Source organism: Rhinolophus sinicus, chromosome 7, assembly GCF_057876585.1.
Source record: "Rhinolophus sinicus isolate RSI-liver-muscle chromosome 7, RSI-T2T, whole genome shotgun sequence".
Lineage (NCBI taxonomy): Eukaryota > Metazoa > Chordata > Mammalia > Chiroptera > Rhinolophidae > Rhinolophus > Rhinolophus sinicus.
In genome coordinates, this window is record NC_142507.1 from 31927115 (window position 1) to 32442500 (window position 515386).

Below are 515386 nucleotides of genomic sequence, written 5' to 3' on the forward strand. Positions count from 1 at the left end.
TTTAATCGATATTTTCAGAGCATTTCACCCCAAAGCTGCAGAATATACGTTCTTCTCAAGTGCACATGGAACATTTTCCAAGCTAGACCACATGTTAGGCCACAAAACAAGTCTTGGTAAATTTAAAAAATTGAAATCATACCAATTGTCTTCTCTGACCACAGTGCTATGAAATTAGAAATGAACTACAGGAAAAAATCTGGAAGACACACAAATTCATGGAGGCTGAATGACATGTTACTAAATAATGAGTGGGTCAACCAGGAGATCAAGGAAGAAATCAAAAGATATCTCAAGACAAATGAAAATGAAAACACAAAGACCCAAAATCTATGGGATGTAGCGAAAGCAGTCCTAAGAGGGAAATTCATAGCATTGCAGGCCTACCTATAAAACAAGAAAAATCACTAATCAATAGTTTATCTTCACACTTAAGGGATCTGGAAAAAGAACAACAAAATAAGCCCAACGGGAGTACAGGAAGGAGATAATAAAGATCAGAGCGGAAATAAATGAAATAGAAACCAGAAAAACAATACAAAAGATCAATGAATCCAAGAGTTCGTTCTTAGAGAAGATAAACAAAATCGACAAACCTTTAGCCAGACTCATTAAAAAAAAAAAGAGAGAGAGAGGACCCAAATTAATAAAATCAGAAATGAAAGAGGAGAAGTCACAACACACACCACAGAAGTACAAAAAATTTTAAGAAATGACTATGAGCAACTATATGCCAACAAATTTGACAATCTGGAAGAAATGGACAATTTTCTAGAGGCATACAACCTTCCAAGGCTAACTCAAAAAGAAACAGAAAACCTGAATGGACTGATTACCACCAGGGAAATTGAATCAGTAATCAACAATCTCCCAACAAACAAAAGCCCTGGACCAGATGGCTTTACAGGTGAATTTTACAAAACGTTCAAAAAAGAATTATCACCTATTCTCCTCAAGCTCTTCCAAAAAATCCAGAAGGAGGGAAGGCTCCCAAACACTTTTTATGAAGCTACTAGCACCCTGATCCCTAAATCAGACAAAGACACCACAAAAAAAGAAAACTACAGGCTGATATCTCTAATGAACATAGATTCAAAACTCCTCAACAAAATATTAGCAAACAGAATTCAGCAATACATCAAAAAGATCATACACCATGATCAAGTGGGATTCATCCCTGGTATGCAAGGGTGGTTCAACATCCACAAATCAATTAATGTGATACATCACATTAACAAAATGAAAAATAAAAATCACATGATCATATCAATAGATGCAGAAAAAGCATTTGACAAAATCCAGAAACCATTTATGATAAAAACCCTTAAGAAAGTGGGAATAGAGGGATCATATCTCAACATAATAAAGGCCGTATATGATAAACTCACAGCTAACATCATAGTCAACGGGGAAAAGCTAAAACCATTCCCCTTAAGATCAGGAACAAGGCAAGGTTGCCCACTTTCTCCACTTCTATTCAACATACTGCTGGAAGTTCTAGCCACAGCAATCAGACAAGAAAAAGAAATAAAAGGCATCCAAATCGGTAAGGAGGAAGTAAAATTGTCATTATATGCAGATGACATGATACTATATAGAGAGAACCCTAAAGACTCCACCAAGAAACTATTAGAGCTGATAGATGAATTTAGTAAAGTAGCAGGATACAAAATTAATATTCAGAAATCAGTTGCATTTGTATATAACAATAATAAAACATCAGAAGGAGAAAATTTTTTAAAATCCCATTTACAATTGCTTCAAAGACTATAAAATACCTGGGAATAAATTTAACCAAAGAAGTAAAAGATCTGTACTTAGAAAATTATAAGACACTGAAGAAAGAAATGAAAGAAGATACAAATAGATGGAACACATACCATGTTCATGAATAGGAAGAATTAACATAGTTAAAATGTCCATACTGCCTAAGGCAATATACATATTCAACGCAATTCCTATCAAACTACCAATGACGTTTTTCACAGAAATAGAACATATAATCCTAAAATTTATGTGGGACCATAAAAGACTGCGGATAGCCTCACCAATCTTGAGAAATAAGAACAAAGTGGGAGGTATAACGATACCTGACATCAAATTATACTACAAGGCTACAGTAATCAAAACAGCATGATACTGGCATAACAACAGACACATAGATCAATGGAACAGAATAGAGAGCCCAGAAAGAAATCCATGCCTATATGGCCATTTAATCTACGACAATGGAAGCAAGAATGTACGGTGTGGTAAAGACAGTCTATTCAATAAATGGTGCTGGGAAACCTGGACAGACACATGAAAAAAATGAAGCTGGACTACCTCCTTATACCATACACAAAAATAAATTCAAAATGGCTTAAAGACTTAAGTGTGAGATCTGAAACCATAAAATTCCTAGAAGAAAATATAGGAAGAAACTTTACAGACATTACCCGGAGTAAGATTTTTACTGATATATCCCCTCGTGCAAGGGAAGTAAGAGAAAAAATAAACATGTGGGATTACATCAAAGTAAAATTTTTTTCACAGCAAAGGAAACCATCAATAAAACAAAAAGGGATCCTACTGAATGGGAAAAGATATTTGCCAATGATATATCCAATAAGGGGTTAATATCACAAATTTATAAAAAACTCACTCAACTCAACTCCAAGAAAACAAACAACCCAATTAAAAAATGGGCAGAGGATATGAAGAGACATTTTTCTAAAAAGGACATACAGATGACAAACAGACATATGAAAAACTGCTCAAACTCACTAATCATTAGAGAAATGCAAATAAAAACCACAATGAGATACCACCTCACCCCAGTCAAAATGGCTATCATTAATAAATCAACAAACAACAAGTGCTGGTGTGGATGTGGAGAAAAGGGAATCCTTGTGCACTGTTGGTGGGATTGCAGATTGGTGCAGCCACTATGGAAAACAGTATGGAGGTATCTCAAAAATCTGAAAATGGAACTACCTTATGATCCAGCAATTCTACTCCTAGGTATCTATCCGGAGAAATCCAAAACTCTAATTCAAAAAACTTTATGCTCTGCTATGTTTATTGCAGCACTATACACAATAGCCAAGAGATGGAAACAACCAAAATACCCATCAGTAGATGACTGGATTAAGAAACAGTGGTACATTTATACAATGGAATATTACGCAGCCATAAAGAAGAAAGAAATCTTACTATTTGCAACAACATGGATGGACCTAGAGAACATTATGTTAAGTGAAATAAGTCAGACAGAGAAAGACAAATACCATATGATCTCACTTATATGTGGAATCTAAAGAAAAGAATAAGTGAATGAACTAATCAGAAATAGTTTTGGAGACATAGAGGAAAAACTGAGGGTTGCTAGATGGGGGCAGGGGTGGGGATAAGAGGGGAGGTGAGGGCATTAGAAAGCAGTCAGTAACCACAAGATGGCCACGGGGTTTTGAAGATTTATTTGGGGAATGTAATCAATAATGTTGTAAAGATTTTGTAGGGTATCCAATGGACACTTGTCTCATTAGGGACACCACCTCAGGGATTATGTAGATGCCTACATAAAATTGAAGGAGGAAGGTTACATGAAATCCACTGGTGATTAAGGGAGTGGAAGAAAGCAAAGTGGGGAAACCCCTGGGATTGGCTAAAAATAAATTGGAGAGACAAGTACTTCTTCTACACAGGCGGGTGCAGGACAGTTAACTGTTTGCTTTTTACAGCACATGGAAATGGTAATCAGGAGACAAGCATAATAATGAGGGATTTTGCAGTTTCCAGCTCTGGTCTGGAAAAAGGATTACTGACATTCCAAAGATGTTATCTTGGGTGCAAAAAGACAACAGACAGGCCCACTTAAAGGCACAGATTAACTTTATGAAGGAAGCTAAAGATGTGACTTCCCGCCATGTCCCACTTAGTTATGAAATTTTTTATGTTCACATCATCCTATGTAGTTATTTTCAGTCTCCTGAGCTTGTCAGGTTTAATATGTGACCCCTTTTCCATCCACAACGGTGTCCAGGCCAGCCACAGCCTGGGATTCCAAGGGATTGGTGGAAGAAGCCAGATAGCCACGGGGAGGAATAAAGTTAGGAAGTGGAGAGGAGGCCTAAGGGTAACAAGAAACTTTGCAAATGGGAAACAAAAGAAGGAGAGAGGTTGCTAGAAGAGGTCATTATCTCAGAGAGGTTTTTGTGATGACAATGTTTAGAGGCCTAGCGAAAATGGGTATTGTGTGGGTGAGAGTGGGAGCATAAAACTCACCCACTAGGAAGGCTGGAGGCCTCCAGGAGATGGAGCTGTGTTCCAGCAATTTTCACCAGTTTGAGCCAAAGAGGATTAGTGTGCCATGGAGCTGGTTTTCTGAGGGCACAGTTGAAATCTGTGTATTCTGAGTCCTTGCAAGTCTGAAAAGAGCTGTATTTTACAGCCCTGCTTGAATCACGTTTAGGCTATAGAATTCCTCCTCAGAATTTGTGAACATCAGTCCATTGTCCCCTGGCATTTAGTTGACAAAAGAGAGGGCAGATGTCAGCAGGTTTCTTTTACCTGATGGGCACCTGATATGGGGAGTCTTTTGGTGGATGTTGGAGGGTGAGGTAGGGAGTAGTCTGGAAGCTTGTAAGATATCTTGTAGGATTTTGGGTGTCATTTATAAATTTCATCATATTATCTATCATACATTTTTTTTCAATATTCCTGCCCAACAATCACTAGATCCTCTAAACATGAAATCAAGTTTTTCTTCAGCTGAGAAAAAGGTCTCTTATTTCTTTAATCATTTCTTCTCTTTTCTGGAATTTTTATTATACAGAAATTAGTTATATATTTTTCTTCCTGTTTTTCCCCCCCATAAAATATCTCTCTCTCTCCCTTCCCCCACCCCGGCCTCCCAGTTTTTTGGGGTTTTTTTTTTAGATTCTTTAAATTGATTTCCTAATTTACAGATTCCAGATTTGGGGGCATATTATTCTGTTTCTTAAGGCCTCTACTGATTTTGTTGTTTTTGTACTTGGGGTTTATTTTCTAAAAACTTTTTGTTGTCTGATTGTCCCTTTTTCATAGCTCATGCTTCATCTCATGCTTCATCTTTTCCTGAAGGTCACCCTGTCCTTGGAGATTTAAATAAAATGTCTAAAATGTCTAACTCATAATCCTATACCTGATGGGAAATTTAATGCCTCCCCCTGTTTATTGTGTTTTTTTTGGGTTTTTGTTGTTGTTTTTAATTTTGAAGAGTTTTGTATTTATGGTCCCCTCTAGGTCCACTTTTCTTTTCTTTTTTTTCTTTTTAAATTAAAGCTTATTGGGGTGACAATTGTTAGTCAAGTTACATAGGTTTCAAGTGTACAATTCTGTAATATATCATCTATATACCATGTAGTGTGTTCACCACCCAGAGTCAGTCAGATAAGGGTAAAAGGATTCAAATGTATGGTATGTAAGGAGAACTGACTCTAGGTCCACTTTTCTTTGACCAATAATTTCCTGATCTCACTCTTTCTTTCAGCCCATCCTGCTCAGAAACGGAACACTTCTTTTTCCCTTGTGTTTCCTATTCGCTATTCGCTTTGTGTGGGGCTTTCTTTCCTGAAGTTGTGAGAAGGGGTGATATCACAGCCCTCCCCCTCCAAAGAGCACATACGGTTGCCCAACCAGGGACTTCTCACTACCCTCTTTCTCAGCAGGGCCCCTCCTGTCCTGTCATAAGCCTGCCTTTTGTCTCACCTTCCACTCTTTTCCTGTTTGTGCTCATACCAGGACTCCATTCACCTGAATTCTAAAGTTTTCTTTGTTTCTCTGTCCATACTCAAGTCCAAAAGGTATTGCCAAACCTGTTCTCTCCTTAAGAGAATTCAGTGGATTGAACTCAGGTTCCTACTATTAAAATGAGAATTTTTATACCTCGATACCACTAATAAAAAAATTTTAAGTTCTCGTTTCCTTTACTACGTTCATCTTGAGGTGGGATATCTTTGCTCTAATTCCTCAGTTTATTATTATTTCTGATAGAGAATCTTCCTTACATGTCTAGAGATTCCTCCACCAGCCTGGAGTTCTCTTATTTCTAAACAGAGGTCCAGGTTCCTGTTGGCAGTTGATGTGGGTTCCCTCAGCAATTGTGCGTGCCAGGGTCAGTTTCTTCCTGTGGTTTCCTGCTTCCTTTCCCTAGGTGAAGCTTATACAGAATTTGTTAAATTTGTAATAAATGCACAACCATACCACTTCCAGCAATAAAATATGGACTCTGGGGAGAGCTGTTCTTTTATCAGCTAACTATAGCTCCTCTCTCAGATATTTGCTTCACCCTTAGCCAATAGTAAATAACAGACTTGTTACTGTCTGTTCTCCTTTCCCACCTGATTTAGATTCACTTTTGGGCTGCGTCTGGTCCTCATACCACACTTTTGAGTGCCAGTTCACTTGGGCTATCGATATGCTTATATTATGAAAAAAATCAGAAAAGTACAGAGTTGCTTATTGTGCAATTGGCCATGTCCAGTTGACTAAAAACACTACAAAAGGGTGCAAAAAGCTGTGATATTGCAACAGAACCTCTTTTGCATTGGTTGCTGAGAGTGTAAATTGGTAGTCTCTTTGGAAAATTTGTTGACAGTACCTACCAAAGTTTAAGGTCATATACCATTTGACCCAGAAAGGCCACTTGTGGGTCTATTCCCAGCAGTAATGAGTCTTATATCCACCAAAAGTTATGCACAAGAATGTTTATAGCATATTTGATCATAATAGCCAAAACAAGAAACAAGCGAAACATCTAATAATAGTAGGATAATTAAAGTGTAGTATATTTGCACAATAGAATACTGTACAGTAATGAAACGAACACCACACTGCTATGTATAACAATGTGGATAAATTCCATAGTCAGAATGGTGGCAGAAAGAGGCCAGATATATAACTGTATGATTCCACGTATACAAAATCCAAAAGGAAGCTTAACTAACCTATGGTGATAGAAGTTGGAAGACTGGTTACTATTTGAGTGGGTATTGACTGGGAAGGAGTTTGCTGGCGTACTAGAAATGTTCTATATTTTGATGTTGAAAGTAGTTACATGGGTGTATACCTATGTAAAAAATCATAGAACTGTACATTCAAGATTAGTACACCTTACTGTAAGTTATACCTCAATGTAAAAAATATCACGTGATGTCTTCTAGAACTAGAAAAGGAAGAGTTTGAGAGACCTTTTTTTTTTTTTTAAATACATTATTGGAGAAGGGGAACAGGACTTTATTGGGGAACAGTGTGTACTTCCAGGACTTTTCCAAGTCAATTTGTTGTCCTTTCAATCTTAGTTATGGAGGGCGCAGCTCAGCTCCAGGTCCAGCTGCTGTTGTTAGTTGCAGGGGGCACAGCCCACTATCCCTTGCGAGAGTCGAGGAGTCGAACTGGCAGCCTTGTGGTTAAGAGCCTGCGCTCCAACCAACTGAGCCATCTGGCCACCCGGGAGCTGAGCGGCAGCTCATTGACTTCATTCTAGTTGTGGAGGGCGCAGCTCACTGGCCCATGTGGGAATCGAACCGGCAGGCCCATTGCCCAGAGCTCAGTTTCTAACCAACTGAGCCACCCGTCAGCCCCTTGAGAGACCTTCTTGGTTTAGGAAGAAAAAGAATATGTTTAGGGCCGGGAGTTACCTAGAATTGCCTTATGTAGAAGTCCTTTCTTCCTTTAGCCTCTTAACTAGGACAGGTGTGGTTTTAAAGGAACTTCTGCTACTTTACCTGGGATTTACCATGAGTAAGCACTGTGGTGAATACAAGACCTAAATCACATTTCTGAAACTCTAGAATTAAAATATTTAGAGACCTTAGAATTACTATCTTTTTTCTAAAGTGCAAATTGTGAGGTGCAAAATTCTCTAGGAATTCAGGAGAAAGAAAAATCAGTGAGAAATGGAGTGACTTTAATGAAGGAGGAAGAACTTGAGGTGAGTTTTTAAAACTAGATGGACAGACAAAATATCAGAGAGTCCTTCACTTTATTTATTTGTTTAAAGAACCATAGAAGACCTGCCTGCTACAGCTGGAATAGTGATCAACCAAAAGACAGGTCATTTGTCAAATAGGGAAAAATAAACCAAGAAGAGGATTATAGACTTCTCAGGAGAAAGCTTGGACCCTGAATTGACACTGGTCTGGGCTCTTGGGACTGAGAAGACAGAAATACAGAGAAGTGTAGGAATCAGGAATGAACTGAGGACAGAGCTAAACTCAACACCCCAATGGAAAATATTCCACAAGATCCTTTCCTTGCTAATAAAGCAATTATTGTATTACAGAAAAAAGTGTTTGTATGTGTGTCATGCAGGGACTCATGTGGGGTCTCAGCTCCCACTCCCCACATAAGAATACAGGATATGGTGAGGCCAAAAAGGAACACCCATGGAGCCATAGATAGGGGAGTCATACCACTATAGTCTCGCTGGCAGCTGGGTTGCAGACACAGGAAGCAGGAGCCACACGACCCGCAACCCGCCATCCATTTCTCTGCCCACCAACCAACCCCACTTGCTAGCTGCAATCCGCCATCTAAACTGTAATCCACGCTGTCGTGCAGGGAGGCCTGCGGGGTCTCTGCTCCCGCTCCCCACATAAGAACGCAGAACATGGTGAGGCCAAAAAGGAACACCCACGGAGCCATAGGTAGGGGAGTCATACCACTATATTCTCGCTGGCGGCATCCACCTCTCTGCAATCCACTCTTGCTAGCTCAGTGTCATACGGGAGACCCTGTTCGCTGCACCATTTGTCATGCAGGAGACCCAGCGGGGTCTCTGGTCCCGCTCCCCCCATAAGAACGCAGGATATGGTGAGGCCAAAAAGGAACACCCACGGAGCCATAGGTGGGGGAGTCATACCACTATATTCTCTCTGGCGGCACTATACTCTCACTGGAGGCTGGATCCACACTGTCCGCAAACCGCCATCCACACTTGCCAGCCCAGCTGCCATCTTCTTGCTAGCCCCCATTCTTTCTCTCTTTCCTTTTCTAGCGTAGCCACAGCAGTTATATTAGTGGCCAATGGCTCACTGGTTACAGCTGACAGCCAGCTAGCCACAGCTGATGGCCATCCCATCACAGTTGATGGCCATTTACTACCTGAGCCAGCACCTGTCTATGTGAGGCCGAGAGCCTGGAAACTACTTTCTGGGGCTCTGCCCCCACACTCAGCCACCATCTTCTTGCTAGCCCCCATTTTCTGCTAGCATAGCCACAGCAGTTATATTAGTGGCCAATGGCTCACTGGTTACAGCTGACGGCCAACTAGCCACAGCTGATGGCCATGCAATCTCAGTTGATGGCCATTTACTACCTGAACCAGCACCTGTCTATGTGAGGCTGAGAGTCTGGAAACTATTTTCTGGGGCTCTGCCCCCTCACACGCTTGCTAGCTCAGCCACCATCTTCTTGCTAGCCCCCCACTTTTCTGCTAGTGTTTCTGCTGGCAGTTATATTAGTGGCCAATGGCTCACTGGTTACAGCTGACGGCCAACTAGCCACAGCTGATGGCCATCCAATCACAGTTGATGGCCATTTACTACCCGAGTGAGCACTTTTCCACATGAGGCCGAGAGCCTGGAAACTGCACTCCTGGCTCTGTCCCCACAATGTGTATGAGACAGGCTCTCAAAAGAGTACAGAAATTCAATGGAGGTATTAATTCCTCCTTAATGGTTTCTCCTTTTCTCCCCCACTCATGGGTCTACAAAACACACACACACACACACACACACACACACACACACACACACTCATACTCTAGTAGTGGCAGGGATATAAGAGTTTATCTAAAGTTACTAGGCTTTAATGGGTGGAGCTGGGAGGGTAGCAGGAAGGTTGGCAGATATATGAAAACGACTAAATTTCACATCAGCTGAACGAGTGTTCATGCTACCAGAAGTCTGAATCCCCTGCTGTGTTCTCGTAATTACTTTTGGAAAGGTTTTCTGGCTTCATAGAAATCAAAATTGTTACTGAGCAAATTGAAATTTCCAGCCTGCTGCTATTATAGAAGTTCTAAAAACCATTTAAAAAAAAAAAATTCAATCTCTCTCTGTTTCTATTTTCTCCAAGAAGCTGTTTTTGTGCTATTTTGGCCTCTTTCTACCTAGAATGGAACAAAGGTACAGTTTTAATTTTTTTTTTCTACTGAATTTAGGATTGACCTTTTTGGTAGATTGTATTTACTTCAGGTGAAAAGGTACAAAAACTGAGCACTCCTGGGGTGGAGTTCATGATGTTCCGTTGGTATCAAGCTTGCTTCCCCATGCCCTGCTTGCTCTATTTATTCTGTCTGCTGGAGCCCTCTCCCTCCAACCTCTGTCCATATCACCCACTGCCCTCACTGGTGACATCTTTTCTGTAGATTTCCCCTATTTTTATTCTGGCTGCCAGCAGATCTTCTTGTTTTTGGAACTTTCCTTCTGTTAATACTTTACCTATTACTTTGCCCAGAGCTCAGAAAGCTTTAGGACCAAGAAAGATGCTAAAGGTTCAAGGCTGAGGGGCTTAAGGATGCAAGGTTCAGAGTTGAGGGATGCTCTGGACTAAGAGGTACCCTGAATTCATAGTTCAAAAGTGCAATCAGTCTTAAAGCTCCTATCAGTAAAATTCTCAGTATCCATGGGATAGATAAAATTTTGTGAACTGGGTTAGAACCTTGCAACTTGTTTGTATGAATAATGTCAAATACAATACAAATAAACTTTTAGACATCTACCTAGTCATCTTGGGGGTACTGTCTGTTGGATATTTAATTTTTTAAAATGTCAATGTAACATTTGTGTAAGCACTAGTTCTCAATTAAACTTGGAGGTATTCTAAAGAGATTCTAGGAATGGTAGCATGTTTAAGTTTTAGGTTCATAAAAAAGTTTTCGTAAGAATCACTGTCATGGGCCATTGAGGCTTTCCACTAATATGAATTGGAACACTCACCTCAGGTGTACTGGGCTCTGGGGTGCAATGGCAAACTCGTGCAGATGTGGTTTCCTCCCTCTTGTCACTTTCAGTTGTTTAGGAGGTACAGACATTAATTAATCTCATAATTAAAATAAAGTCATAAGTTCAATAAGTCATATGAAAGAAAGGCACCTGGTGCTATGAAAGTGTGTAATGGGAGGATTTGACCTTCTCTGGGGAGTGAGGGAAAACAACCTAGGGGAGATGCTGATTGAGCTGCAACCTACAGGATGAGTACAGTTGTGACTGTGAAGAAGGAGTCCAAGCAGTGTATTCTGGGTGTAGGATTACACTTTGAGGAAATAAAGACTAGGTGTTATTAGGGGACAAAGTATAGTTAAAAATGAGCTGGAGGAAGTGATTAAGAGTCACTATGTGTCACCTCTTAGGCCATATTAGAATTTATTTCTTCTCCTCAGAAAAATAGGATAGTAATACATTTTTGAGAGGTGGGAGAAAGGTCAACAGGATAAGATTATTTGAAATTTTCCATTTTGAAGTGTGTTATTCTGGCCATAGTGGAAAAAGGGGATTAGAGAATGAGACAGGTTGACCAGTGAAGGGCTATGGCAGTGGTCCAGGTGGGAGATAGCTTGGATGAGGGTGGTAGAGAAATATAGTTGTGAGATAGATGTAAAAGGTAAAATTGATGGATTTGAGTTGAATATGGGGTAGTGAGGAAACGGGAGGTGTCAAAAATAACAGGGGTGTCGTGGTGAACATTTGGAAGTTTGGGGATGGGTGGGAGGTGTTGAGTTGGATTACGGACATGCTAAGCATCAGACATCCTGAAAGATATGCACAAAGGCAGTTAGCTCTACAGATATGGCTCCAATCTGCTCATGTGTGTGTTTGAGAGTCATTTGTGTTTGAGAACCACGGATATGGATGAGACCCCTCAGGGACAAAATGTCCCATGAAGAAGTTGCTGAACTGAGCCTTGAGAACAACAACACTTAATGACCAGTAGGGGGAGGGAGCATCTACAGAGGAAACAGAAAAAATGGCGAGAAATGTAGGAAGAAAACAAGTAGCTGTTGGGTGTGCAGACACAACAACCATAAAAGTATGTCTGGCTGTAAAGAAGAAAGAGAACTAGATGAAGACTTTGTGGGGCTGAGACTTTATTTTTTTCAAATAAGGGAGATTTGGACAGTTTAAAAGTCAATTTAGCTTTCAGTCAAGATGGCAGAGTAGTTAAACGCTATGCTTGCCACTTCTCACTACCTCATCAAAATTGCAACTAAACTATAGAACAATCATCATTGAAAATTGCCTAAAGTCCAGCTGAACAAAAGTCAACACAACAACAACAGGAGAGCACCCAAAACCCACACAAGAGACACCTCTGGAGTACCCATCTCAGGTGACAAGGGAGATTGCACCACTGGGCCCCACAGGATACTTTCTACATAAAGCCACCCTGCCAAAACTGCAACATGTGGCAGCTCTACCTAATACACAGAAACAAACACAGAGAGGCAGCCAAAATGGGGAGACAAAGAAACATGTCCCAAATGAAACAATAGAACAAGATAAAGAACTAAATAAAATGGAGACAAGCAATCTACCAGATGCAGAGTTAAAAACACTGGTTTTAAGGATGCTCAGTGACCTCAGTGAGAACTTCAACAAAGAGACAGGAAACATAAAAATGGAGATAGAAAACATAAAAAAGAACCAGCCAGAAATAAAAATATGATAACTGAAATAAAGACTTCATTAGAAGGCATTTGAATGACCCCGAGTGGGGCTTGGCCTGGGAGCTGAGAGACTCTCTAGGCTTCCAGGCCCAGTTCATCGGTGCCAGGATTGGGCTGAGGCTCCGAGATACCATGAAAAGTTGGTATTCAAGAGATTACAGCATCTGAAACACACAATGTTAAAAAACAAAACTTTTGTAACAATATTGAAGATCATTCCATTGATCTCCCTAGAAAAAGGATCTCTAATTTCACGAATAAGAACCTGAAAGAGGTTAAGAAATCTCCAAAACTGTTGGCTGCTTGCATAGATAGAACAGTTGGACAAGCTGTGAAAAGGCCAGATAAACTACATAAGGTGATCTATCACAGAAAGAAAGTTCATCATCCTTTTCCAAATCTTTGTTACAAAACAAAACAAACAAACAAACAAGAGCAGTCCCCTATAAATGGGGGTGTAACATGACAAATAAAGAAAACTAACTGGCTGTGCCCGAAAAATTACACAATGATAGTTGAACATATTTCCTTAACTCCAGTGATTCTGATTTTTCACAGACAAAAAAACGCATCATCAAAATACAATGGATTTTTCCCTGAGGTTTCTTAGGACCATGACAGAATGGCACAACTTCTGTTCAGCAAGAATTTGAGATTGAATGTAGCTTTAACTTTCTGGAGAAAGAGAAGCATAAGTGAACTTGTAGCTTATTTAGTGAGGATAGAAGACCTCGGAGTGGCAGTGAATTGCTTCCCTGTGCTCACCAACAGTTTACACGAAGAAAAACAATACATCTTACTTGGCTGCCTCTAGACTTGTTGCCTCTAATAAAATCACTACTTAAAAGCAAATTTGAGGGCCGGCCCGGGAGCTCAGGCGGTTGGAGCTCCGTGCTCCTAGCTCCGAGGGCTGCCGGTTCGGTTCCCACATGGGCCAGCGTGCTCTCAACCTCAGGGTTGCCGGTTCAACTCCTCGAGTCCCACTAGGGATGGTAGGCTGTGCCCCCTGCAACTAGAAAACGGCAACTGGACCTGGAGCTGAGCTGCGCCCTCCACAACTAAGACTGAAAGGACAACAACTTGAAGCTGAATGGCACCCTCCACAACTAAGATTGAAAGGACAACAATTTGACTTGGAGGAAAGGCCTGGAAGTACACACTGTTCCCCAATAAAAAAAAAAAGTCCTGTTCCCCTTCCCCAATAAAAAAAAAAAAAAGCAAATAAAGCAAATTTGAAGAGTAATAGTTGGTTTAAGCTGGCTTCATGCAGTTGTAAAAAGGGGGTGGTCAGAACTATCATTCAAACAGAAATTATAAATGATGGAAATAATTCAGATTTTAAAACAACAATTAAATGGATTGTGGGAACAAGAAAACCATCTTACTTTGGTTCCAGGATATACTGGGAATATAGCTAAGGATGTAGATGCTTATTTATTGCAGTGGCATTGAGAAACTTCATCTACTAAAGAGTATTTGGTTATTCAAAACATCCCTGGACTAGATGATTTCCAAAATGTCTCACTGGAGAACTGCGAAGTATGAAAGAAATCAAAACCTTCTTCTTCTCCTGCTCCTTCTCCTCCTCCTCTTTCTCCTTCTTCTCCTTCTCCTTTTTCTTCTTCTTCTCCTCCTCCTCCTTCTTCTCCTTTTTTTTTAGCCACATAATGAAACCACTAACAAAACCCTAACAATCTACTTCACAATGAAGTGGAAAAATATCCGAAAGGAGCAGCTTCAACTTTAAAGAGGGGAAAGTGCCCTATGAAGATTGTTCACCTTTTGCTGTATTTGGCATTATGTGGTTATTTGGTAACATTGTTTAAGAACTACTGGATCTTAATGCAATTCTGCATAAGAAAAAACCTTATACCATGTGAAAAAATAAGACAACTTATTACTAGGAACCACAAAGACCAATCATCATTACTTTTTTCAAGATTGTGTTTTATAAAAACTCAGAGACACAGACACTAGTTTAGTGGTTGCCAGAGGGTAATGGGGGAGGGAGATGGTAGATGAGGGATCAGATATATGGTGATGGAAGGAGAACTGGCTCTGGGTGGTGAACACACAATGTGATGTATAGATGATGTAATACAGAATTGTACACCTGAAACGTATATAACTTCACTAACCATTGTCACCCCAATAAACTTTAATTTAAAAAAAATTGTGTTTTATACGAAAACACTCAAATGTGTGCAGCTGTTTTCTTATGTTGAAAAAACTTGGAAAGTTTAAAACATCATAACAAATAATCAATACTAAAAGTTTTTTTGTCCACCCTGAGATACTGTGTATAGAAAATGCCTTAATTAATAAGCCAATGTGTATGATACCAACATCTGTTTTAAAAAAATTAAAACCAATCAGGCTTCTGGCATGACAAAATCGTGAAATCAGATCATGGGCTTCCATTCACATAGAATGTTGTTGTTTAAACCTGTTCCACGCCATCTTTAAAACTTGAGAATATTTTTAATATTTCTGATTTGTTTTTTTGCCAGAATCATCATGCCATGTATGTATGTGTTATTCCAATATGAAAGAAAAAGGTGAATATGTATTTGTATGAATACTTAGCTGGAAATGTTCATGGAGTTAGCTAATTTATATTCACTTTCTATTGTATATAGATTTCTAATATTTTCAGTTCTCTATCATTTAAGCTTCCTTCATTTGAATAAATTCACTAAATATTTCTATTTTTTGCTTTTTTAGCTTCTGATTTTATATGAATTCTAATTCTTTTTCACTACCTATGTTTTAAGAAATTACATGCAACACTTTAGAAATGTTTACAGTTAGTGCTGACTTCGTATTTTAAATTCCAACACTTTATATTACTACCGCCTCTGATGGTTGGTATGAAAGGCCAGCAGACTGCAGGAGGTCTTTTTTTGGTTCTGTTTTAAATACCATTTTTAGTGTCAGTAAAACCACTTGTGGAATGTTTTCACAGCTATATATCTTAGCCTATCTTGGAAGTGATTGGGATTTAAATACTACTATTGGTTTGTATATTAATCTCATCTTTAATGAGCCCAAGTGGCATCTGAACAAAGATTTTTAGTAATCAAACCCTTCAAACACTTGAGTGTCTTTAGTATTTACCCAATTAGTGACTACTGATGTGATTCCTAAACAAGCATCTTTCTTGCTTTAAAAATGTTAAAAACATCACCCTGGTGTGGATTCTTGGGGTACCAGGTTTGAAATCAGTGATTTGGAAAATAAAGCAGTGGGAAACCCCATCAAAACAGCAAAAAAATGCCCCCAAAAAGAAAAGTTTAAGAGGCCTCAGGACAACATCAAACATACCAATATTCACATCTTGGGGTTATCAGAAGGAGAAGAGAGAGAGAGAGAGCAAGGAATTGAAAATCTATCTGAAGAAATAATGATGGAAAACTTCTCAAACCTGGTGAAGAAAATATGAGGTCTGACATTAAGTGCGCTTACATTGGCAGCACTACAAACAGCTCAGTGAGGTTTCATAACCTTGGTATATCAGTGTCTCACAGCTGTGTTCATGTCGACATGTGGTGGTGTCTTGCTGAGTGGAGTTCATTATTGTTGTTGTGTATTTCTGTGTGCTGTTGTGAGAATGTCTGAGCTTGAATTAGAGCAACAAACAAACATTAAATTTCTTGTTAAGCTTGGCAAGAGTGGAAGTGAAATCAGGGACATATTAGTCCAAGTTTATGGGGATAATGCCAGAAAGAGAACAGCAGTGTACAAATAGATTAAACATTTTTCTGAGGGGCGAGAATGCATCACTGATGAAGAGAGGTCAGGGCGGCCAGTAACAAGCCGAACTGACAAAAACATTGCAAAAATTCGTCAAATTGTATGTCAAAATCATCGGCTGACTGTGAGAAGCATAGCAGACCAAGTACATATCGAGAGAGAAACAGTTAGGAAAATCTTAACTGAAAATCTTGGCATGAGAAAGGTGTGTGCAAAAATGGTCCCGAAGGAGCTCACCGATGAACAAAAGCAAAGGAGAGTCAAAGTTTGCCAAGACCTTTTGGAGAGGTTAGATGATGTTTTGGGCTATGTTATCACTGGTAATGAAACATGGGTGTAACAATATGACCCTGAAACAACGCGTCAAAGTGCACAATGAAAGTCAGCCAATTATCCACAACCAAAAAATTTCATCAGTCCAAATCTAGAGAGAAAACAATGTTGCTAACCTTTTTTGATATCAGAGGGATTATTCATTATGAATTTGTACCAACTGGACAAACAGTTAACCAAGTTTATTATTTGGAAGTGCTGAAAAGGCTACATGATAAAGTTAAATGGAAATGACCTGAACTTTTCATCAACAATTCATGGTTCTTGCATCACGACAATGGGCCAGCTCCCACTGCACTGTCAGGGAGTTGTTAGCCAGTAAACAAATAACTGTATTGGAACACCCTCCCTACTCACCTGACCTGGCCCCCAATGACTTCTTTCTTTATCCAAAGATAAAGAAAATATTGAAAGTAAGACATTTTTATAACATTCAGGACATCAAGGGTAACACAACGACAGCTCTGATGGCCATTCCAGAAAGAGTTCCAAAATTGCTTTGAAGGGTGGACGAGGTGCATAGCTTCCCAAGGGGAGTACTTCGAAGGTGACTGAAGTGATATCAGCAATGAGGTATGTAGCACTTTTTCTAGGATGAGTTTGTGAACTTAATTGTCAGACCTCATATATAAGGTTCCAAACCTGGCTTCAGTGCAGTCCTGACATATACCATTATCTATAAGTCTGAACATGCCTGTCACACCCTAGGTCACTGCAGAGGATGCCACAGATACATAAGTAGAGTCAGTGAGTGACTATATGCCCCCAGATCTTGATACACAGATGTGTGAGATTCTACCATTAGAGCTTTATTCATTCGTTAGCCTGTTAGAAAGCAAATCTGGTTAGAAGATAACATTTTAAAGAGTCATCATTTTATACATTTATGAAAATATGTTTCCATTCCTTCTGAAAGTTGTTTTTGGTATAGAAAAGACACTGTGAAAGGGAAAGAGTATGTTTGCCAAGACAAGAATGAGGAGGGGTATTTATGTGGCAAGACATCATTAAAGACAGTCATTTCTCAGGTCATACTTTAGCCTGTGCCCAAGCCTGAGCATGAATTTGGTGAACTTGTTGGTTAAGAGAACTAGCCCACTGAGTTTCTGCCTACACTTCAAAATCATGTCTCTTACTGCAAAACTGCCTAAGTCTTTAAGATTACATTTGAAATGTTTGAGTTGAAATGTTAGAAAGGCCCATTTGCCATTTTTATGTTTGCAAAATCATTACCAAGAGGGAGAAACTTCATTATCCATTACCATTGACCCTCTGAAAAATGCAGGAATTTAATTTTAAATAAGCAAAATCCACAATCTAGCTTCTAACTCTTAAGTTTGCAAGCTTGCTTGAAATTGATTAAAATTTCTTTTTGAATGTTTTTTAAATTATGGGTGGGAAACGTAAAGAATATAGAAATATATAAAATAAAATGTAAATAACCTCACCCTACACCTCCCACAAACCCGTTTCCTGCCTTTCAGTCCCTTCCCCCCCCCCCCCCCACTCTCCAGGGTAAACCTTGATAACAGCTCAGTGTGTATCATCACAGTTTCTAGGCATATCAACATTTCTCTAAATATATGCATTCTCAATAAAATGTCCCATACAGTTGGGAGCAGTGGGGAGGTAGGGTTATTGTTACTACTGTTTTTTAAAGAAATCCCAGTATATATGAATACATACGAGTATATTCTGCAGCTTGCATTTTTTGCTCATCAATGTATCTTTGGTTTCCCTCTGTGTTGGGGCACATACATGAACCTAAAACATTTTAACAGCTGTAAAACAGTCCATGTTTTGTTCATTTTCCACAGAGCATATACCTGACTTCTTGTTCGGGGGGGGCGGGGAAGAATGTGGCAACTTTGTGGGGAATTCTAGAAGTTACTTTTCTTAAAAAAAATTTTCTGTCTTGGAAACTTATAGGATATTGATGCTTAGGACTATTTTGTTATCTCGTAGTTGGATAACAAAGATCATAAATGTCTGTGGATCCCATAAGAAATTTTGGGAAATAGTCACAGACTAATTGATCTTTGTTGTTCTTAAAATGGGTATGCACTTATTCAACATTTTTCTGGTTATAAAAATAATATGTATCTACTGTAAAAAATTCAAAACAGAATTTTAAATACAAGAAGAAGTTTAAACCACAAATAATCCCACCCTCCAGAGAGAGCAATTTATATGTTGGTGTCTAGTTAATCTTGCTTTCTCTGTTTACAAGCACATACTTGTACACTTTTTATAAAAATAGGATCATGCTGTCTATACTTTTGTGCCTGTATTTTTATGGAACAATTTTTGATCTACCTATATGTTTCTAATTTTTCACTATTGGAAACAATGATCTGTCAAATAAACATGTAAGTGTGTCTTGAACACTTTATAGTGATTTCCTCAGGATAAATTCCTAGCAGTGGAATTGCTGGATCTAGCGCACACACAGTGAGGAGGCTTTGGGTGCACTCTGCTAAACCCTTCTTCAGGAAGCCAGTCCACCTTTGCAGAAATAACATAGGAGATGACCCAGTTACCTGCACCCTTACCAATTCCAGGTCCTAATGCTTTCGTGTACAGAATATAAATCTGTTTTTCACACACGAGTATTCCTTAAAGCAAGGAGTATCACAGTAAAATAAAAATAAGACAGTTGTCATGTTTTTAGGAACTGCATTCAACACACTGCAAATGCTAAGCTACAGGAACAGCTGAAAAGCACATAAACCCTATCTCTTAGGAAAGGATGAGTACCAGGTAACCAACAGATCCTGGCAAAACAACAGGTGTAGAAGTTACCAAAACCTGTTTCTCTGCTTTGTCTCTCTTACCAGTTTTGGAACCACTTTCAAATAAAACTCGTTCTAACACCACCCAACCGGCAGTTCTTCCTGATGCTGTGGGCAGGATGGACGGAGATGTCCCAGGTGAGGCTTCCTGCATATCTGGGAGGCAACCTTACCATGCATCCCATCAGACTCCTTTTGGCCCCTGAATTAAGCAGGACTGTCCCTGTCAGAAAACCAGGCTTGAGGGGAATGAAAGAAACTAACATTACAAGGACATTTAAGTTTAAAAATAAGTAAGTGAAATGAGTAGTGAGTGCATCCAGCCAAAACTCCACAGACTCTTTGGTCCGGTTAAAGTGAACGTACAGCCAATTCACAAACCAGACAAAAATTATCGCAGGTGGTCAGTGAGTGTTCAGAGCTAAATCCTGATCACATAAAGAAAAGCAGCAACAAAAACTGAAGGGAGAGAAACTAAAAAGAGTAAGATGGAAAGCATCACCTCTCCATTTTCACTAGAACTTTCTCTTTCTCAGACTGATGGAGACTAGCTTGGCTGGCAAAAGTCAGGTTTGAATCCCTTCCTACCAGCCAGCTTGGGATGTGATTTTGTTAACTGAATTACAAAACCTGTTTCTACACACTTGTGATTGGAAATATCATGTAATATTACTACAAAGATAGTAAATTTATTGACTGATTGATTGAGTCTACAAATAGCTGTGTTATAATAATCTGTTGTCTCTTCTGGTCAGTAGACTCTGAATTTCTTAAAAGTAGACACTCTTACTTGTATATTCCAGGACACACACAATTTTATTCATACTACGCATTCAAGAATGGGAGGAACAAGAAAACTGCCTCCCACTGTCAGTGGGACTTGCCTCTTAAACTAGGCTTCAGCATCCTTACCGGTAAAATTAAGCATCTAAATCAAGCATTCTTTTCAGTTGTAAAATTCTTTGTTCCATACTCTAGTCTAGCACTGGGCGCTGTGCTAGATTTTCTGTATTAGGGTTATAGGCTATAAAGGATGCTAAGGGAATTCACATACAACTAGATGATAAGGCAGATTTAATAAGCACTATATGTGTTGTACAAACTAAGTACTGAGCATACTGAGGAGAGAAAGAGATTATATTTGACTTTTTTTAGAGGACCAGGAAGAGCATTATGTAAAGGTGGTATTTGGGGGGCATGTGGGAGTGTTAGGAGATTGACTTGAAGATTGGGTAAAGTTCGTAATAAGCTGACATGGAAGAAAAGGATGGTAAAAAGAATATTCCAGACAGAGTGGATGAAGTTAAAAACTAGAGTCATGTGGCTAACAGTCAATCATTTGACAAATCTGTAAAAAGTGGGGAGGAGAGTCATATTCCACTTTACATTTTAGTTTCAGGTTCCTGCTTACCTTAAAGCATCATAGACTATATAACTTGAACTAAAGAAAAAAATTTGCTCCAATGCAATAGAAAAATGAGATTCATCGTGTTGTTCATTAGTAATATCTTTAATTCACAGAGATGTCAAGCAACATGAAAAATTCAATAATTTACTGATACCAGGCCTTGAACACAAGAAGCTTATACCAAAGTGACTATGCTTTATTGACATCATCCATGGATAATTACATTTTGCATTTGTGAGCTATTCATAAATCTTATGTTCGTGGATCACCACATAGCCAGATTATTAATATTTTACTTGTTCTATCCACAATCCTCTGTAAGATGACGAGTGAACCCAATAGGAACAAATTCTCTATGGAAAACAAAGCATAATAGGCAGAGATGTGAATCCAAGAATAGAAGAAATAGAACAGGAGGAGAAAATTTTTCTCAGAACACAGTGAACAAAAAGGAAAGGAGCATAGGGACAGAACTTGGATTGCAAGAAGACGGAAAGAAAAAAGAGAAATAGATAAATGAGGGACCATAAGAAGAAAATAGAAAAAAGAAAAAAAATTAAGATGGAATATTAAAAGGAGAATGGAAAAATAGATATGTTATTCCTTAATAGACTGATTCCCCAAATAGGGTCCATGAAGAAAGTTGAGTAAGAAGGGTTTGTGAGCTGCTTTCAGCTTTTTAAAAAGCTTTGTTGAATTTATATATTTACCAAAACACTAAGAGTCTGCCTAAAAGGTAAAATTTCACTGGGACTGGAATTAATTTGATTCAGTGACAAAATCTGTTATTTAATGTAGGTTATAAATTCTAACATAGAGACAACTTTGATTAATAAAAAATGTGAACACTATTAGTAAAATGAGTTTAATCGACAAAGATCTTTCAAAATCAGTAGAAAAACCAACAATAAAGATCTGTATCTTGAAAATTTTAGGAAATTCTCTTCTGAACATTTAAAAACATTATTTCAATGGTTAGAATAGGCAACTATTCATGTTTCTGCTAATGTCTGTAGTTTTTGATGATAGTCACATGATTAAGACATATACACACAAATTTATCCTTAGGAAAAAATGATTGTTTCTGTTTTACATGTTGATGTTTCTATTTTACATGTTGATGTTACACACACACACACACACACACACACACACACTTCACTGATTTGAACATCAGAATTGATTTTTTGTTTATGTATACCACCTCTTTAATTCTGAAGATACAAGAATCCAACAGTGGAATTTATTTCTTTAAATCTCTAAATTCACACTTCGTAATAGAAATTTTGGCTATTTACTTAAGATTAACACCAATGACGTTTGATTATTCTGGTTCATCTCATACATGTTGTATAACAGAAATGCTGGGAATTCAAGAATAATATTTTTTGATTTATATTATATAGTAAATTATTCAATTATAACTAAAATAAATGTAATGCATATCCATAGAATATATGTTAAAATGTATATAAGCAAATAAAATATTTTTTTTTAATGGATTTCTTTTCTCATTACCAAGCCTATGTTTATTCTCATGCTACCTTTCCAGTTATTTCCTTCTGATCTCCTGGCTCCAATAGTTCTTTGATATTACCAAGACTTCCAATCCATTGAGTCTACGTGTCCTCAGTCCCCTTCTACTCATCTGACATGGTTCTTTTCTACCTGTGTATACCTCCACATCACATGCCCTTTTGCCCTCTCTGGTATCTCATATCTCATTTCTGTGACGTAACCCAAAGGCTATGACATCATCCTTTATACAACTTGCACTAATATCCACTACAGCCCCAAATTCTGTCACCTCTACCGTCAAAATATACCTCTAGTCTAGCCACTTTCTACCACCTCCACTGCTATCAAGATCAGGAGAGAAAGAAAACCCTTTGAGGCAATCCTGGCATTAGGGGCTGGTTTCCCCTCATACTACGGATAGTCATCTGCAATTCCAAAAAAGGCAAAAAAAAAAAAGCTGAATGCCCTGCAACTCGTTCAAAGCCACTCAAGGGCGTGCTGGGAAAGCTGTTAATGGGGAGGTGCCTTGCAGTCTGCCCAATCCTACTGTAAAGCCACTGCAGAGGGTGCCGGGGAAGACCAGTTGTTCATCTGGCATTTCAGGATCCCAGCTCCGGAAAAACCAAGAGCCAGAAAACTGTGGTATGAATGCAGAAAATGCTCCTTGAGTAGTTTTGATATTCCTGGATTGGTTCTTTCCTGAACTGGTCTACTTCATAGGTAGTCTAGGCGCATTTGGGAACTGCAATGAGTCGATGTTGTCGGTAGGTGGCGGAAGAGGACCATATCTCCCCAGGGCCGTTTCTTTTGGCCCCTTGGGTTCTGGATGTTGTTCACTCAGTGAAGAGTCCACAGTGACCCAAGCAGCTGCTCTCCCCCAATGCCAGAATGTGCCGCCTCGGCTGTATCTAGGAAGAGAGGGGCTTCATTTGGGCCCCCAGTGGTTCCTTGGAAGCAGGCCCTCAGGTCTTCCTGGCTTCTCTGTGCACTTCCCTGAAGCATTGGGATAATTCAGGAAACTATGCAGCAGGAGGTTAAAACTAAGTTTTCTGCTGAACGTGGCTGTCCCTTATTTTGGCGGAAAAACGGCTAAGGCATTACATCCTTTCCAAGAAGGCCCTTTAAGTCCACACAATTGTTAATCGGTCTTCCTGCTTTCCAACGCAGTCCTCTCTGTAGGAGAAGAAAGAAAATAAAAAACTCTTTCCATCTCGTCCTGGCATCATTCACCCACTATTTAGAGAACCCCCTTCCGTCCACAGACACTGACCTCAGGACATGCTTATTCCCAGGCAGTACATTTCCTCCAGTCCAAAAATGTTTACTCTATTACCTCCTGAAGGAAAAAAGCAAAACAAACACAAAACTCAGAAAAAGAGATCAGATTTGTGGTTACCAGAGGTAGGTTTGGGTGGTTAGTGGTGGCAGATGGTGGTGTTGGAGGAAGGTGGTTAAAAGGTACAAACTCTCTATTATATGATGAATAGGTAGTGGGGTGTAATGTATAACAGTTAATAATGCTGTACAGTATATACTAAAGTGATTAAGAGAATCAATTCTGAAAGTTCACGTCACAAGAAAAAAACTTTTTTTTTCTTTTCTTGTGTATATATGTGCTGACGGATGTTAACTAAACTTATCATAGTAATCATTTCATTTATATGTACAAAAAATCATTATGCTGTACACCTTCAACTTATATAGTGCTGTATGTCAATTATACCTCAGTAAAACTGGGAAAAAATTGAACTGGTGGAAAAAGAAAAAAGCAAATTATAAAAAAGTGTTTTATCATGATTCCACTTTTAAAAAATCATATCTATTCATGAAAAATGAAAGAATATGCCTTACAATGATAACAATGGGTATTACTGGGTAGGATAGATTTTTTTGTTGATGGTTCATCCTCTTCTATCATTACAAATTTTGCAGTAAATATATACAATTTTGCAATCATATAATAAATTAACATTTCCATTAAAGCAAAAATTTCTCATGGTCTTCAGAGGCACAGTCAGGCCCGATCTTTACTGCTGCAAGACTTAAGACCACTGGCTGAGAGAAAGGGGCCCCGTGGCTTCACTTCCAGGCCCCCACTGCCCAGGCAGGCTTGTGCATTCCTAGCATGATCTTAGAGACAGATCCTCCTCCAGATACATGTGCAAAGAACAGTTGAATCAAACCCACACAAGGGATATTTTCCTAAGTTGGCAACAGTGGAGTTCAAACTTCTCTTTATTGGTCAAAACAATGTCACTTTCACATCATCACTACCACCTCTTCTCCCACTATTCTTTTCAAATTGTGAAACTTTGGGCCAACTGGGAATGAGAAAGAGCTTCAAGACTGTGACATCTCCTTCTAAGGGACATCCCCTGCAGTTCACAAAAACTAGATTCCTGGGGAGGGAGGCTGGCTCAGTTGGGTCGAGCATGAGCTCTGAACAACAGGCCTGCCGGTTCAATTCCCACATGGGCCAGTGAGCTGTGCCCTCCACAACTAGATTAAAAGACAACGATTAGGAGCTGATGGGCCCTGGAGAAGTTTTGAAATGTCATCTAAGGATTCGATCTTCAGTGTCCTCCTCAGCCCATCTGTGGGAGGATGAGAGTTGGGCAGCTTTATATTCCTGTTTACATAATTAAAAAACCAACAATGGGGGGATTATGCTGCTTTGTGTCACCACAAAACTCACAGTTGAAGGATGTGGTCCTGATGAGAGAGCCTCGTGTGTTAGTAATAACCTGATATTCACAGATGGTGGCCCTGCCCAATCATCCAGCTTTAGAAACAAAGAAGAGGACCTTTCCCTTTTGAGGCATGGGCCTAGCCAGTCTGGACCTATGAAGACCTTGTTTCCATTAAAATGGCATTTAGAGCTGGTCATTTCAGTAGCTGTAATCGACTCAGGCAAATGGGACCCATTCAGCAGTAAAAATTTTCATTTAGTTCTTTTGCATGAAAAAAACTCTAGGACCAGGATTAATTTGCCTCCACAAAATAGGTCAAGCAAATTCTTACAAGGGCAGGCAATGAAACAATGTTTCCAGGAGGCTCAGGCCAATATTTCTCTGGAATAAAAATAAAATATCAATGACCTCACAGCCCAGGAACAACACATTCCCATGCCCTCTGTGGAGATAAACATTATTAAGTATGAAGTTCAACTAGACATTTGGGACACAGTGATAAGAGCACTTATGACTATTGCAACATTGAGTTCCAGCTGCCCTCACCCCACCAGCTGAAGTGCCCTGGAGCTCAGGTGCAGCAAATGAAACTTACAGTGAATTCTGAATATGGTACGTGCCTAATAATTATTATTGTTATGTTATCACTGGTAACAGTGATTTTTTTTTTTTAACAAAGTGTTTATAAAGACAGATAGGTTACTGTTCAATAATGTCACCCAGGAAATTTGTCACTTGTGTTCCTGCCCCAAAAGAGAACCGTTTTAAACTTAAGTGCCATCTGGAATGTACTCTTCCCATCAAGAGGACAAAATACCAAAATTCATTTTCATCTCCCATCAGTGACTCAGGGCAGAAAAGAGGCAACTGGAAGAAAAAGAGTGTTCAGATTAAGGAGAAAGAACTGGGCTATAAAACTGGGCAAACAAAGGGGGAAAAAACCTTCCCAGGATAAAAATTCATCCTGGGATAATAGTTTGCAGAGTTCATTAGGGAAAGCAAGAACTCCTAAGGAATATAATTGCAAATATATAGCCCTGAACAGATAGTGCTATAGCATAATGAACAATTTTCTTTAATGAGTAATTAGGGAGTTTTAGCGTTTATCTGAACTTAGGCCACTATAGAATAACTCTGCACATAGAGGAGGTAGGAACTGGGGCCAGAGAACAATAAAAACCAAAATCAGAACAGAACAGAGTCCATTGTTATCACAACACTCAGCTAAGGATTTTCATCAACTTATATTGGAAATAAATGAACGATTCATGTCAGCAACTCATGGTATCATTTATAGTTTATTGTATATAATGTTCCAAGTCACTGTACTGTTCCAAGCACATGGCTCTCATTCCAGAGTGTGAATACTATCAATATCGTCTCCCGTGCTGGTTTGTATAGACTCGTGATTTGAAGTACCCGTGAGTGACGGTAGATGTGATGGCTCCTTTAGGGGGCTCCGATTCACCATTGAGATAAGATTCTGGGTCCCAGTTGGGATAGATCCAGTGAGAGGAGCAGCAGCTCCTGTTTCCTTCTGTGGTCACACTACCTAACACAGCGACATTTTCAATTAATACTTGTTAATAACAATAGTTAACATTCATGTAATTCTACTATGTGTCAGGCGCTCTCTTAAATATATACCATACATTGCTTCTTTTAAGACACTAGGAAGGTTTCATTATCCCAATCTTACCAATGAGGAAACCAAGGTTCAGAGAGCTCGTTAACCAACTTGCCCAAGGTCACACCATCCATTTGGATCCAGAAACTTGAACTGCATGTGGCCTTGGCCCTGACCCCTCGTGTAACCTCTGTTAGAGGGACTCGAGACCAGTGGCATCTCTCAGTGGTTAAGTGTGTCTCCTGTGCCCAATGCCTGGGCATGACCTGGGGGTTGAGGGAAGTGGTTCAAATGATCTCCAGTGGCCCCTGGACCTTTGCAAGGATTGGAAACAGTGTGTAGAGTGTTCCGTGTGTGCCCCTAAAACCTGTCCTCTGTAATGCTAGAAGCTTTTCTGGAAACAGGCGAGCAGAGCAGCTCTGGTGGGGGGAGAATGCTTCCCAGCACACAGCCTCAGTTTCGGAGGAATTGGGGAAATTTCTAAGCAACTATTCTCCTCCCCTTTTCACTCTACATCCACTGCCTGCTTTATATAGAAGACACTTTTTTTTTTTTTTTTGATAACTGTCTAGGTTTAAAGATACATGTGCATATTTTCTTTTCCCAGCTGCAGCAAGAACTGCCTGGATGTTTCACATTCTGTGTGTGTGGGGGGGCTCTCTGAGATGGGTCATGTCAACAATGCTGTCCCCTTAAGATATTAAGGAGTATTAAAAGTTTGTATTCAGAGGATCCTCCTGACATACAATGGGTTAGAAATATGACCCAGACTAGTTTTCCAAATTATAAATGTAAGATAATAATGCTGAATATTAAATTATCATAATTATGGACTACCACTTATCCATTTCTTTTGGGTTTCAGTCAATATGCTAAGTTTTTAATAACCATTATCTCATTTAATCACCAAAGCAATCCACATAAGACAGGTATTTATGTATTAATTGTGTGACCTGGAGTAAGTTACTTGACCTCACTGGGCTTCAGTGCACTGGTCTGCAAGATGGAGATAATAATGGTAGCTGCCTCAAAGGTTGTAATGATGATAGAACTGAATAATCCACATAAAGTGCTTGGCCCAGCATCCAAGGCAAAGTAAAACTCACACAATGTGTGCTCTCATATCATTTTACAGATCAGGAATCTGAGCCCCCAAGAAATCTTGCCCAAGTTCACGTAGCTGAGGTCCAAACCTCAAAATGAAATTGTTAACCATTGTGCTGTATTGTCTTGCTTAGTTCATTGTTGGCTTAATTAAATAAATAAATTAATGATTTAAACTGTATCTTTTGTCTTCTATCTATATTATATCTGGAGATAAACTTGGTTAGGTGGAACACAGGGCTACAAAGATGGTAGATGTCGGGGGTGAGGGGCTGTGGATAAATCCATGCATGTCCATCACTGCTGTTAGAATAAACCCATGCTTGACTGTTAGAAGCTCTAGTTAGGGTGACCCTGTGTTCGTCTTGACTTATTATAGTCTTCCTGGTATAATTATTGAGAGTGGCCTCTCACTCTCAAAAGGTCTTTGTTCAGACAATCAATTAGGTGATCGCCTTACCCATAGTGGTGTCATCTTTAGCAAATAAAGAGAAGCATGTTCTCATAATTTGTTGGTTCCTGGCCCCATTCATAGATTGTCAGCAGCCATGTCTTGTACACCTGGATTTTTTTCGCCTGCCCCTTAAGGCTGATGGCTTTAAACTTCAATCTTTTCTCCTTGTAGTTCTCCCCCCATTCTCCCCCACCTCTTTCCGGTTTCGTACTCTCAGCTGTGACCTGTGAATTAAGCATGTAGGCTCTGAAGTCCCTGAACTGGAGTCTCCATCCTGCATCCACCATTCACTGACTGGCAAACCACGTCCGTCACTTTTCTGCAAGCACTAGTACTGCCTCTGTATAGTGGAACACTAGGCTAGACCTCATCCGGTTGTTACAAGATGGTGCTCAGTAGATCTGAGCTGTCTATTAGTCGTGCTACTATTGTCTTGTCATGGGGACAACAAAAACAGATGATGGGACAGTCCAGCAAATAAAACATGATGCCCTTCCTAGCTTTACCAGTTATCCCTGCCAGACATCACATGAAATGTGACAAAGGATCTTTTGACTATTATATAGAAATCTGAATAGATTATTTCCTTCTTGTTAAACGAGGCTGAAGTCCAAGCTTACAAGTCAGGGGAAGCCTGTTGGTATAAATTGTGAGCTGCAATGCCGGCGCCCTGCCCAGTACTTGTCAAGCTACCTGGAATTCTACTGCTACTTTTCTCACAGTCTTGAAATGTCCTCAGCCTCTGAGAGTGTGCAATTAAAATCTCAGCGCCCCTGGCTCCTCAAGCTCTAATGCAGTGCCCCACCCCACCAGGCTTCCCAATATGGTGCCCTCACTCTGGATTTATTTTTACATCTCTGCTCTGCCTCATCTTGTAGAGAGCTGCTCCCTGTTATCGCCATGGAGACATAAAACAGATAGTCAGTGTGGTGAACAGGGGTTGGTTTGCTTTCCTGTTGCCCATGCTCTCTTCTGTTGGTAAAAGCACTTGAAATTTTATTTGCTGCACCAACCTTCTTCCCCACTGCAGCCCTTGACATGTGTCTAGGCCTCATCCATCAGAGTCACAGTGATTGGTTCATGGAGACCACATGACTCAATTTGAGCCAATGAGAAGCAGTCCTGGGGTTTGGGCTGGGACAAAGGGCAGAGGTACTCCTTCCTTTTGGAGTTGCTAAGAGACTGGGGAGGTGCTGGAGGCCATCTAGAATGACTCCAACACAGAGAAAAGCAAAACTGGCAAATGGAAAACAGATTTCTGATAACATTATTTTGGCACCTTATCTAGCTGTGCTTGAAGTCAGTCTATAATAATTACCAACCCAATTAAATCCTGCTTTATGCTTATGCCATTTTGAGTTAAGTTTCTGTCACTTACAACCCAGAGTCCTGGTTAATGCAAGAGGGAAATATGTTATTGCTCTTGAAAGGTTTACATTTTAATAATAGACATGTTTTCAGCTCAAAGAGATGCATTTGTGTGGTAGACTTTGAGTCATCAGTGTAAAGCTGGGGCGGCCAGAATATTTTGAAGTGGAGTTAGGAACTAGAGACACTCAAAATCCACCACAACAGTAACTGTCTAATCTCCTGTCATTGAGACTGGCTCCGTTCCAAGGACTGACCCCATCAGCCCAAAGGCGCTCCCTGGCTGGCATCAAGTCTGAAGCCTTGTGTGAGCCCTCCGTGGGAGAACATTCTTCATTGACATCCATTCCCAGTGCATGTCCTTATCCTCAGCAGGAGCAACCCCTGCAGTAAGAGTGAGCACTACTGCATGAGAACCAGCTAATGTGTCCATTTGTCCCAGAAATGCCATCTTGTGTCCTGCTTCCCTCTACTGGCCTTCCGTGTTTAGTGTTCAGACAGGCAGCTAGACTTGGCTAGCTATTTTTCTGAAAGTTAAAACTGCCCTCCAAGCTTGTGGGGGAGGGAGGAACAAATATCAAGTCGCATACCACACCGACCTTCTTCTTTTAATAAGAGTGGCTGCCCTCTTTATTTTCTTTGAAAGAAGATCATTTTCTGAGGGCAGAGCCACTGGGCTGCCCAACAGCCTCTCTCACTGGGTGGGACCCACTGAAGAATGCCGGGTGAGGAACAAATCAACTCTCAGAGGACAGAAAGAATCGCTTTCACAAGGACATCATTTACATTCACTAATGGCTCACAAATGAGTTCAGACTCAGTTTTTTTATTCATGGGATTGTTTTAAATTGAGCTCCAGAAACAGACCCTGAGAAAGGAACTTATGTGTAAGTGGTTTATTAAGGAAATGCTCTTGGGGCAGCCAGGAAGGGGGGAAGTTGGACAGAGACGGGAAGAGTCCAGGCCAAGTACCATCTCAGGCAAAGTCCCCCTTGGCCTGATCCAGGGAGCTCTGGTGTGTCCCCATTCAGGACCAGGGTGGTGAGAGGTCCCAAACACCTTCACTGGTGGTTGGCAGTCCCCGGCTACCAGCCACCTAAAGGATGCGAGGATATAAACCCCAGGCCCTCTGGCTCCACACTTGTGAGCACAGTGACTCAGTAGATGGAGGGCAGTTAGGAGCAAAAGCCAGAGGGGTTGGGGGAAAGGAGCTCACAGATATGGTAAAAGGACTCAAGGTGTTGGCAAGGGCACCACAGTGCTTCTCAAAGACTTACCACACAGACAAAGAAAAATGCAGGGTTGCTGGGCTCATTGCTTTGGGAGGGTTAATTAACCACCCTTTCTTTCTTTGAGAACTACCACCATCACTTCCACCGTCAACCCCACCACACGCAATTTCACCCTCCACAGCTGAGTTCATCTGCCTCCATGGACACAACCCAGCCAAGGAAACTTTCTCCTGAGACTTTGGCTTGAGGACTGAGAATCATATTCAGTCTTGCTGTTGGCCTAGATAGGGGTGGTGTGGAGTTAGGAGTGAGGTTGCCATTGTGGGGTGGCCAGGCTTGGACATAAGCCCAACGAAGCAAAGAAAACCACTCCACAAAGAGAAAGAGGAGTGTATAAGCAGATTAATAGCTAATACTTATTAAGTGCTGGCTATGCACCAGGCAGTTCACACACGGATGAGTCATCAGATCCTTACACCAACCCTATGGTGTAGGAACTATAGTTGTTCTCATCCAAGGTCAAGGACACGAAACTCTCAAGTGGTTTAGTAAATTATCCAGGGTCACGCAGCTTGAAAGGATACAGTCAGGATTCAACCCTCATGTTTAACTCCAGAGCCATATGCTGCCCACAGTCCAGGAGTTCAGCTGAGCATTCAGAAGACCAGATTAGACTTTGTGGCAGTTCAGGTGACAAGTGATGGTAATTGGGGCCAAGACTATGACTGTAAGGATAGCTAGAGAGAAGATATGAGAGGTACCTAGGGGTAGAATCCACTGAACCAGCTAGTGGCTGATTGCCAGTTGTGAGGGCAAGTAGGGTAGCTATGTCTCTGGCTGGAGCTACTGTGTAGAAGGTGGGACTCACTGAGACAGGAAATGCTGTGCAGAAGCTGATTTGAGAGGAAGAAGGCAAAGAGAGAGAATGCAGTGATGGACTGTGCCTAATGAGAAGAGAGCAGGTAAAATATAGGCACCATCCTTTCTCTCTCTCTCTCTAGCCTCATTGCTTCTTTTTCATAGTCCAACTCAAAATTCTCTGTCTCTCTTCCACAAAACCTTCTTCAAAATTGTTCTTGACCTAGAAACGCCTGTGAAATCAGACCTGAGGAGCAAGCAATGGAAGGAACGCTGTATTGAGGTTTAGGGATGGAGAGGGTTAAAGCTTGGCCCTTGTCTACCACCTGCTGTGCAAACTTGGATGTGCCTCTTAACCCCCTGAGCCTCAGATTCATTTTCTCTAAAATGAGAGTTTTCGACGTGATGCTGTCTAAGATAATTCTCTAATAGTTGTTGAATGTTCTAATTCTTTATTATTCAGTAATTGTCTTTGCCTAGGCTACATGGTACATATTTCAAAAATGGAAGAGTATTGCTAAACTTAAGAAGCACTGAATATGTAGAGCACAGTATATTGTTACACTACAGTGTTTTTTAATTATTTAATTTGAAGAGTTAATATAGGTTGCGGTTAAACATAGAGACGGGTTATATGAATTCAATCATTCATTTGCTGGGTGTGTGGCCTTGGCAAATTACTGAACTTCACTGTTCCTCAGTTTCACCAGCTGCAAAATGGGCATAGGATTATCATGACAATGGTTAATATATGTTAAATTCTGTATGTATTAGATAATTACTATTCAGAGTAACTATTCTTTAGCCTTTACTTTTTTATCTGTAAAATGGGATTACTAATAACTACTTATTAATAAGAGCAAGGGAAAAATGAAATAAAATCATATATCTACTTAAAGCACACAAAGCCTATCTCTTTCTAAGTATTCAACCAATGTGAGTAGATAGATAGACAGGTGGACAAATAGACAACTAGAACCTGGCTCCCAATCTCATTCCAGTTTCCAAGGAATAACTGAGCCCTCAGTCCTTTTGGTGTCAACCAGGCGCTGAGCTGTCGTTTTCCCCCTGGTGCTTGATAGCTTATATTTTAGAATAATACCAAATTTTCTTTAATGCCTTTCTTTTCTTTAAAAGTAGCACAGTATGCCTAGGCTCAGCAGTTTCCATTCTCCTCTGAGTAATTGAAGGTCTGTTTCTCCCCAGGATGGTTTTAAAATAGAAACAGACTTGCTAGTACTTTCTCCTAAATTGAACATCTAGCTTCCATATATTGAAAATGAGTTGAAAGAAAAGATCATATAATTATGCTTTTCCCCCATATTCTTTTTAACACATTGCCGCTAACATAATCTCTGTTTTGCCATGAAATTCTGTGACTTATGAAAATTTTATAGCAACATGGGCCCAAAGAAGAGTAAAAATTGATATTCTACACTTAACCAGGTGAAAATGCTCCTTGGGAGAATAACACACACAGATAATTTATTCCAGGCATTTAGGAGTGTGTACTTAATAGAAGAAAAGATGCAGCTCGAAGAGTCAGGAAAGAGAACCAGAGGTATGAGCCAGGGGTCTGAGCATCTCCAATCTTACCTAAAAGAATCAGGAGAGAAGACGGTGGCACGTCCTCTGCTTCTTGTCCCATTTCCTACCCCGGATTCCATCTATGATTATAGTGAGAAAACTGGCAAGATTTGTATTTAAATTCACAAGAGTAGAGGAAATGCAAACTTTTCAACCGTTGCTCATTTCAGACCTGACTGCACTTTCTACCCCACCGGCCCCAACTTTTCTCTCTCCTTCGCTCCTGTGCATTATGTGTATCAGAAGAGCAGTGACTCATGCAGCTGGGGCTTGAGGAAATATGTGGCTTAATGAGGAGGAAAGAAGGTCTTATGCTGATTGCAAAAAGAACTATTTCATTTTGTATCACATTCTCCATGTTCAAGTTCATTGCAGGCACAGCCTTTCAAGAGCTGAGTAGTGAAAGCAGGTGACAGAAGGGAGCATGGTCACTCACCCTTGCAGTCTACCCACCCACACACCCCGCCCCCGCCCCGTGCTTGTGGCCCTGAGAGACACAAATGACAGATGACAGAGCTTCTGCCTGCAGCAAGCGTATGGATTATCTTGGGCTAAATTTGGTAACTTGAATGTCACTTTTTCCAGCTCCAACCTCGTGTCAAGATGATTCCTAAGGCCTGATCAATAACTGTTTGGTGTCTGGAGCGATCTGACATTGTATAAAGAGCTTGGAATAAAGTAAGCAGTCAATAGACAGAGCTTCCACTCCCAGGTGCAGCCCCAGAGTGTCTACATAAGGGGCTTCAAAACAGCCAGCTGCTTGGGAAGGTGCAGCACCTAAGGGTCATGTACTGAGGCTGTGTTTTCATAGCCAATACCATGTATTTTGTTAGACTGTAATTTTATTTGGGGTGTTTTGAGGAGAGGCTGATGGAGGTATGGGGAGATAGGCTAAAGCTGCTCAGTCACTCCTTGCGGCCACCAATTGCCCATGCAAACCGCTATACGTGAAAGCTCGGGGAGAGAAATACACAGTTTCTGCCACCAAGAAGCTTACTCACTACTTAGATGTTCACGTTAAAACAAACAAAAGCTCTAATAAAACAGGACCATCCAGGCACGGGCCAGATGAGTGTGAGAGGCACAGATGCATCTGTGTTGGTTCAGGTAAACTTCACAAATGAGATTGTGGAGCATGAACGGGTGGGTGGAGAGAAAAGTGTGGGCAATGGAATGGGTGAGAAGGTTGAAATAAGCATATTTGGAGACAGTGAATTGAGCAGGTGAATATGTAAAGGACCCATGTGGTTAGCACTGAACCAGTCATTCATTTCACAGACATGTATTGTTAGCGTACACTGTCCCAGGCACTATCCTCAGTGCTAGGGTCACAGCAGTACATAAATCATGCTCCCTAGAATGTGAGGGCTGCTGCCCTGATTTGGGCCCCACTAGCCCTGCCCCATGTTCCTGGCAGCAGAACTCCCATCTTCAATCCTGCCTGCAGAGAAGGTTCCCATTTCAGGCCATTCTTCGGTGCAGATACACCTGCCCTCCCCCAGCCATTGTGCGGGCAGCTCCTGTGACGTGGGGAGGACACAGGATAAATTACCGCCCCATCATCTTCATGCATAAAACATGGCACAGGAGGCTGCCCAGCCTACAGCTGCTTTCGGGCCAGTTGGGAGCTCAGGGAAGGAAAGGAAAGGAAAGTTACAAGATAAAAGAAGTCAATGGAAGCCCCCGATATAAAAAAGGAGAAGAGGGTTTTGTTTTCTTTTTAATGTTTATACATTGGCTTCGGCTTCCTGTATCACTGGGAGTCTTTGTTCACCTGCCATGGGAAGGTCTTAGACCCACTTTGGAACCATGGTGTTACCTTCGCGATTACACTGGATCAGAAACAGGCCATGGAGGGACAGGATCCGGAGGAGGCAGCTGAACCGTGAGTGTCCTGGATGTGGCCCGTTCCCCGTCCCTGCCCTCCTTTCCATACCTGCCCCACACACTCCTTTCTGCCCCTCCTGCAAATCCACTCCAAGCCACCCCCTCACTGTCCTGTGCTCTCTCTTCCAATGATCTTTTCTTCATTTTCATCCACTCCCCTCTCTCTTCCTATCTCCTTCCTATAGCTTTCTCCTAATTAGAGATAATTAAATATACCTTGTTTCAAGTAGCAAGCAAGAGAGGGTTCCTCTTCTTTATTCTTCATTTAGATGGGAAATACAAATAAATATTTACACCAGTCAAAGAGTTGTGTGAACTGGAACTTTCATTTACTATGGGGGAAAGTGCAATGTGTGGATCTCACAGTAAACAGCTATGTGGCTAGAACTGGTGAAGCTCTGGGTCAGTGGTCACGTTCCTTTTAAAGGACCCATTCACATGAATCTTACATTATCAGATGCACTAGGAGATCCCCTTGAATGGACAGGAACTCTCACCAAAGAGAGATATTAGTGTGGAAGCAATCTGATAGAAAAAAAAGCACTCCAAGCATATGCTACGACTCACCAATAAGTAACATACTGTGTGTGTCTGTTGCTGAAAAGGTTTGTTTACCTCAGATGTCAGCAAATTCAAACTTTTTGAGGGGATAGGACTCAAATTGCGGTAAGTGAGTGAAAGGACTGTTTTCACAGCAGTAAGGAAGCTCAATTTCTTCTTATCTCTGTCGTGAGAAAAACAACAGTGAAACCATGGTGATAAATTATAACTGACATTTGGCCTCCGTCCGGGGAGGTAATAAGGAGTGGGAGAGACTGGTAGATGGGAAAGCCTTGTCCTGCCACAGGAAGCACCAAATATTCGATCTCATCAGATTGTTTTAACGAGAAATAGGAGTCCAACAGGTTGCCAGGTTTCCCAACTTTTCAAGCAAAGCAACAACAAAAATATGCTAATTTCTAAGTGAATTCTCTCAACTTTAAACACTGGCAATAAATTCCTTAAAGTTTAAATACTGTAATAAGCAAGACTATGCTCTGATGCAAACTGTGACTACTGTGGGCCACTAAGCCCTAGTTGAGGTACCAGGTGGTGTTCGCATTAGAGGCCCAGCACACGGTGTTATTTAAGCCTACTTATATGTTGGTGAGTCCTTCTTAAGTGTTAAAAGACCCTGGTGAAGACATTTAAATTAAGATGAATGCGTGGTTGAGGAACATAAGTAACAAACATAGTCACAGTCTATGAGCTTAGGAGGCCATGTTGGGCTGGTTGCATTACAAATGACACCCCACATACCAGGAATTTCACTCAACAAAATACTTTAATATAACTGAAGAATCCATTAGAATTTTTCTCAGAGCCTCCACCTTCTTATTCATCTGCTTCTTTCAGTTGTGCCTACCTTGAGTTCAAGTTCCAGTTTTGTGACACCTTATTCTGTGTCTATAGGAAAACAGTTGTAGTTCCACAGATTTAGGACCATGTGTGATCTGTGGTGTTGCCTACTGATGGGGAGTGTCCTACGCTCTAAAAACATGAACTTGAGGGGAAAGGACTATTTTATTACAGAGGTTTTACTTAAATTACGATACTAACATCTGGGTACTATGATTCAATTTCTGTATGGTTTTAATATGAAACAATGATATGTTAATAAATGTTTAAACCAAGCTTGAAACTAAGCAGCCTAGCTCTGACCTCTTTGGCAACAGAGAAAGGCGAGGATTCTGACATTCCTCCAGGATGGTCTAGAGCCCTGCTGGATTGGAGTTGGTGTGAGTCAGAAATAGCAGCTGGATCAAGTGACATTGTTTTGGGTTGATTGTTCCAACTCATGGGACACCTGTTCCTGTGCTTGAAGGCAGAGAATTAGAGGCAGTGGGAAAGAAAAAAGAGTGAAGACACTGAAGGGGGAAGGGACAAGGGAAAAGCTTCTCACTGCATACACCAGCCTGTAAGGGTAATCTTAGACACCGTTTTGCAATTGCTGAAATCTCTATTTGGTTACTTTTCCTGTCCTCTTTCTCTGACCCTCTGACTTGGAAACCCAAACATTGTTGCCCCTTGGGGTCATACTGTCATCCAAAAAAAATAAGTAAATTACCCTTTTTTCCTCAGATACACAAAGGGACCTTGAACGGCAGCAGGAGGCACATGCCACCACTCCCCATTCCCACATGCCCATGCAGACATTGCCAATCAACCACAACTCTCTCTATATCTTTCTCCCAAAGAGGCTAGGCCCAGCCTTAGAATCACTTCCAGTGTAGTGTTGCTATCTCTGATCAATTAGAATTGCCTCAATAGTTGAAACATGTATTTGTTTTCTGTTGCTTCATAACAAATTACCACAAGCTTCCTGTCTTAAAATAACATGCATTTATTATCTCATGGTTTCCATGGGTCAGGAGTCTGGAAGTGAGTTAGCTGTGTTTTTGTGCTCAGGGTCTCCCATCACTGCAGTTGAGGTGTCAGCCAGGACTGTGATCTCTCCTGAGGCTCAGTGGTTGTTAGCAGAATTGTGGTTGTAGGACTGAGACCTTCCCAGGTAAAGAGGGACAGAGACAGGGCAATGTCTCAGCAGATGCCTGGATTTTCTGAATGCTGACAGCAGTGTTGGGCAGGGCGTGGCAATGCGGGGTGGGCAGAGATAAGAGAGTGCCATGTGACCCTTTCTTTCCTTTCATCTGCTAAAGTTAGGAGGGTTACAGGAAAGAAAGCCTAGAAAATATATACAGTTTGATAACAGGGAGATTTTACTTCAAATCCTACTTCTGTAACTTCTTATAGCCTTCTTATAGGCAAGTCACTCCATCTCGCTGAATGTCCACTTTCTTAGCCATAAAATGGTTGTTACAATGATACCAACCTCTCAGTGTTATTGGGGGAATTAAAAGACATACAGTACTATCAAGTGCCTTGCACAGTGCCTGGCACATAGTAGTGGTACCTATTGAGAACTAAGAGGCTAGAAGAGGTAATGGTGACATTTGGGAGACTATAAAGGGATGACCACAGCCACCACCATGCTTTTGGGCTGGGGAAAATGCTACTGGAGAAAGAGCCTTCTATCAGCCTCTAACATAACCCCACCCCATATCTGCCAGCCTGCTCCACACCAGGCAGGAGCAACCCAGCTGGGCCAGGGGTATGTCCTCCCCCACAACAGTCCCCAGACTGTTTTGTGTACAAATAAATGCATCCATATGACATGGCCCAAGTGGAACGTATTGCTTTGCCTCCTTAAAAGGTAGGACTCCATGTCTAGGTGGAGCATTGATGGTGCAGGCAGCAGGATGACACCCTCTGTGAACCCCAACCAGTTCTCTCTGTCCCTGAAAAGACAACAGTGACAAAGCTGATACATGTTTGAGATTAGGGATGCTGCCGTCTCAAAGATACCACTATGACTTCCTTCCCAGTGTTAATGTGACTTTGTCATCTCATTCTGGTCACTGGCATTCTCCTGACTCAGGGCAGTGGTGTTCTTAACTGTAACCTGTAGGGAGGAGTCTGGGTTCCAAAGACCTTCACCAGACTGTGCCTGGGAGTGTGACTGTGGTTTTGAAGGGGGCTCTCCTGTCTATGGCCATGCTGGAGTGACCATTCTACCCAAGGAGGTAAGAACCCAGCCAGTTAGTCCTTGCCCCGCATGGCTTTGGAGGGCACTCTGGTTCATAGAAAGCTCTGGTGGTCTCTTCTAAAAACCTGTGTGTCTTCAGATCAGCTAAGGCCAACGGCCAATGGGGCCCTCTGGAAGGGGAGTGTCCAGGCGCCTTTCCCAGCAGCCTCCATCTGAGCAAGGCTACCACTCTGCAGATGGCTCCCGCCTGTGGGACCGCATCAGCTTACAGAGCAGCCTGGCTTACTATTGGCTTTCTGCCTGGCTTACCTGTTATCTAGCAGGGTGGGCAGACACAGTGTCGAGCCTGCTTGACTCACGTTTCCCCCCAAGCTCCTCCCTCTGGGATTATGCTCTGGCTTGGGGAAGCCATATGGCTACATGGATACGGGCACCCAGATGTCCTAGACCACAGGGCTGCCTTTCCCAACTGGCTGCCTTGGGATCTTGCTGCTGTTCTGATTTCATATGTTAGATTCCTTGGGCTGCAGTCACTCTGTCAGGCTGGGCTTCTCTGTTCTGTCTACATGCGGCAAATTTCTCTCCTGGTTTCCTTTCCTTTAAAGCCATAAGCTTAAAGATTTGGAAGGAGGTGAGTGAGGGGTTACCCCAAGCACAAAGAAAGAAGCCTCTTAGAACATTCTTTATAATCCACAGGTGACAGATTCTTCCAGGCCCAGTCTAGCCACCTGCTAAAGTGGTCCTTGCACAGCCTCGGCCCAGACAGCCAGCAGCTGCCCCGAGGGCTTGAGTTTCTCCCCAGCTCTACATCTTGTTTATCAGCACTTCTGCCAATCATAGGGAATTTGATTGTGTTTTGTGTTAGGGACCCTAATATTCATACTAACGTAAGAATTATTTATATACCTTCAAACACGGCATTACCTGTTTTCTCATTATCCAGAAAAAGAACTGCTTTTGTAGAAGCCTGACCCTCCTCCTTCCTGACTGAATGATTGAGTCTGGGTGTGCCATTGCCAAATGCCCCATTCCAGCTTATACTATCCGGGGGGAAAAAGGATGGGAAACCTGAGAAAGGGAGCGACTTTGAATAATTCAGGGGGTTCTTTTGGTTGAGAAAGTGCTCTCTTTGTATACACATTGATCTGAACAGATATGTCAGCTATCTCCAGCCAAGGATAGACAAAAGAGAGGGCATGGGGGGAAGAGGGAAGGAGAGGGAGAAGAAAAAATACGAATGCAGCTAACAAAATTAAAAAGAATGAAAACAGCAGAAGAGTTGGAACATTACCAGGTTGGTGATTGATCTCAAAGCCTTCTATACTCAGATGGGCTGTTTGTAGACAGATGTAAAGAGCCCAGAAGTTAATCACTAGACTAACAACTTGGTCTCTGATTAGAAGCAGAAAAATTAACAAAATAGCAAATTTTCTCAGCGGTATTAATGTAGTGTATTAAATTGTGGGGAAGAAGGGTCTTAGAGGATGGAAACTGTCTTGAAATGTGTTAGTCTAAATACAACCCACTATGTGAGTACCAGTTCTTTCTCTGAAATATCAAGATCCAAGAAATTGATTAACTGCGTAAGAATATGTGTATATTTATGGACACACACCCCTCACAATAGTCGTGAGCATGAAGATAATGCATGAGAAAATGTTGTCAGCTTGCAGAACCATACAAATCTCTCTGTTCTTGGTCTAGTATATTAAAGTAAACCTTTCAAACTTAATTTTTTTATTTGAAAAATATAATTTGTCAGGAAGTCCTTAATGAGCTTATTCTTTTTTGGTTTTAATATTTGAAAAATTGAACACTTGGTTAAAGGAGACTTAAGATCCAAACAGTGCCATCTGCCTAAGTATTTCCTTTTGGCATTGCTGTGTCAGGACTTGTGGGGCCCCAGGTGTCAGCAGACAGACCCTGACACAAGCTCAGCTGCCATGGATGGCTGGACAAAGCAGGGATGCATAGCTCTGTGTCTTCTTGCCCTCAGCCCCAACTGGAGAATCCCGTGTTAGTTATTTCTTCGGGGCCTCCAGCCTCTTACCTCCTTCCACCTTCCCTTCAGGGCACTCCTGCTCCATGTTCATGACTTTCCTCCCTTTACTCTCTTAAAATTGTCATGGTTTTGCATTTCATACCACTGTCATCTCCACTGTACAGTGTGCAGCCACCAATTCAAAGACATCACAGGAAAATTTATATTCTGAATTTATACAAATGATTTCTTTAAAAGTATATATTATTCTTTTCACTTTTAAAAAATGTACAGATTAAGAAAAATGTACAACAACTCAAAATAGAATAACAAAAGTGTTGCTTTCTAGAAATTCTCAGTCTTCTTGTTTTTAAGGATAAACAAGAAGAATTTATAATTAGTGTCTCATTGTTTACATATTGACCTTCCAAACTGCTTTAGAGGATTACTCTCTTTAATCTGCCCTTTTGGTCCTTATTTTTCATCTGCTAAGCAAAAGTGCACTTTAGACTATCTTTATGTGAATTGTCATAAATCTGAATTAGTGAGGCCTCAAATAATGAAACTTGGCTCTGCTTTATACATGTGGCAAATGCATGCCTACATAAATATCTAATAAAAGCACACTAGCATCCAAATACCACCGATATTTTCTTCTAGGAGTTTCAGACATTCAAGTCTTTAATCCATTTTGAGTTGATTTTTAATTTGTAAGTTAATGCTCCAGTTTCATTCTTTTGCATATATCTGTCCAGTTTTCCCAGCACCATTTATTGAAAAAACTGTCCTTTCCCTATTGTATGTTCTTGCCTCCTTTAACATAAATTAACTGGCCATGTATATGTGGGTTTATTTCTGGGATCTCTATTCTGTTCCATTGATCAATGTGTCTCTTTTTACTCCATCATACTAGTTTGATTACTATAGCTTTGTAATATAGTTTGAAATCAAGGAGCTTGATGCCTCCAGCTTTGTTCTTTGTTTTCAAGATAATTTTGACTATTCGGAGTCTTTTGTGGTTCCATACAAATTTTAGGATTGTTTGTTCTAGTTCTGTGAAAAATGCCGTTGTTATTTTTGTAGAGATTGCATTGAATCTAAACATTGCTTTGGGCAATATGGACATTTTAACAATATTAATTATTTCAATCCCTGGGCATGGGATATCTTTTCATTTATTTGTGTCTTCTTCAATTTCTTTCATCAATATCTTATAGTTTTCTGTGTACAAGTCTTTCACCTCCTTGGTTAAATTTATTCCTAGGTACTTTATTCTTTTTTAAGCAATTGTAAATGGGATAGTTTTCTTAATTTCTTTCTGGTAGTTCTTATTAGTGTATAGAAACGCAACAGATTTTTGTGTAATTGATTTTGTATCCTGCGTCTTTGATGAATTCATTTATTAGTTCTAACTATTAGTAATAATACAAATGATTTGTTTTTATTTTAATCAATTATATTCTGAAAAGAGTTTTTTTTTTTAATTATCCTCAGAAATTTGGTTTAAATTCAGATCTTTTACTTTTCCTTTCTTTTAAGGCACAGCTGGTGCTGGAGGTTAGAGGGAGAGGGAACAGGATGAACTTCCTTATCTGTTCCTGTCACTTTTTAAAGGCCTCGTGGTAATAAAAATTCTTCAAAAACTGGATTTTTAATATGGGAGATATAATATTCCAACATACAAATGTATCAAAGCCTATTGACATCTCTTTCTAATTATTCACTAGAATCAATATCTTTGTACAATTATTGTCCACATCTCTTATTATTTTCATAGAAAATATTTCTTTGAGTGTGATACTAGAGTATAAATCAAAGGGTATAAATATTTTTAAGGTTTTTGATACATACTGCCAAATTGCCCTCCTTGAAAGTGGTAACAGTTTGTCCTGAGAGTGCAGGAGTGTGCCTGTTTCCTTAACAACTTTGCTACCTATTGAAGTATTTATGTTAAAAATATACACATTGGTCAAAGGTCGGACAATTTGAGCATCACAAAGAAAAATGCCTGCTATCAGTTGAAATACACAAAAATCTGTGAATTCATAATAAAACACAGAAAACATCATTTGTTACCCTTGGAGGGTATGGAAGGTATTTGTCCATACCTTCCTGGGATGGACACTAACTTATTCCAAATATTTTTTTAAAGTGAGAAATCATGTATTTGTCCTTTCTTCCCTGTATGGACTCTATTTCAAACTAACTGAAAAATGTAGAAGGGATAATAGAATTTATAAAATCACCATTTTGCAAACTTCATGAAACAACGGATGGAGACAATGATCATCAATGGATGTCCAAACTCTCAATGAGAAGTTATTGGGGAACTTCACAATGCAGGGATCTGACTGACATTGCATGAACCCACCAATCGATCTTCAGATTACTAAAATGGGACAACCAGACATGTATGCCTCAGGACTTGATGAATGAGAAGTAGGAAGCATCACCTATAAGTAGTCTTACCAAAAAAATTGAACTGAAATCAGATCAAGATATCATCTAATCTAGAACTTACTACAAGTTTAGTAAATAGGAAATATAAGAAATAGTGGAACAACTTAAGCAATACCAGAATGTGGGAAATTCTACAGGACAAATTTTTAACAAATGGATAGTATTTGTTGGCTAAAATACTTGGAGACGGGAGTGCAGTGTAATCAAACAATTGATAAAGGAAAGTTTTGTGCAGAAGAATCCCTGCTTTTCTTTAAAAAACAAAAAAAGAGAAATAATAACAGAATAATAAATTATTATTTATTATATAATAGAAATTCAGCATTATATGCAAACTCTCTTTGATGGTAGATTATTCTGGGTAGTACTGGGTTTATTTCAGTCAGAATTTTAAATGTCTTCTCTTTATATGATATTCTGAGACCATATATCAATTTGCTACTTAAAGGTAAAGCATTAATAAGGAGGTTTCTTGAGCTAGTCAAGGTCACCTTGTATTTGAAATTGCAAGGTTAAATCAAGCACTTTGGGTAGTAAACACCAGGTGGCACCACTATATTGTTTTTCTAAGCACAATAAAAAAAGTTCTTGTTTAATGGGAAAAAAGCAAGAATATAACACATTATCCATTCATATTATTGTTCTATAAAAGCATAGCTCCTTATTAAGTAATTTTATATAACAATCAACCTTTAACTTTCATTCGCAAACCTAAATCTCAGTTACAGGCACTTGTCACTAAATACAATTGTTTTTTACGGATTGTTCAACTACTCTTTTTTTTGGGGGGAGGGGTGACAGTTGTTAGCAGTTACATAGACTTCAGGTGTACAATTCTGTAATACATCATCTATATATCACATTGTGTGTTCACCACCCATAGTCAGTTCTCCTTCCACCACCATATATTTGATCCCCTTACCCTCATCTCCTGCCCCCCACCCCCCTTACCCTGTGGTAACCACTAAACTATTGTCTGTGTCTATGCGTTTTTGTTTCTCATTTGTTTGTCTTGTTCTTTTGCTGTTTTCAGTTTTATATACCACTTATCAGTGAAATCATATGGTTCTCTACTTTTGCTGTCTGACTTACTTCGGTTAGCATTAATTATAATCTTGAGATCCATCCATGTTATCGCAAATGGTACTGTTTCCTCTTTTCTTATGGCAGAATAGTAATCCATTGTGTATATACACCACAATTTCTTTATCCAATCATCTTTTTTGTGTCTTTCTCTGTCGAAGGACACTTTGGTTGTTTCCATGTCTTGGAATAAATAAATGAAGCTGCAATGAACATCGGAGCACGTATATCTTTATAGATGAATGTATTCAGATTTGGGGGGTAGATACCCAAGAGAGGGATTACTGGGTCATATGGTAATTCTATTTTTAATCTTTTGAGGAACCTCCACACTGCCTTCCATAGCGGCTGCACAAATCTGCATTCCCACAAACAGTGTATGAGGGTTCCTTTTTCTCCACTGCGTTTCCAACACTTATTATTTGTCTTATTAATAATAACCATTATAACTGGTATTAGGTGATATTTCATTGTGGTTTTGGTTTGCATTTCTCTCATGATTGGTGATGTTGAGCATTTTTTCATATGTCTATTGGCCATTTGTATGTCTTCTTTGGAGAAATGTCTATTCAGGTCCTCTGCCCAGTTTTTAATTGGATTGTATTTTGTTGTTGAGTAGTATGAGTTCCTTATATGTTTTGGATATTAACCCCTTATCAGAGGCGTTATTTGCAAAAATCTTCTCCCATTCAGATGGTTGCCTCTTTATTTTGTTAATGTTTCTTTTGCTGTGCAGAAGCTTTTTAGTTTGATACAATCCCATTCGTTTATTTTAACTTTTACTTCCCTTGCCTTTGGAGTTAAATTCATAAAATGCTCTTTGAACCCAAGGTCCATAAGTTTAGTACCTATGTTTTCTTCTATGCAGTTTATTGTTTCAGGTTATGTTTAAGTCTTTGATACATTTTCAGTTAATTTTGGTACCTGGTGACGGATAGCAATCTAATTTCATTCTTTTGCATGTGGCTTTCCAATTCTCCTAGCACTGTTTATTGAAGCGGCTGTCTTTTCTCCATTGTATGTTTTTAGCTTCTTTGTTGAAAATTATCTGTCCATATTTATGTGGTTTTATTTCTGGGTTCTTGATTCTACTCCATTTTTCTGTGTGTCTGTTTTTCTGCCAAAACCATACTGTTTTGATTATTGTAGCGCTGTAGTACAAGCTAAAGTCAGGAAGTCTGATACCTCCATTATTGTTCTTTTTTCTTAGGATTGCTTTGGGTATTCAGGGTCTTTTGTGGTTCCATACAAATCTGATGATTTTTTTGTTCTATTTCTTTAAAAATTCCATTGGGATTTTGATGAGGATTGCATTAAATCTGTATATTGCTTTGGGTAATATGGTCATTTTAACTGTCTTGATTCTTTCAATCCATGAACACGGAATGTTTTTCCATTTTTTTGTGTCTTCTTCAATTTCTTTTAAAAATGAGACAAGTATCCATCGGATACCCTACAAAATCTTCACAACATTATTGATTACATTCCCCAAGTTGACTTCATATCCTCGTGGCAATCTTGTGGTTACCGACTGTGCTTTTTAATCCCCTCACCTTCCCCCTTATCCGCAACACCCCCCCCCATCTAGCAACACTCAATTTTTCCTCTATGTCTCTGAGACTGTTTCTGATTAGTTCATTCATTTATTCTTTTCTTTAGATTCTACATATAAATGAGATCATATGGTATTTGTCTTTCTCTGTCTGACTTATTTCACTTAACATAATGTTCTCTAGGTCCATGCATATTGTTGCAAATGGTAAGATTTATTCTTCTTCTAACTCTAACCCTAACCCTAACCTTAACCCTAACCATAACCCATTATATACCGTTGTATATATGTACCACAGTTTCTTAATCCAGTCATCTACTGATGGGCATTTCAGTTGTTTCCATGTCTTGGCTATTCTGTATAGTGCTGCAATAAGCATAGGGGTGCATACATTTCTTTTTAATTAGAGTTTTGGATTTCTCCGGATAGATACCTAGGAGTAGACTTGCTGGGTCATAAGGTAGTTCCGTTTTCAGATTTTTGAGACACCTTCATACTGTTTTCCATAGTGGCTGCACCAATCTGCAATCCCACCAACCGTGCACAAGGATTCCCTTTTCTCCACATCCTCACCAGCACTTGTTTGTTGATTTATTGATGATAGCCATTTTGACTGGGGTGAGGTGGTATCTCATTGTGGTTTTTATTTGCATTTCTCTAACGATTAGTGAGGTTGAACATTTTTTCATATGTCTGTTTGCCATCTGTATGTCATTTTTAGAAAAATGTATTTATTTATTTTCTGTTTGAATGATCTATCCATAGCTGTCAATGATGTATTTAGGTCCCCTACTATAATTGTGTTTTAGTCAATTTCTCCCTTTAGTTCTGTTAGGAGTTGCTTGGTATATTTCAGTGTTCCCTGACTGGGGGCATAAATATTGATGACTGTTGTGTCTTCTTGTTGTATAATCCCTTTTATCATTATGAAATGTCCATCTTTGTCTCTTGTTACCTTTTTAAGCTGAAGTCTGTTTCATCTGATATCAGCATGAGTACACCTACTTTTCTCTGAATACCATTTGCTTGGAGTGTCAATTTCCACCCTTTCACTTTGAATCTGTATTTGTCCTTGTAGCTGAGATGTGTCTCTTGGAGGCAGCATATGGTTGGCTTTAGTTTTTTGATCCAGTCTGTTACTCTGTGACCTTTTATTGGTGAGTTCAATCCATTTACATCTAGGGTGATTATTGATATGTGAGGATTTCCTATCATTCTCTTTGCTTTTCTGGTAGGACTATGTCTCCATTATTTCCTTGCCTTTTTGTTGCTGTCTATTATTTCAGTGTGGTGGTATTCTATGATTTTTCCCTCTGTTTCTTCTTTTTTTATGTTATATATTTTAGTTCTGGATTTTTTTGAGTGGTTACCATTAAGTTTATATAAAAGAAAGTTTCATATTTAGAGTATTCCATTTTCTTCAGCACGCTTACTTTTTCCATTCCCTTATGCCAGTTCAGACCTTTACTCTCCCCTTTTATGTTTTTGTTGTCACAAATTATCCTTATTTATACTGTGAATTGATTTCTGTGCTGCAGTAGCAAGTTGTCTTTTTCCTCTTTTTTTAAGTGTTTTTTTTTTCTTCTTTACCCTGTATGTTATGTTTAAGTACATAGTCTCTTAATTGGTGTAGAGGTTGCCTTTTCCTGTTTCTCTCTGTCTGTCCATAATACAACTTGTGGTTTTGTATTCTTTTGGTTTTTTGTTTCAGGTTGAATAGCCTCCTTCAAGTATTTCTTGTAGTGCAGGTCATGTGTTAGAAAATTCCCTCGTGCTCGCTTCGGCAGCACATATACTAAAATTGGAAAATTCCCTCAGCTTCTGTATGTCTGGAAAGGTCTTTATTCCTCCTTATCTAATGGATATTTTTGCTGGATATATTATTCTTGGCTCATAATTTCTCTCTTTCAATAGTTTGAATATTTGAGTCCTCTTTCTCCTGGCTTGTAGAGTTTCTGCTGAAAAATCTGATGATAACCTAATGGGCTTTCCTTTGTAAGTTATTGTCTTCTTTTCCCTGCCTGCCTTGAGGATTCTTTCCTTGTTCTTAATTTTTGACAGCTTCAATACAATGTGCCTTGGAGAAGGCCTGTTCAGATTGAGGTAATTAGGTGCTCTATTTGCTTTTTCAATTCGAGGATCTAGTTCTTTCCACAAGTTTGGGAAGTTCTCATCAACTGTTTGAATATACTCTCTGTTCTCTTTTCCCTTTCTTCTCCTTCTGGTATGCCCATTATTCGTATATTGTTCTTTATGATGGAGTCAGTGAGTTCTTATAGGGTTCTTTCATTTCTTTTAAGTCTCAAGTCTCTTCCTTCTTCCATCCGTGTCATTTCCAGGTTTCTATCTTCGGTGTCACTGATTCTTTCCTCCATCTGGTCAACTCTACTACCTAAGCTGGTTATTTCATTCTTAATTTCTTCTATTGAGTTCTTAATCTCCAGAAATTCTATTTGGTTCTTTTTTAAAATTTCAATCTCTTTCGTAAAATGTTCATTTTGTTCTTTGATTGTGTTTTTGAGTTCATTAAACTGCCTATCTGTGTTTTCTTGCATCTCATTGAGTATTTTCTGAACTGCAATCTTGAATTCTCTGTCATTTAAGCCACATATTTCCATGTCTTTAAGTTCATTTTCTGGAGATTTTTCATTTTCATTCTGAGCTGCCTTGTTACCTTGGATATTCATGGCAATTAATGAATTATTATTTATCTTCCTAGGCATCTGTAGGAGTGGGTACTGCAACAGGTTGGTAGAAAGAGGTCTCTCTTTTGCTTTCCAGTAGATGTTGGTAGAATGCTTACTTTCTCTCTGACTACAAACTTGTATTCTCTCTCATGCTGTAGTGTTATATTTTCTCTGCACTGTTCCAGCTTCTCACACAATGGGGGATTCCCTGGAAGGTGGACTTCTCCTGTGTGAGCCGAAAACCTGGGTCTCAGGGCACTGCCTCCGTTGGGGGGTGTGGAAAGCTTCTGAAATTCCAAAGCTCTTACTGCATCAGATTCAGGGCCTGTGTGTTTCAGTGGCTCTGTTTACCCCTGCAGGGATCCATCCAGATAGGTGGGGGCAGGGGTGAAATGGGTTGTGAAAGGTGGCTCTGAGCAATGACAGTGACCACCAGTACAGCCAGTCCTGCACCGAAGGCTCCATCCCCTTTCCTGGAGCTAGTTGAGCTGCGAGTCTGTGGCTGCGGGCCACAGTTCTGAGAACTGCAAATATTCTGGGGTTTTTTTTGTTTGTTTTTGTTTGTTTGTTTGTTTGTTTGTTTTAAATTTATTGTGGTGACAATGTTAGTGAAATTTCATAGATTTCAGGTGTACAATTCTGTATTACATCATCTATAAATCCCATTTTGTGTTCACCACCCAGAGTCCATCACCATATATTTGATCCCCCTTACCCTCATCTCCCACCCCCCACCCCCCCTTACCCTCTGGTAACCACTAAACTATTGTCTGTCAAAAACAACAAAAGAACAAGACAAACAAATGAGAAACAAAAACTCATAGACACAGGGGCCGGCCTGGTGGCTCAGGTGGTTAGAGCTCCATGCTCCTAACTCCAAAGGCTGCTGGTTCGATTCCCACATGGGCCAGTGGGCTCTCAACCACAAAGTTGCTAGTTCAATTCCTCGAATCCCGCAAGGGATGGTGGGCAGTGCCCCCTGCAACTAAGATTGAACACAGCATCTTGAGCTGAGCTGCCGAATGGCTCAATTGGTTGGAGTGCATCCTCTCAACCACAAGGTTGCTGGTTCGACTCCTGCAAGGGATGGTGGGCTGTGCCCCCTGCAACTAGTAACAGCAACTGGACCTGGAGCTGAGCTGCGCCCTCCACAACTAGGACTGAAAGGACAACTTGAAGCTGAATGGCACCCTCCACAACTAAGATTGAAAGGACAACAACTTGACTTGGAAAAAAGTCCTGGAAGTACACACTGTTCCCCAATAAAGTCCTGTTCCCCTTCCCCAATAAAATCTATCAAAAAAAAAAAAAAAACAAAAAAAAACCTCATAGACACAGAAAATATTCTGTTTTTTTAATCTGACAATGCTGCTCTTCCGCTTCTAGCACTGGGAAGGTGGGGCTGGAGCGAGCTCTCAGAGGGTGGGGAGACGGCGGCTAGGCTCCGTGCCTATGCCTTCCGTCCTCTGCTTGGCAGTGAGGGCTTGAAATGCCACTTTCAGCCTTCTTCCCTCAGTCTTTGCTCTGAGGTCTCTGCCATGAGTGTTGGGTTCAGCTGTGGTATATGCTGATCCCTCAGGCAGGACTGTGGGCTATAAGGAAAGCACTCATAGTCCGGGTTCTTCCCTCTCCAGTGGCTGCGGTAGTTCCGGGGTGCAGTGAGCTTGGAGCTCTGAGCTAGGTCTGCGTCCTGAGCCTGCGCGGCCCTGTCTCTGCACTTCTCCCTTCTCTCCTCCCCCACTCGCGCTGTTTGCCCACCTTTACGTGAACTCAGTAGTGGGCCTCTTTGTCTTGCCTGTCTGCTGTGCAGGGAGTCCTTTGAGGAGTTATAGTTGTTCAATTTGTTGTAAATTCTAGGGGAGATTTCAAGAGGCTCCCCTCATGCCGCCATTTCTATGATGTCATCTCTCTGTAAAAACTTTTATTCTTAAGAACATTTAGCTTTCTTTCACTTTGGGGATTTTCCCAGGATTTATGTCTATTTAATAACTTTATTTTGTACTATATAGTAACAAAATACCATTGCTTTTTTTCCCTATTAGATTAATAGCTTCTTGGGGACAAACATGACTTTATTTCTCTTTGTAACCTGTTTTTGGCAATGTTTGATTCGTGATAGATGCTCAGCACATGTCGACAGACAGAAACAATAGAATCAGGAAGGGTATGAGTGCATACCTGACTTTACATTTCACAAATCTGAGTTCTTCCTGCCATTACTACTAATATTTTTCTTGCTGAGAGGAGGTTCCCTCCCCCTCATTTTCCCAGCAACAGCTCTTCTGGCTAATTCAATTATAATTGTCCTCCACATTGTGGTCTGCAGAGAAAAAGCAAAAGTGGGCACCACCACATACTTATGTCTGCACCTTGATTTTTTTTCAGTATCAATAAATCATTATACACTCATATTTTTTTCAGGGAAAAAACAGAGGTGGGAGACAGTTGGCATGTGTTACAAAATGACATAAGGGAAAGGAAGTCCCCAGTAGAATAAAATCAACCATTAAATAAATATCTTCCAGTAATGGAGTCACCAAGCCCAAGTTTAGGAATGAGGGGAGGGGACAGGATCAGGGAATGAACAGAGACACACTTTCCCATTCTTCTCCATCCCTCCCTCCCCATAAATTCAAGATTTCCCACAAAGCTTTGGCTTCTCATACTAAAACTGATTGTATGTTCATTTGCCTCCTAATGAACAACTTTCTGGCCCATTTAACAATTTCTTGCAACCACGTAAAATTCCTGAATGGCATAGATTACATCCTTCTTCCTTTTCTCAGCCTCCCACCCCAATTTCTATGTGGAAAACGCTGCCACCCCTGCCCCCACTTTTCTCTATCCTGTATTGGAGATTAAATAGGTTTGGTCCATCCAAATATAGTAGCATGTGTGTTTATTTGAATTGCAGCAAGAAATTGTGCTTAACCAGGAGGACTGGGAATGAGGGATGGGGTGGTCCTGGTTTCTTTGTGTTTTCCACATAAATGGTTCAGGAGTTGAGGAGTCATGAGACTTAAATGTGTGTGTGTGTGAATTGGATGGTGCAGGAGGGGACACACCTTGATTTTTGAAGTTTTAGCTTCTTTCAAATCAGTGGTTAGAAAGAAAGAAGCTAAATTCTGACAACATACTTCTAACTCAATGAATCATCCCCTTTCTTGAAAAATAATTGATCTTCATTTTTAAAATCAGGTGTTGCTCCACTATGGCATCTTCTTGTCAAGACTCTTTAATTCTATAAACAATTTTAGGATACTAGTAAATAGAATATAACTGTTTTAAAACAGAGTTATATGGTAGCTTCCCCAACTACTCCAGGAAAACCAGTCATTTTCTTAGGTGTTGTGTTATTAAAATTCCATCACTGTGGTAGTCAGAATAATGCCCCCACACACACCCAAAAGAAGTTTACAGCAATCCCTGGAACTGTGAATAAATTAGGTTACATGGCAAAGTGGAATTGAGGTTGCAGATGGAATTAATGTTCCTAATCAACTAACCTTAAAATAGGAAGATTATTCCAATTATTTGGATGGGCCCAATGTAATCTTAAGGGTCCTTATAAAAGGGAGACTAGGGAATCAAAGAGAAACACTGAAGATGATGCTTGACTGGTTTTAAAGATGGAGGATAAGGCCACAAGCCAAGGAATGTGTAAGTGGCCTCTAAAACCTAGAAAAGGCAAGGAAAAGATTTCCTCTTAGATATTCCAGAGGAAAGCCGCCCTGTTAACACCCTGATTTTAGGATTTCTGACCTCCAGAATAAACTGTATTGTTTAAGCTACCAAGTTTGTGGTGTTTTGTTACAGTAGCCATAGGAAACTGATATAGTTACCTAATTCTTAAATCAATCCCATGGCTTCCTTATGTGATATTATAAAATTACTTGTATGTGTATGCTCATCCTACTTGCTGACAACGCTATTACTTACAGGTTCTAAGCAGAAACATGTGTTTTAACTATTCTACTAATAACCAAAATATCGATATTAACTCCCAAAAGAAATATTCCCGTCATGAGGAACTCTAAATATTTTACAGTGATTTTAGCTCTTTTGTTTTGAAACCAGTGCAAACCCATGGGGCTGTGCCAGCATCCACAGCCCCTCACTCTGGTGGTCCTGTATTCCCAACCATCACTGAACAGACCTGGGCTTATGGGGCTCCCACACTGCAAACCCCTCTCTCCTGGGTTAAAACACAAGAACAGGAAATGACAACCTCCAGGATTTGCTGTCTGGTTACTATTCGGCATCATGACCAAATTAGAGAACAAGTAAGAACTGAAACCAAGGGCGTGGGATGGAGGAATAAGCATGGCCAGGTGAGACCAGTGGACTGGAAGAGGGGGCCCATGAGTTAAGTCTTAAAGAAAGGACTTAATTTGAATGTGCACCAAAGGGAAGAAAAGCTGAAGAGCACTGGCAAATGCACACATAACTGAACTCAAAGCCTCCAAGCAGGCAACATAAATAAATGGGCAGTCTAGGTGTGAGACATGAGAGAGTGGGGAGGACTGTGGCAAACTATAGGCATTTTGCTCTTCCTAGAAGGCACTAATGTCATTGTGGGGGCAGAGCCCCAGAAAGCAGTTTCCAGGCTCTCGGCCTCACATAGACAGGTGCCTGGCTCAGGTAGTAAATGGCCATCAACTGTGATTGCACGGCCATCAGCTGTGGCTAGTTGGCCATCAGCTGTAACCAGTGAGCCATTGGCCACTAATATAACTGCTGTGGCTACGCTAGCAGAAAGAAGAGAAAAATGGGGTCTAGCAAGAAGATGTTGGCTGGGCTGGCAAGCATGGATGGCGGTTTGCGGACAGTGTGGATCCAGCCTCCAGTGAGAGTATAGTGCCGCCAGAGAGAATATAGTGGTATGACTCCCCTACCTATGGCTCCATGGGTGTTCCTTTTTGGCCTCACCATATCCTGCGTTCTTGTATGGGGAGCGGGAGCAGAGACCCCGCCAGACGCCCTGCACAACAAATGGCGCAGCGAGCAGGGTCTCCCGCACGACAAATGGCGCAGCAAGCAGGGTATGGTGCTGGCCAAGGCTCTCCCAAGAGTGGTGGAGCAGTTTGTGTGTATGAACACTGAGTCTCTGGAAGACCAGGAGGAGCAGCTGCCGGAGAGCTGGACCCCCGTGGAGGGGTGGGAGGACGTGGACGGTTCTCCCACCAGCACAGGAAAAGCCATGCAGCTGCTGCAGAGATGGAGCCCCGTGGAGAGGTGGAAAGATGTGGACGGTTCCCCAACCAGCACAGGCCGGAGAAAGCAAAGGACGTTGCAGCCCTGTGGGCCGGGAAATTCCTGCACAGGCAGCCTGGATGCAGGACTTGTCCCGGGAGAACAGGCTTGCTGAGTCCTCCGTGGGAGATGTGGGTGAGGTCAAAGTCATCCCTCACCCCCAGGACAGCCCTGGCGAATGACTATGGACTATGGGGAATTGCCTTCCATCCCTAACTTGATGGACAGCTTGACTGTTTGTTTGGGAACATACCACCATGTAGTGGAACTGGGGGATATTTGCTTTTGTGTCTTGACTGGCCGCCATTGAGAATATGTAAGCACCTTGATTGTGAGTCGCTGTTGTTCCAGCAGGGTACCCTGAGAGGCCCAGAGAGAGTGGCAGTGCCCTGAGAAACCCTGGCTGTGTCCGGGAAGACAGATGGTACCCTAAGAAGTCCAGGAAGTCTGGCTGTGCCTAGAAGTACTGGTGGTGCCCTGAGAAACCCTGACTGTGCCCAGAGAGCCTGGCTATGTCCAGGATATTGCATTCACCCCCAGGCTCCTCGCACAGGGCCCCTCGCGGAAGATGCTTGTCGCGTTGATTGTGAGGCGAGAGCCTGTAGGGGTGGAGTGTGGGGGCAGAGCCCCAGAAAGCAGTTTCCAGGCTCTCGGCCTCACATAGACAGGTGCCTGGCTCAGGTAGTAAATGGCCATCAACTGTGATTGCACGGCCATCAGCTGTGGCTAGTTGGCCGTCAGCTGTAACCAGTGAGCCATTGGCCACTAATATAACTGCTGTGGCTATGCTAGCAGAAAGAAGAGAAAAATGGGGTCTAGCAAGAAGATGTTGGCTGGGCTGGCAAGCGTGGATGGCGGTTTACGGACAGTGTGGATCCAGCCTCCAGTGAGAGTATAGTGCCGCCAGAGAGAATATAGTGGTATGACTCCCCTACCTATGGCTCCGTGGGTGTTCCTTTTTGGCCTCACCATATCCTGCGTTCTTGTATGGGGAGCGGGAGCAGAGACCCCGCAGGCCTCCCTGCATGACAAATGGCGCAGCGAGCAGGGTCTCCCGCATGACAGTCATTTCTTTTAACACTGTGCCAACCTATAGGTCCCCCAAATATTTGCCAGCTGACTGGATGCGAATTTGAAATCTCTGAGAGAGGCTGGCTAATTTCTTTAGCTCTTTTATTCTCTACAGCCTGTCAATCTTCCATGTCTAAGTATAAGACTAGACGGTGAATCTCCCAAGAAGTGAGGGAACACAGTGAGGGAATCTTTATCCCTAGGTTTTTTTCTGGAGTTATTTTAATTTTTTTATAAATTGGAATTAGTAAATATTTTTTAATTGCAAGATAGAATGGCAGAATAAAAGAAGATAGTTTGATATTTTAAGGCCAGAGCTTATTTGATGAGTGTTCATAATTATAGGGAGGGAAAAAAATAGTGAATCAGTTGAGGGCACTTAATCATCATCATCATCATCTTCAGCCATGGAACTTTCATGTGTTGTTTGTGACTCTCAATCCATCTCTAGTTACTGAATGTTCCCAGATCCATGACTATTTTGTCACTCTGTGATCAAACACTTTATTTTCCCTCCTTCTCTTTCATCTGAGGTGTTTCAGAGGCAATTAAGTCATGCTGTGGAATGTTTATTGCAATAACAAATGTCTTGAAAATGGAGCATACAGCTAATTTTACTTCTCATGAATAGGGCTCCTGAGGTTTTCCTTCAAGACTAATGTAATGCACACAGCCCACCCTTAGCCTCCATTTTACATCCCAGAGATCTACCTGCAGGAATCCAGCTTCCACTCAGTCTAAATGTTTCATCATTGTGAGTTGATTTCATTTTGTTCTATTGTTGATGGCCTATGCCTTGGTAAGTACTGAAGTGAATAGCTATTTATTATTATATTTTTAGAGCTGCATTTTCGAGTGAAAGCTTACTCTCAGAGAGTGATTACGCTCACTCTCTGTAGGCCTATAGAAGCCCCCCTCCTCCTCTTCCAGCTCCCCTTCTGGTATATGAGTGCCCCACAAAACCTACATGGAAAACTAATGAAATGTATTTCCAGGAGAAATCAGCAAAAAAGGTACTTCCTTTTCCCCCCAATCACTATAATACTGTTTGGCATCAGTTAGTAAACAGGGTTTAAAAAGGAAAGGAGAATTTACTGATAATAACTGGCTGAATTGTCCTGAAGTTTACACAGTGTAGAGAAGATCCTCTGAATTTCCCAGTGGGTTTCAAATATAACACAATCAAAGGGAGCAACATGCCTGCCAGAGCCCCCTCAGAAGACAGAAAACACCGTTGCATGAGGTTGCATGGATGAGGCAGCTCCTACTTTCCATCCCATCTTATCAGGAAGGTTTTGTTATTTTGTGCTCATTGCAGAAGTTGATGTGTAAATAGTGTGTATGTCTGTTGCCATGGCAGCCCAGCAACAGTTGGCCAGGGCTTCTTACCAGTACAAATATGCTCTTGAAGAGATGCTTGTCAGAATTTGCCAGGCAATTTCCCTCCTGGATTCACACAAAAGGTTTAGAAGGTTCCCGACTACATTTAGAGGAGAGACAGGCTGAGATCTGGCTAACATGAACGGTGAAGCTCAAAGGCTCTGACCCCTTCTGAAGTGATAATGCTGCAGTCTGTCATTTCAGTACTTTGGAGACAACTGTGTGTAGAGAAGGAGCAAGAATAAATGCCGCAAAAAATCTTGATGACTATCAGAACTGAGGCTTTTGTTGACTTTTAATGTGACTCATAACTATCTCTGCGTTTAATAAGATGGCATTGTGTTCTTATTCCTATTTTGGCTTGTCAAATTTGTGTGTAGGCGCTGTACCAAGGGGGGAAAAATAACAATGCAAGCCAAGGGCATGATCCCACAGGCCCCTCTCCACATACTTGCTGGGCCCTGTTTTTCCTTGTCCCTAATGACCAAAAGAATTCAACTCACAGTATTTTGTACCACGTTGCACACCATTTTCAATTATTTAGGGATGGATTGGCTAAATTGGGGGGGGGGGTGTTGAGACCTTCATTTCTCTTCCTTATCCTTCCCTTTATCTGCCAGATCCCTTTCAGAGGGTGAATAGAGAAAGGGAAACACAAATTGACACATTCCACACTTATCAGCAGCACTCAGAAGGGTTTTATTAGGAAGATGGGAACGAGTGGACTGAGTTGTGAGGATCACCTGTGGCTCAGCCCCACCTTCAGGACCACGAGTAGCTTCCAGCCGGCTCTCTATGGAAGTGACCTCTGCTGCTTCTCTCGCTATTCCGTTAAGGTAACTCAGAAAGTCAAATAAACACCAGCTTTTTTTTTTTTTAATCTTCATTTATCTCAAAAACTGAGTGCTATGGAGAGAATCAGGTACAAAGGGCTACAGGAAATTTCAAGGTGATGACGATTCTGTTTGGATTTTAGTTACGAGCTGCAACTTGACCCATTGAAAGAAATATTAACTACAGTAGGATTCAGCTACAAATGTCTGACATGTCTTTCTTTAGCAAACAGTTTAAGCCTCATGGATCTTATTTCTGTCATGTGTAGAATGAGGGAGTCAGAGAACAATAGTTCTGAAATCTCAAATTCTGTTTCTTTCTGGGAATTCTGGAAAACATAAGCCCCAAGCATGCCGATACAGTTTATTGAATTAAGGTGTGAAAAAAGCCTAGGGTTAGTGTCGCGCGGGGTGTCATGCGGGGTCTCTGCTTCTGCTCCCCACATAAGAACGCAGGACATGGTGAGGCCAAAAAGGAACACCCACGGAGCCATAGGTAGGGGAGTCATACCACTATACTCTCGCTGGCGGCATCCGCCTCTCTGCAATCCGCTCTTGCCAACCAGCCACCATCTTCTTGCTAGCCCCCACTTTTTCTGCTAGCCTAGCCACAGCAGTTATATTAGTGGCCAATGGCTCACTGGTTACAGCTGACGGCCAACTAGCCACAGCTGATGGCCATCCAATCACAGTTGATGGCCATTTACTACCTGAGCCAACACCTTTCTATGTGAGGCCGAGAGCCTGGAAACTGCTTTTTGGGGAGACCCCCACAGTTAGTTATAAAAGAGAATCATCCCCCGTAAATCAACACTGAAGTCCATTATGGCCCCGTATCTTAGGCCTGTTCCCCTAACCTACCTTGACCTCTACCTCCTTGCCTAACCTACAGTGCACAATTTTTTAAATAAGAAGCCAAGCAAGAAACTGCAAGTTTCTGGCTTGAATTATTACCTTACTTAAAGTCAGGGTCAACCATCTGTTGCAGAAAGGTTTTAACATGCAGTGGGAGGTTGGACTAGATGAACCCCAAGTCCCATTTCAACACTCACTTTATCTGGCTTCAAATTTTGATGTTAATTGTACAAAAGAGCAAGTGCAGAGACCTCTTGCAGCTTAGGTCACAAACTTGTGGTCAATGGTTGGAACTCAGCCAACAAATGCTTTGTTTAGCCTGCACAAGTAAGTTAGATATTTTTTAATGTGGTTACCAGCATTTTAAAAATGATTTTACATTTTAAAAATCCAGATTTCCATCTTTTATTACCTCCTGATAACAGTCCCCTGATGTTAAAGTGGCTGCCGCTTTAGGCAAGGCAGCTGCCTCCTACCCATTATCCCCATCCCACTACAGCCTCATTCATCCCCCTTGCCCTGCCCTGTTGAAAGAGGAGTTGTAGACACTTGACTTACTGGCTAGTCAAGGACAGGCCACCTGCTCTCTTCAGACCACCATTGAAGATCCACTGTTCTAGGGGAAAAAATCATTGAGTTTTCAGAGAATAGGACATGACTGTTAGCCAATCAAAAGTTAGCATTTTCTTTTGGGGATCTGTAATTATTTAATGATTTTTTTTTGAGAGAGAAAAGAAAAGTAATCTGAACATACATGACAGATATTCAGTAGGTGGGATGCTATTTTTGTGTATTTTAATGAGTATCTCACTCTGTCAGAGAGCATTTTGCAGATGCTCACCTCTCTGGAACAAAAGAGTAGAAATAAATCAGTGATTGACAAGGAGTGCTACTCAATCAGCTCACCTCTCCTGATGAGAGAATAACTGGTGGTCCTGGATCTCCCCCTCTAATTATTCAAGGATCGCAATTCTGGGTTGTTGGTTTGTTTTTTGTTTGTTTGTTTTTTAACAACTATGTTGGGGTACAATTCACATACCACAAAATTTGCCCTTTTAAAGTGGAAAATTCAGTGATTTTCTAGAACATTCACAAAGTTGTACAGCCGTCACTATCTAATTGCAGAATATTTTCATCACCCCCAAAGAAACCCCATTCTGATTAGCAGTCACTCCCCATTTTTCCTTCCCCCTCCCTAGCCCCTGGCAACCACTAATCTGCTTTCTATCTCTATGGATTTGCATACAAGATTGACAATTAAGTTCATGAACTTGCCACCGTGTGCTTACACTGGCAGTATTGTATAAACAGCTCAGTAACCTTGGGGTATCAGTGTCTCACAGCTGTGTTTGTATCGATATGTGGCAGTGTCTTGCTGAGTTGTCTTCATTATTGTTGTTGTGTGTTTCTGTAGGCAATTGCAAGAATGTCTGAGCTTGAATTAGAGCAACAAACAAACATTAAATTTCTTGTCAAACTTGGCAAGAGTGGAAGTGAAATCAGGGACATGTTAGTCCAAGTTTTTGGGGATAATGCCATGAAGAAAACGGCAGTGTACAAATGGGTTAAACATTTTTATGAGGGGAGAGAATGCATCACTGATGAAGAGAGGTCAGGGCTGCCAGTAACAGGCAGAACTGACAGAAACATTGCAAAAATTTGTCAAATTGTGTGTCAAAATCATCGGCTGACTGTGAGAAGCATAGCAGATCAAGTAACTATAGAGAAACAGTTAGGAAAATCTTAACTGAAAATCTTGGCATGAGAAAGGTGTGTGCAAAAATGGTCCTGACGGAGCTCACTGATGAACAAAAGCAAAGGAGAGTCAAAGTTTGCCAAGACCTTTTGGAGAGATGAGATGATGTTTTGGGCCATGTTATCACTGGTGATGAAACATGGGTGTGCCAATACGACCCTGAAACAAAACATCAAAGTGCACAATGAAAGTCAGCCAATTCTCCACAACCAAAAAATTTCCATCAGTCCAAATCAAGAGTCAAAATGATGTTGCTAACCTTCTTTGATATCAGAGGGATTATTCATTATGAATTTGTACCAACTGGACAAACGGTTAACAAAGTTTACTATTTGGAAACGCTGAAAAGGCTGCGTGAAAATGTTAGACTACCTGAACTTTTCACCAACAATTCATGGCTCTTGCATCATGACAATGCACTAGCTCACATGACACTGTCTGTGAGGGAGTTGTTAGCCAGTAAATAAATAACTGTATTGGAACACCCTCCCTACTCACCTGATCTGGCCCCCAATGAGTTCTTTCTTTACCCAAAGATAAAGGAAATATTGAAAGGAAGACATTTTGATGACATTCTGGACATCAAGAGTAATACGATGACAGCTCTGATGGCTATTCCAGAAAAAGAGCTCCAAAATTGCTTTGAAGGGTGGACTAGGCACTAACATCAGTGCATAGCTTCCCAAAGGGAGTGCTTCGAAGGTGACCGTAGTGATATTCAGCAATGAGGTATGTAGCACTTTTTCTAGGATGAGTTCGTGAACTTAATTGTCAGACCTCATATATGCTTGTTGTGGTGTGTGTGTGTGTATACACACACGTGTATATACATACAAGGTGTGATCAAAATATATGGTGAATGTTTAAATAAAAAAAATTTATCACAGTAAAAGACACAGTGACATTAAACCTCCTCAAAATACTCCCCCTTGCTTTGAACACAATTATCCCATCATTCTTGCTACTTTCTGACGCAGTTCTAGAAGTCCTTTTTCGTGAGTGTCTTTAGTTGTGCTGTCATGGCAGTCTCAATGTCCTGAATTGATTCAAAACATTTACCTTTCATGGGGAAGAGCCAGAAGTCTCATGGTGCCTGATCTGGCGAATAAGGTAGATGAGGATACAGTGTAATGTTTTTATTTGATAGAAATTGCTGTACCAGAAGCGATGTGTGACATGGAGCATTTCCATTGTGATCACAAAATATGGTGAATGCTGCTGCTGAGTGCCATCCATTGGAAAGGCAGGGATCTTCAATACAGGAAGTGGTGCATCAAACCTTAGTAACAGTGTGTGACAAGCTTCAACTTGTTCGATGCCGTCAGTCGGGTGTGAGCTACAGTTGGGTATGGACATATCTTCTCTCAACCATAAATCATCCTGCATCATGACAACGCTCCATGTCACATATGGTTTCTGGTATACATCAATTTCTGTCAAATAAAAACATTACGGTGTGTCCTCATCCACCTTATTCACTGGATCTGGCACCGTGTGACTTCTGGCTCTTCCCCAAAATCAAAAAGATCCAGGACATCGAGGCAGCCATGACAGTGCAACTAAAGACACTCATGAATGAGGACTCCCAGAACTGCTTCAGAAAGTGGCAAGAATGATAGGATAGGTGTGTTCAAAGCAAGGGGAATATTTTGAGGGGGATTAATGGCAATGTGTCTTTTACTGTGATAATTTTTTTTATTTAAACGTTCACCATATTGTTTGATCACACCTTGTATGAGATGTGTGCATATATATATACACATATGTTTTCATACACTCAATTACTAACACAAAATAATTGTGTAACCACCATTTCTGTTGGCACTTCATGCCACCTAGGACAGCAAAGGCTGTACCTTAGTTCCTCACTGGCTTGGAGATAATTGGGCAGGTCTCCCCTAGGAAGTATTGGTCTTTCCTTACTCGGCTTTCATCTCAGAAAATAATTATGGGGAATTTCTGGAATGCTCCACTCTGTTAATATTCTTAGTTGTCTCATGAGTTAGATAGACTTTATGGGAAACCCTAAGAACATCACCATTATCTAAAACATGGTTTCTGTGGGAAAGTCTATTATGAGTTCAGAGCGGATTTACAAACTTTTAGAATACAACTATTCATAACCCAGGGGCTATCCGGGTGGTAACTAGTTTTATGGTTTCTTATTCTTCTTTTAGTTTTATGGTTTTGAACAGAGTCCAATCAAAGTTAAAATTGCAAAACTATTTCCTCTAATTCATTGGTATTTTCATGAACCTTGGACTCTGGCAGAAGTGAATGTTTCCGGGGAAATTTGGTGTTCGGAGGCTTCAGATAAGTTCTAAGAGATTCCTTTTGTTTGATTAACCGAATAACATTTCAGGCTGGAGTATCTAAGACTGAGTCACTGAAAGAGGGCAAGTAAATTCAGAGAAACCATTAATAGAGATAAAAGTTGACAGGCAAAGAAGCACAGAGGAGAGAATACTGTGTTTTGTCTGACCTGACACAAGGAAGCAGGTCTTCTCTTGTTTTGGACACTGGCCCCAGTAAGCTACACTTGCCTTTGGACTCCCTACTGCTAATGACGTGCCTTCCCTCAGGAGACCATCATCGTTGGTGTTGCTAAGCCTGGAGCAGCAGAATGCGGCTAGCAGGACCCTGCACATTACTCAGAGCTCCATTCACTGCTTTTGCTACCTTCCCTGAGGTGAATGTGACCAGAGCCAACCTGAATCAGTGTCCTGATTCCATGTAAGGAAGCTGCACGCACTCAAGCAAGTTATTTTTTCACGTTCCCTGCTTTGGTTTCCTGTGCACCACGTTGAGGCAGTGCCTGCTGAGCTGCCCAGAGCAGTGCTTCTGCATCCTCACTGTGCGGTAAAAGCACTGAGAAGACTGTTTTTTTTAAAATACAGATGCCTGAGCCCCCACCAGAGTAATTGTATCAGCATCTCTGGGGGCTGGACCGGCGCAATCATGTTTTTTAAAAGCAGCCAAGCCTGCGAACCACTGTCCTGGAGCAATAAATTAAACGGGCTCAGGAAGAATATTTTGATATCTATAAATCACTACACAAATTACAGGTGGAATTTTTATCTTTTGCTGTTATTAAACTAACCCTTATGGAACGCCTGCTGTGTGAGGCACTGTCCCAGAGAAGGTACCCTTGGCATTTCCCAGACCAGCGGCTCACCACGTAGTGGAGGAGGTGTATGTGCTCAGTTATCTTACAATTCTGTGTTATAAATGTATAGCATAAGCCAGGTCATTGTTGAGTGCCCACCCTGCCACTGCCACTGTCATTGTGCCTCTCTACTTGTCAGTGTCTCATAGACTGAACATCCTAAAGATCCTTGGGACAAGGCCTTATCTCATATCCCCTGGTATCGCAGCAGTGAGTACAGTGCTCTTCACTGGGAATGAATAAAGTGCTGGTGGAGCCCAAAGGAGGAAGCGAGGGAGGTCTGTTCTTCCTGGGAAGCTAGGCAGAGATGACACTTCCATTGGGCCTTCAAAGGAGGATACAGAATTTTCACAAAGAAGGGATGTGATGGACAGGAGAGGAGATGACTCCAGGAAAGAGTAAGAGCAAAGGAACAAGGGTGCATGATATGTTCAGAGAGCGGCAAGCAGTCCCAGTGGCTAGAGGACAAGGCACATGGTATGAGTGACAGAAGCAGGGTTTGTGGAAGGCCTTGAAGCTCATGCAAAGCAGCTAAAACCTCCTTCTCCAGACTGGAGAGTGGGGGCTGGGGAGGGGGAACTACCAGGAAGTTTTGAGCAATTGGTGGCTTGTAGAGAGACAAAAAGGGTTACTGAGAGCACTGATGGATTGCATTGGCCCCAGTAGTGAAGGTAGAGTGGAAGAGGAAGAGATGAAGGTTAGGATACCAAGAATTGCAGGAAATTGGTGCCTCAGGTCTGCGAGCTGGCATGGGGAGAAGACGAGTAGTGGGAAAGGCAGGACTTGGGCCAAGATTGATGAAGAACACCCAAGGTGGGACAGGTATGTTGAATAAGCCAGAGGTGAGGTTTATATCAAAATGCAACTTTATTTTCTCCCACTGTTCCTTTAGACTTTATTGGGGGTAGAGTTAGGGGTTCTTCTTGTTTCCCAATAAAGATTAGGTAGCCTAAGCATAATTTTTCTGGTCACCCTCAGATAAATCTTCTAGTCATTTATAGACTGGATTCAGAAATTAAAATGTCCAATTTTATGGAGTAGTCAAAACTCCGTACGGATGAGGGGCTAGGGCAGTTCTCACTGTGGCTTCCCTCCCATGAGGAGTCCAGTTCACTTTGGGCAAAAAGGCGGTTGGCAGAACATGTCTGGGGCCCAGGAGAAAAGCTTGGATGGAGATGTAGATTTAGGAGTCATGGATGGAGAAATCATAGTTGATACCATGGGTGCCAGGATCACCAAGAAGGGAGATGGATGTGGGCAGGGAGAAAGGGGCAATGGATAAAAGGTGTGTGGGGAAGAGAAGTAAGTTTACAAAGCAGAGGGCTTTTAGAGAGACAAAAAGGGAATGAAACAAAAATATAAAAATGATTGCCTTGGAAATAAAGTAAAACTTTATTTGATCATATCTCATTTCTTATGTGCATAGAGGAAACCCATTCACTTCATTAACGCTAACATTTTTCAGTGTGTCACATTCACAGTTTATCAAGTAAGCATTTGTCACAGTACTGAGTGCCTACTATGGATCAGGGACTGTGTCAGCTCTGAGGATGCAAACATGAGTCAGAAGGTCCTCTGGGCTCAGTCCTTCAACCCAGAGAGAACAACAAATGTTCTCAAATACATGACATCCTTAGGGGTGCAGACCATGATTCAGGTGGACTGTAAGATCCAGCTTACCATGCAAACATGGAACAGCCTCTATTCATGGTATGTTGCATTTAATAGTCTTGTCTTCATCTAGTGAAAATTTTAAGATATTAGCCACTTTCCTTAGCAGTGTTAGGAAGACATTAACAAAAAATGTCCATGTCTCCACAACCAAAATAGAGTATAAACTTGGGTGAAGTTAATCAAATAATTACTCCGTACCCTTGACTATGGAGAACACTACCCTGCTTCTGGTTGTGCAAGAGGCCCCCTCAGAACCTGGAGCTGAGACTCCTATCCTGTTCCAGGGCCACCATGCACAGGGCAGCAGAGCATACAAGATTTCAGTTCCAGTTCCTTGAGGCTTTCAGTCAGGGAAAAAATTGTGTGTTTTTCCCCAATGAAAGTGCTGCCTGGCAGCCAGAAAGGAAAGTGGATGTTCCCTCTTTCTCAGCCCAGCTCCTCAGACAACTGTGCTACATCCCACCGCTCTATCTGACTTCCTGTTCCAAACACTTCCCCTTCCTGTGGGTAGAATTCTCAGAATTCTCAGAGTTCCTATAGGTGTTATCAGAAACTTTTGCAAGGCCACTCAGCAGCTTCCTCCAAGCTTGGTGACTCACCTGCTCTGGAAGGACACAGGGGGCCAATGTACAGGAAGGAATGGAGAATTCCAGGGTACTTTTCAGTTGAATTGTGATTATGGCATATTAATGATCAAAAAATAGAGGGAGACTAGAATTTGGGGGGCGGGGCGAGAAAGCAGGAGAGGTTTGAAAGGGCGATGAATCTTTAAGGGCAATAGTCAAATACAATTTATTCCTCAAAGGAAAATTACTAATTGTTTGTTTAAGATCTGTCTTCCCCTTTAAGCTATAAGGATCATGAGAATCACGAGGGGTATTGCAATTTTGTACATTCTTTTAACCCCAACAAAGTGCTAGCTGGTATATAGTAGGTGCTCAATAAATGTTTGTTGAATGAATGAATGAATGAATGAATAAAGGCAGAACAGAGGCATAAGAGCATTGAGAAATAATCTGTTTAAAAATACTTATTGGTTTATGAAGGGAGAAAGAAAAACTGGATTTATAGATGTTAACTGTACTTATTTCTGGATGGAGGGATTAGAGATTATTCTAATTATTTTCTTTTGATTATATTCTGTGATGTTATAATTTTTCTATAATTAGCTCTCATGTTTGTTTAATAAAAATATATGTATATTTTAATAAATTTTATTGGGGAATATTGGGGAACAGTGTGTTTCTCCAGGGCCCATCAGCTCCAAGTTGGTGTCCTTCAATCTAGTTGTGGAGGGCGCGGCTCAGCTCTAAGTCCAGTTGCCGTTTTCAATCTTTAGTTTCAGGGGTGTTCAGCCCACCATCCCATGTGGGAATTGAACCAGCAACCTTGTTGTTGAGAGCTCGCGCTCTAACAAGCTAAGCCATCCGGCCGCCCCTCCAGCAGCTCAGTGACAGCTCGTTGTCTTCAATATAGTTGTGGAGGGCGCAGGGGAAATTCCCATGTGGGAATCGAACCAGCAACCCTGTTGCCCAGAGCTCATGCTGTAACCAACTGAGCCATCCGGCTGCCCCAGAAATATTTTTAAGTAAGGATTTAGAATTTTAAAAGTCTAGAAGGGAATATATCAAACTTAAGCAGTTTTGTGCTGGACATGGAATTGTAGTTTCATTTTGTTCACTTTCTGAATGTTCTATTGCTTTTGTCATTTGAAAACATTTTTATTTTGTAATGAACAACAAGTACCTTAGTCCATTCATGCTGCTGTAACAGAATGCCATAGCCTGGGTAGTTTATAAACAGAAACGTTTCTCACAGTTCTGCTGACTGAGAGTCCGAGATCAAGGCACCGGCAGATTTGGGGTCTGGTGAAACCCACTTCTTGGTTCATAGGAGGCGTCTTCTTGTGTCCTCAACTGGAACAGAGGGTGAGGCATCTCCCTGGGGTCTGTTTTATAAGGGCACTAATCCCATTCAGGAGGGCTCTGCCCTCACTACCTAAGCACCTCCAAAGGCCCCCTCTCCTAATACTATCAGATTGGGGGTTAGGTTTCAACATATGAATTTGGGGGGACACAAACATTCAGACCATACCAAGTAAGTGAGTCACCATGGTCGGAGAACTACATTGGGTCTGGGATCCCAGAGTTCACTAGCCATAAAGAAAAGATCAAATTAAAGAGAAGTAGGTGAAGAGCTCTACCATGGTATGTTTGTCAGTTGGTGAAAAAACATGTCCGTTAAGAATAATAATTTTTCATTGATTAAATGAGACAGATTTTTTTATGTCTCTTTCAAATGAAATATTTGACACACTGGTTATTTGGAGGTTAACAAGTATGAAAATAAGAGTACAAAATATCATTGTTGCATGAATTCTATGAAGACCTATGCTGGTAGGTGGCCCCATGACACTTTACAGATGAATGGGGAGTTTGTCTAATAAGTTGATTTGTAACGTGGTACAGAAATACTTTGAGCTATACCTGGTTTGATTGAGGTCCTTTATGATGACAAGACAATATAATTCTGGTGAATTTATTAGATTAATCAATATTATCAGTGTAGAGAAGGACAGAATCTTCTATTTAGGTATAATACTGTGAATAGTGAGGACATTGACAAACCTCCAGGGCCTTCTCATTTATCCTGCAAGGTTTAAGCTACACTTGCCACCAAATGACAAGAGCATTTGTACCTGAGGACAAAATCAGTTTGTTTGCAGTTTAGTGTCAGTCTTTGTTTTCTGAACACTGCACACCCCCAACTTTAATGGTACGGTCTTTCTACCCTGTGGTGATGCTGTTATAAACATGGTGATGGACTCCATCTTACTTCCCTTTGCGTCTCTGTGTGTTTTAAATGACTTAATCAAATATGTGATTTGAGCCTTTCTTTTACTTTGGTCTGGGAGTCCCTCTGTTCCATGACCTCCGGGATAATTTGTCTGCTGGTATAGACTTGAGGCTTCCTTTGCAGCAAGGCAATTTCCCACACAACACCACCCATCAGCTGCTCCATCTCTAAACCTCTTTCTACCCTAGAATCTAAATTTATGGGACCCTGTGAAATATGTGTCCTTACCTCTACTTAACTGTGGATAAAACAGACTGGCTGGAATGTAAGTCTTTTAGCTAGAAAGAGCACGGCTGGGACTTGAGCACGGTCTTTTGACCATGCTCTTTCCATCATGCCGTAGCTGTATCCTGGCCATGCCAGCCAGCCTGACTACTGCTTGACCAGAAGTCAGGGATTCCAGACTTTACAAAAAGCCTGTTATATTCTAGAACATTTTCCGTTATTCTAAGTGGAAATTTGTTTCTTTATAACTTTTACTTATTGATCCCACCTCTATTCTCTAAAGGAATATATGGAAGCCCTTCAGATATTTGAAGTAGTTAATCATATCTTTCCTCATCCCCTCTCCAGACCTCATATCCCCAATAGCTTCAGCTAGTCCTCAAACGATAGTGATGCCTATCATCACTCATTGTCGTCTTTGCTTTATGAGAAAACATGATGCCCAGCACTGAGCAGAGTGCACCAGGTGAGGCCAGACAAGCACAGAGCACACAGTAGGATAGCTAGCATCTCTTTTTTTTCTTTTTTTAAAGATTTAATTGGGGAAGGGGAACAGGACTTTATTGGGGAACAGTGTGCACTTCTAGGATTTTTTCCAAGTCAAGTTGTTGTCCTTTTAGTCTTAGCTGTGGAGGGTGCAGCTCAGCTCCAGGTCCAGTTGCCATTGCTAGTTGCAGGGGGCACAGCCCACCATCCCTTGCGGGAGTTGAACCAGCAACCTTGTGGTTGAGAGGACACGCTCCAACCAACTGAGCCATCCGGGAGCTCAGCTGCAGCTCAGCTCAAGGTGCCGTGTTCAGTCTTAGTTGCAGGGGGTGCTGCCCACCATCCCTTGTGGGACTCGAGGAGTTGAACCGGCAACCTTGTGGTTGAGAGCCCACTGGCCCGTGTGGGAATCGAACTGGCAGCTTTCAGAGTTAGAAGCACAGAGCTCCAACCGCCTGAGCCACTGGGCCGGCCCCCTAGCTAGCATCTCTTGAATAAGATGCTTCTACTGTTGCCACACAGCATTACTTCCATGTGGTTTTTTTTGTGTGTGTGGCAATTAAACAATTTTGTTGGCCTTCCTTGGAGTCAGCAAACCTTTTTACCACTAGTTTTCAAATTGCGGTTTGAAGAAACACTAGTCTACCAAATGTAATTGCAGTGTCTTTAAAAAAGAAAGAAGGAAGGAAGGAAGGAAGGAAGGAAGGAAGGAAGGAAGGAAGGAAGGAAGGAAGGAAGGAAGGAAGGAAAGAAAGAAAGAAAGAAAGAAAGAAAGAAAGAAAGAAAGAAAGAAAGAAAGAAAGAAAGAAAGAAAGAAAGAAAAGCAATGTTTACTGTTTGCACAAGTACATGAAATTCTAATTCAAAGTTAAACCAGTTTCTTTACTTATGAGTCATCTGAGAGGCATTATGACATAGTGCTTAAAAGGGTGGACAGTGGTTTAAATCCCTGTTCTACCAGTTCTGTGACCTTGGGCAAGTTACTTAACTTCAGTTTCCCCAAAGGTAAACTAGGACAATAATAATAGTTCTTGCCACAGAGGGTTGCTGTGAAAATTAAATGAGTGAGTATACACGAAGGCCTTACAATAATGCCCAGTATTAATAAGTGCTCAGGAAAGTATGAATTAATATTACACAATGCACACTGTGAATCTCTGTCATGCAGGGTGTCAGGCAGTGTCTTCAGTCTCGCTCCCCACATAAGAATGCAGGATACGGTGAGGCCAAAAAGGAACACCCACAGAACCATAGATAGGGGAGTCATACCACTATATTCTCGCTGGTGGCTGGGTTAGAGACACAGGAAGCAGGAGCCACACAATCCACAACCTGCCGTCCACTTCTCTCTGCCAACCAACCTCATTTGCTAGCTGCAATCCGCTGTGCTAACTGCAATCCACTTTTGCCAGCTGTGGGGGCGGAGCCCCAGAGAGAAGTTTCCAGGCTCTCGGCCTCACATAGACAGGTGCCTGGCTCAGGTAGTAAATGGCCATCAGCTGTGGCTAGTTGGCCGTCAGCTGTAGCCAGTGAGCCATTGGCCACTGATATAACTGCTGTGGCTACGCTAGGAGAGGAGAGAGGAAGGGAGAAGAGAAAGAGTGGGGCCTAGCAAGAGGATGGCGGCTGGGCTGGCAAGTGTGGATGGCGGTTTGCGGACAGTGTGTATCCAGCCTCCAGTGAGAGTATAGTGCCGCCAGAGAGAATATAGTGGTATGACTCCCCTACCTATGTCTCCGTGGGTGTTCCTTTTTGGCCTCACCATATCCTGCGTTCTTGTATGGGGAGCGGGACCAGAGACCCCGCAGGCCTCCCCGCATGACACCCCGCACGACAAATGGCGCAGCGAGCAGGGTCTCCCACATGACACATGGCATAGTCGGCAGGGTATGGTGCCAGCCAAAGCTCTCCAAAAGACGGTGGAGCAGTTTGTGCGTGTGAACACCCAGTCTGAGGAAGACCAGGAGGAGCAGCTGCCGGAGACCTGGACCCCCGTGGAGGGGTGGCAGGACGTGTACGGTTCTCCCACCAGCACAGGAAAAGCCATGCAGCTGCTGGAGAGATGGAGCCCCGTGGAGAGGTGGAAAGATGTGGACGGTTCCCCAACCAGCACAGGCCGGAGAAAGCGAAGGTCGTTGTGGCCCTGTGGGCCGGGAGGTTCCTGCTCAGGCAGCCCGGATGCAGGACTTATAGTCCCAGGAGGTAACGCTTGCTGAGTCCTCTGTGGGAGATGAGGGTGAGGTCAAGGTCGTCCCTCACCCCCAGGACAGCCCTGGTGAATGACTATGGACTATGGGGAATTGCCTTCCATCCCTAATTTAATGGACTGCTTGACTGTTTGTTTGGGAACTGTTGTTAGTGGAACTGGGGGATATTTGCTTTTGTCTTGACTGGCCGCCATTGAGAATATGTAAGCACCTTGATTGTGAGTCGCTGTTGTTCCAGCAGGGTACCCTGAGAGGCACAGAGAGAGTGGCAGTGCGCTGAGAGGTCTGGCTGAGCCCTGAAGATACCCTGGCTGTGCCCAGGAGTACTGGTGGTGCCCTGAGAAACCCTGGCTGTGTCCAGGAAGACAGGTGGTACCCTAAGAAGTCCAGGAAGTCTGGCAGTGCCCAGGAGTACTGGTGGTGCCCTGAGAAACCCTGGCTGTGTCCGGGAAGACAGGTGGTACCCTAAGAAGTCCAGGAAGTCTGGCAGTGCCCAGGAGTACTGGTGGTGCCCTGAGAAATCCTAGCTGTGCCCGGGGAAACTAGTGGTACCCTAAGAAGTCCAGGAAGTCTGGCAGTGCCCAGGAGTACTGGTGGTGCCCTGAGAAACCCTGGCTGTGTCCGGGAAGACAGGTGGTACCCTAAGAAGTCCAGGAAGTCTGGCAGTGCCCAGAAGCACTGGTGGTGCCCTGAGAAACCCTGGCTGTGCCCAGAGAGCCTGGCTGTGTCCAGGATATTGCATTCACCCCCAGGCTCCTCGCACAGGTCCCCTCGCGGAAGACGCTTGTCGCGTAGATTGTGAGGCGAGAGCCTGTAGGGGTGGAGTGTGGGGGCGGAGCCCCAGAGAGAAGTTTCCAGGCTCTCGGCCTCACATAGACAGGTGCCTGGCTCAGGTAGTAAATGGCCATCAGCTGTGGCTAGTTGGCCGTCAGCTGTAGCCAGTGAGCCATTGGCCACTGATATAACTGCTGTGGCTACGCTAGGAGAGGAGAGAGGAAGGGAGAAGAGAAAGAGTGGGGCCTAGCAAGAGGATGGCGGCTGGGCTGGCAAGTGTGGATGGCGGTTTGCGGACAGTGTGTATCCAGCCTCCAGTGAGAGTATAGTGCCGCCAGAGAGAATATAGTGGTATGACTCCCCTACCTATGTCTCCGTGGGTGTTCCTTTTTGGCCTCACCATATCCTGCGTTCTTGTATGGGGAGCGGGACCAGAGACCCCGCAGGCCTCCCCGCATGACACCCCGCACGACACCAGCTCAGCCACCATCTTCTTGGTAGCCCCCATTTTTTTTTGCTGCTAGCGTAGCCACAGTAGTTATATTAGTGGCCAATGTCTCAATGGTTACAGCTGATGGCCAACTAGCCACAGCTGACAGCCTTCTACTACCCAAGCCAGCACCTTTCCAGGTGAGGCCGAGAGCCTGGAAACTGCTCTCTGGGGCTCTGTCCTCACAATCACCTAAGAGAGAATTCTGTAGAAGAGGATTTGGACAGTGCTTCCCTATGTCTTTATCAGGTTGAACTATATTATCAAGATTTTCCCCATCCTCTGTCCATGCAATTGATATCTGGAACTTAAATGCAGGATTCTATAATCTGTAGCTGTTATATTTCACTCTGTTTATGAAACATTATTCCAGTCTTTCTACATCCCTTGAATGTTGATTCTGTTATTGATTCTGTTAACTATTGCTCCAAATTATGAGAACAGAAGTTTCCCAGAGTGACTTACTATGAATAAGACAGGTCTGCAGATAGTTCTCTGCACTTACCCTCTTCATCAACCCAGACTGTTCTTTATCTAGGACCAATGACAGTGACTGGTTTGTGTTAAGCACGGGCCTCATGGTCTTGGAATTCCCTGCTTCTCATTCCCAAATCATGTCTAACGGGGTGAGGGTGGTCGTCTTGTCAATGGCCCTTTCATCATGTGATGAAGACCACTCGGGCTGGAGGTGATGAGCCAGCTTGACATCCTGAGTGACTGCCTTCTATTCTCAGGTTGATAATCCACTCAGGTTAGGATTTCTTTTCTATTGAGATAATCAGGGCCAGTCAGCAACCTGCTATTGTCAAGAGACTTTGCTCACTTACAGTCTTCTCTTTCATTTCAGTGTTTTGTTTTGTTTTGAAATCACTTGTAGAACCCCTGGTCCCACCACTTCTTGCCTTTCAGAATCTCATGTGCCCATGGCTGCTGTTCCTGGCCATTTGATGGCAGTGTTAGAAGAGAGGGAGCTCTTGAATTCCAAGAAGTAAATGACCCCTTTTCTCCCAGCATAGCTGCCTTCTATCCCTGTAAGCCAGCCACGTTTTACTGAGTTGAAGATGAACCTGTCCACTGCTGGAAACACTGTAAGGATGATAACAGCTCACGTAGTGGTGTTTTCTCATGAGTTTTAGTCAGTCCTCCACCCCTAACTGGAAAAAGATTAAGGCTTCTCCAGTACAGAAATGTTGACAGCAAAGAAGACTGGTACCAGTCACGCGTGTTGTGTATAGAAAGCACTTCCTGAGGAGGGTATGCCAAGCCCAAAGCTCTTCCATTTTGTTCAGGGTTATGTTCAGTGTCTGGCAGAGCTTCCATGGCCCACAGTGCCACTCTCCTCACAACAGTGGGATGCACAGAGCACCAAAAGGAGATTCCATCAGGCAGCCGTGTTGGGGACCAGGGCACCAGGGCAAAGGGGAGGGCCAGGCTGTAATGCCCCCTTTTCCTCTATTACTATAAAACAGTCTCTGAGCTAAGACCTTGGGGCTGACTTTATTTCCTAAATCATGGGTGAGTTCATGTAAAAATAATAATAGCTGAAACTAATATTTTATTGAGCACTTACTATGGGGGCAGACACAATGCCACGTGTTTTAAATGTATTGCCTCATTTAGTTCTCACAATTAACTTTTTAAGATAGAAACTGTTATAAAATTATTCAAATTTTATAGATGAGAAAACTGAGAGTAATTAACAATTTGCAAAAAAAATATATTTTAACTAGTTTTGAATGGAGGCATTTCACACTTATTAGGTCCTTATTATGACCATCTGGCAAATTAATATAGTGCATCAATTTTATGTTCTCAGGAAGCCATACAGTAAGCAAGTGATTGAGATGAAATGTTCTTCTTTAATGTATAAAGAAATTTAGACACTAAGATTTTTTTTCTCTTTTTTTGCAAAATAGATATTTAGTACTTGAAGACATGATAAGTTCACTTGGCCTCACAAACATTAACAAAATGCAACATTAATCAAGAATGACTCTTACTAGGGAATAGCAGTAACAAGGCAAATTGAGTCACTTAGAAATGGAACTGAAAAAAAAACCTGCACTAAATTAGTTATGTTCACATTGACAATATTAGTCACACTAACTACTGAATAATTCATTCTGCATGAATAGACAGCAGAACCAGAAGAATTTGGATCCTGGTAGCAACAACCAAACAAAACTGTTATTCTTTATATTTTATTTTTTTATTTTTGGACAAAGTCAATAATTGTTAAGTCTTTGGAAAATGGGTTTTGTGAAGGAATGCTTTTAGTTTTCATTGTCTGTATTTGAGAACCGTATGGATTTTTACCACACATGTTTTTCTCTTGTTACATAAAAAGTTTAAAAAAGAGAGAGAAAGAAGGAAAGAAAGAAAAAGAAAAAAGAATGAAGGAAAGATCTTTTAGAAGTCAGAGATTGCTAAGACATTTTTAACCTTTGAAAGGGTGGTACTGAGGCAAATACTTTTGATGAGGGTCATTTTAATCAGTTCATTCCTCATAAATCAGACATGCGGGGCCCAGCCTAAAGCAAATTCTGCCAAACTCTGTTTCAGTAACACCAAGGCACAAGGTGAGCCCCTTCCTCTCTATACTACCTTGGGCTTAGAAAATAATAATTAGCATTTACTAGGCACCAGAAAACCTTCTAAACCTTTTTTTTTTTTTTTTTTAAATAAGTATTACCTCACTGAATCCTCTCAGAACCCTGAGGAGGGTGCTACTATAAACTCTGTTTTACAGATGGCAAAACTATGGCACAGTGAGGTTAAGTGGCTTGCTCAAGGCTGTGCAGTTAGAAAGTGGTAGCGGCAGGAATCAGACCTCAGGCACTATGGCTCCAGAGTCTGTGGATTCTCCACTAAGAAAATAGACCAGGTTGCAGGTGACACAAGGCTAAGCTGGGGTGGTGGGGCTGGCCAGGAGACCCTGGGTCTATTCAGTAGATTCACACTACAATCCTGCAACCAGAGCAAACTCAGTGAGGACCCAACTGGTTAGTGTGGGGCCAGAGGCAAGGAAACAGTTCCCAGGGGTGGATAGAGAAAGTCCTTCCCTGTTATGTCCCATACATCTCATTCAACCTTATCTATTTCCTTCCTAAATTCAAAATTCCTTTGGCTTTACAGGAGAAAACGTGTGCAGGGTAAACAAGAATTTATGCTGACTGTTTTCATTTTAGAATCCCATGGGGCTCCATGGGGAAGGGAAACCTGGGAAAATATTTGTTTGGGTTGATAAGTGCTTTGTACTTACTCATGAGGCAATTTGAAGCTCTCGGGGACAGAGAAAGCAACCATTGAAAGACTTATCCAAAGATAAAATTCTTTATAACCCCGTTGGTTTTCATCCAAACTTTACACCCTTTTGTTCAAATGGAGAGAGCAAAAACAGAGGCAAATAGAAAAGAATTTCAACTATTTGAGACCCACCCTTGTTTTTGTAGCTCATACAGAGGTGGAGAAAATTATCCCACTGAGAAGAGAAGCAGAGGAATTTGAGAGACATGCCTGGGACAATGAATGAATGTGCTCATTCAGAGCACCAGAGAAAGAGTGAGCGTGCCTGCAGCCCCTCCCCAGTACTGTCCCGCTCACTCTGCTTCTCTGCTCCCATCCTCACCAAGCTCACTTACCTTCCAGAGCCCAGTCGCAGCACACCAAGGGAAGCCTTTGCGGTGTTGGGGCAGGGAGGTGGCTAGACGAATGGAGTGAGGCGTCCATACCCGTAGCCCCCATGGTGTTCTTGCATTCATCCTATGTGTGCCTGTGGATTGGCAGGTGGAGAGTTATGGAGCTATGTGTGCCCACCACTCCTCATTCACCCTTTACCTTACAGGTGAGAGCCAACTTTTTCCCTACTTCACAAACCATAGTTAGTTGTACCTGTGGTTACAGCAAAGGAGGAAAAGGAAAGAAAACCACAGCTTAACCATGGCTATGTTTACCACGGAGAAGTACACAATTCTAGTTTTTAAATTCATTTATATAAAAATGCATATATATATAAAACATTATGTTGTTGGGTCACATTTAAGATAACCAAAAAATTCTTTGCACTGGAGAAACCTATAGGCTCAACTGCTACTGCTCCACCAGGTAAATTAGGAGGTGCTCTACTGGGTTGGCAAATTTCAGAATCTGGGCAAAGCCAATGAGAGAGTAATTCAAAGTAATTCACGGTGTCTGGTGAAATTCTTAGCAGCTTCTCAGTGGCTCTAGGATCAACAATGCTGAGACTGTGGAATAGCAAAGAAAAGACTGGGATTACATTAAATATTCAAGGCCAAGAAGCCTGTCTAGGTTTCTCCAATGCAACCTCGCAGAGGGGTCCCACCTGCTCTCCTACCTCCAGTGTTCTATTTAGTGGTCAAAAACATGGTCACTAGCAATAATAACGTTGACTACCATTTATTGAGTTCTTACCATGTGCCAGATGCATAACTTCGTTTAATTTCTATGAGGGATGTATCTCCCCACTGTGCAGAGGAGGAAAGTGTAGCTAAGAGACTGGTAACTCACAGAGCTAGGAAGTGGCTAAATGGACATTGGAATGCAGATCTGTCAGTTTTTAAACCTGCGTTTTAATCACTATGTTATACCACCAACTTGCTTCCAGTACTCAAAGTAGCCTTATAATTTTTCAAATGAAAACTTGTTGTATAGATGACAAATGGGACCATTCTTTGCCTCTGGGTCCCAACATGGTATGGAAGGAGGCTTTTCTTTTCCTAGCAAAGCAGAACTGTAATTTTCCCATCAAACTACCAAAGTCATTTTTTTAAACACCAGATGGTTACAGAAAGAAGAATAAGGTCCAATTTACATTAATCTCATCAGGATCTTTGCAAAACGGGAAGCTCCCTGTGTCTGGTTGGCAGAAAACACATTCCTCCTGGTGGTGTGGGCTCACTGTGTGGCTTGGGGATGACTCAGAGGGGCCACAGTCCTGCCCATAGGACAGTAAACATAGAGTGTGACTTTTAAAAACAAGAACAAGAATGTGTGTTAGGGCTAAGAAACTAGCAAAAAAACTAATTTACATCTTTGCAAACAACTAGGCCACCATTGCAGTTTCCTTCTGAGGTTCTTGGTTCAGCCAGGTATAGTAGACGCGTGGGAGTGAAGCAGAGAGGGGATCTGTCCCACCCAGATAAGTTGCAGGATGACTGGAAGAGGACAAGTGAGCCCGTTGTTTGTAATTGTTCCATAAGGAGGGATAGAAAATGTTGAAAGGTCAATTCTAAAAGGGAGTTGGTGACGGGCAGGAACTAGCTCGTGAAATAGAGAAAGTCATATTAAACCTCTCTCCAAAAAATGTAAACTTCAGGCCTAAGCAAATATGTCCAGTAGGTGAGGTTTGTGTCACCATTTCCGTATCGGGGCTTTTTCCCATCTTGTTCTGAGATGCTCACATTGTTCTGAAATTCTCCCACCAGAGGAAATAACGATGAACATTTATTGAGAATTTACATCTGTTTCATTCTTATAACCACCCTGTGAAAAAAGTCTTGATGTGAGCCCCATTTTATGGATGAAATCACTGAAGGATAGCATGACCAAAAGCCTGCCAAGGTCACACACCTAAGTGGAATTTAGGATTTGCTTCCAGGCAGTCTGACCCCGGGGACCTGGCCATCACACACCGTGCAGCATCAGGGACAAAAAATCCACCAAACTTACTCCTAAATAACAAATCTCTGGAGGAGGAACTTCAGACACTGTGCTGTCTGGTGTGAAAATGTGTGTGGTGGTTGGAAAAAGGAGGGGACATTTTTCCATGGCCATTTGGTTGAGCCATTTGGCTTTTATCTTTGGAGAAAATCCTAGTCATTTAAAATGTTATGTATTTATTCATGTGAGCTGTGTGTGAGTAAAAGTGGGGGTTTCAGTGAATGATATAATTTTAAAATTTGAAAGCACCCTCATATTGAAAATGAGGAAATTCAGGTTTAGAGAAGTAAAGGGATGTGCATAAGAGCATATAAGTGGTGGCCTGCAGCTTAATAAAAATAGATCTGAAACTGCAATAAACTGGCCTGGAAAACAGAGCACACATAGAAGGGGAATGACCCATTCACACTAGATTCATATTTAGGTAATACAGTTGTTTTGAAAGCATTTTTCACTGTAGAGGGTTTTCTTACTTATCCTAACGAGATATCAAAACGTCATTCTGTCTGACTTATTTCGCTTAGCATAATAATCTCAAGATCCATCCATGTTGCAAATGGCACTATTTCATCTTTTCTTACGGCAGAATAGTATTCCATTGTGTATATATACCACAACTTCTTTATCCATTCATCTATCAAAGGACACTTTGGTTGTTTCCATGTCTTGGCCACTGTAAATAAAGATGCAATGCAGAAACAAAAACTCAGACACAGACAATAGTTTAGTGGTTACCAGAGGGTAAGGGGGGGGGGGTGTTAGATGAGGGTAAGGGGGATCAAATATATGGTGATGGAAAGAGAACTGACTCTGGGTGGTGAACACACAATGTGATATACAGATGATGTAATACAGAATTGTACACCTGAAATCTATGTAACTTTACTAACAAGTGTCAACCCAATAAACCTAATAAAAACAACAACAAAAACAAAACAAAACAAAACAAAAAACGCCATTCTGGCAGTTCCAAGGAAGCTTCAAATCTCACAGCTGAACAGTCTGAGTGCTGCTTTCCCTTCCTGGGTTCATTTCAAAATAAACATGCAGTCCTGCCTCTTTATTTTTCATATTATCCACATGTTGATGGAATTCTGACTGATATTCTTGTTGGTTCCCCAAATCCACTGTTGATTATATAGTTTCAGATTATATATGGGGATGGAGAGGGAAGTTTTGTAGGCAGTTGAATGAAGACATCTGACTTTTTTTGAGATGCTGATGCTTTAGTTCTCAAAACATTTAGAAGCTGAATAACTAGGCTTTCAAACAACAAAACGTTTCTAGAAACCACCAAAGAACTCAGGACAGCCTTTCAAGGAGCAATAGCTACCCTCCCACGTGGATATGCCAATGGCTGGTCTTCACTATTTTCTTCCATCATTAAGATTTTTATCAAAACTAGAAAGGTATTTATTATATATGATTCCCCCTGAGTCTGTGAACAGTAAAATGTGAAACCACTATGCTTCATTTTTGGAGATAAATATTTGGTCTCCATTTCGTCTAATGTCCTAGGTGGACCTTGCTCTTAAGTAAGGATTAAAGTGGTTGTTTCATGTCCCAAATTTCTTTGTTTTAAATTAAACATTTATCTTTATTATAATTAAAAATAAATACAAAAAAAGGGGGGAATATATACTCGTTGTAGACCTTGCCGCATAATCAGAGACGTTTCAAGCAGAAAGTAGAAAACATTGATTCCTAGCATCCTTCTGTGTATTTTTTCTACATGTATAGCTTATTTCCCACAAAATTGATATCATACTATACATGCAGTGGGTTTTTCTTTATCTTAACATTGTGAGCATTTTCTAGTATAATTTAGCCTTCTTCAAAACATAATTTAAATGGTTGCATAATATTTCAACATATGAATGTGCCATCATTCATGTAATTATTTCCTTACTATCATACATTTGGTTGTCAGCAAATTTTTTTTCCTTTACAAATAATGCCAGAATAGTATGTTTGCATATATTCTTTGATTGTTTCCTCATTACATTCCCGATGTAAAATTATCAACGCAGATTAGTATTTCTGAGATTCTTACAGCATATTGAAAATTTGCCCTCCAATAAAACTGCACCATGAACCCCTCTACTAGCATTTCTTTAGCTGTTAATGAGTTTCATGCTTTTCTGAGTTTGCTGTTCATCGGTACTTCTCTTGCACATTGTGTTCTTTACCCAGTTTTTCACTGTGCTATTAATCCTTTTCTTTTTTATTTATATTTATTTTATTTGGAAGAGTTCTTTATTAAAGGATATTTCCCATTCTCTGTTAATACTTGCCATAATATTTTTAAACTCTTTATGTTTAGTTGGACTATTACAGTTAAAAGTTTATAGTTTAGTAGAGTTTTCAAATGAATATATAATACATATTCATATATATATATTCATTTGGAAATATATATAATATAAAGATATACATGTATATATATATATATATATCTTTATTGAGATATAATTCACATACCATACAATTCACCAATTTATTTAAAGTGTACAAGTCAATGGTTTTTAGTATATTTAGAGTGTACAGCCATCACCACAATCAATTTTACAATATTTTTCAACACCCCAAAAAGAAACTCTATATCCATTAGCAGTTACTACCTATTTCCCCCTTCTCCCAGCCCCTGCAACCATTAATCTACTTTCCATCTCTATAGATTGGTTAATTCTGGACATTTCATATTATAGAATCATGCATTGTGTAGTCTGTTTTGGTTGATTTATTTCACTTACAATAATGTTTTGAAGGTCCATCCATGCTGCAGCAAGTATCAGTACTTCCTTCCTTTTCAGTGTCATATACTCTTGCACTACATGTACAGACCACATTATGTTTATGCATTCGTCAACTGATGGACATTTGAGTTGTTTCCATTTTTTGGTTATAAGTAATGCTACTATGACCATTGGTGTACAAGTTTTTGTGTAGCTATATGTTTTTATTTCTCGAGTATATGGCTAGGAATAGAATTCCTGGGTCATATGGTAACTTTTGAGGAACTGCCAAACTTTTCCTCAGATGCTGCACCATTGTACATTCCCACCAGTGATGTATGGGGGTTCCAATTTCTCCACATCCTACTCAACACTTGTTATCATCTGTCTTTTTGATATAGCCATCCTAGTGGGTGTGAAGTGTATCTCATTGTGGTTTTGATTTCCATTTCCCTGATGAATAATGATGTTGAGCATCTTTTCATGTACTAATTGGCTGTTTAAATATCTTATTTGAAGAAATGTCTATTCAGATCAAATGAATTTATTTTGTCCGATGCCTCCCTCTCTTTCTCCTTCCCTCCCCTCCTTCCTTCCTTCTTTCCTTCCTTCCTTCCTGCCTTCCTCCTTCCTTCTTTTCTTCCTCTCTTCCTTCCTTCCTCTTTTCACACTGCTTTTTCTCAATTTTGTGCCTTAAAACTGTCAAAAGAGCTGAAATGTATCTATGTCCCTCATCAGTTGAGCAAGCCCCCTTCCGGAATGGGTGCTGGTCCTGGATTCACATTAACAAATGTTTTCTATAAAGAGATCCCATCCCTGTCTCCATCCATAAAATAAAGTCATTAATCAACATTTCAAAATTTATTAGTCACTGAGACATAGATTCTTCAAGGTTGAAAGGTCTTTAAAAATTATCTGGTCTAACTACCCATGAGTTCTTTCTATAATATGCCTTGTGAGTTTATGCACACATCCAATGACAAGGAATTTGTTACCTCCCAAAGCAGTTCATTGTATTGCTGGAGAAAGAACTTTATTTCTGGAGTGTTCTTTCTTATACTGAGCTTATAGCTACCTCTCTGAAGTATCCACCATCTGGTTCTACCCTTTGTGCCACTACAGAACACCTGAGGCCGACCCACACATCTGAAAACCTCAATCCTATCAACCTGCTCTGAGATTTTCCTTCTTCAACATAAATATCGTGATTCCCTTACTGTTCCTCCACCATGTAGTTCCTGTTTAGGGCCTTCACCAACCTTCTCTGAATGACCCAAGTTCCTTATCTTTCTATGAGAGTATGACTCCCAGGATGGGGGTGGTGAACCGACCAGGATAAAGTAAGAAAGAAATTTTCTAAATTATGCAGTTTAAGATTGCAGTCGTGCTTTTTTTATATTGTTGCTATCATGTGACTGACTTTTACATTGAGTTTCATTGTCAACTAAAATGCCTATTTTTTTTTCTACATGAACTGCTAATGAACTCAATCTCTGTTTCTGCCTATCTGTAATATTCAAATATAGAATTTTATATTTACCCTATTAAATGTCATCTTGCTGTATTTGGTTCCCTCAAGTGAAAATACTTCATGATAATAATAATACTAATAATTACAAAATATAGCAAAAGCTTTATGTTTATTATTATTCCATTTGAATCTCACAAATACCCTATGAGGAAGGTACAATTACTATCCTCATTCTATAGTTGAAGAATTTGAGACTTGGCACAGTTAATTAACTTGCTCAAAGTCACACCCATATTTGCTGATTTTAAGGCTAACCTCTTAGGCAGTGCACAGTGTTGCCTCCTACAGTTTAGGAGCCTATGCTCGTAACCAGCGAAGTCCCTGCATCCCAGTGGTCTGATCTGCAGATCTGGTAAGTGTGGCCTCCATGGTTCTATCTAGCTTGGCTTTCAGACTACAGAGCCCTAAAAGACCCATAGCTACTTCAGAAGATGAAGGGTACCTTCCCCAGTGTCACCTGACCCTTCAAGGTCTGCTTTCATCTGTTTTACAGGGCTTTCTCTTAACAACGTATAGGGAGAAAATAATGCTGCCAAAAATAAATTAGCAAAATACCCATTCTAAACTATTGATTAAAATTCTGAAAGGGCCAGTGATAGGATAGAACCAGAGCAGGCTTCTGGAGTTGCTGCCAGCTAGTTAGTCATAACCATATCCAGCACATATGTCTCCATCTTGTCCATGGGGATAGCCTAAAAATGCTTGGCAATAAATAGCTTGCTGAACCAGACTTTGTTTAGCAGCATTCCTGCTCTCCACCTCCTAGATGTCAGTAGCAACCTCCATTCCCTAACCCCATTTTTGACAATGACAAATGTTTCCACACATTGTCAAATGTCCCGTGGGGAGCAAAACTGACCCAGCTGAGAATCACTGGTACAGTGGAGAGCAGAAGGACTGAGATTCTAATCCCTAGGTTCTCTGGCTGGAGGCCAAATGTAGATGCTTCCACTCAGGAGATAGTGACACCATCACTGAAAATACCCCACAATGTTCCTCCAGGCGAGAGAGGCCCCACCCTTCTTTCCAGTTGCAGCAATAGCTCAGAATCCTTGTCAGATATATGAAAGGCGATTGAAGCCCACCTTTGATGCAGAGGCATCAGTGTCATGTGTGAAAGTTCACTGCATCGGGCAGGACCTGGGTCTTGCGGCTGAGACATTTGCCCAGGTTCTGGGGTCTGAGAACCCGGGATCCAATTCAGTCCCAGCCACTTAAGCTCTAAATCACATAAATTCTGCTAAACCTCCATCTCTCCTTCATGAAGAAAATAATGAAAATACCGACCATACGTAGCTATTTTCAGGATTACGTTAGATCCCATATTATTTCACAAGAAAACAATGAATATGTTCTTTAATTCACCCAGTAATATCTGCCCTAATAGCAGCTTTATGCTAGTTCGAAGACAGGCCAATTATGTTATAAATGGATTTGTCAGCGCAGTGTGTCACCTGGGAAGTGTGCACAGGATGTGTCAGAGTCCTGCATCACAGGACCACATGACTCCTCAGCAGCAGTGTGATCGCGAGCCTTTGCACCAGGGCTCAGTTCCTCAGCAGCAAAATAAAGGGGTTGCAGCAGATGGTCTCCAACGCCCTCTTCTTCTACCACACTGTGCCTGGTGGCAGTGGACAAGCTCTCTTTGTCCTTTATTCTGTACTTGGACAATATCTTAGACCAAAATTCCCCCTAAATCCTCCTCTCTTCTTGTTTCCACTTCCACCCTCCCCCACACAGTCTCCTTCCAATTCACATCCCCAGAACTCTCTGAAAATGAGCTGACTTCCCAAGCTGCAGCCTGCTCCTGCCCCAGTCAGAGCTCTGAGGTTCGATAACAATGAGAATGGCTTAGGCTCTGCTGGCTTTCTTCAAAGCCTTCCTCAAAGATTGACTAGCACCCCTAATTTTGTCCCACTTCCTAATGGGGAGACACTCCTTTTTTTGGTAAGGAACTTGAATCAATCTATATGTAGAGGCAGGAGGGAGGAAGGCACTCTTGCCCCCTGCAGCCCCTCTCCAGGGTGTTTAGGGTAATAGGTAGTTACAAGGAAGGTGCTGGTCTGGAATAGCTCCACCCCCCCAACTCCCTAGACCAACCCCTCCCAAGGACTTGTCATAGAGAGAGAGAAACATGTCTGTGGAGCTCCTACCATGTGCCAGATGCTCTGCCTGTGAATTCCTTTGAAGGATAATGGCATAAGAACATATTTAATTAGATAAAAATGCTTTGCCATGGCCAAGTCCAGAGGAAGCAGGTATAGCATAGTGAATCCATTAAGCTCCTTACTTGAACTTATTTTCCCTGACTGCATGATGTGGGTTCACCTGGCAGCTTTGTGCCCTGAATCAGGCTTGCTCTCCATCCTCCTACTCATTCAGACAGAAATACATACAGGGGTGAGCCTCCAGCATCACGTGACCTCACCGTGCATAGTTGTTAGAATGAAAATCTCCCAGTTGCATATCTGCACAATGCCAGTGATTACAGTGATTAACTCAATCAAGCCCAATTTCATAGTCATCAAAGGTGTAATTTCCCCACTTGCCAGAGTCCTCACATGTGGCACCCCAGCTGTCTGAGACAGGCATCTGAAACACAGCATTAAACAAAGCATTTTGGGTTAGGGTTAGGTGATTTTGTAAACTTAGTATCATATTAATAAGGATGATGAGACTCAAAAAACTCCATGCAAATCTGGTCTGTGACTTCCCCAGTGGTAGCTTACTTCAGTAGCTCAGATATGAAAAATGCTCCCACTCCTCCCAAGAAATTCCCTCACTGAATGTTTCATTCCCAGAAAGAATCATTCAGTCAATTACATGTACACCTTAGTTATATTATTATTGCTATTGTACAAGGAGTTTTGCAAGCTGCATTAGCTCAGGTCCTGCAGAGAGCTTGATGGCAACCTATCCGTCTTATTTTGTGCACTGATGGAGGCTTTGGGGTCTCAGGTTGAGATCTTGAGCATCACATATAAAGCAGAGCGTCTCAGATGGGAAGCATGATTTCATAGTCTCTGGTCCTTCTCTACAGCTGAAAAGAAGAAACTGGACCCGAGCCAAAGGAAGAAAAAGAAAGATGCTCCTTTTTATACTTTTCACTCAGTCACGTTCTGCTTCTTAGTTTCCTGTACAATTGATTTTGTGCAAGTGTCAAGATATTCAGTTCATTCATGTGTGGTACTCAGAGATCCTACATATTTCTAGGGTTTGAAACCCTTGTAAGACAGAGGAGAATTAACTTACCTAGAATTGTGTCTATCATGTGATAAGTAATTTTCAAAGTTACTCATTGGGAACGGGATGGGCACAGGAGGTCCCTCTGCAGTGGTTGTCAACATTGAACTTCTAGACCTAGCTGGAAGTTATAAGTGTTTGCCTTATAATAATTCATTAGCTATATATTTGTTTGCTGTTTTTCTTTATCCATGTTTTATTTTACAGTAAAACATTTTTTAAAAATCATTGCTCTGCCAATAGTCTGTAAAAGCGTTCACCATCTTAATTGGACCAAATGACCTAAAGACTTCTCCCTCTATGGTAGACAGAATAATAACCCCCCAAAGACGTTCATGCCCCACCGAGGTAAGACTCAAGCAAATGCAGCTATTGACTTTCTAATATCTCTCTTGAAGATTCGCAGATGTACATTCTCTAAATTCTGAGATTTTCATAGAACTGATGTGGCCAGAAGATTTATATCACCTTTTTACATACACCTATCTACAATCTCCCATTTTAGCTATAAGGTACCTTTTTCAAATGCTATTCTTTAAGCAGCTAAAAGCTCAAAACCTATTACAGAAACAAAGTTTCTTTTCTCCCACCTCTCTCAGGAAATACCTATTACCATGAAAATCAAATAAAAAGATGTACAATGAAAGAAAGGTATGCATCCTTGAGATCAACTGCCTCCTTTTAATGATAACTGTGCCTTCAGCATGATAGAGAGATTAATTAATCAGTGATTGAAGAGTCGTTTAAAAACCACAGGTCTGTATATCTATCTCATTGACTATTGGGATAGACTAGTAGATTAAGTGTTGTTTTTTTTAAAGATTTTTATTGGGGAATGGGAACAGGACTTTATTGGGGCACAGTGTGTACTTCCAGGACTTTTTTCCAAGTCAAGTTGTTGTCCTTTCAATCTTAGTTGTGGAGGGTGTCGTTCAGCTTCAAGTTGTCCTTTCAGTCTTAGTTGTGGAGGGCGCAGCTCAGCTCCAGGTCCAGGTGCTGTTGCTAGTTGCAGGTGGCGCAGCCCACCATCCCTTGCTGCAGTCGAACCGGCAACCTTGTGGTTGAGAGGACATGCTCCAACCAACTGAGCCATCTGGGAGGCAGCTCAGCTCAAGGTGCCGTGTTCAATCTTAGTTGCAGGGGGCAGAGCCCACCATCCCTTGCAGGAGTCAAAGAATTGAACTGGCAACCTTGTGGTTGAGAGCCCACTGGCCCATGTGGGAATCGAACCAGCAGCATTCGGAGTTAGGAGCATGGAGCTCTAATTGCCTGAGCCACCGGGCCGGCCCAGTATATTAAGTATTTTTAACTGGAGCTAATATTCTTCCTTTAGTAGTGTCTTTCAAATTTGTCCCTTCGTTTTCTTTCCCACTGCCCCTGCTCTGTATCCAGGTCTTATCGTGCCCTTCTAATTTGTCTCCCTCACTCCATTCTCTCTCCTCCTCAAACCATAATTTATGACACAGGAAGAAAAATCTAAAATAGTTTTTACTTATGTGTCCTGCAAGACCTTCAATGGCCACATGGAACCTATAATTTTAAGTTCAAACAACATGTTCAAGGAGCGAAGCAGTAAACTGAAAAGAATTGCAGTTGGAAGATACTCTTATTTTCCTTATTCTGGTGCTCAAGCTCATTACCACACTATGCAATCACATATTCCACCGCCACACCCTTCACAAATCCTCCACCTCAAAGGCCAGTTAGCATGATGGTTAAAAGCATGGGCCCTGTGCCTGATGGCTTGGGGTACACCTCCTGTCTCTTCAACTTGCTAGCTGTGAGACTTACAGAAGATGCTTAGGCTCTCTGGACCACACTTGCTTCATTTGTAAAATAAGGGTAATAAAGTATCTACCTCACTGGTTACTCTGTGAATTAAATACATTAACATTTATAAAATGCTTAGAACAGCACCTGTGTTCTACAGTAAACACAAGATAAAGACTTTTCTTATTCACTGCTGTATCTTCAGTGCCAATGACAGTGCCCAGCACATAGATAGGGAAACTGAGGCTTGTGGAGGGTATGTGACACGGATGAGTCCGAGCTGAAGTTCCAGTGTGCATGGGTGGCTTCAGAACCATCCTCTTCATCACCGTACTATACTGCATCCACCTCACCCCTTGGCTTTTTCATACAACAGGGGACTTCTCAAATGTTGCTGAAGTTGCTTACTAAAATATCATGAACCTCCTAACTTCAGGCCCTTTTCAGATGCTGCACCCCTGGCCTGGAATACTCTCTTCTCCAACAAGTATCCCCTCCCCCACCCCAATTTCTTATCAGTTCAAAGTGTTCCCTTCCTCTGCTGAATTTTTATGGCATCTCAACTGCCTATAAAACTCACTGGCACTGAACACATCCTGTCTTGTATTGTAACTTGTCTTTTTTGTGTGCCTTGTTTCTCCAGCAAGACTATAAAATCCATTGAGGATGGACTCTGTTTGCCTTATGGTTCTTTGTGTCCCTGGCAGGGACTAAGATAGCGTCTTGCCCAGGGCAGAATCTCCTTAAATGTCCTTAAATGTTTGCCGATTGGTAAATGGGCACAAAAACAGCTAGAAATGGACAAAGTATCCCCTACGCTCACCACAGCTGCCTTTCCTGCTGCTACCCGTCCTGCCCCTAGCTCCTGACTCCGGAGAGGAAGAGCTTGGGAGCTGGATGTTAATAAGCCATCCCCCTTCATTTCCTTTGAGTATGCAATGTCTGTTACTTACAGTGTACAGAGAATATCTGAAATTAGGTAACTGCCTTATTTTCTGGAGGCTCAAGGAAACAGAGAGGCATCCTTTTTTTCTTCCTGAACTTGGAACCAATTGAGACTTAGACACAGGAGGTAGGCAGAAGAAAATCAAATCACACCGGTATTACAGGAATTGCAGACACATTTCCTATGTAGATGAAGGCCAGGCTGGAGAGTGGCTGAGATCTGTCAGCCAAGTGATGGGCTAATCCTGAACCCCCAGGATTAAGTATACTTACCCTCCCAGCCACAAACAGCACTGGACAACTACTGGCCACCCCCAGGGGGCATTGCCCCTGCACAATTTAGTGTGTGGGAGAACAGAGTATATGCAGGCAGCTGGTCCAAAGAGGAGGCGAAGGTGCTGTTTGGAGCATGCTCAGAGCCTTTTTCCAAATTTTCCAATCAGCTAATTCACTCTTCCTCCACTGAGGAGGCTGAGAGAGTGAGTGCTGAGGACAGGATCATCTCTCTAATGTGTGTTGCTCCATGTGGAAACATAAAATAAGGGAAGAGAACTCCCCCCACAACGGTCTCCCTCTGTCTTCATCCTTTGGGCTTAATCATTACTTCTGTGGTCAGCCAGAAGTGAAGCCACCCTCTCAGGGAGAAAGGTCGCAGTCTATTAGAGCAATCCATCCCACTTTCATGGGACCGTTACACCATTACCAACTTACTTTTCCTGAGTGGATCCTCCTAGAACCTGTCATGAGCAGCCTAGCTTTTGCTCTGAGAAAATTCTGGAATGAATCAGAACAGTAAACTAATTAAATTAACTCCAAGGCCACCTGTTATGGATTAAATTATGTCCCCCTAAAGATATATATTGAAATCCTAACACTCAGTACCTGAGAGTGTAACCATATTTGGAAATCGGGTTATTATAAAAGTGACTAGTTAAATTAAAACGAGGTCATACTGGAGCAGGGTGGGCCTGTAATCCAATACGACTGGTGTCCTTGTAAGAAGACACAGAAACACAGGGAGAATGCCATGTGAAGACAGAGGCAGAGATTGGAATGACGTGTCTATAAGCCAAGGAACACCAAAGATCGGTGGCAGTCACCAGAAACTAGGTAGAAGGTTGGAGCAGACTGTCTCTCAGAATGCTCCTGACACCTTCATTTCAGAATTCTGGCCTCCAGAACTATAAGAGAATAAATTGCTGTTGTTTTAAGCCACCCAGTTTGTGGTACTTTGCTTTGGCAGCCCCAGGAAATTAATATACCATCATATGCCCAAGACCAAAAATTCACTTTCTCACCCCAAATTATATGCAGACACATTCTCAGTGTAACTCATCAAGCATCAGAGAAATAATGCTTCATTGAGGCATTTCTTATACTTCTCAGGAATAATAAATTTAATAGCTAAATTCTGAGAAGTCTTTAATTTCTTCTTTCCAAGTGTTTATTTTTTCCCCTCTAGATATTGAAATAAGAATTCAATGAATAAGGAAATAACTAAGAAAAATATGTGTTGAAGAAATATGAAGGTGTTTATTTGGACTTTCAGGAAGAATTTCTTTTAACTTTTATTTTACATGTAAGCAGCCGCCCAATTTTTTGCTGTGGAAATGGATCTAATGGATATTAATATTGTGCTAAATTAATTTTGAGTTTCTCTAGCATACATTCATCCTTAGACCATTTTCAATTAAGGTGTCTATGCAAATTGTTTTGCTTACTTCAACATTATTTAGTCTATGCATTTGTACGTATTACGATATCACACTACAATAACCATAGTTATTATTTAGGGTCTATAACATTTCACTGTAAAACATCATTTGCTTATCCATCTCTTGGTCTTTGGGCATCGTGAAATTTTTTCATTTTTGCGTCTTATAAATAGCACATTTTTGTATGTATTTTTTCTCTTCTCAGATTATTTCTTAGGTCATTTTCTGAAAGGTATTACTGTGTGAAACTGTTAACAATATGTTACATGTCACCAGAGTACTCTCAAAAAAGACTGATACAGCTGACAATTGTATCAACAATATTATCAGAAGGATATAAGTATTTTTAAAGTTTCATTTGGCAAATGTGTAATACCAAACATATGTACTTCCTCATAAACCAGGAAAAGACGTTAAAAATTGACATTGTAATCAAATAACATATGACATGTACTTCCTGCCCCAGTACAAGAGTAACCTCACCCACCTATCTAACACATAAAGTCCTGGGGAAAATTGTTAGCTATTCTTACGGGGCTTTTACTTTACTTATGCAGCTAAAATTCACCAAATGGTTCTGGTTTCACAAACTCTAAAACAGTGGGATTTGAGAGGATACTGGCTATTTTAACACTAAGCAAAAGACAATAGGTTGGTTTGAGCTGTGTCAGAAAAGATACCCAGCTAAATCCAGTTCAACTGGAAGCTTTGGTGCATGCGCTATTTCTAATAAATCTGAATTTGGTGTTCTTTCCTTCTTTCTTCCTTCCTTCCTTTCTTATTTCCTTCCTTCCTTCCTTCCTTCCTTCCTTCCTTCCTTCCTTCCTTCCTTCTTCCTTCCTTCCTTCCTTCCTGTAATTTTTTTGGAGGAAAAGGAAAGTATAAAGAACAAAGTTTAACTTATGCATGCCAACATGATTCAATAGGGGAAATTTTTCAACAAAGAGTGCTGGGAAAACTGTCTATCCACATGCAAAAGAATGAATTTGAGCATACCTCTTCTTTACACCATATGTAAAAATTAACTCAAAATGGATTATAACCTAAAAGTGAGAGCTACAACTATAAAATTCCTAGTAGAAAGCATAGGAGTAAATTTCATGACATTGGGTTAGGCAATGGTTTCTTACAAAGCACAAATAAACAAAACTAAATAAATAAATAAATAAATAAATAAATAAATAAATAAATAAAATTTCATCAAAATTTTATGTTAAAGGACATAATTAAGAAAATACAATACACAGAATGAGAGAAAATATTTTCAAATCACATATCTGACAAGGGGCTGCTATCCACAATATATAAAAAAAAGTCTTACAAAGATAAATAACTCAATTTTTAAATGGGCATAGAATTTGTATAGTCACCCTCAAAAGATATACAGATGGCCAATAAGCACATGAAAAATTGCTCAACATCATTAGTCATTAGAGAAATGAAAACCAAAAGTATAATGACATATCACTTCACACCCACTAGAATGGCTAAAATGAAAAAGGCAGAGAAAAAGTGTTAACGAGGACGTGGAGACATTGAACCCCTCACACATTGCTGGTGGGAATATAAAATGGTGCAGCGGCTTTGGAAAACACATGTCCACACAAAAACTTGTACATGTGTGCTCATGGCAGCTTATTCATAATAGCCAAAAGGTACAGAACACCCAACTGTTAACTGATGAATGTATAAATAAAATGTTGTAGATACATACAGTGGAATGTTATTCAACCATTAAAAGGTTTGAAGTATTTAACGAGGATCAGCCTTGAAAACTTTGTAAGTGAAAGAGGCAAAGCACAAAAGACTGTGTATTATATAATGTGATTTATGTGAAATGTCCAGAATAGACAAATTCAGAGACAGAAAGTAGATTAATGGTTGCCTAGGGCTGGGACGAGGTGAGGTGGGGAAACTGGAATAGGGAGTGACTACTAATGGGTATAGGGTCTCTTTTTGAGGTATTGAATATATTCTAAAATTAGATTGTGGTAATGGTTGCACAACTCTGAATATACTAAAAAACACTGAGCTAAAATATTTTAAATGAATGAATTTTATGGTATATCAAATACCTCAGTAAACTGCAAAAAAGAATTTTTTAATTGTCCCTAATCCCACCACCATAAATAATACTAACACTTGCCATATTGATAAATTTTGCACTGAGGATTTATTTCATGAGTAGGGAAGGGGGAAGTCATAGGAATGTAATGATTAGACCACATGCAAGTTATCTTTTCTCCTCTGTATATCAAGTCTAGTCTATTTATTATCCATATTTTTATCAAAGCCATAGATGGTAATATGGGAGATGTATTAATTAAGCCAAGAGCCAGGTCATAATCACTGACTCACCTTCTGTCCAACCATGTTCCTTCAAAGGAACACCTGAACCCACCTGTTTTTCTCCATCCCATTTTTATTTCACTAATGGCAACACCATTTCTCACCCAGATCATTGTTTAGAGCCTCTCTAGCAGTTTGCTCTGCACACATGCTTGCCCCCTTGATATCCATCTTTCACTCAACAGCTAGAGTAATCTATCTTCTGCTTAAAACCCTTCAATATCTCCTTTTGTATTTTTAAAATATCTTAACGTGGCTCATAAGATGATGGGCTTCTACTGACCCTTCCAACTCTAGGACTTTCAGCTCCCACCCTCCCTATCCACTTTCTGTTCCAACCACACTTCATTTCTTTCAGCTTCTAGTACCTAACATCCCCTCTCTCTCTTTTCTAGGACTTTATACTACTGATTTTTCCAGCTTACACATTTCCACTCCTGCCTCCCACGCCCTATTCACAGTTCCCTCCACCAGTCTACGTCCAGCCTACTCCTTCTCATTTTTTGGTAATCCTTAGGACCTCACTCCGTCCAAACTCTTTCCTGATGCCATGGACCCATCGAGTGCCCTTGTAAAGAGCTCCCACAGAGCGCTGTACATGTATTGTGTTCAATTGGAATTAACTAATTAACTTTCCCCAACTTCCCATTTACCAGCTAAGTGACTTTGGGCAAGTTACTTAACCTCAAATGAAAACTACAGATAAAAATAGTACCTACCTTATAGCCTTGCTGTGAGGATTTAATGAAATAATGTTTGTAATCACTACGAACAGTGCCTGGCACATCCTAAGTGCAACATAAGTATTTTTTTAAAATGTTGTATACATCTCTACACTGTAAGTTCCAAGAGACATTTTTTAAATCTTATTCACTGTTCGGGTGGCAGGTTAGCTCAGTTGGTTAGAGTGTGGTGCTGATAACACCAAGGTTGCCCATTCGATTCCGGCATGGGCCACTGTGAGCTGCGCCCTCCTTAAAAAAATAAAAAATAAATAAATCTTGTTTACTGTTGCATCCTTATAAATGATATTGAATGAACAAGTACATCAGTTAATTAAGCAAATGCACAGATGATTTAAAGGAAACGTATTCCATATTTTCAAGATCCAGGAAAGATGTTGTATGCTAAATGAAACAAATTTCCAAAGAAGACAAGAGAAGATAGAAGAAAAAACAAAGGTAGCAGTTATTCAATAAATACAACTTGGATTATTGGTTAAACAGCTGGAAAAAGCTGAAATGAGAATCCTCTCCCAGCATAAAAATAATTCTACATGCAACTATTAGTTGAAAAAGAAACTTAAAAGAGCCACAAGAAGACAAAACTCAGTATTTGTCTGATACTAGGGTGTAAGCATGGCACAGAGAGTAATATTGATCAACATGGGAAGATGCTCTCTGTAAGTTGAGAACTCTCGAGATGAGTTGTGAAGCATTCAGTGTGTGGAGGCAGACTGCCCAGGTCCATGCCCCAATTCTACCGCTTACTGTTATGTAACTTTGAACAGCTTCTCTGGGCCTCAGTTTCCTCATCTAAAAAATGAAGATCCTCATAATAGCAACTATACAATGTCTACTTATTTACATATGTATACATCTCCCTTTCTAGATTAAAAACCTTTCATAAAGCAGACAGCATACATTATTTAGCTCTGTCCAGTGGTGTGCTGGAACAAACGCATCATATCTGTTCACAAGGGCCAATTGTTAAATTTTCAGAAATGTTGTGAGCTGATTGTTAAAACAGCCATTACTTAAAATTAGATTATATAAATATACAATTAAATAAATTTTATTGACAACAAACTTCATGCTCAAAACTCATTGCTAATTACCACATTAAACTATTATCTGTGCATGTGAGGGTTTTTGCATCTATTCTATCTGTCTGGTGGAAACACTATATAATGGTGTGCTACTGTGCATCTCTTCCCAATTTTGTGTTCAGTGATGTCATGTTGGTGGCTTGAAATCAGCCATGGTGGGAGTATTTGCACTATCAGCACACACTGCAAATCAGCTGCCCCACCCAAGAGCTAGTTGTTTAACCTTCATCAGCATATCACTGGCAGTCTGTATTCCCAGCAGCTAGTATGACTGGGTGCCCAATAAATGTTGGATGGATGGGTAGATGGATGGATGGATGAAAAGAATAATGGAAGAGGAAAGAGTTATAGAAGCTTGAAGACAGAAATAACAGCCACAACGGGATGTTGGCTAGGTGGGGTGTTTAATATTCTGCTCTTTACCTTGCAGCCTGCCCAGCCAACAACCTCAATTGTTCTGTTTCCTTTTTTTGTAGGTTTCTCATGTTGTGTTATTACATATTGTGCAAAAGAGTGCAATGTAGTACAGAAAATGTGGTCATCCTATTTCTGAATTCTTTCTTGCTCCATCACATTTCAAAAGAGGTGTAAATTTTGCATTCCGTTTGCTCCATTGGAGACAGTGTGGCAATGCACACTGCAGAACACAGGAAGCCCCACATTTACCATTCACTACATATTTACAACTAGATCCAGCGGAAGGTAAGCAGGGGTGGAGCCCTTTTGTACAAGGTTATCTTTAACCACGAGTTCCGTTCCCATATGCCATCTTATCCCAGTGAGTAGAAAGAAAAGGGAACTAAATATTACCATTAAAGTTGAATATTCTGTGAATTAGGAACCAGTGAAAATCTTATCCAGAAAATGCAAAAAGCAAGGTCTGAACTTTTTTTTTTCATCAAAACTTCATAATGTCTCCTGCCATGAAATTTCCCTTATACCAGTTTTTAATGTTTCTATTAAAAGTACCTTATACAGTTTTTTTTTAGTGCATTAAAAAGAGGAGAAGAGCTAGGACAATGAACTATAGGGGCAGAAGCCTGGGGCAAAGAGGTGGAGAAACATTTATTACTCTTATAACACATTGCTTTGGAATTCCTTCTTCTACAGCTTTCGAGGGGGTCCTTTTGTGGAAGTGTTATCTTGGTCAATAAAACTGGAAGACCTCCACTCCAATAGTTGGCAGACAATTTCATAGAAACACACTTATTCAACTGCAAAACTCATGGGTTAGCTGATAAATTTACATGATATAATGTCTATTTGTGCCTCTCTCACCAGGGTCTTCAGTACTTGGAAAACAATACAAATCCTTCCGAACAAAAGCCAAACGAGACCTGGTGTGATTACTGTTTTCCAACCTAAGTTGGGAGGTTGGATCCAGTTCACTGTAGAGCAAAGGTGTGTTCCCACCCTCTGGCATCATTCCACTACGTCCCTGATGATGGGAACCTTCTAAAATCTGATCACCCATAAGATTAGAGGAGGCTGGGAATCACCACGCATTCATTTAGAAAAGATCTGTGGAATGCCGGTTCCCATCAGGCCTAAAGGTCTTGCTTGATGGTTTCCTTCTAGGATCTTGAAAGTCTAACAGAATAGCCTGGCTTAAAAACTGATAAACTTGACCTGGATCCTGCAGCCTAAGTCTAATGCCTGGACTGTGTTCTAGGAGACTGCAGAGGTCAGCACAAATCTTTTGATCTGAGAAATTAGTCCCCCACATGCAGCAAACCCTAGTCACCCAACCTGTCCCCTTTGCCTGTCAGGTGTGTGCTCTTGGGGAGATTTTTACATGAATATATATTTTTTCACTTAAATGGAGCCAGTCAGCTCTCCCTGTAAGAACGTCACTGGCATGGGTTTCCACAATCTTGACTCACTCACTCTTAGGAAGAATTTCAGCTTGCGCTAGCGACTCCACCACATTACCTATGCCCTACTGCCTGTTCAACCTACTTTCTTTGTCCTTGATCTCCCTACCAATAACGTGAGTACAGTCACACTGAATCCCTTTCTTGCCTCATAAGGAACTCAGAAGGAGCGACACATACTGCTCAATTTCGTGGGAGAAATGCACCTTTATTGGCATCAATATCATCATCATAAAGGAAACCACGAAATGGTAGGGGTGTGCAAAGAGATAAAAAAGGGCCCGAATTTTCCTGAGAGCAAGGCAGGGATTGTTAGTGAGCAGAGAGGGAGGAAGGAAAGAGAAATAACCTTGCTTTAAAGAGAGGCATTACCAACTTCCTCCCCTTACAGATTTGTGTAGTCCAAGCAGGAACTTAACAGAATTATTATTATCAGATAATATTTATAATCTTTGATAGCTCATTACTTTTGCATAAAACTTTTACTAGATACTGTCCAGTGAAAGAAACACTACTAGGGACTACTCCAGGAACATTGAGTGCTCTGCCCAGCACCCTGCCTCATGGTAGCACCCAGAATTTTTATACCATTCTATAAATAACAACAGAACCATGTGGGTGCCACAGACAGCTGGTTGTATTTGCAGTCTTGTGCATGAGGTCATTTCTAGGTTGAAGAGTGAATAAGTAGAACTGCCCCTTCCGCCCTGCTCCCTGCACCCCACCCACACACAATACTCAATGCCTCCCCCCCCTTTTTTTTGGTACTTCGTTAAAACACTGGATCAAATTGTCAAAAAACATAATTCACCCATCATTCTCACATTTTTCAAGCAGCTACCCCTTCCTGGGGTGGGCCAGTGCGCCCAGGGCCTTCCCTGGGAAAAGGAGTCCTGGCCTGCTGAATTCTTACTGAGCAACTTCTGATCTCTGGGGCCGCTCTTTGACCTGGAAGGTTAGTGAGCCCCCTGCCCCATCACCATTACAGGTTTCCATGACATTAGAAGATGGGAAGTTGAGGTTTATACTGCTTTTGCCGTCTGCCAAGTCCACGTTGTTAGAAGCCCACCCATTTGCATTAATTTACCCTGACCCAGTTTCTCTAAATTTGCTTGCTTATTTGCCAGTGGAACTAAGAACCAGCAGAAAGTTGGCCCAACCAAACCGTTTCCCAAAACCTGATGGTCAGGATATCCTGAGAAGCACTGAGACCCTTTATGTGCAGAGACTCAGAGATGAATCTCATTATTCCCCATACCTCCCCCTCTTCCCTATACCTTCCCCATGCCTTCCCCTGTACCCTAACCTTCATGCTAAACTTTGAAGGAGTGAGGTTTATAATTTTTGGGTCCCTCAGGGTAATGAAAGAAGTCTCTAAAATCTGCAGTAGAGGCAACTTTTAATACATTCAACCTCATGATAGTTTCGTAAGGTTTGAATTTTATATTTTGATTCCTGTTTTGTGGGGAGGGTGGCCTGCTTTCTTCTCACCTCACACTTGAAGCTGCAGTGTTCTTTCCTTCTTGAGTCTTTCTCTTCCTCTGGCCCCAAACACTCTGAGGTCCACACCCTTGTTTATAAGTCTGCTTCACTGCTTCAGCTCTGTTTGTGGTCTCAGAGAGGATGGGTGGCACTTTTCAGTATGTTATCACACCAGATATCGTTCTAGGAAAAGAAAAAAAGGTCTTGTTTTGAAGAAGTAAGCAGAAAAAACTGACACAGATGTGCAGAGATGAAATGAACCATAGGCTGATTTTAAACCTGTCTACTGGAGGGAAATCAGAGAACAGGGACCAGAGGCAGCATGACGAAGACAAGAGTAGAAGGGAGACTGGTGCCAAATAATGACCTATTGGTAATAAAGTTTTTCTCATGGACAACCTGGGCTTGCACTTAAAGGGGGAATTTTTTTTTTTTAATATTTGCAGATTGATTAATAACTACAAATTCCCATGTGCAATCATTTGAGAGCTGAGCTCATCACCTTACTGCTCCCAGGCTCTCTGCATGGTCAAATATTGTGTTTAGAATCAAGGCAACACCTTTCCCTCCCCCTCTTTTCTCTCTTCTTTCTTTCTCTCTTTCCTTCCTGTCTTTACCCTCCCCCCTCCTCCTTGTCCTCCCCCTCCTTCACTAGCTTTTTCTTTTAGTTAGAGGGAAGAGAGGAAAGGGTAGCTCCCCTTTTCCGCTGAAGTTCAAGGCTGCTCATTGAACTGTAAAACATCAAAGCAGAATTGGGTCACCCTCTATCTCCACCAGCTGTGTGGTGTGTCTGGGCCACAGCTTTCAAGGATGGAAGTGGCTTTTGCTATTCCAGTTCTTTGGAGGTGAAGCTTAAAACCACTATGGAGCTGATAAATAGGGAATATTGGAAAGCCAGAGTCAGCACATTATGGGCCCTTAGTCCCTCCTGGGCAAGACCATGCCCTAAGTCAGTACATAGGACGCATTGCCTTGTTTTTTCTGTTCTCCAGGCTTTTGTCTTCACTGACACTCTTTGTTGTTATTTATACTTCAAAACAAAATACAAAAGAAGGAAGAGAACTTCAGGGTCCAACCTTCTAGGAAACAAAGGAGAAATGGTGATTTCTTAGTTTATAAATTCCATTTTCTCCACCCAAATGGACTCAAATGCATTTAGGTTTTTCTGGGTGCCTGACAAAGCACTTATGAAGCTCATCTAAGGTGAGCCAGGAAGCTGGGAGTGAGAATTTAAGGTGTTAAGGACTTGTCCAGGGTTCACTTCTGCCTGGCAGCATTCACACAGCACCCAGAGCCAAATATCTGAATTTCCAAGAGGCTGAAATTTCAAATCAAGGAATGTCTCTGGATATCCTCTCATGGAACCTTAGAAACAACAGACACAATCTAGAAGTATTTTCCTTCCAAAAGAGAAATATTCTGGGACAGCCCGGTGGCTCAGTAGGTTGGTGCGCCGTGCTCCTAACGCCGAGGTCACTGGTTTGATTCCCACATGGGCCAGTGAGCTGTGCTCTCCGCAACTAGACTGAAGACAATGACTTGACATAGAGCTGATGGGTCCTGGAAAAACATACTGTTCCTCAATATTCCTGAGTTTAAAAAAAAAAAAAAAAAGGGAATAAAAAGGTCTTATATCTTTATTTTTTTAAAAATGTGTATATATATATATATATATATATATATATATATATATATATATTCAGCCCTTCCCACATGCTTTCTTTTTTTTCTCCTCCCTTCCTCTCCTCTCCCTCCTTACTTCCCCTCCCTCCCTCCCTCCTCCTTTTCCTTCCTTCCTTCTTTCTTTCCTTCCTTCCTTCCTCCCTCCCTTCCTTCCTTCCTTCCTTCCTTCCTTCCTTTTTGAATGTAGTCTTAGAAAGATCTCTTTCCCAAAAATTATTTTTCTATCCTCTGTATAATCAGAAGTCACCAAAACATATACAGAGGGTGCCAAAAAAAATGTATATACATTTTAAGAAAATAAAAAACTGCATTAAAATTATGCTGATGGTAACCACTTTGAGCAGCTCTTGTAATTGCAGAAGTCAAATGTGACTTGCATTCATCTTTTGTTATCGGTATATATTGAGTATTACAATTTTAATACAGTTTTTTCCTTTCTTAAAATGTGTATACATTATTTTGGCACTCTCTGTCTATTAAAGAAAAGCCATGCTGGGAAGAGTTTTCAAAACGGTAGGCCAAAATCAGAACATAAGTCCCAAATTTCAAATCCTTACATTCATTGCTCTCCCCTAGAGGAAATTCTGAGGCTAAGAAGTACCAGGTTGGGAGATGAATGGGTCACAACCCAAAAAGCTAGTATGTGCAAAGGGATGGAACTTCTGGGCCTTCCCTCTGTGATGCCCAGATGCCATGGGCCCTCAGCTTCCATGTACTTCCCAGGTCCCCCTGATCATGGTTCCTGGCCTACAGGGCCTGCTGCAGTCTGCTCTCCTAAACATGGGGTCTGTACCAATATACCAGGGGTGCCAAAAAAATGTATACAAGTGGACACTTTGGTCAACGTTGCTCAAGCAGTAGTTCGCCGTAATCAGAAGTGTCTGGATGCTGATGGTAACCACTTTGAGCACCTCTTGTAACTACAGAAGTCAAACGTGACTTGTATTCACCTTTTGTTATTAGTACATATTGAGTATTACAATTTTAATACAGTTCTCCTTTCTTAAAAATGTGTTTGTTTGTTTTTTTGGCACCCTCTGTATATCACCATACATATCTCTATTGTCCATGTAAAAAAACATACATGAACACGCTCTTTAAGATCTGGAAATGTTTTACATCATCCCTTTTCTTGTTGAATTAATAGTTCCATCCCACCCACCCCCCAACAGAATTTTGTCTTAATTGTTAAGGCAACTTCTCAGATAAATTGTCGAAGTTAAATTTTATATTTGTCACGGAAGAAAAATTCCTGAAAAATCTACTATAACTATTCTCTTTTGACAGAGACATTTAATTGGGGAAGGAAAAAAGATATTTAGATGAACATGAACATATTAGACTTTTTAAAAAAGAATTTCTTAAGATCATTAGGCTCAGTATAAGACTGTAAGTTCAGTGAGTAGGATAAATCAATATTTCAGAAGGAGTCTTATCTCATTACAATCTTTCAGGAAATTGATGGCACATTTTATTAGGAATGTTAGATACATCCTTGAAGGTGCTGCTGTTCCCACCACACCACAAAGTCCTACTTCAGCCCAAGCTTGCGACAACGTCGCTTCTTATAATATAATGTATTTTTATACTTGAAAGTCTTTTTTGATCATTCTATCATACTCCATTGTTAGAAAAAATATATGTGATGCGTGTGTGTGTATATATATATATATATATATATATATATATATATATATAAAACTTTCTTATGACTAAATGGTTTTTTGTGTTTGTTTTTTTTTAAAGATTTTATTGGGGAAGGGGAACAGAACTTTATTGGGGAACACTGTGTACTTCCAGGACTTTTTCCCAAGTCAAGTTGTTGTCCTTTCGATCTTAGTTGTGGAGGGTGCCGTTCGGTTTCAAGTTGTTGTCCTTTCAGTCTTAGTTGTGGAGGGCGCAGCTCAGCTCCAGGTCCAGTTGCTGTTGCTAGTTGTAGGGGGCACAGCCCACCCTCCCTTGTGGGAGTCGAACCGGCAACCTTGTGGTTGAGAGGACACGCTCCAACCAACTGAGCCATCCGGGAGCTCAGCGGCAGCTCAGCTCAAGGTGCCGTGTTCAATCTTAATTGCAGGGGGCAGAGCCCACCATCCCTTGCGGGACTCGAGGAATTGAACCAGCAACCTTGTGGTTGAGAGCCCACTGGCCCATGTGGGAATCAAACCTGCAGCCTTCGCAGTTAGGAGCATGGAGCTCTAAACACCTGAGCCGCCGGGCCGGCCAACTGAATGGTTTTAAGTATTAAAATTTTTGTCTGGATAGAGTTATCATGACACTTATTGATATATTGTTGATCAAAACAACATAAATATATTACACATATTGATAATTACCATCTTCAACATGAAATAAAATTTTTATTCCCCAATAAATTTAAAAAATAAATAAAAAATAAATTTAAAAAATAAGTAAATAAATAAAATAAAATTTTTATTGGAACTATGTCTCTTAATGAGATGGATGGAGTTGACATTTTTCAATCAGTTCATTTATCCATGGATGAATATTACTCTTTGCTGTAGTAAAACATAAATTAGTTATATGTTCTTATGTTTTGTTTCTATAGGTGTAAGCACTAAGAAGCCAAGTTCACATAAATAAATAAATTATAATGAAGGGAATTTTGTTACAGCAGTGTTACCCAATTCTTTGTGTTAAATAGATGTTCTCTAGTGTGCGATTTTAATTTCCTTGTCACTTCTTTTACTATATTTTAATTTGCGTGTATTTTCTTAGTTAATGTTCTGGGGATTACAATGAACATCTTAATTTATAACAATCAAATTTTGGTTAAAACCACATAAATTTTAACTTTAAACTTGTATAGCTTCACTTGCTCCCTCCTTCTTTCTGATGTTACTGTCATACAAATTACATCTCTATTTATTGTATGCCATTAACACCGATTTGTAATTATTGCTTTATACAATTTTCTTTTACATAAGATGGGGGAAGTTATAAACAAGAAATACATTCATACTGTCTTTTATATTTACCTGTGCAATTACCTTTTCCAGTGATCTTTGTCTTTTCTTATGGCTTCAAGTTAATGACTAGTGTCCTTTCATTTCAACCTGAAAGACTCTTGTTACCATTTCTTATAAGGCATGTTCTATACTATATTTCTACTATACATGAACTTCCTCAGCTTTTTATGTCTGGAAACATACTCATTTCTCCTTCATTCTTTTTTTTTTTTTTTTAAGATTTTATTGGGGGAAGGGGAACAGGACTTTATTGGGGAACAGTGTGTACTTCCAGGACTTTTCCAAGTCAAGCTGTTGTCCTTTCAATCTTAGTTGTGGAGGGTGCAGCTCGCTGGTCCATGTGGGAATCAAACCGGCAGCCCCATTGTCCAGAGCTCCCGCTCTAACCAACTGAGCCACCCATCCGCCCCTCTCCTTCATTCTTGAAGGTTAGTTTTGCCAGATACAGAATTCTTGGTTGACTATTTTTCATTTAGAACTTTAAATATGTTATCCATTATGTTCTGCTCTCCATGGTTTCTAATAAGAAATCACTTGTAAGTCTTATTAAGGATGACTCGTATATGGTAAGTCATTTCTCTATTTCTGCTTTAAGATTCTCTTTGTTTTGGCTTTTGACAGTTTGATTATGATGTCTATAGGTGTGGATTTCTTCGAATTGATCTTACTTGGGATTTGTTGAGCTTCTTGGGTGTATAGATTAATGCTTTTCATCAAATCTGGGAAGTTTTTTTGCCATTTTCCCCCCAAATATTTTCTGCCTCTTTTTCTCTTGCTTATTCTGAGAGTTTTATCTATGTATATGCTTGATGGTGTCTCACAATCCTCTCAAGCTCTAATCATTTTTATTAATTCTATTTTCCTTCTGTTCCATCAGCGTAACTGCAACTGACCTCTCTTAAGTTTGCTGATTCTTTTTTCTACCTGGTCAAAGTTGATGTTGAACCTCTCTAGTGAATTTTTCATTTCAGTTATTATATTTTCCATCTCCAGGATTTCTATTTGGTTCTTAATTTTATAATTTCTATCTTCTTGTTAATATTCTTTATTGTTGCCACATCATTGTCATATTTAGTTTCCTTTAGTTTTTTGAACATTTTAAATACACAATTTAAAATCTTTGTCCTAGTAGGTTCAACATCTGGGCTTTCTCAAGGACAGTTTCTATTGACTGGTTTTGTTTCGTTTTCTGTGTATGGGTCATGCTTTCTTGTTTATTTGCATGTTTCATAATTTTTTATTGAAAACTAGACAATTTAAATAACATTACAAGGAACTCTGGAAATCAGATTCCACCCCCTCCCTGGGTTTTTTTGTTGTTGTTCAGTGACTTTTCTGAACTATGTTTGTAAAGCCTGTATTCTTTGTCACGTGTGACTACTGAAATCTGTGCTTAGTTGCTTAGTGATCAGCTGATGTTGGACAGAGATTTCTTTAGATACTTAGAACAAATAAGTCTTAGTCTTTGCTAAGGGGCTCTGTGTGTAAGCTGGGAGACACATTCAACACTCAGCTAAACACTTTATAATTCTGCCTCAAGATTAGCCAGTGTTGAGAGTTTATGGCCTTCTCAGATCTTTTCTAAGCAAGTGCACAACTCTGAGCATGCACACAGCCCTATACATGTTTGGCCTTCTAGGATTCCAGGAATATGTCAAAGCTTTTCAAAGCCCCCACTGGCCATCTCTTCCCCCAGGTTTTCCTTTTTAAGATTTTGATTTGCCTATTGTTTGCCCCCAACTCTTACCACTGCCTTAGGCTGCTTCATTGTTCCCCAGTTGCCTCTGATTGTTTTCAACAAGCAGGCCCAGGGCAACACACTGTGCAGCTCTGAGTTGGGTTAATTAAAGACAGCCTTGCAAACAGGGTCTTCCAGGGAACCAACAGACAGGTCAAATAATGTCAGTTTTCAGGGAATGGGGTTTTGAAGAAACTCCAACCCCATTCTCCCACCACTCTAATGACTGCAGCCTGCTGGTTTTCACTGTGATTGCAGGCTCTTGGTATTCAACACTACCACAGATCTTGGGAGGAGGAGATGGGAATAGGACCAGTTAAAAATGCCACAAAACTCACTGTTCTTATGAAAGTGTAGTTGTTTTTCTTGAATAAATGTTCTCTGCATTGCTATAAGCCTTTGTTTAATTTCTGAAGTTCTGAAAAAAAACTGATACTCCATTTTTTCCCCAATATTTCTTATTGCTTTTATAGAAGAAAGTGTTTTTGAAGGTATTTACTTCACTATTTTCTCTGATATACCAGTTGAATCTTTGAACTTTTTCTCAATGATATTCCATAAATCACGCGTAGTGATCTCTCAGTGACCACTCAATGAGAACTTCTTTTAATTCTTCAAAAAGAAAGAATTGGAAAACCTGTGATGTGACAGAGGGGTAAGTACTAGTCATTTAATGTCATTCACTTTTTCAACAACAATTCTTCATATTGTCCCCTGATTTGGCACTCAGTGGTTTATGTACCACAGAGAAATCTCCCACCATAAGATTTAAGATGGTAGGAGGTAGGCCTTTTCAAAGTTGAGAGAGTTATACCTTCTCATCTGGCCTCCCTTCTGTGGACAGAGGTGTCCTCTTGAGTATAAAATCATAATCTGAGAGGGAGGGTTGTCATTCTCCCTAAAGTGTCCCCTTAACCTCTCATAGACATGAAGAACTGTTTCTTTCTACCTTCTCAAAGTTTTCTTTCCTGCCTACTTCTTTTCTGTCTGTAACTCCCACCCCAAGAGAGTGTTCCTGAGGTTAAAAAGAGGAAGGAAGGCCACACTGCACAGTAATCTCCGGTAACTATTCTAAAACTGATGATAGGGTCACAGAAGAGGATTGCCATCTCAGTCCATGTCACCAAAACCCTGAGAGGTAACTTTTATTATCAGTGGAAGTCAGAGGATTTCTACACTGGTGAGGCTTTGGGACTGCATACTGGTTTGAAGCCATGTTTGTATCACCAGTACAAGGTATTGATTCAGACTATATTTTAATTTGGGGCAACTTGAGGACAGAGAGCTGAAAATGGGTTATTATTCCATTTTAAAGATTCTGAGTCAGATTCAAGAACTTCAGTCAAAGAGCTGGGTAGTAGCAAAGCTAGGATTGAAACTGTTCTGTTAAATCCCAGTACAAGTGCCTTTGTGCCATGAAAAAAAAATAGAAGTCACCAGTTGCAGATTAACCACTCATGTACTTAGCCCAAAACTATGACCTTGCAAACCATACCCAGCATGAGTCCTGCTATAGAGACCATTTTTGCTGGGCTCTTCTCTCTCCTTCCGTAGTGAAGAGCAGATTCATTCACTGGGCAACTCCCCTCATTGTCTTTAGTTCCACTGAAGAGGACTATCTTGCCCTGCAGGCTTCCCCGGCACTTGAAATAAGTGATCCTGAGTGTGGCTCCTATAGCCAAGAGATACCCCTAAAACTGGGGTAGGAGGGTAGGAAGACTTCCAAAGCCTCTGAGAGGAATGCCATCCCATGAAGTGGGTGTCTGCTCTTTGCAACATGAAAACAGAAACACCATTAAAATGCATGTTCCTTTAGTCCCAGAAGCTTGGTCATGGCATTTTGTGATTAGGTGCATTTTATGTGCATTTTTATGGGCAAAGTTACCCAAAGATGAGATTATTTCTGGTTCTTTGGAGGTTTTTTTCATGTGTGTGTGTTTTTAACCTTATTTTTCTTTCTCGTTTCCAACCACTCCTCACAGTTTCAATTCCTCCCTTCTACTTTGTTCTTCTTTCTGTTTCAGGACATTTTATCCCCTAATTATTTCAGATTCTTTTCCCTGTTCTAAAGATCTTGTATCTAAAAATTAAGTATTTAAAAACACTTTCTGGAGGGAGTGGGAAATTCTCCAGAAGTAGGTACAGAGAGAAGTTTGTGAAGCTCTTCCTCTAATGGAATGAAAGCCACTAGATGATGACATTTTCCCACTAGTGTGACTTCCTCCTCTGAATGCTCCACAGGTAGTAATTTTTTTTCAAAACAGAAAATCATGCAGAAATGTTCAAAATTACTAAATAAATAGCTGATCATTATAAGCTAAATTTTCATACCACAAAATAATACTGTGTCGATTTTCATATGTTCAACACAACACATGCACAGTCACTTACACATTTACTTAACTGTTTCCCACTGTGCCTGAAATATCGTATATTTTCATTATTTTTGAAATGGATAGATGGATGGATGAATGAATGAATGAATACAGGAATGGGTGAGCAAGGTTCCTCAAAGCAAGGACTAGGCCTTGAATGTCTGAAATTTGCACACTTGATACAGCAAAAAATGGGTATCTATTGTTTACAGTAGAAAAGCTTTGCTATGTTCCAGTGTTTTTGACCTTGAAGCTCTGTTGTTAAATTTAGCCCAGATTATCACAAATGGGCCTTTGATCAAAAGAGTTGTCTCTCACTGGTTCATCTTTACTTTTGTTCTCTTCCCCAAATCCAATTATCAGAGCTGTTTGCCTCAATCACTAAAAAGCAAGGTTCTTTGATCATTGTGCCAGACTTACCTCTTACTGCTTAGTTAAAACTACTCTCTGTAACCTACACCTCACTCGCTTAACATCACCTCATTCACTTGCCCAACTGCCAGTACTGTTTCCCCAGCTTTGGTCTTTCTTTTTTAGTATGGTTTTGAAGAGGATCAGCATATGCTACCCCAAAATATGCCACATTGATATTAGGATTATTTTTAGCTGAAGGCAATTGACAAGCAGCAGACACTGGGCAACTTTTAGTTCTCGCCCTTTCTGCCTAAAAGCAGAGCAAAAATTTCTCTTTGCAAAGGTGTTCCCATCTCCCATACCAGGAAGAGGAGAATGACTATCACTGAAGACCACTTTTATCACCAGAGACAACAAAGAGATGAGTCTGCATAACAAATCTCATTAAATAACCCTTATCTATCCCACATTTCCTAGTCACCTTCCCACTATTTACCACCACCAGAGGCCCAAACCTTCCCCTACCTTCTTCTGTCTAGTCATTTCTCCACAATTTATCACTTTTTTAAAAATGGTATATAGCCCCTGAGTCTAAGCACTTATCTGGGATTTTTCACTTCTTTTCTGTGAAGCCCTATGCATATAAAAATGTTAATAAAATTTGTATGCCTTTTCTCCCATTAGTCTGTCTTTCGTCAGTTTAATTTGCCAGTTAAAGAACACAGAAAAAGTTTTTTCCTATAGATTCTATAGAAAATAGATAGCCCTATAGCTAGGGCTAATTCCTAAGTAAGAATTCTTGCTCTCTCATATTCAGTTCACACTAGAGCTTTTGGCCATTCATTTAGTCATTATTTACTCATTTAAAAAAATACACATTGATCAATGACTTTTTTTCCTGGCACTATCCTAGGGCCCTGGAGATACGAAGTTTCAGAAGAAATGGCCCCTGCCCTTGAGGAGTGAAGGGTCAGGGTGAAATAGATACATAAATAAATCAGTGGACCACCAGAGCAGGGCAAGCATTTCTACCTGTCGTATTAGAAAAGGCTTCATGGAGGAGTTAGCCTTTAAAACAAGCCCTGAAAGATGAAGGGATATATCTGAAGTTGGTAGGACAAACAGAAGAAAGAGGAGCCATGTGAGCACAGGCGTGGAGTGGCTACAGTGGGGGAGCTGCAAATAGCTCAGTATTCCTTTATGCTTCACATCTGTGAGAGACAGTGTAATGGTAATTAAATGTGGACTCTTAGGCTTGAGTCAAATCTCACCTCTGCCACTTACTGGATGCGCGATACTGGGTGGGTCATTTTACCCCTTGGGCCTTAAACTAAAATGGAGATAATAGTTATACCTATCTCACTCATAGGGTTGATGTGAGAAATAAGTGAATCAAGGCACTTAGAACTATGCCTGGCACTATATAAGTATTAGCTGTTACTTATGTATCTTTTCATTGTGCCCATTTTTGGCACTTATATAAATAGAATCATACATAGATCTTTAGGAGACGTTTTCAGTGAACATCATGTTTTCAGGTTTATCCACATTGATGTGTGCCTCTGTAGGTCATTAATTTTCCTTCTTAGCTCACACATCGTGCACATGCCTTATCTCTGCAAGGTGATCAGGAGCTTTGGAGAGGCAGCACCCTGTTTTCTATATTCCTGCTTTTGAGACGTTTGTTCTTGGTGGCCTTTGTGATTTGTCCTTTGCGATTGTGTTTTTCAAATCTCTAAATTGGAGAAGAGAAGACTAAGAGGTTTACCAAGGGTGATTGAGATTTTTTACAAAGCATGGTGACTGCTCATTCTCTGTCCCCGCTGAGGCTCCAATCAGAGAAATGGCTCCAGCTGCCCTGTGAGACATTTAAGTTAGATAATTATAACTCAGTATGTCCAGTGAGCCATGGGCTGTGTCAGTTCCTTTACATGAATTATCCTATTTAATCCTCAGAGCAAGCCAAAGGAGGAAGTATATTAGTTTGCTAGAGCTGCCACGACAATGTCCGCCAAACTAGGTAGTCTAAATAACAGAAATGTATTGTCTCACAGTTCTGGAGGCTAGAAGTCCAAGATCAAGGTGTCGACAGGGTTGGTTCCTTTTGAGGCAGTGAAAGCGGATCTATTCCATGTCTTTCCCCCAGTTTCTGATGATTTACTGACAGTGTTCTTTGGCTTATAGATTTGTCTTCATCTTCACATACATTCTTCTCTTGTCCAAATTTTCTCTTTTTATAAGGACACGTCACATTGCATTAGGGGCACACTGTATCCAAGTATGACCTCACCTTAACCAGTTATAGCTGCCATGACCTTATTTGTAAATAAGGTCACATTCTGAGGTACAGGGGTTTAGGACTTCAACATATGAATTAGGAGTCCAGGAATTCAATCCATAACTAGAAGATATTATTTTTTCCATTTAAAGATAAGGAAATAGGCCTAGAGAAGGTATGCTAACTTATTGAAGTGGAATGGCTGGGAATCCCAGGGTTAATATGGCAACCTGGTGGTTCTGAATTGGGATGGAATGGAAATGGTGCAGATCCCTAAGAACCACTGAGATGCTGTAGTGACCCAGATCACCCACAGTCACTCCATAAAGCTGTTTTGATGAGCAGTAATGGCATAAATTCTGGCATTAGTCCAACCTGCCACTCACTAGCTGTGTGCTCTCAGGAAAGTTATTTAAGCTCTCAGAGTCCTATTACTTCAGCTATAAAATGAAATAATAGCATCCACTTATGATGTTGTGAAGATTAAAGGACATGGAAAAATGGGTGAGAAATGTAGTAATGACCAAAACTGACACCCCTCCTCTCATCCCAGCCACAGCAAATGCAGCTCCAATACACATCCATATTTCTTATATTAGGGCTCATTTTTTTATGTGATAAAAAACACATAACATAAATTTACACTATTAATTTTTAAATCTGCAGTAGAGAATTGTTAACTATATGCACATTGTTGAACAACTGATCTCTAGAACTGTCTTATCTTGCATGACTGAAACTCTATGCCCACTGAACAACTCCCCATTTTCTCTCCCTTCAACCCCTGGCAACCACCAATCTGCTTTTTGTTTCTGTGAATTTGACTACTTTAGATACATTATATAAAGGGAATCCTACAGTGTTTGTCTTTTTCGGGATTCGCTTATTTCATTCAGCACAATGTCCTCAATGTTCATCCATGTTATAGTATATAACAGGATTTCCTTGTTGTTTAAGATTGAATAATATTCTATTATATATATATATATATATATATATATATATATATATATATATATATATATATATATATATATATATATATCACATTTTCTTTATTCATTCATCCATTGTGGACATTCAAGTTGTTTCCACATCTTGACTGTTGTGCATAACGTGGCAATGAACATGACAGTGCAAGTATCAGTTCAAAATCTTCATTTTAATTCTTTTGGATATATGCCCAGAAGTGGGACTGCTGGATCATATGCTAGTTCTTTTTTTTTTTTTTCTTCTTTTTTTTTTGAGGAACCTCTCTACTGTATTTCATAGTGGCTACACCATTTTACAATTCAAGCTCATTTTAATTAATTTAATTTAGATCATTCAGTGCAACCCCTGAGTCCACTAGGGTTGGGGAGTGGTGGAGGTTCAGAAAGGAGGGAAGCAAAGGAGATCTAAAGGAAGGGTGTCTGCCTCCCAGTATTTCTCAAATAGAGAGGAGTACTTTTGGCATTTAGGGCTGAACAGTTCTTCCTCTTGAAGCCATTGTCCCATGCATTGCAGAAAGGTTACCAAGACATTAAATACCAGTAATACCCCCCAGTCATTGTGCAACCCAAAACACCCACACATTTCCAAATTCTTCCCGCTAAGGATGGCCCAGCCATGGCTGAGGGCGATTGGAAGTTCCAGCAGGCCCCAGGCTGCACACACTCTTTGGGAACTGAACAGCAACCAGCACAGTGGGAAGCACAGCACTGGGGCTCAGGTAGCTCTCCGTGACTGAATGACTAGAATTCCTCTGGGGTGGTCCTTTCTCATAGCTGGACTTCTCCAGCCCCACGTTTCGTATTCTCCCTTGGGAGAAGCTGGTGTAATTTCAAGGGTGCAGTTAAAGGAGGAGGGGACAGGTTCTTAGCTTGGAGAGCCGCACCAGGAGGCTCTTCAAAAGCATTTGTTAATACAATGAGATACCACTACACACCTATTAGAATGTCCAAAATCCAGAACACTGACAACACCAAATGCTGGCAAGGATGCGGAGCAATAGGAGCTCTCATTCATTGCAGGTGGGAATGCAAAACGATACTTTGAAAAACAGTTTGGTGGTTTCTTATAAAACCTAATATACTCTTACCATACAATCCACCAGTTGTGCTCCTTGGTATTAACCCAAATGAGTTAAAAACTTATGTCACACAAAAACCTGCAACAGATGTTTATAGCAGCTTTATTCATGACTGCCAAAACTTGGAAGCAATCAGGATGGCCTTTAGCAAGTGAAACTAAACTGGTTTACCCAGACAATAGAATATTATTCAGGTCTAAAAAGAAATGAACTATCATGTTGTGAAAGACATGGAGGAACCTTAAATGCAGAAACCTTAAGTGAAAGATGCCAATCTGAGAAGTCTGCATTTTCTGTGATTCCAACTATATGACATCCTGGAAAAGGCAAAACTATGGAGACAATTAAAAGATCAGTGGTTGCCAGGGGCTTGAGGGTAGATAAATATGCAGAGCACAGCGTTTTTAGGACATTAAAACTACTCTGGGGGCTGGCCCGGTGGCTCAGGCGGTTGGAGCTCTGTGCTTCTAACTCCGAAGGCTGCCAGTTCAATTCCCACATGGGCCAGTGGGCTCTCAACCACAAGGTTGCCTGTTCAACTCCTCGAATCCCGCAAGGGATGGTGGGCTGCGCCCCCTGCAACTAGCAACGGCAACTGGACCTGGAGCTGAGCTGCACCCTCCACAACTAAGTCAAGGACAACAACTTGACTTGGAAAAAAAATCCTGGAAGTACACACTATTCCCCAATAAAGCCCTGTTACCCTTCCCCAATAAAATCTTTTTTAAAAAAATCTACTCTGCATGATACTGTAATACTAGATATATGTTATTTTATATTTGTCAAAACCCATAGAATGTACAATACCAGGAGTGAACCTTAAGTTAAACTATGACTGGGTGATAATGACATGTCAATGTAGATTTATCTGTTGTAACAAATGTCCCACTCTGATGGAGATATCCATACTGGGGACGCTGTGCCTGTGGGGGCAGGGGATACCAGGAAAGCTCTGTACCTTCCACTCAATTTTGCTGTGAACCTAAAACTGCTCCAAAAAATAAAGGAAATATGTTAAAAATATATTAACATATATTTTTTAAAAACCTACTCAGTAAATAAAGTTGCTAGAGGTAAACACCTTGGGTCAACAGCTCCCCACCATCATCTCTATTTGCGTTTTCTGAGCCTCTGGCTGCCTGAGAGGTCTTATAACATAACGGAGGAGCACTGGGAAACCCCCAAATGAAATTGCAGCATCACTCGGAGATTTGTGTCTAAACAGTCATACAGAACTCAGCACACTTAGGATAGTTGGGTACAGTGATGCCGGCCCCTGGAACTCACACAGAAACTCAATGGTTTCTCCTCCCTCTGGGAGGAGCTGCCTGCTGAGTAATATTTTCTCCTTCCTCCTTTAGTGATAAAGTCTGAAGAATCAAACTGAGTAAGTATTGTGAAATGGAAGTTGTTTGACCCAAACAACTAGTTATCTATTTATTAACCATAGATTTAATTAACCATAGATTTAATTGAGCCTGTAAGAGCCTAGATGTATGTTAAATTTAGTTTAAGTGCTGTAAAGTTTCTAATCCTCAAGTGCAACAGATTTTCACTGAAAAACGCAACTATTACTGAGTAAATTAAAGCTCTGTCCCTCCAAATGCCAGCATTGGTTTAGCATAGTGGCTTGGCTTGCTTTTCTTTCAGATAAATTGTCACTGAAGCAAAACCAAGATAGGAGAAATGTGAACCCCTCTCTTTCAACATGACCCATTGTGTTCAGATTCATAAGAAAGTTAAAAGCCCACCTTTCTCTTTAAGGAAATATGAAAGTTGTGGCTTTGAATAGAATTCATTGCCCTCAGACTTCAAGTGATATCTGTGTTTAGATCTCACCGAATCTGCAGCCCCCTTCCAGAAAAATTCCTTTCTCTCAGTGGTGAGAATAACCCTACCTGGAATGCATGCTTCAAAAGGCTCATGAAGCCTATTCATATGAATGAAACTGCTTTCTCAGGGCTGATGCGGAAGCTGCCCTCCTCAGGGCTTAGGCAACCGAGGAAGGAAACTGCCCTGGGGGCAGTGTGGCAGTTGGGACCGTAGGGCCTGCTGCTGGGGTGGCCGGCGCTGCTTCTGGGGCTGCCTGCCACTGCTGCACGCTGACTGTCCTGTCCAAGATGCAGTCTCTGGACCCTGAGGAGTTCCTGGTCGATGAAGAGGATGATATTTTTGGTGAAGGTAAACATGTCTTTCTTACAGGAGCCGTTTTAGTCTGTTTTGCTGAGCGTTGACACTACTGGAAACTTCTGCCCTGTTTGGGCAAGGACTTGAGGACCTTGAATGAATTCTGGATGGGATGGTGGTTGCAGATATCAATCTAGACACTCAAGGAATATAATGCAAAGCAGGGGACAAAAGAATGGAATGGTTTCTCCATAAGCCTTTTGTGTGTGTGTGTGTCATGACTACATAAAGGTTAAGTTTAGATTGGAATATAGTACTAAGTCTTTCCTTATTCCTCTTCAATGCTCTATTGTCTAGCACTGTAGGGAAGCCCACAGCGAGGCTGCTAGGACAGCAGTTGGACAAATGGATCAGAGCAGTTCCCCATGTATCTTATTGCTTTGATCTGCACTGCCTCGGCTTTTCCGCTTTGCATCTCTCATTCTTCCTCGGACCCCAATTCTTCCGGCCTCTCCCTTTTCCTTTTCTCCTAGGCAGGGATGCTGCAGCCATGCTAGCTTCTGACACCCACCAGCACCGCCTAGTATTCCTTCTTCTTTCACTGCTCTTCCACATGTAGACATATGGAGTGGAAATTTGCTATGAGGGTTGTGATTTCAAGTAGCTAATCTATTAATCTACAACTTTCTTTTTCAAATGCTGTCTATGAAACTGGCCCATAGGCAAGAGTTTTTCCAGAACTTGGAGCTGTCTAAATAAACAGTAATCTAGACTCAGGTACTTCATAAATTCAGTTGTTTTCCATAAGAAACCATATCTAATAATTTTCTTTAAAAACTCTATCAAGTAATTTTTTAAAGGAGCACTAGTAAGTTTCTAGGGGTTACCCAAGTAATACCGTTCATTGAAGAAAACTTAAAGGGTATGACATAATAAGACTCTTTCAATCTAATCATCTAAGATATAACCACTTTTAATGATTTGCTGTCCGTCTTTCCATTATTTTGTTCTAGTTTCAAAGCTATTTAAAACCATAATTTGAGTTTTTATCACAACCTAAATCAGCTTGAAGAATATCTACTGGAGCTTCGTTGCTGTTTGCCAAATTCTCAGTCTTTTGCTTTACTCTCAGGACAGGTATTTAGAGCCACTTGAAGTTTGACTTAGGCTCTGTTGCTTTGCTTCCACTTGTGCTTGAAGGTGTTTTCTCTGGTTATACCTATTTAGCTATTTACTTCCCTCAGAACTTAAAAAATGTTCACAAGTAGGGCATTGAGGCTAGATTGGACAAATTGGAAATTATTCATCCAGCCTCCAAAATACCCAGGCCACATTTCCTGCCTCAAAGGGGTTTTTCTTTTACATCTGCCGACGGTGCTAAAGAGCGCCACCTATAGACTGATGCTTGCACTACGGATTGTGTGCGCCCCACCCCTCAGAGGTCAGCCCGCGGCACAGCAGGCTTGATGAGCCTGTATCTATCGTGAGCATTCATGAGTATTGAGGTGATTGTTTTAAACTCAGCAGCCATGTTAAAGAGTCAAGTTGGGAGACAGACAGGATTCAGATTCAAATTCTCATTTTGCCTCGTACTACCTAAGCAACTTAAGCAAGTTACTTAATTTGCTAAACTGAACCTCAGTTTCCTCAGAGGTGAATTGGGACGGCAATACCTATTGGGTTGTATAGATTATCTTCATAATAGATTCCTAATATTTGCGTTGCACTTCACATGTGACATGATTTATACTTTCCAGACTGATTATCTCATTTAACTTAATCTTCAAAAATTAGACAGCGCATCCTTGTAAATCCAACATTTGGTTTTTTTTGTATTCGGTTTTCAGAGTCATGGCTCACGTTTGCCAGTTTATGTGAAAGCTTATCCAGGAGGTCCCTCATGTTAGGAAAGCTCTGTGCGGGGTAACAGTCAAGAGCTTCGTCTCTGGAGTTGCACTGCCTGGGCTTTGCCACTTAATTCACTCTGTGACTTTGAGCAGATTACTTATTCTCTCTGTGCCTTAGTTTAATCTCTTATAAAATGGAATACAAACCTCATAGGGTGGTGTAAGGATTAAACGTTACAGGGAAAGTGCTTTGCCTAGAACACGGTAGGTAAGTACTCGATAAATACTAACTCCTATTATATATTCACAAAAAGGCTTTATAGAGTAACTTGGAAAGTGATGTATAAAGGGGATTTAGCACAGAGTTTTTTCATGTCTGGTTAACCTAGTATGTTCAAAATAGGACTTGTTTACAGAGCTTGAGTTTAGAAACAACTTTTCAGAGGTCTGATAGAATGGAAACACCCCTGGAGAAGTTAGGAGTCTGCACTGTAGTCCTGCACCTGCTGTTACAAGGCTGTAGGATCTTACACAAGCCATTCATCTTCTTTGGGTGTCATTCTTCATCAAAAACAAGACGTTTGAGTATACATTCTCTTAAGATCTCATTTTTTAACCTCCAGCATTCTTACTTAATCCTTTCTGCCCAGATTACATGTACCTAGAGGAATTCACGCTTGCTCTAGATGTCATCCATGCTTTCAGCTCTCTTAGCATGCCTAGGAAAACAAAAAGCTTTTGGTACAGTTTCCTCTAACATAAACGAAGGAATATGCCCAGGAGCTTGTTACTAAGGCAACCATATTTCCTTGCAATGGACACATTCCTAAAAGGACCATTTCCCCTTAAAGGAACACAGATTGGAATTTAGGTCCATTTGGTTAAAAGAAAAAATAAATTCACTTAGATTTATGTACCACATAAAGATATTGGAAGAAAAAAACGAGTCAAGCTCACAACATGTTGTTTAACTGCCTTTCTGAGATCCTGTTTGCTTCCGCTATGGTTTTCTGTGGTTAAAAAAAAAAATTAAGGTTTACAGAATGAAGAAGCATTGGTGGGTAACTGCTTTTGTTGTAGGGGAGAGTTGCATATGGTGGGGGGTGGGGAGAGAGGGAGAGAGACAGCAGTCATCCACCTACCCACCAGAAATCCCAATATTTATTTCCCTTCCTCTCCTCTCCTCTCCCCTCACATCCCCTCCTCTCTCTCTCTCTCTCTCTCTCTCTCTCTCTCTCTCTCTCTCTCTCTCACACACACACCTCAAGTTTGCTTTCCAAACAACACCAACATTATCCTTCCAGTTAGAAAATGGTTACTATCGGGTAGATTCATTCTTTCTTGGGGAAATGATTGATTTGATTACCAAGATATTTAAAAACCAGTAAACTGGAATTAGAGGCCCCTTTCCCATTGTTGTTTCAAACTTATCAAATTAAAGGACTTTCATCTGTTTTGTCACTGTGTCTTTTTGACAGCTAGCCTGGTGTATGTTAGTTGAAATAGCTGGATGGATAATAATAGTAATGATAACTAAAACCATTTTGATGACGATGATGATGATGATGATGATGATGATGACAGAAAAAAGAAACAAGTTTCAGGCACAGTGGAGGCCCTTGGCCAGCTTTCAAGAACAGAACAGAATTCATGTGTGGGATGAAACAGTTCCCCAGGTGGTCAGTTGTTAGTTTAGCAGCCAAAATTACTCCTTGGCCCAAGTTAAAGCTGCAATTACTTCTTTCCTTAGAACAACAAGACTTCATTGCCTCCATTTTCAGCACTGCTCAGTAATCTGTTGACAAGTGCAATGATCAGAATAATAAAACACCACAAGTTCACAGTTCTATGTGCAAAGTACTTCTCAGGCTCGTCTATTCCTTGGAGACTCACATAAAGTCTCTCTTCTAGAAAGACCACAGGAAACTGCAAAGTTTTGCCAGACCTTCGAATGTTAGCCAGAGCTGGTATAATGCAGCATAGCATGAGAACAGTTTTTCTATCCTAGATCACAGTGTCTCGGATCCAGGAAGTTGGATCTAGGAAGTTGTTTCAACCTCCCCAACAGAGGAGAACTCTCCTAGATGGAGATGAACTGTCAAAAGGAAGTCCCCCCAGGGCGACCCGTTAGCTCAGTTGGTTAGAGTGAAGAGCTCTTAACAACAAGGTTTCTGGTTCGATCCCCACATGGGACTCTGTGAGCTGCGCCCTCCACAACTAGATTGAAACAACTACTTGACTTGGAGCTGATGGGTCCTGGAAAAATACACTTAAAATAAATGAAAGTTTAAAAAAAAGAAAAAAAGGAATTCCCCCAAACATTAGCTGCCTGTTGCTCTTAAAGTGACCAACAGGTGGTTGGAAAAACATGCAACTCACTTTGAACCAAACCTCTCTCCTTTCCCCAAGCCAAGTAAATTAGCAAAATTTCCCTTTCAAAGGGAACTTCAGCTCAGAAAGAGCAAGACAATTGCAAAAGATTTAGCCCAAAAAAAAGAATTGTAAGTAGAATAGATGTCCACTTTCTGTCTTTCTGGGTAGACTGCTTATGAAGACAAGGTACATTTAAAAAAAACATATGTAAACAATTATGCAACCTGTTGTAGTCTAGCATATTTTGATGTTGTTTACTGAATTACATTTGCCCTTGCCAAAATTAAAAGAAAGAAGGAAGAAGAGACTAAATTATGATTATGTATAAAACCAATAAATCCTGAAAGTTCAGACTGGTTCAGTTATATGCTCTATGGAAAAATTATTAAAAGTGTCTGCGCTTTGGCTAGAGAGAGATGGAGCTTTTTGCTTAATTGTGCCACATTTTATATCATATAAATATAATAGTTGTTATTTAGCTATGGTTGACTTTTCTCAAAAATATCCATATCTGGGGGTCTCAAGTGAACCCAAGTAACCAAATTGGAGGAGGTACAGGAAGAGGTTGTCCTGGTTTCCTGGGTTGAAAAGAGTTGGTCACTCTTTGCTTTCATGATTTGCCAAAGTTGCTTGGATCAATTTCCACCCTTAGATTCCTGGATAAATGCTTTGGTTGGAAGTCATTTTCCCTGTTTTCTTTGTCACAGGGTCTGAGAGCAGACACAGACCTTCCCACAGTAATTCATGCCTATGTGACCTCTGCCTCAGATTACTGGAAAACAATCTCTTCCCATAGATGTCTAGGAAGCCTTCTTTGGCTGGTGCCAAAGAGATGGTGTCATTTCAGGGGCACAAACTAAAATAGCACATTGCAGTAAAGCTATGCAGGCTCTTAGCCACCGGCCCACCCCTGATTTATGGCCTCCGGTGACCTCACAGTGACCTATTTAGATCAGGCCAAAGCAAAAAAGGGGCCAAATGTTACAAATAAAGCATTTTTTTAAATGCTTATTTAATATCTCTATGAGCAGCCAGAAAGGTCTTTTTAGGAATGGTATGTGACATACTTGAGTATGTCTTCTATAGGATTTGAGTTGAAAAGTGAAAGTATATGCATATCCATTTATGTGTGGCAAAATAATCCTTTTTACAGAAAAAGAAATGTATAGTTGTTATGACCAAAACAGTGTAACAAATTGAGAGTATTGTCCTTCCTCCTTAATAGAAGTCACTTCACTTACTCAAGTCAACATATTCACTAAAGAGGTGTGGTTTATCCAGTTAACCACACCTCACGTGTTCTATTGTGCATAGCAAGTGTCAGCTTAGTCAACTTCTTGTTCATTTTTGGATGGCTAAGTTTTGCCTATTGATTGTTTGCCAAACAGCTGTGATATTTAACAAAGATGTTTACAATTCAGTCATTTCAGAGGAGGTGTTAAAGAAGGAAAAGGTATTAGTTGAGTCAAATTGAAATGACTATTGCAAGTACAAGAAAAAAGGCAGAGAAGGGTTGGAGAGGAAAAACAGAAAAATAATGACTGGTCCTGGCAAGTGAAAATGGAGAGAAGAAAGCAAAACCCAAAATGCAGGTGTTGGTGTGATATGGAACATTCATTTACTTTCTTGACATCCAGTATGTTCCAGGCTGTATTGGGAGATGGTTTCAGGGAGAGGGGGTGCTGGAATGTGGATGTGACCAACTGACTAGGAGAGTGATGATTGAACAGCATGTGAACATCAGAGTGAAGGAGGGTTTGTCCAGAATCTGAAGTGTTCAGTGTTCGATCCTTGTCGAGAGACAAGCCAGGTTATTTAAGCTGAAAAACCACTTCACTTTTTGTTGTGTAGAGAGAGCATATTTTATCATTCATCTAGAATTTCCCTTCAAGAATAAAAGAACCATCTACTTGATCATTTTTAGATATTGTTAAGAGACAGATTTTGACCTATGCTGGGAAAACAATCAAATGGCAGACATAACAGCCAGTTTTACTCCAGAAGGTAAATTAGTAATTTATACGATTATTATTCTTTCACATGTGGACTTCCTATATCTTATGTTTTTTCATAACATAAGAAACATTTGTTAAGCCTCAACTTGCTTAACAAGTGTTTCAGTCAAAAGACATTTAAAGATCAATGATGGATACAAAGTAAAAATTTTGGACCTTAACATATGAAAGTGAGGAAAATATGAACTTTTGGAGGGATGAGGTGTCCATTTTCCCAACTGAGAGAAAGAGAAAGCAGTATGTCAAAATTTGTAAAGATTTTCATTAATAGATAGTAAACAGAGGGTATTTCGTCTGCTGTACTGTGTGGTTTAACCATAGGAAATAATCATTTCTAAATCAAATAAAGAGGAGAAAGAACAAGTTGCTGCCTTCTGGAAAATGATGAGGTTACAGGGCCATCTTTTCACTGCAATTTTTCCTTCTTAGTTTTTGAATCATTGGGAGTTAAAAGTTTAAATCTTTATACTATACAATTCCAACAGCAAGAGGGAAAGACCAGCTGGTCCCTTTCCCCTCTTGACTTCATTCTAAACTGTCCATTCAGTAAGAAGTACTGAGCTAAGAAACAAGGAGAAAATAACGACTTTCCTATCACAGATTGAATCAGCTGGCTGAACAGTTGAATATAATTATTTTTTCTTTATGAACTGGCAACTCTGAGAGGAAGTAAATATGAAAATGTTTTCTATGGTGGGATTCTTCTTTTTATAACAGCACAATGAATCAATAGAATGGTATTTGAAGAATAGTGCATCAAAGAATCAAATATGCAGATATGATTTTTGGAAGGTGCTCTCAACCACTTTCACACTTTCAGATAAATTACATGACTGCAATGTTAGGAGAAACAAATTTCTTTCCTTCAGTGTCTGGTTTACAGGCTGAAGGGTACCAAGGAAATTTCTGGGGTGGGACATGTCTAGGCCCCCTATAAATCTCCATTAGCATCTTTAAAAACTGAAAAATAAATTAGAATTTTAAATCTTGATATAAAGCATGATAAAAAGCTTTTTCAGAAAACATTGCTATTTTGAACGATAAAACATTGCTATTTTGAACGATCTGCACTTTACTGAGTAAAAAATTGTACGCTTGCTCTGCAAACAGTGTCCAGAGGAGGGCCAGACCCCTCTTCCAGCCATATTGCTATACTAAGTACTTTGCATACAAAAATTCTAAAGCCACCATTGTTTTTAAATCTTTGATTTTTACCATTCAGACTTTCAAACTGAGGGAAAGTAGCATAGTAGAAAGAGCAGAATATTTGGACTTAAAAGACCTAGTTCAACTTACTAGTAGTTTGACTTTAGGCAAGTTACCTAACTTTTCAAAAGCTTCACTTTCCATTTTCCATATGGAGATGATAATTACGGTGATGCTTATGAGGATGGGGTAGTGGATGTGGTTTTGATGGCGATGGGGATGGTGGGGCTGGTTGTGATGACGGTGATGAAGATTATGGTGGTGGTGGTGGTGATGTGATATTGATGATGGTAGTGATGGCGATGATGATGGTGGTGAGGATGGTGATGGTGATATGATGATGATGGTGATGTGATGAAGGTGATGATGGTTGTCATCTCCTCAAAAATTACTCTGAAGTTAAATGAGATAACATATGAGATAATGGAAAATTATTAAGGGCTTACTGTATAACTGTGGAGGCAAAAAATAATATTTTTAACAGCATCTTTAACAATATACAATCATTTTACTATGATTTTCTCAGCTGTCTCAACCTCTCAAATCTATACAATTTCCCTCTTCTACTCCTGGCCTGTGATTAACAAAGACACAAGCTAATAAGACCACAGCCATTGAGATTGCTCACTTCAAATGCTTTCCTGAGAATACAGCGGTCTGTCTAGCTCATAAATTAACAAATCTTATCTCCACTATGTGACCAAGGCAGGTCTCAGAATGTAAATCCATTGCTTGGCACAGAATAAGTATGTGATTTCCTACCCATGTTTTATTGCTTTTACAAATTTGGTCTCCCTCTGAAAACTATTTGAATATTGAAGAATAATATACATTATGGTAGTTTTCTTTTTCTTTCCTTTTTTTTTTTATTTTTGTGCTTTATTGCAATGCCATATATATTTTTTTAAATCAATTTATTGGGGAACAGTGTGTTTTTCCAGGGCCCATCAGCTCCAAGTGGTTGTCCTTCAATCTAGTTGTGGAGGGTGCAGCTCAGCTCCAAGTCCAGTTGCCATTTTCAATCTTTAGTTGCAGGGGGCACAGCCCACCATCCCATGGAGGGAATTGAACTGGCAACCTTGTTGTTAAGAGCTCGCACTCTAACCAACTGAGCCATCCGGCCACCCCAATGGCAGTTTTCTAATGGATAGAGTCTCTTTGCCTTGGTCATGAATGCTGGAGGCAATGAATAACATCTTTAACAGCATCTTTAACAATATACAAACCCTATTTCCTGAATAAATATTTGCTTGAAGTAAACACACCACAGATACTGCCTCCCCAGGACTACTTTACAGAGTTCTTTTAGTTTTTATTTTTGTGTTTTGTTTTGTTTTTTAATGATTTGTATTTTTCAATTAGAGTTGACATACAATATTATATTAGTTTCAAGATTACAACATAATGATTACACATTCACCCTGATAAATCTAGTACCCATCTGACACCATACAGTTACAATGTTATTGACTATATTCTTTATGCTATATATTACATCCCCATAACTGTTTTGTAACTACCAATTTGTACTTTTTAATCCCTTCCCCTTTTTTCCTCATTTTCTCACCCTCCCCCCCCCCCCCCCATCGGGCAACCATCAAAATGTTCTCTGGCTCTATGAGTTTGTTTCTGTTTTGTTGGTTCATTTATTTTGTTTTTTAGATTCCACATATACATGAAATCACATGGTATTTGTCTGTCTCTGTCTGACTTACTTCACTCAGCATAATACCCTATAGGTGCATCCATGTTGTTGCAGATGGCAAGATTTCATTCTTTTTTACGGCTGAATAATGTTCCATTGTATATATGTACCACTTCTTCTTTATCCATTCATCTATTGATGGACACTTAGGTGGCTTCCATATCTTGGCTATTGTAAATAATATTGCAGTGAACATATATATGCATATGACTTTTAGAATTAGTTATTTGGGGTTTCTTCAGATAAATACCCAGAAGGGAAATTACTGGGTCCTTCTTTGTCTCTTGTTATAGCCTTTGTTTTAAAGTCTATTTCGTCAGGTATAAGTATTTCTACCCCAACTTTTTTTTTTCACTTCCATTTTCATAAAATATCTTTTCCTATCCCTTTACTTTTAGTCTGTGTATCTTTCTATGTGAAGTGAGTCTTTTGCAGGTAGCATATGTAAGGGTCTTGTTTTCTTATCCATTCATCCACCCTAGATCTTTTGATTGGAGCGCTTAATCCATTTACATTTAATGTAATTGTTGATAGATATGTAGTTATTCCCATTTGATTATTCATATTTTTCTCCTTCTTCTTCTCCTTCTCCTTCTTCTTCTTCTTCTTCCTCTTCCTCTTCCTCTTCCTCTTCCTCTTCCTCTTCCTCTTCCTCTTCCTCTTCTTCTTCTTCTTCTTCTTCTTCTTCTTCTCCTTTTAACATTTCTTGTAATACTGGTTTGGTGGTGATGAACTCCTGTAGCTTTTTCTTGTGTGGAACGCACTTTATCTCTCATTTCATTCTAAATGATAATCTTTCTGGGTAGAGTAATCTTGGTTGTAGGTCACTTTGAATATTTCCTACCAATCCCTTCTGGCCTGAAAAGTTTCTGTTGAGAAAATCAGATGAATTTCTTCAGGGAACTCCCTTGTAGGTAACTGTTTTTCTTTTGCTGCTTTTAAGATTCTCTCTTTGTCTTTAACCTTTGGAATTTAAATTATCATGTGTCTTGGCGTGGGCCTCTTTTGGGTTCATCTTGTTTGGGACTCTTTGTGTTTCCTGTGCTTGTATGTCCATTTGTTTCACTAAGTCAGGGAAGGTTTTAGTCATTATTTCTTCAAATAGTTTTTTTTAAAGATTTTATTGGGGAAGGGGAACAGGAATTTATTGGGGAACAGTGTGTATTCCAGGACTTTTTTTCCAAGTCAAGTTGTTGTCCTTTCGATCTTAGTTGTGGAGGGTGCCGTTCAGCTTCAAGTTGTTGTCCTTTTCAGTCTTAGTTGTGTGCAGCTCAGTTCCAGGTCCAGTTGCCATCGCTAGTTGCAGGGGGTGCGGCCCATCATCGCTTGCAGGAATTGAACCGGCAACCTTGTGGTTGAGAGGACACACGCCAACCAACTGAGCCATCTGGGAGCTCAGCAGCAGCTCAGCTCAAGGCGTGTTCAACCTTATTTGCAGGGGCGCAGCCCACCATCCCTTGTGGGAGTCGAGGAATCGAACCGGCAACCTTGTGGTTGATAGCCTACTGGCCCATGTGGGAATCAAACCGGCAGCCTTTGGCGTTAGGAGCATGGAGCTCCAACTATCCGAACCACTGGGCCGGCCCCCTCTAATGTATTCTTTATTGCAGTTATTGTATTTTTCATTTCTGACTGGTTCTTTTTTATGTTTCTTATCTCAATTTTTATGTTTCATATCTGTTTGTTGAAGTTCTCCCTGAGATCCTTTTAACCAGTGTTTTGAGCTCTGCATCTTGTAGGTTGCTTGTCTCCATTTTGTTTAGTTCTTTTTCTGGAGGTTTGCTCTGTTCTTTCATTTGGGTTATGTTTCTTTGTCTCCTAATTTTGGCTGTCTCCTTGTGTGTTTTTTTCTACATAATAGGTAGAGCTGTTATGTCTCCTACTCTTAGTAGAGTGGCCTTATGTAGTGAGGTGTCCTGTGGGGCCTAGTCGCAGACTCCCTGGTCATCTGAGCTGGGTGCTCCGGTTCTATCCCTTATGTGGGTTGTGTGTGCGCTCCTATTGTAGTTCAGTCTTGATTGCTGCTGGCACATCAATGAAAGGGATTGACACTTGGGCTAATTTGTTATGAAAACTGGCCATGACTACAATGGAGGAGGTGTTTTTCAGGGGCTGACCCTACAGGCAGGATTCACTTTAGCACAGCTCTGTTGCCTTCCCAGTCTGCGCTTTGGGTATGTTGTTTGTGGAAGTGGTTCCATGATGCTCTGGTGTAGTCTGAAGCTGGCCACTGAATATATTGGTACCAGGGCCTCTTGGGAAGGGCTCTGGTGAAGGCCAAGGTCAGCTGCTGCCTGTGTCCTGCCCAGGGCCATTTGATATGAGCTAAAAAGTAATCTGCAGATGGTTGCAATTTGTGCTGGGCTTGGAGGTTCCCAGGAGAGGCTAAGCTGTGCACTGAGGCTGACTGCATAGCAAGAGGTATGGGCCATGCTGAGACCAGATGATGCTTATTTAGGGTTTATGAATGTTTGAGAGATTTTAGAGTCTGCAGCATGAGCCAAGACAGTCCATTTGTATGGAAAAGCCACTGCAAGCGGCTTGGTGATGTTGATGGTGTGGTCTCAGGAAATCACCAGGGCAAGGTGAAGAGTTTTAGCCAAGTTGATGGGGATCCAGATATGGCATCAGCCTAAGTCTCACGCTGGGTGGTGGTAGGGCTATACATAGGAAAAATGGCTTCTGCTGGCACTTCTATCTGGAAGAAAGCTGCCCCTCTAGCCCTTGCCTTGAACCCAGACAATTCAGTTTCTCCCAGTGTATGTCTTTGTGCCTTTTGAGCTGCTGCCCCAGCACTGGAGCTCAGAGCAAGTGAGTCCGTCAGCAAGCAAGTCCATGTGAGAGCCCTTTAAGAGGGGCTCCCGGTGTCCTCCATCTCACTCAGACACCATCTCTGCTGGTTTTACAGCCAGAAGTCATGGAGACATCTCTTCTAGGCACTGAAATGCTTGGCTAGAGAGCCTGGTGTGGGGCTGGGACCAAGCTCACTGCTCAGAGGGGACCTCCGCAGCCAATATCTCCCTCCTGATTTTTAACCACCACACGTGGGTATGGGACCAGCCTGTTCAGGTCTATGCCCCTCCCACCAGTCTCAATGTGGCGTCTTCATAGTTATAGGACTTATATGTTCAGATAGACTTCAAGTGATACTCATTGATGGTTGTTCTGTAGTTTAGTTGTAATTTTGATGTGGTTTACAGAGTTCTTTTAAAAAAGTAATCTGAGAAAGGCTTGGCTTCCTATATTTGTTAAAACATTTCCAATTTAAAGATAACATCCATTGAAAAAAAATTTTTTTAATTGGCGAATACTGGGGAAGAGTGTGTTTTTCCAGGGCCCATCAGCTCTAAGTCAAGTCATTGTTCTTTCAATCTAGTTGTGGAGGGCGCAGCTCAGCTCCAAGTCCAGTCGCCATTTTCAATCTTAGTTGCAGGGTGCACAGCTCACCATCCCATGTGGGAATTCAATTGGCAACCTTGTTGCTGAGAGCTTGTGCTCTAAACAACTGAGCCATCCGGTCTCCCCAACACCCACTGAAATTTGAATTATATATATGTTATAGCATTTTAGGATAGTAATTAAGATTTTAAACAAATCTTCTACACTGTCCCTTCTAGTGGTATTTTGTTTTGTTTTTACTTCCATTGCTTTTTAAATATTTTCAATGGTAAAACCTCCTGGAGGAAATCACAATAATCCATGTATGCATATTGTTGTGTAAATATATTAATATGCATGCACATGTACAGGAGGACAAACATTAGCTCAGTTGCTTAATAATCCTGCATAGCGCAGAGCACAAGTTAATAGGATCAATCTGCTGTGAACTAACCAACAAATACTTATTGAGCACCACTCAGTGAAAGTTAGGACCAGGGCACAAAACTGGTCAGTTAAGTCAGAAATGGAACCAGTTTTAGCCAGGTGGACTAGAAATGGATCAACTCAAATCGTCCCCATTCTTGGAAAGACAACTGCCTGTTTCTGTCCAGTCCGCAAGATAAGAATGGTTCTTACAGATGAGCCTTTGCAATTGATTTGATGATAGGAACACTATTTCTGAACTCCAATTAAGCAAAATGTTATCCCAAAGAAAAGGAATTCCATTCTTCTCCTTAGCAGGAAAAAAAATCTTAATAATTATTATATTTTGAGTTTTCTCCAAAAAAAGTGAAATTTTGTTTCCTCATAATATGGAATTATATACATAATTTCCTTGTGTTTTTGTTGTTGTTTTTGTTGCTTGTTTGTTTGTTGACTTCTTGGCGCACAAAACCTAAAATTTTACTGTCTGGCTCCTTACAAAAACAGCCTGGTGACCGCGGTTCAGGTCATCAACTTCCAAATCATTTTGCCTCTTACATCACTGAGAATTTCTTAACCATCTCTCTCTCCAGCCCTTTCCCTTCTCACTCCTGTTTAGAGGGTCTTTTCATCGTTACACATCCATTGAAGATGAGATTTGTCCCCATCCCAACTTGTTATTTAGACGTTCTTTTTAAGAGACTATGCCACCATATTACATTACTCTATAAAACAAACTGGAAGAATGATGAAAAATCAGTGGTACAAGACAAAACCAAAGACAGCATGACCTAAGTGGGAGAGGGCAGAGAAAGCAACATCACTTAAGGGAGGAAAGAAACACAGTAGGACCAAGAATCTATTCTCCCAGGCCATCAACGCATTAAGTGAGAGAAGACAGCACACAGGAAACGTCCAGGGTCCTGCCCACTTATACCTCTGCATCATTAAACGAATCTCCTCCCCATTTGACTCTTTCAGTTCACATGGCTCCAAGAACTGAAGCCCTTGGACTTCCTCGCATAGTGAGAAATGACTGATGCATGAGTATGACTCAAAGTCATCTTTTTGGCTTTTCCTCACATACCACTCCAAATCTGCCCACTCATCAAGGAGAAATGGTGCCAGATCTCAGAGGCATAGCCTAAAGAAACACAAATTGGAAATACCGTACCTCTACATTAGGAGATTTTACAGGATTAGCAGAATTTTGATCATCCCAAAACAGTGCTGGCTCTTGACCATGGTCCTTCATCTTTAAGGCAGATGGGTGTGTGTCCTCTCAGCCTGCATGTTAATTTGAGGACAAGGAAGCCTTTTCAAAGGCACCAAGCAGAGAATGAAAAGCACAGCTCTACATACCCATGCACTTTTAGTGAGGGCCACGTGGCTCCCAGTTGCTGAGCATTAGGAGCAGCAATGTTTTGCTCTCTTAGGCATCTCTGAGCAGTTCTAACTTACCAGAGGGGGAAGGCATCTTGTTGTTAAAAGGTTAGGGAGGGGCGGCTGGTTAGCTCAGTTGGTTAGGGCGTGGTGCTCTTAACAAAGTTTCTGGTTCGAACCCCACATGGGCCACTGTGAGCTGCGCCCTCCACAACTAGATTGAAACAACTACTTGACTTGGAGCTGATGGGTCCTGGAAAACACACTTAAAATAAATTTAAAAAACAGGTTAGGGAGCCATTGTGCGCTGTCAGTGAGAATATAGAACGGTGCAGCTGCTATGGAAAACAACATGGTGGTTCTTTTAAAAATTAAAAATAGAACTACTATATAACCCAGCAATTACACTTTTGGTTATAGACCCAAAAGAACTGAAAGCAAGGTCATGAAGAGATATTTGTGTATCCATGTTCATAGCAGCATTATTCACAATAGCCAAAATGTAGAAACAATTCAAGTATCCATCGACTGACTGCTCAATGGGCAAACAAAATGTGGTACATACATTCAATGGAATAATATTCAGCCTTAAAAAGGAAGGACACATGCTACAATATGGATAAACCTGAGACCATTAAGCTAGGTGAAAGAAGCCAGTAACAAAAAAACAAATACTGTATGGGCCCACTATATAAGGTATCTAGAACCAGCCTCCCTCCCTCACACCCATTCAACAGTCAAGAGCTTGCAGTCAGCACATTTGCTCTTATTTTAGCTCAAATCCCCCGAGTGATGTCTTCAATCACTTCTCTTTATTCTAATCCTGGGGGAAATTGTTCTTCCTCCTGTAAGACAGTCTGTTGTACCCTCAAAAAACATTAAAAGAACATATTAACATGCCAGTAACTCTCTAAACACTGAAATAGCTAGTCAAATACTTGCATTCCACCAGGCACTTGAGTTGAGTTAAATGCGAGATCTATGCTGAGAAGAGGACCTGTGTACTCTGAGTGATAAAGAGTCTGCATGTCTGTGAATTAGGATCTGAAACATAGAGGTATGTGGCCTCCAGCTGTTGAATTTGAATTCCTTTTGAATACTGCATCCACAGCTGTGAGGCCCTTCTCAAAGAGGCCAATGCCCGGTTGGTGATATCCTTATTCTAACTTGGCCACAGTCTTGGGTGCAGAGAACCTTCAAGAGCAGGTGTTCAGTTTATCTTCCTCAAGTAGTCCCTTGAGGCTCGTTGAGGGAGGGTCAGTGAAATATATAAGGCCATCATCCCCCAGCCCTGGTGCTGTTAGCAGACAGCTGTTTCAGCCTCTTCCTGTTGCCACTAATGAAAACATAATGGGGATTCCGTGAGAGATATTTAACTGCATTGCTAGGGGAGGCCACACTGTTTGGAGATTTGCTTAATCCAAAGAATTTACATGCATTACTATGGCTGTGAAATTTTCACCTCTAGCGGCCTCAGTATGAATGACCTATTTTGAATGTGATAGCTGATGGCACTTGAGGGGTGTGAATAATGTATTCAGTGCAAGAGCCCTGTCAATGTGATATTGCAGCAGCTCTACCTGTCTGGCTAAGTATGGAGGGGGACAGGGCTCTGTCCTGTTTTCACAGCTCCTATCCAGAGCTGCCAGGGAGGAGGATTGTGTGTGAGTAGAAAAGGGAAGAGGGGAAATCGAGCCCGGCCAATGCTACCAAAGAAGGCTTTATGGGCCGAGCGAGCTGTGGGCAGGGTCAGATTTCCACTTTCACCTCCACAGAGTGAAACCGTGTGGCCCACAGGGATGATCTAGTATCCACTCTCCGACTTTGCATAAAATGTATGTTAGTGGGGGGAAGTGTAGGTTGTGAAGGGGTGATTTAGGAAGCAAAGAGACACTAGATCCTGAAGCCAGCAAAAATACCGAATGGTTTCTAGACCTCACAGTGGAGTCACTGGCTTTCTAAACATACAGCTGGATTCACGGCTGGAGAGCAGGAACATGAGGGCAGCAGCACAGAGGAACAGAGCAAACAAGCAGAAGGAACCTCAGTCATGGCCTCAGAGTCTTTTCCCTGCGTTTTAAGCTACCTTGATGTTCTCTGTCACTCTCTAGCTTTGCTTGAATTGTAGTAGCACCTCATTTAACCTCACTGAGACCTGTTTCAGATGTTAATTGGACTCCAAAGTAATGTCCATGAAGATTGTGAAGATAACAGCCAGCAACAAAGTTTTAAGTAATATGGCTTTTGAGCCTGAAATTCATCCTAAAATCACCTCCTAAAGTTAAGGCCTCAACATTATGAATTAGAGAGGACCGACATTTGGAAAGATTTTTGCATACCTGGGGGCAGTAAGTTAGGAAAGGAATTAAACAGATTCTGTGCAACAGCAGCTCTAGCCTGAAATTGAAAGGTAATGAAAATAATTAAAGGAGTTACCTAAAGAAAAAATATTTTTAAAGTATGAATGACTGGATAAAACCAGATCTTTAAAATTTCAATAATCAATAGGCAGTTATTAATGTGTACCAATCAGAGCACTATCAGGAACCTGATGGCTCCCTTGAATTAAAATAATTCAAGGAAGGTTTATTTACAAAAAGATGACTTAAAAAGGTGTGAGTGGCATGTGGGGAGGCAGAGGGCACAGTGGGGCCTGCGCCATTGCTGGGTCCAAAGAATGGGAGAAGAGGTTGCTAGAAACTGCAAGGAGAGAGGGCTGTATAGAGAGGGTGACCTCACAGGGAGGAGCCAGGGAATTGATTAATCACCTCACTTCTTTCCCTTTTTCCTGTCTCCCTCCCATTAGGGCTCCCCATTGGTCAAACCCAACTGTACATCACAGATCAGGGCAGTTGTTCATGTGGTCCAGACAGGGGGGCCTTCAGGGCAGATAGCAGAAGAGAAAAAGTTGGAGAGCAGACAGAAGGGGAAACGTGAGGTATCCTGAAAGCCAGGGACTGCATTGGGCCTGGGGACACAATATAAACAAATCAGCTTGGAGAGCCTTACAGACAAATCTATTCTTTTATGTTTCCTCTAATAATGAGAGAAGAGGGAAGGGATTTATTATAAAGAGAAAGTCAATTTAGAACCTTAAAAAAAGCCTTTATATCAAGTTCCTAGGATTGTGTTTACACATATATTGATAGTTTCCAATCACTTCTACATTCATTTTGAATCATTTTATACTTATGCTAATATCTTTGTGTGATCATTTTTATTGAATTAAGTTTATACTGTTTACCTTCAGCCTTATAGGAATTAGTAAAGTTAATGTTCTGCCAAAAAGTTTGTCAGTCTAGATTGGAGGCTTCAAAATGTGCTCTGAGGACCCCTGAGGTTTCCCAAGAGTCTTGCAGGGGTACCCAAGGTCCTCAATGACTTTGAAAAATATAAAAGGATTTAGACTAGATTATGTTGTATATAAACATGTCTATGTATAAAAACATGTAAACTATAAAATGGGCAATCCGGATTATGTTATAGTATTATTTTGGTCTTAAGACCAAAAAGTTGAAAACTGCTGGTCTAAATCATAGTATTACAAAAACCGACCTCTACATGTAATTTAATAATAATAATATATGAGAAGGGGTGCCTGGATTGCTCAGTTGGTTAGAGCATGAGCTCTGAACAAGAGGGTTGCCGGTTCAATTCCCACATGGGCCAGTGAGCTGCGCCCTCCACAACTAGATTGAAGGACAATGACTTGGAGCTGATGGGCCCTGGAGAAACACACTGTTCCCCAATAAAAAAATTTTTTTTTTAAATAATATATGAGAAATCCAATCTCAGGTTTCTAGAGAGAAGAGGATTTTTTGCTGTAATGCATTTAGGGCATATTTTATTTCCCGTCAGCTTTGACTATTTTGCTGATTATTTTCTACCCATGCATCCTCCAGGTCATTTGGTGTACAGCCAGAAATGGGGTAGAATGCGGTTCGGGATCAGGGTAAACTGAGTGCATAGGCCTGATTTCAGCACCCCTGAGACATTCATTCCTGGTACAAACTAAAATGCTACTGACACAATGTTGGCCACAAAAGTTTCCCACTGTGCAAGCAGATAAGTGTGACAATGGTAGAGAAACAACAGCCTGAGGTGGTCACTCCCTGGAGGACCTTATCATTGGTACAAGACATGGGCAAAGGAAAATGGGGTCTTGCTCTCATCAGTTCAGAAAGTCCTAAGCAAGACGTAGCTGACACTGGTCAGGTGGAAACATACTTCTGTAGGTGCAACTATGATGCCAGTAAATGCAGGCCTGTAATGCTCTTTTTTCAGTAGAAAAGGTGACAGAAGCCAGCGGGGGCATTGTATGCTCTCACTCCACATCTAGTCAACATTTATTGCCTATTCTCCAAACCATTGTTATAGAGGCTGCAATACTGTAAGTGGCACTAAGCGTAGTTCCTGACATCAAGGAGCTTATAAACTAATGAGGAGAAGGGCACCATATAGCTATGACAGAAGGAAGATGTGAGATTGGGTCTGTATTGAGGGGACACAGTACTTACAGGAGGGTCAAGGAAGATGTCATGAAAGAGGTATCGTTTGAACAGGTCTTTACAAGCCAGGCAGGATTTTTAGAGACAAACAGCAGAGGTAGGAGAGACTCAGCAGAGACTTTCCAGGCAGTTGAAATGGCCGGAGCAAAAAGATGGAAGCAGGAACTGTCAAATGTGAGAGCCAAAAGGAAGCTTGGCGACCAAATTGTCTAAACCCTTCATTCGACAGGCGAGATCAAGATCACAAAGATTGGGATTTGCCCTGCATTTGCTATTGGTAGAACCAAAATAGAACCCAAGCGTCTCAATTCGAAGTCCAAGACTCTTTCCAGGGCTATTCCCTGGACACTGAGCATGGTAGGATGAGCTTAGGGCTGGCATTGCAGAGTGGTAGGGTGCAACTGCAAAGACTTCTAGAACCACACCATAGTGCCAAGGGGGCTGGACATCTGTCTGGACCTTATCCAGACCAGTGTTTCCCAAAGTGTGTCCTGGCACAATTGCCCCAGAACCAGCAGTGTGCTTGTTAGAAAGACTGATTTAGAACGGAAAGGAGTGTGACTTGAAAATCTGTATTTTAAACTCCTTCCCAGAGTGATTCTTATGCTCTTCATAAATTAGAAAATTAAAAATACTGAGAAATAGAGAATGATTGTCGGAGCAGCAAATAAAGAATTAGTAGGTGTGAGCAGGTGGTGGGTGAAGAGCGATAGTATGAGAAACGAATTGGAAAATCTTAGAACTAGCAACGTTCCAAGCCATGATTTGGCTCTGCTTTTGGGTGGCCAGATAACTATAGAGAAAGGTCAAAAGAATAGAGAAGGAATTTCAAAATCAGTGGTCACCTGCTATCCACGTGGATATTAAGCATCATAGTTATGAAGAGAGATTGTCTCTCTTCAGCACTAGTCAACTAGACCAGGAGTCAAAACTAGAATGCCTCATCAGAGCATTAACTTTACTTCATTATGGGTCTTCCATGGCTTTCTGAATGCTGTATGAAATGTCTGAAGCTCTAAATCAGGGAAATAAATTGGTTGCATCTTGGATGCTCTCCTTTCTCCTGATGAACTGTGTATTTACTAGGATTGATCAGTGGCTCAAAGAACAATCAAGCTCGTGCGGCCAATTCTGTTCCCTGACTCAAAACTGGCTAAAAATGCCCATAAGAGACGAGCAAGATAAAATTCAGCTCTGGAAAGAAACTATGTTCAGTATTGCTGAAGTTCAAACACTCTTATATGAACCAAAAATAATCACATTTCCCATATCACCCATGGGACTTCCTCTTTCATAACACCCACCTCAGTTATTTACGGCCATTCTCACCACCAGTCTCCATGAGATGGGTTCCAAAACTTTCATGTTTACCTCTGTGTCTCCTGCCCTTAGCAGAGTGTCTGGCACCTGAGTTGAAATAATAATTTATTGAAATAATAGCTCTCATTTGTACCTAGGGGTGTTTTCAATTAAGATTGACACGTGGGAAGGAGGTGAGGGCACTTGTGTTAAACTGTTTCTCCTTTGGAAGAACCGTATCTTTCTAATGGTATGAAAGAATGAAGTACAATCTCTCACTAGCAGAGTTTTCTGTAATATCCCTACGTCCAGTGCTGACAAGCTCTGGACTTCACTGTTTCCCTGGATGAGATTAAAGAGCTCAGGCAAAGGATCAATGAATGCTTTGATCAACGAAGCTTTGGGATAGAAGACTTCTGCTTTGGCAATAGCAGGGACTGAGAAGGAAGTAAAAGGCATTCTAACCAGAGAGTGGAGATAGGGAGAAATTAACCACCCAAGAATTAGGACTTCAATGAACACAGCAGGGACATTGATTTGGGAGGCAGTGTGAAGACCTTTGAAATAAGTGCCAGGAGACCTTGGTTCTTGTGCAGTCTCTAGTTGGTTATGCAAACTTGGGCATATCACTTAACTTCTCCGGGATTTGAACCAGACAATCAAATAAAGATTGTGTCCTGGTTGTGTATAGTTGTGCTGCCTGGTCCTTCCCTCATACATGTACCTGATCTCTAGGAAGAGTCTGTGCTGGGAACTGAGGGGCTACAAGTTACCCAGGACAGCTTCCTTCACCAGGAGCTTCCAATACAAGGAGGGAAGTGGGCCCTGTATTGGGTCTTCACCTTCTATATTCCATAGGCTATGCTCCCTTCCTGAGACAGAAGGTCAAGGGACATGCAGGTTACTGTACCCTCCTCATTCCCTCTCAGACCTTCAGTCCCAAATCTAGGACAATGAGTGAGGCAACCTCAAGGGAAATCTAAAGGCCGCAGTCTGCAGAGCCACTCCGTGGCGTCTCCTAGACTTCTGGCCTCTAGCTCAGTAAGTGCACACCCTGCCCCCCTGAACCAACCCTCAGCAGGATACCCAAAAAAGGAAATTAGGGTGTGGAGTAGAACATACTATAGTAAAAAGACCATTAAAATTTTAAATCACCTCTGACTGAATAATTGCTTCACCTTTGTGATCATGAGCAAGTTACTTGCCTCTCAGAGCATCAGTTTTCTTATCTTTCAAATAGGGACAGTAATAGAAAAGGGGATTGTTGTAGGCTAAGTGAGGTGTTGTCTACAAAGCACCTTGCATCATCTAATTGTTTCTTTTTATTCTCTGCCTTTTCCCTCCCATAAAATTTGTGTAACACTTACAGCAGTCCCATTACACATCAGGAAGTTGGTAGAGTTAGGAAGGGACTGTTCCGTAGATAAAAAGAAATGAGAAAGGAGATAAAGAAACAGCAAAGCCTGGCTCAACTGTCAGGTATCCACAGGGACACAACAGGGATGAGGCTGGGTCCAGACTGAAGAGAAAAGTGAGGATCTCTCTTGCCAGAGAGGATAGCAGGGCCACCATGGCCCATGTTTTTTTGTAGGTGTCAAAACCCAGCTTTTGCATGTGTATCTAAAGTTGATTAAATTGTGTGACCTTGGACAAATCACATTAACTCTCTCGAATCTTATTTTCCCATTCATTAAATGGGAGTAACGGTGCTTACTGCAGAATTATAATCTGATATATAATAATGATAAAATATTTGTAAAGTATCTGCTCCAGAAAACAGGACATAAGAAGATAGTCAATAAACTGTAGTGTTTAGCACCATAAGGATGGGCGCACGTTAACCAGACTCACTAGGGATGCATGTACTGACCAGTATTGGTACCAATACCAATACAACATAGGAAGGACAACTTGCCAGACAGACTGGAATGTGCCTGTCGTGTAGTCAACACATTCTCTCCTTTGATGAAATGTCTACATTAGGAAGCTGATTGCTGTCAGAAACCATTTTGTACGTTGAAAGAAGGACAGAGGGAGATGGGTGTCTCGAACAACCCAGCTGTGATGAAGGTCTCAGACCATCAAGGCAGTCACTGCTCGGGCTGCTCCTCACTGTCTAAGGCAGCGATTCGGTGACTAGTACATCGAGCACACTGCTTCTGTTGTATCCCTAGATGGGTTGTGACAGGATTGATTAGGCTCTGGTTTTAGCCGCTTATGTCCCAAGACTGTGGGTGCACTCTACTTGCACTGGATGTAGGCGTTTCCCAAGTTGACATCCTGGGATGTTCCCTTTTGGTCAATGTCTAAACTCATTGATTCTTACTAATTCCCTCCCAAAGTCACTGAATCCCCAATTGGGGAGAGGGGATACACTTGTAGTACTGTTCTATTTAACATATTCTAAATACACAATGTATTCATAGACAAGGAAACTGAGGCACTGACAGGGATCCCTATTTAAGGACGTTGTCTCTGGCTCCTTGTAGACGCCAGTCCCATACAGTTTTTACTCCAAAAGACTTTCTGTGGAATGTTTTTGTCTGTCATACAGACCCACACTTTATGTGTAGTTCAAATTCACCAAAACAAAATAAAAAACAACTCCGTTTCTCTCCACCAGGATGAGATCTCTTTGCCCATACAGACTCCCCAGGGAGGCTTTCCACCGGCAATCAATCACCCCCCACACACACACACCGCGTGTATGGCACACCACACACACACACACACACCACACACACACACACCACCACCACCACACACACACACACCACACACACACACCACCACACACACACACCACCACCACCACCACACACACACCACCACCACACACACCACCACACACACACACCACCACCACCACCACACACACACCACCACCACACACACCACCACCACCACACACACACCACCACCACACACACCACCACACACACACACACCACCACACACCACACACACCACACACACACACACACACACACACACACACACACCGCGCACCACACACACCCCGCCGCTGCCGCCCAGCGCACCGTTTGCATGCACAGCCTCTATTCCAGATCCCAGAAGGTCAGCTGACAGGGCCTCCTTGTTTGCCCGCGCACCTTGCCCTCTCCCCCAGGGCGCTCTCCCCGGCGCGGGTTCCGCCGACTATTCCAAGGCTGACAACGCGGCCAGTGCACGGGATTCGGGCGCTCACGAGCAGCGGAAGGCGAACACAAAGCCCAGCCTCGGGAGTTTGGCTCAAGCAGCTGTCAGGCGGTGGTCTTCCCTGCCCGCGGGGCACCGTGACGCCTCAACCTGTGCGCTCTCCCGCCTCGCGCGCGCGCTGCGCGCTCCCCTCCGCGCGCTCCCCGCTCCCGGTGCGCCGGCTCAGCGCTGCGCCGCACCTTCACCGCGCGCAGCGGGCGCTGGGGACCGCGCGCGGGGACCCAACTGCTCCAGCGGCCCTCTGTCCCTGTACCCAGAGAGCGAGATCGGGCCGTCTGCGAAGCCGCACTGGAACGGAGGCTTTTAGACTCCAGAGCCCCAAGTATCCCTGTCATGACGAGGAGCCGTCGTCTTTAGGTATGTGCACCGTTTTATGCGTTCCTTTTTGCTCCTGATTTTGCTCACAACCCGGGAGGTCTGCGTGGCGAGCGTTCGTTGCACGTTGGGAGCCGTAGGTACTAGGGCGTCCTGGGCTTACCGCGTCGCGGGTGCTTGGGTGTCTGACCCCACTGGAGATGCGCGAAGTTGCTGAGAGGAAAGGGCGCGCGCACTTTGGCAGGCAGAACTGAGGTGCCTTTGTGGGGGGGGGGGGCGACTCGGCGGACCTGAGGGTGCCCCAGAGAGTGGGGGGACTGGGGAGAACCGAGGTGCCCCGGAGAGTGGGGAGACTGGCCAGACGATGGTGAGGAGCCCGGGACAGTGCCTGAGTTGGGGACACGTAGGACCCCTAGATCCGTACCCTGGGAGTGAGGTTGCAAGCGTTCTGGGACGGGGGTCCTGGGGGGCCGGTTTCCACTCAACGCCGGCTCAGCGCTGGGATCATGGGCTCCTGGTCTTAACTTGCTCCCAGCCTGTCCGGATTGAGCTTGGCCAAAAACCAGCCTCTTCCCCGCGTGTGTAAATCCCGAATTGGAGGTAGGAGGTGGGGGGACGAGAATTGAAAGGAAGGGTAAGAAAGAGAATGTGTTGCTTTGAAACCCGCCTGTGTTGGAAAGATGGGGGAGGGGCGATGCACCTGAGGACAAGAGCACCACCGCGAGTTTCGGTGCCTGGGGAAGAGTCTGGAGACGCAAAGCAGCTGCAACCCTCACTGCGCGACCACAACCTCCTCTCCCCTCCCCCGGGGCAGCGGGGAACAGAGACAGCCTCATTTTAGAAGGGTGTGGGTGCTGTTTGATATTAAACGAGTGGAAGGCATTGCGTTGTTAAGGTGGCAGAGGGCTGTGCACGTCCCTGGTGCGAGGTGACAGCTCCCTGGGGAGCAGGAGACCAAGTGGGAAACCGAGAAAACCTGGCTGATTGTGTTGGGGGGTGGGGGGGGGGCGGTGCAGAAGGGAGTTTCACGGAGTCACACGTTCATATCCTGGAGATTCCTACGTGTGCTTGAATGACTGAGTGGAAATGTATAAGCTTTTGGTCAGGTGATCAGTCATGATTGTCTTAGAAAATGTTGGGGCCGTCTTTCCTCCTTGCTCCCCACTTCCTCCACGCTCATATCCATGCACGTGGCTGAAGTTTAGGAGTGTGACTCATCGTTGTCCCCATTCCCAGAGAAATTGTACTGGGCCCTGTCTATGGGGCTGGGAGTCTGGTGTGACCATTCACGGCGTTGTTATCTGACACACAGTCATTTCTTCCGTTTTTCTCTGTCAAGTTGATCTGGTTCTGAGAATGTTCTTCTTTTCCTCCCCACCCCACCCCAGTATTCCCACTCATTTCCTCTCTCTCTTGTGCCTCCAGCCTTTATGGACCAGTCTCTAAGTTTGCCCACTAACACCCACCATGTACCCCGTTGTGTTTCCATCCAGCTGTGTTTTAGGTTTTGTCACAGGCGGGGGATGTCAGCTGGGAACTCTCCAAAAACCAGCATCCTCAGGCTATCCAGTGGTAAATTAGGATGCGGCCAGGAGTTATCTCCTTCTGTAGGAACAAATTGCAGGGGTGTGTCTACTCAGCGTAAGAGCAGCTAAAGGAAACGGGCCTCCCCTCCTTCACCACTTCCTCCCAGCCCAGCCCTCGGGGCCAGCCTCCTGGCCCAGCTCCCCGTTTATTTGAAATCCTGCCAAGTCATGGCTCTCCCCAGGGAAGGTGAAGCATTTGTCCAAAAGTCTGCTGCACCTACACGTCTGAAAACCTTGAACTGTGGAGACTGTTTAGTGAAAACATGCTGCATATGTTGATTTTCCAAAAGACCCCAATTGGTGTTGCTTCTCTCTTCCTCTGATACTCCAATGTGAGATTTTGCTCTGAATATTTTATCTTCACCATAAATATAAAGAAATCTCGAGATGGAGTGAGAAAAATTTGAAAGCATGCACTAGGGACTCACATAGAATTCTGTGTACCACCATACAAATTCCAGAAATGGTTCTTCCTTCTCTTGACTGCAAAGTAAAATTATTCCCAGCAGAAAAGGGCACATCCCCTTTAAAGGGTGACCTGGAGAAGCCAAGGAGGCTAGGATGGAGATAGCATTTCCATCTATAGATGTTGGTAGCAAAATTCACATCAAAATTCCCACTCTTTAGTAGTGACTTCCATTGACTTGGGGCCCTGCCGATGACTGCCAGGTGTTCTCCTCTAAATCTGGGGTCTAAATGCAAGCATCCCTACTCTGGTTAAGCCCGCAGCCCAGCTGTGGTACTCACCACATGCCCACTTCTAAATGTAACCAAGTCATTTCTCTTATATTTTGGTTTAATTCACAGATTATTGTCTCATTCCTTGGTGTGAAGAGACACAAGCAACAAAAAAAGAGACACAGACAAAGGCAGTTGTGGAGAATGAGCAGTGCAGCTTGCACATTTCATATTAAATGGTCAGATGAGACAAACAACATTTCCTTGAGTTGAAGTTTGCAAACCAATGTTTTGTTTTACTGTTCATTGCATTCGTTGGGTCGGGGGTAGGGTGAACAGATTAAAAGTTGTTTTGTTTTCATTCTGAAAATAAGTCAAAAGTCTAAAACCAGTTCCTTGCTTTTCTTGGGAGGAAGTGGTGATAGAAGTGAAAGTTCGTTTTATGCACACAATGGGTGCTGGGGGGCAATGGCAGACTTGACTTTCTACTCAGGCTTCCTTTGCACTAGTGGCCCCGAGCAGGGCTTGCTGCTTGAGAACAGCTCCTTCGCCAAGGTTATTTTCATCTGCCAAGCTGAACTCCATGAGTTGGATGAGATAGACAGCTTGTGTTTGTGGCCGTTCAACCAGAAAAGAATACCAGCTGAAAACAGACAATGAAGCAAGGGAATTGGCGCTGGGGGTTGGGAGACGGGGGACAGACAGGCCAGCAGCACATAACTGGTCCCCCAAAGGCAAACTGAGATGTAGAATGGAGTCATAAAACAGTGGTCATGGAAACACCCCACAATGTAAGTATTAGAAAGAACTGTGCGGAAAGGACACGATGATGAGTATATGCTTTTTCATCTGGAAGGAACCCTCCTTTGGCTCCATTTCTCTCCACTTTTGAAATCATATCTTCATAGGCAGTTTCTCAACACAGTATTTTCAGCCTAAAAATGAAAAGCTTACTATTGTGCACATGGAAGCCTTTGAGTCAATTAAACTGAACAAAAACACTTGACACATGTATCTTGAATGAATTAATATTGAAACACCCATCCATCCTTCCCCCTTCATCTCTCCTGTCTGATGCCACCACGTTTCTCTCTAGGTTAATGGCCAAGGTTGTCTTTTGGTCACAATACACTCATCCTACTTTGGTTGGAAATGTTCCCTAAAAATAGATGTTTTTCTCGGAGTGTGTGGCAGACTACCTAGAAAAGACCATTTTACACATGGCCTGATGCTGGGTTGTCCTCCCTCTGAGGAAACCTGGACACCATCAAGAAAAGAAGCCACTCCTATTTATTTTATTGTGCATTCTTTATGTGACACTGTGTGGAGGAGATAAATATTTTCACACATTCATTACACTAATTAAAAAGGATATTAGTTTTTTTTAACAGTGAAATCAAATGAGACGTAATATTCCTATACTGTGTTCCATAAAATCAAAACGAGCTCTCTGCCAGACCAAGAGGGAGGAGTCTCAGATAAAGGGAATGTTTCTCACACTGGTTAGCATTCTAAAATATAACAAACTGATTAATAATCATTTTTATTTGTGAGGTGGATTGGAAGTCCAAGTCTGCAGTGTTATGTAATTTAAGGGAGTATTAATTTTTTTCAACTTAAGCACATGCTTACTGAGCAACTGTTCTAGGATCTGGCCAAAGTTATATTTTTCACTCAGTAAAGTATAAGATATTGATTTATGCCTTCCAGGGAGTGCACAGTCTGGTAGAGAAGCAGGAGCACCCCAATTGTGTTGGACAGTGTGCTTGGTTTGCCCTGTACACATCTGTTGTTACAGCATAATTATTAATAGCATCCCCTTTCACTCAGAAGTGTTCTGATTTGGATGATAAATTAGACACACAGTCACCCTAGAAATAAGGGCTATAGGAGGTCAGAGGGAGAAGAAGGTTTTGGTTAGAGCAGTTGTGTGCCTATAGTAAGATTGCATACAGATAGATGGAAAGGAAAAGAAAAGATTTTTCAGACAAAAAGACAAGGAAGATTGTGAGCTCCCTGAGAACACAGAGGGTCTGTGTTGTCTGTTCCTGTATCCTCAGGGCTTGCATGCTGCCCAGCAAACAGCAGACATCAAATAGTAACTAACAGCTTGTCACCTAGATTTCAGATCAAGACTGAAGTTGGGAAAGTTCAGGACAGAGAAGGCATGCCTGACAAGGACCAATAATGAAATCAGGCTATCAATAATGATGATGATAGTAAAACAAGGCTGGCAATGACCATACCAAAAAACAACCTATGTAGAGAGAACAATGTCTTGTAACTTTCTTGTATACATCACTTATCTTTGGAGTTTGATGCTATTGGCCTTCACCTCTAGCCCTAGAAGTGATCTCTTCCTTCTTAAACAAATTGTTCAGGAAGGAACTGAGGAACAATGATGCCATTCTCAAGCTTGTCTCCTTTTGTCCTTGTCCTCTAGGAGGACTTGTGGAAGGGAGGCAAGGGCAGGAGGAGGGGTGAGTACCTTGCAAATACAAAAGCAACACAGATGAACACAAAGAGCACATGATTTTCTCCTTGTCCTAATAGGAGGAATAAATTCACAGTGACAATTTCCTGGAGCTAGTGCATCTCCCAAGAGGTTGTTACTGGTATAGCGTTTGATCTCCCCACTTTGTGCTATATACGAAACCTAGACTGATCTTGCCTTGGCCTTCACTGCAGTAGTCCACCTTCTAATTAAAGTGGCACACACTAGGTGCCCTGTTGCTATGCAGAGGTTCAAGGTGAACTTCCCTAAAAGAGGACTCAAGAATAACTGCCCGCTGGTAACTCTTGAATGACAATGCCGTAGTTGTAGTTTGTAAGGTTATTGGTAGCATTTTAACTACTTTGAAATGATTCACATCTTCCCAAGTTCTAATCTAGTTTAGTGTTGTTTTGGTGGTGCTCCATCCTCAGAGATAAGTGGAGCTTAGAAAAGAGAGACATAGTTCTGAGAACATGCGTCAGAGTTCTGTTGCAGACAACAGAATCCACTCTTTAGAAAAAATGTATAATAAAACGGCTTACAGAATGGTTGGTCAGGAAGGCCAAGGAAACACACTCTGGGTCAAGTTTCCCAGAACAACTTTGAAAGACACATTGTAAAATTGGACCACTAATGGAACTACTACCTGATCAATAATCAAGAAGATGCCTGCTGATTGAGAAGCTACTGGCTCCTGAATGAAGCTGCCATTGCCACATTCAGGATACAGCCAGCCAGAAAGCCACCACAGAAAACCAGATAGTCGATGAAGGTGGTTACCAGCAGTGACAATAGAAGAAACAGAAGCATAACACAGTAGACTAGCTAACGTACCCCCAACCCACAAAGGGGTCCTCACCCTTATCCCCAGAACCTGTGAACATGTTACCTTACCTTGGCAGATGGGACGAAGTCAAACTCCTTGAGATTGTCCTGGATTCTACAGGTAGGCCTAGTCTAATTATATTGGTCCTTAAAAGCAGAGAACCTTTCCCAGTTGTGGTCGTATGACTCTGAAAGAAGGGTCAGACTGATGCAACATTGCTGGCTTTGAAGTTGGAGCAAGAGGCCACAAGAGAAGGAGCGTGGGTCGCCTCTAGAAGCTAGAAAAAACAATGAAATAGATCTCCCCTGGAGCCTGCAACAGGGAGCATGGTGCTGCTGACACCTTGATTTTAGTCAGTGAGACCCATGTCAGACTTCTGACCTCCCACATTGTAAAGTGATAAATGTGTCATCTTCAGTTACTAAATGTGTAGTAATTTGTTACAGCAGCCATTTGAGACTAATACCCACACCCTCCCCATCACTTCTGCCTTCAAATTCTGTGCAAGTACACCTGGTGGAGACCCCCTACGTCAGCTGTAGAACCCTAGCTGCAGAGGATTCTGAGAAATGTTGCTTTCAGCTTCCTGGCTTCAGTACAGGAAGGCAACCCAGAGGGACTGAAATGATATGAGTGCCAGTCATGTGTATGCAGTGCAGCTGCCATGGGAAGCCATGGGGCGCCTGGGGACACACAGGTGGATATGGATGGCAGTCTTATTTCTCCTGTTCTGAAGGATGGTGGCATATGGTGGAACAGAAGTAGATGCCTGAGATTTTTAGGAAGTTTAACAAGTGTTATTAAGTCATTTAAGGCAAAGGGGGAGGAGAGGAGGAAACATCAGAATAGTTGCCTGTTTCACCACACTCAGAGTTACTATCAGGTCTGTTAGAAATCCCTTACATGGTGGTTAAGGAGAGATTGTACATCAGTACCAGTATCAGGGATAAATATTGGTTTTCTACAGCTCAACTCTTAACTATTTATAGTCAGCCCATATGGCAGATTAGGTTTTCCAAAGATGACCTCAACAGTGTCTTGCACCCTACATGCTTTTCCTACAAGATACTGATACTCTTCTCATTGAGAAATGAGGTCTATGTCCCCTTCCCTCAAAATTGTGACTCTGTCGACCAATAAAGAATGTGACTTCCAAGGCTAACATAAAAGATAACTCAGCTTATCTCTCCTATTGACTGGAATATTAACTCTAGAACATCAGCTGCCATGGAAGAGGCTGCCATGCTGTGAGGAAGCCCAAAGTAGCCGACCACCTGGAGACGCCTGAGACAACAAGAGGGAAAGCTATCTGGCTACCCTCTGCCTCTTCCAGTCCCTACTGCTCTATGTCCAGCGGCCAGGACTGTACCCCAGAGCCCTTGCCAGGTCCTGACTCCCTGCTATTGTTTTAGCTATTACATTTGGGGTGATTTTTCACACAGCAATAAGTAACTGGATTGGTCAACAGTCAGATGTAGAGAAAAGGTCAGTCAAAACCACTGTCGTGTGTTATTCCTATCAGATTTCTTCACTGTGAGGTAAATAGTAGGACAGTTGTCAGTGGTAGAATAACCAACTCTAAAGCCCACCTTCTCCTCTGGCATGTTGGCCTGAGAAGTTCCTTCTTAAGTAGAATTCAGAGGCAAACAGTCACACATTTGGGTTTGTTTGTTGGGGGTGGAAAGTGGAATTGGCAGCTTTGAGGAGTTTCAAACTGGCTAACCCAATACATGAATAGGCAAAAATAACTTTTTTTCAAAGGAGAGCTGCCTCAATGAAGCAGGTGGAGGCACTGCAAACCTTTACTTTGGGGGTGTCCTCAAATCGGAGACCTACCTAGGGGAGGGAGAAAATGGGATGAAACAGTACCTGGACTTACACACAGTGACCCAGGCGCTGAAATACGTGGGCGGCATGCCTGCAGTCCCTTCTTCCCAGCAGGCTGACTTTTTCTACCACTTATTTTCTGCACGTGCCTCCTTCCCTGATACCTAAAGTTTGCTGTTCCTGTATAAGTTCCAGGTCCCCTTGATAATAGTACATATAGTAATACCTTAGTCTAAGTGATAGTACCTTAGGTTTCAATAGATTTTTTTAGTTTTCAACAACTTCCACATCTTTAAACCACAGAACAACCCTGTGATATAGGCAGGATTAATGTCTCTGGTTTAACAAATTAGGAAATAATACAAAAGGGTTAACGGGCTTGTCCAAGATCACAATGCTAGGATGTTAGCTTGGAGGTGTTCTCACTCCCCCTAGGATGTCACTCAAGTAGCCTCTGCAGCAAAAACAATGTGAAGCTGGAGAGAAGGAAGGGTAGTTTTTCTGCCTGTCTACCACCTTCAGTCACCAAAATATGGCCTATTTGAAGCCAAATTCACTGGAAGCCTGAAGTCTGACTATTTTCTCTTATCGCCTGACTAATGCTCTCTATTGGATACTGTATTTTATAAGTGGAAACCTGCCCATATAATGACACAAGAAAGGTCAGGAACTGCTCCCTGTTCAGGCTCCCATGACATCCCCCAAAAAGTTTGCCCTTTGAATTTTGTCATAATAGTCTTTAGCCTAAAATAGGATAGAAATGACATGTGGTGTTTCTTTTTTCAAGGGTTTTTGTTTGTTTGTTTGTTTTTCTTTTTTTAGATCCTCAAAGTGTGTTTCTTCACATTAAGATATATCCCAGATGTAATTTTCTTTTTTCTTTTTTTGCTCTCTGATTGTTGCAAAATGGCTCTTTCTCCACTGAAGGAAGAAAATAGCCAACTAAGAGGCTACATTAGCTCAAAATGTTTTTATGTGAATATACAGTTATCAAGCTAGAGGTACTGAAAAAAAACCATATTGAGGGAATGTGTGGTTTTCATTTAGAGAACTAGTCTCATTTCTTTTCAATCTAATTGCGGGGAAATCAGCCCAGCTTGACCTGCCCATAGATTCTGTGTTTGGCAAAAAGGACCTTCCCTGTGTCATCTCCCTTTAAGTAAATGATGTGATTCTGAATGCAAGTCCAGAGGTGAGGCCTTCCTGGGCACAGGGGAGTCTGAAGCCATTGCAATTTTTAAAAATAAATGCAAATTCTGAATTCCAATGTATATACGAGTACATGTTTGTCATATTAAAAGTTGACATAAAGTTCCCCTTATGTAGTAAAACACCCAATCTAAATAAAAACTTTTAACACAATAGTAATAATAAAAATTATTATTATTATTATCATTTGATAGCATTTCCAATGTGCCAGACACATGTATAATATAAATTCATTGAATCCTCACAAGAACTCCAAGATAATTACTATTATCGTCTCCAATTTATAGATGAGAGAACCGAGGCTCCTCAAAATTAACAGGGGCAGAGCCCAGTTTTAAACCTGAGCCACCTGTCATCAGAGTCTGAGCTGTGGCTGTGGATTTGAAGACCCCAAATTCAGAGTTCCCACAGCAACTGCCAGTGGATAGCATATTCACTAAGCCTGAGTTTTCTCTCATAACCCAGGTGATTGTGGCCAGATCACCTGGTTTAGCAACCCAGTGCTCAGACTGAGGAGTTTTCAGGCTGAAGTTCTCAGCTGATCTGAGGGCATTAATAAGGCTCTTCAGGACTCTGTTATAATCACCGAGAAGCTTTTTAACATCATCCTGCTGAAAGGTTCATCATTCCTGCTAAGTAAGCAGTGTGTATGTGAAGGTGCCCTGTGGTGGGGAAATAAGCAGGCACTTTAAGGAAAGAATGCATCCTGACAAATGACAGCAAGCCTTCTGCTCCCTCACTGCTGTCCCTCGTGATATCCCAGAGACTCAAACAATCCCACAAAAGGGGAGGCAATTGGAGAAAAAGCAAATGAGAGAAAAAGGAAACCATTGTTTCCCTTTTATAAGGACTACTATCTAATCCATATCCACATGTCAAGTAATCATTGCTCAATTTTGTCTTAATTACAGAATGTAGGAAAACAAGATCATTGTTAATTCACGCAGTCTTAGTTGCTGAGGAGAATTATGCAGGATAATGACCTGTAGTTGAAGAAAAATGAATCCTGTTGGGTCTGGTTAATGCATGGGCTTTTACCCTTCTCTCTCTCTCAGGAAAGATTGAAAGTGGTAACCAATGTGTGTGATATGGAAAATTGCATTGATTTGTTAAACAGAAATAATTTTTTCCTTGAATTTGCATCACAAATAGAGTTCTCAGATTTGGACTGACTAGGTTTCAATATAATTCTCAGAACAATTGCTTTGATTCATTGACTTAACTCCTGTTTGATCTCTTCCAGAAGTGCCCATTTTTCAAATCAGGACAAGAAAAATTACCTTCATGGGCCTTGTGTTAGCCTGAGTATAATTTCTTTTATGGAACTAATTCAGTTGGAGTGATGATTATTTCTTTTACCAAGATTTATGGGGGATTTATAGTAATAATTACTAGTTTCCACATTGTCCCTAAGCCACTGTGATCCAGTGGCTCCCAAAAACTAAACTAAGACAAGCAGCTGGAACAAATTATGGGGCAATGTGTGGACACAGATGGAAATATCTTCATGACCTTGGTCAAACAATGGATAGCTGTTCAGGCTTCTTTAAACTCATATGTGGTAGTTAAGAGAAGAGTAAGACTTGGTAAAAAGTTCACTAAAAAAATTATGCTCCATGACTTTCTAAAAATTTGAGGTTACAATAATTACAATTAGAAATGAGAATAAATATGAAAAGGAGGGGCTGGAAAAAGTCAATATTCTAACTTTAAAGCATTATTTTCATGGCACCATTGAGCGGCAAGTTTTCCTTTCAACTTCCTGGTAGCTGGGCAAAAAGGGGGGACATAGTAGGTTATCACTTAAGTCATTGCTATCAGAAAGATGGATGCACAAAATGTAGCACTTCTTCAGAGGATGAATATCCCTAGCAATGAATTATAAAAGAAATGTCTTATGTGGGAACTTACACAGAGGAAGTGAAATTAAGCTACTTAAACCAAAGCATGGCAGTGAAGTTCAAAAGGCAACAATCATCTTGCATGTTGAGTTTCACTCATATTTCCTTATCCCTCCATTAAGTTCTAAGAATCCAAAAGGAGACATCAAAGGAAACTTCATGAAGAGAAAAAGAAACATGGATATTTGGCCCTCAATTGCTCTCTTTTTTTTTTTTTTTTTTTGGGGGGGGGGAGATGCAACTTTTCCAAGCAAAGTTACAAGCCATAATCAGATTTTGTCTTTAAACAGTGTTAGCAGGAGGAGCCTTGCCCCACACCTCTCACAGGGGAGCCCAGCTTACCATGTTTCCCGGAAAATAAGCCCTAGCATGATTTCTCAGGATGACATCCCCCGAACATAAACCCTAATGCGTCTTTTGGAGCAAAAATTAATACAAGCCCCGGTCTTATTTTCAGGGAAACACAGTAGACAACTGAGTTGCAACTTCCTAATAATCTTATGACCAGCCCAGAATTTATCATTTCAGATTTGAGGTTCCAGCAAGAACAACTTGATTAGCAAAATAAAACAGCATAGAAACATTAAACTTTCATTGTTTAATAAGGCCACTTGCCTTTTGATTCTTGAGCTGGATGGCGACGACGACGACGACGACGGTGATAGGCATCCATTTCACCGAGTACATGCTTTGCGCCTGGCTGTACTTCACAGACCTGATGTCCCTTAATTCTCACAATAACTTTAAGATGTAAGTGTTATGATGCCCATTTTACAGAAGAGGAAACGAGCAGGGGTCACTTTTCCAAAGGAGATTCACACTAATTGTGCAACTGCAGTCCAACTATACACCACCCACCACACAGCTTGCTGTGTCTCTGTGAGCTTCTGGACCCTGCTGTTTCCTTGTTCTTACTTGGTGCTTATCTCCACCCCTTACAAAGACACTGGCTGTGACACTCTCTAAGATTCTATGTAATCTAAGTCCCTCTATTCATTAGAGCTGTAATGGCATGAAATTGTTTCAGAAAATAGGTAATATATTATGTGTACTCTCCTTAAAAAGAGAAATGCTCTTGAACCATTTCTCTTTGACTCTTGAAGTACTAAGAGAAGCGTAACTGGTAAATCGGATACTGACCTTTCTTGCTGCAGATATTAATTGTGGCACACAGTGTTATCCAGAGAGTGGCAAAGGGTAGGAACACAGTGACTGACTGTGTCCAGCCACCTGTCTACCTGTTGCCCCTTCTCTTGTAACCCTGAATATCCCAGGCTGAACAGTTGGAGGGCATCTGCTCTTGGGGCTGGAACTCCTGCACTGCTGATTTGAAAACAATATATTTGTTTTCAAATAATATATTTTTGGTACAGAGAAAAATTCTGTCTGTCCTAGGGATCAGAATACATTCTTATGTGAATTCACGTCATTTTTTGAAAGACGTTGCCTAATTCACATTCTGAATTCTGGTCATCCCATGTGTCTGTACTCAACACCCACATTCGATGTTCTCTGCACTTTCAGTTCCACAGTCTAGCAATGATGTTTGAGAAACATACAGTGTGAGTGATAACCTCCAAAAAATAGAAAGTTCAGAGTGGCTGATTGTCTGGAGGGTGTTCACTGAATAGCTAACAGATCATACCGTAGAAAATGCCTCTTAAAAATGCCTGCTTAGTAGGAAAGCATCCTAGGACCCTGCACTGCATTTAATACTCACTGTAGTTTTTAAATAGAAGAATCAACTATCTTTACCTCCTCTGCAGATATTATATAGTTTCTAAATTGAAAACTAGCTCAGTTTACTAATTTGACTTTCAAGAGAATTGAGGAATGCACAGTCCTTATAAATGAGTAACTAGGTAAATTATAAAACTTATGAAAGCAACCTCCTTTAAAACTTTTCTCCTGTGGGAGAGGCACCAGCAGTCTCAATCTAGACCTTATAAAACTGAAAATGACTTGATAATACATCCTCATTACTGTAACAATAAAAATAGCAAACATTTACTATTCTAAGCACTTTATATTCATTAGCCTTTAATTTTCACAGCAACCTATGAGTTGGGTCCTTTTATCATCCCCACTTTACATTTGAGGTAACTGAAGTCTGAAGAGGTTAAGCAACCTCTCCAGGCTACACCCATAAAGTTGTGCAGCCAGGCCACAAACCCGGGCAGGCTGAATCTCAACAGCCCTGAGAGAGAAGGCATCCGTCTTGACAGCATAGCATTAGAAAACAGAAGAAGAGATGACCACAAGTTCTGATCATGACATGTAGTTACTTTAAAGTCTTCCCAAGAGTGGAAAAGTTTTTCTTTTAAATCCTAAGATTCCCAGAACCATTCCTTTTTATTTATTTATTTATTTATTTATTTATTTATTATTATTATTATTATTATTATTATTTTGCCATTAAATAAGAGTTACAATTTTGTCTTATTTTTCAGGTGAAGGCTTACAATGCCCATTTCAAATAATTTTTGTAGGGGAATTGGAATCAGGTAACGAGAGAACATTAATGACTCTTAATTTTGTATATACTGAAAGAATGGAAGGCAAATGTGGTCAATGATTATTACATACTGTGTGCACAGAGAAAATTTAAACCCTGAGAAGATTCAAAAAATCAAAAAAGCCTATCCCCGGGCCCCACCCTAGATTAACTAAATCGGAATATCTGGGGATGAAGAAAATGACATATTTTGAAAGCTCTCCAGGTAATTCTAACATGCATCGAGGTTCAAGAATTTCTAAATTAGATGTTGCATTATACTAGGCCTTTCTAGAGATTATTGATAGTTATGTCAATAGGAAGGTACAGAGGCTGGGATGTAGGTTAAATATTTGTTTTAGTGCAGTAGATTTCTTCAAATAAACCCAATAACTCAGTTCTCAGCAGTGGGCATGACTTTTTGGATTTAACTACAAGAGAATAAGGTACAGGGCATTACCCCTTAACAGCAAAGATTACCCATTTATTTTGCTGTATCTAAAACTCTGTTATCGTTATACTGTGTTATTAACCCATAATGAGACCTCATTGTGAGGAATGGTTATGGAGTAAGAAAATAAAAAGCAAGGACGTGATGGTGAGATAAGCATTTGTTGTTCTTGAACTATATGAGCACCTAATCAGTACTGACTGAGGATGTATGTGGGGCCAAAGGCATTCTAAGTACTGCTGACCCTCCACTCCAGATTGATGGAATGTCACGTTAAGAATCAGACAAAGGGAGGAATTCTGCTTTCTTGGCTAAAGGAAAGTGGAGATCTGTAGAAGAAGAGCACATCTGGGACGCAGAAACTCTGATTCTTGTTCCAGCTCTGCCAACAATTTTGTTGGAACAGTTGCCTGTAGGTGAGTTTCCTTATCTATACAGCAATCATGTGAACTTCCCTACCTAATTTACAGGGTTGCTATCCAGATACAGAGTAGATGTCAATGCATTTGGAACTACGAATCTCCTCACTGATAAAGGTGTTTCTTTGAGGCTCCTGGGTGATACTACAGATACAAACAGCTCTATTTATTTTGATTTCCAAACTGTCACCTATTTAAATTCTTCTAAATTCAGCACCTAGTAATAAATTTTTGGAAGCTCAAATGGTGGAGAAGGCCTGTCCATTGGCTTGAACACCTAACTTTCCTACGCGGGATTGACAACTGAAAAGATATGTCATCTTTTCATTTTTGCATGGCTAATGATGCTCAGATTAATGCTGCCAGTTTGCTCAAAGTATGCATTTGTTTCTACAAGTCCTGACAGCTGTAGGTCTCTCTGTCCCCTTGTTTATGGTGAAAGTCTCAAAATATTCTCACAAGCTTCTCTCTACAAGTCTGAGGACAGCGGCAAAACCTGAGACTCCCTGACCACACAGCGCCCTTCCCCTGTTGGCCTGTTCCAGGTCTGAGAAAGATGGTCCCACTTTAGAGTTTCTGTGTTTACACAGATGCTGGCCTGACTAGAGTGGAACATTAGGTGGATCTGGAACTCATTAAAGCCAGTGTGGTCAAATTATAGGCTTTTTGTTTGCTTTGAAGTGGGATAGGGTAGACCCACCAAGCAAAAAGGCCAAAGCAAATCTCCTTCTCCTTCTAGAGAAAACAGACAAATTTCCCTTCTCGGTGACCTCATCTTGTTCTGCATTGAGATCTGAGAGAGACAGGCATTATCATGTATTGCATTTGTCTTGCATTCACCATTCTTATATTCAGGTGTCTTAAAGTTCTCCATAAAAGATTAAGAATTACTGTCTGTGCGATTACCCTGACTGCTTTATGATAAATAAGTGCCTTGACACCCATATGCTGTTTGGGACTGCCTTCTTTGATCAGCATTGGACTAGTAGACACCCGATAAATTGTTAAACTATTCAAAGATACACACAAATAGAGCAAATGGGATAACAAATTCCTGACTACCCGTTACCCAGTTTCAACAATTGTCAAGAATTTGCCACACTTGATTCGTCTGTCCCTTTTGTTATTAATGTCGTTTAAGCATTTTGAGGCAAATCTGGACTTTATGTCGTTTCACTCCTATATCCGTCAATGTGCATCTCTAAAATATGGACACTTTCTTGCATAATCCTAATTCCATTTCACAGCTAACAAAATGAGAAATATTTCCTTAGTATCATATAACATCTAGTCCATATTACAATGTCACAAGTGTCTCAAAATGACTCTTTTTTCAGTTGGTGTGTCATCAAGATCACAATAGGGTCCACGTGTTGCATCTGGTTGGTATGTCTCTTAAGTCTCTTCATGTCCTTCCACCTCCCTTTTTTGCCATGAATAAATTATTTGATCAGTAAGGAGTCTGGGGCCCTGTGGAGATAACTCCAGAGAAAGTCTGTTGTTACCTGCTTTATTTCTCCCAGGCTTATCCAAAGAATCACCAGCTGTCACTCTACTGTTTATAACTTTGCCGAGGCTGACAGGATGGGGTAGATAGTGACAGTGGGTAAGGACCCAAGAAAATGAGTGAAAACCTACTTTCTCACCAGTGAACCATAGAAAAAATAACTAAAGGACAAGGGCCAGGAGAAGGCCAAGTATTCAAGAATGAGATTTGAGTCTCAGAAAATAAAAAGTAGCCCTTCAAACAATTCTGGTGTGACCCAGAGGATATTTCTGAGTGATCATAAGGAATGGCCTAGAAGAAAACAGGTGATTGAGGGTGCAGTAGGAGATACAAGTAGTCTTTGGAAAAGTCTTCCAACCCTCATTTTCCTGCTGTATAAAAATGGATCTGACTCCTCTCTTGGTAAATTGGCTGACAGTTAATGGGCAAAAGGGTCATAGACAGATAAGAATGCATGTTAATTTACTATCCTGAGGGTACCATAAAAAGGAACATAATTCTGCTTTGTTGATAATCTAGGTATTTGCACATAGCTATACCTAGCTGCTTTGCATTCTGATTATAAATTATTTGCTTTTGGCTACCAAAAATAACTCAGCAGATGTTATTCATCTGCCACCTTCTTGCTATGCAGGAGCGAGGACCAGTAATGAAACCACTCTCTTTATTATATCAGTTTAATTTGCTAAAATTACCACACAGAGAACATGTGTACAGGCCACTGGGAAGCCACTCAACTTAGAAAATGCTGGCATATGATGGCACTTGTATACATAGCCTTCCTCTGTTAGAATCCTAGAATAACTTTTTGACACTGGGTTCTTCTGAAATGAATCCATTTGTTATAGTTTTCTTCCTCATTTTTCTTTTTATCAGCTATACTTTGTTTAGTAATAATTCACATGACTTCACAGAAAATGCCACAGATTTGGGATGAAAAAGGTAAAATTCACTTTAAGGCAGAGAGAATTAAACACAACACATAAATTTCTCTCTATTAGTACATAATGACTAGAAAGTGCCAATGTTCCACTAGCTCATTTCCTTAGCAAAAACATCTTTCTATTTGTATGTTGCTTTAAAAAATAATGACATAGTTTAATAAACAATTCTACACTTTTATCACACTGTAGTACAAACACAAGAGGTCATTGATTCATATAACAGGTTTTCACTCTAACATGAATATCCCTTTATCAATTATTAATTTTCATAATAAGTGTGTGTTATGAGAAGTCTTTCTACAAAATTAGAGTTGCATAAACAAATCATTCCAATACCTAACAATAAGCAATTGAAGTCGATCAGAACATACCATCATTTACAGACCTAAAAACTATATGACACAGGCTATAATCAAGAGAATGAAATACATAAGATCATGAAAGAAGGTCTTGTTCACAAATGCAACTGCAGAATAGAGACTGTGAATAATAATTCGTATCTTCCCACATAAATTCTTTAAGCTTCCCTCCTCTGGATGAGCCCTCACTACTTGTTTGGTAGAAAACAGCAAGTTAAGGAGCTCTAGAGGCCAGAGCGAGGAGGCCAGGTGTGCAAACTGCATCTCTTCGTGAGCACCAGGCCCCTTTTACAGCCCCTAGGAGCAGCACGTCATACCCTCATGTATTGTTTTCAAGTCTATAATAAGATGCCTGAATGCTAAGCATTGGAAATGCTGCTTTTAAAAGTGTTGTCATAACAACAGGAATAAAATGACTAATGTAACTCGAGTTCGAAAGGACTGACTTAGTTTTAAGTCCATTGCGTTACCTTCACATTGTAAGGGCTTAACTGTAACCTCCCAGCTTAAATGAAGGCTGTGATCATATAACCATAATTGAGTCCATGGTTTTAGGTATATTTTCTATCACACAATTGTCAGTCAGTCCTCTACCAATTCAGTTTACTTATTCAGACGGCCAGAAATTAATTAATTAACCATGTGAAATATATATTAGTTTGATTACATAGGCCACTTTGAAAAGCTTTAAAATAACTTCTTATCCTTTCTCTGAGATGAAATACACCATGCAGCTTTATTTATGAAGGTCAGTTCTACCTGATTCTCATGCCTGTTAATGAATACCAGTGTCAGTCACACGTGTGGGGCAAGGGAACAAGTGCACAGTGTGTCAATTAGATTCCCAGCACACTGTTGGGCACATTCTCCCAGAACCTAATGGGTTTTCTGTTTAGGATTTCCAAAGATGTAGTTCAGTTCTAATGGAAACAAAAAATATATATATGGGCTCATAAAAATGGTAATTTCAGTAAAATCAAACAGCAATAGAAGATGTCATTATCATTTTGATGCTGTTTTGAAGTAAAGAAGCAATAATCACCATTAGCTAGAAATGAGTCACCAGGCTCTAGGGATAAAGAGGCTGCATGCAGGAATGCCTGAGGGGTTGGTAACGTCAGGCACGGGGCCATTTTCTTCTGTATTGGAGTGTTATTTTTTTAATCTGGTGATCAAAAAATGAGTGTTCGTGGTGGGTATATTTTTCTCTCAGCAGCATCAATCTGTCTATGAGTACCATGTTCCCAAGAGATTGTTCCCTTTTGATATTTATGGGTTTTGCAGGGCTTAATACACATACACATACACACACACACACACACACACACACACACACACACAGAGTGCCAAAAAACTGTATACACATTTTAAGAAAGAAAAACTGTATTAAAATTGTAATAGTATATACCGATAACAAAAGATGAATACAAGTCACATTTGACTTCTGCAATTACAAGAGGTGCTCAAAGTGGTTACCATCAATGTCCAGATGCTCCTGATTACTGCGAACTCCTGCGTGAGCAACGTTGACCAGAGTGTCTACTTTTATACATTTTTTGGCACCCTGATATATATATATATTACAAATATATGTATGCTTATTATATATATATTACAAATATATGTACGCTTATTATTAGTAATAGCATCAACCTTCATTGAAGTGCAAAATGCTTTTTTCCTTTGAACCAGGAAACAGTTTGTTCTGTTTTGATATGTTCTTTGCACCAAATGAAGGTCTATGAGTATTCTGGACTTTGCATTTTAAAATGAATACGACATTAGTCAAAATCCACTCAATCCCTTTGTGAAATTTAGCTTGTTTTATGTCCTGAATCATCTATCTTTTAATTATCATGAGGCCAGCTGCTATTCCCTGTATTTATTTAATCCACCAGAAAGGGAGAAAAAACAGAGTTTTCATTTCCACAGGCTATAATGGTGTCAATTATCTAGAAGTTCCTACAACTGACTGTCCTGGGGAGTAGATATGCTATTAACATTTTTTCTTTACTCCTCAAATGACTCAGCCAGACCCTTAAAATAGCTTCACCATGTTCTGCTGCTATTGCTTGGTGGGTGACTGACATAGAGAGAAAGAGGGGAGCAGTAATGTCAGATTACTTTATTTCTATATATCTCTTCGCCTATATAACACATATGGGTTTGTAATTAGTACATTCCATTTGATTGGTAAAAGTCAGATACAGCTTCAAAAGGCAAGTTCTAGTTAATAGAAAAGACCATTACTCCACACTAAGGCCTTTCCATATGTTATCTCATGTTCTCCTGGTAACAACCTCTCTGACTTAGGTATTATTATCCTCATTTTATTGACAAGAAAAATTGGAGCTTAGAAAGGATGGGTGACTTGGGTGAAACCTGGGCCAGCGTGGCTCCAGGGTCAATGCTTTTCTATCCCACTCTGTACTATGAATCAAAGGAATTGGTACAGACAGATAGTACCGACTCTCAAGAAGACGGTAGCTTGGTTAAAGTGAGGAGATGTTCAGGAAAATAATTATAATCCAAGTGAGGCCTTCAGTGTGTTAATTCCTACCAAAAATGCAGAATTTGGTAGTTCAAAGGCAATGTCACTCTGCTAAGCTGCTCAAAAATTGCTTCAGGAACAGTTAGTTGGCTTTTGCATCAAATGACAGTAAGGGATTAAACCCATTGAATAAAATAAGAATCGGGCCGGCCCGGTGGCTCAGGCAGTTGGAGCTCCGTGCTCCTAACTCCCAAGGCTGCCGGTTCAATTCCCACATGGGCCAGTGGGCTCTCAACCACAAGGTTGCCAGTTCAACTCCAGTCCTGCAAGGGATGGTGTGCTCCACCCCCTGCAACTAAGATTGAACATGGCACCTTGAGCTGAGCTGCCGCTGAGCTCCCGGATGGCTCAGTTGGAGCGCGGGCTCTTGACCACAAGGTTGCCGGTTCAACTCCCGCAGGGGATGGTGGGCTGCGTGCCCTGCAACTAACAACGGCAACTGGACCTGGAGCTGAGCTGCGCCCTCCACAACTAAGATTGAAAGGACAACAACTTGACTTGGAAAAAAGTCCTGGAAGTACACACTGTTCCCCAATAAAGTCCTGTTAAAAAATAAATAAATAAATAAATAAATAAATAAATAAATAAATAAATAAATAAAAGAATTAATGAGTCCACCTGACAATAAAGAAATAAAGAAACAAACAAATAAATAGAAGGAATAAGGAAAACTTTTATACAGTAGAAAAAAAATGATTGGGTTCAAAGAGTACCGTTTTGTCACCACCATGGTAATAATTGATTTGGTCAAGAATCATTAACAGATGCGATAACTCCTGCGTTAAAGAAACAAGATATTTGCATAGCTTCAAAGTACCTCCTTACCAACAACAAAGGTAAAAAATTATAATTTTCCAAGGGAGAAACTGGCCAACAACACCTTAACCAAGTGATCAAAGTTAACATCACCAGTAATGGGACCAAGTGACTCCTTGTGTCTTCTGAGATGATACCTTGAGAAGGACAACAATATCACTTATTTGACATCACTGCATAGCCTGAATGTCATTATGAGAAAACATCAGACAAAGCCAAACTAAGGAACATTCTATAAAACAGCTGGTCTGTACTCTATGGAAATGTCAATGTCATGAAAGACATTAAAGGCCAAGGAGCCATTCCAGATAAAAGGAGACTAAAGACATATGACAGGAAAGGCATAGTGTGATCCTGGTTGAGCTCCTAGAATAGGGGTAGAGGGACAATATACAGAACATTATTGGGACAATCAGTGAAATTTGAATAAGGTCTGCACATTAGAAAAGAGAATTGTATTGATGTTAAATTTCCCAATTTTGATAATTGTACTGAAGTTATGTAAGTGAATGCCCATGTTCTCAGGAAATACGCATTGATGAATTTTGGAGTATATTTGCATCATATTTGCGTATTGCTCAATGGGGAGGAGAAAAAATATATAAACATGTATATGCAAATTGCTCTGAGATGATTCAGGAATTAACGGGCATGTGTGTGTATAAGGGGGGATGACAAAGTAAAATGTGACAAATGTCGACAAATGGTGAACCTGGGTGAAGGATATATGAGAGCTTTTTGTACTTTTTTTGCAACTTTTTTGTAAGCTTCAAATTATTTCAAAATCAAATTATTTTTTTAATTGACTTTTGAACTGGGCTCCCTTGTTTTTGTCCTATCAGTGTTTAGAGTAGTTCAGCTTTTAAATTATCTAAAAATTACCATCTTCAAAAAGATGCACGTTTCCCGCATCCCTCGATTTCACCTGTTCGGATCATGCCCATTCTTCTGGACGTAGCCAGTCTTTTCTTCGTTATGAAACATTCAGACTGCTTCTGTCTCATTTATCTCTCTTTTGAGATAACACTATTATTTTAAATTATTATTGAGAATTAACTTACCAGGCACTGTGTGTATTATCCCATTTGCATCTCACAAAAAACCTCTGTGGTAAAACGAGGAGATTGGGATTCAGAGAAGTTAAGTAACGTGCATAAGTTCAAACAGCTGTAAATGGTAGAACCCAAGTGGAGCACAGATTTGTCTGACTCGAGAATCCACATTCTTGTCATCTCTACTTTGCTACTTTCCTTGGAGCACTCAGAAATTGGTACCACTTAAAATTTCTCTTTGTTATTTCTTACATCACAAATTGTCTCCATATGCTTAGGTACAGTCATGTTATCTTCTCTAATTAAATTATTACAACTGTTTAAAGCAGAGATTAGTCTATGGTTCTTTTTGGATTTTGGATAGAATGTAGCATCCTGCCAGTATTAAGAATATAATATGTACTTAATAATTATGTGTTGATTGATGGAGTCTTAGAAAGCATGGAAAAAGAACCATCAATACCAGTTTCCAGAGATCTGAAAATGAGTTCCTTTTTCTTCTAAGTTAGTTGAACCTAAGTCTTCATTACTGCAATCTCTGTGTTTCTCAAGTACTTTACGTTTTGTAAAGCACTTCCTCATTTTATGTATGTTTCTAAGCAGAAGTCCTGCCATCCATGGGGCTAATGGGAAGTCAGGTTAGAAGATATCCAGGTGGCTGTGTGATGGTAAGATTGAATAATGGTTTGATCTCCGTTGAACCTTATAATGCGTGTCTGTTAAAATGGGGAGGAAATGCTACTCTCTTTCTACAGATAACCAGTTTGAGGTTCAGCAAGTTTAGTACTTGCCTAAGACTCCATCTTGGTTCTTCTTCTATCTTCTTGCAAGGAGTGAATCTATATTGAGTTGTTCTACAAACTTTTTCATCGATTCACATCACTTGTCTTTGTCATTGTTAGGTATCATGCATGCATTTATCATTTGGTTAGCAGACAGTGTTAACAACTGAGAAGTAAATATTACCATTGCCCTGACTTATTTTAAAGCAGTGCATTAAAAAAATAGCCAAAGGGGCTGGCCTGGTGGCTCAGATGGTTGGAGTGCCGTGCTCCCAACGCTGAGATGGCTGGTTTGATTCCCACATGGGCCAGTGAGCTGTGCCCTCTACAACTAAGATTATGAACAACGACTCTCCCTGAAGCTGGGCTGCCATGGGCTGCTGTGTGCTGCTGTGGGCTACCGTGGGCTACCGTGTGCTCAGCTACCAACTGCCTCAGCCGGGGGGAGTGCAAGGCTCATAATACCAGCATGAGCCAGGGAGCTGTGTCCTACACAAGTAGACTGAGAAACAACGGCTTGAACCGGAATGGGGGGAGGAAGGAGGCAGAAGAAAGGGGGAAAAAAGTAGCCAAAGACTTAAATATACCTACTTTTTTAAGATTAGTCAACTCTTCTGTAATAGGTACCTTGCAACTATATAATAAGCAGACACCTATTTTTAGGATTCATCTTGAATAATCACTTAGCCTAGCAGGCTATTTACATCTAGCCCACATTGCCTCTTTCAGACACCTGAATTATACTTCAGCTTTTGACCAAGATGTGGGGAACACAAACAGGATGGCTGGCATTGTTAGGAAAGGAGTGAGGAGGAACAAAAATCAGGCTTGAAAAAATGAGTCAGAACGCAAAGCGGGGGTCCGGCCCGGTGGCTCAGGTGATTGGAATGCAGTGCTCCTAATGCCGAGGTCGCCAGTTGGATTCCCACATGGGCCAGTGAGCTGCGCTCTCTACAGCTAAGATTGTGAACAATGAGTCTCCCTGGAGTTGGGCTGCCATGAGCAGCAGGAGGTCAGCATGTGCTGCCAGGAGTGACTGGTGGCCCGGCTGCCAGCAAGAACTACCACGAGCTGCTGTGAGCAGCTGACCGATGACGGGCAACGACGGCCTCAGCTGGGGGGAATTGCAAGGCTCATAACACCAGCATGGGCCAGGGAGCTGTGTCCTACACAAGTAGACTGAGAAACAATGGCATGAACCGGAGGGGGGAGGGAGGAGGCAGAAGAAAGGGAGAAAAAGAAAAGAAAGTGATCAGCGTCCTGCATTTCACGTTGCCTCATTGGAGGAAAGGATCTTGTCATGAAAGCATTCAGCTCCACAGGTGATTGCTTATTGATTCAGCTTTTCCTTTTTATGTCTCGATTTCTTGGTACTTTCTCTTGCAGAAGGAATGATGACTTTTTCTAGAAATTGATGGTATTTTTAATAGCTTTATTGATGTAAAAGTCACATACCATAAAATGTACTAATCCTTTTTTTAATTAAAGTTTATTGGGGTGACAATGGTTAGTAAAGTTACATAGATTTCAGGTGTACAATTCTGTATTACATCACCTATATATATCACATTGTGTGTTCACCACCCAGAGTCAATTCTCTTTCCATCACCATATATTTGATAAAATGTACTAATCATAAGTATACAGTTTGAGTTTTAGTAAATGTATACAGCTGTGCAATAATCATCACAAAGTTTTAGAACACTTCCAGAAATCCCCCTGCCTCGCAAAAAAGAAAAGGTTCTGTCATGCTCCTTTGCCTGCTGCTATTCTTGGCACCAGAAACACTTGAATTGATTGTAGAATTTTTTGTTTGCCAGCAACCTACCAGCTTACCTAGTGGTCATTGCCTTATCTCAGATGGCTAATGTCAGTCTAACTTGTGGAAGTGGCATAGCTTTGTAACTGTGGCAACTATTGGTTTTTAAGTTGACATTCTCCCCTCATGAGAAAGGCTTTGGGAAGAACTAAGATGTCCTTACTATCTTCATTAAGAAATCTCTTATATTTTTTATCATCAGTGGGGATCTTCCAGAATTACTTATTTGTGTTTTTAATTAGAGAGAGGATTTGTTTAAGTAAAAAAGAGGAAGATACCATAAAAACATTACAAGGGTTAGGGCAATGATGTCCAGCTATTGCGTTGTTGTAAGTTCATGATGTTTGATCTAAAACATCCTCAAGAGTGTGCAGATGTGAATGTGCTGTCTTGTTTCCCAAAGAGAGACGCTTGTGCCATCCTTGAAGGGGTTCATTTGGACTTTGGCCATATCTTAAAATCAGAAATCAAAATGCCTAATGTAGGCTGGTTGGATTTCCTTTTATTATCCAGAGGAGCACACAGAATCTGGGAGAGACCTAAATATCCTTTTAAAAATAGTTTAAGAAAAAAGCTAATTTATAAACCCCTCGACATAGCTCTAAAAAAAAGAATCTGACAGAAAAAGCAAAACACAAAATTTAGCATGCAACATGTTCAAAATTATCATGTTTTAAATTGAAAGGGAAGAGTTGAAGACAATGATATACACCAAAATTATCCTAGTCCTGGTGGTTGTTTTTGGGTGACAGAGACAGTATGGTTCTTCTCTCCCCCTCCCTGCCCTGCCTTTTATCTACTTTTCTGCGTTTTCCTAATACAGCAGAGTGTTTCATCCTTGAAAAAACTAAAAATAATCAAATGATTTCCTATTTCCTTTAATGGGTCTCAGTATACCTAACTCTTAACAATCAGTATTGACATTTTTTTAGCTGACTAGAGGCTTTGTCCAGCTACCGTCTAGGTTAGTCGATGGCTCCAGCACTTCCCTTCTGCACTGCTCAGTTTGAGGATTCGTGCCTGGCAGGCGTTGAAGGAGGCTGGCCTGCTGCTGTGCTACCAGGACCCTTCACTTAGCGTACCAACACTTATGGGTCCCTAGAGGAGTTGTGCACATTTGGGGAGCCAGGTTTGTTCACTCAGACTAAGCAAACTTATAGGAAAGAATAAGCCAGAGTTCCAGCGTCATGCAGGGTTTTATGTGGGGTCTCAGCTCCCACTCCCCGCATAAGAATGCAGGATATGGTGAGGCCAAAAACGAACACCCACGGAGCCATAGGTAGGGGAGTCACACCACTATATTCTCACTGGCGGCTGGGTTGGAGACAAGGAAGCAGGAGCCACAGGATCCACAACCTTCTGTCCACTTCTCTCTGCCAACCAACCTCACTTGCTAGCTGCAATCCACTCTTGCTAGTTCAGCCACCATCTTCTTGCTCATCCCCATTTTGCTGCTAGCGTAGCCACAGCAGTTATATTAGTGGCCAATGGCTCACTGGTTACAGCTGACAGCCAACTAGCCACAGCTGATGGCCATCCAATCACAGTTGATGGCCATTTACTACCTGAGCCAGCACCTTTCTATGTGAGGCCGAGAGCCTGGAAACTGCACTCCTGGCTCTGTCCCCACACCAGTTTGTAAAATATAATGGGAAATAAAACTGTCACCTAAATGGAACTTTCCAAACATTTTTCTTCCATTTTTTCTACTTGTACTGGCAGAACTACCATGGGCTGCACTATAGGGCCTGTTACCTGGGTCTGCTAGGTGACAATGACTTTTATTGCCCATCCTGCCAATAACTCTCCTAGGTTGACTTCTATCACTCATACATTTATTTTTAAGTCAGCTAATGGCTAAATTCTCCAGACAGCTGGCTGCTTCCCCCTCTGAACTGTACTTATGTTCAACCTTTTATTTCTGGTCCAAACAGGGCATGAGACTTGGGTGAGGGGGGAGCTCTTGATCCCTTGATCTCACTTTAGCTGCGTCAGCCCCCTCCCCAGATCCTGCTCTCTAGGCTTCGGGCTCTTCTCTAAAAGCTGCCTGCTGACTTGATGAGCTACCTTATAATTTAAACAGACTCAAGGACTTCAGGTCAGGTAGGCATATTGTTTTTAACTGCTACGTAGTATTCTATCCCATGGTTATGCCATAATATATTGAGCATTCCTATAATGATTAACATTTATATCATTTCCACTTTTCTGCCATTATGTTGCCTGTCATGATCACATGATCATCCCTGTACATGCTTTTTTTTTTTTTTTTTTTTTTTGACTTAAAGCAACGAACATTTATTATTCCTCAGGATTCTGTGGATTGGCAGTTCATTTCTTTTGGTCTAGGCTGCTAAACTGGAGTGAAAGGCCTTGCTCACATATCAGGGGCTTCAGCCATGATAGCTGGGAATAGTTCAGGGCCCTTACTACCTTGTCTTTCTTTCTCCAGAATCTGTTCACGTGGTGGTAAAGGGGTTCCCAGCAGCAAGAGATGTCAAGTGCCAATGCACAAATTCTTTTCATGTCTCTGATGGTGTCATCTTAACAAGCAGGCTGAGGAAAAGTAAAGGAGGGGTTCTATCTGACTTAAAACAAATCTGGTTTAAACTATCCCTAAGGAAAATCAACAGAAAAAAAATAGATTTCTTTTTTTTTTTTTTTTAATTTATTGGGGTGACAATTGTTAGTGAAATTTCATAGATTTCAGGTGTACAATTCTGTATTACATCATCTATAAATCCCATTGTGTGTTCACCACCCAGAGTCAGTTCTCCTTCCATCACCATATATTTGATCCCCCTTACCCTCATCTCCCACCCCCCACCCCCCTTACCCTCTAAACTATTGTCTCTGTCTATGAGTTTTTGTTTCTCATTTGTTTGTCTTGTTCTTTTGTTGTTTTTGGTTTATACACCACATATCAGTGAAATCATATGGTTCTCTGCTTTTTCTGTCTGACTTGTTTCGCTTAGCATCATACTCTCAAGATCCATCCATGTTGTCACAAATGTTCCTATATCATCTTTTCTTACCACCGAATAGTATTCCATTGTGTATATATACCACAACTTCTTTATCCATTCATCTATCGAAGGACATTTTGGCTGTTTCCATGTCTTGGTGTATATGCTTTTTTGTGAACTTGAGTTTATCTCTACAAGAGATACCAAAGAGTAGCTGTAATATGTTAAAGAACCAGTATCTTTTACATTTTAAATTGACAATGCCAAATTGTCCTGCAAACTTTGGGTACCACTTTACATGCCTACCAGCAATAATACTGCAGTTCTACTATAGTCCTTTCTTTAGGTGAAGGCTCTTGGTCCCAAGGAGCATCTCCTGTTAAAAAGCAAATGGTGCTGGCATGGATTACTGGCTGAAATCCTTAAAGCTTGAAAATGAGTAGTGTAGCTTCAGCGGAGGTTTTGCCTGGAAGCGAGGCAGAGATGGGTCTGTGGGACTTCTAGAAAGCCAGAGAGCAGCCTGAAGACTTAGGGTGCCAGGACGTGGGAGTGGAGTTGTCAAAAAGATGATGACAGGAAGTTGCAAAAGAACTTGCAACTGGGGAAGAACTGCAGAAGCTGAAAGACTAGCAGCAAAGAACTCTCCCCATTACTTCAGAGTTAGGGGTGGGAAGGTGTTTTTGTATGCTCTTGTTCCTCATTGCTCAGCTCTGCTCCATCCCAGACTATTTCTTCTTTTCTCCAAGACCCTAACTTTGTGTGAAGGGTGCACACAGGCTCATTTTATGACCTTTTTTGTTTTATGGGTGGTGCTATTAGCCTTCAGGGTAGTTAACGGCAGGATAGAGATCTCAGCTTAAACCAGGTCTCCTCCAAATCATTTCCTGATAGATAATCATCATTTCTGAGACCAGAAAGGCAAAATAGAACTTTGAAAACACTTATCCAGACATGTTCCCAGTGGTCATCCATTCAACATGTAAATAAGAAAAGCTTCTGAGGATTTTACTCACCCCAAAGCATTTTATAGTCTTAGAGTCTAGGACAAATATTTGTTTTGTTCTCAAGAATCTTTCTTACTTATTACAGAAAAAGAGGAAGAAAAAGTTATTTTACAATCCAGCTCATATGTTTTACTTTCTTGTGTTTGATTCATTTAACAAGACATTTAAGCTTTGCAAAGAGAGGCTTATTTAAGACTGAATAGCAGGGCCAGCCCAGTGGCTCACGCAGTTGGAGCTCCGTGCTCCTAACACCGAAGGCTGCACGTTGGATTCCCACATGGGCCAGTGGGCTCTCAACCACAAGGTTGCCAGTTCAACTCGACTCCAGCAAGGGATGGTGGGCTGTGCCCCCTACAAATAACAACAGCAACTGGACTTGGAGCTGAACGGCACCCTCCACAACTAAGATTGAAAGGACAACAACTTGACTTGGAAAAAATCCTGGAAGTACACACTGTTCCTCAATAAAGTCCTGTTCCCCTTCCCCAGTAAACTCTTTAAAAAAAAAAAAAAAGACTGAATAGCATAATTTAAAAGTTGGATTTGAGACATTATAGCAGATTATTTTAAGTTTTAAAATGTCAACCAACTCGGCATCATTTTTCTTTTCTTTTTTTCTTTTCTTTGCTGAACATCAGAATCACCTGGGGACCTTTTCAAAATCCCAATACCCAGGTCAAATTCCATATTAATTAAATCAGAATGCCTAGAAGTGGGAACCAGGCATCAATACTGGAATTGAAACTAGTGATCCAATGAATAAGAGAAAAAAGTTTTTTTGGTTTAAAAAAACATAATTTCTAGGGAATACAAGACAATCATACAGTTAAAATATTTCAAATACTTTTGTCTCTTCCTGTGATCAAAGAGTTCCATGATGCAGTAGACCTATTGAACAATAATTGACAAAGTGAGATACAATGCTAATAAAATTTGCCATATTGAGACTGTAAGATGGGTTTTGGTTATAAAATTATTGAGCACAGAAAGAACATAAAGTACGGTGTTTTCTTGATATTTATTACAAGTTTGCATGTGACACAAAGGTAGCCCAAGCATGGTTTATGAACCTAAGAAGTTGTTTTCAATGAAAAGTAGACAGACCTTTCAGTAAGCAACAAAGAGCACTTAGGAGAGCATCATTAAGGATTTAAGTGAATCGTGATTATTTTTGAGCCTGGGGAGTGGAGAGAAATAACAGAGAGCCTTATCTGCAGCTGCATTTTTATCCTGCCGTTCATGCACTGGATGGTCATTTTACTGCACGCACATACTTCCACTTTGTTACCTTAAAAATTCTAGAGAATGCTTCCCTCCCTCCTCCACACCTCCACTTCACCCTCACCAGAATGGGTGGGATTCACGTGCCACCCAGATCAGAGAACAAGCCTATTGCCTAGTGAGTCGGCACCAATACCTGCAAGAATGCATAGAACCCCCAGAGCTGCTTTCTTCTGGGGTTGGTGGTGAGGGGCGAAGGGGATTTAAAGACCTGCAGCAGCACGGGGGAGGAGGCTGTGTCCTCTCTGGGGAAACTATTCACTCAAGCCTCTTTTCCTTTGGCAGAGCTACTTTGAATCGTTTTGAGTAAGGTGTATATAATGAAATTGGCTTTTCCATCACATCTAGATGGACTACCAGAGTTCTGCTGCTGTCGTTTTTCAGCTTTTCTCATAGGCCGAGTCTTTAAAGGGCAATTGATGCTATTCAAACTCAGCAGTGTGGTGTCTGTCCACTGTGGAATTTTTCAATCTGGATTGTAGTTGCCTCTCCTTTCTCCTGAGAGCCCCCCTTCTCTGGACTGAGGTCACCTGCTAAGATAGTGGTATGTGCTCTGACTCTTCCTGATCTCAAGGAAATAGAAGAACCTCACAGCCTAAGGCAGGCTTCAGAGGAACTAATCTTCTGGAGGAGCTGACCTTGGGCTTCTGTCTAGCTGAAGTTGTGTTTTGACAGTGTATCTTGGTCAGTCGTGGTAAGCCTTTACCAAAGGGATTAAGTGACTGAACTGGGGTGGGCTTTTTGGTGCATTTTCCTCTTTCCTTTCTTGTCTCTTTTCTCAGGTTTTTTTGTTTGTTTGTTTGTTCCTCACATTGGCCTATGTGGGGATCGCACCGGCAACCCTGGTGCTATCAGCACCACACTCTAACCAACTGAGCTAACCAGCTGCCCCCCTTTTCTCAGGTTCTTATCATAACCTAGATTATCACTGCTTTTGTGACTGCTCTCTCTCTCTTCTTTTGCACTGCCACAATAGCGATACAATCTTATCTTTCCAAATATACTTCAGGGTAGAAAAAGAGAGAACAAATTTAAGTAAGTTCATCTCTAAAGAAACCTTGTGTTTTTAGTCTTATGACTTCTAAGTGTCAAATTCTACCCTATGACCTGACTGTGTTTTGAATGTGATGCAGGACCTGGCTGAAACTTTGACTTGGCCTATTTCTGTGTTTTTACTGTTGTTGAATGAAGGTCAACATTACAAAATTTTCATGCTTTTCTGAAGATATGGTTGAAAACTTATTTTGTTATAAAATCCCTGAAGGATACCTAAAGTGACTGATAATTGCGTGTAATTTATTTTTATTTATGTCTCAGGAGGTAGGTTTGGTGGTTTTATGTTTTTTGTTTTTTCACCTGAAAGTGAACCCTTTGGCTTAAAAAGAACGTGGCAGAAAGAAGCTTTACTAGCATCTAACAGCCTCATGACTCACCCCACCAGACCTCGAGTCACACCTTTTCTCACTGTTGACAAGTTTAGTGTGTTTTCTGTCTGAACCTGCCTGTAATTTACCATAATCTTTCCCTTGTCTTACAGGACTACCAGCCCGACTCCCAGAAAATATGTTTGTGGGATCCCAGTCCTTCTCACCGGGAGGGCCCAATGGCATCATTAGAAGCCAGTCATTTGCGGGGTTCAGCGGCCTTCAGGAGAGACGATCTAGGCAAGTCATGCGTGGTTCTCTCCTGGGATGCAGCTTGAGAAGGATGCAAGCTTTGATTCTGTGAAGAGGGTCTGTGGGCATGTGGCCTTGTCAACACGCACATGTAATATACCAAAGATGTAGCGTACCAAAATTAAGTGCTGTCGTTTCTTTTCTAGCATTTAGAACTCCTCCTACAAAAAAAAAAAAAAAGATGGCTGAATATTTAGATTAAGATACTAATACACATATATAGCTCTTCCTACCTCCACCCCTCCACCCTTTTTTAAGGTCTTTTGATAAATATTACCAAAGTGCCTCCAAATGTTTGAACCCATTTATCCTTTAACCAGCAACAAAATATATTTTTTTCATACATTTGTTGATATTGAGCATTTTCTAAAAATCTCTCTAGTCTCTTATATCATCCCTAATGAGGTTAAATATCCTTTCATAAGTTTTTTTCCCCCTTAGTATTTGCTTTGGGAATAACCAGTTAAGGCAAGTCTATTACATATTTTGGGGGTAGATATTGATGTATTTTCTTACAGAACAGTAAAGGTCTTTCATATATCCATTGCAACACCATATATGGTAGTCCTTTTCTCTCTAGTTTGAAATGCTACCTTTTTTTCTTTTTACCTTTTGATCTCCTTCACCCATTTAGCCCCCCTCCAACCCCCACCTTTGGTAACCATCAACCTGCTTTCTGTATCTATGAGCTTCTGGGGGGTTTTTGTTTGTTTTATTTAGATTCCACATATAAGAGATCATAGGTATTTGTCTTTCTCTGACTTATCTCACCTAACATAATGCCCTCGAGGTCCATCCATGTTGTCACAAATGGCAAGATTTCATTCTTTTTATAACGGAATAATAGTCCATTGTATATATGTACCACATCTTCTTTATCCATTAATCTATTGATGGACACAGGCTGCTTCCATAATGCCGCAGTAAACGTGGAGATACATACGAGGTGTGATCAAACAATATGGTGAATGTTTAAATAAATAAAAATTATCATAGTAAAAGACACACTGCCATTAATCCCCCTCAAAATACTCGCCCTCGCTTCAAACACACTTATCCCATCACTCTTGCCACTTACTGAAGCAGTTCTGGAAGTCCTCTTTCGTGAGTGTCTTTAGTTGTGCTGTCGTGGCTGCCTCTATGTCCTAAATCATTTTGACTTTGGGAAAGAGCCAGAAGTTGCATGGTGCCAGATCCAGTGAATATGGTGGATGAAGACACACTGTAATGTTTTTATTTGACAGAAATTGCCGTATAACAGAAGCGATGTATGACACGGAACAATGTCATGATGGAGGATGATTTACGGCACACTTTAAAACACACCTTCTCTCAACCGTAGCTCACACCCAACTGACTGCACCGAACAAGTTGAAACTTGTCATACAGTGTTACTAAGGTTCCGTGCACCCCTTCCTGTATTGAAGATCCCTGTCTTTCCATTGGATGGCATTCATCAGCAGCATTCACTGTATTTTTTTTATCACAATAGAAAGGCTCCATGTCACACATTGCTTCTGGTATGGCAATTTCTGTTAAATAAAAACATTACATTTTGTAGGGTGTCAGATGGGCACTTATCTTATTAGGGAGACCACTTCATGGACTGTGTAGATATCTGACCACTGATACATGGTACACCTGAAGCAGAAGCTGAATAATATTGAATGTCAACCATAATTTAATATATATATAGTCACAGGATATGGAGTACAGCATAGGGAATAAAGTCAATGTAATTGTAACAGCTGTATACCATGTCAGAAGGGTAGTAGATTGGGGGAGGGGGTTATCACTTTGTGAGGGGTGTAAATGTCTAACTATTACATTGTTTTGTACACCTGAAACTAATAAACAAAAAATTGTGGTGTGTCCTCATCCACCTTATTCACTGGATCTGGCACCATGCAACATCTGGCTCTTCCCCAAAGTCAAAATGACCATGAAAGGTAAACATTTTGAACCAATTCAAGACATGAAGGCAGCACGACAGCACAATTAAAGACACTCACGAAAGAGGACTTCCAGAACTGCTTCAGAAAGTGGCAAGAATGATGGAATAAGTGTGTTCAAATCATAGAGGAGTATTTTGAGGGGGATTGAGAGCAATGTGTCTTTTACTGTGATAAATTTTTTTATTTAAACATTCATGGTATTTTTAAATCACATCTCGTATATCTTTTCAAGTTAGTATTTTCATTTTCTTTGGACAAATACCCAGAAATGAGAATCCTAGATCATATGGGAGTTTCATTTTTAATTTTTTTGAGGAACCTCCATACTGTTTTCCATAGTGGCTGCACCAATTTACATTCCCACCAACAGTATGCAAGGGTTTTCTTATTCTCCACACCTTTACCAACACTTGTTATCCCTTGTCCTTTAGATAATAACCATTCTAACAGGTGTGCAGTAATATCTCATTGTGGTTTTGAATTGCATTTCCCTTATGATTAGTGATGATGAGCACCTTTTCGTGTACTTGTTGAACATCTGTATGTCTTTGGGAAAATGTCTCCTGAGGTCCTCTACCCATTTTAATCAAATTGTTTGATGTTTTGCTATTGAGTGGTATGAGCTCTTTATATATTTTGGATATTAATCCCTTACCAAATATGTGATTTGCAAATATTTTCTCCCATTGCCTTTTTATTTTGTTGATGTACAGAAGCTGTACTTGTTTATTTTTGCTTTTGTTGCTTTTACTTTTGGTGTCAGATTCAAAAAAATCATCACCAAGACCAGTTTGAGTGGTTTATCTCCTGTTTTCTTTTAGGAATGTTATGGTTTCAGGCCTTATGTTCAAATCTTTAATTTTGAGTTAATTTTTGTGTATTACGTAAGATAGTAGTCAAGCTTCATTCTTTTGCATGCACTGTCCAGTTTTCCCAACACCCTAGGAAAGATAGTGAAAGACACTATCTTTCCTCCTTTGTCATAGATTAAATGACCATATAGGCATCGATTTATTTCTGGACTCTCTATGCTGTTCCGTTGATCTATGTGTCTGTTTTCATGCCAGTACCGTACTATTTTAATTACAATAGCTTTGTAATAGAATTTGAAATCACCTCCCCACCACACACACACCCCTTTGTGAAGCACATTTTCCATTGCATCCAGATTTTGGAAACTGTTTGGTATGAAGTTATGCAGTGAATAAAGACTGCCTCTGAAGAGCAGATGTCATTCAGACATGGGAAAGTTAGTCTTCCAGTTTCCCTGGACTCTCCCCTCATCTAAAATAGGAAAATAGATTTCTTTCTCAAGAAAGAAATCACAGATAGTGAAATAGGTAATATGAAGTGAAGTTTGTTTTCAGATTTTCTAACATCATAAAGGTCTTATGCTCTGAGGAGCCTGATGTGCTTTGATTTGTATAGTCTGCTTTGGTGCACGCAGTGATAGCAGAGGAAAATAACTAATAATTAACTTGTGAGGTGCATAGCACGTACCTAATGATTCAGAGCTCATGCTTTTCAATTGATAGCTGGGTCAGGGAGCAGTTTGGCCTCTTGGTCTCCTGGTCAGATCAGTAGTCTGAGTGCAAGTTATCGGGTGTCCATCTCACCACTGGGCTGCCCCCCTGCCACTAACAGAGATGTTGAGTTTTATGTAATACCTAAACATAATGTGCTCCATAAAAATAAAGCTTAAGGAAAAGCTATCAGTGCAGCTCTGTGCTTTTTTTTATTTTAACAGTGTACAAAATTAGCCATTTGTCATACTTATGGCACTTTATCAAAAAGGCATTCATTCACATCCTAGTCAAATTTAATAGATGCTTGTACTTGACGTTGCCTAATGCACATATTTTTCAGTTGGTTTATATCCTTCTGCCTGTTCATTATTTCTACTTGGGGGGGGGGGGGGTGTTGTTCTTGGCTTCCTATGAGGTTTCAGTGACATGATATGTTTTTACTCAGAGTGCACATTACCTGAAGCTAGGCTGTGACTCGGGGAGGCTGCTGCCCAGCAAAGCTTCCAGGTTTCAGCAGTTAAATCTAATACCAAGAAACTTGGTGTAGGATGGCTCAGATCTATTAATATATAAGGGAATGTTACCTTCCCCAAAAGACACAAATACAAACACAGATGATTAAAAAGAATTTCTTTCGTCAAATCCTTTTGGATGCCTGAGACTCACAATTTCTTTTCTCTTTCCATAGATGTAACTCCTTCATTGAAAATACCTCTGCTCTCAAGAAGCCTCAGGCCAAACTGAAGAAAATGCACAATTTAGGACACAAAAACAACAGCCCTCCCAAAGAGCCTCAACCTAAAAGGGTGGAACAGGTTTACAGGGCCTTGAAAAGTGGACTTGAGTAAGAACCTGAAACCTAACAATGCATTGAAACTTTTTCCTTTCTAGAGTGTTGGGAAGGTGGGGGTCAAAGGTAAAACAAGTTTATGAAATAATTTTTAAATGTCTATTTCTGTAGTAGATGTTTTATTCTCGTACCATCATCAAGGAAGCCTTAAATGAGTCCCAAAAATGTGAAATTTATTGGGTTTCAACATGATGTCCGTAACACTGAAGGAGACCTGAAAGAGTAATGGGTTTATATTGAACTCTGTATGGTATTGGATTCCACTTAAACCATGGTGGACAGGCAGATCGATTTTAAAGCTTGCTGAAGAAGGGTTCTGAAACCTTCACAAGTATATTATAGGGATTATTTATCCAGAATAAAACTTCCCCAATGTTTGGTGACACATCTACAGTCGGTGTTGTATTGCATTAAATAGAATTCTGTGAGCCCAGTCCTAGGATGGACTCCATATTTTTCTGGCCCTTTCCCTCCTCATCGTTTTTTTCTGTTCTGGGCTTTCAACCTCATGGGGGTTCTTCTTTTTGATCTTCTGGATAGTATCAGATGCAATTACTAGAGCTTTCATAATGTTGAGAGATTGGTAAAATATAGTGCCTCTTCCCCACCAACTCTGCCCTCCACAAAGTGAGGTTCAGATTCTTAATCTTTTCAGAAGGAAAAGGTCAGCAACACCAGATTTCACTTGACAGTCACAAAGTTCATAATTATATCTTGTCTTGTCTTTGCAGTGAATATCTGGAGGTTCACCAGACGGAGTTGGACAAGTTGACAGCTCAGTTAAAAGATATGAGAAGAAACTCTCGCCTGGTAGGTACCACCCAGTCATCAAGATGTTAACACAGTGTTCTTTTTTTTAGCTAAGTATCTTTTACTAGATGGGGATGGGGATGAGGAAGAACCTTCAAGAAAAGCAGATCCAAGGCGCAAAATACTATCTGCTTCCTGATGTATTTGAATGCTTTATTCTTGATATGCTTAAGTGTTTTCCAAGCACATTTATGCAGATAAACTTTATAATCAGGAAAAAATACTTTAAAAAACCTCCCTATACCCCTTCCCTTGAATAATAAAAGGAAATGAAAAGTCGGGATTTCCCTAGCATATTGTTAGTACAGAGCTGGGAACCCAGAACTTTTGCTTTATCGCTGGCGTTTGAAAGATGTAACAGGTAATGACGTCAGAGAAGGAAAGGAGGCTGGATCAACAGGGGAAGGTGGAGGCGTCCGTGCGCCAGTTGGACTGCACGTTGCGTTCTTTGAGATGCTTGCAAGTCTCCTCTTTTCTAATGATTTTGATAACTTGTCTGGTTGGAGAGGTGTTTCTAACGTATACATGATTTTAAATGACTTTGTTCAGTTCTAAATGATAATATCTTAATGTTTCAGGGCATCAGAAAGCCCAGTGAAAGTCTACATATTTCCAGGAAGTATAGCTGTCCATTAATAGCTGCGATTTTTTCTTTTTTAGGAGATGTGCTAAAATGCATATTGTTTTTTTCAATGTCTAGAGGTTAAAGGCTTTATAGAAGTTAAGGGTTTATAGAAGTTATCTCCTAATGATGTTAGAGGATAAATGGCCTCTATCTATGTGGAGCTCCTTATGGAATGGCCTTCAGAGTTTTTGAATGCTCTTGAGCATCCTCTATGGGCAACCAGTGTCCCTCCTTGGAGAACAATGGTGAGTGGAAGGAAAGATATAACATTCCATAAAAGCCCTCTCCATGGGGGATGTGGGGAAGTACTGATTCCCCTGTGATACTGTGAGCACACAGGAAATGGACTTGCTTTAAAAATAATTTGTGAAAAGCACATCACCACCTTCAAGGACCCTCCATAAGTACCAATTTTACATGTTTAACCAGGAAGGCAAGTATTTTTTTTAACACATATATCATTGTTACATTTTATTATATTATTTATTCTTAAAAAATTAAAATATGAACGTGAATTTATATGCCCCTCAATATGTAAGAGAGAAGAGCTCAAAGCATGTGAAATCCTTAATGCTCCCAAAGGGCAGAGAGGACTGGATGGAATTCTGGAGACATGGAGTATAAATAAATAGGGTCTCTTAAAAGTATTCTTACTGGTATTTAAAATAACCTGGAGCTTTACTCTTTTAAAGCAAATATCAAAAAACTCAGTGAACTTTACGAGGCTGATCATTATTTCACTGACAACGCAGAAATACAGATTAAAACCCTCCGCTAATTTCAGTAACAATTTTGAGAAAGATATGTTTTAATCCAGATACTCCTTTTTTTTTATTTTAGGGCGTGCTCTATGACCTAGACAAGGTAAGTTATTGTTCCGTGTTCGGGTGTTACTGAAAAATAAAACCCTGTGTCCTTGAGTAGAGGCCAGTGATCCCCTCTTAGATAACAGTAAGATACTAGAGAACTGATGATTTTTCTAATCCCAGAAAAATTCATGCTTTTATCTAACGAGATGATGAATAAGTACTGTGATCTGCAGATCCAATACATGTTTAAGATCACTTTCATAAAAATGCCACCTGGCTGTAAGATTTTCAGTGTGCTGAAAAGTTTCAGAACTCCAAAGTGTTTGGAAGTCCTTCCCTGTCTTCTATCTAAATGTAAACTATCATATTTCATCAAATCAAAGACATCTTTGATTGGAAAACACACCATTATTTTATGTGCCACTACGAAAAAAAAAAATGATTCCAGTTAAACTATGACACAGTCCTTTCTTTCCACTTCAAATTTATATTTTATATTTAGTAACAAAGCTTTTAGGCCTGTTTTAAATGTAATTTTTTTAGTTATATATGATGCTGTCTCTTTCCATGCCTTTCATATACAATGCCTTTAATGCTGAATTATAGTATAATCTGTTTGCAAACATTTGAAAGAGTAATTAAATTTAATGCATGTAATAATAATATGTATACTCAAATGAAGCGATGACACATAAATAACTGTGATTATCTCTGAGAATGCACAGGCAATGGCACTTGTAAAATGCACCTCAATTTCAGAGACACTAAAATGTGGAGAGAAAAAAATTTATCTTCAAGCTAATAAAATATGTTGTTATAAAGGAATTCAGTTATACTCCAATATGATACTGCTGCCAGAAATCCAGTGCATTCCATTTGATGGGACTCCCTTGATGTGAAACACAAGGATTCCAATAACCAACTCAAGTTTATCTCTCAGAATATTTATTCACTATTTTTTAAAAATACTTCCCAAATTAATACTAGGGAATCTCTAAAATAGCAACAGATAGGAGGGAAATATTTAGCCTTTTCTGGTTCTTTTGAGTATGAGATGATAAAGATATTCTCACATATCTAGATTAATTGAACTGTAAATGGCTGTACTTTCTCAAACTTCTTCTTTTAATTCCAGCAAATTAAAACGATTGAGAGATACATGAGACGCCTGGAGTTTCACATTAGTAAGGTATTGAAATTCCTGTTGTCTTTGCCTCTGTTTTTCAGTTCTTACTTACTGATCAATACAACTTTGGCCTAAGCATAGCATCTAGTCCATGGAGAATTTCTTATTGAATTGACTCCTACGCTGATTCGCAATCAAGTCTTCCAATAGGCAATAAAAATAGAGAAGAAAATAGAGAAGAAATGAGATTGGAGAGCCTAATAATCTAGCACAGCTATGACTCTACTTCAGTTCAACAAACACGATTAAGAGATTCCCATGTAACACGCAGCATGCCTGGTGGAGGGCGGGCTAGGTCTCAAGATAGTCTGGTGAGAGATAAGACTGAACCAAATTGACCCTACAAAAACGTCATGCTTCCCTAACTTCTCAGTATGGTCCCACATACAACCTGTACCACATAAACTTCTTCATGAAGGCCTTTAAAGCACTTAAAGACAGCTGTCAGTACCTCCCTAAATCTTTCTCAAGTTCTTAGCTCCTTCCACTCTTCTTTATGTGGCATGGTTTCCAGTTATCTTTTCATCTTTAGTGCCCCTTAGACATGCACCAGTTTGTCAGGGTCCCTGATATCCAGCCTTGAACCCTACAAATAGCTTATGGATGGTCCAGTCAGTCTAGTGGGGAGCAGGGCTGTCATCCTTGTTCTGAACGCCATCAGGAGATACTAGTGCAACCTAGAAAAAGTCTCCCATTGGGAGATACTAAATCACACCAGTCACAATTCCTGTTCCCATCTACACACATCAAACTCTCTTCCAAGTGGAGAGACTGCGGGGTTTAGCAGATCTCTCTACTAGGAGTCAGAAGCATTAGGTACTAGTCACAGCTCTGCCCCGTATTTGTTGCAGAAAAACGGCAAGGACTGAGAAACTCTAGCGGCACGCAGAGATCAGGGAGAACACAGCTTTATTACGCCAGCTGGCTCAGCGGGATCCTTCCCAAAAGACTGAGCCCCTGGCAAGGTTTTGAGCAGGTTTTTATGGGTTGGGGACTTCCTTGAGTCCGGGACGGGGTAGGTGTCATCTGGTGATTGGCTCAAGGTGATTGGAGGGGGTTATGCGGAAGTGGGCTGGGGCTTAGGCTGGGGACTTCTCTCTCTGCTGGGGCCACCATTTAACTCAGTTCCACGTGGCAGGGAACCATTTTAAAGTCAGTTTCCCCATCATATTCACTGGGCTGTACCATCTGTGTGGACCTTGGCTTTCTACTCTGTGAAGTGGGGCTCGGGAGGTGCATGTATTCAGTCTCGATGATCCTAAGAATCTTCTTTTAAAATTCTATGATGATTCCATATGTATATGCTACTACCTTTGTACATTCCCACTTTGAAAGGTATCTGTTACCTAGGCAGATCTGAAATTGCTTCTGTTTCTGCTAAACTCAAAAATAGTTTTATTTTTGACCTGCATTTTTATTAATGGCATCCATTAGAAGGTATTTATGTGGCAGGCAAGCTTTGACAAGTTACTCACTGTTTAATTTGAAAAAAGCAAGAAAACCAAATCAGTATTAGGCAGGTGTGTGTTTATCCATCTTGTGTGCATCATTGTTAGAGATGCCAATCCCAGTGGCTGTTAAAGGTTGGTCGTACTCTCTTTGCAGCACCATATACACAGGGTGCCTAACAAATTATATTTAATTGAATGAGTCAGTTAATTAGTTTATTTGATGAGAGCCACTGCTGGCTTATAGGTAATGCAGATGCTTGCCTGCAGATGGGCCGGTTTCTGCTCAGATGAGTACAGTTATCCTTTATCCTAAAGTTTAACTCCATTTGGCTAAGATAGGTTGCTATTTGATGAGAACAATAGTATAAGACAACAAAGATAAATATCATCAGGAATTAACTTTAGAACAGGTTTTCTCAACCTCAGCACTACTGATATTTGGAGATAATTCTTTGTTGTAGGGGGACTGTCCTCTGCATTATAGATGTTTAGCAGCATCCCTGGCCTTTACCAGTTACTAGATGCCAGTAGCACCTCCCAGCTGTGACACTGAAAAATGTGTCCAGATATTGCCAAACGTCCCCTGGTGTCAAAATATCCTTGGGTGATTGAGAATCCCTGCTTGAGAACCATTAAGTGATAACAGGCTTCTATAGAGTGTGATCAGTAGCCATTTGCAAAGGGTATATGATTGTTTAGAAGCATAAATGTAGAGGTGTAGCAGGGAAAATTTTTATTTCCATTGCTTCTATTTATTTTTTTGATTATGGTATAATTTAGATACAAGAAATATCACAGTTCTTAAGTGTTCAGTTGGATAAGTTTTGACAATTGTGCTTCACCCTAATTTAAGAATAACCTAACTTCATTTTCTCTCTTTATTGTTGAGCCAAGCAAGACTTCACAAAAATCATTTTCAGTAAATAGTCTCTAGTTCTTTTTTAATAAAAAAAATGCTAAATCTGAATGTGTGACTATCACCTTGTGACACTCTGTCTTAAAATACAGTGGTAATAGCCGAGTATACTACAAAGTTTCCACCTCGTGTGAAACTATATAAACTCTTCTAGTGTTTGTTGCATATATAGGAGGCTCCTATCTTCATTACCCCATAGTCTCACACAGTCCACGCATGTTAAGTTCATTTTCATCTTGTGTAATTGGGTAAAAAGACTTAGAGTAAAATCTGCTTTGAAGTAGAAAATGAATCATAGTGGCTAAAACAAAAATGATAGGTATCTGTCTAAAAGGATGACACTTCTCCAAGAGTCTCCTCATTGAGGTCAGGAACAGTGTCTTTTTATTTATTTATTTATTTTTAAAGATTTATTGGGGAAGGGGAACAGGACTTTATTGGGGAACAGTGTGTACTCCAGGACTTTTTTTTTTTTTTTTACCCAAGTTAAGTTCTTGTCCTTTCAGTCTTAGTTATGGGGGGTGCAGTTCACTTCCAGGTCCAGTTGCCGTTGCTAGTTGCAGGGGGCGCTGCCCACCATCCCTTGATTCCTTGGGAGACTCAAGGAATCAAACTGGCGACCTTGTGGTTGAGAGCCCAATGGCCCATGTGGGAATCGAACCAGCAGCCTTCGGAGTTAGGAGCACGGAGCTCCTACCGCCTGAGCCGCCCGGCTGGCCCTGGAACAGTGTCTTTAAGCACTTAACAATGACCTATGTAACTGTTTTCAAGTGTGGTCAGTACTTGCCTCACTTGTGTTTCCTGTTTGATCCTGGCAGGTAGATGAGCTCTATGAAGCTTATTGTATCCAAAGACGCCTCCAAGATGGTGCCAGCAAAATGAAGCAAGCCTTTGCAATGTCGCCTGCCAGCAAGGCCGCCCGGGAGAGTCTGTCAGAGATCAACCGGAGCTACAAAGAGTACACAGAGGTATGTGCTCACCTGCTCAGCTGCCCAGCCCCACCTGGCCTGCTGTGAATGTGGGTAATTGCCAAGAAAAAGGGATGGCAACCTGTAACCTCATTCTGCTCTTCAGAGAGATACATTTTACTATTTGCCTCTCTTGCTTTTTATTTCTTTTTTGAGGCTGTCAGTAGAATTGTTTAAAATGACTCTTGGGTAGTTCATTGGTTGTATTTTTCTTAGTGCCTTCACTGGACTCCAGAGCATATGCCTTCATCAGTCCCTAAGAGTCACCTGTCAGGGAATCATCCCTGGTGTCTTGTAATAAGCCTATTCATGCACTTGTAAAACCACAAGATGTTAGTCACTACAAAGCCATTCACTGACCCAGCCTTGCAGTTCTGTGCGTGCTCCATGCTGCCCTATACAGTGTCTGCACAAGTGGACCACAAACGCTTTTTGATGATTTCAGTGAATGACTAAGTCACAATGCCCTGGTTTCTTTCATTTAAATGTACTTCCAAATTCTAGTATACAGTCTCATCGAACTTTATCCCCAGAAGTTGAACCTTGTGGTTAAGATCGCCATGGGTGTTGGGTGTCACTAACCCTTCTGCCTATGATCAGTTTATTGTAAGAAATTCCCCTTCTATCTTAAAGAAATGAGACAAAGGACACTGAACAGAAGTGTGCTGTCCTGGTTTCTCACTGTCTTCTGGGCCCAAATACATGACACAGGGAGGTTTTTGCTTTTCCCTGGGTCACCTAATACCAATGTCTTTGATGAAATGACTGAATTATTAAAGCTGCACTTCTCACTATCCCATGAGTCGTACAGAGGTCAAATTTCATGAGTGAAGTCATCAGCCTGATGGGGGTCTTTGGACAATTCCTGGAGGTGGGCATCTGTCTCAGCCCTGGGATTGGCGGGGATGGGGATTGGGGGGAACCTCTTGGATGACTTGTGCAGGATCGATTTGTATGTACACTCCAGCACTGTCTCTTGTCTACACTAACTTTGTCTCTTCATGGTCTAAAACTGGGCTTCTTTACCTAAGTGCCTCTTTCAGAATAATGCTTTTTAAATGCAGAAACTAAAATACATAGGAATTCAAAGGAAACAAATTACATTGAAATATAATTGTTTCATTATTATCAGTACAGTTATTAAAATATTTTAAAAATCAAATGTGTGATACAATGCTATGTTGCTGCTTTGTTAACACATCAAATTAAATTGATCTATGCCAGTGGCACTAGTTATTCGAAATTGTGAAATTCAAAGGAGTGAAGAATATCAGTGATTTTTCAAGGTATCTGCAAGAAATGTTGTGATATGAACATATATATGATTTCTGTCAGTGTCAAAGTCACAGGCACTAGTAATACTGTGATGGCTTGTTTCCATCTTCATGACATAGGGACATTTTTTCCCCACCCAAGTTGATGGACCCACAGGTTGAGAACCTCTGGCTTAGAAGCAGCCCCAATTCATTAGACCTCATTTCTTCATGTCTCTGAAATCAAGAGCTATTGCCAATTATAGAGGCTGTTCACAGTCCCCAAGCAGATAATTGACCCGCCGCCTGTAGGAGCTGCCTGTCCTTGAACATTTGCAGGTCATTTCAGAAATACCCACCTTTGGTCAAGGGCCAAGACATGGCATCATACTTTGCTCACAAACTCAAAGATGTAGGGTGTAATTTCAGCAAGAGGAAGGGCTGCCTTCGAGAAAAAAGAAGTCCGGGACTTCTGTGGCTTCATACATCACTTGGCATCAAGTGATTTTGTACCTTCACATAACCAAGAAAAACAAACAGGATTTTATCACAAAGGACAGTTAGGGCAGGATGCTCTGGGTGCCTTTGCAAGTGCAGCAATATTCATCAATGGGTACTTGGGTGAGACGGAAGAAAATTCTGACCATGGATGTCCTCAAGTGTTAAACTAGCTGCCCCCCATTTTCCAAGACATGGCAGCAATCTTGACATATATGATAACATTGTTGATATTTCTGGAAACCGTAAATTCATTCCATCACGGAGATGCCCAGTGCTCTGAGGGAGAAAATTGGTTTACGACACCGAGACTGTTTTCAAAGCTTTCAAGCTGCACAGAGCTCAAACTTCAGGAAGTTCCCCCCAGCGTTGCTAAGCTTGTTGAGGTACTAAAAGCTTTCAGGAGAGGGACCTCCAAATGAACAAAGGAACAAATAAGAATCAGAACCTCTAGCCTTATAAATCAATCCTCAGCAAAAAATACTCGTGTGAAAGCCATTTCTGTCCATACTCACTGAGCTGGCTGTGGGTTAGGAGAGGCCACCCCAAGCCTCCAGCCTTGCCACGGGACAAGCCTGAAGAGGCCACTCCAGGGGCTGGGATGGGGACTGCTGCTTAGGTTAGCAGAGACGGCACCAAAAGCTTAACTGGCCAAGCTGCAGAAGAACCTCACTGAGACAGCCCCTGGCCACAGCACTTCTCCTTTTGATTTCTACCTCTGATTGCTCTGTTTAGATCCTCAGATACTGAGCAAGTCAGGTGAAGGTAGTTACATAGCTAACCTGAAGCATAAATGGTGTCGTTCTTTCTGCCTCTACTGTTCCCTTACATTACAGTGAGAAGACAGACTCTGGTCAGACCCAGGAATCATTTTTGGGGTGCTGTGGCATTGCAGCAGGAACTCTGCCTCACTCACTTTGAGTAGAATTGAGCCCCTATACTCTTTTTGTGCCAAATTTTTTAAAGAAAAACTTCAACCCTACAGAAAAGTGGAGACTAGGATATTGAACACCACATACTTTCACCTAGGTTTAACAATTGGTGACATTTTGCTATATTTGCTTCCCCGCTTCCATAAGCTCTTATTTATTTATTTATTTATTTATTTATTTATTTATTTATTTATTTATTTATTTATTTTTGCTGAGTCATTTGACAGTAAGTGGTAGATATCATGATATTTCACCCCATAAATATTTTTTGCACAGATACTAATGGTAACCTATGTAATATGTGTATCCCCTATATAACCACATACCATTATCACAACTAAGAAAATTAGCAGTCATCCCATAGCGTTAACAAATATCCTGTGCATTTTCAAATTTCCTCTATTTGGCCCAATAGTGTCTTTTACAACTATTTTAGTTTATTATCTTTCAAATTAGGATGCAATCCAGGTTAACACATTTAATTTGGTCTCTCTTGTCTGGAATTTTTTTCCATGATACTGCTTTTTTGTAGAATCCAGGACACATCTTATAAAATATTCCACATTCTGGATTCATGTGTTTATGATACAATTTAACTTGTTCTATGCTCTAAAAAGCTTGCTTAGACCTAGGTTAAACATTTTGTCAAGAATGTTTCATTGGCAGTGCTGTGTAGCTCATTGCAAGCAGGTAAATGCCTCTTGTTGTTCAAGTTGTTAGAATGTCACGTGCTTTGAGCTCATGCGTGTAAGAAACCTAGCTCTAACGCCTGTCTCCTGTACCCTTCCCAGAATATGTGCACCATTGAAGCAGAGCTGGAGAATCTGCTGGGGGAGTTCTCCATCAAGATGAAAGGTATTCTTTTCCCCATTCAGGGAGGGTGAAAAACCATCTCCACAGAGTTCCTTGTATTTTGAGAGCACACGCTATTTTTATTTTCCTTGCAAAGACACTGTATGCCACTCACTCTCTTTCCTGCTTATGTTCATTTATTGATGCTCTAGAGCCTTCTCGTCCTTGACTTACCTACACACTTATATATTTATGACAGAATCTCAAACATACACAAAGTGAAGAGAATTTTACAATGAACCCCCATAAGTCCATCACCTAGATTTAATAATGAGCAAGATTTTGCCACATTTGCTTCATCTGTTCTCTTTGTTTTTCCTTTGATGAAATAGAAGTCTTTTGACAAAATGAAACCTAGGTATGTGAGTCTACCCCTGTGCACTTCAAGATGCATCTCTTAAAGCATAAGGACATCTTCTTACTGAATCACAATGCTAAGTGCTATCACATCAAATAAAATGAATAGGCCTTTGTTATTAATCCATTCCATTATTGCATTTCCTCAGTTGTCTCAAAAATGCTTTGTACAGTTAGTTTGTTCAAATCAAATTACATCACAATTGGTCATTAGGTGTATCTTTTAGCTTTCCTTTAATCTAAAACAGACCCCTCCTTGTTTGTGTCCTGCCACTGACTTGTCGTAGAAACCGTTGTCGTGCAGAACGTCACACATTCTAGATTTGTCTATCAGCTTCTTCGTGGGGGGATTTAAATTGTTCCTTTATGCTCCATGCTCCTTGTAAACTACCTTCAATTTTTTAATTTTATTTTATTTCCCTGTTAAACCCCCAGAGGACTGTGCATTTTCTTCTTTTTCCCGGTGTCTTTCTCCAGAAAGTTTTGATCTAGAAGCATTATTGATTTATACTACACCCAGGTGCTGTCACATTTACAGCTCAGTGACCAGCAGGGCTGTCAAGTAAGCAGCCATCACAGCAAGTACATTTTTTTTCTGAGTTTTGGCCCATTTGACAACAGCAAAGAAGGCTGTGCTTGTGCAAATCGTATTCTGAGCTTTCTTAGCAGCTTGATCCCTCAGTTGCTAATGGGGATTTAATCACCCTCTTGTCCTTTTTGCAATTAAGGGAATAGAGAAGGGGGTGAGCTTCATTTTTGAATAAGTCATCTAACTCAGGCGAAAAACGGTTTTGTCAAGTACTCTGCATGACATGAGTAGACTTGGAATAAAACGACCTTGACTCTCAGCCCCCAAAATGGTGTGTTCTGCTCTTTAGCAGATATGATAGTGAAGCAGTTTGTTATTCAAGGTTAAGTCTCAACACTTTACCACTGAGGTCAGCATTTGTGCTTTTTCAGTTTTTTAGGTCCATTCCCTTCATTTTGGGTCCTCACCTGAGTCAGTGGTTCTATAACCACTCAGGCCTTGCCCTTATCCCAGCAAGTTGTGGGGAGGGGCCTGGAAAATAAATAAATATATAGATATATATAGATATAGCTATGTCTATATATATATCTATCTATATATGTAGATATAGCTATATCTATATATACATATATATATATATAGAGAGAGAGAGAGAGAGAGCACCAAAAAAATGTATACACATTTTAATAAAGGAAAACTGGACTAAAATTATAATACTCAATATATACTGATACCAAAAGTCACGTTTGACTTCTGCAATTACAAGAGGTACTCAAAGTGGTTACCATCAGCGTCCAGACACTTCTGATTACAGCGAACTACTGCTTTTTTTTGCATATATATATATATGCAATATATATATAAATATATACATATATATTTATAGATATACTGATATATGTGTATATATTTATATATAAATATATAAATATATATAAATATATTTATATATTTATATATATATTTATATATATATTTATATATATTTATAAATATATATATATAAATATATACTTATATATATATTTATACACACACACACACACACACACACACACTCTCTCTCTCTCTCTCAGGATGATTCTGTCAGCAGCCTAAATTTGGAAAACAAGTGCTCTGAATCAGTGTTCAACACTTCCCTCTCCTGCTCTCAACACTCAAGTACCATCTATGCAGATCACACAGTCAGAGCCTGGAATCTCGAGAGCGATTCAGATCACACAAATCTCCTCACTGTTAATACAAGGACTACCATATTTCCTCCATTTCTGGTGTTCACTATTTTCAAGTGCATCAGTTTTTGGTAGGGTGCTAAGTTCCCCATTTTATCAATGGGAAATGTGGGTTCAATGACCTGCCCCGGAAGTCATACCATAAGTTGGAGTCAAACTTGAAACTGAATTCCAGGGCTCTTGGCTCCTAGTACATCCCAACCCTGCCCCGTGTCAGTAAGGAAGTCCTAATAGAACTGAGCAGACAACAAACTGTTGCTCAAAGGGTGGCCTCTCCTATGGGAAGGTCTTCTTCTACCTGGCACACAAGCACCTGGGAGTGGGGCAGGAGCAAAAGGACCCCCTGCCCAGCAGATCTGGAACTTCTAGGCTGGTGGTCAGTGAGAGGATGATGTTGGAGGCCTGCCATCCACTGGACCTGGCCACCTGGCCAAAATATCTCTGGTTATAATGGGTTATCATGATGGACTGAAAAGTTTCTGTGGCTCCTACTCTTCCATTTCTGTCTCTCTATGTTGTCGTCTCTTTCCTATGTGATCAGTGTCCTTAGCTTCTATCTGGACTCAAGTTTTCTTCCAGGGGGGTCTCTTAGACCTGACCTAATTCTCCTCATTCATTATGGATTTATCTTACTTTCACTTCCCTAATCTAACATAAAAACTCAGAAACTACATCTGTGAAGGCTTTGCAGGGTAACATCCCCATGGAAATTCTTCTCTCTCTTAATAAAGGAAAGCCCTCTCACACTGCCAAGAAATCTTACATCTTTATAATTAGCTACTTTCTTATCTGTTATTCATTCTGGTAAAAATAACCACCCCAACATACGCATTGACATAAACAGGATATTTCATAACATTCTCAGGCCTCGTAACCCAACTTCCTTCTGCCACATCTGTCCATGCTTCTGTTTTTGCCCCACGCCCAACACATAGACAACTGTTTTTGTTGGGAGTGGGGAGAAGAGTAGGGAGGTAAAATGATGAAGACAATTGATCAAACACTTACTGAGCTCCTGCTATTGGCCAAGCACTAGGCTACATCCTGATTGATTGTCCTTGGCCTTGAGTTCTACATAGTCTACTGGAGAAAATGGATGTATGAGCCAGTGCCTTTTAATTCAGTGGAATAAGTGACCTACTGGGCCAATAGTGTGACCAGAGCCTGGGGGAGAGAGGGAGAGGGATGCCTCTCACCTGTCTGTGAGTGTCTGTGAGTAGGAAGGCTCCCAAATGCAACCTTTTGAGTTAGAATGAGAGGGACCATTCTGGCTGATGAACAGCACCGGAATAGCACTCACCAAAGAGGGAACAGCATGTTCAGAAATGACAGAGAGTCGGTGAGGCTGAAGGCTCGTTGGGAGAAGAGGACGGAGAATTAGGCAGGGCTAGCCTTTGAAGAGGCTCAAATGCCAGGCTAAAAAGGGAGCGCCAAACCGAGGAACTGTTGACCAGGATGGAGGTTAAAAGATGTGATCTCCTAGGGAAAACTAGTTCTTCTCCCTCCTAATTATTACTCAGTTCAAATTAAGTTCCAGGGAGTGTGTATATCCAAAAGCCTTTGCTGGCCCCTACAGCCATTGGGGCAGGTCAGTCCTCCAGAGAGGGAAAAACTATCAGTGAGCTCATAAATCTGCATTATTTATTCCTGGTCAATAAATCAGTAAGGCTTGTAACAGGAGCTCCTGGCTGTTCAGTTGTACAGCTGTTTTCCTTGGAATAGAATGTGTGACTCTTGGAAAGGAAGATCATTATAGAACTAGGAAAAATAGGGACCTTCTACCAGGAAGGTCCCTGAGCAAACTGTCATATCTGGGCCTTCCAAGCAAGGTGTGGAGGAGCTTTTTTATCAGTAATACATGTTTAGGGTAAAACATTCAAGAGCTGCAGGAAGATGCGCCATGGAAATAAAGTCCCCTGGTCCCCACTCCACAACAGTCTTTTGAGTGGACATAACAACGCTTTTTAGTCAGTGCAACAGTAATCACATAGCTGCTGAGAAACTTTAAGCTTTCTCCAGCTGTGAGAATCCTAGCAGGCTTCAGACCAGTGGTAGAAAGGAACCTTATCCAGGTTTAAAGGACACTAGGCTGTAATTTAATTGCCTCACTGTTAGTTTCAGTTCTGCACCCACTGTCACACATGGCTTACACAAGCAGCTGCAACCTTAAGAAGCAGAGCCCCAGAACGCTTTTGGCCTGGCTATGGCCATTTGCTACATTCTTGTTATAATCAGGGTGCCAGTATAATACCACTAAAGCAATTCCAAGAAAGTTTGCTTTAATAACAAGGGCTGAGACGCTCAAGCACATCACTGCCAAGCACCTTTCTCCCATTTGGATAAGTTCTTCAGGTATGAAATGTCTGGTAATTTTGAAAGGAAAAAGTTCAAAGGATTTTTCCCTTTTAGTCACCAATTTTTCCTTTTAATCCAGCACCTTAATCACTAGTTTTGTGTAGTGATAATCAACTTTTTATCAGTTTTTTGGGGGGAATCTTTTTTTTTAAATCAGGCTTCTGTTGTTACTGCACAGGTAGACAGACAACAGATGAATTGTGAACTAATTTGCAGAGGTTTTAAAGAGCACTTTGTATTTTATTAGAAAACCAGTCAATTATGTTTTCTTTCAGAAGTATTAAAAAAAAAAGGCTAAATCCTCCAGAAAATTATTAGTGAAAATCAGCTTCATTAATTCTGCTCTTATTTCAGTAGATATTTTTAAGTGGCTTGTTATGTTTTACTTGTTACTGTTTCTCAATGGACGTCTGGCTCAGTGAGTGGGGAGGCCTGACGGCCTGCTGGGTTGCTGCCATCTATCGGGAGATAAGGGCAACAGCAGGTGCTTTTCTAAGCCTGGAGCTTCGCCATCACCGTAACCCTGGCGATGCTCATCCGACTGGTGGGAAGCCGAGTCACTGTACCACAGTCTCACAACTTCACAGGACTCTTCATAGAAGGCAAAACACATTGTGTGACACCATCTCCGTCATCTTTACATGGGTAAAATTATGTGTAAACCTGTATAACAACAACTAAGAATTCAAAGGTCAATAAGTGGCAGCTTGAGGAGGCTGTGCAGCCAGGGGATCAGTTTGTCTCGTGAACGTCTGCCTGTATGTGAGGAATCTGAGCTGCTTTTTTACCAGCTAAGCAAAATTATTTTCTCTCAGGCCAGTGGTAGGAAAAGAGAGGGATTGTTCATGTCTTCTCAGATCTCTGTTTTAACTTTTTTAAAGTGATACCTTCTCATTTTTTAAAACATTGGAAAACATATACCAAAAAATTTTAAGTCGTACAAAATCGCTCCACCTAGTGCTAAACTTTGTTAAAATTGTCATGAATATCCAACCAACCTTTTCTCTTTGTGGATGCTGCCTGCCAACTTGGGTGATCTTTTTCATGTCTTTTTTCTTACAAAAGAAATACATGATATTTGAAGAAAAAAATCAAATAAAAATTACTAAATGTCAAACATTTAGCTTTCTCCATTATCCGTACCAGAGGTACTTATTTTTAAGTTTGTATGTTTTTCTAGACTTTTTTTCCTGTGGATATATTTTTATGTAGTGGAGATCATACTCTACATAAAGTTTTATATTCTCCCTTTTTTTTCTTAATACATATTACATTATAAATAGTTTTATTAAAAGTTCACTCTAAACATTTGTACTGAATTCTTAACTGGAATTTTTTATCGTAAATAGTGATTGGTTCTTTTCACCAGAAAATGAAAAAGTGCTAAAGATATTTGCCCACTTTTATTAAATTTGTTTTATTCCTTGATTAAAACTTTGTCTTCCAGGCCTTATTAGGATAAAGGACTTTGCATTGTGTTTGGCATGGGAATAGCTGATGACAGTAAAACTGGGATTACTGATAAACCTCTACTGACAACTTAGTCCCCTGTGTTCCTTGTGTGCATGACTCACATGCCTTCTTCCCCACACTTTATCCATCCTTGACACACAGTAGGCTTTCAGGAAATATTATTGAATGAATATACAAGGTACTCACTCTGTCTAGAGGTATCTTCTCACCCATGTCTTCATATCACTGAGGTGAAATTCTGTTATTTAAATGCTACTTTCCTTCATGAAACTATCCTACATTAAATGAGATACAGCTTGCTTGTTTTGTTTTAATTATACAAGTAACAGTCTTATGAAAATTCAAAATACAGAAAAAAGCAAAAATTTCCTTTTACTGTTTCTTCATTGCTGTTGTCCCTCACATGTGTCAGTTTGCTATGTCTTTCAATATCGGTTACATCTTTTAAATAAACTATACATGACAGATGATCAATAAATAGTATTATCACACTCCTGGATATATAATTATCACCACTTATTAAGGACTTACTATGTGCCAGATGCCATCTTACTGTCCTTACAAACAAATCTATGAGCTGGACATTATTATCCCTAGTATAAAGGTGAAGAAACTGGAGTTAGGTAAATTATCTAAAGTAGGCTAGCTGGTAGATAAAACAGAAATCAACCTCAAATTTAACTCCACCTTACTGTCTACAGGTCTTTGTCTGTTTCATTCCTGTGGGTTTTAAACATATGTTGCTCTGTATTATGTGTATCTGTAAAGTCTTTCTTAATTTCCAGATTGTTGCCCCCAAAGCACAGATCCTCACACATGGTGAGCTCTCAATAATAAAAGACAGATGTCCCAAGATAGTGGTCATCTAGTCTGAAAGATTTGTGTTTCCTGCTGTACCAGATGTCACACTGGGTCTCAAAATGAGCAGATCCCGTTAGAAATGACTTGCTGGATGGTATAGCAGAGGAGAAGCCCCACCTTCATTTTGGGGGTGCGGGTGATTGTCATTTGGTTGGTTAGTTTGATTCTGTTTTCTTAATTACTAGTTTTGTGTAGTGATAATCAATCTTCAGTGATTTCCTAACACAATAGGTATTATGCTATATAAATAGGATAAGGAAAACAGAAGAATGAGTGAATTGGTGAATAACCATGGGAATAAGTACATGGAATCTTAACCGAAATGCAAAGTATTCATTAGAAATCACAAATCTTGGGACAGAAAGAAAACCAAGAGAGTCATTTATTTACATGGGTATATGTTAGGTAGATAAATTAACATATCTTTATGGCCCAAATTCCATGATCCTGGAACCTGCTTGGACCTTAAATTGGTCAAAGGTACTAGCCCCCATGAGCTCTAGCCCCCACTGAACAGCCTTCTCTGCCACAGAAAGCCCTTCTTTATCCCCCATCCAGGAATGTCCCCCCCAGCGGTGAGAGATGGAATTCTGACAATAGCCGTTCCCACATAGGCCCCCCCAAGTAACTACATGAGTTCACAAAAGTCTGATACTTTACTTGAGTTTTAGCAATGTGCCAGTGTGTGCTAGTAAAAAGAGGAAATGTATTCTGCACCTCATACCCCAGTGCTTGCTTGCAGGTCTGGCCGGCTTCGCACGCCTCTGTCCTGGAGATCAATACGAAGTAAGTGTCTTGTTGGGCTGGGTGTTGGAATTCATGACTTGAGAGGGAGGGTTAGTTGTTGTTATTTTGCTCCTTAAGTTACCTTTTTACATTTGTTATTTTGAAAAAAATTAAGCCACTAAGAAAGTTTGGAGATTGATATAAGACCTCCCATACACCTTTCATCTAGACTCATCAGTTTTTAATATAATGCCATATTTGCCGCATTATTATTACTATTGCTATTATTTCACTGAACCATTTTAGAGTAATGTGCAAACATCCTGATTCCTCATCCCAAATTCTTCTAAGAATGTGTCAAGCAAAGAATGTCCAAACCTATAGAAGAGTTTTACAGGAGTTTATTTGAGCCAAATTTTTGAGGACGTGCTCAGAAGCAAGATCTCAACCGATAGAGAAAATTCTCTAGAGAATGGCACTTTTGCAGTTTATTTTATACATTAGAGTTAAAGGAGGAAACGTAAGGAGCGTTACATGAAATCCATTGGTTGTAGATTAAGGGGGTGGGAGAAAGCAAAGTGGGGAAATCTCTGGGATTGGATAAAAAGTAAAATGGAGAGACACATACTTTCACATTGGTGGATACAGGATAGTTAATAATTAACATTTACAGCACATAGAGATGGTATTCTGGGAATAAGATAACAATGACAGGGTGTGGTCTGGTGCCTATAGTTGTGCCTTCGAGGGATTTAGAAAAGAAAATTACTCTGACGTTTCAAAGGTATGTTATCTTACCTGCATAAGAAAAATGGACAGGGTTCACTGAAGGTAAAGACTGACATTTGCTAAGGAAGCTGCACGCCTGGGATTTGACTACCTGCCATGGCCGCCCAGTTAGGAATTTGTGATCAGATCATCCTGTGTGTTTACTTTTGGTCACTCAGTTTGTCGGGTCTGCCATGGGGCCCCCTGAACTTCTCAGGTTTATTACATAGCCCCTTTTTCATTCACAAATGGAAGGACATTCTCTCATGTAAGTGTTATACAACCCTCAACACCAGCCAACTTAGCATTGGCATTTTAGCTAACGTCATTTGATATATGTTCTATATTCATATTTTGCCAAGTGTCCCAATATTGTACTTTATGCAGTTTTCTTTTTCTGATTCAAATCCAGTGTAGGATCATGACTGCTCATAAGTATCATGGTTGAATAATAATATTTAGATGTTTCTTTACAAAAATGTATTCCATATTAAGGTATATAAATGTTGAATCACTATGTTGTACACCAGAAACTAATATAATACTGGGTTGCCCCAAAAATGTATACACATTTTAAGAGATGTTATCTTATCTATGTATTACTTAGTAGTTTGCCATAATCAGAAGTGTCGGGACGCTGATGGTAACCACTTTGAGCACCTCTTGTAATTGCAGAAGTCAAATGTGACTTGTATTCATCTTTTGTTATCAGTAAATATTGAGTAGTACAATTTTCATACAGTTTTTACCTTTCTTAAAATGTTTATAAAATGTTTTGGCACCCTCTGTCGTGTACATATTACAACTATAATAAAAAATAAATTTATATAATTTATCTGTATCTATCCATATAAACATATATGTATACACACACACACACACACACACACACACACACTCTCCATAAAGTAAAAAAGCTTTATATCTTTTCCACCTTCAAAAGGGAACTTACATAATTTTTTCATCTATCTTCTCTAAAACCCTCTATAATCATACTTCTTGGGGTGTGGGGTGTAGTCTTTCCCTAAATGGTAAAGTTGTTTGACCAAGGGGAGACTGCACACCCTCTCCCCAGAGGATGTGGGATTTCAAAATCCTCGTCCAGCTCTGCCGTCTCCTTCATTCAGAAGGAAGATGTCTTATTTCTTGCTCTGACTGCTAAGTAGATTTTAGCTGATGGTCTCTCATCTCTCTAAAGGAGCAGGAAAGTGTGGAGAACTAGTCCAATGGTTGTTCTACTGAAGTAGAACTGACCAGAGAAAGAACCGTGACATGAGCGAGCAGAAGGGCGCCGTGTGATGACATTTACTAAAGAAAGTCCTCCACACCTCCTGACTTAGAGATGCAGAACTCTAAGAGGGGGAACCCTTTTGCAGTCGCTTCCCCAGTCATCATCTGCTTCACACTCCAGAGCCCAGGAGATCTGGAAGAGAGGCCACTAAGAGGGTGGAGTGAAGATAGGGTAGAAGTGAGCAGTGGCAGCCGCTTCATTTACTTGCCCTTTGAGCTCAATGTTTGGTCAATAAAGGCAGTGAAACATGTGCTGTTTGTGTCCTCTCCCCAGATTTTCATGAAGTATGGCCGACAGAGGTGGAAACTGAAAGGCAAAATAGAAGTGAACGGCAAGCAGAGCTGGGATGGAGAGGAAACGGTGTTCCTGCCTCTGATCACTGGACTAATTTCCATCAAGGTACAGTGTTGTCATCGCCGTCTGTTTTCTCCTGGTGCCACAGCTGGATGGCCCCACTGGTGGGGACCTTGCCCATAACTTCTGCCTGCTGCCCCCTTGTCCCACAGACTCCTCTCTGTACCACAAGTATGTGGCGAAAACAGCCACTCTCATATTGAGGGGGCAAAGTCAGTGTAAGGTGGGCTTTGGAAATACCCACCTCTGATTTCAGCTGTGCTCTGAAAGAAATGACTGAACTGGCTAGGAATGAAAAAGGAAAAGAGTGTCCTACCTGTCTCATCTGCTGTCCTCTAAGGCCTTTCCTTCATGCTCTCTTACTAGGTCACAGAAGTCAAAGGGCTGGCAACCCACCTCCTGGTGGGCAGCGTGACATGTGAAACCAGAGAGCTGTTTGCAGCCCGACCTCAAGTGGTGGCTGTTGACATCAATGATCTTGGCACCATCAAACTGAACCTGGAAATCACCTGGTAGTAAGTTTCTCTTTTCAATTTCATCACATAGAAATACGTGCTACAGGCTAGTTCTGTTCGAAGGTGGTACATAGACCATCAGAATTGCCACGGAGCTTGTTCCAGAAGCTAACTCTTAGGCCCCACCCCAAACGTACATCTCTCAGGGCCCAAGAATCTGTTTAACGAGCTCTCCCGTGATGTTCACACATGCTAACATGTCTTATCACTATTCTGCTCTTATTCTGCCTCCTTCCCCCCTTTTCTACCTTTAAATATGTATGAGGAAATATATCTCTCCAGTAAATTAATTTTGAAGAAAATAACTGTCAAAATGAAATTTTTACTTAAGAAATATCCTGATTCTCACTATGGTATTTTAATTGCTTATCTATCTTTATCTCCTATACTTTCACTACTCTGGGAAATTTTGAATATTCTTAGTCTCTCCACACTCTAGTTACTGAAATAGAATTCTTCCAAAGGACAGGAGATACATTTTGTCAAACTGATGAACTTAAAAAGTGGTTTTCTGGGCCAGCCGGTGGCTCAGGTGGTTGGAATGCCGTGCTCCTAACACCAAGGTGGCCAGATCGATTCCCACATGGGCCAGTAAACTGCACCCTCTACAGCTAAGATTGTGAACAACAAACAGCTCTCCCTGGAGCTGGGCTGCCAGTGAACAGCCAGAGGTTGGTGTGAGCCGGCCCCGGGCTACCATGTGCTGCCATGAGCGGCCGGCAGCTGGTGAGAGCTGCTGTGAGAGACCGACTGCCGACCTGTGACCGACTGCCGGTGGGGAGGGGGGGGGTCGCAAGGCTCATAATACCAGCATGGGCCAGGGAGCTGTGTCCTACACAACTAGACTGAGAAACAACGGCTTGAACCAGAGTTGGGGGTGAGGGAGGCAAAGAAGGGGGGTGGAAAAAGTGGTTTTCTGATATCACCCCATGAGAAACATCGCGCTATGTTATTAAATACATACGTGGCTCACATGTGATGTTATGCCCTGGATGTACTACCAAGTCAATATGATGTGTTGAGTATTAATGTTCAGGCTCTCCTTTACAATATAGAGGGTCAGGGAATGGAAGCAGCAGGCACCCTGTTGCCTTGTCATTGAAACATTGTCAACAGTTTTTACTCAGCCCTTCCTCCTAATTTGTAGTCACGGACATCTCAAATGCAGGATCATTCCTCTGGCTGGATGAACAGGAAGGCATAAGGATAAGTGGTGTCACTGTAGACAGACTATTAGTCTCTCCATCACGCAAGAGGCTCTATGTCAACTGAAATGAACAGGATTCTTTTTTTGAGTGCGTTCTTTAGAACTGAACAACAATCTATTGTTAATAATCTCTTGTATTGTTCAAGTGTCTATCCCTACAAAGCTCAAATAATTTTTATAGACTTCTTCCAGTATCTGTGTTGGGGCAAGTACTAATATATTTATGTTTCTAATATTAATGAGAGAGATATATTTAGGTGTATAGATAAGTTGTGCTTAAAGCTGTGATGATAATCTGTGGTCCCTTGGGTGGGTCCCTTGGGTCCCTAGACTCAGTTTTCTGCTCTACTTTCTTTTCTCTTGGTTTATTTTCCGACAAACCAATTTGGCTCAAACCAGCCCAGTTCCCAGTGGTTAAAGTTTACTTTAGTAAAATAAGGTGCTTTCTTGGCCTGTGGTCTGGTAACTGTAGGTGACTCTAACAATGTGCCTTCACTGGGACTTGTTGTTTTCCAGTCCGTTTGACGTGGAGGACGTGACCCCATCTTCAAGCACTGGGAACAAGGCAGCAGCCCTCCAGAGGAGGATGTCCATTTACAGCCAGGGCACCCCGGAAACACCCACCTTCAAAGATCACCCCTTCTTCGTAAGTTCAGTGTGATTTCTGGAGTAGAGCCATGAGCTTGAGGCAGTGCTTGCATCCTATATCTGAAATGCGTGACATTTGGCATTAGGAATGCTCAGTAACTCCTAATAACGTTGTTCTTGAAGTTCACCCTAATCAAGCAGGAATGAGAAGACATCTCCAAGATGCCTGTGGCGGTATCCACACAGGTGGCGAACCTTTCTTCTCTGTCTTTCCTCTCCCTCACCCATTTAACCTATTTCTTTGATAATAACATGTAGACTTCTCTGAATTAGCCTAAGATTCGCCTTTTAGAGAAGTGGATGTTTTAATCAGAAACGCTTGCTAAAAAGCAAGCACAAATGGTAACCTGATGCTTTCCACTAACCCCTGCCCCATCTTGCTTTGACTTCTGAAGAGATGGTTGCACCCTTCACCAGACAAGCCCCGGCGGCTGTCTGTCTTGAGTGCCTTGCAAGACTCTTTCTTTGCCAAGCTGCACCGCAGCCGCTCTTTCAGTGACCTGCCCTCCCTCAGGCTGAGACCCAAGGCCGTGCTAGAGTTTTATGTGAGTGTGGGTGGCCTGCCTGGTGTGACGTGGCTTCGGGGGCTTGTGGCATGTGTGCTCTGGCATGTCTCTTCTTCTCTGTCTTGCTCACTGGGTCATGGTTACCACTGTCCTGTCCCCTGGCTGGGGCACTTGGTCCTGCATGCACCTTGGAGAGGACGTTTGTCCTAACAATCTTGTTTCTGCGCTGATTTTTCTCTGTGGTGGCAAAGATATCCATGGTAACAAGATTTTCATTTTTAGAAAATACAATTACACTTAAGGTCAGGAAGATCTTATTTCACAAGATGAACTAGTTTATTACTGATATCAATCTTTATGCACAGTTTTCACATTCAAAAACTGGCACTTGACTCAGAAGGACTTAAACCAATTTTACACAGCTCCTTCTAGAATGCACTCCCTCCTCCTCCTCCTGTCCTGTGTCTCCCGGCCCTCCACGGCTGAGTTCCAGGTCCAGCTCTCTCCCAGGCACCAGCCCCTTGCTGGGTCCCAGCTCAGTTAAAACATGCAGTGCCTGTTTATAGGCTCTCCCCTTGGGAAGTCATCTCAACTTCTAACCAACATTTGCCACTTAAGTAGGTGCAAGGTGGGTTGGGGAGTGTGAGACCCAAGAGAAATACTGGGGAGAATTTTGGAATTTGAATAAGAATCTTGACTGCCCTGCTCCCCAGCCATAGCCAGTGCCTCCCACTTCCCTCAGAGCGACCTCAACATGTGTGTGCTGAAGATGAAACAAGGATGGGCAGGGCCACTGGAGGACCCCAGGGTTCAGTGAGACGCTAAGGGATCCCCTCCCCCAGAAGAAGTCCAGGAAGCAGGACTCCTTCACCCATCTCTCCCCAGAAGCCCTCCATTTATCTTTCCCAGAGGCATAGCATGTGCGGGGGGTATACAAATAGAGAAGAGAGGCACTGAAGTAAATTGGTGTGGAAAAGAAAAGCCTGGAACCCGCACCTCCTTTGCAACTCCTGAGGAGGATCCCTGGAACTCTTTATCCACCCCACCACCAGGACTCTGAGAACACAGTTCAGTAATAACTAATAGAGGAAAACACTCAGTTTTAGAGGTGAGGAAACAGCCTGAGAAGTTACTCGAGTGCCCCAGCGACTTGCTTTTACTCCTCCTGTGGTGAAAATTAATCGCTTTCCAACGACATGAGACTGGAGAGCTGGGGTTGATCTGACTGCAGGTGTTGGGATCTAGTGGCCCCAGATCCAGCAGTGATGGAACCAGCCACACTGCTGGAGGAAGACGGGAAGGGGGGGGCTTGTCTTACTGTCTGCTCCCCGTTTCACTTGCTGTAACATTTTTGTTATTCCCAACACTATTATGATAATTCATTGCTTTATATATAATGAAATTACATATTTACCATTTAAATTAAAAATCAAATCTGGAATCCAAGAGAGATTATCCATTTTGAAGGAGTTGATCTCAAATAACTAGAAAACTTGTCCCAGAGTAACATTCACCACTTAGACACTATGCACAGACAACTGTCTAAGGAAAAATGACTTAGAAATTATGCCTGCATGATTGACTATCTTGGCTACCTGGATATTTCTGACCTCTCTCTTCCAAGTTCTGCTCCCTGAATCACAGAGCATACCTGACCCACCTGGGGGTGCTTGACAGAGGCCTCAGGCTTCCAGAGGAAGAGCTCTGGGGTTTGCAGTCCTGGAAGATAGGTGTTCGATGTGTCAGTCTTTTTCTCCTGTTTTTATAGAAGCGATGCAAATGTATTTTGGGCCTTGAATTATCTGTGGCATGGTTACTACATCAATAAACATTTTCAAGAGCTTGGGATTTGTGGGTAGAGGCTTTCAAATACTAGTTTATAAGAACCGAAGTAGAACAAAGCATCACATCTTTCTAGATAGATGCCAAAAAAATAAAAAATGGTAGTGTTATTATTCATAACTATGGCTGCCACATAGTGTGAGATCCTGGGATTTAGGAAACAGTCATCATTTCCCTGGCCCCAAGCTTTTCTTTCGAAAAATGTCAAACATGGGAATAGTACATTGAACTTTCATTTAGATTCAACATGGAAATAATTTTTAAGGGCTTGTTTTCTTTTGCCAGACACACACACAAAATAAATAAAATACTATTATAAAGTTCTGGTTGTTTATTTTAATTGCCTTAGATTTTATCTGGAAATAAACCAGTGCCAGACGCCTCATTTGTCTTTAAAATAATAATGTGATGTCTTTTATCCACAGTCTAATCTACCTGATGATATCATTGAGAATGGAAGGGCAGCTGAGGAGAAAACACCACTGTCTCTCAGCTTCAACAACCTGCCCAATGGAGACTGTGCCCTCCCCCCCAGCCCAGCTGGCTCTCTCTCCAACACATGCTCAGCAAATCCAGAAATCACCATCACCCCCGCTGAGCTGCACCACAGCAGCCTGTCCTCCCAGAATGAGGGCACAGACGACTCCAGTTCAGCATGTTCCAGAACCTCCTCAGGAGGCAGCAAAGGGCTGAAGCCTCACCTGGAAGAAGACGCAGAGGGATCCAGGAAAGCAGAGGCCCGCCGAGCGTCCACAGGTGCCTCGGCCGAGCACTTGTTCCTTGAGAAGGATGTCACAGAGGCACTTCTGCAAGAGTCCGATGAGGCCTCTGAGCTCAAGCCCGTGGAACTGGACACTTTTGAAGGCAACATCACAAAGCAGCTGGTTAAGAGGCTCACCTCAGCCGAGGTGCCGGCAGCCACTGAGAGGCTGCTCTTCGAGGGGTCTGTCAATGGAGAATCTGAAGGCTGTCAATCCTTTCTAGATGGAAGCTTAGAGGATGCCTTTCATGGGCTTCTCCTTGCATTAGAACCACATAAAGAGCAGTATAAAGAGTTTCAGGATCTGAACCAAGAAATCATGCATTTGGATGATATTCTAAAAGTAAGTACCTTTACAGGGACATGGGGTTAGGTTTGGAGAGAGTGTCTTAAGATAACGTTCTATTTAAAATAGCTTCTTTGGGGGGCAGCCAATTAGCTCGATTGGTTAGAGCACGGTGCTCTTAACAACAAGGTTGCTGGTTCGATCCCCACATGGGCCACTGTGAGCTGCCCCCTCCACAACGAGATTGAAACAACTACTTGATTTGGAGCTGATAGGTCCTGGAAAAACATATTTAAATAAATAAAAGTTTAAAAAAATAAAACAAAATAGCATCTTTATTTTTTTATCCTGTCCCATCACAGGATGAATAGATAAGCACCATTTAAATGGCATTGATTTTTAATACCAGTAGCACATATCAATTTTTATTTTCCTGATGATAGATATTAACTAACATGATTAGGAGTTACATGAAGAACTCTAAAGAAGGTCTAAACTCAAAAAAAAAAAAAGAATGTCTAAACTCCTTTAGTTCCAGAATTAGTTGTTCTAATCAGTGGTACTTTGAGCACCATAATCTCATTGAGAGGTTATTGGTTAACATCCTTCTTGCAGGAAACCCAGTCCCTGGTTGAAGTCAGAGTTAGCAGCCCAATGTAAGAAAGAGCCATGGGCGTCTCTTAACTCCACAATTTTATAAAGCACTGCACAAGAAGATAGAACTTAGATTTTTGTACCAAATCCCACCACCACTTCTTGTATTTTTTGCTTTTCCACTCTGATTTATATTGCCATAGAGAAAAGAACTGGGATCCTTTTTCTTGAAAGAACCATTCTTTGGGGACCTGTTCTAGAAAATAGACTGGAAAATAAGGTGCCAGCAGCAAGCTAAGAGTCAACCACAGAAGACTGTTATATCCCTTTGTATGAGTGTTTTAAAATGTGGCCTTCCCAATGCCACCTGCAAGTTCATTCCCAAAACTTTGACCATCTTATCCTCTTGGTCACACTGACCTTGCTGTGGAAGGAAGTTGTGCCCAGGACAGATGATAATTCATGCTGTGACTCCCCAGATCTTCGAGTGCTCACGAAAGATAGATTCAGCTGCAGGCATAACCTCTGAAAAGCAGGAAAGGACACTCTGAACTGCTTTCTGTAAAACATAACTGAAAAACATCAACTCAGAGCTCATGCATGGGAGCTGTTTGTCTAATATTCCAGTGAGAGCATCTTTTATCCCCTCAACAAGCTCTCTCTGCACTGTTGACCAGTCAGCAAAAGGTATTAAATTTAAAGAGCTAAGACACCATTGACCCCACCTAAAGCAAACGCCTTAAAGACAGCCAGCAGTGATGGAACTCCCATTTCTAGGGATCTAGGGTTCTGATAAGTAGCTCAATCCACCAGGAAACACTAAGCAAGTCATGTTAGCCTTATAAAAACCTGGTGGTCACAGATTTCTCTCCAGAGTGTTATTTCAGTCTGCTGTTGTTCCAAAACTATCCTGCTACTAAAATCCTTAACAGCCCCTTTCTTTGTTGTGATCAATATTTAAACACATCTCTACTATGCATGATCAAGTTCTGCAGGTACCTTAGGAAAGAAGAAGCTAGACGTGGGTTGAGTCTGGCCTGTCTCCTTCCCTCTCTCTGAGATTGCAAAGGGCATCAGAGTGTAGGTCTGGGGCAAAAGGCTTTGTCTTCAGCCAGAATTAAAGCATCAGCTGGACAAAGCTTTCTCTTTTTTTTCCCCTTCACATTCCTAGGATGCTAAACATCTTGAGGATCAGAAACTAGATGCTGCGTCTTGGACGGAGATCTCTGAGGGTGAATGAACAACTATGATTTAAAAGACCGTGTGCTTTTGTGCCATCTTGAGTGTCAGAGACAGACCCCTGCAAGGCCCTTCCTGCCTTGTGTTAAGAAGTCAGCAAGGAGTGCCACCTAACTGGATGGAGGACATTTAGTTCTTCTAACTTGCAAGACTTGTCCTGTTCAATCCATCCCAGCATCCCCTTCAATATTTGGAAGTACTTCTCTCTGACTTTGTGCCCGTAATGTTTCTGTGTATGTCCAGCAATATAGAATTCTCCAGGCCATTGAATGGGTTTGCTCATGTAATTCCAGGGCCCAGTCAGAGAAGTGATAGAATTTGTTCCTTCAAAGACAGAGGAAGCAGGCCCTACTTCTTGTGCCGTGCCATTAATTTTCTCCTCGAGGCTCAAAGAAAAATTATATGCTGTGAATGTAAAATTAATATTTAAGGCTTCTCACCTAGGGAGTGTGGGTTAAGTGAATTTGAGCGGTCTTCTGTTTCTGGGATTTGTTTTCTTAATTCTTTAGAACAGGTGCTTTAGATAGCTAGCTCCCATCTCAGGACACTGAAGACGTTGCCACTTGGAATAAGAGATTGGTTAGTATCCATCAATGACTCCATGACGTTCTCAATTTGTCTGTTGGTTGTATTTTACTTGGCATTGAGAACTAGGCAGAGGGAGTGTGGCAATTCTGTTCCCCAAGGCTTTTTGGTTGTAATATAATTTTAAAATATTTTATTATAAAAATTTCAAACAGAAGTAGAGCAAATATATAATGGATCCTCATGTGCCCCACCCCAGCCCAGCTTCTATCATGTTCAACTCAGGCCAATCTTGTCTCATCTGTTCTACTACTTGCTTATTTTCCTCTGGATTATTTTGGGAAAAGTCCCAGATGTTGTGTTATTTTATCCATGGCTGTATTTCTTTTTTTAATATGAAGATTTTAAATGTGTTTTTTTGAATGCCAACAAAATAAATAAAAGCTTGAAACAAAGAAAAAGTTACATCTCAGATTGGGTGTCATGTGTCCTCTTCCTCCTTCTGGATGTGTTGATGGTCTCCTTGGTGCCTTCTGCCTTTGCAGTGCAAGCCCACAGGAAGCCGCAGCAGGTCTTCCAGCCTAAGTCTGACAGTTGAGAGCGCTTTAGAAAGCTTTGATTTCCTGAACACCTCTGATTTTGACGAGGAAGAGGATGGTGATGAGGTTTGTACTGTTGGAGGAGGTGCTGACTCAGTATTTTCAGACACTGAGACTGAGAAAAATAGGTAAGCCTTGGTTTGCATCTATTTCTAATCTCTTCCTTTTATTGTGCTTTGCTATCCCCACCACTTTATCGCTTGTTCTCTTCAGCCCAGTGGATCTTTGCAGTAGATTAAGCTCATCAATGCTCTTATCAAAGCCAGGTTCAAGCCCCCTAATACATATCTCGCTTAGAATATAAGAAAGGATGATTATAACTACCACTGGATCTGTAGCCCTCCAGGTGGAGAGTATCGCCTTCTCTAGGGTGGGGCTGGGGTAGAGCAGTGGGAAGGGAGGATGAAGGTGAAACACTGTCCCTTTCTACTCAAGCTTCCTTGTACCACCAAACCATGTTTTTAGAGGTAGCAGCCTGGGGTCCATTTTGTAACTTCAGGGGAAGCAAAACTAACAAGCCCAGGGAAACATTCTCACCTCCATCAGTTGCTGCACAACTGAAAAAAATACACAAATACTTTCCCAAAGAAAAGGGTGGATTTCCCACCCATCTTACCTTTGACATGTTCTATTAACAGGTTTCCAAGTTACGCAAACATCTTTGTGGGCAGCGGTAGTATTTTGGGGTTTTGTTGATCCTGGAGGGTCTCTTCTTCAAAAAGAAAGTGAGAAATAAAATTAATCCTGTGATCAAATTCAAAACATAGCAAAGAAAATTTATGAAATGAATATAATGGCTTAAGTTATACTTCTACACTCTAGACTGAGATTTTTCTAACTTGACTGAATTTGTAAAATGCTTCTTAAACAAAAAAAATCTTTCTGTGTAACTTGTGATCTTAAACTATTGCATAATGTATCAAGGTCAGGCATCAATCTAAACTTTTTTCTTCCTGCTACAAGAAGCATTTTAACAACAAAAACATCACAACTTTTGTACATTTTATAGAACATTGACATGTTAAACATGCCTGATTTGATCAATTTTACTATATGTCATCGGAGGTCTGAGGGGAAATTGTGGGAAATGTGCTTGTGTTTTAAATCCATGTTGACTGCCTGGACCCAAGCTGAGTATTCTCTCCTTGGAGGCAAATGTGAATCAGAGCAGAACATCCAACGCCTGTAGGCTCTGGTGCACGAGCATTTTAAATTGTGGAGGCTGGGAAGTATAAGATGATGTCAGAAGCTGCCTAGCTGTGTGATCCTGGACACTCTGGTTAACCTCTCTGCCAATCAGTCCTCCCATGTGTGAAGTGAGACAATTCCCTCATTACTACACAGATTCATTTTAGGAATAAAATTAGATGCAACAGATCTATTTGCAAATGTAAGTACCCACCATCGTATGACTTTAGACAGTTCAGCAGTGGGGTTTAAACAAAGCCTGAACTTCAAAACTAAGCTCTGCTCTAAAGAGTTAAATGCCCTGTTTAGTTTTTGTCCCTAGTAGAACATCATGTCTCCTTTTGGCAGCTTTCCTTTTTCCTTTTCTTCAAGTAGCAATTGATCTGAGGCCAGGAAAAAAGCCTTGACAGATTATTTCTTAATGGTATTGCTCTTAGAAAACCATAAATACAGAGTAGAGTTTAATCCCAGAAAATCTGGCAGATCATCCCACTGACAGAGTAGGAAACTACAAGTGGAACATGAGAGTGTGTTTCAAAGACTTCTCGGTGAGACAGCGTCCCAAACGGCTCATTGTGTTTGAAAACCAACCAGAGAATTCTGGAAGCAATTTGTTTACATGATCTTTTAATATTAGGCAAATTGGTGACCAGGCTGAATTTAAGTAGTTTTTTGAAAGGTATTTCGGTGTCTCAAGGTAGGCAAGCAAAAAACTGTCGTCAGTGGGTACTACTGGGAGGGTTAGGCCAGCCATGTTAAATTGACCTGTGGTTTCTGCACAGAAAGAAATAGCTAATGTTTCATTCACTTTCCTGCTTCAACAGTTACAGATCAGTACACCCAGAGGCCAGGGGGCATCTTAGTGAGGCACTGACTGAAGATACAGGAGTCGGGACTAGTGTGGCAGGCAGCCCTCTCCCACTTACCACGGGAAATGAAAGCCTGGATATCACCATCGTGAGGCACCTACAGTACTGCACCCAACTTGTTCAGGTACGATCGGTGATTAAATTTGTGGTTTAGAGCCCAGGTTGTTTACATACCAGGAAAGTGTGCTTTCTTTTTTGAGTTTTGCCATTAGAATTCAGAAATAAGAGAACAGAACTGCTGTGATTTGAGCCAACTCAAAAACTCTGATGGGTATGCCTGTCCTCCCTCGACCCTGGATTTACCATCTTAAAACCTAGATTCCCAGACCTCACAAGAAAGTAGGCAAAATATAGTTAGCTCTCACTTTCAAATATTTGATAGTAGATAAAAATAATGTGATTAAGAAAATTAAGGAATTTGTATTCTGCCTTCCACAAATGGACTTTGAAAGCCAGTATTACTGAACATACGTTAATGTATGTCACATAAGTTTTCCACCACCTGGATAGCTAAACGCAAAATGCTGCAGAATAGAAACATGGTTTCCCAGATTGCAAATAAGTTATTAGCAATGGGAAAGAACACTTTTATAGGCCATGATCATCACCAGTTTGCTCTCATTCTGGGACATCATGGAGCTTATTTTTCTTCTCATTTCAACCTGGTTACCACTTAAGATTTTGCAACAGTGATGCAAAATATTTTTAAATTATTTTGTTGCAGGCAGGGTTTCAGTTGTCTTGAACAAAGCGTTTTCCCCCCAAGCATTTGCTTAAATGCTTCTTCCTTGTCTTGTTGCTTGTCTTCTCTCAATCTTGTTCTTTTTCCCAGCTTGCTTAGATATGTGGGGAACAGGGAAAAAATGTGAAGGCAAATGAATAAAGGTTTCAGAGGGATGAGCTGGTCAGGAAGAAATGGGCTGGTCAGTAAAAAGAGGAGGAATTGTGTTCCAAAGAGCATGGGACCCACTGGAAGACAAGCAGTAAGGCGGAAGTTGTCCCAGGAAGGCCAGGAATGGGGCAGTGTTGCTTCTTCGGTCACACACTGATAATAAGGTGAAGAATATGCTTCTCCTCCATGAATAAAGAACTCCAAAGTGACCTCAAACGACTGACGTGCCGTGAAAAAATGTTGGCGATACGACCCTTGCCACTTGGTTGGCTAACACCCCAGTTGACCTCTTCTTGTTGGATTTACAAGTCATAATACTGACAACCAATCTGACAGAAGGTGCATTTTTTTTTCTGACCAAAATGGGCAAGGAGTATTGTTTACTTATAGCTATTCTGTATTCACCAACCATTTGAATGAGATGGTTTTCACAGCTCTTTGTGCTTACTGAATCTGATACTGCGCTTAGCAAACCACCAGTTCACCTTTTAGAGGTAGAGTCATTATTTTGTGAGACATGAGAAAATTCTCTTTCATGGAAGGGTGAATATTTTCTCCCAAAGACTAATTGGCATACAATATTTATTGCAGTGTTTCTCCCTATGATAAGGCCATGGTTGTAATTCAACTTTTCTGTGGTGAAAATCAACACTAGAAAAACAAAAGAGGTGATACAAAGATGTAGAATGAAGCAGTGAGAATTAAAAACTTAATTTCTAACTCAGACCCACTTCTGAATCAGTGAGTTTATTTATTGATTTGGTATATAATTGCCCAGAGATGAAAAATGGGCATTCCATAAGAAATCATAATAGCTATAATTATATTTAAAATAAAGTAGTTCATTTCTAATTTTTTACTTACATGAAAGGTATTAGTACATCACTGCTGCACTAGACTTTTGCATTTGAAAATCCTATTTGTTTTATGTATCCAAATACTTTAGACAATACAGGTCTATATCCTGGCATCCATGCCTACCAGCTGACTGGGACACAGAAAAAACTAGAACCTTCAGACAGCAGTGATCTCTGTTCTTTCCTCTCTCGGGCCCTTCCTCATTCTTGTGACATGCACACAAGTGAAATCATTTACTATTTATGTGGTCTTGAGTAGGTAACATAACCTCTCTGTACCCCTGTTTACTCATCAGTAAAATGAGATATCAATGGTGCCCACCTCATTGGGTGGTTGTGAAAAATAACATGAGCTAATTCAGGTATAAGGCTCTGACTAGCACCTGATCCCTAATAAGCACTCATTAATTATAGTGAATAGCTTGATTATAATTATGACTATTATATGCCATGCTCCTAATTTTCAGCTTGAAAACAATGAAATAATTCATGCTATGAAAAATTACTACACTTGTAAAATAAACCTTTTTCTGCTTACACACCAATATGGAACCTAAATATTCCCTCCACGTTTCAGAAGATTTGTGGATTTACAATAACTTTGCACACTACTGAGAAAATTCCAGAATTTATATAGGCATGCAAAAAGTTTAAAGCAACAAAATACATGTCTGATTTCATCAGATGTTGTAACTGGCAGGAATGGGAACACTATCACACTAGAACAAAAATACCATAGAATTTGTTTAGCATCACCACTATGTGTAAGAAGGATGAGATTTGGGAGGGAGAGTATTACTGACAACAACATAATTGAAATGGTGGTTTTGTTTGTTTTATCAGCAAATTGTTTTCTCGAGCAAAACCCCCTTTGTGGCAAGAAATCTCTTAAAGAAGCTTTCTCAGCAAATCCAAGTGATGGAGAAACTCTCAGCGGTCAGTGACGAGAACATAGGGAATATCAGTTCTGTGGTGGAAGGTAAGCCCCTGCAAATGACACCACCATTCCTGCCTTTGGTGACACCACTGGCCCAGTCTCCTGTTGCATCTGTTCACTATTTTGTCAGGATAGATAGCAGGAAAGCACTCTTGGGCCATGGAGTATGGGGATGTCTCCACACCAGTGTGGTCTCATTAACACCCTGCTTCAGCCTTTGGAGTCAGACCAGACACACCACTTTTTCTACAGGGACCTCCAGAAGTCAGACACTAGTGTACAAGCAGAACCAGCATCACCCCCTAGGCAGAGTTTCACAGACTTTTTCTGCTGGCACACCATTTTGGAACACATGATCAGTATGCCTTGGAGGTGGCTAAGACAACTCCCATAGTGGCTGACTGTCAAATGCAAGATGCTCCCAAACCCTACCAGGAAAATATAGAAATACATGGATTCAAGGGTCAGAGAGTTTTAGGAGGAGAACTTGACACAGGGAAGATGCCTTTGAATTTGTATTGTCTGGCAACAGGTCTCTTTTATAAAGACAAGAATTTATGCCTTTTTTCACATTGGATACTTAGTAGGAATAGTGAAACACTAGGTTCTTGTAGGTTATGTCTGAGTAAGCCTAAACACCCTGTGGGTTTTCCCTGGACATTTCTGCCCCCTGCATCCAGTCCTGCCAGGAGCAGGTGATCTTGGCAGGCGTTTGAAGACATGTAAAGGGGCAGGACATTCAGGCTGCAAGTGGCTCACGTACTTTCCTCTCCCATGCCCGCCTCCAGGCCCACAACCACATCCGAGTGAAATGTTGACCCTCTGGTCCCTGGCACAGTGCCCTTCAATTTCAGTCTGAAAGCCACTGGGCAGGGTAAAACCTCCTGCAGCCACCTACTGTTCTATTCCATGCCCTTCAGAAAACCTGAGGTTTGATTCTCTGATCCTGTAGGTTTGTTTGCTGTAAAGTTGCAGGAGATGAGGTGATTGGAACATCTCCCAAGAGCAGAGCTGCTGGTTTTCTATCACTGAAAGCAAACAGCTTTGTGTTTGCTGCCCAGGCCACATGAGTTCCTCATCATGACTTCTTTGTCCTTTGGACCATCTGCCAACTAACAGTCTGAAAAAAACCAACAAAAGGCCCCTGGTGCTGCCTGCCCCAGCCCACCCAACTCTCTCTCTTCATCTGCTTCATTGGGTTGCTCTTCTTTTCCAGCCATTCCAGAATTCCACAAAAAGCTGTCTTTGCTGTCCTTCTGGACCAGGTGCTGCAGCCCGGTTGGCGTCTACCACAGCTCAGCTGACAGAGTGATTAAGCAGCTGGAAGCCAGCTTTGCCAGAATTGTCAACAGAGACTACCCAGGACTTGCAGACCCAGGTAGAGGACAGCAGTACAGGGGAAGAAAGCATTTCTGTCCTGGGGTGCAAGAGTGAGTGCTGGTAGGGTTCCTTCCCCCTACCAGTTCCCCCACAGCTAGCACTGCAAAAAGTTTTACTCTCCAGAGAAAACATCATCTACTCAATAAGATCTAAGAGCAGAAAGACATAGAACGTGTTATAATTCAGCGCATCAGCAGTGCCTTTTCAAAGCTCTGTATTTCTGTATTGCTCCTTAGTATGTCACCAATACAGGAGTGTCAGATGGTATAACCACTTTGGAAAAACTGTTAGGCAGTTTCTACTAAAGCTAAATATACTCCTCTCCTTTGATCCAGTAATTCTGCTCCTAAATATATCAAGAATATATTTGTGAAAAAAAAAAAAAAAAAAAAAAAGAATATATTTGTGTGTGCTTATGCTCACAAAAAGGGCCATGTATAAGAAGGTTGGTAGTGGTTTTACAGACAAGAGCCAAAAACTGGAAACAACTCAAATGCCCAAGACAGTGGATAAATTGCAATATATTCATATAATAGGGCATTACACAGCAATTTTTAAAAGAATAAATTACTGCTACAGGCAACATTTTGGATGAATCTCACAGATATTTTGATGAGTAAAAGTCAGATACCAAAGTGCATACTATATAATTCTATTTAAATGAAGTTCAGGAACAGGCAAAGCTAACTTATGTTGCTAGAAGTCAGATTATTGATGAACTATGGTGGAGGGTGGGTGGGTAGCTGTAGACAGAGAAGGGAACAAGGGAGCTTTATGGAGTGCCAGCAGTCCTCTGTATCTTGACCTAAATGGCAGTTAAACATGGGTATATAGATATGTGAAAAGTCATCCCTGAGGATTAGTTCACTTGCATACTTCACTCTGTCCTATTCTGCGATAAAAAAGATGAATGACTAAATCGTCATGTTTCTTAAAAGCTGCTTTGTATCTTCTCTTTCCAAATAGTGTTTCGAACCCTAGTGTCCCAAATCCTGGACCAGGCCGAGCCTCTGCTTTCCTCCAGCCTGTCCTCAGAGATCATCACCGTGTTCCAGTATTACAGTTACTTCACCAGCCACGGTGTGAGTGACCTGGAGAGTTGCTTGAACCAGCTGGCCAAGCAAGGTGGGATGTGTAGTGGCTCAATTTGGAGTTATCTCTGGTCATTTTTTTGTCATAGTTTTTAGCGATGGTAACTTTTTTCTTTCCCAGTCAACAGTTGGGCTGAGACTTGCCTGTTAAGCGATTTTTGGACCTTCCATATTAGTTGCCTCTTGGCAATGAGCCAGGGATTTGCTGAGACCGTCCCAACCATCCAGCAAAGTTACCGTTACCAGGAAGCTGGCAAATGATTTAAGACTCACTGTAGTTTCTTTCCGTCATCAAAGTATTCACCATTCATGGGATCAAGCCTACAGGCAATACTATTTTATGTTGCCATTTTGGTGGTGGTTTCATAGTAACAAGCAGAAATGAGGTTCCAAAGAGAGCCTCATTGGGAAAGAGAGACACATTGGGAAGGGAAAGGAAGACAGAAAACCAAATCTAAGGCTGTATATCCAGGGAATGAGGAAAACGGCACCAATGTTGGGGTGTGGCAATGAAGCTCATTATTGCTTTTTAATGGGGAACTTCACATATTAGAAACAAAATCAGTATCTGCAATGACTTAAAACCTCTTTGGGAAACAGCCAGGCAGTGAGGGGCTTTTTCTGGTTTCCAAGTGTGTGTTCTGTAAATCCTCTGAGACCTGACAGTGCTGGTGAAGGGGACGGGAAGAGTGAGCTGTGTGTCCTTTGGGACAGGACAGTTTGGCACAGCCCCAGGCGGCAGCAATGTGGCTGGTCCAGACCTAGGCTCAGCCCTTCTCTTTCCAGGATGTTAAGCCCTGCAACAACATGTCCAGCACAGTGGGTGGCCTCACAGGGAGAAGAAGAAAATTTTCCTCCACCCAGTGCCACAGTAGCCTGAACAGGGGAGAGTCTGTGCCCAGCCCGAGAATACCAAGGCTGGTTCAGAGCAGCAGAACGAGACAGCCAAGGCAGGAGACGCTGTCTTAGGAACACAGGGCCTCATTTTACTATAGCCTTCATTTCTTGATTCTAAATTTGTCACAGTCTAAATCAATTTTCGGAGTGAATTTCTATATTACTCAGTTTCCATCACTGGCAGTTGATGTCTCTAAGCCTCTTTATTACAGGGCTCCAGGGAGCAACTACTCACCTATCAGTAGGAATGGAGAATGAAACAGAAAAAACCCTAGACAGTTCCATGTCTTTTTTTTTTTCTTTCTTTATGAAAGAAAAAGGCCATCAGTATAAGAAAATTTAGAAAACATAGAGAAGTATAAAGAAAAAAGTTCAAATGACCCATTCTTCTACTTTGAAAAATTTAATGTATTTTTCAGTTGAATATGCCTGGATTTTAAATTTCAAAATTGTGATTGTGCATTATAGAATATAACATCCTGTTTTTTTATTTGTCATTATATCTCATGTTATTAATTATTTTAAATATTTAGTTTAGTTGTACAATATCGCTACATTTGAATGTATACTAATATATTTGATTATTGAACATTTAGGTTGTTTCCCGTTATTTATTTAGTTGTTATACATAATACTATCTCGAGATTGTTTTTACTAGTGTATTATTTATAAAGCAGTGAAATTATCAGAACATCCACAGCAGGAGAAATAGGAAAGAAATTAAAGCCAAAAAATCTTTAGTTCACAGACTTGTCCGTTGTGTAGAGGATGCTGTTTTATTGATAGAATGTGAATATTTGCTTATATTTTCCCATCTGTACTGACCAAACACACTCTTACCTAATGTTTTTGTGGCTCATGGATGCCCATGCTGGAAATCTAGTTAGGGATTAGCATACATTCCTTAGTCATGGAACATGGTCAGTTTGTGCAAATGGGACTAAAAATCCCTTTTTTTTTTTTTATCATTTTCCAATCAACTAACTGGATTCCATCAGAGCCCAGTTACCTGAGTGCAGACAGAGAGAACTCAGAGTTGGGGTTACTCAGGGTTAGGGTTTTGTTAGATGGGTGTGACTAAAAGACAAAGACAACAGATTTTGCTCCATCAGGAAGACTGTAAAGAGTTTACTGGTATTTCCTTCACTATGTGTTTTTACATTTGGCTATTTAATTCATCTATAAGTTATTTTAGTAGCAATTATGCGATGGCACTCCACCTTCACCTTTTTCTCCTATGACTTGCCACTGTGTTTCCCCGAAAATAAGACCTAGCCGGACCATCAGCTCTAATGCGTCTTTTGGAGCAAAAATTAATATAAGACCTGGTCTTATTTTAATCATCAATTCCTTTGATTATTTTAATATAAGACCAGGTCATATATTATAATATAATATAATAATATAATATAATATAATATAATATAATATAATATAATATAATATAATATAATATAATATAATATAATACTGGGTTTTATATTAATTTTTGCTCCATAAAAATTAATGGAGCAAAAAATAAGACCTAGCTAAGGTCTTATTTTTGGGGAAACACATCATTTGCCTTAATGTAGTTATTTGAATAATCTATCCTCTTCTCACTATTTGGAAACATCACCTTTATCATATGTACTTGATCTGTTATTATGTATGTACTTGAGTCTCATTTACATTTTTAATGAGCTCATTACTTTACTGTCAGAAGGTGAATGCTGTTTTCTTTTCACTCCAGTTTCCATAGTGCAGACTCTGCAGTCACTAAGAGATGAAAAACTGCTCCAGGCCATGAGCGGCCTTGCACCCAGCAGCCTCCCGGCCCAGCGGGAGGTACTCAGAACGCTGGCTCTCCTCTTAGCTGGGGACAACAATGGAGTCACAGAGGCTGTGAGGCTCTACCTGGTGGCAGCTGCCAGGAACGAGCATTTCAGGGAAAAGGTAGGACACAAAATCATGGCCATCAAGCCCAAAGTGTGCTTAATTTCCTGTCATTAACATTAATATTTTGCCATTTTTATTTTATAAAAATAATTTGATTCCGCTTATTAGTAATATATATTCTGTAAAACAATTTAAACTACAAAAATATGCTGTAATAGCTAAGTACATGTAAGTCCAGCCCCCAGAGAAAACTATTAAAAACTTAGTGTATATTTCTTCAGATTTTATCTATATAACTATATGTTAATATGTACTTATTTTTCTTAAATGAGATCATACTGTTCTGTTGCGTAACTGATTTTTTAAATGTAACATATCATGGCTATTTTCCATGTCAGAACATACTGATCTACTTCATTCTATTTGATGGATTATTGGCCTTTCAGTGTATGTATATCCCATGATTTATTTTCTTATTCCATAGTCATGGACATTTGTGTAATTTCCAACTCTGAAAAATGTTATAGTGAACATACATGTGTGTATTCACACACAAACATTTTATGAGTAGTTTGGGGTCAAGTCATCAGACTATTGAGTCAGAGTTAGAATATTTTTCATTTTAAAGCCACCACTCTCATCATTAGAGAAGAGATAATTTATCTCTTCCTTGGCTTAATTCAACTGCCACCAAAAATAAACATATGAGATTACATCAAACTAAAAAGTTTTTTCACAGCAAAGGAAACCATCAATAAAACAAAAAGGGAGCCTACTGAATGGGAGAAGATATTTTCCAATGAAATATCCGACAAGGGGTTAATATCCCAAATTTATAAAAAACTCACTCAACTCAACACCAAAAAAACAACCGAATTAAAAAATGGGCAGAGGACATGAAGAGACATTTTTCTAAAAAGGACATACAGATGGCAAACAGACATATGAAAAAATGCTCAACCTCACTAACCATTAGAGAAATGCAAATAAAAGCCACAAGGAGATACCACCTCACTCCAGTCAGAATGAGTAGCATCAATAAATCAACAAAAAAGTGCTGGCGAGGTTGTGGAGAAAAGGGAACCCTTGTGCACTATTGGTGGGGTTGCAGATTGGTGCAGCCATTATGGAAAACAGTATGGCGGTATCTCAAAAATCTGAAAATGGAACTACCTTATGACCCAGCAATTCTACTCCTAGGTATCTATCCAGAGAAATCCAAAATGCTAATTTGAAAAAAATATATGCACTCCATATGTTTATTGCAGCACTATACACAATAGCCAAGACATGGAAACAACCGAAATGCCCATTGTTAGACGACTGGATTAAGAAACTGGGGTACATTTATACAATGGAGCATTACTCAGCCATAAAGAAGAATGAAATCTTAACCATTTGCAACGATATGGACGGACCTAGGGAACATTATGCCAAGTGAAATAAGTCAATCTGAGAAAGACACATACTATATGATCTCACTCATATGTGGAATCTAAAGAACAGAATAAATGAACAAGCTAATCAGAAACAGTCTCAGAGATATAGGGAAAAAACTGATGGTTGCTAGATGGGAGGGGGTGGAGATGAGGGAGAAGGTGAGGGGATTAGAAAGCACAAATTAGTAGTCACAATATTGCAACAGGGATATGAAAGACAGTTTGGAGAATATAATCCATAATGTTGTAAAGATTTTGTAGGGTATCTGATGGACACTTGTCTTATTAGGGGGACCACTTCATGGATGGTGTAGATGTCTGACCATTGCACTGTACACCTGAAGCTGAAGCTGAATAATACTGAATGTCAACTATAATTTAATATATACATAGTCACAGCACGTGGAGTACAGCATAAGGAATATAGTCAACAGGTGTATAAGATCAATTGTAACAGCTGTATAAGATGTCAGAGGGGTAGTAGATTGGGGGAGGAGGGTTATCACTTTGTGAGGGGTAGAAATGTCTAACTATTACATTGTTTTGTACACATGAAACTAATTTAAAAACAATAAAATAAAATGGTCAGTGGAAAAAAAAAAATTCAACTGTCACCAGGAGTAACAGGCATCTAAAATTCATGCACATTGGGGACCAGTCCAAGCAGAGGGGTTGGTCCTCTGGGAGCACCTTACAGTTTGAACAGTCATTCTAGAAACTAACTTACATCAACCTTCAGATAGGCTCAAGAAATTAAACCTGGCCCCTTCTTGTCCATGGAAAGGTCAAATGTTGAACTCTAAAAAGAGTTTAAGTTTCCTAAGGCATTACCTAAGCTGGGGTACAGTAGGACATTTGTGTGCTCATGAGAAGACAGTCCATTCTAATACCATTTTGGTCTAAAAGCATGAACTTCATCTTGTCCTTTCTTACAAAGTTCTGGTCTCTTGGTGAAATTAGCTCAAAAGGCTGTTCTGGGGGCCAGCTACCCACACCCCCACTGAAAAGAGAGGAGATATAATTCACATATGATAATATTCACTCTTTGAAGTATATAACTCAGATTTTTAGTATATTAAAACCAAAACCAATTCCAAAACATTTTCATCACTCCGAAAAAAAATCCTATACCCATCAGCAGTCACTCCCATTGCCCCCCTCCCTCCAGTTCCTGGCAACCACCAATCTGTCCTCTGTCTCTATGAATTTGCCTATTCTGGATGTTTCATATGCATGGAATCACATAATATGTGGCCTTTATGTCTTGCTCTTTCACCCAGCATGTTTTCATGGGTCATCCATGTTGTGTCATGTGTCAGAACATTCCTTTTTATGCTGAATAATATTCCATTGTAGGAACAGACCACATTTTCTTTGTTCATCAGTTGATGGACATTTGGCTTGTTTCCACTTTTTGGCTATTATGAATATCATAATAATAAATGTCCCATTTCACTTCGACTTTTGCATAGCTACCATCAATTGGTTTTTGACCTCCAGGGTAAGTGACTCTCTTCTATGTGAGTGACTTAGCATCTTGTAGCTTTCTTATGGAACTAATGTTTCTTCCCTGCAGTTCCTTCTAAAAAGTCTTAACAGTTCTACTAGACCCTAGGGTCTCTTGAAAGCCAGACTGATAACTTTGCATCCTCCAACTTCATATTCCCCAGAGTTCGTGACCTGGTAGCATATAAAGGATCAATGTATTGAATAAAGAGACAGCTCTTTTAATGAACATGATTTTTTTTTTTATTTCAGGTGTACAAAACAATGCAATATTAGACAGTTCAGCCCTCACAAAGTGATAACTCCGTCTTCCCCAATCTATTGCCCCTCTGACGTTGTATATATCTATTACAATTCCATTGACTCTATGCTATATATATATATATATATATATATATATATATATATATATATATATTATAGTTGACAAACAGTATTATTCAGCTTCAGCTTCAGGTGTACAGTGCAGTGGTCAAGCATCTACACTGTCCATGAAGTGGTCTCCCTAATAAAACATACGCCTATCTGACACCTTATAAAAACTTTACATTATTGATTATATTCCCCAAACTGTCTTTCATATCCCCATGGCAGTATTGTTGTTACCAATTTATGCTGTCTCATTCCTTCCCCTTCTCCCTCATCTCCACCCCCCTCCCTTCTAGCAACAATCAGTTTTTCCTCTATATCTCTGAGACTGTGTCTGTTTACTTGGCTCATTTATTGTTCTTTAGATTCCATATATAAGTGAGATCATATGGTATTTGTCTTTCTCCAACTGAGTTTATTTCATTTAGCATAATGTCGTCTAGGTCCATCCATATTGTTGCAAATGGTTAAGATTTCATTCTTCTTTATAGCCAAGTAATGCTCCATTGTATAAATGTACCACAGTTTCTTTATTTTTTAATTATCTTAATTTTTTTTATTTTATTGGGGAATATTGGGGGACAGTGTGTTTCTCCAAGGCCCATCCGCTCCAAATCGTTGCCCTTCAATCTAGTTGTGGAGGGCATAGCTCAGCTCCAAATCCAGTGGCCATTTTCAATCTTTAGCTGTAGGGGGCACAGGAACCGGACCGGCAACTTTGTTGTTGAGAGTTCGTGTTCTAACCAACTGAGCCATTCGGCCTCCCCTCCGGGGGCTCAGCGGCAGCTCATTGTCTTCAGTCTAGTTGTGGAGGGCACAGCTCACTGGCCCATGTGGGAATCGAACCAGCAACCCTGTTGTTCAGAGCTTGCGCTCTAACCAACTGAGCCATCCAGCTACCCCCCCACCCCCCAGTTTCTTAATCCAGTCATCTACCAATGGACATTTTGGTTGTTACAAGTTCTGGCTATTGTAAATAGCACTGCAATAAACATAGGGGTGCACATATTTTTTCGAATTAGCTTCTTGGATTTCTCTGGATAGATGCCTAAGAATGGAACTGCTGGGTCATATGGTAGTTCCATTTCCAGTTTTTTGAGATACCTCCATACTGATTTCCATAGTGGCTGCACCAGTCTACAATCCCACCAACAGTGCACAAGGGTTCCCTTTTCTCCACAGCCTCTCCAACACTTGTTACTATTTGTGTTGTTGATGATAGCCATTCTGACTGGAGTGAGGTGATATCTCATTGTGGCTTTTATTTGCATTTCTCTAATGATTAGTGAGGTTGAGCATTTTTTCATATGTCTGCCATCTGTATGTCCTTTTTAGAAAAATGTCTCTTCATGTCCTCTGCCCATTTTTCAATTGGGTTTCTTGGTTTTTTTTTGGTGTTGAGATGAATGAGAGTTTTGTAAATTTTGGATATTAAACCCTTATCAGATGTATTATTGACAATTATCTTCTCCCATTCAGTAGGCTGCGCTTTTGTTTTATTGATGGTTTCCTTGGCTGTGAAAAAACTTTTAAGTTTGATGTAATCCCATGTTTATTTTTTCTCTTACTTCCCTTGCCTGAAGGGATATATCAGTAAAAATATTACTCAGGGTAATGTCTGCAAATTTACTCCCTATATTTTCTTCTAGGAATTTTATGGTTTCAGGTCATATAGTTAAGACTTTAATCCATTTTGAATTCGACCTCATATATGGCGTAAGGAGGTGGTCCAGTTTCATTTTTTTGCATGTGTCAGTCCAGTTTTCCCAGCACCAATTATTAAATAGACTGTCTTTACCCCAGTGTAAATTCTTGCTTCCATTGTCATAGATTAAATAACTATATATGAATGGATTTATTTCTAATGAACATGAATTTTAATGGTTTTGTTCTGGGGGGGTTTTTTTCCCTAAAGGTAGTCCAAAATATCTTGTTTTATGTGTAGTTCATCTCAGGTACTAAAAATGATATATACCTCTAAAACCACAAACAAATCAAAATGCCCTCATGGTGTCCTTCCTTCTCTTCCAGGCGTTGCTTTACTATTGTGAAGCACTAACAAGGACAGACCTCCAGCTCCAGAAGGCAGCGTGCCTGGCCCTGAAAAGCCTGGAGGTAATGCCTAGCCTCAAAGCCCCTCCAGTTCAGCTTTGAGCAAGACTAAGCCAAGAGCAGTAACAATGTCCTTCCACATGTAGAAGTGCCATTTTAGCATCATTTTTCATCTCCTTTGCACTGTATATTAGTTTGGCATCCTCCTTTTTTTTTTTCCTTTTTCCAGAAACTAAATGTGACTTTTTTTTTTCTTTTTTTTTAAGATTTTATTGGGGAAGGGGAACAGGACTTTATTGGGGAACAGTGTGTACTTCCAGGACTTTATTTTCCAAGTCAAGTTGTTGTCCTTTCAGTCTTAGTTGTGGAGGGCGCAGCTCAGCTCCAGTTCCAGTTGTCGTTGCTAGTTGCAGGGGGCGCAGCCCACCATCCCTTGTGGGACTCGAGTTGAACCGGCAACCTAGTGTTTGAGAGCCCACTGACCCATGTGGGAATTGAACCGGCAGCCTTTGGAGTTAGGAGCACGGAGCTCCAACTGCCTGAGCCACCGGGCCGGCCCCCTAAATGTGACTTTTGAGTTTTGTTTTGTTATAGTAAAAATGTTTCAGAAAACAGTTACGTTTTTCAATAGCCCAAAGGAATTAGTTTGCCTCGGGGTCAGTACTAGAAAAGCATATCTCAAAAGAGAGATGACATGATGATTTCACAAATTTTTACTGTGTATAAAAAATAGCAGGGACACATAACATTTGCAAAGAAGTTCTAAAATTCAATGTGCCAATAAATTTCCAGATTCTTCCCCATGAACTCTTTTTATTAAGTAGCTTACAATCTTAACTGTCAGGTGTTCGTGAAAGAGCTAAAATGTAAATGAAAAAAGAAAGCACTGAAAATTCCCAACATTAATGAGTTTACCTTTCAGTAGTCAAGATTTAATGTTTAACTTACCTTAATCACAAAAAATAAGACTAATTACTCTTGAGAAAAGAATGAGGAGGCCACACCTTAGAGCTTGCTAAAATCTTGGATGGGTGCTTGGGACAAGGGGTCCTGCAGACCTGTCTGGAAGTGAAGAAAGGGATTAACACATCAAAAGAGAAAGTTAATGACCTGTGAAGAAAAACAGCTCTGGGAAATTTTGCCTTTTGTTACTTGGTCAAAAATTTACTTTCCCATGGCCAAAAAAATCCACAGTGATTGCTATTTATTTGGGTGCTCTCCTGACATACAGTCCCATCTTAGTGATGACAGCTGTGATACAGAATTAGTGTAACAGTGATCTGTATCTGTGCTGTGGATTTTCACGCTTCACAGGTTACAATAAAAACTACAATTTTAAACTCGAGCATAGCCCAAGTCTGGGAGAACCGATTTCTCCCCTTTTCCCCTTTCTCCAAGAGGATAGGATCATTTGGGCTGAATACAAGACGTCTTTCTAAACCATGGCCAGCCCTCCAGCTCACAGTGGGGCTCTGGGCAGCATGGTGTGAACACCACTGCAGACTCAGGCCTTCATCCACCCAAACCAATCAACACTAGTTAACTGGTCAGGGAAAAATTAATGACAGCAAGCAGACACCTCACAGTTTTCTTCTATTATCAAATTGGAAACACCCTTGAGATTGAAGTCCTCAAATCAAGTGGCCCTCCAACGTTAAGTCCCCATCTGTCTCATTGGGTTAAAATAACCCAGCATCTACACTGCAATTCACCATGTTCCGGCATCCAACACTACCACTACCGTTTCATAGGCCTAGCTTTCTTCCACGAAAGAAAACCATAATTTGTCACCCATTATCAACTCCTCAAAATCTCTGCAAGAACATTTGGTTTTGTAGCAAGCAGTTACTTCTTTGACCTGCTCTAAATAGTGTCGTTGGTAGTGACACTCTGCTAGGCTCTCTTCCCCCTCCACATGTTTCCCTGGGTAACATCTACGCCTGCGTCTCTATCATCTATATGCTAATTAATAACTCCCAACATTTTCTGTCCAGGTCTTCCTGTCCTATTATCCAGCTTTCTGTTGGATATCCCCACTAGGAAGTCATCTCAAACGCCACCCATCTCACTCCCACCTCCAGTCTTCTGTATCTGTGGCCCGTACAACCCGACAGCCCAAATCTATCCACTCTTTATCCCCACTCTGTTCACCTGGATTTGAGCATCCTCTCTACCAATCTCTCTTGCCTCCTTAGTCTGAACGCCCTTCAGTCCATCCTCTCCACTGCAATTAGAATTCTCATAATAAAATACAAATCCTGCTTCAATCTCTTACATGGCTTTCCATGATCTTAGAATTAAATCCAAAACCCTTACTGTGGCTTATCAGGCCCTCCTTGATTTGGCCGCTGTCACAAGCTATTCCCCTCACCTAGAATTTGTTTCCTTCTCCCCACCTCCAAACACACTGTGTGAACGGGAGGTGGCTATCAGAGTAGCCGTCTCACACACATTTGTGTCTTTCCACAATGTCAGACTTTATTAGAATAAAGTCATGGATCTAGCCCTACTGACTCAGTTTCCCACAGGCATTAACCAAGGCTCCGGCCAGAAGCTAGCCTCCAGTAGTCAAGCTAGAGCGGTTTCACACAAGAGGGTCACATAGGTTTGAAAGCAACAGGGTTAGGCAAGGTCAACAGAGTCTTACAAAAGAAGGATGAGAGTCCGGTGCTCAGCGCAAGTCCTTGCAGTGCTGGGGTGTGTAGTGTTGGGTGTCAGGCCGGGCTGGTGAGACGGTCAGGAGGCAAGGTTTCAAGCGCTCCGTCTAAGACACGTGCAGGTGGCAGCTGTCACTTGTCACTTGACGCCTGAGTGATGGGCTGTCAGAGCTCTGATTTTATGCTCAAGACTGGGTGCAGTGCCCCCATGTGCAGTCCGGTAAAGCTCATCAGCAGTCCAATTCAGCTGTCCAGATGGTCATACTTCACCATCAGCTGCGTCTGAAGTTATCTGGTTAGGGCATTCACTGGGTATGCCTTTCAGGGATGCACTGGCATGACTGTCACTTTATGACTGACAGAGATATCAAAATTATTAAAGTCCATTTTGTGTTCATAATTAATGCTCTACACACACACACACACCCCACATGCCCACACACGGCTAACTCCTCTAAGATATTACTTCCTCCATGAAAATTTCTCTGAGCAGACCAGATTATGTTTCTGTGTTCTTCACTCATACCCCAACTCAGCCTATTGTTCATTGTAGTAATTATTTTGTTTAACAATCGGCTGCTCCTGAGGGCCAGGACTGTGTCTTGTCTGTTGCTGAATCCCCCATACCTGTGAACTGCCTGGTTCATAGAGTGCTCAATAAATGTGGAATAAACAAATAGGAGAATTCCCATTGTTGACCTTTATTCTCCTTCTCTAGAATGGCATACAAGCTAAATACTAGGAATCTTAAATTAGAGCTGTTTTGGAACCAGTGAGATACAGTGAGAAAAATGACGAGAAGTGGATTCTACTCTGAAAAAGCAGGGTAGTCACTCCCTTTCTCTAGGCCTGGAGTCCTCTGTGCAATGAGGGATTTAGCTGATCATCAGAGTTCCTGCAAGTACGAACCCTGGGCTCCATCCCAGGAAATTCTAGTACAGTAATCTTGGAGTAGCACCCAGGAACCTGTACTTTTACAAGCGCTCCTGACAGTCAGCTAAGTTTGGGAACCCGGGGTAAGATGGTTTTAAAGTCTGCACCAGCTCTGAAATGCTGTCTCATGCAACCTCAGATACAAATGTCAGAGCACAATTTTAACGGTTTTCTCCCTGTAGGCTACCGAAAGCATTAAAATGCTGGTAACCCTGTGTCAGTCTGATGCTGAAGAAATCAGAAATGTGGCCTCAGAAACTCTCTTGTCTCTTGGTGAGTTTTTTGAAGATGATGTTTACTTTTGACTCTCAAAGGGAACTGTTAGAAGTTTCATGTGGACTGTTTTAGCAATCTTCTCCCTATGGTATCTGTGGGCACGCACACACATAAAAAGTAGAACTGATCTTTCTAGTCTCTCTCCAGCTCCTGTTCTGTCTGGAGGCTGAGGGTGAGGGCTGCTCTGTGAAGCCTTTCTAGATTGTTCGTCAATCTGTGCACTATTTGGACTTAAGAACATAGACGTCAAACCCTAATCAGGAGTCCAAATTGGATGACCAGATTGCGGTTGACACCACCTGGAAGACAATGATTGGCTGAGGTTTCCCAGGAGGCAGCAATCCCCCAGGTGTCACCACCTCACCCTAACTCTAGGGTTAACCTCTGATTACCCCACTGGCCATCCCACCTGAGCCCTGACGCCAAACAAAAGAATTGCAGTATTCATTTTATTCTGGAATATCCACATAAACCTTCCCCTTCACTTTCTAAAGGTTCACAATTAGCAGGTTTCATACTTTTATTCTTTTGGGGAGTTGGGAGGGTAGAGAGAGGCTTTTTAAACTCTGCATAAAAAATATAAATAGTTGCTATAAATAATTTTACTACTACAACATACTCATAAAGTGTAAAAACTAGACTCCTCAAGTCTACAAGTCCTCAACTATAATTTGGTCAATAATACTAGTTGGAAAAAAGCCACCCTACTTTGACTCTAGTAGTTTAACAACGTAAGGGAGAATCTCCTAGCATTTATAATCACCGTGAAAAATCACATACATTGTTAGTTTTTCTTTTGTATAATTACCGGTTCAATAAGGCTTCTTTCTGCTATTGAATATAACATTCCAGGCACAGAAATCTTAGCTAGCATGTTTGTTTAAAGGATAAAACAGTTATTCGTTATGGCTGTATTCGGAATAGAAATTATTTAATTCTCTAAAAATGTGCCCAGGGTATTATTAGTTTGAGCTCTTTTTATTCCTTCATGTTCTGAAATAACAATGAAGGTTAGCCAGGTGTTTATAACGCACAGCCAACCATGTGTCTATTTCCAGTGTAACCTAAGGAAGCTGACGCCTGTTGAATGTGTCCAAGTCACTTCAGCTGCACATACATCTCCAGTAGTCACAAACCTGCTTCACCTTAGCTCTTTACATGCGTGGCTACCTGCACCCAGCCCCCATGCCCTGTCACATCACCAATTCATGGCTGAATCACCAGGGGCGCTTTAAAATATACCCATGCCTGGTCCGCTTCCAAAGATTCTGCTTTTGTTGGTGTGAAGTATACCTCTGCAATGGGACTTTTAAAAGTCTCCTAAGTGATTCTTTCAGACTTTTGGTTTATTGGAAGGCTTGTTTCCAGAGACAATAAATTATAAAATCCATGATTACACTCCTTTTCTAAAACCCACTAATATCAATATATTTCCAGTATTTCATGAATCTTTTTACTTTTATCTTTTTTCACAATAAACTTCCAATTGAGCACAACTAATTATTTCCATCTGTCTCACTTGCATTAAATGTAGTGGCCTGCTTCTTACCACTAATTTTCTGTACTTCATTTTCCCATTTTCTAATAATTTTTTTAAATAAGAAAAATAGAACAAAATAGTCAAATAATTTACAAATACATGTTGGCTGTTCAAGACAGCACTACTGACAAAACTGAGCTAGCTATTGGTGGTAGACGTCATCACGTTTACATAGCAAAGAGTAATTTTTTAGGTAAAGTTTGAAAGCCTAAATTTGACTTTTATGAAAGATCATTTATATGTACCAATATACTCATATAATGTATAGAAGTAAAAGTTACATGAAAGTTCAGTGCACTGAAGTCAAAGAGCAGTCATATTGAAATCCCTGATGCATTTAAAATATAATCCACGTGACTTCTCAGGAATAAATCTATTATGTGAAATCATTAACATCACATGCTCACAGGTTCTATTTTGTTTCTCACCCTGGCATTCTTTTAGTCTCTGGCATTAGCTCAAAAGTTCTTGGGTTTTTCAAAACATTACCTAATAGAAACAATATAATTAATAACAACAGAAAATGACTTTCCTTACCTAAACCTAACATTAGCAAAAAATAGTAGTCCATACCTAAGCAACTGGTATTAATTTATTATCCTAAGTGACGAATTAAAAAGTTAAGTTCAAATTGGTATTCTTTCTTCCTGTTGTACACCCAGGAGAAGATGGGCGGCTGGCATATGAACAATTGGACAAATTTCCTCGAGACTGTGTTAAAGTTGGAGGTCGTCATGGAACTGAAGTAGCCACAGCCTTTTAATCACCAGTTAGCTCTGCCTAACAGCTGTCTTAACAAATGGCCCTTTTAATCAAGAGCGTGCTGTGACTTACCTGGAATGTGTTTAAAAGTTGAAGAGTTCTGTTGAGGTCGTCTGGAAATCTAACATGTTATAGAAAGAATTCACAGTCCGGTTTTACAGTACCCATGTACTTTTCCTTCGGCTAGTACAATAGCGCTGTGTGTAATTTAGATTACATCATTGATTGCGTCTGACAATACCTAGTGAAAGAGTCTGTCGTATCCAGTATGTATGGAATTTTTAAATAGCCATCTTTGTACTTTTTTGGAAGTTCTTCTAGTAAGTGAAACAGTCCTGTGATACTTTGATAAATATATACACCTTGCAGTTTTTCTGTCGTGCTCTCAGGGTTCAGTGGCCCCCTTAGTTACCTAATTTTACCTTAAACGCAAAGCACAAATAATTTCTTCAAATACAAATTTGCCTGCAGAACCTGGTAAAATGACATTGTAAGAGTTTAATTTTTTTTTTTTAATCTTTGTCAAGCCTCCACTATTTCTTTTCTTCATCCTAAAAATTCCAAAACCATGTTTCCATTATGGTAAAAAGACAGGTAGATGACTATGAACTACCTTAATAAGATTATACCCATACTCATTAAAAAAAAGAAAAAGACGCGCAAAGTTTGAATTTTTTTAATAAACAAGAGCTTTTATATTAGGTTGGTGCAAAAGTAATTGCAGTTTAAAAGGTTAAAAATTGCAAAAACCGCAATTACTTTTGCACCAACCTAATATTTTTACAATAGAGGTATTTTGCTGCTGAAACTAATCAAAACCAAAAGCCATGGATTCAGAAAGCTGGGATGCTCTTTGAGGTGGAAGAATACGAAGTTGGACGAATCCTAATGGAGCGGAACATATGGACGTTAAAAGTGGTCCTTGCTTCTGTGAAGGTTACCAAGAGATTAGGAAGAAGACCGCCCTGAGGGATGGTTACTACCCCAAGTGAGGTCACTCCCCACTGCAAGGATCCCTTGGCCAAATAGTTAAATAACAGCTTCAATTAATTGCTCAAATCAAGGTATCAAGTCCATTAAATAAAATACAAGACCGCTCAGTAGCTCCTATTAAATAACTTTTCTTCCTCTTAAGAGTATATGAGGTGGGATATGCCAAGATATCAAAATAATATGTGTGAGTGGAATAAACTGGAATAATAACTACTCTGGATGTTTTTGTATAAAATACCATTTAGATGTCCTTTTAAATATTTACATTTTAGCAAGACCTTTAAAAACAACTCATTTTGAAGTGAAAATTGTTTGCCAGGCTTCCTGGCAAATAGTTCTTTTTAACTGTGAAATTATGTGTATATATGTTTGTATATTTATAAATATTATATATATGCATATATCCTTCATTTTAAAAGTACATTGTACAGTCTATAGTGGGTTGAAATGGTTCTTTTTATAGAAAGTCAAATCACAAACGTTAGTATTTTGTTTGGTTTATTTTTTCAATATTGCATGAATAATTAACTCCATTATCTTTTGTATTCACTTCTGCATTTTATTTTGGTTTAAGGGGGTGCTTTTAGTATTGTGGCATTTGTATTCATCAGTTTCAATCATGTAAGTTAAAATAAAAATTATTTTTGAATTACTAGTCTCATGTACAGTCTGCTTTATTTTTTCACATGCCTTTGAGTTGGTATATAAACAACACACTACACCTTATTCTTAATTTGAATTTATTCTTACCTTGAAATTCCTTCATCTGTAAGTGAAGATAATATTCACTTCTCCAATTTTTTGTAAAGCTAATTGGAGAAAAAGGAAACTGCACTCCTTGAGGGTAAAAAGTACATTATTTGCATGTGTTCCCAGCGGAAATCCCCAGCACAGTGCTTCCAGATTTGTGTATTCCATTCTATTGTGTTGCTAAGTGATGCGGTCCAGATTTCTTGACTGTTCTGTTACTGCCAGTGGTATAACTGAAGCACCATTGGCCTTTTTTACACAATGGCCAAGACCCGTGTTTATTATGTGCGATTTTGGACTCAGATTTGTCAGTATTTTGTGGGGCTGTATCAGTGCTTCCAGAGATTCTGGAGTGTCACTGTTAAGGGCCTTTTCATTAAGAAAGAGGAAGAACATATCCCTCCAGCTGAGAGTATTTTTCACAAAGAAAAAATTGTGGTACTTGGCCATATGTTGAAGAACAAATCTGTAGCCATTGAGAAGAGGGCTCAAGCCGCCTATAGAATCGGACTGTTGACCTTCACAGGTACCGACTTAACCAGCTGTGCTAAAGTAGGGGTTTCAAAATCCGTGTGCTTGTAACACTGTTAGTGATCTTCATAGCTCTACTCTTAAAAATCCAATGACATTTCCTTTGCCTAAATTATTAGTTTGTCTTTGTACCACCAAAGATATTACCAATTATTTTCTCCTCAAGGATCTCATGTTTTAAAAGAACGTGTCTGTCAAATAATACTGATTGTTCTCCCACTTTTATTAAAAATAGAGTATATACTGGAATTGACTATCAAAGTTCTCATTATCATAAAAAAATCCAAGAATCTATACTAAGTTGATATAATTCCAACCTAGCAATCTGATTCCAACAGAGTAAAACTACTTGATTTTCTAACTTGTAAAACTGCATTACAGAGAAAATAGCTTAGAAAAATCATTAAGAACTTAATGCTCCTAAACACCTGCCAGGAAAGCCAATAGGTGTATCTGTGAAAAGCAACGATCAATATATACTTGGCTAGAAAATTAAGTGGTAAGCCATTTAAACACACACCACTCTAATGATTGTCAAGTCCAAACTCACTCCTAATAAATTTCAGGGTATTAATGGGAAAATGAGTTACTTATAGTTTGATAGACTAAATCTTTCAAAGAATGGTATCCATAAGAGAAAACATTTGCTGTTTTCAAGGACCAAGGGGTTAGGTGCCAGAATGGCTGAGAGCCACTGGCACAGAGTTAGCGAGAATACAGCACAGAACTCCCATGTGGAGGAGGAATAAATGACACCCACCTCACCAGGCAGGCTCAGTTCCTTACATAGCTGTATTCCCATTTGGGGGAAGAGCTAGCTAATTATAAGAGGATCAGAACCTTTTTGTTGTTTAGATTTAGCTGTACTGGTGGGAAGGAAAGGGCTTGTTGACTAGAAAATTTTGGGGATCGCGGTAACTTTGCACAGTGATAGTGCAAGTAAGAGAAATCCAGTCCAGGTCAAAATTCCAGTGGCTAGAATCTGGGCAACTATGGCAGCTACTCCTCACCATCTAGTCTTCATCCAATGCCTTCTTCGAGTTTGAGATTTGAAGTAGAAAGTTCTGAGTTATATGATGAAAGTAGAGTCCAGGACCAGGTTAGGTCAGTAACCAAAGCAAGGAAAACCTTCTAAGGTCATATTGGTCCTAATCTGCCAAGAGTTGGATTTAGAAATTTGTAAAAACCTTCTAAGGTCATATTGGTCCTAATCTGCCAAGAGTTGGGCTTAGAAATTTGTAAGAATGGGCAAGAATGAGACGGCAGAGCAATGGACTCACGAAAAACCTCTTATGCTAGATCCAGCTTTGCATCTCAGCCTTTTGGTTTTGTTTGCTCTAATGCTCTGGAATTTTTTTCAAATACTGAAGGCAGAGAATCAGGAATAAGATGAGGGAGTTTTGCTAAGTGAACCAGCCAGGTTTCCTTCACCTTGAAATACGGACTGCTGGATGCTTCATGAAAGACAACTGGCAGGCAGGAATCTTTCAGTGCTTTTCATATTACTCTTAGCAACACACATTTTCTCATCCTCACAGCAGCACACAAGATGGGGAAAAAGAGGAAAACTCCAAGTATCCAAAGTGTCAGTATATAGCAACAATATGAACACATGAACACACCATGTCACTAGCTTACTAAATATACCAAGAACTTCTGAAAGTGCAAATACTTGTTTTACAGGAGGACCAACTGCTGGGAAATTTGCAGCTGAGTACATGAAAGAAGTAGCTCACTTGCTGCAAGATCACAATATGGCACCAAAAATAAAAATCCTGCTGCTCCAGAGTGTAGCATGTTGGTGTTACTTAAACCCTGTCAGCCAGAGAAGAGCCAAACATCTGCAGTTTATTCCCATTCTCACTGGTATTTTTGATAACAGACTTGAGTCTACCATCAAAAGTGAAATCAACAACCACCTCCTGGTTCAATTTTGGACTTGCTACGTCCTCTCTGTCATGACATGCAATAACTTGTCTTGCATGCAGGAACTTAAAGACTGCAGCAGTTTAAAATACCATCTGCAGATGTTGGCTAGTGAGAATTGGTCTGGATGGCCTGAGAATTTTGCTGAGGTACTGTATTTCCTAATTGGTTTTCACAGGAATTAACTTCTCTAAATCCAGTTCCATGACACAGCTATCTGCAACACTGGAAAATTGAAATAATAAAAGTCAATATATGATTCTTCAGTGTTTTCTTTTAGGAAGCTGAAAACTTCCATATAAATTTCCAGTTACTGCAATAACCAAACTTATGAAAAGCACTGCTGTTTAAAATTACCTCATGGAAATCAACTTTATAAAATGGGAATTCATGAGAAGATATATTACCTATAGAACTATGAGGAGCAATGGTTCATTTGGATTAGATGACATTAAGCCAACACACCCAGAAATGCCAAATCCTAACCCAACCTGTTGTAGTGGACACTGACTGGTGCCCCACTTGTATCCTTTCAGCCCTATTTCACTGCAGGTCTTCCAGCTGCCATATCTTGGGGCTGAGGTTGTTTTTATCTACCAGAACATGGTATCATCTATTGCACACCAGGCCGACATTTGATATCTAACTGAAAATCAGACTCATTTAAATTCTTACATTTTTCATCAACTAGGGTCAGTTCCCAGGTGCTAGAAACTTAACATCCATCACCCCAAGTTTCCTCTTGAAATCCATCCCCAAAACTACCCCAAGATTCCTAGGCATGTACTCCCTTTTCTCAAACTACAGTTTGAAGTTTTGTAATTTTACTTAAATGGAAGCATACAGTAGGCACTCTTACCTGGTTTCTCTCAACATCATTGAAACCTACCCAGGTTATGTACACCAATCGTCACTTTTTTATTGTTGAGCAGTATTCCAATGTATGGATATGCCACAATTCGTTGACTCATTCACTTGCTGATGAACATTTTGGCTATTACAAATAAAATAGAAAATTTGCAGACTAGTCTTCACATGGACATATGCATTCATTTCTTAAATACCTAGGAGTGAATGACTGGGTCACATGGAATGTACGTTAACTTTTAAGAAATTGCTGAACATTTCTATAGCATCTATAGTATTTAACACTGCCACTAGCACTGCAGGAGTACCCATTGCTTCACATCCTTGACACTTGGTATGATCACATTGTTTTTTAAACTTTAGCCATTCCAATAGTTACACAACAATATCTCACTGTAGGTTTAATTTGAACTTTCCTAATGACTGGTCATGTTGACATCTTTTCATGTGCTTACTCGCTAACTGTATATATTCTTTGGTGAAGTGTCCAAATCTTCCCCCAACTTTAAAAATAAGGTTGTGCACTTATTGAGGTGTAAGAACTCTTTACAGATACAAATCCTTTGCTGAATGTTTTGCAAATATTTTCTCCCAGCCTGTGCTTTGTCTTTTCATTCTCTTACAAGTCTTTCAAAAAGAAGTTTTTTACTTTTATGAAGCCCGATTTACTGATACAGTTCATGCTGTTTGTGTCCCGTTTGAGAAATCTTTGCCAAATCCAAGGTCACTAAGATTTTTTTCCTATATTTTCTTCTAGAAGATCAATACTTTTAACTCTTAAATTTTGTAATTCTCTTCCTCTCCCCTTTTGCTCCCTACCACCAAATCCTGGTAATCCACTTTTGGCATTTTCCATTAATACTATTTGCCAAGTTATCCCATTCTACTTAGCTCGTCTCCTTCTAACAGCCTCTCAGCCGATTTCCCCCTACCCCAACCCAGATTTTAATTATTTTTGTATTATGGTAAAAAAAATACATAAAATTTAGCTCTTCAATTTTTTTAAAATAAATTTTATTAGGGAATATTGGGGAACAGTGTTTTTTTCCAGGACCCATCAGCTCCAAGTCGTTGTCCTTCACTCCAGTTGTGGAGGGCGCAGCTCACTGGCCCAGGTGGGAATCGAACCAGCAACCCTGTTGTTCAGAGCTTGCGCCATCTGGCCACCCTTCAATTCTATCTTTAGGCTAGTGGCCAATACCTAAAACAAAGAGCTGCACTGTCTAATACAGTAGCCACTAATCTCATGTGGCTACTTAAATATAAACTAAAATTTCAGTTCCTCATTCACAATAACCACATTTCAATGCTCAACAGCCACGTACAGCTAACTGGTTATCATACTGGACAGCACAGATATTTCCAACATCTCAGAAAGTATTATTGAACAATGTTGCTATAGATTAATAAAATCTTCCAGTTTTTTGGGTTTTTTTTTATTGGGGAAGGGGAACAGGACTTTATGGGGGAATAGTGTGACCTTCCAGGACTTTTTTTTCCCAAGTCAAGTTGTTGTCCTTTCAATCTTAGTTGTGGAGGGCGCAGCTCAGCTCCAGGTCTAGTTGCTGTTGCTACTTGTAGGGGGCGCAGCCCACCATCCCTTGCGGGAGTCGAACCGGCAACCTTGTAGTTGAGAGCCCACTGGCCCATGTGGGAATCGAACCGGCAGCCTTTGGAGTTAGGAGCACGGAGCTCCAACTGCCTGAGCCACTGGGCTGGCCCCAATAGCTTCCAGTTGAAGCATTTAGTTCAGGCACTATAATCAAGGTTTTAATCCTCACAATGACACTGAGGTAGACTTTATATCAATATTAGAAATAAGAAAGGGGGTGGCCAATTAGCTCAGTTGGTTAGAGCGTGGTGCTAATAACACCAAAGTGTTGCTGGTTCAATACCAGCCTGGGCCACTGTGAGCTGCGCCCTCCTTAAAAACAAATAAACAAAAAAAAACAATATATGGTGATGGAAAAATAACTGACTCTGGGTGGTGAACACACAATGTGATATATAATGTAATACAGAATTGTACACCTGAAATCTATGTAACTTTACTAACCATTGTCACCCCGATAACTTTAATTACAAAAAAAAACAAAGAAAAAGCTCTATAAGGACAAGTAACTTGCCTAACGTAATCCTTTAATACTTGACATTGTTCTTTAGTGTAAATTTATACAAAGGTACTTGTATACTTCTCACAGAACATATTCAATCCCACTGCTGTATACTTTGCAATTTCCCTTTGTCTTCTTCTTCCTTCAGAACAATACATATGGGGAACCCCTAATTAATTTCACCTCTCTTATTTCTTAGTCTCACACCACAAACACACACACACACACACTTTGTAATATACCAAATATGACATGTGTGAAAATTTCAGAACCCTCAGCTATTCCTGCAACTCTTAATTGGATTTTTACCTGTGCCTCACTATGCTTCCTAGAGAATTATCACCATTTTAAGCTTCCAAGAATGTGACCATGCCAGCCAGTTGAGCTTTGATAAGGCTAATCACGTTCACTTGGGAGCTTTTGAAACCAGATTCTCACACTCCCGTTACCAAAACTACTCAGGAAGAGTATCTGGTCACAGGGGTCTGGAAATTAAGTTCCCAAAATGAGCTTGAGACACAACCAGATTTGGCAGTAAAAACTCAACTATTTCAGTCTAAAGAGGGATACATTCATTTTCTCCTTGTCTCCTCCAAAATAACAGAAGAATACACAGAAAACAATATAAAACCATAGAAATAGACACATTTTCTACATAGGCTCCTTGGACTTCGTTCTTCCAAGATACACATAATGCTCAATAGGAGACAAGTTTATTTATTGTATAATTGTCATGTGTGACATCTGAGAAAATGCTACATAAAACATCACGGGTTAAAAATACATAGTATTTGTATTTTATTGCGATAATAGGGTCCCAGGAGTCAAACAAGGAAGTTTGATTTCAAGTTTGCATAAGTTATGTGCCTGCTACAAAGAACTATAATGGAGGTAAAACTTGGCAGTGTAATTTCTCAAGAGTCAAATATCAATGAATTTCATGTACATGGTTTTGCATCTGTGGAGGAAGATACAATTTCTTCAGCACATGTACCAACTTCCAAGTCTTCCACTTCAGAATCCTCACCAGCTTCTCCCTCAGAATCAAATTCCTGACTATCCGGTGATTCGAAGTTATCCAGAGGTTCACCTTTCAGTCTCTTTTAAATAAACCAATAATTTATTGCAAAAACTTTAAAACCCAAGTCCATTATCAGATGCTAATATAACTGACCCTGGATGTTGTAATGAGGTACTTTTCATATCTCTCAATTAAATTTACTTACCAATAATCAAGTATTATGTCAAGTCTCTACCACGCTAGATCATATTTAAGTAAAGTCATTGGGCTTTATAAATTGATCATTTTTTTACAGCGCTGACATGCTTTCAGAGTACAAATGAAATCAGTACTTCTCAAACTATCTGCAGTGAAGGACCAGGTTTCCTAATTTCCTAATCTGCTGTGCACCAACACTTTCATGGCAGTTAAAACACCTATTATAGTACTTCCAAATGAAAACCTCAACATTAATTCTGTCACAGCTATAAAATGTAAGCAATTCAGTACAAGAAGTTTTGATTTGAAAATCTTGCAGCCGGCAAGCGCTGCCGCGAGCTGCTGTGAGCAGCCAACCAAGACTGGCAACCAACTGTCTCAGCCCGGGGAGCGCAAGGCTCATAACACCAGCATGGACCAGGGAGCTGTGTCCTACACAAGTAGACTGCGAAACAACAGCTTGAACCAGAGAGTGTGTGTGTGTGTGTGTGTAGGCGGGGGGGGGGGGGGGTAGGGGGTGCAGGAGAAGTGGAAGAAAGGGGGAAGAAACAAAAAATCTTTTATCCCATCTGCAAGATGATTTTCTGCAAACATGAGCTAAGTTTAAGACTTATTTTTTAGGGTAAGACTGGCAAAGTAACAGTCATCAGGCTAATTCTTACACATCAGCTACTTCTAAATTTAAAGTCAGAGTAAGACCACCCAACTTATTTAGTGTATCAATTAACAGTTTTATGAATAACAGTAATTTCACACTGGCATTAATTTAAAACTGTCTAAAACTTTGTCAACTGAAATACAATATTACACATATTTTTCAGACACAATTCTTTTTAAATCTCTACAAGAAAACAGATGTTCTTAATATTATTAATTATTAATAAATAACACCTAAAGGTTATTGGGCTCTTACTATAAGTGAGGGCACCTCTCTTAACTTTCGTCTATTATAACTCATAATTTTCATAACAAACCTACGAAGTAGGTCCTATTAGTCTCATTTTATAGACGAGGAAAATGAAGCCCTGACAGGATAAATAACCTGCCTGACTCAATAAACTGAACAGTGCCAGGCAGGGAGCAAAGACTGAAAGTCAGGAAATCTGATTCCAGACCCCAAACACGTACTGATCACACTTACTATCTCACTATTATAGAAAAATAGATGATTCTGAATCAGGTGAATGTTAAATACATACCTCTATAACCTCTGCCATATACTGGACATGTTCTGCTACTTCTGCCAATTCTTCATTCTCCTTTTTTAGGCGGGCAATTTCAGTGTCCTTTTGTTCAATTTCTTTATGAAGCTATACAACACAAATAAAGTTCAGTATTCCATAGATTTGCTATGCTATAAACCAAATTATATGCCTCCAAGTATATAACTAATGTACACGTCTAGAACCAAGTTCCTAACAAAGGTGTTATCTTTGGCTCTCAATGCAATAGGCTTCTTTTTGTATAATAATTCTGGTAAGAGTTGCCTTCCTAATAAAACTTTTGTTAGGCCAAAATTAAAACTAGTTTATAATGCTATAACCAAATATGCTAAGCAGCAGAAGGAATGTTTAAAAACTGAAATGTTAAAAAATGCCACAAATTATATTCAGTACATACTTTCTCATTTTCCTTCAGTGCTTCATAAAGTGCCTTCCTCCGTTTTTCTGCCATTTCTTTCCAATATTGAGAGGATGGATTTTCTAAAATAAATTAATGATTTACATGTAACTTTGAAAACCACTACTGTTCGATGCTGCTGTAAAAAAACCAATAATTTTTTACATTTCAATAAAATTTACAATCTTAGTACTACCTATTCTACTTAGTAATAGCCATTTTTAAAAGATTCAAGTTAGAAACCAAATCAATTTTTTTCTATTTTATTTTCCCCCAACGTTTTAAGGATTTCAATATATCCCACTGAAGGTCTATAGAGTCCTATGTTCAAGTTACATGGATTTTTTTCATCTGTGTGGTTATGCTAACAATATGTGCAGTTGTTTCTGTATTTGACTTTAGTTGGTTTTTTGGTCGCAAATCTTTGTTCACTTTAACCAAGTCAGATATAAGTGTCACAAAACCTATTTATTCTACAATACTACTAAAGAGCTTATTCCATGCAGCCAACCTTTCCTATTTTTGCCTGATAAAATCCTACTATCTACTTATCTTTTTCCTTACTGTCCTCCAGACAAATCAAAATGAGCCCAAATGTCTCTATGACTGGGTAATTCAATTAACTTCTCTCTGCCTAAAGTTTTTTCGTCAATTTTTTTATCCAATGATCTTCCACAATGCTTAAAAGCCATCACTAGCGTCCTCTTTAGAGGTCCACTGCCATTCCACTAAAAACTAGTATTTATTATAGGCACAGTGCTGCTCATTTATCGTGATTCCCTCTACTTCAGCCATGTTTCTAATGGCTCCCTTATTTTATATTGTCCTGGTATATTCAAATCTGTCTTCAAATTCAGTCTCTAGACACTTTTCTTGTGAAAAGACTATTTCCAAGTCTTGTAAACACTTAAGGCAATCCAATAGCAAAGATTCCATATTAATCACTATCATTTTCTTTAATATTTCATCCATATTTGGAACTCACCAAAGTTAAGACTCGTCCAAATTTACAGTTTGTATATTTACAGCCATAAGAAAATTTAATTATCAAAAACATTAAACTATCTAATAGTGTCCCCAGATTAAGAGGCTGTGGGCAACATTCATAACAATGTAACAAATACTATTTACCTTTATTACAATTAAAGCTTCCAAGGTGGAAGTTTTATATACGTACATATATATATTTTTTTTCCCCCCCATACCTGTAATCATAAGATCAAATGCTTCTTGGGTAACTCCTTCAGGATTTTTATTTTCACTATGTTCTGGGACAATAACAACTCCAGAGCTTGAAGTCTTAGATGTTAACTCGTCATTCCAATGTTTCGTTTTGGACAAGCTTTTAACCAACTATAATGGAAATACGTACATCAATGTCATTAATTTTTATTTAATAAACTAGAAAGCTAAGTGGATTTGGAAACTAAAACAGGCAAAAAAACTTCTGAAGAATGTGTGTTAGAAGACAGAACTGCCAGAGTTAAGACATGCATCATTAGAGTCCAAGAAAGGAGGAAAAATTAGGAAGGAGAAAGGAGCCATTGGTTAAAGGCAGATACTAAGATATTAAAAGAAAAAAATCAAAGATAATATAGAAGCAAAACATGCAGAACTTTTAAAAAGAATGTGCAATCACTGTTTAATAAATTTGTTAAGAAATAAAAAAAGCTGAGTGGTTTTGTCACTAAAAATGGAGCACTCATATGTCTATATCCTTTTGACATCTTTGGATCTTTAAAAAAAAAACACGATTTAAAACTCTATCAAAAGACAGTTATATTTTAAGAATTTCGTTTGCAACAACTATTTTGGATTAGACTTGGTCTAAGGCTTACCTGAAATTATTTTTATTGTTTAAATAATTTAGTACAACAGTAAGGCTATATTTGACACCAGCAAAAGTCTAGACACTTTCATCCATAATTTCATCACTTACATACAGAATGAAGTAATCTAACATTTTATTCTAAAAACATCCAACACTATTACCGTAGGTTAATTCATAACTTATTACATCGCCCCTGTTCTACTACAGATATTCATACCAATTTTGAACTTCCTCAATTGAACTATTAAAATAAAAACTGGACGTCATAGGAATGGTGGCAGCGAGGTGGTCTTCTTGAGTTTTCCTCTGGAACTTACCACAAATTGAACATCTAGAACCCAATAAAGGCTCTCTGCTCATCACACAAAACAGCTAAGAGACTCATAAGAGGATTACTTGAAGGTAGGCAAATTGGGCTAGCAGGGGAAGAGGGAAGGAAGCTGAGTGGAGATGCAGGGGGTCCCAGGACAGAACAGAAACAAGAGCCAGGAGGTGGGCAATTTCCCTGCATCCCACAGGTGATCTCTCCCACCAAGAGAGCAGCATATCCAACATTTGAGGCAATAACCACAGCTGAGACCTCCAGCTGGGCCCTAAATCGGACAAAGGACATAAACTCCATATCTGGGCTCCTCCCCCCACTCTCCCAATCCTACCCCCACCCTTCCAGAGACTTAAGCTGACCCCTGAACTGAGGAGTAGTATCAGATTACAGAGGAGCCACAGCTCTCAGAATCTGGGAAGACCCGGCTTGCAGCTCTGACCCAGGGAAGGTGCTGGAAAGAGTGTGACACTGTGGGCTCAGAGAGAGAAGACTCCTCCATCCCCAGCCCCCACCTTTTCTGGCCTGCCTAGGGCAGGGTAATTACAACTGGGGAGATACACCCAGGGGTCAGCAGCAGGCAGCAGACACAGCTCTGGGCTGTCAGCAGCTCAGAAATCTCCCACCCTCCACATACACATACACACACACATACACACAAACACAGACACGCAAGAAGTACTCTAAGACTCAGGAGACCTGGTCACAGGGCTGGCTGTGTACTCTGTGTGCATATGTGCAGGCAAGAGCAGAAATCGCACTGACTTTGTAAAAACTACCATCCAGACCCCATAGCCCCACTCATCTAGAACTGCAGTCCCAAGGTCACGCTGAGCATCAGGTGACCGGCTCTGCCTGCACAAGACAGAGAGGACTCTTTGGTACAGCAGAGGACAACCGGGAGATTACTTGGTGGGCTTAAGCCAAAACTGGAGCTGCTTTTTTTGTTTTGTTTTGTTTTTGTATTTTTGATATTTTTCCTTGTGTTGAGTGTGGGTTATCGGTTGTTTTTACATGTCTATTTGGTTTTTTTGTTTGTTGTTCTTGTGCTTGGTGATTTGCTTTGTTCTGAAATTACCATACACCAGGGCCCAGCTCAAGAGGCACAAGATTCAACACACCCGGAGGCCAACTCCAGAACAAACCAGAGTATTACAGGTTTGACCTACAAGTGACACACTCAGAGTGAATTTTCTACAGGCACAAGAGCCCACAGGGGCCAAGCCTCATTTGAGCGGTCAACCCTCACGCAGAACATCCACTGTGAGCAGAGCCAAGTCTCACAACTAGTCAGCCTAGGAGTCAATCCCACCTACTCACAAGCCAAAAGCAATTAAAGATCAACTTTAACAGGATAATATACACAACACAAGAGTCACCTTTGGAGCACACACACAGGAGAATAGGGAAGTGGTACAAGTCAAATACAAAGGTCACATACTACATAAGATAACCCAGCAAAAGCTAAGAACCCTAGGGGATATACCGAATACATCGAAGCAAACACACATCAGCCAGAGTGGGGAAACAAAGAAAATGTCCCAAATAAAAGAACAGAAGAAACCTCCAGAATTGGAACCAAATGAAACAGAGGTAACCAACCTATCAGAGACAGAGTTCAGAACACTGATAAGAATGTTTAAGGAGCTTAGTGATGACATAAAGAAGGATAGAGAAATCATAATGAACAACCAGTTAGAACTAAAGAACACAATTACTGAAATAAAGAACATATCTGAAGGAATTAACAGCAGGTTGGATGAAGCAGAGGATCGAATCAGCAACTTAGAAGACAAGTTAGCAGAGATCACCCAAATGGAAAAACAAAAAGAAAAGGAATAAAAACAATGAAGATGGTTTAAGAGACCTCTGGGATAACATCAAGCGCAACAACATGCACATCATAGGAATACCAGAAGGTGAAGAGAGGGAGCAAGGGATTGAGAACATACTTGAAGTAATAATGTCAGAAAACGTCCCTAACCTGGTGAAGGAAACCAACACACAAACCCAGGAAGTGCAGAGAGTTCCAACAAGGATAAACCCAACAGGTCCACACCAAGACACATTACAGTTAAAATGGCAAAGGTTAAAGACAAAGAGAGAATCCTAAAAGCAGCAAGAGAAAGAGAGTTACATACAAGGGAATTCCTATAAGACTATAAAGTGACTTTTCTACAGAAACATTGCAGGTCAGAAGAGAGTGGCAGGAGGTACTCAAAGTGATGGAAAACAAAGGCTAGAACCTAAATTCCTTTATCCAGCCAGGCTATCATTTAAAATTGAAGGAGAGATAAAGAGCTTCCCAGAAAAGAATAAGCTAAAGGAATTTATTACCACCAATCCAGCACTGCAGGAAATATTAAAAGGTCTTCTGTAAACAGAAAATGAAAACAACCTAACTACAAATTTAAAAAAATTGGCAATAACTATGTACCTATCAATAATCACTTTAAATGTAAATGGATTAAAGATTTCAATCAAAAGACACAGAGTGGCTGAGTGGATAAGAAAGCAAGACCTTTGTATATGCTGTATACAAGAGACTCACCTCAGATCAAAAGACACACAGGCTGAAAGTGAAGGGTTGGAGTAAGATATTTCATGCAAATGGAAATGAGAAAAAAGCTGGAGTTGCAATACTTGTATCTGACAAAATAGACTTTAAAATGAAGAACATATTAAAACACAAAGATGGGCACTATATAATAATAAAGGGATCGATCCGACAAGAGGACATAACCCTAGTAAACATCTATGCACCCAACATAGGAGTACCTAAATATATAAAACAGATACTGACTGACATAAAGACAGAGATCAACAGTAACACTATCATAGTAGGGGACTTCAACACACCTCTGACAACAAGGGACGGTGTTCCAGACAGAAAATCAATATGGAAACAACGGCCTTAAGTGACACATTGGACCACTTGGATTTAATCGATATCTTCAGAGCATTTCACCCCAAAGCTGCACAATACACGTTCTTCTCAAGCATGCATGGAACATTTTCCAAGATAGACCATATGTTAGGCCACAAAACAAGTCTTGATAAATTTAAGAAAACTGAAATCATACTAATTGTCTTCTCTGAACACAGTGCTATGAAATTAGAAATCAACTACAGGAAAAAACCTGGAAGACACACCAATGCATGGAGGCTGAATGACATGTTACTAAATAATGAATGGGTCAACCAGGTGATCAAGGAAGAAATCAAAAGATATCTCGAGACAAACGAAAATGAGAACACAATGACCCAAAATCTATGGGGTGCAGCGAAAGCAGTCCTAAGAGGGAAATTCATAGCATTGCAGGCCTACCTAAAGAAACAAGAAACATCACTAATCAACAGTTTATCTTCACACTTAAGGGATCTGGAAAAACAACAGCAAAATAAGCCCAAAGGGAGTACAAGGAAGGAAATAATAAAGATCAGAGCAGCAATAAATGAAATAGAAACCAGAAAATACAAAAGACCAATGAATCCAAGAATTGGTTCTTAGAGAAGATAAACAAAATCGACAAACCTTTAGCCAGACTCATTAAAAAAAAGAGAGAGGACCCAAATTAATAAAATCAGAAATGAAAGCGGAGAAGTGACAACAGACACCACAGAAATACAAAAAATTTTAAGAAATTACTATGAGAAACAATATGCCAACAAATTAGACTTCTGGAAGAAATGGATAATTTTCTAGAAGCATAGAACCTTCCAAGGCTAACTCAAGAAGAAACGGGACACCTGAATAGACTGATTACCGTCAGGGAAATTGAATAAATAAGCAAAAATCTCCCAACAAACAAAAGCCCTGGACCAGACAGCTTTACAGGTGAATTTTACAAAACATTCAAAAAAGAATTATCACCTATTCTCCTCAAGCTCTTCCAAAAAATCCAGAAGAAGGGAAGGCTCCCAAACACTTTATAAGAGGCCACTATCACCCTGATCCCAAAATCAGACAAAGACATTACAAAAAAAGAAAACTACAGGCCAATATTTCTAATGAACAAAGATGCAAAAATCCTCAACAAAATATTAGTTAACAAAATTCAGCAATACATTAAAAAGATCATATACCATGATCAAGTGGAATTCATTCCTGGTATGCAAGGGTGGTTCAACATCCGCAAATCAATTAATGTGATACACCACATTAACAAAATGAAAAATAAGAAATCATATAATCATATCAATACATGCAGAAAAAGCATTTGACAAAATCCAGCAGCTATTTACGATAAAAATTCTTAAGAAAGTGGGAAGGGAGGAACCACATCTCAACATAATAAAGGCTATATATGATAAACCCACAGCTAACATCATACTCACTGGGGAAAAGCTAAAACCATTCCCCTTAAGATCAGGAACAAGGCAAGGTTGCCCACTTTCTCCACTTCTACTCAACATAGTGCTGGAAGTTCTAGCCACAGCAATCAGACAAGAAAAACATATAAAAGGCATCCAAACTGGTAAGGAGGAAGTAAAATTGTCATTACATGCACGTAATATGATAATGTATAGAGAAAACCCTAAAGACTCCACCAAAAAACTATGAAAACTGATAAACAAATTTAGTTTAGTAAACTAGCAGGATACAAAATTAATATTTAGAAATCAGTTACATTTGTATATACCAATAATAAAATATCAGAAGGAGAAATTAAGAAAACAATCCCATTTATAATTGCTTCAAAGACTATAAAATACCTGGGAATAAATTTAACCAAAGAAGTGAAAGAGCTGTACTCAGAAAATTATAAGACACTGAAGAGAGAAATTAAAGAGGATACAAATAGAAGGAAACACATACCATGCTCATAGATAGGAAGAATTAATATAGTTAAAATGTCCATACTGCCTAAGGCAATATACAGATTCAACGCTAGTCCTATCAAACTACCAAGGACATTTTTCACAGAAATAGAACATATAATCGTAAAATTTATATGGAACCATAAAAGACCCCGGAGAGCCTCAGCAATCTTGAGAAATAAGAACAAAGAGGGAGGTATCACACTACCCAACATCAAATAATACAAGGGTATAGTAATCAAAACAGCATGGTACTGGCATAAAAACAGATGCATAGATCAATGGAAGAATAGAGAGCCCAGAAATAAATCCATGTCTCTATGGTCATTTAATCTACAACAATGGAAGCAAGAATTTACGGTGGGGGGGCCGGCCCGGTGGCTCAGGCGGTTAGAGCTCCATGCTCCTAACTCCAAAGGCTGCTGGTTCGATTCCCACATGGGCCAGTGGGCTCTCAACCACAAGGTTGCCAGTTCAATTCCTCGAGTCACAAGGGATGGTGGGTTCATTGAACACAGCACCTTAAGCTGAGCTGCCTCCCGGATGGCTCAGTTGGTTGGAGCGCAGGTTCTCAACCACAAGGTTGCCGGTTCGATTCCCGCAAGGGATGGTGGGCTGCGCCCCCTGCAACTAGTAACAGCAACTGGACCTGGAGCTGAGCTGCGCCCTCCACAACTAAGACTGAAAGGACAACTTGAAGCTGAATGGCACCCTCGACAACTAAGATTGAAAGAACAACAACTTGACTTGGAAAAAAGTCCTGGAAGTACACACTGTTCCCCAATAAAGTCCTGTTTCCCTTCCCCAATAAAATCTTTTAAAAAAAAAAAAGAGTTTGGTCATTAATCTAAGAAAATAAAATTCCATTTGGGAAAAAAAAAAAAAAAGAATTTACGGTGGGGTAAAGACAGTCTATTCAATAAATGGTACTGGGAAACCTGGACAGACACATGGAAAAAACTGAAGCTGTTCCACCTCCTTACACCATATACAATAAATTCAAAATGGATTAAAGACTTAAATGTAAGATCTGAAACCATAAAATTCCTAGAAGGAAATATAGGAAGAAACTTTACAGACATTACCCGGAGTAAGATTTTTACTGATATATCCCCTCGGGTAAGGGAAGTAAGAGAAAAAATAAACATGTGGGATTACATCAAACTAAAAAGTTTTTTCACAGCAAAGGAAACCATTAATGAAACAAAAAGGGATCCTACTAAATGGGAGAAGATATTTTTCAATGATATATCCGACAAGGGGTTAATATCCCAAATTTATAAAAAACTCACTCGGGGACAGCCCGGTGACTCAGGCAGTTAGAGCTCCGTGCTCCTAACTCTGAAGGCTGCCGGTTAGATTCCCACATGGGCCAGTGGGCTCTCAACCACAAGGCTGCCGATTCAACTCCTCAAGTCCCGCAAGGGATGGTGGACTCCAACCCCCGCAACTAAGATTGAACACGGCACCTTGAGCTGAGCTGCCTCCCGGATGGCTCAGTTGGTTGGAGAACGGGCTCTCAACCACAAGGTTGCCAGTTCAATTCCTTGACTCCCGCAAGGGATGGTGGGCAGCGCCCCTGCAACTAAAATTGAACATGGCACCTTGAGCTGACCTGCCGCTGAGCTCCCAGATGGCTCAGTTGGTTGGAGCGCATCCTCTCAACCACAAGGTTGCCAGTTCAATTCCCGCAAGGGATGGCGGGCTGTGCCCCCTGCAACTAGAAAACGGCAACTGGACCTGGAGCTGAGCTGCGCCCTCCACAACTAAGACTGAAAGGACAACAACTTGACTTGGAAAAAAGGCCTGGAAGTACACATTGTTCCCCAATAAAATCTTTAAAAAAAAAAAAAAGAAAGAAAGAAAGCACAGTCGGTAACCACAAGATTGTCACGGGGATACGAAAGTCAATTTGGGGAATGTAATCAATAATGTTGTAAAGATTTTGTCGGATATCCGATGGATATTTGTCTCATTAGGGAGACCACCTCAGGGATGATGTAGATGCCTGATCACTGTACTGTACGCCTGAAGCTGAACTATAATGAATGTCAACTACAATTTTATATATATGTATCGTTACAAGAAGCGGAGTACAGCATTAGGAATAAAGACAGTGGAAATGTAATGGCTGTGTGCGATGTCAGGAGTAGTGGATGGGGGGAGGGGGGTTGTTACCGTGTGAGGGATGTAAATAATAAATGTCTAACTATTACGTTGTTTTGTGCACCGAAAACTAATTTTTAAAAATGTTAAAATAAAAATGTTAAAAACAAACAAAAACCATCAAATATGTGGTGATGGAAAGAAAACTGACATACAAATGACGTATTACAGAATTGTATGCCTAAAATCTATGCAACTTTACTAACAATTGTCACCCCAATAAACTTTAATTACAAAAATACAAAACCACTTCTGTGGGGAATATGCAATTATTATTCTTAAATTAGTTCCAAATTTCAATGATTTAGGTATTTCTAACCAAGAAAATGTTTTGAATGTAAAGGTAGTATCACCTCTACCCCCATTCTTGCTCAATAATACATACCTCATTTTCTCTTCCCACAAGAGATCCAGTGGCAGAAGGCTGAATCATCTTCAGGGTTCTTCTGGGAATAGGACTATTCTAAAAGTCAAGATAATTCATTATCTGGTTACTGAGTGCTATGTGGATTGTTTGTGCCTTAGTCATACTGTAATTTAGAAAAAGGAAACACTAAGAATACTAATATTTGGTCTACCATATAATTTTACAATGCTACATATGAACAAGACAATGGTTTAATCAACTAGCAAACTTATTTCCCCCAACATTATAACAAAGTTTGAAGAAATTCTAAGACTGGATCATATTGCCCAAACTTAGCACAAATCTAGTGGCTTTTCTCCCTCCATTTCAATATATGCTCTTGCTATAGTCATTTTGTCAATAACTCATGTCTAGCTAAAACAAAAACGTAACAAAATTTTAAGCTCTAATATTTCAAACTATATGGTGAAATTTCAGTACAACAGGAGTATTTTTATTACCTCTTAAAAAGATCTTCCACACAGAAACTAGAAATTTACCAAACTTCCTAACATTTATGGTGGAAACTAACAAAAAACAGGTAAATTGCGAAAAGGTTAATTATTTACACTGCAAAATACTTCTATCCCTAATCAAATGGAGTCATCTCAGATTTCCTTTAAATCATGACTATCCCCCCTAACACATTTACATGTATTCACCAAAAAAATATAATTTTTAAGAACATACTTTACACATAACCAAACATAAGAGTAGTAGAACCCCCAGACACACAACTGTTACCTGACTTTAGAAGCAGTTTTGCTTCAAGCCCATTCATTAGGAGAGAGCTAAAATGTCAGTGCTTGAGGCACACTAAATATTGCAAAATGCCCAAGCTATTATTTTGGCAAAAATACTGCCTTCCTTGTAATATGTAAATACCTTCCTGTATATTTCCTAATCTGAAAGCACTCTCTATTTTTGCAAAAAATCGTTAGTTATAGTGCCACCATGGGATAGCAAACAATGGCGAATATTCAAACAAGGTTAGCAAGAACATGATACCAAAGCAGCGTGAGAAAGTTACTAATTCCACACTGTATTTCACATAGCAAGAGTTCACCTTTCCCACAGTAAAGTTTCTAATTGCTGATTATTATCTCACTATTTAATTGAAGAGCAAATGCCAGCTACTGTGAGAACAAATGTTACACCAACAATTCAGATATAATTTATATTCTAGATTGGTCAGCAGTCTCCAGACAAATAGGAAAAAAAATAACTTTGGAACTTCAATAATAAGTGTTAATTTATTTAAGTCCTTGCTACAAATAATGGTGAAAGAAGCCAGCTAAATTACTGTCACAAAATACAAGACAATTTCTAAGATTTAACCTTTTTTTTTTTTTTTTTAACATTTTATTGGGGAAGGGGTACAGGACTTTATTAGGGAACAGTGTGTATTCCAGGCCTTTTTTCCAAGTCAAGTTGTTGTCCTTTCAATCTTAGTTGTGGAGGGCGCAGCTCAGCTCCAGGTCCAGTTGCCGTTTTCTAGTTGCAGGGGGCACAGCCCCACCATCCCTTGCGGGAGTCGAAACCCGCAAACCTTGTGGTTGAGAAGACACGCTCCAACCAACTGAGCCATCCGGGAGCTCAGAGGCAGCTCAGCTCAAGGTGCCATGTTCAATTTTAGTTGCAGGGGGCGCTGCACACCATCCCTGCAGAAGTAGAGGAACTGAACTGGCAACTTTGTGGTTGAGAGCCCACTGGCCCATGTGGGAATTGAACCGGCAGCCTTCGGAGTTAGGAGCATGGAGCTCTAACCGCCTGAGCCACCAGCCCAAGATTTAACTTTTATAATGTAAGCTTTATAGTATCAATCCCCAAAATTATAATATTGCTATTATCATTTTCTTTATCCAGATTATGCATTGGAACAAGGCTTTTTAGAGCAAAAAGGTTTTTATACATTAATGAGTCTTAATTTTTCTAGAAAACAATCTGATATTCTGTGAAGGTTCTAAATCAAAAACATACCAAGAGCACACTCACCCAGAAGTTTACATGTAATTGGCAAAGGATCCATGAAGTCCTAAAATGCATGCTTACAAATCTAGTTTTAGTCCAATTCTCTCATTAGCAAGAACATAATACCAAATAAGTAAACTTAAGCTGAGATGCTAAATAACACCAAAGGACACTGTTTTGAAGGCAAAGCCAGAACTAAACAGAACCAGGTCCTTTTATATCCAAGATACTAATAGTTTTACTCTAGCTAGTAAATATTACAGTTTTCTTAACTGTTGAAATTATATAAAGTATTCGTCTGGGATTTGCTTCAAAATAATTAGGAGGGGGTTGGGGGACTGAATGGAGATGTAGATGAAAACATAGTTGGCCACATATTGATAATTATTGAAAATGGGGAAGTTAATATTATACTATTGACTATTTTTGAATATTTGAAAATTTTCATAATATAAAGTTTAAACACACACGCACAGAGCACACTGGGAAGTTGGCATCATCCTAAATGGAAGCCGACAGACTCAAAATCCATAAACCATTTTTCTTGAATAATACTTTGCATTGATAATGTAAAGAGGATAGTGAGTAAGGCAAGGCAAAGAAAATAACCTATTGGGGCGGCGGGATGTCTCAGTTGGTTAGAGCACGAGCTCTTAACAAGAGGGTTGCCAGCTGGATTCCTACATGGGGTGGTGGGCTGCGCCCCCGCAAATAGAGTGAAATGGTGACTGGACTTGAAGCTGAGCTGCGCCCTCCACAACTAGATTAAAGGAGAACGACTTGACTTGGAGCTGATGGTCCTGGAAAAAAACACTGTTCCCCAAAATCCCCCAATAAAAATTTTTAAAAAAAGAAAGAAAAAGAAAACAACCTATCAAAAGACAACTGCTATTGCTTATAAAAGGCTTTTATGTATTGTATTTAATTCAAATCTTCAAACTTGTATGTACCGTTTTCCTGAAGATGTAGTCTCACTCCCAGGAATCCTACACTCTAGGTTGTGTGGTAAAACCTAGCTAAGTTATAAATTCATTTAGAACCTTCAGAGTGAGGCCAGTCAAAATTAAAAATTCAAAACTAAGCAAACTCTGTCCTTACTGTTATTATCAGAATAAATATTTGGGATAAGATTTCCAGTGACGGTATAATACAGGGACTCAAAAAGTGTTGCAAAACAAGCAGGTTAGATGGTAATGAGTATGGTACACTGTGGAAATATGTGCAATATGATGCAAAATGTGTCTCTGGTGAGACACTAATTCTAAAGACACACATAAACAATTTTAAAACAGTAGTTTCATGAAAGATAGCACAAAGAAAGCAACAATAATTTTGTTTACAGAAAATCCTAAGGCATCTATTAAAAACTATTAGAACTAATAAACAAGTTCAGCAAGGTTGCAGGATTCAAGAACAAGATACAAAAATCAATCACATTTCTATACAGTAACAATGAGCACACTGAAAATGTAATTAGGGAAACAATTCAATCTATAATAGTATTAAAAATATTTAGGAAAAAAATTAAAAGGAGTATAAAACTCAGTACTCTGAAAACTTCAATGCAGTGCTGAAATTAAGGAAGACGTAAAGTAAATAAATGGGAAGATATCCCAGGTTCATGGATCAGAAAACTTAACATTCAACCATATTAATTCTTTAAAAGTTCTTTATTGTACTTGGTCTCTGGTTAAAAATTCAGTAATTCAAGATTTATAGAAACTATAGCCAGATTAAATTTGGCTAAATTATGTCAAAATGCTTCTAACAACATGCTTTCTACAACAGATTCAAATAATTCTATCACATACCTTTACATTCTCTTGAATTCCTTGTTTCTGCTTCATACTGGGATTCATTATACACCTGGCGAAGCATAAAAGAGTAGTGATTCAAAAACAGAATACAGTTTACACCTGAAGGTGGAGTCTAGATTTGTGTTGTTGTTCAAAGTACTTACAGTCATAAAAATCATATCACTTACTGTATGGTGGAATTATCTTTTCTTTCACTGTACCCAAATTCAGCTCTATCAATGACTAAAGTGACTAAAGTTAGTGACTCGATACCTATATTTTATACACACACACACAATTCTGGTTGGAAAAATCTTGTTGCAAAAAGAAAAATATGCATATTCTAAACAAATTTACAAAACATGATAGTGTCCTGGATTAAGTACAAGGCTCTCAAAGATCTGAGAAATGGTCACCAGAAAAACCCAAAACAGATACCTGGGTATACCCAACCTTATCCTGAAGAATGGCATCCTAGCTTTGCTGTTTCAAAGGCAGATTTAAGCTATGATAAACTTGGCTCTGGTAACCAGCAATAATTTAATAGTGACTTAATATCCAATCAAATGAAATTATGAATTTACATTTATAGGAAATGTTTAACCACCATCAGGAACTGAGACACTAATGGAAGCAAAGAACAGAGAACAAGCCAACGTTTGAAGCCCCAGCCATATCTATCGCTGAAACAGTTATATCCCTGATATCGGTAGCAATGCTTTCACCCAGTGCGGTGGCTTTCAAACTTTGAAATAAGACCCATCTCATGAACTTTTTATTGTGTGCCCTATCGCACACACGCAAACAAAAAAAGTTTAGGAAACGAAACAATTTATTTGTATCATGCACCCTATTTTCTATTCTATTTCAAGTGAACCCACTAAGTGAGCCAGGGACATGTTTTTTCAAACTGCGGGCTGTGGCTGGAAACCACAAAATCATTCAAAGGGTCACGCACACCGTTTAGAAAAACGTAATTGAACAAGATGGAATTGAAAAGACAGAAAACATCGGAGTGCATAGCATGTGGGGAGTAAGTCCTGCTTCCTGAAACTTCTCCTTTAGCTGGATGGCTGCGTCCTAAATTGAGATGAAAAATGTGTTCATGTGTGTCACAACTACGTAAGCTGAAAGCCACTGATGAAGGTAAGTCCTATTCCTCAGGTTTGTCACAATCCTGTCAGCAACGCTGCGCCCTTACTTTTGTTCTTTTAAACTAGATTTAAAACGCTAGCACAGGCCTGGGTCCAAAGGAAATACTGATACGCAGAGGAACCGATGTCACTAACACCCGTACCGTTTTTTAACGTGAGACCTGGCTTCAGCGGCTTTCTCCACGAGCCCAGCGTGCAGACCCCCACGGTCAGAAGGGCGGACGTTCCGCCTCCCCGCAGCCAGGCGCGCGCAGCTAAGTGGTGCTGAGCCCCACACACCGCCGGTCCCACCGCCCGCCCGACCCCGACTGGCAGGGGGCACTGAGCTCTCCAACCGCGCGCGCCTCACGGACAGCGCCGCCAGCCAATAGCGAGCGCGAACGGAGAGGCGCCAAAACCCGCCCAGCGAAGGGAGCCGCCCCGCACCTCGCCGCCCGCCTGGTCCCCGCGACCGTTTTCAAACCCACTTACCCCGACCCGGCGGCGGCCGGCGGAGTCACAGGAAGACCGGCTTCCGGCACGCGGGAGCGCGGAATGGATAGTCGGGTAACCCTGTGTACCCCTCCGGCTCTCTCCCAGCGATGTAAACGCTCAGTCCTCGCAGCGCACGCCGAGAGCGTACCAGGCCTAGCACAAGGTCCCCAGCCCACCCACGACCTTCCCCACCTCCGCCGGAGCAGTTGCCAAGCGCTGCAGTAAAACCTCACCTACTCAGCTTCGCCCTGACGACTACGTGACCCCTGACTCGAGGAGGGGTGGGGCCGCCGGAATCCGGCCAATCGCCTCCTGTATCCGCCTGCCTCGGCCTCACCCATTCTTGCGCCTGCGTATCTGGGCGGGAACATTCAGGCGTCGGTCCGGGCGTTTCTGTCCGCTGGGGAGATGGTTGCTTCAGGTCCTGACCTCCTACCCTACCTTGGGAACTGTGCTTGGGAACAGCATCTTTTTTTTTTTCTTTTTCTTTTTTTGCCCCTTTACCTCTGGTAAAAAAGTGTTTCCATTAGATATAAACACCAGGAGAACAAAATTTTGTATATGTAGTACACGACTACTTATATTTCTGTAAATCCCACGTTCTGCGGACTCCTACCGTGTTTCCCCGAAAACAAGAGCCAGGTAATCAGCTCTAATGCATTTTTTGGAGCCAAAATTAATGTAAGACCCGGTCTTATGTTAGATATCTTACCTAACATAAGAGCCGGTCACCGGGTCTTATATTAATTTTGGCTCCAAAAGACACGTTAGAGCTGATTGTCTCGCTAGGTCTTATTTTCAGGGAAACACCGTAGTTGTACTGAGTGCTTTGATATTTTGACGTTTTACATTTTGACTCTTGTGGTTTGATAGGAGTTCCGGGAAGCACACTACATGCCAATTACTGTTATAGACGTTGAGAGTACAGAAAGTTGAAGGAGCGGGGAAACCTTAGTAATAAGTCCAGCTTTTCCTTATTACTCTGCAAAATTCTCAAAGAACTTTCTATGTGGACATGGTACATATGGGCTTGCCAAAGTTTTGTCAGATCTTTTGTTTACATCTACCACAGGTATTAAGAGATGTTTCCCCATCTCTTAACTTTTCCTGGGTTATTCTCAGAGGGAAGGAAAGATCCAACTATATAGCACTGCTTTGAAGAAATGCTTTGTCATCTGTATACTCGGGACCCCGGTGCCCCCTCCTGCCACCTCCCTCACAGGATTTCTTTTTGACAGAGCTCAAAATGTACAAAGCATAGTCATATGGTTCTGGCTTTGTTTGAGTAAAATATAACACACTGGTGTAGGAATATTTTTCTGTGAGTGCTGGTATCATGTCTCATGAAACCGAAGAAAGGAAGCATGGACCCAGGAGAGGTGAGGAGTTGTAAAAGAGGATAGTTTATTAAAAGTAAAGGGTTACAGCTCCTGAGCTGGAGAGGGTTCCTGAATGGGATGCCTGGTGACTAAGGCAAAAACTCTTATACCTTCCCTTGTCTGTTGGAGGAAGGGGAGCTGGTGCCTTCTAATGGAATTCGTCTATCAGGTTTGTTCTGTTTGCCCACCCTAAAGGGATTAGCAAAATAACCCATTCCTATCTATCAGATCTGTTCTGTTTGGCCAAATGGAATTTATGAGATAATTTATTAACCTCAAGGCACTGTTACATTTTGTCCTGGAGTGAATGCGTTACTTCAGAACCTGGAGTTTTAGGATATGGCTGTCTTTTGTTTACTCTACCAGGGACCTTCCTGTCTGCCTAACAATATGTTAACGAACCTATCTCAATATAAAAATCTAAATTCATGACACAATCCATGGATTGGAAATCATCAGTAGAAGACTGGGTTTCCAGAGTTAGAATTCTGAGGACTAGTGGAAATAAGTATTACTACAAGCATTGTGTCACTTGATTTTGAAACACCAGCCAGTCCAAGTAGTAAATCTGATTTCCAATTTCTTCATTCAGCCACATAATTAAAAGGAATCATTGAAAAGAGCCAAAATCAGTAAGCATATATTCAAAAATATATAAAAAGTTATAGTCTGCACTAGGCAAAAAATAAAGCAAAGTTATATTGATGATACAGGAGAGTTAGCCTGTCCCTAGGTAGACAGGGAGGTCTCTGGTGGAATAAACAAAGACAGTCATATCCTAAAACTTCAGGTTTTGAAATCACTCCTTCGCTCCAGGACATAGTGTAACAAGGCCTTGAAGTGAATCATAAAATTCATTTTGGCCTGACAAATGGAGCCGATCTGAGAAATAAAGAGTGGGTTACATTGCTAATTCCTTTAGGATGGGCAAGCAGAACAAACCTGGTAGACGAATTTCATCAGAAGGCGCCAGTTCCCTTCTTCAAATAAGTTCCCTTCTTCAAACAGCTCCCCTTCCCCAAGCAGGCAAGGGAAGGCATAAAAGTAAGAGCTTTTGCCTCAGTCATGGGGCACCTCCATTCGGGACCCCCTCCCACTCTGGAGCTGCAACCTCTTCTCCTGCCTCTAATAAATTACATCCTCTTTTTGAAACTTTTTGTCTCTCCCAGGTCTGTGTTTCCACTCTTCGGTTTCACGAGACACGATCCCGGCCCACACTCAGAAACTGCTGGCAGATCCAACATCACCTACATCAATGATAATGTTATTTCTTTCCAGAACTAAACAACCAGGAAAGAAAAATGTCTTCATAGGAAAATGGTAAGCAAACCACAGGGTAAAGTCTAACGATTACCATTGTTAAAAACTTGCTGAAGCAATAAAAGAATTGATGCTTTTCCAGACGTATCATGAAACCCACTTACCCAAATGTTGTCTGTAGTTGCTCATAGTATTGGTTAGTTTTAGAATGGTGTGGGGAGACTTTTACTTTATACATACTGTGTTGTTTGACCTTTATTATTATTATGATTATTATTATTTCGACATCCCAAAGGAAATGATGCCCCCTTTAGGAAAAATTGTGAAGCCCCCAGATTCTGCAACAACCATTTCATCAACTTCGGTTAGATCCCTTCTGCTCTGCCTGCTACATGATCAACTAGTTTATGTGACAACTTCATTCAGATCTGTTCTTGTCCATCCACTTGGCTGGCCACCAGTCACATAATGACAATTGAGCATTTGAAGTGTGGCTAGTCTTCACTGAAATATGCTGTAATGTAAAATACACACTGGATTTCAAAGATTTAATACAAAAAGAACAAGGTAAAACATTTCTATAACTTTTGGTATTGATTACACATTGAAATGGTGCTCTGGATATATCGAATTAAATACAAATACTGTTACAATTAATTTCACTTGTTTCTTTTTACTTTTTTAATATGGCTACCAGAAAAAAATTGTAATTACAGATGTGGCTCATATTTGTGCCTCACATTATATCATAATGGGACATGATGCTCTAAACCATCATAACATACAATATCCCACTGCATCCTCTCAGTAGTGTTACGAGATTTTTTTTTACTTCCTTTTTTACAAGACTGAGAAGCTAAATTACAGCCCCAAGATCTCACACCACTAAGCAATGGCAGACTGAGACTTTAGATCTTCTGACTCAAAATCTACATGTGGAAAGAGGGAGGTTCTGAAAATATTCCTCTCTCAAAAGACAGAAGATCCTCAAGCTCCCAAACTACTAGGAATGTCTCCAAAAATGTATGCTTTCATACTGTTTTTGAAGACCAAATTTATAGGAAAAGTAATTTTTTAGAGATCTGGAAAAAAGTTATAAGTAGTTGTAATTTAATCAGAATTTTTCTCTAGGCATCCAGATATACTGAAGTCTGCAGTAAGGAAGCTATCTGTGAGTATTGAAAAGATTAAGTTTATGCAGTATTGTTGGCTTATGTATAAACCTTTAATTTATTGCAATTACACTATACAACTTTTTAAAAAATTCATGGATATTTTCTATAATCTTTCTATCAGCCACTTCTAGCTAAGTACAAACTCTATTGCTGTGCATTGTAGGGCTGTTTGTATCTTGTCCAATAGCATTTATAATCAGTTTGTGAACAGAGAAGGGAGGAAAGAAACAAACATAACCAAAAAATAAAACTCAATCATTTAGCATGGTAAAAGAATAATGATAAATTAAATTGTTAATGCCAGGCAGTAGAACCAACTGAGATGGCATGTACCTTTCAAAAATTTGTGGGCGGCCTATTGGCTCAATAGTTAGAGCACAGTGCTCGTAACACCAAGGTCGCAGTTCAGTTCCCACGCGGGCCACTGAGAAGCAACAGCTTGAGCTTGGAGCTGAGCTGCCAATGTGCTCCATAGTTAGAGCGCAGTGCTCAAAGCACCAAGATTGCCAATTCGAGTCCCACATCGGCCAGTGAGCTGCGCCCTCCACAACTAGATTGAAAACAATGACTTGACATGGAGCTGATGGGTCCTGGAGGGGCATGCTGTTCCCCAATATTCCCCAATAAAAATTTGAAAAAAGATAAAATAATTTGTTACCATTTATTAATGCTAAACTAAATTCCCAAGGTTTTCAGCCAAAGTGCAGAAATTGCAGATTATATTACAAGATAATCTCTATTTTGAAAACTGCCTGGGGGAACAAATAACAGTTCATTACATTCTTATTTAAAAATTCATATAGAATTGTACACCTGAAATCTATGTAATTTCACTAACAATTGTCACCCCAATAAATTAAAAAAAAATTCATAGGATTATTTGTAGAGTGATCCATCTTACCCAATTCCCCAATTTTGAATTTTATTAAAATAGTTTAATGTAGATTTTAGGTTACCTATAATGTGCACAAAGTTGAAAAAAATAAAAGAGAGCAGGAAGAGAAAGTTCAAATTCAAACAATGTAGCAGAGTTGGAGTTTTTATTTTTTATTTTTATTATATATTTTTTGTATTACCTTTTTTTTTTAAAGATTTTATTGGTGTACAGTGTGTACTTCCAGGACTTTTTCCAAGTCAAGTTGTTGTCCTTTCAGCCTTAGTTGTGGAGGGCGCAGCTTAACAGATTAGCTCCAGGTCCAGTTGTGGTTGCTAGTTGCAGGGGGCGCAACCCACCATCCCTTGTGAGATTCGAGGAATTGAACTGGCAACCTTGTGGTTGAGAGCCCAATGGCCCGTGTGGGAATCGAACCGGCAGCCTTCGGAGTTAGGAGCACGGAGCTCCAACCACCTGAGCCACCGGGCCGAACCCCTGGAGTTTTTATTTTTAAGATAACATTTCAATAAATAATATGAGACACATAGTAATTTTAAAGATGATAAATCAGCTTCAAATAAAAGATAGTAAACAGGCAATTATAAAGTACCAAGGAAATGAAAATAAAACGCACAGTGAAAGCAGTCCACAATGAACATAAACCTTTTACTTAAGTTATTATAATTTCTCTTCTTGTATTTGTATTTTAAAGGAGTTTTTTCCAACCCAACTGAAAAATGGGCAGAGGACCTGAGGAGACATTTCTCCAAAGAGGACATACAAATGGCAAATAGACATATGAAAAAAGCTCAACATCACTAATCATCAGAGAAATGCAAATAAGAACCACAATGAGATATCACCTCACCCCAGTTAGAATGGCTATCATCAACAAGACAAATAGTAACAAGTGTTGGAGAGGCTGTGGAGAAAAAGGAACCCTCATACACTGTTGGTGGGAATGCAGACTGGTGCAGCCTCTATGGAAGGCAGTGTGGAGGTTCCTCAAAAAATTACAACTAGGATTACTGTATGACCCAACAATCCCTCTCCTGGGTATCTACCCCAAAAATCTGAAAACATTTATCCATAAAGACACGTGTGCTGCAATGTTCATTGCAGCTTTGTTTACGATGGCCAAGACATGGAAACAACCAAAATGTCCTTTGCTAGATGAATGGATAAAGAAGTTGTGGTATATATACACAATGGAATACTATTCGGCAGTAAGAAAAGATGATATAGGAACATTTGTGACAACATGGATGGATCTTGAGAGTGTAATGCTAAGCGAAATAAGTCCGACAGAAAAAGCAGAGAACCATATGATTTCACTGATATGTGTATATGAACGAAAAACAACAAAAGAATAAGACAAACAAATGAGAAACAAAAACTCATAGACACAGACAATAGCTTAGTGGTTACCACACGGTAAGGGGGGAGGGGGGTGGTAGAGGAGGGTAGAGGGGATCAAATATATGGTGATGGAAGGAGAACTGACTCTGGGTGGTAAACACACAATGGGATTTATAGATGATGTAATACAGAATTGTACACCTGAACTCTATGTAACTTTACTAACAATTGAACAATTGTCACCCCAATAAACTTTAATTTAAAAAATAAATAAATAAATAAAATAAAAATAAAGGGGTGTTTTCATTTTCAAGTTTCAGAACAGTGGGTATTGATCCTGAGAAGTTCATTATTTACAAAAGACATATTTTGGTCTGCTGGTTGTCATTTGTGTAAAGGAACTGCTGAATTGTCACAATGGCGTGTCAGTGTTCCTTTTTCAAAACAAGTTCATTCCAAGCAGAAAAAATTTTTTCTTAATCTCACCTTCATTTGATATTTATATTTTATGTCTTAAACCCAGACCATTTCTGAAAGGATTTGGGCATGGAGAAAATTTCACAAAATTTATGGTATTAATTTTACAGAAGTTGTTAAGTAAATTTATATCATGAGATTAAATTGCTGGATACATAAGGGAGGACAGATGTATTAGAGTTCTCCTGAGAAACAGAAGCCATAGGAGATATAGATTTAGGGTGGGTTGTAAGGGAGGGTCAGGCCTTCATTTGATTGGATGAGGCCCACCCACATTATGGAGGGCAGTCTCCTTTACTTAGTTTACGGATTTAAATATTAACCTCTTCCAAAAACACCACCACTGAAACATTCAGAATAATGTTTGACCAAATATTTGCACAACCCAGGGCCCAGTCAAATTAACAGATAAATTGCCATCACAATGGGAAAGAAAGCCTTCCTGGAACATGATTGAGGTTTTACTTGCATTCCCTTAGAATGGGAACCTCTAAGAGTACATTATAGTCCGTGCTCAGCTGATGGGTTACTAGGAACATCTTATATGAAAGTGAGAGCAAATTATGCATTGTGTCTTTTTAGTGTTAAAGGAACCAAAAAATGTTAAGATTTATGTTCAGATGAATGATTGCAGCTCTGTATTCTAATGGTAGACATTGTTTCCTTCTGTGGACTGTGAGGGAAGAATCTGTTCCAAGCCTGTCTCCTTGGCTTGTAGATCTCTTTCTTCTCCTTATGTGTCTTCCCATCACCTTCCCTCTAGATGTGTCTCTGTGACCATATTTCCCCTTTTTTTATAAGGACATCAGCTAGATTGGATTAGGATGTGCTGTAGCCTGAGTATTTATTTGTGTCCTTCCAAAATGTTGAAACCTAATCCCCAAAGTGATGGTATTTGGAGGTGGGGCCTTTGGGCAATGATTAGATCATGAAAGTAGGGCCCTCATAAATGAGATTAGTGCCCTTATAAAAGAGACCCCAGAGAGCATGCTCACCCTTTCCACCATTTAAGGATAGTGAGAAGGTGGCCACCTATGAAAAAAGAAGCAGGACTTCACCAGACAAAATCTGCTAGCACCTTGATCTTGAACTACCCAGACTCCAGAACTGTGAAAAATAAGTGTTTGCTACTTAAGCCACTCAGTCTCTGATATTTTTGTTACAGCAGCATAAACTGAGTAAGAAGATAGGTTATACCCTAATTATTTCATGTCAACTTGATTGCCTCTGTAAAAAACCTGTCTTCAAATAAGGTCACATTGTGAGGTACTGGGAGTTAGGAATTCAACATATGAATTTGAGGGGGACACAATTTAACCCATAATAGAAAGCTTTTTAGCTTTCCTATTCTACCCTTCTCAACTGCCCACTCCATACTTCGGAGTGGGAGTAACCATTATAAACTCTAGGAGTAATACAAAGCAAATACCTAAGTGGTTCTGCCATTTGTGTGTGATCTTTTCTTATTTATGGCTATTTCATTTCAACTTTATTGTATCAAGTAATGCTAATCAGCTCTTACGTTTTAAAAGGGCTCTCAAGAGGAGAAAAACCTCTTTCTTTGAAAATATGTTAATCTTATTCTTTATTTTTTTAAGATTTTTATTAAAATCTAGCTTACATAAAATATTATATTAGTTTCAGATGTACACCATAGTTATTCAACATTTATACACCTAAACAAGTGATCACCATGATAAGTCCAGCAACCACATGACATGGAACCAAGTGACATTATATCCCCGTGACTTATTTGTTTTATACCTGAAAATTTGGAGCTCTTATTTCCTTTCACCTTTCCCCCCCTTTTTTAATTTTTCAATTACAGTTGACATTTGACATTATTTTATATTAATTTCAGGTGTACAGCATAGCGGTTAGACATTTGTATAATTTAAGAAGTGATCCCTCTAATTAGTCTAGTACTATAGATAGTTATTACCATATTATTGACTAAATAACCTGTGCTTTATTTTACATCCCATGACTATTTTGTAACAATCAGTTTGTACTTCTTAATCCCTTCATCTTTTTTACTGTGCCCCACAACCCCCTCCCATCTATCACCCCAACAAATCTAGTACCAATATGACATCATACATATTATTGACGTCATTACAATATTATTGACTATATTTCTTATGCTATAACCAACATCCCATGACTACTTTGTAATAATCAATTTGTACTTCTTAATCCCTTCCCCTTTTTCACTTACCCCAATCCCCCTCCCATTTGTCAACCATCAGTATGTTCTCTGTATCTTAGAGTTGGTTTCTGTTTCGTTTGTTTCTTTTGTTCTTTAGATTCCACATAGAAGTGATATCACATTGCACCAGCTTTCTCTGTCTTACACCCCACTCAGAACAGTACCCTCCAGGTCCATCCAGGCAACCGCAGATGGTAAGAACACATTCCCTTCCATGGCTGAGCAATATTCCATTGTATATATGTATTACCGCCTCTATATCCATTTTTCCATTGACGGACACCCAGGCTGCCTCCACATCTTGGCCAGTATGAACAATGCTATAATGAACATATGGATGCACATGTCCCCTCGAAGCAGTGTTTGGGTTTTTTCATATAAATACCCTCAAGTAGGATTACTGGGTTCTTCTTTGTCTTTGTTTATAGACTTTGTTTTGAAGTCTATTTTGTCTAGTATAAGTATTGCTTCCCTAGCTTTTTTGTTTTTTTCATTTCCATTTCCATGAAATATCTTTTTCCATCTCTTTACTTTCTGCCTATGTGTGCCTTTCAATCTGAAGTGATTCTATTGTAGGCAGCATATGTAAGGATTTTGTTTTCTTATCCATTCAGCCACCCAATGTTTTTGATCAAAGCATTTAATCCATTTACATTGAAAGTAATTTTTCATAGATATGTAGCTATTGCCATTTTATTATTCATAATTTTTTTCTTTTTTTCATCTTAAAGAAGTCCCTCTAACATTCCTTGCAATACTGGTTTGTTGGTGATGAACTCTTTTAGCTTTTCCTTGTCTGGGAAGCTCTTTATCTATCTGTCCTTCAATTCTAAATGATAGCTTTGCTGGGTAGAGTAATCTTGGTTGTAGGTCCTTTCTTTTCATCATATAGAATATTTTCTGCCAATCCCTTCTGGTCTGCAAAGTTTCTGTCCAGAAATCAGCTGGCAATCTTATGGGAGCTCCCTTTTAAGTTACTAGTTGCCTTTCTCTTGCTGCATTTAGGATTTCTTCTTTGTCTTTAACCTTTGCCATCCTAATTATAATGTGTCTTAGTGTGGGACTGTTTGGATTCATCTTGTTCGGGATTCTCTGCACTTCCTGGACTTGTATGTCTATTTCCTTCACCAGGTTAGGAAAGTTTCCAGTCACTATTTCTTCAAATATATACTCAATCCCTTGCTTTCTCTCTTTTCCTTCTGGTCCCCCTATGATGAGAATGTTGTAACATTTGATCTTGTCCCAGAGGTTTCTTAAACTGTCTTCATTTTTTTGGATTCTTTTTTCTTTTTGCTGTTCCAATTGGGTGTTTTCTGCTACCTTGTCTTCCAAATCGTTGATTTGACCCTCTGACTCATCTAGTCTGCTGTTGATTCCTTCTAGTGCATTCTTCATTTCAGTTATTGTATGCTTCATTTCTGACTGGTTCTTTTTTATGGTTTCTGTGTCCTTTTTTATGCTTGCTACCTTTCTGTTGAAGTTCTCACTAAGTTCTTTGAGCATCCTTGTAATCATTGTTTTGAACTCTGTCTCTGGTTGCCTCCATTTCGTTTAGTTCTTTTTATGGAGTTTTCTCCTGTTCTTTCATTTGGGATGTTTTTCTTTGTTTCCTCATTTTGGCTGCCTCTCTATTTGTTTCTAAGTATTAGGTAGATATGCTATGTCTCCCAGTCTTGGCTGGGTGGCCTTATGTAGTAGATGCCCTGTGTGGCCCTCACACGGTCTCCCTGGTCATCTGCTCTGGGTGCTCTAGGAGTGTCCTTTATTTGGTTTGTGTGTGCCCTTCTGTTATAGTTGAGCCTTGATTGACAATGCTCTGCCACACATCATTTCTGGTACAGCAATTTTTGTCAAAAACGTTATGGTATTTCCTCATCCACCTTATTCACCGAATCTGGCACTGTGCAACTTCTGGCTCTTCCCCAAAGTCAAAACGACCATGAAAGGTAAATGTTTTGAATCGATTCAGGACATGGAGGCAGCCACAACAGCCCAACTAAAGACACTCACAAAAGAGGACTTCTAGAACTGTTTCAGAAAGTGTCAAGAACGATGGGATAAATGTGTTCAGAGTGGGGGGGGAGGCAGTATTTTGAGGGGGATTAATGGCAATGTGTCTTTTACTGTAATATATATATTTTTTAATTTAAACATTCATCGTGTGTTTTGATCACACCTCATAAGAGGATTTGGGTTTCCTACAGCCTTCCATCCCACCTGGATGGTTGGGATCCCACTGTTTTTCACAGCCAGGTGTTGTGGGGGCTCTTCTTCCTGGCACCAGTACTCCAGGCTGGGGAGGCTGGTTTGCTACTGGGTCCCTCGCTTTTCCAGGGGGAAACTCTGCAGCTGAGATATTCCTCCTGGTTCTCAACTGCCACACAGATGTTTGGGGCTAGCCTATGTCACAACTCCACTCCTTCTACCAGTCTCCATGAGGCTTCTTCTTTATATCCTTAGTTATAAAACTTCTGTTCTTCTAGACTTCAGATGATTCTCCAGGTTGATTGTTCTATACTTTAGTTGTAATTTTAATGTGTTCATGGAAGGAAGCAGGCACAGTGTTTATCTACTTCGCCATCTTGAATCTCTTGTTAATCTTGTTCTTAATGAAAAAATTTCTGCATAAGTTTTGATATGTGAGGCCTAGAATTTGAACTTTTGATACTATGCATCAGCAATCTCAGGAATGTCTGTCCTCTATAGTAATATGTTTATCAACATAAAAGATGTATTGCAATAACAAATTTGTCAGAAAATTTTTGGGTAATTGTAGAAATAACACAGGAGACATAGAATTTTATTCATGGACATGAGGAAAAGGGAGGATTATCATCAAATATGAAGGAAAATAATAGCATATGTGAAAAACATAAATAAATTAAAATCTTGAGGTAGAGGAAAGTCTTAAGACTGGCAGGAAGGAACTTTTGTAAAGAAAGGGGAAAGAGACTGTCTGATATATGTCTTTCCAGTACAGGGAGAAGCTTCACCAAGTAAGCTATCTTATATTTTCCACCCTCGATAGCTCTTGAGAATAGGTTTCCAGCAGTGAGTAAAGAAATATCTACCTTTTGGAAGAAATTTATATCAGTTACTACAGGTTCCAGTTTAATAAAGTATTTCAAGTTGCATACAACAGACATAAACTGATTAACTTAAGAAAAAAGAAGTTCATGGGATGGGAAGGAAAGAAACAGTAGGGACAACCCTGGGGACTTTAGCATCAAGAATCCTGAGACTGTCTTCAGAATCATGCCGTTAGTGCCATACAGCTCCAATGACAGTCTCTGGGCCCCATGGTCCACATTTCAATTTCCTAGGGAAGAGGATCTGATTGGCTCAGCTTGGGTTATATGGTCCAATAAACTCTGGATGAGATATGTCTACAAGGGGAGGGGGTGTGGCGCACTGTCCCACAAACTTGCTGTTTCTCCCATGCCCAACCCAGGTGTAGTGGCTGTTCCTGGAGAAGAGTGGATGGCTGTTACCCTAAAAGGTCTCCTTAAGGCATTAAAAAATATAGCAAGATCACTAAAGATCACCACAGTTGGAGATAAAATGACTAAGGAAATAATAGAGTGGACCTTTTAGTTGAGCCAAAAAAGATTCTTTGGTTATTGAGCTCTAAACCTGGCAGTTACTTCTATTCTGTAAAGTAGATGAAAATGGAGACGTATCTCAGAAAAAATGGAATGTGGTGGTGACCAGCACAGAAAATGAGCCTGAGTGTGCACTGAAAGTGGAAAAAGCAAGGACCTAGTAATGCAAGCTATCAAAAGTAGTTGAGGCGAGGGGAGAGGGTGAGGGGATTAGAAGGCACAATCGGTAACCACAAATTGCCACGGGGATACAAAGGACAGTTTGGGGAGTATAATCAGTAATGTTGTAAAGATTTTGTAGAATAACTGATGGACAGGTCTTATTGGGGAGACCACTTCATGGACGGTGTAGGCACCTGACTGCTGCAGTGTGTAACTGAAGCTGAAGATGAATAGTGATCGGTGTCAACTGTGGTTTAATATGTGTGTGTGTGTGTGTGTGTGTGTGTGTGTGTGTGTGTGTGTGTGTGTATAGTCACAGGATGTGGAGTGGAGTGCAGTGCAGGGAATGGGGTCAGTGGAAATGTGGTAGTTATGTGAGATGTCAGAGGGGTAGGAGGATGTCATTGGGGGAGGGGGGTTGTCACTTTGTGAGGGGTGTAAATGTCTAACTATTACATTATTTTGTACACCTGAAACTAATAATAATAATTAAAAAGTAAATTTAAAAAAAGTAGTTGAGGCGAGTAGCTCTGGGTGTAGTGGGGTTGTTATAGCGGCAGCGAGCTCAGAGAGGTCACTCGGATTCTCGTGGCTGTGCAGGGATCTAACCTCCACCATGTGGAGCAAAAGGGCAAAGATCAAGACCACCAAGAAGTGCCCCCAGAATGCAACATCCAATGTGTTCACAATGTTTGACCAGTCATAGATTCAGGAAAGAACTCCAAATTCCAGCCAAACGTTCCTTGTTGCCACTTTGGGTATTTCTCTTAGAGCCTGTATCATGCACTAGCTTTACAGCTTTTGCCTTTCTTGTAGTATTTATTCTCAGCCATTTGGGGCACATGCATCTCTATAATGAGACTGGAAATGGGACTTTTTCTCATTTTCAGAATATAAAATAGGGTAATTTAACTCACCAGCCTCACCCCAAAATGACTGCAGTCTACACAGAGTCAATATATTTATTTCAGAGAAAGCTATTCACTCAATTTTCTCTGAACCATAATTAAACTTTATGATTAAAAAAAAAAAAGTTGAGGCCAAGGATGCTCTTTGGGGGATCAAAGAAATGTTCTCTATCTTTTTTTTTTTGCGGGGGTGGGGGGGAATATTGGGGAACAGTTGGCTTCTCCAGGACCCATCAGCTCCAAGTCATTGTCCTTCAATCTAGTTGTGGAGGGCGCAGCTCAGCTCCAAGTCCAGATGCCGTTTTTCAACCTTAGTTGCAGGGGGCACAGCCCAGCATTCCATGTGGGAATTGAACCAACAACCCTGTTGTTAAGAGCTCGTGCTCTAACCAAGCAATCCTGCCACCCCTCCAGCAGTTCAGTGGCAGCTCGTTGTCCTCAGTCTAGTTGTGGAGGGCACAGCTCACTGGCCCATGTGGAAATCGAACCGGCAACCCCGTTGTTAAGAGCTCATGCTCTAACCAACTGAGCCATCCGGCTGCCCGAAAATGTTCTCTATCTTGATTGTTGTTGTGGTTATAAGACTATATATAATTACCAAAATTCATTCAACTATAGACTTAAAATAAGTTAATTTTATTGTATGTAAATTATGTCACAATAAAACTAGAAAATAAAGAAGCTGAAGTAACAGAGGCAAGTTCCTGGGAGAGACTGTCTGGATGCTAAAGGAGAATATGGATAGAACCCGTCCCTTGTGGAAGACAAGAGCCCACCTATCAGCTACCAAGTGACTGTGCTTCAGCAAATAAATCTGAGGAAAAACTTCAAGTGACCTAGAGCCTGAGAAAAGTCAACAAAGTTAGCATCAAAGAGGTTGAAACCAAGGAAAAACATCCTTAAAGCCAAATAATTCTTAATCCTATTTTAACATTTGTATCTTATATGAAACAGTTCACATGTGCTATTTCACTTTAATCAGCACAAAAACCTGCTAAGTGAACAACACAGTATTATCTCTGTATTCCATAGACAAAGAAACTGAGTGTTAGGACATGTGCCAGGTATTAATTTACTGCCTCTTAGCCCCAAATTTACTGGCAAGTTGCAGAGGAAAGATTTCCCACGAGTTCCACCAGCATGGCACCACAGTGCCTTTTTTGCCACTATCACCTTCTCTCCAATGAGATCTGGATCTCAGAGAGAAGGAAACTCTTCCTTCTTTTATTTATTTATTTATTTATTTATTTATTTATTTAATTTTATTAGTTTCAGGTGCACAAGACAAAGCAATACTTAGACGTTTATCATTTATATCCCTCACACTGTGTGAACCCCCCTTCCCCATCCACTATCCCTCTGACATCGCGCAGAGCCATTACATTTCCATCTTCCTTCTTTTAAATCAGATTGTCCTTCAAGTCTCCCTAGGATGAATAGAGTTTATTATTTTGTCCCCAAGAGACTAGATCCAAGCTGTTCAGAAGCTATCAGGGAATTAGAAATCATTCGTCTTCATTACAGGTCATCTCTTTTAGGTACCGAGCTGTAAGTGGGGAAATCACATGGGACTGTCTAGGCTTGGGTGAGCGTCCAGGAAGACCATTATCCCATGTGAAGCTGCCAGGTGAAGCTGCCATCTGAGAAAACAGAATATGAGCTCCAAAGACTCTCTCTGCTCCTAAATCTTCTGATATGAGAATGTCGAGATATCTGCACCCCCATGTTCATTGCAGCATTATTTTCAATAGCCAAGACACAGAAACAAACTAAGTGTCCATTAATGGATGAATGGATAAAGAAAATGTGATATATATTTATCCCATATATATATGATGGGATATTATTCAGCCATAAAAAAGAATAAAATCTTGCTATTTGCTACAACATGGACAGACCTTGAGAGCATTATGCTGAGTGAAACAAGTCAGACAGAGAAAGACAAATACGATATGATCTCTCTTATATGTGGAATCTAAAACAAACAAATAAAATGTTTTTAAAAACCAAGCTCATGAATACAAAGAACAAATGGGTGGTTGCCAGAAGGGGGGTGATGGGGGGTGATGGGGATTGGACAAAATAAGATAGTCAAAAGGTACAAACTTCCAGTTTTAAAATAAATAAATCATAGGGATATAATGTATAGCATAGCGACTATAGTTAATGATACTGTATTGCATATTTGAAAGTTGCTAGGAGAGTAAATCTTAAAAGTTCTTGGGCCGGCCTGGTGGCTCAGGCAGTTAGAGATCCATGATCCTAACTCTGAAGGCTGCCGGATTGATTCCCACACGGGCCAGTGGGCTCTCAACCACAAGGTTGCCAGTTCAAATCCTCGAGTCCCGCAAGGGATGGTGGGCTCCGCCCCCTGCAACTAGAAAACGGCAACTGGACCTGGAGCTGAGCTGCACCCTCCACAACTAAGACTGAAAGGACAACAACTTGACTTGGAAAAAAAAGGACTGGAAGTACACACTGTTCCCCCAATAAAGTCCTGTTCCCCTTCACCAATTAAAAAAAAAAAAAAGTATGTAAGCTTTCTAATGAAAAAGAAAAAGTTCTTATCACAAGAAAAAAATTCTGTAACTATGCCTGGTGACTGATGTTTACTAGACTTATTGTGATGATCATTTCTCAGTATATACAAATATTAAATCACTATGTTGTATTCCTGAACTAATATGATATATATCCATTATACCTCAATTTAAAAATTAAATTAAATATGTAAATGGAAAAAAAGTTCAGAATTTATTTTCCAAATTACCAAAGTTATATTTAGAAACAAAGATTTACTGGCTTTTTCCTAGAAATCCCTTTAAAGATAAATTGCACCATTTTTGAAGTATTCTTGCCCAAAAATTGAATCTGAATTGAAAATCTTCCAGTTTAGGAAATACTGAAGACAGAGGAATATGTTAGATGTCATTAGAAAAATCCAAAATATAGGAAATTCCACAGGACAAATAACTTTGCTCCTTCAAAAACTAAATGGCAAGACAAAAACAAAAACAAAAAGGATTTATAGAGTCCAAAAAGAAACAAAACAACAAATGTTATGTATGAATTCATTTAAGATTTCAACTAACCAACTGTAAAAAAGAAAAAAATGATAAAAAATAAAGGAAATCTGAACACTGTATATTTTATGTTAAGATATTAGGTGGGTGGTCAGCTAGCTCAGTTCGTTAGAACGTGTTGCTGATAACACCAAGATTGCCGGTTCAATCTCCACATGGGTCACTGTGAGCTGCGCCCTCTTTAAAAAAAAAAAAAAAAAGACATTAGGTGTAATAATGGTTTAGGTGTAATTGTGGTTTTTACTTCAGTGGTTTTTATCTGTAAATAGTATTTACAGATGAAATGATATATCTGATATTTGCTTTGAAATAATAATTGTGGGAAGGAAGGGTAAAGGTATAAATCAGGCTTTCTCAATATGGACACTATTGACATTTTGGGCTGGATAGCTCTTTGTTGGGGGGTAGGGGACCATTGATCTAAATAAAACAAGATTGGCCTTGTGTTGATAAATGTTGACGTTAGTGTATATTAATACATAAGGATTTGTTATTCTATTCCCTCTACTTTTATGTGCATTTGAAACTTTCAATAATAATTTTTTTTAAAGATTAACTTAGAAAGGATTAAAGGAAGGGTGAAGAGGTGGAAATACTGGGAAATGTTTGGTCATAAAAACCTTGGCAAGCACAAATATTTGCACCAATTTATTTTTGACAACCATTTGTTCAATTAGTATAAACACAGCTAAAAGATGTGAGATGGTGAAACATAGCATCAATGGATGTTTTGGAATCTTTGATTCAAATGATGTTAAAAATGATCCAGTCAGCTATTTTCTGGAGACGATTTTGGTACAGAATTATTTAAAGGATTGAGGATGGCATAGATAGTGGCCATGGGCTGTATGTGGGCCTTAGCTATGTTTTGCGTAGCCTATGTAATTGTGACCTACACATTGACACTGACACATTGACTTCAGAATTTACTCTGAAGATATACCACAACAAATTTAAAACAACATATGCTCAAGGCTTTTCAACAAAGCATTATTTATAATACCTAAATATTGGCAACGACCTAATTGCACATCCATAGGAGACCGGTTGAGTTAGTTATGGTTTATCTACGTGACACAGTACTATAAAGCCATAAAAAAAGAATTAGGAAGATCTCCGAGGCAGTGAATTCCTAGGATACATCATCTAATGAAAAAAGTGGAGTGACGGAGTATATACAGCATTTTACTTTTTGTTAAAAAGATAAATTATGGAACTCTCACGGAAAACAGTCCCTGTGGACACAGGTCCGCAGCTGATCTCTCTGGTCAGTGCGCACCCACAACTAGCAATGGCTTCTCCCAGACCACGAAGCCGCTCCTGTTCCTGGGACAGCGAGGTAGAGACCTGGGAGGGGTCTGGGTGCTCTCAGACACGCGTGGGTGGTGGAGGCGTACGCTTTCGCGGAGTAACGTCGGAGTAACGTGGGGACACTGAGGAGGCGGCGCTGGCTATTTGAATCCCGCGTGGGCGGCAGGAGTGCTGAGCTGAAGTGTCTTCCTGAGAAATCTTCGGAGTCTGGTTTAACGCAGTCTGGATGCATAGTTGAAAAATCTATTCCACTGTCAGACCTCACAGAGGCTTCAAATGGAATGGAGGGTGCTAACTGTGTAGAGGGCAAAGGCCCAGCTGATGCTGTTTCACTGGACAAATTTCCAGAAGCGAGCACAGGCACAGCTCCTGCAGTCAGGTCCCTGGGTACGCCACTGTGCGACAGGGACATTCCATCCTCTGAGACATCCGTACTTCATTCTGTGCTGAGGAAACCCTCTGGTAAGTTGTGCCTAGAAAGCCTGCAGGAACACTGTGACAACCTCCGTGATAATGGGACTCATCCAAGCTTAATCTCAAATCTTGCAAACTGTTGCATAGAACAAAAAGCAGAAGGTCGAGAAAATTATAAAGTGCCGGCCTTTCTAAATACGAGGAAGAGGAAGAGAGTTACTTTTGGAGAGGACCTAAGCCCTGAAGTATTTGATAAATCTTTGCCAGCAAATACTCCATTGCATAAGGAGAAACACCTGTTTGCAAAAAGGATTTGAATAGTATCAATCCTCTGACACTTGAACAGTCACCAGTTCCTGAGCCATTACCTCAACCAAATTTTGATAACAAGGGGGAGAATCTTGAAAATATAGAACCTCTTCAGGTATCATTTGCTGTTCTGAGTCCTCTTAGTAAGTCTACAATCTCTGAGACTCTTTCAGGCACAAATACCTGTAGCTCTTCAAACAACCATGAGAAAATAACCTGTAAAGGTTGTCGAATGATACAGACCTCCAGCAGAAGACATCAATCGATCGGTTTTGCAGAAGAGAGTGTTTGCAGCTTACTTAATACAGAAGCTCAGCCTTGTAAAGAAAAGAAAATTAAGAGGAGGAAATCTCAAGAAAGCAAGCACACAGACAAAGTACTTCCTAAAAAGAATCAGAGTTCCTTGTGGAATTGTCACACAGGAAAAAGACTGAGCTGGAAAGCAGAGGACACTCATACCAATTTCCAATCTTAAGTAAGAATCAGACAACTGAGTAGAACCAAGAGCGTAAAAGACCAATATTAAAAGGTTGAAAAACTGATCCCAGAGAGAAATGTTATTCAGGGAATTGAAGGAAACTGTATTAAAAAAAAAAAAAAAAAAAACATTCTGATATAGTCAGATTTAAGAAAGTATGCATAAAACTAAGAAGGGGATGCTATTAAAAAGAAGCAGAGATAAAAATATTTGCAAAAATACAAAATTTAGTAGTTGGACTAGAAAATGAAATTAAGGAAAGTCTCCTAGAGAGTAGAGCAAAACAGACAGACTAGTTATAAGAGACTTGGAAGACCAATCTAGGAGATTTCATAGGAATCTCAGAACAAGAAAACAGAATGGAAGAAATTGTCAAAATAAGAGGATTTCTCAGAACTGAAAAAAGGAGCCTTCAAGTTAAAAGAGTCTACTGAATGCCTAGTACAATGAAAAAAGGTCAGGACTTGGACATGTCCGTGTGAAATTGAACAATACGGATAAGGAGCAGAGTGGACTTCAACTACCAGGAAACAATTATCAGTGGCATCAAGTTTAACAGCAGTCTGAATGCTGAAAGATAATTCAACAGGACATTTGAAGCTTTGAAAGAAACTGCCTCAGGACCAATATTGGTGGCAGCCAGCTTCAATTCACAGAGACCACACCCATATGACTCCAGGTCCAGCACGGGCAGCAGCCAATGGTGTACAGCTTTAAGACACTTACCAGGTAGCCATGGTCTGGTAACAGACAGGGCTGAAACAGCCCTGAGTGGGAGTCCCACCCAAGAGACACCAGAACCAATATACCCAGAGGCCAGTGACAGACCAAACTAGAGTATTACCTGGTTGAACCTACAAGTGGCACTCTCAAAGGAAATTTTCCACAGACACAAGAGCCCTCAGGGGCCAAGCCTCCTCTGAGGGGGGTCAACCTCCACGCAGCAGCTCATACACTGTGAGCAGAGCTAATTTTCCCAGCTAATCAGCCAGGGAGGAGGGTCAGTGCCATCCCCAGACAAGCAATTGAAGATCAACTACAACTGCGAAACCTCTGGAACACATGGGACAGGAGAATAGGGAGACTGTGCAATCCAAATATAAAGGACACATACTACATAAGACCATCCAGCAATGACTGAGATACATAGGTGATGTATCTAACATTGAAGCAATAATAGAGCAACAGCCAGAATGAGGAAACAAAGAAACATTTCCCAAATTAAGATCAGAAGAAACCTCTAGAAATGGAACTAAATGAAACAGAGGTATCCAACGTATCAAAGACACCATTTAGAACACTGATGATAAGACTGTTTAAGGAACTTAGTGAGGACATAAAGAAGGATAGAGAAATCATAAAAAACAACCAGTTAGAACTAAAGAATACAATAACTGAAATGAAAAACACACTCAAAGGAATCACCAGTAGATTAGATAAAGCAGAGGAGCGGATCAGTGATTTAGAAGACAAGAGAGCAGAAATCATCCAATCTGAACAACAAAAAGAAAAAAGAATAAAAAACAATGAAAATAGTTTAAGAGACCTGTAGGACAACATCAAGTACAACAAGATTCGCATCATAGTAATACCAGAAGGAGAAGAGAAGGAACAAGGGATTGAGAACATATTTGAAGAAATAATGACCGAAAACTTCCCCACCCTGGTGAAGGAAATCTACATACAAACCTAGGAAGTGCAGAGAGTTCCAAACAAGATGAACCCAAACAGGCCCACACCAAGACACATTATAGTTAAAATGGCAAAGGTAAAACAAAGAAAGAATCATAAAAGCAGCAAGAAAAAGACAGTGGGTTACATACAAGGGAACTCCCATAAGACTATCAGCTGACTTTTCTGCAGAAACTCTGCAGGCCAAAAGGGAGTGGCAGGAAGTACTCAAAATGATGAAAAACAAAGGCCTACAACCAAGATTGTTCTATCCAGCAAGGCTATCATTTAAAATTGAAGGAGAGATAAAGAGCTTCAGAAAAGAATAAGCTAAAGAAATTCATTACCACCAAACCAGAATTGCAGGAAATGTTAAAAGGGCTTTTCTAAACAGAAGAAAGGGGAAAACAAACTATCAAAGGAAGACCAGAAATACAAATAACAAAATGGCAATAAATATGTACCTATCAATAATCACTTTAAATGTGAATGGGCTACATGCTCCAATCAAAAGACATAGAGTGGCTGAGTGGATAAGAAAACATGACCCATGCATATACTGTTTACAAGAAACTCATCTCAGATCAAAAGACACACATAGTATGAAAGTAAAGGGATGGAATAAGATATTTCATGCTAACGGAAATGAGAAAAAACCTGTGGTAACAGTATTTATTTCAGACAAAATAGACTTTAAAATTAAGACTACAATAAAAGACCAAAAAGGGCACTACATAATTATAAAGGGAAAGATCCAACAACAAGACAAAACCCTAGTAAACATCTATGCACCCAACATAGGATCTTCTAAATACATAAAACAGTTTATAACTGACATGAAGTCAGAGATCAACAGTAGCACTATCGTAGTAGGGGACTTTAACACCCCATTGTCACCAATGGACAGATCCGCTAGACAGAAAATCAACACGGAAGCAGGGGCCTTAATTGACACTTTAGACCAGTTGGATTTAACCAATATTTTTAGAGCATTTCACCCCAAAGCAGCAGAATATACATTCTTCACAAGTGCACATGGAACATTTTCCAAGATGGACTACATGCTATGCCACAAAACAAGTCTCAATAAATTTAAGATGATTGAAATCATATAAAGTGTCTTCTCTGATCACAATGCTATGAAACTAGAAATCAAAATTATAAGAAGAAATCCTGAAAATCTACAAATACATGGAGGCTGAATAACATGTTACTAAATAGTGAGTGGGTCAATAATGAGATCAAGGAAGAAATGAAAAGATACCTCAAGACAAATGAAAATGAAAACAGAACTATCCAAATCTATGGATGCAGTAAACACAGTCCTAAGAGGTAAATTTATAGCAATGCAGGCCTATCTCAAGAAATAAGAAAAATCGCTAATCAACAGGCTATCTTTACACCTAAGGGAACTGGAAAAAAGAAGAGCAGAACAAGCCCAAAGAGAGTACAAGGAAGGAAATAATAAAGATCAGAGCAAAAATAAATGAAATAAAGACCAAAAAAAAAAAAAAAAAGTACAGAAAATAAATGAAACCAAGAGCTGATTTTTTGAAAAGATAAACAAAATTGAAAAACCCTTAGCCAGACTCACCAAGAAAAAGAGAGGACCCAAATTAACAAAATCAGAAATGAAAGAGGAGAAGTGACAACAGATATCCTAGAAATACAGAAAATTTTAACAAAATTCTATGAGCAACTATATGCCAACAAATTAGACAATCTGGAAGAAATGGATACATTTCTAGAAGTAAAAAGTCTTCCAAGACTGAATCAAGAAGAAACAGAAACTCTGAACAGACTGATTACTACCAAAGAAATTGAATCAGTAATTAACAAGCTCCCAACAAGCAAAAGTCCTGGACCAGATGGTGAATTTTACTTCACAGGTGAATTTTATGAAACATTCAATAAAGAATTAACACCTATTCTCTTCAAGCTATTCCAAAAAAAATCCAGAAAGAGGGAAGGCTCCCAACCACATTTTACGAGGCCATTATTACTCTGATTCCAAAACCAGAGACATTACCAAAAAAGAAAAATACAGGCCGATATCCCTAATGAACATAGAAACAAAAATCCTCAACAAAATACTGGCAAACCGGATTCAGCAACACATTAAAAAGATCATACACCAAGATCAAGTGGGATTCATTACTGGTATGCAAGGTTGATTCAATATCTGCAAATCAATTAACGTGATACACCACATTAACAAAATGAAAACTAAAAATCATATAATCATATCAATAAAAAGCATTTTACAAAATCCAGCAGCCATTTATGATAAAAACTCTTAGCAAAGTGAGAATAGAAGGATCATATCTCAACATAACAAAGGCCATATATGATAAACCCACAGCTAACATCTTACTCAATAGGGAAAGGCTAAAACCTTTACCCTTAAAATCAGGAACAAGACAAGGCTGCTCACTTTCACCACTTTTATTCAGCATAGTTCTGGAAGTTCTAAGATGGACTACATGCTAGGCCGCAGCAATTAGACAAGAAAAAGAAATAAAAGATATCCAAATTGGAAAGGGGGAAGTAAAATTGTCATTGTTTGCAGATGACATGATACTATATAGAGAGAACCCCAAAGACTCCACCAAAAATCTAGAACTTAGTTTTTTAACAAATTTAGTAAAGTAGCCGGATATAACATTAATATTCAGAAATCAGTTGCATTTGTATACACCAATAATAAACTATCAGAAGGAGAAATCAAGAAATCAATCACGTTTACAATTGCTTTGAAAACACTAAAATACCTAGGAATAAATTTAACCAAAGAATTAAAAGACCTGTACTCAGAAAATTATGACACTGAAGAGAGAAATCAAAGAAGATACAAATAAATGGAAAGACATATCATGTTCATGGATAGGTAGAATTAATATAGTTAAAATGTCATACTACCTAAGGCAACATATAGATTCAATGCAATTCCTATCAAACTACCAATGATATTTTTCTCAAAAATAGAACATATAATTCAAAATTTATATGAAACCATAAAAGACCCTGAATAGCCATGGCAATCTTGAGAAATAAGAACAAAGTGGGAGGTATCACACTACCCAACATCAAATCATACTACAAGCCTATAGTAATCAAAACAGTATGGTACTGATATAAAAACAGACACATAGATCAATGGAACAGAATAAAGAGCCCAGAAATAAATCCATTCATATGTGGTCATATGACAAGGGAAGCAAGAATTTAAATTGGGGTAAAGATAGTCTATTTAATAAATGGTGCTGGGAATAATGGACTAACATATGCAAAAAAAAAAAAAAAAATGAAACTGCACCACCTCCTTACGCCGTATATGAGAATAAATTCAAAATGGATTAAAGACTGAATGTAAGACTCAAAACAATAAAACTCCTAGAAGAAAATATAGGGAGTAAATTTGCAGACATTACTCTGAGTAATATTTTTACTGATATATCCCCTCAGGCAAGGGAAGTAAAAGAAAAAATAAACATATAGGATTACATCAAGCTTAAGTTTTTTCACAGCAAAGGAAACCATCAGTAAAACAAAAAGGCAGCCTACTGAATGGGAGAAGATAATTGTCAATGATACATCTGATAAGCAGTTAATATCCAAAATTTATAAAAAACTCATTCAGCTCAACACCAAAAAGACAAGCAACCCAATTTAAAAAAATGGGCAGAGGACATGAAGAAATATTTCTCTAAAGAGAACATTCAGATGGCCAACAGACAAGAAAAAATGCTCAGCCTCTCTAATCATAAGAGAAATGCGAGTAAAAATCACAATGAGATCCGACCTAATTCCAGTCAGAATGGCTAGCATCAATAAATCAACAAAACAACAAGTGCTGGCGAGGTTGTAGAGAAAAGGGAGCCCTGTTGGTGGGATTGCAGATTGGTGCAGCCACTATGGAAATCAGTATGGAGGTATCTCAAAAAACCAGAAAGGGAACTACCATATGACCCAACAATTCCACTCCTAGGTATCTATCCGGAGAAATCCAAAACTCTAATTAAAAAAAAGTATGCACCCCTATGCGTATTGCAGCACTATACACAATAGCCAAGACATGGAAACAACCAAAATGCTCATCGGTAGATGACTGGATTAAGAAACTGTGGTGCATTTATACAATGGAGTATTACTCGGCCATAAAGAAAAATAAAATATTACCATTTGCAATGATATGGATGGACCTAGAGAATATTATGCTAAGTGAAATAAGTCAGACGGAGAAAGGCAAATACCATATGATCTCACTTATATGTGGAATGTAAAGATCTGAATAAATGAACAAAGTAAACAGAAATAGTCTCAGATATAGAGGAAAACTAATGGTTGCTAGAAGGGAGGGGGGTGGGGATGAGGAAGAAGGGGAAGGGATGAGACAGCATAAATTGGTAACAACAATATTGCTACAGGGTTATGAAAGAGAGGTTGGGGAATATAATCAACAATGTTGTAAAGATTTTGTAGGGTGTCAGATTGGAACATGTCTTATTAGGGAGACCACTTCATGGACAGTGTAGATGCCTGATCACTGCACTGTACACCTGAAGCTAAAGTTGAATAATATTGTATGGCAACTATAATTTAATATATATAGTCACGGGATACGGAGTACAGCATAGGGAATAGAGTCAATGGAATTGTAATAGATATATATGATGTCAGAGGTGCAATAGATTGGGGGAGGGGAGTTATCACTTTGTGAGGGGTGAAATGTCTAACTATTGCATTGTTTTGTACACCTGAAACTAATGAAAAAAAAAAGAATATAAAAAAATAATTTATAAAGTTAAAAATAGAAAATAAAAAAAGAAGAGAAAGTACACTCCAAAGGGTTTGGAGCGGCCCTGAGCAAAGGCAAAGCTTAAGACAGGCGAGGCTCGTAGAGGCCTGGGGGTTTCATCTGGGATGGGCTGTTCCACTCCAGGTGTGAGACTACTTGATTGACACCTGTGTTTGACAAGAGGCTATTACATTATCTCTTCAGACTACCCATGTTCTCTGCAGTTTGAAATTGTTAACTACAAGCTAATTGGCCCTTTCACCCTACACTTGAGCTGATAGTTTTGTGGGTTCTGTAACCTGAGTGGCTTTGTTACAAGCTGAAAGGCCCTCCTCCCTCTACACCTGAGGTTTGGCAGGCTTTTCATCTTGAAAGTATTAACTAGCTATTAAAGTTATTTCCTCTGGCTTTGTATGGTCTCTCCCTTAATCCCCTCTACCACCGCCATTTTCCTGATTGCTTATCATTTTTCTATCTTCATTAGGGATGTGATGGTGCTTCAGACAGAGACCTGCTGCCCTCAATGAGCTTATTGTCTGTTGCCTTGGCAGCTGGCATTCCTGGAAAAATGGAAGAGTTGATGTTGCTCCTGGAAGCATGGCCTGCTCTGCTCTTCTCAGCTCAAGCAGAAGAAAGATCTTACAACTATAAGAAATGGGGAAGAACAATTATAAGATAATGTAAGAGATGCAAGGAAGTAGATAGAGGGTGGTATAAAGCTCAAAGGAGGGGAAAAGAGCCCAGCCATTCTTAAGAGTAGTCAGAAAAGCTTCCCAGAATGTAGTGACTTCTAAATTTAACCTGAATAATAAGCAGAAGCTAGACAAGCAGGGGCCAAATAAAATGGGGGAGAAGGGAAGAGCTATAGGGGTGTGCAGGTTTCAAGACTTGGAGGTGGGAGAGATAGCACCTTATTCGAATCTGCATCCCCCAGTGCCCAACACAATGCCTAACACACAATAGACTTAGATTAAACAGCCCCTCGCTCCGATGCTATCATATAATGTGACCTGGGATCGATCACTCTACTTCTTTGAGCCTAGGTGTTCTTATTCTGAAGGTGATATTATTCAGGGAGATTGTGGAGACGGAGATAAGACAGCTCAGGACCTAACCCTGAAGACCTCTGAGACAGGCAAAGAAAAAGGTTCTAGCAAGGGGGTCTGGAAATCAGCAACTCAAAAGGCAGGAGAAAGCAGCACAGTGTGGCATCTTGGAGGAGAATTTTAAGAAATAAACGTCAATCAACTATCAAAGTCAAGTAATTTAAGAAATACAATAAGTCCTCACTTAACATTGGCCACAGGTTCTGTGATTTTGATGTAGGATCTGCCAGCAATTTCTGGGTGTGGGCCAGGATCATGTCTCGTGAAGCCGAAGAGTGGACACATGGACCAGGGAGAGGCAAGGAGTTGTAAAGGAAGATAGTTTATTAGAGGCAGGAGAAGAGGTTGCAGCTCCCGTGTGGAAGGGGGCCCCCAAAACTGGGAAGCCCACCAGCTAAGGCAAAAGCTTTACTTTTATATTTCCATTTCTGCCAGGGAGGGGAATGTTGGAATGCTGGTGCCAACCAGTATGATGTCTATCAGACCCACTCTGCTGCTCCAGCCTGGGGAGACCTTTGAAATGTTCTGATTGCCCCAGAGTATGATTAAGGTTTTTGCCCTGTAGGAGCAGGTTATCTTGAGGCTTGGAAGATATGGTCAGTTCAGTTTCTGCTCAGTCTACCAGGGAATTCCTAACTGCCTGATGTCATACTAACTAACCTGTCTCAACTTTAAGCGAAACAACATATAATGAAATCAGTTTTACCAAAGGCTAATTGATATAAGTTAAGTTCCTACACATCTCATCAACAGTATAACAAAATGATGCTGAATAAAATCACATTATTCGAGGACCTGCTATATTCACAAGTGACTGTTAACTTGTAGTGCGGGAGACCCTGCTCACTGTGCCATTTGTCGTGCAGGGCAGCCTGCCGGGCCTCTGGTCCCACTCTCCACATAAGAATGCAGGATATGGCTAGGCCAAAAACGAACACCCACGGAGCCATAGATGGGGGAGTCATACCACTATATTCTCTCTGGCAGCTGGCGAGACACCCGCAGTAGTAGCCACACGATCCACAGTCCGCCATTCGCTCCTCTGCCTGCCAACCAACCAACCAATCAACGCAGCCCCGAAATTACATCAGTAGCTAATTGGCTAACCGGTTACAGCTGATGGCCAACCAATCACAGTCGATGGCCATTCACCACCCGAGCCAGCACCTCCCCATGCAAGGCTGAGAGCCTGGAAACTGCTCTCTGGGACTCTGTCCCCACATTTGTGGATGGAAAAGGGGCCACATATTAAACCTGACAAGCTCAGGAGACTTAAAATAATCACATAAAATGGCGTGAGCATAAAAATTTCATAACTAAGTGGGCCAAGGCGGGAAGTCACATCTTCAGCTTGCTTCATAAAGTTAATCTGTGCCTTTAACTGGGCCTGTCTATTGTTTTTTGCACCTAAAATGACATCCTTGGAATGTCAGTAATTCCTTTTTCCAGACCAGAGCAGGAAAGTACAGAATCCCCATTATTGTTCTTGTCCCTTGATCAACATGTTTAGGAGAACTATTAACTATCCGTACTACCTATGTGAAAGAAGTACCTATTTCTCCAATTTACTTTATCCAATCCCAGAGATTTTTCCACTGTGGTTTCTCCCACCACCCTTCATCTGTCACCAGTGGATTTCATGTAACCCTCCTCCTTTGATTCTACGTATAAAATAAACTGCAAACCGCCATTTCACGGAGCATTTTCTCAGTCCTTGAGATTTTGCTTCCTAGCAATTTTCGTCAGTTTGGCTCAAATGAACTCTTACAAGCTTTCTCTTAGGGTGGATTTCGTCGACAAACTTAACAATAACTTTCTGTGGGTTTTGGTAAGAGAAGATTCAGTGACATGGTTTGGCAGTCACACTACAGTGGGTTGAACATAGAGTAGCAGGTGAACCTGTGCAGCCAGCAAGTGCAGAAAGCTCTTTAAAGAAGTCTGGCAGTGACGGGATGACCAAGATAGGAAAATGCTTGAGCAATGTTTAAATGCTGCTGGAAAGGAGCCGGGAGACAGGGAAAGGTCACAGGTAGTGAGGGAGAGGCAGATGAGGCTGTGGAGCAAGTGTGACATCTGGGAGATGGGAGAGTGGAAGCTGAAAACTTGTGGACTGGAAGAGGGACACAAAAGATGTACTGAGCTTATGACACCCGGAGTGGATCTTTCTTTTTAAGACCTTTTTTTTTTTTTTTTTAAGACTTTGTTTTTCTTTCACAGCAGTTTTAGATTCATAGTAAAATTGAGCTGAAAGTACCAAGATTTCCCATATACCTCCTGCCTCTACACATGAACAGCTTCCCTCATTATCAACATCTCCACCAGAGTGGTATACTTGTTACAATTGATGTACCTACATTGACACATCTTTGTCACCCAAAGTCCATAGTTTATGTAAGAATTTACTCTTGTTTTGTGGGTTTGGACAAATATATAATAACATGTATGTTAAGACAGAGGGATTGTAATGATATAGGTGATGGATCTGCTAGCAGTTTCTGGGTGTGGGCCGGGATCGTGTCTCGTGAAGACGAAGAATGGACACAGGGACCAGGGAGAGGCAAAGAGTTTTAAAAAGAGGATAGTTTATTAGAGGCAGGAGAAGAGGTTGCAGCTCCCGAGCAGGAGGGGTCCCAAATGGGGGTGCCCCATGACTGAGGCAAAAGCTCTTGCTTTTATACCTTCCCTTTGTTTGGGGAAGGGGAGCTGTTTGAAGAAGGGAACTGGCGCCCTCTAATGAAATTCTTCTACCAGGTTTGTTCTGCTTGCCCATCCTAAAGGAATTAGCAATGTAACCGACTCTTTATCTATCAGATCTGCTCCATTTGTCAGGCCAAAATGAATTTTATGATCATCCTTAAGGCCTTGTTACATTTTGTCCTGGAGGGAAGGAGTGATTTCAAAACCTGGAGTTTTAGGATATGGCTGTCTTTGTTTATTCCATCAGGGACCTCCCTGTCTACCTAGGGACATGCTAACTCTCTTATATCAGTAATGGCGGCACTAAATCTTCTATTTTGAAATTTGGATCTTTGGTATAATTTGATTTAACAAGTGTAATTTAGCTTGGGACTTTTTGAAAGCTTTTTCTTTCTTTGGCTCTTGATTCTGTTTCCTATACATTTACTATATCAGTTTCAGTGCTACTGTTTACTTCAGCCCAGTGCTGGCCCTGTGACTTAGGAGAGGGTTTGTATTTCCACGCCTAGCTCCAACTTAAATCTACATAACATATGCAAAGGTTGTGATAGCCAGCTTCACCACTTCCCCCACCCCCAACTAGTGGCCAAAGCAATTTACATCCTGGTTAGAAAATATAAAACTTGAGACCAAACAAAGACTCAATTTGCAGTAGTTTCCAGCAGACTCTGCCCATCTGATCCTTCTCTTACTTTAATAAATCTTCCTTCTAGATTTCTCATGAATTCTAGCAAGCAGACACAACAATGTATCCATCATTAGTATCCATCATTATAGTATCATATAGAGTATTTTCACTGCCCTAAAAGTCTTCTGTGCTCCAACTGTTCATCGCTCTCTCCCCAAACCCCTGGTAAGCACCGATCTTTTTACTGTTGCTGTAGTTTTGTCTTTTCCAGATGTCATAGCTGGAATCATACAATTTGTAGCCTTTTCAAATTGACTTCTTTCACTTAATGTGCATTTGATATTTACTCTATGTCGTGTGTGTGTGTGTGTGTGTGTGTGTGTGTGTGTGTGTGTGTGTGTTTCCAGGACACATCAGCTCCAGGTCAAGAAGTTGTTTCAATCTACTTGTGGAGGGTGCAGCTCACAGTGGCCCATGTGGGGATCGAACTGGCAACTAACTGAGCTAACCGGCCACCCATCACTCCATGTATTTTCATGGCTTGATAACTCATTCACTTTCAGTGCTTTATAATATTCCATTGTCCAGCTATAGCTCGGTTTATTTAGAGTGGATCATTTGTGTGGGGACAGAGCCCTAGAGAGTAGTTTACAGGCTCTCGGCCTCACGTGGAAAGGTGCTGGCTCGGGTGGTGGATGGCCGTCGGCTGTGGCTGATTGGCCGTCAGTTGTGGCCGGTTTGCCGATTGGCCGCTGGTATAACTGCTGTGGCTATGAAGGATTGCCGAGGATTGCTGAGCAGAGCCAAGCAGAGCCGAAGAGAGCGGAAGAGGAGAGCCGAGGAGAGCGGAAGAGGAGAGCCGAGAGAGAGGAACAGAGTGGAGGAGAGTCGTCAGTCGGTTGGCGGAAAGGCGGATGGCAGGTCGCGCATCCGGTGGGCCCAGCCTCCAGTGAGACCATAGTGGTATGACTCCCCTACCTATGGCTCCGTGGGTGTTCCTTTTTGGCCTCACCATATCCTGCGTTCTTATGTGGGGAGCGGGACCAGAGACCCCGCAGGCTGCCCCGCCGACAAATGGCGGAGCGAGCAGGGTCTCCCGCACGACAATTTGTAACACACATTTTCAGTAATCATGAAATGCAGTAAATAATAAAATGGCCAGGAAGTAAATGCAGAAAGTGCAAAATTTTATGTTATTGAACTTTGTACATGTGAGTAAAAAAATTTCAATAAAAAAAGCAGAGTATATGAAAAAGTGCATTAATACTTTTGTATTGCATGCAAAGACACAATTTAGGAAAAAATGCTGTTGTATCACAGATGTTGTTACCGCGCAAAAGGTCCCAGTCTGGCTGCTCGCTGCAAGAAAGCCAAAAACTCAAGAGGCGAGGTTGGTGGGAAGAAAAGCAGGTTTATTCTGATGGGGAAACTGACCTTAAAATGGTTCCCTGCCACGTGGAACTGAGCTAAAATGGTGGCCCCCAAGCGGAGATAGAAGTCCCCAGCCTAAACCCCAGCCCACTTCCGCATAACCCCAAGCCACACCTTGAGCCAATCACCAGATGACACCTCCCCCTTCCCCGACTCAAGGAAGTTCCCCAACCCATAAAAACCTGCTCAAAACCTTGCCAGGGGCTCAGTCTTTTAGGAAGGATCCCGCTGAACCCACCAGTGTAATAAAGCTGACTCTCCGAACTCTCTGAGTGCTACTTGGGTTCTTTCCGGTCGTGGATTCTGCAACAATTCCAAAATGCCAGCATTAAGGGAAGACAGTGGACTCCCCGTCAGAAAGACTGCCTTCCTGCTCTTAATACCGCAAAGGGTTTTATAGACATGCTAGGGAAGGTAGAACAAAGGAAAGGAGAAATTGGTCAGGCAATTCCTGGGGAAAAAAAGTGCTTCCCAGAGGCTGGCCTGCCTCAGGGTCAGGAGTGGATCCCTTATAGATGCAAAAACCTCTCCCAAGTCACCTGGCCAGGCAAGCACTAGGCTGGAAATAAGCAGAACAATTGAACCTGGTGGGCATAGTAAATACATAGCAAACAGAGTTATTAAAATTTGGGGGAGGGAAAGACCGCAAAGAAAAGAGGAAAAAAAAACAACTTTCAAAAAGTCCCTAGCCAACCCATACTGTCAAATTGAATTACATTAGAGGTTTAAATCTCAAAATAGAAAGTATAGGGTCACTGTTACAATGTGGATGTGTTCTTGAAGCGTTCTCCAGTTTTAAACAATTAATTAAAAAATAAATGTCAACTTTAAAGATTTTACTCAACATTTCAAATATGAACTGAAATTTGTACTTACCAAACAAAAATATCACAGTTTGAATTGTTTCACTATTTTAAATTTTAAACACAGACAAAAATTTCAAGTGGTCATGTATAAGATGACAAGTAACTCAAGTTCTGTTTCTCCACTTTTACAATTGCTGTTCGAATCTAGTGTTTAAAAGCAAAAATATAGTATTGAGATAGAACTATAGGCAGTCAGGGACATTGCCATGGTGGAGGGGATTAAGGCGGAGACCATAACAAAAGCAAGGAAATAACTTCAATAGCTTACAAAGCCATTCAAGCTGCAGAGCCCGCCAAAACTATCAGCTAAGGTGTAGGGGGGGAAGGGCCAATCATCTTGTAGTTAACAATTTCAAACTGCAGAGAACATGTGTACTATGAAGAGCTAGGTAACAGCCCCTTGTCAATCACAAGTGTCAATCAAGTGGTCCCACACCTGGACAGGAACAGCCCATCCCAGATAAAACTCCCAGGCTCCTGGGAGACACCTTTTTTGAGCCTTGCATTTGCTCAGGGGATGCTCCAAACCCTTTGGAGTGTACTTTTTCTTCTAATAAACTGCTTTTTCACTATTTTACCTCGGTATCTCATTCATTTTTTTGCTCGAGACACTAAGAACCTGTACAATGCACCAAGAAGGGCCCACTCTCCAATAACATTTTCTCGGGCCAGCCAGGAGGTAAGCCCCTTTTAGGGGACCCGAAAGCCTCTTGCTCGTTCTTCTGTAACCTCTTTTGTTTCCCGTCCTTTGCGGGCACGGGTTGGACAGTTAAACAGCCAGTAGGGCATCCGCCGCTTGAAGACTCCTGTGACAGGATAACCCGGTCTTGGAACAGGTCATTCAGGACCTGCCGGGCTCAAAACAAGTCCAAGCACCAGTGAGTTCTGCGTTTGTACGGCATAATGTCAATCTGGAGACTTGAATTTCTTCCCCTCTGTCCGTCCGCAATCTCGCATAACTCCTCTGGGGACCTCTGTCCTCTGCTTCTCCGTCGCCTGAATCCACCCACCCCCACCGTCCCCCCAGGTCGGGGCCGCAGCAGCACCACAAGGTCGCGGCTCCAGAGCACCGGGCCTCCGCATGGCCCCCCGTAGGCAGCTCTGAAACCATTTTTCTAATTTGCATTTCTGTGTCGTCTTTCTTTTGCCCGACCTGATGGTCCTGTGGGGCATTCCATTTTGGACCCCTTCTCCCAGGAGAGCCCATTCTCGTATGCCTGTTAGCTTACGCTTTTACAATACAAAGTGCTCCCACTTAAATCTTGCCTTGCCTCTCTCCAGTCTGAGTCCTCATTCTTCGGATTACCTGAGACCATGAACTCTGGACATCAGACACCAGAATCCTGTATCAGTATCCCAAGGACTGGAGACAGGAACTGTACCCAGAGTGACCTGCAGTGAATCTGTTAGAACTGGACTCTCCAAACCAACAGCTGCGTATGTTGGATGCCAACTACGTAACTCGGAGTTCTCTAAACTGCCTACCATGCAAAACAATGTTTATTAAAGGAGTAATTAAAATGTGCTTACTGTAAGCTAATACACATATTATAAACACTCAACAATAACTGCTGCAATTGTTAGAACTGACCAATGATTATTTTCAGGAAGGAGTATTTTACCTGACGTTGTTTAGAATTACTTGCATAACTTACATGCTGATGGTTAAAAGCAGACCAACTAAGCAGTTTTGTTTTAAATACTAACAGACAACATACCCCTCACTGCCTGCACCTGGTGACCTGTGCCTCTCCTCACCCTTGATAGGCTCTTGAGACAGGAAAATGAGACCCAATCTTATAGTAAAATAAGACTGGGTCTTATGTAATATAATGTAAGACCAGGTTTTATGTTATTTTTTACTCCAAAAGATGCATTAGAGCTGATGGTCTGGCTAGGTCTTATTTTCGGGGAAACACGGTAGTAAGTGCAAGCTTGAGGGAGGCAAGGGAGAAAAGACATCTGTGAGATAAGGAAAGCTGGTGCTGGGTGGTGATTGCAGCAGATTGCAGGTACTGAGGCTCCAGCAGACTGCAAGAGAGAGACACATGGGACTCTGTGGCCTGGAGGCTCAGGGCCCAGGAACCACACAGAAGACCAGCTTAGCAGTTGTCCAGTCACTCTGAGTCCCAGTCCTAAAACAGATTAACAACAGGCCTCACAGGATTGGATGAATCACCTGAGGTTTTCAGGGCTCCTCTTTATTGAGTTCACCTAAGCATTTGTACTCTAACAGAAAGCATCCGACGGGGTGGGTCTGCCAACACTCACTCTAACAAGCACCCCATTGGGAAGAGTTCCCCTGTACCCTCTCCCTTTACCTAGCTAGCTACCTTGGCCTCCTGGCTAGGCAGCAGGGTGACTTCTGGCAAGTGACACAAACCACAAACTTTTTACTGGAAAGTGTTGTGCTTGGGACTACTCTCCTCAGAAAGTTCTGTGGGTTTGCCAAGAGCACAGAGCTCAAGAGGATGCTCTTAAACATCGGAGGAAAGGTTTGAAATAGCTGCTGTGGAGAGTGAGAAAGAACCAGAAGGAATTCAGGATTAAGGACCCAGTGGAGGTTGAGGACCACAGTGTCATTGTCATGCGGGAGACCCTGCTCGCTGCGCCATTTGTCTTGCAGGGCGGCTTGCGGCATCTCTGCTCCTGCTCCCCACATAAGAATGCAGGATATGGTTAGGCCAAAAAGGAACACCCACAGAGCCATAGGTAGGGGAGTCATACCACTATAGTCTCACTTGAGGCTGGAGCCACACGACCCGCAACCTGCTGTCCGCTTTTCTGCCTGCCAACCGACTGACTCAACCAACCAGCACAGCCGAGGCAGTTATATCAGTGGCTGATTGGCTAACTGGTTACCGCTGATGGTCAATTAGCCACAGCTGATGGCCATCTACTACCAGAGCCAGCATATTTCCACGTGAGGCAGAGAGCCTGGAAACTGCTCTCTGGGACTCTGTCCCCACAGTCATGCAGGGTGGCATGTGGGCTCTCTGGTCCTGCTCCCCACATAAGAACACAGGACATGGTGAGGCCAAAAAAGAACACCCACGGAGCCATAGATAAGGGAGTCATACCACTACAGTCTCGCTGGTGGCTGGGTTGGAGACACAGGAAGCAGGAACCTCTCAACCTGCAACCCGCCGTATGCTTTTCTGCCAACCAACCTCACTTGCTAACTGCAATCCTCAATCCACAATCCGCGCTTGCTAGCTCAGCTGCCAACCGCTGCTAGCATAGCCATGGCAGTTATATCAGTGGCTAATGGCTAACTGGTAACAGCTGATGGCCAACTAGTCACAGCTGATGACTATCTACTATCCGAGCCAGCACCTTTCCACGTGAGGCCGAGAGCCTGGGAACTGCTCTCCTGGCTCTGTCCCCCCCCACAGGTTCCTTTTGTTAAAGCTTAGAGTAATTTTTTCTATCATGACTTTAGTGGAGAGGGAAGACAGATTGTCACTACTCTCTAAATCAAGGGCTGGGAAATGATTTTCTGTAAAGGGCCTGAGAGTAAATATTTTAGGCTTTCTCTATTGCATACTTTGTTTGTTTTAAAACAATATAAAAACCATTCTTAGCTTTCAGACAGGACAATAACAGTCCACGAGCTGAATTTTGCCTTGGCCTGAGGACCATCTTTTGCTGACTTTTACTCTATATAGATCGTTGACATTCTTAAACTGAAGAGAAATTGGGAGAAATCAATCTAAGTTACTTTCTACCATTCCAAGAAAGCCTATTTTCCTGTAAGAGACTTGATAAATAATTTTGAAACGAGTATGTGAAAGAATAATTTTCTTCCTACTTGAGTGAAAAAGAAAAGGGGGTTCTAGTGGGCAAACTGTTACCAGAGAGCGGGCCCTTGGAACGATGTCCAGGCTTGGTTTCCACACTGGGGGTCGAACCCGGAAGGGCCGGAGCTAGATTCCCAGACCGGGGGTCGTACCTGGGCCACGTGCAAAACTGGGAATCTTAGCACTCGGTTGCTGGAGGTTGGGCTGCCCTCAGTACAGTGTCCAGGTTCTTGGCGTCTCGAGCAAAGAACTGAACAAGATACCAAGGTAAAGTAGTGAAAGAGCAGGTTATTAGAAGAAAAAGTACACTTCAAAGAGGTAGAAGCAGGCCTGAGCAGAAAGCAGTGGCTCAAGGGCCATTATTAGAAGAGAAAGTACACTCCAAAGGGATTGGAGCAAGCGGGCCTGAGCAAAAGTGTGATATAAAAGGCTTAATGGGCCAAAGGTCAAGGGCTGAGACATCATTATTAGAAGAAAAAGTACACTCCAAAAACTTTGGAGCGGGCCGAGCAAAAGAAGGGGCTCAAAATGCACTGACTGGCGAGGACTTGAAGTTTTTATCCTGTTTCTCTAGAATGGGCTGTTTCTTTCTGGGCGTGGGACCACTTGATTGGCACCTGTGATTGACAATAGGCTATGACTTTATCTTTTTAGACTGTGCCTGTTCCTTCCAGGAATTCAGTCTGTTATAATGATATCAATGAACTTCTGGGCATATGTATGATATTATAATGATGATATAATGAGGCCCAGTGAAATGAAGGTCATTGTGGCCTTTACTATGCAGGTGCAAGTGACTAGTTTAACCTAGTTCGGGATTTTTTGTACCCGTTTGTTTCCTCATAGGGGTGGATAATTACAATGAAAAGGAGAAGTTTTGGGTGGAGAGGGGAGGTCTTTTGGGCGGTTGCATTCTGTAGGTTGCATCTGAGATACATCTCTATGGGAAGTTGAGGGACAGGAGGTCTTTTCTTCTGTATCTGCTTCCTGCTGGGCAGGGACATAGAGCTGTCCCTACCTATTGGGTGATTCACGAAACTCTCACCCTTTCTGAACTTAGATGAGAGGAAGAGCTCTTGAGATCTGCCTGGAAGACCATGTGGGCTTCTTTGGTTGGGACTGGTGATCTTGCTGGGGTATCATCTGTATCCCCAAGGCCCCTGAATGAGGAAAATAGATTTTAATTAATAAATTTCTTAAAGAGCAGAGCTCGAAGCTATTGGTGAGAGGTGGCTACGTGATGGAAAACCCGTCAGCTCTTATGGAGCCTGCGGCCATTCAACTGGTTACTCAAGTGGTGTCAGTTGTCCAGGAGCTGGGCCCAGAATGGGTTGGAAAGAACATTAGGCTTCAATGATTACAATCAACAAGTATAAATCACAAATTTCAGGATAATTATCTAAAGTAGGGGGTAAAAACACTTCTTATGATTACAAAATAATTAAGAAGGAGAGGGATAGGAGCTAAAAAATAATGGGTGAAAAGGAAACTTTAAGAAAAAGGAAACTTAAAATTCCTATAGGAAAGAATTTCAGTGGGGGCGGGAGGCCTACTGGCTTGGCCCATATCAAAACCAGGTACAACTATACAGACTTATGAAAGTGTTAAGGCGGGTGGCCTCAGATGAAAGGAGAATTAGAGGAAGAACTAAAACCTAGAACAAACTAAAAGTCTTGTCCTCTGCCTTAAAAGCTGAAAGTTTTGTTATAAGTAATGGTGGGACTGTGTGCAGTTAGTTATTAGGGCAGGATCAGGACTGTTGTGTCATTGGAAGTTAATTAACCCATGGTCGTTTGCAAAAGGTGAAGAAATAAACAGACTCATCCTGAAATGAGGAGAGCAAGGAAGGAAGTTTATTCAAGGAGAAAGATGCTGGCATAGAAGTTGCCGGGGCAGACGACTGCCCCTCACTTCAGGTCAGCTGTTTCTTCTATAGGAAACGGTAGGTAAATGTCCTTACATTAGGTGATGTGACGTATAGACTGAGGTAACTTGATTCATATATGTTGGTTATATAACTAGTTTCTTTCAGTGCATGCTCTTACCCAGAATGCATACAGAAAACCCACGGTGGTGGAGGGAGAAGCCTTAATGTTCATTTTATTTTAATTGTATTATAACGAGGCTAGAGTTGAAGTAATGGACAGATTTCAACAGTTTTTGCAGGTGTCAAAACCAGATTACTCCGGTTAAGGTCTTATCTCCTCTTATTAGGAGAGTTTGGACATCTTTGATTTATTTCTAGGGGATGAGCCTGGATGGTTCCTGGGGAGGGGATGCGGCCTGGGCAGTCCCCCTTCAGGGTCACTTTTATTAACCCTTTTCGGCTTCATCAAGGACCAGTTGCATGATTTGCGGCACCCAGTGCAAAATGAAAATATGAATCTACTTTTAAAAAGTATATTAATAATTTTGAGATGGTGACAGCAGAACAGTAAACCAAGCACAAGCCCTTCTAAGTGACTGCTCATGTGCACATTCAAGAAGCAGTCTCTGGGTTGAGGACTCCAGACTATCTGAACCCTGCCTCAACCTAGGTATCTCTGCATCCTGTAGGGTTCTCAAGATGGATATGCAAGATACAGCCACATATAGGATACTAAACCAAGTACCCCTTCATTTTATTTTTTTTTTAAAGATTTTATTGGGGAAGGGGAACAGGACTTTATTTGGTAACAGTGTGTACTTCCAGGCCTTTTTTCCAAGTCAAGTTGTTGTCCTTTCAATCTCAGTTGTGGAGGGTGCTGTTCAGCTTCAAGTTGTTGTTCTTTCAGTCTTAGTTGTGGAGGGCACAGTTCAGCTCCAGGTCCAGTTGCCATTGCTAGTTGCAGGGGGCACAGCCCACCATCCCTTGCGGGAGTCAAACCGGCAACCTTGTGGTTGAGAGGATGCGCTCCAACCAACTGAGCCATCAGGGAGGCAGCTCAGCTCAAGGTGCCGTGTTCAATCTTAGTTGCAGGGGGCAGAGCCCACCATCCCTTGCGGGACTCGAGGAGTTGAACCGGCAACCTTGTGGTTGAGAGCCCACTGGCCCATGTGGGAATCGAACCAGCAGCCTTCGGAGTTAGGAGCATGGAGCTCTAACCGCCTAAGCCACCGGGCCGGCCCCCCCTTCATTTTTTTTTCCCCTTTCATAACTCTTTTTTATTTTAATTTATTTATTTTTTTATCAGTTTCAGGTGCACAAGACAAAATAATACTAAACGTTTATCTTTTATATCCCTCACACTGTGTGAACCCCCTCCCCCCATCCGCTATCCATCTGACATCGCACAGAGCCATTACATTTCCACTGTCTCTATTCCTAATGCTGTACTCCACTTCTTGTAAGTACACACACACACACACACACACACACACACACACACACACACACACACTTGTAGTTGACATTCATTATTGTTCAGCTTCAGCTTTAGGTGTACAATGCAGTGATCAGGCATCTACATCATCCCTGAAGTGGTCTCCCTAATGAGACAAGTGTCCATCGGATACCCTACAAAATCTTTACAACATTATTGATTACATTCCCCAAATAAATTTTCAAAACCCCATGGCCATCTTGTGGTTACTGACTGTTTTCTAATCCCCTCACCTCCCCTCCTATCCCCACCCCCCCATCTAGCAACCCTCAATTGTTCCTCTATGTCTCCAAAACTGTTTCTGATTAGTTCATTCACTTATTCTTTTCTTTAGATTCCGCATATAAGTGAGATCATATGGTATTTGTCTTTCTCTGTCTGACTTATTTCACTTAACATAATGTTCTCTAGGTCCATCCATGTTGTTGCAAATGGTAAGATTTCTTTCTTCTTTATGGCTGCATAATACTCCATTGTATAAATGTACCACAGTTTCTTAATCCAGTCATCTACCGATGGGCATTTCGGTTTCCATATCTTGGCTATTGTGCATAGTGCTGCAATAAACAAAGGAGTGCATAAAGCATAAAGATTTTTGAATTGGAGTTCTGGATTTCTCCGGATAGATACCTAGGAGTGGAATTGCTGGATCATAAGGTAGTTCCATTTTCAGATTTTTGAGACACCTCCATACTGTTTTCCATAGTCGCTGCACCAACCTGCAATCCCACCAATAGTGAACAAGGGTTCCCTTTCCTCCACATCCGCACCAGCACTTGTTGTTTGTTGATTTATTGATGATAGCCATTTTGACTGGGGTGAAGTGGTATCTTATTGTGGTTTTTATTTGCATTTCTCTAATGATTAGTGAGTTTGAGCATTTTTTCATATGTCTGTTTGCCATCTGTATGTCCTTTTAAGAAAAATGTCTCTTCATGTCCTCTGCCCATTTTTTAATTGGGTTGTTTGTTTTTTTGGAGTTGAGTTGAGTGAGTTTTTAATAAATTTGTGATAGTAACTCTTTATTAACACCATGGTGTATATCATTGGCAAATATCTTTTCCCATTCAGTAGGGTCCCTTTTTGTTTTATTGATGATTTCCTTTGCTGTGAAAAACCTTTTTAGTTTGATGTAATCCCACGTTTATTTTTTTCTCTTACTTCCCTTGTGCGAGGGGATATATCAGTAAAAATCTCACTCCGGGTAATGTCTGTGAAGTTTCTTCCTATATTTTCTTCTACGAATTTTATGGTTTCAGATCTTACATTTAAGTCTTTAAGCCATTTTGAATTTATTTTTGTATATGGTGTAAGGAGGTGGTCCAGCTTTATTTTTTTCATTTGTCTGTCCAGGTTTCCCAGTACCATTTATTGAATAGACTGTCTTTACCCCACTGTACATTCTTGCTTCCATTGTCATAGATTAAATGGCCATATAGGCAAGGATTTATTTCTGGACTCTCTATTCTGTTCCATTGATCTATGTGTCTGTTTTTATGCCAGTACCATGCTGTTTTGATTACTGTAGCCTTGTAGTATAATTTGATGTCAGGTATCATTATACCTCCCACTTTGTTCTTATTTCTCAAGATTGTGGAGGCTCTCTGAGGTCTTTTATGGTTCCATCTAAATTTTAGGATTATATGTTCTATTTCTGTAAAAAAGTCGTTGGTAGTTTGATAGGAATTGCATTGAATATGTATATTGCCTTAGGCAGTATGGACATTTTAACTATATTAATTCTTCCTATCCATGAACATGGTATGTGTTTCTATCTATTTGTATCTTCTTTCATTTCTTTCTTCAGTGTCTTATAATTTTCTGAGTACAGATCTTTCACTTCTTTGGTTAAATTTATTCCCAAGTATTTTATAGTCTTTGAAGCAATTGTAAATGGGATTGTTTCATTAATTTCTCCTTCTGATGTTTTATTATTGGTATATACAAATGCAACTGATTTTTGAATATTAATTTTGTATCCTGCTACTTTAATAAATTCATCTATCAGCTCTAATAGTTTCTTGGTGGAATCTTTAGGGTTCTGTCTATATAGTATCATGTCATCTGCATATAATGACAATTTTACTTCCTCCTTACCGATTTGGATGCCTTTTATTTCTTTTTCTTGTCTGATTTCTGTGGCTAGATCTTCAAGCACTGTATTGAATAGAAGTGGAGATAGTGGGCAACCTTGCCTTGTTCCTGACCTTAAGGGGAATGGTTTTAGCTTTTCCCCATTGAGTATGATGTTAGCTGTGGGTTTATCATATATGGCCTTTATTATGTTGTGATATGATCCCTCTATTCCCACTTTCTTAAGGGTTTTTAACATAAATGGCTGCTGGATTTTATCAAATGCTTTTTCTGCATCTATTGATATGATCATGTGATTTTTATTTTTCATTTTGTTAATGTGGTGTATCACATTAATTGATTTGCGGATGTTTAACCACCCTTGCATACCAGGGATGAATCCCACTTGATCATGGTGTATGATCTTTTTAATGTATTGCTGAATTCTGTTCACTAATATTTTGTTGAGGATTTTTGCATCTATGTTCATTAGAGATATCGGCCTGTAGTTTTCTTTTTTTGTGGTGTCTTTGTCTGATTTTGGGATCAGGGTAATAGTGGCTTCGTAAAAAGTGTTTGGGAGACTTCCCTCCTAGATTTTTTGGAAGAGCTTGAGGAGAATAGGTGATAATTCTTTTTTGAATGTTTTGTAAAATTCACTTGTAAAGCCATCTGGTCCAGGGCTTTTGTTTGTTGGGAGATTGCTGATTACTGATTCAATTTCCCTGGTGGTAATCAGTCTATTCAGATTTTCTGTTGCTTCTTGAGTTAGCCTTGGAAGGTTGTATGCCTCTAGAAAATTGTCCATTTCTTCCAGATTGTCAAATTTGTTGGCATATAGTTGCTCATAGTAATTTCTTAAATTTTTTTGTATTTCTGCGGTGTCTGTTGTCACTTCTTCTCTTTCATTTCTGATTTTATTAATTTGGGTCCTCTCTCTCTCTCTTTTAAATGAGTCTGGCTAAAGGTTTGTCGATTTTGTTTATCTTTTCTAAGAACCAACTCTAGGATTCATTGATCTTTTGTATTGTTTTTTTCTGGTTTCTATTTCATTTATTTCTGCTCTGATCTTTATTATCTCCTTCCGTACTCCCTTTGGTCTTATTTTTCTGTTCTTTTTCCAGATCCCTTAAGTGTGAAGATAAACTGTTGATTAGTGATTTTTCTTGTTTCTTTAGGTAAGCCTGCAATGCTATGAATTTCCCTCTTAGGACTGCTTTCACGGCATCCCATAGATTTTGGGTCATCGTGCTTTTATTTTCGTTTGTCTCGAGATACCTTTTGATTTCTTCCTTGATCTCCTGGTTGGCCCATTCATTATTTAGTAACATGTTATTCAGCCTCCATGAATTGGTGTGTCTTCCAGTTTTTTTCCTGTAGTTGATTTCTAATTTCATACCACTGTGGTCAGAGAAGACAATTGGTATGATTTCAATTTTTTAAATTTATCAAGACTTGTTTTGTGGCCTAACATGTGGTCTAGCTTGGGAAATGTTCCGTGTGCGCTTGAGAAGAACGTGTATTGTGCAGCTTTGGGGTGAAATGCTCTGAAAATGTCGATTAAATCCAAGTGGTCCACTGTGTCATTTAAGGCAGTTATTTCCATATTGATTTTCTGTCTGGAACACCTGTCCCTTGTTGACAGAGGTGTGTTGAAGTCCTCTACTATGATAGTGTTACTGTTGATTTCTGTCTTTATGTCAGTCAATATCTGTTTTATATATTTAGGTGCTCCTATGTTGGGTGCATAGATGTTTACTAGGGTTATGTCCTCTTGTCGGATCGATCCCTTTATTATTATATAGTGCCCATCTTTGTGTTTTAATATGTTCTTCATTTTAAAGTCTATTTTGTCAGATATAAGTATTGCAACTCCAGCTTTATTCTCATTTCCATTTGCATGAAATATCTTACTCCAACCCTTCACTTTCAGCCTGTGTGTGTCTTTTGATCTGAGGTGATTCTCTTGTATATAGCATATACAAGGGTCTTGCTTTTTTATCCACTCAGCCACCCTATGTCTCTTGATTGGAGCATTTAATCCGTTTACATTTAAAGTGATTATTGATAGGTACATCATTATTGCCATTTTTAAATTTGTAGTTAGATTGTTTTCATCTTTCTTCTATTTACATAAGTCCTTTTAGTATTTCTTGCAATGCTGGCTTGGTGGTAATAAATTCCTTTAGCTTATTCTTTTCTGGGAAGCTCTTTATCTCTCTATCAACTTTAAATGATAGCCTTGCTGGATAAAGCAATCTAGGCTGTAAGCCTTTGTTTTCCATCCCTTTGAGTATGTCCTGCCACTCCCTCCTGGCCTTCAACGTTTCTGCAGAAAAGTTATTTGATAGTCTTATGGGAGTTCCCTTGTATGTAACCCGCTGTCTTTCTCTTTCTGCTTTTAGGATTCTCTCTTTGTCTTTAACATTTGCCATTTTAACTAAAATGTGTCTTGGTGTGGATCTGTTTGGGTTTATCCTGGTTGGAACTCTCTGTACTTCCTGGGCTTGTAAGTTGGTTTCCTTCATCATGTTAGGGAAGTTTTCGGACATTATTACTTCAAATATGTTCTCGATCCCTTGCTCCCTCTCTTCACCTTCTGGTATTCCTATGACGCGCATGTTGTTGCGCTTGATGTTATGCCAGAGGTCTCTTAAACCAGCTTCATTTTTTTTTATTCTTTTTTCTTTCTGTTGTTCTGTTTGGGTGATCTCTGCTAACTTGTCTTCTAAGTCGCTGATTCGATCCTCTGCTTCATCTGACCTGCTGTTAATTCCTTCAAATGAGTTCTTTATTTCTGTAACTGTGTTCTTTAGTTCTAACTGGTTGTTCATTATGATTTCTCTATCCTTCTTTATGTCGTCTCTAAGCCCCTTAAACATTCTTGTCATCAGTGTTCTGAACTCTGTCTCTGATAGGTTGGTTACCTCTGTTTCATTTGGTTCCATTTCTGGAGGTTTCTTCTGTTCTTTTATTGGGACATGTTTCTTTGTTTCCCCATTCTGGCTGACTCTCTGTGTTTGCTTTGATGTATTAGGTAGATCCCCTAGAGTTCTTAGTTCTTGCTGGGTTATCTTATGTAGTACGTGTCCTTTATATTTGACTTGCACTACTTCGTTCTTCTCCTCTGTGTGTGCTCCAAAGGTGACTCTTGTGTTGTGTATATTGTCCTGTTAAAGAAGATCTTTCATTGCTTTTCACTTGTGAGTAGGTGGGGTTAACTCTTAGGCTGATTGTGAGACTTGGCTCTGCCCACAGCAGGGTGTTCTGCTGCGTGAGGGTTGACCACTTAAATGAGGTTTGGCCTCTATGGGCTCTTGTGCCTGTAGAGAATTCCCTCTGGGTATGTCACTTGTAGGTCAAACCCGGTAGTACTCTGGTTTGGTCTGGAGTGGCGTCTGGGTGTGTTGAATCTTGTGCCTCTTAAGCTGGGCCCTGGTAGGGCAATTTCAGAACAAAGCAAATCACCATGCACAACAACAACAACAAAGAAACACTCAAATACATTCACATGTAAAAACAACCGACAACCCATACTCAACACAGGCAAAGATATCAAAGACATAAAGACAAAACAAAACAAAACAAAGAAAAAGAAAAAAAAATGCAGTGCCAGTCTTGACTTAAGCCCAACAAGTAATCTCCAGGTTGTCCTCTGCTGTACTAAAGAGTCATCTGCGTATTGTGCAGGCAGAGCCGTTTACCTGGTGCCCAGAGTGATGTTGGGACTACAGATTTAAATGCGTGGGGCTAAGGGGTTTGGATGGTAGTTTCTACAAAGTCAGTGCAGTTTCTGCCCTTGTCTGCACATATGCGCACTGAGAGTAACACCAGCAGCCCTGTGTCCAGTTCTGAGTCTTAGGGCACTTCTGCTGTGTGTGTGTGTGTGTGTGTGTGTGTGTGTGTGTGTGTGTGTGTGGTGGGTGGGAGATTTCTGAGCTGCTGAAAGCCGGGAGCTGCGTTTGCTGCCTACTGCTGATCCCTGGGAGTGCCTCCGCAGTTTAATTGCCCTGCACTAGGCAGGCCAGAAAGGGTGGGGGCTGGGAATGGAGGGGTCTTCTCTCTCTCCCAGCCCAGCCGTGTCACACTCTTCCCGCAGGTCAGAAAAGGTGGTGGCTGGGGGTGGAGGAGTCTCTTCTCTCCTAGCCCAGCAAAAATCACGCTCTTCCCAGCCTCTTCCCTGGGTCAGAGTTGCTTGCCGGTCTTCCCAGAGCCTGAGCACTAAGGCTCCTCTGTAATCTGACACTGCTCCTCAGTTCAGTTCAGGGGCCAGTTTAAATCTTTGGAAGGGCGAGGGTAGGATTGGAAGGGGGGGGGCCCAGGTATGGAGTTTGTGTCCTTTGTCCGACCTAGGGCCCAGCTGTGGGACACAGGGAAAGAACCCACCTCCTGGCTTTTGTGTTCTCTGCTCCCTCCTGGGATTCCCTGAGTCTCTGCATCTGCGGATGCCAGCGGTGTTTCCATCGCCGCAGATGCGAGCCGCTTCCCCACAGCCGCAGATGTGGGCCGCTTCCCCACAGCTGCAGATGCAGGCCGCTTCTCCACTCTGCTCCCTTCCCTCTTCCCCTGCTCGCCCAATTCGCCCACCTTCAAGTAATCCTTGCACGAGTCTCTTAGCAGTTCTGCATGATGAGCAGAGTCCTTTGATGGGTTATAGATGTCCTGTTTTTTGATAAGATCTGGAGGAGAACTCAAAAAGTGTGCCCTGCTGCCACCATTCCTATGACGTCCACCCCTTCATTTTTAAGTGCTGTTCCAGTAAATGCCTCTGCAAGGCTCACTGGTAAACTCATCTTCAGGAAACAATTTAGGCTAAGGACAGAAGTCTTTCTGCCAAGTGGGAACCAAGCCAGCCTGAGGGTTTATGTAAATAGATTAGAGAAAAAGCAAATGGCTGACCTGCCCAGAGGGCACCAACTGAACTAGAAGTGGAAGAGAAAAGCACAATGTAGTGACCTCTCCCACTCACCATATTTTAGAATCCAGTCAGATTAGTGGGGCTTCCTCTAGTAGGAGGGAAGGAAGCAAAGAAAGTAAGAAAAGGTCTTCTCCATTAGCCTCGTCCCAATGTGATAGAGTAGGGCTTTTAAAAGTACATTTGAATTGAAAAATAAATAGGAAAAGCTGTATTCTCTTCTGCTTTAATAGAGTTAGCATAAATGCTAAGAGATAACAATGAGCCAGGAGAATCTGCAAAGTTTTACCAAAGAAAAAAATTAAACCCAATAATGCATCAGATAATCAAATGTTTAATCAAGTCAAATGGTTACACTTTGAGAAATCGTGAAACCCACAAGGAGAAACCAAAAACCTGGGGAAAAAATATCAAATTTTGGTAAAAAGATAAAAAGAGAAGAAAGTTTAATTCTCAAAATAGGAAGTAGTAAATTTGAAATTTAAATTGTGGTAAAACTATGAACAAACTTCACTATCTCACACAAATTGCTTGCAAAGATTATGTAAAAATGAGATAATAATAGAAACCCTATTATGTTTTCTGTACCAAGTCCTTTCAATCCAATCTCTTAAAAGGGTGGTGGGGGTGGGGGTACAGTTATGGTGGTAAATTGGGAATAAAACGGAAACAACTCCAGCAATGTGATGAGCAAAACCTATTATGTTGTCCCTGGGGACAAGATGAAGAAATGGTGACAGATGAATCAGCAGTTTGGTCCATCTGAACAGTGTTGATGAATTAATTCATCAGAGTCAACTTGCTAGGTAGCATCTCACGACTTGTCCTGTTTGGCAACTTCATCAGTAATTTACGTGTTGACACAGAAGGTATGTTTATCAAGTTTAAAGATTACCCCAAACTAGGAGAATAGTTAACACAGTGGCTTAACTAAGGATTTACAATTATCTCCACAGGCAGAAATCTCAATCCCAAACCAACAGGTTCACATTTTAATAAAAATCAATGTAAAGAGATGTTTTTAGGTTTAAAAAAAATGTACAAATACATGAAGGAGGAGAGCAGGATTAGTAATAATTCATAAAGTAAAACCAAACAAAACTTAGAAATTTTTGTTGATTATGCATTAAAATGAACCAAGTCTACAACTCTACAATGTAACTATTGAAAAAGCTAATTCTGCTTTTGGCCGAATTATCAGAAACAACAATAATCATTTATTGAGAAGGATCTGAGCACTGGCTCTGGAGCTGGACCGTCCAAATACTAACTCTGCTGCACTGGGTGACCTTGGACAAATTACTCCATCTTTTTGTGTCCTCGTTCCTCCATTTAAAAAAATGAGAGTAAGGATAATAGACACTTAATAAGGTTCTTTTGAATATTCAGAAATAGTACATGTAAAACATTTAGAATAGTGCTCTTTAAATGTTAGCTGTTACTGTTCTGAGTACTTTATGTATGTTTGCATGTTTATGTAAAAAATAATACATTATATTAAAACAAGACTGAAAAATTCTTCCTGGATTACCAGTCCTTCATCCAGGAATAACCACTGTTTGGTTTCTTGTGTACAGTTGGGTGCATAGAACACACAATGTTCTGTGCCTTTGCTTTCTCCTCCAGGTGTATCTTAGAGACCTTTGCATATCAGAACAAGTAGATCTACTAGATTCTTTTTTAAGCTGCATTGTATTCCATTGTGTAGATGTATCAGAATTTATCTACCCTGTCCCCAAATCAGGGTTATTTAGGTTTGTATTCAGTCTTTTGTTTTTACAAACAATGCTGCTATGGATTTCCTTAGAGCTGGAGTCAAATTGACTGAGTTTAACTTCCATCCTGTCACTTGTCAACTCTGTGACCATATCTTTCCTTTACCAACTTCTATTTCCTTAAGAGTAAGATGTCAATAATAATAGTGCCACTCATAGGGTTCTTGTGAGGATTAAGTGTAAAGTGCCTTGACTGGTGCCCCATACATAGTAAGCTCTCAATAAATATAAAATACTCCTATTTTTTGTTTTATGTACATTTGAGTTTCTCAGCAGGGTGAATTAGCCGTGGACTTGCTAGATTCCAAGGGTGTTTATTTAAAATTGATTATCTTGTTATCTTGTCTCTGTGGTGGATGGTCTATTTGCCCCTCTAGATAGCCACTACCTTCCTCCACTCGCTCTGTGCCCCCATAAAACTATCAGCCAGTGTCTTTGTCCCTGATTTCTAATCAGGTTCCCTGTGAGAAACACAGGTACCAGATGGCAGGACAGGAAGAAGGAGCCCCAGGCCTCTGTTGGACTGTGGCTGCATTCCTCTACCAGATTTCAATTGGCAGCTCCTCCCCAGAGGCAACCACTCCCTCCTCGTTTTAGCAAAAGCTCCTTCCTTTTAGCCCTGGTGGCCACCACTTCCCGCAGCTGCTTGTCCTTGGGTGCTTCACCAACCTCATCGTTTCCCTCAACCCTGAGCACATCTCTCTAAATAATCCTTTTGGTAAACTTCCTTCAGTTCCCCATTTAACATGCCATCTGACTAGTACACTAACCAATTTACATTCCCACTAATAAACTGTGAGAATACTTGTTTTCCACACTTTTGGCGATACTGTCATGTCAAGTGTTTGAGATTTTACATAGAACCATCCTTTAATTTTTTATTTTTTCTGGGCACCAGTGTCATTATTTATCTTTTACCACAGATAGTGTTTTCTGTTAACTTCAGTTTCTTAAAGGCTTTTGCCCAAGTTTGTCTTAATCCCTTTAGGCTGCAAAATACCAGAGATTGGATGGCTTATAAATAGGAACTTATTTCTCACAGTTCTGGAGGATAGGAAGCCCAAGATCAAGGTTCTACCAGATTCAGTGTCTGGTGAGAGTCTATTTCCTGGGTCACGTGTGTCCTCAAATAGCAGAAGTGTGAGGGATCTCCCTGGGGTTTCTTTTGTAAAGGCACTAATCCCATTCATGAGGTCTCTACCCTCACGACCTAATCGCTTCCTAAAGGCCCCACCTCTAAATACCATCATATTGGGAGTTAGGTTTCAATATATGAATTTTTGATTCAGGACATCGAGGCAGCCACAACAGCGCAACTAGAGGCACTCGTGAAAGAGGACTTCCAGAACTGCTTCAGAAAGTGGCAAGAACGATGGGATAAGTGTGTTCGAAGCAAGGGGGTAGTACTTTGAGGGTGATTAATGGCAATGTGTCTTTTACTGTAATAAGGTTTTTTTAATTTAAACATTCACCATATTGTTTGATCACACCTCATACATACATACCTTTTCACTTAAAGGAAGCATTTTATGGCTTTTCTTTGGCATATCCAGATTGCTAGCATCACTTTCTCAATTAGAAAGTTGTGGGATATCATTTATCCATGATAATGTCCTGTCCCACATCCCTACAGATGATTTGAAATTGACTATTACAAACCCAATTAACAGGTCAAATACATACAGTACACTGATTTCTGGTCTTAATGCTTCACAGAGCAAATCAATCTGTTTTGCTTGAAAGGACTGCATCTAACACTTTGAGCATTGAAAAAGAAAAGCGTGCTCAGCTCCCTGTATTATCTGAATGATAGGTGGTGAATGTGCTCTTTAGGAGTTCTTCACTATTGAAGAGACAACACCCATTCTGAGCATTAAGCCTAAACTGAGGTGAAGTGGACCTTGAGACTAGAGAGAAAACGAACCAATATACAACGTAGATGCATCAGATAGGGAACAAGGAAGGAGGCAAGCTGAGTCCTGTAGTAAGGCTTTTGGGTTTGTTTTTTAAATTGGTGTGTAAGATGAGCATTAATAAGCAATATATGTTTATTACTGGAAAAGAGAAGTTTAAGAAAAGGAATTAGCTTAAAACAAGATAGTTTATTGTTTTAGTTTTCTTTTATTTTCCAAGTATGAACAAACTGTAGAGATACAGATTTAACAGAAGTAAAACAACTGATGTTATTAGGTAGTCATAGTGCATTGGTTTTGGTCTTTATTGACTTTAAAAAGTAAAACAGCTGGCCTTTTTATCCCCATTTCATGTTATATACTGAATACTCTAAATAATCTAGTTAAAGCATCCCAATCAGAATATTTTAATAGTAAACCTGGTGGGGCTTCTTTCTAATGAATTCACTAAAATAACTAAGGAAACAGGAAAGAATAGTTACAAAGATACATCCTGTGATTATAGTCTACTTTTAATCTAACCTAAAATTTAATGCCTGCTTTAGTATAAAATGACTGCACAGCTGTAACAACTTACTCTGATTTTGTTATCAAAAGTATAGCATGGGTGAAATCTGAAAGAAGTCTAGAGTTTAGTCAATATTAATGTACCAATGTTGGTGTCTTATTTTGGTATCTGGACTACGGTAATGTGAAATGTTAACATTGGAGGAAACTGGGCAAGAGTTATGTAGGAAGTCTCTGTATTATCTTTGAGACTTTTCTATAAACATAAAATTATTCTAAAACAAAAAGTTTATTATTTTTAAAAAGCCTAGCATGTAATGATCATTATAACAATGGATGTATGGATTATAATTTGCTCAACATTATCCAGATGTTGAAAATTATACATTAAAAAGCTTGTTAATTAAAATTTTGGCATTTTACAAATAAAATCCATGTTTAAAAATTCAGCTCAGGTTGTCAGTTCTAAACTAACAAGTAATCAATGAAGCACAAACAGACTAAGAACAGTTACCTAATATTTTGGGTACTAGAATACCCAGAAATGCTATCTTTTTTGAGCGAACAATAAGTTGGATGAGGACAATTAAATGAAAGAGAGCTGTTATCTGCTGGTTTCTCCTGTGTTTCTGGTTAATTTGGAAAGAAAAACAAAGTCCTACAGGGGTGTGGGACTTCTCAGTCCTTTTTCTGGCATTCAGACATTTCTGAAATTAGAGCAATTGATAAGATCTAAGAACCCATGAGACAGGGCTCTTTCAATAATTTTGTAAAGCTCATTAAGGGTATCACACGCTTTCTCATTAAACAAACAAACAAAACTAAAGAGCTGGTGTCCATTATTCTCATTGGTTCCCTCAGTTTTTGACATTTAGTCTTATAGACTGAGCAGTGGCAAATAATGCCCATGGGCCAAATTTGGCCCATTGTCTTTTTTTTTTACAGCCCATGAATTAAGAATCACACACACACACACACACACACACACACACACACACACATATACATATATAAATATATATATGTATGTTTGTGTTTTTTTTTTAATTATGGAAGGCACAGCTCACTGGCCCATCATGCAGGGATCAAACCGGTAACCTTGCTGTTATCAGTACCATGCTCTAACCAACTGAGCTAACCAGCCACCCCTAGAATGGTTTTTATATTTTTAAACAATTGAAGAAAAAAGACCAAATGCAGAATATTTCATGACACGTGAAATGAAATTCAAATTTCCGTATCCATAAATAAAGCTTTATTGGACACACTAGTAAAATTATGGCTGCTTTCCTGCTACAAAGGCAGAGCTGAATAGTTGTGACAGAGACTATATGGGTCATAAAGTCTAAGATACTATCTGGCCCTTTAGAAAAAAAAAATTGTTCATCTTGTTATAGACAATTGCCCCTCCCCACCCTGCTTGCCTCCCTATTGGTTTTCAGAGCAGTATTCTCATTCAGCTTTCTAGCTGCCACTCTGGGATTTTGGACAGCAATGGGACAGGATTGGTCTGGTGAGGACAGGACTAGGAGTGTGACTAACTCGCAGGGGTCTGGAAATAGTCAGGAAAGTAAGATGCCAAGTACCAGAAGAGCTAATACATGGCTGATGAGGCTGGGCAGGTCCTGGTGACCTGAAAGAAAGGAAGTCCCGTTTTAAGGAGTCAGCTGAGGACTAGGAAACATGAGGGATGAGGAGTGCAGGCAGAGTCCAGAAGGTCAGACTTTGCAGGGAGTGCATGAACAACAGGGTGAAAGCAAACTCACGGTATACCTTAGAGCAAAGGTGACTGCCCCGTATTACATTGCTCCCTAGGGTTGGATAGCCTTAGGTCCAAAATTACTAATGACATTCAGAAGAAAATCAAGGACCCAAGGGGAACCCCACCTGCTCACAGATTTAACTACTGTGATGAATGCTGAGGAAAAACCGTGTGTCTTTCTACTACCATACTTCCCTTAATATTCAGTTCTGCATACTATTCATTACAAGATAGTGTTACCTTTGTACCTTAACAAAATAATCGTGGGGCAGAAGCCTGTCTTTCCTTCATGACTAGGCCATATACCTATTTCCATTATCAAAGTGAAAACCTGTCTTATCAATCTCCCAAGCAAGAAAATCTCCTTTGTATGTCGCTAGGAGTCCCAAGTGCCTATATTCATCCAAATACACATCTGAGTACACAGAAAGTATATAATGAACGACAGTTGGGAGAGGAAAAGTGACAAAAAGAGGGAGGTCATTTAAATTGTGCTAATTAAGTCATTTTCAAGAGCCAGGGATAAAAATAGATCACTTAAAACTGATAAATCAAGTACAGTAGAATAAGTATATTTAAAAATGTAAAGCTAATGGGATGCAGAATTAAGACCAAACATATGTACATGGGCTAAATTTACTTTGACAGACACTGTTGCCTACCCAGCTGACATTCCCCTGCCTTTTACACTCTACTTTTTTTGTACCCTGCTTTTGCTTGGGGTGGGGGTACCCAGGCCTATGTCATGGGTCACTATTGGCTAAGCCAGGTGTTCTGCGTCCTTTTGTCAGCTTACCTTACATCTCAGTATAGCCCAGCATATGATCCATTTATATAGCCAACGAGATTTGAGGGGACATATACTGCAGGACTACTGGGAAATACAACTTTTCCCCTGATAAGAGTAGCCCAGGAGGATAAAGGCGTTTACCTTAAATACCCTTGTTTTCTGCTGTTGAATGTACTTGTAATTGTTAGGCCATGTTTAGGCCAGGAACAGGAACCTTCTTATCTGAAAAACCATCTTGTCTTGCTTCATACCTTGTACCTGCTTGTGTTTGCCTTAGGCCTGGAGAAGATGCCTGGAATGTAGAAACCATCTTATCCTGTCTTGCTTTGTACTTTGTCTCCTAGGGGCTTGTGATCAGTGGGCCTGGGTGGCCCTGGGTGTGGAGCCAGAGGGCTTGGTCAGGCCCCGAAACCCTTGGTTGCTAGAGAGAATGCAACGAAAACCCCCTGAAGCATTGAAGGGGGAACAACCTTGTCTACTCCCTCCTATAAAACTCCATACACCTTTTCGTTCTGAGAGGTTATGGTCTTTTCTAGCCTGACCTCCTGCAGCTCAAACACGCCAGATAAATTCTAATAGACCAATTCTGGTCTCCCGAGACTCATTCCTCCGGCCTTGCCTAACAGTAATGTTGGGAGCTATGGGAACCATCTTGACTTCATGAGTCAATAAGAATAAGGATTGATAGAGCAGAAGGAAGGAGCCTGGGATATGAAGCTGTTGTCGAGCTGCTGAATAAATGCCAGCTAGCAAGTTGCAGGGTGACTCATATCTTTACTTCCATCTTTCATTTCTTTCTTCAGGCTTATAATACAAAGAGGTCATGGTTAATCTTGCTTCACAAAATATTCCTCTCCAAAGGAAGTTTAACCATTTGCCTTGGCAGAGTGTTTATGATATGGGGCCCCCTCACTATAGACATTTTAAGTCTTCTTACCCCTAGTTTCTTAGCTCTTTAGCCTCTGACTTTGATTACTCTTCTACTCAGTGTCTGAACCCTGGACTAAAGATTGCTCCTGGCCTGAATCACAGAATGTCGCTCAGATAAATACTTAAAAGCCTGTGACTTCTCAACATCCCCCAAGTCATTCCAGACCCTCCAGGCCAGTATTCTTGTTGACTGTAATCATTGAAGCTTAATGTTCTTTCCAACCCATTCTGGGCCCAGCTCCTGGACAAATGACACAACCTAAATGACTAGTTGAGGGGCACAGTCTCTATAGAGCTAGTGGATTTATTAATTAAAATTGATTTTTCCTCATTTAGGGGCCTTGGGGATACAGAGTGTCATGCCGTGTGTTACGCGGGGTCTCAGCTCCAGCTCCCTTTGTAAGAACGCAGGATATGGTGAGGCCAAACAGGAACACCAACGGAGCCATAGATAGTGGAGTCATACCGCAATATTCTTGCTGGGGTCTGCGTTGGAGACACAGGAAGCAGGAGCCAAACGATCCGCAATCTGCTGACCGCTTCTGTGCCAACTCACCTCACTAGCTAGCTGCAATCCATGTTTGCTAGCATAGCCACGGCAGTTATATCAGTGACTAATGGCTAACTGGTAACAATTAATGGCCAATTAGTCACAGCTGATGTCCATCCACCACCCGAGCCAGTACCTTTATATGTGTGGCCGAGAGCCTGGAAACTGCTCTCCGGGACTCTGTCCCCACACTCCACCCCTACAGGGTCTCGCCACACAAACTACATGACAAGCATCTTCCGCGAGGGGCCCTGTGCCATATTAGCCTATAGGCATGTGGGGACAGAGTTCCAGAGAGCAGTTTACAGGCTCTCGGCCTAACATGGAAAGGTGCTGGCTCGGGAAGTAGATGGCCATTAGCTGTAACCAGTTAGCCAATTAGCCACTAATATAATAGCCGTGACTGCATCAGTTGGTTTGTTGGTTGGCAGGCAGAGGAGTAGACGGTGGATTGCGGATTGTGTGGCTCCTACTTCGTGTGTCTCGCCTGGCCGCCAGCGAGAATATAGTGGTATGACTCCCCTATCTATGGCTCTGTTGGTGTTCCTGTTTGGCCTCACCATATCCTGCATTCTTATGTGGGGAGCAGGAGCTGAGACCCTGCATGACAAGGCACCTATGGGCGGAAAGAAGTAGCAGTCTTAGTGTGGGGACAGAGCCAGGAGTGTAGTTTCCAGGCTCTCGGCCTCACATGGAAAGGTGCTCACTCGGGTAGTAAGTGGCCATCAACTGTGATTGGATGGCCATCAGCTGTGGCTAGTTGGCTGTCAGCTGTAACCAGTGAGCCATTGGCCACTAATATAACTGCTGTGGCTACGCTAGCAGAAAATGGAGGCTAGCAAGAAGATGGTGGCTGAGCTAGCAAGAGCAGATTGCAGTTAGCAGGGCGGATTGCAGTTAGCAAGTGAGGTGGGTTATCAGAGAAGTGGACGGCAGAATGCGGATTGTGTGTGTCTCCTGCTTCCTGTGTCTCCAACCCAGCCTCCAGCGAGAATATAGTGGTATGACTCCCCTATCTATGGCTCCGTGGGTGTTCATTTTTGGCCTCACCATATCCTGAGTTCTTATATGGGAAGCGGGAGCTGAGACCCCGCATGACACCCTGCATGACGCATGGCACAGTGAGCAGGATACGGTGTCGGACGGAATCCCCAAAGGGGATTTATACATATGAAAACTCTGTTTCGGGAGACCTGTGAGGAGCTGCGCTGGGAACAGGAAACACAATCTGCCTGGGAGAAACATGACCACTCAGTGACTTGCTGGGCCTCTCTAGCCTCCGGAGTGCACGCCGCTCTGTTGGCCGTGACGGGCGTTGCCTGCTTTTGGGTAGCCTCCTGCTGCTGTCAGCTCCGAGGGGTGTGGACGTCTTGCACCGAGGCCACCCACTCGGACACCTGGCATGGAGAGCAGGATTCTGGCCAGGTAGGAATGGTGTCTGACTCTGGGCGAGAAGACAGGTGGCCCCCACACAGTGTGTGGAACCCGGTAGCCACTGTTCTCAGAAGTTGGACCCCCGAGAAGGGGTGAGAGGACACGATGGATCTCCAGCCAGTGTGGGGAGGGCCCTGCAGGCTCTGGCTGAGCGGTTGCTGGAAGAAGCGAAGGGTACAGGCAGCCGTGTGGGCTGGATGTTCTTTACTGTGTTGCATTGTAAAGGGGAGAACGCGCTTAATGAAACGGTCCAGATGCCCACCAGCAGCCCTGGGGGTAGGCACTGGAAGCTTGGGACCACCGGTTGGAGTAGGTTCTCATCACGGTGCATCATAACTCGGAGGAAGCACTTGCTGGAATAGCCCAGGTTCAGGACCAGGTGTCCCACTGGGAGGCGTTGGAAGCTCAGGTCCACCTGTTAGAGGATGAGCCCCACAGTGGAGACTCTGAGGCAGAGGTGGACGATGCAAATGGAGACAATGTAGCTCTCTGTGTTTTCCACCCCCACGCTCGGCCCATTATGAAGCAAAGGTAAAGCACAAGCAACCTTTGGACCCTGGGGGCATTGCTGCCGATAACCCAGCTGTGACTGAGTTCACAACCTACACCCCTTACACTCCCACTGAGTTGCAGGAGCTGGGGAGGCAGTACGGACAGTGCCCTGGAGACCCAGTCTCGGCTTGGCTGTTACGTTTATGGGATGAGGGAGCAGACAACATTCTCTGCTCCCCAGGTGAGATGGAAAAGCTAGCCTTCGTGACAGTGCATCCGTCCCTGCGACAAATGTTACAGAACTGCCATGGGTTGGCCCACGATCAGGGCAACCGTTCTCTAATGGAGTGGCTCACTGCTGCGGTACACACAGTATGGGAACAGGCTGGCGAGCTGCCAGACACTGTGAGTCAATGGCAGTCATATACAGAACTTACGCAAATAATCCGTGAAATGGGTATGAGATATGCTATGTTCAACCTGGATGATGAACGTTTTACAGCCAGCATGAGAGATCTGGTTTTGGATATTGTCCCTGCAAGTGCTTTTGGATCCTTGGTTGCCATTCTTATGCCCTATGTGGGGTGGTGAATCCATGAAGTTACCATTGCCATGGCCGCCCTGAGGGACGTTGCAAGCTGGCGGCGAGGGAAGTTAAGACAGGTGGTCCAAGAAGTTGAGACCTGGAAGCCCAAATCAAAAGTAAGGGGGCGAGGTCACGGACCTCAGAGAGTACCACGCACACAGATGTGGTGTGATCTCGTGGCAGAAGGGGTCGATCGGAAGAAAATAGACCGACAACCCAACGCACTCTTGTTCGAACTTTGGAAACAGTTGCATCAGGAACAGCCATTCCGGCAAAGCCTAAAGGAGGAGTCTGGGAAAGTGCAACCCGTGTCCCTTCTGGACTTCATGCAGCCACTTGAGGCCGACTCCTTTCTGCTTGATTAGGGGTGGGGCCAAGGTACCCGGTCAGAGGGGACAAGCAGGGACTGGAGGCCCCACGTGGAACTGTCCATACATTGGTCCCCTTCGAATGTGCAGAGGCTTTTGGCCCTAGTTGACACCAGCACAGACTGCATTCTTGTCTATGCGAACCCAGAACTGTTGCCCCGACTAACAATCTGCATTGATGGCTACAGGGGAAAAACTGTGACGGTAAAACCTGTCTCCTTACCACTGGGTATAGGAAGGCTTCCCCCCGTACCTACAAGGTGTATGTCTCCCCCGTTCCGGAGTATATTCTAGGGGTGGACGTGCTACATGGCTTCAGCTTACAGATGTCAGTGGGAGAGTTCAGTCTCCAGATCTGGGTGGTGAAAGCGGTGACACGCGGGCATGCTCACCACCCTCCTCAGGTATTGCCACAGCCCTGGCGCGTGGTTACAGTACAACAGTACCGCCTGCCAGGAGGACAGGAGGAGATTAGTCGTACAATATTGGAATTGGAAAAGGCACATATTGTGAGGACAACGCACAGTCCCTTTAACTCCCCAGTATGGCCTGTCAAGAAGCCAAATGGGACCTGGTGAATGACTGTGGACTATAGGGAGTTAAATAAGGTGACGCCACCCTTGCACGCTGCAGTGCCTTCAATTCACGATTTGATGGATTGTCTGACTGTCCGCCTGGGGACATATCACTATGTAGTGGACTTGGCCAATGCTTTTTTCTCCATTGACACTGCACCCAAATGTCAAGAGCAGTTTGTTTTTACTTGGGACAGGCAGTAATGGACTTTGCAAGTCCTTCCACAGGGATACTTGCACAGCCCCACTATCTGCCACGGGCTCATGGCCCAGGATTTGGCGCAGTGGGATCACCCATCCTCTGTGGCCTTGTTTCATTATGTTGATGATATTTTATTAACATCAGATTCTCTTTCAGATTTAGAGCAAGAAGCTCCCTCTCTTCTCCGCCACCTGAAGTCACGTGGCTGGGCGGTGAATGAGGAAAAGGTCCAAGGCCCTGGCTTATCCGTCAAGTTTTTGAGTGTTGTGTGGTCGGGTAAGACAAAGGTTATACCTGAGGCAATCATTGATAAGATACAAGCCTTTCCCCGGCTGACCGAGGTCTCTCAACTGCAGACGTAATTGGGACTGCTAGGATATTGGCGGGCGTTTGTACCCCATTTAGCACAAATGGCAAGGCCCTTGTACAATATGATAAAAAAGGGGGCCTCATGGGATTGGACAGAGGCTATAGAACAAGACTTTGTTGCCACGAAACGGGCAGTGCAGCAGGCACAGGCCCTGCAAGTAGTAGACCCTGGCCTCCCATTTGAACTTGATGTTCACGTAACCCAAGAGGGGTACGGTTGGGGCCTCTGGCAATGGCAGGAGTGTCTCCGGTCGCCAGTGGGATTTTGGTCCCATTTGTGGAAAGGAGCAGAAGTCCGTTACTGTCTAATGGAGAACAGCTGGCTGCTGTGTACGCAGCCCTAGTGGCCACAGAAGCCATCACAGGGACGGCACGGGTGTTGGTTCGAACAACCTATCCCGTGCAAGGGTGGGTCCATACGTGAACCCAGGGACCCAAAACGGGCGGTGGCACAGACCACCACCCTCGCCAAGTGGGGTGCCTACTTGGAGTAACATAGCACCCTTAGTTCAAGCCCTTTTAGCACAGAGCTACAACAGGTCCTGGGGCCTGTGGAGCTTGCAGCCCAGGCTGAGCCGAGTGCTCTGCCTAGAGGGGAGGACTTGGAGCCCTCGCCCTATAGAAAAGGACAGTCCCCAGTACCTGAGGATGCCTGGTATACTGATGGTTCTAGCCCAGGGGCTGCAGCCGTTTGGACGGCTATTGGTGTGCAGCCCAAAACAGACACCATTTGTTTTGATACTGGGACGGGCCAGAGTAGCCAGTGGGCTGAGCTATGGGCTATGTGGATGATAATCAGCAACGAGCCCAGGCCCCTAGTTATTTGTACTGACAGCTGGGCGGTGTTCCGGGGCCTAACGCTGTGGCTCCCTACATGGAAACACCAAAACTGGTTGGTGGGACACTGTCCACTGTGGGGTCAAGCCATGTGGCAGGACCTCTGGGACCTAGGGCAGAGAAAGGAGGTGACCCTAATGCATGTCACAGGTCACTCCCCCTTAGTGTCCCCAGGTAACAATGAAGCAGATGTCCTAGCATAGGTCCAATGGTTAGATCAGGCCCCTGTCACTGATGTGGCCCATTGGCTGCATAGGAAATTGCAGCACGCTGGAACCCGAACCATGTGGCAGGTGAGCAGACTTTGGGGTCTGCCTTTGAAATGGCAGGAGATAGCAGATGCCTGGTATGACTGTGCCGTCTGTGCCCAGGACAGCCCCCAAAGGTGGAGGCTCCCCTGGGAGACACAGCAGATTACGCAAGGGTCCACTGCCTAAGGCCCACAAATCGATGTATGCGTTCACAGCAGTGGACACTGCTACGGGGTTGATGTTTGCTTGGCAGTGTCTGGCTGCGGATCAGCGGCATACAGTGGTTGCTCTTACATGGCTGTGCGCCCTCTATGGACACCCCCAAGTCATTGAAAGTGACAGGCTACTCATCTTACAGGACAAGAAGTAGAGCGCTGGGCTGCCAAAATGGACATGCAATGCTTGTTTCATACCCTGTACAATCCACAAACAGCTGGCATGAATGAACTCTACAATGGCCTTTTGAAGTGAGACCTCCTCGTTTCAAAACGCCCTCCTACGATGCGTGACTGGGCCTCGGGTCTGTGGGACGCATTGAGAATCCAGAATGAGAGACGTCGAAAGGGAGGGCCCGCACCAGTAGATGCATTGCTACATTGAACGGCCGCTCCCATTCAGTTACAGGTTACTACAAGTGAGACTCTGTTAAAGCCAGGCTACGGCAGAAATGGGAACATTTTGCTACCAGCACACACATGCTTGAAAGCAGGGGAACGCAGCAATGGACTTGGCCCTGGCAGGTCAAAAGCCCCCACTGTCGGTGGTTGGGCCTGATAGCCCCAAAGGGGGCTGGTTTGACCCATGATTTGCAAGTGATGTCAGGGGTGGTGGCCGAGTGGCCACCACAAGTGACTGTGGTATATGGAGGTCCTGATGCCAGCACTATTTTGCGGGGAACCTATATGCTCTTGCTATGGCCTATTATGGGGTCCCGTTCTGTTACATGTTGATACTACGCAAGGGACCCCAAGCACTGCCATAAAGGTCTGGTACCACAAACCAGGAAAGGCTCCGGTGGCAGCGACCCTCCTTTCCCAGGACAAAAAGCTGGCATGTATCCTCCCAGATGGAAGGGATTTCCCATTGTTGGTTCCTATGACTACTATTTCTTTCAATCTGTAGGTGCCTATATGCTAATATGGCACTCAGCCGCTTGCAGAAGACACTTGTCATGTAGATTGTGAGGCAAGACCCTGTAGGGGTGGAATATGGGGACAGAATCACAGAAAGCAGTTTCCAGGCTCTTGGCCTCACATGGAAAAGTGCTGGCTTGGGTAGTAGATGGCCATCAGCTGTGACTGGTTGACCATCAGCTGTGCCGGGTGACCAATTGGCCACTGGTGTGGCTGCTATGGCTACGTTGGTTGGTTGGTTGGTCCGCAGGCAGAAAAGTGGATGGCAGATTGCGGATCGTGTGGATGCTGCTTCCTGTGTCTCGCCCTGCTGCCAGCAAGACTGGGGGGCAGGAAGACCCCCTTGTTGGGTTACTGTCAGAGGTTTGTTTTTGTGTCTCCAACCCAGCCGCCAGGGAGAATATAGTGGTATGAGTCTGTTATCTATGACTCTGTTGCTGTTCGTTTTTGGCCTCACCATATACTGGGCTCTTATGTAGGGAGTGGGACCAGACTCCCTGCATGACAAATACATTGTTTTTAACCTGAATCATAGAAATCTCTTAACCGCTGTGGGGACAGAGCCCCAGAGAGTAGTTTACAGGTTCTCGGCCTCACGTGGAGGGGTGCTGGCTCCGGTGGTGGATGGCCATCGGCTGGGGCTGGTTGGCCGTCGGCTGTGGCCGTTTGGCCAATTGACTGCTGGTATAACTGCTGCGGCTACGGAGGAGAGCCGAGGATTGCTGAGGAGAGCCGAGGAGAGCCGAGGAGAGCGGAAGAGAGTAGAGGAACAGAGTCGAGGAGAGTTGAGGAGAGTCGTCGGTCAGTTAGCAGAAAGGCTGACAGCAGGTCACGCGTCCGGTGGGCCCAGCCTCCAGTGAAACCATAGTGGTATGACTCCCCTACCTATGGCTCTGTGGGTGTTCCTTTTTGGCCTCACCATATCCTGCGTTCTTATGTGGGGAGCAGGACCAGAGACCCCGCAGACCACCCCGCACAACAAATGGCGCAGCGAGCAGGGTCACCGGCACAACAACCGCTGCTTTAGATAATTCCCTAAAACTTGTGATTTATACTTGTTGATTATAATCATTGAAGCCTAATGTACTTTCTAACCTGTTCTGGGCCCAGCTCCTGGACAATTGACACCACCTGAGTGACCAGTTGAATGGCCACAGGCTCCATAAGTGTTGACAAATTTTCCATTGCATAGCTACCCCACATCAATACCTTGTTTCCCCAAGAATAAGACCTAACCAGACAATCAGCTCTAATGTGTCTTTTGGAGGAAAAATTAATCTAAGACCTGGTATTATTTTACTATAAGACCCGGTCTTATATCAGAACCGGTCTTATATTACATAAGACTGGGTCTTATATTAATTTTTGCTCCAAAAGATGCATTAGAGCTGATTGGCCAGCTAGGTCTTATTTTCGGGGAAACACAGTCCTAGCTTTGAGCTCTGCTCTTTAAGCCAACACTTTAAATTCATTGATTAAAATCTATTTTTCCTCATTCAGGGGTCTTAGGGATACAGATGATACCCCAGCAAGATTGCCAGTCCCAACCAAAGAAGCCAACATGGTCTTCCAGGTGGATCTCAAGAGCCTTTCCTTTCATCTAAGATAAGATAGGGTGAGAGTTTCCTGAATCCCTCAATAGATAGGGACAGCTCTATGTCCCTGCCCAACAGAAGAAAAGACCTCCTGTCCCTCAACTTCCCACAGAGATTTTATGGGGATCACATCTCTCAAGGGGAAACAAGGCAGGCAGTTAGAGACAGGCATTGGGTCTCCGCATTCCTGCATGTCCGACACAACCCACACAATGTGGTAGCCCAAAAGACCTCCCCTCTCCACCCAAAACTTCCTCTTTTCATTGTAATTATACACCTCTATGAGGAAACAAATGGATACAAAATGCCCAACTAGATTAAACCAGTCAATTGCACCTGCACAGTAAAGGCCACAATGACCTTCATTTCACCTGGGCCTTATTATATCATCATTATAATATCATACATATGCCTGGAGATTCATTAATATCATAACGGACTGAATTCTGGAAGGGAACATGTGCAGTCTAAAGAGATGAGGTAATAGCTTGTTGTCAATCACAGGTGTCAATCAAGTGGTCCCACGCCCAGAGAGGAACAGCCCATTCTAGAGAAAAAAGGGATAAAAACTCTAAGTCCTTGCCCGTCAGGGCCCTACCCCTTGGCCTTTGGGCCCTTGTCCCTTGGTCTTTGTCTCTTTGGGTCCTTGTCTCTTGGTTTTTGGCCCTTTGGGCCTTTAAGTCTTTGAACCATGGTGTGGGGACAGAGCCCCAGAGAGCAGTTTCCAGGCTCTCGGCCTCACATGGAAAGGTGCTGGCTTGGGTAGTAGATGGCCGTAGGCTGTGACTAGTTGGCTGTCAGCTGTAGCCGGTTAGCCAATTAGCCCTGATATAACTGCCGTGGCTGCGCTGCTCGGAGAGTCGGGTAGAGTCGGTCGGTTGGCAGGCAGAAAAGCGGACAGCAGGTCGCACGTCGTGTGAAGCCAGCCTCCAGTGAGACTATAGTGGTATGACTCCCCTACCTATGGCTCCGTGGATGTTCCTTTTTGGCCTCACCATATCCTGCATTCTTATGTGGGGAGTGGGAGCTGAGACCCCACAGGCCGCCCCGCACGACAAATGGCCTGCTCCTAACCCTTTGGAGTGTACTTTCTCTTCTAATAATGGCCCTTTAGCCACTGCCTTCTGTTTGGGCCCACTTCTATCTCTTTGAAGTGTACTTTTTCTTCTAACAAATTGCTTTTTCATCACTTTACCTCTGTGTCTTGTTCAATTTTTTGCTCGAGATGCTAAGGACCTGGACACCTTGGCAGGGGGCGGGGCCCATCCTCTGGCAACCGAGTGGCTAGCATTCCCAGTTTTGCTTGAGGTGCAGATTTGACCCCCAGTCTGGGAATCTAGCCTGGACACCACTGGGTTCGACCCCATTGTGAAAACCAAGCCCGGACATCGTGCAGAGAAGGGCCCGTCCTCTGCTAACATTGCTATTAGCTTGGTGTTTCTTTGTTTTTCCACTTCCCTTTCCCCTCTTTCGCTGATTTCTTATTGACTTCTATTAAATTCATAATCTCTCTAATAGACTTTCTTCCTTTCCCCAAGCTCCCTCTTAACTCCCTTAGTCTCACGTTCACTGACTTCCTAATAAGTGTCGGTTCCTACAGTTATTCTAAGTCTGCTTCCATGTGTCTTCACAGCAATCTTCCATTCTAGCTCCTGCGAGTCTTATCCTCCCTCCTTTCTAAACTAAATCCATTCATAGAGTTCCCCCGCCGCCGCCACCATCTGACGCATCCCTGGAGGACTCCACTTCTGCACAGACCTTTTTCCCACTTCCTTGGTTCCTTCCCCATTTAGAGGCAACAGGTCTCTGGATAGCCACTCCCCTCTCCACCAGCTGCTTTGCTCTGTGGCTGCCTGACCTCTTGAATGTGAGACATATGCCACGGGGTTCCGTTCTCTCTCTGACCATACTCTTGTCCACTGTATACCTGGCAATCTGGTTTCCTTCCGCAAAGTTACACTGAAACTGTTCTCTTAAAGATCAACAATGACCTCTTTTTAGCTAAATCCATTCTTTTTGGGTTTCTCTTTCTTTTTTTTTAAATTGGGGAATACTGGGGAACAGTGTATTTCTCCAGGGACCATCAGCTCCAAATCATTGTCCTTCAATCTACCTTGTTTCCCCCAAAATAAGACCTAGCCGGACCATCAGCTCTAATGCATCTTTTGGAGCAAAACTTAAAATATAACACCCGGTCTTATATTAATGTAATGTAAGAGCCGGTCTTATATAATATAAAACCGGCTCTTATATTAATTTTTGCTAAGAAAGACGCATTAGAGCTGATTGTCTGGCTAGGTCTTATTTTCGGGGAAATGGTAGCTATGGAGGGCGCAGCTCAGCTCCAAGTCCAGTTGCTATTTTCAATCTTTAGTTGCAGGGGGCGCAGTCCACCGTCCCATGCCGGAATTGAGTCAGCAACCTTTTTGAGAGCTCGCGCTCTAACCAACTGAGCCATCTGGCAGCCCCTCGAGTTTCTCATTCTTGAGTAATCATTTCTTGGAATGAATGTAGAAGAATTGGTTTGCCTAGAGGTCAGGAGCCCTCTGGATTCTATTTTTTCTGATAAGGAGTTTGGCACAGAATCTTCATATTATTAAAAATGTAAGTTTCTGTGGTATCTTCATTTCAACCAAGAAAATGTCATACAGTGTAGCTAATGGTGCAATTTAAATCCCCAAAGGGGAAATTAATCGAGTATTCATAGTCAAGGTGTCACCATCATCACTCCACAAATCCCAATGTTTCAAGTAGCCTTACTCCAAAGAAGCCATTTCTAACATAATTAAGTGGACTTTCCCCATAATTTACAAAGCTAAATTTTAAGTGAGTTCTATCTGACTTTTATCTGAATTTTTTATTGAGGAACATTATGGTCATGGCTTTATGAAAATTTATTTCCTTTGATTATCCTTCCCATTTTACAGCCCTCCCAAGTTATGGAGAAAATTGTGCTGGAAGTGGTTTGTTTGTAACTCCAGGGCACATTGCTCCTATCCCTTGGCTCATTTCACTAAGATCAGACAGAGACCCACAGCACACAGTACCATAGGATTTGTTCAGATTGTGAACAGGTATCTCCAATCTGCTCCAGATAAGCTGAGACTGCATTGAAAAATTCATGTTTTACCTCAACATCTGCTCCATTCTGTTTTTTTCATGATTATTATAGTGGGGTAGATTTTTTTCAGTGGTTTCTTACCTAAGACACTAAAAGTAAAAGCAACAAAAGAAAAAATAAATAAATTGGAATTTATCAAAATTAGAAACTTTTGTGCTTCAAAGAGCACCACCAAGAAACTGAAAAGACAACTCACAGAATTGGAGAAAAATATTTACAAATCATATACCTGACTTGTATCTAGAATAAAGAACTCCTACACCTCAATAAAAACACAAATAACTAAAATATGGGCAAAAGCTCTGAGTTGATATTTCTCCAAAGCAGAAAAAGAATGGCCCACAAAAAGCACATAAAAAGATGCTCAACACCATTAATCATCAGGGAAAGGCAAATTAAAACCACCATGAGATACTACTTCACACCCACTAGAATGGCTACACTGTAATCAGAGACATAAAAACTAGGATGTGGAGAAATTGGAGGCCTCATACACTGCTGGTGGGAATGTAAAATGGTGCCACTACTTCGGAACAGGGTTTGGTAGTAATTCCAATGCTTACAGAAAGAGTCAACACTTGCTCCAGTAACCCTACTGCTGGGTTCAATTCAATTCTCACACGAGAATCGAAAACATACTCGTAGGTCTACAGAAAAACTTTTATACAAGTGTTCATAGCAGCATTATTCATAATAGCCAAAAGCAGAAATAACCTAAATGTCCATAAACTGATGAATGGATACACAAAATATGGACTATCATACAATGGGATAGTATTCAGCAATAAAAGTAATGAAGTACTTACTGACACATGCTACATAAACTTGAAAACATTATGCTAAGTAAAAAAGCCAGACACAAAAGAGCACATATTGTATGATTCCATTTATCTGAAATGTTTAGAAAAGGCAAATCTATACAGACAGAACATAGATTAGTTCTAAGGCTGGGGAAGAGTGAGAAGGGGAGTGACTGCTAAAGGGTACAGGGTTTCTTGTTTGGGTAATGAAAATGTTATATAATTGTGGTGATGGATGAACAACTCTGAATATACTAAAAGCCATTGAATTGCACACTTTAAATAGGAATATTTTATGGTAAATATATTTCTAAAAAAGGTGTTATTAAAAAAATAATAAAACAACTATTCCATGATGTTGATCATGGATCAAACTCAGGGCTAGATCAAGAAGACATGACCCATGGCTAATTCTTTTTAATGTTTTTTAAACCAATGTCATAAACTACTTGAAATCCTCAATTTTACCCTTGTGAGTTTCCTACACAATCATTATGAGATTGTAAAAATCAATCAGAGAAGCACTAGCAAAATGCTAGCTTTGAAGGTCATCAATAATTTGGAAACCTCAGGAATTTCATTTTTTAGTTCCAGACAATTTATATTGAAAAGTGGGTCCCAATCCAATTATTCTTTTGTCTCAAGGGCGGAAAAAAAAAGGTATTACAGGTAATCTATTCTGATTTTACCAAGTGAAGAGCAGCAATTTGGGGACTTCTAAAATTTCACCAGAGAGTGGTTCATAAGGGGGAAATAGGTTTTGCTTTTGTCCAGTGCTGACTTTTGCCGATTATCTACCTATGTTCCCGCGTTCTCTTCAGCACATTATAGCTCTGAAAAAAGGGACTGAACACTCTTTGGTGCCAAACACACGTGATTCAGTGGTAAAGTCCCACAATCCCCTCTTGACATTTTGAGGTCTGAGGAGATGCTAGCAGAAACCGCGTTCTGACAGTAGGGGGTGAAATCCACGGGGCAGATTGGGCTGTTTTTCTGCTGAATCGCAGCAGCAACGCTCCAGCGGCGTATTTGACCTTGTTTAGAGCTTTAGAAGTTCCCTGCCTGCCTGCGCACGTGGCGAGGCGGGCACAGAGCCACGTGGGACCAGCGGGAGACACTTCCTGCTGCGAGCTCTTTAAATTCCAGGCACTGGAAGTGAATTCTCAGCCTGTCGCGGTAGGACACCGCAGGAGACACACCCCTCTACCCCCCGAGAAGGTCTACCCATCAGTGGGTTAGGAATTAAACCGTAAGGAAGTGAAGTGACAATCTTCCCTCAATATCCCGACACTTCCCTTTCCTTCTTCACCCCATCTTTCCTACGCTCCGTCCCCTCTCCTATCGGCTCAGCTCCTCCGGGTGCCTACCCCGCTTTGCGGAAACAGACAAGACCCCGGAAGTATAGTTCCATCCGGGTTATTTGCCGGGGAGGGCATAGGGCGTGGCTTTATGACGACCCGGGGGAGGAGCCAACCCCGGAGCCCGGGTCTTCCTGACGGAGGGGGCGGAGGTAGTGTGGGCTGCTCCTGTGCACACCCCATACTGGACAAAATGGCGGGGGTCTCTAGTCTCATACTTCCCTTTGAGGTGGGAATATCAGCTAAAAAGTGTAACTAAAAAGATTCCACTTTTGAAGTCCTGTTCGTAACCTCTCCTGCTCTTCTCGCTTTCCTGTTGGGTAACCATGACGATGTTGCACGCGCCCTGTCTCTTCTCCCCCTCCGTTCCTGCGCAGATGGTGAGGCCCAAGGGCGCGCAGGCGCAGAGAGCTCGGGGCGGTGCCGCTGAGGGGCGGGTGACGCAGTGGCGTCGCTGCCATTTTAAGTTGTTTGTTCTAGCTTTTCGTCTCAATCGCGATTCTGCCGGGACCCGGGAGGCTCCGAGGCCTTCGCCGCTTCTGCAGCCACCGGTGGCAGGGGACGAGGCTGTGCCGCCGCGGACGCTCGCCATCCGCTTGGCTTTCCGCGTCCGTGTCTCTGAGACCCACTTTCCTGAGAGCCGGAGCCGACGTGGGGAAGGGAGGACTTGAGCAGATGCTTGAACTGAAATAACTTTATTCCAGGGTTGATTCGGCTGACAGACTCTCTTAGTGCAGGGCTCCCCACCTCTTCCCCGCTGCCGGGACCACCATCCCTTCTCGTTTTCCTCTTTTCTCTTTCTCGCCGCTGCCCCCGTCCTCCCTCCGCCCCGGGGCGCCGAGCCAGACTATGGGTCCCAGGCGGGGGCTGCGTGGCGGAAGCAGCGCGGGCGGCCGGGTCCCAGTGCGCACCGCAGCAGGGATGGGGGGGCTCAGTTGGCTGGTGGTGTTCTCTTGACATGGCTCTTGCCCAAGCCGCGAGCAGCGCCCCCACCGCCGCCGCCGCCTCTTCCGCCGCCGCCACCGCTCCGCCCGCGGGCTGCGGCTAGAGGGCCCGCCCCGCCCGAGTCGCTCCGCGATCCCGGCCTCCGGGGACAGGGAGGGGGACTCCCCACCACCCACCCGCCCCTCGGGAAGCCCACTAACGACCTCAACCTAAACCATCCAAATTCGAGAAACATGGTCTGTTCAACGTGAGAGAGCTAATCCGGAACCCGGGAATTTAATTTCTTTTGTGGGGGTGGGGTGGGGTGGGCATACTTTAAAAAGTGATATTAACACAACTTTTCTTTTTTTCCCACTGATCGTTCCCATTTACCCTATCCCGCCTACTCTACCCGGGCGGGAATTATTTCCACGATGAAATGAGTGAAAACCTGAGTGATCCTGTGTCTCCCGTGGTGCGAGTGAGTCGCTGCCGCTGAAGGCAAAGGGTGGGGGTGGGACCTGGTGGGTGGAAGGCAGGTGGTCCCCGGGCACTGCCTGGATTTGGGAGAAGAACCCGCCACCTTTGCCTCAGCAATGCCCACGAAAAGATAAGTCTTACTCCCCACGGCCTTGAACGGGGGCAAATTCATAGGGAAGGCTCCCTTGGGGAATGTAGGACTCCTTGCAGGGCTAGTGGTGTTGGGATCACGGGCATTAATCAGGTCTGACCACAGAGCTGGAATAATTACATCGTATTATATACTCCCCTTTCCCTCGGCCATCATGATTCTCTTTGGCAGCATTAGCAGCCACCTGAGGGTCAAAATGTGGGTGATGGGGAAGTTGGTAATGACTCCGCTGTTTTTTCTCATGGCTCCTTTGGGCAACAGGTGCCCGCCCCCAGTATACACTGTAGTTGATTGCAGGGAAACCCTGAACCTTTCCCCTTCCTTCTCTACCGATTTTGCACTTTTCTCTTTGCTCACCACCAAGTGTAATCAATAACAAGCACTGACAATACATAGCAATAGTGAAACGTGAAATAAGAATTAATTAGGTACTACAGCCATGGATCTGGCTGGGTAAAATCCAATTGGATATTTCAGTTTCCTGTTTTGGTGGGGTTTTTTTGGTGTTTCGTTTTTTCTTTTTTTTATTTGGATCACTCATCTCCCTTCCCTGTTCCTTTTCATAATCCCTTTTCTAAAACGGGGGGAAAATCTGGATGGGTTTTAAGGATTGGACTGATGTCAGCTGTGTATTATTGCACACCTATATCCTGATAATAGGCTTTTCATTTTCCCCCCAAAGTCTTTTTTTGGCAGTTAAGCCAAATGTGTTTTCCTGAAACTTAGTTCAAGTATTTTCTCCTCTTTCCTTCTTTCCCTTCCTTTTTCCCCACTCCACCCCAAACGTTATTGTCCAAACATGACAGTGGCTTTTGTTTCTTGACCCTGTTATATGACAGTCTGCTAATATTGCCAGAAGGTGCAGTTTTTGGGTTACAGTCGTGATTTTAGCTATTCAATTATATTAGCAGGAAAAAAAATGACTTGTTTCTGTTGTACTTGAGTCTTAAGAAAAAGTACCCATAGTTTAGTGACACTTTCCAAAGGCTTTAGTACCACCTGTATTTCAAAATGGGGGACCCAAACTCCCGGAAGAAACAAGCTCTGAACAGACTACGGGCTCAGCTTAGAAAGAAAAAAGAATCTCTAGCTGACCAGTTTGACTTCAAGATGTATATTGCCTTTGTATTCAAGGAGAAGGTAATTTAAAGTTCTTAATGTGAATTAGCACAAGTGGTTTTTGTAAGTTGTGAAAATAACTGAATACTAGGTTAAAGAGTAATTGGCAAAAGTTTACAGTGTGTACTTTGACTTTCTTCGCCCTTAAGGAGAATTCTCTGAATCCAGTCAGTAGTTGCAGTATAACTGAATGGAAGGGTTGAGTATTCACTGGTTGGGAAGTATTTGATTCTAAAACTTAGTAGGGTTCACTTTTCCTTAATGTGGTGTGGGAACCATTGTAAAACTCTCCCTTGTGTTTTACAGTAAATTTCATTTATGTGGAGTTAACAAGAGAACTTTATAACTGAGTTTAAAGATTGTCTAATGTAACATAAATAGGATGACCGAAAGTGGTAAACTGGAATCAAAATGTTTATTATGTTAAAAGCAGTCTATTTCTTCAAGTCCAGGATGCAGGTACCTTTTCTAATGATACATTTAGTAGAAGACACTAATTTTTAGGAGCAATTTAACACTCAAATGGTTAATTTGTGTTTAGAAGTGCAGTTTATTAAAAATCAAAGTGAAATAAAGAGGAAGTTAATTATTTTTTGTCTTAAAAAAACAAATGAGTTGTGAGTTGTCAAGAAAATCATGATAAAGCAGTATTTTTTTGCAACTTAATGGGCAGTTTCTTAAATCTATTTGACCTGAGATTAGGTTATGAGTATAAAGAAATACTTGGATTTTTGCACTTAAATTATGAGCTAAATTCAGATCAGAAATATAATCTTAGTGTGGTATCTTTAATGTTTGGATGTTTCCTAGGTTTTTACCCCACTCTTAACTCTTTCTTAAAGGTTATTAGTATCGAAGAATGCACTTAGCTGCTAGAATAGAGCATTGTAAATAAGGTGGTTGCAAAAGTGGTTTGTTTTGAAGTGATTATCCCAAGATTGGGTAGTTCCCACGGACTTATCCATTTTCTCTCCTTTTTTTTGTTAACAATATTACTGCAGAATTCAGAAGATCAGAAATTAGTTGAAGATATTATAATGCACGCCCATTAGAAATAAATCTAAGATACAAGGAGTGAGACTAGATCTTTGTCTTTAATCTAGAAGGTTAACTGTACCATCTAGTTCTTTAACACTTGTGAGAACATGCTTTTATTCTGTGAATGAAGAGTACTTTAGTATTTAGTAGTTCATGAATTTTATATTTGAAATTGATGGTGAGCACTTGGTCTGACTAAATTTGAAACTCAATTTGGTAGACATTTTTTTCTCCTTGCAAACATTGACACTTGTAGTTACATAATATCCAGAATACTGGAAATTGACCTTTAAGGAGTGAGTTAATTGGTCTGAAGAACGTTGTTTTTAGACTGCTGAGATTTTAATTTAAATGTGTGTAGAGCCAGTTAAATGAAGTTACATCAAGAGTAAATCACTGAAATTTCTTTTTTTTTTTTTAACTTTAGGGGTGGTGTTTGTTTCTCACAGCGTTTAAGAAATACTGTCTAAAATAATTACTTGGTATGGATACCATAATGCTATAAAACCATGCAGTCAAACATTCTGATAATAGCCTGTTTTATGTAGTTGGGGTCAGGGGTCTTGGAGAGGACAGAAAAGTTGCCTATTTGAAAACCTGTTTGTTTTCAGTACAAAAATGACTTCAGTTAAGAATTTTGCTGAGTTATAATAAAGGTACATGGATTGTAATATGAATTGGGTGTTAAAAGACTGTGCTACCCATGGATTAATACACTTTTTTTCTTTTAGAAGAAAAAATCAGCACTTTTTGAAGTGTCTGAGGTTATACCAGTCATGACAAATAATTATGAAGAAAATATCCTGAAAGGTGTGCGAGATTCGAGCTATTCCTTGGAAAGTTCCATAGAGCTTTTGCAGAAGGATGTGGTCCAGCTCCATGCTCCTCGATACCAGTCTATGAGAAGGGTAAGTTCTGTTTTAAGTCTTGATTTGGTAAGTTTGGCAAGTTTAAGCTTGCATAGTCCCCACCCCCACCCCCAAGAATGAGTAGTTACAGTGGTCATGAATTTCTTTAAAAGTTGGCTTTAAATAAAGCATTGATGACTTATGTGGTATTATGCTGATAATGGTGTACATTATTGCTGTGAATAATGTTTTATATTACTGTTTGTTGGGTTTTTCTTTATGGGAGGAGAACTAACATCATACCCCCTAATAAATAAGAAACAAAGTAGAAGAGACTATTTCTGCCAACCTTTTAAATTTCTGCAACTCATAGGAAGTTAATCTGGCTTACTCGAACGAGATGACCACAGTTAGTGGTTGGGGGTGGGGGAAAGACTGGAAACACCATGTGCTGGTCTGGCAGAGGTTTTTTGGACTTTGGAAATTAATATGCTGGACCATGATAAGAGGAAATCAGCATATAACAAAAATAGCATTTCAATTGTAATAAGATAGTGATTCATAGATTAGAAGTTCCAAAACTTCTTAACTTTGCTTTAAATAGTTCTGATTCTGAAGAGTGGAAATAAAGGTGCAAAGGTTTTTTAAAAATGACCGAAAAAATCAGAACTTTAGTTGGCGTTTTCACCATGCGCTCTTGAATTTAGATCTTGATGTGAGGAACATTGTTGAATGACTGTGTGGACTCTACAAGATAAAAATTAGAGTGAATTAGGTGATGAGCTATTCAGGTTATATACAGTCCTATTACTGTTACTTATATAAAATGATATATAGTGGACCTTTTGCACTTGTGTTATTCCTTTTTACAGCTGTCTTGGAAAATAATTTTCTCCTTTTTTAATGTGTGTCATTTTATAGGATGTAATTGGCTGTACTCAGGAGATGGATTTCATTCTTTGGCCTCGGAATGATATTGAAAAAATTGTCTGTCTCCTGTTTTCTAGGTGGAAGGAATCTGATGAGCCATTTAGGCCTGTTCAGGTATTTTATTCTAAAATAAGTGTGGTCAGCATTTAAATAAGTGAAAACTCCTGAATAAGGTCAAACTTAAGAAATTCTGGGGAGTATGCTTTTTCTATTTTTAGTGGGGAAGAGTATGCTTTCTGATAAAGTTTATGAGTCCCATCCTTTTGTGATTGTAATGCAAGATAAAAAACCATTTGAATTATTGAATCTCTTGAGAATAAGGTGGGTCTCAGCTACCCACTGTATCTTTGAAATTATAACCAGACGAAGTCTGTTAAGGTCAGCATTGATTTATGGGGGTTGGGGCGCATGGATTAATTCAGAAAATCTCTTCCCCTGCACTATACACACTCCTTAACTATCCGGGCGATAGAAGGAAATGTGATGAAGGAAATGTTTTATATATCAAGAGACTGATCAAAATGGTGGTAATTAGCTACATCTGATTATCGAGCATTTGAAATGTGGCTAGTGTTACTGGAGAACTGAATTTTAAATTCTTTAAATTTTTAAGTAGCCACTATCAGCTACCATATTGGACAGCACAACTATATGCATGTGTGTGCAGTAGATGTTTCACATTGTGTAACATGTTCGTAGTTACATATAAATGTTTGTATTTTTTAATTAGGCTAAATTTGAATTTCACCACGGTGACTATGAAAAACAGTTTCTGCATGTACTGAGCCGCAAGGACAAGACTGGAATTGTTGTCAACAATCCTAACCAGTCAGTGTTTCTCTTCATTGACAGACAGCACTTGCAGGTAAGCATTTTTATTGGGGGGAGGGGGGAGGGTGGGGGGGCTACTTAAAGGCTCATTTTAAAAGCTTATTGGTTAGCAAACTGTTTTCTATACAAGTTACCTGATTCTCTTTTGCTCGTTCAACACTATTATTTTTGAAGTTATTTAAAAAACAAGAAATATATCTTGGGCCTCATCTTAGAACAGTGGTTCCCCAACTTTGCTGCATATTAGAATTGCCTGGGGAGCTTTGAAAAGTCATGAATCCAGTGTACACTAGAGTTTGAGAAATGCTGCCATTTTCTACCTAAACTACAGTCACCACATCAACATCACCTGAGAACTTATATATGTAGAATGTCAGGTCCTGCTTAATCAGAATCTACATTTTTAACCAAATCATTGAGTGACTGGTAGGTAACACATTATATTTTGAGAAGCACTGGCCTGTTTCAAAGTAAATAAAAATCTGAAGGGATGAAATCCGTGTTTAAAAGATCCATGTGTTTTAAATAAATACTTCCAATTTAGGCAGCAATCTAGGTATTCTAAGTGAATTTTTATTCTATAAAACATTGTTTGTGCTCACCAACCTTGACCTAAATATCATTACTTAAAGAATTTTTGATACTTTGTTACTAACCTTTAGAATACAGCAGCATTTCAATGTACTGTTCAGGCACTATAAAGCAATGAATAAGACAGACAAAAATTCCTGCCCTCATGGAGTCATATCCATTGTGGGACACCCAGCAGTAAATAAGTAAAATATATAGTGAGATAGTGATAAGTGCTAAGAGAAAAAGAGAGGTGACATACGGTGTTTCCCCAAAAGTAAGACCTCGCCGGACCATCAGCTGTAATGCATCTTTTAGAGCAAAAATTAATATAAGACCTGGTCTTATTTTACTACAAGACCGGGTATAATATAATGTAATATAATGATCTAATACTGGGTCTTGTATTAATTTTTGCTCCAAAAGACGCATTAGAACTGATGGTCTGGCTGGGTCTTATTTTGGGGAAACATGGTATAAAAAATTCATGGGTGTGAATTCTTAGGTGGTATAGGCAGAGAAGACCTCACTGAGAAGGTGACGTAAAGATATATTTTTTTAAAAGTATGATATTAATTGCATTATGGAACATATTTAGTTTTATTTAAGGGAGTGTGCAAGGTACTAAAAAATACAAAAGCAAATCATACTGCTCCCGTCAAGGGGCTGATAGACTTTCTATTTTGTAAAGTAAAGTAATTATGGTATAGGTACAAATAAAAGAACTGTAGCGATTCCAGAAGAAAGATAATTTCACTGGAGGCATTTATAAAACTAATAGAAAAACCATGTAATAGGTGGGTTTTTTAGGCTCTTTTTGAACCTGGGGTCTTTAGCTCTGGAGATTTTTAAGTTGACTTATTTTTTCTTTTTAATTGCTTGTAGTATAGAATCCACAACAAAGATTTTTAGTCATAGAAGATTTAATAATAGTGACTTGAAAGCGTCACTTTGTTAATAATAAGTAGAAATTCATGTTACGGATCAAGGTCGATGTTTTCTATGCTTTAGGAATCAAACAACTGGAATCCTTTGAATGCAAAGAAAATTATAAGATCATAAGCTAAATTTGGGTTGTAGGTAGGGTGACCAACAGTGTCAGTTTGTTTGTTATGTCCTGATTTTAGCACTGAAATTCATGCCCAAGTCCTAGAAACCTGTTAGTCCTGGGCAAATGGGGGTGGTTATTACCCTATTTGTAGATGAATTTGGTCCTCAGTGCTCTTAGGGCTCCTTCCATTCAGGTTCTGTTGTTGATCTTCATAAACTGGAGATGTGTTGCATATTTGCATTATATAGAAGAACCAACCTCTCTCTACTTGTTCACAAGGGGATTGATACGGCAGTGGCCAACGCATGCAGTAGATCAAGTCCCCGACTCTCTACTAACAGCTTTATGTGTATAAGCTCATTTAATCCTCACAACAATCCCCTGAGGTGTAGACCTCATTTTATAGCTAAGGAAATCAAGAAATTAAGTAGCTTAATCAAAATCATCCAGCAGAGCTCTTTAGCTGTTTATTATAATATAAGATACATAAGGGCTAGACTAAAGGATAATTTTGGATGGGCAGGTGGTGTAGAGGCATATGCCTGGAGTCTGGATTCTAATACAGATGTAGCCACTTAGTAGCTATGAGATTTTGGACATGTAACTTCTATGAGCATGTTCTTTCTGTTAAATTGAGAGTAAATGGTATTCATAAGGTCGTAACATTTAAAATGCAAAAATATATGTGCATATGTATAAGTTCATTTACATTAATAGACTGCTTCAGACATCAGTAAAGGCCATCTTTTTTTTTCTGCATTTTTTAGAGGTGCTACAATGAAAAGAAGATGGGCTTTGAAGGCAGGTCTGGGTTCAGAATCATCTTCCATTTACTAGCAGTGGTTATTTGTGAAAGAACCTAGCTCATGTTTGCCAGAAGTTAGATGTTAAAAATAGTAACTACTTTTCAAAAACAGTAGAGTTTATCTGGTAATACTTTGGCTTTCTTCTAGTCTTTTACTCCAGAATATGCTTAAATCTTAACTACTTCTGATCTTCTCCCTAGCTTCTACTCTCACCGTATCTGCTGTCTTTCTGTATACAAACATGACTTCAAACCTGTATTCAAATCTGTCTCCATGAAGTGCCTTTAAACCTAATTTCTTTTAGCAAGTAGTCTATGGTTGACACTCCTTTTATCTGCATAAATTCCTTAAAGATTTATTTCTAGTCATGCTTACTTTTTTCTGTATTTTGTATGGCAAGGTTCTGTCTTCCTAAGGTCCCTATGGGTAGGGACCATCATTTATTCCCTTACTCCATGTGCTTTGTTATTGTGTCCATAAGTGCTTAGTAAATTGTGGGAGATTGACTAAATGTGACAATTGATCACTTATGTCTTATTTTTTAAGAATGTTAAAACTTTTCCCATTCCAGACTCCAAAAAACAAAGCTACAGTCTTCAAGTTATGCAGCATCTGCCTCTACCTGCCACAGGAACAGCTTACCCACTGGGCAGCTGGCACCATAGAGGATCACCTCCATCCTTATATGCCAGAATAGAGTACTGACCAGCAAAATGGAGACGATCAGAGAGTGCAGCAGCAATTATTTTCTTGTTTTCTTACCACTTTATTCTTTCAGAGTTTAAAGAAAATGGACTCATGCACAGAACACTATGCATTTTGAAACTTGTTCATCCTGGATTTTTTTTTTTTTTAATCATTTGTATCTCAGAACTTTAAAAAAAATTAGATGTCTTCTGCACGGACTGTGTGAAAGAAGATGCTTTGCATCTTTGCTGCACTGCATCAGCATCTTATAAAAATGTGAAGTGAAAGGACTATGTACACTGAAATGCTTAAATGTATCCGAAAGCGCAAGGTGATACTCATTTTTGATGGTCTTTCCATTTGTGCTGGTTTATGCCTCTTTGACATCTGTCATCAGTATTTAGAGGGTGAGAAGTGAATGTAACAGGTATAAATAACATTTTAAGAAACTTAATAGCTTTGCTATAATCACCGTTGTTCCAGAGCACTGTCAGATTCATTCTAATGACCAGAAGTGGTTTTTTTAAAAAAATACAACCACAGGAAAGAAATCTTAAATGACAAAAGCATCTCATTGTAGGCATTCTTGCCTCATTTTACTGGGCCATGTTTGTTTCCTGGTACTCATAAATACATGTATTTTATTTCCAGATCTCTTTCCTCAAGTTGCTGTTAGAGTATTCTGCTGAGTATGGATACAGTTTAGACCCATTAAAGCAGATCTGGAGTCTCAAATCGCTAAAGCAGCTATAAAACTGAGAAATACATCCATAGCTGCTGAAACCATGATAGGTAGAGGACTTTCCTTTTTGGTTTTTGTTTTCTGGTTTTAAAGAGATTTTTATTACAAAGAAAAAAAATTCCAGTGAATTGTGCAGAAATACTGGTTTCTACGTCATCCTAAAGAAAAACTTAGGGTTTTTTGGAGTAGGAAAAAGTTATTAAAGTTGGCATCTTTAATTGTAAAAACCACCATTGAGAGTCCAAGTTCTAAAAGCAGAGCTCATTTTGTGCGATGAACATAAGGAAAGACTACTACTGTATAGTTTTTTTGCTTTTAAATGAAGAAAAGCTTTGCTTAAGGGTTGCATTCTTTTATTGGAGTAAATCTGAATGATCCTACTCCTTTGGAGTAAAACTTAGTGCTTACCTGTTTCCTATTGTATTTAGCTTTTGGTTGGAATTTGAAAAAATGAAAACCTAAATAAAATAGGTTTAAGTTCCCTGACTATCCAGGTGAATACACAAAACTTGAAGTGGTAACTTTTTTCCTAAGTCACTTGGTAGGTGTTATTGATGACCTTGAGTTATTTAATAGTCAATGGCTAAACAGTAAATTCAGAAGAATAAATCCAGCAATTGGGTTTGTAATTTCATCAAGAACAGGACTCTTTTGTCATCTTTTAATAGTTATCAGCCTGGCCTTACGCCTTGCTTCATGGGAAAGACAAAAATGTTCTTTTTTTTTTAATATTTAGACCACTTGCTATTTTTTTTCTTTCAATTTTTATTGGGGAACAGTGTGTTTTTCCAGGACCCGTCAGTTGTCCTTCAATCTAGTTGTGAAGGGTGCAGCTCAGCTCCAAGTCCAGTTACCGTTACCAATTTTAGTTGCAGGGGGCGCAGCCCACCACCCTATGCAGGAATTAAACCGGCAACCTTGTTAAGAGCTCACGCTCTAACCAACAGCCATCTGCTTTAACCAACAGCCATCCGGCCGCCCCTCCAGAAGCTCAGTGGCAGCTCATTTGTCTTCAATCTAGCTGTGGAGGTTGCAGCTCTTGTGGGAATTAAACCAGCAACCCTGTTAAGAGCTCAAGAGCTTAACTGAGCCATCCTGCCACCCCAATAAAAATAGTCTCAATTCTAAAATGCTTTCACATTTCCTAATCAATTAAAAGAATCTATTTGAAATAACACTGATGTTTGTATCATGGTCAGGAACTGTTCTAAGCTCTTATCTGAATGAATCTAACCCCGTGGAAAATTGATGCTTACCTAACCTCACATGGTGAGTAGGGGAGGGTTTATAACCAGCTGTCTGGCTCTATAGAGCCCTAGCTCTTTTTTTTTTTAAATGAAATGATTTTTTTTTTTTTTTTTTTAAATTTTCAACCTTTAACAGTTGACTGCAGATTTAAAGTCACTATCTTTTCACCTTTTAGTCATGATGTTCACTAAGACTGCTTGATGCAGAAATCAAATATTAAGAATGCCATAGTCAAGTAAGAAATAGATGAAACAATTTGTGAACTTGGTCTTTTTGATACTGTAGACTGAGATATAAGATCTGCATGGTTTTATTCTAGGTACTAGAAAAGGGGCTGATGGTAAGCTCCCCCCCCCTCCAATATTAAATATCCCCGTGCTGTAACATCAAAACCACCATACCCATTGGACGGTTTTCTATATCTCATTAATGTGCCTTGCCTTCAACTTTCTTGACTATTTTAGGCCACAGGGCTCAATCTATTTTGAAGTTTCATAGTCTTGAAATTGGGTTTTAATAAAACGTGGATGGCATTTTAGAGTTGAGAAGGACCTAAAATTAATTAAGGATTAACCATTAATTTATATTTTTCCTTTAGCTTAATATTTAGAGTTCAGTTTTAAGGTAATCTTATCTCAAAACGGCCTGAGTAGTTTGCTTTCCCTAAATTTTCAAAACACTGAGCTAAGAATTTTTTCATCCAAGTATCATACATTGTCACATCCACAACATAGGCAGTGAGCCAACGAGAAGGGGCGGCGAAGGGTTAAAGTAAGAAACAAATCAAAGTTATGAAACGGCCAAGGGTCTCAGCCTCAGGACTGAGAGCCCCGAATCTGAATGGCCACCTTCTGGCTTTTATTGATGCACACACAAGAAAGCAACATTGTTTTCTCCAAGGTCTGTGAATTTCACACATTGTACTAAGAAACTGATTTGAACTAATTACCTTGCCTGCAAGCAGCTGAACCATCAGTTTCAGGATGTACCTCCCCAGGAGACAAAACCTTTATGCTGAAACTTGACTGAAATGGATAGATGGAGAACTGATGTTACTACACCATTGAATCTCTTCCCAAGCAGGTTGTGGGAAGGAATGCAGCCACAAAGGCAGAAGCTCTCCTTAGCCGGAGGAAGGTTGGGGGTCTATGCGCACCTCTGTCAACCCCGTGGGTTCTCCTGCTGGTCCCCACTCGACTGTGCCTGGCTTGAGTTGTCCCTCCCACCCCCCCACCCCCCCGCGGGGAATCTTACTGACTAACCAGCCATCCTCTGGGGCCAAACGGAGACATAAGGTGTAAGCACAAAGGTGAAGCAAAGTCCCTGAAAGGATGAGTCTCACAGACTCTTTCTTTAGGGGCAGGTACGAGGGGACAGACAGGTAGGCTGCTGCGTGGCAACGATACATAGGATTAAAAACAAACTGAAGAGACTTAAAATGAAAGAGATACTCCATCCTATATCCCACTTGGACTCCATGTCCTTTTCCCCAAAAAAAGTATTTACTGGTTATGCTAATTTATTTTGAAAATTTACATTTGTTCCAAGTCAAATTTACACTTGATATTTCTTGTTGGGTTTCAAGTCGTACTGCTGTCCTCTCAGTTTCCCAAGTGTTTTGTGTGTCTGCCTTGTGCTACCAATTTTCCTGTGGCTTTGTTGGTGAGATCCACAGAGGCAAATGCAAGTGTTTTTCCTTGCTTCAGAATATGTGCTGTAATCACTATATCTTCTCCTAGTTTAGCAGGTGACATGTACCTTGAAAGGAAACAAATAGTTAACAGCAAATGATTTTTAAAAGGGAAAGTTGTATGCATCACAGAGAGCTGCCTTTAGGACTATTTTTAGGATTAGAATAAGTAACAGTAACAGTAAGCTTTTTGTCCTATCAAATTTGAATGGCTGGTCCTGACCAAGTTCCATCTTACCCAAACCATATATTTCTTTTCCCGTAAATATAGGAAGGGGTTTTTGTACCACTTCCCTTTTTTGTTAAATTTCTCACTTCATATTTATTTGGGGCTGGTCAATGATTTCTTCCAGCGTTCATTTAATCTGCTTAACTTCCTAGGTGAATTATTACTTGGTGTCTGTATCTTCTCAATTTTTAGAATTTACTCAACTCTAAAATGACTTAACACGTTGCGTACGGATCACGAGAATCTTCACGAGGGATTTAAACCCCGCCGTACGCAACGTGTTAATATAAAAACTGTAAGGAATTAATATGAGGTCCTTATAATCTTGGTGATGAATTGTGTAAACATGTTTAGAGATACACTTATGAATTGTGTAAACATGTTTAGAGATACACTTTCTACTCACATGTATTAAGTTGTTATTCCCTTACTTTTAACATATAGTAAATCTTTGGGACTGTCCTAGTTTCTGTTCAAGTGAATCACTTTGAAGCTCAGGCAGCTTTTTTTTTTTTTTTTTGAAGGGGAACAGGACTTTATTGGGGAACAGTGTGTACTTCCAGGACTTTCTTCCAAGTCAAGTTGTCCTTTCAATCTTAGTGTGGAGGGTACTGTTCAGCTTCAAGTTGTTCTTTCAGTCTTAGTTGTGGAGGGCGCAGCTCAGCTCCAGGTCCAGTTGCCATTGCTAGTTGCACGGGGCACAGCCCACCATCCCTTGCGGGAGTTGAACCAGCAACCTTGTGGTTGAGAGCCCACTGGCCCATGTGGGAATCGAACCGGCAGCCTTTGGAGTTAGGAGCATGGAGCTCCAACCGCCTGAGCCACCCAGCCGGCCCCTCAGGCAGCTCTTGATGGTAGCCAATACTTTAGGCAACATATACTCTTAAAGGCCAAAACTATGATTTATAAAAATTCTTTAGGATTGTGAAAGCAGCAGTATCTTAGAAGATCCTGAAATGTAGTGCTAGATTTAAAGATCTCTGCTCTGAATTGAGACTCTTAATAAAAAGAGGCATCAACTCGTCTTAACTTACTGCCCACCACACAGAATAAGGTAAGGACCGCTGAATATGCCCACTGGTACCATAAGCAGAACCTTTTCTTTTCATATGTTTTAATTTCACTTGATCTTAGCCAAAAGGCCAAGAAGCGATGTACATCTTAATTTCAAAGGAGCATTTGCATCTTGTCCAGTGATTTGCTTATGGCACCCTTAATTTATTTCCATAGTAAAGAGGGACTGAATGTTTAAGTTAGCCTAATAAAAGATTTAGATTGTTTACAAACCTAATAACTGAGTTACTGCCATTGCCCTCATGTCAAATAACACTGGCTTTCCCACCCTAACCCCTGCCAGTCCCCCACCCTAACAAAAATCTTTTGTTGTTGCTTAGGTGGAAAAAGCAATTGTGTTGAAACTAAATCCCTGGGCCCTGCACTCTTGAACAGGCCTAGCAACACTACTAGTTAATGTTGTAACTGAATTTTTTACATTTGGAACCATTTGACCTATGCAGGCATTTTCACACGTGAGTGGCAGCCTAACATCTGGTGCCCTGCTCCCTTCATCATGTAGTTTAAACCTATAGCGCATGTCTGTGCAGTTCAGGGAGAGGCCCAGATTGCAAACGACATTTGCAGTCACCTTGTTACAAGGAGGTGATGTATATACATGAAGGTTTCTCCAACTTTTAAAATTTTATTCAGCCTTTTTCCTATATATTATACTTGTATCCTTAAATATAGCCGTCATAAGACGTTTGTACAAGTGGTACTTTTCAGGCCTAACAACGGTTAAAAGCCATGAGTTTGTAGTGATTTTTTCCCCCCACCAGTATACGTATTAGAAGCTGAATGTTAGACCACCCCCCTTTTACTACTGATACACACTACATTTGGAAATTAGTTCCTCTACTAGATTCTAAGGCCATGGAATATTTTAGGACAAATCTAGAGCTGCACTTAAGGATGAGCAGTTAAGGGCACCTCATACTTTCTGTTACAAATGTATTTAACCTTAGTTGTTTGAAATGAGTTATCACATTAAAGTTATTTGGGGTACAGTTTGGATACATACGTTATGTTCATATCAACACTGACGCCAGGTGCACCCCTTTCTGTACAGAGCAGAGCCATTGTTGATATGCTATCCACTAAGGTGGCTGTTAACCCTCCATGAAGAGTGCCCATCTTATTGGTATGCTCCTCTTCTACTTTCAGTTCACAAATCACTTTCCCAGGAGCAGCAGAGACAAGAGTCACCTAAATGTAAAGAAAATAATTTTGAACATTCTATTAGTAAAGCTCAAACAGCCCATCAAGAAGCTGAATGTTAGACCATTACCCTTTTACTACTGATACATATACTATATTTGGAAATTAGTTCCTCTATTTGGATTAAACTGAGTCACCCCCAAAAAGCTGATTCCTAAATTCAAATGTTACCAATCTCTATGATAGACATTAACCCTTATGTAAACTCTTTTTAAAGAAAAAAGAACATTTTGGGGAAAACAGTAGTAGTTTTTAATCTCCACTCTGCTGACATAAATCAAACATTCCATCTGAGCTTTTCAGCCGTATGGACAACAACTTAGCATCTCTTAATGTCTCCTTAGAAATTTTGCACCAACAAAGTCAGCTGGTCCCTGTGATCTGTTAACCCATTAGAAGTTTAATTTGGATTTTCCCTAGTTTTTGCACAGGGTAATTTTTTTTCAAAAGATTTTCACTAAAATACCGTGTTTCCCCAAAAATAAGACCTAGACAGACAATCGGCTCTAATGCGTTTTTTGGAGCAAAAATTAATAAAAGACTGGGTCTTATATTAAAAGAACCGGTCTTATATTAAAAATTATATAAGACCTGGTTTTATATTAAAAATATTAATTTTTGCTCCAAAAGACGCATTAGAGGTTATGCCATAAACGCAACACAAAAAGTTGAACAACAAAATCCAACAAGTTAAATTCAACTGCTTTTAATTCCCTGCCCAATTTACAGTATCACAATGAAAAAGAATTACACAAAACAAAATGAATAAATTTAAAATTTTATATCAAACATCTTTAAAAAAGAAACAAATGTTTCTTATATCTATTTAAATTTTTAATAACTAGTAAATAACTAGTAAATAACTATTTAAATAACTAGTAAAAACTATCATAGCATAATATTTAGAAGTTGGGATTGAACTGTAACTGGAATGTGCTGCATCCAGAAACTGTAATTTTCACCATCACTAGAGGGATTCAGGCAGAATATAGATGAATATGTAGTGTGTCTGTTGTTTGGGGATTGGGCGGGGGGATGTCTCAATTAAATGGTTAGATTCTATACAACTGCCATTTATTGACCACTTTTATATGCCAGGCACTGTGCCAAACACTACGTGTACCATATAATAAGGAAGGCATAATTTCCATTTTGTGCGTAGCTTAAATTCAGAGTGGTTTATTCTCAAGGTCACCCAGGATGTGACAGAACTGAGATTTAGATCTAGGTCTGCTTATCTTCAAGTCTCCCTAGTCACTCACTATAAAGTCTCTTGATAGACAGTGGCCTTCATGGCTCCCACCAGGAAGATATCTCGGAGTTTCACAAACCACAACTTTAATGGTTTTACTGTTTATCCCCTAGAAGGCCGTGAAGTAAAACAAAGAGAACCCTACCATCTAGACCATCCTAGACAATGTTTTGCATAACAGGTAAATCAACGGAAAAATAAATGTTACAATAGGATCAAGTCTATTTATACAATAAACATCCAGCCATTAGATGTCCTCATAAAATAATAATACACACCAAGCAGGGCCAAGGTGGAACTCCTCTTATTCAGGCATTTACCTGAGTGTATCAAGCACTGGCAATGTGAAGATGAATGAGATCGAATTCCTGCTCTTAAGGGGTTCACAGTCTAGGGAAAGAGACAAGTACACAGATGATTGCAGCAGAAAGAATTATTGCAAACAGAAATATGAGTTGTTTGAAGTAAGGATATCTAACTTATAAAAGCATATGCTTTCAGGGAAGAGATTGGAAAAGGCTTCCTGGGGAGTGACATTCAAGTCTTAAAGGACAGGTAGGAATAAGCCAGGTGAAGACTGGGAAAAAAGGCAGTTCAGAAAAAGAGAATCAAATGTGAAAGCCTCATAGCAAAGGTAGTTTAGGGTAATTTTAAGGCAGTGTGTTTCGTAGAGGTCAGTTCTTAAAGTTCTGAGATGACAAAAGGTAAAACATGTCGATTGGATTTTCTACTTCAGAATACTTTTCCTTTGTCCCAACGTGAAAGGCCAAGGGACATAGTAATATATTAATATATGTTGGTTTAGTAATATAAGGTTGGTTTAAAATGTACATTGGAAAAGAGATAATTTTGTACTCATCAGCCAGATATGGCAAGAAAAATGCTTTTTATGTGTTGCCAATTCTTGTCTCCCTAAGTAAAATAAAGGAGTTAAGCCAATGGAAGATAATGATGAAGCAATGTCCTACCTACCATCCCAGAGCTAATAACTAGCCTTATGGGGGAAGGGGCCAGTGGAGAGCTAACTTCCTTTGAATGATAAGAGTGAAAATTCGGGAGCAACTGGGCCAAGGGCAGATGACCCAAACAAATCAGTAAGATGTCATAATCCTCAGGGAGCATACCAACCAGTAGAGGTTATAAGAGGACAAAAATAACAAATGAATGCCATGGGAGGCAAAACAAAACCCTAGGGAACAGAATTTAATTAAGTATTCCCTGAGGATTTAACCAGCTGAAGTAACACTCAATTCTTGTTCATTGGAGAAGTGGTTATGAGGACAAGAGCCAGGAAGGAATATAAGCAATCATTGTATTTTTCCGCACAGATTGGTAAACGGCAGATACTACTGACTCATTCCTAAATACCTATAAAGGTGGATACTACAAAGGCCTCTATCATATTAATTGGGAAGGCAGGATTTCTCTCATACACAGGTTCTCTAATGCTTTCAACTTGGAGGAGAGGGGCTGACAGGGAAGGAGCTTCCTTATACCCTAGATTGGGGACTGGGGCAATGTCTATTCACACCTCCAGTTCTCTCAAGGGAGAAAGCACAAATCCTTGCAGAATTTTTGCAGCTGATCTACAGTTTGGAATCTAGTATTTGAATAAAGAGTTGATCCCAGGAGGGCCGGCCCGGTGGCTCAGGCGGTTAGAGCTCCGTGCTCCTAACTCCGAAGGCTGCCGGTTCGATTCCCACATGGGCCAGTGGGCTCTCAACCACAAGGTTGTTGCCAGTTCAATTCCTCGACTCCCGCAAGGGATGGTGGGCAGTGCCCCCTGCAACTAAAATTGAACATGGCACCTTGAGCTGAGCTGCCTCCCGGATGGCTCAGTTGGTTGGAGCGCGTTCTCTCAACCACAAGGTTGCCGGTTCGACTCCCGCAAGGGATGGTGGGCTGCGCCCCCTGCAATTAGCAAGGGCAACTGGACCTGGAGCTGAGCTGCGCCCTCCACAACTAAGACTGAAAGCACAACTAAGACTGAAAGGACAACTTGAAGCTGAATGGCACCCTCCACAACTAAGACCGAAAGGACAACTTGACCTGGAAAAAAGTCCTGGAAGTACACCCTGTTCCCCAATAAAGTCCTGTTCCCCTTCCCCAATTAAAAAAACACACAAAAAAACCCAAACCGAAAACAGGCGGGAATTCCCGCCCAGAAATCCTAGCGATAAATAGGAAAAATGTCTAAGAGATACACTGTGAGTAGTACGTTTCTTTCCCATTGTGGGTATTACTGGGTTCAGGAGCTGATTTCCCCGATTTCCGGACCAACTTTTCTCAGATTCGGGAAAGCGAAAAAAATTCATGAGAACGGGTGGGAATTCCCACCTGGAAACCCTAGCTCAGAGTGGGTGCCAAATCCCTTTCCCTTTCAATATTGATTAACTGTTAACTTGAGTTCATTATTTCACTAATTATGTCTCAATTCCTTAACTTCTGTATCTGAGCCATCTAAATTACCATGTTACTTCTCTTTAATGTATTTTTAATTACAGAAATACAATCATTTGTTTTATACAAATAAATAGTATAGAAATGTAATTTCTTACTTACTTCCCCGTCAGTGCTTTATATCTTTCAATATAATTCTCTAGGCTTATTCAAACGTGCACATATATAGTGTTTTTCTTTTTATAAAATTTAAACAAATGGCATCATATTACACACATTCCTGTGCAATACATTTTTCTCTTCCCAGTACTGAGTATACTAGATGTGTTCTTTCCGTATTTTTTACCATTACAAACAAAGATGCTTCCATTTGTATAGGATTACCAAAATTAGAAAGCTGGGTAAAAGGGTATATAAATTTTTAACAAATCTGCCAGATTACCTTCTAAAAGCAGTGCTTCATTCCCTAATTCCTCATCAGTAATGCGTTATTCTTCATTTTTACAATATCAGGGGCAAAATCTGATATCTCCTGGTTTAAATCTGCACTAGCCAGACTAATAGAGCTATTGGGCATCCTTTCCTGTTTACTGGCTGCCTACATTTCTTTTTCTGTGGTCATTGTGCCCACATCCTTTGTGCTCACTAACTTATTTCAGACTGTCTCTACAGCAATTCTTACCATATCAGATTTTAACACCTAGACAAATGGTGAAATTCTTTTCCAGATTATTGTATTTTGACTTTTATCTTTTGCCATAAAAAATATGAGTTCATATTAGCAATGTGCACAGTGCCTGAAAAATAGTAAGTGCTATCTAAATGTTTGCAAAATAAATGATAAACAAAACTTTCCAATTTTATAAAGTCATACACAGCACATCATTCAATGACTCCTTAACAGAGCTACACTGATTTTTTTTACTAGTTGCTCTATAGTTGGACATTTAGGTTATTTCTCATTTTTGGTATCACAAACGCTACAATCAAGATTTTTGTACGTAAGTCTTTGAACAAATCTTGTTTTATCATATTCTTGCGCATTTCTTGTACTTAGACAATTTAAATGGCCAATAACGAATATGGAAATATCTGTTGGCATATCATGTTGATTTCAAATAATGTCATTGCCCTTTTGTGGTCAACCCAAAGCCTCAGAGATCTATAAGTATAAGGTCAATTCTTTTTTTAAAATTAGTTTCAGGTGTACAAAACAACGTAATAGACATTTACACCCCTCACAAAGTAGTAACCCCCTCCCCCAACCTCCTATCCCTGACATTGTATATAGTTGTTACAATTCCATTGACTCTATTCTCTATGCTGTACTCTACATCCTGTGACTATATATATATTATAGTTGACATTCAATATTATTCAGTTTCAGCTTCAGGTGTACACTGCAGTGGTCAGGCAACTACGTCATCCCTGAAGTGGTCTCCCTAATAAGAGAAGTGCCCATCTGACACCCTACAAAATCTTTACATTATTGATTATATTCTGCAAACTGTCTTTCGTATCCCTGTGGCAATCTTGTGGTAACCAATTTGTGCTTTCTAATCCCCTCACCTTCTCCCTCATCCCTATCCCCCTCCCATCTAGCAACCCTCAGTTTTTTCTCTACATCTCTGAGACTGTTTCTGATTAGCTTGTTCATTTATTCTGTTCTTGATTCCACATATAAGTGAGATCATATGGTATTTGTCTTTCTCAGATTGACTTATTTCACAGCATGATATTCCCTAGGTCCATCCATATCATTGCAAATGGTTAAGATTTCATTCTTCTTTATGGCAGAGTAATACTCCATTTTATAAATGTACCAGTTTCTTAATCCAGTCATCTACCGATGGGCATTTCGGTTGTTTCCAGGTCTTGGCTATTGTGAATAGTGCTGCAATAAACATATGGGGTGCATATATTTTTTCAAATTAGCGTTTTGGATTTCTCTGGCTAGATATCTAAGAGTGGAATTTCTGGGTCATACAGTAGCTCCACTTCCAGTTTTTTGAGATACCTCCATACTGACTTCCATAGTGACTGCACCAATCTGCAGTCCCACCAACAGTGCACAAGCGTTCCATTTTCTCCACTTCACCAGCACTTGTTGTTTGTTGATTTATTGATGATAGCCATTCTGACCGGAGTGAGGTGGTATCTCATTGTTGTTTTTATTTGCATTTTTCTAATGATTAGTGAAGTTAAGGTCGATTCTTAACCTTTCTAATCATTTCCATTGTCTTCAAGGGCCCCTCATCTCTTTATTCTGTGTCCTCAAGGTTCAGTCCTAAAACTTTAATGCTTCTCTCTAATCTGTGTTCTTCCTCTTGAGACATCTCCTTCACTTCCACATCCTCATCTCTCATTTCCATAGGATGACTACATAACTTTATCCTGCTTCTGAATTCCGTTCTCTTATTTCTTTGCATGTTGGATTCCGCATGGTATTTCCAAATCCTAACACAGTGCCTATCATTTGAGATTTCTAAGGTGCATTCTTGCACGTGTTACTGGGAAAAAAGTTCCATTGGCAAATAAATATGATAAAAATGAAACATGTTTATTGCAGAACTTTCAAAAGTTTTAATATGCAGAAAGGATACAACATCTCCACTATGTGAGATACTCAGAGTAGTCAAATTCATAGAGATAGTGGGTGGTGGTTGCCAGGGCTAGAGGAAAAGGGGAACAAGGCGTTATTTAATGGATACAGAGTTCCAATTTTGCAAGATGAAAAGAGTTCTGGAGATGGTGTCAATGGTTGCACAACAATGCAATTAACACTACTGACTTGTATACTTTCAAATGGTTAAGATGGTGAATTTTGTTATGTGTATTTTACCACAATTTTTAAAAAGGGGCGCTATAACATCAGTAGTTCCTTAACTTATTTATTAATGGGATTCTTTTTCTCAGGGCACATCTGAAGGGATCATTCCTCAGAACCCTCTTCTCTCCTCTCCTAGATGATAAACTCCTAGAGGGCTAGGAACTGTGGTTGGTATTTCTTCATAATCTCACAGTCCTTAACTTGCTGATTTAAAGTGATCTTATAACAAGAGCAGGACATTTGAGTGTTAGTTTTTCTGTATCTGTTTTATAAAAGATAGATTTTGGGTGTATTTATAAACACTGATAAAAGAGTTTTTAAAAAGAGAACAGGCTAAAATAAAGAAGTTTTAATTAATATAAGATCTCATGCATTGACTTGACATCTGTACCAGGATTGATTGAAGTGCCTTATTCAAAAGATCATTTCCTGAGGAATAGAAAGTCACTATCATTTACCAGATTCTATCAGCTAAAATCAAAACATCTGTCTAAAAAGCAAAATCCCCATTGGAATATTATTAGCCAGATTTTGAAGTGTTATTCTCCTTGATTCATTGGCTTTAGTAAGGCCACTGCAGAAGTGGGTGACAGGGCAGACTTGAAAAAATAGTGACTGTGCATCTCACTTGCTGCTCACACTCATAAACATTATCCCTTCTCATTTTTGCAAAAGCAATGAAGTAAGAGTACAAGTGTGTCTGGGAACCATATGCATTCATACCCCAATTTAGTTGTAACAATGTTCTTGCATTTAAAAATGAGCATTTCTTGCCTTGAAATAGCTCTGATATTTAAGTAACTAGAAACACAACTATTTGACATAAAATAATTCTGTTAGTAAAGGTCCAATGAGGCAACAAAAAAACACAGTAGTTATTTTAACAAAGAAACTTTAATATAAAGAATTGTCAACCAGAGATTTAGGGAAAGACCAAATTCTGTTCCATGTAAAGACATGTGGAAGTCTCATGATATAACAACTAAGAGTTCAGTACAAAGGCATAGTTTATATTTAGAGAGAACACAGCTATTTTCTAGTTTTGACCCAGAACAAAGTACATGACTAGCACTGTTGTCATTTGGACTGGATGATTTTTGTTGTGGGGACAGCGGAGAGGGAACAGCAGCTTCCCTGTTCTACCCACTAGATGATAGCAGAGCCTCTCCCACCCCACTCCAATTGCGATGATGGAGACATTGCCAAATGTCCTATGATGAACAAAATCACTGCCAATTGAGAACCACTGGTCTAGGTCATGTTACCTTAAAACTTATGGTAAAAGGAAAGGAAACCATGTCCACAACTAGATTTATGCATCATTATGCATATAAACATACTTTACCCCTAGCAACTCTGCCCACATGAAACACAGCCACAAAACCTATTTTAGATCAAACTAACACAGAGCACCTACTATCGTATTGACCTGTGCAGTTATATGATAGCCACTAGCCACATGTTGGCACTGAGCACTTGACACATGGCTACTCTGAATTGAGATATGCTATAAGTGTAAAAATCACACTCGATTTGAAAGATTATGAAGCTAATACTTTTTTTTTGTATTGATTACATGTTAAAATATTTTGGATAGGATGAGTTATCTAAAATATATTACTAAAATTAATTTACCTATTTTGTGTGTGTCATAGCTAACATAAATCATATGACTATTACTATATTTGGGCCTGTTTATGGTCTCTGATTTTAGTTCTATTTGTCATATTTTATCCTTATTTCAATACTATGTTGTCCTAATTCTAGCTTCATAATATGTCATATCTTTACCCTTCTTTAATATTGTTTTGGATAGATTCTACTTTTAGCATTTCCATTTAATTTTTAGAAATGGTCAACTAGTGCAAAAAAATGCTTAGAATTTGGTTGGGATCACATTGAAGTGTTAAACCAATTTAGGGGATATTTGAAATATTTCTAATATTGAGCCTTTAATATTAATCCATAAATACAGCATATAGTTTCATTTATGTTGGTCTTATTTAAATTATCTCAATATTGTTTTGTAGTTTTAATATAGAGATCTTCCAGTTTTTTTTTCCAGGAGAATTTACTTTAACAATTTTGTGACACAGGTATGTTCAAGGTGAATTCTTATAGAGTCTGCATATCCGAAGTACACCTTATTTCATCTTTTGAAACATTTTTGTTGGGTATTGCATTCCACCTTGACAGGGTTCCCCCCCCTTTTATTACTTTAAACATAATGCTCCCTTCTCTTCTCACTTGAATTGTTTCTGTATCAGTTTTCTATTGCTGTCATAATAAATACCACAAACCCTGGGATTCAAGCAACAAAAATGTGTTATGGTTCTGTCAGTCAGTCTTAAGTCTGGTATGGGCCTCACTGGGCTAAAATCAAGATTTCGGCAAACTGAGTTATTCTCTGGAGGTTCCAGGAAAGAGTTTCCTACTCATTTGAGTTGTTTGTTGAATTAAGTTCCTAGTGGTAGTGGGATCAAAGTTACTGTTTTCTTGCTGTCTATAAATTGAGAGCTGTTCTCTTAGCTTCTAGGAGTTACCATATTCCTTTTTGTGGTCTCCTTCCTTCATCTTCAAAGTCAGCGATGGCAGGCAAAGTACTTCTCAGTTCACATCTCTCTGACTCTATTTTTGCTTTTCAAATGTGACGAGGTCTGACAATTAAGTTCACGAACTCATCCTAGAAAAAGTGCTACATACCTCATTGCTGAGTATCACTCCGGTCATCTTCGAAGTACACCCCTTAGGAAAGCTAACTACTGATGCCAGTGCCTAGTCCACCCTTCAAAGCAATTTTGGAACTCTTTTTCTCGAATGGTCATCAGAGCTGTCATCGTATTACCCTTGATGTCCTGAATGTTATCAAACTGTCTTCCTTTCAATATTTCCTTTATTTTTCAGTAAAGAAAGAAGTCATTAGGGACCAGATCAAGTGAGTAGGGAGGGTGTTCCAATACAGTTATTTGTTTACTGGCTAAAAACTCCCTCACAGACAGTGCTGTGTGAGCTGGTGCACTGTCGTGATGCAAGAGCCATGAATTGTTGAGAAAAAGTTCAGGTCGTTTTCATCTAACTTTTTCACGCAGCCTTTGCAGCACTTCCAAATAATAAACTTGGTTGACTTTTTGTTCAGTTGGTACCAATTCATAATGAATAATCCCTCTGATATCAAAAAAAAGGTGTTAGCAACATCATTCATGAACTTAATTGTTAGACCTCCTATTATGAAATTTATAATTACACGTGCGGCTAGCATTTGTAGCCTGAAATCATGTCTATTGGACAGAACTGGTCTAGACACAGGTCGCACCACTATTCAACCTTACTGCAAATTCTGAGGAACTCTACACGTCTAATTTAAAGATATATCTTCTTGGAAGGCAAGTTAACACCAATGCCAACTCAGTCAAGCATATGGTTTATGACTGTTCCAGACAAAGGCATACACAACCCATGGCAGGGTTAGCATGAGAAGACACATACACATAAGGTTGCTTAAAACTTAACAATGAAAATGGCTATAGATTTTTTAAAGGAATTCTAACTTCCCCTTAGACCAATACTTTCTCTTTTGGATAATATATCTTTCAAAAAGTTACTGTTAAATAGTAGTGTGTCCTTGGGTTTTATAGTATTTGCTATTTGAAAACATAAAATACATTTAAGTATTATTTCCTCTGTTTTTCAGCAAAGCCCTGAGAGATAATTAGGGACATGTGGAAAACAGCCTAAATGTTGCATTCCAGGAGGGAGACAGACCTTGGTGCAAAAATGTAGTAACACATTCTTCCTACAAACGACTGCAGTTGATCTGTTTAAACCCCCTTTCTACATTATTTCCAAATTTCCCAGTACTCTATCTTGATCAGAGAAAAACAAGCATGCATGCATTTAAACATTTAGAAAAAAAAACCTACAAGTTCTTAGGCTGTTAAATGTCTTCCAAATGTGACATAACCAAGGGCTTTTGTTCTTCATGCTTATTTATAAATGCTTCCTATGTCACATGATGTTCTATAAAGACACTGAAAACTAGGAGTCTGGGCTAGTTTGTTCCTGTGCAAAGCGGGCAGGGTTGGCCCTGCTTAACCCCGCTGCACCCATACAACTAGCACTTGACTTTCCTACCTTACTGCAATTATTTATCTTCTAATCCTCTGGAATGTGGACTGTGTCTTACTCTTTCTGTAACACTGCAGGCGGTGTTTGTGGAAGAGTCGAACTCTAAAGTCTTTCTAACTCTAGAACCGAGGAGTTGTGTCTCCACGAGTGATAACCATACTTACTTATGTACATTTATATGAGATCACCTATGCACTTGACCTGGCACACAATGGAGCTCCATCATAATCATTCTCAGTAAGGTGAACTACAGGCGCAGCTGAACAGAATGAAGCGAGATACTTATCCAAGCATGGTGCCTTCTCTCCCTTCATCACAAGCAGGAGCTTCGCCTCCAGTACCTTTTCCAAAACTCTGTCAAAACCGTGGGCACTGCCGATGGCCTTCATCACCTCCCGCAGTTGTTGGGTCAGGCTCATCTTGGGCCGTTCGCCAGCTTTTGAGCCCCGCGAAAGAATGAACCTTGTAAGAACCCGGAAGCCCAGGAGTCCGCGAAAAAGCACAAGGGCGCAGAGGACGAAGAGAAGCGTCCACCTGCTCTGCGACGTGCACGCCGCCGCCGCTGCCCCCCGCTGGCGCGCTGACGTGCGCGTCCCGCTGTGACCGCGCGCACGCGCCGTTGTGTACTCCCCGCGCCCGCCCCTCACCCGCTCCACGGCCGCGCCTGTCGCCGTCAGAGGGCGGAGCTCGTTTCCGCACCGGGCGGTGGATGCGGGACCTTCGCGGCGGCGGGAGCACCGAGGCGGCGGGAGCATCGCGGCGGCGGGAGCCAGGGGCGGCGGGAGCATCGCGGCGGCGGGAGCCAGGGGCGGCGGGAGCTGGCGCAGAGCGATGGCGGAGAGGAGTCCGGAGCTCGGGCCGGAGATGGGCTGCCGCGACGGTGACCCCACGGGGAAGACGCGGCACCTAGCGTGTGAGGAGTTCGCTTCGGTCGCGAGCTGCGACGCCTCTGTGGCGCGGCGCTACCTGGCAGAGAACGACTGGGAGATGCAAGTACGCCGGTTGTATCGCCTTTGCGTTTTTCCTCGCACTGCGCGCGCACAGCGCCCATTCCCTTGTCTCTTTTTCAGAGAGCGCTGAACGCCTACTTCGAGCGGCCGGTGGAGGAGGGCGCCTTGCAACGCCGCCCGGAGTCCGAGCCCGGGTCCTGGTGAGTGGGACGGGCGGGGTCGCACGGGCGGCTTTGTGCGGGGCGCAGGGCTTCCTGGACCCGCGGGGTCGGGGAGGCGGAGCTGAGCGGAATAACCGTGACCCAAGGCTGCTGGGTCTGTCTGGCGCCTCCGGTGGAGATGCGCCCCAGCGGCAGGGTGACGCTTCTCCCCAGAAGCCCACCGGGTCATCTCCAAGGTAATTTGGAGTCGGGAGGAACAAGCTGAAGTGTAATTCTTGACTCAAATTATAGGAAATGTGTAAGTGAGGGGTTAGAAACGAGAGAGGCAAAAGCCTTCATTGAAGAATGGTAACTTGGGAGTCTCCTTGTGTCCTGTATTGTTTATTTACTCTTTGCTGGCCAGCCATAATAATACTTTTCTATAAAATGCACACCCGCCCCTGTTATTTCAGCTCCCTCCCCAATTCCTGGACCACTGCTTTTTAAAGTCCAGATGCCTCACAAGTCCCTCCACGGTTTGACCACTGCCTGTCTTTCCAGGTTTGTCTTCTGTTCCCCTCGCTTTCCTACCCCACAAAAAGTTCCAGGCATATCAAACTTTCCCCTTCTCCAGTGGGCCATTTTCTCTTGGTTTCAACCTTTGTAAAGATGTTCATTACCTCTACCTAGAACCTTTCCTTCTTCCTTCCTTGCTAAGTAATATTTATGTTAAAGGCCCAGCTTAGACATGATTTATCTCTGAAAAGCTTTCCTTGATCATCCGATTCTGGGTAAGGTTCCCGTTTTAGGTAATCCTGTAGCATCCTGCATGACCCGTGTCATAGTAACAATTCATGTTATAATTGCTGTTTACTATTTTATATTTCCCACTAGACTATACATTTGGTGAAGACAGTATCTGTTTTATACATTGTTGATTTGCCAAAGTCTAATACAGTATTTGGAATGTGTTAATCTTTCAGTAAGTATGTATTGAATGTGTAAAGTTCTCTCACTATCTGGGCAGCCTGTACGGTTATCTGTTCATAGTGGAGACTCTTGTCCCTTTGACCTTTTCAGCTGCACTGGGTTATAGATATGATGTTATCATTTTGTTGGGCTCCTTTCTCTGTCTGCCTGACCTCTTAGTGGGGAATTGTCCACTCAGTGAAATATTTCAGGCGCTCATGTTGTAATAGAGCCAGTTAGATTAGTAGGTATTCACTTAGCCTAAGCTGACCAGCTAGATTCTCTCTGTGGGATTTAGAGGTGAGGACCAAGAGAGTGAAGTCTGAATCTTCCTATGGAGCTGGAACTATAACATTAACATTGTAACTTAGTACCTTTGGGGATTCAACCCATCCTTTTTTGTTGATGGGGAAGCTAAGAAGAGAATGAAGCTGAGGAACGTTGAGCAAGAGTGAGAGAAAGCCTTCATTATACTTCCTTAGGCATAGCTGCACTCTTGGACCTGGCTTGGTGACATGTTTGTGTCCTTATAAGTTCCTTGATTTTGCCCAAACTAGCCGGAGTTAGTGTCTGTTAGCACCCAAATTGTAACCAATAAAGAAATCGGAACAAAGGAGCTAGATTCCCTGAAGTAGTCCCTCAAAAAATTGTGAATCAAGCTGAGTAATGGTGGTGTGGAGGACCATTAGGAATCCTCCACCCTAGAATCGTAAATTAGCAAAAACAAGCAAAGTTATGGTCTGTTGTCTCTTGGAACTCAGACCAAGTGCCATTGAGAGCAAGGCTTTATCTATAGAGTAAGAATCCATACCGATATAAATACATATGACCAGGAGAGAAGGGAGCACTTTTCCTTACAGTAGAATTCCAACTACTAAATGTAGAAGGCATGATGGAATTAGGGAGAAAAATCACTATTTGGGAACCACCATAGTAATAATTATTTCAGACAAATCACCAATGGATACTAAAACTCATAGGTGAAAGTTGATGAGAAACAAGATATTTACATAATCTCAAAGTATCTATACACAAAGTACTACAATGGGGAAAATAATGACTGCAGTGGAGAAATCTGGTAGACAATGCCTTAACCAAGTGATCAAAGTTAAATGACCAGTATTGGGGATCAATCCACATCAGGTACCTCCTGTTATGATGCACTAAGGAAGACACACTATCACATGTGTCATTCCTGCCAAAAACATGCATAATGTGGATTCAGTCATAAGAAAACATCAGACAAACCCAAACTGCAGGAAATTCTGCAAAATAAATGGCCTGTATTCTTTAAAAATATCAAGGTCATGAAAGACAAAGACTGGAGAACTATTTTGAATTAAAGGAGATTGAAAGTCATGCCATCTCGATGCAGCATGTGATCCTAGATTAGGACATTGGTGGCACAATTGGCAAAATTTGAATTGGTCTTTAAATTATAATATTGTATCAATAGTGATTTTCTGACTCAATAATTGTACTAGGGTATACGAGTATATGTAAACATGTCTTTGTTTTTAGGAAATACATACAAAAGTGTTTGCAAATATTTCAGAATAAAAAGAATAAAGCAACTAAATGTTAAGTATTAGGTTGGTGCAAGAGTAATTGCAGTTTTTGCAATTTTTTAACCTTTTAAACTGCAATTACTTTTGCACCAACCTAATAAAATGTTAACATTTATCTGGGTCAATGGTGAATAGAATTCTTTTCACTGTTTTTGTAATTCTGAAAGTCAAACTATTTCAAAATAAGTTAAACTAATAAGTTAACTAGACTTACTGTGGTGATCATTTTGCAGTGAATGCAAATATTAAGTCATTGTGTTGTGCCCCTGAAACTGATAGTTACATATTAATTCTACCTAATTTTTTTTAAAAGGAAGTTAAAATATTGGTATTAAATTTATTAAAATTATGAATCCAACAACCTATTTCTTAAATGTATGTAGTTTATAAATACTCAGCGGTCATTTTAATAATGTTTTGTCCCTCCCTTCAAATGTCTGGGCCTTGCATTGGGCTCACTGCCCAATGTTCATAGAAGCTAATACTGTGGCACTAGCTTTTGAGAAAAGAAAAAAACTTTATTGCAAAGTCGACTGGCAGGCAGACAGGAGACAAGACTCAAAATCTCTCTCCCTGATCCAGGGTTTGGGGTGAAATTTAAGGGGTTTCGGTACCAGATTTTCCTGGAAAATGGTCCCATCACTTCTGAAAGGGTTCTGGTGGCGTTCAGATTCCAGTCGCGTTCAGATTCCAGTCACGTCCAGGTCCTTTGGTTCTGTGGGTGGTGGGGGGGGGAGAAACTTTGGTTCTAGGTGTAATTTTCAGTATTTTCTCCTCTGAATGTTTCTGCTGCATGACTGCAGTTTTTTTCTGTTGTCTCTGAAAATCAACTCAGTATCTTGTAAGAAACAGGATAGGGCCAGTTTTGTCTGGTTCTGCACTTATAGCACTGGTGGAGATAGTGGAAGTTGGGGTCAGGTAGGACCGTGGACTAGAGCACATACATGTGGTCTCTCTGGCATGGTAGTGTCAGAGGAGTCAGATTTCTTACATGGTGGCTCAGGGTTCCTGGAGAGAGTGTCCCAAAAGGCTGGAGTGAAAGCTGCAAGGCTTCTTATGACCAAGAAGACCCAGAATATCCTTTTCACTGTATTCTATTGGTCAAAGAAGTCACTAAGGCCCACATTCAAGGGGAGGGTTGTTAGATTTCACCTCTCAGTGAGGAGAAGAACAAAGAACTTGTAGCTGTTATTGATCTGCCATGATGAGATCTTATTTCAAATGTAATTTAAATGAAGCCAAATAAATTTGGAAATCTTACATGCTTAGTCTGATTTGGGGTCCTAGTTTATAAAATAATTTTAATGCCATGTCATTGAAGGATATTGAGTTATCTAACTGTATAAGTAAGCAAACATTTGGATAATAGAATATTTTTCCTCAGTCATGACTTTTGCTCTTCTATTGGCAGATTCTTTAGGGTTCTTTTAAAATTTATTTAACTGTAAAATGAGGGCTACAAATACTAAATACTTTCAAAATTAAGCAGTTTATAGATTATTTTCCAAGTTGTGTTTCATTCTGATCTTGCTAGTGTTGATCTAACCAATGAGGAAACAACTGATTGCATTAGTTCTAAACCCAGCACATCTGAAAATCCTCAGCAAGAAGATGGCAGCATGTTCTCTTTAATTACCTGGAATATTGATGGATTGGATCTAAACAATCTGCGAGAGAGGGCTCAAGCAGTGTGTTCTTATTTAGCCTTGTGAGTATTATTACTTCTGTTTAGAGGTAGCATGGTAATGCGTCTTACCTATGTACAAAGAGGGTAACAATTGAAGGTTTGGTACCTGAAAGTCCAGCTTTCAGAAGAAACATCTGAGAGAATTAAGAGTGATTGCATCTGAGCACAGGATTGGGGTGGGGGGCGAGGGAAAGGGGGTCACTGATTTTTGTTAGAAGCCTTCTAGTACTATTTTACTTATTAACTTTGTGTATAATTATTGTGAAAATTAAATTACCAAAAAGATCTTTGTCTGCCACACACTGGCTCTGTCCTGTGTAATCGTCTGTGAGCCAGTTACAATCTCTGGAGCTCAGTTTTCTTTGTTATGGATAACTGTTCCAAGAGGATTGAAAGAGATAATCACACTTAAAGCACCAATTAGCATGTAGGACCATTGTATGCTCTCAATATTACTGGTTCCTATTGTCTAATCCTTTTAACTTTAAAGTGTTGTCATGTATATGTTTTGTTTTAAAAATTAATCTTTATAGTATTACATGTTAAATTGCACAGATCTTTCTCATTTTATAGTTGTCAAAGATCAGTATAAATATTGAATATTAGGTGTTTTAGAGGATAGTTTTGTGTTTCTTTTATGTTGTGGTATTTTCCTAATCTAGATAGCTGCAAATGAAATGGTAAAGCTGGTGTTTATCATAAATTGATGTTTTTAATTAGGTACAGCCCAGATGTGGTATTTCTACAGGAAGTTATTCCCCCATATTATAGCTACCTAAAGAAGAGAACAAGTAGTTATGAGATTATTACAGGTAACAACTTTCCTGTTATTTAACTTTTCTTTTTCTTTGAAAAACAAATCAATGAAAGAGATAAATCAGAGTTAGCCTATTGGAGCATAGACATGAAAAAGCACAAATAAAACAAATTTAAGAAAACAAGCCAGATACAGGATACTGAAAGGACTATAGGAGAATATTTTATACAGCTTCATGTTAACATATGTGGAAAAGTGGTGAAAATGGATGAATTTTTCAGGAAAATATAAATAGTCAAAATGTGAGGCACTGAGTAGCTTTTTCGTGAAATTAAATCATTAAAACTTTTAAGTGTGATAATTACATTGTAGTTATGCTTTTTTAAAAAGTCTTTATCTTTATTAATTCCTTTTTCTTTTTTTAGCTTTTTGCCCTGAATAATTTAGTTTTTTTATTTTCCATCTATTTTGTTTTCACTAAGTATATTTAATGTACCACTTTGGCTACATTTTATGATTTTTGACTAAATCCCATGGTTTTCTTGACTTTCACTTTTACGTAGTTTGTGATTTGTTTTGATTTACTCTTTAATCCGAAATTGCGAAGGAGAGGGTGTTCTCAATCTTTATGTCGGTGTTTCCCACTCTCTTTTCTAGGATCACTTGTCTGCATACTCTTGGGGATTCTTTTTGCCTCTTTTCTGTTTTGGATTTCTTGTTTTCTGAATCCTTGCTTTCCTCCTTCCTGGTTTATTTCCTCATTTTATTGGAGCACATCCTTTAATCACTTTCTAAGAAATAGTGCATGGGAGTGGAGTTTCTGAATCCTAGCATATTTGGAAGTGCCTGTCTTCTATCCTCATAATTGGTTGAAAGTTTGTCTGGACGTAGATTTCTAGGTAGAAAGTAATTTTCCCTCAGAATTTTGACAATATTATTACATTGGTTTTTGGTTTCCATTATTGATGATCGTAAGTTGGAACCCACACCAATTCCTGTTCTTCACCTACCCATTAAGCTTTGAGGTGGTCCTCTTTTTAATCCTAGTATTCTCTGGATCTTTTTAAAAATTGTGCTGAATACTTGGTAGAAACTTTCCATCTGAAGATTTGTGACCTTCAATTATGGAAAATTCTACTCTATCCTTTCCTCCCTCTTGCTCCCTTTTCCTTCTCCTGTCCTTCCCTCCTGCCTGCCTGCCCACCTGCCACCGTTCTAGCCTGCCTGCCTTCCTCCCTGCCCTTCCCTTCTCCTTTCATTCTTTTCTCCTGCTTTCTTCTCCTTTTTCCTTCTTTCCTTGTCTTCCTTTTTTCCCCTCTTTTTTCCCTGTTCTGATAAACCAGTTGCTACTTCTCCATCTACTTTGTTTTCTGAAAAACTGTTGGAAGCTTTCATTCACTGCCCCTCTAATTCTATTCTCTTTTCTTCTTGCAACTTTATACCTTTCTAATTTTTTTATTCATTTACTGTAAGTTTTCTGGTGCTTCCAGAGTGAGAAGTAAACACGTGTTAATTTGCCTCAGTTTAAGTCTCATCTACTCTTGCAGAAATTTCTCAAATTTTGTTGTTTGATATTGGCACCACTAACTATTTTGGCACTTATTTGAATTAATTTCTATTTTTATATTTCTTTCATACTTCCAGTTATATTTTGGGAGGGCCAGGTGAACATAGGGACTTGGTTGGCCATCTTCAACTATTTTGAAATAATAATTTACTTTCGAGATTTAGATCCATTTAAATATTGGTACCTGTTTGTTATAAAATCTTCAGTAAGGGAACCTGTGGTAAACTGCAAATACTCTTGACCTCTCAACCCAAATTCTTTTCCACAAACATTTAAAGGTCATGAAGAAGGATATTTCACAGCTATAATGTTGAAGAAATCGAGAGTGAAATTTAAAAGCCAAGAGATTATTCTTTTCCCAAATACAAAAATGATGAGAAACCTTTTGTGTGTTCATGTAAGTAATTTTAAAAAAATCAACTGCTCTTTTTTTTTTATCGTTCTATAGGATTGTCTTTTGTTTAAAAAACACATTGCCTTTAGGAGAAAATTTGCACCTCACTTACAGATTTATTTTTAACAGTTTTAAAGAACTTTGTAAATTTAGTTCTTACATAAATTTCAAATATAGACAAATTTGTAAAACTGAAATCCTTGATCCATTAGCTGTTTTCCTAAGAATATTTAAGAATTTGTTAACATTCCACATTTGCTTCCTAAAGTAGTTTTCTTTTTTTCTACTAAATGCATTGTACATGGTACTGTGTTGTACTCTGAGGCTTACAAAAATGAGTCAAATAGATGTTGCTCTCACAGAGTTTATAGATTAGCAAGGGAGAAATTGTGTATATAGTAACTAAAATAAAGGAAAGGCATAAATACCATGGGGAGGTATAATGATGTGCCATGGAAGTTTAGAGAAAGAAGAGATGACTTTTAGCTAGATTTTTTTTTCAATTGAGGTATAATCAATATAACATTACTGTTAGTTTCAGGTATACAACATAATGATTCAATATTTGTATATGGTGTGAAATGATCATCACAATAAGTCCAGTTAACATGTGTCACCATACATAGTTACAATTTTTTTTCTTGTGATGAGATTAGATTGTTTAGTGAAAGTTTTATGAAGGAAGTTGTATTTGAATTGGGCCCTGAAAAATATGTAAACGTAGGTGTTAAGAACTGTTCAGGTGGCAGAACCACCATGAGCAAACTTGCAAATTGCAGATGGCGAGGTTTATATATATATGAGACAAGGCATATATGGGTATAAATGAGCATTCTGTTCAGTTGGATATAGAGGGAACAGAAGGGCTAGCGTGATAATAGGTTGGTAAAGTAGGTCCGATCTAGATTATAGAAGATCATGAATGCCTAATTTGAAAGAGTTTGGACTTAGCGGGTGGCCGGTTAGCTCAGTTGGTTAGAGCGTGGTGCTGATAACACCACAGTTGCCGTTTCGATCCCTGGATGGGCCACTGTGAGCTGCGCCCTCCTTAAAAAAAAAAAAAACGTTGGACTTGACTTGATTCTACAGGCAATTGGTTTAAATAATGACAGAGCCTACACTGTTGGTATCTTAATTGCAAATGGTAAATGGTTCTCATTCATTTATTTAACTGACTTTTTTTGACTACCTATGTGCCAGGCTCTTGATAAATATAGCAGTGAATAAAAGAACCATCTTTGCTGTCAAAAGACTCATGGCTTTGTAGGAGAGAAATAATTGTTCTGTAATTCAGGCTGGGGAACTTTAAAAAGTATCTTTCCAGCATACTATAGAAATGTTGAAGAGGGAGCCTGGGGACATTGAGGAAGGGCTCACAGTGGAGGTGATATTTGAGGTACGTCTTAAAGTATTAATGGGTATTTTCTAAGCAGTCTTGTTTGGGAGCAGGGTTAGCACCTTAGACTTTGACCTAGAAGGAGAAGCATAGTGCTGATCAGATAGTTTCGCTTTAGTTAATACATACCAGTCAGTTGAATAATCGGCTGTTTCTGTTATCAGAGTTCAGCATTAGTGGCTAGTAGATAATTTTAATGAGTGTAATTATTTATCTTGTTGCAGGCAAGTGTGTTGGGAAATGAACTTTGCCTTATGACTTCACATTTGGAGAGCACCAGAGGGCATACTAAGGAACGAATGAATCAGTTAAAAACGGTTTTAAAGAAAATGCAAGAGGCTCCAGAGTCAGCTTCGGTTATATTTGCAGGAGATACAAATTTAAGGGATCAAGAAGTGAGTGACAACATCAGTTCAATGTTTATGGGCAGATTACTGCTGTGGAAACTAATTTAGTTTCCTTTTGACCAAAGCTGGTGAAATGTATAAGTGACCTTGCAGATGCAAATCAGCAAATATTTATTTAGCTGTGCTCTATGCCTAAATGGGCAACAGAAGCAGGAGGGCTTTTAGGTTATTGGGGGAAAACAAATATTGCATATAAAACAGACAACACAAAACAATATATGGATTAACAAGAGGAGTATAGAGAAGATTAGAAGAGTTCAGAAAAGGTCAGATTTACTTGCAGTATCTAGTTGTAAGGTGAAAAGAACAGAAAGATTTAACCGTCATAGTTGTCCCTAACTCTCTTCTGACGTTTTCTTTTTTCAAACTTTTTTACTCACTTTTCCTGGTACCACCATGACTAGGTCTGAAACAAAGTCTCTTTTTTCTTAGTTCAATTCAGACTTGTTGGTACTTTTCAGGTCTTTATAGATTTAGAACATCTTAGATGGTCGGCGTGCTTTGCCTTTCCTCCCACTCGGACTGACTAAAAGTGAATTGAAATGGAAATCCTGTTCATTTTCACTGCCAAAAGCTCCAGGACTGGAGGAAGAAGTGAAATGGGAAATGAAAGCATGTCAGGACTTACTGGTGAAGTGAAGGCAGTATCCCAAATAAAGGAAGTGGTGCTCTGCTTCTCAGCAACTTTGTGTCCTTGTACAGATTAGTTTTAAAAATCAAAATTTCTAGTGGACTGTTTGTAAATCAGTGACTTTATGGCAGCTGTTTCTTGGTATCTTGTTGACTGGCTTTAAAAAAAAATACTGCTTTTAACAAATACTGTTGGGAGAACGGGATATCTACGTGCAAAAAAATGAAGTTGGATCCTTACTTTACACACTATACCAAAAAAAGTTTATTTAAAATGGATCAAAGACAAAGGTAAGAGCTGAAACTATAAAACTGTTAGAGAAAACGGGAAAAGTTTCATGACATTGCATTTGGCAGTGATTTCTTGGACATGACAGCAAAAGCATAGACAGTAAAAGAAACAATAGATAAGGTGGAGTTCATAAAAATTAAATCTTTTGTGCATCAATGGATACTATGAATGGAGTGAAAGGCAGCTCATGGAATGGGAGAAAATCTTTGCAAAGCATATATCTGACAGGCAATCAATATTCAGAATATATGAAGAACTGCAATAAAAAACCAACCATTGAAAGACAACCTGATTAAAAAAATGCGTATGACGTAAATAGACGTTTGTCTAAAGAAGATATACAAATGGCTAATCAGTACATGAAAAGAAGCTCAGCGTCACTAGTCCTTAAGAGAAGTGGACATCAAAACCATTATGATATACCACTTCACATCCATTAGCATGACATCAAAAAAACAAATAACAAGTGTTGGCAAGGATTGGGAGAAATTGGAACCCTTGTGCATTGCTGGTGGGAATATCAAATGGTCCTGCTGCTGTGGAAAATGATGTGAGGATTCCTTTAAAAATTAAACAATTGCTGTAAAACAAGTGCTCCAGCAACTCTACTTCTGGGTAAATATCCAAAACAAAAGCAGGGTCTTGAAGAGATATTTACACACCTGGATTCATAGCATTATTCACAATAAAATATGGAAGCAACCCAATTGTCCCTTGACAGATGAATGGATAAAGAAAATGTATATACATACAGTGGAATAATATTTCACCTTAAAAATGAAGGAAATACACGCGCTGCGATAACATGGATGAACTGTGAAGACGTACTAAGTGAAAAAAACCAGTCACATAAGGACAAATATTTTATGTTTCCTTTTATATGAGTTTCCTAAAGTAGTAAATTCACAGAGACAAAAGTATTAGTTTGGTGCAAAAGTAATTGCAGTTTTGGCAATTATTTTTAACCTTTTAAACCGCAATTATTATTTTTCTTTTTTTAAGGAGGTCCATGTGGGGATCGAACTGGCTCACAGTGGCCCATGTTGGGATCGAACTAGCAACCTTGGTGTTATTAGCACCACGTTCTAACCAACTGAGCCAACCAGCTGCCCTGTAAACCACAATTACTTTTGCACCAACCTAATAGAATAGTGGGGGGGAGGATGGACTGGAATGGGGAGTTAATGGGTAGAGTTTCAGTTTGGGAAAATGAAAAGGTTCTGGAGATGGATGATGGAGATGGTTGCACAATTTTGTAGATGTACTTAATGCCGTACAACTGTATTGTTAAAATGGTAAATTTTACGTATATTTTACCATAATAATTAAAAATCCTGGCATGTGAATGAGAGAAGGAAGAATTAATATTGTTATTAAATTTCAAATGTATAAGGTAGTTGACATCATTGGGTCATGTGAATGGCAAACTTCTAAGTTTATAAAGTATTGAAACAGTGTTACCTTTTCACTTGTGTTCGTTTTTTTAAAATTACATATAGCAATAACTGAGACCATAAATGTTTAGCCTGACTTTTGTCTGACATCCAAAGTTAGGAATCTATGGCAGAAGAGAAGGGGCAAATTCCTGACCTCTGCCTATCTTGATATTTTTATATTACCTACTTATTAGTCATGCAGCAAAATGTTTTATATCTAGTTATAACATCTAATTTTACATTTGTGCATTAATAAATAACTTGTGACATTCTGATTTGAAATGTTGCACTTAGGCGTAATAGTAAACACACTTTTTAATTCAGGGGGGGAAAAGACTGAATCTTACAAGAGTTTGCTTTTTTTTTCAGGTTACCAAGTGTGGTGGTTTACCCAACAACATTTTGGATGTCTGGGAGTTTTTGGGCAAACCTAAGCATTGCCAATATACATGGGATACACAAATGAATTCTAATCTTGGAATACCTGCTATCTGTAAGCATCGTTTTGATAGAATATTTTTCAGAGCAGCAGCAGAAGGCAGTCACATTATTCCCCAAAGTTTGGATCTCCTTGGGTTGGAAAAACTGGACTGTGGTAGATTTCCTAGTGATCACTGGGGTCTTCTTTGCAACTTAGATATAATACTGTGACATTTTTTTCAAATATGAGTTTTAAATGTTTTGAGTAATTTTTTTCTGGATATTAGCAAATACAGTTTTTACCTGTCTGGAAAGTTAGGTTTCATATGGAGGAATTAATATACTGGTTCATTGTAAGAGAAGAACAAAATACTGTGATTTTATATTGTGGATTGTGTCTTTAAATTTAAGATCTAAATATTAATGTTATTTAAGCTAAAGCATATCTATGTTCAGAATATGAGGCTCTTAATGAAAGGGCACAAAGGCTGTCAGCTTTTAATACTGCTCAAAACTGCCATCTGGATTGCATTGTCTCTGGGTTAGCTTTTATATTTGATTTATTTTTAAAATCAGGAACCAAAATAATATTTTAAATAGGTCTTCAGAAGGAAAAATTAGAGGTTACTGAGTCTTTGGGACTGGATCTTTAGATACATTTCACAAATTCACGTAATCTTAAATGAAAAAGCCATGATCATCTCCATTTAAATAGATGACAAGTATCTTATGTCAAGCTTTATTTTTGTCAACTAACAGTACAATTGTAAGCTGTAAATGAACTCATGATTTAAAATTCCTTAACTTCAAAAATTTATGTTGACAGTTATGTCACCAACAGAGGCAAAATTAGGCTTGATAATGATTAAAGTCAGTTTTATAGTGGCGTTGGACTTTTTTTTCCTGAGAAAAATGAATGTGAAGAGAAATAGCCTTTTAGTTTTGCTACTCTAAAGCTGAATTATTTTACAAGAGGTAAGGAGCATTTTTAAATGTGCTTTAAGGAAACACTGTCTTCCCATAAGAGAAAAGTACCTTAAAGAATTTTACTTGTTTATAGTTTTAGTATGTTTTTGTGCCCATGATAGGATTGAAGTTTTTACCTCCTTCCTGTTTGTAGCTCCACTGCTGTTACATCACCTTTACATGGAAGAAAATAGCTTTCTCACCTTGCCAAGAATTACCAAGAATATATTGATTTCCTCAGTATATAAAAAGGAAAGCCAGTGAGAATAATTAGAATGAGAAGGAGCAGGACCTTATTTCCAGCTGTGTATCAAAATGAACTAAAACACCTGAAAAAAAGACAAGCTAAACTTATACATAATATTCCCTTTGTAGTGACAATGGAAAGGAGTTTTATATGTTAATCATAATTTCAATCATTAAAAATAAAATGAGAATGCTAATTTTTTAGCATACATTATGGAGGCAGTAGTTCATTTTTGTGAGAAAGGATGTTTTTGGTGTAAGTTACTCAATTGGAAGAATAAGTTAAAAGAATCCCACCTCACATCACATTGTAAAAGAATATCTGGATGAGTGAAAGGCTAAATACAAAAAATAAGATATGTAGTAGTGTGTATTAGATTAAATAAAGAATTATCAAATTGTTTTAAAACTGAAGGGATATCATTTCCTTTATATGACTCGGAGCATCCATGTGAAATACTTTCCCATTTACTTACTTACACAGTTGTCCTCCCTTATCCACAAGGGATACCATTCCAAGACCCTCAGTGGATGCCTGAAACCACCCATAGTACCAAACCGTATACATACTGTTTTTCCCCCTATGTATACATAACTGTAATCAAGTTTAATTTGTAAATTAGGCACAGAAGGAGATTAAAAACAATAAAATAGAACAATTATAACTATACTGTAATAAAAGTTACGTGAATGTGGTCTCTTTCAAAATAACTTCTTGTACTGTCCTCACCTTTTCACTTAAAGGAAGCACTTTACAGCTCCTCTGGCATACCTGAATTGCCAGCATCACTACTTGCACTTCGGGGCCATTAAGTAAAATAAGGGTTACTTAACACAAGCACTGTAATACCAAGACAGTAACCAAATGGCTGTTATGTGATTAAGGGGGTGGGGGGTGGGATGGAGGAGCTGCTACAGTGTGAAGGCACTAGACAAGGGATGAATCACATCCCAGGTGGGATGAAGTAGGAAGGTGAGATTGTTTTCATCATGCTACTCAGAATGGTGCACAATTTGAAACTGACGAATTGTTTATTTCTGGAATTTTCTATTTAATATTTTTGGACCTTAGTTGACCTCGGGTAACTGAAACTGCGGAAAAGTGGGGGACTCACTGTAGTGAAAATCTAAGAAGCAAATTATCAGACGTGAATAGGAATAATTAAACCATTTTTTGTCTGCTTTCATGGGCAATAGTTCACAAACAATGCAAGAACTAAGAACCCATTAATTTGAGTTTTTTACTTTGAATCGCCAGTTTTTCCAGTATTAGTGGCTTTGCATACCTTACCTCCCGTGGTGGAATTCCAGCTCAGAATCTTTTATTTCAATAGGCCAAGCACCATCTTTGCCCTAATGGGGAATGTACTTGAACCTTACTAGACCTCAGTTTCTCCCACCTTAAAAATAGGAAGTTCCTTGTCTCTTACTGTGCAGTTTTGTAAGGCAAAGGTCCCAACCAACCACATACAAACAAGAGGAGACAAAATTGGAAAAACTGTACTAAGGATACATAATTTTATCCTTAGTATTAATTACAGCGTCTGACATGTAGCTGGAGCTCAACAAATGCTCACTGAATGCTGAAGTGCGTGGCCATTTGTGTTCCATAGAAGCCCCAACATTTTCATACAGTGTCTGTCCTGCACAACAAGAGCTGTGGGAAGCAAGCAAGGGCAGTGCAGGGTTAAGAAAAACAGTAGCCAAGAGTAGAGTGCAAGCTGGGCCAAGGGACTCCAGCCTCAAGGACTGAGCCCCTAATCGCAATGCATAGCTTTTATTAGTTAACAATTGAGGAGGTAAAGCTTGTTAATCTCAAGATCTGTGAGTTCCGTGCCTGCTGACTGTTTTCCCGAAAGTCCCCATTGTGCTCCATCTTGTACTTTGCTCTCTGTCTCTCTGTCTCTCTCTGTCTCTCTCTCTCTCTGTCTCTCTCTCTCTCTGTCTCTCTCTCTCTCTCTCTCTCTCTCTCTCTCTCTCTCTCTCTCTCTCTCTCTCTCTCTCACACACACACACACACACACGCACACACAACCCCAAGGGGATCCATTGAAGGGGAGGGACCAATATGATTCCATCTCAGGTCTCAGTTTGCTGAGACATCCCCTCAAGGAAGCTTTACAGATCTCTCCATTTGGCCTCAGTTTGCTGAGGCACTCCCTTGTGAAATATGGGAAGAGCAAGGGAGAACAAATGGTTTGGCAGCTGTAAGGCAACAATACAGTATCAAATTAGATACTACATTCATTATATACATCAGAGTAGGTATTGTAATAGCTCTGAGCTAAAACTGTTTAACATTCTGGGCCAAATTTTACACACACACACACACACACACACACACTTGTGTATACATATACGTATATACATACACAGCACTGGGAACAAGCCTGTTGTGGACTACATCAGATTTATCCATGCATGAGGTCCTCTGAGGCTCCTATGGAATGACACCTGAGAAGAGAAAAGAGGGAAGTGTCTGGTAAGGTTTGGGCTTCCGTTGAAGGATTCTAAGGAGGGTCTTGTAATGGGAGGTCGGTTCCTGTTGATTAGTTTCAGATTCGGACTGGGAGAAGCAGGGATTAACTAGGGACTGGGTGCTGTCATGAGGCGAGGAGAGTTCAGCAGTGGGAAATCACCAGTTAAGAGTGGGAAAAGCAAAGCCCAGGGTACGTCTGTGGTAAGAAAGCAGTATTCATTCAAAGACAGGCATGCTAAGTCATTTTACAGCTGCTGCAGGATTTTGGAAGAAATGCTATTTCCTGCTAATTGTACTGGTTTTATCTGTGGCTGACCGCTCAGCCTGATCAATTGGCGAGGTTGCCTTTTTCCTTTTAGTCCAAACTGATTTTCACTCTGAGTCCTGGACAGGTTTTTATTCTTTAGATGTATCCTATGAGTGCTGTTATTATTTCCATTTTATCTGTAGGGAACTGAGGCTTGGCGGGATGATGTAATTCTTCCAAGACCCACCCATAGCTAGCTGGTAGGGGCTTGTTCATCATGGGCGGTGACTGACGGTGCTAAGCTCTGCACCTTTGTTTCACAGCGAGGGCAATGTGCCAGGCGTGCGTGAGAAACGCCCTGTGTTAGCATACCTGGATGTTTTAGCGTCTTTGTTGTAAGAAAACAGTATAAACGCAAGGAAGTGTTCCGCATGGTATTCTGTGGTTCAGATGATCACCTTTCCGGAGACCCAAACTTAGTCTAAATACAGTAGGCACCTGGTTAACCTAGAAAGGGTGGAGTTAACCTGGGCTCCTCCCAGCTGCGGTTTCCTTCCTCAGAGACCAGCGCGTGATCAAAACAATAGGGCCATAAGAGGCTCTCGCAGGAGGAGCGGGACTTGTGCGTATGGGGGGGCTTCCCTTTAGGGACACATTCGCGGAGGGTCTTAGGCCCAGGTAGTGCGCTCCCGGCTTCCTGGAGCCTCCCTGGCCGGGTGCCTGTCTTCAGAGAGCCGGCGGGGAGCTGGGATGCCAGCACCGGGAGAGAAGGCTGAGCCCTCCTGTCCCAGGCGCGTGCGCGCGTGCGCGCGCTGCGGGGGTAACCGCGGCGACTGAAGCGCTGAATCACCAGCTTGTGTTCTCCCGACGCGGGGGGGCGCTGACGCAGGGGGCGGGCGGGGTCCCGTTAACGTGGTCGCGGGACTCCAGGCACGCGTTAACCCGCCCGGCCGGGTGGGACCCGCGGCCGCTGTCACCGTGCAGGTGAGAGCAACAGGAGCTTCCGCCTGTCTCGGGTTTGGGTGAGAGTATCGTGGGGCTGCAACTAGGGTGTTTCTCGGACCGGACAGCACCTCCTCTGTGACAGTGGGGACACGCGCCGTTGTGCGTGTGCGTGTGTGGTGTGAATGTGTGTGAATGTATATGTACTGTGTGTGAGTCTTATTGTGTGTGACAGTGTGCGTGTGAATGTGTGTGTGTGCGTGTGTGAGGCCGGGAGATGGATGACGACGAGGAGGAGCAGGTGGCACGGCAAGTGAGGCTCAGAGCCAGCGCCACCCCTTCGGGCGGAACTTCAGAGTAGCCAGCAGCGACCCCCAGATGCTGCCCCTACCTGACAGCACGCTGGCGGAGTGTGGGAAGCGAAGGCAGCAAGCGGGCAGGTTGTGGCAAAGAACCACGGAATGAAGACGCCCTGGGTTTAGGGTGGCTTCTTAGGTTCTGCTGGAACTCCAAGAAAGGGCGTTTCTGGATTGCTGCCCTGATGGTTTCTTAGTCGTGGGAAGCCTGGCAAATTTGCATCCTTTCCCAACCTCGTGAATTGCATTTCTTAGACCTGTAGGATCGATTTCGTTAAATTTCGTTTAGTAATGTTTACGTGGTCTTTGCTACCGTTTGCTGAATTCATTTTGTCTCTGCATCTTACCATAATCTGACGCTTAAAACCTTTTGATGGCTTTTCTTTCCTTTGAACTTTCTCCACTGAATGGATACTAATCAAGATGTTATTAATTAAGAGCATAAACCTGAAATTATGGGAGTTATCATTAAAAAGATATGATACACATCCAGTCATGTCTATTTTTATTGCTAGTATATTCATCTAAGCATTTTTGTTCGTCAGTTAAATACTAGTGTTTTTTTCCAGTGCTTAAGTAGAAAAGTCGAATGATATTTTTGGTAATAGAAAAAGTAAACTGTAGGGAACCCCCTCAAAATAAAACCAATAATTTTTTAAGAGAATGTTAGCGTTTATTTATTCCTGAAATGTATGCTCATTGTCCAAATGCTTCAAATTATTTATTATAAGAAGTCCACAATTATGACATGACTGGAGTTATGTCAAATGAAAAATTTTATTATCTGCTTACTATTTTACATCATTTTTCATACAGCTGAGGAAATTGGAGATATCAATTCAGTTACAGACTTAAGAGTCATAGAGAAAGCTGAATTCTTCTGTAATTTGAAAAAGAGAAATGCAAGCCTGTATCAATACTTTTTAGAATGATAGAAAGACTCCTTACACCTTTGCCATGTAGAATGCCAAGGCAGGGACCTAATTTCCCTTCAGAAAAACAAATATTTCAGCTAAAATATTTATGTATTAAAAATAGTCAAAAGAAAGCTTTGGTAATTTATTAATTTAAAAGAGTGGGTTTGCCTTTACATTTTCTTGACTTAGTCATTTATTTTCTAGCCAGAGAAGAAGCATTCTCTTTTAAATAAGTGTGTAGAACCAGGCATGAAAGTTTCTGGGGCAGACTATTGTAGATTTATCTCCAGGTCCCATGGCCTGGGTTTGGTTGGTTGTGGCTCTGCCACTTAGTGACTGTGTCACTTTTGGCAAATTCCTTAACCCCTCTAAGCTTCAATTTCTTCATCTTTAAAATAGGGATAATAATATGACCTACTTAATGGAATTCCTGTAAGAGTTAAAGTAAGACATGTAAGAGCTCTTTGCTTGTTGCCTGGCATGCAGTAACACTTCAGTAAAAGTTAGTTGTTATTATTCTTGAGATAAGTTTTCATTTCAGGAAATATTTTTCTATCTCTTTAAAATTACTTGGCAGGAAAAATAAAATTATTTTTATGTGACCAAAACTCGTTCTGATTTACAATGTGAAATCATCATAAAATGCATACATTTTCCCCTGCAGCATCTTTATAACAGCAACATAAATATGATAATCACAATCTTAAAGTCATGTCAATTCCAGTTAATTATATTTCATATCCCCAGGAAGGAGTTTTGCTTTAGTAGGACTGAAATAATTGGTCAGTTATTTTTCTATTTGTTATTTATTTAGTTAGTTTCAGGTGTACAAAACAACATAATATTAGACATTTATACCCCTCACAAAGTGATAACCCACCCCATCTACTACCCTTCTGATATCGTATATAGCTGTTATAATACCATTGACTATGTTCCCTATGCTGTACTTTACATCCTGTATATGTATTGTTTGACTATATATGAGGTCAAACAATTAAGTTCATGAACTCATCCTAGAAAAAGTGCTACATACCTCATTGCTGAATATCACTAAGGTCACCTTCGAAGTACTCCTGTTGGGAAGCTATGCACCAATGACAGTGCCTACTCCACCCTTCAAAGCAATTTTGGGACTCTTTTTCTGGAACGACCATCAGAGCTATTGTGTTACCATTGATGTCCTGAATGTCATCAAAATGTCTTCCTTTCAATATTTTCTTTATCTTCGGGTAAAGAAAGAAGTCATTGGGGGCCAGATCAGGTGAGTAGGGAGGGTGTTCCAATACAGCTATTTGTTTACTGGCTAAAAGCTTTCTCACAGACAGTGAGTGCCATGTGGCTGGTGCATTGTGATGCAAGAGCCATGAATTGTTGGCGGAAAGTTCAGGTTGTTTACGTCTTTTTCACGCAACCTTTTCAGCACTTCCAAATAGTAAACTTGGGTAACTGTTTGTCCAGTTGGTACAAATTCATAGTGAAGAATCCCTCTGATATAAAAAAAGATTAGCAACATTATTGCAACAAGTGTGCGAACTTAATTGTCCAACCTTGTATACATATATATAGGGTGCCAAAAGAAATGTGTATACATTTTTTTTGTTTTGTTTTGTTTTTTGTTTTTTTCAGAAATATTGTACTTTAGTATTTTTCCTCCCACTCTCTTTCACATGCCTAAATCCCTCCGTTTGTGCATCATCCCTTGGTCTCCCAGCCATTCTGAGATCTCCCCAGCAGGCCAGGTAGCTTGGAGATGGAACTGCAGCCCTGGGATAGACAAAACTGGATGATGTCTCAGCTCCACCTCCTTCTCAGTGTGTGACCTTGGGCATGTCTCTCTACCTCTAAGCCTTGGTATCTCTGGGCATGAGGGACATGAGGAGGCAAAGGCTGTCTGAGCAGTCTGGTGGAACACCCAATGGGGGTACTGACCATCCATCAGGGTTTCTCCCTGCTTAAACCCTGAATATGATGAGGGAATGAATCCATTCTTCTCATGTATACAGATGAGGAAAATGCGGCACAAACTCACTGACTGTCAGAACCCAGCTCCTAGCTACATCCACCTTCAAGCCCAGAGCTTGGAGAAGGTATAAAAATAGTGACATTTAGTCAGTGCTTACAAAACCCCAGGAACCCTATGTGTATTTAAAAAGTAACATTTGTATCTGTCAGAAAGTGAGAAAGAACCGAAAACATGGATTCCTGGAGTCTGATATGCGGGTCGTGAATGCCAAGTCACAGATCCAATTGTTCAAGGCTAGTAACCAGTTAAGAACCGAAACAAAGGAAACCGTGAACGCCACCTACTGGGCAGAGCCATTGCGACTGGAGGCCTGTGATGCTCCCATCCCACCCATGGCTTGTGATGCCCCCCTCCCATCCCCTTCTTGGGAAGCTAAGGGGGTAAGGGAGGGGAAGGAGGAAGGGCCCACTGAGAGACGTGCTAAGGGCTGACTGAGGCACCAGTGCCCTCACTTCTTTCTCCAAACCCTCTCCTAAGCATGGACTGTGCCCCTTTGACTAGCTAGGTGGACTTCGCTCTCTGGACTCAGTTTCTCCATCCTGGGCTTTCTGCAACCCATGACAGATCCTAAGTGTTAAGCAGAGTTGGGTGGTTTATCCCACTTTAAGGAGCAACTGAAGCCCCAAAGGGCTCAGAGAAGGAAACAGCCAGTGCCGTCCCACGCCTTCTGGACTCTGTTGTTACAGAGGGGGAAACTGAGGCTCAGGGAAACAGGTGCAGCACCTGGCTCCCTCCCCACCACCAACTAGAGGCAGAGCCAGGATGATGGAGTCACCGAGGTGTGTGGGAGGCCGGAGCCAACCTTCCCTCCCTTCCCATTCAATTGGCAAAATTAAGGGGAGCAACTTCTCCACCCAGGCCTGAGGAGACCCTTCATCCCTTCCTGCTCTGGCCTCAAGTGCAGAGAAAAGACTTCCACAAGTGGCAGCCACGCTTGGCACCACCTGGCGGTCAGCAAAACTTGAGACTAACTGTGGGGACACCAGCAGATGTGACCACACAAAGGCCACTCTGCTCTGGCCTCCAGTCCTCTGTTTGTACACACATTTTAAGAAAGGAAAAAACTCGGGCTGGCCGGGTGGCTCAGGTGGTTGGAGCTCCGTGCTCCTATCTCCAAAGGCTGCTGGTTCAATTCCCACATGGGTCAGTGGGCTCTCAACCACAAGGTTGCTGGTTCAACTCCCGCAAGGGATGGTGGGCTGTGCCCCCTGCAACTAGCAATGGCAACTGGACCTGGAGCTGAGCTGTGCCCTCCATAACTAAGACTGAAAGGACAACAACTTGACTTGGAAAAAGTCCTGGAAGTACACACTGTTATGTTCCCCAATAAAGTCCTGTTCCCCTTCCCCAATAAAATCTTTAAAAAAAAAAAAAAAGGAAATAACTACATTAATTGTATACTAAATATCTACCGATAACAAAAGATGAATACAAATCACATTTGACTTCTGCAATTACAAGAGGTGCTCAGAGTGGTTAATCAGCATCCAGACACTTCTGATTATGGTGAACTCCTGCTTGAGCATAGATAACATCGCTTAAAATGTGTATACATTTTTTTGGCACCCCTGGGGTGTGTGTGTGTGTGTGTGTGTGTGTGTATGTGTACATATATATGTGTGTGTGTGTGTGTGTGTGTGTGTGTGTGTGTGTATATATATATATATATATATATATATATATATATATATATAATTATAGTTGACATTCAGCATTATTCTACTTCAGCTTTAGGTGTATAGCGCAGTGGTCAGGCATTTACACAGTCTATGAAATGACCCCCCGCCCCCAATCAGTCTAGTACCCATCTGGCACCCTACATAATCTATACAACATTATTGATTATATTCTCCATACTGTAGTTCATATCCCTGTGACTATTTTTTGACTACCAATTTGTACTTTCTAATCCCTTCACCTTCTCCCCTACCCCACTCCCCTCCCATTAGCAACCATCAGTTTTTTCTTTATATCTTTGAGTCTATTTCTCTTTTGTTGATAGTTTATTCTGTTCTTTTAGATTCCACATATAAATGAGATCATATGGTATTTGTCTTTCTCACTCTGACTTATTTAATTTAGCATAATATTCTCTAGGTCCATCTATGTTGTTGTAAATGGTAAGATTTTATTTTTTTATGGCAGAATAATACTCCATTATACAAATTTACCACATTTTTTTTAGCCAATCATTTGTTGATAAACATTTTGGTTGTTTCCATATCTTGGCTGTTGTGAATAGTGCTGCAGTAAACATAGGAGTGCATATATTTTCTCGAATTAGTGTTTTGGATTTCTCTGGATAAATACGCAGGAATGGAATTGCTGAGTCATAAGGTAGTTCTATTTTTAATTGTTTGAGGAACCTCCATACTGTTTCCCATAGTGGCTGCACCAATTTGCAATCCCACCAACAGTGCATGAGGGTTCCCTTTTCTCCACATCCTCTCCAATACTTGTTGTGTGTCGATTTATTGATGATAGCCCTTCTGACATTTACAAATTGGGTTGTTTGTTTGTTTGGTGTTGAGTTGTATGAGTTTTTTTAAATAAATTTTGGATATTAACCCTTATCAGATGTATCACTGGCAAATATCTTCTCCCATTCATAGACTGTCTTTTTGTTTTGTTGATGCTTTCCTTTGCTGTGAAAAAAACTTTTTAGTTTGAGGTAGTCCCACATGTTTAACTTTTTTTTGCCTTCCCTTGCCTGAGGGGATATACCAGTAAAAATATTGCTAGGGTAATCTCTGTGAGTTTACTTCCTATATTTTCTTCTGGGAGTTTTATGGTTTCAGGTCTTACATTTAAGTCTTTAATCTACTTTGAGTTTATTCTGGTATATGGCATAAGAAGGTGGTCCAGTGTCATCTTTTTGCATGTATCTGTCCACTTTTCCCAGCATCATTTATTAAACAGATTGTCTTTACCCCAGTTTAAATTCTGGCTTTCTTTGTCACAGATTAAATGACCATAGAGGCATGGATTTATTTCTGGGTTCTCAATTCTGTTTCATTGATGTATGTGTCTGTTTTTGTACCAATACCATGCTGTTTTAATTACTATAGTCTTGTAGGATGATTTGATGTTGGGTAGAGTGATACTTACCACTTTTGTTCTTATTTCTCAAGATTGCCGTGGCTATTCAGGGTCTCTTATGTTTCTATATAAATTTTAGCATTATTTGTTCTAATTCCATGAAAAATGTCATTGGTAGTTTGATAGGGAGTATTTTTAATCTGTATATTGTTTTAGAAATTATGGACATTTTAACTGTATTAATTCTTCCTAGCCATGAGCATGATATATGTTTCCATTTATTTGTATCTTCTTTAATTTCTCTCTTCAATGTCTTGTAGTTTTCTGAGTACAGCTCTTTTACTTCCTTGGTTAAATTTATTCCTAAGTATTTTATTTTTTTGTTGCAATTGTAAATGGGATTGTTTTCTTAATTTCTCCTTCTGATAGTTTGTTATTGGTGTATAAAAATGCAACTGATTTCTGAATATTAATTTTGTATCCTGGTATTTTATTAAATTAATTTATCAGTTGTAATAGTTTTTTGGTGGAATCTTTGGGGTTCGCCATATATCGTATCATGTCATCTGCAAATAATGACAATTTTACTTCCTCCTTTCCAATTTGGATGCCTTTTATTTCTTTTTCTTGTCTGATTGCTGTGGCTAGAACTTCCAGTAGAATGTTGAATAAAAATGGTGAAAGTGAGCAGCCTTGTCTTGTTCCTGATCTTCAGGGGAATGCTTTTAGCTTTTCCCCATTGAGTGAAATTAGCTGTGGATTTGTCATATATGGCCTTTATTATGTTGAGATATATATGTTCCCTCTATTCTCACTTTGCTAAGAGTTTTTGTCATAAATGAATGCTGGATTTAGTCAAATCTTTTTCTGCATCTATTGATATGACCATATGATTTTTATTTTTCATTTTGTTTATGTGGTGTATCACATTAATTGATTTGTGGATATTGAACCAACCCTGCATACCAGGAATGAATCCCATTGATTGTGGTGTATGATCTTTTTAATGTATTGCTAAATTAGGTTTGCTAATATTTTGTTCAGGATTTTTACATATGTTCATTAGGAATATCAGCCTGTCGTTTCCTTTTTTTGTAATGTCTTTGTCTGGTTTTGGGATCAGGGTAATAGTGGCCTTTGAGCTTAGAAGCCTTCCTTCCGAATTTTTTGGAATAGTTTGAGGAAAATAGGTGAAAATTCTTTTTGAATGTTTGGTAAAATTCACCTGTGAAGCTGTCTGGTCCAGGACTTTTGTTTATTTGGAGCTTGTTGATTACTGATTGAATTTTTTTTTTTTTTTCTGAAATAATAGTTTATTGCACTAATAGTCATTTGACAGGAAAGGTAACAAACATTAAAGATTTAAAATAACAGTTTCTAAGGCTGTGTATATAAAAAACTTTTCCCTTTTAGCTGAATATAACAGATTAATTTGAAGTTAAATCTTACCTTTAAAATGCCATTTATTCTATGAGGATTGTCCTCAAAGAAGTCATTTGCCTCTGAGATCAAAAGATGAAGCAAGCTTAAAGAATTAGGAAGACGATAGGAAGATGGGAAGATGAAATATGTATACCTGTTTAGTCCTATAAGATGGCACCTCCGCTAGAGCTTTATCCCAAAATATTAGTGGACATTCATTGGACAATTTATTTTAGGTATATAGACAAGAATTAATTTGCATTGCTATTAGTTATCTACAACTTACAGAGTTTGAAATAGCTCAAAGGCAATAAGTGGCTCAGAACCTCCATAGAATCAGAATGATATAACCCAGAAGGGTGTGCTCTAAACAATGCATAGTTTTTCTTTTTTTTCTTTTTTTAATTTTTATTTATTTATTTATTCTTTTTAATTAGTTTCAGGTGCACAAGACAAAGCAAAACTTAGACGTTTATCATTTATATCCCTCACACTGTGTGAACCCCCCTCCCCCCATCCACTATCCCTCTGTACGTTCCCAAAACCTCTCACCTTCCCCTTATCCCCACCCCCCCGCCCCTCTAGCAACCCTCTGTTTTTCCTCCATGTTTCCAAAACTGTTTCTGATTAGTTCATTCACTTATTCTTTTCTTTAGATTCCACATATAAGTGAGATCATATGGTATTTGTCTTTCTCTTTCTGACTTATTTCACTTAACATAATGTTCTCTAGGTCCATCCATGTTGTTGCAAATGGTAAGATTTCTTTCTTCTTTATGGCTGTGTAATACTCCATTGTATAAATGTACCACAGTTTCTTAATCCAGTCATCTACTGATGGGCATTTCGGTTGTTTCCAGGTCTTGGCTATTGTATATAGTGCTGCAATAAACATAGGAGTGCATAAAGATTTTTGAATTGGAGTTTTGGATTTCTCCGGATAGATACCTAGGAGTGGGATTGCTGGATCATAAGGTAGTTCCATTTTCAGATTTTTGAGATATCTCCAAACTGTTTTCCACAGTGGCTGCACCAATCTGCATTCCCACCAACAGTGCACCAGCGTTCCCTTTTCTCCGCATCCATGCCAGCACTTGTTGTTTGTTGATTTATTGATGATAGCCATCCTGACTGGGGTGAGGTGGTATCTCATTGTGGTTTTTATTTGCATTTCTCTAATGGTTAGTGAGGTTGAACATTTCTTCATATGTCTGTTTGCCATCTGTGTGTCCTTTTTAGAAAAATGTCTCTTCATGTCCTCTGCCCATTTTTTAATTGGGTTGTTTGTTTTTTTGGAGTTGAGTTGAGTGAGTTTTTTATAAATTTGTGATATTAACCCCTTGTCAGATATATCATTGGCAAATATCTTTTCCCAATCAGTAGGATCCCTTTTTGTTTTATTGATGGTTTCCTTTGCTGTGAAAAAGCTTTTTAGTTTGATGTAATCCCACATGTTTATTTTTCCTCTTACTTCCCTCGCGCGAGGGGATATATCAGTAAAAATCTTACTCCGGGTAATGTCTGTGAAGTTTCTTCCTATATTTTCTTCTAGGAATTTTATGGTTTCAGATCTTACATTTAAATCTTTAAGCCATTTTGAATTTATTTTTGTACGTGGTGTAAGGAGGTGATCCAGCTTCATCTTTTTGCATGTGTCTGTCCAAGTTTCCCAGCACCATTTATTGAATAGACTGTCTTTACCCCACCGTACATTCTTGCTTCCATTGTCATAGATTAAATGGCCATATAGGCATGGATTTATTTCTGGACTCTCTATTCTGTTCCATTGATCTATGGGTCTGTTTTTATGCCAGTACCATGCTGTTTTGATTACTGTAGCCTTGTAGTATAATTTGAAGTCAGGTATTGTTATACCTCCCACTTTGTTCTTATTTCTCAAGATTGTTGAAGATATCTGGGGTCTTTTGTTATCCCATATAAATTTTAGGATTATATGTTCTATTTCTGTGAAAAATGTCGTTGGTAGTTTGATAGGAATTGCGTTGAATATATATATATTGCCTTAGGCAGTATGGACATTTTAACTATATTAATTCTTCCTATCCATGAACATGGTATGTGTTTCCATCTATTTGTGTCTTCTTTCATTTCTTTCTTCAGTGTCTTATAATTTTCTGAGTACAGATCTTTTACTTCTTTGGTTAAATTTATTCCCAGGTATTTTATAGTCTTTGGAGCAATTGTAAATGGAATTGCTTTTTTAATTTCTCCTTCTGATGTTTTATTATTGGTATATACAAATGCAACTGATTTCTGAATATTAATTTTGTATCCTGCTACTTTACTAAATTCATCTATCAGCTCTAATAGTTTCTTGGTGGAGTCTTTAGGGTTCTCTAAATATAGTATCATATCATCTGCATATAATGACAGTTTTACTTCCTCCTTACCGATTTGGATGCCTTTTATTTCTTTTTCTTGTCTGATTGCTGTGGCTAGAACTTCCAGCACTATGTTGAATAGAAGTGGAGAAAGTGGGCAGCCTTGCCTTGTTCCTGATTTTAAGGGGAATGGTTTTAGTTTTTCCCCATTGAGTATGATGTTAGCTGTGGGTCTATCATATATGGCCTTTATTATGTTGAGATATGATCCCTCTATTCCCACTTTCTTAAGGGTTTTTATCATGAATGGCTGCTGAATTTTATCAAATGCTTTTTCTGCGTCAATTGATATGATCATATGATTTTTATTTTTCATTTTGTTAATGTGGTGTATCACATTAATTGATTTGCGGATGTTGAACCACCCTTGCATACCAGGGATGAATCCCACTTGATCATGGTGTATAATCTTTTTAATATATTGCTGAATTCTGTTTGCTAGTATTTTGTTGAGGAGTTTTGCATCTATGTTCATTAGAGATATCGGCCTGTAGTTTTCTTTTTTTGTGGTGTCTTTGTCTGATTTTGGGATCAGGGTGATAGTGGCTTCGTAAAAAGTGTTTGGGAGTCTTCCCTCCCTCTGGATTTTTTGGAAGAGTTTGAGGAGAATAGGTGACAATTCTTTTTTGAACGTTCTGTAAAATTCACCTGTAAAGCCATCTGGTCCAGGGCTTTTGTTTGTTGGGAGATTGTTGATTACTGATTCAATTTCCTTGGTGGTAATCAGTCTATTCAGGTTTTCTGTCTCCTCTTGAGTTAGCCTTGGGAGGTTGTATGCATCTAGGAAATTGTCCATTTCTTCCAGCTTGTCAAATTTGTTGGCATACAGTTGCTCATAGTAATTTCTTAGGATTTTTTTGTATCTCTGCGGTGTCTGTTGTCACTTCTCCTCTTTCATTACTGATTTTATTAATTTGGGTCCTTTCTCTCTTTTTTTTAATGAGTCTGGCTAAAGGTTTGTCAATTTTGTTTATCTTCTCTAAGAACCAACTCTTGGATTCATTGATCTTTTGTATTGTTTTTCTGGTTTCTATTTCATTTATTTCCGCTCTGATCTTTATTATGTCCTTCCTTGTACTCCCTTTGGGCTTATTTTGTTGTTCTTTTTCCAGATCCCTTAAGTGTGAAGATAAACTGTTGATTAGTGATGTTTCTTGTTTCTTTAGGTAGGCCTGCAGTGCTATGAACTTCCCTCTTAGGACTGCTTTCGCGGCATCCCATAGATTTTGGGTCGTTGTATTTTCATTTTCGTTTGTCTCGAGATATCTTTTGATTTCTTCCTTGATCTCCTGTTTGACCCATTCATTATTTAGTAACATATTATTCAGCCTCCATGAATTTGTGTGTCTTCCAGTCTTTTTCCTGTAGTTCATTTCTAATTTCATAGCACTGTGGTCAGAGAAGACAATTGGTATGATTTCAATTTTCTTAAATTTATCCAGACTTGCTTTGTGGCCTAACATATGGTCTATCTTGGAGAATGTTCCATGTGCGCTTGAGAAGAACGTGTATTCTGCAGCATTGGGGTGGAATGCTCTGAAAATATCGGTTAAATCCAAGTGGTCCAATGTGTCATTTAAGGCTGTTGTTTCCGTATTGATTTTCTGTCTGGAAGACCTGTCCCTTGTTGTCAGAGGTGTGTTGAAGTCCCCTACTATGATAGTGTTACTGTTGATCTCCATCTTTATGTCAGTCAATATCTGTTTTATATATTTAGGTGCTCCTATGTTGGGTGCATAGATGTTTACTAGGGTTATATCCTCTTGTCGAATTGATCCCTTTATTATTATATAGTGACCATCTTTGTCTTTTAATATTTTCTTCATTTTAAAGTCTATTTTGTCAGAGATAAGTATTGCCACTCCAGCTTTTTTCTCATTTCCATTTGCATGGAATATCTTACTCCAACCCTTCACTTTTAGCCTGTGTGTGTCTTTTGATCTGAGGTGAGTCTCTTGTATACAGCATATATGTGGGGAGCCATGGTTACAGGAAACTCTGAGCTTTGCAGAATGGCTCGGTTTATGCTACCTGTTTCTTCCCCCTGAGGCAATTGTCTCTGCCTGCACCTGAGGGGAGCTTGAGCTTGTAAGCTGCTGAGGAATTTGGTGGGAGTGGCCCATTCCCGGACACAGAAGGCTGATGCCTATCAGGGCAATTGATAAGATAATTACTTGTGAGAGTTGCAGTGAATGTTGTATCCTCTATGTGAAAGCTAAAGAATTTACATTTGTTATGTTAATACATACTTACACGTGCTCAAACTGCTTATATGGGAGCAGTAAAATAAACTTAGTGTCTTCAGGATCACTGAAGTCCGCGATCGCCATCATATGTGAGAGTGTCTTTTACTCATTCCCACTCCCCCATTCGGGAACCCATCGACTCGTGGCGGCTGGCCCGTCACATATATACAAGGGTCTTGCTTTCTTATCCATTCAGCCACCCTATGTCTCTTGATTGGAGCATTTAAACCATTTCCATTTAAAGTGATTATTGATAAGTACATAGTTATTGCCATTTTTAAATTTGTGGTTAGATTGTTGTCGTCTTTCTTCTATTTACAGAAGTCCTTTTAGTATTTCTTGCAATGCTGGCCTGGTGGTAATGAATTCCTTTAGCTTATTCTTTTCTGGGAAGCTCTTTATCTCCCCGTCAATTTTAAATGATAGCCTTGCTGGATAAAGCAACCTAGGTTGTAGGCCTTTGTTTTCCATCACTTTGAGTATCTCCTGCCACTCCCTCCTGGCCTTCAATGTTTCTGCAGAAAAGTCATTTGATAGTCTTATGGGAGTTCCCTTGTATGTAACCCTCTGTCTTTCTCTTGCTGCTTTTAGGATTCTCTCTTTGTCTTTAATCTTTGCCATTTTAACTATAATGTGTCTTGGAGTGGACCTGTTTGGGTTTATCCTGGTTGGAACTCTCTGCACTTCCTGGACTTGTATGTTGGTTTCCTTCATCAGGTTAGGGAAATTTTCAGACATTATTACTTCAAATATGTTCTCAATCCCTTGTTTCTTCTCTTCACCTTCTGGTATTCCTATGATGCGCATGTTGTTGCGCTTGATGTTATCCCATAGGTCTCTTAAACCATCTTCATTGTTTTTTATTCTTTTTTCTTTCTGTTGTTCTGTTTGGGTGATCTCTGCTAACTTGTCTTCTAAGTCGCTGATTCGATCCTCTGCTTCATCTAACCTGCTGTTAATTCCTTCAAGTGAGTTCTTTATTTCGGTAACTGTGTTCTTTAGTTCTAACTGGTTGTTCGTTATGATTTCTACATCCTTCTTGATGTCCTCTCTAAGTTCCTTAAACATTCTTATCATCAGTATTCTGAACTCTGTCTCTGACAGTTTGGTTACCTCTGCTTCATTTAGTTCCATTTCTGAAGGTTTTTTCTGTTCTTTTATTTGGGATATGTTTCTTTGTTTCCTCATTCTGGCTGACTCTCTGTGTTTGCTTCGATGTATTAGGTAGATGCCCTGGAGTTCTTAGTTCTTGCTGGATTAGTATATAATAAATGTCCTTTATATTTGACTTGCACTACTTCGTTCTTCTCCCCTGCGTGTGCTCTAAAAGTGACTCTTGTGTTGTGTATATTGTCCTGTTAAAGAAGATCCTTAATTGCTTTTCGCTTGTGAGTAGGTGGAGTTAACTCCTAGGCTGACTAGTTGTGAGACTTGGCTTTGCCCACGCAGGGTATTCTGCTGCGTGAGGGTTGACCGCTTAGATGTGGTTTGCCCTTTGGCCTCTATGTGCCTGTAAAGAATCCCCTCTGAGTGTGTCACTTGTAGGTCAAACCCGGTAGTACTCTGGCTTGGTCTGGAGTTGGCCGCTGGGTATGTTGAATCTTGTGCCTCTTAAGCTGGGCACTGGTAGGGCAATTACAGAACAAAGCAAATCACCAAGCACAACAATAACAACAAGGAAAAAGTCAAATATATTCACATGTAAAAAACAATCAACAACCCCCACTCGACACAAGCAAAGATGTCAGAAATATAAAGACAAATCAAAACAGAACAAAAACAAACAAACAAAAAAAAACAAACAAACAAAAAACAAACAAACAAACAAAAACCACAGCGCCAGTTGTGGCTTAAGCCCACCAAGTAATCTCCAGGTTGTTCTCTGCTGTAGCACAGAGTCCTCACTCGACACAGGCAAAGATGTCAAAAATATAAAGACAAATCAAAACAGAACAAAAACAAACAAACAAACAAAAAAAACAAACAACAAACAAACATACAAAAAACACAGCGCCAGTTGTGGCTTAAGCCCACCAAGTAATCTCCAGGTTGTTCTCTGCTGTAGCACAGAGTCCTCACTCGACACAGGCAAAGATGTCAAAAATATAAAGACAAATCAACACAGAACAAAAAAGAACAGCGCCAGTTGTGGCTTAAGCCCACCAAGTAATCTCCAGGTTGTTCTCTGCTGTAGCACAGAGTCCCCACTCGACACAGGCAAAGATGTCAAAAATATAAAGACAAATCAAAACAGAACAAAACAAAACAAAACAAAAAACAAAACAAAAACAAAAACAAAAAGACAGCACCAGTTGTAGCTTAAGCCCACCAAGTAATCCCCTGCGTATTGTGTAGGTAGAGCCGGTCACCTGATGCCCAGAGTGACTCTGAGGCTGCAGCTTTAGATGCGTGGGGCTGAGGGGTCTGGACAGTAGGTTTTACAAAGTCAGTGCAGTTTCTGCCCTTGCCGGCACATATGCACACCGAGAATAGCCCTGTGTCCAGCTCTCCTGAGTTTTAGGGCACCTCTTCCCTGTGTGTGTGTGTGGCCGGCAGGGAATTCCTCAGCTGCTGAAAGCTGAGTGCTGTATCTGCCACTTACTGCTGATCCCTGGGAGTGCCTCCGCCGATGTAATTGCCCCGCCCTAGGCAGGCCAGAAAGGGTGGGGGCTGGGGATGGAAAGAGGGGTCTTCTCTTTCCCAGCCCAGCTGTGTCACACCCCACCCACAGGCCAGAAACGGTGGTATCTGGGGGTGGATGAGTCTTCTGTCTCCTAGTCCAGGGGAAACCACACTCTTCTCAGTCTCTTCCCTGGGCCAGAGCCAGCGGCCAGTCTTCCCATAGCCCAAACCCCAAGGCTCCTCTGTAATCTGACACTGCTCTTCAGATCAGGAGCCAGTTCAAGTCTCTGGAAGGGTGGGGGTAGGATTGGAAGAGCGGGGAGAGGGGCCCAGGTATGGAGTTTAATAGCCTCAAATGCTAGATATCCTCCCTCTGCAGGGGGGAGAAGTCTGCTGTGGGACGCAAAGTAGAGTCCGCCACCTGGCTTTTGTGTTCTCTCTTTTGTCCTGGGAACCCCTGCATCTCTGCAGCTGGGGATGTGTTTGCCCCGCTCTAGGCTGGCTAGAAAGGGTGGGGGCTGGGGATGGAAGGAGGGGTCTTCTCTTTCCCAGCCCCGCTGTCTTAACACTCTTCCCGCAGGCCAGAAAAGGTGGTGGCTGGGGGCGGAAGATTCCCAGCTCCTAGCCTCCTCCCTGGGCCCACCTGTCTTCCCGGAGCCGGGGCTCCAAGGCGCCTCTGTAATCTGCCGCTGCTCCTTAGTGCAGGGGCTAGATCAAGTCTCTAGAAAGGCGGGGGTAGGGTCGGAAGAGCGGGGGAAGGTGCCCAGGCACGGAGTCTGTGTTCCTTGTCCGGCCCAAGGACCAACTGAGGTTATTAGCTGAAGTTAATGCTGGATATGCTGCCCCTGCGGTGGGAGAGGTCCGCTGTGGGACGCAGGGCAAAATGCCCACCTCCTGGCTTCCGGGCTCTCCTCCGTCCTGGGATATCCTGCGTATCTGTAGCCGTGGGTGTGGGCTGGAATTTCACAGGCACAGGTGCGGAGCAGATTTCCACAACCCAAGGGTGGGGGCCGAATTTCTACCGCCACAGGTGTGGACCACGATTCCAACCCGCGTCCCCACCGCCGCCGCAGGTGCGGCGTGTCTCCGCTCCGCTCCCTTCCTTCTTCCCCTGCTCGCCCAATTTTTCCCCACCTGCAAGAAATCCCTGCGCGAGTCTCTTCGCTGTTCTGCGTGATGAGCAGAGAGTCCTTTGATGGGTTATAAGCTTCCCGTTTCTGATAAGATCCGACGGAGAACTCAAAAAGTGCGCCCCGCTGCCGCCATTCCTATGACATCCACTGATTGAATTTTGTTGGTAGTAATTGGTCTGTTTAGATTTTCTGTTTCTTCTTGATTCAGCCTTGGAAGATCGTATGCTTCTAGGAATTTATCCATTTCTTCCAGATTGTCTAATTTGTTGATGTATAGTTGCTCATAGAATTTAAAAAAGATGTTTTTTTTTTGTTTTGTTTTGTTTTTTTTTTGTCTTTCTCTGGTGTCTCTTATCATTTCTCTTTCATTTCTGATTTTGTTTCTTTGGGTCCTCTCTCTTTTTTTCTCTTATGAGTCTGGTTAAAGGTTTGTCAGTTTTGTTTATCTTTATTAAAAAACCAGCTCTTGGGCAGATGGGTGGCTCAGTTGGTTGTAGTGTGGGCTCTGGGCAATGGGGCTGCTGGTTCGATTCCCACATGGCCAGCCCTCCACAACTAGAGTGAAGTCAATGAGCTGCCGCTCAGCTCCTGGGTGGCCAGATGGCTCAGTTGGTTGGAGTGCATCCTCTCAACCACAAGGTTGCCGGTTCGACTCACACGGGATGGTGGGCTCTGCCCCCTGCAACTAACAATGGCAACTGGGCCTGGAGGTGAGCTGTGCCTCCACAACAAAGATTGAAGGGACAACAACTTGACTTGGAAAAGTCCTGGAAGTACACACTCTTCCCCAATAAAGTCCTGTTCCCCTTCCCCAATTAAAAAAAAAAAAAATCTTTAAAAAACAAAACGAAAAAACCCAGCTCTTATTTTCATTGATCTTTTTGTATTTTTTTTTTTTGTCTTTATTTATTCTGCTCTGACCTTTATTATTTCCTTCCTTATACTCACTTTGGGCTTATTTTGCTGTTCTTTTTCCAGTTCCCTTAGGTATACAGATAGACTGTTGATTTGAGATTTTTCTTGTTCCTTTAGGTAGTCTTGCTTTGCTATGAATTTCCCTCTGAGGATTGCTTTCACTGCATCCCATAGATTTTGGGTGGTTGTGTTATCAGTTTTGTTTGTCTCAAGGTATCTTTTGATTTCTCCCTTGATCTCATTGTTCATCCATTCATTATTTAATAGCATGTTATTTAGGCTCCAGGTTTGTGTATTTTTCAGTTTTTTTTTGTAATTAATTTCTAGTTTCATAGCACTGTGGTCAGAGAAGACGCTTGATATGATTTCAGTCTTTTTAAATTTTTTGAGATTTGTTTTGTGGCCTAGCATGTGGTCTGTCTTAGAAAATGTTCCATGTGCTCTTGAAAAGAATGTGTATTCTGCTGCTTTGGGTGAAATGCTCTAAAAATATCGATTAAATCCATCTGGTCTAATGTGTCATTTAAGGTCACTATTTCCGTATTGATTTGCTGTCTGTAGGCTGTGTCCATTGGTGTCAGTGGGGTGTTGAAGTCCCCTGCTGTGATTGTGTTACTGTTGATCTCTGTCTTTATGCTGGTCAATATTTGTTTTATATATTTACTCCTGTGTTGGGTGGTACATAGATGTTTACTAGGGTTATGTCCTCTTGTTGGATTGACACCTTTATTATTATGTAATGTCCTTCTTTCTCTTTTATTATAGTCTTCGTTTTAAAGTCTATTTTGTCTGATATAAGTATTGCTACTTCAGTTTTTTTCCTCATTTCCATTTGCATGAAATATCTTATTCCATACCTTTACTTTCATTCTGTGTGTGTCTTTTGATCTGAGGTAGGTCTTTTGTAGACAGCATATGCATGGGTCTTGCTTTCTATCCACTCAGCTATTCTATGACTTTTGATTGGGGCATTTAATCCATTTGCATTTAAAGTGATTATTGATAGGTATATAGTTATTGCCATCTTATTATTCATATTTCTGGTTTTCATTAGTTTGTTTTCTCCTTTCCTGCTTAAAGAAGTCCTTTTAACATTTCATGTACTACCAGCTTGGTGGTAATGAATTCCTTTAGCTTTTTCTTATCCGGGAAGCTATTTATCTCTCCTTCAATTTTAAATGATAGCCTTGTTGGGTATAGCAATCTTGGTTGTAGGCCCTTGCTTTTCATCACTTTGAATATTTTCTGCCACTCCCTTTGGGCCTGTAAAGTTTCTGTTGAGAAATCAGCTGATAGTCTTATGGGAGCTCCTTTGTAGGGAACTAGCTGTCTTTCTCTTGCTGCTTTTATGATTCTCACTTTGTCTTTAACCCTTGCCATTTTATTTTATTTTTATTTATTTATTTTTAAAATTTTTATTGGGTAATATTGGGAACAGTGTGTTTTTCCAGGACCCATCAGCTCCAAGTCAAATTGTATTTTAGTTGTTTTCTTTTTTTTCAATCTGGTTGTGAAGGACGCAGCTCACTGGCCATGTGGGAATTGAATTGGCCACCTGGGTGTTACGAGCACTGCGCTCTAATCAACTGAGCCGACCAGCCACCCACTTGCAGCTCAGCTCCAAGTCAAGCCGTTGTTTTCGCTCTAGATGTGGAGGGTGCAACTCACTGGCTCATGTGGGAATTGAACTGACGATGTTGGTGTTATGAGCACTGCATTCTAACCACCTGAGCCAACTGGCCACCCCCTAACCCTTGCCATTTTAAGTATGTGTCTTGGTGTGGGCCTGTTTGGGTTCATCTTGTTTGGGAGTCTCTCTGCTTCCTGGGCTTGTATGTCAATTTCCTTCACCAGATTAGGAAAGTTTTCAGTCATTATTTCTTCAATCGGGTTCTCGATCCTTTGCTCCCTCTCTTCTCCTTCTGGTTCTCCTATGATACCAATATTGTTGCGATTGATGTTGGCCTACAGGTCTCTTAAACTATCTTCATTGTTTTTTATTCTGTTTTCTTTTTGTTCCTATGGGTGTATTTTGCTACTTTGTCTTCTAAATCGCTGATTTCGATCCTTATCTAATCTGCTGTTGATTCCTTTTAGTGTATTCTTTATTCCTGACTGGTTCTTTTACATGGTTTCTGTGTCATTCTTTGTGCTTGCTATCTTTTCGATGAAATTCTCAGTAAGTTCCTTAAGCATGCTTATAATCAGTGTTTTAAACTCTGTCTCTGGTAGGTTGGTTGCCTTCATTTTATTTAGTTCCATCTCTGGAGGTTTCTTCTGTTTTATTTGGGATATATTTCTTTGTTTCCTCATTCTGGCTGCTGCTCTATTTGTTTTTTTAAATATATATTTTTAGATACTATTTATATGAATTTAGTAGTGAGAAATTATTTTCTTATTTATTTCTACTAAGCAGTAAAAATGGTTGGACTGAAATACCCATCTGCTTTTGCATCATTTTGAAGAGTCTTTTAACAATAGATAAACATTTGAGTTTCAAAGTAAGGCTTCTTAAAGAAATGTCACACAGGTAGATAAAGATATGGTATTGGAGTTTTAGCTCTGTTCCCTTCCAAATAATATTGGTAGGCTTATTGTGTCGAACCTGCTGTGCATTCTTTTTCTTAAGTTCAAAAAAGCAGGGGATTCTCGTAAACATCTATTTAATTTAAGCAATGTAACTAGAGTAAGAAGATAACTTAGACCTTGAAATAAATTTTCAAAGTTGTAGTCATTCCATGCTATAATTTAAGGCATCAGAATTATAAATTTCAAGGGTAAATTGACTCCCGTGTTACCACTCACAGATTTGAAGCATTAGTTTGCAGTATGTTTTTTCTCATGCAGTGGTGAGGAAGTGTGGGTTGCCCCTTCTAGGATAACAATCCAATTATTCTAGGATTGTGATTATCAGCATATCTTACTTTTTGTTGTTGTTATTGTTGCTTTCATCATTAAAATGAGGTATAGGATGTGTAGCTGCACTGTCTTTCAGTCAATGTAACAGTTGCCTTTCAGAATATTTTCTAAGTGGTCTCTTAAGATGCCTTCAATGAAACCATTATCTTTACCATCTCTCTCAGTATATTTGTACTTTTCAGGAGGTTGAAATATTTTGTTAATTCAGTATCTTCTACCTCCTTGTGTTAAAGCTATGAAACATCCAAATTCCTGTGCCACGTGCTCACCATTTTATTGTATATGGGAAGGACTTCTCCTCATACATGATGTGTTTAGGAATTGCTGCTGGCTAACGAGGCTTCACCCTCTTATTATACATCTGGTTTTCCTATAATCACTTCTGTCTTGTAACTGCTCTTCCCAAATCTGGAAAAACTTTTTCTGACCTCATTTTACTATACTTCCACCTATTTGACCATTCTCACTTTCTTGAAACAAGTTTTTCTCTTGGCTCACAAGTACCATCCTTCAGTCTCCTTTTAGGGTTATCTTTCTAAAGCAGGTATCTGAACATATCACTTTTCTGTTTAAAAATTTTTAACATTGTGTCCATCAGGGGATAAATGGGTAAACAAAATGTGTTATATACATGGAATGAAATATTACTCAGCCTTAAAAAGGAGATTCTGACACATGCTACAACATGGATGAACCTTGAAGGCTTTATGCTAATTGAAATAAGGTACACAAAAAAGACAGTATTATATAATCCCACTCATATGAGATACTTAGAATAGTCAGATTCATAGAGACAGAAAATAGAATGGTGATTACTAGGAACTGGGGGCAAGAGGACATGTTATTGTTTAATAGGGAGAGAGTTTCAGTTTGGATTGATTAAAAAGTTCTGGAGACAGTGATGATGGTTGCACAACAATGTGAATGTACTTAATGCCACTGAATTATACACTTAAAAATGGTTAAAATGGGACATTTTATGTTATATTTACCACAATAAAATAATTAAAAAAACTTCAGTGTTTCCCTACACTACATAAATGAAGTGCAGACCTCTTATTGTGACCTATATAATCCTTCACTATTTCTCCTTGGTCTACATTTTCATTCCCTTAGCACATCATTCTGCACACAAACCACTCAAAATAGACTTGCAAGACTCCATGCTTTCTATGTGCTAGCAGTCCCCACAGTCTGGAATGGCTTTCTTTCTTCAATAAGCAGCTACTCCTCCTGTTTCAGAAGTCTTCCCTGATGCCTCAGACCTTCTCCGTGATGGCAGTTTTACTCTGGGGCTGTGCCTCCATGATATCATTTATCCTATTACCATGAAGTATAAGCTTTTATAGAGCAGGGACTAATTTTTAACATGCAGATTTGCTTTAAAAAAATCTGAAGTTAATATAAATAGTTCCACCATTTTCCAAGACTATTATATAAGACTTTAGAATACTTTAATTTCAGTTTCCCCTTCTCTTACCTTTCACTTCATTATTGTTTAGCATTTTCGTTTGGATAACATTTTTATTATTTACCAACATGTTAGTCAGTTTCTAGCTTACCAGTGCTTCTTCCATCTCCTTTGTTCAGTGTCCCTTTCATAACTCTATTAGTGAGGATCTATAGGTGATATACTCACTGTTTATCTGAAAAAACCTTATTTTATTGTTACTCTTGAATTATTGTTTAGTAAGTATAAAGTTCTAGGTTGTCAGTTTTTGTCCCTCAATACTTTGAAGATTTTATTTCCATTATCTTCTGGCATTTATTGTTGGTGATGAAAATCATGTTGTCAGTCTAATTCTTGTCCCTGTTAAGATCATCTGTCTCTTGTCTCTGGTTCTTTATAAGATTTACTGTTTGTCCTTGGTGTCCTGTTGTTTCATTTCAGTGAGTATAGAAATAGATCTATTTTTAACTTCTCGGAATTTCTGGTACTTCTTGGATATGAGGATTTTTGTCTTTCATCAGTTCTGGAACATTCTTTGTCATTATCTCTTCACAGCTTGCTCTTCCCAATTATTTTAATTCTTTCCTTTTGGAGCCATCAGGTGATATATATTGGACCATTTATAACTTCGTGACTCTTATTCTTTCTTCTGTATTTACATCTTCTATTTTCTTTGAATTGCATTTTGGTTTATATCCTCAGATATAGCTTCCGTTTCAGTTTATTGATTTTAAAATTCAGTGGCTTATTTGTAGTTACACACCTTATGATTTGGATCTTTTAAACTATGTTCTTTAAACAAAATCTTATGTACTGATATTTTATTATGAGTTTTGTCTCCTCTCCTGACTTTAATCTTTCTCACCACTGCATACTTACTTATTTTGTAGTATTTCTTAGGTATACTGTTACTTCCGTTCTTGCTCCATTTTGTTATATCTGCTACCTCTCCTTTGTACTTGTTTGCTCCTTTTTTTTTTTAGGGTGACTCATCTTCAGTGGGGATTGCTTTTCTGTTGGAGTCCTACGTGCTCTGTGTTGGAGTATTGTCCCTCTAGCCAGATTTTGCATTGCTTTTGTCTAGAAACTTAGCTATGGCTAATAAAAATTTTATTTGTTATATATACATATGCTCAATTTAGCTTAGAAATGGAAGTTGTAAGTCAGTACTGTACTGAGTTGTAAAGCAAAGTCCCACAAAGAGGCATACTTGGCAATCCTTTCTCCGTTTGTGGTCAATCTCATCATTACATGCTCTGGTTTCTTCTAACCCCATTCGTATGATTCATCAGTCCTTCTAGGCTGCGGTGGTGTCATGAGGCTCTTTATAACCTTTTATAATGTCACAGGAGTTCACCTACTTTCCCGCTGCTTTAGTTCGCTATTGCTGTGGGACAAATACCACAAATGTAGTGGCTTAAAACAGTACCCATTTATTAGTATTTATTAGGGTCTCACTAGACCCAACTCAGGTTGTCAGCTGAGTACATCTTTATTTGGAAGTGCTGGGGAGAACCTTCTTCCCAGCTCACTCAGGTTGTTTTCAGAATCCAGTTCCTTGCAGTTGTAGGATTCAGGTTCCCATTTTTTTGCTGGTTGTTACTGGGAGCTGCTCTCAGATTCTCTCCACATGGCCTCCTCCGTCATCAAAGCTAGCAATGGAATATTTCTGTCATGTCTAATATCTTCTCTCTGATTCCCTTTCTGTTACCAGATGAAGGAAACTCTCTTTGAAAGGGCTCATATGATAGATTAGTATTGCTTGGATGATCTTCCTATCTTAAGGCCAGCTGGTTATAACCTTAATTATATCTGAAAAATTCTTTTTGCCATGAAATAACATAATCATGGGAGTAACACCCAGGGGTGAATGTCATGGGGCCATCTTGGAATCCTGCCTCTCGCACCTGTTGATTGTATGTGGTTCATTAGTGAAGAATATTTACATGGTTATAATTAAATAAACACTTATGGAAAATAAAGTTATTTTAAAAGTCTACTTTGCATTGTGTATGGATTTTTACAAAATAAGCTTTTATAAATAACCTTGTTAAACATTCTACTGCAGAAGAAATTATCAGGTAAATTAGTCATAAAAAATTCAGGGTAAATTGAGCTTTTATGGTGTTTGAATACAAGGAATTATTTGCCTCTCCCCTCCCCAACTCCGGTACAAGCCGTTGTTTCTCAGTCTACTTGTGTAGGACACAGCTCCCTGGCCCATGTTGATATTATGAGCCTGCGCTCCCCCCGGCTGAGGCAGTCGGTCAGCCGCTCACAGCAGCTCTTGTTGGCTGCCAGCCACTCACACTGGCTGCTGGCCACTCACGCTGGCCATCGGCCACTCACGGCAGCACACGGCAGCCCACCTCCAGGTCAAGCCGTTGTTCACAATCTTAGCTGTGAGGGCGCAGCTCACTGGCCAATGTGGGAGTCGAACCGGCGACCTCGGCATTAGGAGCACAGCGCTCCAACCACCTGAGACACCGGGCCACCCCTACAATGAATTTTCAATAATAGCATGAGAGGATCATGCTGAATCTTTTATATTAACTGATAGGATTTTTGAAATATCCTCAATTTTTATACCAATTATTTTTGTCAAGCCTTGTATCCAAACAATATTGCAAAGCAGTATAACACAACATAAGACAAAGGGTCATTAATGTCCACAACAGCAAATAGTGTCTTCTGTGGAAGAGTCTGGGAAATTATTCACTTTGGACTTTTGGTCCCCTTAGAAAGCACTGCCATTCTTAGAGGAGAAACTCATAGTTTTCAGCACATTTCTTGCATGAGGGACTCCCTTTTTGACACATTGAATATAAGTGGAGTAAAAATTGTGATGTAGCCAAGAGGGAGAGTGTAGGGAAGGGGAGGTGAATGTGTGCCTGCGAAGAGATGCAAAAGGAATGGATGAAATGGAAAAACTCAAGAAATAATGATAGAGTGTTTTAAAAGGTAGAGGCAAGAATCAGAAAGAAGAGCTGAAAGTGTTGAAGGTAAGTTGTTCTGCCCTTCAGGGTAGGTCTTGGGGATGGGGAAGGTGGGTAGGAAACTGCTACTTTTAGTACTATTTGCTTGTAAAACTGATTAACTTAAGAATATTAGGAAGCAACATCACATTTCCTAGAGTGAAAATATATTAAAAAGTACTCTTTGAGAGGTCAGCTTCCACCCCTGTGGCCACTTGCTTATTGCCCTTTTCTTATCTTCCACATAGATCACGTCTCTTAGTTTATTTTATTTTTTTTATTTTTATTTTTTTTTTAATTTATTGGGGTGACAATTGTTAGTAAAATTACATAGATTTCAGGTGTACAATTCTGTATTACATCATCTATAAATCCCATTGTGTGTTCACCACCCAAAGTCAGTTCTCCTTCCATCACTATATATTTGATCCCCCTTACCCTCATCTCCCACCCCCCACCCCCGTTAGCCTCTGGTAACCACTAAACTATTGTTTGTGTCTATGAGTTTTTGTTTCTCATTTGTTTGTCTTGTCTCTTAGTTTATTTTATATTTGTCCATGATTTCTTCTTGCAAATACAAGCAAATAGGAATCCTGTCTTCTTCACAAAGGTGTCGTAATATAAACACTGACCTTGCTTTTTTCACTTAAAATCTATAGAACTTTCAGTAATATCAGTGTGTGTGTATAATGTGTATGTCAGTGGGTATATATACACACATATGTAGATATGTTTATATACATATGTAATGTATAAATGTTATATATTATACATAGTATATGTATATAATATATATAACATGTAATAAATATATAATACATATGCACATACACATATTCAATCTATACATGTTCTGTTACGTATTTTACATGTATATGCAGATATGCTATATGTGCACATATAGTATATACATATGTGCTATTTATGCATATATGTATACATATATAGTGTACTTACGAGGTCCGACAATTAAGTTTGCAAACTTGCCACCATACACTTACATTGGCAGCACTGTACAAACAGCTCAGTAAGGTTTCATAACCTTGGTATATCAGTGTCTCACAGCTGTGTTCGTGTCGATATATGGTGGTATCTTGCTGTGTGGCATTCATTACTATTGTTGAGAGTTTTGTGTGCTGTTGTGAGAATGTCTGAGTTTGAATTAGAGCAATGAAGAAACATTAAGTTTCTTGTTAAACTTGACAAGAGCAGAAGTGAAACCAAGTTTATGGAGATAATGCCATGAAGAGAACAGCAGTGTACAACTGCATTAAACGTTTTTCTGAAGGGAGAGAGCACGTCACTGATGAAGAGAGGTCAGGGCTGCCAGTAACAAGCAGAACTGACGAAAACATTGCAAACATTCATCGAATTGTGCGTCAAAATTGTCAGCTGACTGTGAGAAGCATAGCAGACCAAGTAAACATTGACAGAGAAACTGTTAAGAAAATCTTAACTGAAAATCTTGGCATGAGAAAGGTGTGTGCAAAAATGGTCCCGAAGGAGCTCACCAATGAACAAAAGCAAAGGAGAGTCGAAGTTTGCCAAGACCTTTTGGAGAGGCAACATGATGTTTTGGGCCATATTATCACTGGTGATGAAACATGGGTGTACCAATACGACCCTGAAACAAAGCTTCAAAGTGCACAGTGGAAGTCAGCCAATTCTCCATGACCAAAAAATTTCAGTCCAAATCAAGAGTCAAAATGATGTTGCTAATCTTTTTTATATCAGAGGTATTATTCATTATGAACTTGTACCAACTAGACAAACAGTTAACCAAGTTCACTATTTGGAAGTGCTGAAAAGGCTGCGTGTAAAAGTTAGATGAAAACGACCTGAACTTTTCACCAACAATTCATGGCTCTTGCATCACGACAATGAACCAGCTCACATAGCACTGTCTGTGAGGGAATTTTAGCCAGTAAACAAATAACTGTATTGGAACACCCTCCGTACTCACCTGGTCTTGCCCCTAATGACTTCTTTCTTTACCCAAAGATAAAGGAAATATTAAAAGGAAGACATTTTTAGAAAAAAAAAAAAAAAGATTTTATTGGGGAAGGGGAACAGGAGTTTATTGGGGAACGTGTGTATTTCCAGGACTTTTTTTTTATTGGGGAACAGTAGTGTGTTTTTCCCAGGACTCATCAACTCCATCCATGTCAAGTTGTTGTCCTTTCAGTCTTAGTTGTGGAGGGCACAGCTCAGCTCCAGGTCCAGTGGCCGTTGTTAGTTGCAGGGGGTGCAGCCCACCATCCCTTGTGGGAGTCGAACTGGCAACCTTGTGGTTGAGAGCACGCGCTCCATGAGCCATTTGGCCACCCGGAAGCTGAGCTGCTGCTCATTGACTTCTTTCTAGTTGTGGAGGGCGCAGCTCGCTGGCCCATGTGGGAATCGAACCGGCAGCCCTGTTGCCCAGAGCTTGTGCTCTTACCAACTGAGCCACCCATCCGCCCCAAAAGGAAGACATTTTGATGACAATCAGGACATCAAGGGGAATATGATGACAGGTCTTATGGCCATTCCAGTAAAAGAGTTCCAAAATTGCTTTGAAGGGTGCACTTGTGTCGGTGCATAGCTTCCTAGGGGGACTACTTCGAAAGTGACCGTAGTGATATTCAGCAATGAGGTATGTAGCACTTTTTCTAGGATGAGTTCATGAACTTAATTGTCTGACCTCATATGTATGTATACATATGTAAGTACGAGGTGTGATCAAACAATGCAGTGGATGTGTAAATAAAAAATATTTATTATGGTAAAAGACACATTACTGTTAATCCCTGTCAAAATACTCCCGCTTGCTTTGGACACACTTAGCCCATCATTCTTGCCACTCTCTTAAGCAGTTCTGGAAGTCCTCTTTCATGAGTGTCTTTAGTTATACTGTCATGGCTGCCTTGATGTCCTGAATCATTTTGACTTTGGGGAAGAGCCAGAAGTTGCACGGTGCCAGATCCAGTGAATAAGGTGGATGAGGGCACACCATAATGTTTTTATTTGACAGAAATTGCAGTATACCAGAAGCGATGTGTGACATGGAGCGTTGTCATGATGGAGGATGAAACCGTTTGTCCATTTCATGTTAATGTGTTGTTCATGATCCACGATTTATGTCACACTTTAAAACACACCTTCTCTCACCAATAGCTCACACCTGACTGACTGCACTGAACAAGAAGAAACTTGTCACACACACACTATTACAAGGGTTTGATGCACCACTTCCCATATTGAAGATCCCTGCCTTTCCATGGGATGGCACTCGGCAGCAGCATTCACCATGTTTTGTGATCACAATGGATAGGCTCCGTGTCACACCGCTTCTGATATAGCAATTTCTGTCAAATAAAAACATTACGGTGTGTCCTCATCCACCTTATTCACTGGATCTGACACTGTGTGACTTCTGGCTCTTCCCCAAAGTCAAAATGACCATGAAAAGAAAACGTTTTGAATCTATTCAGGACATCGAGGCAGGACAGCCCAACTGAAAACACTCACAAAGGAGGACTTCCAAAACTGCTTCAGAAAGTGGCAAGAACAATGGGATAAGTGTGTTCAAAGCAAGGCGGGTTATTTTGAGAGGGATTAATGAATGTGTTTTATACTGTAATAATTTTTTTATTTAAACATTCACCATATTTGTGAATAACACCTCGTATATATATGTGAGTGTATTTACATTTTTTTCACAGCTGCATATTATTCCATGACCTGGATATATCATAATTTGTTAAACCCATCTCTTGTCAATTGACATTTGGCTGTTTCCAATCTTTTTTATTTTTTTAATTAAATTTTATTGGGTGACAATTTTAGTAAAGTTACATAGATCCAATATTTTGTTGTTATTAAGAATGCTGCATTGTATGTACTGGACGTGCCTAAAAAATGTATACACATGACTTGTATTCATCTTTTGGTATCGGTGTATATCGAGTATTACAATTTTAATACAGTTTTTTCCTTTCTTAAAATGTGTATACATTTTTTGACACCCTCTGTATATCATTTCAAATGATTGCAAATAAAAACCAAAGTAAAAAAGATATAATGTAAAGAAATTAAATTACTGTTAAAAATTCGTAATAATTTTAATTTTAAAATTATGTATCACAGTTAATTTTTACATTTCCGAAGGAAGAGTTACCATTTATTTATGCATGCATTCGTTTAAGCAATTTGAGCTCCTACCACATAATAACCCCTTTTCTAGTTTCTGGAGATAGCATTGCAACCAGTCAAAAATCCCACCCTTGCGGCTCACAATGTGCTATTGAGTGATGACAGCATTGTGAGATCACTGGGCAGGGAAGGACTGGCTGGTAAAATAAGGTCATTTATTATGCTGTACCTATTCGTTTGTATTTTCTATAATAAACATTTTTGCTTTTGTAGATTAGAAGAAAACCTAATTAATTTTTTTTTTAATGGAGAGAGACCTACAAACAGGTCAGAATGGCGGAAGGAAGATATTCTGTGGGGTCAGACACACCTGGATTGGGTTCCAATCCTTGGGCATTTTAGCCTTTCACAGCTTCAGTTTCATCTACAAATGGGGATAATATACAATGGGGGGGTTCAGAGGATTAAAACGAATGCATGTCAAATGCCAAGGAAATGATGAAATAAGTGGTAATTATTGCAAATCTTACAAATTATTTGTATTATTACAAGTTATTATACATTATTACAAATATTATTTGGGATACTTTTAATACAATGTTACATTTGTGGTGATAATCTGGCCTTGGGATATCTTCAGAGGAGGGAGCAATGACTTCAAATTGGAGACTGTTTGGGAAGATGTGGAAGACTTCTTAGATAAACTGGGTTTGAACTGGACATTAGCAGAGGAGGGGAGACACCGCAGGGAGACTGGTAGATGTTAGAAAGAAGACTGGGAAGAGGAGGGCATGGAAAATGGTGTGACGAATTTCCTTTCCTCTCCTGAGGTCGGTCTTGGCATGTTTCAGGAATGTTTAACACTGACTCCTGTCATTATCTGAACTAACCTGTGCTACATGCATACAATCTCCATAGTCCTAGGAGACCTGCCATGAAACAATGGGGTTGTTCTAACTTAGCTGACCTCAGTTTATTTGTCATAGCCACTACAGTGACTTTTTCTAAGGTCAAAAGTGAACTCAACTTTGTTGCTTTGTTTCTTTATTTGTTTGGTAAACAAATAAAGAAACAAGAACTCATAGACACAGACAATAGTTTAGTGGCTACCAGAGGGTAAGGGGGCAGGGGGTGGTGGATGAGGGTAAACAGGGTCAAATATATGGTGATGTAAGGAGAACTGACTCTGGGTGTTGAACACACAATGTGATATATAGATGATGTATTACAGAACTGTACACTTGAAACTTACTTAATTTTACTAACCATTGTCACCCCAATAAATTTTAATTAAAAAAAATAAATAAAATAACTGAAGTGGGTCCTGTAAAAAAAAAAAGTGAACTCAGCTGCAGTGAAATGGAAAGAACTGGATGAGTAATATATTTCCTCCTGTTCTCCACAGGATAGTTCTGGGCAAACCTTACCAAAAAACAAGACAGTTAAGAAGTAAACATCAGAAATGTTGGATTCTCGTTGTCACATACAGGATTCTTTTTCATACACTCAGCTCCAGCTGAAATGAAAGCTGTCAGCTGGCTTTGAAGAATGATTTGGTTTCAGAAAACCATAATAACTCTCTCTTTGTAATAGGGATTACTGATTTTAAAATTTTGAAAATTAAAATATGAATACATCCCTTTTTTCAGTGACTTGTTCTCTAGGTCTTTTCTCTCACTTTGATTCTTTCACTTGAATGATGGTAACTCCTTGTGTTCTTTCTCTTAACAAGTTAAGTTGTTCATGCTTGCATGAAATGATTTCATAAATTGGTAGTGATTCAGCATATTGACCAAATCTGGGTCAACTCTTCCATGAATGATGCATAAATGTCAGCTTTTTCTCTTGACAGTGTTTATGTGAAGACCTTCTTTCGGGGAGAGACACATACTAGTTGTAGTTCTCACTAGCTTCCTAGGGCAGCCTAGGCATTTTCTCATAGTTAGGTAGGCTTGCCTGACAAAATACAGTATAAATATATCCTAATGTTACATAATAAAAATTTGTTATTTGTCTGGAATACTGTACCTTTATTTACTAAATCCTCCTCTGTGTTTTATGCAGCGGGCTCCCTTCCTGAATATCACCTCACATGCTCTCTATTGTTCTGGTGTTATTTAGTGAGGCTCTTGATACTCAGTAGATCTAAGCCTCTAATGACCTAGGATAATCGCAAGAATAATAAATTAATTAAATATTAAAGACTGTCACACGATTCAAAAGGTACAACAAGCTATTTGTTAAAAAAATGTTTCTCTCCCAGCCCTCTCTCTAGTCATAACATATATTAATGGTTTCTTTATAATGGCTTGTATATTTTTCCAGAGCTATTTAATGCATTTTCCAGCAAATTCATTTTGTCTATTTCCCCACCCAATTTCCTTTTCCCACAAATGGTGAGTACCATCCACACTGTTGTGCACTTTGCTTTCTCCATGTGATAGCAGGTCCTAGTATACACCAGCATGTGGAGCGCTTTCTTCTTTCTTCTTCACAAATGCAGGGTGTTGCATGATATGGGCAGACTGATTTGTTTAGCCAGTTCCCTGCTCTCAAAAGTTTGGTTGTTTCCAGTCTGCTTGTTAATACCAATATTGTACTCAGGAATAACATAACATGTATATGATTTCATAAATGTTAAGTATATCGGTAGAATAAATCCCTAGAAGTAGAATTGCTGGAATGTGCATAGTGCCACATTGCCCTTCATAGAGATTGTACCAATTTACTTACACTGTCATCAGTGAGGCATGAGAATGCCTGATACCTATATTCTTACCAACATAGGGAAGCATGGAAGTGTTTTCATACACTTGTATGACAGTCTTATGGGTGAAAAAATGATACCTGTTAGTTTTACTTTGTGTTCCTCTTTTTTGAGTGAATTTGAACATCTGTTGAGGTCTTTAAAATGTGTTTATATTTTCTGTGTTCTGTCTCTTCATGGACTTTTTCTATTGGATATTTATTGATTTGAGGGCACTTTCATATATTGGGCAAATTATCCTGTGTGATGTGAGTTGCAAATATTTTTCTACATTACCACATCATTCCTGAATGACTAGCTGGGAACCTCTGCAGGGTATGTCCTGACCCCAGTTTGTCATCCCTAGTACACTTGTAAATTTCTAAATGTACTGAGATGTTTCAAGAAGGTAGGGAAAGTGAGGAGTCTTATACTCTCATAAAGGCTAAGTGTGGATGGGGAGGGAACATAAGGGTGGGTGGGGAGAATGTGATGTGAATGGAACTAAAATCTACTGTAACACACCAACTCGCAACTCACAGCAAGAAGCCCTCGTACCAGTGTGCTGATACCTTTGTTATTGTATTTGAAATAGTAATGAAATTTGGAGACCAGACCTCCCAGTACTGGTTTTTCAGCCTTGACCAAATCAGTGAACTTTTTGAGCCTCAATTCTATCATTTTTAAGGCAGAGATAATAATATTGCCTGGGTTGTTGTGCAGATCACATTGAAGAAAGTGCCAGACAAAAATAAAGTGCTAATGTTACCGTAGTTCATTGAGCCTGAGATGCTAGTGATTGTAACGATGCTAGTGATGCATCATTATTTAAATGCCACTAAGGAAGGAAAAATCCTGTCAACTATCCCATGGCACATCACTGTCTTACCATTTAAAATATTCCCATGTATTGGAAGAGATTTCTTTAGGCAGATTTTTTTTTTTTTTTTTTGGGGGGGTGGGGAAGGGGAACAGGACTTTATTGGGGAACAGTGTGTACTTTCAGGCCTTTTTTCCAAGTCAAGTTGTTGTCCTTTCAGTCTTATTTGTGGAGGGCGCAGCTCACCTCCAGGTCCGGTTGCCGTTTTCTAGTTGCAAGGGACACAGCCCACCATCCCCTGTGGGAGTCGAACTGGCAACCTTGTGGTTGAGAGGATGCACTCCAACCAACTGAGCCATCTGGGAGGCAGCTCAGCTCAAGGTGCCGTGTTCAATCTTAGTTGCAGGGGGCGCTGCCCACCATCCCTTGCGGGACTCAAGGAGTCCAACCGGGTTGAGAGCCCACTGGCCCATGTGGGAATCAAACCGGCAGCCTTCGGAGTTAGGAGCACAGAGCTCTAACCGCCTGAGCCACCGGGCTGGCCCTAGGCAGATTTTTATCATAAATCATTACCGTGCCTATATAAAAAGGAACTATACGTGAATATAAATTAAGGAGGAAGTTTCACAATCTTAGTCCATTTCTGCTGAATCACTTGTCGAGGTAGTTAACAGTATCTGTGTGTTTTCCACACAAGGTTGTCTCTGTGCATCATGAGCACTAGGGGTGCAGGGGTTCTTAAAATAGTTTCATATTGTCTTCCTTCCAAGCCTCTGACACCAGCTCTGCACAGTATGCATGGCAATTATTTCCTGCCCAGTGTTTGGCCAACTTGAGGCTTCCTGATTTTAGAGATGGTAACGTATGAAAATATTTACGTTAGAAACAATGAAATAAGGTAGTGTGATTGATTCTATCTTATTTTGTAAGTTTGGGCTTGTAAGGGGAGAATGCATGAAACCTTTTGCCTCTTCTTAGGAACTGTACTTGCTATTTGAACAAACTCCAGGTGGATGCCTTGCCTGGGATATGGCCCACTGACGTGCATAAATGATAAAATAACTTTGTATATTTCTATATCCACCTATTCTTTTTTTCCTTCCTTTTTATTTTGTTTTTCCTTTGAGGTTCTTGAAGCCAAATCTGGCTCATCAAAGGAAGCCTGCACTAAAGGCCTCTCGGGACATCCACCGAAGCTTGCCTTCCCCATTTCATGAGGCAGAATGGCACCCACCACAGATGCTCTCTCTCCTTTGCTGCTGCTGGTGACCATTGTAGGTAGGAAACCATTACCCTGAGACCCCAGTGTCACACTGGAGCTTCCTGTCTGGCTTGAGCAGGTCAGATCTACCTGAAATCAAGGTGCTATGTGTTTGCTTTCTGATAGAAGTATTTTACATATAAAAGGCATGAAAGATAGACCTCATGCATCACTGCTTTCTGGAAACAGGAATTTAAATTGTTTTTTATCATGACTGTTTTGGGGACGATGAAAATCACATTTCTTATATACTAGGAAAAATTTATATTTATGTACTTAAAAGAATTGAATAGTAGATCTTTTTAGAAAGCAAATGACCAGACTCTCTCCCTCTTTTTTTTTTTTTACGATTTTATTGGGGAGAGGGAATAGGACTTTATTGGGGAACAGTGCGTACTTCCAGGACTTTCTTTTTTTTCCAAGTCAAGTTGTTGTCCTTTCAGTCTTAGTTGTGGAGGGCGCAGCCTCAGCTCCAGGTCCAGTTGCCCTTGCTAGTTGCAGAGGGCGCAGCCCACCATCCCTTGTGGGACTCGAGGAATTGAACTGGCAACCTTGTGGTTGAGAGCCCACTGGACCATGTGGGAATCGAACCGGCAGCCTTTGGAGTTAGGAGCATGGAGCTCTAACCGCCTGAGCCACCGGGCCGGCCCCAGACTGTCTTTTATCGTAAGTTTTTATTTTGATATACTAGGTTCATGGAGACTAGGAACTTGTAGAGCATACAAACATGGGTGAGTGTTCTCTGTCTTTTCAAGAGCTTACTTGACTGACTGATGGATTCTGAAGTAATTGTGGCAACCTGGCCCAAAGGAAGAATGGTTTAGTTGTAAGGAACCCACCTTCTCAAACGTCTTTATTTAGCCTTTAGATCTTTGCTTGAGGTAAGTGTGTCTGAACCACCAATTCAGGTGACTTTTGCACAGCAAAGGGATGATCTGCCTCAGAGGTGTATGGAGGTCTCCACCTCCAACCTGACTAAAAACTGCTTTACACTTTGTGTTGAAGGCGTCTGCCATGGAAAGCTTCCTTACCTACTTGCTTGCTCTAGGATCACAGCTTTTTACCTTTATTTGACACGGTTTTTACAAGTTGGCTTTGAGCTTTCAGATGGCAAAAACCAGAAATGAAACATGATAATTCCCATGAATCATTGACCAAAAGGAGATGACCCAACAGCTTTTCAAGGGAAATAAAGCCATTTGTGTTTGAAAAAAATTTGTGTTTGAAAAAAATTTCTAGCTTGGGTCTTCATTTAAAGGCCACTCAGGGATGTAGTGGTATTGTTACAAACAAAGGCAATATTTTGGAGAGTTGGGAACTGGAGATTACCTATCTCTCTGTTCTACACCCTTCATCATCTCTTGACCTTCCTTAATTTGGAGACGCTATTTTGTTATGTTCAGCTGGAGGTGTTGTTTTAAATTTATTATTTTCTCCATTTCTGAGATTAAGCTTTTCTTTAGAAGATAAAAGGCTAAAACTATTACAGTGATTTTTGAAAAGTAGATTTGCATTTGACAAAATGTCATTTCAGTCGAATTAGAGTAGTCTATTGCTAGCTTATTCACTGGAAAAGATGCACATCTGTTAAATCTAATTCCTATTAAATTGGACCAGTTGGACTCTCCTAGAGTCAATGTTTGGCACTGAATGATTGTTAAAAATTGATGACAGTGATGATGCACAGGCAAAAATAAAGATGATTGTTATACTGTATTTAACCATTTCTTTTGACTCCACTTAGAAGTAATCTCTGTCACTATGAAAAAATAACAGTTATTAAAATAATTATCAGTGATGAGCACTGACTTGGAAAGAGATCTGTTACCACTGTGAGTTCTGTGCAGGATTCTTATACACTGCTTTTCAAAGTACATGTGGGGAGGGTCCAATTTATTTTTATTTCCAATCCAACACAGACTGATTCTTTTATAAAATATCAACAAGCAAGAAAGAAAAAAAGTGATTTTGCACTTGGGTTCCCTGCGCCACAGGTCCACAGACCACACTGCATAGCGCCACTATGATACCGGCTGTATGCCATTAGTTGATTATTTAGAATCTTATTAGAGATATTTGTTATTGATCTGTATTGAGGACAAATTTTTCTCTCCCTTGATATTTTCATACCAATTGGTCTATCATCAGAATAACCTGTAAGATTTCTAAAAATATTCAATTAACAATAGCAACAATATGATGTTGTTCCTAACGTAAACCTTTATAACTGAATTTTGGGTGAGGAGCAAAATATTATAAATAATACAAAAATAATACACACGTGGAAAAGAATGCTTCTGTTCACTGAGTAGAGAAACATTATATGGAAAGAGGATAGAAGGTTACATGGACAGGGGAGAATCTGTGGATGGATGGATGGATGGATGGGTGTGATGATGGATAGGCTGAAAGATGACACTGTGGACTTTTATAGGAAGTGTGGTTGTTAATTTGCTTGCTGGATAGCATCTGCCTCTCTTCCTCATTGGACAGCCTTGTTTGCAGGTTGTGCTGCTACGAAGTGCAGTGAGGGGAGGATGTATCACAATGCAGTCATTTTACCTAACTTGGAAACTGCCAGAATCATGAAGGTGCCTCACACCACCTCCCTGGGGGACTGCCCAGCTGCTTGCTATGAGGTGTCCAGTTGTGATGTAGCTTGGTGGTTTGAGGACCACTGCTACCTGGTGCGCTGCCCTCACAGAGACTGCTGTGAGCCCAGGAAACCAGGTTCCATCAGGTCTTCTCTCACCTTTGTGCTCAGGCCTGCCCAGACTATGGGGAAATGATGCTGAACAGGGGCTCCCCACCTGGAACCCAGGGGGACTCACCTGAGGATAGCAGAAAGCACTTTCCCTTTCTGGGCAAAGGTTGGGGCCTGGAGGAGCCATCTGAGTACTCAGCTGACTATCGGGAGCTGGCGCAGGACCTCTTCCAGACACTCAGCAAGCAGGAGGCCAAGGGAGACACTGAGTGCACTGACTGGGGCTTGCTGCTGCGTGGCCAGGGACATTTCAACTCCTCTGCCGGAGATAGCCTGTCGGTTCCAGCAGAGAAGCAGCAGGCGCTCCGTAAGCTGAATGAGTCAGCATGGACTCCAGCCACAAAACACTCTCCTCCTGAGAGGAGTCTGTTGCTTCCTTTGGTGACTGCTTCATCTTCAGGAGAGTTATTGGAGAAAGAGACTTTTCAGCTCCAGGAACAATCCCACAGCAGCTCCAGAGAAGCAGTGGGTGTGGTGGGTCTGTCCATGAGGGGGTGGGAGGCGCTGAACTTACTTTTTGGAGCCAGGCACTCATTAGGCTGTAGGAGCACAAGTAGTTTCCTCTGAAGAGTACATGTCTCAGGTGTTGGCAGGAAAGATGACCCTCAGAGCCTTCCAGGAAACAAAGCATCTTGTATTTCTGCTGTGCTCTCATGAGCAGAGTGTTTAAAAGAACAAATAGTTCTTCTGCCTTTACAGGTCAGCCATCTAATGCTGACTTAGCTCTTCTTCCTAGAGATGTCTTTAACACCATTAATCTTTAGGGAAATGTAAATCAAAGCCACAGTGAGATATCTCTTCGCTAGGGTGACTAGAATAAAAACAAGAAACAGAAACAGAATAAGTATTAGTAGAGAAATTGGAACTCTCAGACACTGCTGATGGGAAAGTAATAGGTGCAGGTATTTGTTCCTTAAACTGTTAAACATAGTTACCATGCTATCCAGCAATTCTACTTTTAAGTCTCTACCTATGAAGAATAAAAACATATGTACATACAAAGACTTGTACACAGATGCTCATAGCAGCATTATTCATAAAATACTGTAATTGAATAGGACACATCCAAGGAATTTGAAACAAATCAAGATTGAATTTATAGAGAATAAAAGATACTTTCTGCAGTTTTGTTTTTCCGTGGACAAGACTCGACAAGATTCAGCTAAAACAAGTTGTTTCAAAGTAATTAAGAGTAGAGAAAAGAAAGAAGAGTTATTTGAGACTCTTACTGACTGTGCCAGTCTTTAAGTCAAAGGGCAGAAGTAGGGGTGGTGTTGGGGATGGGGGTGCTGGTGGTCAGTTTCTTCCATAGAGGGCCCATTTTTGTCTGGGTGAGATACGTCATCCTAATAACTAGCAAGGAGTTCTACGTGGAGGTTGTGGAGAGATAACTGAATAGTGAAGGTAAAGAATTGGCCTGTTGTTGCGTCCAGCGCAACATAGGCAGTGAGTGAATGAGAAGGAGCAGTGAAGAGTTAAGAAAGAAACAGAAATTAAGAAAGTTATGAAACGGGCTAAGGGTCTCACAGCCTCAAAGGACTGAGATCCCTGAATCAGGCCACCTTGTGGCTTTTATTGATGCATACACAAGAAAGCAACATTGTTTTCTCCAAGGTCTGTGAATTTCACACATTGTACTAAGAAACTGATTTGAACTAATTACCTTGCCTGCAAGCAGCAGAACCCTCAGTTTTAGGATGTACCTCCCCAAGAGACAAAACCTTTATGCTGAAACTTACTGAAATGGATAGATGGAGAACTGATGTTACTACACCATTGAATCTCTTCCCAAGCAGGTTGTGGGAAGGAATGCAGCCACAAAGGCAGAAGCTCTCCTTAGCCGGGGGAAGGTGGGGGTCTATGCGCACCTCTGTCAACCCCGTGGGTTCTCCTGCTGGTCCCCACTCGACTGTGCCTGGCTTGAGTTGTTCCCCCACCCCACCCTCCGTGGGGAATCTTATGCATCATTGGCTGACCAGCCATCCTCTGGGGCCAAACAGGGAGACATAAGGTGTAAGCACAAAGGTGAAGCAAAGTCCCTGAAAGGATCCGCCTCACAGACTCTCCTTTCTTTAGGGGTAGGTATGAGGGGACAGACCGGTAGGCTGCTGCGTGGCAACAACCTGTGACTCCAGCCTAGAGAGGCAGCAGAGTGGGAAAATGCATGTTCCCTGGAGGAGGCAGGAATAGGGTTTTCTTGCAGTCATTGTCTGGTGACTTGGAAACCTTGATCAGAGGTGCCTGAATTCTTTTGACCACTGTTTACAGACTTCCTTTTTTATTTCAACTTGGTAATATCCTTTTAAGACTCCATAAAATTAAAAATATCCAGTATATCCTGTGGAATTTGCAAATCTCCCCTCCCCTCATAATATGCAATGAGCACCTATTCTGCAGCTCTGATTTACTGTGGTTCTGGATTTCACACTGTTCTCAGAGAGCACAGATGCAATGAACAGCCTCATATATTAGCACTCACTTCACAAACCCAGATGCCTGAAACTTCAAGGAAATCGAGCATCTTAAAATTATGGTTGACCCAGTACCTGATTTTTAAAATGTTGCTCAATTAATTTCTCTTAGTCTGATCAATATATTTTCAATTTAAAGCTTCATCTGCTTTTTGCCTTGGTTCCTGAAATTTGTTGCTGAAAGTTTTACCAGTTCCCTAGTAACTATCTGGAACTCAGTGGGTATGAAATTGAGTTAATATTAGTAGTGATGTCAGTTACCAGGTCTCCGGAAACAAAATGTCTGCCGTCTCCTTACCCACTTTTCTCAGCTGCAGAAGAGTAGCTGTGTTTTCACTAAGCACCAATGGCCCCTCTTTAGTTTGCATTTGAGTTACAACTTTTATTTCTATAGATTTCACACCAGCTTCCCCTTTGGGCAAGCTGTAACTCTTCTTAGCCTGGGTTTTACTTACTTGGCCCCACACAGTCACTGGCACGTGAGGTTCAGAAGAGCATTTTATTATCATATTATGAGACTTTTCCCCTGGCACATATTTAATTTAAAAACTTTAAGTTGGCTAACTATAACTTCAAGTTATAGTTTATACACAATGGGTTGTATGAATAGACATCATATATTCTGGAAACCTGTTTACTATTGAATTATTTGAAAACTGTTTACTGTTAAATTGTCTTCAATTATTGCCCTACATATTAGTTCAGGGGCTACTAAAATTACTCTTTCTCTCTTTATCTTGTTGAATGTTTTTTTGTACGTGTGTATGTGTTTGCCTATAGTGATTGTCCAACCAGCAGTTGCCTTACATTTTTAATAGATAACAGAAAGAATATTTGGAAAAGATGGTCTAGAGTTTTTCAATATTAGACGTGGTATTTCAAATGCTACTGAATCTAATTTATGAAAAAGCTCTATGACATTGTGTTGGCTTGAAGAGTTCAATCTTTTTTTATTTTCGGTAACAACTTATCCTTGCAATTGATCTCCTAGGTTCCAATACCTTCCCACAATCCTTCTCTATCTAGCATGGAGAAAAGCCCAGTTCTCACAGTCACCCCATGGAGCACAGATCATAACATGCCAACCCTTCCCACTAGCATTGTTCCCATTGAGTCCATTCCATCTGAGCAACCTGTATCTGCTACCACTGCTCCCAGGACAGGTAACTTTAAAAAAAAAAAAAAAAAAACCTGGAAGAAATATATTGCTATAGAATATAGTCATGACAATTTTTAAAGTTGACTCATTCCCTCCAGTCACATTTTGAGCATCTATCATGTGAGGAAAATGGTACTACACACTGGGAACAAAAGATGAATAGACCTTATCTTTTCCCTCAGTGACTCTATAGTCCAGGACATGAAACTGACAGGTAAACAGATGGTTTGCTACAACATGATAAGTGCTGTGAGAGGCTGCTGTGTGAACAGAGAAAAGGGGTACCCTGCCAGACCCACTTGGAAGGGCCCGAGAAGCCTTTCCAGAGGCGATAATGCTAGGATAGAGTGAGCCAGCTAAAGTGGAGTCAGTATGTTGTCAGATGGAGGAAGCAGTATGGTTGGAACTGATCATGTGAACGGAGTGGCAAGCTATGAACCTGGCATGGTAAGAGGGCACGATTGTGAAGGATCCTGTATACTATGCTGAGGAATTTATGCTTCATTGGATGAGAATATCTGACTGGTTTTAAGGAGGAAAGTGGGATGACCAGATTAGTACCATGAAAATAGTGTGGAGTTGGCTGGAGGCAAGAAGATGCATTAAAAGACTAGTGAGTGGTTGCAGGAGAGAAGGAATCAGATTCAAGAGATATTAAGATATTACTAGGATTTGATGGGTTGACTGTCAGGATAAAGGAAAATGGACTCTAAGGTATATTAACATATGGAACTGAAAATTAAATGATCTGTTGGGCTGAAGATAAAGGACCAGGAATCATCAGTGTCGAGGTAATTGTTGAAGACTTGGGGCGCATGCGACCACCCAGGGACTGGTGGGTGAGCTGGGGAGAGGCCTGGGGGCTGGACCTTTGGCGACATTGTTATATTAGGAGCTGGGAGAGCAGGAGGAGCCTGCAGAGCCGATTGAGTGGTCACACCATAAGTAAGAGACAGAAGAGGGCATGGACTTAGAGAATGACAGAGAGGAGAGAATTCCAAGTTGGAAGAATACTCCAAGAATGAAAGGTCCGTGTGCTGCAGAGGTCATGGTAAGGACTGAAAAACTCCTATTTGATCCCTAACAAAGAAGTTTTTAGAGACTTTTGAGATTTCCTGAGTCTTTCTGTGGGTGATGTCCTTTGAGGGTTGCTCTCTGTTTGGGTTACTTCTATTCTGGGCTTCAGTAAAGGGAAGAATAATGGTGGGGAGAAGCTGTGTAGCATGTTGAAAAGCAAACTGGTCTGGGAATTAAGGTCATTGGGTTCTAATAGTATGTGTTGCATAGCGTTGTTAGAGGATTAAATACGTTGATGATTTTAAAGCCCTTGAAATGGTGCCTGCTGGCACAGTTTAATCTGGTATAGAAGTGGTTGTTGAAATAAATACATTTAAATTCATGAAATATTGGTGGATCTGTTGCTAATTATCCAAATGGCCTCGAGCAATTTATTTTGCCTTTCTAGGGCTCAATTTCCTCATTTGTAACATGATAGATTTGGACCAATGTCCCTTCTAGGTCCACAGTTGCTCACTTTCAGGCAGTCAGTGAAAGTGACAGGAAAGGGGCTGGAAGGGCAGCAGGGCCTCTGCCGCTGGTCTAGGACTCGCTCCAGGCTGAGTGCCGCCTGACAGGACAGAGCAAGTACCAACAAGCCACATGCCCCTCTCACCTTTCTAAGCAGCCGAGATGTCTAGAGAGCACTCAACTTTTTATTTTTTAAAAATCTTTGTTTTTTCTCTATGTGGTATCTTGCCATGTCTCAATTGTATTTACACATGAAACTAATGTCCAGTTGAATCAAGTCTGTTGAATATATCAATGTAATTCTGGTTCTAGAGAAAGTAAAGGAGCATTGTTCTGAATGCTGATTTAGTGAAGAAGCATTTTTTTTCAGATGGTTTATAGAATTGATTAAAATTGAAAGTCGTTTGGTCTTCTAGCCCATGAGCATCCATCTAACTGCTTTTCAACAGGTCAGCTGTATGACTGCTGCTATCATAAATGCCCTTGAAATCTTTGAACATAACGGCTTCCTTTGTTTAAAAAGTCTTTGCTCCAGGCCTTGTAGCCAACCCACCTCTTCATAACTCTTTGCACCTTTATATTAAAGACCTCCAAAATCTGTACCGCAAAGCATGCTGTCCGTGGGTAAAATGTGTATCCAGTAGCAAAAGAATAAAGCCAGTCCAGATGTCAAAGACTCAAGTCCACCACTTCGACTTCCAGCTAATTCCTTTTAGTGCCTGTCTGCCATGGCTGGAGTGTGATGCTTCTGGCGCTTCAGGATCTGGGAAGAAATAGCACTTTTAGTGAGCGTGAATGCTGCTTGAGTTGAAATAGCCTATTTATGCTGAGGATGACTGGGTTTTCTCTTGGAAAGGTGCCAAGAGGAAGGTCATCAGCAATCATCCATGAAGTGGTAGTCAGAGGGATGGAGTGTTGTGTGACTAATGATAAAGAGTTATGATTACATGCATTTTTTTTATGACTAAAAATAGCACATACCCCCACCTGTTTCATACAACTCTTGCCACCCAGCTCTTCGCTCGGTCAGTTTGACTCATTATCTTCTTCACCATGCCAACTCACATAGGCAGTTTCAAATTTACAAAGTCTATTCTGCAGCATAATGTAGGACACAGTTACTAGGAAAAGGAAAAAAGTGTCTTAGATAAAAATCACATGAAGAATTATTACAAAAATATGTTATTTCATGGATACTAAAAAGAAATCTATTGTAGCACAGCAGTATAATACCATTATAGTATATAATAGAATGTACTGTTTCTAATTAACTTACTTACTAATTAACTTAAGTGAAAGAACTCATGGTGTCTGCTGGAGATAACCTAACAATAACTTTACCAGAAAATGAAGTTGAGCTGAAGGCTTTTGTTGTGCCAGCGCCACCTGCAGGTGAGAATATGACTTTCCTCTGTGACCAATAGGGGCGGGTTAACTGGTGTCCTTCACAAGTCTTTACCTGTTTACATTGATTCATTCTTACAACATTGTGTGATGTCACAAGTGAAGGTTCTGGAGTGGATGCCAAGACTTTGATGATCATAAGCTGTTGCATCCAGCACAAGAGCTGTGGGAAGCAAAAAGGGCGGCGCAGGGTTAAAAAAGACAGGAGCCAAGAATAAGTGTAAGCGGGGTCAAGGGACTCAAGCCTCAAGGACTGAGCCCTGAATCGGCCAACTCGTAGCTTTTATTAGTTAACAAATGAGGAAGTAAAGCTTGTTATCTCCAAGGTCTGTGAGTTAGTGCCTGCTGGCTGTTTTCCCCGAAAGTCCGCATTGTGCTCCAGCACATGCTGTGCCTTCACACACACACACACCCCAGGGGATGGAGTCATTGTTCTGAAACCATCCATTGAAGGGGAGCAACCCATATCATTCCATAGGGTCTCAGTTTGCTGAAGCAGCCCCTCAAGGAAGTTTTACCAATATCTTTCCATCAGGTTGCTCAGTTTGCTGAGGCACTCCCTTGTGATATCCTGGGAAAGGCATGGGAAAACCGGTTTGGCAGCTGTAAGGCAACAATAAGCATTGCAGTTTATTGAAATAGTTTTAAAAGGAGTAAGAGGATAGGAAATGCAGTACAGTACATATCCTTTAGTGGTCAGGATGAAAAGTCGTGCATTTCTGATGATGCAAAGCAGAGTGATGTATTACAGCAGGAGAGGTTTCCACATACCAGAGTTTGACCTGTAATAACCCACAAGCCTGGGAAGATATTTGTTAGGAGAGGGAAGTAGGGAGGGCACAAAGGTTTGTTTGCAGATATCGAGGGGTTGATGACACGACTCTGAGATTCTTAGACTACCCCACACCAGCTGTTCAAATAGTGTTGTTCAAAATGCTCTTCTTCTACTTCAATACTCTGCTATTTAGCAAACATTTGACCTATCCCTGTGACCTGTCAAATGCATTCTTCCTTAAGGTACTTTCCTTCTTAAGGTGTTTTAATGTTTCTTATTCAGGTAGTTCTTTTATTCAATTTTTTGCTGTCACATGTGGATCAAAATTTAAGCAGATGAAAATACTTGGTATTTGCATTTTAATCCTTTCAGTTGAGATACCTGATATTTTAACTACTAGTATCTCAAGGTAGAAGACACCTTCATCTTAATATAGAGAAGTTTAATCCATTTTTATGTCCTTAAATAAGCCCCTACAACAGATGAAATAAATTGAAATTTCCTTGCCTTTTATTAAAAGGAGAAAAAGTACAGTGGATTTTACTATGTTAAAATGTGTACGTATAGTCGGATATACTACTTTGGAAGGAAAGTCATCAAATGCTAGCAGTGGGATTTTTTTTTTTTTAACTTTTTATATTCTCTAAATTTTCTAAGTTGTATATTCTTATAACAAAATATTTTTACATTAAAAAGATATAGAGACATTGTTATTCCTTATTTGGGTAATAGTTGAAAGTTGAGTTCAGTGTCTAAAGTAATCTCTTCTGGGGAATGATCCAAGATGGCAGAGTGGATACATGTTGTGCTTGACTCATCCTGTGGACACATCAAAATTACAAGTAAATTATAGAGCAATCAACCTGGAGAACCATCTGAAGTCTAGCTAAACAGAAGTTTTATAATTAAGGATATAAAGAAGCCATGTTGAGACTGGTAGGAGGGGCAGAGACATGAAATGGGCTGACCCCAAACATCCATGTGGCGGATGAAAATTGGGAGGGATATCTTGGCCACAAAGGTTCCCCACGGAGGAGTAAGGGACCCTAGCTTCACACCAGGCTTCCCCTTCAAGAGTACTGGTGCTGGGAAAAAAGCCCCCACAATATCTGGCTGTGAAAAATACTGGGGATTCTCACTATCTGGGTGGGACAGAAGGCTTTGGGAAACCCAGGCATCATCTAAAGGGCCTATGCACAGACTCACTCATAAGCACTCACCTGGGGCTCCAGCAGAGGGACGGTGACTTGGGAGCATCAGATGCATATGGGGAGGGGGGTAGACTGAGATGTGTGGCTTCAGAGAGCAGCCTGGAAGACAGTTGGCAATTTCCCTGTTTGGTTCTTCCTCCTGTGCAGCTGGTGGGCGGGTGCCATCTTTCCTGTGTTGAGCCCTCCCCTTATGCTTATGGTCAAATCTGAATCTGATTGGCCTGGTGAGCTCCATAGTTCCTCTCTGCTGACTCACTGACACCCTGCCACACCCAACTCCATACTGTAGGAGGCTTTATCAGCAGCTGAACCTTACAGGAGCCAGCAACTGGCAGTGGGTAGCAGCAGGCCTCTGTGTGTCCTGGCTTTTTGTGGAGCTACCCCAGATCCAGTACAGGTGGCAGCTGTCCTCAGTTCACAGTGTGGCCTCTCCCACATGCCTCCAGGTCCAGCACAGGCAGTGACCAACCATGGATCGCTTTATAGCTCCAACCACGTAGTCCCTGGCCAGTCACAGGCAGTGGCTGACCTAGGCCTGCACCGGAGCTGCTCCGAAGAGGCTCAAGAACCAACACACTTGGAGGTTGGCTTCAGACGACAGCAGAGCACTGCCTAGTTAGTCCCACAAGTGGCACACCCAAAGGGTTGCCTCAACAGGCACCAGAGCCCACGGGCTGTGTGGTAAACCTCCCAGCATAGCAGCCTGTAAGCTGTGGATGTGGCCAAACGCCACAGTCAATCAGCCTGAGGATCAATCCCATCTGCTGATGTGCCAACAGCAATCAAGGCTCAAATATAACAGGAGGGCACACACAACCCACACAAGGGACACTCCTGGAGCACCTGGATCAGGAAACCAGGGAGAATATGCCAGGGCCCCACAGCACACCTACTATGTAAGGCCACCTGGCAAGAGACGTAGCAGATCTACCTAACATAGAAACAGAGAGACAGACAAAATGAAGAAACGAAGAACTACGTCCCAAATGGAAGAACAGGAGAAAATTCCAGAAAAAGAGCTAAACGAAATTGAGGCAAGCAACCTACTAGAGACCAATTCAAAACAATGGTTAAAAGGATGCTCAAGGAACTTAGTAAGAACGTCAACAAAGAGACAGCAGGCATAACAAACAACAACATAGAAACCATAAAAAAGAATCAGAAGTGAAGAATACAATAACTGAGATGAAGAATGCACTAGAAGGAATCACCAGCAGACTAGATGAAGCAGGGGATTGAATCAACAATTTGGAAGACAAGGTAGCTGAAAGCACCCAAACAGAACAGCAAAAGGAAAAAAGAATAAAAATAATGAAGATAGTTTAAGAGACCTCTGGGACAACATGAAGCATAACAACATTCACATCATAGGGGTACTAGAAGGAGAAGAGAGAAAGCAAGGGATTGAGAATATATTTGAAGAAATAATGACTGAAAACTTTGCTAACCTGGCAAAGGAAGTAGACATACAGGCCCAGGAAGTGCAGAGAGTCTTAAACAAGAGGAACCCAAACAGGCCCACACCAAGACACATTATAATTAAGATGGCAAAGTTAAAGACAAAGAGGGAACCCTAAAAGCAGCAACAGAAAGGCAGCTAGTAACTTAAAAGGGAGCTCCCATAAGATTGTCAGCAGAAATTTTGCAGGCCAGAAGAGATTGGCACAAAATAATCAAAGTGATAAAAGGCAAGAACCTACAACCAAGAATACTCTATGTAGCAAGGCTATCATTTAAAATTGAAGGACAGATAAAGAGATTCCCAGACAACAAAAAGCTAAAAGAGTTCATCACCACCAAATCAGTATTACAAGAACTGTTAGGGGCTTCTTTAAGATGGAAAAAAATATATATATATTAATAATAAAATGGCAATAGTTACATATCTATCAACTTTCAGTGTAAATGGATTAAATTCTTCAATCAAAAACATAGGGTGGCTGAATGGATAAGAAAACAAAACTCTTACATATGCTGCATACAAGAGACTCACTTCAGGTTGAAAGACACACACAGCTGAAAGTAAAGGGATAGAAAAAGATATGTCATGAAAATGTAAAAAAAGAAAAAAAGCTGGGGTAGCAATACTTAACCAGACAAAATAGACTTTAAAACAAAGCCTATAACAAGAGACAAAAAAAGACCGAATAATCTCACTTCTGGGTATTTACCTGAAGAAACCCAAAACGCTACTTCTAGGGGACATCTGCATCCATATGTTCATTACAGCATTGTTTACAATGGTCAAGATGTGGAGGCACCTCAGGTGTCTGTCGATGGGAGAATGGGTACAGAATGGAATATTGCTGGGCCATGGTTGGGAGTGGGTTCTTGCCATCTGTGACAGCATAAATGCACTTGGAGGGTATTGTGCTGAGTGAGGCATGTCAGGGAAAGACTGATGCAATGTGAGTTCACTTATATGTGGAATCTGAAGAACAAAACAAACAAACAAAACAGGAACACACTCATAGATACAAAGAACATTTTGATGGTTGCCGGATGGGAGGGGAGTTGAGGTGGGTGAAAAATTGGAAGGGATTAATAAGTACACATTGGTTGTTACAAAGTAGTCATGGGGATATAGGGTATAGCAGAAGGAATATAATCAATAATATTGTAATAACTATGGTGTCAGATGGGTACTAGATTTATCAGGGTGATAGATGGAAGGGGGGTTAGGGGACAGGGTGAAAAAGGTGAAAGGATTAAGAAATGCAAATTGGTAGTTATAAAATTATCACGGGGATATGAGGTAAAGCATAGAGCATATAGTCAATAATATGGTAATACGGAGTACTAGACTATTCAGGGGAATTACTTCTTAAATTATACAAATGTCTAACCCCTATGCTGGATGCCTGAAATTAATACAAAATAGTATTGAATGTTAACTATAATTGAAAAATCAAAAAGGGGGGGAAAGGTGAAAGGGAATAAGAGGATCAAATTTCCAGGTATAAAACAAATAAGTCACGGGGATGTAACCTACAGCATGGGGAATATAGTCAATAATATTGTGATAGTGTGGTGCAGTGTCAGATGGTTGCTGGACTTATGATGTCTGACAATTAAGTTTGCAAACTTGTTGCAACGATGCTGCTAACCTGATTCTGACATCAGAGGGATTATTCATTATGAATTTGTACCAACTGGACAAACAGTTAACCAAATTTATTATTTGGAAGTGCTGCAAAGGCTGTGTGAAAAAGTTAGACAAAAACAACCTGAACATTTCACCAACAATTCATGGCTCTTACATCATGACAATGCGCCAGCTCACACAGCACTGTCTGTGAGGGAGTTTTTAGCCAGTAAACAAATAAATGTATTGGAACACCCTTGTAATGGCAAGCGGGGAAAAGAAGGAGGGACACATGCTAGAATGGGGCTAATTAATTTATTTAATGTCTAATCAATTTATTTAGTAATATGTAATAGCAAAGACAATTGGCAATTAATAGAATGTACTAATGACAAAGTAAAGGTGATTAGGACTAAACTATATATATCAATAACAATGTCATGTCAAAGGAGTATGTATACATATAAGTTTAAGAGATCCCAACACATTTTTACTATTGATCGAAAATCACTTGGCTAAATATACAAATAACATCAGTAAGGAGTATCCAAAAGCAGTAATAAGCTTTATAGGATAGTAACTATTATAGTAGATGCCAAAAGCTCACCAAACTGTGTGGGTGGGTGGGTGGGGGAGAACAGCACTGGAAAAGTCATAAATCGAAACCTTGCCAGGTCTGTAGTTGAGAGAAACTCAGGCGTCTCCCACACCGATGCTTGCTAGTTCCCAAGAATGTTGTTGTTGGCATTGTTGTTGTTGGAAGTAAGGAAGTCTTTTGATACTGCAAGCTGCATGCAAGTTCCCAAAGATGCTAGAATGATGACAATTCACCAACAAAAGAAGTCTTTCCTGTCCATTGAGGCAAGTTCTGATCTCTTACTCTGAAGCAATCCAATCCTGAAAAGCAGTCCAGAAACAGCAAATCTTCTGAATAGCAATCTCTTGAAACAACAATCAATCAACCTCAATCCACCTGAGGTCCATCTTACATATCTTTTTAGATGTACCCCAGAGCCAAGTTTTGTGTTCCTGCCTCCCCTCTCAAGGAATAGCCAGTTACGGGAGGGTCCGGCAGTCAATGATAAAAAAAAAAGAAAAAATATATTACTTACCCGGCTGAAGGGCTCGTTCATCTGGACAAGCAATATCTACTCTTCTTGCTTGGGACCATCAGCCCAAGGTCTTCCAAAGCCTGGCAGCATGCCTGTCATGTCGTCCTGATATAACTTAGCTACTTCTTTACCTTATCTGTTGATATGGGCAAAACAGACAGAACAAAGAGGGAATTCTCTCAACCCCTGATCAAGAATTTTTTTAACCCTAAGCTAACCATCACCTCACAGCACAGACAGAACAGCAAACATCATCTCATATCTCCCCTGCTCGGGAGGGTGAGACTAAAGGGGGAATTTACTCAACCCCTGATTTCTGTACTCAATAGTACAGAAATCACCTCACATACAGAAACAGATAAAAGCTAATAGACAAAAGCTCACATCAATCAATGAAGGCAAATTTTCTTCAACATCTTCCCTACAATTACCCTCCCTACTCACCTGATCTGGCCCCCAATGACTTCTTTCTTTACCCGAAGATAAAGGAAATATTGAAAGGAAGACATTTTGATGACATTCAGGACATCAAGGGTAATACGATGACAGCTCTGATGGCCATTCCAGGAAAAGTTTCAAAATTGCTTTGAGGGGTGGACTAGGTGCTGGCATTGGTGCATAGCTTACCAAGGGGAGTACTTCAAAGGTGACCATAGTGATATTCAACAATGAGGTACCGAATTTCCCTGAAAATAAGACCTAGCTGGACAATCAGCTCTACTGCATCTTTTGGAGCAAAAATTAATATAAGACCAGGTCTTATTTTACTATAGTAAAATAAGTAAAATATATAATACCAGGTCTTATATAATGTAATATAAAATAAGACCAGGTCTTATATTAATTTTTGCTCCAAAAGACACATTAGAGATTATAGTCTGGCTAAGTCTTATTTTTGGGGAAACACGGTATGTAGCACTTTTTCTAGAATGAGTTCACAAACTTAATTGTCTGACCTCATATCATGGTGATCACTTCTTTAGGTATATAAATGTTGAACAACTATGGTGTACACCTGAAACTGATATAATATTTTATGTTAACTATATTTTTTAAATAAGAACCTTAAAAAAATAATCTCTTCTGGTTGGATTGAAGGCTGTCATCTCCTTTCCTCTGCCTAGCTTATTAAGTGACCTTTCAGAATTTATAACTACTCATATTTCTTTTTTGCTCTCAGAAACAACCTACAACTATGAATGGAGTTTATTAATCCATCCTGCAGACTACCAAGATGAAATAAAGCAAAGACACATGCAAACTCTTAATCTCTCTCAAGTACGTAACTGGAGACTGGCTATATTATTACAGCAGACCATGGAATTAAATTAACACCATCTGAGTTGTTGAACCCAGAATCTCTCTTATCATTAAGATCTAAAGAAGAATAAAATGAATCAAGTTTCAACCATGCAGGTAGATGGATAGATGGTTAAATACGGGGGCTTTCAGATAGCTTTTCTTTACTTGGGTTATTTGGTGTATTAGCTGAGGGAGTAGAGGCTGGTTTCCCAGGGGTCTGTGGTGAGGTTGAAAAGTCTGTGTTCTAAGTCTTGCTTTCCTGCAGTGTCAGGGATGTTCTGCTTATCTCTGCTTCTCAATCAGGCCCATTTCTAGAGTTGCCAGTAATTCCATTCCAGTTTCCAAGTGCTGTGACTGTCACATACTGCTCCAAGATCTGAGCACCCTCTTCTTGCCCATAAAGATAAGTAAACTGACTGAACCACTAGAGTCTGGTTTTCTATCAGATGGTTATGTTATCTTCATCTCTTGAGACTGCTCAACTAATAGCTTGTATCACCCCCATGTCACTGAGCACTGTTTCTCAAAAACAGCTGACTCACCAGAACTACTTGGTGAAAACACATGATTCCCATACATGCAAGTTTGAAAATGGCTGCCCTTTGGTGGTTCATCTCACGTATGCCTCTCTAAGGCCATGAACATCTGTAACTAAGTTGAAGGCCTTTCTGGGTGACCTTCAGTGTTCCTGAGCTCAGGCTCAAACGTGGCAGTGTCTGTACAGACCCAAATGAGATTTCTTCTGCCCCTTTTCTATGCTGACTTTAGGAAAGGGGCTTCTGGGATGTTTCAGGCTTCTCTAGGCCATAGACCCATTATGTTTTCTGCATGTTTACCTGTGTAACTTTTGTTTATGTTGCAGTTGTCAGTAGGATTTTATGCCTTCAAAGTCACAGTTTCTAGAGACAATGCCTTTGGAGAAAGATTTGTAAATGTCACTGTTAAGGCAGGTAAGCCTGTGTAGATAGTGGCAACCTATTGTATAGGTTTGTCTCTGTTTTTGGTGCCTAAGTGGCAGGATAATGTATTTTTTTATTTTACATTAGTTTCTATTATCTTTCTGCTTTTGGTATTACTCAGGACTCATGGATGCTGCTGTTTAAGGTTACATTCAAGGTTATTGCTTATTGTTCCTGAGTGGTGGCCTTCCCTGCCTGATATTTGCTCTCTGCACTCTTCTACCTCCATCCCCCATGATTCACCTTTACCTTAGGTGAAGGGGCATTTTAAATACATTCCGCTGAGCAGGTAGGGGTCAGGGGAAACTGTGTGCCATGGGCTTTCACGCCCACTGGTCCTTTTGGGTCCTGGTGGCACATTTTGTTTGCTCTCTTTACGTAGAAATGGGAAATTTCATGTAGGATACTACCTTTTTCTAGATTTAGACCTTATTAAGATAATAATAAATTATATCTTATTTTGTTTTATAAATTATAAATAAGCACCTCTTAATTCTTTATGAATCTGTGAGTTCTGATACCTATTTAAAATTTTCAGTAGGAATGATATGCTGTAGATGAAGTGAGAAGAGGTAGCATTTCATTGTGCTGTGTTTGGTTGACCCCTGTTTTTAAAAAAGCAATAACACTGTCACTGTACTTTTCAAGTTGAAAACTGAGTAGGAACAACCTCATTCAAACCTGGTAGAAATCCAGGAGAAAAATAGTGATGGTCATTTAGGGAGGAGGAAAAGAAATCCTTCTAATGCATAATACATATGTATCCATTGAAATCTATGCAATTCTATAATTTCATATAAATACAAATTTAAACATTCTGTAATATAAATTACAAAGTTTTTGTTTTAATATTCTTACATTTCATTCTATTTTTAATTTATTATTTAATCTTTCTAGAAAGTACAGATGATACTAAAATGGTGAGTTATCACTGGGAAGAAATTAATGGGCTCTTCCGAGGGTCCCAGGGAGTCACCAAGGTGGTGTGTGTGTGGATTTTACCAAACCAAGTAGGTCTCAGATTTGACCCTGTGGGTGAGAGCTCAACACAGGAAAGATGGTGCCCTCCTGTAGGTTACACGTGAGGTAGGCTCCACACGGATAATAGTTACTATCCCTCTAGCCCTCATTTTGAAGCCAAACAGCTCAGACTTTCCCCATATATCTCTGGTGCCTCTTGAGTTTTCGCCCCTCTACCAGAGCCCAGGGTGAGTGCTTGCAAGTGAGTGAGTCTATGTGTGGACCCCTTAAGAGGACATTTGGTTTTTCAGCCATTTTCTGTCCCATTGTATGAACGGATGGAATCCTCACTGATTTTTCACTGCCAGATGTTGTAGGGACTCCTGTTCCTGGCATAGGACCACTGGGCTAGGGAGCCCGGTATGGGGCTGGGACCCCTCACTCTTTAGGAAGGACCTGTGCCACCAAGGTGTCCCTCCTGGTGCTCAACCACTACCTGTGGGTTTGGGGTCAGTCTGTTTTGCATCTCTGCCCCTCCTACTAGTCTCCATGTGGCCTCTTCTTTTTTTAAATAAAACAATTTTATTGGGGAGTATTGGGAAACAGTGTGTTTCTTCAGGACCCATCAGCTCCAAGTCGTTGTCCTTCATCTAGCTCCTTGCTGCTCAGCTCCAAATCCAGTCACCATTTTCGATCCTTAGTTGCAGGGGGCGCAGCCCACCATCCCATGCAGGAATTGAACCAGCAACCTTGTTGTTGAAAGCTTGCACTCTAACCAGCTGAGCCACCTGGCTGCCCCTCCGGAAGCTCAGCTGCAGCTCATTATCTTCAATCTAGTTGTAGAGGGCGCAACTCACTGGCCCATGTAGGAATTGAACCAGTAACTCTGTTGTTCAGAGCTCGCACGCTAACCAACTGAGCCATCTGACCGCCCCGTTGTGGCCTCTTCTTAAATCTTTAGTTATAGGGGTTCTGTTCAGCTAGTCCTCTAATGATTCTTGAGGGTGTTCTATAATTTAGTTGTAATTTTAATGTGATCATGGGAGGTGGCAGATGTAGAGAGTAAATGTTTTTACTTCCTTTGGGTAAATAGCAAGGAGCATAATTGCTGGATCATATGGTGAGAGTCTGTTTAGTTTTGTAAGAAACCGCCAAACTCTTCCATAGTGACTATACCATGGTGCATTCCCACAAGCAATGAATGAGAGTTACTCCACGTCCTCACCAGCATTTGGTGTTGTCATTGTGCCAGATTTTGGCCATTCTAATAGGTATGTGGCAGTAGTTATTGATTCAATTTACATTTTTCTGGTGACATATGATGTGGAACATCTTTATATTTGCTTACTTGCAATCTGTGTATCTGATGAGGTGTCCGTGCACTTGTTTTTAGTATACCAGTTTGGCAGCCACACTCAATCCAAACAAAATATAGGTTTCCAGAGAAAACTAACAATGTAATAATGCAGGAGTTAAAAAATAGTTTTATTTTCTTATAGTAAGAATAATGCATGTTTGCCATACAAATAAAAAACAGAATATATCTATAAGCAGGAAGAAGGAAATTAAATATCTCCCATAATTCTACTGCCTGTAAATAAACACCATTAAGTGTTTGGTATTTATGTTTTTTGTTTTTTCTATACATATGTAAACTTAAAACATTTTTTTTTCTTATTTGGATTAAAATGTATAGGATGTTTTACAAGCTACCACCTATATTTTCTTCTAAAAGTTGTATTTCTTTCAAAGTTTTGTCTTTGATAGTTAAATTTTCATTCATCTTGAAGTGATTGTATTTCTACTGTAGTTAGATCTAATTTTATTTTTCCCTATTAGCTAATCAACCAATTGTCTAAGTACTATTTATTGCTGAGTCTATTTATTCCCAGTCTGCAAGGCCACGTTTCTCCTGTTTCAAGTTTTCATGTATATGTTTTTGGATTCTCCATTTATCATGAACATCCATGTCATTAAATATTCTGCAGCATTGTGTATGATGCTATGCCAATGCATTGTAGTTTATTAATTCAGCCCCATTATTCAATGTTTGGGTGAACATCCTTATTGTTAAATTTTGGAGTGCAAGTAAAATTTCTAGGTCAGAAGCATGTGTATGTTTTTAAGGCGTTTGATACATGTTGCCAAATTATTGTCTCCTTTTTATCTGAGGATTTTGTTAAGGTGCACTTGTGGGAACTTTGAGATATAAAAGCCTACTGGGACTTCAGAAAAATTGTTATTAAAAATTGCTCTGTAGCACTTCACTTATGTATTGGGGTAAAATTTATATGTAGTGAAATGGACTTTCTCTGGTGTTTTGACTTTTTTTTTTTTTTTAAAGATTTTATTGGGGGAAGGGAAACAGGACTTTTATTGGGGAACAGTGTTTACTTCCAGGCCTTTTTTTCCAAGTCAAGTTGTTGTCCTTTCAATCTTAGTTGTGGAGGGTACAGCTCAGCTCCAGGTCCAGTTGCCGTTGCTAGTTGCAGGGGGCACAGCCCACCATCCCTTGTGGGAGTCGAACTGGCAACCTTGTGGTTGAGAGCCCGTGCTCCAACCAACTGAGCCATCAGGGAGGCAGCTCAGCTCAAGGTGCCGTGTTCAATCTTAGTTGCAGGGGGCAGAGCCCACCATCCCTTGCGGAACTCGAGGAGTTGAACTGGCAACCTTGTGGTTGAGAGCCCACTGGCCCATGTGGGAATTGAACCGGCAGCTTTCAGAGTTAGGAGCACGAAGCTCTAACTGCCTGAGCCACCGGGCCGACCCTTGACTCATTTTTCACCATCTGGATGAAGCTAGTTATTGCTGCTGTCTTCATTTTACCCGAAAGTAATTCCATTAAAGGCCAGAATGTGTCCTCGCCTGATTGGTGAGGAAGGACCTTAGGTGTTTGCTTTGCTGTCAGGGCCAGATGTGGAGTTTGAACATGGGTTGTGTGGAGCCTGTGGGACAGTGTGAGAGGAAGCTGAGTATACAGGCACCCTGTACAGGTACTTTACCTGCAAATGGGCCTGTTTTTCCCATAGCTTCATCTCATATTCCTGTTGACATCTGGTTAGCATGCATTGCTGCTTCGAGCTAACATCTTTACATAAGGATGAAGTGACCTTATTTCACTGATCCAATGGCCACATCAGAATCAGTTTATTATAAGAGGGTGAGAACAGTTTTCTTTATCTTCTGTTTTTATATTTCGAGTATCTTTTGAAAGTGCTAAATCATAAGATTGCTTTGAAGAAGTGTCCTGAAAACATAATTATAATAAGTCTTCTAAGAAAACATTGAAAAATCCAAAAGCTTTGTACTTGAAAACTCATGAGTGATTTACTCTGTCTGTGTGCTCAGGCCTGAAGACAGGACTTAAACTGATACAGTCTTAGTCCCAGTTGTTAGAGAAGCTTCTGTGTTGGCTGAGGATGGTGTCTTCACCCAGCATCTTAAAGACTAACCAGAAACCCACATAAGATAAAACTATCATGTGAATTTATAATATGACTAGGTAAAAATAAAACAAAGCAATAGCAACAAATATAAAAAACCCTCAGATCTCTCCTTTTCTCAGCTTAATTCTCAAATTTCTTTTTATACCTGTTCTGAGAACTTACCATGGGTGAACTAAGCTGACCTTTTGCTTTATGATGTGGCATATCCTTGCAGCGTAATGGCTTCCTCTCCTTTTTGTAGGTTGACTGTTACAGACTCAGATGGAGCCACTGACTCCACAACCGCAGCCCTAATAGTCAATAGTACTGTGGACCACCCACCAGCCAATGCAGGACCAAATCAGACCATAACTTTGCTCCCAAACTACATCACTCTGAATGGAACCCAGAGCAGCGATGATCATCAGATTGTCCTCTATCAGTGGTCCCTGGGCCCCAGGAGTGAGAGCAAAAAGGTGACTATGCAGGCAAGTTCTCCATCCTGCCTTCAGACTTTTATTTGTTTATCTGTCTATCTATCACTTTGTCCATCCACCCACCCACTCATTCATCCATTCATCCATCCATCCAGCCATCCATCCATCCAGCCAGCCAGCCAGCCAGCCATCCGAAGTATTGGTATGTGGGGAACAGTTAAATCCAGAAAATATATTTTATAAAATTGTCTGTTATATTATAACTATTAGAAAAGCACCTTAACTCACTAATCTTCCAGGTTTATGTCACTTCCCCTCACCCATTCTAGATAAGCACAGAACAGCAACTAAGTGGGTTTTGTGCTGAAAAATTGACCTGGAGGTTAGTTTGGGACCCACATTTGCTACAGAAATATTATTCTAGTATTAGGAGAAACCTTATAAATAATCTAACCTATACCTCATTATCAGAAAATTCTTCCTTATTTTGTTTCTCCTAGTTTTAGAAACTCCATGTTATTTTTTCTGGATCCAGGGGTCTGTTTTAAGAGTCTTTCGTATTTACCTTTAGATTTGTTTAAATCTTATAAATATACCGTGTTTCCCTGAAAATAAGACCTAGCCGGACCATCAGCTCTAATGCATCTTTTGGAGCAAAACTTAAAATATGAGACCCAGTCTTATTTTAATAAGACTGGGTCTTATTTTAATATAATATAAGACCAGGTCTTATATAATATAATACAAGACCAGGTCTTATATTAATTTTTTCTCCAAAAGATGCATTAGAGTTGATGGTCTGGCGAGGTCTTATTTTCGGGGGAACATGATATTTGTCTAAAGACATAACAACTGGGCAGCCAGTTGGCTCAGTTAGTTAGAGCACAATGCTCATAACACCCAGGTCACTGGTTCGATTCCCATATGGGCCAGTGAGATGCACCCTCCACAACTAGATTGAAAACAATGACTTGACTTGGAGCTGATGGGTCCTGGAAAAACACACTATCCCCCAATATTCCTCAATAAAAATTAAAAAAAAAAAAGGACATAACAACCTTGAAACTTTGCTGTGTGTGTGCACATGAGTGTGTGAGCTACTTGCTTATTCTTCTTTTGGAGATGGCCAGAACTATTTGTTTTCGTTGCTAACCAGCTTGGTACTTCTGAAGTTTTGTTGTTATTTGAAAGTTTAATGGAAAACAGATAGGATCTTACATTGCCAGCATCATCTTCTCCCTCAAACTCCATCTCACCAGTCCAAGATAAGTTTCTCATTAGTATTTAAGATGAAATCAGACATCCCATGAAAGCATACCTACTTTACTTTCTGGCATTTCTGGAAAGTGCTGTGCATTTATCATGAATTAAAAATGACTGATTGGGTTTATGACACGTGAAAGAGCCATGAGTTCCCTGGATATCCTTGGAGAAGACTCATGTCCATCTCTACCTAAGGATGTGGCAAGTGCTGTGTTTGCTGCTGTTACGTTAAGAATTCTGATTCAGAGGGTGTTGGCTACCAAACCAATGAATCAGATGGGATATTTTGTATTTCTTTGGTTGAAAGAATCTTCCAAATTTTTTTTCCTTTAATTATTGAGAAACACAGCTAATCCCCCAGAATTCATCCATGTCTCCTTGACATGTGTGCAAAAGAAGTCACTGAGTGCTGGGCCACAGGGCAGCCTTGCTTCTTTCCACAGCTACCCATCTGCTGCAGACATCTCTCTCTACCTTTCCCAGAAAGTTATGGACAGTAACAATGTTATTGCGTTGTGACTGATTGATTTAGATGTCAGAAGGGGTGATGTTTTTTATTAATTAGGGTAGTCACAAAGGTGAGTTCTGTAAACTGGGGTCTTTTACATTAATCTAAATGTTGTACAGGCAGCCTGCCAAGGCTCTGTTCTACACTGAAGTCTGTGAAGTTACCTGACACATACGGCTGCTTTGGGGACGCTCAGTGGAATTCTTGTTGTGTGCATAAGCATTCATGTAACCATGGTCACTTTGAGGCCAGTAATAGGAAAGTATACTATCTCTGTAGAGCTTTTCAGAGGAAAGTACTTTGCTCTATTTAGTCAAGGTAGGGAAAAACACTTTTTTAAAAAAGATTTTAAAACGATGTATTTCAAATTTCAGAAGTTGTCCTTGTGATAACACAATTGACATGTTCTTGTGCTTCCCAATAATTCCATTACTTTGGATGGCTCAGGGTCTACTGATGACCAAGGAATTGTGTCCTATCTGTGGATCCGGGATGGCCAGAGTCGGGCAGCAGGAGTGAGTACTTAAAAGAGATTTGTCCCTGGACAACTTATCATTACGTTTGCATTAGGTTGCTAGGGCTGCCAGAACAAAAATACTACACACTGGGGGCTTAAACAACAGACATTTAATTTCTCTCAGTTCTGGAGGCTGAGAAGTCTAAGGTCAAGGTGCTGACAGATTTTGTTCCTGGTCAGAGCTCTTTCTGGCTCGTAGAGAGCGCCTTCTCGCAGTGTCCTCACCTGGCAGAGAGAGAGAGAAAGCTCTCAGGTGTCTCTTCTTATAAAGACTCTAATCCTGTGGGATCAGGTCCCCACCCTTATGACCTCATTTAACAGTAATTACCTCCTTCTAGGCCCTATCTAAATACAGTCCTATTGGGGTTTGGGGCTTCAATGTATGAATTTGGAGGGGACACACTTAATTCCAGAGTGACATCTCTATTGTGATCTCATCACCCTTTCCATGTTCTCACTAAGATATTTATGCTCCTAGGTTTCCTGTGAGGGCTGGAGGCAGTAGGCAACTGTTAGGTTTAAACAAAAGCTGAAGTCCCTTCTGACTTCTCTGCCTGGACTTGGGTGGGGTTGGAAACCACAGCCTGGAGGGTCTTCGGAGCCAAATCTTCCTGCAGGAACCATTCTGCTCCTCAGCTTCCCCATCATTCCTATATTGGTCCAAGTGGATTCTTTCCTTTTCCTCACATTGCACCAGATAGGCCAGTACGAGGTGTGACAATTAACTTCGTGAACTGGTTGCAACAATGTTGCTAACCTTTTTTGATATCAGAGGGATTATTCATTATGAATTTATACCAACTGGACAGTTAACGAGGTTTACCGTTTGAAAGTGCTGAAAAGGCTGCGTGAAAAAGTTAGATGACCTGAAGTTTTCGCCCACAAGTCATGGCTCTTGCATTATGACAATGCACCAGCTCACACGGCACTGTCTGTAAGGGAGTTTTTAGCCAGTAAACAAATAACTGTATTGGAACACCCTCCCTACTCACCTGATCTGGCCCCCAATGACTTCTTTCTTTACCCAAAGATAAAGGAAATATTGAAAAGAAGACATTTTGATGACATTCAGGACATCATGGGTCATACGACAACGGCTCTGATGGCCATTCCAGAAAAAGAGTTCCAAAATTGCTTTGAAGGGTGGACTAGGTGCTGGCATCAGTGCATAGCTTCCCAAGGGGAGTACTTCGAAGGTGACTGTAGTGATATTCAGCAATGTGGTATATGGCACTTTTTCTAGGATGAGTTCACAAGCTTAATTGTCCAGCCTCGTAAGTCAAGGAATGCTCTTCTTTTTCACATATACAGAAAGTGAGATGCAGAGATGGAAGGTGACTTGGCCAAGGTCAACTAACTCATCCTTAACCAAACCAAATAGTCCAGGTTTTCAGCTCCTGGCAGGCATTTCTTCCCATTATGTATGCATATCTTTAGCTAACCCACCACCTTCATTCCTTTTCAGCCTGTCCTTTAGAATCATACATATGTTAAAAAGACGAGACACTGAAGTTTGGGCTCATCAAAGGCCCAGAAATTGGGAACTGAGTATTGAATCATGAATCGTGTGATTTTGTGTGATTTCGCAGGATGTCCTCGGTGGCTCAATGTAGGAACGCAGTGCAGTCCTACAGCTTACCAACTTGGTGGAGGTAGTCTACACTTTCCACTTGCGAGTCTCTGACAGTCATGGGTCCTCAGACATGGATACTGCCACTGTGGCAGTGCAGCCAGGTATGCTCACGGGCTTTTGTGCCTGGGTTAATGGTGCTGGTCTGCGATCAGGGTGGTTAGCCTTTAGGGATCTTTGCAGTTGACAGGGAAACCCAGTGTGGGAGGTCTCCTGTGACTGGCTTCAGCTCTTTGAGACTTCTCTGCATTTTGTTGTAAATCAGATCCAGCCTCAAAACTCAATAAGGAGCATTGGATCTGCAGCAAAAATCTCATTTCACTTCTATTTTTCTGACCAAAACCTAACATGAAGTGGATACAGGGCTTCATTGGGAGTTGCTGAGGGAGGTCAGCTCCAGTGAGGTGCCCACAATAACCCTAGTGGACATTGGACGGGGCAGTGCCCAAGCACTGTGGGCCTGGAGGCTCAGTTCTCTTTCTAGGCCTGGAAGTGTGTGAGGTGCCGAAATTTCAACTTAGCCCAGAGGTTCATTAGGTACACCTAGTTATCTTCTGGAAAAAAATTAATAGACAACAAACTGGGATAAAACAAGGAAAAAAGTACTCTCAGATAGGACCTCTGTGGTGTTTGGAAAATTTAATCTGAATCCTAAAACCCAAATGTAGACATTACACAGGGGTCATTTAAAACTCTTTAAACTCTTATAGGCCTTGTTCCTTACATTGTCAAGCCTGTGATTCCCAAGTGGAAACCCCATATCTTCTCTCTCCCAGACCCTAAGAAGAATGGTCTGGTGGAGCTCATCCTGCAGGTTGGTGTTGGGCAGCTGACAGAGCAGCAGCAGAAGACCCTTGTGGGGCAGCTGGCCGTGCTGCTGGACGTGCCGGGCCGTACTCGGACGATAAGGTTCAGAAAGTTCAGGCCCACTTGGATCCCAGGTATGAGTCGCACACCAGGCCAGCATGAAACTGGTCATTTCCTCTTTTGTTCTCTATTTTTGCACAAACTCTTATCAATTTATATACTTTTTTTTCTCAAAGGGCAGCAATAAGGACAACATCATTCCAGGTCCTTCCCACAAGTCTCAGTAAATGTGTTTTTGTTAAGAATGTTCTGAATAAAGGAGTTAGGTAACATCAGAGGGAGCTGATGGTATCTTCAGAGGGTGTGCAAATGGCCAGGGGCTCACACAGAGGCTGTCTCACAGCAAGACTTCATCCTTGCCCCTGTTCATGGGACTGAGGCTTCTCTCAGTGTGAGAAGATCATTGATTTCCCCTGCTGTATTCTGGATGTCTGTAAGGCTCAACCTCTGCTTTTATTTCTTATTAACATACATATATTTGGGCCGGCCTGGTGGCTCAGGCGGTTGGAGCTCCATGCTCCTAACTCCGAAGGCTGCCAGTTCGATTCCCACATGGGCCAGTGGGCTCTCAACCATAAGGTTGCCAGTTCAACTCCTCAAGTCCTGCAAGGGATGGTGGGCAGTGCCCCCTGCAACTGGAGTTCAACACGGCACCTTGAGCTGAGCTGCCGCTGAGCTCCCAGATGGCTCAGTTGGTTGGAGTGTGTCCTCTCAACCACAAGGTTGCCGCTTCAACTCCCGCAAGCGATGTTGGGCTGTGCCCCCTGCAACTAAGACTGAAAGGACAACAACTTGAAGCTGAACACCACCCTCCACAACTAAGATCGAAAGGACAACAACTTGACTTGGAAAAAAGTCCTGGAAGTACACACTGTTCCCCAATAAAGTCCTGCGCCCCTTCCCCAATAAAAAAAATCGTATATAAAAAAAAGATATATATATATATATATATATATATATATATATATATATATATATATATTTAATTGAGTTTTTATCTTTAAACTCTTACACATTCTATGAATAGTAGGGTGGGATGGGAAGGGAGAGAGAAAGAATATGCAAATCAAAACCTACCACTCATAGTAAATCCCTTTGCCAGTTACTGTCAGCTATCCTATTTAGGTTTGTATTTCAAATAATTGACGTTTACTTAGAAAAATACTAAATTAAAAAAAATTACTTTTTATAGAACTCTTTCTAAAATGGATCATACGTTTCCCCTACTTATAAAATATCAAACACTGAACCAAACACATGAAAATCAACAAAATCAAAAGTTGTGTCTTTGAAAGATCAACAAAATTGATAAACCTTTACCTAGACCTAGAGGAAAAAGGGAGAAGACTCAAATTGCTAAAATCAGGAACAAAAGGGGATATTACTACTGACCTTATAGAAATGAAAAGGATTGTACTATGAACAGTTGTATGTCAACAAGTTAGTTAACCTAGATGAAGTGGACAAAATCCTAGAGAGACACAACTGAGAAAACTGACTCAAGAAGAAATTAAAAAATTTAATTGAATCAGTAATCAGAAAACTTCACATAAGGTCCAGGACCAGATGGCTCACTGGTCAATCTACAAAGCACTTAAAGATTTAATACCACTTTCACAAACTCTTCAAAACAGAAGAGGAGTGAAAACATCCTAACTCATTGTGTGAGGCCAGTTTTACTCTGATATTAAAACCAGACAAAGACTTCACACACACAAAAAACCATACAAAACTACAGACCAATATTCCTTATGAATATAGAAACAAAAATTCTCAACAAAATACAATCAAAATGCATCCAGAAACTCATTTATTTATTTGTGATATAATTGCCATATATAAGTTAAAGATATATAATGTGTTTATTTGATACATTTATATATTGCAATTAATTACCACTGTAGCATTAACTAACACATACATCACATCACATAATTACCATTTCTTTTTTGAGATGGGAACAATTAAGATGTAGTAGTCTCTTAGCACCCTCGAAGTATATAATATAGTATTGTCTATAATCATTGTGCTGTGCATTAGAGCTCCAGGACTTATTTATCTACTGGTTGCAAGATTGTGCCCTTAAATATCATCTCCCCAATCTCTCTCCCTGGTAACTACCATCCTACTCTGGATTTTTTTTTAAGGATTTTATTGGGGAAGGGGAACAAGGTTCTATTGGGGAACAGTGTATACTTCCAGGACTCTTTTCCAAGTCAAGTTGTTGTTCTTTCAATCTTAGTTGTGGAGGGCACAGCTTAGCTCCAGGTCCAGTTGCCTGTTGCTAGTTGTGGAGGGTGCTGTCCAGCTTCAAATTGTTGTCCTTTCAGTCTTGGTTGTGGAGGGCGCAGCTTAGCTCCAGATCCAGTTGCCTTTTGCTAGTTGCAGGGGACGCAGCCCACCGTCCCTTGAGGGACTCGAGGAATTGAACTGGCAAGCTTGTGGTTGAGAGCCCACTGGCCCATGTGGGAATCGAACCGGCAGCCTTCGGAGTTAGGAGCATGGAGCTCTAACCGCCTGAGCCACCAGGCGGCCCCCATCCTACTCTGTTTTTGCAAGTCAGCTAGATTCCACATATAAGTGAGATCACACAGTATTTGTCTTTCTTTGACTTATCTCGCTAAGCATAATGCCCTCAGGGTCCATCCATGTTGTCACAAATGGCAGGATTTCCTTCTTTTCCATGGCTGAATAATATTCCATTGTATGTATATATGTACCACATCTTCTTTATCCATTCATGCATTGATTGGCACTTAGGTTTTTTCCATCTCTTGGCTATTGTAAATGGTGCTGCAATGAACATGGGAGTATATATATATATATATATATCTTTGATATCCTGTTTTCATTTCCTTTGGATATGTATCCAGAAGTGGGATTGCTGAATCCATCCAGTGGCATATTAAAAGGATTATACACTGTGGCCAAGTGGGATTTATCCCACGAATGCACAGATGAGTCAGTTTATGAAAGTCAATAAATGTAGTAAACCCTGTTAATAGAATAAAGGACAAAACCCACGTGATCATCTTAATAGACACATTGAAAAGTATTTCACAAAATTTTCATGATAAAAACACTTGCTATAGGTTGAATGTGTCCTCCCAAAAGATGTATTCAAGTCCTAACCCCTAGTACCTATGAGTGTGACCTTATTTGGAAATAGGGTCAATTGTAGATGAAATTTGTTAAGATGAGGTCATACTGGAGTAGGGTGCACCGTTAATCCAGTGTGACTGTGTTCTAAGAAGAAGAGAAGAGACAGAACACAGGGAGAAAGCCATGTGACAATAAAGGCAGAGATTGGAGTGATGCGTTTACAAGCCACAGAATGCCAAGGATTGCTGACAAGACTGGAAACTAAGAGAAAGGCGTGGAACAGATTCTCCCTTAGAGCCTTCAGAGAGAGGATGATTCTGCGAACACCTTGATTTTGGATTTCTAGCCTTTAGAGCTGTGAGACAATAAATTTCTGTTGTTTTAAGCCATGCACTTTGTGGTACTTTTTCATAGCAATTCTTGGAAACCAATATAGATTTGAATAGGAATTTCTTTAAGAAGATATACAAATGGCCAATGAGCTCATGAAAGAATGCTCAATATCATTAGCTATTAGGGAAATGCAAATCAAAACGACACTGAGGTGCTACCTCACACCCACTCGATTGACTATTATCCCAAACTGACCATAACAAATGTTGGTGAGTATGTGGAAAAATTGGAACACTCCTACTGTGCTGATGGGAATATAAAATGGTGCAGCCACTGTGGAATATAGTATGGCAGTTCCACAAAATGCTAAACAGAGTTTGCATATGACCCAATAATTCCAGTCCTAGGTATATACCCAGGAGAAATGATGAACATTATGTCTGCATAACATGCACATGTGAATATTCATAGTGTTATTATGTAACCGGAAAGTGGATACAATCCAAATGTCATCAACTGATGAATGGAAATAATCTGAGATGTATTCGTACAGTGGAATATTATTTGGCAACTAAAAGGAAGGAAGTATTGATGCACCCTACAACTTGTATGAACTTTGAAAGCATGCTAAGTGGAAGAAGCCAAACACAAAATGCCTTGTATATTCCATTTATCTCAAATGTCCATAATAGTCAAATCTGCAGAGACAGTGTAGACTGGTGGTTATTAGGAGCTTGGGACATGGGGATGGGGAGTAACTGCTAATGGTTGTGGAGTTTCTTTTTGAGGTGATGAAAATGTTCTGGAGTTAGATGATGGTGAATATACTAACAGCCACTGAATTATACACTTCACAAGGGTGAATTTTATGGTAAGCAAATTACATATCAATAAAAAGCTAAAAATAAAAACACACCAAGAAGTTCTGTGCATTGTTGTGTCTGCACACATATCCACATTGCTGCTTTAGCTAAAGGTCTATCACCAGCTGTATTCTGGGCCTGAAGAGCTTTTATTTGTGAACAGAAACAGATCAATTCCTTGGCCTAGAGGGTACGCCCTGTGTCCTCACCAAGCCAGAGCTGTGGCACTCTACCTCCTTACCTTCACAGGCCAGATGGCTGGCATGGACACATCATGTCGGTCACGCTTGACTGTGTATCTGTCCTCTCTCATTGTCTCCTCTGCAGCACCGTGATTGTGTTTTATGTACAGAGTGGGCCGCCATTCAAAGTCCTCAAAACTGCTGAAGTGGCCCAAAATCTGCACAGACGACTCTCGAAAGAGAGGGCTGATTTCTTGCTTTTCTCAAAGTCTTGAGAATTGACACAGCAGGTATGTTCCCTATAGAAATATTTTATTTGTTTGTTTGTTTATTTATTTATTTTAAGAGTACAAGTAATATAGATATTTAGTTGTATATTCAGAATTGGGTACCACTGAGCTAGACACCCCATCAAATTAAATGCGATGAGAATCTTATAGAAACATAAATGATTGCCCATTCAGATGAAAGTGAAAGATTTCTTGGAGGAGGTGAAGTGGGATTAAGTCCCATTATGGCCACACTGCCGTCAGGTCTCACAGTCTTTCTTGATTGCGTGAGGATTAAGTTGAATATTTAATTATCTTTCTAAATTAGAAATTAAACATTGGAGGTAATTCCTACAGGAATATCACTGGGGGTTATTCCTATGGGAATATTCTAAAAGAATCTGACTAGACAATCAAGGCTAAGTTTTACTGGCATGGAAAGAGGAGTGCTGTGTGAGCATTTCGCTTTAGCATCCAGGCACTTGTTTGCATTTGTTTCTCCCCAGTAGGTTTTCTGCAACATTTGACACCTGTTCTCTCTGTGAGGGACACTAGAGAGCAACAACAGTCATGGGTCAGTATTTAGAACTGTGTTCTCAGATAATGCTCATTGTCAGAAATTTCATATTTAAACTGTCAGAAGAGTGTTAAAGACATAAGTATTCTTGGCCAGTAAAGTGGTGTTTGTATGACTTATTTACCTTGGACATCATGCCTTAAGTTGTGATATAGTCTACTGAAAATTTAAGACAGCTTATAAGGGCTTCCATTTACCTCTTTTCTTAGCTTCTTGCTTGTCACTCCTTCCCGGCACCAAACTGATCCATAGGTATGGATGGAAACATCTTTGTCTAAGTTTTCTGTCCCTACCTTATGACAAACATGATCCCTTATTATATTAAAGTGGTCATTTCAATAGATACTGGGGAATGTGAGAGTTACAAGGGACATGATAATGTTTGGGTAGTAAAATTTAATTTGTTTTCCATATATATCTACCCACAATTGACTGTCTCACCTATAATACCTTTTATTTTTTTGCTTAAACAACAAAAATTTTTCTCACAATTCTGGAGGCTAAAAGTCTAAGACCGAGGTGTCACAAGGTTGGTTTCTTCTCCTTATCCTGTAAATGACCATTTTCTTTGTGTCTTTACATGGTCTTTCCTCTGTTTATGTTTGTGCCCTAATCTCCTTTTCTAATCAGCCATCTTGGTCCCTCTCTGGAGTAACTTAATTTTTAATAGCTTCTTTTTTTCTAGCTACCACTACTATTTATTTATTTTAGGAAATTTGTAATATCCAGTAGGGCAAACATTTTAAAAATAATTTTCTAGATTCTAGAGTCTAGAATTTCCACCATCCAAACTTAACTTATGTTAATATTCTGAAGTATTTCCTTCTAGTTCCCCCATTTCTGGAAACATTTAATACAATCAGGATAATTTGATATATGTTTTTTAATCTGAGTTTTGACTTCAAAGTATAGTATCATTTTCTCAAAGCTTTTAAAATCTCTCATTCAGTAAGATATGGCTGCATAGTATTCCATCCTACTACGTTAAGTTCCACAATTTATGCAACCTGTCCTCTACTCATGGATTACAAAGTTGCTTTTAAATAATGTTACAATGTAGATAAATCTTTATGCAAATCCCCAATTGTTTTCACTGGATAAATTCTTAGAATTTATCTTTCTTTGTCACGGTGGTGCTATGTTTTTGCTACATTTTTAAGGCTTTTATGTGGTATGGATTGGATCGTTTCTGCCATTTGCTTCCTGATGAGATTTTCAATGCTGACTGACTATTCCTGGAACCCCTTTCCATACTGTAAGAGGCTCTTGATTCAACAGGATGCATCTGTTCGGGGCCTAAAACGTGAAAACCCACAACAAGCAGAAGCCGGGGATCCTTTTCTCCATGGTGACTTCTGCCCACTTGCCTCCCTGTAGGCTGCCTTCTGAAGTGCTCTGGTCATGGCCACTGTGACCCCATCACAAAGCGCTGCATTTGTTCCCAGCTGTGGATGGAGAATCTGATACAGTGTTACATCCACGATGGGGAGAGCAACTGTGGTGAGTCCTGAGGTTGTGGTGGCTTTGGGTGAGGACAGCTCGTTTTGAAATATCTGCCAGGTTTTGCAGCTGTAAACATTCCACCCTTTTCTCATAGAAGCCAAGTGAAGCAGCTCACTTGGTAGATGCTGAGATCCTCACACATTTCACCTTTGGGGTTGTGTTTAGGCTTTTCCATTCAACTTCCTGATGAGGAAATTCATTTTGGCAGAGCTGATTGGGCTAACCATCTCTGGTATTGCTAAGAGAGGCCTCGTGGACCATGTTTCCAGATTGCACCTACCTTGGCTTGGGCTCAGTGTGGCCTTCTGGTGAAGTGGCCTCTGGTGGGGACCTGCTGGAATCAGTTGAATAAGAGAACTGGCCCACTCTTCCAGGCTGTCTGCCAAGCAGCCACCAAGAATTGGAGCCACCACCCCAGCCTGTGAAGCTGGGCCTTTCCGTCTCTTCTGGGGAGGAAACTATATTTTAATGCCAGTCTGTTTCTAAGAGTAAACGCATTGTATTGGGGCTCCAGATGGACATAATTGGCAGGAAAAAATTGTAAGGGCTGATTGCCAAATTATGTTCCCACTCACTCTACATTGAAATTTGAAGCTAGTCAGCCCTTGGGTCACTAGCAGTATACAGAAGATTTAATAGAGTTAAACCTTGTGTCTTTGCTCCCTTGGTTTCTCCGTTTCTGAATTGCCGTTGCAAAGCTTTCTACACTGGATTCCTGCAAGGATGTGGAAGGACTGAAGACCAGTTGTTTTCTGAAATGTTGCCTGACTCTGTGAAGTGTCTTCATGTCATAGGCAGCCATATAAATATGTTATTTGCTTTGTTAAAACCAAACCAGAACTATTTGAGGGGGGAGGGTTGTGATTCTGGAATGAGTATTTTGATGTGCTATACATGGGTGTTTAAGAGGTATTATTTCCCAATTGATTAATTGTAGTTTTTTTTCATATTATTCTATGCTCAAGTCAGCATGAAATATGTGCTCCATGAGCTCCCTGAACCAAATGGACAGAAGTAGGACAATTTTAGGTTGTTCCTGATTTATTTGTATTTTACCTTGCTTGTGCTCTGCTACCAGCCTGGCAAGGGGTTATCAACACCACAGATGGCCTTACAGGACCCAGAAGTATTCATTGCGAATCACTGAAATAAAGTTGTTTTGCAAATGGTGTGTCCACTCTGGTTTCCTTGTTTTTTCAGAATGGAGTGTGATCTGTGTGACAGTGCTGGCTCTTACTCTCACAGTGCTGATGGCTTCACTTGGCTTTGCATTTGCTGCTGCGAGAGGTACCAGTGTGCTTGTTTCTTTATCTGAAATACAGACACATCATTAAATGGGGTATGACAGTTTTAATGGCCTTTGCTTGGGTTTGTAAAACTGCTGTTTGACAATCACTCTTTTTATGAAGACAAACTAGACTTTAAAAGTACTTTATAATGTGCTCTCTCCCACAAGGCATGTGTGCCTGGATAGATGGAATAATACTGGAGACAGCTTTCTTGTTGCAACTCTCATATTTTCTAGAAGGTTCAATGATTCTGTATCACATCTAATGTTATTTTGTGTCAGTCTCACATTGTGTTCACTAGAACACTACCTAAGTGGGCCTACTTACCACTCTCGCTAGAGGAAGAGTTCCAGAAGTATACTGATACAAACTGTAGGTTTTGATTATTTTACTTGTGTGAAGCAACAGTTGAATGTACCTGAAGTCTACCTAATAAATGCAAAACTTTAAGCAGGATGATACCATCACCAAAGAGAAGTTTTGCTTTAGGTTTTTCCATCTTTCTTTTTCCGTGGAGCTGACCTCTGAGAACCCCAGACCTGCCTTATAGTCCTAGTCTCCCGGAACCAGATGCCTACCCTCTGGGAGGAGATTCATAGGATAGTGATCAGCCCTTAGAAGACAGCATTGGAGCCACTTTCCTATGTGAAACACCATAATTGCTCTCCATAGAGGACATGATAAAAGTATAATGGTACCATACCATAATTAATAGTTATTTTTCAGAAACCACTTATAAGTTATTTTACTTTTATTTGTGATTACTTTCCCAAAGTTAAGGCTGGTGAAGGAAGGCACAGGCCCAGGTACCTCAGAGGACTGAATTTTATTAAGTTTTCCCAGAACTACCTGGATGCTGGTAACACTACTGTGCTTGACTATTAAAATTCTGCAGCTTTGTGACATAGCGACATATGTGTATGTATCAGGTGATGATGGTGATGACAGTGATTGTGAATGTTTATTGTTTCCCACTGTGATTAGTAATTCTAAGTGCTTTGTATGTATTATTTTATTTAGTCCTCCATCAGCTATGTGCAAAAGGACCATTCTTACTCCGATTTTCCTGGTGTGAACACGGAGGCACAGAAGTATCAAAAAATTGTCTCAAAGTCACCCAGCTAGTAAGCCTAGGGTTTACTCATAATCACCATACTCGTAATCACTAAGCTATCAGAAAATGGTCTTTGTTCTATGAAACTACTGTGTGTTCTTTACGTATCTTAACATGGTTTTGATGTTTGTTTTCAAATAATCCTCTGAAACAGAAGATGAGGCACATGTTTTTATGTGTTGTGAATAAATGAAAGACTGGGTAGTTGCTCATTAATTTTGTGAATTTATTATAATTTATGTTTTTTTCTGATTGCTTGTTCATGTCATCTTTTTATTTCTGCATCCCCGGGTATTACAGGGTAGTGTAGGTTCAGGGGAACAATTGCTCATTCAGATTTTTCTGAGGGAAGAATTGCTCATGGAGAAAAGCTCCCTGGGCCAATTACTGTAAAGGTCTCTGGCACTGCAAACTAAAGCTAGGTGGGCAATAGTGGTGTGGCCATTTCTATTTGTTTCTTCAAGATGTGTGATGTACTTCAGTCCCACGAGTGTGTTTCTCTATCATTAATAAAAGGTGCCAATTAATAGAATTTAATAACATTCTAAAGGCAAGCATTTCCTTTAGTGTCCTCCATGCATTTTAAATCCTGGATCCCAGGTACCTTTCTGAGATGAGTTGAGCTTTACATTGTTCCTTTCAGACGAAACAGGACTAAAATAAGGAAGAAAACAAAGTACACCATCCTAGAGGACATGGATGACCAGGAAAGGATGGAGTTGAGGCCCAAATATGGTAAGATGTTCTCCAAGATGATTCCCTGGTGCCTTTACATTATCTAATCCAGGTGTTTGCCTGAGAGTTTCCTGGGGTGAAGGGAGAACAGGCTGGAATCAGCACTTTAAGGTCGAAGGAAGAGTCAGGTTGGGCTTCTGTGAAGAAAAACAGCTGCTTGGACTGAGTCCGAGTTGTTTCAAGATTTGTGCCTGAGAAGCCACAAGCCCAAAGAGCACACCAGGTGGCTGAGTGTAGGTCCTAGGTTTACTGAGTCTTACAGTCCAGGGGGAGTCTCTGGTGGTGGCTGGAGGGGTAGTGATCCACATGCAGGCAGAGAAGAAGCAAGGTTCTATAGGTCCAGCAAAGCAAAGAGTGTTCCCTGGGAGAAACCATCTGGCGGGCCCTGCAGGCCGCTCTCATGCACACAGCATCCCATGGGGACGGGAGATCGTGGCCGCTGCCCACTCAGCTGCCTGTGGGCCAGGCCTGTGCAACAACCTACCTCAGTCCCAAGGACATGTGGACTGGAAGATAAGAGTGTCACAAATTTAATGAAATTTTTGGCTAAGTCCTTGTGTCCTTATATGAAACACCTGTTGTCAGCTGAGTACCTGTCCAGTGATCCTGCAGCAAAGACTGCTTTTCATGCAGGTGTCCCCAGTGCCTATCTTTTCTCTACTCCTGGTTGGGGGTGCAGGGCCGGCAATGCCATTTCACACCAGCTCATCTCTGAATGCTATTCCCTTTAGGTCTGTACACAAGAAATGCAGCAAAATAATGTTTGGACTTCAAAACCAAACATTTCCCAGCAGCTGCATTAGCTGATTAGCTATGTATATTGATGGACACAATGGCTTCTACAGAAAACTGACATTGTTGACCAAGCTAATAGATCCCTGTGCTTAGAATTATCTGCTGCCCACCTCAGTTGACTCCCAGATTCTCAGTTACTAGCTCTTGAACATGTATTATACCTTCTCTGGCTTCCCAGGTTGCTTACCACTGATTCTGTGGATTTTTTATAATTCTAGGTTTATAACTAAATTAATTCTTACAGAGGGATATAATCACCTTTAAAGTTGTGAGATGCTAAACGTTATGCATAGAAATGTTGGGTGCCTGTCCTATGCATAGACACCAAATCAGGCCCAGAAGATGGGGCGGGGAATGGAACGTGCCTGTAGATGCTCCCAGCCCAGGGCAGGATAATTACACCTGAGTCAGAGTCCTGTGGAAGCATGGACTATGCCCTGCAGGAACACAGAGGCCAATGACTGATTGTGTGGAGAGTGTAGTGAGGGGCACTGGCAGGGAAAGCTTCACGGGAAATACAAATAATAGCATGCATTTACCAGGTGATCACCACTTGCATGACATAATTTAATACCAGGGATGTTAAAAAGCCACTTCATACCTAAAAGCTTACAGTGATTCGGGCTGCATTATCTCACCTACTTTCCTCCTAAAATACTCTCATCCTCTGACGTTCCTGTTCCTATTCACAGAACCCCATTCTTCTTATAACCAGGTCCCAAGCCTCAGTCATGTCCTCCTCCAGCCACCCCCATCTTGCCTAGTCGCCTGTCCTCTTTCCTCATCATTCTCATCACCACTACCCTTGCTCAGACCCTTATACTCTCCACCCCTAAATTAACAGACCAACAGTAATAGTTATCAGGTGTTTAGTGTTTAAGATGTACTAGGTACTGTTCATTTAATTCTAATCCTACTCACATCTCTGTGAGGTAGGTACTATGATTAGCCCCATTTTACAGAAGAGGAAACTGAGGCAAAGAAAAGTTGAGCAACTTGCCCAAGTGACAGGTGGTGAGCACCAAAGGCGGGTGGACAGGTGGTGCCCCAGAGCCTGTGCTCCCTTCGCATGCATTACACCGCTGTGTGTGTGGGCGGCATCCAGTCACCTCTCTTCCTTCTGTCCTGCACACGGTGCTATTAGTAATGTCTTGAAACATTTTAATCATGTCACTCCTTTGCATATAGGATAAAATACAAACTTCACGGCTTACCTTGTATTCATGTGCTTTTCTGTGAGCTCTCATCTCTCTCTCCAGGCTTTTTCATTATTTCCTCCGTGAATCATTTCCTCCAGACTGTTTTCTGCAAATATTTCTGGATGCCTCTGCATACTCCATGCCCCTCCCCACCCTCCTATGCAAATTCTCTTCTCTCATCAAATCCCATCCTATGTGAAATATCACTCAAGTCATGCCAACTTATCAATGTGCACTTGTCTCTTCTTGATTCATATGAGATTTACTTTTAAAAATTTCTTGCGTGTTATGAAGCATCTTCTCGTGAGTTTTTATCTCAAATCCTTAGACACTATAAATTCTTTGAGAGCAGGAATCATATCTTATACCTGTCTATCTCTTGTTTTAACCCCCAACAATCACAACCAAAAACCTGATTGAAATAGATGGTAAAATCGTAACAGCTTTCATTTATTGAGTGCTTACTGAGAGCTAAATGCTGGGCAAGAGATTTACATGCAGTATTTCACTTAACACTCATATAAACCCTTGGAGTAGATGCTTTGTTTTCTCCCAATTTAATAGAAAGGAGCCTGAAAGCCCAGAAAAGTTATGCATCTTGCCCAGGGTCACAAACTGGTAGTGTCAAAGCTCAGACTTGAGTTCAGGTGGGATTCCAAAGCCACTGCCATTATTCACTAGGAGACCCAGACCTCTTGCTGTGCTGTGAGTGATTTCTGTGAAAGTGCAGAGGGCACAACTCTGCATGGCACCTGTCACCTGCAGCCAGAACGACAGACAAGGGAGAGTTTCCCTCAAGATGCTCTGTCTGCTTCTCCTGAGGTATTAAGCACCAAAGCACAGAGCACAACGCCAGCCTGATGGCATCCGAGTCTGAGCTTGACAGTGATCAGGACACGCTCTTCAGCCGGGAGAGGACGGAGAGAAGAGACTCAAAGGTCTCCATGAGCAGCTCTGTCAGGAACGGAGCTTCCTTCAGCTTTGGCTCCAAAGACAGATAATTGAGCCTCTGTGAAATGGAGGGACGCCATAGGAATCCTTAATCCAGAACCAGTCACTGGGAGTTAAGGCACCAAACTAACGCTTGTTGGAACAGTGCATTGATGTCTTTCAAATTGGGCTGGGTGTGTGTCCCCATATTTAAAAAGAACTGTTTTCTTGGAGTTTTCAAGACACAAAACAGAACAAAAACATTGCTCTTTTAACAGGGATGCTTGTTAATAGGATAAAAGCTGGGTAAAATGCTAAGGTATATATATTGTGCTTAAAAAGGGTTTTATGTTTCTGTAGCTGGCACAGTATTGCCTGTGTTTAAGATTTGTCTCTGTTAACACCTGTTCCCATCTGCAGACCCCTAGGGAAGGTGAGTTAAAAACAGATATAAAGAGGGCTGATTTCTCTCTTAGGAGCTGTGATTACAAGGACAACTTCCTGAACACGGCTCCTCTGGTAGGGCCCCTAAAGGCAGGTGGGTGCGTCTCTTAAAATAGTTCACCCAAGGTGTGGGCTGTGTTCTGTGCAAGAGGTTTTCTGTGCTGAGCGTGACACCCATACAGAGCAAAGCCCTCCTGTTCTTACTCCTTTGCTCTGGCCAACCGCCATTTCTGCACTCTCTCTGGAAAGCAGCTCTTGGAAGTTCAAGACTTGTATTATCAGGACCAGAGGCAATAGAAAGGGAGCTTTAATGACCAGCCGTTGAGGCAGGATTTTAACATTCTGTACCTTTTCTTTCTCCAAGAAAAACACACTACACTGAGGCCTCACTTAGACCCATTCTACACAATAGAAGTGATGATTAATTCCGTAAACAATTATCAACTATGTACTACAGGCCATCTTTGAAAAGTAGGTGTTATCCTCTTGTTACCAAATGTAGCCATGCATTTGGACTGCAACAGACACGGTGATGACTCAGCAACTTTGCATCTATTCCAAAACTCTAATACAGTCTTAATTATTTCAGTGGGCTCATGCTACTCTGGACCCTTACAGGTACTTTCCACAATAATAACTTGACATAGTCACTTCATATGTTTAAAAATACATTTATTAAGCAGTTTTTCTACTAATAAGACATTTTAAATATATGAAAAAATTAAACCTTCTCCAACCATAAAGCAGCACCCCAGAGCAATGAGCTACAGTAACTGTAATCTGACAAGTTCCCCGTGGCTCATGATCCTAAGGCTGGTGGCCTGGGTGATGTCCTTGGCGTTCTTTGTGGGAAGACTAGAATGACAGGTGGGGCCATCACAGATAGAACCAGTGTTGTGGCATCAAGCGTGACCACACCTGAATAATATCCTGTTGCACAAGTTTCTGTAAAACTAGGATTGCTTTGCTATGATTAAGTGGAGAACCAAGATTAAACCAGTAGGTTTAAATCACTGGGGCAGGAGCAATAGAGAAAAAAATTTCTGTGGGCCTTTAAAAAGTTAAGCTTTCAGGTACTTTGGTTATCTCTGGTAATATTCATCCTCATGAGACTATCTTGTTTTTAATTATTGTACTTTAGAGGGAATGGCAGAACTAAAAAGTACAGGAGTGTGATTTTATTTTAGAAATAATTTCTTTGCTTATGCCTACACTTTCTGTATTGCTAGCCAGTTCAATACTATCTATGATGTTAGAAGGAAAACGTGATGCTTTTTACACCAATAGTTACCTTCATAAACTTAAAGTCTACCCAACCTAGTGAGTAATGTTATTTTCGTGCACAATAGGAAATTTCTGGCATAGAAGATGGCAACCCATCTTCTGGTGGAGATGACTGGTGGAGTATCATGATGAAGGGAGAGTCATCTGTTAAGTGCTTTATGTACGTAATACATGTGTTTTACATACTCAGTTGATCCTTACACTCATCTTTGAAAAGTAGGTGTTATCCTCTTGTTAGAAAATGATGAGAAGGCCCAGAGAGTTTAAATAACTTGCCCAAGGTCACAGCCAATATGCATGGATCTGGGAATTGCATGCAGAATTTTTAAACTTCAAATTCCATGCTTTCTACTTCCTTACTTCTACTACACAAAGAGCTCCTCCTCCCCATCCACCCACCCCCCGTTGGAGGGCAAATTCTGGTGGACCTGTTGGACCATGTGTTCCTATGACTAAGAGGAATGCTTTCTGCGGTGAGAGAAAAAGAAGAAAGGAGAGGAGCTCCCTCCCCAGATGTTCCCGTTGGGTCACCCCCAGGCCACCCCTCTGGTCTGCAAAGTGCTGCTTCTGCTCCTTCTCTGCCTTCTCAGCCATCCTCTTGGCTCCTTCCTCCACAGGAGGATCTTGAGTTGAGTAAATAAGTAAACATCACACTAGTGATCAGAAAGTGGGTCCTCTCTCATCCCCTCCTCATCACATGAGCAGAGTGGGAGGTGGGATGACAGCAGCATTCTTCCTCCTGTGTGCTCATCATGAAGGGCCTTTGGAAGATCAGGTTCCCCAAGAGCTTTGCGCAGATGAGCAAAGCAGGCCCCGGCATGTAGGGGAGGGCACTTGGGGGACTGACAGGTAAACAACAGGCTTTGTTGCTATTTTAAATTCAATGAACAAGGATTCAAGACCACAGTATTAAGAGGCCAGTCATATTTGTGACTAAAGACTCTCCTGACAAACATTTACTGAGGTAAGAAACACACAACATACCAACCTCGTGGACGGGGAGGGAGGAGTACCACTCTTTGTGTGTGACCAGGTTATCATGGACTTCGGCTTAAGTCTTGGTTTTACTTTTGTAAAATGTATTATTTTCCCCATGTACTGACAAGGCATATTTCTAATATAACACTATTAAACTTACGTACTAATCTGCATACAGGTGTCTATATTTTTTGTAAAGTCCAGTTGTTGTTGGGGAGGGGGGGATCTTTTTGTGAGTGTGTGTGTTTCTGTGTAGAGTGATTTCCCTTGAGTAGAAGTCAGCAAACTGACCCACAACCTGTTTGCGTGTGGCCCGTGAGCTAAGAATCGTTTTCACATTTTCAAATGGTTGAAAAAAATTGTAAGAATATTTGTGACACGTGAAACTTACATGAAATTCAGATTTAGTGTCGATGAAGTCTTATGGGAACACATGCACGCTCATCCACTCACTGACATACAGTCTATGGTTGCTCTGTGCTGTAACAGAGATGACTAGTTCCAACAGAGACTGTGTCCCCAGCTTAAAATATCTACTATCTGGCCCTTTACAGAAAAAAATTCTGAAGCCTCGAGTAACACTCCTGATTCCCTCCATCCTGTGGGAGGACAGGAGTGTGGGAGGCACTGAGCATGCTCAGTTCTGTCTGCCTCCTCTCCTCGGCCAGAGGGTCCCCACCAGCAGATTCTCTGACATCAATGGGCAGTATACTCACCGTTGGGGGGGGGGGGGGCTGTGTGCAAATTAGATTAAGGGGAGTGTGTCCCTAAGCTACATCCCCTAATCCAGTTTCTATCAGTAATAAAGCTAACATTTTGTGTTCCATCTGCGTAACTCCTGCATCACCTACTCAGCCTCCAGGTGGGGAAGAGTGGGGTGTCACCTGTTCAGTCCTTAAAACCTCACAGCCATGCCTGTCTGTTTTAAGGGTGGCCTCCCTATTAGGAAGCTAATGGATTGAAAGAACTGGGTTGTGTTAAAAGTCTTGGAATTGAAGCTAGGTTGACAAAAATATTGACTCATAATAAACTGCATTCACTTACAGAGTACAATTTGTTTTAATGTATGAACAACCGTGAAAGTATCACCACAATCAAGGTAAACTTTCTTTGTGAGCCCTTGTAATCTCTCCCTCCCCAGGCAACTACTAATCCACTGTCACTATAGATTAGCTAGAATTTTCTAGAGTTTCACATAAAATGGAATCATTCAATATGTATCCATTGTTGATTTTTTTCATCCCTAAGTCATTTAACCTGCCTCATCAGCAACTTTGATAAGGAAAATACTTGTTGAGGTAAAGATACTGTTCAAGCGAGTGGGGTGACTGTAGTTAGCAACCTACTTAAATGGCTCCTGGGTCATCCTCAGTCCTGTAAGAGCTTTGTATTTATTTACTGAGAGACCAGAGCTGCACTTTCTAGACTAAATGGATCAAGTCTTTGTAATCTCCAGTGGTAACTTTCCATTACTGAAAAAAAAAAGTTCTGAGTTAAGTCTGAGTTAGCCTAAGACTTACCATAAAACTCCTATTTTAAAGTATCCCTCAAGCCAAAGTATTTTCTTTTTGATCTCAGAGGAACAGTGAGATATTTCGAGAACTTAGCCCTCAAGAGAGAGACTTGTCCTCCAAATACTTCATTAAAAAGCAAGTCACTGGGGTGGCCAGTTAGCTCAGTTGGTTGGAGCGTGGTGCTGGTAGCACCAAGGTTGCCGGTTCAATCCCCATGTGGGCCACTGTGAGCTGCGCCCTCCTTTAAAAAAAAAAAAAAAAAAGCGAGCCACCCTAGAAAGGGCACAAGTAGGGGCTGGCAGTGTTCTGTTTCTTGCTGTGGGAGCTGGTCACAGTGTGTCTTCCATTTGTGAAAATTCAGCATGTTGTTCACTTATTCACGTATGTTCTCTTTTCTGCATGTGTTACACTAAGTGAAAATTTAATTGAAAAAAGAAACCTTGCCAAGAGACTTTACCATCAAAGCCAACTAACAATAAAGCAGCACAGGGGAATTCCTTGGTGGTGATTCCTTGGTTCTGTAGCGTGGTTGTGGTGGTGGCTACACAAATCTACCTAGTGATTTGATAAAATTGGGTAAAACTACACACACACACACATGCACACAAAAATTAGTAAAATTGGCATAAAGCTTGTATTTACAGTATTGTACTAATGCCAATTTCCTGGTTTTGATACTGTTGGTTCCATAAGATGTTAACACTGGGAGAAGCTAGGTGAAGGGACACAGGAACCTATTTGGTTAACTCCTGTGAGTTTACATACTTTTCTGTATAAAAAAAAACTCCCCAAACTTTGGGAAAAGTACGTAATAGTTAATAGTGGAGTATATAGAAGAGAGATTAGAAAATTTGAGAAAGCTGGAGTATATGCCTTTCTCAGACAGCCTCATTCTGCAAAGCAGGTAAGTTTAGTTCAATAAACGTTTGATGAGCAGGAACCACGGAACAAGCCCTACTGTAGGTGCTAGGGTACAAAATTTCACATGCAGGCTCCTGGTCCAGGGCACTCACTGACTAGCAGCTCTCTGGGTAGAGAGCACCACTTACACATGTGTTAGAGGAAAAATACTTTTCTCTCTACCCTTCCGAGTGCTTGGCTGGAACCCTTGTAATAAAAGACAGATTAACACAAGAAAAACAGAGGTTTATCAGCACATATACTTCCTGTATTCCTTGGTGGTACCCAGGGAAAAATTAGTAACTCAAAGAGGTGGCTTAAAACGCCAAAGGTTAATGACAGAGAATCTTAAAGCAGCAAGAGAAAAGCAGTTACCTACAAGGGAGCTCTTGTAAGATTATCAGCTGATTTCGCAACAGAAATTGCAGGTCAGAAGGGATTGGCACGAAATATTCAAAGTGATGAAAACAAGGATCTGTAACCAAGATTACTGTACCCAGCAAAGCTATCATTTAAAATTGAAGGACAGATAAAGAGCTTCTCAGACAAGAAAAAGCTACAGGACTTCATCACCACCAAACCAGTATTATAAGAAATGTTAAGAAAAAAAATAAAAAATATGAATAACAAAAGGGCCATAACTACATACCTATCAATAATTACTTTAAATGTAAATGGATTAAATGCTCTAATCAAAAAAGTGGCTGAATGGATAAGAAAACAAGATCTTTCACATATAGTACCTACAGGAGACTCACTTCAGGTTGAAAGACACACAGACTGAAAGTAATGGGATGGAAAAAGATATTTCAAGAAAATAAAAAAATAAAAAGCTGTGGTAGCAATACTTATACCAGACAAAATGGACTTTAAAACAAAGGCTATAACGAGACAAAGAAGGATCTGTAATTCCACTTCTGGGTATTTATCCAAAGACCCCAAAACACTAATTCAAAAAGACATGAATCTATATGTTCACTGCTACATTATTTATAATGGCTAAGAATTGGAAGCAACCTAAGTGTCTATCAATAGATGAATGGAGAAAGAAAAAGTGGTACAGATACATAATGGAATATTATTCAGCTACAAAAAAGAATGAAATCTTGCCATCCATCTGCAACAACATGGATGGACCTACAGGGTATTATGCTGAGTATAGTCAGACAAAGACAAATGCGACATGATTTCACTTATATGTGGAACCTAAATAAATAAACGAACAAACAAAACTGAAACAAACTCATAGATACAGAGAACAATTTGATGGTTGCCAGATGGGAGGGGGATTGGAGGGATGGGTGAAAAGGGGAAGGGATTAAGAAGTACAAATTGGTAGTTACAAAATAGTCATGGGGATGTAAAGATAGCATAAGGAATATAGTCAATATTGTAATAACTATGTATGGTGTCATATGGGTACTATATTTATCAGGGTGATCACTTATATAAGTGTCTAATCACTATGTTGTACACCTGAAAATAACATATTGTATGTCAACTGTAATTGAAAAATAAATTTAAAAAAAGAGGTGGCTTACAACTCTGGCTTACATAACTTCTTCAAGAAAGATCAATACATTTGTGGAGAAATGACAGGACAGGAAAGCAGTTGTAGGCTTTTAAAGGCAGAGATAAAGGCTAGTTAGTGAAATTTGTTACATAGATTCCTCTGGTGCCCTCTCCAGGGTATAGAGTTGTCTCTGGGGATTAACCTTTGTCCTTCATGGTGGAGGGCAGAGGAGGGGCACCTTTGTAAACTTACATCCTGCTTTTAGGCAAATAGGAGGAGGGCAGAGAGCTTTTCTTGTATTTCCTTCTTCTCTGTTGCCTTCAGCTCACAATAATCCTTTATGCGAATGTGGCAAATTTTGGGGTTGCATATTCTGCTATCCTTCATACATATCTGAACTAGTCTAATAATATCCAATACAAACTCAAATGATGAACTGGCAAGAAAAAAACTGCCAGCAGAAACTTCATCACAGAAATAGGAAATTGTGTTAATTCAACATTTATTAATTACACACACAACTCTGCTGACAAGACACTTATACATCTACACAATTATCAAAACCTAGAAAAATGGTACGTGCACATTTAAAAAACAAAACACACTTCCCACTACACTTATTCCCAAGTTTTATCCCAAAAAATATTGCACAAAAAAGAAAAAGAAAATCACAGCATAAATAGTATTCAAGTAAAATGCAAAATGAAATGGTGGCAAAAGAATAATTAATATCCTGGGCTCCATCCTTTAGAGAAGACAGTCATGTGGCAAAATTTAAAGTTAGTAAGTTGACAACAGATTTATTTGCATTGTGCTTCTGATCTTTATTTTCACTGAGTCTTTCCATATGAACAAAGGTAGACATGGAAAGAAACAAACAACACTTAACTTTTAAGCATATTTAAATGATTTAAATCATATTTTAAATCATTTTTAACCACATTGAAAAGCCACTCTGAGGGAAAGGATATAATCCAGACAAGCTTATGCATAGCTGGGAATGTACGCGGAGAAGTACTTTCTCAAGGCCAACAGACCCCCATTATCTGGGTACCTTCATTTGACTTATGTGGTCATTACTGGGAAGTTCTTGGTGAGAACTCAGCAGAGTCATGCACAGAAAGTACTTTTTACATAGCAGCTATTCAACAAAATGAAATAATGCCTGGTAAAGGCAGGGAAGGTCCGTATCTCCTTTTTGGTCTGGATCAGGGGTTGGGAAACTTTCTGTAAAGAGGCAGAGAGTAAATATTTTAGGCTTTGCAGGATATACTACCTCGGTGCAAGAACTCAACCATGCCAAGAAAGTAGGCATAGACCATCGGTAAACGAAAGGGTGTGGCTATGTTCCAGTAACATTTTATTTATGGACAGTGAAATCTGAATTTAATATAATTTTCATGTGTCATGAAATATTGTTTAGATTTCCCCCGCAACCATTTGGAAATATAAAAACCATTCTTAGCTCTGCGTTGTACAAAAACAGGGCAGGCCAGATTTGCCAACCCCTGGGCTAGTAACAGTCCTTTTCTACTTCATGTTGTAATACATATATATTTTTATACGTCCCATCCATCACATATGGTACCTTACTGAAAAATAACCAAAAAAATGTTCATTTAAAAACACTTCCCACAATCCAGAACAATTTTACTACATAGTAAGTGATTTCCTTTTGAATTATTTTAATTAAAAAATGAATCAAATATATTACAGTGAGTCTCTGGCCCTGATTTATATACCTGGTGAGCTAAATATACAGGAAAACTCAAAGTCTGCCACCTAGCCAAGGAATCCACTGGCTGACAAAGTTACGCATTTATTTGAATATATTCCTCCAACTTCTCCAAGCATCAGTATTCTAGACATCTAAAAAATAACAGGGCATTTTTACTGTTAATAGAAAACACTCAAATATTAAGTAATTAGAATGTTGTATAAAACAACCTGAAAACTACAAAGTAGGAATTAACTGTCAGTGTGCTGCGTGTATGATTCTTGACAGGGCCTGGGCAATGTATGTCACCAGGAGGCAGGTTTCAGCGCTTTCCTTTTTTGGGCCCCAGGGACACGGCTCGTGTGATCCAGGCCAAATACAAGGAGTTCCAGGACTGGCTATGGTCACTTCCCTGGGCTCAGTGAGGAATGCTAAGTGCTGGGTGAGTTCAGGAGCAATTGCCCCCAGCACTGATTTCATTCACGCTTTCCTTCCACGACTGGGGATATCCACCACCGGGAATATCCATGGACTATCAGTGATTTCTGCACAGAGTGGGAAAGGGAGGAGCTTCATTTGCATATTCCGCCAGGAACCACCCTTAGTCCTTTTCCTCAGTGTATCGGTGGATGGGAGATATACCCAGATAAGCCTAGAATTTTCTTAATCAGTTTTTCTTTTAGAGTGACAGGAAACACCAGTCATAGGGTGTTTTATTTTTAAATGATGAACTGTGGAAACTCTTACTGGATAAAAGGTGCCTGAAATTCAAGGCCTCATGCCTTCCCCACAAGATCGATCGGCAATTGTGAAAATTCTTCCTTTTGTGACTACTGTGGTGAAAGAGCTTTGGCTCTTCTGGAGGGGAAGGAGCAGCATCTTCTGAGGACAGAGTGAGCAGGCTGCCGGTGACAACCACACTCAGGTTCCAAGGAGCAGACAGCTGGGCACTGCCGTCTTGGTCAAGCCCCTGCAGGATGCCCAAGGGGAGCGATACTGCTCATAATAATAAGACTACTATTAACAGCTCCTGTACTACCATCAGATTGTCTTTTTTTTTTTTTTTTGCAAACATTTTCACTTTCTCTTAGGCTCACAATACCCCATTGAGCTAAGTAAGGAATATACAGAACCCCCACTCTATGTGGGGGATGGAATTGTTGACCGGCCTGTCCATGGGACAAAGCTACTGCTCAGGGAAGGAACCAGGCCAAGCTACTATGTGTGTGCCTTCCACTCAACCAAGCTGTTCTGCTGTCAGCTTTACACTTAGGCTCTTTTCCTAAAGGAAACAAAATGAAGTGGAAAACAAGACAGAAATAAAAATATCATCTTTAAGCAGTAAATTTAGCACAATGAAGACTTCAATTTTAAAAACTGGTCCAGAACCAGGACTCCCAAGTGCTTTCTTTCCTCACTGAAGCACAGACAATTCTGTGCTATTTCAGAAGTCTTAAAAATGATTAATTCAGCCTCTGCAGCAACCTCCAAATACTTAGCAAGTGTCTTCAGTGCTGTGCCCCTCTGACCAGCCTGTCGGTCATACTCAAGGCTCTCCTCTGCAGGGAGGTCCCCTCCTTTCGGTCTAAGTGCCACGGCCATGTGAGAGATGCTAAGTCAATGCCCAGGCAGGCATCAGCCTTTGCGATGGGGCCACTGGGGCCAATCTGCCTCCCACTGTGCTTTGCTCTGTGGTAGATGGCGCTGTCTGGTTCCTGGAGAGTCGGCGGCCACAGGTACCGTGGCACCTACAGGTCCCTTGTTAGGTAAGGGGAGGGGTAGGAGTCCCATCTGCTTAATATTAGGAGGGCTGGATGAGCTTTAAAAAATTAATAATTCAGATATCCTATTGGTTTATTTAAAAAAAATGGATGGCATGTCCCCATATATGTAGGTAAGCTTCCTTTTTATATTTTAAAGAACTGAAAATCCTATAAGCCTCCAAAACACACATACTTGAGTTCCAGATATTCATCAATGCCATATTTGGAGCCCTCTCGCCCAAGGCCAGACTGCTTCACCCCTCCAAATGGGCACTCCACAGAGGAGATCAGTCCTTCGTTCACGCCCACCATGCCAACTTCCAACTGTTCTGCCACCCGCCAGATCTGGGCCGGGTCTTGAGAGTAAAAATAACCTGTCACAGGTAAAGGACACAGATGGCATGTAGAATAGTCATTAAAGATGTCATTTCTAAAGCTGAGGATGTCACTAACGACTGTCTGCCTAGTCGCTTGGGCCTGGAATCCACCCGGCCCCCATATAGATCCCCAAGTTGGTTGTGTCCATTGCTTCCCCTCAAATCCTTTAGACACCCTCTTTCTGCTTCTGTTTCCGCTCTTGCTAGTGCTCTCAGCATCTCCTCTCAGGACTGTGCCCATAACGTCCCAGCACCTATAATCTACTATTCAATCAGTCCTGCATACCTCTGTTAGATTCTCCATGGGACACTTCTGCCCAAACTGTCCAGTGACTCCTTGTCATCTATAAAATGAGGTTAAGTTCCTAGTGGATATTCAAACCTCCCTAAAGTGGTTTTAGTCAACACTTTCAACGTTACCTTCCATTATTCCAGTGACCAACCATCTTCTCCAAACTCATCAATCAAATTCTCCTTGTCCTTTCTTACTTTCCTTCTTAAACCCTCGGTCCTCTCTGTCCAGAATCTCTCCTCTCCAATCTGCACAATCAGAATCCTGCACATGTTGATGACCTCGCACAGGGCGTGGCTTCCCATCAGCTCATCACAGAGGGAAGAAAGCAGCACTGAACTCAGGGTTATGGGGACACTTGTGCACACACTGTACTGCAGCTTCCTGATCATGTTGAGTAGGCAGCTTGGGGTAAGGGGCCCCACCGCACGCATATCCTCCCTCTTGCTGTAAATAGTTCTTGTACACCTAGAGGGGCAGCTCCTATAGAGCTATTGCTCTATCTTTATGTCTCTGTGTCTTCCTCAGTACTTCACTCACTGTAGATGCTAAATATAAATTTGTTGCATACATTTGTGCACATACAATTTTGTCAGGGTGATTGGGTACATAGTGTGGCCACCGTTCTTTTAGTTTAGAAATGGTCAAGGATGCTCTCTGCTCAGTCTGTGCTGCCTCTCTGTTGAGCTCTAGGAGCCAGGAAAACGGGAGAAGCACTTGGAATTTCCAGGCATGAAGCCCCTGAGAACAAGGGTGTGTGTGATTCCCCACCTAGAACAATCTGCACTGCCTCTCCTCCCACCACCCCCTTGCCTCTCGGAAAGCAACGGACATGTGTTGCAGTGAAGTGTCCTTCTCAAAACCCAGGGCTGTGTCTAAAGGGAACACTCCAGCACCAGCCTGAGGAATATTATGACGGAGTCGGAATGGCACCTACCTGCTAACCCAACGTCAGTCGCATTAGCAATGGCCACCGCCTCCTCCTCTGAGTTGAACCTGCCAAAGTTAATATAGTCGTCAGTATAACCTGTAAAGGGGCATAAGGACAAGGAGCTGTCTTTCCTGCTGATTTGTTTCCCCAATAATAGCAAGAGTAAACAGGAGTTTTGTAAAGAGATCCCAAAACAGAGTACAGAGGAAAATGGCAGCACTCGCTGTGATGACTCAGCACTCAAGGCCCGCGTGCTCCATCAACCCAGCTCACATCTTCTGAGACAGCAGGAGACAAGCAGGCTGACGTGCAGGAACTGTGGTGTGTCCACAATGTCAAACAAAATGCTGTGAAAAATGGACCAGTGCTGTTGTTACCTACTAAGAATACACACGTTAGAAGCAAAATGTAGTAGAAAGAAAACCATGCAGAGGAAGCCAGGCCCAGAGTTCTGGTGTGGGCTCCACCACATGTGCTGCTTAACAGTGTGAAGGCACTGAGTCTGTTCTTCTCTGAAAGAAAGTGTGGTAGGACCAAAGCCCCACGCGGGCTCTTCCAGGTTTATCATTTTATTTCTGGAACAAGATTTGGGTGGCATTTTCCTGTTGCCCCAGAATTGTAACTGGGGCAATATGTTCAAGCACCCTAATTCAGAGATCTGCCAGTAGTGGGGGCCCCCATGTCTCTGGGGGCACTGGACAGAACTGGCTGGGCTCCCCCGGGCCCCAGTTGATATGTGGGGAAAACTGGGAGAGAAAAGGCAGCTCTGGGGGAGGGAAGGTCAAGGATGGTAGCCCTGAGAGAATCACTTGTTCAGAGGATGACACTGGTCTCCTAGAGCCATTCTGTTCACTGGAGAACAGGAAAACAGCATTGCTGATGTCCTTACTTTGCACCCATCCCTCAGAGATACAATAATGACATCATCAGTCACAGTGTCATTGAGGATCTACACCTTTCAGGTGTACATGCTAATGTCGGAGCTGTGGACGAGAGTCCACAGGTAACAGCTGAGTCCCCTCCTGGCCCTAACGTTTTTAGTGTACAGCAACAACCATAATGCTCTCAGGCTGCATGCTAAGCACTTTGTGCACGTCATGTCCCTTAAACCTCACACCGCCCCTGGGAGGCAATTACTACTTGTATTGTTTTCCCACATGAGGGTCCGGAGGCTCAGAGAAGTTAAGTCATCCAGGGGACACAGGTGTGAAGTAGCAAAGCCTGATTTGCATCCTTCTGGTTTCCTGAGAAACATCAAGTTCACATTCTAGGTAAAAATTTTCACTAAAACCAAGATGAAAAAGTTCTTCAAGTGGCAGAATAATATATAAACTTCATTAGCAAGATGGTAACAAAGCCGGCAAAGTATATGATTAGAAAGATTTCTGTCCTGGATAAGATGGCACAGGCAGCACAGCTGCCAGCTCTCTTTGGGAACCTGATGTCAGAGGAGAGAGAAAGAGAATCATGGCTCAAAAACCTTATCAGCAACTAACACCAAAAATGCACAACACCTGTAGAGGCCAAGAAGTGACTGGATCTTGGGCACAATGACAGCCTCAAGCGGGAGAGCTAGGGGTCACCCATGGAGGGGTTGGGAAGGGACAGAGCTCCATGGAGCCCGCGGACATGGGGCTATACCTCCTTCATCACACCTGTGAATTTCAGGTGATGTTGCCTATAGACCTGGCTCCCTGGATTAATGCTCTCTTGCCACAGGGCAGAAAAGCAGCAAGGCCAGCTTAGGGCAGCGGGCCCAGGCAGTACTTAAGCCCAGCTGGCTTAGTGAACCATCCAGAACAACGACAGGCCTCTTCTCCCCAATCCATTACAATAGAGGTAACTCAAAATGCCCCAGGGGCAAAGGATACCTGGGTCACAGGGAATGGTATAGGGACTAGATTTTAATAGTAGAGGCTCCCTCCCTGAGGCTCAACCCTCTGCCCTCTAAATGTATCAGAAGAAGCACAAACTAAGGTCTAAGATTTTTACCACAATCCCAAGGAGGACTTTACTACTAGCCAAGGCTGCTAACCATTCAAGGGGCCAAAGATGAGTTACAAGAAAATGACAAGGCATCTGAGGGCTCCAGGACTAAGAACAATAACAAACAGAACAACCTATACCGGGGAGGCAGAAACAGTGGAACAGAACAAAAGTATAGGAAAAGGATAACTATCCACAGCAAAATAGGGGAGAATAATGAGGCAGAAAGAATCAGTTATGGGGAAGAACCACAGGAGAGATCAAGGATGAAAAAAGTAACTGTCGCGATAAAGAATGCGGCGGACGTGCTGGACGGCAAAACGGGCGTACGTGGAGAGTGAAGTACTCGGCTGGCAAGTGGAGGGGGAGTGTCTCAGGAGGCCCCGGGAATGGACGCAGAGATGGAATGAATAAACAGGAGTTAAGAGCAGTGGAGAACGGAAGTAGATGTAACTCTATAATAGAATTCTTACAAGGCTGGAGAAGGAGGGAGAGAAGTAGCTGGAGAAATAACAACCAAGAATTTCTCAGGACTAAACAAACATTTTATATATTAAAGGAAGACGTGAGACCCTCAGAATGAAAAAGCTCACAGTGTGCCACACCAGTAAAATTTAAGAACGTCAAAGACCATGAGAAATTTCAAAAATCTCCAAAAAGTAGATCCCTTTCTATGGAACAGGAGCTAGACACCAGCTTTCTCAGGATGTAAACAGACAAAGCAGTTATATTTTCAAAGTGTTGAAGCTAGAATTTTATCCAGGAAATTATTATTTACTTGCAAATGTGAGATAAAAGATCATATAAGAACACAGAATATTCATTTCCCACAGACTCCCTTGAAAGAACGCTTGGAGGATGTACTCTATGAAGAATAAAAATGAGTTCAGCACAAAGCAAAAAGTAAGAAAGCAAAGTACAGAATTTGGTAAATTTTGTAGTCTAAGTAGGCAATAGTAAAAACAAATTTTTAAAAATCATAAAGGGAACTTGCCTCTTCAATTGACACAGCACAGCTCCCTGCCTCTCTAATCCACCCCCTCCTACAACCAGGCCTCAAAAGCACATGAACTGGATTTCTCTCTAGGTTTCCTTTTCCTTTCCTATTCTTTCTCCTGTCTTCCTACCAGCTAGACGATCTTACTTGATAACTGGTGCCAGAGGCCCAAAAGTCTCCTCATGAGAGCAGAGCATATCCTGGGTGACATTGCTGAGCAGGGTAGGCTCAAAGAAATTTTTTCCAAGTTGATGCCGCTTCCCGCCTGTCACAACTGTGGCCCCTTTGGAAAGTGCGTCACTCACGTGTTTCTCTACCTGTGTGATGAGAAAGAGAATTGCCATTGGGAAAGCTGGTTAAGGATACCTGGAAGATGACACAATCTCTCAGAATGTTTAAACTGCAGAAAAGTGTAACTGGTTTTCTTTCTTTCTTTCTCAAATAGGTTGAAAACAATGTACCCTAGTTCCTTTGGGTAGAAGGAACCAAATATGGAGAGATAGAGAGGCAGTAAGAGGGTGCGTGGTGGTACAGCACCGGCCCCTCCCTTCTCTGTGGTTTGTGGCTGTCTTACCATTTGTTGACTGGTCTGATATCACTGCTGTCTTTCCAGACCTGATGCTCAGCTGTTTTCCTGGGATTTGCTCTCACTGCACTCCTACGTGTGTTCCAAGATTTGGGATCCCATGTAATCCTCTTTCCTGGACTTTGCTTTCATACGTTTTCCTCAAGTAGTTTTTCTGAAAAAGTTGCACTGAAAGTGGTTTACTTTCTGAACTTTCTGACACTGCACGTCTGATGTTTTACCTTGTACTCCATCTGATCGATAATTTGGTTGGTGATAGAATTTTGATCCAATAATTTTCCTTCAGAACATTGAGGGCACTTCTCCATTTCTAGTGTTGCTGATGAAAAGTCTGATTCAATAAGGCTTCTCTCACTCCTTTGTGAGTAGCTTTTCCCCTTTTGGAAACTTCTAGGATCTTCTTTTGTGTTCCTGACATTCTAAATCTTTTTTTTTTTTTTTTTTACCGTTTTTTTCCCATTCATTCTACGTGACACTTGGGGTGAAAGCTTTCAATCTGAAGAATTATTTCCCCCCAGCTCTAAGAAACTTTTTTCTATGATTTATTTAACAATGCCATTTCCCCCCGTCTTCTCAATTCTTCTTTCTAGAACTCCAATTACTAAAATGGATATCCCCCTCACCTCAGATTAATTCTGATTTCTTTTTGCATTTCTGCCATGTTTTTCATCTCTTTGTCTTAAGAGATCTCCTTGATTTTGTCTTCTGTCTTCATCTACTAATTAAAAAAAATATTTCACCATGGTGTGTTTAATTTCTACAAACTCTTTCTTGTTCTCATTGCTTCATTTTCATAGAAACTGCTTCTGCTTTATAGATGTACTATCTTCTCAAAACGCTTGGAGGACACTCTTAGATTCTTAGAGAATTCCTTTCTGTTCCCAGATTCATTTACTTCCTTGAGGGTAGCTGTTCTGTTTGTTCTTAACTGACCCTTCCTCTTATGTGCTGAGGATTTGTCATGATCCTTGGTGGTTCATCTTTCTAATGAAGGACTGGGTTGATAACTTAGGTGGGTGGCCTGTGCTGTTTCCAGTCTCCTCCCTGAAAGGGAGGGACAACCACAAGCTCAGATTTATTCTGACCTGGCAGACTTGTCGGAGAGCCCTGCTCTGGTGCACCTCCCTCACTCTCACAGCGGCAGCCCTCGTTAGTAGGCTGCTATATTTCCTCAGAGGTACCTGCCTACCTGGAGCAAATGCCTCAGTTGTCTTGTGTATACTAGTGGTGGTGGTGGGGAGTGCTGTGGGAATAATCCAGAAAACTGCAAAAGTTTAATCAATTAGTCATTTCTCACTTCCTCCCATTCTTCCCTTTATCGCAGCCAATTCTAGAAAGGCTCCATCCTAAAAAATGGCACCATTTCCTCTGCAGGCCTCCCCTTGGCATGCTTCATCTGCTTTGGCCTTTTTGTTCACACAAGTCATTCTGCCTTCCAGAACTTCATCACAATCTTTGGTCCCATTCTCAGCTGAATGATCTATAGCATTTCAGAAGAGACAGATACAGGCTTGGGCATTTTGCCATCCATTCTGCCTCATCCCCTACAATGCTCTCATAGTCCACTGTTTGCAATAATACCCATTAGCCAGGATGGTTTACTTTCTATGATTTACATCTCTAATAACTATATTTAACATACTTAACAAGAGCCTACCTCTTTGTCCCCAAATAGAATCTTCTCTGTTCTCTTCTTATCATATTAAATGTGATATGCAGTTTTTCCCCCTGGAATTCAATCTATCACCGTATGTACACTAAAGTCAACGTGATGGATTGTTTTCAAACAAGGTGCTTGATACTAAATCTCCACTCAAAAAAGAAATCCTTCAGCTGTAGTTGCTTGAAGTCCTGGGAAACAGCGCCCTCTAGAGAGCAATGTCTGCACCTTCACTTTGGCCAAAAAAAAAAAAAAAATGTCTGGTACATGTCTGGTATTATAAGAAAGTTCCTTGTAAGCAACTCTGAAAAGGATTATTTTTTTTAAAAAGCAGAACAAAGAGTGAAATCTCAACGAGTTAGTAGACTAGATTGTGACATTTTTTTAACACATTTTTAAAACAGTTTAAAACGTGGTTTTTTTGTTGTTGTTTTTTTAAGTCAATTTGTTGTCCTTTCAATCTTAGTAGTGGAGGGCGCAGCCCAGCTCCAGGTCCAGTTGCCAGTTGCTAGTTGCAGGGGGCACAGCCCACTATCCCCTGCGGGAGTCGAACCGGCAACCTTGTGGTTGAGAGGACAAACGCTCCAACCAACTGAGCCATCCGGGAGCTCAGTGGCAGCTCAGTTCAAGGTGCCATGTTCAATCTTAGTTGCAGGGGGCAGAGCCCACCATCCCTTGTGGGACTCGAGGAATTGAACCAGCAAACTTGTGGTTGAGAGCCCACTTGCTCATGTGGGAATCGAACCGGCAGCCTTCAGAGTTAGGAGCACAGCGTTCTAACCGCCTGAGCCACCGGGCCAGCCCCTAAAACATGTGTTTTTAAAACACATTTTAAAAACAGTTTCCCCTTTCTGCCAAATCTTCAACGTGGTCTCTGCAGTTCTACATCTCGCTGCCAGGATGTTTTTGTCAAGGATTCTTCTGGAAGGGCATTTTGTTGTCAATGCCAGCCAGCATTTCAGCCAGAACATAAACGATCTCAAAAACAAAGCTGGTCTTCCTTTCCTTTTAGGTGTTCAAAAAATTAAAGAACTTCGTATTTCAATATCTTAATTCCTGAAGAAGCAAGGGATGGAATTATCACCACTTCAAGAGAAAATTTAGGGCGTACAGTAAAGACCTAAAGTGATGGATCTCATGGGGACTCTGTCATGACAGAGTTGTAAAAGCTTATGACTAGATGATGCCACACAACTCATACAAATTGGCAGAAATTCACTTTTTTATGACTTCTCCACTGTTTCCAAAATACCCTTGTTGGGTATATTACCAAAGTGTTTTTTGCTAGTTAAGCTTTTGATATCACAGCTACGAAATTTAACAGATAATAAAACAAACTTACCTTTTGTACTGCTTTTTCGTTAATTAATGGGCCTTGAGTAGTTCTCTCCTCAAATCCATTACCCACATGCAGATCCGTTTTAATTGCCTCCGAAAATTTTTTCACAAAGGAATCATGGATACCCTTTTGCACCAAGAAACGGTTTGAGCAAACACAAGTCTAGACAGAAAAAACAAACTCCATTAGACAGTTTGTAGGAAGCTATTGACCTGACCAATAAATGTGTGACTGCTGCTCCCTCTGAATGTGAAAACATTTCCCCAGGCATCCTCATCAGGTGTCCAACTTGCTATTTTCCTGTCCAGGTGGGCTTGGCCCTAAAGATAAGTGCACTGAAGAAATGCACATTCCTCTAAAACCCCTTGCACAGCTGCCATACCTCTGTGGTTAAACATGTATGCAAGATAAATACCTGTGTGCAAAAAAATAAAAAAAACCCATAACTCAAATTGTTCCAAATGGCTTGAATAAGTCATTATGAAACAAATAAGGCAGAAAAAGCAACACTAAAAACTAACCCCCTGAGAGGCTGTGATGCTCCACAGACAGAGGGCCTAGGCTAGAGGAACGTGGTCAAAGGCCAGTTTACATACTTTAGCTTACGCCTTCCAAGCGTTTGCAGTCTGACATTTTGAAAATGGACACAAGACCATTCTTCCACGTTAGTCTAAATTATTGAAAGGACCCTTGCTTATTTTTTCTAGTTAGACCTCATATTTAAAAATTATAAAATATAACCATACTACAGGAAATAGAGAGTTATTACTGATAAACTTTCCTCTTGTATTTTTTTTAAATTTATTGGGGTGACAATTGTTAGGAAAATTACATAGATTTCAGGTGTACAATTCTGTATTACATCATCTATAAATCCCATTGTGTGTTCACCACCCAGAGTCAGTTCTCCTTCCATCACCATATATTTGATCCCCCTTACCCTCATCTCCCACCCCCCACACCCCTTACCCTCTGGTAACCACTAAACTATTGTCTGTGTCTATGAGATTTTGTTTCTCATTTGTTTGTCTTGTTCTTTTGTTGTTTTTGGTTTATATACCACATATCAGTGAAATCATATGGTTCTCTGCTTTTTCTGTCTGACCTATTTCGCTTAGCATTATACTCTCAAGATCCATCCATGTTGTCACAAATGTTCCTATATCATCTTTTCTTACCGCCGAATAGTATTCCATTGTGTATATATACCACAACTTCTTTATCCATTCATCTATCGAAGGACATTTTGGTTGTTTCAATGTCTTGGCCACCATAAACAAAGCTGCAATGAACATTGGAGCACACGTGTCTTTATCTCTAAATGTTTTCAGATTTTTTGGGTAGATACCCAGGAGAGGGATTGCTGGGTCATATGGCAATTCTATTCGTAATTTTTTGAGGAACTTCCACACTGCCTTCCATAACGGCTGCACCGGTCTGCATTCCCACCAACAGTGTATGAGGGTTCCTTTTTCTCCACAGCCTCTCCAACATTTGTTACTATTTGTCTTGTTGATGATAGCCATTCTGACTGGGGTGAGGTGATACCTCATTGTGGTTTTTATTTGCATTTCTCTGATGATTAGTGATGTTGAGCATTATTTCATATGTCTATTTGCCATTTGTATCTCCTCTTTGGAGAAATGTCTCTTTAGCTCGTCTGCCCATTTTTCAATTGTGTTGTTTGTTTTGTTGTTGTTGAGTTTTATGAGTTCCTTGTATACTTTGGATATTAGCCCTTTATCGGAGGCACTGTTTGCAAAAATCTTCTCCCATTCAGTTGGTTGCCTCTTTATTTTGTCGATGGTTTCTTTGGCTGTGCAGAAGCTTTTAAGTTTCATATAGTCCCATTCGTTTATCTTAGCTTTACTTCCCTTGCTTTTGGAGCCAAATTCATAAAATGCTCTTTGAACCCAAGGTCCATAAGTTTAGTACCTATGTTTTCTTCTATGCAGTTTATTGTATCAGGTCTTATGCTTAAGTCTTTGATCCATTTTGAATTAATTTTGGTACATGGTGACAGATAGCAGTCCAGTTTCATTCTTTTGCACGTGGCTATCCAATTCTCCCAGCACCATTTGGTGAAGAGGCTGTCTTTTCTCCATTGTATGTTTTTTGCTTCTTTGTCAAAAATTATCTGTCCCTATTTACGTGGTTTTATTTCTGGGTTCTCAATTCTATTCCATTGGTCTATGTGTCTGTTTTTCTGCCAATACCATGCTGTTTTGATTACTGTAGCCCTGTAGTACAAGCTAAAGTCAGGGAGTGTGAGACCTCCATTATTGTACTTTTTTCTTAAGATTGCTTTGGCTATTCGGGGTCTTTTGTGGTTGCACACAAATCTGATGATTTTTTGTTCTATTTCTTTAAAAAATGCCATTGGGATTTTGATGGGGATTGCATTAAATCTGTATATTGCTTTGGGTAATATGGCCATTTTAACTATGTTGATTCTTCCAATCCATGAGCACGGAATATATTTCCATTTCTTTGTGTGGAAACAAGTATATAGATAATTTTGTGTCCTATGCATTTTAATTGGCTTAAAGGAACATACCCCAAAATTGTAGCTTTATAGTGTAACTGAAGGTTTACACACACCGACATTTTGTATTTTTAAAGGGAAACATCTTACTCTGAAACAACTGAGCTTATTTAGGAAAAACTAACTACCAAAGGATGAAAACTATTTAATATAGGATGCTACACATTTCACCTTTTTTTTTTTTACAGTATAACATTTTAGGAGTTTTCATTCTGTTTCTGGAATGCATTTAAAACTGCTTATTGATGATACTTTAAGACAAAGTGCTTAAGAATATTTTGTAAGAAGCCAGGATCCTGGCAACAGCTTGGATAGAACTGGGGAGGCAGGACCCTAGGTTCACAGTCCCAGCTCCTTAGCAGAGTTGGGACTGTGACCCAAGGATGTATGACCTCCAGTCAGTTAGTCTTTCTAGTCTCATTTACTCATCTGTAAATACAAGAATTGTATCAGATAACTTTGAAGGACCCTGCCAGATCTAACATTCCAGAATTTCCTATGAAGGTGTGAGTGAGCTTAGGTGACCACTCTCCCAGTGACAACCTGGATAGCCTGTGGGCACACTGATAGTCCCCAGGCATGTGCCCTGCAGTGGGTGCCAATCATGCCCCTTCCATCTCAGAAAGTGTGAGACCCAGGCAGCAGGGTTTTGAGTTTTTCAAGGCACCATTTCAACATTTTCCTACTTTATTTCCTTAAGACCACGGGCCTCAGATACTAGCTATTTAGGCTGTTTTGTGTCAGAGGAGATGATTGTACCTGTTCAGTACAGGAAAGCCCAATGAGGAAAAACTGTGAACATAACCAAATTCAAAGAGTAGGGGAAAGAAGAGAGAACAATTTAATTAAAAGACATCTTCTGTTCAGGAAATTCCTTGAAGCCAGAAACTGTATTTCTCTTGGGATCTCCACGCCTAGCATCATCCCTGGCAAAGAGAGGGTATTTTCTAAGTATTGGCTGAAAAAGTGAAAGAAGGAAGGATGGACAATGGAAGGAACCCAAAAGTTTCCTTTGAAGAGATGAATAAGACTGTAGAACTTTTGTAAAATACAGACACATACAAACCCTGGAAAACACCACAGGACTCACCTGTCCAGAGTTCCTAAATTTCGATGCCATGGCCCCTGCCACGGCCTGGTCCACGTTGGCACTGTCAAAGACAATGAATGGGGCATGGCCACCCAGCTCCATGGAGACCCTTTTCACAGAGTTGGCTGCATGGCGCAACAGTATCTGTAAGCAGAGGACAGAATGCTGTGAGCCTTTGTTTCAAAAAAATACTCAATAGTGAAGAAAGCCAGCTATACCATAGTGTATATTGGATGATATTTTGTATAAGAAAAGGGGAAAGCAAGAATACATATTTATATTTGCTTGTATTTGACAAAAAACCACTGGGATGATAATAAGAAAGTAAAAGTGATTATAAAAGGGGAAGGGAGTAGGGATGGGGTGAGGGTGAGACTTCATGTTTATATTGTCTTGATTTTTTAACCACGTAAGTGTATTACCTATTTAAAATATTGTATGATAGGCTTAAAATCATAATATAGAGATAAGTTAATAAGATCACCCAGAATTCCAGAACCCATAGCTTACCACTGATAGCATTTTAAGGTATACACATCCAGAATGTGGCAATGCTGGAGTATGTAGATATACTTTTTTTTTTTTTTTTTTTTTAAGAAAACAGGATGGTAGAGTTATGTACTTTAGCAACCTGCTTTGTCTTCTCAATTCACCACATATCTGGAACATCTTAACATGTCCACAACATGTTATACCTTGTTCCTTTAATGAGACATTATAACGTGAAGATTCTCTCATGTCAGCACACATATTTCTACATTCCTTTAGATGCCTGCATAGTATTTCATTGCATGACTGTTCCATAATTAATTCAGCCTCCATCTGTTGAAAATTTAGGTTGTTTCCAATTCCTTGATGTTAAAAATAATGCTGCAATTATTGCCTTATGATAAATACAAGAAGCAGAATTGCTCAATGCACAATTGAAAGGCTTTTTGAAACATATGACTATTAGGCTTTAAATATCCAGTGAGAGATTTTTTATTGCCAAGAAAAGATGCCCAAGGATGTTTAACTGCTTTATAACAAACAGTAGTCACAGCTATAGGAAAGATGGAATGACTTGGATGGTTCAGTGAGACAGACAGTAATCACAAGTCCAAGGTTACTCTAGAAATGGCCTCCAGTGATGCATACCCTGAGGTTGAGGGTTTTGTGATAGGGCTCTCGGTCAAAATTCAGAACGGGTGGAAAAATGTTTCTGTGCCAGTACTTCTCTATACACCCAGATGTTAATGTTCCAGCAACTAAATAGTAGTAACAATCTTCTCATTGATATGTTACTATTCAACAAAGTGGTACAAGTTTTAAGATTAAACATATTTCTGCATTGGACTCAAGATAGTTATTTGTTTTGAATTTTTAAGAAATGCTCTCTGCCAGGCCATTGATCTTCCTGACTGTTCACTTTGGGTCTCTTGACTCCACCCAGCCTTGGGCACAGGACCTGTCCCGAGGCATCTTCCTTCTCCGCGCACTGGCTCTGTGTTCTCTGACCATGTGTTCTTCCCTTTACTCCTCAGGATCATGGACTGAACCTGACTTTGGCTGCCATGAGCCTGCAGTGCAGTCTGCACTCCTGTCACCTTGTAAGGAATCCCTTCCGTTCTGGTTCCCTCTGCTGACCTCAGAATCTCAGCTTCCAAAGCCCTAAAGAGGGGCTGTGACTGCCTGGCTCATCTCTCTATGCTAGGTCACTGGCCAGCTTATGAGTCTGGTTTTCTCGGGTCAGATGATCACTCATCTGTTCAGATGATCAGTTCTCTGTGTGGGAAGAGATAAGGTGCTATGTGCTATAAACATGGCTGCTGTCCTTCAGCAGCCCCAGAGGGGTGGTCTCCCTCCAAGGGAGTGAGGGTGGGGTAAGCCTGTCTGGAACAGGCTCATTGTTTAGGGCTCAGTTAGAGGAAAGATTCTGTCTGAAGATCAGGAGCTCAGCCATTGATTCTCCATAAAGATCAGCTCAGAAGAGGCCCCTGATAGAAGGAGTAGTTATTCCTTCCTAAGTGATTCCTGTCACTCTCCCTTTAAGCCACTTGAAGTGAATCACTGTCCTGGGTAAATAATTTAAGAGGCAAGTTAGACTTGGCAGGAACATGGTGTGCATGGTCCTGGGTGCTGTCAGATGGTGACAGTTTGCTGAGCAACGTGAGGAAAAGTACTCAGAGTTGCTGGCCCAGCATCTCTGGCTTCAATGGCAAAGGTTTTATAACACTTTCTCCCAGGTGTCTCCTTTCCTCTATTTCCTAGTGACCTTTGAAGCCCTCTGAGAGTAAGTCTGCATTGTAAGATACACTTATCAAGGCTGTACAGTTCATGGATCTAAAATTCCTGCAGCTTATATGGATGAATGGCAGGCTCCCAGAGTGCCACTCCCTAACTGCAACTAAATTTATGGCACAACAAAGTGATTATGTTTGGGAGTTATTAACTTGCTTTATTCCTTCCTGCTTCTCATGGTGTCTAGAAATGACCAGTTCCACAAAAACTTTCAGATTAAATTGATGTTATTTTTATCTGATAAAGGTTCATGTACATCTCTAGCATGAGTATAAACACACACACACACACACACACACATAAATATATATTAGCAGAAAAACTATACTATCTGGATAGAAATACCATAAGTAAAAACTTTTGTTCTACTCTGTTTTTTTGCTCTTTTGAACATTTGGAAGGATAAATAAAAATCTTCTCATAGGTGCACACATGAAGCTTTGGGGGAAGAAATTTTCAGTTCTTTCAAATAAAGAAAAAAGCACTTTCTTTTTCTGTAAGTTCCTTTATAGTAAATACAATTTTTGTTCAGTTCTAAGGCATCCATTTCAACATCAGTTGTGTGTTTCAAATCTTTAATTCTAGATTAAGAAAGAAACTTGCCTTCCAGAATTGAGGAAATAAGATGGATAGCTTTCAGCCACTTCACATAAAACAAATAATGGAAGGGGGGATTTCCAGTCAAGATGGCAGAGTAGGTAAATACTGTGCTTGCCTCCTCTCGTGACTGCATCAAAATTACAACTAAACTATAGAACAATCACCACTGAGAATAGCCTCAAGTCTAGCTGAACTGAAGTCCTACAACTACGGTCATACAGAAGTAGCCACCTTGAGACTGGTAAGAGGGGCAGAGATGTAGAATGGGTTAGTCCCACACCTGTGTGTGACTATTAAAAATCAGGAGGGATACCTCAGCTGTGGAGGTCCCCCTGAGAGGAGTGAGGGATCCCAGCCCAACACCAGGGTCCCCAGCCCTGGGTTCCAGTGTCAAGGAAATAAGTCCCCGTAACTTCTGGCTGTGAAACCCAGCAGAGATTGAGGCTGAGTGAGACAGAATGTGGCTGGAGTCACAGGCATTCCTCTTAAAGGGCCCACACGTGGACTTACTTGCTGACGGACTAACTTGCTCTGAAGTCTAGCACTGGGGCAGCAGCTCGAAAGGTGCCAGAGTCATATGGGGAGGAAGTGACTTGTCTGGCTGCAGGGTGAGGGCCAGAGGGGCAGAAGTACTGGTAGAAGCCACTGTTCCTCTGTTAAGCCCTCCCCACTCATAGAGCACAGATGCAGGCGGCCACCATATCTGAGTCTCCATCAACCTGGCTAACACAGTTCACCCAGCCCTGGTGATTCCCTGAGACCCTGCCCCACCCAACTTTCAGGCCTACCCAAGCTGCTTCCAGTGTCTTTTCCATACAAATGGCCTGTCTTGGCTCATGCCTAAAATCTCTCAAAAATTCACAAACCCCAAACAAGCAGCATCTGGCTTTGGTGTACCCTGTACCTCTTGCTCAGCAGCCCCAAGACCAACACTAGCAGCAGCAGGCCTCAGTTCACAGCTTAGCCTTTCCCAGGCATCTCCAAGCCCAGTGCGTGGGGCAGCCTTCTGTGGATTGCTTTGTGGCTCATTCAGATGGCCCCGGGCAGGGTACAGGCTGTGGCTGAACTTGGCCTGTGGCAGGGCCCCTCCCAGGAGGCCCTGGGGCAGGCACAAGTGGTGGCCAGCTTCAGACCGTGCTGGAGCACCACCCAACTGCCTCCTCAGACAACACACCCAAAGGGCAGACTGGACAGGCACCAGAGCCCTGCTAAAGTGAATTCTGCTCTGTAGGGTCAGCCCCTGCACATTAGCTCCTCCACTGTAGTCATGGCAGGCATTTACAACCAATCAGCCTGAGGGTCAATCCCTCCTATTGACATGCCAACAGCAACCAAGGCTCAACTAGAACAGAAGAGCATATACAACCCACACAAGGGACACACCTGGAAGACCAGGCTCAGGTGACCAGAGGGACTGCACAACTGGGCCCCACAGGACACCTACTACATAAGGCCACTCTACTAAGACCGGGAGACATAGTAGCTCTACCTAACACATAGAAACAAACACAGGAAGGCAGTCAAATGAGGAGACAAAGAAACATGTCCCAAATGAAAGAACAAATCAAAACTCCAGAAAAAGAACTAAATAAAATGCAGGCAACCAATCAACCACATGTAGAGTTCAAAACATTGGTTATAAGAATGCTCAGTGATCTCAGGGAGAACTTCAACAAAGAGATAGAAAACATAAAAATGGAGATAGAACACATAAAAAAGAACCAGTCAAAAATGAAGAATACAGTAACAAATAAAGAATATATTAGAGGAAATCAACAGTTGATTACATGAAGCAGAGGATAGAATCAGCAATTTAGAAGATAAGGTGGCAGAAAATACCCAATCAGAACAGCAAAGAGAAAAAAGAATCCAAAAAAATGAGAATACTTTCAGGGGACTTTAGGACAACATCAAGTGTACCAACACTCGCATCCTAGAGGTACCAGAAGGAGAAGAGAGACAACAAGCAACTAAAAACCTATTTGACAAAATAATGACAGAAAACTTCCTTAACCTAGTAAAGAAAATAGACCAACAAGACCAGGAGGTGCAGAGAATCCCAAACAAGATGAACTCAAAGAGGCCGTCACCAAGACACATTATAATTAAAATGCCAAAGGTTAATGACAAAGAGAATTTTAAAAGCAGCAAGAGAAAAGCAGTTAGTTACCTACAAGGCAGCTCCCATAAGACTATCAGATGATTTCTGAACAGAAACTTTATAGGCCAGAAGGGACTGACATGAAATATTTAAAGTGATGAAAAGCAAGGACCTACAACCAAGATTATTCTACCAGCAAAGTTATCATTTATAATTGAACGAGAGGTAAAGAGCTTCCCAGACAAGAAAAAGCTAAAGGAACTCATTACCAACAAACCAGTATTACAAGAAATGTTAAGGAACTTCTTAAGAAGAAGGAAAAAAAAAATCAAAAATATGAATAAAATGGCAATAACTACATACCTATTAACAATTACTTTAAATGTAAATGGATTAAATGTTTCAATCAAAAGACACGGCGGCTGAATGGATAAGAAAACAAGACCCTTACATATACTGCCTACCAGAGACTCACTTCAGATTGAAAGACACACAGATTGATAGTAAAGGGATAGAAAAAGGTACTTCATAAAAATGGAAACAAAACAAAAATGCTGAGGTAGCAATACTTATACCAGACAAAATAGACTTTAAAACAAAGGTATAACAAGAGACAAAGAGCGACTCAGTAATTCCACTTCTGGGTATTTATCTGAAGAAATCCAAAATACATGTACAAAGGGACATGTACATCCATATGTTCACTGAAATATTATTTACATTAACCAAGATATGGAGGCAACCTGGATGTCCATCAATTGATGAATGGATAAAGAAGAGATGATACACACACACACACACACACACACACACACACACACACTGGAATATTAGCCATAAAAAAGAATGAAATCTTGTCATCTGCAACAACATGGATGGACCTAGAACGTATTATGCTGAGTGGAGTAAGTCAGACAGAGAAAGACAAATGCCATATGATTTTCCATATATGTGGAATCGAAAGAACAAAATAAACAAACAAAACAAAAACAAACTCAGATACAGAGAACATTTTGAGGGTTGCAAGATAGGAGGGTGGTTGGGGGCAGTGGGTGAAATTGGGGAAAGGGTTAAGATGTGCAAATTGCCAGTTATAAAAATAGTCTTGGGGATGTAAAGTACAGCGTAGGGAATATACCATATTTCCCCGAAAATAAGACCTAACCAGAAAATAAGACCTAGCATGATTTTTCAGGATGCTCGTAATATAAGCCCTACCCCCAAAATAAGCCCCAGTTAAGATCGTCAGTCAGATGGACACATTTAGTACATCCATTGCAACACACAACGGACATACTGAATTATAAAATAATATTAATATATAAATATAAATAAATATTATTGACTATACTTAAAATAAATGGTAATAAAAATTACAATTATTTGTAAATACCCAAGCGGGAGTCTTTGGACGAGAGGTAAATACCTAGGTAAACAGATGAACTCGAAACTTACTGCCGAATGACCAATCGGAGTAGACACAATACACGAATAACGTGCACACTTGATAACGAACGGATGTGGTTTTGTCTAATATGAATCTTCATAATTCAGTATGTCATGAGTTGTAACGGACGTACTTAATACACTTGTGTGAAATAAAGAAACGTTTTCTGAATTCTGGTGCCTGGTGCCTGCAATTTTTCGTCGCTTTTGTGTGGACCATCATTCTTAACTATCATTTTTGTTGCCACTCTTGTCTCGTAAGTCTTCAATTAACACTTGATTTAATGGTAGATTTAAAGGAAATAATATTTTGACCCCCTCGATTCCATCGAGTATAAGAAAGGAATCGTGGAGGACTCCCCAAGCAAAAATCTTACGGCTTTCTGCAAAGAGAAGTTAGATCTCCGAATGGTCCAAAAATGGCGAGCAGAATAAGATAACCTCAGTCAACAGGTGGACGAGGGAAATGCTAAGAAGCACAAGTGTGGATCAGGTCGGCAACCATTATTTCCTGAGCTGGAAGACATCATCTGTGAATGGATTTCTGACAGGAGAGCAAATGCTTTGGTTGTGCGTAGGGCTAATATTCAAGCATTTGCCCTTGCAATGGCACCCCAGTTAAAAACATCCCCAGAAGAATTCAAAGCATCACAAAACTGGCTGGATGGCTTCCTTCAGCAATATGAACTGTCTTTAAGATCGACAACACTGTTCAAGCTAGAAGATACTGAAATTATTAAACGTGCACTTGCATTCAAGTCCTTTGTTGATGGCATCGACTTTTCTAAATACCAACTCTCCAACATGATTTCTATGGATGAAACTGCAGTGTTTATGGGGCAAGGATCTCAAATGACAATTGATCAGAGGGGTGCCTCGTCAATCCACATTGCCTCCACTGGTTACGAAAGTGCACCTGTTACCTGTATTTTGGCAATTCGTCTGGATGGAAAGAAAGCCCCACTAAGGGCAAGAAAGATAAGGTTGAAAGTGTCTCAGGCATTTATGTTCTTGAAACTGAAAAAGCCTGGTGCACACAAGCAGTTATAAGGAAGTGGGTCGATTTAATGCTGCCACTTGTTTTGCGAGGTGGCCAAAGAGGTCTGCTGGTCTGGGATTCAGCCAGCACTCACCGCACTAAAGACAAAGAACTTCCTTGCAGAGAGAAGAATAGATCAAATAATGATTCCTGCAGGAAAGACTGCTTATCTCCAGACTCTTGATATTACAATAAATAAGACATTCAAGGAAAATTTGTGCATGGAAATCAATGACTACACTGAAAATAGAATGGAGAGAAATCAGCATGGAAACTTTGTGAAACCTAGCCTGCAAGAGGTCGTGATTTGGGTGAAGAATTCATGGGATAAAATCACTGCCAGCTGTTTTGCCAGTGCACTACGAGCAGGCTACATGGACAAGAGGTGCTCATTTAAGGAGAGCTCTGTTGCTGGACATGAGAGATTGGGGCCAAAGGTTCTACAGGAAATGGAGTCGCAAGAAATTCAGGCCAGAATTTGGGGTTTGGAGAGTTATGACGATGTTCCAGAAGATGATAGGACTATATTTGAATAAATGTAGTTTGTTATACATGAATAAATATAGATTGTTGTACATGAAAAAAACAAGACATCCCTTGAAAATAAGCCCTAATGCCTCTTTTGGAGCAAAAATTAATATAAGACCTGGTCTTATTTTCTGGGAAATATGGTAGTCAATGTAATAACTATGTATAGTGCCAGGTGGGTACTACATTTATCGGGGTGATCACCTCATAAGTTATATAAATGTCTAATCAGTATGCTGTACATCTGAAACTAATATAATATTGTATGTCAGCTGTAATTGAAAAAATTTTTAAAAAATTTTTAAAAAATCATTAAAAAAGAAAGCCAAGGGGCAGAAAAAAACAAACAAAAAAAAGCGAAAGACAAATACTGGGAACTTTGCCCAACTCCTTCGGTATTTTTCTTTTTCGGTCAACTAGGAACCTATGGCATGTCACAATGAGGAACACTACCCAAAATATCTCCAGAGGATGCCAGATACTACTGTATTTGACAGAGCTTTTAACACTCTGCTGGATATCTTCCTATAAATGGTAATCAAGGTGAAATAGTATTTTCATACTCTACAAAGAGAAAATATTAGAATGATATTTTGAGACTTAAGTCACATACCTTTCCGGTAGCTGTTGAACCAGTGAAGGAAATTTTGGATACAAGAGGATCAGTGCAAAGTGCCTCTCCTACGTCCTTGGCTTTTTTCTGGGAGCAGGGAATAACGTTGTACACCCCTGGAGGAATTCCAGCCTGGTTTGCGAGCTACGGAGTAAAACAGCAAATACGCGGCAGCAAATGAAAAAACAGAAAAGAGAAATAAATACATGTTTTAATCCAAAAAGTAATGGAAAAAAACTAAGCTGACTTTGGGAACAGAATAAGAATATACTTGAAACTGAAATGAGATTTATTAGTGCTAATGTGATATTAATGTGTTCTTAAACATCATTAAAATAAAATTTCTCAGAGTATGAGTTTCAATGCCACCTTTGTTAAAAAGAAAAACCAACCTTGGATTTCTCCCCTAAGAAAAATCAGAGGAAAGTTCAAAAATAAAGTTATCTGGTTCACCATAGAATCAAGGGCAGAGAGTAGAAAGAGAACCTACTATGTGCAGGGCTGTGCGTGCCTTTCCACTGGTGGCTCCTGTGTGGTGGTAAGGAAAGGCAGGCCTAGCAGGGAAGACTTGTGCCACAGCCACACACAGGGGAGTAACAACCAGCAAGGTAACCCACAGCTGCCTGACCTGGAACCCGTGCTCTTTCCACGGCGATTCTCTTTGGATACAGTATATCTGGGATTATTTTAACTTCTGAATCTCATTAATAAGGAACTTATTGCATAAATTTGGCGATTCTGGGAAGATGGTGGGAGCAGCAGAGTTTTTAAATTCCTCTAAATCCATTCATAAAAACAGAGAGAGCAATTACATAGCCAAACCAAAATATCAGAGACAATATTTATAAGACTGGATGTTGTAAGCGCCTAACAGTTGTTGTTTTAATTTTAATGCAAGGACCTGACTTCAGCTTTGATTACCCAGGCCTCCACGTTAGATGGCTATCTGAAGTAAATATATGCCAGCCACAATGACCAAATAAAGGGCCAGGCCACCCTCCCTCTGAAGTTTCGTTTTGTGTTAGAGATCTCTGGTTGACTTAGAAAACTGACCACATGGCCACTTGTTTTTGCCTTCATGCGCTTTAATTCTGCTCTATTTTAAATCCACCAATAAAGAGCAAACCTGTAAAACTTCGTTGTGTGGCCGTAAGTGTGCCACGTACCTTCTAGGACCTGTGAGTAATCAACCTTGTCTTTCAAAGTTCCCTGATAGTTATTGCTGAGGGCATCTTGCAATCATAATAAGAACCACCATGGATGGTCCCATCACAGCACTGGTTCTGAAAGGGGGGATATCTGTAGTAGCTCAATGAGCACCCCCAGGCATTTCTATCTGATAGTGCTATTGATAGGCTGACATGGCACAAAACATTGTCAGGTAAGTAGCTCCACAAAGTGCAAATTATAAGTGGGTGGGGACGTACCACTGACAGCTGGGGAGCATCAGTAGCTTCTTGAGAAGACAACAGGCTATTACATGGACCTAATAACAGAGAACCCCAAATAGCCCACAGGTATTCATGAAACACAGGGTAAGCCTACTTGGAACAACAGTTGGAATTGCTCAATGCAATAAATAGTACGTGAGTACAAGGGACTCCCTGTGCAACGAGGACTGAAGGACAAGGACATGAAGGGTACAGCCTCTGAGAATCGCGTGATGGAGGAAAAGAATGGAGGCAGGCAATCTCAGAAAGCAAGAAACTGAAAGGTTCGCTGTGAAGGTAGAGAAGCTATCTCTATCCATGCTTCCTTCTAAAAGTTTAGGAAAACTACCTTCCTATAAAAATAAGCTAAATTCTCAGAAAAACATGGAAGTGAAATCCCATACAAAGTTATTAAAAGAGAATAAAGAGCAGAAAAGCATCCTCAGAGATGACAAAGCAGAAACCAGAAAGACATGCCCACAAAACAGACCAAAACTGCGACTTAGTATGAGGTAAAAGATGGTAAGAAAATTGTACCAAGATAAAAAAACAACAACATGAATCAGAATTCGAAAAATTTAGAAATAAGATGAGGAAACACAGTAAAGAGTTAGAAATAAAAGAAAGAAATAATTTCAGAAATGAAAAGTAAACTAGGAAGAACATAAGAACGAATAAACACAACAGATAATACTGTAAGAAAAATAGGTGAAAAAGATAATTTTAAAGATTAGGGAAAGATGAAAAGGATACACAAAAAAGTGAAGAAAACAAAAAAGATTCAACACACGGATAACAGGAGTTGCTGAAGAAGTAAACCAAAGCAAGCATAAAGAACAAATCCTGAAAACTTTTCAGATTTCAAAAAAAGATCTGAATATACAAATTGAAAGAGCACACTGCAAATCTAGAGTACATACCCAAAATAAACATCACAAAGACATACTCCAGTGATATTATTGGTCTTTAAAGATAAAGGGAAAAAAAGCCACTTTTGGGACTCTTAGCAGAAAGAACAAGCTGACTTATAAAGGCAAGAAACTTAGATTATCATCAGACTTTGCAAGAGCAACGCCTTATACCATAAGAAAATGGAGAACATATTTAAAATAATCAAATAAAAAAATGTGAACCAAGGATTTTATATCCAGCAACATGGATTTACAAGCACAATGGGGATAGCCTGTTGTCAACACATAAGAACCAGGATAGTGTTCTGCAAGCCCTTCCTGGAGAATCACCAGGGAACCAGACTCATATAATCAAAGTGATGGGGAGATACAGCATAGGCACTGGTGGTAAGCAGTAAATACACAGCTACTTATTGAGTGGAAAGTATAGTATGTGATGGTTACAGCCTCGACAGTGTAGAGATAGACAGGGTCACTACTTTAAAATATGTGGAAATTGTTCCAGCTAAGAGAAGCCTAAAGAGACACGTGTCCTGGATGGGATCCTGGGACAGAAAAAGGACATTAAGTGAAAACTAAGGCAATCTGAATAAGGTACAGACTTCGGTTCATAATGATGTATAAATACTGGTTCATTACTTGTAACAAATGCACAATTCTAATGTAAGGTAAGGCAAGATGCTAATAGCAGGGGAAACTGAGTACTGTAGGACTATTTTGAAGATGAAGACACAAGGCAAGCAGGGTTAACTGCCTCACCCAGGCTATGGAGAAATCCTTGGAGTTTCACTAAGAATCTGCTATTTTCTGTAGGTCTAAGAAGCTGCATTTTTCCTTCTAATCTCTCAGTTTATACAGATTTTTAAAAATGCGGTCCTTAATCTTTCCAATCAATATAGATGTGTGCTTTCAAATAAATTTCATAAGCTGGTGGGATCAGTGCTGGCTCCAAACATTAGAATTGGTAGGAAATGCCCTGTTAATTATGCCTCTGCCTCAGGAGTCTAATAAGAAGGTTAACTTACACACGACACAGATTTAAGAATTATTAAAAGGAAAACTGTAACAGCCCACGTAAAAAAAACTTCCTCCCCTCTCTCTCTCCTTCCCTCTGTCGTTCCTCTGTCCTTCTTCCTTCTCTCCCACAAACATTTCCTGAGTGCCTCCTATGTCCAGCACTGTTCTAGGCTTTGGCCTAGAACAGCGGGGAACACAACTGGCCCAAGTCCCTGTCTCCACAGAGCATATATTCTTGTGGGGGCAGATAATTATCAAAACAACTACATAAAACATCTGGAAGCTTAGCTGGTGTTATGTGCTTTGGGAAGAAAAACAAAGCAGAGAAGGGGGTCAGGAGCACAAGTGACTTTCAAATAATGTGGCTGGGGGAGGCCTCCCTGAGAAGGTACCATATGAGTAAAGACATGAAGGAGAGAGTCATGAGCGTACTTGGGGGAGAACCTTCCAGACAGAAGGAAAAGTGAGTGTAAAGCTGAGTTACAGGTGAGGCTGGCATGGTCCAAGGAGTGGCAGGGGTCAGACCAGCCAGAGCAGACCAGTAAGGAGCTCCGGAGTGACAGGTAAGAGCAGAGGAGGATAGGGGGTTGGGCAGGTGGCATCTTAAAGAGCCTTGAAGGCCACTGTAGGAAGTTTGGATTTTACTCTGAGTGACATGAGAAGCCATTAGAGGCTTTAAACAGAAGAGTGATAAGATGTGACTAAATGCAGATTGAACTAGAGAAGGGAGAGGTCAATGAGCGTTTCCCTAAACGTGAGAAATGCCCTTGTTTTAGTCATATTACCAGGTCTGACTACTTAATAAAAATGATGGCTCGGGATCAGTTTTAAAACATACTGCCTATAGATGTCACAAAATCCAACATCCATTTTGTCTAGAAAGAGCAACATCTGACTTAAAATAATTGCTGGTAAGTTAGAACAACACCATCCAGCACGAGATGCAGGCAAAGATGGAGGCTTCCAAACTGCTTCTTTCTGCCCTGGGTCAATATCCTTGTTTGGATTTTGCTGGCACTGCCGGAGCATGGAGAGGCTCACCTCCGCCAGGGCCAGGGCTGAGAAGGGCGTGTCTTCGGCAGGTTTCACCACGACGGTGCAGCCGGCTGCCAGGGCAGCCCCCACCTTGCGGGTGATCATGGCGCTGGGGAAATTCCACTGGGGGCAGAAGAGCAGAGGAGGCTGTGAGAGGGAGCATCACCCCAAAGCCCACAGGCAGGAAGCCAGCCAGCAAATCCCGTTGCACAACTGACAGTTCACCGGCTCCTGCACAGGTGAGTCCTCAGAGCACCGACACTGTCTGCTTAAGGGACTCAGGGATAAAGCCTCATAAAGACGGAACATTTTCAGAATTTAAAATAGTACAAAACTATCTATACCTGGGGTTGGTAAACTTGTTCTGTAAAGGGCCACACAGTAAATATTCTAGGCTTTGTGGGATGTACAGTTTCTGTTGAAACCACTCACCTCTGTCGTTGTAGTGTGAGTAGCTACAGACAATGAGTACATGAATGCACATAGCTGTGTCCCAGTAAACTTAATTTACAAACACAGGCAGCAAGATGGATGTGGCCTAAGGGCCAGTTTGCTGACCCTTTGGAAGAAAATATCAGCAAAGATGATTTTGAAAGTGGCAGGTGATTTATTACTTCCCTTTCTACATAGATAGATATCTATAGACATCTCTATATATAGATATATAAGGATATCTATATCTAAACAGTGTTTTGTTTTATTCTATTGTGACAAATACCTGTATAGTGCTTCTTCTGTGCCAGGCATTGTTCTAAGCACTTTAAAATTACAATTAATTAAATCCCCATCACAACCCAAGGAGGTCATGATTATTATCCTCACTTGCAGGTTTGGGGAAACTGAGACAGAGCAGATAAGTAACTTGCCCAAGGTCACACAGCTAGTAAACAGTGAGCTTTGTATCAAACCTAGTCAGTCTAGGCAGTAAGGGGTGTCTATCTATCTGTAACGATGCTGAGTAGGGCAAGAACAGCGGTCTAGAAACCAACTGTGAAACACTGTAGAGAAGAAAATATGGGACCTCGCAGAGGTAGGGCCAAGAAAGGCTGGTCATCGAGAGAAAGCTGGGTGTCCCACAAGCATACTGCAGCCCCATCCAGGCTGAGACATTACCTTATTTCTTAGCCTTTTTACCTCAAGAACCTGGCCCAGTGTCTGCGGTATGTACACAAATATCAACTTACTGTTGATGATAACCATAAATTAAGCATAAAGTGTTCTCAAAACTATGGTACAATAAAAAATGTGTACTATCTGAAGTCTTTTTAAAAAAATGATAAACACCAGATCTTTTCAGACGTGCTAGGCAATGTTAAGAAGAAGCCTTTATGCCAAGTCAGAAAAGCCCCTGGGTGGTCCCACTCACCACTCCCACATCTCCCACTATCACAGAAGACCAGGAAACACCTCCACATCCCACAAAGGAATCAGGAAACCAAGAACAGGTGACAAAGCTAACAAGATGACACACCTCTTCCAGAGCTGCTGCTCATTCTCCTACCCTAGCATCCTGCGGATGCTGCCACGTACCGGGGTGATGACTGCGGCCACACCAAGCGGCTGCTTAAGGACCAGGGCCCGCTTTTCCTTTGCGGGGGTAGAGATAATGTCTCCATAAATGCGGCGGGCTTCCTCTGAAAACCACTCCAGGAAAAGGGCGGAATACAGAATTTCTCCCTGTGCCTCCTTCAGTGGCTTTCCCTAAATTCAGTCAGAAAAGGACACATTCATTACCTTCCAATAAAAAAGCATGACTCCCTGGTTCTAAATTCTTCAAGGCTCAAGCAAAGTAGAAAAGTCTCCCATTACATACTAGACTTATGGGGGGGAGGGGGGAATCACTTCATAAATTATAAATGCCTAACCATTGCTCTGTACACCTGAAACTAATATAATATAGAATGCCAACTATAATTAAATATAAGACAGATAGTGCCAAAAAAAAGTATACACATTTTAAGAAAGGAAAAACCTGTATTAAAATTGTAATAATATATACTGATAACAAAAGATGAATACAAGTCACGTTTGACTTCTGCAATTACAAGAGGTGCTCAAAGTGGTTACCATCAGCGTCCTGACACTTCTGATTATGGCGAACTACTGTGTGACCAACATTGACCAAAGTGTCCACTTGTATACAGTTTTTTGGCACCCCTGGTATATTCATGGTATGTAAAGTACAGCATAGGGAATACAGTCAATGGTATTGTAATACTTATGGCTGATGTCAGATGGATAGGATAGACTTGTTGGGGTTATCACTTTGTGAGGTATGTAAATGTCTAATCATTATGTTGTTTTGTATACCTGAAACTAATAATAATAAAAAAGAAAAGTCTCCCATTACAAAACCCACAGAAATTTCTAACCTTAGTGTGGGTCTTACAGAGCAGAATCACAAATGGTGATGAAGATAAGCTAGTCAGATGTACCTGAACCACAATAGTTATTTGCATTTTCAGTACATTTACAAATTAAAAGAGACAGAACTGCATCTGCTGATTTTTTTCTTCTTCTAATATCTTCTAAATGTTGTGACCATGGTGTAATTTATTATAGCTATGGATAAACTATTGGTACATTTTAAAATGTACAAAAATAATATGAAAAATCAACCAAAACAGTCATACAGAACAAAACTGGAATGGTGAAGTCATATTCACATAGTTCCACTCAAAACCTATTTCTTGCATATTATTAAAGAGTAAATTAGAAGATAACATTTTGTTTTAGCAAATATGAGTGCCTGGCTTAATTAAAAAACGTTGTGCCTAGCATAATAATTAATTGATATCTGATCATTAGGCAAGGAAGTCACATTTTTTAGCTACAGAGTAGCACTGAAGTTAGCGGCTACCCCAAGCTTTAGTCTAAGAATTCCTGGATGATTTGTCAGGATAGCGAATTAGGACCCTTAACTTACACTTTCAGCTGTAATTATCTTGGCAAGGTCATCCTTATTTTGAATCATTAAATCATACCATTTCCGAAGTAATGAACTCCTTTCCTGAAAAATGAATAAAAAGGTAGAAAAATAGTGAAAGGCCAAGTATAGGAGAGACTATTAAATAATGTTCAACTTCCTAAAGTATTACCCTTGGGGTCTCATTCCTGGGAAGACATACATTGACCTTTGTTTGATAAATAACAACAAAGATCCAATTTCCAGTTGCATCTAAAGGGATGTACCGAGTCATAAATTGTAAAAGAGAAAAAAAATTTTCTGAAAACAGCTTATTGTTTATGGTAAATATGAATAACTTTAATTTTTTTATTGTTATTTTTAATTGCAGTAAAATACACATAAAATTTACCATCTTCACCATTTTTAAGTTGCAGTTCAGTGGCATTAAGTAGTCATATTGTTGTGCAACCATCACCGCCGTCTGTCTCCAGAACTCTTTTCATCTTGTAAAACTGAAAACTCTGTTTTGCTAAACACTAACTCCCCACTCCCTCCAGGCTCAGACAACCATCATTCTACTTTCTGTCTCTAAGAATTTGACTACTCTAGGGACCTCATATAACTAGAATCATACAGCATTTGTCCTTGTGTGACTGGCTTATTTACTCAGCATAATGTCTTCAAGTAGAATTCTTACGTTAACAACTCCCTGGCACATTTAATTTATCTCCGACTTGGGGTGTGTGAGGTGTAAGGAAGGGTTTTACACACTTAAGAAGGCCCAGGCACAACACTGATTGCATTTAATGCCACTGAAGTGTACACTTACAAATGGCTAAAATGGTAAATTTTATGTTATGTATACTTTACCACAATTTAAAGATATTTCCAAATAATAAAAATCAAATAAAATGATTGTCATGCAGGGACTCTGGTACCACTCCCCGCTCAAGAATGTAGGATATGGTGAGGCCAAAAAGGAACACCAACGGAGCCATGGATAGGGGAGTCATACCACTACATTCTCACTGGCGGCTGGGTTGGAGACACAGGAAGCAGGCTCCACATGATGCACAATCTGCCGTCCACTTCCCTGCCAACCAACTAACCCCCTAGCGTGGCCACAGCTAATGGCTAACTGGTAACAGCTGATGGTCACCCAGCCACAGCTGATGGCCATCTGATAACCGAGTCAGCACCTTTCTACATGAGGCCGAGAGCCTGGAAACTGCTCTCTGGGACTCTGTCCCCACACTCCACTCCTCCAGGGTCTCACCTCATAATCTACGCGACAAACGTCTTTCACGAGGGGCCCTGTGCCAGGAACCCAGCTCACGAGAAAAAGTTTCAGTCCAGTTCAAGTAATGTCCCACCTACCTTCTGAGCACAGCCAGGGTTTCTCAGGGTATTGTGCTGGAACAATAGTGGCTCACAGCCAAGGTGCTTACATATTCTCGATGGCAGCCGATTGAGACACAGGAAGTAAACATTCGCCTGCACCCCAACAAGGGGTCTTCCTGTACCACAGTCTCGCTGGTGGCTGGGCGAGACACAGGAAACAAACATCTGCCTGTCCCACTATATGGTGGTACATTCCTAAGCAAACAGTCAAGCGGTCCATCAAATCAGGGATGGAAGGCAATTCCCCATAGTCCATAGTCATTTGCCAGCGCTGTGCATTGGCCTCACAATACATGCCCTCTCTGCAGGGCGAGGGCTCCAAGTTCTCCCCAACCTGGTGGTGAGGGACGACCTTGACCTCACTCGCATCCTCCATCGAGGACTCAGCAAGCCTTTCCTCCTGGGATTACAAGTCCCTCACCTGGGCTGCCTCAGCAAGCACTTCCCAGCCCACACGGCCACAATGACCTTTGCTTTCTCAGGCTTATGCTGGTTGGAGAACCGTTCATGTCTTCTCACCCCTTCACGGGGATCCAGCTCTCTGGCAGCTGCACCGCTCCTTCCACACTGGTTGGGAGCCATTCATGTCCTCTCTTGCTTCCGGCGCCACTCCTCCTGGTCTTCCTGAGACTGAGTGTTCCTACGCACAAACTGCTCCACCGCCCCTCGGAGAGCTTTGGCCGGCACTGTACCCTGCTCGCTGTGCCATGTGTCATGCAGGGACTCAGCTCCCACTCCCCGCACAATGCCGGATGTGGTGAGGCCAAAAAGGAACACCAACGGAGCCATAGATACGGAAGTCATACCACTATATTCTCGATGGAGGCTGGTTGAGACACAAAAGCAAACATCTGCCAGTACTGCAATGAGGGGTCTTCCTGCACCCCAGTCTCACTGGTAGCTGGGCAAGGCACAGGAACTAGGATCCACACGATACGCAATCCACCATCCGCGCTTGCCAATCTCCCTTGCTAGCCGCAATTCGCCGTCCGCTTCTCCATCAACCAACCAACCCCCTAGCGTAGCCTCGGAAGTTATATTAGTGGCCAATGGCTAACTGGTTACAGCTGATGGCCAACTAGTCACAGCTGATGGCCATCTACTACCTGAGCCAGCACCTTTCCACATGAAGTGGAGAGCCTGGAAACTGCTCTCCTGGCTCTGTCCCCACAATGTGTCATGCAGGGTCTCTGGTCCTGCTCCCTGCACAAGAACGCAGGACATGGTGAGGCCAAAAAGGAACACTGATGGAGCCATAGATAGGGGAGTCATACTACTATATTCTCGCTGGTGGCTGGGTTGGAGACACAGGAAGTAGGAGACACAATCCTCCTGTCCGCTTCTCTGCCAACCAAACAACCAACTTGCCAGCATAGCCATGGCTGTTATATTAGTGGCTAATGGCCAACCAGTAACAGCTGATGGCCAACTAGTCACAGCTGATGGTCATCTACTACCTGAGCCAGCACCTTTCCACGTGAGGTCGAGAGCCTGGAAACTGCTCTCTGGTACTCTCTCCCCACAAGGATAGATTAGATAATTAAGGATGTTATGGAAGAAATGGTTTCTTAAAAAAAAGAAATAAATATTTGAAAAAAATCACTTATCTAAAACCAATTAAAAAAAAAAAAAGAAGCAGGTCCAGAGAGTCCCGCTTTGTGGTCAACCAGGCTACATAGAGGTCCTCTAAAGAAACATGTGCCCCAGAGCTCCAAACTCCTGTAACTGAACAGGTGTATCTGAAGCTAAGAAGAGTCTTAGTTTACTCTTGGCTGCCTGCTGGGCTGCCCACAGCAATGAGCACATCTGCCGTGTCATTCTGACGTTTTCATCCATTCAGCAGGTGTAAAATTTTCATTATTTTCTCATTCCACCGATGAGCAGAGAGTGAAACCTGTGCAAACACCACTCATGGTCTTTCTCTGGGTTCTTTCCCCTCTGTATTTTGGATAACAAGCTGCATGATCTCACCTCTTAAAGGTGTTGCTGAGATAAAGGCTTCTATAGCTCCACCCCCAAGAGAAGAGGCATGGACATCTCTTAAAATATCACCACAGTGACTTCATTTTGTTTATCCTCGCTCTGCACAGCACCAGGTAGAAATCTCACGACCACAGCCCAGGATGCTGTGGCTTATCTGGGGTGATAGTTGAAAGGCTAAAATCTATGAGGCCTGGCTCAGAGAGAAAATTAAGTATCTGAGTAGATGGCCTGCTAGGAATAAAGCCCCATACCTAGTTGAGAGTGAGAAAAGAACATGAACCAGCCTGAGAACTACAAGAATAAAAAGCATATTCTGCAGGAAATACAATGTCCAGGCTGAACACAGAAACCAGCTGTGGGGACAGAGTCCCAGAGAGCAGTTTCCAGGCTCTCGACCTCACGTGGAAAGGTGCGGGCTTGGGTAGTAGATGGCCATCAGCTGTGACTAGTTGGCCGTCAGCTGTGACCAGTTAGCTATTAGCCACTGATATTAACTGCCATGGGTATGCTGCGGGGTTGGTTGGTTAGCAGAGAAGCGGCCTGGGGATTGCAGCTAGCAAGGTTGGTTGGTTGGCAGAGAAGCGGCCTGGGGATTGCAGCTAGCAAGGTTGGTTGGTTGGCAGAGAAGCAGATGGCGGATTGTGCATGATATGGAGCATTCTTCCTGTGTCTCCAACACGGCCACCACTGACACTATAGTGGTATGACTCCCCTACCTATGGTGGGTGTTCCTTTTTGGCCTCACCCTATCCTGCCTTCTTATGTGGGGAGTGGAACCAGAGACCCCGCATGACATCAGCATAGGCAACAAATCACCCTCAGTATGCAAAGCCCGTGTTATGGGTTAATTGTGTCCCCCAAAAAAGATATGTTGGGGTCCTAATCCCCAGTACATCAGACTGTGGCCTTATTTGGATATGGGATCTTTACAGAGGTCATCAAGTTAAAATGAAGTCATTAAGGTGGGCCGTAATCCAGTATGACTGGTGTCCTTATAAAAAAGGGAAATTTAGACACAGAAACAAGACAGACACAGAGGGAAGGTGAGGTAGAGAGACACAGGGAGAAGGTGGCCCTCTACAACCCAAGGAGAGAGATCTGGGATCTTCTCAGCCTCTCAGAGAGCTGTGGGATCCTCACAGCCTCAGAAAGAATCAACCCTGCTGACACCTTGATGTTAGACTACTAGCTTCCAGAACTAAAACAAATTTCTGTTATTTAAGCCACCAAGTTTGTGGTTCCTTGTTATGCGGCCCCAGGAAATGACTACAGCCTTTGAGAGGTGCCTTGTGAATGTTCTAGACTCAGACAGGGAGGCTCAAGTGGATGGAATCACATGAGACTCCAATCCCAGATCCCCTGCTCAAGCAGGAGTGAAACGATGGATGGTGAACTATGAGCCCCTCTCAGCCAGTCTCCTCATCCACAACATCATCAAGTGTCTACCTTACAGGGCCACTGAAAGGATTAAACAAAACACAGCTGAAGCGCCAAGAGCAGGACACAGCTGGGGCAGGCTCAAAGACGTCCTCATCCTAATCCCTGGAACCTGTGAATAAGTTACTTTATAAAGCAAAGGGGATTTTGCAGATATGATTACATTAAGGATCTTGAACTGAGAGGATCCTGAATCATCCAGGTGGGCCCAATGTCATTACAAGGATCTCTATGAGAGAAAGGTGGTGGGAGAATCAGAGAGGTTGGAGCAATGTCACACCACAGACCAACGAAGCCGCGAGAAGCTGGAAAAGCCTGAAGAGCTTCCAGAAAGAACGCAGCCCTCCTGAACTATAAGAACCAATTTGTGTTGTTGTGTGTTGTTGTGGGGACAGAGTCCCAGAGAGCAGTTTCCAGGCTCTTAGCCTCACATGGGCAGGTGCTGGCTCGGGTAGTAGATGGTCATCAGCTGTAACTAGTTGGCCATCAGCTGTTACCAGTTAGCCATTAACCACTGCCGTGGCTAATATAACTGCCATGGCTGAGCTAGCAAGCGTGGAGTGCGGATTGCAGAGAGGCGCAGATTGCAGTTAGCAAGTGAGGTTGGTTGGCAGAGAAGCGGCCAGCGGATTGCGAATCATGTGGCTCCTGCTTCCTGTGTCTCCAACCCAGCCGCCAGCGAGAATATAGTGGTATGACTCCTCTATCTATGGCTTCGTGGGTCTTCCTTTTTGGCCTCACCATATCCTGCATTCTTATGTGGGGAGCAGGACCCGAGACCCTGCATGACACCCTGCATGACAGTTGTGTTAAGTCACTAAGTTTGTGGTAGTTTGTTGTAGCAGTCATAGGAAACAAAGGCACTAGCTTGTAAGGTGTCAGTAAATAATCAGTTCCCTTCTTTCCCTGAACTCCTCCAGGGTTTCATAAGGTGGAGAAAAGGAGGTCATAAAACATGTAAGAAGAAAGATGTGAGGCAACACAGTGTCAAGGGGAAGTGCAAGACAAGGTGTGTGGGCTGTGCTAGGGGTTCAGAGGAGGGAGAATAGGGAAAGCTGTGTGGTCTGACAGGCTCAAGGCAGAGTTACACATGAGCTAAAACTCAAGACTGTGTGGGACATGAATGGGTCAAGAGAAGGGAGTAGAAAAAGCTGGGGAGGGAGCAGCAAAGGCCTGGGGGCAAGAGAGTTGCTTTCTAAGCTGTGTTTGCACCCCACCATCTCCTAGCGCACAGGAGGATTCATCTTCCTGGGGAGAGCTTATTCCACCACATGCTTAGGAAGATGCTCCAGGATCTTTTCAAAACAGAAGGCTCCCTGAGAAGACCCAAGCTCCGGTAGGACAGAAGCTGACATCACATTAAGGTTCAAGGGCACAGACATTAGGATGGATGGTGTGATCTCAGCACAGGTGACAGTGCAGAGTCAGTGACAGGTCCCAATACCAGCCCTTGGGCACCAACCAACCACTGAAGCAGAGACAGGGCTAGAAGAGCTCCCCATACACCTGTGGCACCACTGTATGGTGGCTTGTCACTTGTGGGACTCCAAAATGATGGCAGAGGCTCCATCGACCCACTCCCTTCCTGTGGGCTCGTCATCCCATGGCTGTGAATGCACACACATGGTCCCACATTTACATGTCTCCCTCAAGGCTCCCCTCAAGCTCCTACTTCACATCCTCACTTGTATGTCTAACAAACATCTCAGCCTCAACGTTTCCAACACTGAGCTGAGTTCTCATCTCCATGCTGCTCTTCTCACCCCCTTCTCCATGTCTTTTCTTCCAGGTATTTGAGCCAAAAGCCCTGGGTTATCATTGACTCCTCTCTTTCCTTTACACCATGACCGTCAGGGAATCGTTACCTATACCTCCAAAATATATTATTTATCAGTCCACTCTTCACCACCTCTACTGCTACCACCTGAGTTCCAACCATCACCGCCTCCCACCTGAATCACTGCAATGACCTCCTAACAGCTGTGCTTCACCACTGCCCCTTCTTCAGTCTCTTCTCAGCACTGAGGCCAGAGCAGCCTCTCAAAATGCAAATCAGATCACTGCTCTGCTTAAAACCATGAACTAGAACCCATCTTCCTCAAAGTTAAATCCAGGTCCTTAGAATGGCTGTCTCCCACTTGATCTAGCCTCTCCTCCCATTGTCTCTGTGACCTCCTGTCCCACATCTCTTCCCCTTGTCAGTCCACTCGAGCCACTCAGCCTCTTTGCTGGCCTACAAGTGCATCATGCATGCTCCTGACTCAGGTTTGCTCTGAATGCCCTCACCTCCTTTGGTCTTTGCATCTCATATCCTCAATGAGGTCTCTTCTGATAGTATGGCCTGAATTATGTCCCCCCACCCCAATCCATATGTTGAAGTCCTACCCCCAAGACCTCAGAATGTGAATGTATTTGGAGATAGGGTCTTGAAAGAGGTTATTAAGGTTAAGTAAGGTAATTTGGTCAGTCCTAATCCAATACGACTGGTGTTTTTGCAAGAAGAGATTAGGACACTGACAAGTAGAGGAAAGACCACGTGAAGACATGGAGAAGACAGCCATCAACAATACAAGGAGCAAGACCCCAGAAGAAACCAAGCCTGCCAAGACCTTGATCTCTGTCTACTAGCTTCTAGAACTGGGAGACAAATTTCTGTTGTTTAAGCCTCCTAGTCTGGTACTTTATGGCAGCAAACTAATACACCTGCCCCCAGTTTGTATTGCATCTTGCCCTGTCCCTCTGGCCCCATCCTCTTATCCTGCTCTACCTTATTCCCTTGTAGCATTCATCACATCTAACACACTTATCTGCTAGACATTGTTTTATTTGTAGGTCAGATCTCCCCTCTGCCCAACCCCACATGAGCTCCGTTAGGGCAGGAATCTCTTTTGTTGACTGATGTACCCCAAGCACCTCCAACAGTGCATGATGTACAGCAGGCACTCTGATGGGTGACAGTGTCAAGACTCCCTCATACTTGGACCTCAATGCTGGATGTGAGTCTTCAGAAGGAGAATGCTGAAGGACAGGGTGGAAAATGATTTCACTAGGCTGGCTCCAGGTGCGGTATAATACATGAAGGAGGAAAATGTCTTATCGTTTTCTTCTTACTCTATTCTCCCCACCTAACATCACCCACCCCCCAATTCTCCAGTGTCTATGTCACTTTATAGCAGTATTTCTCTATTCAAGCTGAAAACCTGGAGAAAGGTCTGGGACTTCTCTTTCCCCTGCACAACGCCCAGTCCTTTCCACAGCTCTCCCCATTCCGGATGACATGACTCCTAGCCCAGGGCACTCACTCCCAAGCCTTCCCAGAGAACATGTAGCAGCGTCTTGCATGGTCTCCCTTCAGCCTAGGACACTTCCCCCCAACACACACAGTCAAGTTCATGTTTGGACTCCCGTACTGGGCAATTCCAGGTTTGGGGGCCAGGTCGTGTCCCCAGCACCTGGCACAGTGCTTGGCACGAAGCCACGCTCCAAACTTATTTGTTGATCATCTCTTCTTGTTTCTGTGACTTTCCGCACACGAATCCCGGAGAACTGGGGAGAGGGGTTGGTTTCATTGCGGCAATAAGGGCGCACTCACCTTGGCCGAGACGCCCCTCCAGTTGCAGAAAGCATCGTAGGCGGCGCACACCGCCGCGCGGGCCTCGGGTGCCCCGCAGTCAGCCACCCGGCCCAATTCGGCGCCGCTGGCCGGATCGAGCACCGGGAAGGCGGCGGCAGCCGGGATCCAGCGGCCGCCCACGAAGCTGTTGGTGCGCAGCAGCGTCGTGGGGAGGCCGCCCCGGCCAGGGACGTAGGTACGGAGCGGGGCCCGCCCGGGCGCCCAGCTGCCCGCGACCCGGCAGAGGCCGCAGTTGTGAAGCGCCAGCCGGACGTGCAGTGCGCCGCAGCTACGCCACCAGAAGCAGGTCGCCATGGCCCCGGCGACGGTGGCGGCAGGAAGGAGGCAAGCGAGTGCGCGCCGGGGCGGCGGGAGGAGCGAGGATCGGGGGCGCGCTGGGGCCCGGGGACGCGGCTGCAGGTGGCGGAGACGCCAAGCAGCGCCCTCTCCCGCGAGCTGCACTGCCCTGCCACGCTCGACCTTATCCGAGCGCAGCGCTGCTCTGGTCCCCGGGTTAGGACTGGGGTGAGGAAGGCACATAAGGACTGTCATCGCCCCCTCGAATGCTCTGTGTTTAACTATTACTGAGCTCCCCGACTGCTGCAGGAAAACCGTTCCTTCTCCCCAATTCCCCCAAACAGTTATTCCCACCCTCCCCACCACTCCCCCCGGGATGTGTGCAGGGTCCATGGATGCACAGTGTGGGCTCAGCTGCCAAGGGCTCCATCGCGTTCCTTTGTCCCCTCGGCTCTGCGCACGGGGAATTGAGAGCAGGCTCACTGAGTTGTGGAAGGTGGCTCCGCTTCCGGCTGTCTGGATACTTCTCTGGGTGTGTGTTTGGGTAGTCTCTCCATCAGTTGGGAGTAGGGGTGCCCCTGTTATGTAACAGTGCCTGTGGAGACAAACAGACCTGGATCCAAACTCGAAAGAATCTATGGTCGACAAATCGTGTGCCCTTGGACAAGTTATTTAACTTCAGTCCTCTCGTGTGTGAAATGGAACAGGAAATTTGTTGTGAAATACCTAATGAGCAGTGCAGTTGCCTTATGAAATTTAGGACAATGTTCAAGGTTATACTAGCTGCTGCAGGTCCAGCCACTATGTAGTAAAATTGAAGGTAGGAGGCCAACTAGTCAACGGGGACGGTTTGTCAGAATCGAGTGAACCCAAGTGTAATTGCAGTGGGACTTGTCCTGAAGTTTTGGAAGCAGCCAGGAAGCTGCAACTTTGGTGAGGATAAAAATGAAAATAGCAGGCCTGTCCTGGAATTTGTGGGTTCACATGAAGCTCAACTCTGAATTGATGTATGATCTCTAGTCTCACCATATCTCCCCTTCACTCCACTGAGCTGAGAGTCTCTGCTGGCTTCTCCAGAGCCTGTGGCTCTTCACCATTTTCTAAGACTTACGGTTCTCATTTGCAAAATGCCAAGGCAGTACGTCACATTTTGACTTTGTTTTTTTGCGATGAGTGTCACTCAGTCTTGAGTCCATCACCTCTGGCAGCAGTGGGAACAGTGGATTTTAACCTTATGTGTCTGGGGAGTCACTATTTTGTTCCACATACTACGTGTGTACGTAAGGAATTGGGGAGAGGAGGTCCTGATGCAGACGTGGCCAGGTGGGCATCACTCCCCCTCCTACGGAGCTGCCTGCTGCCTGCAGAGGGAGCTCTACCAAGAGCTGGTTTCTAAGGGCTTGGGGATCAGTTCTGCTGAGGAAACTGAGGCCCAGAAAAGTGGTCTACTGTGGCTGCCTCTCTTGATCCAAAATCAGTCTGCTTGTCTTGGTGCTATTTTAAACGGTGTCCATTCCCTTTCCCAGCTGACTTCTCTGTTAGGCACAGTAGGCACAATGCCTAGGGCCCACAATATTTTAGGGCACACAGAAATGTTCAATTTTTTCTAAAATCAGAAAAATGAACTTTTAGGTTGAATATGAATATATTAATTTTTATACCAATGCAGATGTGAAATGTGATATTTAGAACTTTATTTCTATGAAGGAAGGGGCCCACAAAGGGAAAAATGCATAGGGCCTAGGAAATTCACCATGTGGCCCTTCCCTAACCGCTCCCCCCCTCCAACTGTTTTGTGTCGTCTGCAAGTCACCATTCAGAGTGGGAAGATGGGAAGAGTTCCCTCCTGTTTCTTATCTTCTAGGCTGCCCTGATGACCCCCAGAGTCGGTCTGGGTGTGTTCACCAGGGCTACAAGGACAAGGCCAGCAGATGACAGGGAACTTTACCCTCCCTTCTCCTGAGCCTGCCCATGTCCCAGGCACCTCCACCTCCTAAGTCTCATCTTTCTCCATCCTCTCCCACATTCGCTGTAAGGACACTATGATGATAGCAACATATTAGACTTGTGTGGAAGTGAGCTAATATTGTCTGCTTTATCTCAAAAATTTCTGGACGTTAAAATTGCATGTCATCTGCACAAGGAGACCCACCTTCACTTCAAAATCTCCACCCAATTTTGCTTTATACACATCTCTAAATTGTTAAAACAAAAAACAAAAAACAAAAAAAAACGTATGGTTGAACACCTGAGTGTAAAATAATTTTTCTTATTATTTTTTAAATTCAACAAGGAAAGTAGTAATTCAACAGAAATCTAAGGTGAATCTTTTGGAAAGGGAACATTTCTATTAAATGATAATAGTCAATTCTCCCTTTTGAATAAAGATAGAAATCTAAATTTAAATGCTAATTTTCCCATTTTAAAAAAGTTGGCTTAGGTTTATAAAACACCCTGTTAGGCAAACAAAACACTTCAGTTTATGGCCTCTGGCCTCTGATGCCGCAGGGTTGAGGCAGGGCTGCAGGATTCCCTTCCTGACGCTTTTCAGGTGGCTGAGTTAAGGTTACAGAGGAAAGTTGGCAGATGAGTTTGGGTCTCAAATCATCCCATCTCCTAGTCTTCCATTCAGCTAACCTGAGAATGAATATCATTTCCTTCCAGTCTTTGAGGATCTCCTTTCTTGCTTTTAATGTGTAGTATACATAATTTGAGCTCTAAGATCACCATCATTTCCATGAAGAGGTCAACACATTTTTTTCCCACAAATTAACTGCTATAGATTGGATACTTTATGACAGGTATATTCTGAACCTATGATTTTCTGAACCCTTGTTTCTTGGTCCTAAATCTGTCCCCTGCCCCCATCCCCACAAATGGAACTGGTATCTTTGCGTGGGCTGCAGGAATCTGACCGTGCAACAGGCTTTGGATAAAACCTATGGGAACAAGCAGGGGTAGAGAGATCAGGAGTGGCTTCTCTTGTGTAATCCCATACAAGTGTTGGTATCTGTTGCCAAACACTGAAAGAGAAGCTGGTTCCAGCTGATCATCATAAAAGCTTTCCCAGCACTTGAGGCTTGGAGGCCAAGGAGCAGGGTTAGCTGATATATATGTAGAAAGGATGCACAGGCTGGCAGCCCTTGTAAGGTGAGGCAGGCCAATGTATTGATTCTCAGGGCAGACAGGTGAGCCTTTCTTTTTTTTTTTTTTTTTTTTTTTTTTAAAGAAAGCAAAGAATATTTGGAGACAACTTTGCTTGTGTCTTCATACAAATTTTGTGTTAAAAAGAAATGCAGAGGAAACCTCTCTTGGTCAGAAGATGCTGTATTTCCACCAGGAGGCATTTAGATTTCAGTTTCTCACTGTTTTTCTCTCACAGGTGCAGTTTGTTTGCTGTCCCAGTGAAGTTAAACAGTAAACAGTTAACTATCCTGGCAGATGACATTATTTTGAATTGAAGCTTGGTTTCGGTGTTAGTGACATGCTTAGAGGGAAAGCAATAGGGCTGGGCCTCGATTTCAGTCTCGGTGCTGCCAGCTCAGAGCAGTTCCCATCACTAGAGGAGTAGTGAGTGATGAGAGCATGTCTGCTTTCAGGTTCTGGTCTGGCCTACTGATTGCGCTGGGCTCGCTATGCCCCAGAGGATCACCATGTGGCATTTCAACACACATAGAAATAGGTAAGTGCCAGCGCTTTGTCATGGTATTAAGGACACTAAATCTGTCAAAAATATTAAGGAAGAGATTGGAAGTCTATCCCATGTGTTGATAACTAGTTTGCCTGCTGTGCTGAGCCACTGGGCAGCAGGGAGGAGAAAGCCAGGACTGGAGTCATCCAGATATGGGGATTGTCAGATGGGGTCAGTGGAGGGGCAGGAAGCAAGAGGGTCCCAAGGGCCTTCTCTGGGTTGGGAAATTATGAGGAGCTGTATAAACCAGAGGTTGCCATGAAGCAGAAGAACTGATAGAGTGGGAGAGGAGAAAGATGGGTGGAATATGAAGGGAGTGAGGAATTTAATTTCTTGTTTTACATTTCCAAGTATATGTAAAGGCCCACGTTTGGTCATGGGAGTGGGTCCCCTGAATCAAGTGGCTTTAAAGGTGGTTGGCTTCAGGGACAGCAAGGAAGCAAGGGCGTTTGACTAGTCCCTGGCATTAGAGGTGCCCAGAATGATGACAGGAGTTGAGAAGAACTGGGGTACAGTTAGCCGGTGCCCACGAGCTCGGGGGTGAAAGCAGAGTGATCTGGATATGGGTGAAAGGTAGCACCAAGATGTGGTTCTTATACGAAGTGTACTTGTAATGTTTTTTAACTCATGGAAAATGTGAGCCAATTTGTAATATAATTAGATATGATTACATTCCACAGCAGTTTTCACATTAATTTCAGATGTACCTGACATGTGAGTCTTCTTCAATAAAAACAGTAACAATTTTTTATGGTCATGCTACCTCCAGAAGGTATAAAGCAGAACAAGATTACAAATAAAATATGAATTTATCAGTTCAAAATAGACCTAGGTATTGAGTTTGACAGGCAAGAATCAAATCACAGAATTTTATGATTTGAAGGGACACTAGAGGTCACCGAGTCCAGTTCCTTTATTTGACAAATGAGGAAATTGATCCTAGAATTACATGTCCTGACAGCTAGTCTAGTGTTCTTCCCATTAAACCTTTATTGCTAAAAGAGAGTGAGGAGACAATGGAAAAGAGAATCAGACCTAGGTTTTAACGCTAGCTTTTCTGTAAACTACATGGATGACTCTGAGCAATTCACTTTCTTAATTCCTCTTCGTAAAATGAGGAGTTGGACTTCTTCATGAATTCTATAATATCTTCCAAGTCTAAGTTCTATGAAATTGAAATTGTTACCACTATAGAAGTAGAACAAAGATAAACAAATATAAATGGGAATTTTTTTAATCCTTAGAGTTAAAAATTAACAAGACAAATGAAATCTAAAATTTCAACAAAATCAGATAATTGTTTGCCTTTCTTCAGTAGGTGCCAAAGGTCCTAATAGATCAATAAATATTAAACATAATATGTTAATAGATAATATATTAAGCATATATTAAATATATTTATTAATATATTAAACACACATATGTTTATGTGAACATAATTAAAGGCAACTCCTAATCTGCCATTTTGAGGATTTTTATATAAAAGACTAAAACTTCAACATTTATTTACTAATAAGTTAGATTATTTTATAAATATCTTGGTTCACGTTTTCACTTCTTACATAGGGCCTGTATGAAATGATGACATTTACATGAGTTACTTAATTAAAACAGGTTTCATTCAGTGGTTTTGATCTAAAAATCATAGAATCCTATGTACAGGTTATTTGTGTGGGCTGTGAACATATCTCTTATGGTATTATTGCTTATAATTTAGTAGTGGCAATATTTTTTTGTTGTATGAATTTAAAAATTGGATGTCATTCATGATAGAAATACCTTTGAATGTCTTCACAAGGAATGTTCATTTTCCTGTCGATTGTAAGAATATTCAGGGTGTGGTTGTCGTGTGTGTGTGTGCGTGTGTGTGTGTGTGTGTGTGTGTGTAGCAGGTGGCCCTCTGAGACAGTTTTTTGTCCTTCTAAAGTAGTCCAATGATGAAAAAACATTTGAGGATCATGAGTTCAATCCGTGGTTTAGTCCCTGTATTGTGTTTCCTATTTGGGTTTTTCTACCTGAGGAGGTTGTTGAGGTATGATAATTATATAGTGGTATGTTGATGATGACTTCTGTGTTTTGAGCTCCTACCATGCATTAGCCATTGTGCTTGTCGTAGCATTTATTTTCTCTGATTCTCTCAACAAACTTGTAATGTGGGTATTATTTACTCAATTTTACATAGGAGGGAACTGAGCACTAGAGCGGTTAAGTAACTTATGCAAGGTCGTAGAGCTAGTTAAGCAGGAACTTTAAATTATTATGCAAATTTCATAAATATTATTATAATTATATTATACTTGTATTAATATTGTCATATAAATATTGTACGAATCTAATTATGGTTGATGAAAATTTTAAGTGAGTACAAACTTAATTTTCATTTCCCACCTCCTTGACAGTCACAACCATAAAATTATATACAAGGTATGATCAAACAATACGGTGAATGTTTAAATAAAAAAAAAGTTACTATAGTAAAAGACACATTGCCATTAATCCCCATCAAAATATCCCCCCTCACGTCAAAGACACTTATCCCATCGTTTTTGCCACTTTCTGAAGCTGTTCTGGAAGTCCTCTTTCGTGAGTGTCTTTAGTTGCGCTGTCATGGCTGCCTCCATGTCCTGAATCATTTTGACTTTGGGGAAGAGCCAGAAGTTGCACGGTGCCAGATTCGGTGAATAAGGTGGGTGCGGACACACCATAATGTTTTTATCTGACAGAAATTGCCATATACCAGAATTTTACAGAATATACAGAAGCAACATGTGACACGGAGTGTTGTCATGGTGGAGGATGATTTATGACACTTTAAAATACATCTTCTCTCAACCATAGCTCACACCTGAATGACTGCACCAAACAAGGTAAAACTTTTCGCAAACTGTTACTAAGGCTCCACATGCCACTTCCCATATTGAGGATCCCTGTTTTTCTGTTGGATGGCAATCGGCAGCAGCATTCACCATATTTTGTGATCACAATGGAAATGCTCCATGTCACACATATCTTCTGATACGGCAATTTCTGTCAAGTAAAAACATTATAGTTTGTCCTCATCCACCTATTCACTGGATCTGACATTGTGCAACTTCTGGCTCTTCCCCTAAGTCAAAATGACCATGAAAGGTAAATGTTTTAATTGATTCAGCACATCAAGGCAGCCACGACAAGCACAACTAAAGACACTCACGAAAGAGGACTTCCAGGACTGCTTCAGAAAGTGGCAAGAACAATGGGATAAATGTGTTTGAAACGAAGGGGAGTATTTTGAGGGGGATTAATGGCAATGTGTCTTTTACTGTAATAAATTTTTAAAAATTTAAACATTCACCGTATTTGTTTTAATCATAACTTATACTTTCCTTTTAAAATGATCTCTAGGAAGTTCTGTTTTCAGTTATAGTTGAACTTAATTGATTTATGTTTTTATTTCTCTCAGGACACAGAGCTCTAGAGTTTTTCCAGTTTCAGGATGGGAGTGTTAACTACAAAGAGGTATACAGTTTGATTTTTCTCTTATTCCATGGGCATTAACTTTCATTGATAGGTGCCAAACAAAGGTCCTAACAGATATTTAAACAGTAATTTTAAGAATTATTTTTATATCTTTATAAACCATTAATATTTTTGGTTAAAAGATATATGTCTATCCAGTACTGCTTGAACTTTTTATGTATAAAATTTAAATAATATCATTGAAATATTTTAATTATATGAATCATAGTTTGGGAAAATATTTGAGAGAGATGTTTTTTAAATGGTACATCTTTTTTGTTTTTATAAAGAGAGGTCATTCCTGAGACAAATTGAAATTTGCCTTCCAACTTCTCCTCCTACCATATTCTTTTCTTTCTTTTTTTTAACTTTTTAAAAAAAATTTATTTTAAGTGTTTTTCCAGGACCCATCAGCTCCAGGTCAAGTAATTATTTCAATCTAGTTGTGGAGGGTGCAGCTCACACTGGCTCATACGGGGATTGAACTGGCAACCCTGGTGTTATGAGCATTGCGCTCTAACCAACGGAGCTAACTGACCGCCCCCTCTTACTATATTCTTGGTTGAACTAGCTAATGGCTCATCTTCACCCATCCTCAAATTAGTTGAACCCATTCTGGCCCTATACTTTTTAGATCTATTCTAAATGATACTTTGTGACAAAGATGAAAAGATGTTTCTTAAATACTTAAGTTTGCTGAGAGTGGTTAACATTCTCTCATGATATCAGAATTGGATCCAGTTATCACCAGTAAATCTTAATAATCTGGTATGGAAAGCAGGACAGTGAAATAACTGATATCTGTTATATCCCCAAACCACTTTTCCTTGCTCACCAATATAAGAGGCCCTCTAGGAAAAAACAGCATTTATATTTAATTGTCATCTTCTTTGACTCTGATAGAAAGTAGGCAGGAGAGAAAGGAAAAGAAGCAAAAATCGCCTAATTCATGACATGAACACTCAATCCTGACTGTCATAGTGATTTTCTAGTAGAGGATTCAAGCTTGTCTCATTAACTTAATTTAAAACCTGTTCAGTGGACACAGGGCCTTCCCCTCATCATTGGTCCTAATCCACATAGTGATGTCATCATTGGAAATGACCAGGTGCCCCTGAATACTTACCCTTCCCTCTTTTGACTTATAAAGGCAGATAAGGGTTACTTTACCTTTTATAATGTTATCATCCAATCCTTTTTCAAAGATTGATAATTGATTTGATATCTCCAAATGTGGGAATTTACAGTTTTTCTTTCTCCCTACAAAACCTGTTTTTAGGTGACCTATGGGCTCATTGGTACAGTTTGGTGAAACGATACAGAGGAAAGTGGCCTGGAGGATGCTAATTGGCTATATAGACAGATTCCCACAGGTCAGCAGTATCTCGGCAAGTTCTGCCATTTCGGGTCTGAGCTTCGTTGGTTCTAGAATTTTCTTTTGTTAAAACACCCTTACTCTAACTAAATTAATAAGGGAATAATGCATAAAGCTGAGAATATCAATTTATCAATTTACAAGAACTGTAAGGACCAAGCTGACCTCACAGGTCTTTGTTGCCCTGATAATTAATCTCTTCCTAACAAATAAATGGAATGTGGTGTGTTAACCAGGAAGCCATAACAATGGTAGTTATCTGGCTGGTTGCAATCCTCACTCCCTGCCCACAGAACAGGTTTTGACTTTACTGATTATAAAACTGATAACTCATTGTAAGAAAAAAAATTCTCAGAGAAAACCAATGTAAACAGTTTGCTTCATATATTTCCAGCCAATTTTCTGCATATATAGCACTTTTTTTTTCAAAAAAGATTACACTCTACACACTATTTTGTAACTTGCTTTTTTTTCATTCACTATATCAGAGATATCTTTCCTTATCAATTGAGATCTTCAGAATAATTTTTAACAATTACATATTTTCCTGTTCTCCAAAATGACCCTAATTTATTCAGCCAATTTCCTATTTTAACTGTTTTATTTTGAAATAATTAAAAATTGATAGAAATGTTGAACTACTTAGACACATAATTCTCATATACCCTTTACCCAGTTTCCCAAATTGGTGATACCGTATCATATTTGCCTTTTTATACTCTCTGTACATATTGATTTTTCCCTGAGCCATTTGAGAGTTAGTAGCTGATGTAACACTCATTATCCTTTAACACATTGTGTAATTCCTGAAAATAAGAGCGTTCCTATGTAACCACAGTATAATAATCACATTCAGGGAATCAACATTGAAATAACACTATCCATCCAATCCTCAGGCCTCATTCAAATTTTACCCATTGTCTCAATAATATTCTGTATGGTTTCAGGGCCAGTTCAAGATCATGTGTTTTATTTAGTTGTCAATGCTCTCTGATCTCCTCCAACCTGGAACAACAGTTCTTTAGGCTTTGTATTTAATGACCTTGATATTTTGGAAAAGTATAGTCCAATAACTCTGTAGAATGTACCTTAATTTGGTTTTATCTGATGGTTCCTCATGATTAGATTTCCCTGCAGGTATTTCCTGGCAGAAATATGTTATAACATTGAAGTGATGCTATATTCTCATTGCATAATATTGGAAAGTACACAATGTCAACTTCTACCATTTCTGGTGACATTAACTTTTATTTCAGCTATTGCATTTTTCAGTTCTAAAATTTCCATTCAGTTCTTTATATCTTTTATTTCGTTTTATATTTTTTAGTTTGTATCAAGTGTGTTTGTTATTGTTCACTGAAGCATTTTTATGATTATTGCTTTAAACTAATTGTGAGAAAATTCTAACATTTTGCCATCTGTGTTGATATCTGTTGATTGTCTGTTTTCATTCCTTTTGAGATCTTCCTTTTTCTTGGTGTGATGAATGATCTTTGATTGAAACCTGGACATGTTAGGTATTAGGTTATGAGACTCTGGATCATATTTAAACATCCTGATTTAGTTGGCATCTTCTGATCCCACCTCATTAGGGGGACACTGCCTCCTAACTGCCAACTGGGGTAGAAGTCAAAATTCCCCACGGGGCGTCCACTGATGCCTCTTTGTCTGGGAGGGGTAGGAGTGCCTAATAGCTGCTCCTCACCTCTGCCTCTACTGATGTCAGAGGACAGGATGGCCTCTTACTGCTCGGTGGTGTGAATGCTGTGGTCTCTCCTAGGCCTCTTCTGACACCATTCCAGTGGGGAGTGGAGTGGTGCCTCCTTTCTGACAATTAGGATTAGATGTCTCTGCTCTCCTGATGGTCTCCACTCACACTGATGGGGTGGGGGGTGGGGACAGGATCACAGGGATGAAAGACCTGGCTCCCTCCTTGGCCTGACTCCACTCCAGCAGGGTGCTGGGCACCTCACTACAGCCAGGTGAGGAGAAAGTCCAGGGTCCCCACTCAGCTTTAGCCAGTGTGCGTAAGGGTGGAGGCCACAGTTTTTTCTGGGGTGTTCAGCTGGAGTAGAGAGATTATTGTCTAAGAGTTTTCAGTCTTTATAGGCTGTCCCTTTCCTGGTCCTATGGCATTACGGCTAGAGAGAACAGGCCTTTTTTTTTTTTTGAACTGCACCCATTAGTGTTTCCTGATGGCTGGCTGGCTCTTCCAGTGTCCAGTTTGGGATGTACAAGCAAAAAGAACACTCAGAAAACTCACCACAGTGTTATTCTTCTGTCCCAAGTTTCCTGTCAATCTGCATACTTACCTCTACATTTCAGAGTATCTTCCGTTCATGTTGTATACAAGGTCCAGGGTTTTTCGTTGTACTTAGCAAGAGGAGCAAGGAAAAGTGCATCTATTCCATCTTCCTGGAAGCAGAAATCCTAGTAATGGTCATTTTTATCTCTTGGTTGAGATGGTGTCTGCCACATTGTTACTCTGGAAAGTTAATAAGTATTTTCTACTTTTTAATTAATTAGCAAGTAAATATTTTGTGGAGAGATATATTGAGGTAATGTAAATATCCTGTTTCTCATCAAACTTAGCACCCATTGATTCTTGCCTGTAATAATTATTATGATGGTTGCCAAATTGTTTATCCGATTCCATCATTCCTTCCACATTTATTATTTGGCATCTGCTGCAAGGTAGAGAGTTTCCTTCTTCCCTATTTATATATTCATATTAACCTACATTCAGGAAGTCCTATTTTAGTCAATGGTTTACATTTCAGTGCTATCACTACTTAACTTGATGCTCAAACTGTTCCAGACTTTGCTGCAAGTTGGTGTTTTGTGTCTGTCTCTCTCTGTGTCTATCTACCTACCTGTTTAAAACCATGAGATCATACAAAAATAGCTGCAATTGTAATCCATCACCTTAAGATTTATTCTAGTCTTCTTTGTGTCCATATCTGTAATTCTTTTCTCCAACAGTGAGAAACCTGGCATACACACACACACACACACACACACACACACACACACACTCACACACACTCACACACTCTTACATGTTTCGTCTCCTCGTGTATGCTCATCTTCTGACCAGGCTTGGCAAATCCCTTCAGCTCTGGTATTGTTGGCCGAATCCCCTTGACCCAGAAACAACGAAAACACAAAACAGGGAAGACATATGACCGAGGAAGGGTTAATATTCTTAATTGCTCATGAATTTCATTGAAATTTCTTGATAAGTATCTTCAGATTTAGAAACATAAACTATAAAAAACTTTTTATTTTTGCCAATTTGGTAGTTGAAAATGGTATTTTGTTACAGGTTTAATTAGCACTTTATTAATTATTAATGAAAGTTAAATATATTTTCAAGTGTTTATTGACTATTTGTATTACCTCTTTTATGAATCGTCCATGTCTTTTCCTTATTTTTCTATTAGGATATTGATCTTTATCTTGATGTGTAAGAATGGCTTATTTATTAAAGATATTAGCCTGTCATCTATCAAATAATACTTGTGGTTATTTTTCTCTTCCATTTGTTTCTGGTGATTATTATCGGAAGAAAACTTAAATTTTTGTGTACTTAAGTTCATCAGTCTTTTCTTTGATGGTTGTTGCCTATATGTTTTGCTTACAAAAAGCATTCCCACTCTGAAATTATAGAATTATCCATGTAAACTTTGTCTTGTTAATTTTATGGCTCCATTTTTGACATTTAAATCTCTAATTTATATTGTATTGATTTTGGCATAAGCATGATAGGGATCTAGTGGCCTGTCATTAGTAATATTAATTTCTAGTCAGTGTCTCCTAAGCTATGAAGCATGGATTTCCATGCCAAAAACGGAATACTCATTGCAATGGGGTGTGCCCATACCATTTATTAATTACTCCATCCTTTACTCCTCTGTATCATACATTAAGTCATTATGTAGGCTTGAGTCTGTTTTTCTTCTTTATTCTGTTTTATTTATCTTTTTCTTTTGGTTCTGATGTTATGCTGTAAAACATGTCTGTTTTATTTATCTGAAGGATAAATCCTCCTTCTGTACTCTTTTTCCCCCCAGCAGTTTTCTGACTATTTTGATGACACATTTACTTTTCAAAATTTACTTCAGAATTCTATTTTCATGTTAAATAACAACATCTACCTCACTGGGAGATTCAGAGTCAACAAGTCTTGATATATATAAAATAACTAGAACAATGGCTGGTGTAGTAAATATTCAGTTAATTATTATTAAGTGACAAAAGTCCAACTTGAGTTGTCTTTAGAAAAAAAGGAGACTTTATGGGTTCATGTAACTGACAGCCCAGGGCAGAGCTGGTCCCTGAAGTCTAGGTAGTGCTATCTTTCTCCATGTGGAGGACACTGGCCATGTAGGACTCAGCCTCCAAACTGAAAATCCCCAAAGGGAAGAGGGTGTCTTCCCCAGGGCTCTAGCTGAGAGGTCTTGGGGAAGTTTCTAACTGAACAAGCTTTGATTTAACATGCATCTCTGAGCCAAATATCATGGTGTGAGGACATGCTGGCCTCATACCTCCACCTGTGGTCATCCTCACCTGCTCAACATGGAAAGGGTTCTCCTTGGGAGAGAGGGATTCTGTGCGTAGAAGACTGGGGTGGGATACATCCTGGTTGGAAAAGCAACAGCAAAAAGCAGATGACACTATATTTCTTATGCTTTGAGTCCTTTGTGGTACTTCTGCTTGGCCTCCATGTATGATCCACACTATTATTGAAAAATTAAAAAGTTGGGTTGCCAAACTTCGTCTTTGCTCATCATGTCAATCAGAGTTCACTTGCAGATGATGGAAACCCCTCTGGGTAACTTATGCTGAGGGGTGCTCAGTACCAAACAGTAGGGAATTCAATGCTGACAGGCTGAGAACTGGAGGAGCTGGACCCAGGCTGAATGTCCAAAAAGGACGCCCATAACCACACACACAACTAAAGACACTCATGAAAGAGGACTTCCAGAACTGCTTCAGAAAGTGGCAAGGACAGTGGGATAAGTGTGTTCAAAGCGAGGGGCAGTATTTTGAGGGGAGATTAATGGCAATATGTCTTTTACTATAATATAAATTTTTTATAACATTAACATTTTTATGACATTCACCGTATTATTTGATCACACCTCATATATGTTTGTATTTTTCTCATTTCACTGATTCTCAATGGATCATTGAGAATCTTACACACACCAGTTCTAGGTCATGAAATACCCTTAGGGAAATCCTGCTCTACTGGGTAGACAGAGAAAACAAAAGAAGGTGAAATTCAAATAGGTAATGTTTGCTACTTCTTAATTAGCCTTTCTCTTTTTGGTAGGAAAGTACCCAAAATTACATATTGTGTTGGATTGTGCATGAATTTTATTATGTATTTATTTATGCCTGCCTTCTTGCCTCCTAACACACTTACCTCACCCCTAACTCCGTTGTTCCTGTGTCCCATCACTGGAAGTTGACTGGACTGGCTCTTCCCAGACTGTTGACTTTCCCCCCTTAATCTCTACATTTTCCTGCTCCCCAGCTGTTACTTGAACACCAGGACGCATATCAGGCTGGAACCGTGTTTCCCGATGCATTCTACGCCAGCATCTGCAGAAGAGGTAAGATGAAGATTTGCAGACCAAACTGTCACATTTACTCGGTCAGTAGGAATCTCTGTGACTTAAAAAAACATCAATACCACATTATATTTTCCACTATTGTTGGTCCATGATTTAGTTCACAGAGTTACATTCTCCATTTAACCAAAACTTACGTGCTTAGAAATTCTGAAAGCATAAAATTTCTGAAAACTTTAACCCTCACTTGCACTGCTTTGAGTCAGAAGAGGTTTCCACCTCTATAACATGGTCATGATAGTACCTGCTTACTGCTTTACTGGATTTTTGTTGACATGAATGCATATTATTTTGTCAAGTGTTATGCAAATCTAAGGTAATGTTATGTTTTGTATCAGTGAGGGTCCAAGCTGGACAGAGAAGTTACACTCAAATTGGGTCATTTAATGGGAGTTTTAAAAGGGGACTGGTTACAAAAATATGGTCAAGATGGAAGAAATTGGAAGGAATGGTGCAAGGGAGAGAATGTTTACTGTAACTGCAGAAAGAGAGTGAATTGTGTGGAGAAGGTATCTTGATGGAGGCCATGACCTTCCCTCAGGGGACACAGCAAGCCCACTGTAACCCCACAGAACGGAAGCTAGAAGAATGAGTACCCCAACCTTTTCTCTTCCTTTTCTGTACGTCCTGTTGGTTCTTCCTACTGGCCAAACTCAACCCAACTCAACCAAAGCAAGAGGGCAAAGAAGCCAGTGTAAGTAGGTCACCTCAGAGGCACTGCATAGGGTGGAGAAGGGTGGAGAGTGGATCTGCGGGGAGAATGAAAGACATCCAGCACACTGGGTCATCATGTGAACCATTTTTGGAATCTCAGGGTCATCAGCCATTATCTCATATTAAGTACAGTGATGCCTTTAGAGTCGGTGAAATGTTTAGGGCTGTTTGCTCATACAGTAATGATCCCAGATGACCTTTGTGTTTCTCATATTTGTAAGTTGCTCTTCTGTTTCCCTCTTAGTCTGTGAACTGTCATTGCTCAGTCCTATTATTTTTGCCTGCTTGTTACAGTCCTCCCTCTTCCTAACTGTTGTTTCTAATTTAGCATTTCCCAAACTATATTCAGGGGGCTTTAATTTTAACAGTTCCTTGATATCTTACCTAAAAAAGAAAGAATAAAAAAGGATTGCTTTATAAATTAAATTTGAGAAACATTGCTTAATATGTGCTATTTTTAGATACAGACAGAATACACAATAATAAAGATTCTGAGAATAGTGGAAGAGGAATGCAAACTCCAGCACTTTTTTTTTTTTTTGTAAAGCAATAGATATCCCCTTATCTGGTGTAAAGATTGCGACCGGTGTATGACCGATGAACCAAAAAGTCAGCCGGAAAGAATAAAAAAATATATGACAATTATAAGGAATTTGAATGCAGAGCCCTCTTAGATTTTTATGAGTTTTTCGAAATTTTACCTTTGTCTCATATCTACTTCAACAGTAGATTTCTTTTTCTTCTTTAGTGATTCACTGTTATTGCACCCTTCAAAAGGACTTAGATATTTAGTTGCCAAAAAAAACCCTCTGTTTCTTGTACGCATATTTCGTCAGTTTACCTAATAATGAATTAAATTCTATAATTACAATAATAAGGACAACTGGCTTAAACAAAGTTAGAAACAGACCTGGCTGGCCCTCCATAAATATGGCACAGCTGTGGGGACAGAGGTGCCTGTGGATAGCAGCTCGCACACCCTGGGTGGGGGTGGAGGGGTTTCTTTTACTTCCAGTCAGTATGATTTACAGAGGGAAGGAAGAACTCTGGCTAATCTGGTATTTGGTTAAATGGAGGTGTGTCAGAAGAGCTCCCATATATGTAATTCTGGATTTGTACTGTATTCTGTGGAATAGGAATTGTAAGTTTATCTCTAGGAAAGCTGTCAGAGCAAATCAAATTTCTTAGTTACAACTTCTTTGAAAATCATTTTCAGAGAAACCAATGATTTAAAATGTGTTGGGTTATTTCTACTTTAGCAACAGTGTAACAATTTGGAACTGAGGGATCTGAATTTTGGAGTTTTGCTTTTGGTTGCCCCTGTGACATGTGACACTCCATGAAGAATTGTGGCATTTGGAGGTTTAGAATTAGATGCCAGTTCTGTCTTTCCTACCCCTCCTGTGGGAATAAAGAGGTACCTGTTAGGGGCCCTTATTAACCTACTCAGGATGCTTGGGGGCCTGTGCCATTTTGAAACAATTATGATAAATTTAAAAGCTTGGAAAGTCTTTAGTGTATCTGCTTTTGTCTTTTGTGCTTTTAGGGAGGCTGACTGTGGTGGACAAGAAGATTAAAAAAACCAACAACAGTTTATCTCCTTAGTTTTAGGGCACAGATTTGAAAACACTTTTGTCTGGCACCATACATAGTTATTACAATATTATTGACTATATTCCCTATGCTGTATTTTACATCCCCATGATTGTTTCTATAACTGGCAATTTCTACTTTTTAATCCCTTCACTATTTTCACAAAGGCCGCCCAAACTTCTACCCATCTCGTGACCATCAATTTGTTCTCTGTATCTATGAGTTTCTGTTTTGTTTTTGTTTTTTGTTAGATTCTACATATAATTGAGATCAAATGGTATTTGTCTTTCTCTGTCTGCCTTATTTCACTTAGCATAGTACCCCCTAGGTCCACCCATAAATGGTAAGATTTCATTTCTTCTGGCCAAGTAATGTTCCATTATAGATATGTACCACATCTTCTTTATCCTATCATTTTTCAGGGTGATCACTTCATAAATTGTCTAATCATTATGTTGTACATCTGAAACTAATAATATTGTATATCAACTATAGTTGAAAAATAAATGTAAAAAAATTTAAATTATTCTGTCATAAACTAAATTTTGTTAAAAATATGTATGTACATATTTAGACATTTATTTAAAACAATTAGAAGTAAATACATCAAAATGTTCATTGTGGTTGCCCAAGATGATGCAATTATGGATGATTGTAGCTCCTTTATTACTTTTGTAATAATAATTATTAAAAAGAAACTTTAGTTACTTCCTGTCAAAAAAAAAAAAAAAAAAAGCACAACTTCCAGCCTCTATTGCAGCACAGGTGATACGCAATGCCATGAACCAGCTTAAGCTCCTTTCTCTTTTGGTGGCTCTTCTGTTCTAGAGGCTTCCTTTGAATTCAAAGAAGAAACTAAGAGATTTGGAGAGAAGAAGAAGGGACTCAGCAGGCAGTGGTGAAAGATTTAATTGGGAACCTCATACTTTTTAAGCAAGAATCCTGAATTCTGCCTTTGTTTTGTCAGGACAATTCCATGATGTGTCTGAGAGCACCCACTGGACTCCATTTCTCAATGCGAGCATTCATTATATCCGAGAGAACTACCCCCTCCCCTGGGAGAAGGTAGGCATGGCCCTCTTACCCTATTTCTGCACCTGTATTGACCCCATTTGTACACACACACTCACCCCAGACTCTGAGGGTTGTTCACCACTGTACCTTCAGTGCCAAACACAATACATGGGACATAGGAGATGGCTAGTTAATACTTGAATAAATTATATATTTTTTTAAGTTTGGGTTATGTTACTTGGTCATTTTGCTCCAATAGTAATTAATCTTCCAAGGCACTCCAAAACATGTCAAAAAGTCCTTTGTGGTTTTTTTTTTTTTTTTTTTTTTGGTAACTAGACACAACAATGTGCCCGCCTTTGATTTTTTTTTTGGTTAAATTCTCAGTAATGGAAATGAATTCATATTTACCAAAACTTTATATAGGATTGTTATAAAATAACCCAAACACATGACTGTAACCTAATTACTTGGCAGGACACAGAGAAGTTGGTAGCTTTCTTGTTTGGAATTACGTCTCACATGGTGGCAGATGTCAGCTGGCATAGCCTGGGCATCGAACAAGGGTTCCTGAGAACAATGGGCGCTGTGAGTACATGTCACCGAGGCTAATGACTTCATGGGGGTGAAACCATCATACCCAAGATCAAAACTGGACCTTTTTAAAGGAAATGAAAATGTTATTCAGATGTCACGTGGAAATACAATTTGCTGCCCAAAGCATATTTGTTAGATTTCCATCTTGTCTTATTAATTCCTCTTACTCTTCTTGGTACCTGGGTAAGTTCGTCCCCATGGGCAAAACAACTAATGTGTACTGAAAACAGTGACAGATGTGATGTCCTGCTTTAGTCATAAATGATATTTTAGAAATTTTATGTTTTATTCAAGCCATATACCTTGGTAAAGATATGAATACCTACTACTTGGTTCTATTTAAAAGTAATAGTTCTGTGTGTTTTTTCTCCCTTTTTAATTTTCTATATGTATATGTGCTGCCGAAGCGAGCACTTAACTTTCTATATGAAAATACCATGTCCCCAAGCTGTGATCTTACCTGGTGACTTAGCTTCTGGAAGTCCCCTCTGGTCATTCACTGATGCTAATACCATTCTGTGAGAAGCTTAAACTTGGACTCAGTAGAGATTTTGTAGATATATAATACTATTAGGTGCCAATGTCTGCAGTATCTTCATCTGTTACCAGACATTAAGTATACAACTCAGCTGCCAATATAATTTGTTGTAACAGATGAAATAATAAAACTAAATGTTTTTTGAAAATTGGGTTCATCCACTATGTATCCTCAGCAGTTCATTGTGTTAGGCTGCCATTTCCCCACTACTTGCTTACTTGTGGTGTAGGGGTTGGGGCTACACTTTATTATATGTATCAGATGGTTCTTTCTTTCTTTCTCAGATTGATTTTCATGGCTACTATTCTGAGGCACATTCAGCTGGTGATTTTGGTACTGTTTATTTATATTTGCCAAATTTTCTTTTGTGGTAGTTATATTTCATGTGTAATGAAGTGACTACTGTATCTTAAATATGTATTGTTTTTATCATACCAATAGTACATGCTAACTGCTTTATATTTTAGTTCATTTAGAGTACAGGCATACCTCATTTGACATAGACATGTTCTTTCGAAAAGTTGTGTATGTGTGTATTTTTTTGTTAAATCACATTTTATCATTAACTTGTATCATAATTTTAGAAAACCTTTATTTTTATATCATATTAAAATTAATTACCTAGTGTCTGCTAATACATTAGCTTTAAATTGGTAAACTCCATCTTTTTTTCTGTGGTAAATTACCTTTAAATGTACAAACTAGATGGTGAGTAGTATTTATTTAAAAGAAGACTTATGGTCCAGCTTTCCTTAAAGTAAAAAACACTTTGGTTATATGAGTGACTCTTAATTCATATTTTACTAGCTAAGATTTTAAAAGATCACTTTTCTTAATATGAACAATGAACAGAAACTTGTAACAGTGTGAAGAACTGATAAACTGGGTTGTGCAAATTTGTGTTGAAAGAAGCCTGCTATGAGTGGTCACTAACTACAACATGTAAATATTTTTCTCACACCACAGGAGGAGATGTGTTGAGCCAGTTTGAGTTTAATTTTAATTACCTTACACGGCACTGGTAAGAGCAATGTATATTTAAATACTCGTATGTGGTATCTAAACGGCATTTAGATACCTTTTTTTCCCCTTAGAAAATATAACTTACAATGCTATTAGGAGTCTTCTGCATTTGTAACTTTTGAAAAGTAAAACTGCAAATTGGAATAGGCAAAATAGATTCTTTAAATATTTGTGAATTATAACAAACATAGTAAAGAATGTATATTTACAAATACAAAATAATAAGATATACACCTGTGTAGCTACCACTCAGTTTAACAAATAGAGCATCATCATATTTTAGGAGCTCCTTGCCTTCCCTCTATCCCATCGCCTTCTCTCCCCGCAGGGGTATCCACTACTCTAGGTCTCCTGTTAATAATTTTTGTTGCTTTTCTTTCTAGTTTTACTACATGTGGATGTATCCATATGTAAAATATTGTATAGTTTTTTCATTTTCAATGAATAGAATGACACAATATGTGTTGCAAATATTTGCTTAAAATTATGTTTCTGAGATTTAACTATATTGATATGTTCGACTGTAGTTCATTTATTTTTATCACTGTATGGTCCTATTGTGTGGATGCACCAATACAACCAACTCCATTTTAATGTGGATGGATATGTAAGTCATATTTAGAGTTTTTGTGTTACACATAGTGTTCCTATGAACATTTTTGAATATACATTTGTACACTAAAGAGGACTCTTTCAACCTCCAGAAGTGGAATAGTTAGGTCATTGGACTTATGTATATTTCACTTAACTAAGTGATCCCAGACTCTTTCAAAATGCTCTTCCCAATTTGTTCTCTGATTGGCTTTGTATAATAATTCTGCTGCTTCTGCATTCTCCAATACTTGGTATTGTCCAACTTAAACTTTTGTCTAACCTGTTTGGTGTCTGTTGGTATCTCATTAAAATTTTGATTTACATTTCCCAAATTACTAATGAGGTTAAACATTCTTTCATAATTTATTAATCATTTATGTTTGATTTTAAGTGAAAATCTTCAGTTTTTAGCTTATTTTTCTTTCTTTCTTTTTTCTTTTTATTATTGGTTTCAGATGTATAAAACAACATAATGATTAGACATTTACACCCCTCACAAAGTGATAACCCCAACAAGTCTACTACCCATCTGGCACCATACATAGCTATTACAATACCATTAACTATATTCCCTATGCTGTACTTTATATCCCATGACTATACATATATTTAAATTATAGTTGACATTCAATATTATTATTATTTTAATTTATCACTCAGATTTTATTTTTATTATTATTATTTTTATTATTTTTAGGTGTATAACAACATAATGATTAGACATTTACACCCCTCACAAAGTGATAACCCCAACCAGTCTACTACCCATCTGACATCAGACATAACTATTACAATACCATTGACTATGTTCCCTATGCTGTACTTTACATCCCGTGACCATATATATATATATATGTATGTATATATATATATATATATATATATATATATATATATATATATACATACATATATATATATATATATATAGAGAGAGAGAGAGAGAGAGAGATTATAGTTGACATTCAATATTATTTTATATTAGTTTCAGATATAGCCTATTTTTTCTATTGTGTTGTTTGTTCTTTTTATTTGTGTTTTTTGTCTGTTAGGGCTTCTCATCTTTTGTCAGTTTATCATTTGTTACAAATACCTTTTTACAGTTTATGGTATGTTTTTACTTATTTCATGGTGTATCTTAACAGAATTTATTAATTTTAATGTATTTGAACATATCAGTGTTTTCCTTTTAACTTGTATTTTTGATGTCTTATTAAAGTTAAAGAAATCCTTCCCTAATTTGAGGGCATGAGGTTATTCTCTTATCCTTTTACCCTCTCTTCTAAAAGCCTTCTAAATCTATTATAGTTTTATTATTTAAAAAAAGTATTTGTCTTTAATTTACCTGGAATTAATTTTTTGTATATTCTGAGATAGACTCTAATTTCATTTTTTTCTATAGAGATTCACTGATTGTCTCAAAATCATTTACCAACAGTCTACCCTTTCCTCATTGATCTATACTGCCCTCTGTGACATAAATGATAATCCCATGTATGTGGGTCAGTTTCTGGGCTTTCAGTTATGACTGTCCCTGAGAAATACTGATTTTCTTCAGTTGTGGTGGCTTTATAGTATGTCTTGACATTTGTTAGGGCTGAACTGCCAACCAGTCCTTTTTCTTCAAATGTACATTGCCTATTTCTTTACCTTGACTTTTTCAAATCAAGTGGTAAGATCAAGTTGCCATGTTCCTAGGAAAGTCTTGTTGGAATCTTTATTAGAATCGCACTGAATCTAGAAGTCAATTGGAAGAGAATTAACAATTAACAATATTTGCAATATTGAGTCCTCTTATCCATTAGTATGCTATATATTTTATTTGTCTTCTTTAATAACCTTAAAGTTTTGTAAGTTTTTCATCAAGGTCTTATACGTTTTATTAGATATGGTTCCAGAGACTTTATATTTTTCTTTGGTACCATAAATGGTAATTTTTGGTACCAGTTATATTTTTTAAGTGATTGCTGGTATACAGAAATGCAAGTGCCTTTCTAATTTTGATTTTGTATCTAGCAACATATAAAGCTATCTTATTAATTCTAATAATTTATCTGGAGAGTCTTTTTATAACCTATAAATTGTGACAATTTTGCTATTCCTTTTCAATGTTTATACCTGTAATTTGTTTTTCTTACTGTATCACACTGGCTAATATTTCTAGTACAGTAGAAGTGGTGATATTGGGCATACTTTTCTTATTTCTGATCTTAAAGAGAATGATTTCAAAATTTCGTCATTAAATGTAATGTTTGCTGTAGATTTTTATGAATATCTTTTATCAAGTTAAGAAAGTTCCCAACTATTTCTAGTTTGCTAGTAGTTTTTATTAGAAATTAATTTCGTATGTATTGAACTCTTACTCTGCATCTGTTGAGATAGTTGTTTCTTAATCTGTTAATATACTGAATTATAGTAATCTATTTGCTAATATAAAATCAACTTTACTTCCTGAGACAAAACCAATTTTGCAATGATAGATCATTTCTTTTATATTTGTTGCATCTGTTCTTGCTGCTTAGGATTTTTGCATCTGTGTTTTTGAGAGAGCTTGTACTGTAATTTTCTTGTGCCCTTGTTTGGTTTTGGTGTCAAGGTTATGCTAGTTTCATGAAATCAGGTGGCAAGTTTGGTTTCCTTTCCTATTCTCTGGAAGTCTGTGTGAGATTTGAGCTTTGATTTCTTGAATGTTTGGTAGAATTTATCTGTAAAGCCTGATGTTTTCTTTGTAGGGGTGTTTAAAGTTTTTTCTTTAATGGTTATAGGACTATACAGTTTTTCAATTTCTTTTTAAAGAGTTTTATAGTTTTATAGGACTTTTCCATTTCATCTAAGTGTTTAAACATTTTGGCATGAGGTTGTTCATAATATCTTATCTTTTCCTGTTTTATTTGCACTTATATTCCCTTGTTATCCATGTTATTTATCCTACCTTCTGTTATGTTTTTAAACAATCTTGTCTAATATTTTTCAGTTTTATTATTATTTTAAAGAATGAACTTTTGGCTTTATTGATTCTCTCTATGTTCGTTTTTCCCTTTCATTATTTTTTATTCATATGTTTATTTTCTTCTACTTTTTTTGGGTTCCTATGAAATTCATTGATTCTTGATTTAAGGTCTAGCATATGATCAATTTTTGTAGATATTCCATATGTTTCTGAAAAGAATGTTAATTCTCCAATTTTAGTTTAATATCATATACAGAGGGTGCCAAAAAAATATATACACACATGTTAAGAAAGGAAAACTGTATTAAAATTGTAATAATATATACCAACAACAAAAGATGAATACAAATCACATTCGACTTCTGCAATTACAAGAAGTGCTCAAAGTGGTTACCATCAGCATCCAGAGACTTCTGATTACGACGAACTACTGCATGAGCAATGTTGACCAAAGTGTCTACTTGTACACATTTATTTGGCACCCCCGGTATATATATGCTTCTTAGCGCAAACTTATTAAATTTATTGTTAAAGTCAGATTTGTAAGCTATAAATAGTCTTTCTTTTTATTTTTTAATCAGATTGATCTAATAATTACCAAGAAAGAAATTTGTTTAAAAATCTCTCTGTGATGTGCATTTTTTCAATTTCTCCTTGTAGTTCTGTCAAAGTTTGCTATATATGCGTCTGAAGATACATCATTAAGAACATTCAAGTTTCAAATCTTATTTATCTTTCTGGTGAATTGAACCCTTTATCATGATGTCTAGTGACCTTCTTTATCTCTAATAATGCTTGTTGCCTTCTACTTTTTTTTTTTTTTTTAAAGATTTTATTGGGGAAGGGGAACAGGACTTTATTGGGGAACAGTGTGTACTTCCAGGACTTTTTTCCAAGTCAAGTTGTTGTCCTTTCAGTCTTAGTTGTGGAGGGCGCAGCTCAGCTCCAGGTCCAGTTGCCATTGCTAGTTGCAGGGGGCACAGCCCATCCCTTGTGGGACTCGAGGAATTGAACTGGCAACCTTGTGGTTGAGAGCCCACTGGCCCATGTGGGAATCGAACCGGCAGCCTTCAGAGTTAGGAGCACGGAGCTCTAACTGCCTGAGCCACCAGGCCAGCCCTGTTGCCTTCTACTTTATCATATATTACTCTAGCTACACTGTGGTTACACTGGTTTTTGCTTGTTTTTTTCCTTCAAATGTTTACTAAGCAGTCAGAAGGTGACATGGTCTGTCCCCCAGTCCCAGCCTCAGCCCCTAAGTGTATAGACCAAAGACAAAGGAGAGCTTATGGGCATGGCAAATTTCCCACTCCTACTCCTGGTCCAGTTGCCTCAGAAGTAAAGATGTCCAGAACAAGCAAGTCACTTGCAGATCACCTGAGGCCAGGTGACCTTGGACACCCCAGGAAGATGTGGTGACAGCAGCAGCATGAGGGGTCGCTCTAACTCCACACATGGAGCCATCTGCACTGGGTTAGGTGCCCATTTCAAATGGCATATCATCTGGCTTCTGGTCCCCTTTGGATATATTCTGTGGGGCCTGAATTACTTGAGGTTGGAGTTAGAGCTGCATTTCTCTAGAGAGTTTGTTTTGGCCTCTGCTGGCTGCTTGGGCTACTGCTATCCTATGACCACATTAAGTTACATTCGACTCAATGTTTTTCTGACTACACAGATTGCATGAATGAAGTACAAAACATTTGTTGGACTGGGTAGTGGTTACCAATTCTAAGGGGAGATTGTTTTTCCTTCTCTATCCATTGCCAAGATGAAGTCAGGCAGGTTTCTTTGCTGTCCTTGTTAGTATGTTCGGTTTATTTCTAGCTAGTCCTCATGCAGAAGGTATAATTTTTAGTGCAGAGTCCCCTCCAAGATGGCTCACTTCAGGTGGTTCCTATACTTTATCTCCTGTCTCCTGCATGCCACACAGCCAGCAAAAAACCTCTAGGTTCCAACAGTTTTGCAGAACCTCAGGGCAAAATCTGGCTTTCCCCTAATTGGAAAATTGAAACCTTTCAAAGTTTCCAGTTTCAATTTGTTTTTGGCCTTTGGAAAATTTTCACTTTCTTGCTAGCTTGGTGAGTCACCTAAAATATATTTTTTTATTTTGTCTAGACTTTTAAGCTATTTTTATTGGAAGGGCCATCTCTGTGCTCTTATAAAAATAAAAAATGGACGTCGATAGATTATTTCTTATAAATATACTAAAATCAGGTTTTGTTGGTTGTGATTTCTGTCTGGTACATTCTAATGTCTTTGAAATGAAGATAAAAGGGGACTCAGTATAGATCTAATTTTTAAGATGCTGTTCTTCTTCCAACTGAAAGAACTAATATCTATGATCCATAAGCCTAAATAATATTTTTTTCTCACCACCACACTGTGGACTCTTAGTAGAATGTTGGGGAGAGGAGCATTTTTGGCACTTTAAAAATAATGATTCTTGAGCATAATTCAATTCAAGAGAATAAAAATACTTTATATTGCTCCTTGAACTCTGAATTGACAAAATTAAACATCCCTTTTATACTTTACCATTTCCTGTCTTTGAAAGTACCTTCATAGATATTTGATTAAGGCACCAGTGGCTTGCTGTGCAGTGTTGGGCAAACTCTTTAACTTTTCTGTGCTGCCTTAGTTTCCTCAGTGTGCAGTGGGAATGAGATAGTACTGGCCACGTGGATTTTTGGTAGGATTTTTGGTAGGATTTTTGGTAGGATTACCATAGTGCATCGAAAGAAATCCCTTTGCGTGGGTCTAGCACAGAGTCATCATGGGATAACTGGGAGCTGATGTTGCTGCTATTATGTTATTTTCCACTTTAGAATCACACAAACCTTATTTTATTCTAATGCTTTTCTCAGGTATGTGCCGGTCAAAGATCTACTGGGAATTTATAAGAAACTCTATGGCCGAGCAACCATCACCAAAAATGCAATTGTTGAGTGTTCGTACCTTCAGTTCTTGGAAATGTAAGTGTGGCCCCGTGGAAAGTTTGCAGCTGTGCTGTGACTTCCTTAGCGCGCGTTTCAATGGTTTTGTTTCCAGAGGGTGGGTTCTGGATTAACGGATTTTTCATATTCAAAGGCAGTTGCATGATAGTGGATACATGATGATGGAGCTTTTTCTTCATTAGTTGCTTCATTCTTTGTGGAAGCCACAACTCACAGTCAAAATTGTTTATGTTGCAGGTATGGTGAGATGATGGCTGTGTCCAAGGTAAGGCTTCATTCTTCAAGATCTTAATGTAAAGAGTTACAAAGATACCAGGAGAAGCATCTGACTCATTTATTTATTTACTTATTTTTCTTTCTCTCTGCCATAGCTTTATCCCACTTATTCTAGAAAGTCCCCATTTTTGGTGGAACAATTCCAAGAATATTTCCTTGGAGGACTGGATGATATGGCGTTTTGGTCCACTAATATTTACCGTTTAACAAGCTTCATGTTAGAGAATGGGACCAGGTGAATTATTACTCTACTTCTTCTCCTGATAGCTCCCTGCTTTGATACCCCCATCCCCAACAGAACTCTCAGGTTTTTCAGTTGATCAAATGAAAAGAAAAAGTCTCATGAAGTGCTTGTTTTATCCTAATTGAGAAAAAAAACAAAACTCTGCCTAGCTCGCATCTGGTTAGATTTACTGATATCTCTCAAGTTTTAGAGATAGAGAGGTAGATATTGTATAATTTGTGGTCTGCGAGAAATGGCTCAGGTAGGAAGGAATCAGCTGCCACCCACCACTGGGCTCCATCTGTTTCTTTTGGGAGAACCTATGCTGTGGGCTGGAGTGCTTGCTTTCCACAGGCTCCAGCAACTGGGGCACAGCAATCCTCCTCTCCAGCCCAGCTTGTCTCTAGGGGTTTGAGGATTTCAAAGGGTACTTCATGTAACCCCCACACTGTACAATAAAATCAGAATTGAACGCATTTGTAAAGCACAACCTTCTGTTGGAATTTGATATCTAGCCCAGCTCGGACAGCTGTTCAACTTCTAGCTCCTTGTCTGTGTTTTCCCAGCATGCCCAGGATGAGTGTTAACCAGAGACTCGGATGGCAGGAGACCAGGGGAGACTGGGATTACCCCCCCTTACAGCTGTAGTAGACCTTCAGGTTCTCACAGAATCTGTCCACAGCTGGAGGGAGCCAAGGGGCCTCTCAGAACCCATCTCCAGCCATAAGAGTGAGCAGGCAGCCCCTTCTGTGCTGCTGAGCTGAGCAGCTAGAGACGTGGATCTGCACAGGGAGCACTGGCGGCAGCACCTGAGGCAGAGAAGGGCCAGGCGGGATGCGTAAGCAGCAGCCATGACAATGGGAAAGAGGGTCCGATGGCAGAGCTGCACCTGGGCAGCTGTTCCAGTAAGGATATAGGAGGGTCGGGGTTTATAAGTTGAAGTGGCCTATATAGGCGTAGCTCTGGAGTGTTATACACTGAAGGATGTTCCTTTGCCCTTTGAAAACATTTGCTAATATTCAAATAATGTTAACCATAATTATATACTGTATTGATTTCAACCAAAATTCCCTTTGATGACAAATTTGACATTAGCTTGGTAAATACTCAGTGGATTACACGTTTGCAGAGATAAACAGTTCCATACAAATACCATTGTTAATAGTGAAATAAACCTCAACTGAAATCTCCAGGCTCAGATCATTTGAGATGTTGCTCCAGGCATACGTTCTCAATTTGGCTCAAATAAACTCTGATTAAAATTCAAAAAATAAAATAAAATAAAATCTCCAGGCTCTCCTTGTTTCAGCTATGGGTTTTTAGGTGCATACAAGTGATAGAAAGGATGGGCTTTGGAATTTGAGACCTGCCCCTCACTACTGGGCCATCCCAAGCAAGTGGCTGAGCCTCCCTGAGCTTTGTTTTCTCATCTGTAAATGCGGACAGTAAGAATTCATCTCTTATCATAGGGCTGTTGTGAGGAGTAAACTAGCTCATGTAAATGGTTCATTACGTAGGAAGCACTTAATAAATGTTGGCTACTGGTGTTGTGATTATTATCAGAAGGGAGTTCAGTTTCTATTGGAAGGATTTATAATATATGTGCATGTAAAAGTGAATGACCTACATTTACCTGTTTTATAAAGTCCGTGTGTAATGACCCCCAAACTGGAACACATTTCTGGTGTTTGTTTCTGGTTAATTTGTCCAAATAGCTGAGGAAATGTGTGGCTGGACCTTATTCTTTAATTAGGATAAAATAACAGAACAAATCAATTTCTTGTCCTTGATTTTTGCCCTAATTTATCAAGGCAGAAAATTCCATGAATTGATTGCATTTTACACACTATACAAAGAAAGATTAATCAGTTACGGAACTTTATGGGAAATTTAGAGAAGGTTCCAAAGAAAGACACAAATTTATGACAGAAAGCAAAAAAAAAAGTACATATTTTCATATTGTAGGCACTTCTTAACTTACTAAGAATAGATTATCTTCCAAAGCAAATTTGTTACTTGAAACTCATGCCATATTTTCCTAAAGAAACAGTGAAATAATGGTAGTTACATTTTCAGCCAGAACTCTACTTAACTGAAAAAATAAGTGTAGTTCTCATTGCAAGGCTGCCATCTGCATCCTGGTGGTAGAGAAATGGGAATTCAAGGAAAACCCTTTTCCTCAGTGTAAAACTGGCCCTAAGAAAAGTTTTTATAGGAAAAGTGTGTCTTCAGCTTCTTCCCAGCTCTCTTCTGAATTTCTTTTCCAGCAACTAGTCCTTCTTGCCTGGCTTCATATGACCTTCACATTACGTCAGCCTCCAGCAGAGCGCTCCATGTAAATCTTCCTTCAAAACAGTCGTCATTCTGGAAGACACTCTTCTAATACATACCCACTCCCTTAGTGCTTCTGTTAAGAGTTGGGAGGAAGTTAACCTCTTACATTGTCTCAGTCGATTTTTCACTTGTAAAAAAGGGATACTTAGTTACCTATTTAATTATTGAATTTATACATTGTTTTTAAAAGAATGAGGTTGAGAAACTAAGACATATCCAAACAAAAGTGAGCATAATCGGACAGAGGTGACATAGTTGGGAACCCATTTCATTTACAGTCTCTAACTCTGAGATGGTTCCTGTGAGTGTGAGCATGGAGCAACTCAGCAGGTGCAGTGGGGAGGGAAGGGGATGGCCGTGAGCCTGTGTTACCATAAGACTCCCTCAGTCAGCTCATCCATCCCCATCAATTATCATTCGGCCCTTTACCAGTCCTGTCTGGCTAAGGAATGCACACCTCTACACTAGGACTTCTGGAGGTGGTTTAAAGTGCACCACCCATTCTCAGTAAAATTCATGCTTGACAAGAAGGTAGAAAAATGCCTGATTCATTTGATTATTTCCCTAGTGGCTGCAACCTGCCTGAGAACCCTCTGTTCATTTCCTGTGGAGGCCAGCAAACCAACACCCAGGGGTAAGTACATTCCGAAATGGTTTATAGAAAGAATCTCACCTGGAGGGGTGCTCAGCAGACATTAAAATCATGTGATTTGTATGAAGACAGACAGACGTTCAAATTCCAGGTCTGCCATTTACAGCTGGGTGATTTTAAACAGGTTGCTTAATTTTTTTGTGCTACAGCTTCCTCCTTTGGCAAAATGGAGAAACCCATAATTATGGTATGAATTAAGCACAAGAATGGATAGGAAGCAATGAGCACATTAGTAAGTTGCTCAGCAAACATTAAATCATAGTTAATGGTATTATTACTATCATTATTGTTGTTATTACTCATTAACTTTACCCAAATTTCACCCTGAAAAAACAGTTATCAGTGAGGCAGGGTGTAGGGAGACCTCTCAGGTAGTTTCTGAGGGAGAGAGAGGCCAGATTTGTATGCTGGGAGGTGGCATCCCTGCTGGAGCAGCATACCAGCCACCAATTTCATAATTGTATTAATGTTATAAATGTTTAGTCATAAAACATAACAATAAAATAGTACAAATAATATTTCTTCATCGTTAGGTTCCAGAAACTAGTTTAGGGGTTAGAGAGCTTGCTGGGAACAAGATGGAAACAGTTCCTGCTCCTGTAGGTGCATGGTCTGATGGGCAGACAGGCACGGACCAAGAACGTGTAAACACCCTCATGTGCTAGGAAGGAAAAAGGCTGGGTGCTTTGGGATGTACCGCAGCGTGTCCTAACCCAATCACCGCACAGCTTACCCTGAAGAAGTGATGTTTTCACCAAGATATTTAAGGGTGATCAAGAGTTAGATATTCCAGAAGAGGGCATTGCAACGAAACATCCTGAAGTAAGAGAGAGTTTAGAGCTTCAAAAGAATTGAAAACATGCAGAAAGTGTTCATTTAAGCCCCCACTGTCTTAATTTATTTGAATCAGGTAAGTTTTTGTTTGTTTGAATTGAACTGAATGCCTTTGGGTTGGGCTGGCAACCTCCTGCGTATGAGTCTCGACCCAAGCAGGTGTCCCATGCAGGTCCCTTCAAAAGTTTCTGCTGCCCGGCTTCCCCTTCAGTCATTTTTGAATCCTGTCTGGCTCCTCTGGGCATCTGGCTTGTGTAAGCTGGGTGAAATATATGAATTTGCAAATACATTTTATTGTATAATTCTGGCATGTCCACCAGCATACCACTTTCCCAAACAACCATAGACCTATTTCTTGACTGTGTGTATGACATATTAAAATACCTTTGCTTTTTTAGTAATCTGGAAGGAATTAAAACCTTTTACGCTTTAGAACTTTGAAGCTATAGGAAATGTTTTTCATAAGGACAGGCCTTTGAATCTTGGAAATGGGTTTACTAAAAGGTTTTTTGGAATCTCCTATGAAGGTTTTTCTAAAATTTTGGTTTTTTGTGTTGCTGTTCCTTCAACATTCAGACGTCAGAACTTTGTGGACTTTTAACCTGTGATTAACGTCTTCAACCCAGTTATTTAGGGGGTTTGTTGTTTTCTCATTCTTAACCATTTTGTTCTTCTCTCTTTTCAACAGATCACAAGTACAGAAAAATCATTTTCATAGAAATCTGACTGTATCCCTAACTAAAGATACTGGGAAAAATATACAATACACAGAAAGAGGAGTGGTCTTTAGTGTGGATTCCTGGACCTCGGTAAGTATTGTCTTCTTTTCACGGAGAAAGAGAACCATGCTGCTTCCTGTGATGTCTTGTTCTGTGGAGTCACTGGCTATTTGATCATTCATCAAAAGTCACCTGGGCGTGTGCCAGGCCAGCACAGACCCTTGACCTCCAAATCTTGAAATGTGAGTCTGGATTTTAGTGGCCTTTAGCAAGTCTGGTGGAGCCCAAGGTAGTGCTGGGCCCCCAGGCCAGTCCGGCGTTGTCCTTAGTGCAGAGTATATCAGTAGTATTGTAGGCCCCTGTGCAGAGCTCCATGCTGAGGGATGTCATGACGTATGCAATTTATCCATGAGATCATCTTGAAGTGTCAGCCACTCACCCGGGGGATGTAAGATGAAAGGGAGATAGACTCTGACCTTTAGAAAATTTCAGTCGAATAGAGGTGATAAATACTAAAATAACCATATGTGAGTAGAATGCAAAAAATACCATGATAATGGGGTGGGAGGGGATACTTAGCCTCTATGATAAAAATAATATCCCTACTATCAGAGAAGCCTTCTTGGAGGGGGTAGCATTTGAGTTAGGCCTTCAATAGTAGATAGTATTTCATCAATGAGTATGTATTTCCGGCAGTGGGTTGGAAAAGTTTCAGGATTTTTGAGATAAGTTTTTCTGTTTTGGGGAGTTTTTTTTTGCCTGGAACACAAGACAGGGATACAAGGTACCATGAGAAAGTTGGAAAGTAAGTAGGCGTTAGATTGTGGAGGGCTCCTAACATCTAGAGAAGGGTTTAGACAGCTCTGTGAGTGGTGTGTCTGGGAGTTGGCTGAGGGCCTGGGCAGGGCCTGTGTCATGGTTATGCAGCCTGTGCAGTCACACAGAAGCCCCACAGTCACACTTAGCAGGGCCTCATCCTTGGCTATATGCTCAGCGGTCACTGCCTTACAATTCTTAAAACTTGAATAAAAGGCTCTGCATTTGCATTTTGCAGTGGGCTTCACACATTATGTCATTATGTCCTGCGATTTTTAGATCTGTCGCCTTCACAAAAGAAAACGTTATGGAAGAGAAGGACTTTATATTTCCAAGGCCCATCAAGGGGCCTGGCACGCAGTAGGAGCCTATTAAATGCTTCCTGGATGAGTGACAGCCAGAGCTGGGAGTTAGGAAGAGCTGTCAGTGGGAAGCCTGCCAGAGGGGTTCGAGTGCAGAAATGGAAGGCACAGTCACTTCCTGCAGGGTCCTTCGAACCTATGCCATCCAGGCTGCCCCATGGCTCTGACCTGACTGCTCTGGGGGGCCTGGGTGTTCTTGTTTGGTCTCATGTCACCCTTGGTGGACTTAGAGTCGTGACCCCTGAACTTGGATGGATCTAGTACCTGACCAGGTTGTTCAGGGCCGCTCCAGTCTGCATTTGGGTCTCTGCAGTAACCTCTGCATTGAGGACAATTCAGCATCCTAAGCTCAGGGGCTTGTTGTCCCCTAATTCTCTCTCATATTACTGCCAGCACTCTGCATGTGACCTCCCACACGTGCCCGACTTCTTGGGACTCGAAGCATTTCAATTTGGGTATAGATTGGAGGGTTTTTTGGCACCCTGGTATTGTTTCAGTTTATTTGTTTGGAAAAAAACCATATATATATACACACACACACGTATATATGTGTGTACATGTATACACAGGTATATATATATATGTATATACAGATATATATATATATATACACATACACACACACATATGCATACACCCCCACAAATATAATTACAGTTCTAGATTAAATGAACTTGTGTTTAAAAAATTTTAGTCCATAAAAGTGATTTTGTTTGGTTACGTTCTCCACACCGGTACAGACCATCCTCACGTGGCTGGTGGGGGTGAAGGCCCAGCTGACTTTTTGCTGGCCCTGGCTCCAGGCCTGTAACTGCCATTGCTCAGCTCATGTGGGGGGTAGCGATGTCACTCTCCTAAATGATCTTACCTGTTGACGGAATCAACATTTTATTTTTTAGCATTTGTAAAAGCTCGTTTCCTTTATGAAAGTCCAGTGCTTTGATGGGGTATGGTGGCTTTGTTGATGATGATGTGTTTTTATCTGGCATGATTCTTTCGTTTCAGGATTCCCTGTCCTTTATGTACCGGACTTTGGAAAGGAACTTACGGACGATGTTTACAGGCAGCTCTCAGCGGCCACTGAATCATGTCTCCAGCCCCGTAGCATCTTACTTCTCGTCAGTTCCCTATGCGAGGCTTGGCTGGTAGGTGTGCGTTAGCTAATTCCTGAATGTTATCATCAGTGTTAATTTCATTCTGTTAGTCGTCAAATGTATTAAATGGCACCTGTTAACACCTTATTTTCTAATCAATTCATCATCAACAAAAACATTAACTTAGTGGTTGTTATTCTAAAGATAAAAACATCCTCCTTAAAAATTGGTCAAAATGTGTTTAAATACTAGGAGCTTTCACTTGACTAAACAATCACAAACAATGAAGGATTAACGTGTAGAGTGTTTGTCAAGCTTCAGTGTTCTTGGGGCTATACTGTGACAGATTTTGGGGGAATTGACAAACACGAGAATGATAAAAGCACATAGTGATATGTTCACTGGAATATTGTAGCTTCACATGGCTAAAGCCTAGTACACCACAGTGATTTTATGAAGAGAATGTAAGGGAGTCCTCTGATTTAAAACTCAATCAATAATACTGAGCCCAAGGATACAAAAGTAACTACTTTCTGGAGGTTTTGGTGAAACCTCTTTCTTAACTAAACTCCTCACATCCAAATGACATTGCGTAGCCCTCGGAACACTTGACTGACAGCCCTTCCTCGTCAGATCATTCATGTTGGCTCCAGTACAGAAAGTGGAGATGAATCTGTCTGTCTGGCCATTCACTGTGGTCAGTGACTCTTCTTGGCTTCCTTCCTGAAAGATCCAAAGGAAGGCCCCCTGCTGTGCTGGAAGCCATGTTGGGGAAGAGGGGGTGACACAGGCAGGCAGCCACGGCCTCAGGAATGAAGGGAACAGCAGCAGCATCGTGTGTGTGTGTGTGTGTGTGTGTGTGTGTGTCCGTCCTTCACCAGCCATCAAACCCTTTAGAAACTGCTCTTCCTCTGTTCTGCCATTTGTTCTTTATGTAGCCAAAAAGAGCTAGAATAAATGACTTTTGGTCTTTTCAGGCCACCAGAGGCATTTGAACCTTTGACTTAGTTTGTCTATCTCTGTATCTGGTAGGTCGTGGAATCTCATTTACAAACATCTACTATATATGTAGGACATTGAATTTTTTCCCAGTACAAGGCACTCTCTGTAGCTGTGGTAGAAATAAAATGGTATACTTACCATAACACAGCTTATCTTTGATCAGGTAACAGACTGAAATGAGCAGAGTTGATCAGAAAGCAGCCTGTACCACAGGCTGGAGGGGTTTAGAGGAGCCCAGCATTGCGCTTTTCTGCTCTGGGTTTTGCATACAGAATGTGATGTTCTGTGAGGATGCTTTTCATTTTCTCAGGTTATATGGTCCAGAGATTCCCAGAGGCATTAATTTGTGCAGTATTATTTTTCATTAGAGAGCAAGATTGTGATTCACACACACACAATATAACCTCAGAAGTGAATATTCACAGTGGTCATGCAGGACGCAAAATCAGTGAGAGGAAGTGAAAGTGCTGGATTCTAGAAAGAAAGCAGGTAGATAGTCTTACCCATAGCTCTCAGCAGACACTGCCATGTGTTCTCTCTTCGTCCCTACAGGGCAATGACCTCGGCTGACCTCAACCAGGATGGGCATGGCGACCTGGTGGTGGGCGCCCCAGGCTACAGCCGCCCAGGCCACATCCACGTGGGACGTGTGTACCTTCTCTATGGCAACAACATGGGCCTGCCCCCCATTGACCTAGACCTAGACAAAGAGGCCCATGGGGTCCTGGAGGGCTTTCAGGTGAGGCGCTCATTTCGTATTTTAGTGTTAACAAGCCATTGCTCGTATTTTGGGGCAAATCTCCAGATGATTAACCAATACAAGAACAATGAGAGTCACAGCCAGTCGCCTATATTGTGTAGTACTTTTCAGTAAAAGCATGTTCCCTTCCTTTATCGCACTCTATCATTAACTTTAGTCTAATACCCTCCAAAAACACACTATTGAGAACTGCTTTAAGTGGCCAATCAGGATGTGATTTCTTGATAACACACAAAACTTACTTTTGTTTGTTTATATGTTTTATTTTATAAGAATTTTAGAGTGACAGAAAAGTTGAAAGGACAGTACAGAGTTCCCATATGCCCTTTACACACTTTCCCTATCTTACATAATTATGATAACACTTATCAAAATTAAGAGACCAACCTTGGTCATTACTATTAACTAAACTCCAGACTTTGTGCAGATTTCATTGCTTTAAGTGATTATTCATCACCAGAAAAATCGCACAATGACTATGCAAATGTCGTATTAGGGGCCCGGAGGCGTTTCTCTGGGACATCATTGGCAATATCTTTACAGAGCGTAGGAAGGGCAGACAGAGCCCCGCTGTGAGTCATAGGTGAGTGCGGGCTTTGGTGGCACTGTGTGCTCCGAATATCAAGCACCAGGGGAAGGAACCCTGGATTTGGGTCAGACTGTGGTTCTTGTCCCATGCAGGCCACTAAACCTTTCTTGCTGATGTTAATTCTGTGAAAACAAAATAAGATGGCGTGCCTGAACATACTTTAAAAAATGTCAAGTAGAGTGGTTTATGGTCAGCTTAGGCTCTGATAGAAGGAGTCCTGAATCTAAGAGGTGTGAGTAAGTTGACTGGCCAGTACATAAGGTTACACAGTCCCAGAGGGACAGCATTCTCTGGAACCTTGTGACGCCACATGAGAAAGTTCCAAAATAAATTTACCCACTCTTGTTGCTGCTTCTTCGCAAAGCCATTCCCTATCAGACTGTTGTATGAAGTATAATCCTTTGGGCTCCTGTAGACAGGGAATAAGAGGCAGCTGCTTCCTATGGGTGATAAACTCTGCCAGAGACACTTGGAACGAAGAAGGTGGCTCCGTGCCCTCTTCCCACCATGACCTTTGATAACTTGGAAAATGGCCAGATTAAGGCATGGGCTGGGGATATCCTGCACTCTCGCCTCAGTCTGCAATTAGCATTTCTGTGTCCTTGCCTGTGAAGTGGAGGGTTAGGACATCTCAAGCGTTTCTCTGCTTTAAAATTCTGTGTTTCTTTAGGAATGAATGGTTAACCCACAGGAGGACTGGAGGGTGCACTGGTGGTGATGAAATGAAAACGTCCTCAGTGGGGAGGATCCCTGCCTTGGTGCTCCCTACCGTGCCCCCACGTGCTATGTCCCACAGCAAGCCTTTCTTGTTTATCGAGTTACTGCCTTGCAGAAAGGAGCTGTATTTCTAGATGCTATTGCACGTGGGTGTAGAGAGATTAGCTAATACGTAATGCACATGGTCTCTGGGGCATGTGTGTCAGGTGGCAAACACCGCCTTGTGTAAGACAACTCACTGTTACGTAAGTCGTGAAAGACCAGCACAGCCTATGGATTACTTTTCGGTCTCAGCTGAATCTAGGCTGTAGATCTAGAAAACCTACCTTGGAAGAAAATTGTCCCCAAATGGACTGAGTTTTCCACCTGTAAACTGTGAAAGTGGAGGTAATAAAAGTACTGCTTTAGTAAACACAGTGCTTAGAACAGTGTCTGCAGCAGTGACTGTCACTCAGTAGGACTTCAGGAATGATGGAAATGTTCTATAGCTGCGTTGCTGAGCATGGGAGCCACTGTGCACGTTGGCTTTGGGGCATTTGAAATGTGGCTAGTGCAGCTGAGGAGCTGAATTTTTAATTTGTCTAATGTTAATTACTTTAAGTTTAAATGTAATGGCCATGTTTAGATTGTGGCCACTGCATTGGACAGTCCTGTTTGCTGTTGTCATGGGATTA

The 515386-nt window shown here is 40.7% G+C and overlaps 9 protein-coding genes, 3 long non-coding RNA genes and 1 pseudogene across 26 annotated transcripts in view; 7 read left to right on the forward strand and 6 right to left on the reverse strand.

The window, feature by feature from the left end:
- The first annotated feature begins 11554 nt into the window (after positions 1 to 11554).
- LOC109437525 (KATNB1-like protein 1) lies at positions 11555 to 14143 on the forward strand (annotated as a pseudogene).
- A 6970-nt stretch (positions 14144 to 21113) lies between these two features.
- Positions 21114 to 33492, reverse strand: LOC141568484 (uncharacterized). The gene is made up of 3 exons (XR_012491637.2): positions 33425 to 33492; positions 23766 to 23831; positions 21114 to 23668 (listed from the first exon to the last, which is right to left on the reverse strand). It is a non-coding gene; the product is annotated as an uncharacterized LOC141568484 (long non-coding RNA).
- A 1576-nt stretch (positions 33493 to 35068) lies between these two features.
- On the forward strand, positions 35069 to 223226 carry RIPOR2 (RHO family interacting cell polarization regulator 2). 7 transcript variants are annotated; one of them, XM_074318945.2, is made up of 23 exons: positions 135534 to 136157; positions 166619 to 166745; positions 170927 to 171082; positions 171820 to 171898; positions 173364 to 173387; positions 174468 to 174521; positions 177704 to 177853; positions 181328 to 181391; positions 188938 to 188981; positions 191254 to 191379; positions 191701 to 191849; positions 193573 to 193702; positions 194100 to 194249; positions 196478 to 197155; positions 200002 to 200183; positions 202068 to 202236; positions 204705 to 204840; positions 206015 to 206176; positions 207145 to 207303; positions 209899 to 210101; positions 215390 to 215473; positions 219183 to 219273; positions 221479 to 223226. In XM_074318945.2, the coding sequence occupies exons 2-23, from the start codon at positions 166645 to 166647 to the stop codon at positions 221577 to 221579; spliced, it is 3192 nt and encodes a 1063-aa protein (XP_074175046.1). In that variant the 5' UTR covers positions 135534 to 136157; positions 166619 to 166644; the 3' UTR covers positions 221580 to 223226. The 7 variants fall into 7 exon arrangements, with proteins under 7 accessions (XP_019572378.2, XP_019572379.2, XP_074175045.1 ...); XM_019716819.3 differs by lacking the exons at positions 135534 to 136157; positions 194100 to 194249 and adding an exon at positions 35069 to 35300; XM_019716820.3 differs by lacking the exons at positions 135534 to 136157; positions 194100 to 194249 and adding an exon at positions 112287 to 112495.
- On the reverse strand, positions 197162 to 200063 carry LOC148757786 (uncharacterized). Its single transcript, XR_016021729.1, has 3 exons — positions 199923 to 200063; positions 198113 to 198217; positions 197162 to 197376 (listed from the first exon to the last, which is right to left on the reverse strand). It is a non-coding gene; the product is annotated as an uncharacterized LOC148757786 (long non-coding RNA).
- Positions 223227 to 223582: 356 nt separating the features above from the next.
- On the forward strand, positions 223583 to 225963 carry ARMH2 (armadillo like helical domain containing 2). The gene is made up of 2 exons (XM_019716828.3): positions 223583 to 223847; positions 225536 to 225963. Exons 1-2 carry the CDS (start codon positions 223583 to 223585, stop codon positions 225961 to 225963), a joined length of 693 nt encoding a protein of 230 aa, XP_019572387.3.
- Positions 225964 to 227637: 1674 nt separating this feature from the next.
- Positions 227638 to 246799, reverse strand: GMNN (geminin DNA replication inhibitor). Of its 3 annotated transcripts, none has more exons than XM_074318946.2 (7): positions 246537 to 246799; positions 244927 to 244981; positions 241124 to 241201; positions 232804 to 232951; positions 231599 to 231681; positions 231178 to 231288; positions 227638 to 227846 (listed from the first exon to the last, which is right to left on the reverse strand). In XM_074318946.2, the coding sequence occupies exons 2-7, from the start codon at positions 244972 to 244974 to the stop codon at positions 227724 to 227726; spliced, it is 591 nt and encodes a 196-aa protein (XP_074175047.1). In that variant the 5' UTR covers positions 244975 to 244981; positions 246537 to 246799; the 3' UTR covers positions 227638 to 227723. The 3 variants fall into 3 exon arrangements, with proteins under 3 accessions (XP_074175047.1, XP_019572382.1, XP_019572383.1); XM_019716823.3 differs by lacking the exon at positions 227638 to 227846 and adding an exon at positions 229457 to 229859 and having other exon boundaries at positions 246537 to 246797; XM_019716824.3 differs by lacking the exons at positions 227638 to 227846; positions 246537 to 246799 and adding exons at positions 229457 to 229859; positions 246209 to 246370.
- Positions 246800 to 314666: 67867 nt separating this feature from the next.
- C7H6orf62 (chromosome 7 C6orf62 homolog) lies at positions 314667 to 325052 on the forward strand. Of its 2 annotated transcripts, none has more exons than XM_019716834.3 (5): positions 314667 to 316929; positions 318678 to 318854; positions 319716 to 319838; positions 320455 to 320589; positions 323554 to 325052. In XM_019716834.3, the coding sequence occupies exons 1-5, from the start codon at positions 316801 to 316803 to the stop codon at positions 323677 to 323679; spliced, it is 690 nt and encodes a 229-aa protein (XP_019572393.1). In that variant the 5' UTR covers positions 314667 to 316800; the 3' UTR covers positions 323680 to 325052. The 2 variants fall into 2 exon arrangements, with proteins under 2 accessions (XP_019572393.1, XP_019572394.1); XM_019716835.3 differs by having other exon boundaries at positions 314667 to 315639.
- Positions 325053 to 326448: 1396 nt separating this feature from the next.
- On the reverse strand, positions 326449 to 341044 carry ACOT13 (acyl-CoA thioesterase 13). Its single transcript, XM_019716833.3, has 3 exons — positions 340801 to 341044; positions 329656 to 329840; positions 326449 to 327417 (listed from the first exon to the last, which is right to left on the reverse strand). Exons 1-3 carry the CDS (start codon positions 340876 to 340878, stop codon positions 327261 to 327263), a joined length of 420 nt encoding a protein of 139 aa, XP_019572392.3. The 5' UTR covers positions 340879 to 341044; the 3' UTR covers positions 326449 to 327260.
- Positions 337210 to 340794, reverse strand: LOC148757787 (uncharacterized). The gene is made up of 2 exons (XR_016021730.1): positions 340624 to 340794; positions 337210 to 339499 (listed from the first exon to the last, which is right to left on the reverse strand). It is a non-coding gene; the product is annotated as an uncharacterized LOC148757787 (long non-coding RNA).
- Positions 341045 to 341092: 48 nt separating the features above from the next.
- On the forward strand, positions 341093 to 354965 carry TDP2 (tyrosyl-DNA phosphodiesterase 2). 4 transcript variants are annotated; one of them, XM_088799449.1, is made up of 8 exons: positions 341109 to 341200; positions 341234 to 341452; positions 341530 to 341609; positions 345621 to 345794; positions 346494 to 346585; positions 348376 to 348494; positions 350112 to 350282; positions 353022 to 354965. In XM_088799449.1, exons 2-8 carry the CDS (start codon positions 341291 to 341293, stop codon positions 353301 to 353303), a joined length of 1080 nt encoding a protein of 359 aa, XP_088655575.1. In that variant the 5' UTR covers positions 341109 to 341200; positions 341234 to 341290; the 3' UTR covers positions 353304 to 354965. The 4 variants fall into 4 exon arrangements, with proteins under 4 accessions (XP_088655576.1, XP_088655574.1, XP_088655575.1 ...); XM_088799451.1 differs by lacking the exon at positions 341109 to 341200 and adding an exon at positions 342023 to 342110 and having other exon boundaries at positions 341394 to 341452; XM_088799448.1 differs by having other exon boundaries at positions 341099 to 341452.
- Positions 354966 to 357878: 2913 nt separating this feature from the next.
- On the forward strand, positions 357879 to 434471 carry KIAA0319 (KIAA0319 ortholog). Its single transcript, XM_074318627.2, is given in 21 exon segments — positions 357879 to 357994; positions 391199 to 391349; positions 393838 to 394101; positions 394104 to 394561; positions 397559 to 397730; positions 400547 to 400645; positions 408021 to 408118; positions 409005 to 409092; positions 410225 to 410309; positions 413749 to 413974; positions 416102 to 416209; positions 417801 to 417945; positions 418618 to 418733; positions 418736 to 418782; positions 423334 to 423451; positions 423454 to 423478; positions 425412 to 425534; positions 426738 to 426785; positions 426788 to 426824; positions 428584 to 428675; positions 431492 to 434471. Coding segments are annotated over 20 exon segments (2583 nt in total). The 5' UTR covers positions 357879 to 357994; positions 391199 to 391294; the 3' UTR covers positions 431671 to 434471.
- Positions 434472 to 438717: 4246 nt separating this feature from the next.
- Positions 438718 to 478172, reverse strand: ALDH5A1 (aldehyde dehydrogenase 5 family member A1). 2 transcript variants are annotated; one of them, XM_019716815.3, is made up of 10 exons: positions 477837 to 478172; positions 469442 to 469525; positions 468046 to 468216; positions 466522 to 466638; positions 462123 to 462266; positions 453516 to 453659; positions 449884 to 450042; positions 446443 to 446612; positions 443319 to 443377; positions 438718 to 442086 (listed from the first exon to the last, which is right to left on the reverse strand). In XM_019716815.3, the coding sequence occupies exons 1-10, from the start codon at positions 478170 to 478172 to the stop codon at positions 441881 to 441883; spliced, it is 1590 nt and encodes a 529-aa protein (XP_019572374.3). In that variant the 3' UTR covers positions 438718 to 441880. The 2 variants fall into 2 exon arrangements, with proteins under 2 accessions (XP_019572374.3, XP_019572375.3); XM_019716816.3 differs by lacking the exon at positions 462123 to 462266.
- GPLD1 (glycosylphosphatidylinositol specific phospholipase D1) overlaps positions 478065 to 515386 on the forward strand; it is a 53384-nt gene continuing 16062 nt past the window's right edge. The window contains exons 1-15 of one of the 2 annotated variants that reach the window (XM_019716812.3): positions 478065 to 478202; positions 481754 to 481836; positions 485288 to 485343; positions 492261 to 492339; positions 495632 to 495729; positions 496156 to 496266; positions 497098 to 497146; positions 497780 to 497834; positions 504245 to 504352; positions 504572 to 504599; positions 504706 to 504845; positions 507736 to 507801; positions 509342 to 509462; positions 511556 to 511695; positions 513199 to 513385. In XM_019716812.3, coding sequence (XP_019572371.2) covers positions 478171 to 478202; positions 481754 to 481836; positions 485288 to 485343; positions 492261 to 492339; positions 495632 to 495729; positions 496156 to 496266; positions 497098 to 497146; positions 497780 to 497834; positions 504245 to 504352; positions 504572 to 504599; positions 504706 to 504845; positions 507736 to 507801; positions 509342 to 509462; positions 511556 to 511695; positions 513199 to 513385 — 1353 coding nt within the window. In that variant the 5' untranslated portion in view covers positions 478065 to 478170. Of the gene's footprint in view, positions 478203 to 481184; positions 481305 to 481753; positions 481837 to 485287; positions 485344 to 492260; positions 492340 to 495631; positions 495730 to 496155; positions 496267 to 497097; positions 497147 to 497779; positions 497835 to 504244; positions 504353 to 504571; positions 504600 to 504705; positions 504846 to 507735; positions 507802 to 509341; positions 509463 to 511555; positions 511696 to 513198; positions 513386 to 515386 lie in introns of those variants that run through there. The other variant, XM_019716813.3, reaches the window with a different exon arrangement.

What these genes read in the sequence shown, in the direction of transcription:
- RIPOR2 (XM_074318945.2), top strand. Translation starts at nt 166,645, where the DNA reads ATGTTTGTGGGATCCCAGTCCTTCTCACCGGGAGGGCCCAATGGCATC. An exon ending in TGGAGTTTCACATTAGTAAG is followed by an intron (nt 174,522 to 177,703) that starts GTATTGAAATTC and finishes TGATCCTGGCAG; the next exon opens with GTAGATGAGCTCTATGAAGC. An exon ending in ACGAGCATTTCAGGGAAAAG is followed by an intron (nt 210,102 to 215,389) that starts GTAGGACACAAA and finishes CTTCTCTTCCAG; the next exon opens with GCGTTGCTTTACTATTGTGA.
- ARMH2 (XM_019716828.3), top strand. Translation starts at nt 223,583, where the DNA reads ATGGCCAAGACCCGTGTTTATTATGTGCGATTTTGGACTCAGATTTGT. An exon ending in CGGACTGTTGACCTTCACAG is followed by an intron (nt 223,848 to 225,535) that starts GTACCGACTTAA and finishes CTTGTTTTACAG; the next exon opens with GAGGACCAACTGCTGGGAAA.
- GMNN (XM_019716823.3), bottom strand. Translation starts at nt 244,974, where the DNA reads ATGAATCCCAGTATGAAGCAGAAACAAGGAATTCAAGAGAATGTAAAG. An exon ending in TTGTGGGAAGAGAAAATGAG is followed by an intron (nt 232,952 to 241,123) that starts GTATGTATTATT and finishes TTTCCATTATAG; the next exon opens with TTGGTTAAAAGCTTGTCCAA. An exon ending in ATTTGATCTTATGATTACAG is followed by an intron (nt 231,682 to 232,803) that starts GTATGGGGGGGA and finishes AATTTATTTTAG; the next exon opens with AAAATCCATCCTCTCAATAT.
- C7H6orf62 (XM_019716834.3), top strand. Translation starts at nt 316,801, where the DNA reads ATGGGGGACCCAAACTCCCGGAAGAAACAAGCTCTGAACAGACTACGG. An exon ending in CCTTTGTATTCAAGGAGAAG is followed by an intron (nt 316,930 to 318,677) that starts GTAATTTAAAGT and finishes TTTTTCTTTTAG; the next exon opens with AAGAAAAAATCAGCACTTTT. An exon ending in TTGACAGACAGCACTTGCAG is followed by an intron (nt 320,590 to 323,553) that starts GTAAGCATTTTT and finishes TTCCCATTCCAG; the next exon opens with ACTCCAAAAAACAAAGCTAC.
- ACOT13 (XM_019716833.3), bottom strand. Translation starts at nt 340,878, where the DNA reads ATGAGCCTGACCCAACAACTGCGGGAGGTGATGAAGGCCATCGGCAGT. An exon ending in TTGACAGAGTTTTGGAAAAG is followed by an intron (nt 329,841 to 340,800) that starts GTACTGGAGGCG and finishes CTTTACATTTAG; the next exon opens with GTGACTCTTGTCTCTGCTGC. An exon ending in AGTGTTGATATGAACATAAC is followed by an intron (nt 327,418 to 329,655) that starts GTATGTATCCAA and finishes TTTCCTTTCAAG; the next exon opens with GTACATGTCACCTGCTAAAC.
- TDP2 (XM_088799448.1), top strand. Translation starts at nt 341,291, where the DNA reads ATGGCGGAGAGGAGTCCGGAGCTCGGGCCGGAGATGGGCTGCCGCGAC. An exon ending in TAGTTATGAGATTATTACAG is followed by an intron (nt 346,586 to 348,375) that starts GTAACAACTTTC and finishes AAACATTTAAAG; the next exon opens with GTCATGAAGAAGGATATTTC. An exon ending in GAAACCTTTTGTGTGTTCAT is followed by an intron (nt 348,495 to 350,111) that starts GTAAGTAATTTT and finishes ATCTTGTTGCAG; the next exon opens with GCAAGTGTGTTGGGAAATGA.
- ALDH5A1 (XM_019716815.3), bottom strand. Translation starts at nt 478,172, where the DNA reads ATGGCGACCTGCTTCTGGTGGCGTAGCTGCGGCGCACTGCACGTCCGG. An exon ending in GGAGGGGCGTCTCGGCCAAG is followed by an intron (nt 469,526 to 477,836) that starts GTGAGTGCGCCC and finishes TTCATTTTTCAG; the next exon opens with GAAAGGAGTTCATTACTTCG. An exon ending in AATTTAGGAACTCTGGACAG is followed by an intron (nt 450,043 to 453,515) that starts GTGAGTCCTGTG and finishes TTTTCTGTCTAG; the next exon opens with ACTTGTGTTTGCTCAAACCG.